The 566,529-nt window shown below is 51.3% G+C and overlaps 11 protein-coding genes, 4 long non-coding RNA genes and 1 pseudogene across 56 annotated transcripts; 7 read left to right on the top strand and 9 right to left on the bottom strand.

Annotated features, from left to right (window-relative positions):
• Window positions 1–1,921: 1,921 nt before the first annotated feature.
• INCENP (inner centromere protein) lies at window positions 1,922–50,303 on the bottom strand. 2 transcript variants are annotated; one of them, XM_070783125.1, is made up of 18 exons: window positions 50,159–50,303; window positions 32,001–32,151; window positions 31,488–31,601; window positions 29,877–30,661; window positions 20,792–20,843; window positions 19,867–19,924; window positions 19,690–19,783; window positions 18,342–18,393; window positions 17,798–17,915; window positions 16,447–16,581; window positions 10,415–10,524; window positions 10,224–10,344; window positions 9,787–9,909; window positions 8,567–8,745; window positions 6,742–6,820; window positions 6,449–6,556; window positions 3,813–3,963; window positions 1,922–2,397 (listed from the first exon to the last, which is right to left on the bottom strand). In XM_070783125.1, the coding sequence occupies exons 2-18, from the start codon at window positions 32,138–32,140 to the stop codon at window positions 2,183–2,185; spliced, it is 2,634 nt and encodes an 877-aa protein (XP_070639226.1). In that variant the 5' UTR covers window positions 32,141–32,151; window positions 50,159–50,303; the 3' UTR covers window positions 1,922–2,182. The 2 variants fall into 2 exon arrangements, with proteins under 2 accessions (XP_070639226.1, XP_019810788.2); XM_019955229.2 differs by lacking the exon at window positions 50,159–50,303 and adding an exon at window positions 35,375–35,628.
• On the top strand, window positions 47,318–62,790 carry LOC139180728 (uncharacterized). Of its 2 annotated transcripts, none has more exons than XR_011564986.1 (3): window positions 47,318–48,224; window positions 59,891–60,031; window positions 60,855–62,790. It is a non-coding gene; the product is annotated as an uncharacterized lncRNA (long non-coding RNA). The 2 variants fall into 2 exon arrangements; XR_011564987.1 differs by having other exon boundaries at window positions 47,319–48,224; window positions 61,037–62,790.
• Window positions 62,791–154,194: 91,404 nt separating this feature from the next.
• Window positions 154,195–156,870, top strand: FTH1 (ferritin heavy chain 1). The gene is made up of 4 exons (XM_019955021.2): window positions 154,195–154,536; window positions 155,892–156,038; window positions 156,328–156,453; window positions 156,550–156,870. The coding sequence occupies exons 1-4, from the start codon at window positions 154,423–154,425 to the stop codon at window positions 156,706–156,708; spliced, it is 546 nt and encodes a 181-aa protein (XP_019810580.1). The 5' UTR covers window positions 154,195–154,422; the 3' UTR covers window positions 156,709–156,870.
• A 104-nt stretch (window positions 156,871–156,974) lies between these two features.
• On the bottom strand, window positions 156,975–169,696 carry BEST1 (bestrophin 1). 6 transcript variants are annotated; one of them, XM_070783055.1, is made up of 11 exons: window positions 169,476–169,696; window positions 166,200–167,282; window positions 165,065–165,255; window positions 163,483–163,577; window positions 162,772–163,005; window positions 162,020–162,174; window positions 161,557–161,634; window positions 160,912–161,064; window positions 160,615–160,695; window positions 159,999–160,150; window positions 156,975–158,967 (listed from the first exon to the last, which is right to left on the bottom strand). In XM_070783055.1, exons 3-11 carry the CDS (start codon window positions 165,214–165,216, stop codon window positions 158,298–158,300), a joined length of 1,770 nt encoding a protein of 589 aa, XP_070639156.1. In that variant the 5' UTR covers window positions 165,217–165,255; window positions 166,200–167,282; window positions 169,476–169,696; the 3' UTR covers window positions 156,975–158,297. The 6 variants fall into 6 exon arrangements, with proteins under 6 accessions (XP_070639156.1, XP_070639155.1, XP_070639157.1 ...); XM_070783054.1 differs by having other exon boundaries at window positions 165,065–165,252; XM_070783056.1 differs by having other exon boundaries at window positions 165,065–165,252; window positions 167,149–167,282.
• Window positions 169,697–169,742: 46 nt separating this feature from the next.
• On the top strand, window positions 169,743–217,425 carry RAB3IL1 (RAB3A interacting protein like 1). Of its 11 annotated transcripts, XM_070783058.1 has the most exons (14): window positions 169,743–170,326; window positions 207,290–207,542; window positions 207,859–207,954; window positions 208,040–208,117; window positions 209,024–209,242; window positions 209,812–209,958; window positions 210,653–210,781; window positions 210,877–210,989; window positions 211,274–211,297; window positions 212,326–212,397; window positions 212,665–212,764; window positions 215,539–215,605; window positions 216,229–216,338; window positions 216,443–217,425. In XM_070783058.1, the coding sequence occupies exons 1-14, from the start codon at window positions 170,298–170,300 to the stop codon at window positions 216,554–216,556; spliced, it is 1,551 nt and encodes a 516-aa protein (XP_070639159.1). In that variant the 5' UTR covers window positions 169,743–170,297; the 3' UTR covers window positions 216,557–217,425. The 11 variants fall into 11 exon arrangements, with proteins under 11 accessions (XP_070639159.1, XP_070639162.1, XP_070639164.1 ...); XM_070783061.1 differs by lacking the exon at window positions 207,859–207,954; XM_070783063.1 differs by lacking the exon at window positions 209,812–209,958.
• Window positions 217,426–226,655: 9,230 nt separating this feature from the next.
• On the top strand, window positions 226,656–241,660 carry FADS3 (fatty acid desaturase 3). Of its 4 annotated transcripts, none has more exons than XM_070783375.1 (12): window positions 226,656–227,045; window positions 235,998–236,108; window positions 236,527–236,724; window positions 237,305–237,406; window positions 237,517–237,639; window positions 237,897–237,957; window positions 238,490–238,566; window positions 239,012–239,109; window positions 239,427–239,523; window positions 239,662–239,741; window positions 239,916–240,041; window positions 241,066–241,313. In XM_070783375.1, the coding sequence occupies exons 1-12, from the start codon at window positions 226,839–226,841 to the stop codon at window positions 241,100–241,102; spliced, it is 1,317 nt and encodes a 438-aa protein (XP_070639476.1). In that variant the 5' UTR covers window positions 226,656–226,838; the 3' UTR covers window positions 241,103–241,313. The 4 variants fall into 4 exon arrangements, with proteins under 4 accessions (XP_070639476.1, XP_070639477.1, XP_019810747.2 ...); XM_070783376.1 differs by lacking the exon at window positions 241,066–241,313 and adding an exon at window positions 241,337–241,660 and having other exon boundaries at window positions 226,657–227,045; window positions 236,527–236,640; XM_019955187.2 differs by lacking the exon at window positions 241,066–241,313 and adding an exon at window positions 241,337–241,660 and having other exon boundaries at window positions 226,659–227,045.
• Window positions 241,661–246,936: 5,276 nt separating this feature from the next.
• Window positions 246,937–292,817, bottom strand: FADS2 (fatty acid desaturase 2). 4 transcript variants are annotated; one of them, XM_070783373.1, is made up of 12 exons: window positions 292,788–292,817; window positions 271,846–271,956; window positions 270,178–270,375; window positions 269,957–270,058; window positions 264,268–264,393; window positions 256,129–256,189; window positions 255,677–255,753; window positions 250,207–250,304; window positions 249,854–249,950; window positions 249,482–249,561; window positions 248,908–249,033; window positions 246,937–248,583 (listed from the first exon to the last, which is right to left on the bottom strand). In XM_070783373.1, exons 1-12 carry the CDS (start codon window positions 292,800–292,802, stop codon window positions 248,532–248,534), a joined length of 1,143 nt encoding a protein of 380 aa, XP_070639474.1. In that variant the 5' UTR covers window positions 292,803–292,817; the 3' UTR covers window positions 246,937–248,531. The 4 variants fall into 4 exon arrangements, with proteins under 4 accessions (XP_070639474.1, XP_019810370.2, XP_070639473.1 ...); XM_019954811.2 differs by lacking the exon at window positions 292,788–292,817 and adding an exon at window positions 283,753–284,119; XM_070783372.1 differs by lacking the exon at window positions 292,788–292,817 and adding an exon at window positions 275,602–275,652.
• FADS1 (fatty acid desaturase 1) lies at window positions 283,210–390,240 on the top strand. 3 transcript variants are annotated; one of them, XM_019954808.2, is made up of 12 exons: window positions 283,210–283,603; window positions 378,755–378,865; window positions 379,407–379,604; window positions 380,256–380,357; window positions 380,461–380,589; window positions 383,911–383,971; window positions 385,823–385,899; window positions 386,797–386,894; window positions 387,069–387,165; window positions 387,378–387,457; window positions 387,575–387,700; window positions 387,930–390,240. In XM_019954808.2, the coding sequence occupies exons 1-12, from the start codon at window positions 283,310–283,312 to the stop codon at window positions 387,979–387,981; spliced, it is 1,425 nt and encodes a 474-aa protein (XP_019810367.2). In that variant the 5' UTR covers window positions 283,210–283,309; the 3' UTR covers window positions 387,982–390,240. The 3 variants fall into 3 exon arrangements, with proteins under 3 accessions (XP_019810367.2, XP_019810368.2, XP_019810369.2); XM_019954809.2 differs by lacking the exon at window positions 283,210–283,603 and adding an exon at window positions 376,073–376,424; XM_019954810.2 differs by lacking the exon at window positions 283,210–283,603 and adding an exon at window positions 376,489–376,576.
• On the top strand, window positions 292,923–297,023 carry LOC139180785 (uncharacterized). The gene is made up of 2 exons (XR_011565035.1): window positions 292,923–295,008; window positions 295,318–297,023. It is a non-coding gene; the product is annotated as an uncharacterized lncRNA (long non-coding RNA).
• LOC139180784 (uncharacterized) lies at window positions 313,281–376,399 on the bottom strand. Its single transcript, XR_011565034.1, has 4 exons — window positions 376,280–376,399; window positions 365,126–365,237; window positions 315,702–315,782; window positions 313,281–313,702 (listed from the first exon to the last, which is right to left on the bottom strand). It is a non-coding gene; the product is annotated as an uncharacterized lncRNA (long non-coding RNA).
• Window positions 318,852–320,178, bottom strand: LOC109554371 (transmembrane protein 183 pseudogene; annotated as a pseudogene).
• A 2,403-nt stretch (window positions 390,241–392,643) lies between the features above and the next one.
• On the bottom strand, window positions 392,644–398,221 carry FEN1 (flap structure-specific endonuclease 1). Of its 2 annotated transcripts, none has more exons than XM_070783377.1 (2): window positions 398,088–398,221; window positions 392,644–394,523 (listed from the first exon to the last, which is right to left on the bottom strand). In XM_070783377.1, exon 2 carries the CDS (start codon window positions 394,502–394,504, stop codon window positions 393,362–393,364), a length of 1,143 nt encoding a protein of 380 aa, XP_070639478.1. In that variant the 5' UTR covers window positions 394,505–394,523; window positions 398,088–398,221; the 3' UTR covers window positions 392,644–393,361. The 2 variants fall into 2 exon arrangements, with proteins under 2 accessions (XP_070639478.1, XP_019810814.1); XM_019955255.2 differs by lacking the exon at window positions 398,088–398,221 and adding an exon at window positions 397,354–397,484.
• TMEM258 (transmembrane protein 258) lies at window positions 397,689–401,440 on the top strand. Of its 2 annotated transcripts, none has more exons than XM_019955220.2 (4): window positions 397,689–397,807; window positions 399,580–399,689; window positions 400,696–400,832; window positions 401,330–401,440. In XM_019955220.2, the coding sequence occupies exons 1-3, from the start codon at window positions 397,805–397,807 to the stop codon at window positions 400,820–400,822; spliced, it is 240 nt and encodes a 79-aa protein (XP_019810779.1). In that variant the 5' UTR covers window positions 397,689–397,804; the 3' UTR covers window positions 400,823–400,832; window positions 401,330–401,440. The 2 variants fall into 2 exon arrangements, with proteins under 2 accessions (XP_019810779.1, XP_070639479.1); XM_070783378.1 differs by lacking the exon at window positions 397,689–397,807 and adding an exon at window positions 397,841–397,971.
• Window positions 401,441–401,960: 520 nt separating this feature from the next.
• On the bottom strand, window positions 401,961–437,186 carry MYRF (myelin regulatory factor). 11 transcript variants are annotated; one of them, XM_070783364.1, is made up of 27 exons: window positions 437,032–437,186; window positions 424,014–424,101; window positions 423,578–423,841; window positions 421,109–421,170; window positions 419,899–420,178; window positions 418,606–418,856; window positions 418,400–418,523; window positions 416,269–416,464; window positions 414,629–414,705; window positions 414,336–414,446; window positions 413,601–413,691; window positions 413,042–413,242; window positions 412,707–412,818; window positions 412,122–412,231; window positions 411,113–411,273; window positions 410,968–411,040; window positions 410,601–410,689; window positions 410,235–410,303; window positions 409,747–409,827; window positions 409,520–409,608; window positions 409,219–409,410; window positions 408,729–408,980; window positions 407,303–407,390; window positions 406,998–407,072; window positions 406,533–406,638; window positions 404,967–405,041; window positions 401,961–404,784 (listed from the first exon to the last, which is right to left on the bottom strand). In XM_070783364.1, the coding sequence occupies exons 1-27, from the start codon at window positions 437,075–437,077 to the stop codon at window positions 404,704–404,706; spliced, it is 3,444 nt and encodes a 1,147-aa protein (XP_070639465.1). In that variant the 5' UTR covers window positions 437,078–437,186; the 3' UTR covers window positions 401,961–404,703. The 11 variants fall into 11 exon arrangements, with proteins under 11 accessions (XP_070639465.1, XP_070639462.1, XP_070639463.1 ...); XM_070783361.1 differs by having other exon boundaries at window positions 407,303–407,405; window positions 437,032–437,185; XM_070783362.1 differs by having other exon boundaries at window positions 407,303–407,405; window positions 409,520–409,605; window positions 437,032–437,185.
• A 5,932-nt stretch (window positions 437,187–443,118) lies between these two features.
• DAGLA (diacylglycerol lipase alpha) lies at window positions 443,119–509,619 on the bottom strand. 2 transcript variants are annotated; one of them, XM_019955113.2, is made up of 20 exons: window positions 509,472–509,619; window positions 471,808–471,946; window positions 471,248–471,459; window positions 469,614–469,715; window positions 468,698–468,836; window positions 465,467–465,554; window positions 463,357–463,491; window positions 462,733–462,810; window positions 460,797–460,921; window positions 454,742–454,895; window positions 454,124–454,207; window positions 453,925–454,002; window positions 453,349–453,429; window positions 452,162–452,304; window positions 451,536–451,604; window positions 451,120–451,192; window positions 449,747–449,943; window positions 448,907–449,036; window positions 448,192–448,379; window positions 443,119–446,584 (listed from the first exon to the last, which is right to left on the bottom strand). In XM_019955113.2, the coding sequence occupies exons 2-20, from the start codon at window positions 471,900–471,902 to the stop codon at window positions 445,630–445,632; spliced, it is 3,126 nt and encodes a 1,041-aa protein (XP_019810672.2). In that variant the 5' UTR covers window positions 471,903–471,946; window positions 509,472–509,619; the 3' UTR covers window positions 443,119–445,629. The 2 variants fall into 2 exon arrangements, with proteins under 2 accessions (XP_019810672.2, XP_070639051.1); XM_070782950.1 differs by lacking the exon at window positions 509,472–509,619 and adding an exon at window positions 473,036–474,105.
• A 10,795-nt stretch (window positions 509,620–520,414) lies between these two features.
• On the bottom strand, window positions 520,415–565,366 carry LOC109554723 (uncharacterized). Of its 4 annotated transcripts, XR_011564841.1 has the most exons (5): window positions 565,125–565,366; window positions 545,034–545,195; window positions 530,783–530,935; window positions 528,458–528,562; window positions 520,415–520,751 (listed from the first exon to the last, which is right to left on the bottom strand). It is a non-coding gene; the product is annotated as an uncharacterized lncRNA (long non-coding RNA). The 4 variants fall into 4 exon arrangements; XR_011564840.1 differs by lacking the exon at window positions 528,458–528,562 and having other exon boundaries at window positions 565,125–565,365; XR_011564839.1 differs by lacking the exon at window positions 520,415–520,751 and having other exon boundaries at window positions 527,914–528,562.
• Between the last annotated feature and the right edge of the window lie 1,163 nt (window positions 565,367–566,529).

Genomic DNA, 566,529 nt, shown 5'->3' with positions numbered 1-566,529 from the left:
ATTGGAAAAGACTCTGATGCTGGGAGGGATTGAGGGCAGGAGGAAAAGGGGATGACAGAGGATGAGATGGCTGGATGGCATCGCTGACTCGATGGACCTGAGTCTCAGTGAACTCCCGGAGTTGGTGATGGACAGGGAGGCCCGCTGTGCTGCGATTCATAGGGTTGCAAAGAGTCGGACACGACTGAGCGACTGATCTGATCTGAAACAGCAAGAAAACTAACAACTCAATTTAAAAATGAACAAATGAGTTGAACAGACACTTTGCCAAAGATACGCAGATGGCAAGTAAGCACATGAGATGATGTTCAGCATGACCAGCTGTTAGGGAAATGCAAATTAAAACCATGAAGAGGGAATTCCCTGGTGATCCAGTGGTTAGGACTTAGACTCCAAGCTTCCAGTGCAGGGGGCACAGGTTTGATCCCTGATTGGGGAACCAAGATCCTGCAAGCCTCACAGTGCTGCCAAAGTAAAAAAAAAAAACACACAACAAACCACAACAAGAACTCACTCCACATCTATAAAAACAGCAAAAATAAGAAGCACTGAGAATATCAAGTGCTGGTGAAGACGCAGAGGAACTGTAACTACCCTTTTGCTGATTTAACCATTTCTTCTTAAACCCACCATACAAATAAGCTTACAAGAGGCTGTATTTTGACATTATGGCTTTGGGCAAACACACCCTCACCAGCAGACTCAACACAAGTTTTCTCATCCAAGAACGTGTGTGTGCACGCATGTACACTGCGTCAGTCCTTTCTGTGACCCCATGGACTGTAGCCCGCCAGGTTCCTCTGTCCATGGGATTCTCCAGGCAAGAATATTGGATCTTCCCGACCCAGGGATTGAACCCACGTCTCTTAGGTCGCCTGCACTGGCAGGTGGTTCTTTACCACTAGCACCACCTGGGAAGCCCAGAGAACATATGCAACAAACTTAAATTGTTTAAATGAATAGTAAAATGTTTTCCTTTTCATGGGTGGAGTCTTCTAGATCTCAGCCTGTTATGTGTATTTGCTCTTTGCTCATTTAAAAAAATCTCTTATATTCAGCCTTGATTTTGTCCTGAAGTAGGGTCAGCGAACATTTTCTGTAAAGGTATAGAATAAATACTCTCACCTCTGGGAGACATTAGGCCTCTGCTGTAACTCCTTAACTCTGCCCTCAGCAGGGCGGATGGGGACAGTAGTTAATTCACGTCTACAGAGCGGGTTCCAATAAAACTTGAGAAAAACGGACTGTGACTTGATTTGCCCATAGGCCCAAGTTCACCAACCCCTGTCCCAGGAGCTGGAGAAGGAGATGGAGCTACGGCAGGTTTAGTACACAGCTGGCGGCAGTGGGGCAGAGCCAGCTTCCATGGAGAAGCATTTAATGAGGCGGCTAATGAGCACTGAACCTGGCGGCTGCCTGGTTTTGCTGGAGAAACATCCCAGCTGCTTGCATGTACTGGTCCCACGGCAGTTTCAAGAGACATCCCCTTCCTCACCCAGATCTGCTTCAGTGGCCTGTCCGTGTTCTAAAGTCCTTTCAGCATCTGTGCAGCGAGGGTGGATGGAACCTGAGGCGTGGAGGGGCTGAGGGCCTGTGTTAAGTGGCAGAGCTGTGTCAAGAGCCCAACTCTGACCTCAACTCCAAGTCTGACCCACTGAACGAGCCCCTCTTTCCAGGCAGGGCGGTGCCCAGAAAAACAGGCTTTTAATGTCCCCTGCCTCAATACGAAAGTAACTGAAATGTTTCTCAGGGTTGTTCAGGGCTGCCATCAGAATCTCCTGCCCCATCGGCCTCTCTGGGGGTGGGATCCAGCTGACCTTGACACATACCTCCTCCTCCGGCCCCTCAGGTGGCCCAAGACAGAGCCAGGGTGCAGGGCTTTGTGCAGAGAAGCCCTGGTGCCATGATACCCACAGCAGGCTTAAAGGAATAGACTTTATTAACCTAGCTTTCAAACACTAGAGGCTAAAATTCAGCTGAACTCTAACAATCTATTTACAGAGTGCTGTCCACAGACCAGGTGGGGTTGGGCCACTCTTCACCCATGACACAGAGGACGTTTATATACACCTGACCAAACCCTCAGTGACAGGATACCAGGCAGGAGGGCAGTAGGTCAACAGAGAGATGGACAGACAGACACAGACAGAGGCCGAGATGGTCGAGCGGCCCGCGGGCTGGCTCAGCGCTTCTTCAGGCTGTAGGCCAGGCTGCCAGGGACCCTGGGGCCCTGCAGGGGTGGCGAGTTCCACACTGCGGAGCTGGTGCGCTTATGGTAGCGGGGCTTGCTCTTCTGAAAGATTTCCTCCAAGTCCAGTTGGAGGAGGCTTCCGAAGAGGTCCAGAAGGTCTGGGGGCTGGTAATACTGGCGGATGACGGCCTGGCTGAGCTGGGTGCCTGCAGGGGCACATGAAGGGCTGGCTCACTGCCCTGGGTTCCCCCTGAGCCTCCTCCCGTCTCCCTGCCATCCCACAGAACCCCTGCCAACCTCTCCGCCTCATCACTCCCCCACCTCCTGCCACATCAACTCTCCTCAGAGTCTTCCTCCACAAAACAGCGATAACCCCTCACTACCCGCTCCTGCAGCCCTGCTCTGGCAGCTCATGTGAGCCAGGTACTCGGCCGAGGTCACTGCATGACCGCCTCATTGTGAGACCACCACGGCCACCTTGGTGAGACCTGCCCAAAGGCACACAGCTGGTGGCCGGCAGAGCTGGGGTCTGAAGACAAGTCCAGCTTGAGTAGCCATGCTCGACGGCCTTGATCGGCTACTCGTGACATCAACACTGCAGCCCCTATCATGTACAGTGCAGGCTGGGGCTGCTGGAGGCTCAGAGCCTAGAGTGAGGCTGAGGAGGAACCCAGGGGGTCAGGGTGGCAGAATGCGTGCCCAGCGCTTGCCTGGTACCAGGCCTTCCTGCACTAACGTGCTTCATCATCAGTAGCCCTTCTCAGCTGGGTGCTCTCAGCACCCCCATTCCAGATGGGAAAACTGAGAGTTCAAGTGGGCTGGTCAAGGTCAACCACAATTAGCCTGCCATCCCAGCCACACTGACTCCTGCCAGCTGCCACCTCCAGAATGACGTACTATTAAGGAGATGGAGTCAGATTCCAGTTACTGTGGGGTTCAGATGAGGTGAGACTCACAGGGCCTGTGGTCTGTAGAGGGCTGAGCTTCCGGGGCTCTGGGCCCTTCCTCCAGGGAGTGAGGCCCACCCCGCCCCCAGCTCAGCCAGCTCTGTGAGATGGGCACCCACTGGCCTCTCTCACTCCCACAGGCTTTGGACCCAGGCCTAAGGCACCTTCAAACTCACCCACACTCCCATTTAGAGACGTGTAAACTTGGGGACCAATCCTGCTCAAGGGCCCCCATCTCTACCCCCAACTCCTGCCACCAGCTGGCCAGAACCCCTGCTCCAGCTCTTCATGCACGGCCAAAGCCCTGCTACCTCTGAGCTCTATTCCCATCCCAGGCAACATATTTGGGTCTATCTGGCCTGCTGGGTGGGGCTCCCAGGGGGAGGCCAGTCTGAGACGGAATACCCAGCACCACACCTGCCAGCAGTCAGCCAGGATCTAACACATCTGCTGAGAACGGAGGCACCCACCACCGTAGATCTGGTCTACAGGTGAGCCCACTGGTCACAGGGCACCCACCCTTCCCAGGAGCGTCCAGAGGTCCGATGCAGAGTTGGCTCAAGACTCAAGCTGCCAGCCCATGAGCACAATGGGCTCCTGACACCCACAGCTGCTGAGCCCTCGGAGTCACAAGTGGGTACCTGCCCTCCTGGGGGGCTCCAGGCCCTGCTCACCTCGGGCCCAGCTGGGGATGGGCTTCCGGGGATGGGCCTCATCATCGGTGGAGTCATCACTGTTTAGATCCATCCCGTAGTCATCCGCATTGATCTTGGGGGGGGCCCTGTGCCCCTGAGGGGTCATCTGATACGAGGTACAAGCTGGAGACTGGAAAAGATGAACATGGCTACTGGCTGCCCGCCCTGCATGCTGGCCTCTCCTGAAGCTGAGAAGCACCAGGCTCTGGCCACCTCCCCTCATTTCACAGGGAAAAGAAAGAAAAAGGTTCAGGGGTCGCTTTTTGATTGGGGGAAAAAAAAAAACCATGCCACATACATGACTCTTGTGTCTTCCTTTTTCATGTAAAAGTGTGTTACAAACGTTCTTCCGGGTCAGTGTGTGTGTGTGTGTATGTGTCCTTTGAATGGCTGCAGGGCGCTGCACTGGGAGCGCCATGGTTTGTAATTTAACCACCCGGTTCAGCGACCGTCCAAGTTTTCAGCATCCTAAACTATATTGCAACGAAAACCTTTCCTCACACTATATCCGTCTGTAACAGCATTAACAGCCTAAATGCTTGTCGGGAAGGGCTGATTAAAGAAACTCTGGTACCAACTAAGTGGAACACAGCCAGCAAAGGAAATTAATAAATGGTGAAACAGGCGTGTACAATACATTAAACAAGCAAAAAAAGGAGGGGAAACAGGCGTGTACAATACATTAAACACGCAAAAAAAGGAGGGGAAACAGGCGTGTACAACACATTAAACACGCAAAAAAAGGAGGGGAAACAGGCGTGTACAATACATTAAACACGCAAAAAAAGGAGGGGAAACAGGCGTGTACAATACATTAAACACCAAAAAAAGGAGGGGAAACAGGCGTGTACAACACATTAAACACGCAAAAAAAGGAGGGGAAACAGGCGTGTACAACACATTAAACAAGCAAAAAAAGGAGGGGAAACAGGCGTGTACAACACATTAAACATGCAAAAAAAGGAGGGGAAACAGGCGTGTACAACACATTAAACACGCAAAAAAAGGAGGGGAAACAGGCGTGTACAACACATTAAACACACAAAAAAAGGAGGGGAAACAGGCGTGTACAATATATTAAACAAGCAAAAAAAAGGAAGTGAAACAGGTGTGTACAATACATTAAACAAGCACAAAAAAGGAGGTGAAACAGGCGTGTACAACACATTAAACACGCAAAAAAAGGAGGGGAAACAGGCGTGTACAATATATTAAACAAGCAAAAAATAGAAGGTGAAACAGGTGTGTACAACACATTAAACAAGCAAAAAAAGGAGGTGAAACAGGCGTGTACAACACATTAAACATGCAAAAAAAAAAAAGCAGGGAAACAGGTTGTGTACAATACATTAAACAAGCAAAAAAAAAGGAGGTGAAACAGGTGTGTACAATACATTAAACAAGCACAAAAAAGGAGGTGAAACAGGCATGTACAACACATTAAACACGCAAAAAAAGGAGGGGAAACAGGCGTGTACAACACATTAAACATGCAAAAAAAGGAGGGGAAACAGGCGTGTACAACACATTAAACATGCAAAAAAAAAAGCAGGGAAACAGGCGTGTACGATACATTAAACAAGCAAAAAAAAAGGAGGTGAAACAGGTGTGTACAATACATTAAATAAGCAAAAAAAAGGAGGTGAAACAGGCGTGTACAACACATTAAACACGCAAAAAAAAAGGAGGAAAAGAAACAAATCAAGCTGCCAAAGGGTATGTGTTCTGGACTGAATGTTTGTATTCTTCTCCCACATTCCTATGATAAATCCTAATCCCCAGTGTGATGGTATCTGGAGGTGGGACCTTTGGGAGGCACAGCCCTCCTCAGTGGGTTCAGTTCCCTTAGAAAAGACCCCAGAGAGCACCCTCTCCCCTCCAGCCATGTGAGGACACAGCAAGAAGACGGCCATCTGTGAACCAGAGGAGGCCCTCACCTGCCAGCGCCTTGACCCTGGACTTCCCAGTGCGTCTGCTGTTTAAGCCGCCCAGTCTAGGGTCATTTGTTGTAGCAGCATGAACAGACTGAGACGGTATGTACAGTCTGGGCCCATTTAAAAAACTATACATATGTGTGCATGAGAAAAAGTGTGTACAAAATATTTGTGAATATTTAAATATAGAAAGAAATACACCAGACTTAGACTTTTCCTTTGAGGGCACCTTTCTTTTGCTTTGTATTCTTTTATAAAGTTCAATTTCTTTTTTTTTTTGAACTACTTTCTACTTTCAGAATAAAGAACAATACATATATCAAAAATAGTGGGGGGAGAAAAAAACACTTGGGCCAATTGTATCCTTCCTGTTTCTCATGAAGGAAAGTGAAGGTCGCTCAGTCGTGTTCAACTTTTTGCGACCCCATGGACTGTACAGTCCATGGAATTCTCCAGGCCAGAATACTGGAGTGGGTAGCCTTTCCCTTCTCCAGGGGATTTTCCCAACCCAGGGATCGAACCCAGGTCTCCCTCATTACAGGTGGATTCTTTACCAGTTGAGCCACAAGGGAAGCCCCCCTCTTTCTCATGGTCCTAATATACTCAGCCTGTGCCTCCAGCTCCTGGGAAGAGAATCATCAGAGACAGAGGGCCCTCTCCACCCTGACGCCCAGGGCTCACCTGCACGTCCACGGTCACATTCAGGCTATTGCTGGCAGCCGCGGCCTCCTTGGCCTTCTTCTCCTGTTCCTCCTGTAGCCGCTGCTCAGCCAGGCGCTGCTGCTCTTCCTGGGGCCCGGAGACAGCAGGAGGCAGGATGTCACAGACCAGGGGAGTGCACTCCCCTCCTCTGCGCCAACCCCAGCACAGCCAGGCGGGCACAGCAGCTCCTGCCCGAACCACTGGAGCCAGGCGGCCCCAGCCCAGAGCTCAGTGCAGAGCCCATGGGAGCCACACACCTAGCCCCCCGTTACCTTTCTCTTCTTCTCCTCCAGCTCCCGCTGCAGCCGCTCCTTCTGTAACCGCAAGGCCTTCTCTCTCTCCTGCAGCTCCCTGAGGATCAAGACAGAGCAGGTCAGGGCGGGAAGCCGAGCCCCTGTTCCGTCCCTGCCAGGGAAGCCAGGCCCCCTGGCCCACTGGAGGGGCGGGCACGCCAGCTGAGGGCCAGCAGCTACACTGGGGGCTGGCGTGCACACCCGACAGGGTGGGGGTGCTGGGCTTCGAGGCCACCAAGCTGGGCCCCCCTCCTCCACAGCCCTGCACCTCGCTCTTATCTGCCATATGATGGGAACTTAGCCCCTTTCCTCCAGAGTTGACGGGAGAGTGAAATGAGGTCTTCCGAGTCACTGCCACTCATCCTGACCGCAGGCCCACACCTGGGCCTGACGTGAAGCCGGGCGGGGCTGCTCACGGGCCACCTCCGTGTACTTGATTGGATGACCCTGAACAAGTCACGGAACCTCTCTGAACCTGTGTGCCCCTCTGGAGGTGGAGCTGCTGGTGTGCCGGCCACAGGTTTAAACAAGGAAATGGGTGGAAGGCGTGTAGCTGCCAACCATTACGACCACCAAACCATCGTCCGTCCCCTCGAAGCCCCTGGCACTGCCCAGCACACATCCAATTCTAAAACCACACCAGCTACCACCCTCTGCTCCCTTCCCAGGCTTCTGTCTCTGACTCTGCCCACAGGTCAAAGGACACCTTTGTGCCAATCATCAAGCACGGGAGACAGCCCTGATGCAGTAAGCCCCCTGGCAGTGGACCCCCCACGCACGTGGACCCCCGACCAGGGGTACCCCACGTGGACACCTGATGTTTCCTAGGAAGTGGAGGCAGGGCCTGGGCTGAGGTCTGCCCGTGTGTTTACACAAGCACAGGCAGAGTTCTCTATGTCTACACACAGGCATAGGGCCCCATACAGCTCTGGGCCAACGGTGACTGGTTTATCCTCCCTGGCACCCCCAGGACCCAGCACAACCAGGCACAGGGATTGGCCTTGGATAAACAGCGGTGGAACTAAGTGTGGAAATCTTGCCTATCGCAGAGACCCCTGTCTCTGAAAGGGCTCATCCACCATGGTCCCCAATGGGGGTGGGGGGCAGCCAGGAAATGCTGATGGGGGGCAACCCAAGTCATCATCAGAACAGAGGAGCAGAGTGGTGGGCAAGAGCCAAGGACGCCAGAGGGCATCCTTCTTGGTGGGACGCTCCCACCCAAAGACCCTCAGCGACTGCTGAGAAATACTGGCTCGTCCTGCAACCTCCCTGCCTCATGTCAGCTGAGAAAAAAACACACCAAAGGGCTCAGCTTATCCAGCTTGAGGCAGAATGAAGACAAAGTCCTGAGTGACTCTGCCCCGTACCCCTTGAATCTCCAGCAGCCAACACACCATGTTTGGGTGGTCTGCCTGGTTTGGAGCCAAGAGAAAAAAAGCCTCCCTGTTTTGCAAAGCATCAGTTTCTCAGTCATGTCTGACTCTCTGTGACCCCCATGGACTGCAGCCCACTAGGCTCCTCTGTCCACGGGGATTCTCCAGGCCAGAATACTGGAGTGGGTAGCCATTCCCTTTTCCAGGGGATCCTCCTGACCCAGGGATTGAACCCGGGTCTCCTGCACTGCAGGAAGATTCTTTCCCATCTGAGCCACCAGGGAAGGCTATAGGAAGAAGGGAAACCTTCTTTTCCAGACCCCCGAGTGAAGGTGGGAGCTGCCCCTGGGTCATGGCTACACCTGTGTCAACCACACGCACAGGAGGACAGTGTGGCCCCCGGGGGGTGGGCGGCCCGCCCGGCCGCTCACCTCTCGGCCTGCAGCCGCTCCTGCTCCCTCTTCCGCTCCTGCTCGCGCTGCTCCGCCAGCTGCCGCTCCTGCTCTCGCTGCTCCGCCAGCCTCCTGGCCTCGGCTGCCTTCCGCAGCCGCTCCTGCTCCTCCTCCCTCCTCTTCTGCAGCAGCTCCTGGTGCCGCCGCTCCTCTTCCTCCTGTCAACAGGGAGCGTGGTCAGGGCCCGCAGGCCAGCCTGGGCCACAGGGGCCACAGAGCGTCCGGGGAGGAAGAGGGGCGTGAGCCCAGGACACCCCACCAAAGCCCCGTCCACAAGGAGCACCTGACCGGCCTGAGAGGCACCCCGCAACAACTTTTCCTGCTGCAGCATGTTTACAGACTGGAGCCAGACCCTGGACCTGGGGGACACCGGGCGGGTCACACGAGCCCTCTGGCCTGGTTTGTCCTCGTTGATAAAACATGGACAACAGTTATGCCCCCCCTCATGAGACTGCTGGGCTTATATACACGTCGCACTTAGAACAGTGGCTGGCACTATGTAAACGCTTCGTGCATTTCAGCCACTAGTCTTGCAACCCCCTAATGCCAGATTTGCATCCCCTAGAGTCACGAGCGACTGAACTGACTGACTGACTGACTGAGTCATAAGACTGAGGTCTCAGCAACAGGCAGGCCTGTAACTTATGTGCCGTGCTTAGTTGCTCAGCCGTGTCCGACTCTTTGTGTCCCCACGGACTGTAGTTCGCCAGGCTCCTCTGTCCTTGGGGATTCTCCAGGCACGAATACTGGAGTGGGTTGCTCCTGACCCAGGGATCAAACCCAGGTCTCCCACATTGCAGGTGGATTCTTTACCATCTGAGCCACCAGGGAAGCCCTGTAATCTTAATCCTAATCCTCACAATAACCCTATCAAGTAGATACCACTGTTACCTGAAGGAAATGAAGCACAGAGAGGTCAAGGAACCCACCCAAGGTCACACAGCTAACAGGGCAGAAATGAAATTGGAAGTTTGGCTCCCGAGGCCATGGACTTAGCCCTCAAACTGCTGCCTCTGCAGAAAACACAAGGCAGGTCGCCGTCACCATCCCCATCTCCACAGCCTCTGCTGTAGCGCCTTCCGAGCTCGAGGCGACAAGATCCACCAGGATCAACCTGGTGCAGCGGCGCATGCCCAGCGGTCCTCGGGGTCCTGCGGACTCCCCCACTTCTTCCCTGCGGCCGCGCCCGGCGTTCGCACCTGCTGTAGCCACTTGAGCCTCCGCGCCTCCTCCTCCTGCTTCCTACGCGCCTCCACCTCCTCCATCTTCTTAGCTGCTGCCTTCTTTCTGGCCTTCTCCTCTGCCAGCCGCTCCTCCTTGGCCTGCGGAGCCCATGCCCAGATGCCCGTCGGAACAGCCCCCTCACTCAACCCTTTAGAGGGGGGCTCAGTACTCTGCGTGACGGATACTCCAAGTCCCCATGTATCTGGCTTGCTCTCACAGCCCCGGAGAGGGGGCAGCCAGGAGGCAGTCCTGCCAGGAGCGCAGGGCTGTGCTCGCTCCAGAGCAGACCTTCCACCCTCCACGTGGAACAGAATGCAGGGCCCATGATGGACAGGAAGATATGGGGCAGGAGACCAGTAAGGTCCCCATGGGTCCAGTCCACTGAGCTGCCGCCCACAGCCCAGGCCCGCACCTTCTCTGTCTTCTCGTCGATCTGAGCAAACTTCTGCTCGATCTGCTTCTTCTTCTCCTCCTTCATCTGCTCCACCCGCTCCCGGGCCTGTAGCACCTTGCGGAGGCGCTCCTCGCGCTTCCTGTGGGCACACAGGCTGGTCACGGGGGCCCAGCGAGGCTGGGTGGGCTGCAGGGCATGGGGGCACTTACAGCTTCACCTCCTCCAGCCGCCGGCGCTTGTCCTCCTCCACCTTCTGCCTGCGGAGCTGCTCGGCCTCCTCCTTCCGCCGCAGGTTCTCCAGGCGCTGCCGCTCCTTCTCCTGGGGTGGGGGGTAGGGAGTGAGCGAGCACAGCCTGGTGCTGGGCCAGGATGACCCCCAGACGTTGCCCTGGGACCCCCACAGCAACCCACCTCCCAACCCTGCCAGACAGGCAGCAGCACCAGACTGCTTCTGAGAGTCAAAGTCACCCCAAACGGGCCTCCATTCCCACCCAGATGGAGGCCTGGGGCTTCGGTCTCTCTCCTGGGGGAATCCAAAGGCCTCCCAGGGGCCTGAGACACGCGTGCCCTCACCTGGGCCTGGTCAAGTCCTGGGCAACACAAAAGTCAGGCTCAACATTGGATGTATGTTCTGAGTCTAGATACGCAAAAAGTATATTTGAAAATAGAATGAAGAACGGGATTGGGAAGGGACAGAAAGGCAGTTTTTAAAGTTCCTGTTAATGTTCTATTTAAGGGGGTGGGTGGGTGAAACTCAAAGTCGTTCAGTCCTGTCCGACTCTTTGCGACCCCATGGACTATACAGTCCATGGAATTCTCCAAGCCAGAATACTAGAGTGGGTAGCCGTTCTCTTCTCTAGAGGATCTTCCCAACCCAGGGATTGAACCCAGGTCTCCCGCATTGCAAGTGGATTCTTTACCAGCTGAGCCACAAGGGAAGCCCCTGGGTGGGTACGTGTATTAATTTTTTATTATATGTGTAATAACTTCATGACCGTACACACATAGTTTTGTGTGTATTAACTATTTCCTAACAGTTGAAAAAAAAAAGAAAAGATAATACTGCCATATGCTAACAGAGGTTTACTACAGGCTGCAGAGGTAGATGAGAGATACCATGTTTTCTCTGTACTTTTCACACTTCTTATGATATGGCTACATAATAATTTCAAAAACAACTTTTTAAAAGTATTAGTTGTTTCAGGGCTTCCCTGGCGGTTCAGTGATGAAGAATCTGCCTGTCAGTGCAGGGGACACGGGTTCAATCCCTGCACTATCACACCTGAAACTTTGAGAACTAAAGCCACAGGCCCCCTGCCAGATCCCAGCCTGACCGCTGACTGGTGCACCTGGACAGGTCCAAACAGCACTGTGAAGGCTTGGAAATCTGAACTGACGCTGGAACCACAGGCCACAGAAAGCAGGCTGGAACCACAGCCGGGACCAGCGGATTGCCACTAAAGTAAACAATAACATTCTCCATAAGATTTAAACAAGACCCAGTCTTCTAACAGAGGGCTTCCCTGGTGGCTCAGACAGTAAAGAATCTGCCTGCAATGTGGGAGACCCAGGTTTGATCCCTGGGTCAGGAAGATCCCCTGGAGAAGGGAATGGCAGCCCACTCCAGTATTCTTGCCTGGAGAATTCCATGGACAGAGAAGCCTGGCAGGCTACAGCCCATGGGGCTGGAAAGAGTTGGATATGACTGAGCAACTTTAACTCACTCCTAACATCATATTCAAAATGTCCAGGATGCAATCCCAAATTACTCAGCATAAAAGAACCAGGGAAATCTTAACTCCCATGGGAAAAGACAATCAACAGACACCAATGCCAAGATGACATGTTGGAATTACCTGACAAAGACTTTAACGCAGCTATGACAAAAATGCTTTAATAAGTCATCAGAGGATTCTTAAGAAACTGGAAAAATAGAAACTCTCAGCAAGTAAAAGATCTAAAGAAGAATCAAATGGAAATTTTGGAACTAAAAATACAGTAACTGAAAAAAAAATTCAGTGGATGGACCCAACAGCAGAATGGAGAAAACCTGAAGATAAATCAATAAAATGGATCCAGTCTAAGCACAGAAAGAAAAGATATTGAAGAAAACTTAACAGAGCCTGAAGGAACTGTGGGATGACAACAAAAGGTTTATGAAATGCTGGGGAGAAAAAAAAAAAAAAAAGCGAACCTTGAAGAAATAATGGCTGAAAATGCCCAGAGCTGCTGAAAGATATAAATCTACAGATTAAAGTGAAGTGAAGTCGCTCAGTTGTGTCCGACTCTTTTCGACCCCATGGACTGTAGCCCACCAGGCTCCTCAGTCCATGAAATTTTCCAGGCAAGAGTACTGGAGTAGGTTCTCATTTCCTTCTCCAGGGGATCTTCCCAACCCAGGGATCAAACCTGGGTCTCCTGCACTGCAGGCAGATGCTTTACCGTCTGAACCACCAGGGAAGCTGAGGTCATCAAAACTTAAACAGGATAAACCCAAGGAAACACATACCCAGCCAGAAAAGAATCAAACTGCTAATAACTTAATAATACAGGGCTTCCCTGATGACTGAGTGGTAAAGAATCCACCTGCCAATATAGGAGACATGGGTTTGATCCCTGGGCTGGGAGGATCCCGAGTGCTGTGGATCAGATAAGCCCACACGCCACAACTACTGAGCCTGTGCTCCAGAGCCCAGAACCCCGTAACTACTGAGCCCACGTGCCACAACTGCTGAGGCCCACGCGCCTAGAGCCCATGCTCCACAATTAGAGAAGCCATGGCAATGAGAAGCCCGCGCGCCACAACTAGAGAGGAGCCCCCACCTGCCACAGGAGAAAAGCCTGCATGCCGCAACGAAGATCCAGCATAGCTTGAAAAAACAAAACAAACAAACAAAAAACCCACTTAATACAAAGGGAAAAAATCTGAAAAGCAAGCACCGGAAAAAAAGACACATTATCTAACAGGGAGCAATCATTTGACTGACATCAGAAAGTGTGGAGGCCAGACAGAAATGGCACATTTTAAGATTGCTAAAAGGAAAGAACTGTTACTTGAGAATTCCACTTATTCAGTGACAATATCCTTCATAAATGAACTTTCTCAAAGGAAAACTAGAGAATTTGCTGCCAGCAGACTTGTTCTCAAAAAATTGCTAAAGTGTGTTTTCCAGATGGAAGAGAAATGATAGCAGAAGAAAACATCAAAAATGCAGAACAGAAATGATTAACATCTGGGTAAATATCAACAGACTTCCTTTCCTCTCAAGTTTCTTTAAAATGTTTGACAGTTGAAAGCAAAAATTATTCTGCCAGGGCTGTCGATGTATGGAGATGAAACACGTAAGACAAGGTTCACACACAGCGGGGAGTCAAGGCGCCTACAGGTAACTGATAAGATACAGATGCTAAAGCGATTGTGAAAGTTAAGTATGTAATGGCTCAGAACAAACACCAAAAAACACTCAAAATGATACAGTCCAAATAGTGGAAGACAAATTAAAATGGAATACTAAAAAATGTTCAAGGGACCCCCAAAAGAAGGCAAGAAAGGGAAACAGAAGGAAAAAAATAACGTAACAGCCGACAATAATAAAACAGTAGACTTAAATCCTTAAATCCAAACATACAACAAAATAAATCAAAGACACTGTTAGATTTTAAAAAGAAAAGACAAAACAAAACCACCATGACTCAACTATATGCTGTCTACCAGAAAGTGACTTCAAATATAATGGCTGAGATGCCAATCTCAAGAGGTATCGCCTGTCATGATTCCCCTCGTGACTCTCAAAAAGCCAGAACTATAGTGATGGAGAACATGGGTTGTGGGTGGGGGAGAGAGTTTTGGGGGGTGGAATGGAACTGCTCTGCACCCCAATTGTGGTAGGGGGTTACATAACCTATACTCTCACAAAGTATAGATTTTACCGTATGATCATTTTTAACATAAATTTTACTGTAAAGTTTTTTTTAGAAGATGGAAAGAGAAATGGAAACAGAGATGACCCTGAGCCTAGGAGCCAGGCTGGAGGAGGACGCTGGCCTTCAGGAGGCCCCCCAGGGAAGGAGCGGATGGCCTTTTGCTCTCCAACCACCCAGACCCAGAGGAACCCAGCGAGAGGCCACCCGCCTGCTGGCCTGTGAGGAAGCAGCGGGGAAACAAAGGCCACGCGGCACCCAGAGCGCCCACCCTCGCTTCCTGCCCCACCCTCCCCATGCGCCAGACTCCCGCTCCCAGCAGGGCTCAGAAAAACAGGCTCTTGTCCTGAAGTTCAGGTGTTAGGGTTTCCAGTCCAGGTCACAGAATTTATCCTGTTGCACTGTGAATCTCACAGAAGGAAAACAAGAGTTACTTATGCCATAGAACCCGTGCTTCCTCTCTGCCCCAACCCTGAGAGGTGGGCTGCTCCCCAGAGGCCCCCGTCAAGGCCAGGGCAGAGAGCAGGAAGAATCCAAAAGCTTGCACAGCCCCTTCCGCCTCCAGGGGCCTCAACTGAGCAGCGTCTCTGCCGTTCATCAGACTACCACTCCGTGCCGAGCCCTGTGCTGACACACAGTACTCTCTGGTTCACTGGGTCTGCACGAATGGACCACTGTCTCCACACTTCATAGCCAAGGAAATGCAGGCCCAAAGGTTAGGAAACCAGTCCAAGGCCACAGAGACCTGTGTAGGTCCCTTGGTCTCTTTGAGGACTGTCCTACCCACCAGATGCCCCGTGCAGAGACCTGGGCTCCCCACAGCTGGGAAGGGCAGCTTCCTGGATCCCTTGGTCATCCCCACAGGCCCTGTGACGCTCCAAGCAGTCTGGGTGGGGTACAGGTAGTTCCTTGTAGGAGGAACAAGCCCAGGGCTGGTTCACTGCTGTGGGCACAGATGCCCAGCAGGGCCCTGGCACAAAAACAGGTGCATAAGGACCACACAGCTGGTCCCGGGCATACTGGATGGCATGCCCCAGCCCTGTCCACTCAGATGGGACCAGCCTTCTTGCAGGAGAGGCACAAGTTCAGGGCCTGCCTGTCCAGCTGTGGGGAAGCCCCTTGACTGCCAAGCTGAGGCCCTAAGACCCTCGGCTGGAGGCAGAAAGCCCTCCTGGTAGGAGACCCTTTAAAGCTCCAGTGGACACTAAAGGACTGCAGGGACTGTAGCTCTGCAGCTGCGCAGGAGACCCCGGGAGCCAGGACCGTGGCCCAAGCCAGTCCCAGTGCCCTACGGCTCCCTGCACACGGCCGGTAGTCCAGCCTGGCTCTGGGACATCTGAGAAGAGAACAGCTCCTGTGGCTTTCTTTCTGAAGGGATGACACTGACCGTTCCAGAAAGTGTCACCCGGCGGACCCGGCCCTCCTTTCCCCGCACTGCCCTGCCCCTCAAGGCAGCAGCTTAGGTCTGCGACCCAGTAAATCTCGGTGGCCTGGGATCAGAGAAGCCTTGTCTGTTCTCTTCACAGCCCCAGACCCTGAGGATGAGCCCAGCAACAGGGAAAAGGGAGGGAGGGAGGCCGGAAGGAGGTGGCCGGCGGGGTGGGGGGACACTGCAAGATGCGGCCCCGGGGACAGGTTGCAGGCCACACCCCCTCTGCTGCCTGCTGCCTCAGGGAGGCTCTGAGACTCCTCCTCCCAGCCTGCCAGCACCTTGGCTTCACCTCCCTCCTTTGGCCCCCCTTAACGCTCCCACCAATGATGTTAGTGCCTCTACAGGTGCTGTCAGTTTCAGAGACGGGGCCACAGCGGATAAGTGCTGCGTGGAGCTAGGTTACGAAGAAGGGGAAGGCCTTACTTACAACAAAGCTGCTCTGTGGAGGAGAGGAGACAGGGAAAAAGCCAAGAGTTAATGCCAGGTTGGGGGAGACCTAGAAGGCAGACCACCCTCCTGGTGATGCCAGCAAGTCTGCTTGGGGCCTGCCCACCTCTCACCAGCGTCTCCGTCACCTCCTCTGGCATCACCCAGCCCTCATCCCCAGCAAATCAGTGTCCACATGTGTCCTTCACTTTAACTACTCAGGCCACCGGGAGGGAATGGTGTGTGTGTGGGGATGGACAGTCATGGTGGTGGCCGGCCAGGCCAGTTCTGTAACTTCCCGGCCCAGGACCCAGGGCCTGGGAGGCCACCCAGAGCCGGCCAAGCCTTGAGGTGGCCAGGCGGAGCCCAAGGGGATGGGACAGTCCCCAGAGGCTAGAGCTGGCCCCTGACTGGTGGGCCAGGCCACAGCCTGCCTTGGCCCAGACCCTGGCAGCTCCTCACCTTGGGGTCCACACGCAGAGGAGTGTTGCGCTTGATGAAGGATTTCATGATGTTGCCATGGGGGGTCGAGGTCGGGGTCATGAGCATCTGGTTCCTCTGCACGGTGTGCAGGAAGGTCCGGAGGGGCCTCACCACCTGCAGACGGGACCAGAGTCAGGCCCCGGGGGCAGGACAGACAGACCAGGGTCAGACCCCAGGGGGCGGGACAGACAGACCACAGACAGACAGACCAGAGTCAGACCCCGGGGGCAGGACAGACAGACCAGGGTCAGACCCCAGGGGGCAGGACAGACAGACAGACCAGGGTCAGACCCCAGGGGGCAGGACAGACAGACCAGGGTCAGACCCCAGGGGGTGGGACAGACAGACCAGGGTCAGACCCCAGGGGGTGGGACAGACAGACCAGGGTCAGACCCCAGGGGGCGGGACAGACAGATCAGGGTCAGACCCCAGGGGGCGGGACAGACAGACCAGGGTCAGACTCCAAGGGGCGGGACAGACAGACCACAGACAGACAGACCAGGGTCAGACCCCAGGGGGCCGGACAGACAGACCAGGGTCAGACCCCAGGGGGTGGGACAGACAGACCAGGGTCAGACCCCAGGGGGCCGGACAGACAGACCAGGGTCAGACCCCAGGGGGTGGGACAGACAGACCAGGGTCAGACCCCAGGGGGCGGGACAGACAGACCAGGGTCAGACTCCAGGGGGTGGGACAGACAGACCACAGACAGACAGACCAGGGTCAGACCCCAGGGGGTGGGACAGACCAGGGTCAGACCCCAGGGGGCGGGACAGACAGACCAGGGTCAGACCCCAGGGGGCGGGACAGACAGATCAGGGTCAGACCCCAGGGGGCGGGACAGACAGACCAGGGTCAGACTCCAGGGGGCAGGACAGACAGACCACAGACAGACAGACCAGGGTCAGACCCCAGGGGGCCAGACAGACAGACCAGGGTCAGACCCCAGGGGGTGGGACAGACAGACCAGGGTCAGACCCCAGGGGGCCGGACAGACAGACCAGGGTCAGACTCCAGGGGGTGGGACAGACAGACCAGGGTCAGACCCCAGGGGGCCGGACAGACAGACCAGGGTCAGACTCCAGGGGGTGGGACAGACAGACCAGGGTCAGACCCCAGGGGGCCGGACAGACAGACCAGGGTCAGACCCCAGGGGGTGGGACAGACAGACCAGGGTCAGACCCCAGGGGGCGGGACAGACAGATCAGGGTCAGACCCCAGGAGGCGGGACAGACAGACCAGAGTCAGACCCTGGGGGCGGGACAGACAGACCAAGGTCAAACCCCGGGGGCGGGGCAGGGGCGCAGAGGGAGGACAGACATGCACTCACCTTGCTGGCAGGACAGGGCGGGGAGGGGGTCTTGCTCCTGGGGGGCTGCAGCTCCTCATCCTCCAGCTGCTGCTCTTCGTCCAGCTCATTCACTGCCTGCTTGTAGCTGCGCTTCCTCCTGCCGAGGCATGGAGGCAGCAGTGTCAGGGGGCCGGCCCTGGTGTCCTCCCCAGCGCCCCCGCCACGCCCCAGAAAAGGTGCCTCCCAGTGAACAGAACTGGGCCCAGCCCCCAAGACTCCAGCCTGAAAGGTACCGCAGAGGTGAGTCTCCCTGACTGACCCTCTGCTGCCTGGTCAGAGGAGGGGAAATGAACCAGTCTGAGGTCATGTGGCCAGGAAGATGGGGTCTGGGATTCCGTCGCCCACCCCCAGGCCAGGCTCACCCCGCAGCACGAAGCTGTCTCCTTTATTAAGTGAGAGCACCAGGCCCCACCTCTGCCGAGAGGAAACGCAGGTGCCCACCCTCCCCAGCCAAGGACTCAGGGTTCATGCCCCTCTGAGTCCCTCTGAATGGTGGCCGGCATGCCCCTTCCCGGATGCAAACCTGACACTCTGGGGTGGCTCCTTCGGGCCATCTGCCTGGTCAGTCTCGGCCTCTGTGGAGAGAGCAGGTTCAGGGGGATGGCAGGGAGGGTGGGGAGGGGTCCAGGGAAGGGGCCCACAGGCAGCAGCCCTGGCAGGGGCAAAGCTCTCTTCCCAGCATATCTCGGAGTGGCCAGGGGCAGGAGCATCCGCCTTAGCACCGTCTGGTCCTGACATATCTTGGGACGTGCAGAGCCAGCATGCTGCCCCCAGTCCACAGAGCCCTTGTCCCCAGGCCTGGCCTCCGGGGTGAAAACGGTGAGACAGTCCCATCGAGGTGGCCCCAAGCATGTCCCACCTGCCTTTAATACTGAGAGCCCAGTTGTCCCCTCTCCCCAGCCTAACACTAACATGGGGTGACTTTCATGGGAAGAATTGGAAGCTGCTAGCTCTAACAGGCCCCTGGGCTGGCTTCAAAACCTGACCTCTCCGGCCCTTTCCGCTGGGGGTGGCACAGGGGTGGGAGTGGGGTGCTCCCGAGCAGGGTCAACATGTGGGGTGCGAGTCAGGTTTTGTTTCCCTGGCAAGAGAAGGGGCCGATCCCTCCCTTGGTTCTTCAACACTATTACAGTTTTACATTTCTATTTTTTGGGGGCGGCCACACCATGTGGCATGCAGGATCTTGGTTCCCCAGCCAGGGATTGAACCCATGCCCCCTGCAGTAGAAGTGTGGTGTCTTAGCCACTGGACTGTCAGGGAAGTCCCTCACAACACTCTCTACTCCAAAGGGTTCTGGCAGCGACCCCTGAGGTCTGTGGGGCTGGCGTGGCTGTTGTCCCTAACCCAGTCATGAAGCCAGGGAGCCACGTTCAAGCCCCCTCAGTTACTGCACTTTGAACCAGGGGAGCTGCGGGCGGGGCTCCAGAGCCCTCAGCGCTCCTGCCCTTTCAGCCGGGAGACCCAGAGGTGAGAAGTGAGCCAGCGGCAGACAAAACACAAGGCCATGTGCTCACACCCAGCACCCAGCCCTCCCTGTTCCCCACCCTGGAGGGAGGCTCGAGGCTTTGACCTGGCATGTTCACAGTTACTGCCCTACTTCAGGTCCCCCCACCCCGGCTTCCTGGACCAACTGGCCACGGCCACCCAATTGCACCCAGCAGCAGCTTCAGCCAAAAGGTGGGAGATGAAACATGTAGACTCAAGGAGATTTCTGCACCCCAGGTCTCATGTACCCTCAGCCTGTCAGCCCAGAAACCCAGCCTTGCCCCTCTTTGGAGAGAAAGCCAGGCAGAGGCTACCAAGGCCTGCACAGCCCTGAGCGTCCCTCACCAGCAGGTCAGGAGACTCACCCTGCCACCCTTCACACTCACCCTGGCTGCTGGCTGCAGGCTGTGAGCTGGGTGGGCTAAGGGTGATGTTGGTGGTGCTGCGGAGCTGCAAGGCCCCGCCATTGTTCTTGGGGACCTAAGGGAAGAACCAAGGCTTCAGGAGTCTGCCCCTGGGACTCGGAGACCTCGAGCCCACCCCTCCCTGGCCTGCCCACTTACCTCTGGCTCGGCTGCCTCCTTAGGCTCAGCTTCCTTGCTGGGTTCCTCCTCTTTTGGGCTGGAAGCAGAGCAGGGGGCACTGTGGGACCCACCATGCCCAAGCCTCACCATGGGAGCCCCTCTCCCCTGCCCTGGGGGAGTGAGCCAGGAGGGGTCCATCAGATGCCCCAGACTGGACTACAGCCCCACAGCCTCAGGCGGGCAGGGCAGCCAGAGCCACATGCTGGATGCTTTAAGTCTGCGGCCTGGGCAGACGAGGGGTGTTAGCTTCTGAGTCTGGCTTCACTTAGATCCCATCGGGGCCTGGGTTCTGGATGTCAGCCCTTTCCCAGCTCCCTGTCAACCCGCTTGGCCAGAATGAGCCACGTCTCATTGAGGCCTCTCCTCCATTCACCATGGGACCGGCAAAGCCAGTGGGTCTGCCCATCCCCAGCACCAACCCTCTGCTCCAGAGCACGGGCCGCGGGGGTTGGGGGGCTGCGGTAGTTTCAGGGATGGCAGGACGTGGCCTCCTGGAAAAGGGGCGCTGGCCCCAAGCGCTGCCGGGGTATAAATGGAGCAGCTCCGATCCCCACGCCGCACACTCCAGGAGGAAGTGACTCCTCATGACTGTGCTGGCTCACCCTCAGGGCTTTGGATTTGACAACCTATGGAGCCCTGGCCCCAGGGTAAGGCTTGGAGGGGCCAGGGCTGACAAGGGATGTTGACAAGCAATGTGGGAAGACCTGGCACCGGTGGGGCACTTCCTGGTAAAACTGGGGCAGGGGCAGGGGGCAGTGGTGGGCCGCTCAGGAGTGGTTCCCAAGGAAAGGGAAGGCTCAGGCACAGGAAACGCCTTCACCCGGGGGGCTCACCTGGAAAGGGCCCGCAGTGTGTGCGCCGGGCCAGCCCCGGGAAGGTCCCCAAGCCCCAGAACTCAACTCACCTGACTTTCTGGGGCACCTCAACATTCAGGAGCCTCTCCAGGTAACTGTGGCCTGACGGGAAAGCAAAGGGACAAAAAGACGCCCTCAGAACCGGCCTGGTCTGTCCAAGAAGTCCAGGGCAGCCAGGCTCTGCTGGGGGCTCGCTGCGTCTCTCTGCAGCAGACACCATCACCTGCTGACCCATCCCCTTCACTCGACTCAGACCCCCTCACCCCACAGACCCCTTCCTTCACTCGTCACAGGCCCCCTTACCCCGAAGACCCTCCCTTCACTAGTCATAGACCCCTCCCTTCACTAGTCACAGACCTCATTCACCGGCAGACCTCTCCCTTCACTAGTTACAGACCTCATTCACCGGCAGACCCCTCCCTTCACTAGTTACAGACCCCTTCACCCCACAGACCCCTCCCATCACTAGTCACAAACCCCTTCCACCTGCAGACCCCTCTCTTCACTAGTCACAGACCTCATTCACCTGCAGACCCCTCCCTTCACTAGTCAGACCCCTCCCTTCACTAGTCACAGACCCCCTCCACCCCACAGACCCCTCCCTTCACTAGTTACAGACCCCCTCACTCCACAGACCCCTCTCTTCACCCCACAGACCCGTCTTCACTAGTCACAGACCCCCTCGCCCCACAGACCCCTCCCTTCACTAGTCACAGACCCCCTCACCCCACAGACCCCTCTCTTCACTCCACAGACCCCTGTCTTGACTAGTCACAGACCCCCTCACCCCACAGACCCCTCTCTTCACTAGTCAGAGACCCCCTCACCCCACAGACCCCTCTCTTCACTAGTCAGAGACCCCCTCACCCCACAGACCCCTCTGTTCACCCCATAGACCCCTCTCTTCACCCCACAGACCCCTGTCTTCACTAGCCACAGACCCCCTCACCCCACAGACCCCTCCAATCACCCCACAGATCCCTCCCTTCACTAGTCACAGACCCCCCCTCCACCTCCAGACCCCTCCCTTCACTAGTCACAGACCCCTTCACCTGCAGACTCCTCCCTTCACTAGTCAGACCCCTCCCTTCACTAGTCACAGACCCCTCCCTTCACTAGTCACAGACCCCCTCCACCCCACAGACCCCTCCCTTCTACTAGTCATAGACCCCTCCACCCCACAGACCCCCTCCACCCCACAGACCCCTCCCTTCACTAGTCATAGACCCCCTCCACCTGCAGACCCCTCACTTAACTAGTCAGAACCCTCCCATCACTAGTCACAGACCCCCTCCACCTGAGACCCCTCCCTTCACTAGTCACAGACCCCCTCCACCTGAGACCCCTCCCTTCACTAGTCAGACCCCCTCCACCCCACAGACCCCTCCCTTCACTAGTCACAGACCCTTCCACCTGCAGACCCCTTCCATCACTAGTCACAGACCCCCTCACCCCACAGACCCCTCTCTTCACCCCACAGACCCCTGTCTTCACTAGTCACAGACCCCCTCACCCCAAAGACCCCTCCCATCACTAGTCACAGACCCCCTCACCCTACAGACCCCTGCCTTCATTAGTCACAGACCCCCTCAGACGCCCTTACCCCAAGACCCCTCCCTTCACTAGTCACGGACCCCCTCACCCTACAGACCCCTCCCATCACTAGTCACAGACCCCCTCCACCCCACAGACCCCTCCCTTCACTAGACACAGACCCCCCTCCACCTCCAGACCCCTCCCTTCACTAGTCACAGACCCCTTTACCCCACAGACCCCTCCCTTCACTAGTCACAGGCCCCCACCACCCCGCAGACCCCTCCCTTCACTAGTCACAGACCCCCTCAGACCCCCTTACCCCAAGAGCCCTGCCTTCACTAGTCACGGACCCCTCAGTACAGACCCCTCCCATCACTAGTCACAGACCACCCCCAACCTACAGACCCCTCCCATCACTAGTCACAGATACCCTCCATCCCGCAGACCCCTCCCTTCACTAGTCACAGACCCCCTCCACCTGCAGACCCCTCCCTTCACTAGTCACAGACCCCTCCCTTCACTAGTCACAGACCCCCCTCCACCTGCAGACCCCTCCCTTCACTAGTCCCGGACCCCCTGAGAACCCCTCACCCTACAGACCCCTCCCTTCACTAGTCACGGAACCCCTCACCCTACAGACCCCTCCCATCACTGGTCACAGACCCCCTCCACCCTGCAGACCCCTCCCTTCACTAGTCACGGACCCCCTCACACCCCCTTATCCTAACCCCTGCCTTCACTAGTCATGAACCCCCTCACCCTACAGACCCCCTCCCATCACTAGTCACAGACCCCTCCACCGCACAGATCCCTCCCTTCACTAGACATAGACCCCCTCCACCTGCAGACCCCTCTGTTCACTAGTCACAGACCCCTCCACCCCACAGACCCCTCCCTTCACTAGTCACAGACCCCCTCCACCTGCAAACCCCTCTCTTCACTAGTCACAGACCCCCTCCACCTGCAGACCCCTCCCATCACTAGTCACAGACCCCCTCCACCTGCAGACCCCTCCCTCACTAGTCACAGACCCCCTCCACCTGCAGACCCCTCCCATCACTAGTCACAGACCCCCTCCACCTGCAGACCCCTCCCTCACTAGTCACAGACCCCCTCCACCTGCAGACCCCTCCCTCACTAGTCACAGACCCCCTCCACCCGCAGACCCCTCCCTTCACTAGTCACAGATCCCCTCAGCCCACAGACCCCTCCCTTCACTAGTCACAGACCCCCTCAGCCCACAGACCCCTCCCTTCACTACCACAGATCCTCCCCATCCTGTAGACCCCTCCCTTCACTAGACCCAGACCCCCTCCAACCCACAGACTTCTCCCCGTTCCCGGGGTGCATAGCCCTTCAGTCAGCACTCCCTTGACTCCTCACACCTTCCACAGAGCTGCTGCCTGAATGTCTCCTGCTACTCCATAGCTGGTAACAAGCCCCTCCAAGGACAAAGTTCACTGGGCTGGGAGTCTCTGGAGAGAGGGACAATGCCGGGCTTCGGGCCTCCACCTTCCAGCACAGGCTGAAGACAAAGCCTCAGATGCATTCAGCAAACACACGTCGAGGGCCTACTATGCACCAGGCCCTGGGGACCCAAGAGAGCACACCAGACGGGCCACAAGCTGGTCTAGACAATCACCAGATAATCCTGTGGCTGACATGTGCATGTGTCACAACAGGAAAGAGGAGAGGACTTGGAAAGCCTATGATGGGGAGACAAGCTGGTCTGGAGGCTGGGAAGTGAAGTGCAAGAAAGCTGCAAAGGAGGGGCGGGGGGGATGTCAGGGCCAGTAGTTCTGAGTGTAGTCTGGGGCTTCTGAGAGCTGAGGGCCCAAGAGTACTCTTTCGGGGGCACTCACAAGGTCTCAACTATTTTCACCATAATACCAAAACTGCAACTAAAGATCCCGCATGCTGCCACAAAGATCAAAGATCCCGCGTGCCCCAAGTAAGACATGGCACAGTCAAATAAGTAAGCATTAAAAAAAAAAAAAAAAAAAAAACACCTCACAGCCAAATAAATAATAAATAAAATATTTTTAAAATAAATAAACTCAGAGAAGGCACTGGTGACCCACTCCAGTACTCTTGCCTGGAAACTCCCATGGACGGAGGAGCCTGGTGGGCTGCAGTCGGACACAACTGAGCGACTTCACTTTCACTTTTCACTTTCATGCATTGGAGAAGGAAATGGCAACCCACTCCAGTGTTCTTGCCTGGAGAATCCAAGGGACGGGGAAGCCTGGTGGGCTGCTGTCTATGGGGTCACACAGAGTCGGACACGACTGACGTGACTTAGCAGCAGCAGCAGGTAAAATGTTAATGGGTAATTTGAGAGTAGGTGAATGAGCCACAATGGCCTAAACCATTGATGTCATCTTGGCATCACTGAAAGAACCACCAACCAGACTTAGATGCCTGTGTTCGAACAGAGCAGGAAGGACACGGCACCACTGGTGGAGCATTCTCATCCAGACAAAAACCTCGTGTGAATAGGCATTCTCTAGACTGTACTACTAACTGACAGGAAATGTGGAAGATAAACGATCTAAAGGACACAGAAAGAAAACATTCTTGAATCTAAAATGGGGTCTTTCTACTTGAAAAAAAAAAATGAACCAGTTTTCTGGAACAAATCAAAGGAATGAAAAGGAAACCAGGGTAATAATAGTGAGACATAAAAGACAAGGTGTGAAATCTAAAAGACAAATTAACAAACAAAACAGAAACAAGAGTTATAGAGAGAGCCGGACAGGATGGGGTAGGAAAAGAAGAGAAATAGGTGAGGGAGATTGCAAGGAATCAATTTCCAGTTGCAAAACTGAAGTGAGTCACAGATATAAGATGTACAGTGTGGGAAACAATCAATAATAATGTAACCTCTTTGTATCATGACAGTAACAACTGTACTTATCATGCATTTTGAAATGTACAGAAACATTGAATCACTATATTGTGTAACAGGAAATGTTATATGATTCTGTTGCAGATAAAATATAACTCAAAAACAAACTCATAGAAAAAGAGAACAGATTGAGGGTTACCAGAGGCAGGAGGTGGAGGGAGGGGGATGGAGGAAGGCTGTCAAAAGGTACAAACTTCCAGCTACAAGATAGCTAAGTACTAGGGGTATAATGTAGAAAATGATAAATATAATCCATGCTACTCATGTACAGTCAAAGCTATGGTTTCTCCAGTGGTCATGTATGGATGTGAGAGTTGGACCATAAAGAAGGCTGAGCATCAAAGAATTGACACTTTTGAACTGTGATGTTGGAGAACACTCTTGAGAGTCCCTTGGACTGCAAGGAGATCAAACCAGTCAATCCTAAAGGAAAATAATCCTGAATATTCATTGAAAGGACTGTTGCTGAAGCGCCAATACTTTGGCCATCTGATGCAAAGAGCTGACTCATTGGAAAAGACCCTGATGCTGGGAAAGACTGAGGGCAGGAGGAGAAGGGGACGACAGAGGAAGAGATGGTTGGATGGCATCACCGACTCAATGGACATGAGTTTGGGTAAACTCTGGGAGTTGGTGATGGACAGGGAGGCCTGGCGTGCTGTGGTTCATGCGCGGGGGTCACAAAGAGTCAGACATGACTGAGCGACTGAACTGAACTGATCTCAATAAAACTAGGAAAAAAACTAAAAATAAATAAATAAATAAATAAACTTAAGTACATATCTTTTTAATACACTGTCATAAAGTAGAATGTATGCAAAATGCCCTTGGGCTGCACAGCCAAATCTCTAAAAAGCACAGGGGTCTGAGGGCTCACCTGAACTGGTCCCACCCCCTCCCTTTTCTTTTTAAACAGAATGCTGTTTTTAAGTCAAAGAACAACTGACAACCTATGGCTCAACAAGCTTGGGTGTCTGGCAGATGCTGTCTTAGAAATGAACAAAGGGAGCCTGTCCCTTCAAATCAAATGAACAGGATTTGTTGCCAAGAATAAAAAACTGAGCCCCACAAAACGTCAAAACCGCCATGAACTTCACAGCTTCCTGATACCTAAAAACCTTTCTGATGAGACCAGAACACAAACGTGCTCCTTTAAGACAATATATAATAGAGTGTGTCAACACCTGGAAGATATGCGTAACTCCACACGCTTGAGAGTACGCACAAATTAATTGGAAGAAAAAAGAGAATACACAACAAAATGCTTTCTAAGTCCTCTTCCCTTTTCCAACTAGATTTCTGTGTGAGGCCAGATTTTCGTCACAGACTTGAACCCAAATAGCACAGTGCAACAGACTGAACGCAGCACCCAGCCGCCTTCTTCTAAGCCACCCATAAATGGGATTTACAACAGGAGAACGATGCCAGTCTCCTCACCACATTTGTTTGGGAAACAGTTATTTAAAAAAACAAAAAGAAAGAAAAACTAACCTTAATAGGTTTGTTACTCTTAAAGTATTAAGTAACTACCCACAGATAAGAGTCCTCATAATCAAAAGCTCTCCTGAGGCCGCAAATTGAGAGGTGCCAGTCTAGGCAGAAGGAACAGCATCTGCAAAGGCCATGAGGCAGGAAGAAGCAGGCTTTGCAGAGCATCTGAGCCACGGGGGCATGGCCAGACGTTAAGGCAGAGGATGGGAGGCCGGAAGCAGGGACCTTCCTTCTGTGAGGTTTCCAGGTGGCTCAGACGATAGAGAATCTGTCTGCAGTGCAGTAGACCAGGGTTTGATCCCTGGGTTGGGAGGATCCCCTGGAGAAGGGAACGGCAACCCACTCCAGTATTCTTGCCTGGAAAATTTCATGGACAGAGGAGCCTGGCAGACTATAGTCCATGGGGTCGCAGAGTCAGACAGACTGAGCGACTTTTACTAGTGGGGAGGCAGGCCTGGGGGAGTCGGGTGGAGAACAGGGGCAGGCTCCTATTTGCGGTGTCCGCAGCCAGGAGACTCCTCCCACCCCCTGCCTCCCATCCCAGCTCAGGGCTTGCTGATGAGGGGGCTGAAAGGTGAGAAGACGCCCATGTGACCACACAGAAGTGTGCAAAGACTTCTCTGGAATGTTAAGTGCCGACTCAAGCCATTAGAGCTTTAGAACAGGTCTGGTGGCAGGGCGATGGTCTAGAGAGGGGCTGAGGGGCTGTTTCCCCATGCAGAGCTGGGCGGGGCATCTGGGGAGAAGCCCAGCCTGTAAAAGCCCTGCAGAAACTGGGGGCAGTGGCTCTGGCCCCACCTGACAACTTTAGAGACCACTTCTTTGCCCAGTGAAGTGTGGCCAACTGTGCTCCGTGCCAGGAGTTCAGGGGTTAATGCCTCCACCCAGCAGCCCCTCCCAAGGGCTCCACACTGGCTCCAGAGGCGCCAGTCCCGTTACTGGTGGCCCCTGCTGCAGGTGCTTCCTCTCCCTCCCATAGTAACAAGCTCTTCTCAAATCCTGACATTGAGGGCTGCTTCCGGGGAACCCAAACTAAGACCCCCACCTCTAAGCTGCCCACCCAGCTAAGTCCCAGGGCCCGGGTGTCAGGAAGGCCTCCAGGAAACACTCTCGCCCTTCCCTGCTCCACATCCTTGAGCGCCCTAGGAGGCTCAGCTAGGCCACTCCTCGGTTGAGCTGTAGGGACACAGGCTGACTGTGGTTTTATCATCTAGTTTTGTTTTGCATGAATGAGCTGTACCATACCCAACCACTAAGATGGGTCTTCTACCCACACTCAAGGCAGGCATTCTTACCATTTAACAGATGGGAAAACTGAGGTTCTGAGAAGGGTATGCCCCAGGTCCTGCAGGCTCTAGTGTCTCCAGGGCTTAACCACCTTGTCTGACTGTCTTCCTTCCATAGGACTGAAGCCCACCTGTGTTCAGGGCGGGGGCCAAGTTGTTCAGTCACTAAGTCATGTCCAACTTCTTTGCGACCCCATGGACTGCAGCCCACCAGGCTTCCCCTCCATGGGATTCCCCAGGCAAGAATACTGAAGTGGGTTGCCATTTCCTTCTCCAGGGAAAAGACTGGCTTAAGAGTATCCAGATGTCTGAACCAGAAGCGTGGGGAGGGCCTTGAGGGTCTCTCCCTGACCCTCCCTCTAGAATTCCAGGTCTGCTCTCCCCCTTGGGCCCAGGATGAGATTCACACCTAAGGAAATCCCCATCCCCAAGACAGGTCAGAACCATCTGGGCCCTTCTGAGAATCCAAGTATGGTCAGTGTGTCAGACCACAGGTCTGCATGGGCTGCCGGCTATGTGTCCCTGAGCCCCAGACCCTGGAGCAAGCCCTTCCCCAGGCAGGGAAGAAACTGGGCCAGGCCCTCACCTGCCTGATGCCCGCCCTGAGGTTTTCCACCTGGCCTCCTTGGCAAGTGGCCCGCCATCCTAGAAAGGACGAAACACAGGGGGCTCTAACCCCAGCTTCCCAACCTAACAGACTCAGTGGCCTCCTCAAGCCTCAGTTTCATTAACGTAAAAGCCTGGCTTGTCCCTCCACCACCCCAGGACCTCATCGCCCCCCTGCTGGACCCTGCAGCCTCCTCCCTGGACTCTCTGCCCTGTCCCTTCTCTTCTTGGCTGTTTTTCACACAGAGCTGAAACCTTCCAACAACCACTGAGGGGCCACATCCTTCGTGCGGTCAAGCTCGAGTCCCAGATACCCCATCACTGGCCAGTTCAGGCCTCAGGGTCTCCATACAAGATGTTCCCTCTGCCAGGAATACCTTTTCCTGAATTCTTCCACTAGGCAAAAGCCCAGGAAGCCTTCGCAACCCTCCCAGCTCAGACCCCACCTCCTCCATGCAGACAGCCCTGACTCTTAGAGCTGCCTGTCCTTCTCTGTGGCCCACGACACCTGCTCCCACCTGGGACAAGGATCCCTGGAGCTGGGATCAGATGATGACAAAGCAGCTAACGTCACAGCCCCTTCTCCGTGCAGCCACTGTTCTAAGCATCCTATGTGCGTTAACAAGAAAACCTCCCAAGGACCCTTTGAGGTGATGCTATTATTATCAGCCGACACACGAGAAACTGAAGCTCGTGAAGGAATTCCTGTAACTTGCCCGAGGTCACGGGGCGGGTAAAGGGTCAACCTGGCACTCAAACCCAGCTATGCATCCCTCCCAGAATTCATCTCTCTTCACCTCGGTATCTCCAGGCCCTACAATTATGCCAACAGGAGGTGGTCCATAAGCAGGCTGAATCTAAGAGAGTCTGGGCAGGAGGGAAGGGGAACACGCCGGCCCTGGGGGACAGGCCCAGGTCTGAGCTCAGCATGGCATTAACCATGGGGACACTGGAAAACAGTGCTGGACCTCAATTTTCTCTTTTGGAAAACAAAAGCGCTGGATCGAATCTGCTCTGTCCAACATGGCAGCCACGAGCTTTGTGTGGCAACTTAAATCAGAAATAAATAAAACGTAATAAAACTAAAAATTCAGCTCCTCGATCAAAGGAGCCACATATTGAAGGCTCTATAGCCACACGTGGCTAGCTAGTGGCTACTGTGTGGGACGGCACAGTTCTGGGACATTCACATCATCACAGAAAGTTCTGTGGACAGCTCCTTACTTAGAGGGCCCCCGACACCCTCCGCTGAGCCAGGCACAAAGGACCACCCTCTGCAGTTTTGCCCCACGCCAAGCCCCGACTCACAGATGATGCGGGCGGAGGCAGTTGGCTCTTTGGCAGCCTTCCTGGCGATCCTTCTGCTTGATCGTCGGACGGTGCTCTCTTCTTTGGAAACTGGGGAGCGATTCTGGGCCAGGGAGGCCTGGGGGCCCGGGGAGGATGGGGCGATCAGGCTGCGCCGCACGGACTGCCGGTCCACACGGGCTCCCACTGGGGTGGAGAAGTTATCTGGCTGGAGGGGAGCCAGCACCCGCTCCCGCCATGGGGAGGCGGGAGAGCTGGGTGAGTCCTGCGGGCCCGGGGCGGCCGCCGCAATCCGGAGCTTGGAGGCAGACCTTCCTGCCCCGGCCCCTCGGCCCTTGGGGTCCCGAGGTGTAGTCATCAGGGAGCTCACGGTGACAGACTCCAGCCTTCCCGCCTCTGCCTTCTGGGGTGTTGAATCCTCATCCGAGCTCGAGGGGATGTGGGAGGCCGGGGCCAGGGTAGAGGTCGGAGCCTGGGCAGACTGGAGGTGATTGAGGTGCTGCTCGGCGCTCCTGCGCTCACTGGCACCGATCTCTACCGCAGGCACCAGCTGGCACTGGGTTGGGCTCTCCTTGGGATTCTTTGTCAGGACAGTGGGAGACCTGCAGGTGGGTGAAGGAGGGGCGGTAGCCACAGAGGCGGCCGCCGCTGCAGCGGCAGCCCGGGTCACGCGCTGCAGGACAGAGCCGTTCTCGCCCACCACCGTGGCCAGCTTCTCCACCTTGTCCTTGCTGCGGAGGTGCCGGGAGATCCGCTGGCTGCTCCGCGTCTTTCTGCGGGACAACCTGGTAGAGGGGGCGGAGCAGAAGCTGAGGCGACCCAGGGAAGCGGGGAGGCTGCCCACAATTCCAGCTGGAGGAGCTGCCAACTCCAGGGGCCTCTGAAGCTTGGAGGCAGAAGACTGGGGTTCCAATTCAGGCTCTGCCACCTCTAGCCAAGACACCCCAGGTGCTCTTCTCTGAGCCTCAGTCTCCCTATCTGTGAACTGGGATGATGCCAGTCCTCACAAGACCGCTGGGAAGATTAAATTCCCATAAACCTCCTGCTGACTGGGTCAGACTGGGCCAAGCACCCTGCTGGCGGAATCGCTCCTTCTGTCGCTTAATCCACCAGACAGTCCCCGGGAGGCAGGGACCCTCATCCTCACTTTAGATTTCAGAAACTTGAGGTTCAGAAAGGTGGAACATTAACCCAAGGACACACAGTTGCTACGCAGCAGAGCTGAGGTGTACACCCAGGACCATCTGACTCCAAGACCCAGCCTCTTGCCCCTGGTACTCTGAAACCCACGGTCGTTACAGGGGCAGTTAGAACCAGCATAGCAACAGGGGGCTGGGAGACAGCCAGCCCCCAGTCTACACCTCTGGTCACTCTCCCCCAAGCAGAAAGTCAGATTCTCTTGCTTCTCCCACCTCCAGAAACCCTCCCCATCCTCCGAGGCCCAGATCAAACACCACCCCTACCTAACGCACACAAGCTCTGGACTCCACAGTCTCCAGCCCTGCTTCATTTCCCTCAGCATGGCGCACGCAGTGCCCACTGCTCCTGATCTGAGTTAACACCTTTGAATCAAACTCTCCTTGTGGCCACCAAGCCTCCCGCCCCTCCTACCTTTTCCGGACGGGGTCTCTGTTTTCGTCCTGAGTGGAAGAAATTCGTCTCTTCTTCCGTCGGTTCTTCTGCGAAGGCGTTCTGGGCATCAGCTCAGGCTCTTTGCTGAATTCTCTGTTTGGTACGAAGACAGTGATGGTCGAGGCTGCCTGGAAACCACTGCCCCTCCCCCACCCAGCCAGACAGCTGCCCCTTTCCTGACAGCTGCTGGTCAAGCTGGGGTGACCAGTACCAAGCAAGCGCTCCAAGGCTGCGTAAGAGTCACCGCCAGGCACCTGGGGCTTCCTCAGGTAGACAAAGCAGGGGAGCAAGGTTGCCAGGCAGCCCTACCTTCTGAGGCACAGGCCAACCCCTCTCCCTAGCCCGAGCATCTGGGGCACTCAGGAAGGACCCCTGGCAGCCTGTCTTGCCCGGCAGGTGGGGAAGTGCCCTAAGGCTGCAGCAGCCAGGCAGCGGTGCGTCCTGCCAGGGCGCCCCCCTCTTGCCGCCGCCCCCGCCCCCCCAGCCCCGCACCTGGTGAACATGCGCTGGGCCTCCTCCTCGATCTCCTCCAGCCACACCATGTCCTTATTGTCCACGTTGCAGACAAACTCCAGGAGCTTCTGGTCACATAGCTCCAGCAAGTGAATGGGCCCCTGGGCTGTTGTCCCCATGGTGGCTCTGCCTGGAGAAAGCAGAGACAAGAGACATGGGGGCTCAGGCTGGAATCTTCACATTGTTCAAACACCAACCCCTCCCCAGCCCCATACGACACTTTCCACAGAAGTCCATGCTGCCCAGGCAATTCTGGGATCAATGGACCTCATTACAAATGGCCTTCCTGGGTTTAGGAGAAACTGCAGTCCCACCAGGTAGGACCCCCTGACCTGCCCACACACAGGCCTGCTCTTACCCACTCCTCTTACTGCCTGAAGGTGATTGAGGGCCACCTTAAGGGACACCTAGGGGCTTCCCTGGTGGCCCAGACAGTAAAGAATCTGCCTGCAGTGCATAGGGATCTATCCCTGCATAGGGAAGATCCCCTGGAGAAGGGAATGGTAACCCACTCCAGTATTCTTGCCTGGAGAATCCCATGGACAAAGGAGCCTGGCAGGCTACATTCCACGGGACTGCAAAGAGTTGGACACGACTGAGTGACTAACACTTGAGGTACATACAAGCTAACCCCAGGTGTCAGGTCAAAGAACATCGAATCCAACTGCCTCTCGTGGATGCTAGTAAATGACAGATCTGCATTCCAAAGGAGTGGGTAAGAAAGTGGTGGTCCAGAGACAGGCTCTTCTCTAAGAAGCCCCTATAACTCTCTCCCTTGAACTGAAACGCCTTCAGATGGATGAGGGAGCATGAGGAAAGTGGATAAGCAATGTCTTGTTTTTTAGAAAACTTAGTCTAGAAATATCAGGCAGTATAAAATACAAAATTAGTTTTCCCCTAATTTTTTAAAAATAATTTTTATTGACGTATAGCTGATTTGCATGTGGCAAAGTGATTCAGTTTACAGATACATATATATCTATTCTTTTTCATTACAGGTTATTAAAAGATACTGAGTAGAGTTCCCTGGGCTATACAGTAGGTTCTTGTTGGTTTCTATTTTGTATATCATAGTGTGTATATTTTAATCCCAAGCTCCTAATTTATCTCTTCCCCCCTTTCCCCTTTGGTAACCATAAGCTTGCTTTCTATGTCTTAATTTCTTAAGAAACTAGCAACTCAAACAAACAAAAACAAACAACTAGAAACTCAGATATTCTCCTCAAAACTCAGTTATAAAATTATCACCAAAGCCTCAGGCAAAGAAAAGGTGTTCTATTCTGGTTCATAGCAGGGGCTCAATAAATATCTCAACCGAGGCAATGAATGGAAGAACGAATTAATAGGTGACAGTCACAAGCCATAACAACAGACTGCATGTCTCATGCCATGGCAATGACCCACCACCCCGATCGACACCTGCAAAATCAAGAACCACACACAGCTCGGCCTCTACCTAAGACAGGAAGTTCTTGACGGAGGGGCTAAGTCACCGACCCCTATAAAGGGCTTAACGCCAGGTGCTGTTGCAGCCTCATAGGACTGCCTTCCCGGGGCCTGATTTCCAGGGCACACTGGCCTGGGTTCTTCGAGCAAGCTCTGCCCTCTGCCTGGAACCTTCTGTCTATTTGGTACAGCTCACTCCTCAGCACTTGGCTCTCAGCAACGCAGGGAGGACCTGACTACCAGCCACCATCCTATCCACCAATTTCAATACTCTGCACGACACTCAGGTGACGACGTATCTGCTTGCGGACTACCTGTCTCTGTCCACTAAGCATTTGTTCCCTGAGGGCAAGCCCTGATCTGTCTTGCTCGTAGCTTTGAAGCCCAGAGCTTGGCAGGGTGCCTGGCACAAAAAGAATACCTGTTGAATGAACAGATCCATCTATGAACTGTACACCTAGAAATAAACATTCTACAGCCACTCTAACTCCCTCCCAAAAGACACACACACACAGGGACACCAAATGAGGCCATTCTACACAGGTTAGAGCACGCCTTTCTCATCCAAAGCCCTACTGAGAGGAGCCAAGAGCAGCACCCATCAGGGCAGGATCAACTGGGCAGGATGGCAGAGGCTTTGGGCAGAGACAGGTGTGCAGATTGCAGTCACAGCACAGCCTCTTGGCTGCCATCCCTCTGACTGCCCCCAGTCCCTCTGTCCCAGCGCTCAGCCCTGGCTAACGACAGGAATCCAGTTTGAGGCTAGGAAAGAGAGACCTGTTTAAGGAACACAAAACACTTTGTGCTATGGAAAGCAAGGATTTGCTCTTTTATTTAAAAAAGTAAATGGCAAAGTGGGTCAGGGCTTCTTACACAAAGTGCAAAAAAGTGTTTGAGCTCCTTCAATAAGGAGGTTTGTTTTCAGCAGCCTCAGCCTATTTAAAAAGGGTCACTGTCATTACATCAGAGATGATCCTGAGAAAGGTGATCAGTGTTGAGAATGAGGGTCCCCGGAAAAACAATAAAAATCTTTTCAGTCCCCTATAAGAACCTGGATAAAAACCCAAAGCACCTTACATCCCACCAAGGGTGAAGGAGGCTCATCTTCCTCTCCCAATACTTTTCTCACGTCATACATTAAGAGCCCCACGGCCCTCCGTCACAATGCCTGTTCTTTTGAAGGTGCGGGAAGTCCACCAGCCAACCCTGACCACACCTCAGTGAAGGAGGTTCGTAATAGCTGCTTTCTGTAAAGACACCTGCTCCATGCTCGGGTGGAGCATCATCTTATTTTATTCTCGCCACAACCCCAAGGAGATCCTGGTGCAGATGAGCAAATTGAGGCAGACTGAAGTTAAGGCCAAGTCTTCGGGCAAGTCAAGGGAGGGGCCGGATTTAAACTGTGCTCTTAACCTCAAGTTTTGCCGCCTACTCCATTTCAACTTCGGAAAGGTAGGCCCTAAGTTCTGACTGGGCGCCCCAGAGAAGGCCACTGTCAGTAAACGGGCCTGGGGAGTGACAAGTCAGCACTGGCCTCCGGAAATGGGTCAATTTAAAATGCTGCTCAGCCGATAAGGGAGGTGGTGAGCCAGGGTTAACTGTACAGAAATGCCATCTGGTACAATGCCGCCAAACACCCGGTCGGTGGGTGCTTCTTGTCCAGGTCAATAAAAGGCACCTGGAGGGGGAGGGGACGGGGTTATTTTCTTGGACAGGGGGTGAGGGGGGTGGGGTCATCTTGGGCCCCAGGACCAAGGCAGGGCACCTCGTCACTTGGAAGAGGTGACCCATCCCCTGCAGGCCGCAACGGGGGATAAGGGAGGTCATGTCCCCCAGTCCAGGGCTTGCGGAGGGATAACAAATTGCTAACGACCCCCCAGCCCCGCCGGCCGCCCGCGCAGACTCACTTGACTGCACCGCGTCTCCTTAACTGCTGTTGCGATCCAAGTCCGGCGACCCTCCCAACACAAATCCCAGCCGGCCCAAGCCCCACGGCTCCCGGCCTCCAAGGCTTGCGGCTGCAGTGAACAAACGGGGCGGTACAGCGCGGGCCAAACCTACGATTTTCAAAACTGAAGGTTCGACCAATCCCCGTCAAGTTTGTCTGGGCGGCTGCAAAACTCTAAGCCAATCAAGTAAAAGGAAGCACCAGTCAGGCCATCGATTGGCTACGTGGATTGGCAGTCTACCGGACTAAGAGGAAGGGAGAGGAAGCGTTGAAACTTTAACCTGTACAGCTTCCGGGAACAGCGGCGCGCGGCCTAGAGAGGAGATCGCTCGAGGTGGGGGTTGCGCGCGCAAGACCTCACACGCCAGAACTACAAGTCCCAGCGTGCATTGCGAGTGCCCTGAGGGACCTGGAAGATCGGTGAGGCCTTATTTGTGGATAGTGCTCTTTTCGGGAGTCTTCACTTTGCCATTTCTTCACCCAACTGTGTCCTCAATATGGGCCGACCTCAGCCATTTTACAGAAATAATATATACGATGATGTTTCTTAATGATTTCAACTTAAAATTACAAAGCAAGACAGCAAGATTTATAATACAGAGAAATTGTTTCCATAACAATTAACACTGTCTGAGTCACAAGTGAAGCCAAATTGCTTATATGCTTTCCATGCTGTCAAAGGTTAAATTAAGAATCCACATTTCCATTTCCACACAAATTGCCAACCTCAAACTGCAGTTCCAGCATACTTTTTCAGACTTTGATGCAAATGCAGAGGAAATTTCCATTATTTCATAATCCATTTAACTCTGTTATTCAGGACTTTCCACTTAATCTCCAACTGGAAGTCATTAATCTGCAATGCGATGACCTGCTAAAAGGCAAATATCAAGAGAAGAAGCTAACAATTCTACACATACCTTTCTGGTGATAGTTAAGTCGTTAAGTCGTGTTGGACTCTCCTGAGACTCCATGGACTATAGCTGACCCTGTGGACTGTAGCTCACCAGGCTCCTCTGTCCATGGGATTCTCCAGGCAAGAATACTGGAGTGGGTTGCCATTTCCTTCTCCAGGGGACATTCCCCACCCAGTGATGGAACCCTGGCCCACCACTGAAGGCAGATTCCTTACTAACTGAGCCACTCAGTTCAGTTCAGTCACTCAGTCGTGTCCGACTCTTTGCGACCCGCTGGACTGCAGCACGCCAGGCCTTCCTGTCCATCACTAACTCCTGGAGTTTACCCAAACTCATGTCCATTGAGTTGGTGATGCCATCCAACCACCTCATCCTCTGTCGTCCCCTTCTCCTCCTGCCCTCAATCTTACCCAGCATGAGGGTCTTTTCTAATGAGTCAGCCCTTTGCATCAGGTGGCCAAAGTATTGGAGTTTCAGCTTCAACATCAGTCCTTCCAGTGAACATTCAGGAATGATTTCCTTTAGGATGTACTGGTTGGATCTCCTTGAAGTCCAAGGGACTCTCAAGAGTCTCCTCTAATACTACAGTTCAAAAGAATAAAATCTTGGACTCTCATCGTTCTTTACAGTCCAACTCTCACATCCATACATGACTACTGGAAAATCCATAGCCTTGACTAGACGGACCTTTGTTGGCAAAGCAATGTCTCTGCATTTTAAATGTTGTCGAGGTTGGTCATAACTTTCCTTCCAAGGAGCAAGCATCTTTTAATTTCATGGCTGCAGTCACCATCTGCAATGATTTTGGAGCCCCCCAAAATTAAGTCTTCCACTGTTTCCCCATCTATTTGCCAGGAAGTAATGGGATCATAAAGCTCAACATTCAGAAAACTAAGATCATGGAATCTGGTCCCATCACTTCATGGGAAATAGATGGGGAAACAGTGGAAACAGTGTCAGACTTTATTTTGGGGGGCTCCAAAATCACTGCAGATGGTGACTGCAGCCATGAAATTAAAAGATGCTTACTCCTTGGAAGAAAAGTTATGACCAACCTAGATAGCATATTGAAAAGCAGAGACATTACTTTGCCAACAAAGGTCTGTCTAGTCAAGGCTATGGTTTTTCCAGTAGTCATGTATGGATGTGAGAGTTGGACTGTGAAGAAAGCTGAGCGCCGAAGAATTGATGCTTTTAAACTGTGGTGTTGGAGAAGACTCTTGAGAGTCCCTTGGACTGCAAGGAGATCCAACCAGTCCATTCTAAAGGATATCAGCCCTGGTATTTCTTTGGAAGGAATGATGCTAAAGCTGAAACTCCAGTACTTGGGCCACTTCATGCGAAGAGGTGACTCATTGGAAAAGACTCTGATGCTGGGAGGGATTGGGGACAGGAGGAGAAGGGGACGACAGAGGATGAGATGGCTGGATGGCATCACCGACTCGATGGACATGAGTTTCAGTGAACTCCGAGAGTTGGTGATGGATAGGGAGGCCTGGCGTGCTGCAGTTCATGGGGTCGCAAAGAGTCGGACACGACTGAGCAACTGAACTGAACTGACTAATGGGATCAGATGCCACAATCTTAGTTTTCTGAATGTTGAGCTTTAAGCCAACTTTTTCACTCTCCTCTTTCACTTTCATCAAGAGGCTCTTTAATTCTTCTTCACTTTCTGCCATAAAGGTGATGTCATATGCATATCTGAGGTGATTGATATTTCTCCCAGCACTCTTGATTCCAGCTTGTACTTCATCCAGTCCAGCGTTTCTCATGATATACTCTGCATATAAGTTAAATAAGCAGGGTGACAATATACAGTCTTGAGATACTCCTTTTCCTACTTGGAACCAGTCTGTTATTCCATGTCCAGTTCTAACTGTTGCTTCCTGACCTGCATACAGATTTCTCAAGAGGCAGGTCAGGTGGTCTGGTATTCCCATCTCTTTCAGAATTTTCCACAGTTTATTGTGACCCACACCGTCAAAGGCTTTGGCATAATCAATAAAGCAGAGTAGATGTTTTTCTGGAACTCTCTTGCTTTTTTGATAATCCAATGGATGTTAGCAATTTAATCTCTGGTTCCTCTGCCTTTTCTAAAACCAGCTTGAACATCTGGAAATTCAATGTTCATGTATTGCCGAAGCCTGGCTTGGAGAATTTTGAGCATTACTTTGCTAGCATATGAGATAAGTGCAATTGTGCAGTAGTTAGAGCATTCTTTGGCGTTGCCTTTCTTTGGGATTGGAATGAAAACTGACCTTTTCAAGTCCCATGGCCACTGCTGAGTTTTCCAAATTTGCTGGCATATTGAGTGCAGCACTTTCACAGCATCATCTTTCAGGATTTGAAATAGCTCAACTGGAATTCCATCACCTCCACTAGCTTTGTTTGTAGTCATGCTTCCTAAGGCCCATCTGACTTCACATTCCAGGATGCCTGGCTCTAGGTCAGTGATCACACCATTGTGATTATCTGGGTCGTGAAGATCTTTTTTGTACAGTTCTTCTGTGTATTCTTGCCACCTCTTCTTAATATCTTCTGCTTCTGTTAGGTCTATACCATTTCTGTCCTTTATCTGTCCTTCATCTTTGCATGAAATGTTCCTTGGTATCTCTAATTTTCTTGAAGAGATCTCTAGTCTTTCCCATTCTATTATTTTCCTCTATTTCTTTGCACTTATCACTAAGGAAGGCTTTCTAATCTCTCTACTTGCTATTCTTTGGAACTCTGCATTCAAATGGGTATATCTTTCCTTTCCTCCTTTGGGTTTTGCTTCTCTTCTTTTCACAGCTATTTGTAAGGCCTCCTCAGACAGCCATTTTGCTTTTTTGCATTTCTTTCTCTTGGGGATGGTCTTGATCCCTGTCTCCTGTACAGGGACTGTCACGAACGTCCTTCCATAGTTCATCAGGCACTCTATCAGATCTAGACCCTTAAATCTATTTCTCACTTCCACTGTATAATCATAAGGGATTTGATTTAGGTCATACCTGAATGGTCTAGTGGTTTTCCCCACTTTCTTCAATTTAAGTCTAAATTTGGCAGTAAGGAGCTTGCTTATTGCTTATTTTAGTTCGCTGATTCCTAGATTGTCAGTGTTCACTCTTGCCATCTCCTGTTTGACCACTTCCAATTTGCCTTGATTCATGACGAGAGGAGTTACCCCGCGTCTGAGGTCAGGGGCAGCGACGAGAGGAGTTACCCCACGTCCGAGGTCAGGGACAGCAGCAGGGAGGGATGGTGACGAGAGGAGCAACCCCACACCCGAGGAGCCGTGGCTGCGCGGGTGCAGGAGGACCTAGAGGAGCTATCCCACGTTGAAGGTCAGGAAGGGCGGCGGTGAGGAGATACCCCTCATAAGGTAAGGAGCAATGGCTGTGCTTTGCTGGAGCAGCCGTGAAGAGATACCCCACGCCCAAGGTAAGAGAAACCCAAGTAAGATGGTAGGTGTTGCAAGACGGCATCAGAGGGCAAACACACTGAAACCATACTCACAGAAACTAGTCAATCTAATCACACTAGGACCACAGCCTTGTCTAACTCAATGAAACTAAGCCATGCCTGTGGGGCAACCCAGGACGGGCTGGTCATGGTGGAGAGATCTGACAGAATGTGGTCCACTAGAGAAGGGAATGGCAAACCACTTCAGTATTCTTGCCTTGAGAACCCCATGAACAGTATGACAAGGCAAAATGATAGGATACTGAAAGAGAAACTCCCCAGGTCAGTAGGTGCCCAATATGCTACTGGAGATCAGTGGAGAAATAACTCCAGAAAGAATGAAGGGATGGAGCCAAAGCAAAAAGAATACCCAGATGTGGATGTGACTGGTGATAGAAGCAAGGTCCAATGCTGTAAAGAGCAATATTGCATAGGAACCTGGAATGTCAGGTCCATGAATCAAGGCAAATTGGAAGTGGTCAAACAAGAGATGGCAAGAGTGAATGTCGACATTCTAGGAATCAGCAAACTGAAATGGACTGGAATGGGTGAATTTAACTCAGATGATCATTATATCTACTACTGCGGGCAGGAATCCCTCAGAAGAAATGGAGTGGCCATCATGGTCAACAAAAGAGTCCGAAATGCAGTACTTAGATGCAATCTCAAAAACGACAAAATGATCTCTGTTCATTTCCAAGGCAAACCATTCAATATCACAGTAATCCAAGTCTGTGCTCCAACCAGTAATGCTGAAGAAGCTGAAGTTGAATGGTTCTATGAAGACCTACAAGACCTTTTAGAACTAACACCCCAAAAAATGTCCTTTTCATTATAGGGGACTGGAATGCAAAAGTAGGAAGTCAAGAAACACCTGGAGTAACAGGCAAATTTGACCTTGGAATACGGAATGAAGCAGGGAAAAGACTAATAGAGTTTTGCCAAGAAAATGCACTGGTCATAGAAAACACTCTCTTCCAACAACACAAGACAAGACTCTATACATGGACATCACCAGATGGTCAACACCGAAATCAGATTGATTATATTCTTTGCAACCAAAGATGGAGAAGCTCTATACAGTCAGCAAAAACAAGACCAGGAGCTGACTGTGGCTCAGACCATGAACTCCTTATTGCCAAATTCAGACTGAAATTGAAGAAAGTAGGGAAAACCACTAGACCATTCAGGTATGACCTAAATCAAATCCCTTATGATTATACAGTGAAAGTGAGAAATAGATTTAAGGGCCTAGATCTGATAGATAGAGTGCCTGATGAACTATGGAATGAGGTTCGTGACATTGTACAGGAGACAGGGATCAAGACCATCCCCATGGAAAAGAAATGCAAAAAAGCAAAATGGCTGTCTGGGGAGGCCTTACAAATAGCTGTGAAAAGAAGAGAAGTGAAAAGCAAAGAAGAAAAGGAAAGATATAAACATCTGAATGCAGAGTTCCAAAGAATAGCAAGAAGAGATAAGAAAGCCTTCTTCAGCAATCAATGCAAAGAAATAGAGGAAAACAAGAGAATGGGAAAGACTAGGGATCTCTTCAAGAAAATCAGAGATACCAAAGGAACATTTCATGCAAAGATGGGCTTGATAAAGGACAGAAATGGTATGGACCTAACAGAAGCAGAAGATATTAAGAAGAGATGGCAAGAATACACAGAAGAACTGTACAAAAAAGATCTTCATGACCCAGATAATCACGATGGTGTGATCACTGACCTAGAGCCAGGCATCCTGGAATGTGAAGTCAAGTGGGCCTTAGAAAGCATCACTACAAACAAAGCTAGTGGAGGTGATGGAATTCCAGTTGAGCTATTCCAAATCCTGAAAGATGATGCTGTGAAAGTGCTGAACTCAATATGCCAGCAAATTTGGAAAACTCAGCAGTGGCCACAGGACTGGAAAAGGTCAGTTTTCATTCCAATCCCAAAGAAAGGCAATGCCAAAGAATGCTCAAACTACCGCACAATTGCACTCATCTCACACGCTAGTAAAGTAATGCTCAAAATTCTCCAAGCCAGGCTTCAACAGTACCTGAACCGTGAACTTCCAGATGTTCAAGCTGGTTTTAGAAAAGGCAGAGGAACCAGAGACCAAATTGTCAACATCTGCTGGATCATGGAAAAAGCAAGAGAGTTCCAGAAAAACATCTATTTCTGCTTTATTGACTATGCCAAAGCCTTTGACTGTGTGGATCACAATAAACTGTGGAAAATTCTGAAAGAGATGGGAATACCAGACCACCTGACCTGCCTCTTGAGAAATCTGTATGCAGGTCAGGAAGCAACAGTTAGAACTGGACATGGAACAACAGACTGGTTCCAAATAGGAAAAGGAGTTCGTCAAGGCTGTATATTGTCACCCTGTTTATTTAACTTATATGCAGAGTACATCATGAGAAACGCTGGACTGGAAGAAACATAAGCTAGAATCAAGAGTGCTGGGAGAAATCTCAATCACCTCAGATATGCATATGACACCACCCTTATGGCAGAAAGTGAAGAGGAACTAAAGAGCCTCTTGATGAAAGTGAAAGAGGAGAGTGAAAAAGTTGGCTTAAAGCTCAACATTCAGAAAACGAAGATCATGGCATCTGGTCCCATCACTTCATGGGAAATAGATGGGGAAACAGTGGAAACAGTGTCAGACTTTATTTTTTGGGGCTCCAAAATCACTGCAGATGGTGACTGCAGCCATGAAATTAAAAGACGCTTACTCCTTGGAAGAAAAGTTATGACCAACCTAGATAGCATATTCAAAAGCAGAGACATTACTTTGCCAACAGAGGTTCGTCTAGTCAAGGCTATGGTTTTTCCTGTGGTCATGTATGGATGTGAGAGTTGGACTGTGAAGAAGGCTGAGTGCTGAAGAATTGATGCTTTTGAACTGTGGTGTTGGAGAAGACTCTTGAGAGTCCCTTGGACTGCAAGGACATCCAACCAGTCCATTCTGAAGGAGATCAGCCCTGGGATTTCTTTGGAAGGAATGATGCTAAAGCTGAAACTCCAGTACTTTGGCCACCTCATGCGAAGAGGTGACTCATTGGAAAAGACTCTGATGCTGGGAGGGATTGAGGGCAGGAGGAGAAGGGGACGACAGAGGATGAGATGGCTGGATGGCATCACCAACTCGATGGACATGAGTTTCAGTGAACTCCGAGAGTTGGTGATGGATAGGGAGGCCTGGAGTGCTGCGATTCATGGGGTTGCAAAGAGTTGGACATGACTGAGCGACTGATCTGATCTGATGGACCTAACATTCCAGGTTCCTATGCAATATTGCTCTTTACAGCATCAGACCTTGCTTTTATCACCAGTCACATCCACAACTGGGTGTTGTTTTTGCTTTGGCTCCGTCCCTTCATTCTTTCTAGAGTTATTTTCCACTGATCCCCAGTAGCATACTGGGCACCTACCAACCTGTGGAACTGATCCACTAGGGAAGCCCATTTTCTGGTGATGAATATGGTCAACTGAAATCATCTCAGATTATCAATATCTGGCATTACATATCTGTGTGAAAAGACACTTTAAAAAGGAATGGGTAAAAATCTCACTGTATCTGCATTTACAGGTGAACATCATATTTGAATTTTAATGATTATTGTTGTTCAGCCATTCAGTCGTGTCGGACTCTTTGTGACCCCATGGACGGCAGCACTCCAGGCTTCCCTGTCCTTCACTATCTCCTGGCATTCGCTCAAACTTAACTATGAGCCACAATTAAGAAAATATTATCCTCCACGTCCCAACCTCAAACTACAATTCTATTAGTAGGCCTGTTCCCTTAAATTTTTTAATCTTTATTGCTTTATATTGAATTACATCAACTTTAGCTGTAGATAAGTTTTTCTTTGCTTACTAAAGTACCTGTGTAATATAGGAGATTTTGCCTCATAGCCCACAAAGCCTAAACTATTTACTGTCAATCCTCTATAGAAGTTTGCTGATCCCTATTTTAGAATCCTGGTGGCTCAGACAGTAAAGAATCCGCCTGCAATTCACAAGACCTGGGTTCCACCCCTGGATTGGGAAGATCCCATGGAGAAGGGCATGGCAACCCACTCTAGTATTCTTGCCTGGAGAATCCCCATGGACAGAGGAGCCTGGCGGGCTACAGTCCATGGGGTCACAAAGAGTTGGACACGACAGTGACTAAGCACAGCACAAGTTAGAACATTTCTGGAACTAAACATGGGTACCCCTTTAGTAGCCTGCAACTCGGTTCAGCGGACATGCAACTGCACCTCCTGGCCAAATACTAATACTCTGCCCACAGGCCAGCTGCCAACGATTCCCTTGCTCCACCTGCCCCTGGACGAGTTAAAGCCCAGCAGCGCAGACTGCGCAGGCGTAACCGAGTCTGCCGCAGGCGCCTCTGCGCAGGCGCAGGTGATTAGAAGCCGCTGATTGGCAGTTCAGAGTGCTGCACTGCCAAGCGCCGTTCTAGGCATTTTACTTTGTAGACAGTTTGTGCCAGAGGATCCGGCGACCAGCGAAGGACACGCTACCCAGGTTGGGACTTCATGCTGCGGGTGGTGTATGGACCTGGGGGCAAATCCTGGCTTCTTGGACCCCTAAAATTATCCTGAATGAGGATGTCCCTTCATTCCTCCCTTCCAACAGTTTAATTGTGAAATAGAGCACACATCTAGAAAAAGGCACAAAACAGAGATATACAGCTTATTATTTTGTTAAAATCATTCCTTAAAAAGCACGTCCCAGGTTAAGAAATAGAGCTTCGCTAGCCTCCCGGAAGCCCACTTGCTCCCTTTCCCAAAGTAAAGCCTTTAAAAAAATATATGGTAATCATTGATTGCTTGTACAGTAGTCTCTCCTTATCCATGGTTTCATTTTACAAGATCTCAGTTATTCGGGGTCAGATGCAGTCTAAAAATATTACATGGAAAATTCCAGAAGTAAATAATTCATAAGTTTTAAATTGTGCTGTGTTCAGAGTGGGGTGTTGAAATCTTGCACCACCTGCTGTATCCATCTGGTGCCAAGATTCATCCCTTTCCCGTGTACCCCACCCATTTAGCTACTTACTGTCTTGGTTGATTGGATTAATTGTCCAGGCATCAAAGTGCTCAGTGTTCAAGTGGCCTTAATTTTACTTAATAATGGCCTCAAGGCACCAGAGTAGTGATGCTGGCAATTCAGATACGACAAAGAAAAGCCACAAAGTGCTTCCTTTAAGTGAAAATGTGAAAGTTCTTAATAAAGAAAAAAAAATACACAGGTTACTAAGATCTTTGGTAAGAATGACTCTTCTATCTGTGAAATTGTGAAGAAGAAAAAAGAAACTCGTGCTAGTTCGCTGTCACACCTCAAACTGTAAACGTTTCAGCCTACAGTGCCCAAGAACTGCTTAGTTACGATGGAAAAGGCATTACATTTGTACAATAAGATATTTTGAGAGAGAAAGACCATATTCATATAGCTTTATTAGAATAGATTGCTGTAATTGTTCTATTATTGTTGTCAATCCATTACTGTGCTTAATTTATAATTTAATCTTTATCATAGGTATGTGTGTGTAGAAAAAAACCTGGTATATGCTTTGGTACTGTCTGAGATTTTAGACCTCCACTGGTGGTCTTGGAAACTATCCCCCACAGATAAGGGGGACTACTGTATAGGTTTACCACCGAAACACCTGCATCTCTCAACGTACTTTTGTTTTTTAAAAAATAAAAGTTTGTGTTTTTTAAAAAATAAAGTGTTATACAGTTTGCTCTTGTGTCTGGCATCTTTTGCTCAATATTATGTGAGATTCATCCATGCTGTTATTTGTGGCTCTGGTTCCTTCATTCTTCCTACTGCTGTATAAAAGTATTAATACAACTTACGAATATTTTGCAATCTTAATTCTGCTGATGGGGATATTTGGGATACGACTTTTCCATATGTCTGTTATTATGAAAATGCTGAGGCATATAGCCAGTGTATGTATAACTTTATAAAACACAGTTTTCCAGAGTGCTTGCACCATTTCACCCTCCCAAAACTGATTCTAATTTCGCTTGCTCCACATCTTCCCTACCTTGTAGAGGACCGCACAAATGTCTGCCCATGCTCTGAAATTCCAGTCACCCCACCTGCTCCTAGATCTGATATCTGCTTCCTCAGCTACTTAAGGTGCCAGCTGGCAGCACCCCAGGAAGACAGAGTGGTCCTGGGGCTCAACCCCAGGTGTGCCCCTTCCCTTCAGGACAACAGTCTGCCTCCTCCTGTGGTCTAATGCCTAAAAAGAGTTGCTCATATGTTTCACTCCAGCTTTACTGCTGTTTACCATAGGAGGGCTTATTCTGTACTAGTTCCATCACAGCTGGTAGCCAAAGTTCTCCACAACTGTGTTTTATTTGGGCGGCCTGTATATTGAAGTCTCGAAGAATCACTCTTTTTGTTGTCACCTTCTGATCATAATGGCTGAGAAACTCATTTATATGAACTAGGAAGTGTGCAAGGGAAATTTATTACAAGAATGCTTCTTGATCCTCATGCAGTAAAGAATAAAGCTCACCAAACTAAATCCTTGAGTAAGTGTTTTCTGTGTAGTCTCCCTCAGGCAGTGAATGAAATCACAATCAGAAGCTCATTTATTGACGATTTAGTTTGAGGAATCCTAGTTTTTGGGCAGCCAGTTTTAGGCTGGATACAATCAAGTGCATTTCTCTCTCTCAGTTCAGTTCAGTCGCTCAGTTGTGTCCGACTCTTTGCGACCCCATGAATCGCAGCACGCCAGGCCTCCCTGTCCATCACCAACTCCTGGAGTTCACTCAGACTCACGTCCATCGAGTCAGTGATGCCATCCAGCCCTCTCATCCTCTGTCGTCCCCTTCTCCTCCTGCCCTCAATCCCTCCCAGCATCAGAGTCTTTTCCAATGAGTCAACTCTTTGCATGAGGTGGCCAAAGTTTGGTCATTGGAGTTTCAGCTTTAGCATCATTCCTTCTAAAGAAATCCCAGGGCTGATATCCTTTAGAATGGACTGGTTGGATGTCCTTGCAGTCCAAGGGACTCTCAAGAGTCTTCTCCAACACCACAGTTCAAAAGCATCAATTCTTCAGCGGTGAGCTTTCTGCACAGTCCAACTCTCACATCCATACATGACCACTGGAAAAACCATAGCCTTGACTAGACGGACCTGTGTTGGCAAAGTAATGTCTCTGCTTTTCAATATGCTATCTAGGTTGGTCATAACTTTTCTTCCAAGGAGTAAGCGTCTTTTAATTTCTCTCTCTAATGTACAGCAAAAGCCACGCTGTAGTCCCATGTGCTGCTAATTAGCATGGGGATTTGGATGAATGGTTAATGGCAGCCAGCTACGACAGCCTGATGCATCCAGCTTATAACAGAGAGACTCTTGCCAATGGAATCAGAAATAGGTAAAGTCTGTCATGTTCCCTGAGTACATACCTAAGAGATTAAAAAGTTACTCTTAATAGATACCTCAGTTAAATAGAGTTGGGAGACCAGCAGGGGGAGCTCTCACACCCTGCAAGAACAGCAGAGCCGAACAGAAAGAAAAGACTCCTCCCAGGCAAGAATCCTGGAGCACCCGTTGCCATTTCCTTCTCCACGGGAAATTTCTAGACCCAGGGATCATCCCAGGTCTCCCGCATTGCAGTAGGATTCTTTACTGGCTGAGCCACCAGGGAAACCCACCAACTTCCTTTTCTTCTCCATAAAAAATTATCTCCTTTCCCTTACCATGTGGGGACTTGCATATAGCTCACCATAGTGGCTGACCCTAAATTGCAATTCTCTGCTGGTCCTGAGTAAACCATCCTAGCTGGAAAAATACCTCTTTGGAACAGGAACTGCTTAAAGTTGGTGACTAAAACTCATCCTTCCCCGTATAGCCCTTGGACAGGAAGCGTTTGCTTCCTGATGTTCCTTTTGCTTTGCTCGGGGGACTTGGCTTGTCTCTGCTTTAGTCCCTTATACATGATCGTAGAGTCAAGCTCATGGATGGCAACCCCAGTTACCTCATTTAAGGTTCATAAGGAGCTCGTCTGTAGCTTCAAGTATGGAAGGTGGTTGAGTGTGCTAATCCTTTGCTGAGTTCTAAGGCGACATCTCTATTCTATTACAGAGTATCTCATCTGGACTGTTCTGCCTTTTTTGTGCCCTAGGGATACAGTGTTCTTGCCTGGAGAATCCCAGGGACGGGGGAGCCTGGTGAGCTGCCGTCTATGGGGTTGCACAGAGTCAGACAGGACTGAAGCAACTTAGCAGCAGCAGCAGCAGCAGGGATACAGAAGTCTTTTTTTTTTTTTTTCTTTTAATTTTACTTATTTATTATTTTTGATCTGGAAGATTCCCTGGAGAAGGAAATGGCAACCCACTCCACTATTCTTGGCTGGAAAATCCAATGGATGGCGGAGCCTGGTCAGCTACAGTCCATGGGGTCGCGAAGAGTCGGACACGACTGAGTGAGTTCTCTTTCTTTTCTTTCTTTCTTTTCTTTCTTTTGGCTGTGCTGAGTCTTTGTTGCTGTGCGCGGGCTTTCTCTAGTTGTGGAAAGTGGGAGTTAGTCTTCATTGCAATGTGTGGGCTTCTCATTGCGGGGGGCTCTCTTATTGTGGAGCACTGGCTCTAGAGATTGGGCTCAGTAGTTATGGCTCACTGGCTCAGTTGCCCTGAGATACGTGGGATCTTCCCAGATCGGGGATCGAATCTGTGTCCGCTTTATTGCCAGATGGATTCTTAACCACTGGACCAGCAGGGGCATCCTGGGATACAGGATTCTTTTCTGTCCCTGGCTGAAGGAGATACTGTAGAAGGATTCCTACTCATTCTGTCATTAGACTATGTTCCTTCCAACTAATTATTCTTTTCTAGAAAATATTTATTTTTATTTATTTATTGGGCTGCTCCGTGTCTTAGTTTCAGCACATGGGATCTTTGATCTTCATTGTGGCATGCAGGCTCTTTAGTTGAGGCATTCAAAGTCTTACTTGAGGCATTTGAACTCTTAGTTGAGGCATGTGGGAATCTAGTTTCCTGACCAGGGATCGAACCCAAGCCCCTGCATTGGGAGTGCTGAGCCTGGTAGCACTTGGTAGCCATTGGGCCACCAGGGAAGTCCCGCAATGAATGATTCTGAAATTCTAAGTACACACGACCTTTCCATGATTTGAAATTTCAATCATTGGATACTTTGGAGAAAAGGCAGCTTCGTCTGGTCCTGCAAAATCAAAGTCTATTTGACAGCTGGAAGGTGTTTGATGGCAAAAGCTCTGCAAAATCTGTTATGAATTTGCTAGCACTGCCATAACAAAGTACCACAAACCGAGTGGCTTAAATGACAAAAATGTATTGTCTCATCATTCTGGAGGCCTGAAGTTCAAGATGGGCTTGGCAGCATTGGCCCCTTCTCAGGGCTTTGAGGGAGAAGCTGTTACCTGCTGCTCTCCTGATGTCTGGTGGTTTGCTGGGCATCCTGGCACATCCCATCTCTGCCTTCATGTTCCATGACCTTCTCCCTCTGTGTTAGCCTTATCAGGCCTGAGAAATGGAATAATTCCTGCCATATCAGTAAACAAAGGATGTCACAGTCATCAGCAATTGTAACCATTATGGATGGTAAGCTGGTGAGTCCTGAGGGAACTCAGGAAGGAAAGAATACCTGCCATCTAGCAGCCATCAGACTGCAGCCACTCCCCATGGTGAGCCCTGAGGAAACTCGGGATGGGAAAACACAGTTTACTGGCCCCAGATAGGTGACATATAGGGAATATCCTACATAGGTGCATATCCCAGGAATGAGTTAAGTGAACAGAGACTCTTGTGTGTGTGTGTGTGTGTTATTTGGTCAGTCGTGTCCACCTCTTTGTGACTCCATGGACTATAGCCCACCAGGCTCCTCTGTCCATGGGATTCTCCAGACAAGAATCCTGGAGTAGGTTGCCATTTCCTTCTCCAACAGAAACCCTTGATTTTTCCCATACATAGGAAAGCACTAAATTCCTTAACTTGAGATATCTGGTATTTTGCTGCTTTGTGTGTGTGTGTTTGCTCTGTTGCATCTAACTATTTGCAACCCCATGGACTGTAGCCTGTCAGGTTCCTCTGTCCATGGGATTTCTCAGGGAATAATACTGGAGTGGGTTGCCATTTCCTCCTTCAGAGGATCTTCCCTACCCAGGGATCGAACAAGTCTTTTGCATCTCCTGCATTGGCAGGTTGGTTTTCCTTTAATTCACAACAATCTTTTAATGTTCAGACTACTGCCCTTTGTTGCAGAACTTCTATGCAACCTGGCTGCTCCCTTGCTTCCTCAGAGCAGTTCTCTTAGGGCTACTTGAGATGCTGTCTCCTGGATCTGAAGTCCTAAAAATTCCCATTGAATAAACATAACTCTCACCTTTTAGGCTGTGAATATTTTTCAGGTCCACAGGTCACATGGCTGTGTCTGAGGCATCCTCCTCCTGTTTCAGTGGGAGACCAATTGACATGGAGAGGTATCTTTCTTTTCCTGCCAAAGGTAGTTCCCCAACACTCAAGATGTTTACAGAAATAGGCAGAGTTTGTGCAGCCCTATGAAGCTGCCATGTGATGCAGGGGGATGGTCCCTGGACTTGAGACAAAAAACCCTGGGCCCCACCATGTGACTTCAAGTGTCAACATCCCCATCGCAAAGTAAAGGAAGTGAAACAGCCAGCTGTTTAAGGCCCCTCCAGCCTTAACGATTCTTACAGCTGCTGGGCAACTGAGTTGAAATCTCTGAATCTAGAGATGAACCCCACTCTGTGTGTCCACTAAGAGGCAGTGACTGCATTTGGATCCACTGCCCTTTGAAAACAATGCCTCACTTATTTTGTTTTAGTTGCTAAGTCCTGTCTGACTCTTCAGGATTACCAGGTGGCTCAGTGGTAAAGAATCCGCCTGCAATGCAGGAGACACAGAAGATACAGGTTCCATCCCTGAGTTGGGACGATCCCCTGGAGGAGGGCATGGCAACCTACTTCAGTATTCTTGCCTGGAGAATCCCATGGACAGAGGAGCCTGGCAAGCTACAGTCCATGGGGTTGCAAAGAGTTGGACACGACTGAAGCGACTTAACATGCATGCTTGTCTGACTCTTTGTGACCCCATGGAGTGTAACCTGAGAGGACCCTCTGTCCATGGGATTTCTCACTTACTAAAAGTCAGTGAATAGGGAGAGGGGAGGGGATGGGGTAGGAATATCTTCTTAGTTTTCCTCTCAATACCAAACCACTCTAGAATAACAACTTATAAGTCATGACCATTTAGGGCAATAAGAAAAATTGTGTGTTTCCAGTTTTTAGTTTCACTGAGTATATTGCTGCTTTCTATAATTAGTTTGAATTTCCCCAGCATTGATCCCTTACCCAGGAGGAATCCTCTGTTTTTCTTAATATGTTGAACTTGCAGATCATTAACTTATTAAGTTACAGAATTTAAGATCTGGAAAGGACTCTTTGCAGCCTGAGGAAATGGACCAGACTGGTAAGTGGCTAGTTCAAGGTTATATGTCAAGTTAGTGGTAGGGCCAGGACTAGAAAGCATCAAAGTCAACTTTCTCAGCTATGTGAGAGGTGATCTCTGAAGATTTAAAGCTTTAGGCTTAAGAAACTGGTGTTCTGGTCTTGACCAGAGATCTCTGCTCCCCCACAGCGGCTGTAACTAATCATTAATTTTGCTTGGTAAGTTGACTTTTTTAAAAAAGACTTTATTCTTAAGTGAATTTTTAGGTTCACAACAAACTTGAGTGAAAAATATAGAGATTTCCCATATACCTTCTGCCCCTCCATATGCTTAGCCTTCCCAGTTATTAATATCCCTGATCAAATGGTCCACTTATTATAATTAATGAACTTACACTGACACACCATTATCACCAGAAGTCTATAGACTTCTATATTTAAAAAAGAAGTCTATAGAAGAAAAAAAAAAGAAGTCTATAGACTTCTAAGCTTAGAGGTCTATCGCTTAGACATTAGAGTTCACTCTTGGTGTTGTAGGGTTTAGCTAAAATTGTGATGATATGTGTCAAAATGATACATATCAAACAGAGTACTGAGAATCCTCATGCTTTGCCTAGTCATTACCCCTGCCTACAACCCCCGACAACCACGATTATTTTTATCATCTTCAAAGTTTGGCCTTTACCAGAATGTCATATAGTTGGAGGCCCAGAATACACAGACTTTTCCGATTGGCTTCTTTCAGCTCATAATATGGATTTAAGTTTCCTCCATGTCTTTTCAGGCCCTGATAGTTCATTTCTTTTTAGTACTGAATAAACCATTTTCTGATGGACTGCAGAAAATGGAATTTATCTATTATTTATCTATTCATCTGCTGAAGGACACCGTGGTTGCTTCCAAGTAGGTTGACTTTTTGAGTGTACAAAGACAGGTTATTCAGAACTTTCCTCATTGGAATGAAATGCTATTAAGTCTCATTAAATACCATTATCTCATATTAAATCTTTGATGAAATCCATGAAAGCAATTGTTCTCTGGACTTTTGGATTTCACAAAATTGTAAATTAACAAAAAATGTACATTGTATTGATTTTACTGAGCAAATACGCATGTCTTTTAAAAAAATCTATCACTTATTATGACCCTACTATTATAAAAGACATTTTAACTCAAAAAATAAAAGAGTATGCAATCTCAGAATCCATCACAGCTAGATAAATTCCTTTTTGAAAAACACTTGCCTTGTTCTTATTTTTATCATTTTGCCCAAATCAATAGAATCCTTGTCACTCACCAAACCCAGCCCACACATCAGCCTTGGAAACCACTGCCTTAAGGAACTAGCCAATGTGACTGAAGTTCTTCTACAAAAGAACTCTTCTGCCTGTGACTGGCTCCCCTCAAGAGATGCTGGAGGTTGAACACATTTCTGGGCTGCTAGAGAAAATAGTGAGAGTGGGGAAGTAGGTCTTATAAAGCTGAACTTGCAAAGAACTTCCTAGGAGAAGATTTGTAACTTGGATTTCTAGATGATAAAACATTCTGGAGGCTTAGGAGTCAAGTGGGGGTGGGAAAGAGAAAATTTTTCCTTCTGTGAATGTTAACCTGCTGTACCAGTAAGAGGTAGGTTAAATCCTAAAGGATGGTGTAGGCAGCTGCTGTGTGGGCTCATGAGTCAGTGTGCTCAGAATCAGCAAATGCAGAGAGCGCAGTTAAGGGAGAGGTAATCATAAACCCTGAGTATTCATTGGAAGAACTGAAGCTGAAACTGAAGCTCCAATACCTTGGCCACCTGATGCAAAGAGCTGATTCATTGGAAAAGATTCTGATGCTGGGAAAGATTGAGGGCAGGAGGAGAAGGGGGCGACAGAGGATAATATGATGGATGGCATCACTGACTCAAAGGACATGAGTTTGAGCAAACTCTGGGAGATAGTGAAGGACAGGGAAGCCTGGTGTACTGCAGTCCATGGAGTAGCAAAGAGTCGGACATGACTGAGTGACTGAAAAACAACAAAAATCATCCCCAGGAGAAACCCGAGACACTGGAATTCCTGTTTTTATTTACTCAGTGGCTCTTTGGCAAAGGGACTAATCCCTGTGCGCAGTTTTAAAGGACATTGTATGACTATTAGCAATAGTCACTCAGATAATGCTGGCTTTTCATTTCTTCTCTTTAAAAAAGATTCCAGCTTTTTTTGGTTTTGTTTTACTGTACTACATGGTATGTGGGATCTTAGTTCCCTCACCAGGGATGGGACCTATGACCCCTGCACTGAGAGCATGGAGTCTTAACCACCGGACCACCAGGGAAGTCCCTCCAGCTTTTTCTCTTTTTAAAATATTTATTCATTTATTTATTTAGCTGCACCAGGTCTTAGTTGTGGCATGTGGGATCTTTTTAGCCACTGGACTCCCAAGGAAGTCCCAAGATTCCAGTTTTAACAAGCAACATGTTCCTGACAGCAGTTGGCATTCTTCACTTTATCTGTCTCTTATATTATATTGTCTGAAAAAAAGACATACTTAAAAAAAAAACAAAAAACTTCATCCTCTTGCAAGATTTACTGGGTATATACAAGTCAGAGTATGATTCCCAACACCTTTCAGTCATAAGACTGTACTTATATTCTGTTTTACCAATAATGACCCATTTTGCTCTCTCTTGTAGACTCTGCCTCTTTTCTTCAAAGAGCCAAATAAAAGTGAATCTTGGACTCTTCCCAGAGAGTAGGGGCATTCCGGGCACTCCCTGGGCACTGTGTGTGCTCTGGAATAAAGTAGGAGCCCAGGGAATTTCTACCTACAAGGAACAGGAAACCACGACCACCTGAAGGGGAAGGGGTTTGTGCCGTGACGTCTCTCCAGAACTTGGAGTTATGCCTGAAAATCTCATTTCCTCGGAAAAGTTTAACCAGGGGGAGAGGGTGAAATAAGGAAAAAAAAAACAAAACTGTTTGAACTTTCCTGGTGATCCTGTGGTTAAGCATCCACGTTGCAAAGCAGGGGACGTGGGGTCAATGCCTGGTCAGGAAACTTAAGATCCCACACGCTGCAGAGCCACTAAGCCTGCACAAGGAAAGATCCCAACTAAGACCTGATGCAGCCAAATAAATGAATTTTTTAAAAAAAAAGAAAAAACTTTAAGATTATAAAGTTTCTGCTACACTAAGAAGCTCTGGTGGGTTAGTACATATTTTCCCAAAGATAAGTACATATTACTCGCAAAACCTTTTTCACCAGGTAGGCTGTTAGGAATGTTTTATAATCTTTCAGGAGAATGGTATAGTCATTCTACTATTCCTGCAACCCGAGTTTTTGTCACCTTGAGAGCTGTGATTTTTTCCACTCACATAGGAACTGGGGACTGAGAGCTCTGATGTTTGACCACGAGGTTTTTACATAATTAAAATAAAAATTTTAAGATAAACTATAAAGTGAAAGAAAATATTTACAAATAGGGCACATTCATTGTAGGAACTTTGAGACAAACAGAAATAGGAAGTGATCGCTAACCTCACCACCTCATCACACTGTGGCTGTATTTCTTCCTACGACTTCTTCTGGGTATTTTTTTTAGGCACAACTGTAACCATGGCATCCTTCAGTTCCGTTCAGTCACTCAGTCATGTCCGACTCTCTGCGACCCCATGGACTGCAGCACGCCAGGCTTCCCTGTCCATCACCAACTCCTGGAGCTTGCTCAAACTCATGTCCATCGAGTCAGTGATGCCATCCAACCATCTCATTCTCTGTCGTCCCCTTCTCCTTCAATCTCTCCCAGCATCAGGGTCTTTTCTAGTGAGTCAGCTCTTTGCATCAGGTGGCCAAAGTATTGGAGTTTCAGCTTCAGCATCAGTCCTTCCAATGAATATTCAAGACTGATCTCCTTTAGGATTGGCTAGTTTGATCTCCTTGCAGTCCAAAGGACTCTCAAGAGTCTTCTCCAACACCACAGTTCAAAAGCATCAATTCTTCGGTGCTCAGTTTTGTTTATAGTCCAGCTCTCACATCCATACGTGACTCCTGGAAAAACCATTCCTAACCACCTCATATTCTTTCATCAAGTGTGTGTGTGTGTGTATTTTACTATGTCACCACTCCATGAGCCTCACTTTTACTGCCTATGAAATTGCTTCCTGTGAGTGGCACATGTCAGTTAATATTTCCTTGTTGAGCTTGAGAACAATACAGTTTTTATTGTTGTTACTCATTGGAAACTCCTGAAAGGATTCATTCTGCCAGGCCCTTGCCTATGTTGCTGCTGCTGCTGCTGCTAAGTCGCTTCAGTAGTGTCCGACTCTGTGCGACCCCATAGACGGCAGCCCACCAGGCTCCCCCGTCCCTGGGATTCTCCAGGCAAGAACACTAGAGTGGGCTGCCATTTCTGTGTTAGTCGTTGTTATACTCAAAGTCTTCAGTAATTGAATTAAAATAAGAGCTTGTATTTAATACATGTTTCTTTGATTATCAGTAAAGTTGAACACTTTTCCATATTCTTTTGTTTGCATCTTCTGTTTTGGGGACATCCTGGTTAAATCCTTCAGGCAGAACCAAGTAGAAGGATGTTTCCCATTGGTAACCATTTAGAGATTAGCAGTACATGTTCAGAGGGGCAGCATTCCACCGAGTGTGGGAGTGAGAGGGCTAAACTTTGTAGTATAATTATCAAATATTCTATTTTAAATTAGATATAGGTTAGCCTGGTTAACAATTATAAATAGGTCACATAGCATCACCAACTCAGTGGACATGAATTTGCGGAGATTCCGTGAGATAGTGGAGGACAGAGGAGCCTGGCATGCTGCAGTTACATGGGGTCACAAAGGGTCGGACATGACTCAGTGACTAGACAACTAGGACAATAAATAGATGAAATGTTATTTTAAAACCAAAGACTAGTAAGTCAGACAGAGAAAGACAAGTATCATATGATATCACTTATATGTGGAATTTAAAAATAATGATGCAAATGGGGACTTCCCTGGTGGCCCAGTGGTTGAGAATTCGCCTGCCAGTGAAGGGGACATGGGTTCGATCCTTGGTCCAGGAGGACCCCACATGCCTCAGAGAAACTGAGCCCGTGTGCCACAACTACTGAGCCCACACTCTGATCCTGAAGCACTGCAACCAGAGAAAGCCCACACACAGCAACAGAGATCCAGAGTGGCCAAAAAAAAAAAAAAAAGATACAAATGAACTTATTTACGAAACAGAAATAGACGCATGGACATAGAAAACAAACTTATGGTTACCAAAGGGGAAAGGTAGGAGGAGGGACATATTAGGAATTAACACATACATATGACTAGGTATAAAATAGACAATCAGCAAAGACCTGATGTGCGGGAACTCTACTCAATATTCTATAATAATCTAAGTGGAAAAAGAATCTGAAAAAGAATGGATATATGTTTATGTGTAACTGAATCACGTTGCTGTGCACCTGAAATTAACACAACATTGTAAACCAACTATCAGTTCAGTTCAGTTCAGTCACTCAGTCGTGTCCGACTCTTTTCGACCCCATGAATCGCAGCACGCCTGGCCTCTCTGTCCATCACCAACTCCCGGAGTTCACTCAGACTCACGTCCATCAAGTCAGTGATGCCATCCAGCCATCTCATCCTCTGTCGTCCCCTTCTCCTCCTGCCCTCAATCCCTCCCAGCATCAGAGTCTTTTCCAATGAGTCAACTCTTCGCATGAGGTGGCCAAAGTACTGGAGTTTCAGCTTTAGCATCATTCTTTCCAAAGAAATCCCAGGGCTGATCTCCTTCAGAATGGACTGGTTGGATCTCCATGCAGTCCAAGGGACTCTCAAGAGTCTTCTCCAACACCACAGTTCAAAAGCATCAATTCTTCAGCACTCAGCCTTCTTCACAGTCCAACTCTCACATCCATACATGACCACTGGAAAAACCATAGTCTTGACTAGACAGACATTTGTTGGCAAAGTAATGTCTCTGCTTTTGAATATGCTATCTAGGTTGGTCATAACTTTTCTTCCAAGGAGTAAGCGTCTTTTAATTTCATGGCTGCAGTCACCATCTGTAGTGATTTTGGAGCCCAAAAAAATAAAGTCTGACACTGTTTCCACTGTTTCTCCATCTATTTCCCATAAAGTGATGGGACCAGATGCCATGATCTTCGTTTTCTGAATGTTGAGCTTTAAGCCAACTTTTTCACTCTCCACTTTCACTTTCATCAATTGGCTTTTTAGTTCCTCTTCACTTTCTGCCATAAGGGTGACAATATACAGCCTTGACGTACTCCTTTTCTTATTTGGAACCAGTCTGTTGTTCCATGTCCACTTCTAACTATTGCTTCGTGACCTGCATACAAATTTCTCAAGAGGCAGATCAGGTGGTCTGGTATTCCCATCTCTTTCAGAATTTTCCACAGTTTATTGTGATCCACACAGTCAAAGGCTTTGGCATAGTCAATAAAGCAGAAATTGATGTTTTTCTGGAACTCTCTTGCTTTTTCCATGATCCAGTGGATGTTGGCAATTTGATCTCTGGTTCCTCTGCCTTTTCTAAAACCAGCTTAAACATTAGGAAGTTCACGGTTCACATATTGCTGAAGCCTGGCTTGGGGAATTTTGAGCATTACTTTACTAGTGTGTGAGATGAGTGCAATTGTGCAGTAGTTTGAGCATTCTTTGGCATTGCCTTTCTTTGGGATTGGAAAGAAAACTGACCTTTTCCAGTCCTGTGGCCACTACTGAGTTTTCCAAATTTGCTGGCATATTGAGTGCAGCACTTTCACAGCATCATCTTTCAGGATTTGGAATAGCTCAACTGGAATTCCATCACCTCCACTAGCTTTGTTCATAGTGATGCTTTCTAAGGCCCACTTGACTTCACATTCCAGGATGTCTGGCTCTAGGTGAGTGATCACACCATCGTGATTATCTGGGTCATGAAGATCTTTTTTGTACAGTTCTTCTGTGTATTCTTGCCATCTCTTCTTAATATCTTCTGCTTCTGTTAGGTCCATACCATTTCTGTCCTTTATCGAGCCCATCTTAGCCCAATATAAAATAAAAATTAAATTTAAAAATAAAATGAAACACTGAAACACCTCCCCTTCTTTATTCTCAGAGTAGTTTTAATTTGGTTCAGTACATGTTGGATCTTCCCTGTAGCTCAGATGGTAAAGAATCTGCCTGCAATGCAGGAGACCTGGGTTCGATCCCTGGGTTGGAAAGATTCTCTGGAGAAGGGAATGGCAATCCACTCCAGTATTCTTGCCTGAAGAATCCCATGGACAGAGGAGCCTGGCGGGCTACAGTTTGCGGGGTCACAAAGAGTCGGACACGACTGAGCGACTAACACTACTACACGTACTTGACATTGTTTAACACGTTTAACGTGTCTCCACGTGAACTGAACTGGTTAGCTTTTGTCTGCTTCCTCCCATGGTCAGTGAAGACCAGAAAGCAGTGACACACAGTGCTGTTAATTGAAGGCTTCTCAGAATAAAAGATTCACATATTGAAATACTCCAAGTATAACTCCTTTTCTACTGCTGTTGAGATGTCCTTCCTGTGGTTTGAAGGCTTTCTGACTGACTTTCCCTTCAGATTTCTGACCTCACACTTCCGTCACATTGTGCCCTTTCTTTGCAACTTTTCAGCTTATCAGCACCATAAACTCTTTCTCAGACACTGTATATTTGCTTTATATTACTAACATCTCCTGATACTGCCTGTACCAGGCATGGGGCTTAGTACTTTTCAAGCATTACTCAATCCTTACAACACCCTATATGATAGTTACTAGCATCATCTCCATTTTACAAATATGCGCAGGGTCTCAAAGAGATGAGCCAACTAGCCCTGGACCCAGAGGAGGTGGTTGGGGAGTGGTCAGGATTTGAACTCAGGTCCTGATTCTAGAAAGTGTTAAGTCACTCAGCTGTGTCTGACTCTTTGCGATCCCATGGATTATAGTCTGTCAGCTTCCTCTGTCCAGGCAGGAATTCTGCAGTGGGGAGCGGTTTCCTTCTCCAGGGGATCTTCCCAATCCAGGGATCTGAGCTGGGTCTCCCACTTTGCAGGAGGATTCTTGCCATCTGAGTCACAAGAGATGCCTGACTCTAGGGCCCCTACAAAATGTCACCTCAAACTTGCAGTTTAACCTCAAAGGTCCTGGAAAAGTACTGCATTATGAAATCTCATGCAATACGGCCAAAGATTTGTACAGAGTAGATGCTCATTAAAATCCTTGCCAAGAGGCCACAGGCGCCCTCTGGGATGGCCCGCACTCTGTCTGTGGAGCGTGTTTCTCTCTCAAAAAAGTACACTTCTTCCCTATTTAAAAAAGAAATCCTTACTGAGTAAAAAGAGGATCTTCCTGTTTAAAAGATTTGATGTCTTCAAACGAGGCAGTTTCTCTGCCTCTCTACAAACTATAAATTCATAGTTGAGAATTCATGGGACCATTCCCTGGGGCTACAGTGGACGAGAGCATTTGAGTCTTTGGAATGCCCTGCAAGACAATAGAACAGAACTTTTGACCTGAGAAACTTTACTATGGAAAAACTAATAAGCTGTGGATAAACTGTAAAGTGGGAATAGAGAAGGGTTGAACATTTCACACCCCTCTGACTTTCAAAGACAAAATTTTGTCCTGTTTTCCAGATGAAATTTGTACCAGATACATCTGGATTCTCTCTGTGGGTGACGTGGCCTCTCAAGACATGTTTATACACTTGACAAAGAAACCATTTCGAGCTTGGACCTTGACATTCCAGCAAGATCTTCCTGACAATGGCCTCCACGGTAAGGACCCCCCCATTTTCCTAACAAAGTCCAGACTGTAGTGTTGGTAACCTTCTCCCAAATTCAAACAGGACCTCAGCATCCTAGGACTCCTCTGGAACCATTTTGTCTATCTTTGGGCAAATTGAGCATGCTTAGCGTGTAGTGAAGCTCACCACTGTCCTTTGTTTTGGAGAGTCTTATTTTTGCCTAAGTTGTCTATCCTATACAGGTTGCTAACTGTGCATTCCCCTTGCCCCTACAGCTGCTGGTGTAAATAGCCTGCATCTCCCCATTGGTAAACAATAATAATAAACATAATTTTTAAAAGTGTAAAACAAAACTAAACAGGCTCAGTTTAAAGTCTTTGTCAGATTATTTTATTGACTAATTTCATCTAAAACTCATATTCTCATTTCTGATTTTATTGACTGCCTTAGTATTACATCTTTTCAGGGTTTCATAATGTTGGTTTATGGGCCATGTTCAGGGTTTGTATGTTTCTCCTGTCTCTCTCCTTTCATGCTCAACCCACTAGGTCTTATGCTTTTGCATTTGCCTTCCTACCATCCTCAAGGCTCTAGCTCAGAACTGGCTCTCATTATGATGGTTGAGCTGCCCCAGTGAGTGATGTAGGAGGACACAGATCCAGGCATGAAGCCAGCAGGCAGCCTGGCTCACTCCCTGGGCTGCAAGATGAGTCTCTGGACTTGCAGCCTGTTATACACCTTATCCCAGGCAGGTTTCAGCAGCAGTTTAGTTCAGCAGCCCCTAGCCTGGCCTGGTTCAGCCCACAACTTTGGGCAGGGTTCCAACTCCATCCCATCTAATTTGAGACTTTTAGTTCCCAGGATCCCTCAGGAATGAATCTGGGGCTTTCGCTGAATGTCTGAGCCTGGAGCTCTGCAGCCTACTCACCATGGTGCATTTCATCCTGCTTCTCATCTGTGGTTCTGAGGACACCCATCCCCCACCCCCCGCCATGCAGAATAATGGCTCATAGAGATGTCTACATTCTAATTCCAGGAACCTGTGAATATGTTATTTTACATGCCAAAAAGGAATTTACAGGTGGGATTGAGTTCGAGATCTTGACAATGGAAACAGCGGATGTCACAGAAAGAAAGGTTTGAAGATGCTACACTGCTGGCTTTGAAGAGGAAGGAAGGGGCCATGAGCCAAGGAATGCAGGTGGCCTGTAGCATTTCCTCTGAGTCATCTATCTCCCCCTTTCCCTTATAAGGACTCTTGTGATCACATCAACTCATTTGCAGAATCCTAGATAATCTCCCCATGTCAAGATCCTGAACTCAGCCCCATCTGTGTGAAACAGATTTCCCCTGGACTCTTCAGAATAAATTCAGGCCTGTTGACACCTTGATTTTGAGCTCAGTGAAACCTATTTTTTGGCCTTTTTATGGCTGTGTAATATTATATTGTATATATGTACCACATCTTCTTTTGAAAAAAGTTTTTTTAAATTTATAGTTTATTTTTTGAATGTGCTACACAGCTTGCAGGATCTTGGTTCCCTGACCAAGGATTGAACCTGGGCCCTCTGCAGTGAAAACACCAAGTCCTAACCACTGGACCATGGGGGAAGTCAGTGTTTGTTACAACTTCCATCAGTTCAGTTCAGTCGCTCAGTCATGTCCAATTCTTTGCGACCCCATGAATTGCAGCATGCCAGGCCTCCCTGTCCATCACCAACTCCCAGAGTTCACACAAACTCACGTCCATCGAGTCGATGATGCCATCCAGCCATCTCATCCTCTGTCGTCCCCTTTTCCTCCTAAGAAACTATCTTTTTGTTTTTTTGTGTTTTGGTTCTGTTTTCTTTTTGAATATTTTAAATCTCCCCTCCTTTTCTGTATGTGGAGTGGGAAAAGACTATCAAACATGAATTTGCCCACAAATTGATACTTTCTCTAGGAATGAATGGTGACCATTTATTAAAGTGGGAAAAACAGATCAGTAATAACAGGAGTGTGTAGAGTAGTAGCTAGCATATTTTTAGTACTTTATGAAGCTGCAAAACTTTTTTCTAAATCACATATATACCATGTTTGTATCTATAAACCTAACATTGTAAGGCTTAAATGAGTTGCCAGGCTGTTTTCATTTTTCAAAAATATTTATTTATTTGGCAGGGCCAGATCTTAGAAGAAGGCAATGGCAACCCACTCCAGTACTCTTGCCTGGAAAATCCCATGGATGGAGGACCCTGGTGGGCTGCCATCTATGGGGTCACACAGAGTCGAACACGACTGAAGCGACTTCACTTTCACTTTTCACTTTCATGCATTGGAGAAGGAAATGGCAACCCACTCTAGTGTTCTTGCCTGGAGAATCCCAGGGACGGGGGAGGCTGGTGAGCTGCCATCTATGGGGTCACACGGAGTCGGACACGACTGAAGCGACTTAGCAGCAGCAGCAGCAGCCAGATCTTAGTTACATGGGAATGTTTAGCTGTGGCGTGAAAACTCTTGGTTGTGGCATGCAGGATCTTAGTTTCCTGGCCAGGAATCGAACCCAGGTCCTCTGCACTGGGAACAAGGGTGTTAGCAGAGAAGTCCCCAGAATGTTTTTAAAATAGCTATAACTTGAGAGTGCAAGTACTGCACTGTGCATTGAAATCTGAAATATCTTTTTATCCCTGTCATCTATCCCTCTGAATTAAAGAAATAGTTCACCTTCTCTAAGACTTCCCTTTCACCATCTGCCTTTCTCAGAGTTTGTGGGAGTAATAACAATCATTAAAGACTTTTGAGCAATTAGAATTTTTTTGTTGTTATTAGACTGGTGATTATAAGAAAACCATTGTACAAGTTATCTATTGCTGCAAAACAAATTACATCAAAGCTTAGTAACTTAAAAAAAAAAAAAAAAGGACAAATATTTATTATCTCACATTGCTTCTGTGGGTCAGGAATTCAAGAGCAGCTTGTCTGGGTAGATCTGGCCCCAAGTCCCCCACGAGGCTGTGGTCATGATGTCAGACATGATGCAGCTGATCTGAAGTTGATTAGGGCCAGAGGATCTGTGCCCACCCTGCCTTACTCACGTGGATGATGAGTCAGTGCTGACTGTTAGTAGGAAGTCACAGCTTCTCTCAAGGATCTCCCCATAGGGCTGCCTGAGTGTGTTTACCACTCGGCAGCTGACTTTCCACAGGGCAAGTAGTTCAAGAGAGAACAAGGAAGAAGCTTCAGTGCCTTTTGCGACCTAGCTCAGAAGTCTCAAGGTATCCTGTCCACAGCATCCCACTGGCTACACAAGTCAACCCTGCTCAGCATGGAGGGGACCATGCAAGGGCACAAGGAACAGGAGACAAGGATCACCAGGGCTAGCTTAGAGGCTGCCTACCATGACCTAGAAGAAGGTTCTATTATTTAGTCTTCTGCCATAAAGCTTTCCTTATCTCATAAAGCCCTAGAGAGGCAGAGTAGGAAAGAAATGCCAGGGTCAGTTAGTCCCCAACATCTAGCTCACAGCAATCACTTCCTTTTTTCTTTTTAGCACTTAAAAAAAAATTAGGTTTCCTTTAAAAAAAAAAAAATTATTTGCTGCTCTCAGGCTTTCTCCAGTTGCGGTGCTCAGGTTTCTCACTGTGGTGGCTACCGGAGTGTCAGAGCATGAGCTTTAGGGCACAAGGGCTTCAGTAGTTGCAGCGCGCGGGCTTAGTTGCTTTGAGGCATGTGGAATCTTCCCAAGCCAGGGACTGAACCCATGTCCCCTGCATTGGCAGGCGGATTCGTAACCACTGGACCCCCAGGGAAATCCAAGAATCACTTCTTTAAAATCATATCACTTAAAAATCTCTACTGATAATTTAAAACTGAGTTGTATAAGCCTTGCCTCATTTGCATGAGAACCCCCAGATCTCCGAAGAGCAGAAAACCTGCCTTATGCTTCGGAAACTCTTCAAACATGTTGCCTGCTCCTTGGCACAGAGTTAGGGATATATACACTTTTGTAAACTTGACAGACTGTCAACAGGCATTTGAAGAGTAACTCACTGGTTAATGGGCTTCCCAGATGGCGCTAGTGATGAAGAATCTGCCTGCCAGTGTTGGAGATGCAAGAGCCGCAGGATCGAACCTTAGGTCAGGAAGATCCCCTGGAGGAGGAAATGGCACCCCACTTCACTATTCTTGCTGCCTGGAAAATTCCATGAGCAGAGCAACCTGGTGGGCTACAGCCCGTGGGGCCACAGAGTCAGACACAACTGAGCACATCATTGGTTAATACCCAGCCACCACCTCCTGACTCCTAACTTCTTAATTTGATATTTCTGTGTGTTTTGAAAGCTTGGGCTTATGGGAGTGACTGACTCCAGAATTTAAGGAGAAGTTAGCTTTAGGGTGAATCTGTCCACACTGAGGTTGAATTTAGAGTCCAAATAGTAGCCAAACTGGGTATATACAGAACCAGAAATATTGCCAGTGTCCTTCCTTGTCCAGGGATCCTAGTGAGGCACATTGGATAGAAGAAGTATGTGTAAACTGAGAGGCAGGATGTCAGAGGTGGTGGAGACGCAGCTGCATCTGCTGCATGATTTTTAGGCAAGTCCTCATATCACTGAGGGGCTTCCCTGGTGGCTCAGTGGCAAAGAATCCGTCTCCAATGCAGGAGACACGGGAAACATGGGTTCGATCCCTGGGTCAGGAAGATCCCCTGGTGAAGGAAATGGCAACCTGATCCAGTATTCTTGCCTGCAAAACCTCTATGGGCAGAGGAGCCTGGCAGGCTACAGTCCAAAGGGTTGCAAAGAGCTGGACACAATTAAGCACGCAGGCAGATCACTGAAGCAACAGCACACACGTGCCAGATCACCTAAACTCTCTGGGTGTGGTTTCCTTATCACTTAATTGGGATAATAATGGCCATGTGTTTTCAAAGATGTGAAGCAATTGGATCTCTCCTACTGGAAGGACCATAAATAGTTATAATCACTTTATAGAGCACTGGCAATATCCAGTAGAGCTTACAATGTAATACCACACCTCAGCAATTCTATCCTTGGTCTGACCTTCTAGCAAAAGTTCTCAACCCTGGTTGCATGTTAGAACCACCTGAAAGAGTTGCATTTTTGTTTTTTTTTTAATCCTAATGTCTCAGTTCTATCCTCAGGGATTAAGATTTTATCAGTTCTGGGATGAGGCCCAGGAATTGTTTTTTTTAAAAGCTCCCAAGGCTATTCTAGTGTGCATTTTGCCAGCGAGAAGCTCACAGGGACAAAGAGCTATCCACCTGGTGCACCAAATACGTAAAGCCACAGGGATTAAGCATCTAATTGAAAAGCCAATCTTTAAAATTCTTTTAAAAAGATAGAAAACTAACACATGACCTTGGGATCTGGAAGGAATTCAGAAGATTCAAAATGCACTCACCAGAACGGATAAGACAGATATATATTTGTCTTTGATGTGTAAAAATCATGTATTTGAAAAGATGCCATAAACAAAGAGAACAGAGAAGCCACCAGGTGAAAGAAGTAATCAGAGAATCAGATAAGCAAGGGATCTGTGTTCATAACATAAAAGAATTCAAATGTGTCAGTAAGAAAAAGAGGAAAAAAAAGATGAATTATCTAATAGCCATTACTTTATTGTAAGGAGAATAGACAAGTAAAATACCAGAGTTATACAAAGAACTTTTCAGCAGGAAAATAATGAATCAACTATGAATTAATATATATACTCAGGGACTTCCCTGGTGGTTCAGTGGTTAAGACTTGAAGCTTCCAAGGGGCATCAGTTCAATCCCTGGTCAGGAAAGTAAGATCCTGCAGGTTGCTTGATGCAGCCAAAAGAAAAACTCAAACAAAAATACGGTGGTGGTGGTTTAAATCATGTCCGATTCTTGCGACCCCATGGACTATTGTAGCCTGCCAGACTCCTCTGTCCATGGAATTCTCCAGGCAAGAATACTGGAGTGGGTTGCCATTTCCTTTTCCAAGGGATCTTCCCAACCCAGGAATCAAACCCAGGTCTCCTGAATTGCAGGCAGATGATTAACTGACTAAGTTATGAGGGAGGCCCTATAAACAAACAAACAAACAATATATATATATATATTTACATATTTCATACATGTGTATTAACCAGGGCACTGGACATGTCATTCTGCTACATGGCATGGCCTGTCAGGCCTAGTCAGGGTCTGACAAAATGTGGTTCACGGGAGAAAGGAATCCAAACCACTGCAGTATTCTTGCCTGGAGAACCCCGTGAACACAATGAAAAGGCAGATGAGCCCCCCAGCTTGGTAGGTGTCCCATATGCTGGGGGAATAGTGGAGAAACAGCTCCAGAAAGAATGAAAAGGCTGGGTTAAAGCAGAAAAGTCACTCAGTTGTGGATGTGTCTGGTGGTGAAAGTAAAGTCCGATGCTATAAAGAACAACATTGTATAGGAATCTGAAATCTTAGGTCCACGAACCAAGGTAAATTGGATGTGGTCAAACAGGAGATGGAAAGAGTGAACATTGACATTTTAGGAATCAGTGAACTAAAGTGGATCGAACCCAGGTCTCCTGCATTGCAGGCAGATTCTTTACCAGCTGAGCGACAAAGGAAGCCCAAGAATACTGGAATGGATAGACTATCCCTTCTCCAGCGGATCTTCTCAACTCAGGAATCGAATCGGGGTCTCCTGCATTGCAGGTGGCTTCTTTACCACCTGAGCTATCAGGGAAGCCCAGAACTAAAGTGGACGGGAATGAGCAAATATAATTCTGATGACCGTTATATCTACCACTGTGGGCAAGAATCCCTTAGTAGAAATGGAGTAGCCGTCATAGTCAACCTAAAGAGTCTGAAATGCAGTACTGGGTGCAATCTCAAAAATGAGAATGATCTCGGTTCGTTTCCAAGGTAACCCATTCAATATCACAATAATCTAAGTCTATGCTCCGGCCACTAATGCCAAAGAAACTGAAGTTGAACTGTTCTACGAAGACCTACAAGACCTAACACCAAAGCAGGTCTAACACCATTAACTAGAGCTAACACCAAAAACAGATGTGCTTTTCATCTTAGGGGAGTGGAATGCAAAAGTAGGCAGTCAAGAGATACTTGGAATAACAGGCAAGTTTGATCCTGGAGTACAAAATGCAGCAGGACAAAGGCTAACAGAGTTCTGCAAAGAGAATGCACCGGTCATAGCAAATACTCTCTTCCACAAGAGACGACTCAACAAATGGACAGCACCAGATGGTCAATACTGAAATCAGATTGATTATATTCTTTGCAGCCAAACATGGAGAAGCTCTATACAGTCAGGAAAAGCAAGACCTGGAGCTAACCATGGCTCAGAACATCAGCTCCTTATTGAAAAATTCAGGGTTAAATTGAAAAAAGTAGGGAAAACCACTAGGCTATTCAGGTACGACCTAAATCAAAGCTCTTACAACTATACAGTGGAGGTGATGAATAGATTCAAGGGATTAGATCTGTTAGACAGAATGCCTGAAGAACTATGGATGGAGGTTCGTAACACTCTACAGGAGGTGGTGACTAAAACCATCCCCAAGGAAAAGAAATGCAAGAAGACAAAGCTGAGGAGTCCTGACAAATAACTGAGAAGAGAAGCAAAAGGCAAAGCAGAAAGGGAAAAATATACCCATCTGAATGCAGAGTTCCAGAAAGTAGCAAGGAGAGATAAGAAAGCCTTCTTCTGTGAACAATTCAAAGAAGTACAGAGAAACAACAGAATTGGAAGGATTAGAGATCTCTTCAAGAAAATTGGAGATAGCAAGGGAACACTTCATGCAAAGACATTCACAGTGAAGGATAGAACGGCAAGGACCTAACAGAAGCAGAAGAGATTAAGAAGAGGTGGCAAGAATACATAGAGTATACAAAAAAGGTCTTGTTGACCCAGAAAACCACACTGTCCTAGAGCCAGACATCCTGGAGTATGAAGTCAAATGAGGAAGCGTTACCACAAACAAAGCTAGTGGAGGTGATGGAATTCCAGCTGTCACCATGTCAGCAAATTTGGAAAACTCAGCAGTGGCCGCAGGACTGGAAAAGGTCACTTTTCATCCCAATCCCAAAGAAAAGCAATGCCAAAAAATGTTCAAATTACCATACAATTGCACTTATTTCACCTGTTAGCAAGGTAATGCTCAAAATCCTTCAAGCTAGGCTTCAGCAGTACCTGAACTTCCAGATGTACAAGCTGGATTTAGAGAAGGCAGAGGAGTCTGAGATCAAATTGCCAACATCCCCTGGATCATAGAAAAAGCAAGGGAGTTCCAGAAAAAAAAATCTACTTTTGCTTCACTGACTATGCCAAAGCCTTTGACTGTGTGGATCACAACAAACTATAGAAAATTCTTAAGGAAATGCAAATACCAGACCTTACCTGTTTCCTGATAAACCTGTAAGCAGGACAAGAAGCAACAGCTAGAACCGGACATGGAACAATGGACTAGTTCAAAATTGGGAAAGGAGTACGTCAAGGCTGTTTATAGTCACCCTGCTTATTTAACTTTTCTGCAGAGGACATCATGTGAAATGCCAGGCTGGATGACTCACAAGCTGGAATCAAGAGTGACAGGAGAAATATCAACAACCTCAAATACACAGATTTCATTTTAATGGTAGAAAGTGGAGAGGAACTAATGAGCCACTTGATGAAGGTGAAATAGGAGAGTGAAAAAGCTGGCTTAAAACTTAACATTCAAAAAACTAAGATCATGACATCTGATCCCATTACTTCACAGCAAACAGAAGGGGAAAAAGTGGAAACAGTGACAGATTTTATACTCTTGGACTCCAAAATCACTGCTGAAGGTGACTACAGCCATGAAATTGAAAGACACTTGCTCTTTGAAAGAAAAACTAAGACAAACCTACACAGCATATTAAAAAGTAGAGACATCACTTTGCCAAAAAGATCCATATAGTCAAAGCTATATGGATCTTTCTTCAGTAGTCATGTACAGATATGAAAGTTGAACCATAATAAAGAAGGCTGAGTGCCGAAGATTTGATGGTTTTGAATTGGGTGCTGGAGAAGACTCTTGAGAGTTCTTTGTACTGCAAAAAGATCAAGCCAGTCAATCCTAAAGGAAATCAGTCCTGAATATTCATTGGAAGGACTGATGCTGAAGCTGAAGCTCCAGTACTTTGGCCACCTGAGGCGAAGAACTGACTCATTGGAAAAGCCCCTGATGCTGGGAAAAATGGAGGGTAAGAGGAGAAGAGGATGACAGACAATGAGATGGTTGGACGGCATCAATGACTCAATGAACGTGAGTTTAAGCAAACTCTGAGCGATAGTGAAGGATAGGGAAGCCTAGTGTGCTGTGTAACAGAGATCAGTTCATGGGGACATGATTTAGTGACTGAACAACAACAACAACAAAACAAAAATAATGTTGATCAATAAAAACAAAACCTTCAAAAAAAAAAAAGAAAACTTTGGTTGATACAGTATGACACCGATTTTCTGAGAAAATTTGAAACACAAATCAATACCATACTAGTAAAGGTTCAGATCAGACCAGATCAGATCAGTCGCTCAGTCATGTCCGACTCTTTGCAACCCCATGAATCGCAGCATGCCAGGCCTCTCTGTCCATCACCAACTCCCGGAGTTCACTCAGACTCACATCCATCGAGTCAGTGATGCCATCCAGCCATCTCATCCTCTGTCGTCCCCTTCTCCTCTTGCCCCCAATCCCTCCCAGCATCAGAGTCTTTTCCAGTGAGTCAACTCTTCACGTGAGGTGGCCAAAGTACTGGAGTTTCAGCTTTAGCATCATTCTTTCCAAAGAAATCCCAGGGCTGATCTCCTTCAGAATGGACTGGTTGGATCTCCTTGCAGTCCAAGGGACTCTCAAGAGTCTTCTCCAACACCACAGTTCAGTAGCATCAATTCTTTGGCACTCAGCCTTCTTCACAGTCCAACTCTCACATCCATACATGACCACAGGAAAAACCATAGCCTTGACTAGACGATCCTCTGTTGGCAAAGTCATGTCTCTGCTTTTGAATATGCTATCTAGGTTAGTCATAACTTTTCTTCCAAGGAGTAAGCGTCTTTTAATTTCATGGCTGCAGTCACCATATGTAGTGATTTTGGAGCCCATAAAAATAAAGTCTGACCCTGTTTCCACTGTTTCCCCATCTATTTCCCATAAAGTGATGGGACCGGATGCCATGATCTTCATTTTCTGAATGTTGAGCTTTAAGCCAACTTTTTCACTCTCCACTTTCACTTTCATCAAGAGGCTTTTGAGTTCCTCTTCACTTTCTGCCATAAGGGTGGTGTCATCTGCATATCTGAGGTTATTGAGATTTCTCCCGGCAATCTTGATTCCAGCTTGTGTTTCTTCCAGTCCAGCGTTTCTCATGATGTACTCTGCATATAAGTTAAATAAACGGGGTGACAATATACAGCCTTGACATACTCCTTTTCCTATTTGGAACCAGTCTGTTGTTCCATGTCCAGTTCTACCTGTTGCTTCCTGACCTGCATACAGATTTCTCAAGAGGCAGATCAGGTGGTCTGGTATTCCCATCTCTTTCAGAATTTTCCACAGTTTATTGTGATCCACACAGTCAAAGGCTTTGGCATAGTCAATAAAACAGAAATAGATGCTTTTCTGGAACTCTCTTGCTTTTTCCATGATCCAGCAGATGTTGACAATTTGATCTCTGGTTCCTCTGCCTTTTCTAAAACCAGCTTGAACATCAGGAAGTTCACGGTTCACATATTGCTGAAGCCTGGCTTGGAGAATTTTGAGCATTACTTTACTAGTGTATGAGATGAGTGCAATTGTGCGGTTTGAGCATTCTTTGGCATTGCCTTTCTTTGGGATTGGAAAGAAAACTGACCTTTTCCAGTCCTGTGGCCACTGCTGAGTTTTCCAAATTTGCTGGCATATTGAGTTCAGCACTTTCACAGCATCATCTTTCAGGATTTGGAATAGCTCAACTGGAATTCTGTCACCTCCACTAGCTTTGTTCGTAGTGATGCTTTCTAAGGCCCACTTGACTTCACATTCCAGGATGTCTGGCTCTAGGTCAGTGATCACACCATTGTGATTATCTGGGTCGTGAAGATCTTTTTTGTAGAGTTCTTCTGTGTATTCTTGCCATCTCTTCTTAATATCTTCTGCTTCTGTTAGGTCCATACCATTTCTGACCTTTATCGAGCCCATCTTCGCATGAAATGTTCCTTTGGTATCTCTGATTTTCTTGAAGAGATCCCTAGTCTTTCCCATTCTGTTGTTTTCCTCTATTTCTTTGCATTGATTGCTGAAGAAGGCTTTCTTATCTCTTCTTGCTATTCTTTGGAACTCTGCATTCAGATGTTTATATCTTTCCTTTTCTCCTTTGCTTTTCACTTCTCTTCTTTTCACAGCTATTTGTAAGGCCTCCCCAGACAGCCATTTTGATTTTTTGCATTTCTTTTCCATGGGGATGGTCTTGATCCCTGTCTCCTGTACAACGTCACGAGCCTCATTCCATAGTTCATCAGGCACTCTATTTATTAGATCTGGGCCCTTAAATCTATTTCTCACTTCCACTGTATAATCATAAGGGATTTGATTTAGGTCATACCTGAATGGTCTATTGGTTTTCCCTACTTTCTTCAATTTCAGTCTGAATTTGGCAATAAGGAGTTCATGGTCTGAGCCACAGTCAGCTCCTGGTCTTGTTTTTGCTGACTGTATAGAGCTTCTCCATCTTTGGCTGCAAAGAATATAATCAATCTGATTTCAGTGTTGACCATCTGGTGATGTCCATGTATAGAGTCTTCTCTTGTGGTGTTGGAAGAGGGTGTTTGTTATGACCAGTGCATTTTCTTGGCAAGGTTGTACAAGTGTAAATACATATATAGGTCTGGAAAACACTATCCTGAGTTTTATTTTTACCTCCAAGAAGGAAGGGAAATAGGATTGAGGTTTTGGATAAGTCTGTAATATTTTAGGTGTTAATTGGATTGGTAAAAACATGAATGTGTTGTATCATATTTTGTTTGCTTTACAATACTATAAAAATTATTGGAAAATTAGTTCTAGCATCTTTAAGGGCTAATCCTCTAGAACCACAATAATTTTTTTGGTGTGAAATCCTGATCTGATTATCCTGGCTTTGTCATTTTGAAGGCAAGGTACATGAACTTGTAGAGAACCCAAGGCAGAAAGTCTTTATTTCGCCATAAGGAGTCATGATAGCTCAGAATCCTCCTGCAATGCAGGAGACCTCGGTTCGATTCCTGGGTCGGGAAGATCCGCTGGAGAATGGATAGGCTACCCACTCCAATATTCTTGGGCTTCCCTGGTGGGATGGTAAAGAATCTTCCCGAAATACGGGAGATTTGGGTTCGATCCCTAGGTTGGGAAGATCTCCTGGAGAAGGGAACGGCTATTCTTGCCTGGAGAATTCCATGAACTATATAGCCCATGCTAAGTCGCTTCAGTCGTGTCCGACTCAGTGTGACTCCATGGACAGCAGCCCACCAGGCTCCTCCGTTCACAGGATTCTCCAGGCAAGAATACTGGAGTTGGGTGTCATTTCCTTCTCCATGGTCTCAAAGAGTCAGACAGAACAGAGCTTTCACAAGGAGTAATGTTGGTGTTTTAGCTTCCTATATGTGATAAACCCTAAGCACCCGTTTGGGGGCGCCAGAGGACAGCACAAGCCCGCGGATCCCGGGTTCTCCAGGGGGAATGGAATGGGCGGGTTCACACTCGTTAATAATCAAAGCTCCCCTGGGCTCTTACCTCCTGAAGTGTCTCGCGATGACAGTAGCACACGCTGTTTTTAACGCCCTGGGCTTGATATAGTAAGGGTTTGCGGAGCCCCTGAAATGCAGCTTATTTTTGATCTGAATACTTAGATCAAAGTATTCTTGATCTTTGATCAAGAACTTTGAGAACTGAGTCAGTTGGCAGTGTTTCTTTCATTGGGTAGATAGCAAACCACTCCAGTATTCTTGTCTGGAGAATCCCCAGGACGGAGGAGCCTGGTAGGCTACAGTCCACGGGGTCCCAAAGAGTTGGACACAACTGAACGACTGCACTTTTTTTCTTTTCTTTCTTATGGAAAATTGATCTGACTGAACCTTGGTCTTTCTGATGCCCCCAGAATCCTCATAAGCAGGAAATGAGGCTGCTTGATAAATGTGTTTTTCTCATCTCTTGCAAAATTGTCATATATTTAAAAATAATTGGAAAGAAATAAAGGCTGATCAAGGTTGTTGCCAAATATTATAACAAAAATTACATTTAGGTAAGTTGATGCCTGGTGAAAATGAAGACTGAATGGCTTAAGGAGGGTCTTCTGAGAAGTCCTGTTAAAATCATCTGAGCAAGTTAGGAGGAAGCCTTCCCATTGGATAGCAAAAGAAAAGATCACCCGAAAGTCCCCTCCCCTTGGTCCCCTTGACCGGTGATGGAACTGCTCACATCTGTGACGTACAATAAAGTAGCCACTAGCCACGTGTGGCTGCAGAGCGCTGAACTATTGTTGGAACCAAGAACAAAATTTTACTTTTTATTTAATTTTAGTTCTTTTCAATTTCAGTAACCACATGTGGCTACTGAATTGGGCAGTCAGTGCAGGTCTAGATATTTTTAAATGTCTGTTTTTGTGTTGCACCACTAATGTATGCACTAAAGAAAATGAGATGCATGTTAAATTCAAATTGGGGTGTATATACGTCTATATTTTCCCCTACTGATGTCAAATGTACTTATAAATACGCACATTTTTTCCTTTCCAAAAATGGAATCACACTTAACATATTCTTTTAATGTTTTAAAAAAGTAATATACAGGGAACATATCCCCATGCCAGAACTTTATATAATTTTTAATAGTTGGAACATCCTCTGTTGAGTGGCTAATAGTGGGCAGTTACTCTTCTAAGCACACTGGCCGCGTTATCTCATGTGATCCTCACCACCTTGTGGGGTAGATATGACCCCATTTTGCATATGTGTGCGCTCAGTTGCCTAGTCATGTCTGACTCTTTGTGACCGCATCGACTGTAGCCTGCCAGGCTCCTCTATCCATGGAATTTTCCAAGCAAGAATACTGAAGTGGGTTGCCATTTCCTTCTCCAAATTTTACAGACGACTTCTCTGAAATATGTAAAGATGAGCATGTACTTTGTGAAACTCAAGCAGAGGAAGTGGGGGAATCAGGGTTCTAAGGCCCCCAACCAGCTGGGCTGACTTCCGAGCCTGCTTTTGAATCTCTCTGCTTCAAATAAATTTTTTTAAATCGACATATAGTTCATTAACAATGTCATGTTAGTTTCAAGTGTACAGCAAAGTGATTCAGATAGATATAGATATATTCTTTTTCAGATTATAGGTTGTTACAAGATACTAAGTGTAGTTCCCTGTGCTATACACCAGATCTTTGTTGTTCACCTAGTTAATACAAAGCGCATAGAGTCGGACCCGACTGAAGCGACTTAGCAGCAGCAGCAACAGAGTGAGGTACGGAGAAAACAATGCTTATTTTAAGCTGAATTAGTTTAGGTAGGGGAGATAAATTAGGAGTTTGAGATTACCATATACACACTGCTGCTGCTAAGTCCCTTCGTCGTGTCCAACTCTGTGCGACCCCATAGACGGCAGCCCACCAGGCTCTGCCGTCCCTGGGATTCTCCAGGCAAGAACACTGGAGTGGGCTGCCATTTCCTTCTCCAATGCAGGAAAGTGAAAAGTGAAAATGAAGTCGCTCAGTCATGTCCTACTCTTCGCGACCCCATGAACTGTAGCCTACCAGGCTCCTCCATCCATGGGATTTTCCAGGCAAGAGTACTGGAGTGGGGTGCCATTGCCTTCTCCTAATTTCCCCCAAATCTTTTTTTAGAAAAGTAAAACTCCTAACTGTAGGTTTATGCACATTAGTCATTTTACCGACATGATCCTCTTTGGGGCATTTTCCTCAGAGCTTGATGTGTGACCCCTAAAGAGACAGATAGCTCTCTGTTTAAGGTTAAGGTCTCTTTGGAAACGAGGCCACTCAGACCCTTCAGCTTCGCCCTTCCCCCTCCCCCTCTGCAGGTCTCTGCAAGGCATCTGCTTCCTCTGGGGTTTCACTTGACAGCATCAGCTCTCTTATCCTTCAGCCAACCTTTCTGTAACTGATATCCCCTGTGGATGAGACGGAGCAAAGCCTCAGGTCACTGTCAAAAGGACCGTAACCCTTGCTTCAGCCAGAAGTGTGTGCTTGGGGGCGGCAGGGGGATGGAGTAACAGGGCCTCGGTTCTAACGAGGGTCGAGGGGAAGTCGCTAATCAGCGCCATGCCCAGGACTTTTCCTAGGCTCTGCTGAGGTAAAATCAACAGAAAAACAAAGCATGACACCATATGCCTTGTGCCCAGGAGCCCACTGGAAAGGAGGAAACGGGAGCAACCATCAGAAACAGTGGCGCTGACTGCCAAGGAACTCCATGCTCTTGCTTTCCACAGAATCTGATGAATACTTGGATTGTTTAGTGCAGAAAACACACACCCCCTCAAAGTCCTAGAAGTGGATAGAAGTGATGTTTGCACAATATTGTGGCTCTACTTGCTGTTCAGTCTCTAAATCGTGTCGGACACTTTGCAATCCCATGGACTGCAGCACGTCAGGCTTCCCTGTCCCTCACTATCTCCTGGAGTTTGCTCAAACTCATGTCCATTGAGTCAGTGAGGCTATCCAACCATTTCACCCTCTGCCACCCTCTTCTCCTTCTGCCTTCAGTCTTTACCAACATCAGGGTATTTTCCATTGAGTCGACTCTGCCTCAGGTGGCCAAAGTACTGGAGTTTCAGCTTCAGCATCAGTCCTTCTAATGAATATTCAGGGTTGATTTCATCTAGGATTGACTAGTTTGATCTCCTTGCTGTCCAAGGCTGTACTTAATGGCACTGACTTGTACATGAAGTGGTTCAAATGGTAAATTTTACATTATGTGGGTTTGATCACAATTAAAAAGAAAAATAAAAACCAGAACCTCAGTTCAGTTCAGTTCAGTTCAGTCACTCAGTCGTGTCTGACTCTTTGTGACCCCATGAATCGCAGCACGCCAGGCCTCCCTGTCCATCACCAACTCCCAGAGTTTACTCAAACTCACGTCCATCGAGTTGGTGATGCCATCCAGCCATCTCATCCTCTGTCATCCCCTTCTCCTCTTGCCCCCAATCCTTCCCAGCATCAGGGTCTTTTTCAATGAATCAACTCTTCACATGAGGTGGCCAAAGTACTGGAGTTTCAGCTTTAGCATCATTCCTTCCAAAGAAATCCCAGGGCTGATCTCCTTCAGAATGGACTGGTTGGATCTCCTTGCAGTCCAAGGGACTCTCAAGAGTCTTCTCCAACACCACAGTTCAAAAGCATCAATTCTTCGGCACTCAACTTTCTTCACAGTCCAACTCTCACATCCATACATTACCGCTGGAAAAACCATAGCCTTGACTAGATGGACCTTTGTTGGGAAAGTAATGTCTCTGCTTTTCAATATGCTATCTAGGTTGGTCATAACTTTTCTTCCAAGGAGTAAGCATCTTTTAATTTCATGGCTGCAGTCACCATCTGCAGTGATTTTGGAGCCCAGAAAAATAAAGTCTGACACTGTTTCCACTGTTTCCCCATCTATTTCCCATGAAGTGATGGGACCGGATGCCATGATCTTCATTTTCTGAATGTTGAGCTTTAAGCCAACTTTTTCACTCTCCACTTTCACTTTCATCAAGAGGCTTTTGAGTTCCTCTTCACTTTCTGCCATAAGGGTGGTGTCATCTGCATATCTGAGGTTATTGAGATTTCTCCCGGCAATCTTGATTCCAGCTTGTGTTTCTTCTAGTCCAGCGTTTCTCATGATGTACTCTGAACATAAGTTAAATAAGCAGGGTGACAATATACAGCCTTGACGTACTCCTTTTCCTATTTGGAACCAGTCTGTTGTTCCATGTCCAGTTCTAACTGTTGCTTCCTGACCTGCATACAGATTTCTCAAGAGACAGGTCAGGTGGTCTGGTATTCCCATCTCTTTCAGAATTTTCCACAGTTTATTGTGATCCACACAGTCAAAGGCTTTGGCATAGTCAGTAAAGCAGAAATAGATGTTTTTCTGGAACTCTCTTGCTTTTTCCATGATCCAGCAGATGTTGGCAATTTGATCTCTGGTTCCTCTGCCTTTTCTAAAACCAGCTTGAACATCTGGAAGTTCATGGTTCATGTATTGCTAAAGCCTGGGTTGGAGAATTTTGAGCATTACTTAACTAGTGTGTGAGATGAGTGCAATTGTGCGGTAGTTTGAGCATTCTTTGGCATTGCCTTTCTTTGGAATTGGAATGAAAACTGACCTTTTCCAGTCCTGTGGCCACTGCTGAGTTTTCCAAATTTGCTGGCATATTGAGTGCAGCACTTTCACAGCATCATCTTTCAGGATTTGAAATAGCTCAACTGGAATTCCATCACCTCCACTAGCTTTGTTTGTAGTGAAGCTTTCTAAGGCCCACTTAACTTTGCATTCCAGGATGTCTGGCTCTAGGTCAGTGACCACACCATCGTGATTATCTGGGTTGTGATGGTCTTTTTTGTAGAGTTCTTCTGTGTATTCTTGCCACCTCTTCTTAATATCTTCTGCTTCTGTTAGGTCCATACCATTTCTGACCTTTATTGAGCCCATCTATTCATGAAATGTTCCCTTGGTATCTCTAATTTTCTTGACGAGATCTCTAGTCTTTCCCATTCTGTTGTTTTCCTCTATGTCTTTGCACTGATCGCTGAGGAAGGCTTTCTTATCTCTTCTTGCTATTCTTTGGAACTCTGCATTCAGATGCTTATATCTTTCCTTTTCTCCTTTGCTTTTCACTTCTCTTCTTTTCACAGCTATTTGTAAGGCCTCTCCAGACAGCCATTTTGCTTTTTTGCATTTCTTTTCCATGGGGATAGTCTTGATCCCTGTCTCCTGTACAAAGTCATGAAGCTCAGTTACTTGCATCTGAAACCTAATATCCATTCCTTTTATTTTTCGTTGAGTATGTTGACTTTTTTTGTCTTGAAATATAATTGACATACAACAATTAGCTTCAGATGTACCTTGCAAAATGATCACCAGGCTACGTCTAAGATCTATTTTTTATCTTAATTTTTGTACTGAAGTATCGAACTTTTTGTATTTTTTTGTATTGTATTTTTTATAATGAAGTATGTTGCGTTAGTTTCAGATGTACAGTATAGTGGTTCCGTTACACATATATATGTATCTATTCTTTTCTCAGATTCTTTTCCCTTACAGATTGTTACAAAATATTGAGCATAAAGTTCCTTATGCTATACAGTAGGTCCTTGTTGATTATCAATTCTATGTATAGTGTTATGTATGTATGAATCCCATATTCCTACTTTATCCCTTCCCCTCTTTTCCCTTTCACAACCGTAAGTTTGTTTTCTATGTCTGTTGGTCTATTTCTGTTTTGTAACTAAGTTCTTTTGTGTCATTTTTTTAAGACAACACACATAAACAGTTACATATAATATTTGTCTTTCTTGGTCTATCTTACTTCATTTAGCATAACCTCGAGGTCCATCCATGTTGCTACGAATGGCATTATCTCATTATTTTTTATGGCTGAGTAATATTCCACTGTATGTATTTACCACATCATTTTGTTTTTAATTTTTTAAATTTACTTTTTGGCTACACCTCTTAGTTGGCAGGATCTTAGTTCCCTGACCAGGAGTCGAACCCAGCCCCCCTGCAGTGGAAGTGTGGAGCCCTACCACTGGACCATCAGAGAAGTTCCTGCACCACATCTTCTTTATCAACTCATCTGTGGATGGACATTTAGGTTGCTTCCACGTCTTGGCTACTAAAATCCATTCTCGATTCTGTCCTTTACTTACCCCATCTGACCAACCTATCGGGAAGTCTTGCACCTCCAGGAGACTTCCAGAATTTGTCCTCTCTGTCTCTGCATCCACACTTGGTCCAAGCTACCATCCATACCTTTAATTATGACACCACTAACCTCCTAATTCCTAACTCATCCCCCTGATGGACTCTTGCCCTCCTGCAGCCCATTGTCTCCTAAGCAGCCAGATCATAACTTAGCTCATCGTGTTCTCCTTGCTCAAATCAAATGGCTTACTCCTGGCTCTTAGGATAAAAGCCAAGCTCCCCACCTGGTCTCTGGGGTTTACACCATCTGTCACAATCGCCTCTCCAGCCCCATCTCTGACCATGTCCTCTGGCTTACCTCTTTCTTTCTGCTCCTTGAGTGTGCTAAGCTGGCTCCCACATCAGGGCTTTGCTCCTGCTGTTTTCTTTGCCTGGTCTTCTTCCTGGCACCCAGACCTCAGCTTCCTGTCACCTCTGCAGAAAGGCCTTTCTCTTCTGAGTCTAAACTAGCCGCCGTTAAAATGTACAGATTACTATATATAAAATCGATAACTGAATGATGCAGGGAACTCAAAGCTGGTGCTCTGTGACAACCTAGAGGGGTGGGAGGTCTGTTTAAGAGGGAGAGGACATGTGTATCCCTGTGGCTGATTCATGTAGATATGTGGCAGAAACCATCACAATATTGTAAAGTAATTATCCTCCAATTAAAAATCAAATTAAAAAAATAGATAACCAACAAGGTCCTACTGCCCAGCACAGGGAACTATACCTAATATCTTGTATTAACCTTTAAGGGAAGAGAATGCAAATAAAGCAAGTATGTATATCTGATCTAGAGAAGGAAATGGCAGCCCACTCCAGTATTCTTGCCTTGAGAATCCCATGGACAGAGAAGCCTGGTGGGCTACAGTCCATGGGCTCACAAAGAGTCAGACACGACTGAGCAACTAACACACACACACACACACACACACACACACACACGTATATCTGAATCACTTTGCTGTACACCTGCAGCTAACACAAGATTGTTAATCAACTATATTGCAATAAATTTTTTTAAATGGTCTTTGCAGATATAATTAAGTTGAGGATCTCATGATGAGATCGTCCCAGATCCCAGCTGAACCTTAAACCCAAGGACAAGTGTCCTCAGAAGGCGTGGAGGAGATGGCCACATGCAGACAGAGGCCGAGACTGGAGTGATGGTGACACAAACCAGATTTCCTGGAGCCACCAGAACCTGAAAGACGTAGGGAGGGATCTTCCCATGTAGAGCCTTCAGAGGGGGCACGACCCCGCCAACACCTTGATTTCAGACTTCTGGCCTCCAGAACTTTCAGAGAAGACATTTTTTGTTGCTTGAAGCCACCCAGGTTATGGTGACTTGTTACAGCTGCCCTAGGACACTAATCTTCTGAACTCTTTTGGCAAAAATTAACTGTGTGTTGCCTTTGATATTAAATTAACCACAAATAACAGTAGGCAATTCCTTCCCATGTGTGTGTCCTTTTTCTACCACTTGATAACTAAGGGAAGGATAACTAAAGGAAGTTCTGCTTCTTGGCATTGCCCACAGAGTGTTTGCAGAGTGTTAGGATAAGAGCGGGCACTTGGCAAGTCAGTATTGATTGAACAGTAGGGAATATTGATACACTCCCTCTCAGATTGAGGTTACAAAGCAGACTCTGGCATCATCAGGGGTCCAGGGAACTTTGCTGCCTGTTGCCATCACTTCATGGCAAATAGATGGGAAAACAGTGGAAACAGTGACAGACTTTATTTTTTGGAGCTCCAAAATCACTGCAGATGGTGACTGCAGCCATGAAATTAAAAGATGCTTGCTCCTTGGAAGAAAACCAAGACAGCATATTGAAAAGCAGAGACATTACTTTGCAAACAAAGGTCTGTCTAGTTAAGCCTATGATTTTCCCAGTAGTCATGCACGGACATTAGAATTGGATTATAAAGAAAGCTGAGAGCCGAAGGATTGATGTTTTTGAACTGTGGTATTGGAGAAGACTCTTGAGAGTCCTTCGGACTGCAAGGAGATCAAACCAGTCAATCCTAAAAGAAATCAGTCCTGAATATTCATTGGAAGGACTGACGTTGAAGTTGAAGCTCCAATACTTTGGCCACCTGATGTGAAGAACTGACTCATTTGAAAAGACCCTGATGCTGGAAAAGATTGAAGACAGGAGGAGAAGGGGACAACAAAGGATGAGGTGGCTGGATGGCATCACTGACTCAATGAACATGAGTTTGAGCAAGCTCCGGGAGTTGGTGATGGACAGGGAAGCCTGGCGTGCTGCAGTCCATGGAGTCGAAAAGAGTCAGACACTACTGAGTGACTGAACTGAACTGAACTAAAGCCTTGAGTTGATACCAGTTTGGGTATAATTTCGGCTTTGTCCACACTGATCTGCCGTCTCTCAAACTCAGCCTTGATATGACATCCACTATCGTTGTTGTTCAGTCTCTAAGTTGTGTCTGACTCTTTGCGACTCTGTGAAGCGTAGCACGCCAGGATCCTCTGTCTAATGGGATTCCCCAGGCAAGAATACTGCAGTGTGTTGCCATTTCCTTCTCCAGGGTATCTTCCCGGAGCAGGGATCAAACCCATGTCTTCTGCATTGACAGGTGGATCCTTTACCACTGAGCCACCAGGGAAACCCACATCAACCATACTTCAACTAAAAACAACAACAAGAGCTTATAACTCCTGTTACCTCAGTCCCCCCAGGCCTGACTACTATGGAAGATGTGTTCTCTTACTGGGACTTGTAGGCTTGTCGAAGTAACTGAGCTCCGTGCTTCCCTGGTGGTCCAGCAGCTAGGACTCCGTTCTCCGAATGCAGGATGCCCATGCGCCACCACTAAGACCTGGCACACCAGATACATACATAAATAAATATATTTTTTAAAAAGTGACCGAGTTCTGGGACGGGGACCTCCCAGATGGTGGAGGAGGTGGTTCATGGCTTTGTCCTTGATCCTCATTTGCTCCCTCTGTGGGCACACATCCAAGTCTGGTGGTCTTCGCTGGGGGCCTTCTCAGATGACAGAGGAAGTGACAATGGAGAGAAAATCAAAGTGGAAAAAATAACTCACAAGAAAGCAGGAGAAGTAGCAGGCCCCAGGGAAAAGCAAGGACCTCAGAGTCACTGGAAGCTGGTTCTGGACAAATAAAGACTAGGCTGTGATCTGCGGGCCCCTCAGGCGCAGGCAGCCACGCTGGGGAGTGGTGGACGCTGGCCTTTTCCTAAGAGGATGCCTCTGTTTGTCTTTCCTTTTCTGACTTGGGATTTTTCCACTTTGTCTTTCCTGCCCAGGCTTCTCTGGGGATCCTTGCCCTCCTTCTGAACTTGCTGGTGAGAAGGGCTTCGATAAATGCTCCATGGGGTGCTCAGGAACCCCTCTCTGAAGAAGGCGTCTGGACCCTCCTCCGTCCCCTACTCCCCCTGTTCCTGTTTGAGGGTTGAGGGCAGGGATGGTTGACCTTCCTGCACTGAGGCAGCAGAGGGCGGGTGTGGCCACATGGGCAGCGTCTGGGACAGAGAGGCTGGGAAGTGTGTCTATTTTCCATTCCTCTCCACTTCCTTTTATGGATCCCTCTCCTCCCTCCCCCCAACTCCCCTCGCCCAACACCATTTTCTTTCCAAACACAGAAAGGAGCAAAAATCAGTGTGAAGCAGGAAGTAAAGGGAAAGAGAGGGAAAGAGCAGAGAGAGATGGGAAGGTGGTACCCCGAGGTCACAAGGTGAGGCTTACTTGATGAGCAAAGTCGATGCAAGTGATTTATTTAAGAAAGGGTTGTTCAAGAGGCAAATCAGCAGTGCTAAGTACCTTCTAGAGAGCTAAGACTTAGGTTGGATTCCTCCAAGGGTAGAGTGGCTCAACTTTGGACTATGAAGATTGAAAATGGCCTGAATGGACTTCTCTGGCGGTCCAGTGGTTGAGAATCTGCCTTCCAATATGCAGGGGACACAGCTCAATGCTTACTTGGGGAACTAAGATCCACAGGCCGCAGGGCAACTAAGCCTGTGAGACTCAACTAGATAAGCCTGGACGCCGAAACGAAGACCCAGTGTGGCCAAAAAGCAATCAAACAAACCAACCAAAAATGGCCACTGAAAAAAATGTAGATGAAAGGAGAGAGGCGTCCACCTGCCCCACCAGGTACAATCTGTGAAATGAGGGGTGATACATATGATGGGGTCACACAGACACACATGTTTCTGCACGTACACACACACATACACACACTCTTTGGCTTAGAGTAAATCTATCTGGTCCTTGCAAAGATGGGCTCCATAAAGGACAGAAATGGTATGGACCTAACAGAAGCAGAAGATATTAAGAAGAGATGGCAAGAATACACAGAAGAACTCTACAAAAAAGATCTTCACGACCCAGATAATCACAATGGTGTGATCACTGACCTAGAGCCAGACATCCTGGAATGTGAAGTCAAGTGGGCCTTAGAAAGCATCACTACAAACAAAGCTAGTGGAGGTGATGGAATTCCAGTTGAGTTATTTCAAATCCTGAAAGATGATGCTGTGAAAGTGCTGCACTCAATATGCCAGCAAATTTGGAAAACTCAGCAGTGGCCACAGGACTAGAAAAGGTCAGTTTTCATTCCAATTCCAAAGAAAGGCAATGCCAAAGAATGCTCAAACTACTGCACAATTGCACTCATCTCACACACTAGTCAAGTAATGCTCAAAATTCTCCAAGCCAGGCTTCAGCAATATGTGAACCGTGAACTTCCAGATGTTCAAGCTGGTTTTAGAAAAGGCAGAGGAACCAGAGATCAAATTGCCAACATCCACTGGATCATGGAAAAAGCAAGAGAGTTCCAGAAAAACATCTATTTCTGCTTTATTGACTATGTCAAAGCCTTTGACTGTGTGGATCACAATAAACTGTGGAAAATTCTGAAAGAGATGGGAATACCAGACTACCTGATCTGCCTCTTGAGAAATCTGTATGCAGGTCAGGAAGCAACAGGTAGAACTGGACATGGAACAACAGACTGGTTCCAAATAGGAAAAGGAGTACATCAAGGCTGTATATTGTCACCCTGTTTATTTAACTTCTATGCAGAGTACATCATGAGAAATGCTGGACTGGAAAAAACACAAACTAGAATCAAGATTGCCGGGAGAAATCTCAGTCACCTCAGATATGCAGATGACACCACCCTTATGGCAGAAAGTGAAGAGGAACTCAAAAACCTCTTGATGAAAATGAAAGTGAAGAGTGAAAAAGTTGGCTTAAAGCTCAACATTCAGAAAACGAAGATCATGGCATCCGGTCCCATCACTTCATGGGAAATAGATGGGGAAACAGTGGAAGCAGTGTCAGGCTTTATTTTTCTGGGCTCCAAAATCACTGCAGATGGTGACTGCAGCCATGAAATTAAAAGACGCTTACTCCTTGGAAGGAAAATTATGACCAACCTAGACAGCATATTCAAAAGCAGAGACATGACTTTGCCAACAAAGGTCCATCTAGTCAAGGCTATGGTTTTTCCAGTGGTCATGTATGGATGTGAGAGTTGGACTGTGAAGAAGGCTGAGTGCCGAAGAATTGATGCTTTTGAACTGTGGTGTTGGAGAAGACTCTTGAGAGTCCCTTGGACTGCAAGGAGATCCAACCAGTCCATTCTGAAGGAGATCAGCCCTGGGATATCTTTGGAAGGAATGATGCTAAAGCTGAAACTCCAGTACTTTGGCCACCTCATGTGAAGAGTTGACTCATTGGAAAAGACGCTGATGCTGGGAAGGATTGGGGGCAAGAGGAGAAGGGGATGACAGAGGATGAGATGGCTGGATGGCATCACTGACTCGATGGACGTGAGTCTCAGTGAACTCCGGGAGTTGGGAGGCCTGGCGTGCTTCGATTCATGGGGTCGCAAAGAGTCGGACATGACTGAGTGACTGATCTGATCTGATCTGATCTGGTCCTTGGCTTGTCTTAGAAAAGTTCCCAATGGCTCACGATGGTGACAAAGGCAGGATGGGACATCGAACCCTGGAAGGTGGTTTTTGTGTGATGGCACCAGGACTAGACCTAGGGTATGATTTTTAAAGTTATTTTATTGTTAACTAAAACATAATATACACACGATAATAAAAGAAATTTAAAAATAAAGTATAGGTACAGAGCACCATGCGAAACATAGGTATGACTCTAATGAGTGATTCTAAGGTGAACTTCTTTATAACTACTACCCAAGTCTGAAGGGAGACTCTTCCAGCCACCACCAGAAGTCCCTTCTGCATCCCCTCCTAACCCACGTCCTTCCTTCCCCAACAGTAGCCTCTCTCCCAACTTTTATAGGAATCACAAGCTTGAGCTTTTTACAGTTTTATCGCCCAGGTGTGCATCACTATGACATCATGTTTATTTAGTCTTGTTCATTTTTTAAAAATATTTATTTATTTGGCTCTAGCGGTCTTAGTTGCAGCATGTGGCATCTTTAATTGCTGCACAGGAACACTTAGTTGCAGCATGTGGGATCTAGTTCCTTGACCAGGAATTGAACCTGGGCCTCCTGCATTGGGAGCATGGAGTCTTAGCCACTGAACCACCAGGGAAGTCCCAGTCTTGCTCATGTTTTATTTGAATGTGTCTTTTCAGTCTTTTTAAATTCTGAATATTATTATGAACGTTATTGTTATCAATGTTGCCAGGTCCAAACTTGTGTGTTCACTGCACGACAGGCAATAAATCAAGGGATGAATTGTTGGAGGGAAGGGAATAGCAACTTTATTCAGAAAGCCAGCAGACTGAGAAGATGGTAGTCTAGCGTCCCAGAGAACCACCTTCCCCAAGTGAGAACACAGGCTTCTTTCATACTAAAAGGGACAGGGGCTAAAAGTACTGGTTCCAGCCAGACTGCAGAGGGACTATGTTCATTTCTTCTTCCCTGCGGCCACTCACAGGTGGGCCTGCTCAGGATGTTTCCTGCGAGCTAAAAAAAGTGTATTTTAGCTTAAGGCTCATTGCTTGGGAGGCAGGGTTCCCAGTGGGCCATTATGTATAATTTAAGCTTATAGGAAACCTTCCATTAGTGACTAACTTGTAATAGAATAAAAAGTTCTTTCCACACTAAGAATGATTTTGGGAGGATCAGATGACCTCCTCAGGCTGGTCATCCAAAGAATGACCCATTCTTTTTTGTCCCACAGGTAAAAATACATGCCTTTAAAAACATGTCTTAATAAGTTGAAATACGTGTCTGCTTTCCTTCTTCCTACAAGGCTTCTCCTCTTCTCTGTTTGCTTTGGCGTTTGAATGTGTCACCGACAAGTGAGTCAGTTCAGATGAGGTCTTCAGTTTGCTTGAACCAGACGTGTGTCACCCCTCCTCTGGGGAGGGAGCGGGAAGTGCGCATTTCATACCTCACGTAGGACACCCTGGCTGAAATAACCTCAAAATATGTCCTGCCTTCCCTGAGGGTCTGATTTTTAATTTTTGGAAGTATAGCTGGTTTATAATGTTGTGTTAATTTCTGCTGTACAGCAGTGATTCAGTTATACATGTATATATACATATATACACACACACATTCTATTTTGTATTCTTTTCTATTATGACTATCATAGGATGCTGAGTATAGTTCTCTGTGCTATACAATAGGACCTTGTTTATCAGCACAAAAACAGGTCTGCTTTGAGGTTGAAACAAGATGATGAAAGTGAAAAATTTGCTCAGTCGTGTCCGACTCTTTGCGACCCCTAAACAGTCCATGGAATTTTCAGGCTAGAATACTGGAGTAGGTAGCCGGTCCCTTCTTCAGGGGATCTTCCCAACCCTGGGATCGAACCCAGGTATCCCACATTGCAGGCAGGTTCTTTGCCATGTACTTCAAATCCCTTTAACTGTGGAAGCACTGACCAGGGGCTAGTGGTGTTTTTATGTATTACTTTCTTACAGACCAGGAGCACAGGAAATGGCTCATCCTCATGCCTGGCTAGTGCCTCACGTTCTGGGACCAGAACCCAGGTCCTGACCCCCGTCTGGGGTAAAGCCTGCCTGACTGCATGCTTAGCTGGGCCTCATGTCTTGCAGTTCCTTCAACTAAAAGCAGTTAAACTGGGACGCAACACGGGAATCTCCACATAGCCAGGCCTCCTCTTCATCAGTTATCAACAGTTTGGTTTGAGAAGTTGTAGAAGGTAAGGTGGATAGGACTTGGTGATTGATTGGATGGTGGGGAAGGGGGTGGGGATGGAGAGGAAAAGAGAAGGAGGGATCTAGAATGATCCCGGGCCTCTGGCCTGGTTCGGGGAGACAAGGGAAGAGGCTGAGCTGGCCTGGAGGGAGTCGTGGGCTGAGTGAGCAGAGGCTCTCTGGAGCGTGGGGGCTGGCTGTTTGCAACCCCCAGCCTTCCGGTTCCTTACACTTGGACCTACTAAATGAATGACCAAGGACACTGGGTAGCGGGGTCCACGGACGGCTTGCCTGAGGGCTGAGCTGGGGGGAGCTGGCAGAGTCTTTGCTTTCTTTCCTCTCTAATCCTTAAACCTTGGTTTGACCCTGTGAGAATGAAAATGACCGTCTGAAAATGAAAAATAACCAGCCGTTTCCCCGCACCCCCTCCACTGCCCCAAAAAGAGAAGTTTTGCATATGAACAGAAAGATGCAAGAGGGTATTCTAGAAAGCCTGGGCTGATGGTTCCACTTTCTGGGGAGCTGCCCAGACTCTGCCCCACGTGACCCTTTTCTGGGAATGAGAATTCAGCTTGATCTCAATATGGCCCGCATTCACTCTCCTCTGTGCCTGTCTTGGAGTACATTTAGGGTGCACAGTGGTGGGGACAGAAAGTGTCCCAGGGTGGGTCACGCCAACCTACAGAGGATCTGGGCTGGGAAGCAGACCCCTCCTCATGTTCCTGACCCAGATAGTCTCACTTTTTAGGTCAGGATAACACTGCCGGGTCCTGCTTTTGGAGGTTCCAGCTTGTCCACCACTGTTTGCAGCCAGGGATGGTATCACCCTGCGGGGCTGATCGTCATAATTCCATGTGACTTATCGCCATTCACGGAATTATGAGCTATAGCAAGGGTGCCCTTGAGTCTGGCTTTATCGCCCCTGGGTGTCCACGACTCTGAGACGCAGACCTGAGTCATCTTGTGTGCGTTTGTTACCCAGGAAGCCCTCCGAAATGCTGGCCAGTCTGAGGCTGCCGCAGTCTTTGTCTTCTAGCCGAAAAGCCAAACAAATAAACCACTCCCTCTCTATTAAACTTCTACCAGCTTTCTAGACCCAGCACAGTCTTCAAAGAGGCCTCTCTTTGCACAGTAATGTATTCCATTAACCTGAAATCCTGGATATGCTGATCTGCGCACATGTGACACTCTACCTGGAGCCATGATCACGCTGTCGTCTGGCAAGTTGGGTGCTGTGCCATCTCCCCAGCTCGATTTGGGGGACATGCTTCTTCCCCTCCCTCCAGAGGTGGCTGTGTAGAGTTCCCCAAGTTTGATTCTTTCAGAGGCAGATCATCTGGTTTTATTCGGCCCCAAATATCGAGATGGAAGCGTAAGGTAGCGAAGGTCCCCAGCACAATCCAGGATTTTTGAGTTGACTTCAACATCAGTGATGCCCACAGGGATCATAAGGGTGGTCCAGGAGGCATGTGCTGCTGCTTTGGGTATGTGTGGCCCCAGGGTCAGCCTCTCTGAGAGTCACATTTTGGTTACTACTACTTTCAATATTTAAGCACTTCAGACTCAGTGAACTCAAATCTCCTCTCAGTGCCATGAAAAAGCAATGGCTAGGTCTTGGAGGGTGTAGGTGGAAGTGAGCAAGGAGGGTTGTCTTCTTCCTCACACCCTTTTGCTCTTGTGTTTTCTTCTTGTTCTTAGTTGGAATATAGTTGATTTACAAGGCTGTTAGTTTCAGATGTACAGCAAAGGGACTCAGTTATATATCTATATCTATATATCTATTCTCTTCCATTATAGGCTATTACAATATATAGAATCTAGTTCCCTGTGCTCTGCAGTAGGTCCTTGTTTCTTGTGCTTATTCTTTTCGTGTTGACGGTGGAACCAGGGAGAGGAAACCTGACGTTTCTCTGACTGCCCGTGGCAAGCCATCCTCTTTCTCTTTTTTTTTGTAACAGTGCCCATCCCCGGTTGTGGCTGCTTTTCTGTCTAGCTCTGGTCATTCCTCTTCTTTGAGCATCAACAGCCCCCCTCTGCAGGGGGGCTCAGTTCTCGGTTCTTCAAAGGACCCTAAGAAGCCTCTCTGCACTGTCCCCCATGGGACCAGCTGAGGCCCAGCCTCTTCCTTCTGGACCTCCCCTCGATGGGCTCAGTGCTGCTCAAAGCCTCTAGGCTGCAGGGCAGGGTTGTTTTTCTTTGTGGCCAATGTGTCACAGATCACGCACTCTGTTGTTGTTCAGTGGCTCAACTGTGTCCGACTCTTTGCGACCCCATGGACCGTAGCACACCAGACTTCCCTGTCCTTCACCATCTCCCAAAGTTTGCTCAAACTCATGTCCATTGAGTCAGTCATGCCATCCAACCATCTCATCCTCTGTCGCCCCCTTCTCCACTTGTGTTCAGTCTTTCCCAGGATCAGGGTCTTTTCCAATGAGTTGGCTCTTCGCATCAGGTGGCCAAAGTGTTGGGGCTTCAGCTTCAGCATCAGTCCTTCCAAGGAATATTCAGGGTCGATTTCCTTTAGGATTGACTACTTCTGTAAAATACATTAAAAATTCCTAGGGAAGGGTGGCAGAGTATGCCGTTCTAAAATATGCTGCCTTGGGACTTCCCTTGTGGTACAGTGGATAAGAACTTGCCTGCCAATGCAGGGGACATGGGTTCAGTCCCTGAACCAGAATGATTCTGCACGCTGAGGAGCAACCAAGCCCCTGCGACAGAACTACTGAGCCTGAGATCTAGAGCACGTGCTCTTCAACAAGAGAAACCATTGCAAGGAGAAGCCCGTGAACTGCAATGAAGAGTAGCCTCTGCACACCACAGCTAGAGAAAACCTGTGGGCAGCAACAAAGACCCAGGGCAACCCCTCCCCCCACAAAAAAAATTGGCTTTGGCATAAAGATTCGCTTAAGCTAAATATATTTTTAACAAAGCAGGTATAAGAAGGGTATTCTGATTCTCCCCTTTTTCTCCCTAAGAGCAGGAGATAAAACCCCCAGATGGAAGATGCCTTCCCTATACTGGGAGAAAAGTAATATTGTTATTATCAAGGCCAGGGAGTTGAACCCAGAATTCTGTACAAACAGACCTTGCTGAAATAATTCTCATCTTCCATTAGCCTCCCTTATGTTTTTGTTTCTTTTCTACAATTGTCTCTCTTTGTTCAATCAACTATAAAAACCACTGAGGGTTTATCACTTTCTTTGGGTCTGCATTTCTTACAAGCATTTTCACACATGCTCTTGTGTCATATAAGACTTGTTTTAAATAAAGGTGTGTGCTTTTCTCCTGTTAATCTGTTTTATGTCAATTTAATCCTCAGACCCAGCCAAAAACCCTAAAAGGGCAGAGGTAAAAATTGCCTCCCTTACACTAAGAATTGGAGAAGGAAACGGCAACCCACTACAGTACTCTTGCCTGGAAAATTCCATGGACAGCGGAGCCTTGTAGGCTACGGTCCATAGGGTCGCAGAGTCGGACACAACTGAGCGACTTCACTACACTAAGAATATGATATTTTGAAAATAAATCCAGAAAACGCAAGTCCTGTTTTGATTATTAGGCTCAACGTTCAGAAAATTACTTTGCAAAATTGCTATAAAACTTGCTTAACGATTTCTCTTGCCTTCTGTACTTATTACTTCTTGGACCAGCCACACAGTTCATGGATCAGCCCCTGTCTCTGGAACACAGTGTGTATAGTCCTGGTCTAACCCACCTTGAAAGAGTTTGCTGTGTTTTAATAAAACACATTCTTTACTATTGTGTGTGTGCTAATTGCTTAGTACTGTCCCACTGTTTGCAACCCCATGGACTATAGCCCACCAGGCTCCTCTCTCCATGGGATCTCTCAGGCAAGAATACTGGAGAGGGTTGCCATGTCCTTCTTCAGGGGATCTTCCTCACTCAGGAATCAAACTCGCTTCTCCTGCATTGCCCTTAGGATTCTTAACCGCTGAGCCACCAGAGAAGCCCAATATCCTAATCACTTTACAAAAAAAAAGCCCAGTATTTATTCTTTCCCCATTTTCTCACCCTCTCCCCAGCAGGCCAGCTCCCCCTCCTACTTCCTTTTCTCCTCCTTCTACATTTCGTTTTCCCAGCCCCAGCAGCCAACTAGTTGGATGATTTGACCTTTTGTTGTGAGTTCATTTCTCTCTGTGGGTGGCAACTTCTCTGGCGGACCTGGCAGGGATGGAGTCAAGAACTCACACTGAGTACAAGCAGTGCCTTGGGTCATGTCTGGGGGCAGAGGTGCTGTAACAACCACTGATGTTGTAGGTGAGATAAAAGGAACTAATCAGTTGGTTGCTCTGGGATCCATCTGAGGGAGGTTCTGGCTCTGGGCACCTCCACCTTTGCTCCTTCTGGCACAGTGAGGTTCCAGAAGACACTTTCTTGGTACTTCAAGGAGCCCACATCCCTCTGGGCTCCAATTCTGGCTTGGCCACTTTACCAAGCTGTCTTTCTCCCAGTGACCCAGCCTGTGGGTTCATCCTTGGGATCCTTGGTTTCCTAATCACCCCAGCCAGGATCACAGCTGCTGGCGGTGGGTGCCAGACAATGGATCCAGCTCCACACTCTTGTTTCAGTGTGCTTTCGCTGGCCATGCACAGAATGCAAAACGATTTGAACATAAGAGTCCTCTGAAGTTCAGTGAGGAAACAGGGCTTCACATTTATCACACAGGGTTATCACATTTATCACACTGAGGGTTATCACATTTATCATTACATCAGATGAAGTGGAGCCAGATGTTTGTGGGGGCAGGGAGCAGCCAGGGAAGATTTGTAGTGGGAACTGTGTTCCCTGGGTTACAGGATTGCAGAAATGGGATATGGGACCTCTCCGGCAGTCCAGTGGTTAATAATCTGATCCTTGGTTGGGGAACTAAGATCCCACAGGTCAAAGGGCAACTGTTGTGTTTGAGCATGGAAAAAATTCCATGTGCCGCAACTAAGACCCAACACGACCAAAAAGAGATAAATAATTTTTTTTAGAAAAATGAAATGGGGTACGGGATGTGCAAGGGGATAAGAGCAGGGTGGCTGGAGCTGTGGGTGTGAAGTATGGGTGTGTGGATGTAAAGGAGGCGCATCCATGGGGCCCTCGACTACCCCCCCCCCAGCTCTCACGAGACTCCTGCAGTCAGGTCCCTACCTTCTGATCTCCCTTCCTCCTCACTTGTCCCTTAAAAATCCACTCTCTGCAGCCAAAGTGATTCTTTTAAAATGTAGTTCCAACTTGTCACAGCCCTGCTCCATTCTGTCCACTGGTTTTCAAATAAAATCCAAACTCGCCACCTAGCCTCAATGCCTGATGTGAGACTCTGTCTAGCACCACCCTCCCTGGTGCCCTCTGACAGGTACCAGCTTAATAGTGGCACAGCTCAGCATCACCTGGACAGGGAGAGGAGACGCTGGAGTGGCAGAGCCCTCCAGCCCCAGAGGACCACAGGAATGTCGTTTTCTTTCTGCAGCAGGCTCTCACGGGCTCATTTGCTTGAGGAGATGGGATTTCCATTTTCCACATGCTGAATATAAAACTAGGCAGTATTGGGGCTCCCCTCATGGCTCAGTGGCAAAGCATCTGCCTGCCAATGCAAGAGACACAAGTTCGATCCCTGATCCAGGAAGATCCCACATGCCTCGAAACAGCTAAGCCCATGTGCCACAACTATTGAACCTGTGCTCTAGAGCCCAGGAGCTGCAACTACTGAGCTCAGGTGCCCTAGAGCCTATACCCTGCAACAAGAGAAGTAACTTCAATGAGAAGCCCGAGCACTGCAACTAGAGAAAAAACCTAGGTAGCAATGAAGACCAAGCACAGTCAAAAATTAATAAATAAAATTACACACACACACACACATACAAAGACTGGCATTATTCAGTGAGGGTACAGATGTGTGAACCCTACAACCAGCGATGACATTCCTGCAGAAATATTTATGTACATGTATGCGGATCGCAGAGGGTAGAGGGCAACGATAAGCTACAGCCCACTGCCCAATCCTGCCCCCGTCTGATTTTGTACAGCTTGTGAGCTAAGAACTATTTTACAGTTTTTAGAATGACTTTTCCTTTTTTCCATATTTTAAATTTTATTTCAAAATAAGGAAGAATGTTTGACAAATGTGAAGTCAAGTGGGCCTTAGAAAGCATCACTACGAACAAAGCTAGTGGAGGTGGTAGAATTCCAGTTGAGCTATTCCAAATCCTGAAAGATGATGCTGTGAAAGTGCTGCACTCAATATGCCAGCAAATTTGGAAAACTCAGCAGTGGCCACAGGACTGGAAAAGGTCAGTTTTCATTCCAATCCCAAAGACAGGCAATGCCAAAGAATGCTCAAACTACCGCACAATTGCACTCATCTCACACGCTAGTAAAGTAATGCTCAAAATTCTCCAAGCCAGGCTTCAGCAATATGTGAACCATGAACTTCCTGATGTTCAAGCTGGTTTTAGAAAAGGCAGAGGAACCAGAGATCAAATTGCCAACATCCACGGGATCACGGAAAAAGCAAGAGAGTTCCAGAAAAACATCTATTTCTGCTTTACTGACTATGCCAAAGCCTTTGACTGTGTGGATCACAATAAACTGTGGAAAATTCTGAAAGAGATGGGAATACCAGACCACCTGACCTGCCTCTAGAGAAATCTGTATGCGGGTCAGGAAGCAACAGTTAGAACTGGACATGGAACAACAGACTGGTTCCAAATAGGAAAAGGAGTACGTCAAGGCTGTATATTGTCACCCTATTTATTTAACTTATATGCAGAGTACATCATGAGAAACCCTGGGCTGGAAGAAGCACAAGCTGGAATCAAGATTGCCGGGAGAAATATCAATCACCTCAGATATGCAGATGACACCACCCTTATGGCAGAAAGTGAAGAGGAACTAAAAAGCCTCTTGATGAAAGTGAAAGAGGAGAGTGAAAAAGTTGGCTTAAGGTTCAACATTCAGAAAACGAAAATCATGGCATCTGGTCCCATCACTTCATGGGAAATAGATGGGGAAACAGTGGAAACAGTGTCAGACTTTATTTTTGGGGGTTCCAAAATCACTGCAGATGGTGACTGCAGCCATGAAATTAAAAGATGCTTACTTTCACAGTTTACTGTGATCCACACAGTCAAAGGCTTTGGCATAGTCAATAAAGCAGAAACAGATGTTTTTCTGGAACTCTCTTGCTTTTTCCATGTCCAGCAGATGTTGACAATTTGATCTCTGGTTCCTCCGCCTTTTCTAAAACCAGCTTGAATATCAGGAAATTCATGGTTCACATATTGCTGAAGCCTGGCTTGGAGAACTTTGAGCATTACTTTACTAGCATGTTAGATGAGTGCAATTGTACGGTAGTTTGAGCATTCTTTGGCATTGCCTTTCTTTGGGATTGGAATGAAAACTGACCTTTTCCAGTCCTGTGGCCACTGCTGAGTTTTCCAAATGTGCTGGCATATTGAGTGCAGCACTTTCACAGCATCATCTTTCAGAATTTGGAATAGCTCAACTGGAATTCCATCACCTCCACTAGCTTTGTTCGTAGTGATGCTTTCTAAGGCCTACTTGACTTCACATTCCAGGATGTCTGGCTCTAGGTCAGTGATCACACCATCGTGATTATCTGGGTCGTGACGATCTTTTTTGTACAGTTCTTCTGTGTATTCTTGCCACCTCTTCTTACTATCTTCTGCTTCTGTTAGGTCCATACCATTTCTGTCCTTTATCAAGCCCATCTTTGCATGAAATGTTCCTTTGGTATCTCTGATTTTCTTGAAGAGATCCCTAGTCTTTCCCATTCTGTTGTTTTCCTCTATTTCTTTGCATTGATCGCTGAAAAGGCTTTCTTATCTCTTCTTGCTATTCTTTGGAACTCTGCATTCAGATGTTTATATCTTTCCTTTTCTCCTTTGCTTTTTGCTTCTCTTCTTTTCACAGCTATTTGTAAGGCCTCCCCAGACAGCCATTTTGATTTTTTGCATTTCTTTTCCATGGGGATGGTCTTGATCCCTGTCTCCTGTACAATGTCATGAACCTCATTTCATAGCTCATCAGGCACTCTATATATCAGATCTAGGCCCTTAAATCTATTTCTGACTTCCACTGTATAATCATAAGGGATTTGATTTAGGTCATACCTGAATGGTCTAGTGGTTTTCCCTACTTTCTTCAATTTCAGTCTGAATTTGGCAATAAGGAGTTCATGGTCTGAGCCACAGTCAGCCCCTGGTCTTGTTTTTGCTGACTGTATAGAGCTTCTCCATCTTTGGCTGCAAGGAATATAATCAATCTGATTTCGGTGTTGACCATTTGGTGATGTCCATGTATAGAGTCTTCTCAGTCTCCATAGAAGGAATCCTTTTTTGTGCTTAATTTAATGCATCTTTCCTGAATATGTCCCCTAAGCAGGACTTAAGCAAGCCACATGCTCTGAAAGACACAGCAAACTAGTGGATGTAACAAAAAAGAAGTCAACTCACAGATATAAAGTGCTGGTTACCAGTGGACTGGAGGGACAGTCTAGAGGATTAAGAGGCACAAACTATTAGGTATAAAATAAGCTATGAGGATATATTGTACAACACAGGAAATATAGTCAGTATTCTAACTATAAACAGAGTATAACCTTGAAGAATTATGAGTCAATATATTGTACATCTGTAGCTTAAATAATATTGTACAGCAACTATGCTTCAGGAAAGAAAATAAACAACTGCATGTGGGTTCCACTTTGGGGAGCTTAACCAATACTGATTCCCATGCTCAAATCCCAGAAGTTCTGGTTTCACTGGAAAGGTGCAGCCCAGGCATTGTGCTCAGTCACTCAGTCGCGTCTGACTCTTTGCAACCTCATGGACTGTAGCCCACCAGGCTCCTCTGTCCATGGGATTTTATAGGCAAGGATACTGCAGTGGGTAACCATTCCCTTCTCCAGGGGATCTTCCCAACTCAGGGATGGAACCCGAGTTTCTTGTGTCTCCTATTTAGCAGGCAGATTCTTTACCATTAGCGCCATCTGGGAAGCCCAACCCAGGCACTAGGATTTTTAAAAACTCTCCAGGTGATTCTAAGATGCAACTAAGGTTGAATATTCTCCAGTTCAAACAGTAAGACTATGGTCTCGGTGAATGAGGAAGGAGCTGCAGCAGCAGCATATTAAAAAAAAATCCAGGGAAACTCAGGTACCACTGAGTGAAGTTTTCACGAGGGAGGACCATGGATGGGCAATATTCCACTATTTCTTTTTTTAAAGATATTTATTTTTATTTATTTGGCTGTGCCAGGTTTAGTTGAGGGATCTTCTGTCTTTGTTGCAGCATGCAGGATCTTTAGTTGTGGCATGCAGGCTCTTGTTTGTGGCATGTGGGATCTAGTTCCCTGACCAGGGATTGAACCCAGGCCCCATGCATTGGGAACATGGAGTCTTAGCCATTGGACTTTCTGGGAAGTCCTTCCTATTCCGCTGTTTCAGATTGTCAGAAGCCATTAACCTGAAGCTGGTTTGGTCTGTGCACACATAGCAACGTGAAGACCTTGCTTTCTGCATTGAAAACATCGTTTCGTAAAATGTAAATTAATTACCCCAAACGGTCACTTGCCGGGGTCCAGCCCCGGTGGATCCAGGGAATTCGAAGCGGGGACGGTGTTGGTGAGGATCAGGAAACAATTGCTTAATTAAACATTAATTAAGGATATAAAAAGTGGTGAAATAAGGATAGTTCAGTGAGGAAATTCAGTGGAGAAAAGAGGCTGAATAACTTGGTTTACATGGAAAGCTAATAAAATTCCAAAGCAAGGAATTTATGTCACCTACGTAGGCCACAGGCATCCTCCCGTTCTCCCGAAGGAGAGGAGACACTAAGGCCTCCCCGGTTAGATCTTAGAAGCCCAGGCATAATTAGTAGGCTTGATGAGCCTCCACGCTCTAGATGGGAATTCAGCCAGAAAGTGAGAGAAAGAACGACATGGGGAGACCAAGTTTCGGTGAACAAGGCCCGCACTTTATTTTCCAAAGTAGTTTTTATACCTTAAGTTGTGTGTAGGGGATAATGGGGAAAGGAGTAGAGTCAGCAGTAAGCCAGGCTTTCTTCCTGCAAACTTATTCATATGCAAAAGTTTAGGTGATTTACGTCATCTTCTGGCCCGGAGGCCTGTTAACATTTTAAGACCCTTTCTTCAGAAAACTTATTTTTCTCTAAAGGTGATTAGTCAGGTGCCACTCTCCAAAAGCATTAGATAAAGTTGCATTCCTATAGGGCAAAGGTGTGGTGGGCTATAACAAGAAAAAGAATTAACTCAAGGGTCCCAGGTTACAAACATGAAAGCTACTACTTACATTCCTATACACCAATTATATTAATCAATACACTGCCAGGGACATAGTAGGTAAGGGATATGGAAACTTAGCAGCAAACATGTGCCCAACAAGTGAAAAACCCTTCACCAATACAATTTCTAATCAATCTTTTAACTGCTCAAAGGAATCTGTATTTAGACAGTTTAGAACATCTCATGCCTCTCACGGTTGGGGGGCTGTGAACAATCACATGTGGCCGGAAGAACATATTCAGGCAGGCTAGAGGACTTCCAAAGGAGTTTGTAGGTTGAAACACTCTTGTCAAGCCCAGGAACTGTATTAACTGGAGCTGTAAGTTAACTCTTTTACAGCCCCCCGTAAAGTCAGAGGTGTAGGTGAGAGCACAAAGTAGTAAAGTAGGCAGACTCTGGTTTTGGGGATAGATGCTTGAGAATTTCCAGGGGGACTCCTGAGGCTCGATCCCGCCTTTGCGTATGCCGAGCCTCCTTCCTCATGACCTTTGCCATGGGCGAAGTTCCTCATGCTGGCTCTCGGCAGTCACTTTTCTGCCAGTCATGGTGTCTGGGCTTTTCCGTTTGGCATGTACTGTAACTGCTGAGAGAGGTGTGGTCAAAACACACCCACATCCTGTGGGTATCTGCTGAGTTCAGCTTTCTTGATGTCATAACAGAACTGTCTGATGAATTTCTTCATGGGGTGAAGTCTGCTGTCTCTTCTGTTTTGAAATCCACGAGTGGCAAGACTCTGACTCACTCCCCTTAACCTATGGAGTTCTACGGCTTCCTGGGTCACAAACACTGCAGCCACGGGAATTCCTGGAATGGGTGAAAACTATCAGGTCTAACTGCAAGGGCCTTGAGTTCAAGTTCCAACTCTCCCACCATTGTCAGGGGAGGCGTGGGGACTTTATATGGACAACTGCATGACATTTCTGGGCTTCGAGATGTTTTTAGGGAAGGAGAGGTATAAATATAAAACGTGGTGAACCCTAATTCAGACATTTGAGGGGAGGATGGGAAGGTTTCTCTCACTTTGTGGGTGACTCTGATACCAACTAGCTTTTGTTCAATCTTTCAAGAGATATTTCTTGGACTTGCCTGGTGGTCCAGTGGCTAAGACTCTGATCTCCCAGTGTAGGAGTCGGATCCCTGTTTGGGGAACTAGATCCCACATGCCACATGTAAAAATCCTGTGTGCGACAATAAGACTTGGTACAGCCAAATAAATAAGTAAAAATAAATACTTTTACAAAAGACTTATTCACTGCCAGAAACTGTTCTAGGCTCCTAAAAAGAATGGCTGGTGGGGGGAACCTTTATTTTTTAGAACAAATAAACATTTACAACAAAATTTAGAGGAAGATGCAGAGATTTCCATGCATTCCCTTCCCTTCATTGCTCTCCCTGTTGTCAACATCACTCACCAGAATAGTACATTTCTTACCAAAGATGAACCTACCCTGATACATCATAATCACCCAAAGTCCATAGTTTACCTTAGGGTTCACTCTTAATGTTACATATTCTATGGGATTAGGCAAATGTGCAGAAGAATTGATGCTTTTGAACTGTGGTGTTGGAGAAGACTCTTGAGAGTCCCTTGGATTGCAAGGACATCCAACCAGTCCATTCTGAAGGAGATCAGCTCTGGGATTTCTTTGGAAGGAAGGATGCTAAAGCTGAAACTCCAGTACTTTGGCCACCTCATGCGAAGAGTTGACTCATTGGAAAAGACTCTGATGCTGGGAGGGATTGGGGGCAGGAGGAGAAGGGGACGACAGAGGATGAGATGGCTGGATAGCATCACGGACTTAATGGATGTGAGTCTGAGTGAACTCCGGGAGTTGGTGATGGACAGGGAGGCCTGGTGTGCTGCGATTCACGGGGTTGCAAAGAGTCGGACATGACTGAGCAACTGAACTGACTGACTGACTGAAGCAAATGTATAATGACATGCATCCATCATTATAGTATCACAGAGAGTATCTTCACTGTTCTAAAATTTCTCTGTACCCTGTATTCATTTCCATTCCACTCTCCCAACCCTAGGCAATCACCAATCTTTTTATTATCTCCATAGTTTTGTCTTTTCCAGAATGTCATAAAGTTGGAACCACACAGTCTGTAGCCTTTTCATATTGGCTTCTTTCACTTAGTAATATGTATTAAATTTCCTCCATGTCTTGTCATGGCTTGATAGCTTGTTCTTTTTAAATCTAAATAATATTCCATTGTCTGGAATATAGTTTATTCACTCACCTACTGAAGGATATCTTGGTTGCTTCCAAGTTCTGGCTATTATGAATAAAGCTGTTATAAACATCCTGTGCAGGTTTTTGTGTGAAAGTGTTATCAACCTCTGGGATAAATACCAAGGAGCAGATTGCTGGATCTTATGGTAAAAGTATGTTAATTGTGTTTAGTTCAGTTCAGTCGCTCAGTCGTGTCTGACTCTTTGCGACCCCATGGACTGCAGCACGCCAGGCTTCCCTGTCCATCACCAACTCCCGAAGCTTGCTGAAACTCATACCCATCAAGTCGGTGATGCCATCCAACCATCTCATTCTCTGTCGTCCCCTTCTCCTCCTGCCTTCAACCTTTCCCAGCATCAGGGTCTTTTCCAATGAATCATTTCTTCTCATCAGGTGGCCGAAGTATTGGAGTTTCAGCTTCAGCATCAGTCCTTCTAATGAATATTCAGGACTGATTTCCTTTAGGATTGACTGGTTGCATCTCCTTGCAGTCCAAGGGACTCTCAAGAGTCTTCTCCAACACCACAGTTCAAAAGCATCAATTCTTTGGTGCTCAACTTTCTTTATAGTCCAGCTCTCACATCCATACATGACTACTGGAAAAACCATAGCTTTGACTAGATGGACTTCTGTTGGCAAAGTAATGTCTCTCCTCTTCAATATGCTGTCTAGGTTGGTCATAGCTTTTCTTCCAAGGAGCAAGCATCTTTTCATTTCATGGCTGAAGTCACCATCTGCAGTGATTTTGGAGCCCCCCAAAATAAAGTGTGTCACTGTTTCCATTGTTTCCCTACCTATTTGCCATGAAGTGATGGGACCAGATGCCATGATCTTAGTTTTCTGAATGTTGAATTTTAAGCCAACTTTTTCACTCTCGTATTTCAACGCTCTTTAGTTCTTCAGTTTCTGCCATAAGGGTGGTGTCATCTGCATATCTGAGGTTATTGATGTTTCTCCTGGCAAACTTGATTCCAGTTTGTGCTTCATCCAGCCCTGCATTTTGCATGATATACTCTGCATATAAGTTAAATAAGCATGGTGACAATGTACAGCCTTGTCCCTTTGGAACCAGTCTGTTGTTCCATGTCCAGTTCTAACTGTTGTTTCTTGACCTGCACACAGATTTCTCAGGAAGCAGGTAAGGTAGTCTGGTATTCCCATCTCTTGAAGAGTTTTCCACATTTTGTTGTGATCCACACAGTCAAAGGCTTTGGCATAGTCAATAAAGCAGAAGTAGATGTTTTTCTGGTACTTTCCTGCTTTCTCAATGATCCAATGGATGTTGGCAATTCGATCTCTGGTTCCTCTGCCTCTTCTAAATCCAGCTTGAACATCTGGAAGTTCACGGTTCACATACTGTTGAAGCCTGGCTGGGAGAACTTTCAGCATTACCTTGCTAGTGTGTGAGATAAGTGCAATTGTGCAGTGGTTTGAACACTCTTTGGCATTGCCTTTCTTTGGGATTGGAATGAAAATTGACCTTTTCCAGTCCTGTGACCATTGCTGAGTTTTCCAAATTTTCTGGCATATTGAGTACAGCTCCTTAACAGCATCATCTTTTTGGAATATGAAATAGCTTAATTGGAATTCCATCACCTCCACCAGTTTTGTTCATAGTGATGCTCTCTAAGGCCCACTTGACTTCACATTCCAGGATGTCTGGCTCTAGGTGAGTGATCACACCATCGTGATTATCTGGGTCATGAAGATCTTTTTTGTACAGTTCTTCTGTGTATTTTTGCCACCTCTTCTTAATATCTTCTGCTTCTGTCAGGTCCATACCATTTCTGTCCTTTATTGAGCCCATCTTTGCATGAAATGTTCCCTTGGTATCTCTAATTTTCTTGAGGAGACCTCTAGTCTTTCCCATTCTATTGTTTTCCTCTATTTCTTTGCATTGATCACTGAGGAAGGCTTTCTTATCTCTCCTTGCTATTCTTTGGAACTCTGCATTCAAATGGGTATATCTTTCTTTTTCTCTTTTGCCTTTCACTTCTCTTCTTTTCTCAGCTATTTCTCAGCTATTTGTTAATTGTGTTAGAAACTGCCAAACTGTCTTCCAAAATAGTTGCACCTTTTTGCCTTCCCACTGGCAATGAACGTGAGTTTCTATTGCCCTACATCTTCACCAGCATTTGGTGTAGTCAGTGTTCTGGATTTGGGCCATTCTGTTAGGTTTGTAGTAGTATCTTATTTTGTTTTAATTTGCATTTCCCTGATAACATATGATGTGGAGTTTTTGGTATGCTAATTTGTCATCTATGTATTTTCTTTGGTGAGATACCTGTTAAGGTCTTAGCCTATTTTTTAAATAAGTTTTTGTTTTCTTATGGTTGCGTTTTAAAGGTTCTTTGTGTATTTTGGATAATAGTCCTTTTTTTAAAGATTTTTTTGATGTGAATCATTTTTAAATTCTTTATTGAATTTGTTACAATATTGCTTCTGTTTCACGTTATAGTTTTTTGGCCTTGGATTGAGGCCTGCCCCCGCCATCACCCCATCCACAGCCCTGCCCCCACCATCAACCCTCTGCTATGATGAGCATTCTCATGTAGGTGTCCTTAGGTCCCTGCATGAGAGACTTCAGGGTGTATCTATATGTAAATTCCCAGGGAGTGGATTATTGATTATGTGGTATAGATACAGGTGGTCTGGCTGAGGAAGGCTACACCACCTACCCGTGACCTCCAGTAATGTAGGAAGCTTATAGCCGCACATCCTAACCCGCTCGGCATTCCTCAGTTTTTTAATTTTTGCCAAACAGATGGCAAGTAGTATCTCATTGGTTTAATTTTCAATTACCCTGTAACCAGTGAACATCTCCCCATATATTTGCCCTTCCAGCTTCTTACTCTGAAAATGGCCTGTTCCTCTTCTTGGCCCATTTTCCCACGAGTTTCTTCTCTCTGTCTTGTTGATATGCAGGAGGTCCTGTACCATTCAGATACTAGTCATTTTGGGCTTGCGGTATTGCAGTACCTTTGCCCAATCTGTTATCTGGTCATTATCTTCTTTTTTAACTTTTTATTTTGTATTGGGGCACAGCAGATTTTCAGTGTTGTGATAGTTTCAGGTGAATGTCGAAGGGACTCAGCCATACACACGCATGTATCCAGTCTCCTCCAAGTCATTATCTTTGACCATTGTGTCTTTGTTTTCCTGTAGTTGGAGGGATCACGTTAATCTTGAGCCTTATGATTGCGCTTTTGGCATTTTTAAAGAAGTCCTTCGCCTCTAGTCCATAAAGACACTGTTTACAGTTCTATTACCAGCAGTTTGGATTTCACAGGTAGGGCTGCAGTTTTTCTGCACACTAGCTCTGTAAGTGATGTTTATCGGGGATCCAGTTGTATTTGTTTTTGCTTACTCTAGTCGCTGGATCTTTATAACAGCTCACTGAGGGAGGGGAGGAAACTGGGGGCAAAGGTCAAAATGGTGTCAGGTGGCAAATTCCAAATCTGACTTTGTTTCTTCAAGTGTCAGGTGGCTGTACCGTATTACAGATCTCCGGGGCTAGGGTGCAATGAAGCCTGAGGCTCAGCACACATTTAGATATACATATAGGTACATATAGATATACCCTGAAGTCTCTCATTTGGGGACCTAGAATTATTATTACCCGCTTGATGGACAGATGAGGCCCTCGGTTCCCTCTTTTGGACCTAGCTCAATCAGAAATGGCAGCAAACCCTCATGAAGAGCCACACTCAAACCCCTAGTTTCAGTTGGAAGCCCCTTCCCATCTCTCTGACCCTTGCACTGTGTAAGCTGCACACGCCCACTCCAAACTAACCTCTCCTCCCTTAACCTAGGACCATCTACTTCTTGTCTTCATATTTTGTTCTTATGAATGCTGCTGCTGCTGCTGCTAAGTCACTTCAGTTGTGTCTGACTCTGCGCGACCCTATAGATGGCAGCCCACCAGGCACCTCTGTCCCTGGGATTCTCCAGGCAAGAATACTGGAGTGGGTTGCCATTTCCTTCTCCAATGCATGAAGGTGAAAAGTGAAAGTGAAGTCGCTCAGTTTTGTCCGACTCTTAGCGATCCCATGGACTATAGCCTACCAGGCTCCTCCGTCCATGGGGTTCTCCAGGCAAGAATAGTGGCGTGGGTTGCCATTTCCTTCTCCACTTATGATCGCTAAGCGGTCATGATCACTGAGATGTAGAGAGTACTTTCCATGTGCCAGGCACTATTCTAAGCACTTAACATGTAGACAGTCATTTACTATTCACAACAACCCTATGAGGTGGGTGTTCTCAATGTACCCATTTTACAGATCATAAAATTGAGCCCACAGTTCTCAGTGTGTAGCAAAGTGTGTAGCAAAGCAGGGATATGAATCCAGGCCACTAAGCATAGAGCCTGCATTCCAACCACTGTGTCACATGTCCGTTGTAAGATACCATACCCTCCTATCCAGATTGGGTAAAACTCCCAAAACTATAAAATACAGGTAACAGGACAAGGCTCTGACTTTATTTTTTTAATTAAAAATATTTCTTGGACTTCTCTGGTGGTCCAGTGGTTAAGAATCTGCCTGCCAAAGCAGAGGACATGGGTTCAATACCTAGTCCGGGACGATTCCACATGCTGCAGAGAAACTAAACTCATGCACCTTACCTACCGAAGCCCTCACACTCAAAAGCTCCCCAAGAAGAGAAGCAATTGCAACGAGAAGTCCACTCACTGCAACTAGAGAAAGCCCTCCTGAAGCAATGAAAACCCAGACGCAGTCAAAAATAAATAAAATAAAATAAAAATTTTTACTGAAGTATAGTTGACTTACAACATTGTGTTTATTTCTGGCATAGAATGATTCACTTATATTAATACATACATATATGTATATGTATGTGATATATATATTCTTTTTCACATTCTTTTCCATTATGGTTAATTACCAGATACCAGACTATAGTTCTGGAGAAGGCGATGGCACCCCACTCCAGTACTCTTGCCTGGAAAATCCCATGGACGGAGGAGCCTGGTAGGCTGCAGTCCATGGGGTCTCGAAGAGTAGGACACGACTGAGCGACTTCCCTTTCACTTTTCACTTTCATGCATTGGAGAAGGAAATGGCAACCCACTCCAGTGTTCTTGCCTGGAGAATCCTGGGGACGGGGGAGCCTGGTGGGCTTCTGTCTATGGGGTCGCACAGAGTCGAACACAACTGAAGCGACTTAGCAGCAGCAGCAGACTACAGTTCCCTGTGCTATACAGTAAGATCTTGTTGTTTATCTATCCTATATATATAATAGTTTGCATCTGCTAACCCCAAACTCCCAGTCCTCCTTCCCCCACTCCCCTTCCCCCTGGCAACCACAAGTCTGACTTTTAGTTTGAGCATCATTGTAACAATGATCTGGATTGTTGGTAAGAAGGTAGAATAAGGTGGCTGCCCTTGGCAAGGTCGAGCTTGCCTGGAGATTGAGGGGCTCAGGAATCAGTAGATAATCTACTGCATTTGACCTTCTAGCGTTCAGAACCTCCTGGATTTATAGTCGTCACAGTGATGTGGTGTGAGTGAAAGACCCTGAATATCTTGATAAGAAAGCCCACCTGACTCGTTAGGGCTTTCTGTACAGTGAAATGTTTTGTTAAGCAAACATTCAACGAACTGTAGAGCTGCAGGTCCAGCCCAGCCACACAGCAGGGTGCTTATCTGTTTCTGGCAGAATCTCTTAGTCCCCTTTGTGTAACCAAATCCGTGGGCTGCAGTATGAAGGCCTCCAGGCCTGTGCTGGCTCTGTCCTGGCCTTTGTTCTCCTCTGCCATGGCCCATTGTTCTCAGATACTTGGCTTTCTGCATTGTCATCTTGTTTTTACCCCATCTTGGCTCTGTTCATCGTTGCCCTGTTTTCCTCCATCCTTCACTCCTGCCTCCAGCTTTCATCTCTTCTCTCTACCTCTTTCTGTCTCGTGTTCAGAATGACATCTTCTCTACCTGTCCTTTCGCCCTTCTTTCTTCCCAACTCTTTTGTCCTAAACCCACATTGGAGCTGCTCCTGGGCAGTCACTTTTTCCTGCCCTGTCCCCACCTCCCTTCTCCATACTGACTCCTGAGCCCCCCATTCTCCAGGCAAGCTCAGCCTTGCCAAGGGCAGCCCCCTTATTCTACCTTCTTACCGACAGTCCAGAGAACCAAGGGAGGAGGGCAGTCCCCCCGACTGTGCGATAGTGGCTCCAAATCGTCTTTTGGTCAGATTTGAATGTAATCAATAAGATAGATCGGGCTGCTCCTTGCTGTGGTTCTGATCAATTTCTCTTCTGCAGAGAAGGTGACTGGTCATGAATCCTTACAGTTGTCACTCTCATTTCCAGGGAACAATCTCCTTTACTCAGCTCTTCCAGTTAACCCCGTCACTTCAACCCCTCCTGGCTGACCCCTAGTTAGTCCTCCACCTGACGATGTCTCTGAGCACATTGAATTATGACTCCCACCTTATCAAGCATGTCCTCCTTACCCTTTTTGTTCAGGGCACCTGCTCTGACCACATGTTCTGGAACACTTGAAGTCCTGCATTGCCCCAACAGACTCACCAGTGAAGTTCCTTCAGGGGCATTGATAAACCACTAAAGGCACGCCTGGGTTAGTCTAGCATACACAGATTATTTCCCAACACAAGAGTTAAAGCTGGGTACTCCTGACCCCCTCCCCACTGTGAACACCTTTTGCTGTCAGCATGTTCTTAGCTTAGCTCATTCTGTCCTTTCCCTCGCAACACTCTCCTATGGCAACCCCCACAGCTGAGACTGCCTCCACGGCTTTCCCAGCACAATCCTGAGTGTCTTCTGGAATCTGACTTGAGTCCCTCCCTGCTCTCTCTTGTCTGAGACTCCACAGCTGTTCCAGGAATACCAGGGCATTCACATCCTTCCTGATTGCTGTTTTTCAGTCGCTAAGTTGTATTCAACTCTTTGAGACCCCATGGACTGCACCATACCAGGCTTCCCTGTCCTTCACTATCTCTTGGGGTTTGTGTAAACTCTTGTCCATTGAGTCAGTGATGCCATCCAACCACCTCATCCTCTGTCACCGTCTTCTCTTCTTGCCCTCAATCTTTCCCGGCATCAGGGTCTTTTCCAGTGAGTCAGCTCTTCACATCAGGTGGCTAAAGTATTGGAGCTTCAGCTATTACTAGGAAATTTTTTTATCTGCTTCTGTTTTTGTCTCTGTAGGAAGATATTTTGCACCTTCACAGCAAAGGATCACATTTTCAGCCTTTAGAGTCCAGATGGGCAGAAGGGAAATGATTTGGGAGCCTTAACGAGTATCTGAATGAACAAACGTGGACTCTCAGATCCCTCCCTCCCGCTATAGTCACAGGGCACCTTGGTCTGTAGCTGTCCAGTACACGTCATAGTTTCCCCTGCTAGACCATAAACTCCTAAGGTGATTGGAGTAGGGGGGTCTCTGAAAAGACCTCACCCCATTCTCCCCCACCCAGAATTTGGCATTGCTGCAGACTAAGCAATAGCCAAAAGTTGTCGAATGGGCATGAGGTCAGAAGACACAGTTCTCTGCCCAGGGCAGCAGGGGAACAAGGAAGTTCAGGGATCAGGGGGACCGATCAAAAGCGCTTGGGTGTCCATCAACTGGAAAATCCATCTTTTCATGTGCAAGACCCAGAAGGGAAGGCCTAGGCAGTTAATTCCCAGACCAGGAGTACCTAGTATCTTGATCCTGGGGGGCCCAGGAGGAACCGAGTATTTGAGGCCCTGGGAGTGTTAATGCTGACCACGCAGGTCAGGGCTCTTGACTCCATGAGCCTTTGGCTTCCCTGATTTCCTGCTGAAGTTAGATAGTGCTGAGTGGACTCTAGGGAAACCCAGGACTGGGGATTCAGGAACCCGGGGAGGCCAGCTGTGCCATCCTGAGTGGGATGGAAGGGCATGGCCCTTTCCGGACCTCTTGTTCCTGCTTTGAGAAACTGTATCACAACCAATTGGTATAGTTGCTGACCATGTCCAGATTCATTTCCTACTGCTGCTGCAACAAATTGCCACACGCTTGGTGGCTTCAAAAAACACAAGATCATTCACCGTTATGGAGGTCAGAAATCTCCAATGAGTCTCGCAGGGGCCAGAAACCATCCTTCTGGAGAGTTGGAGAGAAATGGTTCCCTGACTTTGCCAGTTTCTAAAGGCTTCCCACTTGGAGGAGGAAATGGCAACCCACTCCAGTATTCTTGCCCAGAAAATCCCATGGACAGAGGAGCCTGGCAGACTACTCCATGGAGTCACAAAGAGTTGGACATGACTGAACGACTGAGCAAAGGCTGCCAATGTTCATCAACTCATAACCACACAATTCCAGCTACTAATTCCATCTTCATATCACCTCTGACTGAGGCACCTGACTCTGATAATGAATGACCTGTGATCCCAGCAGTAGTGCTCAGTTGCTCATTCGTGTCTGACTCTTTGTGGACTCGTGGACTGTAGCCTGTCTGGCTCCTCTGTCCATGAGATTTCCCAGGCAAAAATACTGGAGTGGGTTGCCATTTCCTACTCTAGGATATCTTCCCAAACCAGGTGGATTCTTTACCACTGGGCCACCGGGGAAGCCTTGATTACAGCAGGCCCACTGAGATAATCCCTAGATCCCCAAATCCTTAACTCAATCATATCCACAAGGTCCCTTTTGCCTTGTAAGGTCACATATTCACAGGTCCTGGGAAAATGACCAGAACGTCTTTGGGGGAACCACAATGTCCCACAGAAGGAGCGACATGGCAATCTTATTTTAATTATGAAATATTTCAAGCTTACAGGAAAGCATAGATAATAATGTAATACTCTGACAACAAAATGACTTGTGAGTCTAAACAACAGACCTGCCTGGATACTGCACTGTGCAGAGGTTGACTTCCTCCAGAAAAGGCTTTGCAAGTCTCTACTGATTATAGTGCTTATTTATTAGAACATCTGTCTGAATGTCTACATCTGATAGAACTCTTTGACAGAGTAACTATTGGCTGGGATAACTATTAACATGCACTTCTCAATACTTAGAGAAATGAAATGTTCCATTTATAGTAAGCTGTTAAAATCCTAATCGTCTCCTTGGGGCCCACCCCTCCTCTCAAGTTCAAAACCCAGCTCATTTACAAAGGAATGAAATCACACACACTGTAGGTGGGAGACCTGTGTACCCATCACCCAGCTTTGCCTGATGTCAACACTGTACCACGTTTGCTTCTTATTTTTTTAGGTAATAAAATGTTAAAACATTGCAGGTTCATTTGAAGGCCACTGTGTGGCTCTCCCCAACATCTTCCTTGCTTCTAGAAATGAAAGTCCGTGGAGACCACACCCATAGGGCCCTTTGTGTCCAGCTACTGGTATGGGTTTTACTCTCCAGGTGATGGATGGTCAGCCTGGAGAAGTGGGGGTTAAGGTCAACAAGTTCACTTCAGTTCAGTCACTCAGTTGTGTCCGACTCTATGTGACTCCATGGACTGCAGCACGCTAGGCTTCCCTGTCCATCACCAACTCCCAGAGCTTACTCAAACTCATGACTATCGAGTCAGTGATGCTGTCCAACCATCTCATCCTCTGTCATCCCCTTCTTTCCACCTTCAATCTTTCCCAGCATTAAAGTCTTTTCGAATGAGTCAGTTCTTCACATCAGGTGGCCAAAGTATTGGAGTTTCAGCTTTGCATCAGTCTTTCCAATGAACATTTAGGACGGATTTCCTTTAGGATGGACTGGTTGCATCTCCTCACAGTCCAAGGGACTCTCAAGAGTCTTCTCCAATACCACAGTTCAAAAGCATCAATTCTTCAATGCTCAGCTTTCTTTATAGTCCAACTCTCACATCCATACATGGCTACTGGAAAAACCATAGCTTTGACTAGACAGATTTTTGTTGGCAAAGCAATGTCTCTACTTTTTAATAAGCAGTCTAGGTTGTTCATAGCTTTTCTTCCAAGAAGCAAGTGTCTTTTGGCTGCAGTCACCATCTGCAGTGATTTTGGAGCCCCCCACCCCCCAAAAAAGTCTGCCACTGTTTCCATTATTTCCCCATCTATTTGCCATGAAGTGATGGGACTGAATGCCATGATCTTAGTGTTTTGAATATTGAGTTTTAAGCCAAATTTTTCACTCTCTTCTTTCATTTTCATCAAGAGGGTCTTCAGTTCTTCTTCGCTTTCTGCCATAAGGGTGGTGTCATCTGCATATCTGAGGTTATTGATATTTCTCCCAGCAATCTTGATTCCAGTTTGTGCTTCATCCAGCCTGTCATTTCTCATGATGTACTCTGCATATAAGTTAAATAAGCAGGGTGACAATATACAGCCTTGACGTATTCCTTCCCGAATTTGGAAGCAGTCTGTTTTTCCATGTCCAATTCTAACTGTTGCTTCTTGACCTGCATACAGACTTCTGAGGAGGCAGGTCAGGTGGTCTGGTATTTCCATCTCTTGAAGAATTTTCCATAGTTTGTTGTGATCCACACAGTCAAAGGCTTTGGCATAGTTAATAAAGTAGAAGTAGATGTTTTCCTGGAACTCTCATGCTTTTTCGATGATCCAATGGATGTTGGCAATTTGATCTCTGGTTCCTGTGCCTATTAAAATCCAGCTTGAACATCTGGAAGTTCATGGTTCATGTACTGTTGAAGCATGGCTTGGAGAATTTTGAGCATTACTTTGCTAGCGTGTGAGATGAGTGCAATTGTGCGGTAGCTTGAATACTCTTTGGCATTGCCTTTCTTTTGGATTGGAATGAAAACTGACCTTTTCCAGTCCTGTGGCCCTGCAGAGTTTTCCAAATTTCCTGGCATATTTAGTGCAGTACTTTCACAGCACCATCTTTTAGGATTTCAAATAGCTCAACTAGAATTCCATCACCTCCACTAGCTTTATTCATAATGATGCTTCCTAAGGCCCACTTGACTTTACTTTCCAGGATGTCTGGCTCTAGGTGAGTGATCATACCATCATGGTTATTTGGGTCATGAAGATCTTTTTTGTATAGTAGAATGAAGAGACGGAGCCAAAGCAAAAGCAACACCCAGCTGTGGATGTGACTGGTGATGGAAGTAAAGTCCGATACTGTAAAGAACAGTATTGCATAGGAACCTGGAATGTTAGGTCCATGAATCAAGGCAAATTGGAAGTGGTCAAACAGGAGATGGCAAGAGTGAATATCAACATTTTAGGAATAAGTGAACTAAAATGGACTAGAATGGGTGAATGACCATTATATCTACTACTGTGGGCAAGATTCCCTTAGAAGAAATGGAGTAGCTCTCATAGTTAACAAAAGAGTTCAAAACACAGTACTTGGTTGGATGCAATCTCAAAAACAACAGAATGATCTCTGTTCATTTCCAAGGCAAACCATTCAATATCACAGTAATCCAAGTCTAGGCCCCGACCAGTAATGCTGAAGAAGCTGAAGTTGAATGGTTCTGTCAAGACTAGAACTAACACCCAAAGAAGATGTCCTTTTCATTATAGGGGACTGGAATGCAAAAGTAGGAAGTCAAGAGATACCTGAAGTAACAGGCAAATTTGGCCTTGGAGTACAGAATGAAGCAGGGCAAAGGCTAATAGAGTTTTGCCAAGAGAATGCACTGGTCATAGCAAACACCCTGTTCCAACAACACAAGAGAAGCCTCTACACATGGATGTCACCAGATGGTCAATACTGAAATCAGATTAATTATATTCTTTGCAGTCAAAGATGGAGAAGTTCTATACAGTCAGCAAAAACAAGACTGGGAGCTGACTGTGGGTTAGATCATGAACTCATTGCCAAATTCATACGGAAATTGAAGAAAGTAGGGAAAACCACTAGACCACTCAGTTCAGTCACCCAGTCGTGTCCGACTCTTTGCGACCCCATGAATCACAGCACGCCAGGCCTCCCTGTCCATCACCAACTTCCGGAGTTCACTCAGACTCACGTCCATCGAGTCAGTGATGCCATCCAGCCATCTCATCCTCTGTTGTCCCCTTCTCCTCCTGCCCCCAATCCCTCCCAGCATCAGAGTCTTTTCCAATGAGTCAACTCTTCGCATGAGGTGGCCAAAGCACTGGAGTTTCAGCTTTAGCATCATTCCTTCTAAAGAAATCCCAGGGCTGATCTTCAGAATGGACTGGTTGGATCTCCTTGCAGTCCAAGGGACTCTCAAGAGGCTTCTCCAACACCACAGCTCAAAACCATCAATTCTTTAATGCTCAGCTTTCTTTATAGTCCAACTCTCACATCCATACATGGCTACTGGAAAAACCATAGCTTTGACTAGACAGATTTTTGTTGGCAAAGCAATGTCTCTACTTTTTAATATGCAGTCTAGGTTGTTCATAGCTTTTCTTCCAAGGAGCAAGTGTCTTTTGGCTGCAGTCACCATCTGCAGTGATTTTGGAGCCCCCCACCCCAAAAAAAGTCTGCCACTATTTCCATTATTTCCCCATCTATTTGCCATGAAGTGATGGGACTGAATGCCATGATCTTAGTGTTTTGAATATTGAGTTTTAAGCCAAATTTTTCACTCTCTTCTTTCATTTTCATCAAGAGGGTCTTCAGTTCTTCTTCGCTTTCTGCCATAAGGGTGGTGTCATCTGCATATCTGAGGTTATTGATATTTCTCCCAGCAATCTTGATTCCAGTTTGTGCTTCATCCAGCCTGTCATTTCTCATGATGTACTCTGCATATAAGTTAAATAAGCAGGGTGACAATATACAGCCTTGACGTATTCCTTCCCGAATTTGGAAGCAGTCTGTTTTTCCATGTCCAATTCTAACTGTTGCTTCTTGACCTGCATACAGACTTCTCAGGAGGCAGGTCAGGTGGTCTGGTATTTCCATCTATCTAAGAATTTTCCATAGTTTGTTGTGATCCACACAGTCAAAGGCTTTGGCATAGTTAATAAAGTAGAAGTAGATGTTTTCCTGGAACTCTCATGCTTTTTCGATGATCCAATGGATGTTGGCAATTTGATCTCTGGTTCCTGTGCCTATTAAAATCCAGCTTGAACATCTGGAAGTTCACGGTTCATGTACTGTTGAAGCATGGCTTGGAGAATTTTGAGCATTACTTTGCTAGCGTGTGAGATGAGTGCAATTGTGCGGTAGCTTGAATACTCTTTGGCATTGCCTTTCTTTGGGATTGGAATGAAAACTGACCTTTTCCAGTCCTGTGGCCCTGCAGAGTTTTCCAAATTTCCTGGCATATTTAGTGCAGTACTTTCACAGCATCATCTTTTAGGATTTCAAATAGCTCAACTAGAATTCCATCACCTCCACTAGCTTTGTTGATAATGATGCTTCCTAAGGCCCACTTGACTTTACTTTCCAGAATATCCGGCTCTAGGTGAGTGATCATACCATCATGGTTATTTGGGTCATGAAGATCTTTTTTGTATAGTAGAATGAAGAGACGGAGCCAAAGCAAAAGCAACACCCAGCTGTGGATGTGACTGGTGATGGAAGTAAAGTCCGATACTGTAAAGAACAGTATTGCATAGGAACCTGGAATGTTAGGTCCATGAATCAAGGCGAATTGGAAGTGGTCAAACAGGAGATGGCAAGAGTGAACATCAACATTTTAGGAATAAGTGAACTAAAATGGACTAGAATGGGTGAATGACCATTATATCTACTACTGTGGGCAAGATTCCCTTAGAAGAAATGGAGTAGCTCTCATAGTTAACAAAAGAGTTCAAAACACAGTACTTGGTTGGATGCAATCTCAAAAACAACAGAATGATCTCTGTTCATTTCCAAGGCAAACCATTCAATATCACAGTAATCCAAGTCTAGGCCCCGACCAGTAATGCTGAAGAAGCTGAAGTTGAATGGTTCTGTCAAGACTAGGACTAACACCCAAAAAAGATGTCCTTTTCATTATAGGGGACTGGAATGCAAAAGTAGGAAGTCAAGAGATACCTGAAGTAACAGGCAAATTTGGCCTTGGAGTACAGAATGAAGTAGGCCAAAGGCTAATAGAGTTTTGCCAAGAGAATGCACTGGTCATAGCAAACACCCTGTTCCAGCAACACAAGAGAAACCTCTACACAAGGATGTCACCAGATGGTCAATACTGAAATCAGATTGATTATATTCTTTGCAGTCAAAGATGGAGAAGTTCTATACAGTCAGCAAAAACAAGACTGGGAGCTGATTGTGGGTTGGATCATGAATTCATTGCCAAATTCATACGGAAATTGAAGAAAGTAGGGAAAACCACTAGACCACTCAGTTCAGTCACTCAGTCGTGTCCGACTCTTTGCGACCCCATGAATCGCAGCACACCAGGCCTCCCTGTCCATCACCCACTCTCGGAGTTCACTCAGACTCACGTCCATCGAGTCAGTGATGCCATCCAGCCATCTCATACTCTGTTGTCCCCTTCTCCTCCTGCCCCCAATCCCTCCCAGCATCAGAGTCTTTTCCAATGAGTCAACTCTTCGCATGAGGTGGCCAAAGTACTGGAGTTTCAGCTTCAGAATCATTCCCACCAAAGAAATCCCAGGGCTGATCTCCTTCAGAATGGACTGGTTGGATCTCCTTGCAGTCCAAGGGACTCTCAAGAGTCTTCTCCAACACCACAGTTCAAAAGCATCAATTCTTCGGCACTCAGCTTTCTTCACAGTCCAACTCTCACATCCATACATGACCACTGGAAAAACCATAGCCTTGACTAGATGGACCTTTGTTGGCAAAGTAGTGTCTCTGCTTTTCAATATGCTATCTAGGTTGGTCATAACTTTTCTTCCAAGGAATAAGCGTCTTTTAATTTCATGGCTGCAGTCACCATCTGCAGTGATTTTGGAACCCCTAAAAATAAAGTCTGATACTGTTTCCCCATCTATTTCCCATGAAGTGATGGGACCAGATGCCATGATCTTCGTTTTCTGAATGTTGAGCTTTAAGCCAACTTTTTCACTCTCCTCTTTCACTTTCATCAAGAGGCTTTTGAGTTCCTCTTCACTTTCTGCCATAAGGGTGGTGTCATCTGCATATCTGAGGTGATTGATATTTCTCCCGGCAATCTTGATTCCAGCTTGTGCTTCCTCCAGCCCAGTGTTTCTCATGATGTACTCTGCATATAAGTTAAATAAGCAGGGTGACAATATACAGCCTTGACGTACTCTTTTTCCTATTTGGAACCAGTCTGTTGTTCCATGTCCAGTTCTAACTGTTGCTTCCTGACCTGCATATAGGTTTCTCAAGAGGCAGGTCAGGTGGTCTGGTATTCCTACTCAGGTAGGACATAAATCAAATCCCTTACAATTATGCAGTGGAAGTGAGAAATAGATTCAAGGGATTAGATCTGATAGAGTGCCTGAAGAACTGTGGATGGAGGTTCGTGATGTTATACAGGAGGCAGTGATCAAGACCATCACCAAGAAAAAGAAATGCAAAAAGGCAAAATGGTTGTCTGAGGAGGCCTTACAAATAGCTGAGAAAAGAAGAGAAGTGAAAGGCAAAGGAGAAAAGGAAAGATATACCCATTTGAATGCAGAGTTCTAAAGAATAGCAAGGAGAGATAAGAAAGCTTTCCTCAGTGATCAATGCAAAGAAATAGAGGAAAACAATAGAATGGGAAAGACTAGAGATCTCTTCAAGAATACTAGCGATACCAATGGAGCATTTCGTGCAAAGATGGGCTCAGTAAAGGACAGAAATGATATGGACCTAACAGAAGCAGAAGATATTAAGAAAAGATCAACAAGCCAGAGTGGAAATTGTGGCTGTGTCGCTTCTCGGCTGGTGTGACTCCTTGGAGGTCAGTCAGTCTCTTTGCTCCGGCTTCCTCATCTCTGAAACCAATGGAGTACTTAGATTTATCAAGAGAACTAGATGAGATAAGATTTGGAAAAATTGCCTGGAAGACTAACGGCATTCTGAGCCGCCATCACACTCCTGTTTGCTTGAAGGTATTAAGGGGTAGGAGAGTCTCCTGGTACGGGAAGGAGAGAGGATCTACAGCTCCAGGGGTCTGTGGGCAGATCCTTTGCTGGCTGACTGCAGAATGTTCCCTGCAGAAATCCCGGAGAGGTGAGGAGAAAGCATGGTGTGTGGTGGGAACTTCCCAGCAGCTCAGCCTCCCAGGGAGCAGTGAGGAAACCTGAACACCACCTTTCCAGAGTCTGGGACTCCGGCTTTCTGTCCCCTTCCCCGCCATGTAGCCTGGCCGCCCACCGCTCCCCCTCCAGCAGCCCCACTGGCCCAGTGGCAGGAAGCGAGCTGAGAAAGCTGGCAGGGCAGGGATCAGGGACCTTAGGAACTTGGATCCTCACATTACCATCCTCCGCTTACTCTGTGTTGCTCTAGGCAGGCTCTTCCTCTGATTCATCTTTGCCTCCTGCCCACCCCCACCCTCCCCACCTCGCTGCACCTGGCCTCTGGAAGCCCAGCAGGGGCTCAGGTTTCCCTTCCCACCATGGGAGGATCCTGGAGTGGCATTTGCCAATTGTTGGATGTGGGCCCATCATGGTCCAGGATTACTTGTGCTTCCAAGAAGAGGCTCAGAGACCAGGAGCCTGGGGACAGGAGGTTCCCTGTGAGCACAGAATGTCCTATTCACAGATGAGGGCTCAGAACACCGGCCGTCAAGGAATTGGCTGATATACAGGGACACAAAGGCAGTTAGTGGCAGAGCTGGGACCAGAGTTCAGTCTCCTGACTTGATTCGCTGTCTGTTGTCATCTCCACCCCCGCCCACCATCAATACTGGGGGGACCTCCCAGTCCCCTAGTTCATGAGTCCAGGGTGGTAGCTTTGACTCCTCATGTGATCAAGACCAGACCCAGGGCTGATGCTAGGGAAAGCCCTCTGCAGCGGGGAGCGCTCACATCAGCCGTTCCCCAAGTCTTCCCTGCCAGAACCCACAAGCCCACTCCAACTCCCAGCTCAAGCCCCAGGCAGAGGCATGTTCCTCCTCCCTTCACCTGAATCTCCAGCCCCAGGAGGCAAAAACTCAACAGGCAGGCCTCCAAAGGGAGACACTCCCCACTTTTATAAGGAAAATTCAGATCTTGTCTCTAAAGTGAACATGACACATGTCACAGTAAGGAATGCATTCAGTTGCAAAAAAAAAGACCAACAATAGTTCTATTTTTACATTTTATTCATTTATTTATTTAGGCTATGCTGGGTCTTTGTTGCTGTGTGCAGGCTTTTCTCTTGTTACAGCACGTGGGGGTTACTCTCTAGTTGCAGTGCACAGGCTTCTCACTGGGGTGTCTTCTTTCGTTGTAGAGCATGGACTCTAGGCGCAAAGTCTTCAATAGTTACAGAACATGGGTTCAGTAGTCGTGGCACACGGGCTTAGTTGCTCCACAGCCTGTGGAATCTTCCTGGACCAGGAATCAAACCCATGTCCTCTGCACTGGCAGGTAGATTCTTAACCACTGGACTACCAGGAAGTCCCCTGACCAGCAATGTTTTAAAGAAAGAGTTGTTTATTCTTTTCATAAAGAAGATGATAAGGTTCTGAGTTCCTAAGTTTCCCCTCATCATTTCAAGATGATTGCAGCAGCCCCACACATCACGTCACATCCTCACACCATATTCAGGAGCAGAAAGCAAGTGATGATGTCAGGCGGTTTCTTCCCCCAGCTTCCCCCTTATCAACAAGCAAAGATTGTTTTCAAGAACCCAACAGCTGACCTCACATCATTGGCCAAATAAGGGTTATAAAGCCTTCCCCAGCAAAGCCAGGAAATGCGTATCTGGCTGTCCCAGGCTTTACAGTAAAAGAGGACAGGATGAAAGATTTGGGCAATGACTCTGGCTTAGGCAAACAAAAGTACCTTTCATAGTTAACCAGTTTGAGAACTCCTGGGTTTGAGTAATTTGAGCTGGGTAAAAAATTCACATTGTTCTCTGATGAGAAAACCAGAGATTGACCTGCAAAGCTGAGGAAAAGTCATCTTGTTTGGATGAGAGAAGAGAGAATTTAAACCTTATCCCTGGGTGAGACAGAAAACCTCCTGACGAGACATCACCTTTGGGTGGTGTTCCAGTTGTCAACTGCTGTGTAACAAACCACCCCCAAATGCAGTGGCTTAAAAGGTTAAGTTACATCTCTCACCGTCTGGGAGTTGACTGGGCTCAGCAGGGCAGTTCTTACTTGGGGTCTCATAAGATTGCAGGATGGCTTGAAGCCATTTGAAGTTCTCTTTACTTAAATGTCTGGTTTCTGGGCCAGGACAGCTAAAATAGCTAGTTGTTGTTCAGTTACTAAGTTTTGTCAGACCTTGCAACCCCACGGTCTGCAGCACGCCAGGCTTTCCTGTCCTTCACCATGTCCTGGAGTTTGCTCAAACTCATGTCTATTGAGTTGATGATGCCATCCAACCATCTCATCCTCTGTTCCCCCTTTATCCTCCTTCCCACAATCTTTCCCAGCATCAGGATCTTTTCCAGTGAGTTGGCTCTTTGCATCAGGTGGCCAAAGTATTGAAGCTTCAGCTTCAGCATCAGTCATTCCAGTGAATATTCAGGGTTGATTTCCTTTAGTATTGACTGGTTTAATCTCCTTGCTGTCCAAGGGACTCTCTAGAGATATCATCTATTAATATATCTACAATAAATAGTTAAGAGACACACAAAACAAAAATGTGTATAATGTTACGTCAAAAACATTAACGGTTGGAGGAAGTAAAAGTACAGAGTTGTTAGAACATGTTCAAAAACTTAAGATTATCAACTGAAAATAATCATGAACATATAAACCTCACAGTAACCACATATATATATAAACCTCATAGTAATCACAAGCCAAAAATCTATAATTATAATAGATAAACACAAAAGAGAAAAGAATCCAAACATAACACTAAGGAGAGTTATCAAATCACAAGCAAAAGAAAAAGAAAGGAGAAAAAAGAATTACAAAAACAAATGGAAAATGATTAACCAAAATGGCAATATAAGGATATATGTAATACCAATCAATAATTACTTTAAATGTAAATGGACCAAGTGTTCCAATCAAAAGACACAGAGTGACGGAAGCAACCTAAGTGCCCGTCAATTGATGAATGGATTAAGAAGATATACAATGGAGTATTACTCACTCATAAAAAAGAATGAAATCTTGGGGGAATTCGCTGGTGGTCCAGTAATTAGGCCTCTGTACTCTCACTGTCAAAGGCTGGGGTTCAATCCCTGGTCAGGGAATTAAGGTTCCACAAGTTGAGTAGCATGCCCCCCCCAGAAAGAATGAAATCTTGCCATTTGTGACAGCATAGATGGATCTAGAGGGTATCATGCTAAGTAAAATGTCAAACAAAGAAAATCCTATATGAGTTCACTTATACGTGGAGTCTAAAAGCAAAACAAATGAACGAACATAACAAAACAGAAAGCGTCATAGGTACAGAGAACAAACAGATGCTTGCAGGAAGGGAGGGGAGTGAGGAAAGGGGAGGCATAGGTAGGGGAGATTAGAGCTACAAACTTCCAGTTGCAAAACAAATGAGTCATCGGTATGAAGTATACAGTGCAGGGAAAGAAGTCAATTATTATGTAATATCTTTGCACGGCAGCAGATGGTGACTAGGTTTACTGTGGTGATCATTAGAAATATCAAACCACTACACTGTGCTCAAGGAACTAACATAGTATTGTAGGTCAATTATACTTCATTAAAAAAATAAAAACAAACAAAAAGCTGCATTGAAAAGTATCTGTAGCAACATGGACGGACCCAGAGATTGTCATACTGAGGGAAGCGTCAGACAGAGAAAGAGAAATATTGCATGATATCACTTGAATGTGGAATCAAAAAAAAAGAAATGAACTCATCTACAAAGCAGAAATAGAGTTACAGATGTAGAAAACAAGCTTATGGTTACCAGGGGGTAAGCGGGGAGGGATAGACCGAAAGATCAAGATTGACACATACACATTACTCTATATAAAACAGATAAGTAATGAGGACCTACTGTATGGCCCAGGGGATTCTACTCAGTACTCTGTAATGGCCTATATAGGAAAAGAATCTTAAAGAGTGGATTGTATATATATACACATATAACTGAATCACTTTGCTGTATACCTGAAACTGACACAATATTGTAAATCAACTATACATCAACAAAAGGTTTTTAAAAATTTAAAAAGATAATACCTTAGTGTTTTTAAACTATCGCTTCCTCAAGTATGAGTTATATAAGAGTATCAAGGAGACGACCCAGAGGGATGGTATGGGGAGGAGGAGGGAAGAGAGTTCAGGATGGGGAACACATGTATACCTGTGGCGGATTCATTTTAATATTTGGCAAAACTAATACAATTATGTAAAGTTTAAAAAAAAAGATTATAATAAAAAAAATCAAAAAAAGAGTATCAAGGAGAAAAGACAATAGCAACTATCTGGGAATCATTTGTGGTCCTGTGGAGTCAAATACCAGCTGTGCACATTCTTAATATTTGCTCCTCAAACACCTTAATAAGCGGTACCACTGACGCATCATATTGTCTCTCCTAGACAGTAAGAGCTGGATAAAAAAGAGAAACCTGAACACAGCTGATGTGTATGCTAGCAAGGCATACTGAAATTGCATTTGCCCCACTGCATGGACAAGTGCATCTTGACTCTGCAGCACTCCAGTTTATGTTAGAACTCCACTGTAACCCAGTTTCTTACAATATTCAAGTATATCACTTATCACAGCGTGTCTGCCAAAACCTACCCACTAGAGACATTGTGAAGTTGAATACATGGCTATATTATTAAAATTATATTGATTTTTGTCCCCTAACATACAGTTAGTTCATGAATAACTGGGGCATTTTTTTATATTAAAAAGGTGATCCATTTTGGAGAAATGAATAATATAGCTGGAGGATGTCGAGTGTCTGTCTTTCCATGTGTTCTCGCCACTTGACTCGCTTGGACTTCCTCACAGCTTGGCTGGACTCATTCAAGGCAGCTGGCCGCACTCTAAACAACTGTCCAAAAGACAGGCTCCATCAGAACCTGCAAGGCTGTTTACGACCACGCCCTGGAAGACCTAGAACATCTCTTCCACCTCAGATGGAAGACCTACTCACACTCAAGTTGGAAGAGGGGTACCTGAACTCCAGCTACTGACAGGAGGGAGGGAAGGACTTGATGGCAGCCTTGGAGATCGGGAGTAAAAGGTGACCTTAACGTAGCTACTCTTCAGCGAGCAAAGGAGGGACAGTGAGCCTTAGGTCGAGGCACAGAGAGGTCTGAGGGAAGGAGTGACATCAGAAGAGGAACTTGGAGGGGTCCAGAGGGAGGTGTTGGTACTAGAACGCTGACCCAGCCCGAAGGGCTATCCCAATAGTGAGTCCTTGAACAACAGGTTCTGAGAGTCTGTGGTCCTGAGAAACTGTCAACAAGGGAAGTGTAGCCAAATCTCCCCCAAGACTCACGGTGCTTGTGCTAAGTCACCTCAGTCGGGTCTGACTCTGTGACTCTGTGGACTGTAGCCCACCAGGTTTCTCTGTCCATGGGAATCTCCAGGCAAGAATACTGGAGTGGGTTGCCATGCCCTCCTCCAGGGGATCTTCCACACATGGGAATCAAACCTGCATCTCTTAGGTCTCCTGCACTGGCAGGCAAGTTCTTTACCACTAGTGCCACCTGGGAAGCCCAAAACTCACAGGGGATAAGGAATTATCCTGTGGGAGAAGCCTAAAAACAGAGACGGTGAAGGGCCATTCATGGCTGGGAAGGGAATGATCATTTGTGGTCAGAAGCTGAGTGCTTAGAAAGCTGTCTCTGGTTCAGCAGGCAAAGGTGGAGGAGACCCAGATTGGAAGTTTGGGACTGACATTTACATGATGCCATATTTGAAACAGATAACCAACAAGGATCTACTTACTGGACAGCACAGGGAACTCTGCTCAATATTCTGTAATAACCCAAATAGGAAAAGAACTTGAAAAAAGAAGAGATATGTGGAGCCTGGTGTGCTCCAGGCCATGGGGTCGCAATGAGTCAGAGATGACTAGGCAACCGAATGTGTATGTGCGTAACTGAATCACTTTGCTGCACACCTGAAACCAACACAGCATTGTTAATCAGCTACACTCCAATATAAAATAGAAATTAAAGAAAGAAGAAGCTGAGTGCCACGGGACCGCTTGTGACACCACAGGCTCCTGTCTCTCTTGGCGTTTGCTCCTCTCTCGTACAGCCTGTGTACCAAATCTGGGCTTGTTTTTATACAACCCAGAAGTGAGATTGGTTTTAAAGGATTGCAAGAAAAGAGGGAGGAAGGGAAGCAGAATATACCGCAGGGATGTAACTGGCCCTCAAAGTCTAAAATATTTCCTATCTGCTCATTTACAGAATAGGTTTGAGGACCCATGCTTTAGACAAAAGTGCCCTGGTTGTAGATGAGATCTGAGCTGATTTTAGGTGTCAGCAAGAAAGTTATTCCAGGACTTGCCTGGTGATCCAGTGGCTAAGACTCCACACTCCAATGCAGCCGTCCTGGATTCGATCCCTGGGTGGGGAACTAGATCCCACATGCTGCAACAAAGACGTAGCACAGCCAAATTAAAAAAAAAATAAAATGATCCCCTCTTAAACTCTCTTCCAGCCCCGATTTCTTCCAGGAGCAAGCTCAGCTGGGTGTGGGAACATCTTGCAAGCAGGACTGACATTTGAGAATCTCCTTTTTGAACAAAGGAGATTCGCAAACTATCTAGCGAGAATTGCATGTTATCGTTTGGTTTTCATTGTATTTATTTTTATCACCAATATCTGTGTATGGTAATGATACTGATTTTTCATCTAATTATATAGATTTTCCTTTTAAATAAACCCACTATATTGAAAATGAGACAACTTAAAATACTAAATAGAAAATAATAGAGGTGGCATACTGCAAATGCGGCGAGGGTGATGTGTGTGGCTGTGTTTCGATGCAGGGCTCCTGAGGTTGTGCCTTGATCCTTCTTCTTGGCTCTCTCCCTGTTCCCTCTGCAGGTTTCCTAGTTCTCCCCACTCAGGCCACCCACTCCCAAGAACCACGAATGCTGATGACCTCCAAGCCCACATCACCAGTTCAGCTCCCCCTGAGCCCTAGATAATCAACCACCAGTGGGATAGCTCCACACCAATGACCCATGGGCACCTAAACTAGAAAGCTTCCAAAAGCAAACTCTTGGTCACAACCCCACCTCTTCTTTCTGTGTTCACATCCCAAGGAAAAGCATCTTTATTGGCTCAGAGCTTTGTGAGTCCTCCCTTCCTGGCCCCTACACCTGAACCATCTTCATGACCTGTTGTTGATTCTACTCCCTAAATACCTTTTGAACCCATCCATGTGTCCTTCCTGCCACTGCCAAACTCTGGGGCCCCCATCTGGATATACCCGGCCATCTGGAGCGATCTTTCTAAACTTCACTCCCACTCTGCTTGTTGTCACTGCCATCAGGATAGAGTTCAAAGTCTTCTGGTCCGCACAGGAGTCCTGCATGGCCCAGCCCCTCCCCTCCCAGGCTCAGCTTCCGGGAACGGCTCTCTTGAAATACATTGAACTCTTCAATTTGCTAAATATGTGCTGTTCCTCTTCAGCCTGAGGCCCCCACATCTGTGTTTCCTCTTCTTAGAAGTCTCGATACCCAGCCTGTGTTAATTCCTACTCACCCCACAGAGCTCCAGAGGACCACTGATTCCCGTAAAACAACTTCAGGAATTTACAGGCAGGGCTTCCCACATGGCACAGTGGTAAAAAATATCTGCCTGTAATGCAGGAGACACAGCTTCAGTCCCTGGGTTGGGAAGATCCCCGGAGAAGGAAATGGCAACCCACTTCCAGTATTCTTGCCTGGAAATTCCCATGGACAGAGGAGCCTGGTGGGTTACAGTCCATTGGGTTGCAAACATTTGGACGTGACTGAGCATGCACTTGTGCATGTATCCGCTATCCCCCATCCATCTGTGCTGTCCAACAAATGAAACATTTTTAACAAAACAGGAAAAGAAGTCAGTTTATGGAACATGTAAATGAGAAGAAAACAAAAACTGCCTCCTGTCTCCCAATCCCTGCTTCTTCATCCCTGGCCCTGGGGAGAGGGCTATAACTGGTCTAGTCTCATTTTTTTTCCTTCATAATGGCTGTAGTTCCCAGGGGACAGCAGTTCCATTCAGCTGCCCAGCCCCTGATCCTGGGGGAGAGCCAGAGAAACGGGATTGGGCCTGGAAGAGCCATCTGAAGCAGACGGATGTAAATTCAACTCTGTGATCCCTTCTCCAGCCAGGGCTAACCCTCCCCACCCCCCGACAGCTTCTCCCATTGGAAGAGAACCTGATTCTTGCTCGTGTGCTCTCCAAGCCAGGGTCTCAGGTACGGCGTGATCCTTTCCCGCTCTGGCCCCCAAATGAGGCACCACTGCACAGTGGTTAGATCACGGGTTCTTGGGTCAGACAGACATGGTTCAAGGGTCTGCTTAGTACGTGACCTCGAGCAAGTTGGCTAACCTGAAGCCACACGGCTTACTGAGAAGAAAAACAATGAGACAATGGACATTTGGCACTTACACAATCAGGTCCGTGGGGAGCAAATGTCAGCCATTATCATCATTAACTTTTTATTAAAAAAAAAAATCACTACAGAAAAATTGACTTATGTATGATTCTTTGAATTTTAGCACCTGTATAGATTCATATCCCTAGAGAAGGAAATGGCAGCCCACTCCAGTATTCTTGTCTGGAGAATTCCATGGATAGAGGAACCAGTGGGCTACAGTCCATGGGGTTGCAAAGAGTTGGACACGACTGAGTGATAAACATATAGATTCTTATTATTATCTCCATAATCAGATACATAACCATTCTGTTGTTTAACCTCCCCAACTGAAAACCAAACCATTCTCCTGCTCTGCGGTATCCTGACCCCCACTCATAACCCCTGACAGCCACTGCTCTAGCCTCCCTCCCCATCCTCCTGTTCTCAAGAATGTCAGATGAACGGAATCTCACAATATACAAACATTTGAGACTGGCTTCTCTCGGTCAGCATAAACACCATTGTGATTCACCCAAGTGGGGTGAATCAATGCTTCCTTCCTTTTTCTTGCCCAGGAGTACATACTTGCTGAAAATTGCTTTCTCTTTTTTCATCCCAACCAGCTCTTCGGGTCAGATAAATACAAATAGAGTCTACAGGTCTTGACCAAGGAGTCACTTTCCACAGGGAAGCTGGTAGCCCCATATTTTGCCGGGTCCTCTTCCTATTGACCCCTCATAAGTCCTCCTGAAAAAAGGGCCCTGAATCTAAATGTACATTTTAAAAAAAAATCATTTTATTTACTAATATTTATTCATTTACTTTTGGCTGTGCTGGGTCTTCGTTGCTGCAAGGGCTTTTCTCGAGTAGGGGCTACTCTGTATTTGGCAGTGCACAGGCTTCTCACTGCGGTGGCTTTTCTTGTCTCTGAGGGTACAGGCTTTGCTAGTGGCGGCTCCAGAGCTCTAGAGCACAGGCTTGGTAGTTATGGGGCACGGGTTTATTTGCCACACAGCACGTGGGATATTCCCATACCAGGGACCAAACCCAAGTCTCCTGCACTGGCAGGTAGATTCTTTGCCACTGAGCCACCAAGGAAGCCCAGTCTAAATGTACAGTGTGATGGAGAGAAAAATCACTGGTCCTCTTGATGGTAGCAAATGGAAGACCCTAAAAGGCTGGTAGACGGTGTCTGGGAAATACAATTCTGAGCCTGGAACCCCTTAGGCTTCATGAACGACAACTTGCAGCCAACTGGCCAGGGAGAGTCAGGTGGCCAGTTCTCCCATTCCCCGCCCCCACTATACAATCACGGGGCAGAAAGGCTGGTGCCCGTGGGTGGAAGAATTCCAGAGACCAAGAGGAGGGGGAGACTGAGCAGGAAAAAGAGGTTGTTTGTGGCTCTGAATAGCATCCTTCTTTGCACTGTTTTCTTCCTCCTGATTGGCTTGGGGGCACATCCCAGCCACTCCCTTGGCTCTCATTCGGAGTTATTACTGTTATTATTATCCTTTCTTAGCACCATTAGAGAACAGATATGACACTGCAGCTGTGAAATTAAAAGATGCTTGCTCCTTGGAAGAAAAATGATGACAAACCTAGGCAGGGCATTAAAAAGCAGAGACATCATTGTGCCAACAAAGCTATGCTTTTTCCAGTAGTCATGTACGGATGTGAGAGCTGGACAAACAAAGCAGGCTAAGTGCCAAAGAACTGATGCTTTCCAAGTGTGGTGCTAGAGAAGGCTCTTGAGAGACTCTGCAAGGAGATCAAACCAGTCAATCCTCAAGGAAATCAACACTGAATATTTATTGGAAGGACTGATGCTGAAGCTGAAGCTCCAATACTTTGGCCACTTGATACAAACAGCCGACTCGTTGGAAAAGACGCTGATGCTGGGAAACATTGAGGACAGGAGGAGAAGGGGGTGACACAGGATGAGATGGTTGGATGGCATCTTCAACTCAATGAACGTGACTTTAAGCCAACTCCAGGGGAGAGTGAAAGACAGGGAAGCCTAGCGTGCTGCAGTCCATGGGGTCACAGGGAGTCGGACACGACTGAGGCTGAACAGCAACAACTCGACACTGCCCTCCAAGTTGCCCCTCTGCTCAGTCGCTCAGTCGTGTCCGACTCTTTGTGATCCCAAGGACTGCAGCCTGCCAGGCTCCTCTATCCATGGACTTTCCCAGGCAAAAATACTGGAGTGGGTACACTCTGAATTGCCCTAGGAATGTCCTTTGTGTCTTTTGTCTGTCCTTCTGTGCATTCCTGGGTGGTCTAGAGCAGAATATTAGAGCAACTGCTCACAGAAGAGGGAGAAAGAGAGAAGGAGAGATTGTCTTTGATTTCTAACCGCAAAGTCCATGCCCAAGCCTCAGAGTCGTCCCAGTGCCTCTCTGGCCCTCGGGGGATACACCACAGCAGTGGCGCTCACAGGTGACCCAGTTTTGTTTGCTAGGGAGCTTGTGAGCTCTGGCTCAGGGGAAATAAGCTTGTCTTGGGTTGCAGAGCAAAAGTAGTGGTGAGGCTGGGCTGTGGCCAGCTGGTCTGCGTGTCCCAGCTGGGGCTGAGGCTAGCTTTCACTTCCTTTGGAAATACCACACACTGGGCCTCAGAAGCTTCTGCAATATGCATAGATCCTAAATTCCCTGGGGAGTTTTGGTTGATGGGTTTTCTGAGCAGTAGATCAACTTCAGTAATATGACACTCAAAGTTAGAAGTTTCTGACCCAGAGAACAATTACAATCCCAAGAATCCTAACAACCAGAAACGCAAAGCACTGAGACCAAGTGTGTGACTTAGAAAATACGTACTCTCTCACAAATGAACTTACTAACAAAACAGAAAGAGATTCATAGATTTAGAAAACTCATGGTTCCTGGGATGGTTGGGAGTCGGGGGAGGGGGTGTGGGTTGGGGGGGTGGGGGGCGGTGCAGAGCGGACGGGATGGGGCTGTGAGATGGATGGATAGTTAAGAATTTGGGGAATTCCCAGGTGGCTCTGGTAAAGAACCGGCCTACCAAAGGAGGAGATGTAAGAGACACAGTTTTGATCCCTGGGTCCAGAAGATCCCCTGGAGAAGGGCATAGCAACCCACTTCAGTATTCTTGCCTGGAGAATCCCATGAACAGAGGAGCCCGATGGGTACAGTCCATAGCGTCGCAAAGAGTCAGATATGACTGAAGCAACTTAGCACGCATGCTTGTATTTAAATGTATTAGCACACACTGCTGTATTTAAAATGGATAATCAACAAAAACCTATTGTATTGGCCACGAAGCTCTGCTCAGTGTTACGTGGCAGCTTGCAGGGGAGGGGAGTTTGGGGGAGAATGATACATACATATGCATGGCTGAGTCCCGTCACTGTTCACCTGAAACTATCACAATGTTGTGAATCAGCTATACCCCAATTTCAAATGTTTTTCATGTTTAAATAAATAAACAAATAAAATTTTAAAAAGTACATACTCTCATCTGCACTTGGCAACAGGGGAGATATGAGTGGTGTCGTGGGCTCAAATACCAGCTCTGCCTACAGCCTGGAGACCTTGGACAGACCTTGGGCTTCAGGCTCCTGAGCTTAGGGTCCTCTGAGTTCTGTTGTACATTCTGAGTCACTTCACACATGTCCAGGTCTGTGCGAGGACCTGTTAGAGACATGGAGGGGAAGATGGGGGTGGTCCTCGCTTCCAAGGGCAGGTGGAGACTCGGCCCACGTACAAGGTAGGACGGGAATGTTGGAGAAGGAGATAAAGAGGACATGATTCAGGTCAATAAGCACTGGAAGAATCAAAGGGTGTGATGTTGGTGTTTGAGGAAGATTTTAAGAGGAACAGGAAGGGGACCTTGGTGGCAGAGGCAAAGACACCTGGGGGGAAGGATATGGTTCATCCTGGGCCAGCAGGAGGCTATAGGAGACTCAAGAGTATGTGAACTGAGAAATTCCAGATGTACAAGCTGGATTTAGGAAAGGCAGAGGAACCAGAGATCAAATTGCCAACATCCATCGGATCATAGAAAAAGCAAGAGAATTCCAGAAAAACATCTATTTCTGTTTCATTGACTATGCTAAAGCCTTTGACTGTGTAGATCACAACAAACTGTGGAAAATTCTTAGAGAGATGGGAATACCAGACAACCTTACCTGTGTCCTGAGAAACCTGTGTGGAGGTCACTAAGCAGCAGTTAGAACCGAACTTGAAACAATGAACTGGTTTAAAACTGGGAAAGGAGTACATCAAGGCTGTATATTGTCACCCTGCTTATTTAACTTCTACGCAGAGTGAAAAGTGAAAGTGTTAGTCACTCAGTCACGCCTGACTCTTTGTGACCCCATGGATTGTAGCCCACCAGGCACCTCTGTCCATGGAATTCTCCTGGCAAGAATACTGGAGTGGGTTGCCATTTCCTTTTCCAGGGTTATCGTCCCGACCCAGGGATCGAACCCAGGTCTCCTGCATTGCAGGCAGGTTCTTTACCATCTCAGCCTCAAGGGAGAGTACATCAAGCGAAATGCTTGGCTAGATGAAGCACAGACTGGACTCAAGATTGCTGGGAGAAATACCAACAACCTCAGATATGCAGATGTTACCACCCTAATGGCAGAAAGCAAAGAGGAACTAAAGAGCCTCTTGATGAAAGTGAAAGAGGAGAGTGAAAAAGCTGGCTTAAAGCTCGGCATTCAAAAACAAAAATCATGGCAACCAGTCCCATCAATTCATGACAAATAGATGGAGAAAAAATGGAAACAATGGCAGATTTTATTTTCTTGGGCTCCAAAATCACTGCAGACAGTGACTGTAGCCCTGAAATTAAAAGGCGCTTGCTCCTTGGAAGAAAAGCTATGACAAACCTAGACAGCATATTAAAAAGCAGAGACATCACTTTGCCAACAAAGATCCGTCTAGTCAAAGCTGTGGTTTTTCCAGTAGTTGTGTACGGATGTGAGAGCTAGACCATAAAGAAGGCTGAGTGCCGAGGAATCAATGCTTTTAAACTTTGGTGTTGGAGAAGATTCTTGAGAGTCCCTTGGACAGCAAAGAGATCAAACTAGTCAATCCTCAAGGAAATCAACCTTGAATATTCATTGGAAGGACATGCTGAAGCTGAGGCTCCAATACTTTGGCCACCTGATGCGAAGAGCCAGTTCATTGGAAAAGACCCTGATGCTGGGAAAGACTGAGGGCAGGAGGAGAAGGGGGTGACAGAGGATGAGATGATTGTATGGCATCACCAACTCAACGGACATGAGTCTGAGCAAACTCCTCGAGATAGCGAAGGAGAGGGAAACCTGGTATACTGCAGTCCAAGGGGTCACAAAGAATCGATATGACTTAGCAACTGAACAACAATGAGTAACAGGAGACTCTATAATACAGATGCCCATCCGGATCCCCGTCACCCACTCCCCAGAGCTGTGAATGTCTGCTGCTGCTGCCCCACAGAGCATCCTTCTCCAGAGAACTGCCTTTGGCTGAGAGGAGCCACCTGGTCCTTACACCCACCAGGGGGTGGCTGGCAGCTGATGACTGGGTGATACACGGTTACGAAGTCCCACCCTCTCCTGTCCTGGTGGAACAGCTCTGTGGAGCTGTTCACACTCCAGAATTCCCAAGGGATCAGGCTGTTTTCAGACTAGAGCTGAAAACAACTCTGCTTGGCTTGTTTACCTGCCCCGCCCTGCTTGCCTCCTTCCTGACCAGTTTTCATAATTTGCAAAAAAAAAAAACCCATTCACATTCTGCCTCTAAGGAACCCACCAACTAGGTCCAGCACCGGGCAGAATTAAGCAGTCCTTGGATGCTAGACAAGGACGACAGGGGATGAGATGGTTGGATGGCATCACTGATTTGATGGAGTTTGAGCAAGCTCTGGGAGTTGGTGATGGACTGGGAAGGCTGGTGTGCTGCAGTCCACAGGGGTTGCAAAGAGTCGGACACAACGGAGCAACTGAACTGATCTGAATGCTAGGATATTTGATTTGTAGGCAGACCAAATAGAAGGAAAACTGGCTTCTTCAACCTGTTCTCACCTGTGTCACTTTACTTTTTTTGTTTTTTATGTAGGCCATTTTTAAAAGTCTTTACTGAATTTGTTACAATATTGCTTCTGTTTCATATTTGGGTCTTTTGGCCATAAGACGTATGGGATCTTAGCTCCCCAACCAGGGATCGAACCCGCACCCTCTGCATTGGAAAGAGAAGTCTTAACCTCTGGACCACCAAGGAAGTCCCTGCCACTTACTTTTAAAGTTCAGCAAGTCAAAGGGAAGCCTGGTGTGCTGCAGTCCATGGGGTCGTAAACAGTCGGACACAACTGAGCAACTAAACTGAACCGAACAACTGAACTGAACTGAACTGAAGGCAAAGGGGCCCACTCCACTTTCTCCTGGGTGCCTGCCCCAGACAGAGAATTTCCTATCGATTTTCTCATGGTGCCAGAAGTGCTTTGGTTTAACTAAACAACAGTGGCAGGTTCAGATTCTGCTGCCCCAGAAACACCTCTGTTGCGGGGTGGTCCATCTGCCTGACCCCAGCCCAACAGGGCGGGGGTTCAGCCTCCTTGTTGGTGAAGGCTCTTAAAAGGACAGAGACTGGTGGTGTGTTTCTTCCTCCACAGGGTCGGCCCCTTAAGAGGCATATGAAGAAGAAAGCTGATAGTAGGGAAAGGCCACCTCCCTCCTACATGCCCCCTTCTGTTTCCAAGTCACCTCCTTTCTTTCCCCATCTACTCCAAGTACTACCCACCACCAGTTCAACCAAACATCCACCAGGTGCCAGGCACAGTTCTGGGCACTGGGCTACGGCTGTGATCATCATGGTGAAGCCTGGCTCTTGGGACTTCACGTTCTAGTCAGTGGAGGCTGGAAAAGGGGAGTACACTAAATAGAAATAGTATTATCTACTTTAAGAAAAAAACAGTAATGGCTTAGAGAGAGGCTGAGTTCTACAGGGATGGGCCACCGTGGGTAGGGGTCAGCGAGGGCCTTTAGGAGTTAAGCCATCAGTGCTGAGAAAAGGCTGGTCCAGCAAAGATGTGGGGAAAGAGCATCCAGGCAGAGGGAACAGCAAATACGGAAGTCCTGGTGTGCACTGACCACGCCACATCCCCTGGGGAACCCAGGGGAATCTCTGGGGAAACTCAGGTTGTTCTCGCTTTCACTGGTCCTTGTAGGGATGGTCAGGGAAGGAGGGAATCACCTCTATGTGCCTGAAGTTTCTACACCTTTACCCCCAGTGGCATTTGACAAAGTGGAGCTCTCTGCGAGGGTATCTCTCCTCTTCCAGACAGTGAGCTGGGTTTTCAACAGTAACCCCAAGGCTTTCAGGATAGTGCACAGCCTTGCGTTCTCTGTTTACTTCCTCGTGGGGTCAAATGTGTTGGTTACCCCCTATACCAGACCACTCCTGACTCCCATGTGCCTAGGATGATGAAACTTCCTGTCTGCGTGTGGAGGCTTTAACTTCCTTCTCTTTGGACACACAAACATGTTGAAAACTTACAAACTGAAACAGTACTTTTAGCAAGGTAGGCCCAAAACACCTCTTAGAGCCAAGGGAACAGGGGCCTCCATCTCCTCTCCCAGGAGATGTGGAGCCAGACAAGGCACTGATTAACCTCCGAGCAGGCTCCCTGCCAAGCCTTCCCTAACAGGTCAGCCAGGCCCCAAAGTCAGCTTCCTTCCTCCACTGATCTCTGGGCTGCCTGGTCACTGGCTTGGCTCATGACAATTTATTTTACTTAATTGTCAGAAAGATGCCCAGGGGTCTCAGCAGGAGGGCAGATGGGATTAGGAACTTTGAGCCCCAGTGTCACCCTCTTGTCCCTTTAGCTAACGGCCCTTGAATTAACTCCAGACTTCAGACCATGAGATCTGATCCCATCAGCTTGGTTTGCTGTATGAAAATAATCATAATAACTGCATGGAGGGGGCAGGAGAATCATTCGAACCCCTCCCAAGTCTCAGGGTGATGTCTGCTTGGCTTCATCACTCCCTGTAAATTTTTGACAGTTTCTCTTTAGGGTCCTTCAAGGACCATTCTCCTCCAGCCACCGTGGGTGACATGAAGGGAAACCCAGACCCCATGTCAGGGAGACGCCTGTCCTCTGTTCTTTTACCTGGGCACCCCTCTGGCAGGCAGGAGAGCGAGACTGGTGAGGGTTCACCACACAGGGCAGGCTAGAAAGCATGGCATGGGGGACACAAAGAGCAGAACTCAGTGTGAAAGAGATGGAGACAGTGGGAGTTGGTGGGTGTCAGAGCAGGGGACACTCAGATGACATGGGTGTGACTTCCTAGGGCTCAAGGAACAATCTGAAGTCACTTGATTGTAATAAGGAACAGCCTGATTCTGCTGCAGTCCAGCGGCATGTTGAATCTTAGTTTCCCAACTAGGATTCGAACCCTCACCCTTGTATTGGAAGGCTGAGTCCTAACCACTGGGCACCTGGAAGTCGCCCCGCCCATATCTCCTTTCATGATGCTTTTAGCTCTCAGAGCATCTGTTCTTATCTCCCCAGAGAAGCAAGAACAGTGTATTGATTCTCTTTCCTCATAGCACAAAGCATAATATTTGCTGTGAAGTAGAATTTAAGTAAATATTGATGGGTGGGTGAGAAATGGTTGTTCTGTCTTTTCTTGGAAGAAATGACCCTTCAAGAGCCATCATTAGCCAAGCACTAGATTCTCCCCTGGCCCCAGCGCTGGTAGAATACTTCATTACACCATCCCTTCCTCCTTGCAAGAAGATCCAACCTGTCAACCCTAAAGGAAATCAGTCCTGAATATTCATTGGAAGGACTGATGCTGAAGCTGGAACTCCAATACTTTGGCCACTTGATGCAGAGAACCGACTCATTGGAAAAGACCCTGATGCTGGGAAAGACTGAGGGCGGGAGGAGAAGGGGATGACAGAGGATGAGATGGTTAGATGGCATCACTGATGCAATGGACATGAGTTTGAGTAGGCTCTGGAAGCTGGTGATGGACAGGGAAGTCTGGCGTGCTGCAGTCCATGGGGTTGCAAAGAGTCGGATACGACTGAGCGACTGAACTGAACTGAACTGACCCCTTCCTGGGGACAGAACAGGTGCTCCTACTGGCAGAGAGCCCTGCTCTCTGAAGGTCATTCTCCAGAAACACCCCCTCATCTGCAGAGTCTAGGTGGGTGTGAATTTGGCTCCCACAGGTCTCCCTCTCCAAGGGAGCTTAACCTTGCAGAGCTCAACCTCTGAGCCTGGAGGAAAGAAATGATCCTTGAGGTCAGGCGGGGCCGTCCTCAGGGATGATCTTGGAGAGCGGGGTCCTGAGCAGTGCTGAATAAGATGAAGTGAGTCCCCAGGACAGCAGAGTACAAAATCCAGAAACAGCCACCATGGCCTATGGAAAGCTTATATATGACAAAGGAACTGAAACTTTTAGTCCCTCAGTATGGACTGAGCATACGAGTCATATGGCCCCATGGACTGTAGCCTACCAGGCTCCTCCGTCCATGGAACTCTCCAGGCAAGAATACTGGAGCAGGTTGCCATTTCCTACTCCAGGGGATCTTCCCAACCCAGGGATCGAACCCCTGTCTTCTGCATTGCAGGCTGATTCTTTACTGTCTGAGCCACCAGGGAAGGCAGCATCACAAATTGTGGGGAAAGAATAGCTGGTGTAACACATAGTGTTGGGATAACTGGAGAACCCTGTGGAATCAGAAACACCTGGAGGCGTTCCTTTTGTATTCCAAGATTCATTCCAAAGAAACTGGAGTTTGGGTGTAACAAACGAAACCATCCTGGGACTTCCCTGGTGGTCCATTGGTCAAGACTTTGCCTTCCAATGCAGGGGGTGGGGGTCAATCTTTGGTCAGGGAGCTAAGATCCCCCAAGCCTTGGGGACAAGAAATCAAAGCATAAAACAGAAGCAATATTGTAAAAAACTCAATGAAGTCTTTTAAAATGGTCCACATTTAAGAAAAAAGAAACAACAACACAAGGAAACCATCCAGGCACTAAAGGGAAACATGAATAAATCCTTCTATAATCTTGGGCCAGGGAAATCTTTCCTAATTTTGACTCAACATCCAGAAGCAATAAAGGGAAACAACAAATAAGTTTCATTTAACTGAAGTTTTTGTCATGGCCCCAAAATTAACTTAAATAAATAAAAACTTAAAAGACAAACGACAGACTGGTTAAAAAAAAAATTTACAACTGCATCACAAAAGAGTTAACATTCTTAGAATAAATATAAAGTGCTTCTAATATAAATTGAAATGCCAATCAACTGTGAGAAAGATGCACTAAAAATACAGTTTACAGAAAAAGAAAAGCAAATAAATATTTCAAAACTACATAAAAAGATGCTCAACCAAGCTTGTAGTTAAAGAAATGCAAATTGCTCCAAGGAACTAATTCTTGCTGATCAGATTGGCAAAAATCCAAAAGTTTAACAAAACACTCCCTTGTCCAGGCTGTGAGAAGACAGACATTCTCACACTTTGCTAGTGGGAATGGAACTGTCCCGCTGAAAGGGAATTTGGCAATACCTGCTTGGGTATTGGTCCCTTGATCTTGTGATCCCACTTCTAGGAATCTATCTTAAAGATTCACCACAAACAATACAAAAAGACACAGGGGCAAGGCTATTTATTGCAGCCTTATTTGTAATAGCCTAAGCCTGGAAACAGGGTCAGACTTTATTTTTTTGGGCTCCAAAATCACTGCAGATGATGACTGCAGCCATGAAATTAAAAGACACTTACTCCTTGGAAGAAAAGTTATGACCAACCTAGATAGCATATTCAAAAGCAGAGACATGACTTTGCCAACAAAAGTCTGTCTAGTCAAGGCTATGGTTTTTCCAGTGGTCACGTATGGATGTGAGAGTTGGACTGTGAAGAAAGCTGAGCGCCGAAGAATTGATGCTTTTGAACTGTGGTGTTGGAGAAGACTCTTGAGAGTCCCTTGGACTGCATGGAGATCCAACCAGTCCATTCTGAAGGAGATCAGCCCTGGGATTTCTTTGGAAGGAATGATGCTAAAGCTGAAACTCCAGTACTTTGGCCACCTCATGCGAAGAGTTGACTCATTGGAAAAGACTCTGATGCTGGGAGGGATTGGGGGCAGGAAGAGAAGGAGACGACAGAGGATGAGATGGCTGGATGGCATCACTGACTGGATGGACGTGAGTCTGAGTGAACTCCAGGAGTTGGTGATGGACAGGGAGGCCTGGTGTGCCTCGATTCATGGGGTCGCAAAGAGTTGGACACGACTGAGCGACTGAACTGAACTGAACTGAAGCCTGGAAAAAATGCCAAGTGCCCATCAATAAGCAGAGTAAACAATAGTACATCCACACCATGGAGTACTCTGGAGCCATCAAAGGAATGAGGAATCTTCCTCAAAAAGCTGAAAATAGAATTACATCTGACCCAGCAATTTCACTTCTTGGTATATACTAAAAAGAACTGAACTCAGGGTTTCCAAGAGACCCCATATTCACAGCAGCATTACTCACAGTAGTTAAAACATGAAAGCCACCTAAGTGTCCACTGATGGATGAATGGGTAGGGAAAATGTCATCTATACATACAGTGGAACATTATTCAGCCTTCAAAACAAAGGAAAATCTGCAATATGCTACATGGATGAAACTGAGGACTTAGGCAACTGAAATATAGGATCTCAAAGAGACATCTGGGCTCCCATGTTCACTGCAGCCTAATTCAAAATATCCCCAAAGTAGAAGCAACACAAATGCCTATCAGTAGATGAATGGATGAAGACAATGGGGCATAAACACACAGTGGAATATTGTTCAGCCTTTAAAAAGGCAGAAAACCCTCTCATCTGCACAATGTGGATGAACTTCATACTAAGTGAAACAAGCCAGTCACCAAAGGAAAATTACTGCATGGTTCCACTTATGCTGTGCTGTGCTTAGTCGCTTCAGTCATGTCTGACTCTTTGCGACCCCATGGACTGTAGTCCACCAGGCTCCTCTGTCTATGGGGATTCTCCAGGCAAGAACTCTGGAGTGGGTAGCCATTCCCTTCTCCAGGGGAACTTCCCGACCCAGGGATCGAACCCAGGTCTCCTGCCTTGCAGGCAGATTCTTTATGGTCTGAGTGACCAGGGTAGCCCTGTTAAATGGATCCCAAAGAAATTGAGTTTACATGGCTCTAAAGTAACTTCCAGTTAATCCTCTTTGCAATGCCAGCTGGAAGGAATGCTCCTCCAGGAGGCACACAGGGAAGAAGTGCAAGCATCTCTATCTCCAACTGACGACTGACCACATGGAGGCCCAGACAGACTGGCAACTTGCCCAAGTCCACTTAGCTAGTTAGCAGCAGAGTTGGGACCAACTTCCACAGGTCTGGCTCCAGGTCTGGTGTCCCATCAGGCACATGCGCACGCATCACCGTTACTAGCCTCCACCCAGTCAGTTCTCCATAATAAGCACCGCAGGCCCTGGGCCTAGTGCTCATGAGCTTTGCCAAGGCCCAAGAAAACGTGTTGGTCCCTAAATTAAAAAAGAGAATAGCAGAACTTCCTTGGTGGTAGAGGATGGGAATCTCCCAGCCAATGCAGGTGACATGGGTCGGACCCTGGTCCTGGAAGAGCCCGCATGTTGCCGAGCAGCAAAGCCCGTGAGCCACAACTACTGAGCCCGCGTGCTGTAACTACTGAAGCCTGTGTGCCTGGAGCCTGGACTCCGAAAAAAAGAGTGGGCCCCGCTCCCTGCAACTAGAGAAGGCCGAGTGCAGCAATGAAAACCCAGTGCAACCAAAATAATAAATTTTTTTTTTCTAATTTTTAAAAAGAAACCAGGAGGAAGAAAGGTTGGGGATGGGTGACATATGTGATTGCCAAAAACAAAGGGGTGATGTGATGGTAAAGAAAAAAAAAGATGAAGAAAGAAAAACAATAAAAGCATAACAGTAAATATTGAGAATTTCCTGGTGGTCCAGTGGTTAGGACTCTGTACTTCCACTGCCAAGGGGCTGGGTTCAATCCCTGCGGAGGGAACTAAGATCGTGCAAGCCACGTGGCCTGGCAAAAAAAAAAGAAAAATTAAAAAAAAAAATTGTAAGTGTGTGTTTATAAACTGTGACATTGTCACCTATTCAACTGCAATTGAGCTCAACTATTTTTAGTTACTTTTCCATTAAGTTGAATGAGGTGTGCACCTACATTTTAATGTATTTGCTGTGATGCGCAGTGGCACCTCCAAAATCAGAGGTCTTCAGACAGACACTTGGTAGTAGAACTCTGTAAAGCACAGGTCTGGGCGCCTCAGCTCCAGTGTCCTGCCTCTGAGATAATTGTATTATTTGGTAAAAGGATACCAGCTAGCCGAACAAGAGAGCACTTGGCAGAAACTCCTGTCTCCAGTGAGCCCTGGGGCCCAAATGCCGCTTCGAAACACTCATCAGCTCCATCTTCTAGGTTTACTTAAGCAGTCCTTTTAAAATCAGACACTCTGAGAGGCAGTTGCTGCTGCTGCTGCTGCTAAGTTACTTCAGTCGTGTCCGACTCTGTGCGACCCCATAGATGGCAGCCCACCAGGCTCCCCCGTCCCTGGGATTCTCCAAGCAAGAACACTGGAGTGGGTTGCCATTTCCTTCTCTAGTACTGACAGAGAAAAGACCTGATGAGACAATGCTTGGGAAATGGAAGGGGTGAGGGTGATAAATCTAACATTACCTCTGGAAGAAGGAGCCCTGCAACCCTGGAGGCTGCTGAAAGATAGCCTGAGGGAGAAGCTTCATGAATGGGAGCAGATCCCAGAGAGAATCACACAGAGACAGAAGCAGAGCCCTGATGGAACCATGCCTGAAGCCCACTTGATTTCTCAGCTACAAGAGCCAACAAATCCCCTTTGTTGCTCTGTTAGTGTGGGTTGAGTTTTGTTGCCTGAAATCAAAACCATCCTGACTGAGGTAGCCCTCCCAGCTCTCTCATCCCTCTGATCCAGGAGGGAAAGCAGCAAGCAATCCAGAAGAGAGATCTTAGCTCCCTGCCCAGGGATCAAACCTGGGTAGATTGGGTTAAAACCAGGCATCCTCACCACTAGACCACCAGGGGATAGAAGCTAGAAGAAAAGTGGTCCTGGCTCTTTCCCCTGTTTGAAAGCAAGAATGTTTCTAGGAAGCAAAAACTGCAAAAATGGGTGCAAAATTTATTATTAAGACACAGCACAACATTTAGGACAGCGCACAGGGAAATAATTTATTTACTTAAGTCAGAAGTTAGGCAGAAATACACACCCAGAGAGGAGTGCAGGCGTCCTGAAAGAGGATCGCCATAAAGAGGTGATACAAATCACTTACACAGGGCAGTCCTTCTGGGTCTTTGTTTACCTTTGGCAGATTATCTTCTGTTTGTTTATTTTAAAAATTGTAAATATTTATTTATTTGGCTTTGTCGAGTGTTTGTGCGGTGTGTGGGACCTAGTTCCCTGACCAGGGATGGAACCTGGGCCTCCTGCACTGGGGATGCAGAGTCTTAGCCACTGGACACCAGGGAAGTCCCAACTTGTTTCTTTTTTCACACTTGATCTGTCCTAGGACCCTCCCCAACATACATGCTCAACTTTTTGCTAAGATGGATCTCACCTCAGAAGCTTGTAGGTGCGTGCCCACACTTAAGGGGTGGAGCCCCCTCTCTTTTTGATCCCCAAGGAGGCTTCCCGAATGTGAGCAAACAGGGACGCTTTCCTTGACCTCGGGAGGGGTCATTGTATCTCTATCCGAACAGAGCTCAGCTTCTGCCACTAGCTTTGTCCTTGGAGTGTCCGGGTGAGAACAAAGCTTCAGTTTTACTCCACTTGACAAACTCCAGGTGTCCAGCCCTGGGGGCCCACCTGTCTCCTGCCTCACATCCTCCTTGGGCACAACCTCAGGAGTCTTGCCCTAGAGTACTTTCTTGGGGGTTGGCCAAGAGGCAAGTGCACTCAGGCCCTCTGACCTAACTCTCACTGTGACAGAGCCAACCTGAAATCCAAGAGCTTTACAGAAACATTCCTTTCCCTGGATGTGGCCAAGAGGATCAGGGTGTCCAGGAAGTTGGGCTTGGGATGAGAGTGTCTGTGCTGCTGGGCCCAGCATTTTTGTTCCTCCCTTTCATGCCCTCCACACCCTCCTAGCGATTAGCTGGGTAAGCAGACAAAATGCCCAAACCCCACTCATCGATTGCGTAAGCATTTACTACCCCACTGTAAGACACCCCATGATGGGTCCTGGGCAAAGAGAGGGGAGCGGTGAGCAGAGGACAGGCTGTAGCAGAGGGCTGAGTAACCTGGGCAATGGGAGGGGGACTAGGAGGAGTTAGAGTGTGGGGTCTGGAAATTCCCTTGTGGTCCAGTGGTTAGGACTCTGAGCTTTCACTGCTGGGGCTCAGGTTCAATCCCTGGTCGAGGAACTAGGATCCTACAAGCCGTGTGGCAAAAAATAAAAATTAAACAAAAAAGAGTGTGGGCTTTGGATCTGAAGTGCAGATGTCCTTGGACAAGTTACTTTGTAATTCAGTACCTCAGTGTTCTTATCTGGCAAATGTTTGACATATCTTGTAAGTATTAGCTTTTATTATTATTTGTTTTTATTATTAAATTTATTATTAATTTTATTATCGGATTCATTTTTGAGAAAGAGAATTGACTTTAACCCACCCAACTGGGCAGAGCTTGGGCCTGTGGACCCCTGATCTTGGAAAACAGGAGTTTTCAGCTAAAGGGCTTTAGGCAGGGACTTCCCTAAAAGTCCAGTGATTAGGACTCCATGCTTCCACTGCAAGGGGCACGGATTTGACCCCTGGGGAACTAAGATCCTAAGAAACCAATTCTAATTTTGCCTCTGAGGTTCTCATTCTGGGCTTTTATGCAGAAATGCAGGAGAGGTCCTCTCTAATTCTTAGTTAAGTGCAAAGAACCATGTTGGAGGGAAGGAAGGACCTTCCTGGGACAAGGATTCCCCCTTTTCACAGCAATTCAATTACATGCAACCAGAGTTTGCACCGAGCACCTGCCGTGTGCCAGGGTTCAGGCTTGCGTACCGGGAGCAGAGAGGAAAATAAGGTTCCTGTGTCCACTGAGCCCTCGGTCTCGAGGCCACTGAGGGATGGTGATGGAATGACACAGGTGCCCACTGTCATTCAATAAAGGCTGAAGGGACTAAGGTCAGGGGAAGAAAGACATTAGCTCTGAATCCTGGAAGCCTCCCAGCAGAAGCAGGATCCAGACCAGGGGAGCTGGAAAGAAGGGCAGGTCTTTGATAGGCTGAAGGGCGCGGTCTGGGGAGGAAAGACATAAGAAAAGGCACAAAGGTGGGGCCCACCTGGGCCTGCGGGACACAGTCAGGATGGGAGTGGGTGAGGTGGGACGCCAGGGGAGACACCAGGAGGACTGAGACTTCCTGCAGCCCCAGCTGGCTCGGCCACCTGTCAGGCAACTGTGCCTGGCACTCGGGGGCAGCTGCTGGTAGCAAATGCGGTGAAAGGTCAGTGAAGTTCAGAAAGACAAGAGTGAGCAACTTCCCTTGAAATCCAGTGGTTAAGACTCTGCACTTCCACTGCAGGCAGGTGTAAGTCCAATATCTGGTCAGGGAATAAGATCCCATGGGCCATGCAGTGTAGCCCCAAGAAAAGGAAAAAAAAGACAAGGGTGGGGGTTTGAGGCGGGCAGTGGAGCGAGGATCCTTGATGGCCCCACCACAGGTGCCCAATTGGTTTGATTCCAGCTCCAGTTTCCCTCTGACTCCTGGAGAGAAGCACAGGGCATCCGGAATCTGTTCTGGCCAGTTCTGGGCAGTGTTTCGACAGGCCCCACTCTCAGTTGCTAATTGCTGCTCACTTGCCCCAGGGCCCCATGCGGGGCTGACTTCAGGGCTCAGTGCAGCCCTTGTAGCCAGCAGGTATGGCCAGCAAGGTAGTCTTTACAGACGTTCGAAGGGATTGTGGTCAGACACTACTGAAACTCACTTGTCACTGCATTTCCACGGCTCAACCCAGTACTCACTGCATAACTGAATTGTTTGATTGCCTCTTTAGTTGTTCCTTACAGGGCAAGGGGTATGTATGTGTGTGTGATTTTTATGTATGTGTGTGTGCTGAGTTTTTCATAAATGCGGTTTTGATTGTGGACAGCTCTGTATTTTCTCCTTTTTCTCTGTCCCTTTCTCTGCTGCCTTTACCACTTTTTCTGCTTTGCCCAGGAAGCAATGTTCACTGCTTAGCATCTAGTCCTCCATCTTTCTCATGCTCACATATCCATCTGCGCACACTGCATTGGGATTTAATCTCGAGAAGCAGACAAACATAATGAGAAAATGCTGGCTTGGGGGTCAGGAGGCTTAGGTCCTGGTCATTGGCTTGACGACACACCTTCTGTGAAGCCCTGAGTCAGGCCCCTCCTCTCGGTGGGTCTCGGTTTCTTTATCTAAGGCCTGGCCCAAAACCAGCCTTAGATAAAGTCATTCAGTTGACTGAATGACTATATTAGATTAGACAGTCTATAAATGAACTTCCTGGCTTGAAAATGCTGTGACTCATGAAGGAATTAGTTGCCCTTTAGGTGATTTAAAACGTAAGTTGGGCAATTCCCCAGCAGTCGAGTGGTTAAGACTCTGAGCTCTCAATGCAGAGAACACAGGTGTGATTCCTGGTTGGAGAACTAACTGGTTGGAGACTGCTGCCCAGCATGGTCAAATAAAAGAAATTAAAAAAATAATAATAATACGTAAAAAAAAGAAAATTGACTGGAAAATGTGTTGCAAGTGACAGATAATGTGTCTCTCTCCAAATGTGGGGACAGAGGCCATTCTAATCACAGGGCAGGGACTGGAATTGGGGTGGGGGGCAGGTGGCAGAATGCCTCCCCAAAGGAAAATTTGGATCCAATACCCAGAAGTTGGGGTGGATGTGGGGAAGTAGGTGTGGATCTTGGGGAAATCATCAATTTCAGAAACAGCAAAATATCTGGATTGCTGCCACTACCACCACATACACACCCACAGTACTGAAAGGACAGCTGGACACGTGAGCAAGTATGAAAAAAAAAAGAGAGAGAGAGCTGCTGAACTGCAGCTGACTCCAAAGAATTACAAAAGGCAGGGATGTTTGGAAGGGGGTTGGAATGTCATCCGTGCAGCGAGAACTAAAAGAAGGGAAGGGAAAGAGCATGTTGTACCCTCCCTTGGGAAGGTTCCTCTGGGTCTGGCACAGGCATCTGCCCTAGAACACGAGCTCTGTCTGAACGGCGGGCAAATCCTCTGCTGAGAAAGCCAAGGGTGGGCTGAGGCCCTGCTGAGGCACTGGCATTGCCCCAGGTGGGAAACAGGTCCTATATGCCCTGATGTGTGGGCAGCCTCAGTGGCAGGGACCCAGACTTTTCTTTTGGGAAAGTCCACACGATCCTCAGATTTCCCCCCAGGAATGAGGGCTGCAAACCCTGGGAAAAGGCATTACCAACAGCTCCCCAACCTTGGTGTGTCCACCTCTGCTTACAGACAGGCCTCAGGCCCATGGGGAGCACAGGTGTGTGAGGAGCCAGCCTTGGTCCCTGTGAATAGTATATTCTAGGAGGAGATGTGAGTTCGATCCCTGGGTCAGGAAGATCCCTGGGAGAAGGAAATGGCAACCCATTCCAATATTCTTGCCTGGGAAATCCTGTGGACAGAGGAGCCTGACAGGCTACAGTACACAGGGATGCAAAGAGTCAGATATGACTTAGCAACTAAATAGCAACAAGCCTGGAGTACTCTCAAGGCTCAGGAATGGGTCTGGATCCAGCTGGCCCACTCAGGGATGCCATGGAATAGCCAAGGGTCCCCAGGCCTCCTGGTCACCTCGTAGGCCTGCCAGCCACGAGCACAAGCTTAGGAGATAACTCAAGACCAAGTGCACAGCATGAACCTTGTCATGGGGTCCCCAGTGATGCCTTCTAAAGCATCACAAAACTCCCACCAAGCAAACAGACTCCTTTTACTAACCAAATCAGCTTACTGGTTTTAAAAACTGCCTGTTATAGCTGCTAGTGGAATTGCAGCTTTGAAAGTGCCAAGTGTCAACTGCCAACTGGGGCATCTTAAAGCTGGTCAAAAATGGGGGCTGGCTTGCCTTTGCCTGGATTTGGAGCTGAGGAACTGCTCTCTACCTACAAGCATATTTCAGTCTCCAGGCAACTGGAATCTCAAAGGTTTTCTTTCTCTGTGCTTCATGGTCCAGGGTCAGGGACTATGAGAATTGTACTATGTACTTGCTCCTTGGAAGAAAAACTATGACAAAGTTAGACAGCATATTAAAAAGCAGAGACTTAATTTTGCCGACAAAGGTCCATACAGTCAAAGCTACAATTTTTCCAGTAGTCATGTACGAATGTGACAGTTGGACCATAAAGAAGGCTGAGGGCTAAAGAACTGATGCTTTTGAACTGTGATTCTGGAGAATACTCTTGAGAGTCCTTTGGACTGCAAGGAGATCAAACCAACCCTGAATATTCATTGGAAGGACTGATTCTGAAGCTGAAGCTCCAATACTTTGGCCACCTGATTCAAAGAACTAACTCACTGAAAAAGACCCTGATGCTGGGAAAGATTGATGGCAAAAGGAGAAGGGGATGGCAGAAGATGAGATAGTTAGATAGCATCACCAACTCAATTGACACAAATTTGAGCAAACTCAAGAGACAGTGAAGGACAGAGAAGCCTGACATGCTGCAGACCATGGAATTGCAAAGACTCAGATATGACTTAGCGACTGAACAACAATCAGGGTCGAAGATCTGGAAAATTACCCCACAATTAGACTGAGTTCCAGTCACACAGCCTTGCCTCTTACCCAGCTGTGCGACGTCCAGCCCAGCAGTCACTGAACCAAACCACTCTGACGGTCAGTTTCCTCCTCTGAAAAGCAGAGACTGCTTCTAGTGCCACGACCTGCCCCACCTCCTCCTCAAGAGATGCAGTTGGTTTCAGCAATAATAAGGTGTCAACTTACTTTATGTAAACTCTCTGGGCATGTTATGTTTGTAGAACATAACGATTCTGAGAATGCTCTAATCCCATCTCCAGGAAGCACGGGGCTTTTTTTTTTTTTTTTTTTTGGCTGCACCATGCAGCTTGCTGCATCTTAGTTTCCTAACCAGGGATTAAATCTTGGTCCCCAGCAGTGAGGCTGATTCCTAGATGGTGCAGCTGGTAAAGAATCCACCTATGCAGGAGACACAGGTTCAATCCCTGGGTTGGGAAGATCCCCTGGAGGAGGAATTGGCAACCTACTCCAGTATTCCCACCTGGAGAATCTTATGAACAGAAGAACCTGGCAGGCTATAGTCCAAGGGGTTGCAAAGAGTCAGACACAACTGATACACGTTCGTGCATGCCCCAGCAGTGAAAGCTCCAAATGCTAACCACTGGACTGTCAGAGGATTCCACGTAGAGAAGATCCACCCTCCCTGGCCCCTAGTGACCTCCCACAAATTCCTCCAGTCGAGGAAACTCTCTGTAGCCACCATCACAGGCAAAGGGAACAGGTCCGCAGAGCGGGGAGCCCCTGATCCCACATGCCGTCACTGTCCCCATGGTCCAAGTGGTCACAGACCACTCCGCCCTGCAGTGTTCTCAGGTCTCTGCCAGGAAATAATCCTCAGACCCCACAGAAGCTCACGTACTCTCTGCATCATCCTCGTGGTGAGTAGGAAGAGCTGGTCTTACTTAAGATGGAAAAAGCAAACCTACGAGGCAAGAGGTGGGAGGCCTATCCCTCAATAACAGGACAGGTGAGTAAGAGCTGGCCTCTTAAATGAATCCAACACTCGTTCTTGGTGGCCTGGGAGCCTGGTGCTTTGAGGGTCTTGTCGGGGGGAAGGGGAGGCACTGCCCGGGTGAACAGGGCAGGAGCTCCTCTTCTGCTGCAGGAGGTAGGTACAGAACAGCTCACTGCCTATGGCCCTGGAGGAATGTTCAGAGCACAGGAGGGCACAAAGAATGGAAATTCTCAGCTCTGCAGGGGGGTAGGGAAGCATCATGGAAGCTATGTGAGCTGGGTGTCAAAGGTTGGGTTGTCTTCAGACAGAAAATTCAGGGCAGCACACAGCCTGGGCAGAGGTACCAGCTGTCACAAGCCCCGAGGTACAGGGGACTGCTCCTGGGCAGCAGGGAATAGCTGAAGAGGAGGACCCAGGGGGAGAGTGGGTGGCAGACAGGCAGGGCCTCTCCCTCCATGGTAGACTTGGACTTTAATCCCGAGGGCAGAGAAGAGCCTGGCAGGTGTTATAAGTGGAGGAGTAAAGTGCTTACCTTTGCATTTCATAAAGCTGAGACAGGCAGAAAAGAGATTACAATCGTCCATATCTGTGGCTTCCTCGGCCACAGATTCAACAGATCAAGAATATTTTTGAAGAAAATTCTAGAAAGTTCCAAGATGCAAAACATGAAATTGCCATGTGCCTGGCATATTTACATAACATTTACATTGTATTCGGTATCATAAGTAACCTAGAGACAATTTAAAGTACACAGGAAGATGTGCATAGCTTATATGCAAATACCTTACCATTTTATTTTCTTTCTTTTTATTTTTTAGCAGTGCCACACAGCACGTGGGATCCTAGTTCCCCCATGAAGGATGGAACCCGTGCCCCCTGCAGTGGAAGTGCAGAGTCTTAACCACCAGACCAGAGCGAAGTCCCAATACTACATCATTTTATATAAGGGACTTGGGAAAGATTGAAGGAGAGAGGAGAAGGGGACAACAGAGGATGAGATGGTTGGATAGCATCATCGACTCAATGGACATGAGTTTACGAGTAAAGTCCGGGAGTTGGTGATGGACAGGGAGGCCTGGTGTGTTGCAATTCATGGGGTCACAAAGAGTCGGACACTACTGAGCGACTGAACTGAACTGAACTGGACATCTTTGGATTTTGGTACCCCCAAGGTTTCAGGGGATGCTGGTAGTTAGAGAGGGGTGGGGCTGCAAACTGTAGTACAGGCAGGAAATAGGAGCCAGGGACACTGGTAGCCACCCAGGTTGACTAGGGCCTTCTCCATCATAACGATGAGGTCTTTTGGGTCCTGCCCCTCTTCCTGGGACATGTAGGACTTCCCTATGCTGACCACTGAGGCCCCATCCACTGGCTTAGCCAGAAAAACCAGCTTGCCTGGACTGCCCCTACTGCCCTTCCCAGAAAGTCAATGAATCACCCTTCCACATCCTACTGACTCCCAGCCTGGTTAGCCCTGGGCTGTTCTTTATACTTCAGCCTCCCCTCTGCCCCAGGCTATAGGACTATAGGCTACAGGATTCCTAACAAGCTTCTGTGTCCTGTCCTCGACTCTCCCACCCCTTACTCAGTGCAGCCTGAAACTCAAGCTTCTGCCTCAACCTCCCCCAGCAGACAGAGCACTGTGCTTGTGCAGCCTCGCTGGGTGTGGGTGAAGTGATCCATGGCATGAGAGGCAAGGCAGACACCAGTCTCCACTTCCACAAGGAGGCAATCCCAGCCCCTGCCTGCCCAGCCTTACCAAGACAAGTGCACCACCCTACTCTTTCCCCCAGTCCAAGGCTGCCTTTTGTGGAACCAGGCCTCTGCTGATTTGGCCAAGGTGGGCATGACTGAGCTTGGACTGGGTGACATGGGTATGCCATGTGGCTGGGTATAAGCTCATGGGTACAACATGAATCATGGTGATAAGAGCACCCAAAGTGTGTGTGTGTTGGGGTGGGCACCCAGGGTAGCATGGGGGAGGGTTGACTCCAGAGACTGTAAATAAACACAAGCATCAAAGTTGAGAAAGGGAGACTTCCCTGGTGGTTCAGTTGTTAAGACTCTCAGCTTTCACTGGAGGGTTTGATCCCTGGTCTGGGAACCAAGATCCCACATGCCTTGTGGTGTGGCCAAACAAAAAAAAGTTCAGAAAGGCATGGTGACTTCACTGACGCTTTCAGAATGTGGGCACATACCCAGCAGGTCCTTTGGAAGGATATAGGAAGAAACCAGGCAGAGACTGGGTATTCCACTGGGCCTGATGATTTCAGAGAAGGGCCCAAGGGCTGAAATCTATCAGAACTGGAAGGGCCCCTGGACTGCGCTAGGGTCTGGGGATACCCGTTAAGATGGAGCCCAAAGTCCAGTGGGAAGTCAGACAAGTAAATGACAGCCAGGGCCCGAGGGATAAGGTCTCTGGCACAAGTGCGGTTATGGACTCTTCCAGAGGGAGCTCCCATAGATGCCATAAGGCCTGAGTTGCCTTAAAAAGTGAGCCTTCTGGGACTTCCTTGGCAGTCCAGTGGTTAAGACTTCGCCTTCCAATGCAGGTGAGGGTTCAATCCCTGACTGGGGAGCTAGGATTCCCACACACCCCAAAAAACCAAAACATAGAACAGAAGCAAATTTTAACAAATTCAATAAAGACTTAAAAAATAAAAAAGAGTCTTCCATTTTCAAGTTATCCTCTAACATCCCAGGTCATGGCTCTTGACCTTAACCTCCTGAGAAAGGGGGAACCTGAGTGCCTAGACTAAGTCTACATTGCCTGATGGATTTTCAAGAAAGAGTTTAAGGACAAACTCTCTGAACCATGGTTGCAACATCCAGAAATGTACCAGAATCTGATTCAGTATCATGGTTTCCAATTTCTGAACTCTGATTTCCTCACACTTCACTTTACTAACTCCAGGGAAAATCCTAGATACTTAAAACACCAGCTCATCAGTGAAAACATCATTTAACCCATTCTCGCCCAATCCTCAGCCATGCTTCAGGTCCGGTGATCCTCTTCATGGTCCTCAGCTTTGCACAAACTATTTTGGGCTCTGCTTTTTCACATAACATCGCTTCATATACACTTTCCAGCAACACATTTATCCATTTTAATGACCACACCCTCATGTGTCTTGTCCTTCATTTTCAGATTGTGTTTCTGCCAGTGATAATGGCCTTAGGCAAGCCCCAGCGTTTTATGGGCCTCTCACTTCTTTTTCTGTAAAATAGGCTGATCTGGAAACTCTAAGCTCCTTTCTAAGCCTTAATATTCCGAGCTCTATGATTTCCCCACTGTGGAATCATAGCCTCATAGCAACAATCCCTAGAAAGGAGAGAGCTCCAGTATCTGTTGAGAACTCACTGGGAGGCAGAAAAGCACTGAGAAAGAAAATGGGTACAAAAAAAAAGAAAATAGAATTCCCTGGTGGTCGGTGGTTAGGATTCTGTGTTTTCACTGTGGAGGTTCTGGATTCAATAAGATCCTGCAAGCCACGCAGTGAGGCCAGGAAAAAGGGAAAAAATTCTTTAAAAAAGAAGAAAAACAAACAAAAAGTGACACCTCCCCTTTCCTGCAGAAACACCATCTGAGGCCTGGCTGGGTGAACTAGACCCTTTTGTTCCTTCCGGCCTGTACACCTAGCCACACGAGGAAATGTGGCTCACCCTACAATAAAATCCTCCAACGGGTTCCTTCCTTCCATGACTAAGCACTTTTGGAGCCCAAGCCCAACCCCTCCAGCCCAGCAGACTGCTGAGTCATGGTGGGACAGCAGCTCTCTACCCCGCCCCCTCCGCTCCCTCCCCGGCTCCCCTCCAGTTCCCGGATTAGCGGGTGTTCTTCAGAAACTACAGGCCTGGCTCTTCCCTCCTCTGAACCTCCTCCCGCCTAGGCGGCTGTCCCGGGAGGCCTGCCAAACTCCCCTCCTCCACAGAGTCACGAGGAACTGGAGGAGAGGGAGTGGGGAAACCTGGTCAACAAAGGTCCAAAGATCAGGCCAGGGCTTCGGAACACTCTAGAAGCTTGGAGACGGCAGTTCTGACACCGCAGGGCTCCCACAAAGTGTGGAACAGGCCCAAGCAAACACACACACACACACACACACACACCACCCACAGACACACACACACACACACACACACACACACACCAGCACAAGATTCCCCTTTCATTTTTCCCAGCCAGCCTTCCCCCAGCGACCTTATACATATTCCAAGCTGATTCTCAGTTTTGCCGTGATGGTCACTGTAGCTGCATGTGTTTAACCAAGCACAGAGCCAAGAAACCTTTTTTTGCACTGGAACAACTTCTGGTAGGTCCAACTTAATGTTAGCTCTGTCCACCTGGATGTCCCAGAGGCCCTGAAATTTTGCACAGCTAGTACATAACCATGCTGGCCTTCTTCAACAGCCTTCCCCCAAAACTGCATTTCCTTCTGTGCTCCCATCCTCAGTAAATGGCAGCAGTAATCCAGCTCCCCAGGCCAGAAAGCTGGGGGCTCTCGTGCCCACTCCCAACCCTTACCACCCTGGAGACACTTGAATCAGCCACCTCATTTTGTCTGTTCTCTCTGCTCCATATCTCTCAACTCTGCTTTCTGTCTCCTTTGCTCACTGAGAACTAGGGCTGTTACCTCTGAATAGGTACTCAGCCCTCTTGTCTGACTTTAATCCATCCTCCACCTTCAATCATGCATGTATCCATCCATTCAGTGCATACTGAGGACCAAGTTACAAGCATCTTGCAAAATGCCTGAAGTGTAGGATGGAGAAGACAGGACCAATGCCTGCCTTCCAGGAGCTTACAGTATATAGTTAACAGGGAAGATGATCCAAAAATGATCTATGTGTCTACAGTATACAGTTAAACATACGAATATATGTTTCATAGTATGGTTGTTAATCTTCACTATTTAACAAGCTACAAATATCAATTTATATTTGCATTTTGTTTATGGCATCTTTGGGCTTTCCTGGTGGCTCAGTGATAAAGAATCTGCCTGCCAATGCAGGAGTCATGGGTTCAGCCCCTGGGTCTGGAAGATCTCCTGGAGAAGGAAATGGCAATCCACTCCAATGTTCTTGTCTAGGAAATCCCATGGACAGAGGAGCCAGGTGAGCTGCCAGCCCCTGAGTCTGACATGACTTAGTGACTATACAACAACATGGCATCTTTTGTCTTACAGCTTTTCATTTTTATAATTGTATGATTTCATTTAAGTGAAATTCTAGAACATGCAAAGTTAATTAATCAATATTGGAAAATATCAGAAGAGTGGTGGTTTTGAGGGAAGTGGGGGAAATCTACTGGAAAGGGGTTCAAAGGGGAATTTCTGGGATAATGAAAATGTTCTGCATCTTGTTTCAGCTGTATTCAAATGTCAAAACACATTTAATGAAACACCCAAGATTCTGCATTTTATTTATGTTAATTATACCTTAATTTTTTTAAAATGAAAAATCACTCATTTTTGCAAAGAAAAGAATTTTGTTGGCTCTTAACCTGCTTGGTACCAGTCAGCTTCATATTCCTAGATTCAGAATATTTTTCTAGGTGTGCCTCCTCAAAGATATAACTCCACATATTTTGAATTCATCAAGCTTTGGTGGAATCACACCCTTTGTTCTCTTTCCCTGGGTGCTTGGTCCAACTGAAAGAACTTCCTTGCAACTACCTTGATCCATTCAAGACATTTTACCAAACTATGTGACATCCATGACCTTGATTTGGTCACTGCCAGGAGGATTCATCTTAATCAGCCTTTGTTACTCAAAGTATTTCTTGATTTTATTTTTTACTAATTGAAAAAAACAGAGATCTATCTTAAATACTACAAGTCCCAGAAATTTTGGATTTGTTACTTTCCCCTTCACTCCTGCTTGCAGAGCCCAGTTCTGTTCTGAATTCATCTCTTTCCTGTAATTAAATGCACCAGATAACCAAGGCACTCTTGTAACATTCTGCTCTGCAACCCTGTTACTTTTTGAAGCTCTTTCAGGAACTTGAGTGTCTTTTGTTTTCTCTAGTTTGGCAGATTCTTTCTTTTCCAAAGACTTGGTCTTTTTGCTTTGCGTTCAATAGTTGGTCCTTCTTCCTCTGTCATCGCCTCTCCGTGGAGGCTGGGGTGAGGTGCGGTGGGAGTGGGGGTGACCTTGGCCCCTCCTGTAGCCCAGAATGTTCCACCATCCACATCACCAAACCAGTCAGCCGCCCAGTTTTTCAAGTAGTCAAATCTGCCAACTGGCTTCTTTCTTATGACAGCCTCAGAAGAACACTCCCTATGCCCAAGTTCTAAAAGATAATCCTCTATATAGTCTTCTGGTGACATTATAGGGTTTGTTTTAAGGCTTGGATCTTTAATCCATCTAGAACATATTTTGAAATACTGAGTCATTTTCCCCCACATGACTATCAATTGTTTCAACATCATTTGAACCCATTCTTGCCCTCCCTCCCAATTGAAATGCCACTTTAGCTTCCACCAAATTCCCATTCCTATGAGGTAGGACTGTTTAGTAGCATTGATCTATGTATCTCTTCCTGTTCCAGTACCAACTCGTTTATAGTATATTACTAATTTTTTTATATATCAGGGAGGGCAAATCTAACCACATAACACTTCCCCCTTAAAATGCTTGTCAGCTTTTCTATACACTCTTCCAAATGAACTTTAGAATCATTTTGTCAAGGTTCCAAAAGACTATTGAGTTTTACAGAAACTGCCCTGAATTTATAGGTTTATTTGCGGGAGAATTGACAGCTTTACAAAACCGAGGTTGGCTATCTAGAAACATGGTATCTCTTCATTTATGAAGTTTTCTTTTCTGTCCAGCAGTAAACATACATAGTTTTCTTCACCTGTTTGTTAATTTTATTCCTAGGTACTTTGAGCTTTTGTTGCTACTATAAATGCAAGCAATGCTTTCCTTCATTATGTTTTCTAACTGGTAGTGACTGTTACATAGGAAAACTGCATCTGGTGACTTAACCATACTCTTATCCTACAAGTTTTTCTATTAATTCAGTATAAGTTTTCTTAAAATTAACACATTATTTCTCTGGACAGAAATCCTTTAGTGTCTCCATGTTCTTCAGGATAAAAATGAACTCCTTTTTACAGCACACAACCTTTCCTAACTTGGCCCCTGTCCTACCCTTCCAGCCTTCTCCAACACTGACTCTCAGGCCAAGGTATTTCCTTAAGGTGCCTTGGACAGGCCATGCATTTCCACACCTTATACCTTTGAATATAGAGGCTTCCTAGGTGGCTCAGTGGTAAAGAAATTCGCCTGCCAACGAAGGATATTCTGGTTTGGGAAGCATCTGGATTGGGAAGCTGCTCTGGAAAAGGAAATGGCAACCCACTCCAGTATTCTTGCCTGGGAAATCTCATAGAGGAGCCTGGCAAGCTACAGTCAGTCCATGGGGTCTCAAAAGAGTTGGTCACAGCTCAGCAACTCAACAACTGCTTGGAATTCTCTCCACACCTCCTTCTTCACCTTTCCTTCAGACTTTGCTCCTGTATCACTTTCTTAGGGAAGTTTTCCCTGACTTCTTATCCCAGACTGGGTAAAGCCCCCCTCATCTGTAATCTCCCACTATCCTTCTGCTGACCTTATTGTACGGGGCTCTTGTTCCACTGAAAACTTTTTTCGTGAAACTAACATATGTTTATTTTTAAATGAATACTCAAGAGAAACCCTTATAATTCAACCAGCAACTTAATATTTTAGTAAAGTTCTTTTAAAAAACACTTTTTATAATGGAAACAGTTCATTTACAATGTTGTGCTAATCTCTGCTGTATAGCAAAGTGATTCAGTTACAGAGACATATCTTTTTTGTCTTTTTAAATTAAAAATTAAAAAAAAAAGGATTAAAAAAAAGAGTTTGGAGGTCAAACTTCTAGTTGCACGTTTGTGAATATCCTGCAAAGGTTATTGGGTAGGTCCTCCAACCCTGTGTTTCAGACCCTGGCTAAGAATAGTGACCCGGAGGGTAGCCGACTGGGAGCAGGTGCTTGGCGGGGCTCCATTTCTGCCATCCACGAATTCACACCCACTCCGTGCACAGCTGCAAGCCACACGCATTGCCCCCTCCCCCAGGGTCCCTGGCATCTGTCACACAGTGCCATCAGCTTCTCTCCACGGACAACCCGGGGGTGGCTCCCTGTAGGGCCTCCTCAGTCTGAGGCTCCTGGGACTGGGGCCGATAAAACAGGCCATTTCAAAATGGCCTCGAGGTATCCTTTCAAGATCCTAGTGGCTTCGTCCCTCTTTTCTAACCCCGGCCTCTGTGTTTTAAGTTACCGGAGATTTTCTCAGAGACCAGTGCACGGGGTTCGGAGAAGAAAATGGCACCCCACTCCAGTACTCTTGCCTGGAAAATCCCATGGACGGAGGAGCTGGGAGGCTGCAGTCGGACTGAGCGACTTCGCTTGCACTTTTCACTTTCATGCATTGGAGAAGGAAATGGCAACCCACTCCAGTGTTCTCGCCTGGAGAATCCCAGGGACGGGGGAGCCTGGTGGGCTGCCGTTTGTGGGGTCGCAGAGTCGGACACGACTTAAAAATTGAACAGCAGTGGCTCAGCCCCACCCTTCTCTCGGGAAGGCGGTCTCCGCTTCTCTCGAGAAACACAGCCCGCCCAGTCTTTGTTGTATCAAATGCACGAGGAGCCATATTTGCTTTCAGCAAAAGGCGGACACGGTCGTCGGAGCCGAAAGCGGGAGGGGGGTGGGGGGGCCGACCTGCGAAGGGCGTTGGACCCCCACCCCGCCTGCATTCGGCCCCTTTCTAGGCTTTGAGGAAGAGAAAGCGAGCCCCTTTCCCAGCCCCACTCACTCGGCCTCCCGGGCCCACGTTCACCCCCAAGGTTCCCTATTTGCATTAAAAGGTAACCACCTCGGGCTGTGGGGGCGGCAACTGTGGCTCTGGGGCTCGGAATTTTCAGGTGCCCTTGGCCAAGAGTCTCGGGGAGCCCTTTGGGACCTCGGATTCGCCCCGACGCCCCTGGGATCAGGGGCAGTTTCCCGTCGTTTCCTAGACCCCAGGACGCCATCGGGGTCAGGGCTCCGGGCTGGGCTTCCTGCCCCCCGCCCCAATTAGGTCTCCTCCAACCCCTTGGAACACGCCTAACGCCGCAAACAACAAACAGAGGCCTTCAGGGCCCCCAGGCCCCACCACCACCCCCGCCTCCGTCCCTCCCCTCCCCCAGCCCAACATCCCAGCTGGTCGGAGCCGCGCTTGCACCGGAAGGGGCGGGGCTCGGCGGGCGGGCAGCGTGATTGGCCGCGGCGGGGCTGACGCCCGCTCCGGCTATAAGAGGCGGGCGACGGCCACCTGCGCCACAGTCTTAGCGGAGAGTCGCCGCGGTTTCCTGCTTCAACAGTGCTTGAACGGAACCCGGCTGCTCGTCCCCCGCTACCCCGGCCGGCCACTCAGAGCCAGCCCTCGTCACCACTTGACAGCGCCCTCCGACCGGCCCAAGGTCCCCGCCACCGCTCCAGTGCCGCTCGGCCGTCGCCGCCACCACCACCACCGCCGCCCGTTTTCAGCCGCCCACCATGACGACCGCATCCCCCTCGCAGGTGCGCCAGAACTACCACCAGGACTCGGAGGCCGCCATCAACCGCCAGATCAACCTGGAGCTCTACGCCTCCTATGTCTACCTGTCCATGGTGAGCGCGGGCTGGCCGGCGGGAGGCGGGCGCGGCATCCCCGGGTGGCGGGGCGGGGTGGGGGTGGGGGTGTGGCTCCCGGCGGGCCCTCCCGTCTCCAGCTAGCTTCCCGCCAGCTTCCCACCTCCAGTCTCCCGCCTCCTTGCGCCCTTCCTGGAAAATGGAGGTTGCTCCAAATCCCCGAGGACTTATGCGCAGAAATTCTGAGCAGTTGTCTCCTGGGAGTGCTCCCTCATAGGCCAGGGCCGGTTCTGCGCACCATTTTTTGTTTAAAGGGAGCTGAGTTTCCTTACGGGGTTGCTACGCTGGCCACCAGTACGATCCTGCAGTTTGGAGAGTGGACTTGAGCATTTCCATCCCTTCTTGTGCCCCCGATCACGTGATGGGGGGGGTGGCGTTAGGAGGTTAAGCTCCCACCCTCCTGAGTGCGGCGGGGCCTTCTGGGTAATGGTGTCCAGCCAGCTCTGGGGGCTGGCGCGAAGTGGTTTATCTCTTGGGCAGAAGAACCGGCCGCACCTCTCTGCTCTGCTTATCTCTTAAGTCCCACTTAAATGGAAGCATATCTAGAAATCTCCCCTTCTGCCGACACTGGCGCTTTCTAAGTCACCCGTCCTTGCGCCCGGCTAGTTAATTTATCTTTTTTGTGTGTAAGGGTTGTGGCGTAGTTGAACCCTCAGTTCTTGGATAAAGTCCACCTACCAACAGTTACGGGGCCAGATATTTTCCCATGCATTAATGCGTGAAATCAGTTTTCCAAAATCCTTGTTTTAGGCGATGTGATAAGAGTTTTAGTTAGAATTGTCTTAACCGCCAGCGTTGTGCAAATCATCCAGGAATACACATGTTGTAGGTGGGTTTGGAACAGGCCTGGATCTCTGTGACTGTCATTCCATTTTAGGAACACCTGAATACAGCAAGGATGTAAAACGGAATCAAATTTTTCTATTCTACTGGCAATATATTTAGCATTAAGTGTGCAGCAGCGTTTCCGGTAACTGTTACCTTGCCTACATGGGATAATTTTAGAAATCCATCAGCCTGCTGTAAGCTGATAGCTCAAGTTTGAACAAGGATTGTTCAGAGAAGGCACTAGTAGTGCAGGGTACTTTGCACTAACAGAAGTGTTTAATAAGAGTTCCGTGGTAGAGACAGTTCCCATGCTATTCTACAGGAAGCAAACTTCAGTTTCAAGGACCAAGTTTCATTTTTGTGTTTCAGAGTAAAAATGAGTTATTGTTCAATCCAGGAACACACCCTACTCCAGTTTCCTTAGGCTCAGAGCCTTGCTGGGTTTTGAGAAACCAGCTAGCAGACTGCCTTCTTTTGGGTCTAACATGTTCATGTTCTACTTTCAGTCGTACTATTTTGACCGTGATGATGTGGCTTTGAAGAACTTTGCCAAATACTTTCTTCACCAATCTCATGAGGAGAGGGAACATGCTGAGAGACTGATGAAGCTGCAGAACCAGCGAGGCGGCCGAATCTTCCTTCAGGATATCAAGGTAAACGAAAGATCCTTGGGTTGTCTTAGCAATCCTCGAGTATCAGAAATCCCTGATGCCAGCAGTTGTCATCGTTAGATGAGACATTGGGCTTTAGTCTTTTGTGCTTTTTCAAGCTTACCATTTAAGCTAAAGTGGGCCAGGATATTAAATTGGAAACTGTTGTCAGGGGGACCTTGGCGCGCTTCCTTTTGCCAGTCGCAGTTGTTTGTTACACACTAGATGCTTGCTGGTTTGGCGTTTTTATGTAGAGGTTGCAGGTACACTGACCTAAGCTCCTCTCATTCAGAAACCAGACCGTGATGACTGGGAGAATGGGCTGACTGCAATGGAATGTGCGCTGTGCTTGGAGAGAAGTGTGAATCAGTCACTACTGGAACTGCACAAACTGGCCACTGAAAAAAATGATCCCCATGTGAGTACACTGACACCTGGGAGTAAATGGAGGAGACAGTTGCCTGAGGGGCTGGGGAGGCTTACCAATAACTTTCTTGCCCGTTCTCTTTTTCAGCTGTGTGATTTCATTGAGACTCATTACCTGAATGAGCAGGTGGAAGCCATCAAAGAATTGGGTGACCACATAACCAACCTGCGCAAGATGGGGGCTCCTGGATCTGGCATGGCAGAGTACCTCTTTGACAAGCACACCCTGGGACACAGTGAGAGCTAAGCCTCAGGCTGGTTTCCCACAGCCACAGGGGTGACTTCCCTGGTCACCAAGGCAGTGCATGCATATTTGGGTTACCTTCATCTTTTCTATAAGTTGTAACAAAACATCTACTTAAGTTCTTTCTTTAGTACCATTCCTTCAAATAAAGTAATTTGGTACCCAGTTGTTGTCTCTTGAGTTTTTGGGATGGGCTGGAAAAGTATCTAGGTCATCTTGATTGAACGTGTAAGTGCCACCATGGTTCAGTCATGCTAATCAAAATGGAACACCGAGGAGGATTTGTATTTATTTATTAAATTCCTTAGTTTGGGAAGGGTATCAAGGCTTGAGTGTATTCAATTCACAGAACTTAAGGACTCCTGATTCTGAATTAGGTATTCTGTGTTTCCAGCAGCTCTAGCTTTCACAATTTATATGTACAAAAAGCATTTTAAGGCTTCAAGTAGAATTGCAACTACTGATTTTTGTTATCCATGAAGCTAACCATTTATTTCAGTCTGTCATAGAAACATACTCTTCGGTGTGGACAGCTATATGCCTATGACTGGATCAGTGTCCTGCTGGTGTACACGCAGGTAGGACCAGGCCGGTGGAGCATCCCCTTTGGAGGAAGCAGGCTAGGAATGTGCTTCATCCCTAGTGAGAATTTGAGAAAGTTTACATGAGTATAGAAAGATACCTTCATTTCAGTATGATAGTAGCTGCAGTAGGAGGGCAAAAATTAAGACATCTTAAATATCTACCAGTGAATAGTGTTGGAAGACGGCAGAGTCCTTGCTAGCCAGTTATATTATCCTCTCAACCAGCCACAGTGATTTGTTAAATGTTTTCAAAGCTATGTATTATGACCACAGAAGAACTGCTTTGAGAATCCAGAAATGGGAAGTTATACCTCCTCTCACATGGTGATTGGGGGTGGGGTAGTATGGATCTAACTGGGTGAGTGGATGTCCAGGAAATCTGGAATAAAAGGAAACCTCTGGTGGTATTGCAACAGCTTTAGGTTGACCTCAAAACAGGAAGAGCTCATTTAAGTTTAGAAGTCTTCAGTGAGGTCCCCAAAGCATAAGATGCCCCAATGGATCTGGATTCCCCCACCTTATCTGCCATTTCTCAGGGTTGTGGACGGTATACTCAAAAGTGCTTTAGGACCCCTGTTAACGGTTAGGGGGCAGAGCTCGTATGTGACTTCCCAGCTAAGCCTGGGCAGTAAGTTGAGTTCTTGGGCTACAGCTTAGAGTCCTGAATTCTGCCCCATGTGTTTGCCACCCCTGCTTAAAGTGAGCTGGGTCCACTGGTAACATCTGCCCGTCTTAAACCTGGCCTCATGGCCCTTTGACATCATTCCTGTCAGTACCACCTCACCTTCCTATACCTGGACCCCAGAGAAGTCCTGGTGATGCCAGCCTCTCGGGTAAAAAGCAAAAGTCGCCCAACACTTTTCCATGGGTCTGCTGTGGCAGCCAGGTGTGTATCCCAAGCCAGTGCGGCATGCCCCGGCCACCACAGAACCACAAGAGAATTGTGAACGAAAGGTGGGATTCAGAGCAAGGGAAGCTGGTGAGGATCACCCCTGGGGAGCTGAGGGGTCAGTGACCCTGGTTTGAGTAGAGGACAGACCTGTTTTCCAAGTCCCAGTAAGGATCTCCATGATCTTTGAGTATAGTGTGTATGTTGCTTGTCGATTGTCCCAAGTGTGGTTCTCTGAGATGTTCAGGGGCCTCTGACATGTCCATCAGGTTAAACTCGACAGTTTTCCTTCTCATGTGAATAACTTCTGGGTGCTCCGTTGAGGCCCCAGCATTCTCTGGGAGCAATTCAAAACTCTTCTTGGACCTGGGGGTTGCAGGCTGAAGGCTTTGATCTTTGACAGGGTCATCTATGCCCGAGATTCTGCGAAGACTTGAGGGTGCTGACTGTCCAGGTGGAAAGACCATAGGGGTGTGGCTGAGGGGTGTCTGTGGAGCACTGTGGTAGCCTGACCTTCCGTAGAGCACCGCAGACTTGAAAACATCTTCCCCCTTCCAGGCCTTGCTGTCTTCCTGGTCACTAGTGTTCTGTCCGGCCCCTCCAAGGTTCTTGGGCTGGTTCTCATGTGAAAGGACTTCTTTCTTGGGCCACAGTAGTTTGGTCTTTGAGTTTGTCCTAGGGGACTGGCGGTCGAGGGATTGCAGCCCTAGGAAGCGGCCAATGATGCCAGAGTGAGCACCCTCTTGCTCCTCTAGATCTGGCTGAAACTCCATGTCTTCCTTATCCAGACTAGAAACAAACAGAAGACACCCACACACTGTCATCCTGGGGAGACAGAGCTGTCTGGGGGCAGCCCCTTGGCCCACTGGCCCAGGTACAACTCTAGATAGATTCTAACCAAATCAGGGAAACAGGACCCATGCAGGACAAAGTGTGGCTGCTGTGGATGACATGAGGCCTGTATTCTGTAGCAAGAAGTCTACTCAGAAGGTGCCTGTGATGACCCAACCTCCTGCTTGCTCCCTTGCCCAGGGAACCCCACTCCCACTCTTCATTCCACCCCAGCTTATTAGAAAACAAGAGTTCTAAGCCAGAGTCGGGAACCAGGCCCTGACATAGCTGCATCACTAACCACTGACTGCCCTTCAGTAAGTCCCTTCTCTCTCTCAGCCTCAGTTTCCAACTCTGGACACAGAGGGGTTTGACTGGAAGTACCTAAGGGCCCTTATAGCTTTAAGAGTCCTTACACAGCACAAGATAAGTGTTAGGGTATGGAGCTGGAACCAGACGTACCTGGCTCACCTGTGCTGCTTGCTAGCTATGTGACCTTGGGTTGGGCAACTGATTTAAACTCTCTGAACCTGGACTTAATCATCTAAAAACTAGAGATAGCAAACCAAGGTTAGTGGAACAACAACAGAATAGCTTACATATATATATATATATATATATATATATATATATATATATATATATAAAGACCATGGTACAATGCCCAGCACTTAGTAAGACACCCAATAGGCATTAACTGGCTTCCCTGGTGGCTCAGTGGTAAAGAGCCAATGCAGGAGACATGGGTTCAATTCCTGGGTCTGGAAGATCCCCTGGAGGAGGAAATGGCAATCCACTCCAGTATTCTTGCCTGGAAAATGCCACGGACAGAGGAGCCTGGTGGGCTACAGTCCATGGGGTCACAAAGAGTCAGGCTTGACTGAGCAACTGAGCATGCACATGTATTAACTAGCTCTAAGTTCTTAATTAAGCAGACACTTGCATTTGGAGTTTTATACCCACTGAAGTGGCTCCCTGGCACTTCCCACCTGATGTTGAAGGTGGAGCCAAAAAAGGAGGGTCGACGAGACTGGGCAGAAGCGGCTGTGTACGGAGGATGTGGTTCTGGCTCATTCCAGTACATATCTCTCTCCATCGGTGGCAAGTCCTGGTGCATCTCGTCTACAGCCAATAGGGACACCTGGTCATGAGGGACAGAAGAAGTCCAACAGAAAGGTAAGCCCTAACTGACCATGAATTTGCCAGGTGACTTGGAGAGGTCACTGGTGGCTCAGATGGTAAAGAATCTGCCTGCAATGTGGGAGACCCAGGTTTGATCCCTGGGTTGGGAAGATCCCCTGGAGAAGGGAATAGCAATCCACTTTAGTATTCTTGCCTGGAGAATTCCATGGACAGAGGAGCCTGGTGGCCTACAGTCCTTGGGGTTGCAGAGTCGGACACAAATGAGCAAATAACAGTTTGGAGGGGTCACTTCTCTCTCTTTGGGCCTCAGATGCCCTTCTTCTGAAATGAAGAGACTTATGCTACCTATAGCTTCAGAAGTTAGACTGAGAATCCTGGGAGTGAATGGTTGGAGGGCAATTCACAGAACTGTAGGGCCCCCTCCCTGGGTCCAGGGGACAGATTCTCTTCCTCCCCTCATACCTGCAAGCTCCTGTCGACAATCCAGTTGGTCTCAAAGTCATCGTCATCCTCTCCAAATGGGTTGATGAGCTGCTCTGCCACCTCAAGGGTAAATGAGGTTCCGGAAATCCTCAGGTGGAACCCCCTGCTGCCTTGCTCCCACCCTAAACCCGGGCTCCTGCCATTTCCACCCCTCCGTCCCCTCAATGATGTCCTTCCTGCCTGACTACTGTCTCCAAAGCCACAATGTAGGGACCCTCCTCTCCTGGTTGGCCATGACCCTTGGGCCACAGCCAGCCTTGTCCCAGGGAGGCTCACCTTCAACCAGCCGGCATAGAAGAAGAACTGCAGGAATGTGAAGAGGGGTACAACGAGGTCCATCTCGTGGCCGGGGTAGGCCTTGGCTGGGTTCAGAAACTGCCGCCCAATCAGGCAAGCCAGGAAGAAGCTGTATACTGCCACGGTCACCACCTGGGAGGGAAGGGAGGGAGCGGCAGCTATGGGCTGGGTGGGGACTGTGGGATCAGGCCACTTCCTAGGCTGGGAGGACAGGCCTTGCCCTGAATTGGACATTCGTGTGACTTTGGGTCTCCGTGATCTCGTCTTTAAAATGGGGAGGGGATTCCCTGGCAGTCCAGTGGTTAGGACTCCACGCTCTTATTGCTGAGGGGCTGGGTTCATTCCAGGACAGGGAACTAATATCCCATAGTCCTTGCAGCACAGTCAAAGATTAAAAAATAAATAAATAAATAAATCAAATGGGGGTAATCACATTGCCTCCACTGCCTGGACCAGGCAGGGGCCCGAGCTCTGAACTTGGCACTAAAAAGACCCTGCAGAGTCCAGGCGTGACTCCCAGAGGAAGCCTCTTCTTCAGTCTCTAAGTGAGCCCTTCCCATCACAGGCTGCTCCCTGGGTCTTCTCAATCTCACAAAGGGACAGCTTCGCCAGTCCAGTCCTCACCTGAGTGTACACCAGTGGGATACTGATCCAGTCGTAGGCATACAGCTGTCCACACTGAGTACGCAAGGTGTTCATTTCCTAGGGGAGCAGGAAGAAGGGTTGGAGACTTGACCACCACCTGCTCTCCAGGCTCAGCCCCCAGCTCATCCCCAAATACCAGGGTCTGGAGCTCGACCCTGGCTTTGTGGTCATGGGCAGCGCACTTAACCTCTCTGTGCCTCAGCCTCCTCAACTATCAAAAAGGAACCAGGATCTTGGAGTCCACTTTAGAGAGAGGATGGGAGCGGAAATTGAAAAGCAGCCACCTTGGGCTATGGAATCCTGTTGGAAGAGATCTTACAGTCCCAAGGCAGGCTCTGGGAAGACCCTCAGGGGCTCAAGCCTTCTCTTTGTAGGAAACCTGTTCCTCATGGGGTAGGACCCTGCCTGCTCCGCATTAGCCCCATCAATGTAATGGGCTCACGTTGAGCAGGCTCTGGAGCAGGATAGGGTCCCGAATTCGACCTCCAATCCATGCCTTTGTTGACAAGTTGGCAAACCACACCCAGGGCATCCAGAACGAGTTGTGTGGTAAGCTCAGTTTTTGTAAGTGCTTGTGTTCCGAGGGTGTCATGAAGCCTGCAGGAGAGTGGAGAAGACAGTGGGTAGGAGAAGCTGCAGAAGGGGTGGCTGGCCAGGCCCTGGGGTCCAGAGTTCAAGACCAAGTCCCTGCTGAGCCCACAGGGACCTCAGAGCTTCTTTGCCATCCTCCTTCTCTCAACAAATAATCACTGAATTTCTACTCTGTGATACTCTGGGCTGAAGACGTGAGAGGGATCTGTCTTATTAACCAGGATCTGGCCAGACAAGCCAGAGACAGAGGTTGGTGACATACAGGATGGAAACCGGACACCAGGAAGCGAAAGAGCAGACGGAGGTAGACTCCGGGTCCTCACTAGTTCCCGAAGCCCCGCTGGGGGCCTCAACCCTCACTCTTCGAAGCTTCATCCCTCCATGAGTCCTTAGCCCTGTCTCAAACCCCTGTCCTCTGCGAGTTGGTTCCTGGCCTCTACCCACTTTCAGACCCCTTACTCCGCCCCGCCCAATTCAGGTCCCCGCCTACCAGATCTCGACCCCACCCCACCTCTGGTCCCACCCAATCCTCAGCCCAGGGACCTCTGACTCCACCCATCTTCAGCTGCGGCTCTGCCCCTATCACCCTCTGGCCCCGCCCACCTGCTTTCACCAGGTGCTGTGGGCTGGGAAAGCGTTTGTAGACCGCAGCGCTGACGCTGCGCAGGATGAGCACGTTGCCTAGGTTGGCATAGCGCATGAGCGTGCGCCGCAGCATCCGGCCTTGCTCGTCCTTGCCCTCAACGAAGGACGACACCAGGTTCATGAGGCGGTCGGGCCAAGGCAGGTTCTCATACTGGTTCCACCAGCGGGTCACGACTAGCGTCACGTAGAAGCCTGGGCAGAGAGGTGTGGGGGGCGAGGGGCGAAGGCCCACGCTGCGGCCGGAGCCCAGCGAGGGCGATGCCTCGGTTTCTCCATCCTTCTAATTGGCTGAACCCAGCCCCAACCCTGCTGGAAGGCGCTCGGGAAGGAGAGACCATCAGAGCCTTGTGTGAAGGCACGAGAGCCAGGAGTTCTCTCTGTGGCCCCACTGGCTTTCCCGGAAATCCGCCAGATCCCTCCCCTCCTGCATAAGGCTCCAGAGACTACTATAACCTCAGCACTGCCCTCAGAAAGTGGGATCTCATGTGCTCGTAGCCGGACATCCTTCCTAATGCCTAACGTCAGTCCCTCTGGCTGCAGGCTTTCCATTCCCCTGAACCACCGAGAGGCACTGACGTGCAACTGGCCTTCCCAGGAGCTCCTCGTGATCTGCCTGTCTGGAGCCTGGAGAAGCCACCGGGACCCCCACGCGCGGAAAGGGGAGCTCACCCAGCACGAAGGAGATGGGGATGAGCTGGATGTAGCTGTCGCAATACAGAGTCAGCTTCTCAAAAATCACTTGCTGTTCATCTGTGAGGGCCATCCTGGGGGAGGGAGGGGTTGGGGTAAAGATGTGTAGACACTAGGAGGAGATGGCTGAGACCCGTCCCAGGTCCGGCCAGTCCCAGGATAAGACAGTGATAGCCTCATTTCCTCCCTGTCTCTCATTGGCCTGCCTGGGGCCCCTCCTCTGGCCTGAGCTGGGTCCCTCTTCTTTCTCCCAAAGCCCCCAAACCCCAAAGGGGCCTCTGCTCCATCCCTGGAGGAGAAACCCTCAGGAGGTTTTCTCTGAGGTCAAGGAAGGTAGGTCCTGCTGAAGGAGTCAGTTTTAGGCACTGCCGACCCTTTTAAAGGATCCAAAAGACAGTTGTTTGAAAGCAGGTTGAGGGACTTCCCTGGTGGTCCAGTGGCTAAGACTTCCACTCCCAATACAGGGGCCCAGGTTCGATTCCTGGTCTGTACGACACTGTAATGGTGGATGCAAGTCATCACACATTTGTCCAAACCCATAGAGTGTACATCACCAAGGAGGAACCCTAACGTAAACTATGGACTTTGGGTGATAATGAGGTGTCAGTGTGGGTTCATCTATTATCACAGATATCCCACTCTCTGGTAGGATGTTGATAGTGGGGAAGGCTGTATGTGTGGCAGGAGGGGGTGGGGTACATGCGAATTCTGTACCTTCTGCTCAGTCTTGCTACTACCGTAAAACTGCTCTAAAAAATAAAGCCTAATTTTCTAAAGTATATTGGTGCCCTAGTAATGGCACCCCACTCCAGTACTCTTGCCTGGAAAATCCCATGGATGGAGGAGCCTGGTAGGCTGCAGTCCATGGGGTCGAGAAGAGTAGGACATGACTGAGTGACTTCACTTTCACTTTTCACTTTCCTGCATTGGAGAAGGAAATGGCAACCCACTCCAGTGTTCTTGCCTGGAGAATCCCAGGGATGGGGGAACCTGGTGGCTGCCGTCTATGGGGTCACACAGAGTTGGACACGACTGAAGTGACTTAGCAGCAGCAGTAACAACCAAAGAAAACAAATGTGCTCTGTTATTAGTATTATCCTTATGAACTCAAGAAATTTATGTATTTGGTATTTTTCAATTCATTGTCATCATTAATGCTTTTCTTATTAAAAATGCTATTATATATTTTGTAGTTTTATTGACCACAGAATATATTGCTATATTGCTTAAATAAGTGTTTGTATTGGGGAAAAAAAAGAGCATGGTCTGGGCCTGTGAGAGAAACCATGTGGGATTCAGGAAAACCGGCTAACTGGATGGGACCAGATAAGGGCCCTCCCTGGGATGGAGGAAAGGGTTTCTGAGATGCTCTGACCTGTACTGCGTTTCCCTCCCAGGCTGTCTCCTTTCTTCTCCCCAGCCCCCAGGTCCCCAGCCCCTGGCCCTAGGGCTTTTCCACAAGCTTAGCGCAGCCTTATAGGTCTCTGTGCATTGGCCTCCTAGATCGCTGAGGTCCTTGGAGCTCCAAGCCTTGGAGGTGTCCCCCCCTGTTCCCCCGAACCTGTAAATGAAGCGGATGATGTAGTAGCAGAGCAGAAAGATGAGAAACTCGCCATAGAGCAGTTTGTAGATGCTGCCTCGCCAGCACAGCAGCAAGCGGGAGAAGGAGCCTAAACGGGCATTGGCCACTTGGCTCGAGTAGGTGACGGTCATGGCCAGGCACTGGGTTGCAGGAGGTGGGCTTGGGTCCTGCTGGACAGACAGAGCGGGATACTGGTGGGGGTGGGCAGGAGGTAGCAGGGACCTCTTCAGAGTCTGTCCAGGACTCATGAGTGACCCTTCCATGCTCTGGGCCTCAGTTTTCTCATCTGGACCCTGGAAGATACCCTCCAAGAAGCTAGGGAATTGAGCTCAGGCGATGTCCTTAGCCTTGGCATGGAGGGCACACAGAAGTCTGTGCCCTTTAATTGTGCTACAAAGGTAGCAACACAAGTGTCCAAAAACCTAAGCATGGGCTCCTTCCTGTGTTCTAAGCCCGTCATGTTCAGTGGCCCCCACCCCCCCAATATCTGCCAGCCACCCTGGAGTGAGAACTGGTAAGGGACATGGTCAGCCTTGGCCATCACCCTGTCCCCAGTGCCCAGAACAGAGCTTGGATGGTAGAGACGTTCCTGAATGGTGACCCCAGGGCCTTTCCACCTGCTGATCCTCATTCCTGGGGGATGCGTTTCCTAATCTAACTGTATGGCCCACTCCCACTTTAGATCACTTCCTCAGAAAGGATGTCCCAGCCACCGTACAGGAAATAACACCCTAGTACCACCAGCCCTCTCTTCTCACCTTGCTCAATTTTTCTACATAACACATTGTGTTACACTCACGGTTATATTTTGCAGGCTATCTGCATGTTTACTGCTTATTCCCTCCTGAGAATGGAAGTTCTCATAGGAGGTGCTCAAAAAAAATTTTCTGAAGCAATGATTGGCCACCATCCCCCTACCTGTTCTGGTGCAGCCGCACTGGCCGTCTCTGTGCCTGGTGTTCCCTAAGTTAGTTACTCCCACCTCAGGGCCTTTGCACAGACACACAGGTGCCCACACACCTGTGTGTACCCATCATGTGCACATGTGCAGGGTCATCCACCCCAGTGGTCCTCAGAGCCCTAGCCCAGCCTGCTGGGATAACCCCTTACTTACAGTTGGGGCTCCTGGCTGTTCAGGCGATCCCACAAAAGGTCTGGCCACAGGACTGGTGGAACTCTCTGGGTTCCTAGGGCCAGTGCCCCTGCCCACATTTAGGGGTTGGCACTGCCCACGTGTGTGTTATATGGTCACTTGACTCCCTAAGCCAGAGGCCCTCCACAAAGGAGCCCTTGTCTTGGCCCCCTCCTCGTAATCTCCCCTTAAACAGCAGGCATCACAGTCCAGCCAGGGCCTCTCTAATTCCTTCCGGAGGATGGGGGGTGGGGGTTGGGTTGAGACCAGGGCTGGAATTGAGGGCGACTCCCTCCACCTTGGGCCCTGATCATCCTGCCATTTCCTCTGGGCCCTAAACTGAGGGGTCTGTTTCTGATCCCTGAGGTCTTGCAGGGAGAGCAAGGTCTTGTGGGGAAGAGGAGGCCTTGGGCCTTATCTCCAATGCCAGGAGCCCTCAAGAGAGGGGAGACTTTGCCCAGGCCCTGTGGGCTTCTGCAGCACTTTGGGTACCAGAAAGAACACTGGACCACAGTCAGAAGTTCTGGCTTCTAGCCCTGGCTCTGCCACCTGAGGAGATGACCCTGGGTGGCCCTCTGCTTCTCCCTAGGCCTCAGTGTCCCTCTCTGAAAAGGATGGCGTTGCTTTATAACTCCATCCCCTCAGGGAGATGACAAAATTCTGCATATACTCGTGAAGAGCTCTGATTGGCTGCTGGTGACACCATAGATTATTCGGGCTGTGATTGGCTGGCAGGGCCCAGTTAATAGGTTGCTTTAGAGCCATGGTAGAAGAAGGCGGGGCAAGGGGGCTGCTGTGTGGGGACAGGGCCTGGTGCGAGATGACACAGCAGTGCTTATGCTCTTGGCTCCCAGCCAGCCCGTGCAGTAGGGGAGTGCGTGCCCAGGTCCCCAAGGAAGGCTGGTTAATATCTCAACAGCTGGTTCCGTACATTTTAATACATCAATCCATACGTGAGACCTCTAAGCCGCTGGAAGTGATGGGGTCTAGGAGATATCTCCTCTTGCATTAAGTGAAAGCTTGAAGCAGCAGCGGCTCTTGGTCTTCGGTGGCTGTAAGAATAATCTGGAATGTTTGTTAAATACGTGGCTTCTTAGGATCTTTCTCCAGAGCCTGATTCTGAGACCTGAGGGATGCTGTATGTCTAACAAGCACTGGGGGAATTATCATGGCAGTGGGCTCCCAACCACACATTCCGAAGCCCTGATTTACAATGTGACCTTGAGCCTTAAAATAAACCCACTCCTTCCTGCCCCCTCCCTCTCTCCTTAACTTTCCCCTTCCCTCCCCACCCCCACACCCCGCCCCAGTGTTAACGATGCTGAGACTGCAGGTGATTTTTGTGCACGGCATTCTGGCCTTTATAATTCTCTGTCTGGAAAAAGAAACAATTCCACAGCGACCTTGGGTGCTCTTCTAATCACAGCAAACAATCGTAGCATTACTATTATAAGGGAGTCTCTTCAGAGATCAGGGACCATCTTTGAGGAGTATTTGCTGCATCTCTGCTGCCTGTGCTGTGGGAGACATCTTTCCCATCACTGTCTTTAACTGAACTGGAGAAAGAGGCAGATTTACCTGAGCCTCAGTCTCCTCACCTGTGAAGTGGGACAATAATGCTGACCTCAGCAGCCAGGAGAGAATGTTGGATGGGAAAGAGAGTCCTTGTGTCTGTTAACTCTCCCTGGGGAACATCCACAAATCCCTGGCGCCTCTGCCCCGCCCTCCAGAGTCAGCTGGTCTGGGTGGGGTCCAGTGGTTGGTATTTTCCAAGTTCCGAAGGTGAGTCTAGTGGATGGTGTGGGTTGAGGATCACTGCTGTGAGAGAATTTTTTTCCTTCCTTGTATTCCCTCTTCCCCCACCAACACACGACAACACTCAAGAGGGAGAGCTTTCCATTTAGCACATGATTAATAAACATTTAAAATTAAAATAGAAACATATGCCTGACACCACACTTGGCCTGAGGACGCTCTCTCGGTGTTGGAATAAATGAACCATTTGCCTTTGTGCAATCAGGTTCCTGCCTCTAACTGTGGTGGCCACTGGAGGGCGCCCTTGACCAGCTGGCTTTGGCCTGGGAAGCCAGGTTCACTGGTCTGTGTGGATGGTGAAACAGGCACTGGATGGCACTTTCATCTCCTTGACCCTGACCAGCAGCCACAGAGCCAGGAGAGGCAGTCGGGAGACACTGGAGTCCTCCCTTCCTTTCCCTGAACCTCAGGTTCCTTGGCAATGTGTCCCAAATCCCAGCAGGACCAGTTGACTGAGTTGCCCCAGGACATCCCCAGAGACACCCCATGAGCAGCTGCTCTTGGTCACGCCCCACTCCTAAAACAGGCACACCCCAAGCATAAGTCATGGTCTTTCCCACCGGGTCTCAGTCATGTAAATGTCCCCAGCCAGGCAGACATGGCTTGGGCACACAGAAAGGCCACCATGAACACTGACCCAAGCCATCCTGGACGAAGGTCCCAGGACTGACCCCTGCAAGGATGGGGCCCAAACGCATCCGTGACAGTCTCTTCTGCTTTCCATTCCACAGTCAGTCAACAAACCATTTTTGGAGCCAGAACTGAGCCTAATCCAATTCCTGCCTTCAAGAATTCATGATTGGACTTCCCTGGTGGCCCAGGGGTTAAGAATTCGTCAGCCAATGCAAGGGATATGAGTTCAATCCCTAGTGGGAAGATTCCCCATGCCACGTGGCATCTAAGCTCGAGGGCCACAACCACTGAGCCCACAAATCTAGAGTCCATGCTCCGCAACAAGAGAAGCCACCGCAATAAGAAACCCGTGCACCACGACAAAGAGTAGCCCCAGCTCCAGCAACTAGAGAAAGCCTGCGTGCAGCACAGCCAAAAATAAACAATTAATTTTTAAAAGAAGAATTCATGGTTAATAAAAACCAGGATAATGCTTAAATAGCTCTACCACAGAGGGACAAGGCCTAATATCTATGCCATGTGCACGGAGGTCAGGGAAACTTAAAGAGATGGGAGCATTTGAGCTGGGTCTTGAAGTATGAGTAGGAGTTTGTCTGAGTTGAGAAGAATGAAAATGCATTACATATCAGGGGAACAGCCTGTGAAAAGTCACAGAGGCATTACTGAGAATAGTTAAGCAGGGCACTGTTATCCACATCGTACACAGAAGAGGACAAGCCTGCTTTGTCCAAGGTAGCATGGTTATAAAGAGCCAGGCTGGGATTGGAAACTGGGTCTTTTGATTTTAAATCCTGTTTCTTTTCCACCAACCTGTTGTCATCTTTCCAGTGGAGGTCAGTTTCTGAGCGGTGAGGTCTCATTGGTTAAGGTAGTGGGGTTGAAAAGAGGTCTGAGGGATGGGGGATGCACAGAGGAGACTCTAAGCGCAATAGAGATCGAACCCCTCAGCAGAGAGCCATCTCTGGGGGCAGACGTAGCAGAGCTGGGCAGATGCATAGAGATTCCAGAGGTGGAATGCCATGGCTTTCTCATCTAGGATCACCGTGGCAACAGGAACATCACAGAGGGCCTGCCACTGTGCCCTTCCAGGCCCTGTCTCAGCTGGGCAGGAAGGAGGGGACCCAGCTTGGCTGGGGACACTGGCAGGGGGCCCTGAGGTGGGTCAGCCAGGCCTGGATGCTGCCTCCAGGCTCTGTGTAGGGCACCTGCCAGCCCATACCCCTTTCTTGGGCCAATCACTGTACGAACAGGGCAGAAGCCAAGAAAGGAAAGGTGAGGTCTTGGCACAGCTGGACAGGGGAGTGGAGGGATCCTGCCAGCCTGGGGCCTGGAAGCAAGACAGTTGACGACACCTCCACCCTGGAGACAGCAGCCCTGATCCCTGAAGGGTCAAACAGACTCCACAGTCACAGATATGAACACATGAGCTCTGGCTACTGCAGGAAGACAACAGGGACCAGGAGAGGCAGAGAGGCTGGGACATACTCAGATCCAGCTTTACCAAGCTCCGTCCTGCTAATGACAATGGAATAGCATGGAATAGGCCAGAGCCGGCCCAACTACTGATGCGAAGTGAGAGGACTCATCACAGCACTGGGGAGAACCCCGGGATCTCCGAGTTACCCCATCCCCATGGACTGTGTCCCCCTGAGGTCCACCAGGTGAGGCATAGACCCCATCCACACCCCCCAACCCACCAGCTCAGGAGTGGGGCTAATTGGCAGAGGAGGGGGAAGAGCGGCCTTGAAGGGGGACTGCACTGGCTGTGAGAGCACAAGGTGCTGTTAGGCATTCCCCACGAGTCAGGAGCCTCAGCTTTCTCATCTGTCAAATGGGCATGTAAGCAGTTTCACAGGCTGTAGACAAAGAAACCAAAGTGTAGAGGCAGAAATTGACTTGCCTTGAGTCATAGAGAATTAGAGTCGTTGCTGAGATGTACGGGCAGGTCAGAGTAGCGTGTCTCCACTGTTCCAGAAGATTGCTGAGGTTCAGCTCCGCAAGCAAGCACTAACCATTGGCTGAAATTGTGCTGGGCATTGTAGGAGGAAAAAAGAACAGGAAACGATGGTTTCTTCTATGTCTTCAGCACTTACTGGGCGCCAGGCAGTGCGTGTGTGTGTGCTGTCCCCTCAGTTGCGTCCAACCCTTTGTGACCCTATGGACTGTATGAAGCCTTACCAGGCTCCTCTGTCCATGGGATTCTCCAGGCAAGAACACTGGAATGGGTTGCCACGCCCTCCTCCACGGGGATCTTCCCAGGCAGTGCACTAAGCACTTTTTAGCAATGATCTCAGCTCATCATCAGAACTGGGGAATAGGAAGCATTGTCCACCTGTGACACATTTACGTCAAGCCCAGAGAGAAGGTAAGTAACCTGCCTGTCTCCATTCAAACCCCAGCCTGCCTGGTCCCAAGCCCTTGTGGTAATGACTGTGTAAGCTGCCTCCTGGTCGGACTAGGCAGCCTGCTCTGAGACTGTGTAAGGCTTCGAAGCAAGCCTTCCTCAGGAGGTGGCCAGACTCGAGAGCAGTGGGAGTGGATGACAAAGGGCAGGTCGCTGAAGAGTAAGCCATGGGGACCATCAGGACCACTGAGCGAGCTGCCTTGAGTAGCCTTGACCGGCCTCAGACACAGGTTGCCTGGCAATCCCAGGTCCATTCCCTCTCCAACGCAGGCCAGGGCTCCAGAGTCAGCAAGTAAAACTACAGGACAGTCAGTGGCATATGAATTTTGGATAAACAGTGAATAACTTTTTAGTGTAAACATGTCCTGCGCTACACAGGTTCCTGGGGGAGGGCATCTGGAAGCAATGGCCCTTTTTATCCTGATGTCTCAGCTGCAGTGAATTGTTCCATCCATCGCCCCCTCCTTCCTACTGTTGACTTCTGGAGCCTGGCTGCTCAAAGAAAGGAGGGGTTGTCTGCAGTCCTGGTGTAACAATATCATTTAGAAGTTTTATTATTTTTTTTTTGAAGATATTTTTCTAGATGAGATTAACTTTTATTTATTTTTGGCTGTGCTGATTCTTTGTTGCTGTGTGGGTTTTTCTCTTATTACAGGGAATTATTATTATTATCCACAAGGGAAGCCCAAGAATACTCAAGTGGGTAGCCTGTCCCTTCTCCAGCAGATCTCCAGACCCGGGAATCGAACCAGGGTCTCACCTGCATTGCAGGCGGATTCTTTACCAACTGAGTTATCAGGGAAGCCCCTTATTACAGGGAGCAGCAGCTGTTCTCTGGCTGTGGTGCCCTGGCTTCTCATTGCAGTGACTTCACTTGTGGAAGCTTTTTTTAGAAATGCAAACTCCCAGGCCCCATCCTAGACCTATTCAATTCGAATCAGTATTTTACCAGGGTCACAGGAGATCTGTGTGGACATGAAAGTTTGAGAGGCTAGCTTCAGATGATGACAAGAGAGATAAGGGAGATTTATCACTGTACTATGTGCTTATTGTAAACAGGAAAATATAGAGTGGCAAAAACACAAAAATCGCCAAAGGTATCATTTTGATGTATTTCATTCTAGTCTTTCCAGCAGCTTTTAGTTTATTCAACCATTACCAGTATCTAATTCCAGAACATTTCTGTCATCCCTAATGGAAATTTATTCTCATTACACAGTCACTTCCCATTCATTAGCAACCAGTCCCTAGCAACCATTAATCTGCCTTCTATCTCTATGGATTTGCCTATTCTCGACATTTTATATAAATGGAATCATATGGCGCTTGTTCTTTGGGGGTAAAGCATCTGCCTGCAATGCAGAGACCCAGGTTCAATCCCTGGGTTGGGAAGATCCCCTGGAGAAGGAAATGGCAACCCATTCCAGTACTCTTGCCTGGAGAATCCCATGGTTGGAGGAGCCTGGTGGGCTACAGTCACAGGGTTGCAAAGAGTCGGACCCCACTGAGCAACTTCACTTTTCACTTTCACTTTTCTTTCACTTAGCATAATGTTTTCAAGATTCATCCATTTTGTTGCGTGGATCAGTACATTCCTTTTTGGGTTGAGTAATATTTAACTGTATGGATGTTCCACAATTTTTTTATTCATTCATCACTTGATGGATATTCAAATTGTTTTGATTCTTTATCTATTATATATATTCATATACAAGCTTTTTTTTTTTAACTTCTGTCTTCTATGTACCCAAGAGTGAAACTGACGGATCATATGGCAATTCCATGGTTAACTTTTCAAGGAATGACCAAACTGTTTTCCACAGTGACTATACCATTTTACACTCCGACCAGCACTGCATGAGGAGTCTAACTTCCCCACATCCACTCCAACACTTTATTTTCTTTTGTTGTTGTAGTTGTTTAGTCCCTAAGTTGTGTCCGATTTTTTGCGACCCCATGGACTGCAGTATGCCCGGTTCCCCTGTCCTTCACTATCTCAGATTCATGTTGAGAAGTCGGTGATACTACCTAACCATCTCATCCTCTGTCTGCATTCTCCTTTTGCCTTCCATCTTTCCTAGCATCAGAGTCTTTTCCAAAGAGTTTGCTCTTCACATCAGGTGGCCAAAGTATCGAAACTTCAGATCCAGCATCAGTCCTTCCAATGAATATTCAGGGTTGATTTCCTTTATAATTGATTGATTTGATCTCCTTGCTGTCCAAGGGACTCTCAAGAGTCTTCTCCAGCACCAAAATTCAAAAGCATCCATTCTTCAGTGCTCAACCTTCTTGATGGCCCAACTCTCACATCTGTACATGACTACTGGACTACTGACTACTTTAGAAAAAATGTATATGTACTAGTGGGTATGCAGCAGTACCTTACTGTGGTTTTGGTTCACACTTCTTTAATGACAAATGATGTTGAACATCTCATTCTCCCACTCTTGGTTGTCTTTTCACCTTCATGAGAGCATCCTCTGATGCACAAAATTTTTTAAATTTTGAGGAAGTCTCAGTTCAGCTCAGTCGCTCAGTCATGTGCGACTCTTTGCGACCCCATGGACTGCAGCACGCCAGGCCTCCCTGTCCAACACCAACTCCTAGCGTTTACTCAAACTCATGTCCATTGAGTCGGTGATGCCATCCAACCATCTCATCCTCTGTCATCCCCTTCTCCTCCTGCCTTCAATCTTTCCCTGCATCAGGGTCTTTTCCAATGAGTCAGTTCTTCACATCAGGTGGCCAAAGTATTGGAGTTTCAGCTTCAAACTGGAGTTTCCTTCCAATGAATATTCAGGACTGATTTCCTTTAGGATGGACTGGTAGGATCTCCTTGCAGTCCAAGGGACTCTCAAGAGTCTTCTCCAACACTGCAGTTCAGAAGCATCAATTCTTTGGTGCTCAGCTTTCTTTATAGTCCAACTCTCACATCCATAAATGGCTACTGAAAAAAAACATAGCTTTGATTAGACGGACCTTTGTTGGCAAAGTAATGCCTCTGGTTTTTAATATGCTGTCTAGGTTGGTCATAACTTTTCTTCCAAGGAGCAAGCATCTTTTCATTTCATGGCTGCAGTCACCATCTTCAGTGATTTTGGAGCCCCCCAAAATAAAGTCTGTCACTGTTTCCACTGTTTCCCCATCTATTTGCCATGAAGTGATGGGACCGGATGTCATGATCTTAGTTTTCTGAATGTTGAGCTTTAACTCAACTTTTTCACTCTCCACTTTCACTTTCATCAAGAGGCTCTTTAGTTCTTCTTCGCTTTCTGCCATAAGGGTGGTGTCATCTGCATATCTGAGGTTATTGATATTTTTCCTGCCAATCTTGATTTCAGCTTGTGCTTCATCCAGACCAGCATTTTTCATGATGTACTCAGCATAAAAGTTAAATAAGCAGGGTGACAATATACAGCCTTGACGTACTCCTTTTCCTATTTGGAACCAGTCTGTTGTTCCATGTCCAGTTCTAACTGTTGCTTCCTGACCTGCATACAGATTGCTCAAGAGGCAGATCAGGTGGTCTGGTATTCCCATCTCTTTCAGAATTTTCCACAGTTTATTTTGATCCACACAGTCAAAGGCTTTGGCATAGTCAATAAAGCAGAAATAGATGCTTTTCTGGAACTCTCTTGTCTTTTTGATGATCCATCAGATGTTGGCAATTTGATCTCTGGCTTCTCTGCCTTTTCTAAAACCAGCTTGAACATCTGGAAGTTTGTGGTTCACATACTGTTGAAGCCTGGCTTGGAGAATTTTGAGCACTACTTTGCTAGCGTGTGAGATGAGTGTAATTGTGCGGTAGTTTGAGCATTCTTTGGCATTGCCTTTCTTTGGGATTGGAATGAAAACTGACCTTTTCCAGTCCTGTGGCCATTGCTTTTTCCAAATTTCCTGGCATATTGAGTAAAGCACTCTTTCACAACGTCATCTTTTAGGATTTGAAATAGCTCAACTGGAATTCCATCACCTCTACTAGCTTTGTTCATAGTGATGCTTCCTAATGCTCACTTGACTTCACATTCCAGGATGTCTGGCTCTAGGTGAGTGATCACACCATCGTGATTTTCTGGGTTATGATGATCTTTTTTGTACAGTTCTTCTGTGTATTCTTACCACCTCTTCTTAATATCTTCTGCTTCTGTTAGGTCTATATTATTTCTGTCCTTTATTGAGCCCATCTTTGCATGAAATGTTCTCTTGGTATTTCTAATTTTCTTGAAGAGATTTCTGGTCTTTGCCATTCTATTGTTTTCCTCTATTTCTTTGCATTGATCGCTGAGGAAGGCTTTCTTATCTCTCCTTGCTATTCTTTGGAACTCTGCAATCAGATGGGTATATATTTCCTTTTGTCCTTTGCCTTTCACTTCTCTTCTTTTCACAGCTATTTGTAAGGCCTTCCCAGACAGCCATTTGCATTTTTGCATTTCTTTTTTTGGGGACGGTCTTGATCCCTGACTCCTGCAAATGTCAAGAACCTCCATCCATAGTTCATCAAGCACTCTGTCTATCAGATCTAGGCCCTTAAATCTATTTCTCACTTCCACTGTATAATCATAAGGGATTTGATTTAGGTCATATGTGAGTGGTCTAGTGGTTTTCCCTACTTTCTTCAATTTAGGTCTGAATTTGGCAATAAGGAATTCATGCTCCGAGCCAGTCAGCCCCCGGTCTTGTTTTTGCTGACTGTATAGAGCTTCTCCATCTTTGGCTGCAAAGAATATAATCAATCTGATTTCAGTATTGACCATCTGGTGATGTCCATGTGTAGAGTCTTCTCTTGTGTTGTTGGAAGAGGGTATTTGCTATGACCAGTGCATTTTCTTTGCAGAACTCCGTTAGACATTGCCCTGCTTCGTTCTGTACTCCAAGGCCAAATTTGCCTGTTACTCCAGGTTATTTCTTGACGTCCTACTTTTGCATTCCAGTCCCCTATAATGAAAAGGACATCTTTTTTGGGTGTTAGTTTTGTAGGTCTTCATAGAATTGTTCAACTTCAGCTTCTTCAGCATTACTGGTCAGGGCATAGACTTGGATTACTGTGATATTGAATGGCTTGCCTCGGAAATGAACAGAGATCTTTCTGTCGTTTTTGAGATTGCATCCAAGTACTGCATTTTGGGCTCTTTTGTTGACTATGATGGCTACTCCATTTCTTCTAAGGGATTCTTGCCCACAGTAGTAGATATAATGGTCATCTGAGTTAAATTCACCCATTCTGGTCCATTTTAGTTCACTTATTCCTAAAATGTCGATGTTCATTCTTGCCATCTCCTGTCTGACCACTTCCAATTTGCCTTGATTCATGGACCTAACATTCCAGGTTCCTATGCAATATTGCTCTTTACAGCATCGGACTTTGCTTCCATCACCAGTCAAAGCCATAATTGGGTGTTGTTTTTGCTTTGGCTCCATCTCTTCAGTCTTTTTGGAGTTGTTTCTCCACTGATCTCCAGTAGCATATTGGGCACCTGCTGACCTGGGGAACTCTAGTTTACCTATTTTTTCTTTTATTGCTTGTGTGTTTGGTGTCGTGTCTAAGAAACCATTGCTAAATCCAAGATTATAAGAATTTACCCTTAGGGACTTTCCTGGCAGTCCAGTAGTTAAGACTTCGTGCATCCACTGCAGAGGGTGAGGGTTCAACCCCTGGCTGGGGAAAAAAGCTGCAATCCCACAGCCCGCATGCCTCATGGTTCAGCCAAAAATTAATTCAAAGGCCTTCCTGGTGGCCCAGTGCTGTAACTACTGAGCCCAGGCACTGTGGAACTCCTGCACCACAACTGGAGAGAAGCCCAGGCACTGCAAATGAAAGAGCCTGCATACAGCAGTGAAAATGCAGTGCAACCAAAAAGAAGTACATTTTTTTCAAAAAAGAAAAATATGATTTAAAAAAATAAGAAAAAGAAAGATCCCCTGTACCACAAGTAAGGTCTGACACAGCCGAAGTAATTAATTTCTTCATCTTATTAATATGGTATATTACATTGATTAATTTTCATATGTTGAACCACACTTGTTTTCCTGGGATAAGTATCAGTTGGCTATTTGGGGCAATATAGGGCTAGGGGAATGGAGAAGACAATGGCACCCCACTCCAGTACTGTTGCCTGGAAAATCCCATGGAGGGAGTAGACTGGTGGGCTGCCGTCTATGGGGTCGCACAGAGTCGGACACGACTGAAGCGACTTAACAGCAGCAGCAGCAGCAGGGCTAGGGGAAAAGAGGAGGTACTGTGGAATTATAAGAAACCATTAATATGAAAGTTTTGAAAACTGTAACACACTTTAGAATTTAAGGAATCTTTTGTTTAATTAAAAAAAAAGAGGGAAAATTTTTTCTAGTGTTTTGTTGAGGAGTTTAAAATCTATATTCATAAGGGATATTGGCTTATAAATTTCTTTCCTTATGAGGTTTTTGGCTTTAGTATCAAAGTAATACTGGCATAAACTAGGAAACACACTCCTTTATTATTTTGGAAGAGTTTGAGAAGGATTGGTATTAATTCTTTTTTAAATGTTTGAGAGAATTCACCAATAAAGGAGTCTGGTCCTATCCTTTTCTTTATTGGACTTTCTTTTTTTGGTTCCTGATTTAATCTCTTGTTATAGGCTTATTCCAATTTTTTATTTCTTCTTGAGTCAGTATTAGTAGTTCGTTTGTACCTAGGAATTTGTCCTTTTCATCTAAGTAATCTGATTTGTTGATAAACAATTATTCATAGTATTCTGTTATAATCCTTTTTATATCCATAAGGGTGATAGTAATGTACCTCCGTTTATTCCTGATCTTAGTAATTTGAGTTTTTTTCCTTTGCTCTAACAAAAGTTTCATCAATTTTGTTGCTCTTCAAAGAAGTGCTTCTGTTTTCACTGGTTCGCTCTGCTGCTTTTCTATTCTGTGTTTCCTTTATTTCCACTCTAATCTTTATTATTTTCTTCCCTGGTAGTTCAGCTGGTAAAGAATCCGCCTGCAATGCAGGAGACCCCGATTCGATTCCTGGGTCGGGAAGATCTGCTGGAGAAAGGAGAGGCTACCCACTCCAGTATTCTTGGGCTTCCCTTGTGACTCAGCTGGGAAAGAATCTGCCTGCAGTGCAGGAGACCTGGGTTCAACTCCCAGATTGGGAAGATCCCCTGGAGAAGGGAAAGGCTACCCACTCCAGTATTCCAGCCTAGAGAATTCAGTGCATGGGGGTCCCAAAGAGTTGGACACGACTGAGCGACTTTCACTTTCCTTTTGCTCACTTTGGTGTTGTTTTGTTCTTCCCTTTCTAGTTCCTTAACTTGGAAATTTAAGGCTGGACTTGAGTAAGAGCTATGAGGTTGGAGACTCCATAGCCATCTTGCTGCCAAGAAGGAGCACCAATCTGAGAATATAGTCAAGCCAGGATACGGACAAGAAAGACACTAGATCTTAAAGACAGCACTTAGCCCCTGAATCATCCATGTCTGAAGCAAGTTCTGTTGCCAGACACTCAGTTACATGATTCAGTAAATTTTCCTTGTGCTCATAAAAAAAATGTTGGAAGTTCAGACCATTGATCTGAAATCTTCTTTTTAATATAGACGTTTATTTACAGCTATAACTTTTCCTCTGAGAACTGCTTTTACTGCAGTTCTTGTAAGTTTTGGTATGCTGAGTTTTCATTTATCCCATATAATTTCCCTTGTGATTTCATTTTTATCCACTGGGCATTTAAGAAAGGTTTTTTAGTTTGTTTTGTGTTTTTGGTTTTTTCTGTGCTGTGAAGCACATGAGACCTTTGATCAGGGATTGAACCCATACCCCCTGCAGTGAAAATGTGAAGTCTTAACCGCTGGACTGCCAGGGTTGCAAAAGATATTGTTTATTAACAATAATTTCCACATATATGCCACAATTTTTTCAGTTTTCCTTCTTATTAGTTTCATTCTGGTCAGAGAAAATACTTCATATGAGTTCAGTATTTTTAAATTTACTGAGACTTGTTTTGTTTTATAAATATGGTCTCTTTAAGGGAATGTTTCTTGTACACTTGAAAAGAATATGTATTCTGCTGTCTTGGGGTAGAATTAGGTCTATTTGGTTTGTAGCATTGTTCAAATCCTCTATTTTCTTGTTTATCTTTGGTATAGTACAGTTGACCCTGGGACAATGCAAGGATTAGGACACCAATTCTCCATGCAGTTGAAAATCTGTGTGTAAATTTATAGTTGGGCTTCTGTAGAAGCAGAAACATCACTTTGCCAACGAAGGTCTGTATAGACAAAGCTATAGTTTTGCCGGTAGTCATGTACAGGTGTAAGAGTTGGACCATGAAGAAGGTGAGCGCTGGTTTTGAGAACTGAGGCTTTCGAACTGTGGTGCTGGGGAATACTCTTGAGAGTCCCTGGGACTGCAAGGAGATCAACCCTGAATATTCATTGGAAGGACTGATACTGAAGCTGAAACTCCAATATTTGGCCACCTGATGCTGCTGAGAGCAGACTCATTAGAAAAGCCCCTGTGTTGGGAAAGATTGAAGGCAGGAGGAGAAGGCATCGACAGAAGATGAGATGGTTGGATGGCATCAGTGACTCCATGGACATGAGTTTTAGCAAACTCTGGAAGACAGTGAAGGATAGGGAAGCCTGGTGTGCTGCAGTCCATGGGGTTGCAAAGAGCTGGACGTGACTTCCAATTGAACGACAACAATTGTATCCACAGATAAAACCAACACATGTTGTGTGGTACCATAGTATGCATTTATAAAAAAAGTTCACGCGTAGTGGACCCATGCACTACAAACCCATATTGTTTATGGATCAACTGTAGTTCTACCCATTATTGAAAGTGAAATACTGAAGTCTTTATTATTGTCCAACTATTTCTCCCTTTAATTCTGTCAAGTTTTGCCTCAGATATTTTGGGGCTCTGAAGTTAAATGAATATATGTTTTTAATTATTATATTTTGGTGGTGGATTGAGCCTTCTTTCTTTATATAATGTCTCTCATAATAATTTTGGCCTTAAAGTCTATTTTTTTCTATTAGTTACAGTCACTTCATCTCTTTTTTTGTTGTTGTTAGTCTCTGGAATATATTTTCCTTCCTTTCACTCTCAACCTACTTGAGTTGACTGAGCTAAAGAAAAAGTCTTATAGACAGCATATTGTTAGATTATATGTGTTTTTATTTTATTTATTTATTTATTTGGCCATGCCACACAGCTTGTGGGATTTCAGTTCCCTGACCAGGGATTGAACGTGGACCCTCAGCAGTGAAAGCACAAAGTCCTATCCACTGGACCACCAGAAAGCCGTGTGGGCTTCCTCTAGTTGTGATGAACAGGGCTACTCTTCTTTGCCATGCACGGGCTTCTCATTTCGGTGGCTTTTCTTGTTGTAGAACACAGGCCAGGGTGCACAGGCTTTAGTAGCTGTGGAGCACGGGCTCGGGAGTTATGGCACACAGGCTCAGTTGCCCCAAGGCATTTGTTATCTTCCCGGAGTAAGGATCGAACTCATGTCCTTTGCACTGATGGGTGGATTCTTAACCATTGAACCACTGGGGAAGTCCTGGGAATGGGTTCTTAATTCCTGAAGGATAGTTTCACAAGATACAGAATTCCTCATTAACCTTTTCACCCCTCCTTTCAAAACTTATCCCACTACCTTCTGACCTCCAAGGTTCCTGATGAAAAGTCAACTACGAGTCTTATTGAGATTCCCTTGCATGTGATTAGTCACTTTTCTCTTGCTGCTTTAAGGATTCTCTTTTTGGTTTGGGCCTTTTACCATGAATAGAGCCTAATCTGTGAAACATCACCAAGAATACTAACATATACATAATGGAAATCCTGGAAGGAGAGGTAGAAGAGAAATTGGGGAAAAGAATATTTGAAGGAAAAAATGGATGAAAATCTCAGTTCAATTCAAGATAAAATCTACACATCCCAGAAGCTCAATTAACCCCTATTATGATAAACTCCAAACAGGATGTTTCCAGAGTTCAGATAAAACTGATTCTGACAGTTTTGCCAGTGTGTTAGCTGTTTTTGTGAAGGAATGGACTCTTGGAGTTCCCTACTCCATTTTCACTGACATCCTCAGATTTTTATTTTTTTAAACACAGAATTTTTTAACATAAAAATAATTATTTCATATATAAACTTTGCATTTTTCACTTAATATTATACAACCTGCATATTCCTCATAATTATCCATTTTAATGGTTCATTTAGCAAATATTTATTGGATACCATTTACCTGGTGGTCACTCCACAGAGACTGAGTATATAGCAATGAATAAAACAAGACTTTGGCCTTAAGGAGTTTACATTCTAGAAGGTAGAGAAATGAGAGTCACATAAATATCCATTCCTTTTTACTGCTGTATAATATTCCATCATAAGAATATAACTCTGATAGGATGAAAAATATCCCTCTAGAGATATTGAGTCCTAATCCCACAAACGTGTAAATGTTATCTTATATGGAAATAGGGTCTTTACAGATATGATTAAGGTAAGGATTTTGGTATGTGGAGGTTATCAGGATTATCAGAGTGGGCCTTAAATGCAATCAAATGTGTCCTTCTAAAAGGCAGGAAGAGGGACTTCTCTGGTGGTCCAGTGGTTAAGAATTGACCTTGCAATGCAGGGGATGTGGGTTTGATCCCTGGTCGGGAGTCTAAGATCCCATCTGCCTTGGGGCAACTAAAGAAACCTCATATGATGCAACTAAGACCCGACCCAGCCAAAAAAATAAATAAAAAGGGAGTAAGGGGGAATTTCAGAGAAGGCAATGGCAACCCATTCCAGTACTTTTGCCTGGAAAATCCCATGGACGGAGGAGCCTGGTGGGCTGCAGTCCATGGGATCGCTAAGAGTCGGACACGTCTGAGCGACTTCACTTTCACTTTTCACTTTCATGCATTGGAGAAGGAAATGGCAACCCACTCCAGTGTTCTTGCCTGGAGAATCCCAGGGACAGAGGAGACTAGTGGGCTGCCGTCTATGGGGTCGCACAGAGTCGAACACGACTGAAGTGACTTAGCAAGAAGGGGAAATTTGACTTGTGCAGAAGAGGAAAAGGCAATGTGATAACGGAGGCAGAAATTGGAGTGAAGCCAACAGGTGCCTGCAGCCACTTCCAGAAGTTGGAAGAAGTAAGGAACAGATTCTCCTCTAGACCCTCCAGAGAAACACAGACCTAGCAACATTTTGATTTTGGCCCACTCATACTAATTTTGGAATTTTGGCCTCCAAAATGGTGAAAAATAAATTTCTGTTGCTTAAAGCCACCTAGTATGTGGTAATTTGTTACAGTTACCATAGAAACTAATACAGATTTATGGAACTGGGAGTGGGGTGCTGCTGTAACAGACACCTAAACATGTGGAGATGGCCTTGGAATTGGATAATGGGTAGAGACTGGGAGAATTTTGAGAAGCATGATAGAAAAAAGCCTAGATTGCTTTGAACATACTGTTGGTAGAAAGATGAATGCTTGAGGCTCTGCCAGTGCATGCTAAGTCACTTCACTCATGTCCAACTCTTTGCCACCCCAAGGACTGCAGCCCACAAGGCTCCTCTGTCCATGGTGATTCTCCAGGCAAGAATACTGGAGTGGATTGCCATTCTCTCCTCCAGGGGATCTTCCCGACCCAGGGATTGAACCCATGTCTCTTATGTTTCCTGAATTGGCAGGCGAATTCTTTACAAAATGAGGGAAATGTAACTGGCAGCTGAAGGAGAGGTGATCTCTGCTATACAGTAGCAAAAGTCTAGATGAATTGTGTCTTACGGTGGTGGAGAGCAGCACTTTAAGTGAAGAACTTGAATTTTAGCTGAGGCCATCTTGAAGCAAAACTTTAAAGATGTGGCCTGGTTTCTTTTTGCTGGTTATAGTAAAACATGATAAGAAAAATATATTGAGAAGAGAACTGTTATGCAAAAAGAAACCAGTACATCATGATTTTTGGAAACTTGGAGCCTATCCAGATTACAAAAAATGCCAAAAATAGGTGATTTACTGTTAGAAAACTGCTCTAGAGAGCAGGCCATGGATATGGTTGGACAGCCTTCTGCTAGTGTTGAGAATATTAGGTTGATGACCCATGGATCCTCTCAATAATCTCAGCAGAAGTCAGAAATAAGAGATGATATTTTCCAGGAACAATCTGTGGGGAACTCTTATTTAATGATGTGAGTCTCTGTGACATACAGACGAGACACACGAGTCCGTGAAGAATGTTATACCAGCAGAAATGTTGCCAGCTTGAACTGGAAGGAACAATGAAATAAAGGAAGGCTGTGGTGCTCCCCAAATGCTACTGGCAGGAAATAGGCTTACAAGACTACCCAGCTTCAGGCATGCACTTACCATTAAGAAAAAGGAAGAATGACTCAAAAAGAAGAGCCTCAGGGTAAGAAATCTGAGCCAAGGATGTCCTAGGCCTTGTAAAAATGAATGAAATTTGCCTTTTGTCTCTTCCATTTCCTCTCTTTTGGAATACGAATGCCTATAGCTGTTATCGGAGAAGGCACCGGCACCCCACTCCAGTACTCTTGCCTGGAGAATCCCATGGATGGGGGAGCCTGGTGGGCTGCAGTCCATGGGGTCTCGAAGAGTCGGACACGACTGAGCAACTTCACTTTCACTTTTCACTTTCCTGCATTGGAGAAGGAAATGGCAGCCCACTCCAGTGTTCTTGCCTGGAGAATCCCAGGGATGGGGGAGCCTGGTGGGCTGCCAGCTATGGGGTCGCACAGAGTCGGACACGACTGAAGCGACGCAGCAGCAGCAGCAGTAGCATAGCTGTTACACTGTGCCTGTCCCACTACTGTACTTTGGGAACAGACAACTTATTTCTAGTTTCATATTTTCAGAGATGGAGAGGAATTTTCTCCCCACAATAGATCATACCCAGAGACTCACCTATGCCTGGTTTAGATGATGAGATTAGGGATTTTGAACTGATTATTTATCTAGAATTTGGACTTGAGTTGATATTTTGATGGGTTAAAACTTTTAAAGATGCTGAGATGGGGTAAATGTATTTTGCTTGTGTAAAACAAGAATCTTTGCGGGCCAGAGGGCAGATTCTGCAAGGGTCATAAATGCCTCCCTTTCCCCAAAGATTCTAATTCCTGAAACCTATTAGTGTTACATTATGTGGAGTAACATATAATGGGTCTTTACAAATGTGATTCCGTTAAGGATCTTGAGAGGTGAAGATTATCTTGGGTTATCAAGGTGAGCTCTAAATGCAATCATGTGTGTCATAAGCGGGAGGAAGAAGGAGACTTGACACAGACAAGAGAAGGCAATGAGAAGATGGTAAAGAAATGGTGAGGTCACAAGGGAAGAAATGCCAGCCACGCACATAAACTTTCAGATTGTGGAGCTGGAGAAAACGCTTGTGAGTCCGTTGGACAGCAAGGAGATCAAACCAGCCAATCCTAAAGGAAATCAACGCCGAATATTCATTGGAAGGACTGAAACTCCAATACTTTGGCCACCTGATGCAAAGAGCAGACTCGTTGGAAAAGACCCTGATGCTGGGAAAGATGGAGGGCAGGAGAAGAGGGCAACAGAGGATGAGATGGCATGGCATCACCGACTCAATGGACATGAGTCTGAGCAAACTCCAGGAGACAGTGAAGGACAGAGGAGCCTGGTGTGCTGCAGTCCATGGGGTTGCAAAGAGTTGGACACGACTGAGCGACTGAACAACAACAGCAGCCATAAGCCAGAAGAAGCAAGGAACAAGTTCTCCCCTACAACCTCCAGAGGAAGCATAGACCTACTGACACCTTAATTTTGGTCCAGAGATACTAATTTGGGGCTTCCTGCATCCAGAATGGTGGAAGAACAAATTTCTGTTATTTTAAGCCTCTGGAGCTTGTTATAGTTGCTATAGGATGCTAATATGATAACACAATGCGTTTATCCATTCTCTGTTCATTGGGCATTTGGATTGCTATTATGAACAATCTTGTATTGATACAAGTTTCCTGGTGCAAATGTGTTTGAGTTGTACCAGTTTACACTCCTATAAACACTATAGTTTCTGCGGATTCACATTTTGTTCATCATTTGGTATAATTAGATTTCTTCATTGTTACCAATCCTATTGAGTATAAGGTAGTGCTTCATTGTGATTTTATTTGAATTTCCCTGATTACTGATGATTTGGCTTGAGTATCTTTTCAAAGTCTTATTGGCCATTTGTACCTCTTCCTTGAAATGCACGTTCATGTCTTTCCTATTTTTCTAATAAATGATTTTATGGCTTGTCTTTTTACTAGCTGTTACTTCTAGAATTTACATATTTTCATATTGCTAAATAACATGTGTGTACTGACAGCTTTTTATTAATTGTTTAATCTTTTGACTTCTCATTTAATAGTGCTTAGTGTGTGCCTGCCCAGTCGTGTCTTGACTCTTTGCAGCCCCACGGTCTGTAGACCGCCAGGCTGCTCTGTCCGTGGGATTCTCCAGGAAAGAACACTGAAGTAGGTTGACATTTCCTCTTCCAGGGGATCTTCCTGACCCAGGATGGAAACCACGTCTCCTGCATCTCCTATATTGGCAGGCGGATTCTTTACCACTAAGCCACCTGGGAAGTCCCCTTATTTAATACAGGAGAATTTAATTCTTTGATATCACCGTGGGTTAACAAAATAGTGTTTAGATGAAGATTTGGCATTAATATTTTTATTCCTACTCATATATTATTCATAGCTGAGCACTAAAACAGTTATATTTAGTGCTGTTAGTTTGGCACCCCACTCCAGTACTCTTGCCTGGAAAATCCCATGGACGGAGCAGCCTGGTAGGCTGCAGTCCATGGGGTCACTAAGAGTCGGACACGACTGAGCGACTTCCCTTTCACTTTTCACTTTCGCGCATTGGTGAGGGACATGGCAGCCCACTCCAGTGTTCTTGCCTGGAGAATCCCAGGGACGGGGGAGCCTGGTGGGCTTCCGTCTGTGGGGTCGCACAGAGTCGGACACGACTGTAGTGACTCAGCAGCAGCAGTTTTCCCTAAAGTTAGTAATTGTCATTAAATTTTTTCAGATTTCTTTGCAGCTATTGCTAATTCTTCCTACACCTTTCAGTATTTTCAATCACATCAGTTAATCTATCCATTCCAATGATTTTCCCTGGAGACAGTATTCCCAGTGATCGTTTTCACCTCTTCCTAGGCTGGTTACTCTCCATGTTGCCGCATAGCCGTTGTCCTGGGACTTCCTGTTGTCCTTGGAATAATCTTACACATTCTCCTGGTTGGAGTCCTTGTTTTCCTGTATCCTCTGTATTTCTTTCTTATGGTTTTACTCTTCTGTTTTAATGGCACATACCCCGTAATAGTTCTTGAGTTCAAAGTGGTGGGACAGTGGCAGAAGGCATGGTAATGACCACTTTTAACATACCAGTTTGGGATCTTCTTTCTTCCAGTTTGGTCTGATTGTCATCTTTGGTTTCACGAGATGCCAGCTTCTGTCCTCAAGATCACCTGAAGATTCTCTTCCCTTCGGCCTTGTGTTGGCTTTCCAGTCTCCTGACCTATAGGATTTTTTTCTTGGTTTCCCCCTCATTTTATTGGAGTGCATCCTTCAGTGGTTCTTTTCTTTTTTTTTTTTAATATTTGTTTGGCTGTGCCGGGTCTTCAGCACACAAGATGTTCAACCTTTGTTGCAGTATGTGGGCTCAGTTCCCTGATCAGGGACTGAACCTGGGCCCCTGCATTGGGAGTGTGGAGTGCTAGCCACTGGACCACCAGTCCCCTTCAGTGGTTCTTGAGAAAGAGTATGTGAAAGTTAAATTTTTTGAGACCTTGTATATGCGGAATGATAATTTGGTTGGCATAGAATTCTAAGTTGGAAGTAATATTCCTTCAGACTTTTGAGGGCTTCCCTGGTGGCTCAGATGATAAAGAATCGGCCTGGGATGTGGGAGACCTGGGTTCGATTCCTGGGTTGGGAAGATCCCCTGGAGGAGGGAATGGCAACCCATTCCAATATTCGTGCCTGGAGAGTCCTCCTGGACAGAGGAACCTGACAGGCTGCAGTCCACAGGGTTGCAAAGAGTCAGACACGACTGAGCAGCTAAGCACACATAGACTTTTGAAGGCATTTTTCTCCCTTGTTTCCTTGCTTCTGGCATTGCTACTGAGAAGTCAAAATCCATTCTGAGTCTAGGTTCTTTGTGTGATTATGTTTCTGGAAATTTGTAGGATTTTCTTTTTGTCCTCAGTTTCCTGAAAATGCACACTGATGTATCTTAGTATTTTCATTGACTACAAGGCACAATGTGGGCCTTTTTGAAAAATCACATATTTCAGTTTGGGAAATGATTTTAAATTATTCATTTCATTCTTTATCTCCATTTTCTTCTATTCTCTCTTTTTGGAATCCTCATAATGCAGATGTTGAGCTTCCTAAATTTCTCCCTGAATATTCTTATATTTTTAACTTCTTTATTTGGGGGGAGGGAGTATTCCCTCAACCCTTCTTCAGAATTTTTAATTTCTGCCATCATATTTTTAAAACACTATTAATTTCCAAGATTTCTCTTTGTTCTCTCAATGTTCATTTCTATAAATTTGCGTTCTTGTCTCATGAATGCAATACCTTTTTCTTTCTCTGAGGGATATTAATGAAGGGCTTTGCTTTTTGTGTTTTTGTTTGTTTTGTTTTCCTTCTCAGAGTCTCTGTTTCTTGCAAGTGCTTTCTTTTTGCTTAGTAGGTTTGATTTCCTTCATGTTGGAGGTTCTCCTTCATTGTCTAAGAGTTCTTGGCTGTCTGCTCATTATTAAGAATGAGAGCTTAAAAATTGATGGGAAGCTCTCAGCATGTTGACTTTGACCTTCCCAGTGTGGTGTTCTGATGGGGCAGTTCATGGATAACACTAATCTTAGGGTTTTTAGTCTTCTTTCAGGTTGGCCTGAGTTCCCAGGGAAGGCTCCAACCTGCTGCCTGGAGGGTAAAAATCTGACTGCCACGGCTCTGACTGCCAGATAAGGGAAGAAGATTGGGGAGGTCGGGTGTGGGGTGTCAGTTTTCAACTTCTACACAGTCACTTAATCCCGTTAGTCAGTTACTCATGCAGTGTCTCTGTTTTATCGTCTCTAGAAAACAAATTTGCAGTCTTAGCTAGAGTTAGAAAGGAGACTTTGCTCAGTGGCATGAAGTAAGGGAGGGGATACAGCCACCTAATTGCTTCTCAATCAGCTTTGTTGTAGAGCTTCATGTTTTAGCCTTTACTACCAGTGCTAGGGGAGAAGGCAATGGCACCCCACTCCAGCACTCCTGCCTGGAAAGTCCCATGGACGGAGGAGCCTGGTGGGCCACAGTCCATGGGGTCGCTAAGAGTCAGACACAACTGAGTGACTTCACTTTCACTTTCCACTTTCATGCATTGGAGAAGGAAATGGCAACCCACACCAGTGTTCTTGCCTGGAGAATCCCAGGGACTGGGGAGCCTGGTGGGCTGCCGTCTATGGGGTCGCACAGAGTCAGACACGACTGAAGCGACTTAGCAGCAGCAGCAGCACCTGTGCTAGGGGGCTTCCCAGGTGGTGCTAGTGGTAAAGAAACCCGCCTGCCAATGCAGGAGACTAGGAGAAGTGGGTTTGATTCCTGCGTGGGGAAGATCCCCTGGAGGAGAGCATGGTAACCCACTCCAGTATTCTTGCCTGGAGAATCCCATGGACAGAGGAGCCTGGTGGGCTATAGTTCATAGGGTTGCAAACAGTCGGACATGACTGAAGCGACTTAGTATGCATGCACGCATATATATCTATATCTAGACTTCCTCTCATCATTCAAAAATCTGTTTAGTTCTCTTTGATCTCTTGTTTATCTGAGGTTCATACACAACCTTTCTATACTGTATGTAAGACCTGAATATCTGGAGTTCCATAGTATCTAACTCTGTTACGTTGTTTCTTCTGATTCTCACTCTTAGCACTAGCCTCCTTCTGTGCTGGTGATCCCTGATCCTGAGCTTATTGCTTGATATTAACCAGTGGATCCTCCATACTTAAACTGGACACTTCCCTCCAAAGGGGATTTGTGTCTGCTTCTGCCAGGAGCCAGAGGGTGCCACCAACTTCAGTCCTCCTTGTCTGAGATCCAGCTCCCCTGTCTCTCCCTAGTCTCCTTACTTTAACTTTCTTTTGGGGTCAGTTCAGTTCAGTTCAGTCGCTCAGTCATGTCTGACTCTTTGCGACCCCATGAATCGCAGCGTGCCAGGCCTCCCTGTCCATCACCAACTCCCAGAGTTCACTCAAACTCACGTCCATCGAGTCAGTGATGCCATCCATTCATCTCATCCTCTGTCGTCCCCTTTTCCTCCTGCCCCCAATCCCGGGAAGTGGATTTTGGAGATCTTGGAAGACAACAGGGCCTCAAGGAATCATGGCCTCTCTTTGTGGAATATTCTTCTTCTGTAGCAAGAAAGTTCCTTACTGCTCTAAGTCCACCATATGAGAAGAAGCAGAAATCCTCCAATCCATTCCACATACATCCATAGGAGCCATCTTTTGGACTTGTAGATCTGATCACATCACACTCTTGCTTAAACCCTTCCATGACTCCCTTTTTTCCTGAAGTATAAATCTTGAACTCCTTAGGAATTCCTTGGTGGTCTAGTGATCAGGACTCGGTGCTTTCACTGCCAGGGCCTGGGTTCAATCCTTGGTCAGGGAACTAAAATCGTGAGGTCAATTAAAAAAAAAACCAAACATAAAGTTTGAACTCCTTGCCCAGCTTACAAGGCCCTATGTGATCTGGCCTCTGACTCCCTTTCCAGATTCATCTCTTTTAATAGCCCTCACTCCTATTTGCAAACTCTTTCCCAAGCCCCAAGTCTAGGACTTCTCCAATGTACTTCCTGTCCTTGTACCTGTCACATAGTGTCTAAAAACCTTAGATATGTGAATCACCCTACACACCATCCCCAAACTGTATACTCTGTATGAGTGCAGAAACTTTATGCATCCACTAATATCTCCCCAGTATCCAGCACAAGCACTTATTAAATATTTGTTGAAGTGAATGAACACATTTACCGGGTTCCCAGTGTTTTTCTTTACTTTTTTTTTTTTTGATGTAGACAGTTTTTAAACTTTAAAAATTTTTATTTATTTATTTTTGGCTGCACTGGGTCTTCGTTGCTTTGTGGGAGCTTTCTCAGTTGAAGCAAGTGGGGGCTACTCTTGGCTGCCGTGCTGGGGCTTCTCATTGCGGTGGCTTCTCTTGTTACAGAGCACAGCCTCTAGAGTGCATGGGTTTCAGGAGCTGTGTCACACAGACTCAGCAGTTGTGACACATGGGCTTAGTTGCTGTACAATGTGGACAGTTTTTAAAGTCTTTATGGAATTTGCTACAATATTGCTTCTCTTTTATGTTTTGTTTTGGTTTGGTTTTTTGGTTGCAAGGCATATGGGATCTTAGATCCCCGACGATCGAGCCTGTGCCTAATACGTGGGGAGCTCAGAGTCTTAACCATTGGACCACCAGGGAAGTCTCAGATCATGAGCTTTTGGAATCAGACAAATTTGGATGAAAACCCTAGGTCCTTCCCTTGTTCACTATGGCCAAACCCTTTAACCTTTCCAGATCTCAGTTCCCCATCTTTAAAATGTGAAAGTTGCTCAGTCACATGCAACTCTCTGCAACCCCATGGACTGTAGCCCACCAGGCTTCTCTGTCCATGGGATCTCCAGGCAAGAATACTGGAGTGGGTTGCCATTTCTTTCTCCAGGATCATCTTCTTCCCCATCCAGGGATCAAACCTGGCTCTCCTGCATTGCAGGAAGATTCTTTACCGTCTGAGCCACGAGGGAGTGCTCTTTAAAATGCAGAGAGAATGCAATGAAAGGACCGCATGGGTGGCTGCCAGGATGAGCTAAGTCTGATATCATGAAGTCAAAGATCCGAGCATAGTCCCCATCTTACATGCAGCCATTTCAGAAGGGAGTCACCAGCTGCCCTGGGGTCATACTCTCTCCCAATCATATTTGTCCATCAAGTTTGGTGGTAGTGGTGGTGATTTAGTCGCTAAGTCGTGTCTGATCCTTGCAACACCCTGGACTGTAGCCCACCAGGCTCCTCTGTCCAAGGGATTTCCCAGGCAAGAATACCGGAATGGGTTGCCATTTCCTTCTCCAGGGGATCTTCCCGACCCAAGGATCAAACGAACATCTCCTGCATGGATTGCATGTGGATTCTTTATCGCTGAGCCAGCGGGGAAGCCCTCAAGGTTTGGCTGGTTTTGATTCCATTAGGTAGCCTGAGCTTTCCTGCTCTGGAGCATGGAGTGGGCAAACAGGTTCCACCTAAGTAATCCAGCTCAGGCCTCCAGGCACTTTGGTGGGACTTGTGAATTTCAGTGGTTTTATCCCTGGGAAATGTTGAAGTCTCCAAAGAGACCCCCCCAGTGCACTCTGCCCCTCACCATCAGCACCTGGGATGATGCTGGGTCAAGCAGAGCAAGGGCAATCCTCCCAATTTTAAGGTGGGTTAACTGAGGCTCAGACTATCTTCCAGACAGTTGGGCCTAGAACTTGTGTGTCTTCTCAAGGGGCTCTGGGAGGCCTGGGCAGCTGCAGTGGGCGACCTGGGGGGAGCTCTAGCCCCAGAGCAGGAGGTGGCACAGGAACCCTGGCTCTCAAGGCCTCCACCCCTTGTTCACAATGGGTTAGTGCCACTCTCGGCTGGTGGGGAGCTCAGTGTCCGTATATTCTTCGTGAACCCACAGGACTGTGCTTAAGTCGGTTATTTTGCCTGTGTCATTTGGGGAGAGCAAGGATGACAATTCACTGGCTGGGGTGTGTGCGTGTGCTGGGGCTTGGGGGTGAGGATGGGGATAATCTGGACAGTGAGAAGAGCGAGCTTAGGGTCAGGAGCCCTGGGTTCCAGCCCAGTTCTATACCCAGCATGCTGAGTCCCTTGGGACGAGAGCCTTCCTCTCTGGCCCCCAACTGCTCTGTTAAGTGGGAGTGGTGGTAGACAAACAGATCATGGTCGTGGGATCAAAACGCTGTCCTGGCCCTGCCACTCCCTGAGCCCAGACTGTCCCCTGGGCCTGACTTCACCCAACTGGCCCCAGCAAACCTCTGACACCATTCTGCTGCCTCCACCCTCTGTCCCGTCCTTCCCCCAGGGGCCTGACTCCAGCTCCCCACCACACAGGGGGCTGGGCTGGTGGCAGTATTGGTCAGGCCTGGGTGGGGGGCCTCCAAGCCCACAAATGACCTCTTGAGCCTCTTTCTGGAGCCAGCATCCTCTCTTTCCCCTCCTCTTGAAATCTGAGCTCAGAGATCCGGGGAAGACTCTCCCTGCCAAATATTCCATCCAGTTGTCCAAACACTCTGCACAGCTGGCGGAGGGAGGGGCCAGAGCCCAGCTCTCAGGGAGCCCTCGGGCTGTTGTTTTCATGGAAATGGCTGCATTCTCACTTGGAGGGCCAGCCCGTGGGTTGTTTTAAGGGGGTTCACCATGGCCAAGAGGATCAAGAGCCCCCAACACGCCCTCCTGCTACACTGGACGGAAGAAGTCAGGCAGTGGTCTTCCCCTGGTGGGGAGGATCCAGGTGCATGTGGCCGCCTCACCCCGGGAGGTGGCAGCGGGCGCTGGCAGCCTTGTGAGTGTCCCCTCGTGACTGGGCTAGGCGCGGTGGCTGGGGGAAGGGCAGGCGGTAACGACACCGAATGAGCAGCCTGAGCGCTGACTTAGGAAAAGCGCTGCTTTTCCGAGCAAGCAGCCCCAGACCTGGCTGCCTTGTGGGTCTGACCCACCAGTGACCCGAGCCTCAGTTTCCTCACTTGCAACAGGAGAGGCTTTTGGGCTTCTTCTGCCTCTGATTTTCCTAAGTCACGGCCAAGGACAAAGTCCTCATAGCTGCCCCCTGCAGTGCCAGCTGTGCCTAAAGTCCAAAAAGTGGCAAGATTTTCTTGACAATCCCCAGAACAACTCTGACTCAGTTTACCCTCAGAGAGGATGGCTAGGACTTGGCAGAGCGGGACCATCGCCTGTACACTCTGTCACCAGCCAGGCTCAGCCCCTCGTCCCCTGCCATGTCAGGGTGATGGAGAGGCAACCCCCTCCCCTTCCTTCACACATCCTGTTTTTCATTAATTGTTTCCAGGTGGGCCCAGAGGTTGCCCTGCAGAGGAAGGTGGAGGCACAGGAGAATTTAGCAGGGGGATCAGTGAGGAGCAAAAACAGGAAGGGGTTGGGAGCAGGCCATGGAAAATTCATTGCCAGGAAAGAAAGGCCAGCATCTGGTTTGCATTAAGCTGAGAGAGCTTCGAAGCCCAGAGCCTGAGTGGGAGATATTGTTATCCATCCACAGGGCAGGCGGGGTGTGACTGCTAGTCAGGAACTGGCAGCTTCTCCCCGCAGGAACTCAAGGGCTAACAGGAAAGAAGAGGGAAAGCAAGGAAGAAGGCAAGAGGAAACTCAGTCTCCGCTGTGGCTGACATCTCATGAATGTTATCTTCTTTTTTTTTGGCTGTATCGTACAGCATGCAGTATCTTAGTTCCCCCACAAGGGATTGAACTCACACCCCCTGTAGTGGAAGCTTGATGTCTTAGCCACTGGACCACCAGAGAAGTTATCTGAATGTTATTTTATTTGATATTCACAACTTCACAGGGGAGAATCGTCCCCATTTTATAGCTATGAGAACTGAGTCCCAGAGAGGTTAAGTGACTTGCCCAAGGTCACACAGCCAGGGATTGGCAGAACTCCAGATTAGAATTCAGGCCAAATGAGATAAGATGGAACATTCACACCATCACACGGGTGGATTGAGGCTGACTGTGCGCCAGGTAAGGGGCCACTGAGGATTTAGTGATGAGTGCAGCCCAGCCTCTGCCCATGGGGTCACTCAGTTCATGTAGGGGCGTCTGATGGTGCTATGGGACACTCATCATAACACAGGGTGGACCATGTGACTGAGGGCTCCAGTCCAGTGCCTGCAGAGGAAAAAGCAATCCAGAGGGGAAGGCTTCCTGGAGGAGGGGATATGAGCAAAAGAAAGAAATTTATCAGAGAGGGGTGTGATGGAGTGGAGGCTGCAGAGAAGGGGATACTGTGAGGATAGTGGGAAGGGGGGGCATACGGGCCATGTCTAGGCAATAGCAGCTGGCCTGGTGTGCCTTAGAGGGTGATGGTTCATTTCATAGTTGGGGAAACAGAGGCACGGTGAGCCTAAAGTGCCCAAACGTCTGGAAGTGGTGGAATCCAGCCTGTCTGACTCTAGGTCCGTCTTCCTCGTAACTGCTACACTGACTGGTCCCTTTTGTTGGTAGTTAAATCTGCCCACAATGCAGATGACACCACCTTTATGGCAGAAAGTGAAGCAGAAGTAAAGAGCCTCTTGACAAAAGTGAAAGATGAGAGTGAAAAAGTTGGCTTAAAACTCAACATTCAAAAAACAAAGAACATGGCATCTGGTCCCATCACTTCATGGCAAATAGATGGGGAAACAATGAAAACAGTGACAGACTTTATTTTGGGGGGCTCCAAAATCACTGCAGATGGTGACTGCAGCCATAAAATGAAAAGACCCTTGTTCCTTGGAAGAAAAGCTATGACCAACCTAGACAGCATATTAAAAAGCAGAGACATTACTTTGTCGACAAAGGTAGTCTAGTCAAAGCTATGGTTTTTCCAAAAAGTCATGTATGGATGTGAGACCTGGAGTATAAAGAAAGCTGAGCATCTAAGAACTGATGCTTTTGAACTGTGGTGTTGGAGAAGACTCTTGAGAGTGCCTTGGACTGCAAGGAGATCGAACCAGTCAATCCTAAAGGAAATCAGTCCTGTATATTCATTGGAAGGACCGATGCTGAAGCTGAAACTCCAATACTTGGCCACCTGATGCAAAGAACTGACTCATTGGAAAAGACCCTGATGTGGGGAAAGATTGAAGGCTGGAGGAGAAGGGGATGACAGAGGATGAGATGGTTGGATGGCATCACCGATTTGATGGACATGAGTTTGAGCAAGCTCTGGGAGATAGCGAAGGACAGGGAGGTCTGGCATGCTGCAGTCCATGGGGTGGCAAAGAGTTGGGCATGACTGAGCGACTGAACTGAACTGAACTGAATGCAGTAAACCTGGGTTTGATCTCTGGGTTGGGAAGATCCCCTGGAGAAGGGAATGGCAACCCACGCCAGTATTCTCGCCTGGAGTATCCCATGGACTGAGGAGCCCAGCGGGCAACAGTTCATGGAGTCACGACTGAGTGACTAACACACAAAAGTTTTAAGGGGATATTGAGGGCAGGGACCACAGGGAGGCCGAGGTGGCAGTGGTGTTACATGAGGCCACAGAGCCAGCCAGTGACAGGGCCAGGGCTGGACAAGCTCTTTCCAACTTGCCAAGCTGGGCAGGGAGGGGACAGACTGCCCTAACCATGGGCCTTGGAAAAGCCTGGGGCCTTGGGCACGCTAAAGCGAGGCTCCCGCCTCCCTTTGAGGTATCTCACCTTCCCTGGGAGGAGAGCCCGGCGTCGTCTGCTGCCCGCTGAGCCATGGGAGTTAATAATTACTGGGTTTAAGGAGATAGAGGCCTGTCGGAGAGGCACCTCCCTCACAGGCCGCTGCTCCTCAGAGATAGCAAAGGTTAGTGTGAGCCTCAGCCTGGGGGTGGGGAGAAGGCTCCTGCCACCTCCCTGCCTGGCTGACTCCAGAGGGACCCTGGGTCTGGCCCTCCAGCCATGGACCCCGCAGAGAAGCCTGCTGAGTGCCCGGCCCGAGGAAAATGTCCTGTGTTCCTGGCAGTGAGCTCAGGGACTGTCCGCTATGCTCCATCAGGTCTGGGCCCTGCACTCGAGGGGAACTTAGGAAAGCAGCCCTGGGACACGGACAGGTGAGCTAGAGACCTGGGGAAGGGGGAGTCTCACTACTTAGCAGGGGCCTTGGGGGAGGGGGAGAGGCAGGGCTCTAGACCAGGGCTGCTGCCGCTAAGTTGCTTCAGTCGTGTCTGACTCTTTGCGACACTATAGACTGTAGCCCGCCAGGCTCCTCTGTCCATGGGATTCTCCAGGCAAGGATACCGGAGTGGGTTGCCATGCCCTCCTCCAGGGGATCTTCCCAACCCAGGGACTGAACCCCCATCTCTTACATTGACAGGTGGGATCTTTACCACTAGCATAGAACTAGGAGGAATTTCAGGAGCCTTCTACAAGGTCAGCCACCAGGGAGGGCCCTGATTTGTCTCCTCCGACTTGGTGGTTGTACAGATGTAGCATCTGAGGCTCAGAGAGAGAGGGCAAGACACGCATGTTCAGTCACACAGTGAACTGAAGTTTAGATCCAGGGCCTAGGTCATGCAGGCTGGCAAGTCTCTCCCGGATGGGGTCTGTGGCCAGGGCTGCCAGGCTGGGGATGGCAGGGGTGAGAGGGGGCGTTTGGGGAAGGTGGTGACTTGGGGGGCAGAGGACACACCTTTTATTTTCCTTCTCCACTAGATGCCAGGCATCTAATGGGCTCCCCTCATTGCCCGACAGCATGGAGCTGCTGCTTCCAGAGAGCCCTCTGGTTTCTGGGCTGTCTTTTCAGAAAATTGGAGTAAGGGGCCACAGCCCTTCCTTCCCTGGCTGTGTGACATCCAGAAGTTTCCTTCACTTCTCTGAGCCCATGGTTTTCAACCAAGGAGCATTTGTGGGAGGAGCTAGTGAGGCCTTGGGAGTCCTAAGCAGCTGCGTAGATCATGGGATATTTTTGGCTAGTAATTAGGGTGGTGACAGTGACTCCTCACTTGTCCTTCAAAACCTCGCTCAAGGGTCTCCCCTGCTGAAGACTCTTCCCCTGGGGCTGTACCCCTGGGCTGACACCCCTTCCACCCGTTATCTCCCACTAGTCTGAGTTACCACGACTTGGACCAGGTCTTATCTCCTGCTGGGGCTAGTGAAGACTTGGAGGGTAAGCTTCCTGTCCTGAGCTCCTTTTGTGTCATTCTTCCCGCTCCCCCAAAGAGTGAGCAGAGCAAGGTCCAGGAAGACAGCAGTTGCTCAAGACTTATTTGGTGAAGGATTTGTCAACAAACATAATGACAACTGCTTTGGGCGAGACCCTGGGCTGGACTGCAGTGGGTGGAGAAACACAGACCCAAGGAGGTCGCTGCCCTTGGGAAACCACAGTTGTGGAAACAAATGCCCTACAGAGTGAAGGAGAGAGACCTGGGCAGAATGAAAAGAAAGTCACGGAGGACTGCACAAGTCAGGTTCACTGCACAAGGTGTCAGGGGGCATGAGAGCAAGGCATCAAGTCTGGCTTGCCCTCCACTCACCAAGTCCTGTTCCTGTTCCTTCCTAGTCCTGCCCACCTAGGAAAGGAAGACTACTCTCTCTCTCTCTCTTTTTTTCATTTTGGCCCAGCCAGACAACATGCAGGATCCTAGTTCCCTGACCAGGGATGGAACCCATGACCCCTGCAGTGGAAGTGCAGAGTCTTAACCACTGGATCCATTGTTCCAGCGGTCCATTGTTCTCTATTTTGAATTAAGACACTATCCACTTTGCAAGGTGTGCCCTGGGAGTGGAGGTCCCCACTATCTATCTTGTCACAATACTGGAGCCCCAGGAGGACAGAGCCTGTGTCTATGCAGTTTCCTTTTGGATCCCCCGCCCATGGTTTGTGTTCAGAAGGGGTGGCTGAATGCATTGTTGTTTTTCAGTCTCAAAGTAGTGTCCAACTCTTTGCAACTCTGTGAACTGTAGCACACCAGGCTTCCCTGTCCCTCACTGTCTCCCGGAGTTTACTCAAACTCATGTCCACTGAGTCAGTGATGCCATCGAACCATCTCATCTCTGTTGCCCCCTCCTCCTCTTGCCCTCAATCTATCCCAGCATCAGGGTCTTTTCCACTGAGTCCAATGAGTTGAATGCATGCATGAACAACATGTGTCCCCAGATGAAGACCCAACAAAACTCAAGACTGGGGCCCTGGCCCCAGCTCCGGGTCTAAGGGTAGCGCCCCAAGTTCTAGCAATATGAAAGAGAAATAGCTCCTCCTAGTCTCCCAGGCCTTCTCTAGACAAGGAGGGTGGGAGCCACGGTCCCTGGTAGGAGAAGTGGGGTTATGCTCTCACTGAATCAGCCCCAGGCTGGAGTCGAGGCCGATGATCAGGGCTCCAGATAGTGACAGAGGCACAGAGGGGTTGAGGGACAGGACAGATCAGTGTTTAGGGAATTTGCAGATGTGGGTCCTGACAGGTGTGTGTGTTGGGGGAGGGGTGGGTGGGTGCGAGTCCCCCAGAAAGTAGGTGGTGGGCAAAGGCAGAGGTGGGTGGAATCTGTTCAGAACAAGAAGGCAGGACCCCTAGTTTGCGGTGGGGGGTGGGGTGGCGGGGGAAGGTGGTTGGGGACTTGGCCCAAAGGTGAGGCCTCCCTCAGAAGAAGCACTCAGGAGGTAGAAAACTGGTTTTGGGGTGAGCCCCCCTTCTCACCAGGAAGGATGTTGCTGCAGAGCAGGAGCCAGGGAAGGAGTGATGGCCAAAGGGCCGGGTGAGAGGGAGGGGGTGGCAGGGCGTCCTCTAAGAATCCGGGAGCTGAAAGCTTGGAGCCATGGTAGGTGCTTGAGCAAGGGTGGTCTTGCAACGGTGCTGCGGGGCGCTGGGTGGAGCGGAGTTAGTTGGGAGCATCAGAGAGCCGCGCGGGCTGCGGGGTGCTGTCAGTCCGGGCGGGCGGCCCGAGCGGGGCTGGGCCGGGAGCGCGCGCGAGTTCTCCGCATCGGCCGCCGGAGGGGCGTGGCCGGGCACGTGTCCTCGGGCCACCCCCTCGGCCACGTGACCGCCGAGGGCAGGGTCGCGGCGGGACCCGGGGCCCGGGCCGCGCAGACCCACAGGCAGCGGGCAGGACTGACAGGCGGCGGGGCAGCCCGGCGGGCCCCGGGCGGAGTCGGCGGCGGGCGGGGACGGCGCGAGGAGCTAGCGGGGAGATCGCCGCGGCGGCGCAGGGAACCGACGCCCGGCGGGCCCCCAGGCGCCGGGATGTGGAGCGGGTAGGTCCCCGCTGGGTTGGGCCGCGGCTGCCTCCGGGGGTGGGACAGTGAGGGAGGGGGGCGTCCCTCCCGAGTGGGCGACCCTGACCGGGAGCTGCTCTGCCCGCGACTGGGGATGGAAGGACACCCGGCCTGGAGCGATCAGGGGGTTTCTCTGCGGGGCAGGGAGTGTGAAGGGTGGGCTGCAGACCGTCCCGAAGTGACAGCACCAACTCCTCAGAGCTTATCGGGAGCGCAAGTGAGATTGGGGGAAGGGAGTGGGCGGCGGAATGCAAGCCGGACTAAGCCTGGGAAAAGACCTAGGAAGGACGCCCCCCAGGCTGGGTGAACCCTTGAAACACAGTGCATTTGGGAAGCGGGGGACTGGGTCTGTGTTAAGTTGGCTTTCAAGCTGGTGAACCTCCGTCTGGGGCTCCTGGAGCATGCTGGGCTCAGAGGTGTGGGGTGGGACCTGCTTGCAGGCTGGCAGCCGGCAGCACGGACTCTGGGCCCTGGGCAGTGGCTCTGGTACCCATATCTGTTCACTGATGCTCAAGGGTCCCTGGGTGACCTGATGTGGGATCCCTTCCCTGTATGTGCAGAAAGGCTGCAGTCTTCTCACTAAGTGGGGTAAACACTTCTTGTTCCTCATGAGCCTGGAGAGACCAGGTCCTGGCCAAGATGTGGCCAGAGGGGGGTTTAGGGGGTGGTGGGTGGTATTCCTGCGTGGAACCAGCCAGATGGGTGGTCCCAGGACAGAGCTCCTCCCAACTGCAGCTGGGGAGTGAGGGAAGCCCCAGAGGAGAGGCGGTGGGCTGGGAGTTTGATGCAGGCTGGATCCACTTTACTCCATGGCACCTAGCAAAGCTGGAGCTGAGATGCTAGGGGAGGAATGGGGGGAGGAGGGGAGTCATTTCCAGCAAGGGGCTCCGAGAGGATGGGCTCCCAGTAGGGATGAGGTGTAGAGAGGCGTGAGAACTCTTAAAGGGAGAGAGTTAGGCAGAGCGTGGATTCTTTTGGAATTGTGCCCTGGGGGAAGGAGACTGAGCTTAGGGAGAAGGAGGTTGAGGTGGGCTGGTGACAGCTAGAGAGGTTACAGTGATCCTGCCGGGGTTTAACCATGTTTGAAGAGCTTGGGTGGAGGGAGCTCGTGACCCCTTGCGTTGGCTACACCCAGGCACACACGCAGCCACCGAGTTGTTGTGTGATCCTGAGCATATGGCCTCACTTCTCTGAGCCTCTAGGTTGTGTGGTGGGACTGATCCAGGCCCAGAGTGTGTCCTTTCCTGCAGGCATCCAGGCTGGGCCTGCCGAACAAGTCTGGGACCTCTCAGTAGATGGATACTCATTTTAAAGACAGAATCAGAGTCCCAGGACCCTCTGGATGGACCAGGCTTTTCCAGCTGATCCTCACTTGATGCTCAGCGTGGCTCACTTGGATTCCCCAGGGCTTAGCTGGGTGCAGAGCACATACTAGGTGCTTCATAGATGCAGACGGAAAGCATGAGACAGAATGAGGCATTTGGGGATCGAGAGGCAGAGTTTGGGGGTCACCGTGAGCACTGTCTTCTCATGGACCCTTCACTCGGGCATTGGAGGCAAGGACTGAAGGATCAGGAGCCAAGCTACCAGCACCCACTGGGGGCCTGCTGTCCTGGGAGATCACAGACCCCAGCAGCAGTGGAGAGGGGTACTGCTCGGGCCATGCTTGTCCAGGTAACTGATTGAGCCGCTGTGACAATTCTGGGCAAGTACCTACCTGGGATCCTTCCTCCTAGAGGGGGGCGGGTGGTGGTGAGGAGTCGATGACCCTGGCTAAGCCACTGATGTCTCTGGGGCTTGGTTTCCCCAATCTTGAAGACAACTGAGGTGCATGTCTTGGGTGACTGCTCTGTTAATGGCCACGTCATGGTGCCAGTTCACCTTCTTGGCCCTGGACCCAGGACCGCTCCCCCAGGGTGGGTGGCAGTGACAGGACTCTACAGGAGCTCGAGTGGACCCTCTTCCTTAGGACTCCTTGAGTGTGGGCCCTGAACTCAGAACTCAGAGGCGGCTCCCCTGAAACAGCTGCTGTCCCCCTCCCCCAAGAGTCCCATGCCCATAGTCTTGGATGCCTAGCCAGCTCCGAGGTGATGGGGTGAGGATGGTGACTGGGGTACTTCTGCTGCTGACACAGCGCTAGGCACTTGAGACTTGGTCACCAGAGGCCAGAGTTAGGGTTCTGGGCTAGTTTCCTGCCACTAAGTGGCCACGTGGGTGTAGCCCCTCAGTTTCCCCATCTGCCAGATGGGGGTAATCATACCCATCCCTGGGGGAGGACAGGCTCTGATGCACTGCCCAGGAATGAGAGAGACCACCCCAGCCTCCCAGGGATGGGGGACCGTGTCTTTGCTGCAGGCCTATAGATGGGCTGTGTGATCTTGAGAAAGTCACCTAACTGCTCTGGGGCTTGGCTACCCTAAGGGGATTGGATCTGTGAGGTCCTGCTTTAAGGTGTCACAGGGAGCTCTGGGCTCTGAAATGGCATCAGGGGATCCAGGAGTAAGCCTGGATGGCCTAGGGGATCCAGGGTCGAGAGCAGGTGGAAAGGGTACAACCGTCTCTGTCACCTCCTCCTGGAAGCCCTCCATGATTTACCTACCTCCCCCCTCAACAGGTGGAGATAGCTTTCCTGCCGTTAATCAGCCCACACCAGTCTGTGGGGCTCAGATGCTCAAGAGAGTCCTGCTTGTCCTAGACTGTCCTCACATCTGCACGGGATTTGTGCCCAACAGGGTGGGGGAAGGGAAGCAAAATGAATTCAGCTGTGATGAGAAGGGGGTGTGGTGATGTTGCTGCCAGAATCTGTGCCGATTGCGTGAGGGCGGGCTGGTGGCGTGCCCGGCACATAATAGGTGCTCATATATATGCATCGTGTCTTTGAGGTCTTGGGGTATCCGTTTCCTCTAGGACCAGACAGGCAAGTGTGCGGCACGTGCTGTGTGCCCTGCTCTGCCCCAGTCGTCGAGGGAGCCCTCCATCCTCTCAGGCCTTTGCCGGCTCCCAATGGAGACATCCAGGCTGGGCTGGGCAGGCAGTCCTAGAGCTGTGGCTGGGAGAGGCTTGGCCTGGCCTACCTGCCTCCGGTGTTCGGAGCTCCCTGCTGACCATCCCAAAGCTGCCCCTGCCCTCCTCCTCCCTCCTGCTCCCTACCAGGTACACACCTGCTCCCCCCTTCCCAGAGTGGTCCGGGCCCACCCTCTCCTACCCCAGGGGTCCCGCTTGCCTCAGTTCTCCGCATTCCTCTGTTCCCATCTATGACACTGTGTTCTCGATTCTTCTGCAGCCCTCCGGTCCTGGCCCTCAGCTCCTCTGCCACTCATCCCCTCATCCAGGCTCAGGGCTGCAGCTGCTTCCTCTGGGCTGGTGCCTCCCCTCAGCCACCACTTCCCAAATGCCTCAGCAACCCCCCTTTCCTTCCCTGAAAGACCCCCTCCCAGTTCCTCATTCCTGTCCTGGGCACTACTGTTGTCATTCACCTCATCCTTGGTGTTTAATTATATTAATTACTGTTAACTTTTGTGGTCCCCCTTTCCAGCCCCTGGGCCGCCACTGATTTCCTCCCCACCCCCCAGAAGTCTTTCGTCTCTCTGTGTCCCCCTCTGCATGTCCCCTCTTAGCCTGCAGCCTGCCTGGCTAGAACAGCAGCCTTGGGTGGAACCCCCTACCACTACCACCATCCCCAGCACCACTCGGGCACTGGCTCCAACTTCCTCAAAACCCCGTCTGCATCCTGCCTCACTTCTCCGAAACCACCATTCATCCCCTTTCCTCCCGTCCTGACTCTTCTGGGTGACAGTTCACATGACGCATTGGTGCCTGGGCTCTGGGTTCAGTTCCCCCGTTGCCACTTCCTTGCTGTGTGTGTTCAGCCAGCTCGCCGTCCCTCTCTGAACCTCGGGTACCTCGTCGTTCACCTGAACTGGGGAGAGCCTCTCGCCGTGGCAGCATCGTAAGTTCACACGTGGAGACACGGAGTAGTGGGCTGGCGTGGACATGAGCAGGAGCTTGGGAATCTGATCTGGGTCTGGAGCTGAAGACTTGGCCAGTACATGAGACCTTTCCTGGGGCCCCCTGGGCCCCTGACGGGAGTCACTTGGCTGTCAGCCTTAGTGTCCTCAGAGCGTGCTTCCTAACCGGGCCGCTGTTCCCTGGGTCGGGATTGCTGCAGACCAGAGATGCTGCAGCCACCCTAGATCCTGGGCTTGGTGGTCCCAGGCAGAAGGCAAGGGTCCCAACTCTCTCCCTCCCCTGGTTTTCAGCACTTGCCTTGCTGGCTCCTCCCCTGCTTGTTTAAATGAACCCATTGTGCCCTGTTAGTCTTTAACTCACAGAGGTGACCTGGGCACTGGTGGGCAGAGAGGGGGAGGGCAGAAGGACTGCATGGCAGGCTGGCCCGGTGGGGCTTGCTGGGTGACTGGGGACCATAGCCTCTAGGTTGCTCCTCATTTGGCCATTTTTTTTTCTGGTTGGGGATGAAAGCCCTGCTGGCCCGCCTAGGGGTGGCCTGGGGGCTGAGGATTGCAGTTACTGCTCTCTACCTTCCCGCCCCCACTGCCTGTATGCTTCCTGGGGAAGTGACCCAGCAGGGCCTTTCCTGTATGAACTCCCCGGGCTCTAGGCTGCGAAGCTGGGTTGGGGATGGGGGATGTTGGCCGCCCCCACCTACCCCTGACCTTGACTCATTATCTCCCTCTCCCCAGAGCAGATCCCTTCCCAGTGGCCCTTGCGGCGTGTCCTGGACACTGAACTCTGTTTCTGCAGGAATGGGGGCTGAGAAGGTTTGAGGAGAAGGCCGTGGACCTGGACTGGGGGCAGAGAGGCAGGGCAAAAGGACTTAAGTGGTAACCCGTGCCATCCAAGGAGTGAGCTCCCCACCCCACAGGGGCTCGCACCCAAGTTTTTGGCCTTCCCGTGCTGAAGTGTATGGATGATGGCGGGTTCTGGCTTGGGTAGACCCAAGGGACTTGGGGTCCCTCCTTCATCTGAACTTTGAATCACAGGAGCTGGCCTCTGGCCCCAAGTGTGAGGGGGAGGGTCTGCAGACTCCAAGGCAGGGTGGACCCCCTTCTCCTCCTGCTCCTGCACCCCTGGCCCAGGCACAGGGAAGTTGATGATCATGGCGTGGTCCTGCTATCCCCATGCTTTCTGCCATGAAGATTTACTCGTGGGCTTTTCCACTGGGGAGAGTGGGGTGGGTATACAGATGCTCTGTCTCAGGCCTCCCTGAGACACTCTTTCCTCTGGCTGCAAAATAGGGGCCCATCCCCCCAGAAGCAGGCCAAGTGAGCCCTTTAGGAAAATGCTGGGGGAGGGGGGCTTCTGGATACACCCCCAGCCCATGGCCAGAGACCCAGACCACACTGGTGGATGAAGTTCAGGCCTCGTGGGAGAGGCTGGTGGCCTGTGTCCCCTCCATCTCCATTGTCCATTCTCAGTTGTTTCTGACTCTGTGACCCTGTGGGTTATAGCCCACCAGGCTCCTCTGTCCATGGGGTTTCCCAGGCAAGAATACTGGAGTGGGTTGCCATTTCCTTCTCTTTGTCCCCTAGGCGGGGGGTATGGGCGTGGCAGGGTGATCCTTGCTGTGGGGCTAGGTGTCTTGAGACCTGAGATCATGCCCTGTGCCCTGTGCTGTCCCTACAAGTCACCCCCTGCCCTTGGCCTATCGTTCTTGCTCAATTCTATTGCAGTGGGCGGCCCTGAGGTGGGGTCCCCACCAAGCCTGAGTGATTATGGCCATCCTCTCAACCGAGGAAGTGGGGCTGGGCCCCAGGTCTCCAGGCTTCCCCCATGGGTGCATCCTCAAGGTCTGGGGTTTCAGGTGCAGGACACAGCCTGGGCGGGGATGGTGAGGATGGTGGGGTGCACGACTAATGTGGGTGCAGACAGCCCCACTATTTCCCTGGGGACATGGCCAGTGACTTCTTCACTAGATTCTCGGTGAGCCCCCTGCAGGTTTTAACCCCATCCCACAGGCAAGGAAGCAGGTTGAAAGAACTTCAGTGACTTTCCCAGGGGCTCGTGTGGACCCCTGGTCGGAGCCTGGCGTGGACCCGGCCATGCCCAACTAGCCTGTGCATTCAGCCACAGCTCCCCCAGTCCTGGACTCCCTTCTGGGAGGCAGTTTGGGTGAAAAATGGGTCAGCTCTCTGTCACAGCCAAGGTGGAGTCTCCTGGCTGCCTGGGGGCCCAGTGGCCCTTGATGCCCAAGCAGATGTGTGTTTCTGCCACCCACTCCCCACCCTCCTGTCCGCTGTGGCTGGACAGCTTTGGGCCTGGGCTGAAGACCTAGCTGTGTGTCCCACCAGTGCCCCCAACTAGCTGTGTGACCCTGGGCAAGTCCCATCACCTCTCTGAGCGTCCGTCCCACAACTGTAGAATGGGGACAATACAATGAATGCTATCGAGAGTTTTAAATGAGATAACATGGGCGGAGCACCCCCTGATAAGTCCCCTGGGTGCAGCTCCCGGCCTGGGGCCTCCATAGCACTGCCACAGCCCTTTTAAGCTTCCTGGACCCCCTTGCCAATGAGGACCGCCCCCACACACACACAAGGGTACTAGGAGAGACCCCATCTGGCATAAACACTGTTGATGGAGTGGCGGGTGTGCATTCCCACTTTATTCATCAAAGCCCCCTGTCCCTAGAAGGCAGGACCCGGAGCCAGGAACCTCAGAGCCAGTTCCAGCATATGGCAGGCCAGGCTGGGCAGCTGGAGGAGGCCATGTGGAGGGATGGGAACAGGCTCATTGCTAGGATCCCTGGGTGCCTGGTGTTCCTAAGGGGAAACTGAAGCTCGGGGGCTGCCTAGTGACTGTCCCAGGGTCCAGGGGACAGACCCCAGCCTCGCCTTACTTCTCTGCAGTCCTGAATTTTATGACCCCTGGGCCTTCCTCTCTCCTGTGTGGGCCCCTCTTGGCCTCCTTCCCCTGCACTTCCCCACTGCTATCAGCAGCCCAGCCCCCCCGCCTCAGCCCTGTCAGGGCCACTCAGAAGCTGCTGGCTCAGGCGCCGCCGGCTTGTGCTGAGTGAGCAAGCCCAGAGGTGCTGTCTTGGCATAAACCGCCAGTGTCGGGGCCTCTCCTTCCCTCCGTCCTCAGGGTCTTCTGCGAAGGGGCAGCGTGGAAGGCAGGGGAAGGGGGCTGCCGGGGTCAGAGGCCGGTGGCCCCCACCTCCCACTGCCTCTAGGGTCTTCAGCTTCAGAGAGAGGAGGGTCCTGAGGGCGGGGGTGGGGGCGAGCAGAGGGAGGGGCCTGTTTGCCTGAGTTCACAAGGCAGACCAAGCGGAGAGCTGGGAGTGCCCTCTACACCATCCAGAAGGCAGGAAGCAGGGCTGCTGTTCTCAGGCCGTTTGCACAATCTTCCTGTCTTGGTCCTGCCTACCCTGGCTGGATCCTTCCTCTATGGTCCACCCTAGATGGGACTGAATCTGCATAAAAGTTGTATGAGTGCTAGCAACGAAGGCAGTTCCCACTTAAAGGTCTTGTGTGCTGAGGCGGATCCATTCAGAGTGTCCCTTGGAGACTCAAGGAGATCCAGCCAGTCCATCCTGAAGGAAATCAGTCCTGAATATTCATTGGAAGGACTGATGCTGAAACTGAAACTCCAATACTTTGGCCACCTGATGCGAAGAACTGACTCATTGGAAAAGACCCTGATGCTGGGAAAGATTGAAGGCAGGAGGAGAAGGGGACGACAGAGGATGAGGTGGTTGGATGGCATCACCGACTTGATGGACACAAGTTTGAGCAAGCTCTGAGAGTTGGTGATGGACAGGGAGGCCTGGCATGCTGTCTTCCATGGGGTCGCAAAGAGTCAGACACGACTGAGCGACTGAACTGAACTGATGCATTCAGTGCCCTTGAGGTGGGGCCGTTGGGATTGGCCCAGTTTTGTAGGAGAAACTCAGGCTGTCAGCATGGAGGCATTTATAGTGTCTGCTGGGCAAACAAGTACTTGCTGTGTGCTGAGCACTTATGTGATCCTGGGCTGGAGGGGGTGGTTGATAAAGGTGAATGAGTCCTGTCCTTGTCCCCAGGAGACCCTATGCTTGGTCATTCTGCCCTTGTGACAACCCCAATGATGGCCCATTTTACAGATGGGGAGACTGAGGCCCAGGGTTGCAGGTGCATTGCCCACGGCTGGTCCCTGGGCTCAGTTCTCCAGGCCTCAGGACCCAACCCTGTATCTGCTCTTTGCCTTGCAGCCAGCCTCACCCAGACGAGGGCCACCCGCCACCCCTTGAAGCTGTCCCCGTACCCTGGAAGAGCGTGGGCCCCTGCAAAAGCCACAGGGAGTCCCTGGGAGGCCTACCAGAGACCCCTGCAGGGGAGGAGGCCCAAGGCGAGGAGGGCCCTGCAGCCACCCAGCTGGACGTGTCACGCCTGCGCAGCTCTTCCATGGAGATCCGAGAGAAGGGCTCGGAGTTCCTGAAGGAGGAGCTGCACAAAGCCCAGAAGGTGGGCACTGAGGGCGGGGTGAGACACAAGGTGGGGGTGGGGTGGGGGAGACAAGGGGCTGGCCTGGGAGCCGCGGGCTCTCACCCAACACCCAGAGATGTCACCCTCCTGTCAAGGCCACCTGCATGCCAGGCCTGTGCTGAGTGTGAGGGCAGGGCAGTTCCTGTGACTTTTAAATGACTTTTATAAGTCTTGACGTCCCTGAAAACCAGTCCCAAGCTCTAATGAACCTATAGCTAGGGTTCAAAGAGGAAGCAAGCTCGGGCCTCTAGGCCTGTGTGAGATGCCCCCTGGGCACGGCGCCTCGTTTCCCCAGGAGCTGAAGCTCAAGGATGAGGAGTGTGAGCGGCTGTCCAAGGTGCGGGAACAGCTGGAGCAGGAGCTGGAGGAGCTGACAGCCAGTCTGTTCGAGGTGCGGGCCCAGGGCACAGTGGGGAATGGGTCTGCTGGGCGTCCATTGTGCCCCCCAACTCACGCAGAGCCTGCCGTCTTCCCAGGAAGCCCACAAGATGGTGCGAGAAGCCAACATGAAGCAGGCAGCGTCAGAAAAGCAACTGAAGGAGGCCTGGGGCAAGGTGAGGCCCTCATCAGCCCGGACCCCCTGCCCAGCTCCCAGCCCTGCAAGCGCTGGCCTTCGAGACCTAATCGGACCCTGGCGTGGCCTGGAGGGCCGGCAGGGATGGGCCGACAGAGGCCCAGTAGGGAGGGCAGAGGTCTGAGACAATCCTGTTGAAATGTGCCGACTGGTATGGGAGCCCAGCGATCTGGGCCTCTAGGTGAGCTTCCAGTGGACCACGGAGACTTGCTGGAGGCTTCTCAGGGGCTGGGAAGATCCTGTTAGCCTGTAATTTCTTTTCCCTCCTCCCATACCCCCTTTACACAGCAGCAACATCAGCAACATCAGTCTGGCTGTTTGAGCCTGGACAAGTAGCTTTATCCCTTGGAACCTGTTTGCCCATCTGCAAAAGTGTGATGGCCAGGCTTGTTTCTGACTCCTGGGGACCCCCCAGTGGGAGGCCCAGCTGATTCCCAGACCCGTGCACCTCAAGAGTCCTGGTTTCGAGGATGACCTTCGCCAGGCTGTATCTCCTCTTTGAACCTCAGTTTCCCCATCTGTGGTGGCTCCGATGGTAAAGAATCTGCCTGTAATGCAGAAGACCTGGGTTCAGTCCCTGGGTCGGGAAGATGCCCTGGAGAAGGAAATGGCAACCCACTCCAGTATTCTTGCCTGGAGAATTTCATGGACAGGGGAGCCTGGCGGGCTACAGTCCATGGGGACGGGAAGAATCAGATACAACTGAGCAACTAACACTTTCACTTTACTTTCCCTATCTGTAAAATGGGTATCTCAGCCCCTACCTCAGAGGCTGTTCCAAGGGTCACTGGTGGGGTTAGGTGCTGGTCACAGTTCTGAGCTGGGGTAGGGCAGCTGGGATGGCGTCAGCCTTGGACTAACATTACGGCCATCTCATCCTGGCCAGATTGACATGCTGCAGGCAGAGGTGACAGCCTTGAAGACACTGGTCATCACGTCAACACCAGCCTCTCCCAACCGCGAGCTCCACCCACAGCTGCTCAGCCCCACCAAGGCCGGACCCCGCAAAGGCCACTTGCGCCATAAGAGCACCAGCAGCGCCCTCTGCCCCGCAGTGTGCCCTGTTGCGGGGCACATCCTCACCCCGGACAAGGAGGGCAAAGAGGTGAGGGGCGTTGGTCAGGCAGTGGTCGCGGTAAAGGGAGCCAGCGCCCCCTGTCAGGCAGACAGCAGTGCCCAGTGGGGACCCACCTGCCCCCCACCGTGGGACCAGGAGCCTGTCCTGCCCTCTCTGGGCTCTGTGTCCTCTGGTTGTGAGCGCCAAGTGAGTTCCCTGTGGTATGAGGTGTCTGACCCTCAGGAGGGCACAGGGGGTCTCTGTCCAGGTGGGACAGCGGCTGTGATGTCCTTGGTTGTGGGTCTTGGGCAAGCAGGGCCCTGTCAGCACCTTAGTCTCCTTGTGTAAATGCGGATTCCTGGGGCCACAGGAGCTCAGCTCAGGGCTGCACCCAGCGAACGCCCTGCATGCCCACGAGGACTGTAGTGGGATTCGGGTTCCTGGGGTCTCTGAGGCCCAGGTGGCCCCAGCTCCGTCCTGCCCCAGGCCTCCAGGGAGGAGGCCCAGGCCAAGCCTCTCCACCCACTTCTGAGCTCTCAGCTGCCGACTGGCCTCTAACGTCTCCTTCCTCTGTCTTTCTCTGTGCATCCGTCTGTCTGTCTGTCTTGCCGGCCCAGCCGGGGCTGCCTCCCCTCCTCTCCCTGCTCCTCTGCGTGGTCCCCAGCAAGGCGGCTCACCTCACCTACGAGCCGGCCTGGCAGCTCCCGCCTGGGGAGCTGCCCGTGGGCCTCACCTCTGCTACTTCCCTCTCCTTTTCCCGACAGGTAATGGCTCTGGAGAGGGGCCACCCCCCTCCCCACCCCCTCCCAGCGTCTCACTCTGCATGTGCCCCGGGGCAGCCGGCAAGTTGTACGTGTTCCCTTCTGTGTGCACACACCTGTGTGAGCCATGGGTCCCAGCTGGTCCCCACGTGTCCTGGTGGGTACCTGCAGGGTCACTCTTCAACTGTCCCTCCTCAAGGAGGCAGCGAGGGTCTTCGGGTTGAGACCCCAGAGTGAGTGAAAGTCGCTCAGTCATGTCTGACTTTTTGCAACCCCATGGGCTATACAGTCCATGGAATTCTCCAGGCCAGAATCACTGGAGTGGGTAGCCTTTCCCTTCTCCAGGGGGATCTTCCCAACCCAGGGATCGAACCCAGGTCTCCTGCAGTGTGGGCGGATTCTTTACCAGATGAGCCACAAGGGAAGCCCGAGACCCTGGGCCCACATCTAATTCTCTAGTGCCAGGAAACTAAAGACACACCCGGAAGTGAAACTTGGGAGTTTGAATCTCAATTCTGCAGTGCAAAATGAAGAGAAGAGTTCTCTAGGATTTGGCTCCCCTGCACGGCCTCAGGCCCAGCAGGCCCTGGGCTTCATCCTCCCTGGCTCCCCACCGACTTGGGCCCTGCCTGTCTCTGCCACGCTGGCCACCCCCTCAGTGCCCTGACCCCCCACCCGGCTCTCCCTGCCCCCACAGGTGGACACGACCCTGTTTGCAGAGTTCCAGGCCTGGAGGGAATCGCCCACCTTGGACAAGACCTCCCCGTTCCTGGAAAGGGTGTACCGGGAGGATGTGGGCCCCTGCCTGGACTTCACCATGCAGGAGGTGAGGCGGGCAGAGGGCGGCCTGCTGGAGGGCCCGGCCCCGTGTCCAGAGGCCAGCCCCTCATCTCCTCCTTCCACCTCCCCACTCCGCCGCAGCTCTCGGCCCTGGTCCGGGCTGCCGTGGAGGACAACACGCTCACCATCGAGCCCGTGGCTTCACAAACCCTGCCCGCGGTGAAGGTGGCCGCCGTCGACTGTGGTCACACCAAGTAAGCTTAGCGCCCTGCACCCTTCCTGCCCCCTGGGAAAGGCCCGTGTAGCTTTGGGCTGCCATCAAGGGGGTGGCCGGGGAGGGCTGAACCTCAGGGCTGCCTGCTGGGTCCTGCAGGGGGACCCCAGGATGGGCAGGGCCACCTGACCAGAGAGGGACAGTGGCTGCCCCCACGCAGGGCAAGGAGGCATCTGGCCGAGATGCTGCCTCTAGTCCTGGAGCTGGGGTCCCCCCTCCTGGCTGGCCTGACGTGCTTCCCTCTCCACTCCCTCTCTCCCGCAGTGGGTTCCGGGCCCCGATTGACACGTAAGTGATGTCATTTGTTGACACTACCTCCTGACAATGACCTAAGGGCCCTGGGATCTGGTCCTCCTTGCTTCTTAGCTGGCATTGGGCAGGGGCAGCGTCAGAGCTAAGCTGCCAGCGTGGAGCGAGGGCAGGCACTGGAGCCTGTGAGGGAGGCCCACAGTGGGAGCCTTGTCACGGAAGGGAACACTTGAGCCGCGTTTTGAAGGATGAATAAGTTTGCTAAGCAGGGAAGCGAGCTTCCCCTATGACTCAAGGGGGTTAAAGAATCTGCCTGCAATGCAGGAGATGTGAATTCAATCCCTGGGTCAGGAAGATCCCCAGGAGAAAGAGATGGTTACCCACTCCAGTATTCTTGCCTGGAGAATCCTGTGGACTGAGGAGCCTGGCAGGCTACAGGGTCAGATATATATGTAAAGAGTCAGATATAACTGAGCGCTAAGCATGTACGCATGCAAGCAGGGAAGGGCCTTTGAGACAGAGGTAACAGAATGAGTAAAGGTATGAGAAGCCGGAATATTAATGGAAAACACCATTGGGTGGATAGTCACAGAGTCGGGGCTCAGGCCACAGAGTACCTATGGGGCTAGTGTGTGAAGGACCTCAATGAGGTTTGGGCTTTAACACACTAAAGTCAGCATTTCACAGATCATCAATTAACATTGCCTGAAAAGAGGATTCCCTGTTCGGATCCTGGAGGCAGCAAAGGTTCTGCTAAGTCCTGCAGCCAAGGAGCCTATTTAACCTCCCTTTACTTGGATTCTCCATAACTATTTCCTGGGCAGTAGGGAATGGTAGGGGGCTAGATGTGGGTTTGGGGAGTAGCCCTTGGCTGTCACATGGAGAAGAAGGGTAGAGATGAGGCAGAGAGCTGTTGGAATGAGTGAAGGCATCCAGGTCAAAGGTCCTACTGGCAGGACCTAGGACTTGGTGACCTAAGTGGAGGAGAGAGAAGACTCCTGCTTAGTTGGAAGAAGGGGCGACTGGGTCTCAGGGTTCCAAGAAAGAAGGAGAGTGTGCATTTTTAGGGGCTGCAGAGGATGGAGCTTTGGTATACCTGGCCTGCGGTTGACTAAGCCCTCCTGTCCAACAGGGGTGAGGTGAGGGGGTCAGAGATGGGGTCCAGCTTGGCTTAAAAGTCTCATCCGGGGACTTCTGGGACTGCCCCCCCCCCCCACACCACCACCACTGCCGGCTGAGCTCCAGGCTCCTTGGGAAGCTGGGGCTAGGGGAGAGAATGCCAGTCTCCACTCTGATGTCTGTCTGCCCGCCTCTCCCTATGCCTTCTCTGGCCGCTGCTGCTTCCCTACGTGGACTGGGTGGGCGAGCCCCAGCCATCCCCACGGCCCCCCTCTGCTTTTTCCCAGTACATGTGCCCTGAGTGGGCTGGCCTGCGCCTGTCGTCACCGAATCCGGCTTGGGGACTCTGAGAGCCACTACTACATCTCACCGTCCTCCCGGGCCAGGGTGAGTCATCCAGTGGGAGAGTAACCGGGTTCCTTAGGGGCTCCCTGGGCTGGGACTCGGAACCCCAGGCTGCACAACCTACAATCTACAGATCGGGGCACAGGCTCAGAGAGGTGCGGAGACTGACTTGGGCCACACAGTCAAGCCAGGTGCGTTTGTTTGCTGCTGCTGTGTAACAAGTTACCATAAACTCAGTGGAGTATCTGTTTATTATCTCACAGACTCCCTGGGTCAGGAGTCCAGGCAAGCTTAGGGTCTTCTGCTCAGGGTCTCATGGGTTGCAGGCAGAGTGTCAGCTGCAGCTGCATCCTTTCTAGAGATCCAGGCCTTCTTCTGAGTTCATATGCTGTTGGCAAAAGCCAGTTCCTTGTGGTTGAAGGACTGAGGTACCTGTTTTCTTGCTTGTTGAAAAGTAATCATGGGAATGATACCCATCACCTCTGTCATTCAGTGTAACCTAATCAAGGGAGTGTGATTAGTGTGATTAATCACTCTAGTGACACTAGGGTTCAGGTGAAAGTTCCATGCTCCTGACCCCTGCTCTAGCCCCAGGCTTTGGAGAAAGAAGGTTCTGAGGCTTGTCTGACAGTCAGCCATGGGCACCGAGGGGCCTCCAGGAATCCCAGCTTCTGCCCTCACCTGCCGGGTGACCCAGGATGAGGTCACTGAGCTGGGATGAGGGTGGGATGGGTGGACCCCAGACAGTGAGGAAGACTGGGAAGAACAAAAGTGTGGAAAACGCTGAAGCTTGGTGTGAAGGTGACACAGTGTGGAAGGCCCTCTTGGAGCAGCCGTCTCCTCCCCTTGACCTTCTAGAGGTGCCTCACGGGACTAAAGTGGGCTGTTTGCCATCATCGGGCAGCAGGCTGACCGCCAGGGCAGCTCATCTGGTCCTGATGCCTCTGCCAGGCAGCCCAGCATGGGTGTCCTGGTGAATCCTCCCAGCGGCAAGCTGAGCTCCCAGTGCAGAGAGGAAGCTTGGACCTTAGAAAGGAAAAGGGGTGCATCCTGGGTCACTCAGCCTAGACCTCAGGTCTCCCCATCCTGGACCCAGTCTCTTTCTGCTGCAGCCTTCACCCTCTGCATCTGTGTCCAGAGTCTTGTTCAGTGGCCATGGGCTCCCTTTGTGCTTTCTTGGCCACACCCCATGGCTTGCAGGATCTTAGTTCCCCAACCAGGGATGGACCCACGCCCCCTGCAGTGGACACACTAAGTCTTAACCACTGGACCATCAGGGAAGTCTCCTCTTTGTTCTTTCTGATCCCAACCAGGAGATCCATACCAGACGCTCCCAGGCCTACAAAATTACATCTAGAACATTGGTTCTTCCAGGCCTGTGTGTCTGCTGTGTTGGCCAGAGCTGGAGTGGGAGAGGAGATGGGTGTGAAGTTTTAGGATGTGGTCCCCACCCTGAGGAGACCAAGGAGTGTGGAATCCATAGGAAGAAGAGAATTCTGTCCCCAAATCACGGTCCTGGGGAGAGAGGACCACTGCTCTCCTCCCCTCCCTACTCAGGAGTCCACTGGTGGAGCCCACTGGCCACAAGGCAACTCCATGGCCTGGGATTCGAGCTTCTCTGGCCCGCCCCACCCCATCCTGTACAGCCCTCCCGGGCGGCGCCTTGGCCACCCTGGGTTAAATCCCCTGACCTGGCCTCTCCCACCTCCCTGCCTTTGCCAGGGCCCCCAACCCAGAGCACCCACTCTGTCCTCTTGGCAAGGGCTCTTGTCTATTTGAGGGTCGAGCAGGAGCATCACCCCTCCCACAACTTTCTCCACTCCCCAGGCAGTGGGCACCCCCTGCCCCGACTTGATGTCCCTCCCCCAAAGCATTGGATATTCAGAAGAGCTGGTTGTGAGCGCAACTGCCAGCTGTCTTCCACCCTGTCTTAGGTTGGGTTCCCTAAAAGCAGAGCCCAAGATGGAGAGTGTGTGCAATTCTCAGGAGGTGAGGGAGGGAGGCAGAAGCAGGGACAGGCAAAGGTGAGGCCTCCGCTGGAGTCTGCCTTCATTGCCCTGCAGCCCAGAGTGGGTTCTACTCTGAGGCAAGGGCGTGGCTTTTTATACTCCACACGCCAGTCATTGGCCCAGGTTTGAGAGGGTACTGGGGTGCAGGGGGGTATTAGCAGCCAGCACCCTCAGCTGTGGGGAGGTGGAACCCCACCCTGGGGGAGGGGCCTGGGCTAGGCACCAACAGCACTCTCTCCAGGGTTTGAGTCTTTGTGACCAGGATCAGATCTGAGCCAACCCAGGGTCCCCAGTGCCCCACAGAGGGCCTAGCATGGCAAAGCTGGGGGTCTCAGGCCGGGATCCAGGGCAGCCAGGTGGGCAGCTTCTGATTCCTCATCTTTCCTGGCATCACGCACGGCACCTCCTAAGGACTGGATGCCCCGGGGCCTCCAGCATCCAGACCTAGCAAGCCCCTCAAGGGAGCCTGGATTCTTGGCAGCCTGCCGGGGTTTCATCTTCCATTTCAGCCGCTTCTTAGCTCCGTGGCCTCCGCAGTTGTTGTCGGGTCGTTCTCGCAGTCTCCACTCCCCCGACGTGTGGAATGGGAATGGTAGGCACGTCGGCCTCTTCGGATCCGCGTACTTGATTAGTTGCCGGCATCGTTTTTTATTAGGAATAATAGTGTTGCTCCTGTTAACTGTAACGTTAGAGCCCAGCGGTAATCTGACTCTGCCAGGACGTGGGACTTCCCAGTGTGGTCTCCGATCTTTCCTGGCTTTTGTGGCGGGGACCGAGAGGTTCACACCCTGTCCGTTCTGCCCACAGATCACGGCCGTGTGCAACTTCTTCACTTACATCCGCTACATCCAGCAAGGCCTGGTGCGGCAGGACGGTGAGCGCCCCCTAGTGGCCGATTGGGATGGCGCCCGGAGCGGCGGCGCGGGGTGGGGCGGGTCAGCGGTGGCCGGGGCCAACCCCAGCACTTTGCTGCCTCGTGGGGAGGACTCAGGGAGAGGGGAAGGTTGTGAATTAGCAAAGGGCTCCTCGGAGCGTCTGTTGCTACGCCCTGTGGAGAGAGGAAGAGCGGAAGGAGCCTCCTGGGAGTTGCTTCACCAGGAAAACCAGCAGGAGGCTCCTGCATACCTGGATCCTGCTGCTTTGTCTTGGGCAAAAACCTTTCCCAACCCCAGGGGCCTGAACGAACAGCATCCCTGTTACTGGCCTGGCTTCCGAGACCCTACACGGTGGGGCCTCCCCTGTGAATCAGCTCCCCGCTGCGTGGCCTCCAAGTGGTGGCTGAACAAGGGCTCGCCCACCTCCCTCTGTAGACCCTCCCCCACCCTTGCCTGACAAGTCCTCTGCCCACCTGCTGTGTCCCCTGCCCCCATTCTGCCAGGCCAGGGGATGGACCCTGCTCAGGGTGGCTGGAGAGCACTTGCAGCCTGTCTGAGTGTGTGACTGCGTGTGCGTGCATGTCCGTGTCAGGCTATGAAAGTGACCGTTGTCACCTTCAAGGCTCCCAGGTGATCAGCACTCAACAGTTTGCAGGACCTCAGAGAGGAGCCTCTAAGAGGTCCGGCCACTCACAGAGGTCATCTGTCCCGAAGGACTGGGGAGTCCTAGAGGTGCCTGCCAGCTGCTGTACCCAAAACCAGGGGGAAGGGCCAGGCCATCTGCCTGAGGTGACCCTGGGGTCACTGAGCTGTCCACCTTCTCTCTTTACCTACAGCGGAGCCCATGTTCTGGGAGATCACCAGGCTGCGGAAGGAGATGTCACTGGCCAAGCTCGGCTTCTTCCCCCACGAGGCCTAGGGCATGGCCCAGGCCCAGAGGGCGGCTCTGAGCTGGAGACAACATCCGCCCCAGGACAGACTGACAGAAGGGGTCCTGGAGCCAGCCCTGAGCCAGAAGTTGAATGGAGGAACAAATGGCCAGGCCTCAGAGGCAGCACTGAGCCGGCACCAAATGTCCAACCCTGGACAGGACCTCAGGAGGTGACCTCCTCGCCTCCTCAGTAGTACTACAGCCACCAGGAGACTTTCAAGAAAGCACCAAAGACCAAGTAGCTGGGAGCCATTACAAAGGGGCTCAGCCCTTGGCAGAGGACCCCTGGGGCAGCCAGCACCCCCTTGCTATCCCAGGAGCTGTTGCCTGCTGGTGCCTTGCTGGCCCATCTCCAGGGTATCTTCCTCACCCTTCCAGTTCTCAAGCCCTGGGCACCAGCACCCCCTAGTGGCCATACTTCACCCCATTCCCAGATGGCCTCCCCAACGAAGGCTAGTGGACCTGCCCTCCCAGGTGCCCACAGGGCAGCAGAGTTAGGAGAGGCGAGCAGGGCCTCCCCGGCTGTCTTCCACTCCATCCTGTATCTGCCTGAGATGGATCGGGGCCCTCGTCCCCCTCCCTCCCTGCCGGCTGAGCCCACCCCTGCTGGGAGGATGGGGGCACTGTCCTCCCAGAGTCAAACACAAATGGGCCACAGGACACCCAGGCCGCCTGTTTTCAGCTGTGCCTGGCCATTCAGACAATGGGGGCTGAGATCACCCAGCCCTGCACGCAGGCCTGGGGTGGGGCGGGCAGGACCCGGGCCCCTTCTCACCCCGCACGCATGGTGCTGGGGAGCCAACCTGGACACATCCCTCACCACGTCCGATTTCCTCCTCTGAATGGAATGTAACACGATCTATTTAATAAAGGATGGCTTTGTTGGTAGAGGCTGGGCAGCCACGCGCCTTCACTCCTGCGCCCTGGGGCTTGGGCCAAGCCTTGGGCATCTGAAGGAATGAAACAAAATCCTTTCCTTGCCCGCCCTCGTGCTTGGGATTAAACCCAAATCCTGAAGGGATTGCTGAAGGCAGCACCCCCCGAAGTCCTCCCCAGTGTTCCGTGGGCCCGTGGGTTATTGGGGCGGGGGGAGGGTGAGCCCAGCTCCCCCTCCCTGTGAGGAGGGGTCAGCTGTCAGGAGAACAGGGGAATCTGTCCCGGCCTCCTCAGAAATCCTGGGCAGATCCCCTCGAGGTCCCCCTGCCCGGTATCACGTGGAAGTCTGGAACTCAGAGTCAAGGCATCAAGGCCTTCCTGGCGCACGCGGGACGGAGGCAGGATTGATTGGTGATGTCTGCCAGCAGCACAGCAGGGACTGTGGTCACTCTGGTTTTCCCTGCCCTGGTTAAAGGACAGTAGTAGTCAGAGGTAGAAGAAAGTGGGGGTGGCCCGGGCCTCTGAGGCCCCAAGGTGGGCTTTGAGAGGTGTCTTGGTGCCCAGTCCCCTCCCTACTCGTAGAGATATGGGCCAAGGCCAGTGGGTGTCCTTCTTTGGCAGGGGGCATGAAAGCTTGTGGGTCAGTATTTACTGAGGCTGGTGATCCCTCGAGGGGACTTCTCTGAGACCTTGGGGCCTACCTCAGCTGGTAGGTCAAGGCCCCCCACTTTATCACTCGTTCCAGCCAGTAGCCTTTTCCCTCTTGCTCTTCTGCCTCCCAGATTCTCCCACCGCCACAGACCCTCCTCTCCATTCCACTTGTGATTTGAATACCTTCTGTCTCCCCAGCTCCCCTGGGATGTTCACCAGCTAAACCTCCTGTCGTAGACGGTCATTTATTCACTCAACAAACACTGGGCAACTCATGCGCAGACAGTTCCTGGTGCTGGGGGTAGCTTGTTGGAGCTGAGACTCTCATGGGGAGGCTTGTAATAAAAATAATGCATGGAGAGCATCCAGCATGGCAGATGGAGGAAGTGACGGGAGGAGGGCAATGGAGGGTGTCAGGGAAGGACACATTACATGGAGTCACCTATGTCCTCTCCTGCCTACAGTTTCTCTGTGTCCTGGGTCAATCCTGGGTCAGCTGGAGGACTAAGGAGGATGGACATCTGGGCCCTGGAGCCACGCCATCCCTGCCCCGAGTTTCTGTGCTCCTGGCCCAGCCGTAGCCACCATCAAGGAGACACCAGGCAACACTTCAGAGCCCTGGCAGAGATTCCCCACCCCAGACTTGCTCTGCCTGTGCCTGCGATAACATTTCCTGGTGTCACGCCCAGATGAGGCGAGGTCAGCCAGCAGTATGCTAAGATACCTGGAGGCACATGTGACTCACACACTGTGGCCTCAATATCTCAGTATTTATGAGCGCTATTATGTCCTGGGGTGGGTTCCGAGGCCTTTACATTGTGAAATGAAAACACCTCTTGCCATATTAATAAACAAGAAATGTCACAGCCACCAGTGATTTCTGACCTCCAAATGTGAACGGGGATGCGATCCAGCGGTTGCTGCCACCTCTCATGGTGACTGCTGAGGAGCTGGGGGAATACAAAAAGCGAGGTGAACAAGCAAACAGGATTGGCCCCAGAGAGCTGAGTGTATACGAAAGGAATGAACTCAGCGACCCCCTTCCCTGGTGGCTCAGACGGTAAAGTGGTAAAGCACACAATGCGGGAGACCCGGGTTCAATCCCTGGGTTGGGAAGATCTCCTGGAGAAGGAAATGGCAACCCACTCCAGTATTCTTGCCTGGAGAATCCCATGGATGGAGGAGCCTGTTAGGCTACAGTCCACGGGGTCGCAGAGTCGGACACGACTGAGCGACTTCACTTTCACTTTCATACATAGAATGCTAAATTCCTTAGCTTGATGCTGCTGCTGCTAAGTCGCTTCAGTCGTGTCCGACTCTGTGCGACCCCATAGAGGGCAGCCCACCAAGGCTCCTCTGTCCCTGGGATTCTCCAGGCAAGAATATGGAGTGGGTTGCCATTTCCTTCTCCACCTTAACTTGTTACCTGATTTTTAATGTTCAGACTGCTTGTACCCTTTGTTGCAAATTTGAATATAACCCGACTTCCACTCCTGCCTCCTTGGAGGCAGTTTTCTCAGAGCTACTGAGATGCCGTCTCCCTGGCTTGGAGTCCTAAGCATTCCCACCAAATAACTCTACTTTCAGGTTCTGACTGTATTTTTTAGTCGACTGCTGGTGCTGCTACTAAGTCGCTTCAGTTGTGTCTGACTCTGTGCAACCCCATGGACAGCAGCCCACCAGGCTCCCCTGTCCACGGGATTCCCCAGGCAAGAACATTGGAGTTGGTTGCCATTTCCTTTTCCGTTTAGTCGACAGCATGAACAAATTCACTTAATGCTCAGGGTACCCCTGTGAGGTACTGTTTCTCCCCATTTTGCAGATGAATTGACTGAGGCACCAAGAGGTCGCACAGGAAAAAGCAGCCCCAGATTAGGAATAAATGAGCCCTGTCCTAGAGCCGACGGCGTCAGCCAGCCTCCTAGAAGCTTTCCTCTCACCAGCTGCCGAGTTCCTGATGCTGCCTTAGGCCCTTCTGTTTTTCAGTTGTGCAGAATTAGGGTCAGGTGGAGGCAGACGGGGATTTTAATCTAGGTCTGTTTCTCACATTTACCTCCTGACAGCTGCACCTGCAGGCTTCTGGGGGCGGGGGCTCTCAGGGCGTCGGGAGTTAGGAGGGGAAGGCTAGCTGACATCAGCCACACAGGAGCTCTTCCTCTCAAGTGAACTTTCTAGATGAGCCGCTCAGGTCTTGCTAAGTGCCGCTGGCACAGACAGCCACGTCTTAAAAGCCAGCACCAGCTACAGTCATTGAGCCTGAGCCCAGCCCCACCCTGGCCTCACACTGTGTGTCACATCTTATCATCTTCCGAGCCTCTCCTGTTTGATCTCGCCAGGGCTGAGGACCTGGGCAAGTCACTCCCCTCTGGGCCTCAGTTTTGAGTTGGGAATATCGGACGAAATGACCTTTGCAGCACCACCACCCCCTTTTAAAAAATTTATTGTGGTTTAAAAAACAAACAAACCACAAAATTTACCATCCTAACCATTTCTCATTGGACAGTTCAGGAACGTCAAGTATGTTCACATTGCCATGAAACAGATCTCCAGGACGATTTCATCTCGCATATCTGAAACCGTGAACCCATTAAAGAACTCCCCTCCCTTCACTCCTGGCCACCACCAGGCTATAACTACCTCAGTGATTTTCTCTAAGTGGAAAGTTTAGTCGTTCAGTTGTGTCCTACTCTTTGTGACCCCCAGGAATTGTAGCCTACCAGGCTCTTCTGTTGGAGAAGGTAATGGCACCCCACTCCAGTACTCTTGCCTAGAAAATCCCATGGACGGGGGAGCCTGGTAGGCTGCAGTCCATGGGGTCTCGAAGAGTCGGACACGACTGAGCAACTTCACTTTCACTTTTCACTTTCATGCATTGGAGAAGGAAATGGCAACCCACTCCAGTGTTCTTGCCTGCAGAATCCCAGGGATGGCGGAGCCTGGTGAGCTGCTGTCTATGGGGTCACACAGAGTCGGACACGACTGAAACGACTTAGCAGCAGCAGCAGCAGGCTCTTCCATCCACGGGATTCTCCAGGCAAGAGTACTAGAGTGGGTTGCCATTTCCTTCTCCAGAGGATCTTCCCGACTCAGGGATTGAACCCGGGTCTCCCACACTGTAGGCAGACACTTCACCATCTGAGCCACCAGGGAATCAGGCAGTATTTTGTCTCTTGATGACAGGCTTATTTTTCCATAATGTTCTCAAGGTTCACCTGCGTTGCAGCAGCCTGGAGCAGGATTTCCATCCTTTTTAAGGCTGAATAATGCTCCATTAGGGCTTCCCTTGTAGCTCAAATGGTAAAGTGTCTGCCTACAATGCAGGAGACCCGGTTAGATCTCTGGGTTGGGAAATTCCTCTGGAGAAGGAAATGGCAACCCACTCCAGTATTCTTGCCTGGAAAATCCCATGGACGGAGGAGCCTGTTAGGCTACAGTCCATGGGGTCCCAAAGAGTGGGACAGCACTTCACTTCAATGCTCCATTGTATGCAAAGACCACATTTCATCTCTGTTTATCTCTGTTGACTGCTGGTTTGAGCTGATTCTACCTCTAGGCTAGTGATTAAATAATGGCTGCTATGACCCTGGGGTACAGATATCTCTTTGAGATCCTGCTTTCACTTCTTTTGGATATTTACCCAGAGGTGGGACTGCTCGATGATATAGTAGTCCTATTTTTGTTTTATGTATTTTTAGCTGTGCTGGGTCTTCATTTCTACACTGGCTTTCCTCTAGTTGCAGAGAGAGGGGGCTGCTCTCTAGCTGCAGTGCACAGACTTTGCATGGTGGTGGCTTCACTTGCCGCAGGGTTCTAGAGCACGTGGGCGCAGTAGTTGTGGCTCCTGGGCATTAGAGCACAGGCTCAGTAGTTGTGGCTCCTGGGCATTAGAGCACAGGCTCAGTAGTTGTGGCTCCTGGGCATTAGAGCACAGGCTCAGTAGTTGTGGCTCACGGGCTTAGTTGCTCCATGACACGTGGGATCTTCCCAAATCATGGATCAAACCCTTGTCTCCTGCCTCGAATTCCCTGAACCACCAGGGAAGCCCTCTTATTTTTCATTTTTTGAGGAACTTTCCTACTGTCTTCCATAACAAAGGCAGCATTTTACAGTGTCACCAGCAGGGCACAAGGGTTCCAATATCGCCATATCCTTGCCAACATTTGCTTCATTGGTGTTTTTTGATAATAGCCATCCTAATGGCTGTGAAGTGTTATCTCACCATGATGTTTTCTTTTTTCTTTTTAATTGAAGTATAGTTCAATTCCAGTATTGTGTTAATTACTGCTGTACAGCAAAGTGACTCATTGATACATATATTTTTCATATTCTTTTCCATTATGATGTATCATAGGATATTGAATATAGTTCCCTTGCTGTTTATCCATTCTATACATACCAGTTTGCATCTACTAATCCCCAACTCCCATTCCTCCTCTCTCCCCCGCACCCCCACCTTGGCAATCACCAGTCTGTTCTCTCTGTTCCTGACTTTGTTTCTGTTTCATAAATAGGTTCATTTGTGTCCTATTTTACATTCCACATATAAGTGATGTCTTATTCCTTCTGACTGACTTAGTATGATAATCTCTAGTTGCATTCATGTTACTGCAAATAGCATTATTTCATTCTTTTCTATGGCTGAGTAATATTCAGACATTCAGATTGTTTCCATGTCTTGGCTATTGTGAACAGTGCTGCTCCCAACATAGGGGTGCATGTATCTTTTTGAATTATAGTTTTGTCTGGACATATGCCCAGGAATGGAATTGCTGGATCATATGGTAAATCTATTTTTATTTTTCCAAGGAACCTCCACCGCTGTTTTCCACAGTGGCTACACATTCCACCAACAGTATAAGAGGGTTCCCTTTTCTCTTCTCTATACCCTCTTTGGCAATTGTTGTTTGTAGACTTTTTAATGATGGCCATTCTGACCAGTATGAGGTGGTACCACACTACAGTTTTGATATGCATTTCTCTGAGATTAGTGATGTTGAGCATCTTTTCATATGCCTATTGGCCATTTGTGTACAGCCTCTTTTTTTTTTTTTTTTCCACTAAGGTGTATTCTAAGGAGCTCTACTGAACCATCATAGTGATGCTTCCAGAGTCTTTCATGCTTGGTAGGGCCATAGCTCTTGCACAATGAATGATAACTCTTCACTGAGAAATTGTGTCTACTGCTGCTAAGTCACTTCAGTCGTGTCTGACTCTGTGTGACCCCACAGACGTCAGCCCACCAGGCTCCCCCGTCCCTGGGATTCTCCAGGCAAGAACACTGGAGTGGGTTGCCATTTCCTTCTCCAATGCATGAAAGTGAGAAAATGAAAATGAAGTCGCTCAGTCATGTCCAACTCTTAGCCACCCCATGGACTGCAGCCTAGCAGGCTCCTTCATCCATGGGATTTTCCAGGCAAGAGTACTGGCGTGGGGTGCCAACGCCTTCTTCGAGAAATTGTGTCTAGGGCCTAATAGCCAAGTTCACCTTGGTGAGCTTGTGTGTGTGTGTGTTCAGTCACCAAGTCATGTCTGACTGCAGCCTCGTGAGCTGTAGCCCACCAGGCTCCTCTGTCTATGGAATTTCCCAGGTAAGAATCCTCGAATCCGGTTGGCATTTCCTCCTCCAGGGGATCTTCCTGACCCAGAGATCAAACCCGCCTCTCCTGAGGCGCCAGGTGTATTCCTTACCGCTGAGCCACACGGGAAACCTGCTGCTGCTGCTACTGCTGCTGCTAAGTTGTCTCAGTCGTGTCCGACTCTGTGCGACCCCATGGACTGCAGCCCACCAGGCTCCTCTCTCCATGGGATTTTCCAGGCAAGAGTACTGGAGTGGGGTGTCATCACCTTCTCCATGGGAAGCCTGCAGTGAGCTTTAACTCAAAGCCAAATTACAAACCTCTGACTTGGGTCCACTGCAGAACAAATGCCTGGGTTTGTGACTGCTCTTTCTGGGAGACGCACAGCTTTTCTCAGAAATTTGCCCGACTGGGCCACCGCTGTCCCTCTGTGATTTGCCTGAGTCCCACTGGCCTACACAAGCATCACTTGGCTCCAGGACAGTGACTGGAGGCTCTGCAGGGGGATGGAGACTTCAGCGTGTCTCCACAACAGGCCGTGAAGCAGCTCGTGGAGAAGCCCAGCAGTGGCTCATGTGACATCACCCCCCCCCCACAAAAAAAATGCCCCAGCCAGTCAGACCCTCCTTTGCCTTTTGTATACTTCCCCTCCCCCTGCCTCAACCCAAAGCCTTGACAGTAGCCCCATGGCAGCTCAGGAATGTCAAGTGGTACCTCTCTCTTTCCAAGTAGCCTGAAGCCTCACTGCCCTGATGGGGGTTTGGAGACAATGGAATCCCAAGATTCCCCAGGGCCTCCGACTCTAGGAAAGTTGCCAGATTCCCTGGTTTGAAGCCCAAAGTGGCTACGGAAGGTCCGGAGGCCCTCAGAAAAATGAAAGCTGTTGGTGGAGCTCCGGGGAGAAGGCACAGTTCAGGCTTTAGAGCAATCGGCTTCCCCAATGGTTCAGTGGTAAAGAATCCACCTGCAAAGCAAGAGACACAGGAGATGCAGGTTCAGTCTCTAGATTAGGAATATCCCCTGGAGGAGGGCATGGCAACCAACTCCAGTATTCTTGCCTGGAGAATTCCATGGACAGAGGAGCCTGGTGGGCTATAGTCCACAGAGTCGTAAAGAGTCAGACACGACTCAAGTGACTTAGCACTCACTCCAGGTGGTAAGAAGATTCAGCTGCCCATCTCCCCTTGTTGGGATGAAGTAGCTGGAGGCAGCGGCCCAGGCCTGAGCCCTGTCCTTGCTTTTCCTCCTAGGGGATCCTTTGTGGGCCTTCATCTTCCTCAACTCTCTGGGCGCAGCTGGGGCAAGCGGAGGTTCTAAACCACTCAATCCCCTGCTACCTCACAGGAGCTGAGACCAGGCTAGGGCCCAGGGAGAGGGTCAGGGGTCAGTAACTGACCACTGATGGCAGCTGAAGATAGGGTGAGGGCCACGTCTCTTCCATCCTGTTGCGCATGTGTGAATACGATGGGGCAGGGGCATCAGCAGTCATCTCCAGCTGCTTAGCTGCCAGCTACGCTCCTCCACCCCCACATGCACTCAGGGAGGGGATTCCAGGACGCCTCAGTAGAGACAGCTCAGGCAGCCCTCCGCCATGGTCTCCACAAGCTCTTACTGGTTGTCCTGGTAACCAAATGCAGGTGCTCTGGGTACCAAGGAGAACTCAGAGGCCTTTTCAAACCCTTCTTTGGACCCTGGCCAATCTGGTCCCACAAATATTACTGAGTGATTTCCTACGAAGTGTTAAATGAAAATAAAATGCTAGCACCTCAGAAAACTATAGTTAGAGTTCTCAAAGTGTGTTCTCCAAACCAAGACATTGGCATCAGCATCACCTAAGAACTTGTTAAAATGCAATTCTCTGCCCCCAAAGCAGACCTGCTGAGCCCTCCTGGGGCCTGAGCCCAGTAGTCTGTGCCTTAACACACCCTCTGGTGATATTGATGTGGGCTCAGCTTTGAGCCTGCTGCGGCTGCAGCATAAACCTTAGCCTGATTTCATGCCTTGTCAGGTGTGAAATCTTAACTTTTAGAAACAGATATCTTTATCTCTGGGGCTTGCCAGGTGACTCAGTTGTAAACAATATCTGCCTGCCATGCAAGAGATACAGATTTGATTTCTGGGTCAGGAAGATGCCCTGGGGAAGGGCATGGTATCCTACTCCAGCATTCTTTCCTGGGAAATCCCACGGACAGAGGAGCCTGGTGGGCTACAGTCCACATGGGATTGAACAACAGTCGGACACGACTCAGCCACTAGACAAAGGACAACAAAATCTTTTGTCTCTGACAAATGACAAAGTGTAGGGGAGCAACCTACACTCTGAAAAGGAATTTATTTTAAGTAAAAAATAGGGACGGGTACTATAAGGAGCAAGCCAGCCAGCTGAGCAACCACATCCGGTGAATGACAGGACCTCACTCCTCACTCCGGGGCCCCTGCTCTGCCCGGGAGGCCATCCCGCGGCCTCCCCAACTCTGAATCTCCGAAGGCAGAAGACCACTGACCTCCACAGATGGTCCCCCGAGGGGTGGGGGTGGTCAAGCCAGTAACAGCCCCGACCGAGAGACCTCGCGGAGCGGATGCTGGGGACCCCTGGTTCGAGAGCTCTTTACAGTCATCTCGAGGTAGTGTCCCTACCTCTAAGAGCTCAGAATTTAACGTTGCAGAGGGCGCAGCGGGAAGCCCATTCTTCGCAGACTCTAGTTCAGGGCCCCACGCGGACCGGGCCCCCGAGGGCGCGGCGGACGCCGGCTGCCGGCTTCACCTCCCTCCGGCCCCGCCCTCCCTGCCCCGCTGGGCAAGAGCAGGGTTGCGCCGGTGCCCCCCACAGGCCGGGGTGTGGTGGCCGCGGAGCCCCGCGGGCGGGGCGCGCCCGCCTAGACGCCGCCCTCCCAGCCGGCCTCGCCGGCTAGCGGCGCAGCCAATGGGGGCCGAGCCGCTGCGCGGGGATTGGGGCGGCGGCGGCGGGGGCCGGGGCGCGGGGAGGAGGCGAGGCGAGCGCTGTCAGCGCGGTTATAAGGGAGGGAAAAGTTGCCCGCGGACAGCCGGGCCGGCGCACGCTCGTAAGGAGGCCGCAGCGGCAGGGCGGGGCCGCGGAGCAGCGGGTGGCGGCGGAGGCAGTCTCCGATCGCTGCCTCGCTCCCCTCGGGGTCTCCGCTCGGCGAGGTCCCGGGTTCGCGAGGACTTTTGCGCGCAGCCATGGGCGGCGTCGGGGAGCCAGACTGGGAACCTGGGCAGCGGGGGGCGCCGCTGCCCACCCTCCGCTGGGAGCAGGTCCGCCGGCACAACCTGCCAGGCGACAAGTGGCTGGTGATCGAGCGTCGCGTCTACGACATCAGCCGCTGGGCACAGCGACACCCTGGGGGCAGCCGCCTCATCGGCCACCACGGCGCCGAGGACGCCACGGTAAGGCCGCCCACCGCCGGCCGGGTGGAGCCCCGGTGCTCGGCTGGGGCCTGGTCGCTGGGCACCGTCCCCTGCTCCATCGCGGGTGGGAGCGGCGCGGCGTGGGAGCCGGGTGGGTGCTTAGCATCCTTCCTACTCACGCTCACCTTTGACCTCCTGACGGGGGACCCAGAGTTGGGAGGGACTGACGGGGGCCTGATGTGGAGTAAGAAGACCACAGCCCGGCAAAAGAACCCGCACCCCTGGGGCTGAGCTGCAGCAGATGTCTGTGGGAGGAAGGCGGGGGTCTCAGAGGTGGGTGTGTCCAGGCAGAAAGCGCTGGCCCTAGGTGAGGGCGCTCCCTGATGCTCTGGTGTTCCTCCTCTGGGTTCTGAGTGCACCCCCAGAGACGGTCTTCATGCTGGGTGCTTGCTGGATGCCAGAGGTAGGGCGGGTTCCCTAGGGGCTGGCAAGGATGTGCCCTCACAGGCTGGAGGCAGGGCAGCAGAGCCTGGGCAGGGCCTAGAGGTCTGTGGCTTTCCCAGGAACTGCTGTGAATGGCTCTGAGGGGCAGTGACTCACCTCTCCTGGGCTAGCAGCTGCGTGTGGGAGAATTTTGCCAGTCAGGCTGGGTGGGCCTCTTCGGAAAGCACAGTCACCCCAGGAACAGGCGGGCCCCTGTGGACCCCAGCTTCCCCTCCGCAGCCATGTCGAGACATTTTGGTCAAGGAGGAATGTGGCCTGTCCAGTGGGACCATTTGGCAGAGGAGCCATCAGGCTGAGACTCCTCACCAGCCCCTTTTCCCAGAGACCGCCCACCCCCTCCCCCCAGCCGAACAATAGGGCTTGGGGCCATGACAGTCTGTCCTTGACCATCCCAAATTCTAGATTGGTCACCCTGGGCACCAGGAAGTTCTTCAAGATTCCAGGGGATGCATCGCTAACTGGCGGGGCTTTAAATAACAAAAGAGATTGTGTCCTGTCCCAGCAGGGTCAGTGGCCCTGTTTCCAGAACCATCTTCTCTCTGCCCACTGCCTTCTCTAGTGGGTTGGGCGATCTTCCGGGGACTCTTTTAAGGAAAAAGTCTCTCTTCCTCACTTTCCCCGGAAGCTGAGAGGTTAGGGATCAGACATCTCCTGAAACTCTAGAAGGTGACAGTCAAACCCTTGTGTGCGGTGCCAGGGGCCCACGCGGTGGCCAGGGAGTGTGAGCTGACTGAGGGCTGGTGAGTGTGTGACCGTCTCCAGGCCTATATGTGTGTGAACGAGGCCTGTGTTTGTGTGCATGGTTACACACACGTGCATTGCTGCCAGGGCGTTGGGGTGGGGTTGGGGGGTGGGTTGGTAAGGAGCCGCAGCTCCTCCCCCCTCCCCTGGGCTGAGCGCTGGCCACCCCTCCAGGATCCTGGAGGTGGCTGCTCTGGCCTTTTTTCAACCTCTGACCTGGCGGACAGGATGGAGGCTGGTGAGAGGAAGATGATGAAGAATGTTTGTGAGTCACTTTTTCCTGCTTGGTGCCCAGGCCTATGCTGGGGACCCTCCTGTGTGGGAACCCCATCATCCATTTAGCTCTATACCCTGAGACCCCACGTGACCGCTTTCTCACTGATTCCTCACCAACAGGGTCCATTTTCCCATTTCCATTAAAAAACATGCTGTCTGTTCCCTGGGGCCATGGACAGGCTCTGCCATTGGAGGCTCTGAGTGACCTTGAACCAGGCATGTCACTCCTGTGAGCCTCAGTTTCCCCATCTGTAAAGTGGGGACAGCGGGGACAGACAGTGAGCCAGCTGAAAGTGGGACTGTGCCTTTGCAACTCTGCGGCCCCACAGCTGCCACGCAGTTGTTCCCAGTCAGCGTGTGTTGCCGGCTGATAAGTGTGAGTGTGCCCTGCAGACCGTAGAGTGCAGTGGACAGCCATGACATAGCCACCTCTGGTTCATTCATGTCTGTAACAGGGTGTGATGTTATCTCTTAGCTTTCCTGAGGCCCAGACACTGGGCTTAAGTTGCCACCAATACCTGGTCTGTTCAGCCCAAAGGGGTTATGAGGAGATTGGGGGTGGAGGACCCTAGGTTTTGTCTGTGGTGAGCCCACAGGGCAGAGCAGGGCTCAGACAACCCAGGGCCTGGTGTGGTCCAGCCCAGACCCCCAGGCACCCCAGCCCCTGCCCTGGAGCACTGGTGGGGGTGGGGTAGCCATGTCACAGGGGCTGTGTTCCCGCAGCCACCTCTTACCAGCCCCTGCCGCCCATCAGCTGTTCTCCTGTTCAGGCCACAGAAGCCTTCCTGCCAGGAAATTCCCAGAGTTCCTGTGCCGTGAAGTCAGCTTGTGGCCATCCTGGGATACAAAGCCGGGTACCCTGGGGAGAGTGCTCTGGGCCCTGAGCCAGGTTCTTCTAAGAGTCATAGGCAGTCTGAGACTAGAGGGGCCAGCCAGGGAGGGGCAAGGCCCAGCCACTGCTGGTCATAAGTTGACCAGGGCTGGGCGCTGAGCACCTACTATGTGCCAGGCTCCGAATTCAGCGCTTGATTTATAGACAGTCCCTCTTTGAATCCTCATGATACATCTATGGGACAGGTACTGTTATTATTTCCATTTTACAGATGAGAAAACTGAGACTCAGAGAGGCAAAATGACTTGAAATTAAGTGACGGGTCTTGGATTTGAATTCACAGCCCATCTTGACCACCCGCTCCACTGCCGCTTCTCTGTTTATTTCGTTCGTTCATTCATCCTTCAATTATTAATTCACTGGATTCAACAGCAGATACCAGCAAGCATATCCCATATGCCAAACCTTGACCTAACCTCTGAAGATACAGCTATGAACAGAAAATCTGCTGGGAGGGACTTCCCTGACAGTCCAGTGGTTAAGGCTCCACACTTCCACTGCAGGGGGCACGGGTTTGATCCCTGGTTGGGGAACTCTCATCCCTCATGCTGCATGAGGCAGCAGAAAAAAAATCTGCTAGGAGGATGTTCCTTGGCAGAGGGACCAGCTAAGGCAAAGGCTCAGAGGTGGGGCCATAGCAAGACCATCGGCGTGGCCGGAGCCAAGCAGTGAGGAGAAGGGCCAGCAATGAGGACCGGCGGTAGCAGGGGAATCAGGACTTTGGTTTTATTCTAAGGGGAGAATGCAGGGCAGAACAGAGAAGACAGGGGAATCTGACATATCGATACATTTTAAAAGGATCCCTAGTGAGGAAGGGGAAGGCAGAGCCTCCCAGGAGAAGAGGGAGGTGTTAACAGATGATAGGACCTCCCCCCAAGCCCTGCCAGGGGAAGCCACTTGGAAGAGGTGGCCATTCACCTGGGCCCTGAGGTGCAGGTGTGTCCAGGGGAGAGGGCAGGTGATGCTGGGCTCAGGGGCACCAATGGGAACCATTAGGATCTAACTCTGGGTGGTATTCAGACAACAAACTTCAGAGGTGATCCCAGTGTTGGCCCATTTTGCAGATGAGGAGACTGAGGCTGAATACGGGTGATTTAAAGGGACCTTTTTGGAACCCTCAAAGGGCAGGACCTTTGTCCTTGGGCTTGGAAGGTGGGCTTTGTGTCTGGGAGTTGGGTAGGGGCAGGTCTGGGCAGATCTGAGGCTCTGGAGTGAGAGTGGGGCCAGAGAGAGGGGCTGGCCGGGGACTCAGATGACCTGGTCCCGGGGCCCACGCTTTGCTTCCACTACCACGCTGGCTGCCTTGAAAGCTGCCTAATGGCCACTCCTGTGAAGCTTGCCCTCTCTGGGCTCTGTAGGTGTTTTCTGCAGTGTCCCCACCCACCCAGGCCCCTGGAGGAGCTGGGCGGTGGGGGGATAGGGGTGTTGCAGTGCCTTGGGGAGGTGTCAGGATTGTGCAGTGCTGGGCAGGAATGTGGGGATGCTAGCGGCCTAAGCACCCTGGGAGCCCATCTACATTTCCTCGTAAGGATGCCCAAGCGGCAGCCATGGGTTTCTCAGGAAACAGCAGCAGGAGAGAACCAGAACTCAGTGGTGGAGAGAGGACCCAGGGGTCCACTTCATGTCACAGCTGGGTCAGTGGCACCTGTGAGGCCAAGGGTGCTGGGTGGAGGAGACCGCCCTCTCCCAGGCCACCACACTCATCACCAGGGACACCAGGGATGCTGGGGGGGATAGGGGCAACTTCCTGGGGCATCTGCCATTGAGCAAGACTCTGCTGCTTGGGCAGGAGTTGGATACTCATGTCCAGACCTGTGTGCCCTTTGGCCTCAGTTTCCTCTTCTATAAAATGGGGATACTGATAGTGCCTCCCCACTGGCTGGAAGGAGCATTTGGCCACTGGGAGTGAGATCCGGCTCTCCTTTCAAATCTTCCCACTCGAAAGGGAGGGAGGGAGAGAGAGACGAATTCCTGAGTGTGCCCACCCCCATCCTCACAACCCACTGAGCCGAGGTTAAGAGGAGCAGACCCAGACCACCTGAACCCCCAGCTGCTCCACCCCTTTCCTGATTTGGAACATTCCAAATTCTTTGAAGAAGTGATCAGAAATGCTCCCCACCTCCACCTTATCTTTGGGGTGGAAGGTGTCCTGCCTCCTCGCCTCAGGCTGCCCAGAACATGACCAGCAGGGCATACCTCTACCCTCCCGCCTCCCGCCTGTGGGCCTGGATCTCTGGGTGGACCGCGGTGAAGGGCAGCTGAGGCCATGGGGACCGGATGCCAGGCCCCTTCTCCATGCTCTACCTGCACTGACTCAGTCCTCTGGCAGCCCCACGAGATGGGCACGAGTGATTCCTGATTTACTGATGACAAAGTACAGGTAGGAGAAGGGGTGTGGTCTTGTCTGCGGCTCCATGGCTTGGCGTGGCTCATGAATGACTCAGCTCCTACCCTCTGCAGGCTGCCTCCTGAGTCTCCCCATGCCTGCCCTTAACCAGCTGCTCCCTGGAGTTCAAGGCGGGGCTGGGGGCCTGAGCAGGGGCCTTTCTGAGGCTTCCGGGGACTGAGACAGGGCTGGGTGGGAGCTGTGCCCTGGGAGGACGTGGACCTCACAGGAGATCCCTGGGTTTGAATCCCTGCTCTGCCACTGCAGACTCTGGGGCAGGTGGGCCCACCACTCAGAGCCTCTGTTCTCCGCCCCCGGCAAAATGGTTCAGACCCCCTATCTGGTGGGCTGTGGAGGGTCGGCTCTTGTCCACATATTCACACCTGCCATCCTGCGCCTGCTCTGTGCGGGGCTCCGAGGCCACGGCCGTGAACAGGGCCTGTCCCTGCCACCTGCAGTCTATGTTTAGAGACACCATTTTAATTCTAGAAGTTTCACCCAAGTCTGTTCCAAGAACCAGTGAGGCCTTAGTTGCCACCTCCTTGGGGGAAAGTCACAGGGTTTGCACCCGTGCCCCTGAGAAGATGTTTCCAGATGCACTGGGGGTGGGCGTGGCGGGAGGCGCAGTGTAAGGCTGGGACCTCCTGCAGTGCCCTGAAACTTGGTCAGTGCAGCCCCAGAAATGCCAGGACCACCTTCCTGACCCCCACACCTTGGCCTCTGAGCAGCCAGATCGTTGGTTACTCAGGATGGTGACCAGCCTCGTGATGAGGACCCCCTGCCCCCACCTAGAAGACACACCGCCTCCCCTCTGACCAGGGAGTGGCCACCCTGAGGCTACTGCCAAGGGGCCACAAGCACCATTTTACAGGCAGACCAAGTTCTGGCCCAGCCTTCATCAGATGGAGCTGTGTGACCTTGAGTAACTGGCTCAACCTCTCTAAGTCTTCTGCCCATTGAGATTCCTGAATGTTTAAACAGAGGCCAAAGAGGACTGGGTCACACGGCCCCAGCCAATAGTCCAGGAAAAAAAAAACTGTTTGCTGAGGTTTGGGTCTGAAGCCAGGGACCTACTGTGTTGATACTCAGACCGCAAGAAGTGTAGGCTCTGGAGTGCTCAACCCAGCCCCAGGAACCTGGGCTGCTTTCCCAGTATCTACCCACCCATCAGGTGGAGACTTGTCTGTGAGCTCCGGGATAGTCCCACCTGGACCTGAGGGGGCTCACCCCTTCCCTACTCACTGTAAGGGACACACCTGGCTGGAGGTCTCCTGGGTGGGCCTGGCTGTGGCCTCTCCCTCGGGGCATCTCCAGGCCTGGCTTGGGTACATCCGGGCGAGGGGAAAGGAGTCAGGGAGGTGACCTACTGCCCCAGCTGCTCAGCTCAAGAGTATGGCCCTGGAGCATCTGGGGTCTGCCGGGTGCTGGGGTGGCCCCAGAACAGACTCAGAGGTCAGGAGAGAGGAGGGCTGGGAGGGTAGACATCCTGGGGCCGTAGCCACAGGACACGCGTCTGGTGTGTGTGTGTGTGCGCGCGCGTGCGCGCACGCCAGGCTGTGTCTCTCTGGGTACCCGAGCGACTGCCCGTGCGCGTTGTTCCCGAGCGTGGCTGTGAGCCTTCGTGGGTTGGTGGTGGTGTGTGCTTGTGTAGAGGCACACGCTTATGGCACTGAATTTCTGTGACACCTGTGAGCCTTGGTTGTTACACCATTTGTGAGCGTGCCGTGTGCCTGTTTGTATGTGGGCTCTGTGCACCACCAGGGGGGTTTCAGAGGAAATGAGAATCAGAGTCAACGCTCATTCAGGCTTAAAACAGACGGAAGTTCTGACATGCTACACATGGATGAACCTTGAAGACATTATGCTAAGTGACAAGTCAGTAACACAGACTATATGATTCCTCTTCTAAGTGTCAATTCTTTCTGTTTTTTTTTTTTTTCTGGCCGAGCTGCATGACTTACAGGACTTTAGTTTCCTGACCAGGGATTGAACCTGTGCCCTGTGCAGTGGAAGCATAAAGTCCTAACCACTGAACCACCAGGGAATTTCCTTCAAGTCAATTCACAGAGAGCCGTACCTATGGTTTTCGGAGGCTGTGAAGTGAGAGTCGCTCAGTTGTGTCTGACTCTTTGCGACCCCATGGACTATACAGTCCGTGGAAATTCTCCAGGCCAGGATACTGGAGTGGGTAGCCTTTCCTTTCTCCAGGGGATCTTCCCAACCCAGGGATCAAACCCAGGTCTCCCACACTGCAGGCGGATTCTTTACAGCTGAGCCACCAGGGAAGCCCAAGAAAACTGGAGTGTGTAGCTTATCCCTTCTCCAGGAGGTCTTCCCAACCCGGAGTCTAACTGGGGTCTCCTGCACTGCAGGCAGATTCTTTATCAACTGAGCTCTGAGGGCTGGGAGAGGTAGAAATGGGGAGCTAGTGTTTCATGGGGACAGAGTTCCAGCTGAGGTAGATAAAGAAGTTTTGGAGATGGATGGCAGGGATGGTTGCCCAACAAGTGAATACATTTAATGCCACTGAACTGTACACTTCAAAATGGTGAAAATGGTCAATTTTATGTATGTTTGACTACAATTAAAAAGAAAAAAAAAAGTTAATGCTCTTGGCTCTAGAGCCAGAAAGGTCTGGAGTCTCATCCCTTGGGTTTGCCCCCTGGATTTGCCTAGTTCCAGGCAGGAGAACAGACTTGCTCGGGGTCACGGTGAGCGGGGTCAGCCAAGCACAGCAATTTTCCTCTTAGCTCCCCGGCCAACACTCCCCAGGTGGCCAGGGCCATGGCAGCTTCCTGGGGGGCCAGCCTCCCCTCGACCCCCTGTCTCCCCGGGGTGCTGCCCCCCCCCCATCAGAGCTCTTCCCTGGAGACAGATCTATACCAATACAGCCCTGTCCCCTACTGTGAGCTCCAGGGAGGGGCCCCAAGTCAGCCTTCCCAAGGACCTAGGTTATTCCAGAAGCTACACCCTTGGAGCCCCCAGGTCCTCAGGCTGCTCTGGGCCAGGAGGGGAGAGCAGCTAACAAGGAAAGGGGAACCCCTTGGGTGAATCCTGCAGGTGCGGCCTCTAGGTGGGGGCTGGAGGGGCCTGAGGTTCTTCTGAGCCCGGCACAGGATGGTGTGGGGGATGTCGTGCAGTAATGCCCACCAGGTGCTGCTAGTCTCATTAGCGAGAGGACAATAGCAGCCAGCAGTCACCTTCCTGAGGACATCCCCATCCCAACTGGCCCCAGACACTGCTTCCGCAGTCCAGGCTTCTGGTCAGCTGGGGCTGGCTCACTCAGAAAGTCCCAGGATAAAAACCCGTTTGCGAACGACAGTGAGCCAAAGACATGAGGGCTAGATCAGGAAGGCTGAGCCCTAGGTGTGATGTTCAAGTTTACTCACAGTTCAGCGCTGTCGAGCATGAACGATGGGGGTCACTTCCTGACCAGTCCCTCTCCTCTTTATCTTTATCCCTCAGCCCTTTATCTTGCTTGAGGTCGCTCTCTTCCTCTAACCCCTTCTGCTTTGCACCCTGCCCCCACCCCCCGCCACCATTACACAGAATAACAGGAATGTTAGATTGTTTATTAAACTTATTTAAAAAAAAAAACAAAACTTATTTTGTCCTCCTGCTTTTCAAATTAGAGAAGTTTAACTGTTCGAGCATCTTCAGGCTGTGTGGTCTTCGGTGGATTTTTTTTTTTTCTCCTGGTGGCCCAGTGGTCATCAATTGCCAATCTCCTCACTCACACGTTACTCACTGCTTATGTTTGTAAAAGCTGGTAGATCTGACATTTGTGACCCTGTAGAAAAGCATGTGATTTTGAGAAAGCTTTCCCGCTATCTTTTTTGGAAAAGTCAAACCCTTTCATGAACGGAAGCAGAGTGTTCCAGGGAAAACTTTCTGTAAATCCAGATTTTAAAACACCCAACCAAGTTTGAGGAAAGGCCCCATGGCAGGGTGAAGCAGCTGGAGTCCAGTAGGTGAGGGGTACCCAAGCAGGGCACCCAGGGCCTGGGAAGGACCAGGGAGGACTCATGGGCAAGGCTGACCGTCATTCAGTTGTGACTAATGAACAACTAGCTGCCTGCCTGCCTGTTTGCCCTTCCATCAGCAGCCCTTCTGCTTTGTCTCTGCCTGCTGCCTCTGGGTGCTGACCCAGCTGTCTGTCTGTCTGTCCACCTGACTCTCTGCTCTCCTTCAGGATGCCTTCCACGCCTTCCACCAGGACCTCAGTTTTGTGCGCAAGTTCCTGCAGCCTCTCCTGATTGGAGAGCTGGCCCCAGAGGAGCCCAGCCAGGATGGACCCCAGAATGTGAGCAGGGCCCTGGTGGAGGCTAAGCCCCTCGTGTGGGGCTGGAAGAATGGGGGCATTGCTGGTAACAGCTTCATGGTTTGCCAGCCCTCCCGAGCAGACAGTTGCTGGCAGAGCTGTAGGGACGCCTGCACCAGCATTTCCTGGGGGACTCCAGGAAGACCCCCTTCCTTGCTCTGGGCCCTGCATCCCCATCTATGATGAGGATTTAGATGAACTGAGCTCTAAGGGTTTTCCCTGCTTCTCAGGCTCCCTACACCTTTTGTGGGGATGGGGGAAACCCAAGCTGGCACTCCATCCCCTTTGGCCACACCCCTTGGACCCTAGGAGGAGTGGCTGTGGAGGGTGGTGGGGATGGAGGGTGGGAGTGGGGGGCCTCCCTCGCTTCCTCGGCTAACCAGCTGTTCCGCCCCGACAGACCCAGCTGATCGAGGACTTCCGAGCCCTGCGCCAGGCGGTGGAGGACATGAAGCTGTTTGAAGCCAAGCCCGCCTTCTTCGGTCTCCTGCTGGGCCACATCCTGGCCATGGAGGTGCTCGCCTGGCTCATGATCTACATGCTTGGCCCCGGCTGGGTGCCCAGTACCCTGGCTGCCCTCATCCTGGCCATCTCCCAGGTGACCCAGCACTGTCTTGTAGACACCTAGACTGACAACAGCCATGGCCTGGCACACGCGGGCACTTGGGAAATGTTTGCTGAAAACAAACATTGACCAGCAAACAAAGAAAACATTTGTTTCTTTGTCTGCAAACAAAGAATGACCAGCTAGAGGCCCCATAAGTCCAGCTTCATTTTAAATGAACTAAGGAAGCGCTTTACTTAGTACCCCTCAGGGAGCCCAGGGTCCAAAGCTGGAAGGCTGCTGCCTGCAGCCCCTGGACCTCCCCAGCTCAGCTGTCCTTGTCTCTTAAAAGATGAATCTGGGGACTTCCCTGGCAGTCCAGTGGTTAAGACTCGGCACTTCCATTGCAGGGGGTGCAGGTTCAATCCCTGGCAGGGGATTCCACATGCCGTGCTGGGCGGCCAGAAAATAAAAACTAAATTAAAAAAAAAAAAAAGGAAGCTGGTCCACTAGGGTCTAGAGTGGAACGTGAGCTGTGGCGGTGCCCTGCGAGCTGGGAGGGCTGGCTGGCCAGGGCTCCGGGCTGGACCCCCGGCAGCTCCCTGCCACAGCCCCGGACCCTGCGTCTCCCCAGGCCCAGAGTTGGTGTCTGCAGCACGACCTGGGCCACACGTCCATCTTCAGGAATTCCCGGTGGAACCACTTGGCCCAGCAGTTTGTGATGGGGCAGCTGAAGGTGAGGGTGGGGGCGGAAGGCGGGCTGCCGGCGGGGGCCGAGTGGGGACGGGGCTGCATGGGGAGGTGGGCATGACCCGGCCCCACACCTGAGAGCCCCCTCCCCCGCAGGGCTTCTCTGCGCACTGGTGGAACTTCCGCCACTTCCAGCACCACGCCAAGCCCAACATCTTCCACAAGGACCCAGACGTGACTGTGGCGCCTGTCTTCCTTTTGGGGGAGTCGTCCGTTGAGGTGCGAGGGGGGACACGCTCAGGCCAGGCCTGCAGCGGAAACCTGGTGGCCCCAGAGCCCCCCAGCTCCGCGATGGCCCCGCCCCCTACTCTAGTTCTAGGCAGAGCCCCTGTTCCCAGGGTGCCCCCGCCCCACCTCCCAGTGGCTAGAATCCAGAGTTGCCTTGGCCTCTTGGCCCAGCCAGCCCCCTGGCCCTGCCCAGGGCAAGGAGGGCCTGGAGAGCCACCCTCCCCAACGGGCCACCTGTATCCTCACAGTACGGCAAGAAGAAGCGCAGATACTTGCCCTACAACCACCAGCACCTGTACTTCTTCCTGAGTGAGTGTCCCCTTGTCCTCCTGGGGGCGGGGGCACAGATGGGGTGGGGGCCACGCCGGGGCCTGCCTTGTCCACTGCACATCTCTGGTCACCCCAGCCTGCAGCCCATGCAGCTTTCCGTGGCCAGCCTCTGCCCTAGCCCTTCCCTCCACTGGGGTGCCTTCTGGTCAGCGGCGGTCACAGCCCTGGCTGCAGCTTTCAGAGTTCCTTCTTGCCCTCAGTCAGGGCATCCCGAGCCCTAGGGCAGTTGTGGGGGCCACAAGGTGAAGATTAAAGGGTGGGGATATATCAGGCTGGTGCCAACCTGCAGAAGGGGCATGGGGGAGGCGGTGGGGCAAGGACCAGCCTGGAAAGGCTCAGACACCGAGGGCCTGAGCGAGGACCAGGCCTTGTGGGTGACGCGGGCTCATCCCTACTGGGTGGGACCAGCCTCCAGCCCTGCTGGAGGAACAGAGCCCCCTCCCCATCCCTCTGGCTGGCCCACTCTGCACCCCACCCTGCTCCTGAGCCCCCCTCATGCCCCTCCTTGCAGTCGGCCCGCCGCTGCTCACGCTGGTGAACTTCGAAGTGGAAAATCTGGCCTACATGCTGGTGTGCATGCAGTGGATGGTGAGCGGGGGCCCTGCCAGCTCCCCTGGGCATACAGCTGTGGTGGAGGAAGGTGGGGTGTGCGTGTAGTGATGTGGAACACGTGTGCTTGAGAGCAGGGGGCGTGAGTGTGTGCGTGTGTGGTTGCCAGGTCAGCGTGTGCACAGGGTGTGATGTGCGTCTCTCACAGTGAGAGATGAGGGTGGGGACCCCCTGGGCCCCCTCTGCCAGGTATTTGTCTTCTGGGCAAGGCTTCCTTCATCCCACACCCTTGCACAGCATCCATGGTCAGCCCTGTAAGGCTGGCAGGCGAGGACTTGTCCCTTTACCTGGCTGAGAAACCCGGGCCCAGAGAAGGGGTGGTGATATGCCCGTCCGAGGCACATCGAGCCGAAAGGATGGGCATGACCTCAGCTCCCACTCCGGGCTGCCTCGCGGCCTCCCCCTCCTCCTCCTTCCTCTACAGGACTTGCTCTGGGCCGCCAGCTTCTACGCCCGTTTCCTCTTGTCCTACATCCCCTTCTATGGCATTCCTGGGGCGCTGCTCCTCTTTGTGGCTGTCAGGTATGGCCAGGTTTGGCATGACAAGCAGAAGAGCACCCTGACCATGGCCCTCAGTGTTTCCATCTGCAGAATGGGGACAGCAGTACTGTCTCCCTGGGCTGTTGAGTGGCAGCATCCAGGGGGTGGCGGGTCTCAGGGAAGCAATCTGGGGTGTCCACCCTCTTGAGTAGGGCTGCTCTGGGCTCAGCCTGGCAGTGGCCTCCATGCCACTTAGCTGCTTGAAACACCAGTGGGGAGGAGTTGCGATCCCATAGTACAGATGGGGAAGCTGAGTGGTCAGCAGGATGTGGGGCAGCACCTTGAACCTCCTCTCACAGGGTCCTGGAGAGCCACTGGTTTGTGTGGATCACACAGATGAACCATATCCCCAGGGAGATTGGCCATGAGAAGCACCGGGACTGGGCCAGCTCTCAGGTGGGCAGCCGGGGCAGGGTCCATCCTGGGGATAGGGGTGGGGTCCCCAGCTGGGAGGAATGGGGGCGCTGATGGGGCTGCCGTGGGGTTGGCGCTCTGTGCCAGCCCCCGCACCTGTGCCCCGCCCTCTCCTGGCAGCTGGCAGCCACCTGCAATGTGGAGCCCTCGCTCTTCATCGACTGGTTCAGCGGACACCTCAACTTCCAGATCGAGCACCAGTGAGCGCAGACCCGGGGGCGGGGTGGGGGGGTGCCATGGGGGTGGGAGTGAGCCTGAGTCCCCGTTTCCCGTCTACTCCGGGAGAGGCCAAGACATCTGCCCTGGACTTCCCGGAGGGCCCGGGAGAGGTGGTGCCCGGGTCCGGGGGTGCCAAGGCACTGTCTCCCCTGCAGTCTCTTCCCCACGATGCCGAGGCACAACTATCGCAGGGTGGCCCCGCTGGTCAAGGCCCTGTGTGCCAAGCATGGCCTCAGCTACGAGGTGAAGCCCTTCCTCACCGCCCTGGTGGACATCATCAGGTAAGGGCCGTCCACTCACGGTGGCTCCCCGGGGCCCCCGCCCACCCCTGGGGCCCGTCAGCCACTCCCTGAGCACCCACCTGGCTCTCTTGAGTTCTTGCAGGTTCCTCTCTGGGAGCTGGCATTCAGGGCCTTTCCCATCAGCCTCTCTGCCCTTGGCCTGTGACCCCACCCCCGTCCTTCCCAGTGTCCACTCACACACAGGCCCAGGCCCGGTCCTCGTCAGTGAGCAAAACTTCCCGACATCCCTGCCTTCCTGGAGCTGACATCTGAGCAGGGGGAAATGGAGAACAAGCAGTTAATTACAGAAAATAAGTAAATGACAAAATGCGAGAAAGGGAGAAGTGCTTCAGCAAAAAACAAAGCAAAACCACAAAACCTTCGGGTGGGTACAGGAGAGGAAATGGGGGGTACCAGGCAGAGATGCAATTTTTAGTTGGGTGGCAGGGTGGGTGGTAAGAAGGCAATGTGTGAGCAGAGACAGGGAGGAAGGGAGAGGGCTGGCCGTAGAGACATCTGGGGGCAGCATGTCTGGGGCCGGGGAATAACCGTGCAAAGGCCCTGAGGCAGGAGTATGCTAGATGTGTGGGAGAGCCACTGAGCAGAGGAGGGACACACAGGACTTGGATTTTGGAAGGGTGCTCTGACTGCAGGAACGTACTGATGGGGCAGAAAGAGCAGAGTGGGGTTCCTGCAGCTGTTCAGGGGTGACCGGGCTCGGCCCTGGTGGTAGCCTCGACAGGGGAACAGAGGCCAGAGTCTCAGCCGGAGCTCTTCCACCTACGTGCCTTAGCACAGGCTGTTCCCTTTACTTTGAGGCCTTTCCTTCTCTACTGGTGTTTGAATTCCTCCTTTATCACCCTCCCAGCCCGATCCTCAAAGCCCCTGCCACTTGGCCTGGCCCCTTTCAAACACCTGGCACAGGGTTTTCCTTGCAAGTTACTGATGCTTCTGGTTCCCTCCCCCGCCTGATATCAGGCTGGTGGTGGGCACATTGCATGCCTCACAAACCTCTGGGTTGCAGGGCTCAGCAGGAGGAAGCGACAGAGAGAGCCGGGTGAGGAGGGACAGACCCACCCTGGCTCCTGGCTGGACATGGCCTGGGCCCTTTCCCCTCCCACCCAAGGCCTAGGTTCCACTGCAGTTAATGAAAGTGTAGCCGCCTCTCCCAGTCCTCCCCTCCAGGACCCCACCCCAGCTGCCTGCCCATCTCCCCTCACACTCATCATCGTGGGGGGAAAAGGTTAATATCTTGCGGTTGAGTCCCTCATATCTTCCCTACCCCCACCACCCAGGTCCCTGAAGAAGTCTGGCAATGTGTGGCTGGAAGCCTACCTCCACCAGTGATGACCGCAGCGCCCGGGGCCCCAGCAGCCACCAAGCCACCCAGACAGGCTTCTTCACCTGCCCCACCTCGCCCTGCCTCAGGCTGGAGGCCCTGTCTGTCCTCTTGGGTCCTCTCCCCATCTGCTCCACAGCCCTACGACCATGGCTCTAGACCCACTAGGACCCGGGCTAGGGGCATGGGGTATCAAGACAGTGAGCGTGACATGTTTTCCTAGAGCAAAAATTTAGGGGAAAAATGTTATTTTTATATAAAAACAAACCCAGGTATGTTATGGAGTAGATATTTGCATGGATTTTGGAACTGGAGTTCAGGTCCTTGGGCCATCAGGGTGTTGGGAGGTGAGAGGGCGGTGGTGGATGGTGGCTTTCTGAGTTGACCTCTGCTCTGGGTCAGGGAGCTGAGCCCCGGGCTCAGATGCCCTGAGGGCCTGGTCCCTTCCTGTTCTTCATCCAGTCACCAGCAACCTTGGTAGTTCACTCCAGGCTCACCCCACTTCACTCCTTTGCATAGTTGGACAGGGAGGCTTCCCTGGTGGCTCAGTGGTGAAGAATCCGCCTGCCAGTGCAGGAGACACAGGTTCAATCCCTGGGTCTAGATTTCTTGGAGAAAGAAATGGCAAGCCACTCCAGTATTCTTGCTTGGGAAATCCCCTGGACAGAGGAGCCTGGTGGGATAGGGTTGCAGAAAAAGTCAGACTAGACTTAGCGATTAAACAACACAGAGAGAGACAGAGACTGGCGGCAGACGGGGGCCGAGGGCCATGTATGCGGGCACCCCCAGATCACAGGAGGCACCCCTGTCCGGCATCTGCATTGGCCTGATGGCCAAGGGGCCTTAGAGGGCCACTGGTGGGGGTCTGCTGCTGAACTCAGAAGTATACCTGGCATCACACCAGTGAGTGGGTCCACAGGAGGTGATCGGGATCTCCCCCTGCCCCATGCCCGTCCGGGACCAGGTGCTGGTTTCCAGCTGCTGCAGTGAACCATTCAAGCAGGACCCCAGTGTGTGTGTGTGTAATTAATTTCGCTTCAGTTGTATCTGTCTCTTTGTGACCCTATGGACTATAGCCCGCCAGGCTCCTCTGTCCATGGGATCCTCCAGGCAAGAATACTGGAATGGGTAGCCATTCCCTTCCCCAGGGTTTCTTTCCGGCCCAGGGATTGAACCCAGGTTTCCTGCATTGCAGGCAGATTCTTTACCGTCTGAGACACCTGGAAGCCCAAGGACCTCTGGAACAGGGCTCTTTCTGTCCCAAGAGTCTGAGAACAAGGCGTGGTCCTTCACTGAGCCTTGGGCTCCTCATCTGGAAAATGGGTGTTGGCCTGGGCCTCTGGTGTTTGGACACTCTTGGGGGGCTTCCTGAAGGTGGGAAGGAGGGAGAGCCGGGCTTCTGGACCCCTCTGCTCAGCAGCTCTAAACCGAGTGGAAGGTTTCCTTAGAAGTGTCAGCAGATTGAGGAAAAAATGGAAACGCTGAGCTAGGATTTCTTTGAGGGGCTTTCTGGCCCAGGGGCTGGAGTCTCCCCACCAGCTGCAGGACTGCCCCCCACCATTTGTCCCCAGGGCCCAGACTGGCTTCCCTACAGGAAGTGGAAGGGGGCAGGTTCTTGTCCAGTCTTTCCCCGGACCTCCAGTCTCACCCTGACCCACTCCACACCGTGTCCTCCTTTTCTCTGGAGTGGGCAGCCAGGAGGGAAAGTCCTGGACTCCAGGCTGTGACATTGGGGAAGTTATGCAATCTCTTGGGAGTGATAGTGTGACCTCCTAGGGTGACAGAAGAGATACCTGTGGAAGGCTTTTTGCTGAGAGCCTGCAGCAACAGGGCTGAGCCATTCATCTTAAAAATGGGTACAATCCATGGCCCTGGGGCCATCACAAGCTCTCACCTGGGACAAGCACGTGGCTGCCTCCCAGCCTGTTTTGTCCTTGAAAGGTACTTCCTACCTTGAAAGTAAGTCCCACTTCAGGGCCCCTGCCCAGGCTGTTTGTTCTCTTTGTGGCTGTCCCCTTCCTGTGGTCACCTGCTGACTCCTGGTGCCCTGTGGGCCCTGGGATGGCAGTCCCCCAGGGCAGACGGTCAGCGCCTTTCCGACAGTGACCCTGATGCCCTTATCAGGGAAATACTAGCACATGGAAGGAGGAGCCTGGTAGGTTGCAGTCCATGGGGTTGCACAGAGTCGGACATGACTGAAGCGACTTAGCAGCAGCAGCAGCGGACTCAGGGTGAGCATGTGCCCCGCCCCGCCCCCAGAAGGAACGCTGAGCCTGCAGCGCCACCCAGGGGCACCTGGAATAGCTGCACCAATGTGGAGCAGGTCATGCTCTGCTGGTAGTGGCCCCTGGTAGTGGCTGAGGGCATTGCGCCCTCAACGTCTGCAAACGGGTAGTTGCCTAGGAATAACTTGTTTAAAGGACCAAGTGACTTTGGGTTCCAGAATCATTGCGGACAGTGACTGCAGCCACGAAATTTAAAGATGCTTGCTCTTTGGAAGAAAAGCTATGACAAACCTAGATGTGTTAAAAAGCATAGGCATCACCTTGCTGACAAAGGTCCATAGTCGAAGTTATGGTTTTTCCAGTAGTCATGTATGCATGTGAGAGTTGGAACATAAAGAAAGCTGAGTGCCAAAGAAATGATGCTTTCGAACTGTGGTGCTGGAGAAGACTCTTGAGAGTCCCTTGGACTGCAAGGAGGTCAAACCAGTAGATCCTGAAGGAAATCAGTCCTGAATATTCATTGGAAGGTCTGATGCTGAAGCTGAAGCTCCCGTACTTTGGTCACCTGATTCGAAGAGCCGACTCATTGGAAAAGACCCTGATGCTGGGAAAGATTAAGGGCAGAAGGTGATGGGGGGATAGAGGATGAAATGATTGGATGGCATCATCGATTGAATGGATATGATTTGGGAAACCTGATGTGTTCATGGGGGTTGCCAAGAGTCGGACACAACTTAGTGACTGAACAAACAACAAAATGACCACTGGGGAAGCCCCCTGGCCTGTTAGCCATCCCATTGCCTACTGCCTGGAATCCTTCACTGGTGGGTCATCTTTGCCCTTGATCCTCCCTGTCCCTTATGCTAGAATCCCTGGGGCCAAGTCATCCACCCATCTCCCTGGCTGAGTTCCCCCTTCTGTCTATAGATTTCTTTTGTAGTCTCAGGGCCTGGGCCTGGTCTGTGCAAAGAAGGAGGGAAGGGCCTTGGTAGAGCCACTAAGAAAAGCAGTGTCCCTGCTTTATGATCTGCACAGTCTTGGGCCCAGAAGAAAAGCAAAAGTCTTTAGGGAAGCCTTGTTCATTTGCCCCTTCAATCGGCCAGCATTTATTTACTTGGCGTCTTCCATGAGATTGGGGAAATGGAAATTCACAAGAACCAGCCCATGCCTATAATGTTGGGAGTGGCTGGTAGGTCACATGCCCGAGCAGAGGGCAATAGAGACATGATCTTTTAAGTCCTGGTACGCTAGGCGTTCACTTGTTGTGTTTATGATGGGCTAGTTCCAGTCCTGGGGCCCGCCAGGCCCTGGTTCCTTCACAGATGGGTGTAGGTACCCCACTGGATCCATAGCTAATCTTTTCCACTTCAGACTTGGACCAGGGGGCTCCTTGAGAAGCTGTGTCCAGAGGGGCACACCTCTCCAGGGATGGCACAGCTGGGACAATTGAATTTTGATTGCCCCAAGGCTCTGTATCATGAGCAGTGGCCTGTCACTCCGGGGCAGTCTGTGCCCAGTCCAGGTGGCTGCCACCTCTGCCCTGCCCCGCCTGGCTCACCAAAGGCCTCCTCTTGGCTCCCAGTGGGCCAAGAAGGTCTGAGTGTCCCTTCCCATTGGAAGCCTGGGAACTTGCCAGGCCAGTGACTACCGCTGGGGCTCTAGGTCCACAACCAGCCTGGACTGCCCTGCCAGGCCCTCCTCTGGGCGTTTCCACCACCCGCAAAGCTGATACATTTTTATCAGGGTGGACATCTTGCCATGGTGAGCTCTTATCCCCTCTGCAGGGACTAACTCCCCTCGTCTCCACCCACTCCACCCAGCCCCTCGCTCCTCTGGGGAGCCGTCTGACACTGATGTGGGGCAGGAAGAGCCCAGGCTCTGGGAAATGGCCCTTCCCTTGTGGGGCGCCCCCTGGGGAAGGGGAGGGCCAGGCGGGGTGAGGGCCTGGAATTCAGCTGCCCAGTCCTTTCCTCTGGCTTCAGCCTCCTCCCCTGTGAATCGAGGTTTGTTTCTGTAACCACTGGGGGGGCTATGAGTTTGGCAAAGGGTGGGGATCAGAAGCCCATGATTCCATGCTGGGCAAGAGCCTCAGCAGAGTATGGGGAAGGAGGGGCAGTTAGGCAGAGAGCAGGAATGAGTCTCCCCAGTCCCTGGCCCCAAGGGTGGAGAAGGTTGGGAGTGTGGGGGATTAAGTCACAGAAGGTCCACCTGGGCCAGGATTTACCTGATGCCCTCAGAGTGGCAGCAGAATCCTTCCCACCACTCTCCCCCTGCTGGGATCCTGGTTGTCACTGGTGATGGACGCTGCACTTACAGCTGGCCGGGTGTGTGTGTGTCTATTACTGTACCATCCTGAGAGTCAGAGTGCTGGGCCTAGCCTAGGTAGGAGACAGAAGACAGGCACAGGTAAGGGGGACGGAATGTATGTTCCCCAAGGCCTCCCAGACTCCAGGGCCTCTAATGGGTGTCAGGGCAGGGCAAGGCCAAAGGCTCACAGGTTGTTGAGAGATGACCTGTGCCCACTGGGGAATCACACACACGCTAGCCGGACCAGCTGGGTGTCCCAGCCAGCGACACTGAGGTCACAAGTGAAGCGGCGGAGAGGACAGGGGTCTACTCTCGAGCCTTCCCCCACCCTGCTGGGAGCAGATGCAAGGCCAGGTGGGAGCTCCTGAGGTCCTGGCTCCCCGAAACCTCTTGGCACTTCTTTGGCACTCCCAGCTTGACCTGCCAAGCTGAGCCAGCCCAGAGGGGAGGCCATAGAGAGCAGTGCAGGGGCCACGAGGAGGCTCACTGCCCTGGCACGTTCCCTGGGGCTCTTCCCAGGCTTGGGGGACCCAGTGAGCCCCTGCATGGGCACAGGCGCCACAAGACACCTGGTCCCCAGGGCTCCCTCAGCCCCTTCTGAGACTCTGCCCCTAGGGCTCGGGACACTGACCAGAGAGGGGCAGGGCCGAGGTTGGCAGAAGCGAGTGACCCGGGGCCTGCGGGTGGCCCCTCAGGAGGAGGGGGATGGCGAATGAGGATATCAGGAAGGTGGCCTGTGCCCCCCAGAGACCTTTGGAAAGCCTCATTCCACAGAGTACCCAGAAAGAGGAAGGAGGGCTCACTAATCTGAGCCATTTGCCCAAAACTCCTGGCCTGATGTGCACTTTAGGGAAGGAGAAAGGAAGTTCTCCTTGAGCAAAGGTGTGGGGGTGGGGTGGGGGGATGGACAGAGGAAAGTGCTCCCAGCGCAAAGCAGACCCCCTTCTCCATACTCCATTGACACCCCACCCAGCATCAGCGAACGGGAAGTGGAGGAGAATCAGGCTGGCGCTGAACAAGGAAGTGAGAATAAAATCATTTATTTCCAAAAGTGTAGAGGTGGGGAAGCAACATGATAAAAATTAAGGTCAGTTCCCTATGGATACAGTCTGCCTCAGGGGAGGGACAGTGGCTCTTTGGGCGGCCAGTTCTCAGTGGGAGGGCTTCAGGCAGTCTGATCCCTTGTTGCCATGGCAACCCTCAGGTCCATCACCAGTCAGAGCTGGTCCCTCCTGCCCCGCCCTCCCCTGGAGCTATCTACGGGTTAGTGGGTTAATTTCCAGATGCAGCAGCTCTGGATACTCCCAGTGGCCGCCAGGTTCCCCACCCTCTCACTTTCCTCTCCCCTCAGCTGTCTGGCCTTCGGCCCCAACCCCTCTTTGTCCCATTGGGTACCCCCACCCCCACCAAGTCCCTGGCTTCTCTGGGTTACCCTCCTCTGGGACTCTTTCCCTCTGTCTCCTGACAGTCAGGGCCATGGAGGCCTCAGTGAGTGAGCCCAGCTCAGCCCACTGTGGGGCCTGGGGAGGCTGCAGAGGGCCTGGGGGTGGGAACAGGCAGATCTTCCCAAGGCCCAGTCCCACCGCCACCCCTGGCAGAATGCATCCTGTAGCAAAAGGTTAAAAAACAAGTAAAAGACACAAGAGCTTGATAGACCGGGAAAGAGCGTGTCCACGCAGGCAGCCCCAACGTGGGGAGGGGCTGTGATGAGCTGCTGGGCTCCAGTGCCCACTCGCAGCCTGGAGGGCCTAAGTCCGCACCAGCCAGGTGGCCAGGGACTGGCTGGCACTGCCTGGCAGTAACAGAGCACTCTGGGGGGGCAGTCCGACTGCTCCAGAATCTTGGGTCTCCCAACCAGAACAAACATCTGAGCCTACAGGCCGGCTCACCCCTGACCTGGCCATTGCTTCTGCTGAGCTCTTCTGTGGCCCTGCCCCCCTGGACCAGAGGTCACAGGCTCTGGACTTGGGAGGCGGTGGGATGGAACTGCTCAAGCCCTGGGTCGGAGGGCTCCGGTGGGGCCAGGACATTTCCCTTGGCCCGGAGGCCTGAGCTGGCTGCAACGCGGGTGAAGGGAGCCTGGTGTCAGGGCCAGGGCCCTGGACATCTGAAGAGAAAGTGGGGCCTGCGAGGGCGCCCCCAGTACCGACCCGGCGGTGGGAGGGAGACCCAGGGAATCCAGCACATCATCACCCCACAGAAGGGCAGAGGATTGGCGGCTGTCCGAGGCGGTGGGGCCAGCCTGCAGGCTCAGGGAGCCGTCCCACCTGCTGGCTGGGACCCAGCCCTGCAGTGCGGACCTCAAGAGCAGGGAGAAAAGAGGGTGGTATGAAGCCTGGAGGCCAGCCTGCAGGGGCTCCCAGGCCGCACCTGTGTGCGTCTGGTCTGGCTTCAGGACAGAGGGTGGAGGCGGGGCGGGACCCAGGAGGGAGGGTGTCGGAGGGAGGCGTGAACGCCTCGAAACCAGACAGCAAGAGAGGAAAGACCGAGCCTCAAGTCTGTGGGCCGTGCACCACAGCCTCCTGAGGCCCCTCTGAGCAGAACCCCGCCCTCCCCTTCGGCTGCCACCCCCACCTGCTCCCCACCACCGTCCCCGTGGGTGCCCCAAGGGCTGCAGCTTCATTTGTGGAGGTAGGCGTCCAGCCACAGCTGCCCAGACTTCCTCAGGGACCTGGGAAGAGGAGGAAATGGATGGTCAGGGAGCAGGTCGACGGGGCCGAGGGGCCAGGGAGCCGCAGAGAGTCGGGGTCTGCGGGCCTGGGGGCCTCCTCTCAGCTCTCCATCAGGAGCCCAGGGCCCCCCGGGAGGGACCTCGTCCAACCCAGACAGAGGCCAGGCAATCCCTAGTGACAGAGGGGCCAGGTGGGGGCACCCGTGCCAGCAGGGCCCCTCTGGTCTCCACCTCGGGCGGTCCCATGACCAAGTGCCTCCCAGTCCCCTCCCTGTCCCCCAGGGACCTGGGGGGTCCCCGACCCCCATGCCCACCCCTCCTTACCCGATGATGTCTTGCAGGGCCCGGAGCAGCGGCTTCTCCTGGTACTCAATGCCGTGCTTGGCGCACAGGGACCTCACCAGGGGGGCGATCTTGTGCAGGTTGTGCCGGGGCATGGTGGGGAAAAGGCTGGGGAGTGCACGGGGGCGGGCGTGAGGGCTGGCCCACTGCCTCCACTGCCCAATTGGAGGCTGGCCGGGCCCGGGAGACCCTGTCCGCCTCTCCCTGCGTGCCTGCGGGGCAGCTGGCCTGCAGCGGTAAAGGGCTGGGCCTCGGGCTCCCTATCAATAAAGGGACCAGTTGCCCGCCCTGCCAGGCTCACGGGATCCAGGAGGATGCCAGGCCTCATGTGCAGGGGTGGGCGCCTCTGTGATCATGTGGCCTGGGGAACAAGAACCCAGGCCTCAAGGGGGCTGGCGGGCGGTGGCGGGGGTGGGAAATACAGTCTAGGGTGTTGGGGGAAAGACAGAGAGAAGGAGCCCCCACCTGCTGCCCTCTGCCAGGTGAGGCTGGTGGCAACTTGCCTCCACTGTATGCCCTCCACCCACCCCCACTCCATGCCCACGCCTGTGCTCACTGGTGCTCGATCTGGAAGTTGAGGTGCCCACTGAACCAGTCATTGAAGAAGGACTGCTCCACATTGCAGGTGGCTGCCAGCTGTTGGGGAGAAGGGGGGTGAGTGGCTGGAAGCAGAAGCACAAAGGGACCCCTCTCCCTTCTGTAAGGCCCAGCCTTCCCTGGGTCTCACCGCCCTGCCCCGATTTCCCACTGGTCCCTCCAGAAGCTCCCAGCCACTCTCTCCTGTCCGGCCCTGGCCCTCCCAGTGGAAGGACACTGGCAGCCCCAGGGAAGGGCAGGACAGCGCAGGGCCTATTGGGCAGCCACGCTCCTGGGGACATGGACCTGGGCTCCGTGGGGCCCCCCGGCAGCCAGCGCTGGCCGCCCTCACCTGGCTGCTGAACCAGTCACGGTAGGGCTCTCGGTCAATCTCCATGACGATGTGATTCATCTGTGTGACCCACACAAACCAGTGGCTCTCCAGGAACCTGGAAGGGAGCTCGGCTCAGTGTGCAGCCTGGTGGCTCAGTCTCCACGGGGTCCGGGGAATCGGTGGGAACCGAGTGTCTCTCCCAACCGCAAACGGGGCAAGTGGAGAGGGTTAAGTGAAGCCCCTTGATGAGGGGCCCGGGCAGAAAGTGGGACCTCTGAGGCTTTCCTCGGTGGACGGGGGCCTCACATCAAACCCCCATCAGCACCAGTGCTTGGGGGCCGAGGGGCTAGTAGCCAGCAAAACTCAGGCACCTGATGAAGTTGAGGAAAAGGATGGATCCCAGAACACCATAGAAAGGGATGTAGGTGATGAAGAAACGGGTGTAGTAGCTGATGGCCCAGGCCAAGTCCTGTGGAGAGAAATACAGTTAGACGTGGGAGTGTCTTGCCCTCCTGGGCATGTGGTCCCAACCACAGGTGTGTACACAGCAAGCCCAGCTCACTGCTGAGTGAAGAAACCCTACGGGCCTCCAGGAAGCTGCATACTGGGTCCAGCTAAGGATCCGAGGCCTGCCAGAGGAGGGTGTATACGACAGTCTTTGTGTCTAGGAGAAGGCTGAGTGGTTTTAGCAACGTGGAGGGGCTACAAGCTCTGCATCTAGGGAAATCCGCAGGGATGGGGACTAACATCCTAGTCCTGGGGATTCTGGAGGTGTACTACAATGTGCACACACCCCCGACACCCACAGGCTCACAAACTGCTCGTCGGCACCTGGGGGTCCTCACTCCAGCACGACAAAGGCCAGGGACGCCATCCAGCACCCACCTCAGGACCCTCCCAGCAGCCTGACAGTGCTGGCCCTCTTCCCACACCTGCGTCTCCTCCCAGCCCCTCTTCCATTCTGCTCTCTCTTCCTGGGCAAGCACCCTGCCTCCCCCAGCAGCCTCCACGGCTCTGCAACCATGGCAACCGGAGTGAACTGTCTTAGCTCCAAGCCCACTCTGTCTGCCCCTGCTAAGCCCTCCCATTCCACCCAGAGTAGCCACAGGGACTGGCGACCACTCTGCCCAGCCACCCTGCCCCAGCTCGTTTCCACCTCAAGGCCTTTGCACTGACTATTTCCACCCTCATCACTTCTCCCCACTCGGCAGGGTAGCGATGAGAGCACAGGCTCCTCCCTGTTCTCTGTACGTGCTAAGTCTCCAGTTGTGTCCAGCTCTTTGCAACCCTATAGATTGAATAGCCCACCAGGCTCCTCTGTCCATAGGATTCTTCAGGCAAGAATACTGGCGTGGGTTGCCACGCCCTCCTCCAGGGGATCTTCTGGACCCCGGGATTGAACCCATGTCTGTCTCCTGCATTCTTTACCACTAGTGCCCCTTGTGGCTATTCTGTGTCGCTTGTAAGTAACTTTCTGAGCTGTGCCTCTGATCCTCCGTCTTCAGTATGGGAAAAGACTATCCCCCGAGGTTCTACAGGCCTGAAGCTGTGGCAACAATAAGCAGAGCTTGCAAGTCTGAGCTCTAACGACTCCACTCTGGTCTCGGCACCAGTTTGCTGCCATGGAGACCTTCCGACATGCAAGCTGGATCACGCCACTGCCATCTGCAAAGCCATCACGAGCCTCCTGCCCCGTCGGGGGATAAAAGACAAAATCCAGCCTCCCAGTAGGATGCACGGGTCCCTCACATGCCCGTCCACCGTCCTGGCCTTGCCTGCAGCCTGTCACGTCTCCCATGGCCCAGGCATGCCATGCTGTCTGTGTCTAGCTGGATCTGCCCAGAGGCTCCTCCTCCCCTTATCTGCTCAGCAAACTCATCCTTCATAGGAGCTCTGTTTGGTTCATCTCCACAAGCATTCTTCCCTGTGTCAGGGGCTGAGTTAGGCGCTGGAGGCAAACCGAAGTGCTTGAGAACCCCTTGTCTGGAAGGACAGACTTAAGCCGGAGATCCCTTCCATAGCATATGGAAGGGGACACACAGTTACAAGGATGATGGCAGCGTGGCATAAGGTCCCAACCCTGTCCTGATTTAGAAAGACCCCCATCAGGAGGTGGTGCCCGAGCCGGGCTGGGATACAGTGAAGGTTGGCCAAGCAAAGAACAGTAGGATGGATGTTTGCAGAAATGACAATGCGAAGACAAGTCCGGAGAGTTGAGCAGGGAGGGGCTGTGTTTACATGTAGATTATATGCTCCATGTACTCCAGCCCAAGCGCTCCAGGTGGGGGCAAGAGACGATGGCCAGGTCACATCCGCCTGGGGGAGACTGGCCTCTATTTTGGTGGCAAGGAAGAAGACCCACTGTGCTTTAAATGACAAGAATGTGGTTCCATTTGAATCATAAAAATAGGTCCCTGCCGACTGAAGGTGAGAAGATTCTGTTATTCCAGGAGCTCAGGGACGAAATGAGGGAGGCCCAAACCAGGACCCCCGGCCCTGCCGAGGGGGCAACAGTCTCTAGGACTCTAGGAGGCAGGGGCAGTTCTGTGCAGAGACTGCTTGGTCATGGTGAACCCAGGCTGGTCCCCGGTGTTGGTGTCATCGGCTGGGGAGGAAAGGAGTGGGAAGAGTGGCTGGGAAGGGGTCTGAAGGGCCAGCAGTGGGCGGAGGGCAAGACCTCAGGACGGAGGTGGTCTTTAAGGATACATGTGCGACTAACAAGTCGCTCAGTCATGTCCAACTCTTTTCGACTCCATGGACTATAGCCCGCCAGGCTCCTCTGTCCATGGGATTCTCCAGGCAAGAATATTGGAGTGGGTTGCCATTCCCTTCTCCAGGGGATCTTCCCGACTCAGGGATCGAACCTGAGTTTCCTGCAGGGCAAGCAGATCCTTTACCATCTGAGCCACCAGGGGAGCCATTAAGGGGGTGGGGGAAGCCAATATTTAATTCTGTTTCTACTTTTCATCACATTCATTTTATTTCCTTTTCTGCGTGTACGAGTGCAGTGGTATGTACACATATATTAATGGAGGTGTGTGCTTATTAACTGTGGTGCGAAATGATACATGACCATGGGCCACTGGGGTCAGGGGTGAAGGGATAAAGGAGGTGCAGGGAGACAGAGGTGGAGGAGAACCAGTAGAGGCTGGACTTGGAAGCTGACAGGGAGAATTTCAAGAAGGAGTGGATACTGGGATCAGATGCAACGGACCTCCAGGAAGTTGAGGCCTGGGGGCAGCCCCAGGATGTAGCCAGTGGCACTGCTGGTTGGCCTTTGGAGCTGGACAGTTCTCAGCAGTGCGGGGGGTGGGGGTTGGTGGAGCTGTCCCGGGCATGGCATGGTGCCCACTAGGGGCCAGGGACCGTCCATCCCCCCTGAATTGTGACAATCAAAAATGTCTCCCTGGACTTCCCTGGCGGTTTAAGTGGTTAAGACTTTGTGCTTCCAATGGCAGCCGGCCCGGGTTCGATCCCTAATCAGGGAACTAAGATCCTGCATGCTGTGAGGTGCGGCCAAAAAAATCCCCAAATTCTCCCCGATGCTGCCAGTGGCTCAACAGAACTGCTCCCACTGAGGACCACCACCCCAGGTCACAGCTGCACTTGGCACCTAAGCTCACAGTTACCGTGAATCAGAAAACCACAGCACGGGGCAGGCCTCTGCCACGCGGGCCTCTGAGGGGTGCACTTTCGCCTGGCGCTAAGCCTGGTTACAGTCAGCTACTGTTGTGCACTAGAAGCCCAAGCTTGAACCCTACTCCCTGGCAAGAGAGCCCTGCCTCAGGGGCCTGATCAAATGTCCCTGGCTGGGCCACCTTAGCCAGTTCAGGTATAAAGTCTGATTCCCTTTCCCACTGTGCCTATTTCATGCTTTGTCCTTCAGGGAACACACACAGTGGAAATTTTAAAAAAAGAGATTAAATATTCATGTCAGGTGTCCGCCATGAAAGCAGATTAGTGTCCTGAGCAGCAGCAGCGCTGTTCTCTTCCACTATGACTCCTCCCGGGGCTCAACAGTCACCACAGGGGCAGGAGAGCTAGAGCTGGGCTCCAAGTCCCACCTCCTCACTGACCCAGAAACTCCTTCCCTCCGGCCTGGATGCGCCTTAATGGCAAGACAGGGCTTCCCTGATTGCTCAACTGGTAAAGAATCCACCTGCAATGCAGGAAACCCCGGGTCAATTTCTGGGTCAGGAAGATCCGCTGGAGAAGGGATAGGCTACCCACTCCAGTATTCTTGGGCTTCTCTTGTGGCTCAGCTGGTAAAGAATCCGCCTGCAATGCGGGAGACGTGGGTTTGATCCCTGGGTTGGAAAGATGCCTTGGAGAAGGGAAAGGCTACCCACTCCAGTATTTTGGCCTGGAGAATTCCATGGACTAATAGTCCATGGGGCTGCAAAAAGTCGGACACGACTGAATGACTTTCACCGTGGGTGGCAGTGCCTAACTGTCCCTGGAGCACAGCGGGTACTGATAAAAAGCATGCCCTACAAGCGTGTAGTACAGGTTTCACCAGCACAGGGCTGGCAGGGACTTCCAAATCCCTCCTCTTCCCCAAACAACCCCAACCTGCTCCCGAGTTCCAGGCTGGCCCTCTTAGCAGAATCAACAGGCACCTCTGCCAATAACACCAAGGGAAGCATGTTAAGACAAAGTACTTTGAAGTCCTTCAATTGCTATACAAACACGAGGGCCTGCTACTGAGAGAGAAGTGTCTAGGGTGTGGGAGTGGGGTGAGTCCAGGCGGTGGCACTGGGAAGTTCTCGTGCCTGATCCACCCCTTGGTGTCACCTTGGGCAAGCCCCAAACTCTCAGAGTTTCACTATCTTCACTTATGAAACTAGGTTTTATAAAACAAAAAAAGACCAGCGATACCGACTAAGTGTCCGCTTCGTCTGGAAGGCACGGGTCTTGTCCCTGTCCCTGTCCCACTCCCAGTCCCATTAAACCCTGTTCTGCCAAAAGCAGGTTCTGCCCAGGGCGACCACCTCCCCCAGGGCCTCCCATCACGGGCATATTGTCCTCTTCTGAGAACCACACCTGCATGTCTACATCAAGCCAAGGACCGTCCCTCTCCAGGGTCCCCTTCTCTCTCTGGAGTGATGGGTGGGATCGTGTCCCCTAAAATGACTCTTCATCCCCGGGACCTCACAGTGGGACCTTATTTGGAGACAGTGTGCTTGTAGATGTCATTAGTGAAGACGCAGTCATTAGGGAGGGCCCTGATCCATGACTGGTGTCCTAAGACAGAGGGGAAACCCGGAGGCAGAAACACCCATGGAGAAGATGTTGGCCATCCATGAGTCACAGACAGAGGCCAGCCCAAACCATTTCTCACAGCCCCCAGAAGGGCCAACCCTGCAGACTCCTTGATCTTGGACTCTAGTCTCCAGAGCTGTGAGACTATACGATCCTGTCGTTTAACAGAAGTGCCTGCGGCACGTTCTCACGCAGATTTAGCAAACTAAGTGCCAGGCTGCTCTCCATTTACCAACTGGAGAGCAGTGTGACCTGGTCCACTGGGTCTTAGGGGCCTCACGGGGACTCAGGAGGGTGATGGCTGGAGCCTTGGATGGGTGGACTGCATGTGACTCATCACTCAGCCTTCAGGAACTTTCTGAAGGGCTCTGCCAGGGCAGGGGCTCTCCCAGTGGATGCCCTGCGTGGCGGGATCGTTCGGGCTGGGGTGCTATGGCTTCGCTGGCTCCTGCTGGCCTCAGAGCAAGTCCCTTCCTGAGAGTGACAAGGTAGTCACCCCGGGAGGAGATGCCCGGGGATGTGGGCCACCCCAGGGTCTAGTCGCCCTCCTCCCCACACTCCTGGGTCCCCTGGACTCACCGCCCAGTACTTGCGAACGATCATGGTCATGATGATCTGGTACTGGAAATACAAAGGGATGAGCAGCGGCGGCCCGACTGCAAGAGAGAGAGAGCGGAGGGGCTTGGAGCGGCCTGTCCCACCCGGCGGGGCTGGAAGATGGGGAGGAACCAGGGGGCAGAAGCCAGGATGTGGTGCCAGCTCTGTAGCTCCCAGGCAGAGGAGACCGGAACCCTGGCACCCTGAGAAGGGGGCTGGGAGTACCCGCTGGCACTGGAAGCCCGAGTGTGGCATCTGGGTGTCTGGGCCGGTGTCCCTTCTGTGTATCACGGGCCAGGATGGGTTTGTGGCTGTTGTTGCTCTGACAGCTTTGGTGTCACTTTCTGGGTCTGGAAGGGTGTCAGGTGGGAGCGGGGATGGACGGCCACACAGGGGTGGGAAGGAGGTCGGGGTTGGGCCGCCCCGGCACTCACTCAGGAAGAAGTACTCATGCTGGTGGTTGTAAGGCAGGTATTTCAGCTTCTTCTTGCCGTACTGAGGAGAGAAGCAGAGACTGTGAGCCCCCAGCACCCCTCGGACCCCCCCGCCACCATGCTCTCCGCCACCTGCTCTGCAGTCCCTGTTCCTCCCGCCCAGGGAGGCTTTCTGTCCCTCTGCACCCTGGGCCCCTCTCGGCTCCCGGTTGCTCCGGCCAACACTTCCTCAGCCCTCACTGGGCGCACCAATCCCAAGCTGGCCTCTCAGCTCAGGCGCTCCTCTACGAGCTGGTGCTTCCAAAGCTGAAGCTCGGAGTCAAGTCACTGCCCACGGCCACACAAGAAGCGGGCTCTGAACCCAAGAAAGCGGACGCAGAGCCCATGAGACAGGCAGCAAATCAATGTTTGTTGAATGAATGCACCACGGAACAAGGAACTGGGGTTGGGGGGGGGTTGTGTGCAGAGGCACTCGGAGCTCCTTGGCCAGCTTGTACCCTTTTGGAGAGAGAAAAGCCCCTGGGGTCCCCTGAGGAGCTCCCTGGAGCCCTCAATGGCTGGGAGAACCCAGGTATGGGCTCGGGAAATTGTTACCAGTCACCAGGTCAAGCATCTAGTCCTTCAAGCCGCCTGCAGTTTCCAGGCTGAGACTTGACACTTGAGGTTCCAGGCCAGGGGGAGTCACCACACGGACTCTTCAGGACACACCTGGTCACCTGGTCTTACCCCGGGCACGCTGATGCCCAGGTATGCCAGTCAGGAGGGCTGAGAGGTCTGGCTGGGGTGTGGACATCCTCACTGTACAAAGCGAGTGTGAGCCAGGGTGGGAGTGGGGGTGGGGAGACCTATGGCCCCACAGGGTCCCTGCAAGCCCCTTAATTCCAAAGTCCAGCCCCCCGAGGACCAGCCCACCCTGCTCCTTGGGGAATGAGACCAAAAGATGCTGCTCACAGAGGAGGACCTGCTCTTGCCTGCAATGCTGGGGGACTGCTCTGCCTCTCACCAGCTGAGACCCTGCACAGGTCACTTAGCCTGCCTGAGCCCTGCTTGGCATCCAAATCACTGATAGCTAAGAGGAGTCAATGAGAACACAGGCATGAATGCCAGGGGCTGACCCCTGGGACACGGCTCTTCACCTGCCCCCCACCTCCCACCCCCAGTTCCGAAGGTTGGTGCTACCCTCATCGCATGATGTCCACTCCTGCTTATTGCAGCCAGGAGATCAAAGCATGTTACAGAGGGAGAAACCCTGGATGTCCTCTGGGCCAATGCTCCCGTTCTCCAGGTGAGAACACAGAGATGGAGTAAGCGCCAGCATCACAGGGAGGGCCCATGGGTGAGAAGCCCTGGGTGACAGCAGAGCCAAGTCTGTCCCCAGGGCATTCATCTTGGCACCAGTGACCACGGGGCTGGCATGCCACCGAAGCACCATCAGAATCTATCTGTTTGGTCCATGTGGCCTGTGCCTTGGCAGGGGTCTCACCCAATCCCCAGAATGCACAAATCCTGCATGAAGGCTGTCATTAAGACTGAGGCTGGTGGTCTAGTGGTTATGAATCCACCTGCCAATGCAGGGGATGTGGGTTCAATCCCTGGTCGGGGAACTAAGATCCCACATGCATCAGGGCAATTAAGCCCGTGTGCCATAACTACTGAAGCCCATGTGCCTAGAGTCCTCGAGCAGCAACAAGAGAAGTCACCGGAATGAGAAGCCCTTGCACCCCAAACAGAGAGTAGCCCCTGCTCACCACAACTAGAGAAAGCCCGTGCACAGCAACGAAGACCCAGCCCCGCCAAATATAAATAAACAAAATTTAAAAGCTTCAGCCTACTGATTATCATTCGGGAGGAGTCAGCCTTTGGACAGGAGTCTGCCCTCTGCACCCCACCCCCTAGGCTGCCAGCCTCTGAAATAAAGGGAACTTTTCTTTCTACCAATCTTGCCTCTCATATATATTAAAAAAAAAAAGATTGAGGCAGGGCTTGGAAAGATCCCAGTCAGGGCACCCCAGACACAGTCCTGGACAACGTTGCAGGGGAGGGAGGGATTAGAGGCACCCCCCTAAGTGAGTGGTCTGGTGGTCTGGGTTCTGGGGAGCGTGTGCCTCACAGAACAGTCCCCCCGCTCCCCCCGGGGTCCTGCTTTCCCGCCCAGAAGCCAGGAAACAGGCCCCGACTTTGCAGGCTTCTCCGGCCCTGACAGGTGCCCTCCTCACCACCCCTCTGCCCCACAGGTTGCCCTGAGGGACAGCCCCAGGCCCAAAGGAACCTCAGGCTGGCTCAGCTGTATTCTGGGAGCGAGCACTAGGGGCAGGATAGGCTGGCAGAGGGTCACAGAGGGACTTGGCAGTGGGCACACCTGGGGAGCTGGTTTGAAGCTGCGTTCGCACAGCAAGCACCCCGTCTGCACTGATCCATGGTGCCCTGTAGGGGCTGACACGAGATTACCGGGCTAATGTTCCCTGGCTAATGCTCCCTGGCCAGTCAGCACTGCCGGCTCCTGCGTGCACCCCTTCAAGGCCCTAGACTGCCCTGCCCCCAGGCAGCAGCTGGCCCCTCTGCCCACCCCTGAGGGCGCCAGCTTTGGGGTGGGGGGCTCCAGATTTGGAAGCAATTTGTTATTTGAGCAAATTGCTTTGCAGCCCCCCTCCCCTGCCGTGAGATTTGGGTTCATTATGGGTACTCCTTAGAGCTGTTGAGGGCCAGTGGATGACGGGGCAACAAAAGCCCTTTAGAAGGCAGGTCACGGATACACAGGCGCCTGTGTGCCGCGACACACAGACTGTCACAGGGTGTGTGATCCCATCCTGATGACCTCAGTTAGGGGGACTGCAAGATCGCCTGTCAGCATGAGGCTGACCCAGGGCGCTAGCTTCCCCTCTGAAAACCAGCAAGCACAGCGGAGATTCGGGGATGCCAAGTGAGGCGTGGGCCAACCTGGTTTCTTGACTTTCCCACGCTCAGCTCTCTGCAGACCTCGGTTGTCTGCCATGGGCGTAGGGAAGGGAGGGGAGAAGTGTCTTAGGATAAGAAGCCCTCCGAGGATAATACATTAGGAAGCTGGAAGGATCCAAGAAACACAGGCCCCTAGTGTCCAGCAGGTGGTGGCCCCGGGCAGGGCCCTGCAGACCTGGAAGCCCTGGCTGGGAGTCATTCAGCCAGGGTTTGGATGGTGGCACTGCTTTTTCTAGCTGTAGCCTTGAGCCAGTTATTTCACGTCTCTCAGCCTTGGCTGTCCCATCTATAAAATGGGCTTGATGAGAGCCCCTGCCTCATAGTTAAGCAAGGATTAAATGATGCCCCACACGTGGTGCTCACCACGGTGTTGGACCCAGGGACTAAGCAAGAGTCAGCCTTCCTCCCCAGGGGGGCCTGCAGGCTCGGGGTGGGAGGGGGGCTGCACTCCTTTCCCCTGCAGCTGAGTCCTCATCACTATACACAGGAAGAAAGCCTGGGCTCTGGGGTGGTCACAGGGGAGATGCAGACTCAAGCTGCGGGCGAGGGTCCGGATGGTTTATCGTGTCCAGACCCCGAGGTGCGGCGGCACATGCAGGACCCACTTTGACGTGTCGTCAAGCTGAGGCTGCGGAGAAGGCAATGGCACCCTACTCCAGTACTCTTGCCTGGAAAAATCCCATGGACGGAGGTAGACTGCAGTCCACCAGGTCGCTAGGAGTCAGACATGACTGAGTGACTTCATTTTCACTTTTCACTTTCACACATTGGAGAAGGAAATGGCAACCCAGTCCGGTGTTCTTGCCTGGAGAATCCCAGGGACAGAGGAGCCTGGTGGGCTGCCGGCTATGGGGTCGCACAGAGTTGGACACGACTGAAGTGACTTAGCAGCAGCAGCAGCAAGCTGAGGCTGAAAGGGACGCAGGTCAGAAGCATAGGCATGGGGAGCCCTGGCGGCCTGGCTTCCCTGAGGCCCACGACCCTGGGGCCCCGGCCAGCTGACACCCTGGTGCTCCGCCTCCCCCAGACCACGAGGCCCGGCTTGGATTACGGGCTGAGGGGGTGCCAGGGGCATGTACAGGGGACTTTTCAGCCTTGGAACAAAATGTCTGAGCAACGACAAGGGCCTGCCTTGTCCGTTCAGGGCTGGGGGAGGGGGGCAGCTGGAGAGCCCTGCCTGCCTCTGGGAAAGTGCAGACTCACAGGCAGAGAAATGAGGAGCCGGCCACGGCAGGCATGCGAGGAATGGCAAGACTCCAGCCCGAGGGCCCCGGCTGCTCCAAGGGAATACTTGGCCTGTTAGCAAAGGTAGTCTGGAGGGTCAGCTGCTGACAGGCCATGAGGCAGGGAGAGCCTCCCATGGGGTCAGAAAAGCAGGTTCTCAGGCCCAGAGGCAGGCGAAAACACTCCTGGCTTCTGAGAATCCATTTACAGAGCTCCAGGGCTGATGGCCTCATGGTTCTCCTCCACAATACAGCAAAAAAAAAAAAAAGTGGGCGGCGGGGAGCAAAAACACGACTACTCCCGACATCACCACTATTCAATTCTGTTCTGAAGTTCCAGTAACGTCATAAAGCCCAAACCAGAGATAAGGGTGGAGAGCTATTAGAAAGTGTCTAAATTTTCACTATTTTCCAAAAATATGATTGTCTACCCAGGAAATTCAAAAGAATCAGCTGAAAAACAACTAGAACCACAAGCACACATCGGTGGACCCTAGTTGGACATGAGATAACTCACCAAATGGCAACAGCTTTCCTGAATACCACAGAAACCCCTATCGTCATGACAAAATACAGACGTTATCTAGGATTCAGTTGAAAGAAATACGGCCACAAGACATACAAAGAAGAGGAAAACCTTTCTAAGAGGTTTTAAAAAAGACTCAAGTGTAAATGGAGAAAGATGTCATATTTCTGGATGGAAAGACTGAATGTAAAGATGTAAATTTTTTCTGGAAGGGGCAAGTCAGTCCATGACAAGCTCTCAGTGAGCTATAAGGAGCCATGGATGCCCAAGTCACTCAGACAGTGTCCTGCATCGAAACTCAGTCCAGACCAGGCGCTGGGCTTCAGGAGAGGACACCTCACCCCTCATCAGGGGCAACATGAGCCGGGAAGGGGAAACCAGAAAAACTGGCTGACTCCTGCAAGTTATGGAGGTAGACCATCATCTTAGCCAAGCCTCATGTGGCAAAGTAAAGCATTCAAAAGAGAACCTAAGGGCTTTCCTGGTGGTCCATCCCACCTGCCACAGGGCCCCCAAAAAAGTGAAACCATAAAGCACTGAAAATATATGAAGAACTTTCTAAGCATAAAAGAAAGGTTTGGGGATTTGCCTGGTGGTCCAGTGGCTAACACTTCATCTTTTAATGCAGGGGGGTGTGGGCTTGATTCCTGGTCAGGGAACTAAGATCCCACAGGCCTCATGGCCAAAAAAACATAAAACAGAAGAAATATTGTAACAAATTCAATAGAGACTTTAAAAAATGGCCCATATTCTTAAAAAAAAAAAAAAAAGAAAGAAATCTTTAAAAAGAAAAGTGAAACCATAAAACACTAAAAATCTGTTGAAACACTTTCTAAGCATAAAATAAAGATTCCTTCCAAGCAGCATGGTCCTGGCAACACTAGGAATCCAGGAACAACTGGCCTCTTCCCGAGTATGTGACAGAGGGTTTCATGGAGCTATGGTCACGGCCTTACATCAATGGCAACAGGGTGGCCAGATCCCCCAAACTTCCACTGCACCTCCCAAAAGTTGGCACTTGAGAGGCGTCCAGGGAGAGAGACGCTGGAAGGAGTTTCACAGCCACCACACAGAAAGAGACGCCTTGGCAGCATCGCTGGTGAGACTAGGTTTTATTGTCAGGAACACAGAGAGCACTTGTCAAGCCAGTCAACGGCTCTACAACACGAAGCCTCCCCAACTAGAAAGGGAAGCCTTTGTCTTTTTATCACTTAATGATAAATACATAAGTGGACTGACTCCACTTAATCAGGCCTACTATCTGGACACCTCAAAGCTAGCAAACTCATTGCAAGAAGGAAAATGCAAGCGTGTATTTTGGCAAAGAAAATCCTCGCACTTGAGAAAACTCGTGAGAGTCCCTTGGACTGCAAGATCAAATCAGTCAATCCTAAAGGAAATCAACCCTGAATATTCATCGGAAGGACTGATGATGAAGCTGAAGCTCCAATACTGATGTGAAGCCACCTGATATGAAGGGCTGACTCACTGGAAAAGACTCTGATACTGAGAAAGATTGAAGACAAAAGGAGAAGGGGGATAGCAGAGGATGAGATGGTTAGAAAGCATCACTGACTCAATGGACATGAGTCTGAGCAGACTCCGGGAGATAGTGAAGGACAGGGAAGCCTGGTGCGCTGCACTCCATGCGGTGCAAAGAGCTGGACACGACTTAGCAACTGAAGAACAGCAAAAAAGTCCTTGGCCAGCCAGAGAGGCTTCACACGCCCAAAGAACCAAAGTTTGGCTAATTTCCTCTGAACTGACAATGTCACAGAAAACTTATGTTTCTCTCAAATATTCTGTTGGGCAGATATGAGACGGGAGGAGTGGGGTACCAACCAGAGTTGAGGGAAAAGTCTCCCTCCTCTTCCTCTTTGAAGCCTTGGATGCCAACACTGCTGGGAATACAACCAGTTCAAGACACTGCTCCTCATGGAGGGTAAACGTGCCTCTCTCGGCAAATGCTTATTGGGCCTCTGCTCTGTGCACAGTTTGGTCACACTTCAGATCTACATAAAAGCAAGAGGGATCTTCTAAACTTTGGTTTACGTCATCAATGTATTTCAGAAAAGTAAAGCTTCTATAACATTTTTTTTTTCCACCCAGAAGCACTACTTAAAAAAAAAAAAAAATGAGGAGCGTCTTTAAATTCTTTAAATGCATTGGGCATGGCTTTATTCAAAGACTCAGCAACACCAAATTTTCCTGTCTTAGAAACACAGCAGAGGACTGGACAGCCCCAGATGAGGCCAATGCACTTGGACTCCAGCAAAGAGGCCCACATTGGGTGAAGAAGCCAGTTGCAGGAAAACTATCTAAGTTTGGATTTTTGTTTTTAAAAAAGATATGTGTGTCTATGTTTCTTCACACACCACCTGGAAGGATTAGAGACTGTTGTCAACAGTGGTCACCAATGCTGACACCAACAGTGGTCACCAATGTCAGGGGCATGACAACTGGAGGCACAGCGGGGATGGGAGAGATGACAGGTGGCTCACTTCTCAGTCTGGTCAATTACTGTTATTATTTAAATGCTTACAACAGGTATGTCTATACTTATAATAAAAAAATCAACTAATATTAAAAACAAGGCAGGGACTTTCCTGGTGTCCAGGGATTGGGAACCCACTTGCCAGTGCAAGCGACATGGGTTTGATCCCTGGTCTGAGAAGGGACCCACACGCCATGGAGCGACTGAGCCCACGTGCTGTAACTACTGAAGCCCGCGCTCTACAGCCCATGCCCACGACAAGAGAAGCCACCGCATTGAGAAGCCCTTGCACCACGGCTAGAGAGAGAGTAAGCCCTTGCACCGGAACCAGAGAAAGCCAGTGTGCACCAACAAAGACCCAACACAACCAAAAATTAAAAAAAAAAAAAAAGACTTTGCCTTCCAGTGTAGGGGGTGAAGTTTTGATTCCTGGTCCAGGAGCTAAGATTCTAGATGCTTTGTGGCCAAAAAACCAAAACATAAAAAACAGAAATGATATTCTAACAGATAAAGACTTTAAAAATGGCCCACATTAAAAAATATATATATATTAAATTAGTTAATTACATAAATAAAATAAAGACAAGGCAGTGTGATGGAGTGGAAGGAAATGGCTCAGTTGTCAGATCCGGAGCCTCATCCTAGAACAGTCACTAAACGATGTAACCCTGACCACGTGCCCTCCTCCTGCTGAGCCTCACTTCGCATCTGTGGTGAAGCAGGTGGAACCAGACCTAACACTCTGATAAGGAGCTGCCTTCGTTATTTAACCGGGAGGCCATTCCACAGAAATTCCAGCTGGAATTACTCAGGGTGTCCAGGAAAGGTTTCTGTGTAAATATCAGACACAGATGTGTGTGTGTGACTCTGCACCCTACGGTCCCTCCCGATTACTGTGTGAGCCAAACGCTCCCGTGCCCACCCCGTCCCCTTCATCGTACCTCAATGGGCTGCCACTCGCCCAGGACAAACACGTGCAGCATGTTCACATCTGGATCCTTGTGGAAGATGTTGGGTTTGGCATGGTGCTGGAAGTGGCGATGGTTCCACCAGTTGGCAGAGGCACCCTGTCAGGGGGGAGGAACAGGGATGAGCAGGGCAATCCTGGCAGTGGGGGCTGAGGGGGGGGCGTTGCCCATGACCCGCACATCTTGGGACCAGTTCCTAGCAGGTGCAATACTCAGGTCCCAAAAGTCAGAAATTGACTCTGCCAATGCTGAGTCCAGAGTGCTGGGCAGCCCCTCGGCCAGGACTTCTGCATGGAGCCAGCTTACTCCACCCTTCCAGGCCTGTCTCCCTGATCATAAGACGGTGCTGGTGATGGACGGAGAAGCAAGTGCTTCAGCACACGTGGGGGGCCTCAGGTGTCTGCCAGTCCCAGGGGTGAGGCTAACACCCCTCATCCTCTGCTTGTCTCTCATCTGCGCCTGTTGTGCAGAGGGGAACACTTCCATTTGGGGAACAGTAAGAAGTAGTCCTTACCACATGGACCCAGCACTGCACCCTTAGGTATGTGTACCCAAAAGAAACGAAAACACGGCCACACAAAAACCTGTACACAAACATTCCCAGCAGCATTATTTAAAATAACCAAAAAGGCGCAAACAACCCAAAGGTCCATGCACTGAAGAGTGGATACACACTGTGGCAGATCCAAATGGAATCTTGTGTGGCCATGCCATAAAAAGGTGTGACGCACTGACACACCACAACATGGATGGACCTGGAAAGGACGATGCTAAGTGAAAGAAACAGCCTCAAAGCAGTCTATTCACAACGTCCTGCGATCCCATTTGTATGAAATATCCAGCATTGGGGAAATCCTTGGACAGAAAGATGAGTGGTTACCCAGTTCCAGGGTTGGGATGAGGGGTTTGGAACTGATGGCTAAGTGGTGTGGGGTTTCTTTTGGGGGTGATAAAGATGTTCTGAAACGGATTGTGATGGAGGGTGCACAAATCTGTGAATATACTACAAGTCATTGATTTGCACATGTAAATTGGCAAACTGTAGAGCTTGTAAATTAGATCAAGAAAGCTTAAAACAAAAAAAAAAAATGAAGACCACAAACGGCTCCTGCTCTCAGAGGGCCCAGAGAGTAGCTGGCAAGAGACAGCCCCACAGCCAGACGTGCCACTGCACTGAGAGGTGACCGCTGAGTCATGTGGGTGAGTCACACCATATCCAAAATGCTTGGGGGAGCTTAATAAACAATCACCAGCACAAGCAGGTAAGCGCTTTCTGGTTCTAACAGGCAAATGATAATCCCAGGGAATTCCCTGGCAGTCCAGGGATTAGAGTTCCAAGCTTTCACCGCCGAGGGCCTAGCTTCAGTCCCTGGACAGGGAACTAAGATCCCACAAGCCACACAATGTGGCCAAAAATAACAAAAAATTGTAATAAAAGTCATAATAAAATTATGACTCTAGGAGACAAGATGCATTACATGAGTATTTCTTTCAAGGCCATGAATTTCTGTCTCACCAGCTCCAACTCTGGACGTATTTTGAGGGCATGTCCCTCCATGGAGTCACCCAGGCATACAAAGAAGGAAACAAAACTCTGACTCGTCAGCATGAGGGTTTCACGGGTGAACAGCTGCTGGATCAATCAATGCTTTGGCCTAGGGTCTGGCCATCTACAAAAAGGCCTAATTGCAAAAACAAACATTTTACTTGGAAGATGTTTGGGTACAAACACAGTCTCCGGACCCTAAGGGCTGTGGGTGGGAACAGCTCTGAGCAGCTGTGGCCTTTGCAATGACCTCAGGTCCCTGTGCCTCCAAACCCAACAGAGCAAAAATAAAAAATAACAGCAAATGAGAGTTTAGAGGATTGGGAAATGAGATGATACATTGGTCTTTCTAGCCAAAAGGAGCCAAGGTCCTAGGAAAAGCACAATGGAGTCCCTGGCACAAAGGAATTAAGGAGCAAGGTATGTGAAACATGAGGTTTAGAATACACCACCCAAGAGATGTTTGTTGAATGAGTAACTGGAGGAAAGAAAGATGGGCTGTGAGCACCATGAGGATGCGATGTGGCAAGGTGGGGCCACCCCCGAACTTGGCATGGGGTGTAATGATGAAATAGTTTTTGATGGTGCTCTTCTCTGCTGATTCTCTTCCGTTCTTCTTCACTAGGCCCAACTTTACATACCATTCCTGGGACAGGGCAGCCCTGCCTGCCTTGGAGCCATGATTCAAAGATGCCTGTCCTAGGGATGGAGCAGGGAAGGAGGCCAGCCATTGTCTACCAAGGGAGAGTAGGGCCTCCCTCCACACTGGGGTAGGGGGGCCCCACTCCACATGGGTAGGGGGCCTCACTCCACACTGAGGGGGGCTTCACCCCACAATGGAGTTAGGGGGGTCTCCACTCCACACAGGGGTTGGGGGGTCTCACTCCACACTGGGATACGCTGACGGAGCTTTAAAAGTTTTGGGAGGCCACTCAGAAGGTCTGCCCTTGGGCAGCATTTTGGGTAGGAGGGGGCAGACAGAGCAAGGGTCCCTTTTCTGACAGAGGCCGGGTGACGGCCTTGGGGGAAGGGGAGAGTGGGCTGTCACAGAAGCAGAGAGAAAGCCTCCTTGGCGCCAGCAGTGCTGGGCAGAGCCATAGTAGAGCCTCATTAACAATATTTTCAAAAATCTATCACCCTTTCGCTCATCTTGTTTTGAAATGAGAGAATTGCCGAGTTTGCCAATCTCTCTCAACCAAGTGACAGTCAAGTAATTTTTAATTAAACTGAAGTAAAATACTAATAAATTTGGTTTCAGTATAAATAATAAATTTAAACTTCATCTTGGGACTTTTTATATACCACCTTTCCAAATTTTAAGTAGCTTTCAACTACTTTCAACTACTTTAATGTTCTGGTGAACGAAATTCAACCAGTTAAAAAAAAAGAGAGAGCAAACACATAAAAACATGTCCATAAGATACAAATTGTCCTTCGGTTTCATATTCCAATATGTCTCAAAGTCCTAATCTTTATTTAAAATGTTGGTATTTTGTTGCTTGTGGATTTTTTTTTTTTTTTTTGCATTAATTTTACTTAAAAAAAAATTGCATGGCAGCCTGGATAGGAGGGGAACTTTGGGGAAGAATGGATACATGTATATGTATGGCTGAGTCCCTTTGCTGTCCACTGAAACCATCACAACATTGTTAGTCAGCTTATACCCCAAAATAAAATTTAAAAGCTTTTAAAATATTGCATTAAAATGCTACTTATTTCACTCCTGATTCTTTTTGTCATCGCTTAAATTTTGGGTTCCTGGCACACACTTGTGTGCTCACTTGCCTCACCCTAGTCCCAGCCCTGGTGGCCCCAGATAAGGCTGAAGAAAGACTCTGGGTTCCAAATATTTCCATCTCCAGGTGCAGTCTAGATGGTGCCAGGCCTAGCGGTTTGCATTTCACCCTGAGTGCAATGCCAAACAGAGGCTCACCCTCACAGAACCATGTCTGTACAAGGTTAACCCCGGGAAGAAATGGCCACCGGAAGTGACATGGGAAGAAATGGCCACCGGAAGTGACATGGGAAGAAATGGCCACCGGAAGTGATGGGGACCAAAGGAAAAGGCATAGTAGGGAGGTGGAGGGCTCACCCGGGGAATCCCACGGGCAGCATGGGCTGGCATTAAGAAGCGGGCCCCAGCATCCTGAAGCTCCCGGCACCTCGTTCAGTGCCCTCAGTGGGCTGAGCTAAGACATCTGAGTTGGTGGGGTCCTTGAAGATCTTCCCCAGTCAGTTCCTTTCTGTGCCAGCAAAGGGACCAGAGGAACAGCTGGACCTACAGGCTTGTCTGCAGCCATGTGCCCACCACGTGCCAGAGCGACGCTGTGAAAGCTGGGATGCTCCTCGCTCTGGGGCAGCCCGGACTGAGCTGCCCAGTTGTGCCACTGGCTTGGACACAGCATGGGCACAGCTAGCAGGAAGCTGGAAGCCATCAACAGAACCCAGGGCCTTGACCTCCTACAGCCTCCCAGCCCGAGTACCCTGTCACTCCAGATTTCACAAATCAACGTTCTAAAAGAAGGCCAGTCCCCTGTCCTGACCTCATCTTCTGACACAAGAGCTGTGTCCCAGAGCCCTTCAAGGACACACGGACATCAGGAGGGACAGGCCCTCCCGGCTCCCACTCAGAATCTGGAAACAGGACAAAGGCCATCTTTGTTAAGTGTGTAGGGATAACCTGGGTCTGGAGTTAAACGTTACTTCCAACACCGAGGAGGGTTTTCTCCAACAGAAAAGGGCACAAAATGAAACAAAGCGCTCTACTATGTGCATCCTTCACCCCTGAAATTCTGGAAAGAAACCAGGTTCTCAGACAGCTCCAGGCTCAGGGCCAGGCAAACTGCTTGCTAAGGAACTGGTTACCAGTTCAGTGGTAATTCACTCCCAACCAGATCAAGAGCCGACAAGTGGAAGACTGGATATTGTCGGGTTGCAGGGGTTGACATTTTAACCCAGACACGTAGCTCTTCCCAAGCCAAGGTAGGGAGGGATGGGAGTCTTTGCAGCTAGATGCTGCTGGGGTAGGGCTGGGCAGGAGGATGAGAATCTGTTTCGAAGGGAGACTTGGCAAGGACTTATTTCCAAAACCAAAGAGATAACGCCTATCACATAAGCATGAGATCGCTGGCAAGTCCAGTTCGTCTTTGTACAAACTTGCCAAGCTACAAGGCTGTTGCAGGTGGGCCTCCTGATCTGTAGGGCGATGAGACAGCTACCTGCCCTTCGGGGTTTTACACAACTCTTGCCCTTTGGCTCAGTACACTGTTTGAAGTCCCTTATCTAAAGACTTAAGAGAAACACGATGTCTCAGATATAAAACATCATCTGATGGAGGAAGCATACCGATGTATTAAGAGAAATTGTTTCTTCAGGTGCAAGCTATTATATACGGAATGAATAAACAGCAAGGACCTACTGTGTAGCACAGGGAACTGTATTCATTATCCATAATGGAAAAGGATATGAAAAAGGAATGAAGGAATGCACATATGCTTGCATGCTAAGTTGCTTCAGTCATGCCCGACTCTTTGCAACTCTATAGACTGTAGCCTGCCAGGCTTCTCCCTCTGTCCATGAGATTCTCCACGCAAGAATGCTGGGTTGCCTTTTCCTTCTTCAGGGGATCTTTCTGAACCAGGGATCGAACCCTCCTCTCTTACATCTCTTGCATTGGCAGGCGGATTCTTTACCACTAGTGCCACCAGGGAAGCCCACCAAGGAAGCCCACATATAAGTAAATCACTTTGCTGTACAGCAGAGATTAACAGAACATTGTAAACCAACTCTGCTTTTATTTAAAAAAAAAAAGGGAGCGAGAGAGACTGCTTCTTTACTGGCCCCAAATTGAAAGGAATTTATCAGTAAGTCCTTAGGTAAGGAACAAATGTAATCAACTAAGAAGTACGTGCCTGTTTTCACAACCACTACCCTGGTTTTATGTGTCTAGTGTGGTTAGGAGACAGGCCTTGGAAGCTCAGAGAAGCAGAGGATTAGCAGGTCCTACAGCTCAGCCAGGACACTGACCGGAGAGGCGACCTGCTCCGAGGGAAGCGAGATGGCACTGTGCCCACCCACTAACTGATGGAATGGATGCCCAGGGTGGCCGACATTTACCTTTAAGTGACCGATGACGAACTTGTGGACGATGTGGTTCCACATGGACTTCTTGTAAACAGAGAGGTGGCCGTAATCGTGTTGCAGCCATCCAGCCTGGGCCTGGGGAGAGAGGGCCATGGAGGCTTTCAGAGCGTTGGCACCTAGGCACCAGGCCTCTGCCAGCTGGGGGAGGCAGGGGGCAGGGGCTTCAAGTGACAGGTGAGGGTGTCACGCCTCACCTGAGAGGTAGCAAGGACGAAGGCCGTAATGATGGTTGGAATCCAGCCGTTGCCAAAGTAGAAGAGAGTGAACCAGGCGATGCTCTCCATGGCGATGATGTGGGCCAGGTGGAGAAGGAAGAAGAGCTGGTTACTCTTGAACAGGTTCATGTCCTCAGCGGTCTTCCTCAGGGCCCGGAAGTCCTCGGTGATCTGGGACTGTTGAGCCAGAGCACGAGGAAGGAGTCAACCGCCCAGCTGCTCCAGGGGGTACCAATCCACACACCCAAGCTCTGGAGGAGCCCAGCTGCTATGCACTAAAACGGCTGCTGTTGCTATGCACCTACCTGGACCTGGCACAGCCTTGGAACTGTGTGTTTGTCTACAGCCAGTTCAGTGCAAAGAAAGGATTTCACTCAAAATGCTGTCCATTCCGTGTAGCAGCATTATTCAAAATAGGCCAAAGACAGAAACAACCCAAATTCTATTAATGGGCTGAATAAAATGTGGTGCTTACATACAATGGAACATTACACAGCCTTCAAAAGGGAGGGAAATGATGACACATGCTGCTAATGAGCAAACCCTGAAGTCATTAAGCTAAGTGAAACTGAGCCAGACATGAAGAGACAAATACTTATGAGTCCCCTTCTATGAGGAACCTAGAAGAGATTCTTCAATAGAAAGAATAGTGTTTACCAGGAGCTGTTGGGAGGGACAGATGGGTAGTTAATGTTTAATTGAAACAGAATCTCAGTGTGGGGTGATGACAAAGTTCTACAGACAGATGGTGGTGATGGTTGCACAACAATGTGAATGTACTCAAAGCCGCTGAACTGTGTATTTCCAGACAGTTAAAATGGGGGATTCCCTGGTTGCCTAGTGGTTGGGAGTCCACCCTTTCACAGTTAAGGGCCTTGATTCAATCTCTGGTAAAGGAAGTGAGATCCTTGCAAGCTGCCCAGCACAGCCAAAATAAAATAAATATTTTATTTAAGAAAGGTTAAAATGGTAAATTTTGTTATGTCTAATTTATACCTTTTTTTTTTTTTTTTTTAAGCTTAGGGACTTCCCTGGCGGTCCACTGGTTAAGACCATGCTTCTACTGCTGGGGATGTGGGTTCGATCCCTGGTAAGAGAACCTAAGATCCCACATGTGGTGTGGCCAAACACATGAACTAAATTAAATGATTAAAAAGCTTATGTTTTCCACTACCTGACATGTACCATTTGTTCTGAACACTCTATCAGACAGGAGAGGGCTCAGTGCTCTGGCACATGGCGGGCAGAGTCAAGGGTGGGTCTGGGAAAGAGGGTATCACTGGGAGAAAGAGGGAAGCTAGGAGGCAGGGGCAGGGCATGAGAGGGAAGAAAGTCCAGATATAAGGGCAAGCGACTGGGCAAGAGGGAAACCCTCTGTGCCCAGCCTGGCACCACTGAGGCCCCACAGGTAGAGAGGCTAAGAATGAATTACTCCAAGGGCGGGGGTGGGGGGCAAACCCAAGCTGGCACAGGAGGAGGCGGGCTCACCAGGGCCAGGGGAGTCCTCCCTGACCTCAGGTGACGAGCAATGGTTCTCCCTGGACGGGCACAAAGGCTCCTACCCAGCACCCTACACTCACCATTTTGGGGTGATCCCCCCCTCCACCACTCCAGCCTTCCCCTCCTTCCTCATCCGGTCAGACTCACATTCTTGCCGCGGTCCTGGCTGGGCTCCTCAGGGGCCAGCTCGCCAATTAACAGGGGCTTCATGAACTTGCGCACAAAATCAAGGTTGCGGTGGAAGGCCAGGAAGGCGTCCTGGAGAGCAGGGGGCAGGTGGTGAATACAAAGACCTCTACTGCGGCTCCGGCCAGCACCTCCACCCCAGGGAGGGCAGGGCTTGCCAGCAGAAGCTCTGTGCCACTAGGACGCCAGGACACCAAACGGGGCATCCGTGATCCGACCCCAAGTGTTCTCTGAGCCTCCTCCTGGCAGGTCCCTTGGCGCCCGATTCCCATGGAGATGCCACTTGGAGCTGCACCCTGATGAGGGGCCGCTGAGCTCGCCAAGGATGTTTACCAAAAAACGTGCCCCTCCAGGGATGCGGGCTGGGCAGGGCTGGGAACCAAATTCTCCGAGGGCTACTCTGCCAGCTGCCTGGTTCCTGGCAAACTACGCCACCCACCACGCGGTGCACACAGCTGTCAATAAAGAACAAGCCTGGAGCCTAGCACAGGCATGCAAAATGTGCTCAGATGATGCTATACCCAAAACAAATACATGATTACATAAATGCACTGGTGGGAGGAGGTCTTTCATATTTTGAAAAGGTATGAAAATTATTATGAAGATTATTAAAGCTTTTTTATGCAGATCTCTAAACTGTTATGGAGAAGGCAATGGCAACCCACTCCAGTACTCTTGCCTGGAAAATCCCATGGACGGAGGAGCCTGGTAGGCTGCAGTCCATGGGGTCGCTGAGGGTCGGACATGACTGAGCGACTTCACTTTCACTTTTCACTTTCATACATTGGAGAAGGAAATGGCAACCCACTTCAGTGTTCTTGCCTGGAGAATCCCAGGGACAGAGGAGCCTGGTGGGCTGCCGTCTATGGGGTCGCACAGAGTTGGACACGATTGAAGCGACTTAGCAGCAGCAGCAGCAGCAGCAGCTAAACTGTTATGTGTTAAGCCTGTGGCATCAGGCCTTGCTTTATCTGCAAACTTTCCAAACTCTCATATTGCTGCATTGCTTTTAAAATTAAAACAATGAATGCTGTGCCTTTTAACGTTTTTTTCCAACTATTAAGCAATGTGGATAATTTTGGCAAATTCACAAAATGTACAGAAGAAGAGGAAAATAATACCACTCAGAGAATGACCACCACTGCTAATATATCAGGATATTTTTTCCCAGTTTTTTTCCTATACATATTATGTATGTTACGTAAAACAAATATAGCATTTCTTTTAGAGATGAGCTGACAGTAGAGTCCCCCACCCCCATGGTGGGCAGTGATAAACCATGTCCACCTTGCATCAAACTAAGCTTCAAGGTGCACCTGAAATTAATAGAATACTGTGTGTGCCCGCATAGTCGGTACGTCAGTCTGACTCTGTTCGACCCCAGGGACTAGAGCCCACCAGACTCCTCTGTCCGTGGGATTCTCCAGGCAAGAATGCTGGAGTGAGTTGCCATGCCTTCCTCCAGGGGATCTTCCTGACCAGGGATCAAACCCATGTCTCCTTCATCTCGTGCATCTCCTACAGTGGCAGGCAGATTATTTACCACTGAGCCACCTGGGAAGCCAACATAATACTGGACATCAACTATATTTCAACTTAAAATTTTAAAAAAATCAAGTCTTGAGACTTCGCTTGGAGAGAAGAACAGATCAAATGACACCATGAGAAACAATTGGAAAAATCAATGTCGTTGTAGAAAAGTGAGGATGTCTCTGTGTGTGTAGGAGGTGTGTGGGAGGAGGGGCCCTAGATTAAAAGAGACAGAAAAAGATATAACAAAAGAGTATAAAAACTGCAGTATTTGATTTGAAAGGCTCCTGTTTGGGGTGGGGGGAACCCAGCAGTTCTCCAAGACATTCTGGGGTGGAATGAGAAATTTTGAGTATGGACAAGATATCTGGTCATGTTAAAAGAATCACTATTGAATTTCCCTGAAGGTCCAGAGGTTAAGAATACGCCTGCCAGTGCAGGGGATACGGGTTTGATCCCTGGCCTGGGAAGATTTCATATGTTGCCGGGCAACTAAGCCCACAGGCCCTAGAGTTTGCTCTGCAACAAAAGAAACCACTGTAATGAGAAGCCCACACCTCGAAACTAGAGAAAAGCTGGCAAGCAGCAACAAAGACCCAGCACAGTCATAAATAAATATATTAAAAATTAATAAAGAATCAGTATTAATTTTCTTAAATGTAACCAAAGTATTGCGATTATGTTACAGAATGTCTCTGTTCTTAGAGGATGCTGAAATGGCATAATAATGATGCAGTTTATTTTCATATTATTTTCATATAATTCAGCAAAAAACATGCATATATGCATAAAGAGGAATATGAATATGGCAAAATGTTGAGATTAGTGAATCTTGGTTAAGGATACACAAGTGTTCAATTCTTTCAAGTTTTCTGTATATTTGGAAATTTTCAAAATTTAAGAGAAAACAAGGAAGAAATGAGGAAGATGCTGACAATTCATAAAAGTGTGTTCAGCCCCCCTGCCCAAGTATCTCCCAAGGGTGATTGCCAATATTCGTCTGTTTCCTGGCATCAAGCCCTTTTGCCCGGTCTTTATTCTATCTGTGTCTAGAACAGACTGACAAAGCAACACTTTGTGCAGAGGAAAACTGGGCCTGGAGTCTTTTAAAAATGTCTGCACCCTGACCTTGCTCAATCAAAAGGGATGGCAGCAGAGGATCAGAGCAAGTACCTCTTCAGAGAAGAGATGGGTTGCTATTGTAGGGGCCCAGATCAGGCAGCGAGGAGCCTGGGGTCTGCTCTGGGCCAGCAGCCACCTCCGCCCCACCCCCGCCTCCATCTCCTCTGCATGTGAGGACCCTCCCACCCCACGGTTCCGAGGGCCTGAGAAAGGGCTCATCAGGAGCCCCCAGAGGCCTTGGTGGTAAGGCAGTGAGTGTGTGGGAGTGCTAAGTCGCTTCAGTTGCATCCAACTCTGCGACCCCATGGACTGCAGCCCACCAGGCTCCTCTGTCCATGGAATTCTCCAGGCAAGAATACTGGAGTGGGTTGCCATGCCCTCCTCCAGGGATCTTCTCAACCCTGGGATCGAACCTGCATCCCGGGCAGCTCCTGCACTGCAGGCAGATGCTTTACCCCTGAGACACCGGGAAGCCAGCCTGCAGTGAGCACAGCCTTCCAAAGTCAGAGCTGAGAAAGACCCTGTCACTGCTTCACCTCAAATGACACCACAGCTTTTGAGAAGCAAAGGGGAAGTTCTCGGTATGGCGGTTTCCTGACGAACAACGGCTGATAATAATGAAACAATCTCTACTCTGCCAAGCCATCGCCTCTTACCCAGCACCCACTGCCTCCCCCGACCAGGTCCAGGTCACATCTCCCAGCCTCGGCTGAGGAACCTGGAGGAGCAGATAAGACTCCTGTCCTGACCGAGGCCACCCCTGGGCCATCTCTAGAGGCCAAAGGAGAGGAAGGACCACAACGTGCCAGGTGGGGAGAAAGGAAAGTGGTCTCCCTTACCTCCCTGAAGCCTGAAGCCCCACTTTACAGATCAAGGCACTGGAGCCTGGGAAGGTGACATTCAAGTGGCAGTTGTTGTTTAGTCGCTCAGTCGCGTCTGATCCTTTTGCGACCCCGTAGACTGCAGCCTGACAGGCTCCTGTGTCCATGGGATTCCCTAGGCAAGAATACTGGAGTGGGTTGCCATTTCCTCCTCCAGGCAGTCTTCCTGACCCAAGGACCGAACCTGGATCTCCTGCGTTGCAGGCAGATTCTTAACCATCTGAGCCACCAGGGAAGCCCTGTTCATACAAAGGCCTCGATCAGCATGAGCTTCTTCCTCCTGAAAGTTGCCTTTTTGTGTGTCCCCTTGCAAGTGTCACAGGTGCGCCTCACAAGGTTGCAGGGGGCTCCCAGCAGCTGCTCCGTTAAAGCATCTGGCTCACACGAGGTAGGCCAAGGGGCAAGGTAGTACAGGCCAATCCACGTGTTGACTTTGGAACAAGAACTGAAAACAAGCTTTATCCTCATCTGACAGGGAGACTGGAACCAAAGACTTTCCAGGAAGGCCAGGGACGCAGGTGAAGGGGAGGGAGTGGCCAGTGGTTGGGTGGCAGACTTACCCCCAGGAGGGTAGATGTGTGTATTAGATGCTAGGGAGGTTACGTTGTAGATAAAGGACCAAAACACCCAGATTCCCCAATGAAAGACCTTCACCAGTTCCTGCTTCCACCATCTCCCGTTTCCCACGCCAGCCCTTTCTGCATGAAGAGATCCTCCCTGTCCAGCCACCATGTGCTGAGCAGAACTCACAGCTCCTCCTGCACTGACCACCAGGTGTCACGTCTTATTTCTGGCTGTGTCCACCTCTGCGGCATGCTGTGTGTGTGTGCTCAGTGGTGTCCAGCTCTTTGCAAGACTATAGATTGTAGTCCGCCAGGCTCTTCTTCTGTCCATGGGATTTTTCCAGGCAAGAATACTGGAGTGCGTTGCCATTTCCTACTCCAGGGGATCTTCCAGACTCAGATCTCGAACCTGCGTCTCTCACGTCTCCTGCACTGGCTGGTGAATTCTGGGAAGCCTCCCACCTCTGCAGAGCAAGGTGAATCTCTAATCCAGCTTCCCACTTCTGGGCACATGGCCAGGGACTGGGGAAGCTCAGGAGAAGCAAACTCAGGGCAGACAACACTGCCAGCAGTGGCCCTAGGCACAAGGATTCTGCAGAACAAGGGATTACAGAGGGAGATGCAGAGGAGGGACCCTTTGTTCTCAGCTGGATCCAAGGATGCTGACTTCCTTTCCACAGTGGGGAGATTTAAGCAGGATGAGGGCAGGGTGGGAAGCCCCTGTACCATGTCCCCTCCAAGGGAAAGAAGCAATGGAGGCTGGGGTGGGGGGCCCCACCCCGCAGTGTTCTGTGGCCAGAGGGCTCCTGACGAGAGGGTCCCTGCTGATGCCAGGCACAGGCAACCCAGGCATGAAGGGATTACAGCAAGGGAACACATCTCAGTAAAATGCTGAACATATCAGCAATGCTAGGGCTGGGTACCAGACCTCCCAGAGGCTACAGCCAGCAGGAAGTGGACTGCTCCCACAAAGATCTAGCTGAGGGGGTGGAGCTGTCTTCAAGAGGCACAGACACCAGAGGGATTTCATATAAATATCTTTTACCTTTGGCAACAAAGAGGTCACCAAGTTTCCTCTGCTTCCTGCTTCTTCTTTTCTGGTTTACTGAACTCCCTACTATGCGGACTGGTTCCAAATTGGGAAAGGAGTACGTAAAGGCTGTATGTTGTCACCTTGCTTATTCAACTTACATGCAGAGTACATCATATGAAATGCCGGGCTGGATGAAGCACAAGCTAGAATCATGACTTGCTGGGAGAAATATCAATAACCTCAGATATGCAGATGACACCACTATTATTCAAAAAGCAAAGAGAACTAAAGAGCCTCTTGATGAAAGTGAAAGAGCAAATAGGTGGGGAAACAATGGAAAGAGTGACAGACTTTATTTTCTTGGGCTCCAAAATCACTGCAGATGGTGACTGCAGCCATGGAATGAAAAGACACTTGCTCCTTGGAAGGAAAGCTATGGCAAACCTAGTAGTAGTAGTAGTGTAGTGAAAGTCATGCAGCCGAGTCCGACTCTTTGCGATCCTATGGACTGTACAGTCCATGGAATTCTCTAGGCCAGAATACTGGAGTGGGTAGCCTTTCCCTTCTCCAGGGGATCTTCCCAACCCAGGGATTGAACCCAGGTCTCCCACATTGCAGGCGGATTCTTTTTACCAACTGAGCCACGAGGGAAGCCCATGACAAACCTAGACAGCATATTAAAAAGCAGATACATTATTTTACCGACAAAGGTCCGTATAGTCAAAGCTATGGTTTTTCCAGTAATGGGGGATGGATGTGAGAGTTGGACCATAAGGAAAACTGAGAGCCGAAGAATTGATGCTTTTGAACTGTGGTGTTGGAGAAGACTCTTGAGAGTCCCTTGGACAGCAAGGAGATCACACCAGTCAATCCTAAAGAAAATCAGTTCTGAATATTCATCGGAATGAATATTCATTGGAAGGACTGATGCTGAAGCTGAAACTCCAATACTTTGGCTACCTGATGCAAAGAACCAACTCATTGGAAAAGACCCTGATGCTGGGAAAGATTAAAGGGAGGAGGAGACAAGACGACAGAGGATGAGACGTTGTGTAACAGGAGGGAAAGGGGCAGGGCACAACTTTTAAAAGAATGACATAGCCCAAGGACACAACATAAACCAATTAGAATCAAATGGGACCAAAGTGACAGACAAGACTAGATCTTAATCCTCAATTAACAAGTGAAATGACACACCCAGAGGTGCCATGACAGTTCCACAGCGCTGTTAAAAGACCAAGGAGAGGGAGGTGGCCCAAATCCTGGAAATCTCCAGCCCTTCCCGCAAAATAGCTGGAATAATCCTCCCACTCATTAGCATATGAAATTACCCAGCCTATAAAAACTAACCATATCAAATTTTGCAGCCGCATTCGCCCTCTGTGATGGCCCACACTCTGTCTGTGGAGTGTGCTTCTCTCTATATCTGAATAAATCCACTTCTTACCTATCACTTTCTCTCTCACCGAATTCTTTCTGTGATGAGACATCAAGAACCTAAGCTTCATTATGTCCTGAAACCAGGTACCATGGGTTTTGGCTGTTTCAAGTTCCAAGCAGGGTTTTGGCTGGTTTCGAGTTCCAGCCACATGGGTTCAAGTTCCAAACTGGATTTTGGCTAGGTTTGAGTCCCAGCCATGTGGGCTGAAGTCCCAAGCTGGGTTTTGGCTGGTTTCGAGTCCCAGCCATGTGGGTTCAAGTCCCAATCTGAGGTAAACGGTTTCAGTTGGATGGTATCACCAACTCGTTGGACATGAGTTTGAGCAAGCTCTGGGAGTTGGTGATGGACAGGGAAGCCTGGTGTGCTGCAGTCCATGGGTTGCAAAGAGTAGGACAGAACTGAGTGACTGAACTGAACTATTATGCATGCTGGGAACCTATATACCCATGTGCAGGAGGCTAAGGGTCCCACAGTAATGACCCTGCACACCAGTAGAGTGTTCTGAAATTTAAAGAGTGACTCACCCACAGCCAATGTAAGCCTGATAATAAATAACCTTCCCATTTCATAGACCTGGAAAGTGAAGTTCAGGGTTAAGTGCCTTGCCTAGGATTCCTAAAGCTAGGACTCAAACCCAGGTCCTCTGCCTTTCAAACCTGCAGCATCCTGACTTGAGGAGGCCAGAGATTCATTCCATTTTCAAGCTGTCGCCTTTTCCCAAGAACAGCTTAGGAGAAATGAAAAGAGGAATGAATCTTGACCTCTTCTCACCTTCCCTGGGTTCCCAGAGGCGATGGATGCAGACAGGGCAGGAAGTCACTGTGACAATGCACAGAGGTGGGGCAGCTGGGGTCTAGAGGTAAAAGTTCCAGATTCAAGTCTCCGTTTGAAAGGAGAGAAGTAAATCCAGCAGGTGCACTCACTACCTTTTAGATATTCACCTTTGTGCCCAGGACCAACTTGGGGCTACAGAGATGCTGGGGAAAATGTGTGATGAGTAACTGTAAGAGCATGCTTAGTTGTGTCTGATTCTTTACCCCATGGACTGCAGCCCACCAGCTTCCTCTGTCCATGGGATTTTCCAAGCAAGAATACTGGAGTGGGTTGCATTTCCTCCTCCAGGGGAATCTTCCTGACCTGGGGACTGAACTCGCATCTCCTGCATTGCAGGCAGATTCTTCACCTGCTGAGCCATCAGGGAAGCCCGAAAATGTATGATGAGTCTTTGTTAAACATGAAAAGTTCTGGATGGAGGGTGGGAAGGAGGTTTGAGATGAATTAAGAGTTTGGGATTAACACATACACACTACTATATATAAAATAGATAAACAACGAGGGCATTACTGTATAGCACAGGGAACTATATGCGATATCTTGTAATAGAATCTGAAAAAGTCTGAAATCTGTATGTATGTATATAACTGAATCACTTTGCTGTACATTTGAAACTGACACAACACTGTAAATTAACTATACTTCAATAGGAAAAAAAAAAAAAAAAGTTCTGCAGCGGTGGACTCTGCCTCTGAAAGAGGAAAGACGCCCTGGGACACAGGCAAGGGCTCCCTTTGCCCACAGCAAGACAAAGACTGGAGAAGAGCCAGAGGACTAGAAGGGAAGAAACCCAAGGTGAAAACAGGAAGGAGTAGAGGAGGCGGGAAGGGAAGATGGGCTAGGAGGTCTCCCTGATGGTAGATCCTGATAGTGGTCTGAGTGCTGCCAAGAGGTGCTTCCCTGGTGGCTCAGATGGTAAAGCGACTGTCTGCAATGCAGGAGACCTGGGTTTGATCCCTGGGTTGGGAAGATCCCCTGGAGAAGGAAATGGGAGCCCACTCCAGTACTCTTGCCTGGAAAATCCCATGGGCAGAGGAGCCTGGTAGGCTGCAGTCCATGGGGTTTCAAAGAGTCAGACACGACTGAGCGACTTCACTTTGCCAAGAGGGGCTTCCCAGGTGGTGCTAGTGGTAAAGAACTCGCCTCTCAGTGCAGGAGATGTTAAGAGATATGGGTTTGATCCCCAGGTTGGAAAGATCTCCTAGAGAAGGGCATGGCAACCCACTCCAGTATCCTTGCCTGGAGAATTCCACGGACAGAGGAGTCTGAGAAGCTCCATAGGGTCACAAAGAGTCTGAAGCGACTTAGCAGGTACGCTGCCAAGATAGCAAGGTTTTTAAACCCAGCATCAATGAGAGCTACTCACTACAGGCCTGATCTGTACAATTGTGCCTTGTGAGCTGTAAAAATGTAGTTTCATTTTTTACGCTTGAAAGCAGAAGGACCAAATGACAACTGCTTGTTCTTGCTCTTCGGTAACAGGAAAATCCCCTGTTGAGGCCCCAGATTATCTGGCTTCCTTGACTGCCAGCCTCCGGTGAGGATTCTACTGCATCTAGATTGGCTCAGAACAGTGCATTCGAGTGCTCCCAGGAAGCTGACCTCTATCTACCCATCAACCCTTCCCAAACTTTACAAGACTGTAAATACTCTCATTGCCCCCACTCTGAGGAAGTCCATGCCCAAGAGCAAAGCCACTTGTTCAACAGCCAGAAAGTAGTCTCTCCATTCCCAGCCTGTTCCCGTGTCCCTGGAGTCCCCTCTCCAGAGACACCAGACTTCCTGTGTGGTCTTTTTCAATTGTGGTCCCAAGCAAAAGAGAGATGGGGAGGGAGAGAGAGAGATGGGGGGAGAGAGAGAGAAAATCCAGTTGCTCACTCCACCATTATTTAACAAGATTAATGCATTTCATGCCCCAAAAGTTTTATCTCACAAGGCAGTAAGCTCTGGGCATAGCGATTCTGTGTCTTGCTACACCAAATAGACCTGGCATAGATTTTAAAAAGTTTCCTCCAAATTCCTCTTTGTTTACTTTACATTCCAGCTGTTACATAATCCTCACTCTTACACTCACTTCTCTGATAACGTAATATGTTAGAACCTTGTCTGTAGTCTATTACAAGTTAATCTCTAAAGGGATGTTTGCCTATAAACTTAAATTATACATAATGGCTCATTTCTGGGAAACTGCTTCCCAGGTAATGAACATTGAGCTAAAATATTAATACCTTTGTTTAGCTCCCAGAAAACCTCCTGACCAAACCTGTGAATGACTGCAGGGAGGAAGACACTAACACATCCCCTCATGAGGCTAATGGAAACCAGAACTGTTCGACTTTACTCCTTCCCCTTTAAGTATAAAAGGATCCTGAATTCTAACTCAGGCAAGATGGGTCTTTGGGGCAGGAGCCCACTCTCTTCTCAGTTTGGTGGCCTTAGGTATAAAGTTCTTATTCCTTGCCACAACAACTGTCTCTTGACTACTGGCCTGTCATACAGTGAGCAGTACAAGCTTAGACTTGGTATGTTGCAGTAAATAATACTCCATTGCATTTATCTAATGCTTGCAGTTTATGAAATGCCTTGCCAACCTAGGAAAATATATTTATTTAACACTATGGAATAAATGGGCTTCCCTCTCCCTGGTGGCTCAGACAGTAAAGAATCTGCCTGTGATGCGGGAGACCCAGGTTTGATCCCTGGGTGGCGAAGATTCCCTGGAGAAGGAAATGGCAACCCACTCCAGTATTCTTGCCTGGAGAATTTCACGGACAGAGGAGCCTGGCGGGCTACAGTCCATGGGGTTGCAGAAGAGTTGGACACAACTGAGCAACTAAAGAACAACAATGGAATAAACAGACCAATCCACCAGACCAATCCACGGGCTTTTGACTTTTCTAGGAAACTTTTCAATGAAGGCTCAACCATGGGCAGGAACCTTCAGAACTTATTAATGAAGTCATGGCAAGACTCCAACCAAGAGTCAAGTCTTTACTTGGGAACTCCTCTTATGCCACCTCCTCACAGGGTTGTATAAAGGTCCCAATGAAATAATAAACTGATGGTACTTAAAAATCTTATACCCACTTAAGTCACGATCACTTTCACAGCCCCAAGGGCTTAAGCCAAGTTCACAAGCAAGTAAAATGGTATGGGGCCAAAAGCTATCACTGACCCTCTGCTGGTCAAAGCAAGGGGCCAAGTAACAGCTTAGATTATAGCTGTCTGACCTGCCCCATCCTTTGACTCTGCCTGTCCCAAAGAGATAGAAGAGGTAGGGAGATGTAGAACCCCACCCACTGACAGGCCCATAGAGCTTGAACAGCAAAAGCCCAAACAGGTCAGCATGCCAGACCTCCAGGTGGGATGAGCTATGTCAAGTTGATCCCTCCCTAGTCACCTCTCCCAAGTTCTCCGCGCTGTCACACCTCTGCTTCCGGCTCACTGCCACCAAGGGTGGTCCCTTTCTTTCCTCCCTGCCTCTCTGAGTTCAGGAGGAGGTGGGGGTGCTGTGCAGTCACAAAGCTGCAGGTTTGGTGCCTAAAGTTGAGGGTGAGATGGGCAGCCTTGGCTCCGGGAAGATCCTAGGGCGCCCCTACCTCTCCCAGGGCAGGATGAAGGAAGGGCATTCTTGGCAGGATTTGGGAACACAGGACCATTGAGCTGAAGTCCCACAGTAACCTCGGGTGCAGCCGGACCTGTTGCCCAAGCCAGCCTAGTGCTGCTATATCGTCCCGTCCCAAGGCCCCCTCCACCTGGGCTTTGCAATCTCCAGCCCTTTTTCTTTCTACTAGTTTTCCATCAGCACCGCCTCCTCCCTCCCCTTCAAGAACGCCGATCTCTGCGGGAGGTGGGGGCGGGGAGGGGGGGGTCTCGGTAGTCTCTGAAAGCGTGGGAACAGCAGCTACCAGGCGGGGTCTCCGAGGCAGCCATTGCGGACCGTCTGAGACTGGAATTCCAGCAGGAGCGAGACCTGGCCGAGGACTAGCTTTCCTTCCCCGCCCCCTTGTCTGGCCGGAGAATGGGGGACGCGCGCCGAGTCCTACACCTGGCTCCTCTCCCGCTCCTCTCCGCTGGGCCCAGGGGCGGCCATCTTCCACGCTGGGGGCGCCAAAGTCCCAGGGTCCCGGCGCCCCGCTCTGGGGGTCTCGGGCTCCGGATGAACCCGGAGGAAGGAACGGACGCAAGGGTCCAAGCGCGCGCGATAGATCCTGCACGGATCTCCACCGCTCGGATCTGCCTCCCGGGCTCCAAAATCCGACCCCCACGGCACGCTGACCCAACTGCGCCACGGAACGAGGATTCGGAGCGGGAGGTGAGCGCCGTAGACACTTTTCCTTCCCTCCGGGACGGCCCCCCAAGCTCCATTCGGCGCTGGAGGTCTTGTCTGACGCCCTGGGACCCACGGCTCCTGCCTCCCTCCTGCAGCGGAGAAGGGTGGCGGGAGAGGCCCCAGGCCCTTACCGTAGCATCTTCCCCGGCATAGTGCCCGATGACCCGCTGGCCCCCGGGGTGCCGGCTGGACCATTTAGTGATGTTGTAGACCTTGCGATCGATGACCAGCCACTTGTCGGTGCGCAGGTTGTGCTTCTGAATCTCCTCCCAGCGGAAGGTAGGCATCGGCGCCTCAAGCTCGGTGGCCCCCTCGTCCTGGTTTCCCCCCTTCCCCATGCTGCCTGCTGACCGGGTGGCCCAGTGCACTGCGGTGAGTGCTGTCCGGGCCCTTCTCCTTTCGGCTTTTGTCTTCTCCTCCTCCTCCTCCCACGACGTCCCCTCCCCCAGCCTCCTGGCCTCGGCTCCGGAGTATCCTTGCCTTCCTCTCCGCTTCCAAGTGCCCCCAAGCGGTCCCCTCCCTCCAGCCCTCCCTCCGCCCCCCTCCCCACCCCCTACCCCCAGCTTGCAGTGGACTTTTGCCTGCAAAACTCCTGGGTAGCTCAGGGCCTCGAAACCTCCTCTGCCCGCCCCTCCGGCTCCCCCCGCCCGGGGCTCCGCATCCTCCCGCGTTCCCCTCCGCCTGGGTTTCCACAGTGATCAGCAGAGCGCCTGCACCAATCCGGGCGCGTCGCCCCTCCTGCCATTGGCCCAGGAGGATCTTTCGAAGGCCAGCGGGCTGGGGCAGCGGTTCCCGGCTCCCCCGCCTGCCCGGCCACGAGGAGTCCAGAGGGGCCGGGAGGCCGGTTACGTGTCCGAACTCCTCCCTCCCCCCACTCCAGCCCGGGGCGCCCGAGGAGATCCCAGGGGAGCCTTGCAGGCAAGAGGGGGCGGCGGTTGGGGTTCCGGACGCTGACGCGCACGCCGGCGACCTTCGCTCCCGGGTGTGCACCTGATGCCCGCACAAAGAGGGCCGCGCGGCTCCGCGCGCTTTGCGGTGGGGACCAGCCCGAGGCCGGGCTGGCGGGCGCGCAGGCGCGGCCAAGCCGCCGGGCTGGCTATTTCCACTGGGACCAGCCTGGTTAGGTGACGCCCTCCCCTAACCCGCTGGAATCGGGACTCCAGTATCTCCACATTGTGCTCGCTGTCCACACTGGCGCCCTCCTGCAGCCTCCCTGGGGGAACGCCAGCCTGCGGCTGCTCAGGGCTCCAAAGCCTGTAATCAGTGGATCTTAGAAAAGAATTGTGGAACCTCTGATGTGCTTCCTTGTGTTCGGCGCCGTGGTGGGGAGAGGACGGAGGGGGACGCAGTGGTGGGGAGAGTAGGGACGCGAGGACTTGGTTCTGGCCCTGAACTCAGAAATCTCGCAATTGGGAAGACATACTATGGAAACAATACAGGACCTCATACGATGAACTGTTCAGTGTTGTTATACAGACTCCGGGAGATAAAGATGCGGATATCAAAAGAATAGACCTATGCAGGCCCCCAGCGCTAATGGACCGAGCTGCTTGGGATTATTGCCCTAGGGAAAGGATTGCCTGGCTTAGAAAGCTGAATTCCTCTACCCTCCCAGGTTTTTGCCTAGTCTAATAATTAAAATGATATAAGATATTATCAGGAGAAAAACAAACATTTAATAATATGTATACCTCCTGTAGGGCTTCCCTGAAGGCTCAGATGATAAAGAATTTGCCTGCAATGCAGGAGACCCAGTTCTGATCCCTGGGTCTGGGGAGATCCCCAGGAGAAAGAAATGGCAACCCACTCCAGTATTATTGCCTAGAGAATTCCATGGACCGAGGAGTCTGGTGGGCCACAGTCCATGGGGTCACAAAGAGTCAGACAGGACTGAGAGACTAACACTTCCATTTTTCACACCTCCAGTATATATGTGAGACCTCCAGTATACATGTGAGATACTCAGAAAAGCTGAGTATCTCCCTGAAAATGGCAGAGTGGAAGCTCTTCGCCCTAAATATCATCTTCAGTTAAAAAAAACAAGAGATGTGGGACTTCTCTGGTGGTCCAGTGGTTAAGAATCCACCTGCCAATGCAGGGAACACTGGTTTGATTCCTGGTTGGGGAAGATCCCACATGCCTCAGAGCGACTAAGCCTGTGTGCCGCAAGTATTGAAACCCTGGTGCCCAGGGCAGGTGCTCTGCAACAAGAAAAGGCACTGCGGTGAAAAGCTGGCACACTAGAAGGAGGGGTGGCCCCCACTTGCCACAACTAGAGAAAGCTCATGAGTAACAACCAAAGAGCCAGTGCAGCCAAAAGTAAATACATATGTATTTAAAGCAGAAGATGTAGGATTTCCCTGGTGGTCCAGTGGCTAAGACTCCGCTCTTCCATGAAGGGGGCCAGATTCCATCCCTGGTCTGGATCCCACATGCCAAAGCGAAGAGTTCACATGCCACAGCTAAGTCCCTGCCCAGCCAAATAAATAAATAAAAATAAATATTTAAAACAACAAACAAAAATGCTGGGGGTGGAGACCTATGGAAGGTCACCAGGGAAAGCACAGTAAACAAGGTTAGGTTTTGTGCGGATCTGAGGTTTTATCTTCTGCACTGGACATGAGTTTGAGTCAACTTCGGGAGTTGTTGATGAACAGGGAGGCCTGGTGTGCTGTGGTCCATGGAGCTGCAAAGAGTTAGACACGACTGAGTGACTGAACTTAAGTGAACTCTGCACTGGTAAGTGTTTCTAGAAATAAGGTCATCTTCCTCTTCCTGGTACACTGAGGGAGATACCTTACAGATGGAGATTTCCCCTGTACATGTGAATGCCTCTTACAAAAGGGTAACTTCTACTCAGTTTTCAGAGTTTCTCATGGTCTGCAGTTTCTTAAAAGTAATCAGCCTGAAATAGCCCTATGCCAAAGAGTTAAATTCTGTGGTGGCAAATTTTGTTCCCGTATAGCAGAAAATTCCTTTGAAAATTTTCCAAGATGTCTCACAGCCCAGAAACTAAGTTGATAGATTGGTCCGTACCACATTGAACCAGTTTCCCAATGGTGAGAATAGGTCAGTTCAGTTAGAGTTACATACCTCATTTCAGGAGGTAAGTGATGGAACTGGGTCCCCAAAGTTAGCTCTATATTGTACAGGAAATCAGGTATTTAATAAGAGGAATTTCTTTTTCTTTTTTAACTTTTAATTTTGTGTTGGGGTATAGACGATTAACAATGTTGTGATAGTCTCAAGTGAGGGACTCAGCCACACACGTATATGTATCCATTCTCCCCAAACTCCTCTCCCGTCTAGGCTGCCACGTAACACTGAGTAGAGTCCGTGTGCTATACAGGAGGTCCTTGCTGGTTATCCATTTTAAATCCAGCATCGTGTACAAGCAACCATACGTTCGTTCTCCAAGTTTGTGAGTCTTAAGAGGAACTTCTAAGGAAACAAAGTGAATGATTGGAGCAAGTTGTAACCCAGTGTCTGAGTCCTGAGAGCATCCAGTGAGAGCTGATGTCAGTTCTAGATGTCAGGCTTAAAGCATCTTCAGATGGAGGGCAAGTGGTGGCAATCAGATGCTCCTGATTCGCAGTTTGAATGTCTGATGATATCATCAGGCATACTGGTAGCCCATCAAATTTTTCTGAATGGCCCAGACAACAAACACAAAGAAGATTGTCTAAATATGAGCTATTGTGGCAATTTCTCTGAAGTTTATATCAAGTCATTCAGTCTGTAGGGCTTCGAGGAAAAGAGCAGCTTTTGTTCTTAGTGATTCCAAGTTAGAAGGGTGGGAGAAAATTGGAAAGTTTAGTTTGGAACATCATAACCAGATATTGAAGGAAACTAGTAGAATTCAGGATCCAGTTCAGTTCACAAGTAAATAACAAAATCTCAAAGACAATGAACAGCACTAGAGTCTGATATCTACAAAGGTGTGCTATTGAAGCAATTTTTCTCTTTAAAATCACCCTGTTCAGTCACTAAGCTGTGTCCGACTCTTTGCAACCCCTTGGACTGTAGCACGCCAGGCTTCCCTGTCCTTCACCATCTCCTGGAGTTTGTTCAAATCCGTATCCATTGAGTTGGTGATGCCATCCAGTCATCTCATCCTCTGTTGCCCCCTCTTCTGTCCTCAATCTTTCCCAACATCAGGGTCTTTTCCAATGAGTCGGCCCCTCGCATCAGGTGGCCAAAGTATTGGAGCTTCAGTATCAGTCTTTCCAATGAATATTCAAGGTTGATTTCCTTTAGGATTGACTGGTTTGATCTCTTTGCTGTCCAAGGGACTCTCAAGAGTCTTCTCTAGCACCACAGTTCAAAAGCATCAATTCTTTGGCACTCAGCCTTCTTTATGGTCCAACTCTTACATCCATACAAGACTACTGGAAAAACCATAGTTATACGGACCTTTGTCGGCAAAGTAATGTCTCTCCTTTTTAAGATGATGTCTAGGTTTGACATTGCTTTTCTTCCAAGGAGCAATTGTCTTTTAATTTCATGGCTGCAGTCACCATCCACAGTGATTTTGCAGCCCCCCAAAATAAAAGCTGTCACTGTTACTGCTTTTTCCTCATTTATCTTGCATGAAGTGATGGGACTGGATGCCATGATCTTAGTTTTTGGAATGTTGCGTTTTAAGCCATCTTAAAATCACCTTAATTTCTACCAAAGATAGACAAATTAAGACCAATTTGTTTGCAAAGGAAGTATAGCCTCATCAGACTTGGCCAGATCATCTACATAAGTGCAGCAAGAATAGTGATTGATCATGTAGGCTGTCTAAAATCTGGTTTGAGGGAACTTTACATAAGGAATCTTCAGAGTGAAATTTTCACAGCTTCTTGAGGTCAAGAAGCCAAGTCAAGGACCAGCCATTGTGAAAATTAATTAACAGAAACCTCATTTAAGATGGAGTTGGGAGGTCAGAAGAGGGAGCTCTCATGCCCCACCATTCAATGTCAATTGCAAACCCGATACAAAGTACTTTGTATAGTCCATGGGGTTGCCAGTCAGACAGGACTGAGCCACTTGCACTTTGCATCTCCAGCAGAAGAAGGTTACTACTTAAGGCCCAGCAGGAGGAAGGAAGAACTTCTCCTTGCCCTGCAACAGCCCAGGCAACGAGAGACTGTCACAACTCGGCCAATGAAAAGCCACTACATTTCAAACTTCCTGTTTCTTCCAATGGACTCCTTGCTTATACCAGCCCTCCCACCTTCCCTTTCTCTTCTATCAAAGAATGATTTTGAAACTGCTAGGTGGCGTTCAGCAAGAGGCAAAGTGATAGCTAAGAAGTGATTTATCAGATTAGGACACTTGTGGTGCTTACAAGTGGGTAGGAGAGAGGATGCTGTGCCCTGAGAACTTAGTGGGCTACAGTTTTATAATCAAAGGAAAAGTGTGTGGTGGGGGGGGGGGCGGCGGGAAGACCACTTTATTCTTCATTCTTGAGTAGACGTCACGATTCCATCATGAGTTCCTCCTCCAGGTTGGACAGTGGAGTTTTCATATCCCTACATGGTCAAGCTGGGACTGTCATGGCACTATGGAAAAATAATTTCAGGTCTCAGTACAATGAGGAACTTTCACTTTGAAGTGTCACCTTTCCAGAAATTATTGTTTCTTTGGTGTGCAGAGAGCATGTCATAGAGGTCATTAACTTACTGAGCTCACTGGGTAGAATGTGGGTCTCATGCCACCATTGTTTTATTGTTTTGAGGCATGTCTCATGCCTCTGTTTCATGGTTTTATGATTAAGCAAACCTGTTTTCTTGAGTGATCATTAACTTACTGAGGTCTCCCAAAGCCCCCTAAAGTTCCCTCTATAATTGCCTAATGGGATTTCTGAGCTAACTATTTGATTATCCTACTCTGTCCCTATCAGTTCTCCCCTTTCTTCAGATTTGCTTGTGATTTGCCATAGGTTGTATGTACCAAATTGCAGTTCTTTGTTGTTCCCATATACACCTATTTTGCTGGTAAAATAACTGACTGTTTTGTTTTAGGTCAACACCATCAGACTCTCCTGCAAATCCTATAGATTTGAGTGAGTCCTCTATTTTTAAGGTTCCCCCAAATATCATGAGATTCCTGCCCCTGCCAGGAAGTGGCTGATGAAGGCCGTATTCATCTTGCTGGTAAGCTTGCTGGTAACCTTGTAAGCAAGGTGCCAGGCCAGCTTTGTGAAGGGGCTTTATTGGCTCCATAAAGTCAACCTGAGTTCTTTGTCAAATCTGAGTCTCTGCACATCTCTCAAACATGGCATTCCATCCTTATTACTAGGATAATCACATTGGTAATATAACCAATGTTTCTCGTTGTGTCCTATTATAAGGAGAACAGATTCTTAGAAACTAAGAGTTTCTGAATTCTGGAGGAATCTGGTAGAGAGAAGACATAAATGTTTCGCCTTTGTTCACAAGATATATTTTACTAAATTACTGTGAGTCATAGATAGCTTAAGAGAGAGAAGTTTCCTTAAGTGTGGAGAGCGTGACTGTGTGCGTGCATGCTCGTTCGTGCCCAAATTTTTGCAAAACCCCAGGCAGGCAGATTCTTTACCACTGCAGCATCTGGGAGGACGAAGTGTGAGAAGACAAAACCTTAAAGAGCCTCAAAGCAATAAAGCAAAGTCACAAAAAGTATAATCATTCTTATCCGTTTATTCAAGTCCATATTATTAATTCTTGATCTTTTGTTAGCAATTTTATGAATCCAGTTTTTCCTTAGGGTTCTGTTCATTCTTACCCAGTTCAGTTTTATGGTCTTAAGTTTATCAGAAATGTGTATTTGTCAGAATTCCTTTTCTTGAATCTCCTTGATTCTGCGTACATTGGAGTGTTTTCCTTTTCCTCTGGCTCCATTTAACCTAGGAAAAATTCCTGCTGGATCTGAATATCAGCTATCATGAGTTCAGCCAGACTGGTGGCCTCTCACCTGATTTTCTTTCTGTCTGTTATCGAACTGTTAATCTCAGGAGGTAATCCACAAAAACTTTTGAGAATCCTTCGTGCATTTAAGGCATTCTTTAACTATGGCCCTTAGCTTGGCCTTTGACCGAGAAGTGACAGGTATCTAAGAAAGACTGTCTGCAATCTCAAGCGGTTTTATTTTCAAAATTAATTGTCTAATAGTCTCTTCAGAGTGGAAAGGGAATTCAGGCAAAGGATTACTAGGATAAGCACTCAAAGGAGGACAGAGAAGAGCAGTAGGAATTAAGTTAATCTCATGGTTGGTTTTGTTTTTTTTTCTTCTGTAAATTATCTTTTAGTTTAAATTTCTTACGTTTGTTTGTTTGTTTAATTTATTTAGTTATTTTAGTTTTGGTTGTTCTGGGTCTTCATTGCTGCACTTGGGTTTTCTCTAGCTGTGGCGAGCAGGGGCTACCCTTCATTGTAGTCTGCGAGCTTCTCACTGCGGTGGCTTCTCTTGTTGCAGAGCATGGGCTTCAGCAGCTGCAGCATGCAGTCTCAGTCTCTCTGCAGCACGTGGAATCGTCCTGGACCTGGGATCAAACCCATGTCCCCTGCATTGGCAGGCAGATTCCAATCCACTGTACCACCGGGGAAGTCCTAATCTTTTGTTGTGATACCTCTTGTATCTTTATTTTTTATTAGCCTTTTACAACAAATCTTTCAAGAGGCAATTTTGGAAACTTTGGGAGGCTTCCACATAAAATTCCAATTAAAATAGGTATCCCTCTAACTGTTTGATTTCAGAAGCCCTTGCTTGTAAGTATACTTCCTAAATGGTCTTATCTAATCAGAATATTCCCCACTTTGGTCATGGTAGTTCTAGGCTATAATTTCTCTGAGGGCTGGCAGCAACTGGGTCGGAACCTAGCCACAAATGAAATGGAACCCACATATTCTGTCTAGCTGGGTGTGCTAAGTCACTTCAGTCATGTCAGACTTTGTGACCCCATGGACTGTAGCCCGCCATGCTCCTCTGTCCATGGGGATTTTCCAGGCAAGAATATGGGAGTGGGTTACCATGCCCTCCTCCAGGGGATCATCCTAGGGATAGAACCCACACCTCTTACGTCTCCTGCATTGGCAGGCGGGTTCTTTACCACTAGCGCCACCTGGGAAGCCCTAATCGGCTTTACCTCAATACAAAAAAAAAAAAAGTTAAAAAAAAGAGAGAAATGATTAAATATACAAACTAAAAAAAAAACAAAACAATGGGCTGTGGCTCAATTCTTGGAAATCCCCAACCCTTCCCCCACATAGTTGGAATAATCCTCCCATCCTTTAGCTTATGAAATTACCCATCCTTATAAAAAGTGACAAAGCTGTGCCCTGATGCCTCTCTCGCCTTCTGAGATGGCCCTCACTCTGTCTACAGAATGTGTATCTCCCTCAACGAACCTTCTTTCGCTTTACCATGACTCGCTCTTGAGTTCTTTCTTGTGCAAAGCCAAGAACCCACACTTGGCAGCCATCCCAGGGACTTGCCTGAGACATGACCATCTTCTCGAGCCTTCCTTTCTTTCCTGCAAGAGGCGTCCCCAAGAGAGTGAAAAACATGCAGCCACCACACGATCCAGAAAGTTCACTCTCAAAGACAGCCTAAGAAGTAAAACCCTTTGTTGCTACAGGCGGTAAGAATGATGTTGTGAAAATGTATCTCCAGTTTCCCAATCGCGAGCCGCGTGCCTTCAGTTATGGAACTGTTAATCTTTGACACCCGGCAGGTGATCCCGGCATGGATTTTTTTTTTTTTAGCACTAACAAAGCAACAGAAGTTGACAAGACAAAAGCCTCTTATGGACAAGGACACCTTAGGACAAAGTCGCATAAGAGCTGGCAAGGTTGAACAGAGAGATTGCGGAGAGCCCAGTTGCAAGGCCAGGTCATTACCTGAGCATCTGACTAACTGACTGATTAGATCCATAGCTCATATGGTGTCCATGAGATGCACACTGGTACATGCACCTCCCTGCTGGCACGAGACTTGACAGAACATTCTCACTGGGCATAAAGTCAAGCGCTCAGGACATGGATGACAGAGACAAAAGAAAATAGTAACCCTCCCTGGAAAGAAGGGGGTCAATAGAAAACTCATAACATTCTTAGCAAAATCCGGGAGCGCCAAGGAACTAATTCCACAGATATTTTCTCCTGCTAATCTAAATTTACACAAAGAAAAAGACTCTCACCTCTCTTATTTCCATCAGATCCTTCAGGCAGAGATCCAGGAGACTGATGTGATAAGAATTCTTAATTTCTGCCAGCTTTTGCCTGAGGCCCCAGGTTCTCTCAGCTGCAACAGTCAATTACACAGATTAAACTACGGGGGAGGCATTTTTTTCTTTTACCCTTCTAGGGTCTTTGACTAGTCTAATAATTTAACTGATGTAGGACAGATTACCCTGGTGGGTCAGATAGTAAAGAATCTGCCTGCCAATTGAACCCAGGAGACCTGGGTTCAATCCCTGGGTCAGGAGGATTCCCTGGAGAAGGAAATGGCAACCCACTCCGGTATACTTGGTTGGAGAATTTGATGGACAGAGGAACCTGGCAGGCTACAGTTCATTGGGTCGCAAACAGCTGGACACGACTCAGTGATGAACACACACATAAGACAGATTAACGGGCTTCCCAGGTGGTGCTAGTGGTAAAGAACTCACCTGCCAATGCAGGAGACATAAAAGAAGTGGATTTGATTCCTGGGTTGGGAAGATCCCCTAGAGGAGGGCATGGCAACCCATTCCAGTGTTCTTGCCTGGAGAATCCATGGACAGAGGAGCCAGGCAGGCTACAGTTCATAGGGTTGCAAAGAGTCACACACGACTGGAGCGACTTAGCATGCAAGCACGCAAGACAGATTAACAGGAGAAAAGCAAACAAAAAAATCTTAAGAACATGTATACCTCCTGTGTGGGGCTCCCTGGCCGCTCACTGGTAAAGAATCAGCCTGTCAATGCAGGAGATGTGGATTCAGTTCCTGGGTTGGGAAGATCCCCTGGAGAAGGAAATGGTGACTTACACCAGTACTTTTGTCTGGGAAATCCCATGGACAGGGGAACCTGGCAGGCTACAGTCCCCGGGGTCACAAAGAGTCGGACATGACTTAGTAACTAAAAAACAGCAACACCTCTTGTATACGTGGAAGATCCCCAGGAAGAATAAGTAACTCCCCAAAATGGCAGAAACCCTCACCTTAAACACCATCTTCAGCTGAGGACAAAAGGAGTTGGGGGGGAAAGAATTTAAAAAAGATAATTCCCAGGTGATCCAGTGGTTAAGACTTTGTGCTTCCACTGCAAGGTGAATGTTCGATCCCTGGCCTGGGAACTAAGATCCTTCTTGCCCTGGGTGGCAGCTAAAAAATAATAAATAAATAATAGAGGTGGTGGTGGTGGAGAATCAGTTTGGGATGTCACCAGGAAAAGCACAGTGAACAAAGGTTAGATTTTTCAGCAGATTGAATTCTCAGTCTTCTGCACTGATAAGACTTTCTAGAGGTAAGGTCATTGTCCTCTTCCCAGAACACAGAGGGAGATACCCTTATAAATGGAGATTTCCCTTATACACATGAATGTCTCTTATCAAAGGGTAACTTCTACTCAGTTTTCAGAGCTTCTCCCATGTCTGCAATTTCTTAAAATAATCAGCCAAAGAGACATATTTTGGGGTGGCAACTTTTGCTCCCCCATAGTAGTAAGAATGGGGAAGAAGGGAAGACAGCTTAGGGACTGAGTTAGGAGTGAACAAGTGGTCCTCATATTTCAATGGGGTGATTTCCAAGTCCTGAGTTGTGGTACCCTCAGATGGTAAAGAATCTGCCTGCCAATGCAGGAGACCTGGGTTCAATCCCTGCATCAGGAGTGTTCCCTGGAGAAAGAAATGGCAACCCACTCCAGTATTCTTGCCTGGAGAATTCGATGGACAGAGGAACCTGGCAGGCTACAGTCCATGGGGTCGCAAAGAGTCAGACATGACTGACTGACTAACACACACACACACTCATTAGCATCTCATCCCAACCCTGTAAGGTGGTCAGGATCCACACTGTTATAGCTACTTAAACATGGAGGGACTGCAGTTTAAGAAAGATGAAACAGCCAAATATGCACGGTTACAAGTGGCATGGACATCACACTGCCTCTCTCCTAATGGACTGTGGGAAGAACCATTGTAGAAACTGCTGGGTGCAGCTTGATGCAGTGAGAGGCTACGAAGATGACTCTGGACAACAGGTGGGAGGGCGGGGCAACGGGGCAGCCACAATGGGTCCTTTGCATGCCATCCCTGCAGTGGTCAGCCGCCTCTAGCAATGTCATGTCATGCTGGTCTCAGTTCCAGATGGTGAGAATGAGACTTCTCTGGCATTGGAGACTGGGCATAGACATTCACACCTAAAGCCTTGGTCACAAGGTAAGAGAGAATGAGGCAAACACTTGGGAAGAGTACACTGACTTTTATGCCTGTTAAAGGTTTGCTGGGACTTCCTTGGTGGTCCAGTGGTTAAGAATCCACCTGCCAATGCCGGGGATGCAGATTCAATCCCTGGTTGGGAAGATCCCACATGCCACGGAGCAACTAAACCCAAGCACCCTAGAGTCCATATACAGCAATGAAAGATCCCAAGTGCTGCAAATTAGTCAAACAAACAGATTAATTTTAAAATATATTTTTTAAAAAGTTTACTGAAACAGTAACCAATATTGTTGATTTTTGAAACAGGGATTAACACAATACATGGAGAAGATGAATGAAAAATGTAAAAAAGGTCCTGGAGCTCAGAGGAAGGAGTGCTAAATGAAAGGAAGACCCAGGGTGATCTCATGGGGGAGCTTCACAGGCTGAGAAAGGGGCATATGAGAAGGTACTGAAGCCCTAAAAGGCAGCCAGCATGTTTGCGGTGAGCAAGAAGGATGGATCGGCCACGGGGTGGGGCTCCCAGCAGATCCTTGGGAACCACTACCCAGAGTAGACCCTGAAAATCATCTGATGAAGACACGAATGAATGAGTGAATATAAGAAGAGTGAGGAATGGCTCCAGGAGGGTTCTGGTAAGAACTGCTCTGCTGTTGCTGCTGCTGCTAAATCGCTTCAGTCATGTCTGACTCTGTGCGACCCCATAGACGGCAGCCACCAGGCTCCCCCATCCCTGGGATTCTCCAGGCAAGAACACTGGAGTGGTTTGCCATCTCCTTCTCCAATGCATGAAAGTGAAAAGCGAAAGGGAAGTCACTCAGTCGTGTCTGACTTTTCACGATCCCATGGACTGCAGCCTACCAGGCTCCTCCATCCATGGGATTTTCCAGGCAAGAGTATTGGAGTGGGGTGCCATCGCCTTTTCCGAGAACTGCTCTGGGTAGGATTCAAACTGGGAAAAGCCTGGCATGCTGCTGGAAGGATGGCAAGACTGTATCATGGAGGAAGCAGGCAAACTCCTAAAGCAGGAGTGTGCTAGGAGGACCAGATCTATGATGTAGAAAGAGACTTTGGGGGACAAGTTGGAGCTGGGGTGGAATATAGGTGAGACATCCTACAAGAAGTAAGATCCGTTCAGAGGCACTGCAGCATCCCAGCAGAGAGAAGGGGAGGGAGTCTGCACTAAGGGAGAACTCTATTTTATTTTATTATTTTTGCCCCATCACGCAGCGTGTGGGATCTTAGTTCTGTGACCAGGGACTGAACCCAGGGCCATGACAATGAAAGTGAAACACAAGGGAACGGGGCAGACACAACCTTTAAAAGAATGACATAGCCTTTGGTGTTTAGTCACTCAGTAGTGTCTGACTCTTTGCAACCCCATGAGCTGTAGCCCACCAGGCTCCTCTGTCCATGGGATTTTCCAAGCAAAAACACTAGAGTGGGTTGCCATATCCTTCTGTGGGGGATTTTGCTGACCCAGAGACTGAACTCATGTCTCCTGCATTGGCAAGTGGATTCTTTATCACTGAGGCAAGGTAACGTAGCCATATGACATGACAGAAACTGGTTAGAACCAACCAGGTTCAAGATAGCAGAGGAGTTGACTTCCAGTAGACCTGAGCCTCATTAAACTCTCATTGTAATATATTAGCATATGCTGAATGACATGCCCACCAGTGTCATGGTGTTCTGTGGCCAACCATAAGAGGTCAGAAAGGGAGAGGTGGCCCAATTCCTGGAAATCTCCATCCCATACTCAAAACAGTTGGAAATAGCCGTTCCCTTCTGGAGGGGATCTTCCCAACCCAGGGATAGAACTTAGGTCTCCTGCATTGCAGGCAGATTCTTTACCAGCTGAGCTACCAGCGAAGCTTCCCAGTCATTAGGTTATGAAATTACCCACCCCTATAAAAATTGACAACCCATACACCTTCTGAGATGACCCTCACTCTGTCTGTGGTGTGTGTTTCTCTCTATGCTCTCTGAATAAATCCACATCTTACCTATCACTTTTTCACTGAATTCTTTCTGTGATGAGACATCAAGAGTCTGAGCTTCACTAAGTCCTGAAATGAAGTGTGATCGCAATTAAAAGACTGTGGGTTGAAGTCCCAACCGGAGTTGCACAGTTTCAAAAGCGCTGAGTCCTAACCTTGGGGCCACTAGGGAACTCCCCTAAGGGGGAATTTTAGAAGGCTGAAGTCTGCGGCATCATTTCCTTGCCCTACCTACCTCCTCCTGCTCTATTATTCATTACTCTCACTACTTGGATGGACTGGTGAGACTGTCCCCTTAGAGAAAATCCCCAGTTTTCCAACTGACTACAGGGTCCTTGAGGAATTAGGGTGATTTCGGAGAGGGATGAGCTTGCCATGGCTCCTGCCCCACAGAACCCTACCCTGGCACGCAGCAGTACCAAGGACCACAGCTCCTGGGGATCTTGTGAGGAACTCTTTGTGACCTTTGCACTTTATCAGGGACGAACAGACCAGCATGGGTGGCTTGGAGCTGAGGTCGTCTCAGCCAGCCAAGTGGGTCAAAGGGTGGGCAGAGTGGGGTGGTTACCCAGGAAGACAGAGCCTGGAAGGATGGAGCCCATGACACCAGTCCCCACAGAACTGGTGAGTGAGGTTTTCCGTCTTGTCCTCACCAGGAGTCTCTGAAGTCTGCAGCAGACTGGCGGAGTCCAGGTAGCAATCAGATCAGATCAGATCAGTCGCTCAGTCGTGTCCCACTCTTTGCAACCCCATGAATCGCAGCACGCCAGGCCTCCCTGTCCATTACCAACTCCCGGAGTTCACTCAGACTCCCGTCCATCGAGTCGGTGATGCCATCCAGCCATCTCATCCTCTGTCATCCCCTTCTCCTCCTGCCCCCAATCCCTCCCAGCATCAGAGTCTTCTCCAATGAGTCAACTTTTCGCATGAGGTGGCCAAAGTACTGGAGCTTCAGCTTTAGCATCATTCCTTCCAAAGAAATCCCAGGGCTGATCTCCTTCAGAATGGACTGGTTGGATCTCCTTGCAGTCCAAGGGACTCTCAAGAGTCTTCTCCAACACCACAGTTCAAAAGCATCAATTCTTCGGTGCTCGGTCTTCTTCACAGTCCAACTCTCACATCCATACATGACCACAGAGAAAACCATAGCCTTGACTAGACAGACCTTTGTTGGCAAAGTAATGTCTCTGCTTTTGAATATGCTGTCTAGGTTGGTCATAACTTTCCTTCCAATGAGTAAGCGTCTTTTAATTTCATGGCTGCAGTCACCATCTGTAGTGATTTTGGAGCCCAGAAAAATAAAGTCTGACACTGTTTCCACTGTTTCCCCATCTATTTCCCATGAAGTGGTGGGACCAAATGCCATGATCTTCGTTTTCTGAATGTTGAGCTTTAAGCCAACTTTTTCACTCTCCACTTTCACTTTCATCAAGAGGCCTTTGAGTTCCTCTTCACTTTCTGCCATAAGGGTGGTGTCATCTGCATATATGAGGTGATTGATATTTCTCCCGGCAATCTTGATTCCAGCTTGTGTTTCTTCCAGTCCAGTGTTTCTCATGATGTACTCTGCATATAAGTTAAATAAACAGGGTGACAATATACAGCCTTGACGTACTCCTTTTCCTATTTGGAACCAGTCTGTTGTTCCATGTCCAGTTCTAACTGTTGCTTCCTGACCTGCATACAGATTTCTCAAGAGGCAGGTCAGGTGGTCTGGTATTCCCCATCTCTTTCAGAATTTTCCACAGTTTATTGTGATCCACACAGTCAAAGGCTTTGGCATGGTCAATAAAGCAGAAATAGATGTTTTCTTGGAACTCTTGCTTTTTCGATGATCCAGCAGATGTTGGCAATTTGATCTCTGGTTCCTCTGCCTTTTCTAAAACCAGCTTGAACATCAGGAAGTTCACGGTTCACATATTGCTGAAGCCTGGCTTGGAGAATTTTGAGCATTACTTGACTAGCGTGTGAGATGAGTGCAATTGTGCAGTAGTTTGAGCATTCTTTGGCATTGCCTTTCTTTGGGATTGGAATGAAAACTGACCTTTTCTAGTCCTGTGGCCACTGCTGAGTTTTCCAAATTTGCTGGCATATTGAGTGCAGCACTTTCACAGCATCATCTTTCAGGATTTGGAATAGTTCAACTGGAATTCCATCACCTCCACTAGCTTTGTTCGTAGTGATGCTCTCTAAGACCCACTTGACTTCACATTCCAGGATGTCTGGCTCTAGGTCAGTGATCATACCATTGTGATTATCTGGGTTGTGAAGATCTTTTTTGTACAGTTCTTCTGTGTATTCTTGCCATCTCTTCTTAATATCTTCTGCTTCTGTTAGCAAAGAGACTGGTTAATCAGAGGGAGGGTGAAAGTCAAAGACAGCCAAAGAGGTCAGGCCTGGGCAGTGACAGGGAATGTGATGTGACATGGAGCACCTCACAGGCAGAGGACCAGCTGGCCCAAGCCAAAAGCTCTTTCTGGCCACTTTTGTCTCTTCCCTCCTTTGGTTAATAAATATGGCCAAGTCACCTCACTCTTTAAAAAGTCTTCACAGTCATCTTTTTTTCAAGCCACCACTGCTCCTTCACAGGCCATTAATTGTTGAATTTGGTGAACCACAGACCCTTTCTGGGTCTACTTTCTGTCTCCTATTCATTTCTCAGATTGCTATAATCTTCTCCAATTCTGAGAGTGGTGGTAACCATCCCTCCTATCTGTCTAGCATGTTCAGTTCAGTTCAGTCGCTCAGTCATGTCCAACTCTTTGTGACCCCATGGATGGCAGCATGCCAGGCTTCCCTGTCCAGCACCAACTCCTGAAGCTTACTCAAACTCATGTCCATCAAGTCGGGGATGCCATCCGACCACCTCGTCCTCTGTCCTCCCCTTCTCCTCCTGCCTTCAATCTTGCCCAGCATCAGGGTCTTTTCAAATGAGTCAGTTCTTCACATCAGGTGGCCAAAGTATTGTGCTTCAACTTCAGCATCAGTCCTTCCAATGAATATTCAGGACTGATCTCCTTTAGGATGGACTGGTTGGATCTTCTTGCAGTCCAAGGGACTCTCAAGAGTCTTCTCCAACACCACAGTTCAAAAGCATCAATGACCTCTGTCAGGTTAGGGCATGCAAAGGGCTCTCAAGTGCACAAAAGCCCTTAGTCCAGTGCCTTCCTCCTCCTCCTCCTCACTCCTAAGGTAGCTACTGTGACTCCATCTTTGCAGAAGAGGACTCCAATGCTCAGGAAGATGACAGACCTTCAACCAGCAGATACTAAACAGAGTCTGCCCCCACCAAGGCTTCTGGAATCTGATCTGAAAAGTCACCAGCGAGTGCGGTCACCCCTTCTCGGCCTTCTGAGAGGCATCTGGCAGGCTGACATCCCCTCCCTCCCGCCAGGCCATGTCCCTTGGCTCTTAGACAAGACGCGGTCCTGATTCTACTACTGAGCCACCCCTTCTTTTATCTCTTCTGTTTATTTCTCTTGCTCTTCCTCCCCACTAAATGTTATTGGCCCTTGACTCAGTATTTTCAAGCACCACATCTAGGGTGACTCCACCTCTCAAATCTATGTCCATGTAACTCCTGAGGCATGCAAAACTAACCATCCCACTACCCCAGGTAACCTCCCTGAGTCCAGAGACAGGCCTGCCCAGGTGTGTTTCCTGGGCGTACTCAGGTCTAACCTTCACTGTTTCTGGTATAGAGCTGAATTTGTCCTCTTCCGTTCCCAAAGCCCTTCCTTTGAACACATCCATTTCTATTAATGGTACCACTCCTCTTCCTGTCATTCCATCAGAATTCTAGAGTGACTTTCACTTCTCTTGCTTCCCACTCTTGCAAAAAAGTTGTTATTGGGGATCTCCCTGGTGGTTCGGTAGTTAAGACTCCCTGGTGCCAATGCAAGGGGTTCAGGTTGGATCCCTAGTCAAGGAACTAAGATCCCACATACCCTAAGGCACAGCCAAAAGACTAAAAACAAAAAGGTTGTGTTCGACAGATTCTACCTCCATCACTGTTTCCCATCAGCCCCTCTTGTTCTGATGCCGCTGCTGCTGCTCTCATTGAAGGTCCTCCAAAACCCCCAGCTACTGATGTACTGCTGCAGTGCCCTTTGGCTCAGCCTGGCTCTTACTGGGACTTATGCCCAAACACTTTCCATGGTTTCACAATGCCCTACCCAGTGAATCAGCCAGGGATGAGGCAAGGAAGGAAAGGACATAAATGGCAGTAATGTTTCCTGAAGATGTTGTTCTTGCCCAGACCTCCAGCTCAAAAGGCTAAAAAAATACAGGATGTCATCAGTGATGAGGGGAAATGACCTATCTCTGTGCCAAATCATAGTAGAAACATCCTCTGTCATTCTGATCATGAGGCCAACTAATGACTAAGGAGGTGGGTGTCTTACTGCAAAAAAGCTGCTTCTTGTTAGCCTGCAGATTGAAAGAGGATGAACAAAAAATAATAAAGTTTCGGCTAGGGGGAAGCACTGAGTCCTGGAATAAGAACCAAAATAGGAGGAGCCTCCTGGAGACCTAAAGAGGAGATCGAACACTATATATATATGTATATATATATATATATATATATATATACATATATATACATATATATATATAAAAACAAGGGTGACTCTACCTGGTGGGGAACCAGGGTAAGAACGAAGGGGTGATGCTCAGTCTAGAATACCTGGGAATCTAGTATCCTTACTGCTCATTCTAACATCAGATATAAACATGCATTTTTACAGAGCATCAGAGTTAGGGAAGGACAGTGACATGAGCCATGGATCAGACCCCAGAGAATACCCATATTACAAAGCCCAGATTCTAGCGCAAGCTCAGGCCCCTGTTGGCTGTGTGACCCTCCTTGACCAGGTCACTTTATCCCTCTGAGCCTGTCTCTTCATCTGTTAAATGTAGGTAATACCTGCCTCACAGGATCATGAAGATATAATCAGACAAATACAATAAAAACTAAAAACACTTGACCATCTATGAAGTAATATACACGATATAAGGGACTTATGATTCTTGTTCTTTCTACTGTTTCGTCTCAGTGGTGCTGGAGCTTGCCTGCTTTTGCCACTGTTTGTTTCTTTGACTGTCAGGACCAATAAGGAACATTTCTTGAACATTTCCTATGCACAAAGCTCTGCTAAATTATTTAAACACAGGATTTGTTTTACTCTTCATAGCAGTCCTACAAGGACGACTAAGGACACTAAGGCTCAGAGAGGTTAAGTAGCTTGCCGAAGGTTCCACAAGCAGGGATGGAAAATATATCTGATTCTGTAGCCCATGCCCTTCCCATCATGCACTCCTTGGTGAGTGTCTATAAACGCTAAAGGGTAAAACCTAAAACCGTTCAGTCATTCATTCATGCAACAGCTGTTGATCGAGTGCCCACTCACACCAGGCTCAACAGAAACAAGGTGGCCAAAGTCAGTGGATAGAGCAGTCCTTGCGGGAGGAAGAGCTGCTCTGGGAACCTTGGGCCTGTGGCCAAGTTTGCTAACTTCAAGTACATTTGGTCATTTCTTTATTTTCCAGGAAAGAACCATTTTTTCCCCAATATTTATTTGGATGTGCGAGATCTTAGTTATGGCACATGAGATTTTTAGTTTTGGCAAGTGAACTCTTTTTTGCAGCATGTAGGATCCAGTTCCCTGACCAGGGATCCCACCTGGGTCCTCTGGATCAGGAGAGTAGAGTCTTCCAGGGAAGCTCCTACATTTGGTCATTTCAGAATGTCACAGTTTTTAGAGCTGGGAGAGCCTCATTAGATCACCAAGACGGCTAAGGCCCAGCAAGCCTGAAGGCCTTGAACCAAGGCTGTGTGGCAAACTAGTGGAAAATAGGAAGACTGGAAGCTCAGGTTTTCTGAAAGATCAAAGCTCTTTCATCAGCGATCTAGTTATGGACAGCAAACAAGACAGATTCACATGGCAAGACTTCATCCAACACAACAAAACATGTATGTGTGTTTGAGCAGGAGGCTGATGGGGTCTCAGAGCTCCAAAGGGTCTCAGAGCCTGTATCCTGAAGGTTCCTCCTGCCTCGCCCTTGGTCACATCTCTGTCCTGTCTTCTCACCTTGTAGAGACCCAGGGTTCATAGGCTCCAATCTGCTGGGACTTACAGGCCCTGGCAAGCTAGTCTCCAGCTACCATCCCCACTCATAGTCTTTGGTTTGCCAGACAGCTGACTCACATACTTGTGCCCGAACATGGGGTGACCTTTGGAGGGAACATCCTGACAACTGAACATGCCCTTACTGTCCCCATTTTACAGTTGGGGGAATCAGAACTCAATGAAGTTAAGTAATTCACATAGGTGGGATTTGACCTTTAGGTCTAATTATAAAGTACAAGCTCTTTCCAAACTAACAATTGATTAACCCTTTGGATGCTCTGTTAAAAGAGAGGAAAAGGAAAAGATAGATACCATTAGATATCCCTTATATGTAGAATCTAAAATATGACACAAATAAACTTATCTACAAAACAGGAACAGACTCATAGACAGAGAACAGACTTGCGGTTACCAAGGGGGCACAGGGTGTGGGGGAGGGTTGGGTTGGGAGTTTGGGATCAGCAGACACAAATTATTGTATATCGAATGGATAAACAACCAGGTTCTACTGTGTACCACAGGGAACTCTGCTCAATGCCGTGTGGCAGCCTGGATGGGAGGGGAGTTTGGGGGAGGATACATGTGTATGTATGGATGGATCACTTTGCTGTGCGCCTGAAACTATCACAATATTGTCAATCAGCTATATTACAATACAAGATGAAAAGTTTTTTTAGAAATTCTAGAATATCAAAATAGGAGGAGCTTCCTGGAGATGTGAAGAGGAGACCGAACATAATGTATATAAAAACAAGGCTGGACTACCCTGGTGGTCCAGTGGACAAGAATCCACCTGCCAAGGCAGAGAACATGGGTTCGATCCAGGCCAGGAAAATATCACTGCTGCAGGGCAACTAAGCCTGTGCGCCACAAGTACTGAGCATGTGCTCTAGAGCCTGTGCTCCGAGACAAGGGAAGCCACCGCGGTGAGAAGCCCAAGCACCGCAACTAGAGGGTAGCCCCTGCTCGCCGGAAAGAAGACCCAGAGCAGCTAAAAAGAAAATATATTTTTTAAAAAACCAAACAAGGGTGACTATCTGGTGGGGAACTGGTGTAAGAATGAATGGGTGATGCTTAGTCTAGAATACTTGGGAATCCAGTATTCTTATTTCTCATTCTAACGTCAGATGTGATTATAATGCATTTTCACAGAGCATCCAGGTCAGGGAAGGATACTGACGTGGACCATGGGCCAGACCCCAGAGAATATGGGTATTACAAGGCCCAGAGTCTAGTCCAAGCTCTGATCCCCTCTGTCTGTGTGACCCTCCTTGACCAGGTAGGTCACTTTATTCCTCTGAGCCTGTCCCTTCTGAAAAATGGAGGTAAACCCTACCTCACAGGATTCTGAAGATACGATCAGACAAATACAGCAAAACTAACACTTGACCATCTATGATGAAATACACACAGTGTAAGGGACGATTATTGCCATTTCTACCATTTCATCTCAGTTGTTCTGGGGCTTGTGTGCTCTTGCCACTGTTTCTTTGACTGTCAGGACTGATAAGGAACGTTTCCTGAGCATTTCCTATGCACCAAACACTATGTTAAATTCTTTAAATCCATTACCCATATGAAGCCTCATAACAATCCTACAAGGACTAATAAGGACACTAAGGCTCAGAGAGGTTAAGTAGCTTGCCCAGGGTCCCCAGCTTACAAGCTTAAAAGCAGAGTTGGACTATGGCTGCTTCTGTAGCCCAAGCACTTTCCACCAAATTGTCCTCCTCAGTAAGAGTAGTGTCTAAATGCTAAATGGTAAAAACAAAAACCGTTCATTCATTCATGCCACAGCTGTTGATCAAGGGCCCACTCATACCAGGCTCAACAGGAACAAGGTGGCCAAAGTCAGTGGATGGAGCAGCCCTCCTGGGAAGAAGAGCTGCTCTGGGGACCCTGGGTTCGCTGCCAAGTTTACTAAGTTCAAGTGCATTTGCTCATTCCAGAATGTCATAGTTTTTACAGCTAGGACAACCTCATTAGGTCACCAAGATGGCTAAGGCCCAGCAAGCCTGAAGGCTTTGAACCAAGGCTGTGTGGCAAACTAGTGGAAAAAAGAAAGACTGGAAGCTCAAGTTCTGACTCAAAGATCACAGCTCCTTCATCGGTGATCTAGTTATGGACAGCAAACATGACAGATTTACATGGCAAGACCTCATCCAACATGACAAAACATACATGTGTGTTTGAACAGGAGGCTGATGGGGTCTCAGAGCTCCAGAGGGTCTCAGAGCCTGGATCCTGAAGGTTCCTCCTGCCTTTCCCTTGGCCACATCTATGTCCTCTCTTCTCACCTTGTAGAGACCCAGGGTTCATAGGCTTCAATCTGCTGGGACTTACAGGTCCTGGCAGGCTAGGCTCCAGCTAACACCAGTACTCGCTTGTGCCCAAACATGGAGTAACCTAAGGAAGGGAAAGTCCTGAGAACTGAACATGCCTTTACTGGCCCCATTTTACAGTTGCAGAAATTGGAGCTCTGTGAAGTTGTAATTCACGTAACTGGGATTTGAACATTAGGTCTAATTGCAAACTATAAGTTCTTTCCAAACTAGCAATTGATTAACCTTTTGGATGCTTGGCTTTCCCATTTGCAAAAACAGAGATTTGACAAACCTAGATAGCCTACTAAGAAGCAGCAGACAAAGGTCTGTATAGTCAAAGCTATGGTTTTTCCAGTAGTCATGTATGGATGTGAAAGTTGGATGCTTTCGAACTGTGGTGTTGGAGAAGGTTCTTGAGAGTCCCTTGGACAGCAAGGAGATCAAACCAGACAATCTTAAAAGGAAATCAACCTGACTACTCATTGGAAGGACTGATGCTGAAACTGGAATACCAATACTTTGGCCACCTGATATAAAGATCCAATTCATTGGAAAAGACCCTGATGCTGGGAAAGACTGAAGACCAAAGGGTAAGGGGGTGTCAGAGGATGACATGGTTAAACAGCATCAACGACTTCAATGGACAGGAATCTGAGCAAACTCTGGGAGATAGTGAAGGACAGAGGAGACTGGTGTGAGCAGTCCACGGGGTCACAAAAAGGCAGACACAACTTGGTGACTAAACAGCAGCAAACAAAAAACAAAGATACATACACACAGTGCTCGCTTCCGGGGGCTGCAATCAATGAATAGAAAAGCACTTTGAATTGTTACAGATGCTGATGAAATGATACTGAAGCATATCTATGTATGTGAAGTGAAGTGAAAGTCACTCACTCGTCTCTGACTCTTTGAGACCCCATGGACTTAGACCATAGAATCCTCCAGGCCAGAATACCGGAGTGGGTAGTTTTTCCCTTCTCCAGGGGATCTTCCCAACTCAGGGATCGAACCCAAGTCTCCCACCTTGCTCAGCTGGATTCTTTACCAGCTGAGTCACAAGGTATAGATAGAATGTTTACACCTCTCTATAAGTTTGGAGCCCATCTTTGCATGAAATGTTCCCTTGGTATCTCTAATTTTCTTGAAGAGATCTCTAGTCTTCCCCGTTCTGTTGTTTTCCTCTATTTCTTTGCACTGATCACTGAAGAAGGCTTTCTTATCTCTTCTTGCTATTCTTTGGAACTCTGCATTTAGATGCTTATATCCTTTCTTTTCTCCTTTGCTTTTCGCTTCTCTTCTTTTCACAGCTATTAGTAAGGCCTCCCCAGACAGCCACTTTGCTTTTTCGCATTTCTTTTCCATGGGGATGGTCTTGATCCCTGTCTCCTGTACAATGTCACGAACCCCATTCCATAGTTCATCAGTCACTCTATCTATCAGATCTAGGCCCTTACATCTATTTCTCACTTCCACTGTATAATCATAAGGGATTTGATTTAGGTCATACCTGAATGGTCTAGTGGTTTTCCCTACTTTCTTCAATTTAAGTCTGAATTTGGTAATAATGAGTTCATGATCTGAGCCACAGTCAGCTCCTGGTCTTGTTTTTGCTGACTGTATACAGCTTCTCCATCTTTGGCTGTGAAGAATACAATCAATCTGATTTCGGTGTTGACCATCTGGGGATGTCCATGTGTAGAGTCTTCTCTTGTGTTGTTGGAAGAAGGTGTTTGCTATGACCAGTGTATTTTCTTGGCAAAACTCTATTAGTCTTTGCCCTGCTTCATTCCGTATTCCAAGGCCAAATTTGCCTGTTACTCCAGGTGTTTCTTGACTTCCTACTTTTGCATTCCAGTCCCTATAATGAAAAGGATATCTTTTTTGGGTGTTAGTTCTAAAAGGTCTTGTAGGTGTTCATAGAACCGTTCAACTTCAGCTTCTTCAGCATTACTGGTTGGGGCATAGACTTGGATTACTGTGATATTGAATGGTTTGCCTTGGCAATGAACAGAGATCATTTTGTCGTTTTTGAGATTGCATCCAAGTACTGCATTTCAGACTCTTTTGTTGACCATGATGGCTACTCCATTTCTTCTGAGGGATTCCTGCCCACAGGAGTAGATATCATGGTCTTCTGAGTTAAATTCACCCATTCCAGTCCATTTTAGTTCGCTGACTCCTAGAATGTCAACATTCACTCTTGCCATCTCTTGTTTGACCACTTCCAATTTGCCTTGATTCATGGACCCGACATTCCAGGTTCCTGTGCAATATTGCTCTTTACAGCATTGGACCTTGCTTCTATCACCAGTCACATCCACAGCTGGGTATTGTTTTTGCTTTGGCTCCATCCCTTCATTCTTTCTGGAGTTATTTCTCCACTGATCTCCAGTAGCATATTGGGCACCTACTGACCTGGGGAGTTCCTCTTTCAGTATCCTATCATTTTGCCTTTTCATACTGTTCATGGGGTTCTCAAGGCAAGAATACTGAAGTGGTTTGCCATTCCCTTCTCCAGTGGACCACATTCTGTCAGATCTCTCCACCATGACCCGCCCATCTTGGGTTGCCCCACGGGCATGGCTTAGTTTCATTGAGTTAGACAAGGCTGTGGTCCTAGTGTGATTAATTGACTAGTTTTGAGTATGGTTTTAGTGTGTCTGCCCTCTGATGCCCTCTTGCAACACCTACGTCTTACTTGGGTTTCTCTTACCTTGGGTGTGGGATATCTCTTCATGGCTGCTCCAACAAAGCGCAGCGGTTGCTCCTTACCTTGGACAAGGGGTATCTCCTCACCACTGCCCTTCCTGACCTTCAACGTGGGATAGCTCCTCTAGGCCCTTCTGTGCCCTCGCAGCCACCGCTCGTTGGACGTGGGGTTGGTCCTCCCGGCCGCCACCCCTGGCCTCGGACGTGCGGTAGCTCCTCCTGGCAGCTGCCACTGGCATGGTCTTGGGTAGCTCCTCCCAGCCGCCGCCCCTGACCTCGGTCTTGGGTAGCTCCTCTCGGCCGCCACCCCTGACCTCGGACTTGGGTAGCTCTTCTTGGCCGTTCCCGCGCCGTTGCAGCCTGGCACTCTCGGCCACTGCCCCTGACCTCGGACGTGGGGTAACTCCTCTTGGCCGCCGCCCTTTGGTCATGGGGTCCTCCCGGCTTCTGCCCCTGACCTCGGACGTGGGGTAGCTCTTCTCGGAGGCACTTTAGTGCGCCGGTCGCAGCCACCCGCGCTTCAGTGCCCCGGCTTTTCATGCAAAGATGGGCTCAATAAAGGACAGAAATGGTATGGACCTAACAGAAGCAGAGGATATCAGAAGAGGTGGCAAGAATACACAGAAGAACTGTACAAAAAAGATCTTCACAACCCAGATAATCACAATGGTGTGATCACTGACCTAGAGCCAGACATCCTGGAATGTGAAGTCAAGTGGGCCTTAGAAAGCATCACTACGAACAAAGCTAGGGAGGTGATGGAATTCCAGTTGAGCTATTTCAAATCCTGAAAGATGATGCTGTGAAAGTGCTTTACTCAATATACCAGCAAATTTGGAAAACTCAGCAGTGGCCACAGGACTAGAAAAGGTCAGTTTTCATTCCAATCCCAAAGAAAGGCAATGCCAAAGAATGCTCAAACTACTGCACAATTGCACTCATCTCACACACTAGTCAAGTAATGCTCAAAATTCTCCAAGTTCAGGCTTCAGCAATACGTGAACCGTGAACTTCCTGATGTTCAAGCTGGTTTTAGAAAAGGCAGAGGAACAAGAGATCAAATTGCCAACATCTGCTGGATCATCAAAAAAGCAAGAGAGTTCCAGAAAAACATCTATGTCTGCTTTATTGACTATGCCAAAGCCTTTGACTGTGTGGATCACAATAAACTGTGGAAAATTCTGAAAGAGATGGGAATACCAGACCACCTGATCTGCCTCTTGAGAAATCTGTATGCAGGTCAGGAAGCAACAGTTAGAACTGGACATGGAACAACAGATTGGTTCCAAATAGGAAAGGGAATACGTCAAGGCTGTATATTGTCACCCTGTTTATTTAACTTCTATGCAGAGTACATCATGAGAGACGCTAGACTGGAAGAAACACAAGCTGGAATCAAGATTGCCGGGAGAAATATCAATAACCTCATATATGCAGATGATACCACCCTTATGGCAGAAAGTGAAGAGGAACTAAAAAGCCTCTTGATTGAAAGTGAAAGTGGAGAGTGAAAAAGTTGGCTTAAAGCTCAACATTCAGAAAACAAAGATCATGGCATCCGGTCCTATCACTTCATGGCAAATAGATGGGGAAACAGTGGAAACAGTGTCAGACTTTATATTTTTGGGCTCCAAAATCACTACAGATGGTGACTGCAGCCATGAAATTAAAAGACGCTTACTCCTTGGAAGGAAAGTTATGACCAACCTAGACAGCATATTGAAAAGCAGAGACATTCCTTTGCCAACAAAGGTCCGTCTAGTCAAGGCTATGGTTTTCTCTGTGGTCATGTATGGATGTGAGAGTTGGACTGTGAAGAAGACCAAGCACCGAAGAATTGATGCTTTTGAACTGTGGTGTTGGAGAAGACTCTTGAGAGTCCCTTGGACTGCAAGGAGATCCAACCAGTCCATTCTGAAGGAGATCAGCCCTGGGATTTCTTTGGAAGGAATGATGCTAAAGCTGAAACTCCAGTACTTTGGCCACCTCATGCGAAGAGTTGACTCATTGGAGAAGACTCTGATGCTGGGAGGGATTGCGGGCAAGAGGAGAAGGGGACGACAGAGGATGAGATGGCTGGATGGCATCACCGACTCGATGGACGTGAGTCTGAGTGAACTCCGGGAGTTGGTGATGGACAAGGAAGCCTGGCGTGCTGTGATTCATGGGATCGCAAAGAGTAGGAAAGGACTGAGCAACTGAACTGAACTGATAAAGTTCGAGGCAATTCAGCATCATTAATAATATAATTGGGAGATTGCTGAATCAGTACTACAATTTAGATATTTGGCTTCTAATCCAAGGGCTCCTTGCCAAAGAGGCCAGCAGAACTGGGCAGAAATGCTGCTAGTGTTCTCCAGGGCTCTCTTCCCACGACTGCTGTCAGGTTTGATAGATGGCCTCACAGTTCAGCTTCTGAGTGACTTACTCTGAGAGGCTTCAGTTCCGTTCAGTCGCTCAGTTTCCCTTCATCCTGCCCTGCAGCCCAGGGAAGCATTCTGTGTTCCCCTAGCAGGGCCACGCGTGAACTTCAGTCTTCCTGGTCCCTGCTCCTCTCCTGGACAGACTGCCACCACCCACCCCCAGCCTTGCGGGTGGGTTAGTCGCTCAGTCATGTCAGCCTCTGGCCCCAGTGCTGGGCTGGGCAGCCAGGGCCCCCTTCAAAAGTGAGTGTGGTAGAGGGGAGAGCCCTGCTCTCTGCTAGGACACATTCCTGCATGGCCTTTGAGCTGCCTGCTATGTGCCCCTGGACAAGTCACTTCTTTCTTTCACTCGGCATTTCTAGGTGTGGTGGGACTTTGAAGTGTTCGCCTTAGCTAAGGCAAACTCCCTTTCCTGGAATTCCCCTCCCTGTGGGGCGGCCAGGAGAGACAGGTGTGCAGGACTTGAGGGTGCAGGGGAAGCACAGCCCTTTTGTGTTCTGAGGATGGAGCAGGGAGGACAGAGGCGGGGCGGCTCAGGGACACTTGTCAGTGGTGGGGCAGCCCCTGAGCCCACAGCCCCTGCACCCTGGGCTGGGAGTGTGTGCCTCTGGGGTGTGGGGCCCCAGCTGGTCCCGAGGGTCACCACAACATGGAGATCACAGGTGGTGAGAGCTCTTCCAGTCTGTCCCTCATCCTCCCCACTCTGTGTCCATCTTCCCTCCTGAACTGGCCCCGCGGAGATGCAGGGAGGACACCTTACCCAGACAGCAGAACCAGGCCACCAGTGTGGGAACTTGGACCCCAGATCAGACCCGGACTCTGGCTCTTAGCGTATTCTGTGACAGGGACCCTTCCAGACAATGGAAATAAGAAAACAAATGTCAGCCCCATTTACGGTCTGGATCCCCCATTGGTACGATGAGAGGAGAGGTTAAATGATCTTTAAGATCTCAGCTGGAGAAGGAAATGGCACCCCACTCCAGTATTCTTGTCTGGAGAATCTCATGAACAGAGGAGCCTGGCGGGCTACGTGGGGGCTACATGGGGTCGCAAAGAGTCGAACACGACTGAAGCGACTGAGAACGCAAGATCCCAACTGCTCCACCAAATCTCTGATCAGAAGAGCCCCCAGCGAAGGTACTTGCAGCCACTCACTGTACATCCCATGGACTTATGGAGCCATTCCCCTGGGACAGGGCTCGGTAGATGAGAAGCACCCGGGAGTCAAGCTTTATGTTGCCAAGGTTGTGTCTGCCCAGGGTTGAAAGAAAGACCTTTGAGCTCTGTCCACTGTTAGCTCAGCCAATCAACCACGTATTGATTTTTCTTTAATCCTGAGGTCAAAGACCTTCCATGCTGTGTGTGGGAGGTGGGAGGCACACATCCAACTATTGATGGTGAAGGACCAGCGTTCCAAAACTAATTTCTAATCCATCACAGATCTATGCTTTCATAAAATACAATAAAAATGAATCATTAGAGTAATGAAAGCCAAGACACCCAGTATCCAGGAGGAGAATGCTTTAGAATTAGAGAGGAGTGAGTGAAGTCAGTCAGTCGTGTCTGACTCTTTGCGACCCCATGGACTGTGGCCTACCAGGCTCCTCCATCCATGGAATTTTCAGGCAAGAGTAGTGGAGTGGGTTGCCACTTCCTTCTCCAGGGGATCTTCCCAACCCAGGGATTGAACCCAGGTCCCCTGCATTGCAGGCAGACGCTTTATCATCTGAGCCACCAGGGAAGTTCCTGAATTAGAGATAGTAGGCACAAAATTCTTCCATCAAATTGCTATAAACATCTATAAATTGTTGCTGTTCTTGTTTAGTTGCTAAGTTGTTTCTGCCTCTTTTGCAACTCCGTGGACTGTAGCCCACCAGGTACCTTCATCCATGGGATTTCCCAAGCAAGAATACTGGAGCAGTTTGCCATTTCCTTCTCAGGGGATTGTCCGGACCCAGAGATCGGACCCAAAGTCTCCTGCATTTCCTACACTGGCAGGCAGGTTCTTTACCACAGAGCCACCAGGGAAGCCCAAGCATTTCTAAATGCCGGGGCATGGACAGGCAGCAAACCAAATCATGGCTGGTGAGGCTCCGGAGAGACTCAGGGCACATGACCGGTTCCCCAGTTCTCCTGGGTAGAGGCTCTTAGGGGAGGCTCCCTGCTCGTCCGGTGCAGAACAAGGAAAGGAAGCCTTGCAGTCATCACTCTATGACCTTGCTTCCAGCAGGACCTGTCCGGTCTCTGGTTTCTTACCTGTAAGACGGAACACTGTCAGAACCATAAGGGCTGACTGTGCAGACCAGCTGAGCCTGACTGGGACTTGGCTGCGGCTGGTACTGTACTGCTGCTTTTACTGATGAGTCAGTGAAAGGGCTCTGGGGAGGCTTGAGGGCAGACACGTAACTGGGGGTGTCTTGCTCAACCTGGGCTCACTTGGTTGAACAATTTTTTTTGGCTGCATCTCGTGGCATATGGGACCCTGTTTCCCAACCAGGGATTGAACGGGTGCCCCCCACATTGCGAGCACAAAGTCTTAATCACTGGACTACCAGGGAATTCCCTGAAGGATGTTTTCATGGGATCTCTTTGGGATTTAAGGTGGCCATGCAGCCACCGGCCAGGGGATACAGAGGGATGAAAAGCAGTGAAGCATGCACCTCCTTTCCATGAGACATCAGCACCCTTTGGGGCCATCAGGTCCAGCTACTTTGGGAGCATGGGAAGGTGACCTTGGGAAGCACAAGGTCTTCTGCAACACTGGGTGGTGACCAGGCAAGTTCTTTCAAGAAGCCAGAGTGGGCAGGTCAGAGAGTCACAGGAGCTACTCTCTCTGGTCCTGTAATAAGTGAAGAGGCTTTGATTTCAGCGGGGCAGGATCACTGCCAAGGAGACCAAATTTGCCTTCTTGGGGGCTGAAAAAAATCTTACTCTTTCTATATATAAACACAGATAGACAAGCACAGGGAACTCTGCTCAATACTCTATGGCAGTCTGGATGGGAGGGAAGTCTGTGGGAGAATGGCTACCTGTATATATTTGGTTAGGTCCCTTTCCTGTTCGCCTGAAACCATCACAACATTGTTAATCAGTTATTCTCCAACCTAAAAAAGTTAAAAGACAAACAAAAATAAACATAGATATACAAACAATAAGTGGACAGTCATCTATGTATTAAACTTTCTAGATGGGATATGATTTGGGGATAACTGTCTAAAACGGATCCTTAGGGGCATGAGAATTAAAAAAGGGTTTGCACATACTAACCTGGAGGGTCCAAAGTCCTGCCGTCATGTAGACAGATGCAGTGAGCTGTGGACTCCACTCAGATCTACTCACACCCAGGTCCCACTATTCGTAACGAGAAACCCCAGACTCCTGAGCACCCTGCAAACAGGGCCATCCCAGGAGCCTTCCCAAGCTGTTCCCATGTCCCCCACACTTGAGCAAAGCCTTTGCAAAGGCCTCATGCAAAGCTTTGATTCATCTACCAGCCACTCTGGCTCGCAGAGGCCTCGAGATTTCTTGCATTGTAAGAAGCCGCCAGGTCACCCTCAGGGCACTGCAGGAGAAGATTTAGGAGGTCTGGCGCAAGCTGGTTGTCTTTCACAAGCGAAGTCCCTGCTCTAATGTCAGCTTCCAGCAGGACGTTCCAGACGCATTAGCTGAATGGGGAACTCTTCCCTGCTCCCACGCTCTCCCCAGAATCCTGCCCCATGGAGAGCCTGTCTGTAGCTGCAGCATCTCCAGACTCCCTCTGGCTCCCCAGCAGAGCCTCCGACCCCTCCCTGCTCCACTCAACTTCAACCACCTTAAAATACACCCCAGTCCTTTCACCCGCCTGCTTGAGACCTTTCCCATTGCACTTAGAGTTGTCCAAATGCCCCACTTCAAGCCTGCTTGCTGGTTTTGAAAAGTCAAGTTCTTTCCCCAAGTGTTCCTCCTCTCTCCCCACCCATGTCTGGCCCAAGTCATAGCTCAGTGGGATTCTCGCCCACCTCCCCTGCACACCATCACCACCCCCGCATTGCCCCTTAGCCTCGACCACCCTGTTTCCTTCATAGCAGCTGTCACACTTCATTGACTGGGTTATTGCTTTTCTTCCCACTAGACTGGAAGCTTCCTGAGAGCAGGGACCAGGTCCTTTGGCCCCCCCTACTGTGTGTGTCCCCCCTCTCAGAGTGCCTGGTGTATCATAGGCTTCATTGATTATTGAGCGAGTGAACGCGTGGAACAGGCGACCACCAGGCTGTAAGAAGCAGGCTGGTGTGAACACACACTGGAAGACTGTCTCCCTCTGGGCCACCCGCCCACACTCAAGCCCAGCACTGCTATTAAGGATTCACGTGGGCAGGTGACTGAAGAAGAGGCTAAAGCAATATTCTCTGGGGGATAGGGCCTGAGTTGAAACAGGAGGGAGGAGAGCAGGACAAACCCTTTGAAAGAAGGACATAACCAAGGACACGACATAAACGGATTAGAATCAAATGGGTCCAAGATGGCAGACAAGTCAACTTGGACTAGACCTTGATCCTCAGGGCACACTCACTGTAACACATCAGCAAAGTAAATGGCACACTCACAGGCACCATGACAGTTCCAAGGCTGACCATCAAAGGCTAAAAAGTGAGAGGTGACCCAGTTCCTGGAAATCTCCACCCCTTCCCTAAAATAGTTGGAATTATTCTCCCACTCTTTAGTTTATGAAAGTCTCAGTCCATTAAAATGAACATCACCCTATTTCAGAGCTCTATCACCTTCTGAGATGGCCCACACTCTGTCTGTGGAATGTGTTTCTATTTAAATATATCCACTTCTTACCCACCATTTTGTCTCTCTCTGAATTCTTTCTGCAATGAGACATCAAGAACCAGAGCTTCATTAAGTCCTGAAACCAGGTGTGTGATTTCATTTGGAAGACCATGGATTTGGGCTAGATTCAAGTCCTGGCTGCATAGGTTCAAGTCTCAGTCAGCGTTTTGGCTGAGTTCAAGTCCCAATTTGAGGTACATGGTTTTAGAATGACCCTGGGAGAGATCACCCTTCTGGTCAATCACAAAGCCTATTGATAATTAACCTAAGAGATAAATTACAAATTCTTACCTCCTCCCCAGGAGACCTGGTCGATAAGCTGATAGGAAAGTGATTCCTCTTCTGTCTGTTCCAGTGAAAGTGTCCCCAGAACTGGACAGGGAAGGAAGAGGAGGCTGGGTCACCATGCTTTTTCCAGCACCAGCAATGTTATGTTAGCAACACCCACACCCTGCAATGTCCTCTTTCAAGACATTGTCCTACCTTTCACGACATTGTCACAACTTTTGCCCCATCTCCATGGACAGTATCCCCCCAACCTGACTCGTGCATGCATGCTCAGTCATGTCTGACACTTTGTGACCCTGCTAAACTCCTATGTCCATGGAATTTTCCAGACAGGAATACTGGAGCAGGTTGTTGTTTCCTATTCCAGGGGAGCTTCCTGACCCAGGGATCGAACCCGAGTCTCCTGCATCTCCTGCATTGGCAGGTGGGCTCTTTACCACAGCACCACCTGGGAAGTCCCACAGCCTGATTCCGTCACGCTAATTCATTGTGCTCTTAGCAATACCAGTGGGTTTCTATTTTCAAGGAATTTTCATGTCTTTGATCTCCCTGATTCAGCCAACCTAATGCTGTGATGTGCCAAACTGATCACCTCTGCAGCGCTCTGGGGAAGGAACTAGACGAACAGCCAATAGTTAGTATACACTAGAAATATGCTGAGTGCCTTCCATGTATTATTTCACAAATGAGTCACTACCTGTGAAGTAGGTTTTTTAATTTATGCTTTATAGAGGAGGAAATGTAGACTCGGAAGCAATAAACAATGTACTCCAAACCACAAAAGCACTAACTGAAAACCCATTAAGAGGTCTTCATCAGACTCTGTTGTTCAATCCTAAGGATATGTGATAAGGATCTGTATAAATTTAGACTTCCTCTAATCCATGTTCTGCTTTATTGACTATGCCAAAGCCTTTGACTGTGAGAATCACAATAAACTGTGGAAAATTCTGAAAGAGATGGGAATACCAGACCACCTGACCTGCCTCTTGAGAAATCTGTATGCAGGTCAGGAAGCAACAGTTAAAACTGGACATGGAACAACAGACTGGTTCCAAATAGGAAAAGGAGTTTGTCAAGGCTGTATATTGTCACCCTGTTTATTTAACTTATATGCAGAGTACATCATGAGAAACGCTGGACTGGAAGAAACATAAGCTGGAATCAAGATTGGCAGGAGAAATATCAATAACCTCAGATATGCAGATGACACCACCCTTATGGTAGAAAGTGAAGAGGAACTAAAAAGCCTCTTGATTGAAAGTGAAAGTGGAGAGTGAAAAAGTTGGCTTAAAGCTCAACATTCAGAAAGCGAAGATCATGGCATCCGGTCCCATCGCTTCATGGGAAATAGATGGGGAAACAGTGGAAACAGTATCAGAGTTTATTTTTCTGGGCTCCAAAATCACTGCAGATGGTGATTTCTGCCATGAAATTAAAAGACGCTTACTCCTTAGAAGGAAAGTATGACCAACCTAGATAGCATGTTCAAAAGCAGAGACATTACTTTGCCAACAAATGACGGTCTAGTCAAGGCTGTGGTTTTCTCTGTGGTCATGTATGGATGTGAGAGTTGGACTGTGAAGAAAGCTGAGCGCCAAAGAATTGATGCTTTTGAACTGTGGTGTTGGAGAAGACTCTTGAGAGTCCCTTGGACTGCAAGGAGATCCAACCAGTCCATCCTAAAGGAGATCAGTCCTTGGTGTTCTTTGGAAAGACTGATGCTAAAGCTGAAACTCCAATACTTTGGCCACCTCATGCGAAGAGTTGATTCATTGGAAAAGACTCTGATGCTGGGAGGGATTGGGGGCAGGAGGAGAAGGGGACGGCAGAGGATGAGGTGGCTGGATGGCATCACCGACTCGATGGACATGAGTCTGAGTGAACTCCGGGAGTTGGTGATGGACAGGGAGGCCTGGTGTGCTGTGATTCATGGGGTTGCAAAGAGTCGGACACGACTGAGCGACTGAACTGAACTGAATTTAAATTTAAGTAACTGATGAGACTGGGGGCTACTGTATTGGGCAGTGCAGGTCTAGACATTTAAGGGCAAGGAAGACGTCAAAAGTAAATTGATTTTTCAAAAACTTGAACATAATAGATAAGCAATAAGGACCTACTATATAGCACGGGGAGCTATGCTCAATATCTCATCAGTCAGTTCAGTCGCTCAGTCGTGTCCAGCTCTTTTCAACCCCACGGACTGCAGCACGCCAGGCCTCCCTGTCCATCACTAACTCCCAGAGCTTGCTCAAACTCATGTCCATTGAGTCGGTGATGCCATCCAACCATCTCATCCTCTGTTGTCCCCTTCTCCTCCTGCCTTCAACCTTTCCCAGCATCAGGATCTTTTTCATTGAGTCAGTTCTTCACATCAGGTGGCCAAAGTATTGAATCTTCAGCTTCAGCATCTGTCCTTCCAGTGAATATTTAGGACTGATTTCCTTTAGGATTGACTGGTTTAACTAGTTTAGGATTGATCTCCTTACAATCCAAGGGACTCTCAAGAGTCTGGCCCAACACCACAGTTCAAAAGCATTAGCTCTTTGGTACTCAGCTTTCTTTATGGTCCAACTCTCATATCCATACATGATTACTGGAAAAACCATAGCTTTGACTAGATGGACTGTTGTCAGCAAAGTAATGTCTCTGCTTTTTAATACGCTGTCTAGGGTGGTCATAGCTTTTCTTCCAAGGAGCAAGCGTCTTTTAATTTCATGGCTGCAGTCACCATCTGCAGTGATTTTGGAGCCCAAGAAAATAAAATCTGTCAGTCTTTCCATTGTTCCCCCATCTATTTGCCATGAAGTGATGGGACCGGATGCCACGATCTTAGTTTTTTGAATTTTTTTTTTAAGGTTCTGAAAACCCTGTCACCTGCTTTATTTCTAGATAAGGGTAAAGGGAAACAAGGAAATATTCACTTGAATTTGAGGGACAGCTAAACTGAAAGCAATAGTAGCAACAATTTTAGGCCTCTAAGGTTACTCTGATCCATAAAGGAATGTTTACATTTCCTTGTTTGGAGATTTAAAAGTTTAATTTTCCCCTAAAGCAAGATCATCCACTTTAGCTGGGATAAAAGAACAAAGAACAACAAACTCAGTGGCACCAAATGGGGTTAACACAGAAAATAGGGCCAGGTTTCTCCTTTCAAATGCAAAAGTTTACATTAAAATACATTTATAAATATTAGTTGTTTTTCCTCGTGATTCAGTCCTTCTCCTTCTTCTATCAGGAGCCCCCAAAACCTAAACAGTATGTGCATTACTGACTAGATATACAATCCAGCTGCCCCTTCCAAACTGGAATCTGATTACAAATGGACTGGCCTAGCTCAGGGCTGCCCTCAGTGACAGGAAGCACTATCAATGCTCTCAGGGAAAACGGATACTGAGGATGCCACCAGTCAAAAAGTTGAACGTTGTGCACTGGGTCCAGGATGACTTGCACACCCTATTCCCGGCACAGTTTCTGACCACCATGGACAGGATAATCTTGGAACACCAGTCTCACTCAATGATGCTGCATGTCCGTGTCCACATTGATAGTAAACAGGGTAAATATCATTCCCATGACAATTAGAATAAAGATGAAATTGAAGGTGCTGCTCTGCAGTAGGCAGCGGTCCTGGTCTGGGTTGTTATGAACATCTTCGTACTGAATGGGAGGCTACAGTCCTCCCATACACTTGCTCTTTAATCTTGGGGACTATTTTTTGAACTTGAATTTGAATTCCCACATTGGTTCCTGTCTGTTCCCAACAATCTTTCTGCACCAGAAAAGTAAGCATTTGGAATTCTTTAATGTGCTAGAAGTGCTTTCTGGAATGGCTGGATTCTTGGAGATTCGCACAGCAAATGGCTTATATATATCATACAGAGATCGGATCACACATGCCTGAAGACAGTGCATGCAGCTTCTCTGTTGACTCAGGTCGCAGGTGCAAAGGCAGAGAGGCCTCCAGTGTGTAGTGTCTTCCGTACAACCTCGTCCAAAAGGTCACAGTGCGAGTGACAGTCCAGGCATTCTTACAAATCAGGGAAAAATTCACAATGTTCTCAGGACGGATACAGGAGGCCAGCAGTAGCCAAATATCCATGGGATACTCTTCTCCTCCAGTCCCATCCAGGTCTTCTCTTGTGCCTCTTGCTCTTCTTTTTTCTGGAGATAGTCTCTCATGGATGCTTTCCTCCTGGGCATCAGTCTCACCACTGCAATTTATGATGTCACAGGGCTCACCAGCTCCAGAAAGAGATTCCACTCCAAGAACCTGGGAGGCTTCCTACTGAACAGCTTTGGCAACAGCTTTCTTGACCCTTCCAGACCTCATGACGGCCGGATCCGAGTTGGCATAGTTCACCACAGTCACTCTGCTTGAGCAGGCATCTTGGGCCCAGAACTTGAGTCGCTTCCCTGTCTTGGGCATGGTGACAGTGTTGGGGCGAGACTGGGTTAGAGGGCCAGGACCCCAGGCCATGTTTCAGGCCAGAGAGCGGGATCTGTCAGCCTAGGGCCAACTCTGGCCGGTTCTGCTGCCATCCCACTCCCGAATGTTGAGTTTTAAGCCAACTTTTCCACCCTTCTCTTTCATCTTCATCAAGAGGCTCTTTAGTTCTTCTTTACTTTCTGCCATAAGGGTGGTGTCGTCTGCCTATCTGAGGTTATTGGTATTTCTCCTGGCAATCTTGATTTCAGCTTGTGCGTCATCCAGCCTGGCATTTTACATGATGTACTCTGCGTAGAAGTTAAATAAACAGAGTGATGATATACAGCTTTGATATACTCCTTTCCCAATTTGGAACCAGTACGTTGTTCCATATCCAGTTCTAACTATTGCTTCTTGTCCTACATTCTGGTTTCACAGGAGGCAGGTATGGTGGTCTGGTATTTCCATCTCTGGAAGAACTTTCCACACTTTGCTGTGATCCACACAAAGGCTTTAGTGTAGTCAGTGAAGCAGATTTTTTTTTAACCAGCTGAGCCACAACTGAAGCCCCGAAATAGATATTTTTCTGGAATTTTCTTGCTTTTTCTATGATCCAAAGGATGTTAGCAATTTGATCTCTGGTTCCTCTGCCTTTTCTAAATCCAGCTGGAACATCTGGAAGTTTTCAGTTCACATACTGTTGAAGCCTTGCTTAGAGAATTTTGAGCGTTGCTTTGCTAGAGTGTGAGATGAGTGACATTATGCAGTAGTTTGAACATTCTTTGGCATTGCCTTTCTTTGGGATTGGAATGAAAACTGATCTTTTCCAGTTCCCTGACCAGCGACCTTGGGAGTACCTATTTGCTTGCTCTGCCTGCAGCTTTGCATTTCAAGTCACAGGAAACAGTCCAGATCTCCATAGCTGCTTCAGCAGAATCAAGCACCACTGGCCTTGTTGAGACCATCAGCAGGCACCTCGGAAGCAGGAATTTATTTAGGTTGTGCTGGGTCTTAGTTGTGGATCAAAGGATCTTATTGAATGCAGGATATAGTTCCCCGACCAGGGTTAGACACCAGGCCTCCTGCATTGGGAGTGTGGAGTCTTACCCACTGGACCAGCGGGGAAGTCCTTCTGGAGTTTATCTTGTAAAGTAAGGAGGAAGCCTGTTGGCCTGGCTGACCCACAAGTGATTGTAAAAATCAGGTGGGAATCAGAGGAAGAGTGTTGCACAGTGTGAAGCCTGATCCAGATGGCTGGGAACACAATGCCCTCCACGCTGGCTTGTTGACAGTCACCTTCTATCCACCCCTGCCTGGCTCCTCTGCCAGTCCTCCTGGGCCTTAGCTCCTGCTGGCCCACCACCCAGAGCATTGGGCGCACTGGGGAAATAGGGAAGGGGTGGAGCAAGACCCCCAAACCTAATATGTACAACAGAGCTTGAGCTTTCTTCTAGCTCCGCTGCTTCTTTTAAAAATGTATTTATTTTATTTTTTGGTGGGGGGGGGGTCTTCTTCCTGCATGTAGGCTTTCTCTAATTGGGGCAAGCAGGGACTGCTCATCCTTGTGGTGTGTGGGCTTCTCGTTTCGGTGTGTTGCAGAGCACAGGCTCTAGGTGCACGGACTGCAGCAGTTGCCGTTTGCGGACCCTAGAGCACAGGCTCAGTATTTGTGGGGCACAGCTTAGTCGCTCCTCAGCATGTGGGATCTTCCCAGACCAGGGATGGAACCCGTGTCCCTTGCATTGCAAGGCTGATTCTTAACTCCTGGACCACCAGGGAAGCCCCAGGTCTGCTGCTTCTGTGTCTTCTCTAATTCCATTGGGGAGCCACAAGAACCAGGACATTGTGCTAGTAGATTCTGAGGTCATAGCTCACTTTTCCCTCCATGGGAGCAGCAGGAAGTGAGCTGAGCAGAGAGTCATAGATTTTCAGATGACTCCCCAAGATGAAGAGTTCGCAAGGAAGGAACCCTGCAAGATGTGGCTTCAAGCCCTGGGTCGGGAAGATCCCTTGGAGAAGGAAATGGCAACCCACTCCAGTATTCTTGCCTGGGAAATCCCATGGACAGAGGAGTCTGGCAGGTTATAGTCCATGGGGTCTTAAAAAGTCAAACAGGACTTAGCAACAAAGCAACAACAACAGAATATGTAAAATCTTGTGCAGCCATCACCTCCATCTAATTCCAAAACAATTTCATCATCTCAAAAGGAAACCCCATACCCATCAAGCAGTCACTCCCTGGTCCCCTTCGTCTCAGGGCCTGGCAACCGCCAGCCTGCTTTCTGTCTCTGTGAATTTTCCTTTCTGGCCATTTCATATAAACAGAATCGCACAATATGTGCCCTTATGGGTCTGGCTTCTTTTACTCAGCATGATGCTATTGAGGTTCATCGGTCTGGCGGTGTGTGTCAGTGCTCCACTCCTTTATATGGCTGAACACTAGCTCATCGTGTGGATATCCTGTATCCTGTCCTCCATTCATGGACATTTGAGCTGTTTCCACCTTTTGTTGCTCTGAACATTCATGGACAAGTATTTGTTTGAATACCTATTCTCAGTTTTGGGGTGCATATACCTAAGACTGAATTACTAGGTCACATGGGAATTCTGTGGAGAAGGCAATGGCACCCCACTCCAGTACTCTTGCCTGGAAACTCCCATGGACGGAGGAGCCTGGTAGGCTGCAATCCATGGGGTTGCTAAAAGTCACACACAACTGAGCGGCTTCACTTTCACTTTTCACTTTCATGCATTGGAGAAGGAAATGGCAACCCACTCCAGTGTTCTTGCCTGGAGAATCCCAAGGACGGGGGAGCCTGGTGGGCTGCGGTCTATGGGGTTGCACAGAGTCAGACACGACTGAAGTGACTTAGCAGCAGCAGCAGCAGCATGGGAATTCTGGGCTTCCCTGGTGGCTCAGACAATAAAGAATCTTCCTGCAATGCACGAGACCTGGGTTTGATCCCTGGGTCGGGAAGATCACTTGGAAAAGGGAATGGCAACCCACTCCAGTATTATTGCTTGGAGGATTCCATGGACAGAGGAGCCTGGTGAGCTACAGTCCATGGGGTCAGAAAGAGTTGGACATGATTGAGCAACTAACACTGTACTATAACCCTATGGGAATTCTATGTTTAACTTTTTTTTTTCATTTTATTGAAGTATAGTTCATTTACAATGTTGTGTTAGTTTCAGGTGTATAGCAAAGTGATTCAGTTACACACACACATATTCTTTTTCAGATTCTTTTCCTTTATAAGTTATTAAATAAGAGAAGTGAAAGGCAAAGGATAAAAGGAAAGATATGTCCATCTAAATGCAGAGTTCCAAAGAATATTAAGGAGAGATAAGAAAGCCTTCCTCGGTGATCAATGCAAAGAAATAGAGGAAAACAATAGGAGGGGAAAGACTAGAGATCCCTTTAAGAAAATTAGAGATACCAAGGGAACATTTCAGGCAAAGATGGGCTCAGTAAAGGACAGAAATGGTATGGACCTGACAGAAGCAGAAGATATTAAGAAAAGGTAGCAAGAATACACAGAAAAACTATTAAAAAAAAAAAAAAAGATCTTAATGACCTAGATAACCATGATGGTGTGATCACTCACCTAGAGCCAGACATCGTGGAGTGGGAAGTCAAGTGGGCCTTAGGAAGCATCACTACGAACAAAGCTAGCAGAGGTGATGGAATTCCAGCTGAGCTATTTCAAATCTTAAAAGATGATGCTGTTAAAGTGCTACACTCACTCAACATGCCAGCAAATTTGGAAAACTCAGTAGTGGCCACAGGACTGGAAAAGGTCAGTTTTCATTCCAATCCCAAAGAAAGGCAATGCCAAAGTTTAAACTACCTCACAATTGCACCCATTTCACCCACTAGCAAAGTAATGCTCAAAATTCTCCAAGCTAAGCTTCAACAATACGTGAACCAAGAACTTCCAGATGTTCCAGCTGGATTTAGGAAAGGCAGAGGAACCAGAGATCAAATTGCCAACATCAAAGGTCAACAAAGGTCACTGGGGTTCAGCAGAGCAACACAGAGGGCAGCAAAATAATGCCAGAGAAACAGACAGTCTTTGACCTGAGATAACCCAGGCTTATCTTAGATCCCTTCAAGGAACCCTGCCGCTGAGCCTTTGGCCCCGCCCTCAGCTGGCACAGAAAGTGCCAGCCTGGAAAGAGCACCACAGGTCCCCACTGTTTGCTTGTCTGAATGTTACCGAAGTCTACCTTGTAGCACAAAAGGGATCAGAGGAGAGGTCAGGGGTTCATTTGGTCAGAGGCTCCAGGTCCCACAGATATAGGGCCTACCTCCCTTCAGCTGTGGGGCACAGAGCCTCTGGGGAAGAATGTTCACCCTCCCCCAACCCTGTCTTGTGCTGGCCCTCAGTCAGACTTGAGTTCAGTGAGGGGGTCTCTGGCAACCACACCCGGGCACTAATTTGCTATGTGACCTCAAGCAAGCCTTTTCTTTTCGAACCTCTAGGTCCTTATCTGAGTGATCAGTTCTCCAAGATTTCTGTCATGCTCCTGGTCAACATTTCAGGGCAGTGAGCCCTGGGCCATCCGCCAGACTTGGACACCTGGGAAGTAGGTCAGCATCCCACATCCTGGGGGAGTGTGGTACCCATGCCCAGGCACTCACAACTCTGCCTTTTCCTGCGGGACCACCATGGTAGCAGAGCAGACATATTACCGATGGCCCAGAGGACCCAAACCAGGTAGATGTGGCCAGTGTTGTCTGGGCATCTGGCCTCAAGGCCTGGGCTACCACCCCAATACGCAGAGGTCTCCTCCAGAGGCTTTATGATTAGCACAGGCAGGGGGTCTATAGCCCCTGGGTCCACATGCAGGGGCAGCCGGCCAACAGACACCTTCACAACATTGTCCCATCACAATTCTATGAGAGGTTTTACTGTATCTATTTTGATCACGTGGAGAAATAGCGATGAAAAGTATGAACTAAGCAGCGTGAGATCACACAGCTAGTGCTTGGTAGCCCTACATCTAAGGCTTAGCTCTTCATCTCCTGTCAGTGCTTCTGATCTATGCTGGTGACTGACAACACCTGTACTTGCACCCCTGCCAGACGCTGCACTGAGAATCAAGAGCTTGCTTCTGGAGATGCTGATTCAAGCGCACAGGTGTCTGGGGGCCTGGGTTTAATCTCTGGTTGAGGAGCTAAGATTCCACAGCTGGCGTGGTGCAGCCAAAAAAAAAAAAGAGGTGGAACTTGGAGAAAAGGGGACTTCAGTGGGGTCCTGGCGCCAGCATTCCACGTTCCTGAGTACATTTCTTAACCTCTGAGGGTCTGAGTTTTCATCTACAAATAAAGATAATAATAAACACTTGTGGAATTGGTGACTGAAAGGGGACATGCTTGCCTGCACTAATTCCTAACCTCTCTGATCCCACCTGGACTCTGGGCTGCCCCAGGCCTCCTGGGCTTAGGCTGTGCTGCAGCCATCTGCTCTGTGCCTGGGAAGCGGGGTGACAATGAGGCCCCAAAGGGAGGGACTTTCCTGGCTGGGCAGCCCTCAGCCAGTGCCACTGGACTGATCACCCCTTCACTCTGACCGTACACAACTGCTGAGGCCTAATACAATATTTTTTGTTTACAGAGCCAGGTTTACGCTTTCTGACGAGCAAAGATTAGGTGATTCTCTAAGTCACTCCAGGTAATACACCAGAGTGAGTCCCGTTAACCTACTGTACTCAGCAGCAAACCGTGGTTCCAGGGGGAAGTGTCACCAAGAAGCCATTGGCAGGTCTGGGGCTTATTGATTTCCACCCTTTCTGGCTGCTTTTGTTTGTGTAGAGGGGTTGTGCTTCTGCTGGGAGACTGTGTTGCCCTGGAAGCCATCAAGCCGATGACTGTAAGAAAAATGGTCTCTAAACCATTTCCAGTCTGATTCCAGTGATGCTATGGTGGGTCTGTTGCATAAAGTGCTCCCTAGGCTTCCAGTGCAGCAGAAAGAAGGTGGCATCCCTGACAGAGCCCGAGGGCTACAAGGGCTGCGGGGCGCTGAGCCGGCAAGCATCTCCCCACCTGACTCTGCGGGACTGCTGCCCCCTCCACCTCCTGGCTCTGATTTGCCGGCTCTGGTGGCACCATGAGCTGAGCGCCTCAGGAGTCCCGCTGTCACCCAGGCTGCTGATTTGTCCTTTGGCTTCCTGCTCATTAGGGCTGAGTCCCCAAAACTCAAAGTCCTTCTAGAGGTCGGAAGAGACCCTGACCTGAGCTGAGCGAGCCTATCCGCAGCTCGGATGATGTGAACTTCTTCGCCTACATTAAGTCACTCATTAAGCTGCGGGGCCAGGACCAGATAAACAGCCAGGGAGGTCAGTGAAAGGCCAACCTTGGAAACACCTGCATAGCCTTGCTCCAGGCTGTGGGAATTGAGCAAGATGACCTCTCCCCAGTCTTGGGGTTCTTAAGGTCATTCTCTGACTGTCGCCCTTTCCAGAGAGAAATGACCTTGTCAGGCACACGTGCTTCTCACCATGTCACAAATATTCTTACAGTGCCTTCTGGGGCCTCAGCATTCATGGCCAGGACAAATGCCTACAAAGCCTTCCCTTAAGAGACAAATCATGAGCCAGCAAATCGATTCCTAGATGGAATATACAAGAGACACGAGTGCAGATGCCCATGAGAAAAACACAAGAATGATCAGGGTAGCTTTACAGCTTTACTCACAGTAGCGCAAACTGGAAGCACACCGAAGGTCCAGCAACAGTGGAAAGGATGAAGAAATTGTGCTGTAATCACACAGCCAGTTGCATACATGTGTGCCCGGGTGCTTCAGTCATGTCCAACTCTTTTCGACCCTAGGACTGTAGCCCACCAGGCCCTTCTGTCCACGGGATTCTCAAGGCAACAATGCTGCCATGGGTTGCCATGCCCTCTCCAGGGGATCTTCCCGACCTAGGGATTGAACCCAATCACCTGCATTGCAGGTGGATTCTTTATCGCTGAGCCACCAGGGAAGCCCACAGCAGGCTACTACTGAGCAATTAAAAAGAACAAGCTCCTGCTACTTCCAGGAACTTGAGGGGACCTCACGGGCATATGATGACTAAAAGAAGGCAGACATGAAATACTACATTCTCTGTGATTTCATCTTAGATGAAGTTCAAGAACAGGAAAAACTAATAGCCGGTGATACAGGTCAGAACAGTGATTACCTTTGGGTAGAGATAGTGCTTGGAAAGGAGCTTAAGGAAATTCCAGGGTGTTGGGAAAGCTCCTTGTCTGTGTGGTAGTTACAGAAGTGTGTATATGTGTATGTGTGTATGTGTGTGAATTGTTCAAGTTGTATACTTAAGATTTGTGCATTACTCATGAAAAGATGCTCTCGGAGAAGGCAATGGCACCCCACTCCAGCACTCTTGCCTGGAAAATCCCATGGACGGAGGAGCCTGGAAGGCTGCAGTCCACGGGGTCGCTGAGGGTCGGACATGACTGAGCGACTTCACTTTCACTTTTCATTTTCACGCATTGGAGAAGGAAATGGCAACCCACTCCAGTGTTCTTGCCTGGAGAATCCCAGGGATGGGGGAGCCTGGTGGGCTGCCATCTATGGGGTCGCACAGAGTCGGACACGACTGAATCGACTTAGCAGCAGCAGCATGAAAAGATGCTCAGCATTGCTAGTTATTGTTGTTTAGTTACTAAGTTGGGTCTGAGTCTTTGCGACCCCATGCACTGCAGCCCGTGAGGCTCCCCAGTCCTTCACTATCTCCCAGAGTTTGCTCAAACTCATGTCCACTGAGTCTGTGAGGCTATCTAACCATCTCATCCTCTGCCACCCTCTTCTCCCGGCTTCAGTCTTTCCCAGCATCAGGGTCTTTTCCAGTGAGATGGCTCTTCACATCAGGTGGCCAAAGTATTGGAGCTTCAGCTTCAGCATCAGTCCTTCCAGCGAATATTCAGAGTTTATTTCCTTTTAGGATTGACTGGTTTGATCTCCTTCAGGATCAAGGAACTCTCAAGAGTCTTCTCCAATACCACAGTTCAAAAACATCCAACTTTCACATCCATACATGACTATTGGAAAAACGTACCTTTGACTATGCAGACCTTTGTCTCTGCTTTTTAATATGCTGTCTAGGTTTGTCATAGCTTTCCTTCCCAGGAGCAAGTGTCTTTTAATTTTGTGGCTGCAGTCACCATCTGCAGTGATTTTGGAGCCCCCAAAATAGACTCTGTTACTGCTTCCACTGCTTCCCATCTATTTGCCATGAAATGATTGAAGAGGATGCTATGATATTATTGACAGCTTTTTTTTATGCTGAATTTTAAGCCAACTTTTTCAGTCGTCTCTTTTACCCTCATCAAGAAACTCTAAGTTCCTCTTCACTTCCTGCCATTAGGGTGGTATCATGTGCCTGTCTTAGGTTGTTGATATTTCTCCTGGCAATCTTGATTCCAGCTTGTGATTCATCTAGCCCAGCATTTCACGTGATGTACTCTGCATATAAGGGCTTCCCTAGTGGCTCAGTCAGTAAAGAATCTGCCTGCAATGCTGGAGATGCAGGTTCGATCCCTGGTCGGGAAGATCCCCTGTAGAAGAGCATGACAACCCACTCCAGTATTCTTGCCCAGAGAATTCCATGGATAGAGAAGCCTGGTGGGCTACAGTCCATGGGGTCACAAAGGGTCAGACATGACAGAACCGACTGAGTACCCATGCATGCACCCTGCACATAAGTTAAATAAGCAGGGTGTCAATACACAGCCTTGTTGTACTCCTTTTCCAATTTTGAACCAGTCTGTTGTTCTATGGAAGTTTTTAACTATTGATTCTTGACCTGCATACAAGTTTCTCAGGAAACTGGTAAGGTGGTCTGCTATTCCCATCTCTTTAAGGATTTTCCACAGTTTGTTGTGATCCACACAGTCAAGGCTTTAGCGTAGTCAGTGCAGCCAAAGTATGTTTTCTGGAATTCCCTTGCTTTCTCCATGATCCAATGAATGTTGGTAATTTGATCTCTGGTTCTTCTACCTTTTCTAAATCCAGCTTGTACATCTGGAAGTACACGGTTCATGTCTTGCTGAGGCTAGCTTGAAGGATTTTGAACATTACCTTACTAGCTTGTGAAATTAGCACAATTGTGTAAGAGTTGGAATATTCTTTGGCATTGCCCTTCTTTAGGATTGGAATGAAAACCAACCTTTTCCAGTTCTGTGGCCATTGTTGCATTTTCCAAATGTGCCAACATATTGAGAGCAGCACTTTAACAGCATCATCTTTTACGATTTGAAATAGCTCAGCTGTTAAATGCAGTGAGGAGCCTGGCGGGCTACTGTCCATGGGGTCACAAAGAGTCAGACATGACTGAGCAACTATCTATCACTACACTATAAATGCAGTAAATCTTATCTCACAGGAATATGAAGATACAATCAGACATATACAATAAAAACAAAAAACACTTGACCATCTGTGAAGTACTATACACAATATAAGGGACTTATGATTACTTATGATTACTGCTATTTCCACCTTTTTGTGTAAGTAGTGCTGGGCTTTGGTGCTCTTGCTGCTGTTTGTCTCTTTGGCTGTCAGGACTGATGAGGAATAGTGTGAGCATTTCCTATGTGCCAAACACGATGTTAAATCCTTTATACCCATTATCCATTTTAATCTTCAGAGTAATCCTACAAGGACTAATAAAGACATCAAGACTCAGAGAGATTAAGTAGCTTGCCCAAGGTCCCAAGTTTGTAAGCAGAGTTGGAATTTGTCTGCTTCTGTAGCCCAAGTGCTTTCCACCAAATTGCACTCCTTGACTAGGGTAGTGTCTAAATGCTAAATGGTAAAACCTAAAATCATTCAGTCATTCATTTACGCAACAGCTGTTGAGTGCCCACTCATGCCATGATCAACAGGAACAAGGCAGCCAAAGTCAGCAGATGGAGCAGTCCTCCTGGAAGAGCTGCTCTGGGGACCTTGGTTTGCTGTCAAGTTTACTAAGTTCAAGTGTACATATTGCATATGTATATATATATATACACATGTATATGTAAATGAATCACTGCTGTACAGTAGAAATTAACACATCATAAATCAACTGTACTTCAAGAAAATAAATTTGAAAAATACTTGTACATTTTACTGTATGTGTGTTATACCTCAATTTTAAAAAATAAATGGCTAAATATATTCAAAATCTGTCCTATGAGATACATACTCTGACTCTCCTTCCCACCAGTGGAAGCACCGCAGAAGTTCTTCTTCTATTTGTCAACTGGATGCTGAGTTGGCCGGTTCCATAAACGATTCTTCCGAGATTTTTCTCTGAAGCAGGTGATGCTCTGACAAAAGCTACTCTTTCTCTTGCCTTCAGTCCCTTTAGCCTCTGTCTGCCGGTATAAAGTGTCAAGGAAAAAAGAAGGGGAAGATGGGACCTGAGACATGGGAAGGCTCCATGAAAGGAAGATTTGAGCAGGGCTATGGCAGAAAAAAGTTCTGGCAGGATGTCTGCTACACTGCTAACTCTAGAACCGCAAGGAGGACATTTCACATTTCACTCCACGTATTTCTACAAAAGTGGCTTCCCAGGTGGCTCAGGGGTAAACTATCTGCCTGCCAATGCAGAGACGCAGGAGACTCGGGTTTGATCCCTGGGTCAGAAGATCCCCAGGAGGAGGAAATGGCAACCCACTCCAGTGTTCTTGCCTGGGAAATCCCATGAACAGAGGAGCCTGGAGATGGGATCACAAAGAGTAGGACACGACTGAGCGACGGAGCATGCACCCTATTTCTACAGTGGCTGAAGTTTTAAAATGAACACGAATTATCTCTGCATTTAAAAGTAATAAGAGTACATAATTACACAACGTTCTCAGCTGGTCAATAATGAAGGTGCAGGTGTTTTGTCTGAGATGACACCACTGCCCCCACAGCAGGCCAGGGCTGGTCATCAGACCCTCACTCGGGTCTCACTCTTTGGAACTTGTTTTGTACAGGACCTGGCCTGGAATCACAGCTGAGTGCTCTTGGTTGCTAAGGACTTCATTTGTTTTTCTTACTCAGATTTTCTTGGGCGAAGGCCAGTGCATCTTGCAAGATACATAATATATTAATCAGCTTGGACTGCCATAACAAAATACCATAGGCAGTGTGGCTTAGACAGCAGAAATGTGTTTTCTCACAGTTCTGGAGATGAGAGGTCTGTGGTCGGGATGCTACATGATGGGTTTCTGGTGAGAGATCTCTTCCTGGTTTGCAGACAGCGCCACCTCCTTGCTGTGTGCCTTCAAGGCATTTCCTTGGTGCGTGTGCATGGAGAGAGGGAAAGCAAGCTCTCAGGTGTCTCTTCTGAAAAGGGCACAATTCTCATCAGACCACCAATTGACCAATTACCTCCCCAAAGCCCCATCTCCAAATACTATAACAATGGGGGTTGGGGCTTCAACATATGAATTTAGGGAGATGGGGGACAAAGATATTCAGTCTATAACACACAATTATTTCTCCCTGATGCATAATGTGATTTTGAATCCCTTTTCCATCTTGAACTTTTTTTTTGGCTGTTTTAATTTAATCAACAAATATTTATAGGGCACTTACAGTCTTCTGAGCTCTTGAACAAAAAAGACCAAGATCCCTGCCCTCGTGGATTCTTTTGTAATGTGCAAGGGTCCTATGCCTCAGTCCTCAGTCCTCCTTCTCTTGTTTGACTCTACTTTTGTTGCAGAGAAGAAGCCAATTCTGATTCCATGTTGGAAATTGTTTCATCAATTCTTTGGCACTCAGTCGTGTCCAACTCTTTGTGACCCCATGGACTGTAGCCTGCCAAATTCCTCCACCCATGGGATTTTCCAGGCAAGAATACTGGAATGGGTTGCCATTTCCTTCTCCAGGGGATCGTCCTGACTCAGGGATCAAACCCTGGTCTCCTGCACCGCAGGCAGACTCCTTACTCTCTGAGCCACCAGGGAAGCCCTCTGTAAACTAAAATGCCGTTGTTCGGCTCATAGAGATATATTCTGACCCTGCCCACCTATGAATAGCTACAACAAAAAGAAGAGATTAATACATCCCTTCCAAAGGCCAGCCATTTCCTTTGGAGATGTTTTGGGAGACTGAAGACCCTTTCACTTTACTTCCCCACTGCCTCTCCCTCCCTATTCTGTCCTTTGATTTTAATTCCTCATTGCTTCTCTCTCTCTGACTCTATAAAAGAACCTGGCATCCAGACTCTGACAAGATGGTTACTCTGAAACATTAGTCTGCCATCTTCTCAGTCAGCCAGCTTTCCGAGTAAGGTCGTATTCCTTGCCTCAATACCTCGTCTCTCTGATTCATTTGCCTGTCCTGTGGTGAGCAGAGCAAGCTTGGACTCAGTAACACTTTCACTCTCTTGTTGATCTTATCCAGTCTTGTGACTTCAGATAATATCTTTAGTACCAAGAGTTTTATCTTTGTGTTTCCAGCCCTAGGTATCTCTCCCAGCTTCAGACTTGTTGAATCACCTGCCTACCCAGCATCACTCAGTTGTCTTATCTACAGTGGATTCTGTGAGATGCAGCCTATATTTTCCCCCTTCAGGTTCCAGGCACTCATTTCCCCAGCTAACTCCTTCCTCAGGAGCTGAAGGAAGCTGTCTAACCCAAGGTTAGGCCCTCTCCATGGGGCAGCATGAATCTAGTGGCTGGTTGAGGCCATAAGACAGAGGTCCAGACCTCTTGCTTCAACTTAAGTCAACTCTGAGGAGTTCTACCAGTTCAAGTACATAGTATGCAGCCATTAACAATGCTGACTGAGTTCTTTTCTATCCTTTCTAGAAGGAGGACTGGAAATTATTTACATTCACAAGAACTGGACAATAGCTTAGGGGATGGTTTTGCCCCTGGGCTATGTTAATTCTATTTCTTCTGTCCTGTGTATGTGTATGTGTGTGTGCTCACTCAGTCACGTCTCTTTTTCGACCCCATGGACTGTAGCCTGCCAGTCTCTTCCCTTCATGGGATTTTCCCAGCAAGAATACTGGAGTGGGTTGCCACTTCCTCCTCCAGTGGATCCTCCCAACCCAGGATCAAACCCCCATTTTCTGAGTCTCCTGCACTGGCAAGCAGATTTTTTTTTTTTTTTAATTTTTTTTTTTACCACTGAGCCAGCTGGGAAGCCTTCTTCTGTCCTAGGATAGACTGAAAGGATTTGAACCATTGGACATTCTGCAGAATATTTCATGGATCCACTACATCAGTGAACAAATGTGGAAAGTATTTTGGAAGCCTTGACCAGACATATTTGTTTCAAAGGATGGGAGATAAATCCTATGAAGAGTAAAAGCCCAACTGAAAATGTGTCCAATAAAAACCGGCATGCAGATGTTTATAGCAGCTTTATTCATAATTTCCAAAACTTGGAAGCATCTAGCATGTCCTTCTACAGATGAATGGATAAACATCCAGACATGGAATATTGTTCAGCAATAAAGCTAAATGCCAGCAAATTTGGAAAACTCAGCAGTGGCCACAGGACTGGAAAAGGTCAGTTTTCATTCCAATCCCAAAGAAAGGCAATGCCAAAAAATGCTCAAACTACCACACAGTTGCACTCATCTCACACACTAGTAAAGTTATGTTCAAAATTCTCCAAGCCAGTCTTCAGCAATATGTGAACCGTGAACTTCCTGATGTTCAAGCTGGTTTTAGAAAAGGCAGAGGAACCAGAGATCAAATTGCCAACATATGCTGGATCATCAAAAAAGCAAGAGAGTTCCAGAAAAACATCTATGTCTGCTTTATTGACTATGCCAAAGCCTTTGACTGTGTGGATCACAATAAACTGTAGAAAATTCTGAAAGAGATGGGAATACCAGACCACCTGACCTGCCTCTTGAGAAACCTGTATGCAGGTCAGGAAGCAACAGTTGAAACTGGACATGGAACAACAGACTGGTTCCAAATAGGAAAAGGAGTACGTCAAGGCTGTATATTGTCACCCTGTTTATTTAACTTCTATGCAGAGTACATCATGAGACATGCTAGGCTGGAGGAAGCACAAGCTGAAATCAAGATTGCCGGGAGAAATATCAGTCACCTCATATATGCAAATGACACCACCCTTATGGCAGAAAGTGAAGAGGAACTAAAAAGCCTCTTGATGAGAGTGAAAGTGGAGAGTGAAAAAGTTGGCTTAAAGCTCAACATTCAGAAAACGAAGATCATGGCATCTGGTCCCACCATTTCATGGGAAATAGATGGGGAAACAGAGGAAACAGTGTCAGACTTTATTTTTGGGGGCTCCAAAATCACTGCAGATGGTGATTGCAGCCATGAAATTAAAAGATGCTTACTCCTTGGAAGGAAAGTTATGACCAACCTAGATAGCATATTGAAAAGCAGAGACATTACTTGGCCAACAAAGGTCTGTCTAGTCAAGGCTATGGTTTTTCCAGTGGTCAGGTATGGGTGTGAGAGTTGGACTGTGAAGAAAGCTGAGCGCCAAAGAATTGATGCTTTTGAACTGTGGTGTTGGAGAACACTCTTGACAGTCTCTTGGACTGCAAGGAGATCCAACCAGTCCATCCTAAAGGAGATCAGTCCTGGGATTTCTTTGGAAGGAATGATGCTAAAGCTGAAACTCCAATACTTTGGCTACCTCATGCGAAGAGTTGACTCATTGGAGAAGACTCTGATGCTGGGAGGGATTGGGGGCAGGAGGAGAAGGGGACGGCAGAGGATGAGATGGCTGGATGGCATCACCGACTCGATGGACGTAAGTTTGAGTGAACTCCGGGAGTTGGTGATGGACAGGGAGGCCTGGCGTGCTGTGATTCATGGGGTCACAAAGAGTCGGACATGACTGAGCGAGTGAACTGAACTGAAAGAAAAATGAGATACAAGGCATGGAGGAAGCTTAAATGTATTTTACTAAGTGAAAGAAGGCAATTGGAAAGGCTACACAGTGTGTGATTCCAATTTGATGGCATTCTGGCAAAGGCAAAACTATGGAGACAGTAAAAAATCAGTAATTTCCAGGGCCTATGGAGAAGGCAGGAATAAATAGGCAGAACACAGAGGATTTTAAGGCAGTGAAGCTATTCTGTCCGATACTATAAGGGTACCTGTCATTACATGTTGTCCAAACCCATAGAATGCATATCACCAAGAGGGGACCTAATGTAAACTATGGCCTCTGAGTGATGGTGTGGTATTAAAGTAGGTTCATGGATCATAGCAATTGTATCCCTCTGATTGGGCACGTTGATAATGGGGGAAGCTATGCATGTGTGGGGTAGGGGTCATATGGGAAATTTCTGTAACTTTTGCTTAATTTTGCTGTGAACCTAAAACTTAACTAAAAAATAAAGTTTAGGGACTTCCCTGGTGGTCAAGTGGTTAAGAATCTGCCCTCCAATGCAGGGGACGTGGGTTTGATCTCTGTCTGGGGAACTAAGATCCCTCATTTTGCTGAGTAACTAAGCCCTTGAGCTGAAATTAGAGAGGCTGTGAGCTGCATCTACTGAGACCACATGCTCTAGAGCCCGTGCTCCCCAACTGGAGAAGCCTGCTCACCACAAGAGAAGCCCATGTGCCACAATGAAGAGCCTGTGTACTGCAATGAAGACTGAGTGGAACCAAAATAAATAAAACAGTGTATTTTGGGGGGAAGTTCCCTGGTAGCCTAGTGATTAGGATTCCAGGTCTTTGCTGCCTTGGCCCGGGTTCAATCCCTGGTTGGGAAACTGAGATCCCACAAGGAATGAGGTGTGGCCCCCCAAAAGTTCATTTTTAAAAAAACAAGGCCCACTGCATTGGGTTTCGTTGGTGGCTCAGATGGTAAAGAACCTGCCTGCGATGCAGGAGACCTAGATTCAATCCCTGGGTCAGGAAGATCCCCTGGAGGAGGAAATGGCAACCCATTCCAGTATTCTTGCTTGGAGAATCCCATGGACAAAGAAGCTTGTCCATGGCAGCTACAGCCCATGGAGTCGCAAAGAGTAGGACACAACTGAGCAACTAACATTTTCCACTGCATCAGTGAAATTTTTAGGGATTCTAGGGCAATTTAGGACATTTTTTTTTTCCAAGTAAAGGACAAAGAAAAGGACAAATTATACTCTCCATTAAGAAGGAAGCAAAATACCAGGGAGTGTTAGGGGAAACCCTGACTGAAACCACTCTCCCTGACCAGGAAAGGTGGCAGCCACTTGCACGAGCTATCATACTACAGAAGGTTCTCTTCAGGAATGTGGAACTAGTAGGCTGCCACCAACTGGAAGAATTCAGGAAAGGCCAAAGGGAGAAAGGAGAGGCCAGTCCTTATGTCCATATGGCCTATCAACCTCCCAGAATTCTTTTTGCTGGAATCCATCTTGGGTGAACAAATACGTGGGCTACCAGGAAGGCCCCTGTGTCAGAGCGATTGGTCAGAGACAACCTGGAAATGTACCCCATCGTCTAAAACCTAAGACTGAGCCACATGGCACAGCAGTCCTCCTGGTTCCCTTAACCTCCTGCTCTCCGCCCACGTGTCCCTTCCCAATAAAGTCTCCTGCTTGTCAGCACATGTGTCTCCTCAAACAACTCACTTCCCAGTATTAGACAACAGCCCCCTCTTGGGCCCTGGAAGGGGGCTCCCTTGCTGCAGCAGTAGGACTCTGCAGGTTCTGTAAGCTGCAGAGTCTGCACTCTGACCCATCTACTGATGACATAGGAAGATGGCTAGTTTTGATGGGGTTTAGTAGAGGGAAATATTTCTGCAGTAGATCCAGGCTGAAGGGAGAGAAGCAGTATTTAACTCATGGGTAGTAGTGAATGGCTTGGCTAGTTGGTCATGGGGTCTGGGGTGGAAATATTGGAAGATCAGGGACAAAGAGGTCGGGGGAAGAAGCATGTGTGAAAGCCTGCGATGGTAAGCAAGGGGTGCAAATATCTGTATCTCATGTCATCCCCCTCCAGAGTGCATCCATGGTGTAGGAGATGTCAGACACTCAAGGGGTCAGAACGACTCAGCTGGGTGATGTGAGGCGTCTCCTTCACCAGTCCTTCCAGGTTTAATGCAGTTGTGCATGCACAGCGTAGCCATGCTAGCCAAGATGGAGCATGCCGCGGGGCTCCACCTGTGGCCTCATCTTTCACTCTCCACTGCCATGGCTGAATATCCAACCTGCCGGCAGAGACTGTCGTGTGCTGGAGCCAGTCTGTACTAGCGTGGAAGAGTCAACTGTTCACTTCTCAGGACTTTGCTGTGTCAGTTGACATCATGTTGGTTGCTTGAAATTGCTATGGTGGGAGTGTTTGCAACATAGAGATCTTCAGATGCTATACAATTCAGAGTTCTCACTTGCTCAGAGATCAGGTTGTTAGTTATCAGCATACTGCTGAATAGAGGACAGAACTGAGCCCCTGCTATGGTGCTACACCAATAAGCCCCTTGTTGGCAAGTTGATTACATTGGATGTTTTTCTCCTGAAAAAGTGTTAGTCACTCAGTCATGTCCAACTCTTTGTGATCCCACAGACTGCAGCCTGCCAGGCTCCTCTGTCCATGAAATTCTCCAGGCAAGAATACTGGAGGGTAAGCAATTTATCTTGATTGTAATTGACACATACTGGAGACTTTCCTGCCCATGGGGCCACATCCAGCAACGTTATCTGACGACTTACAGGTTCAAGCCACTGCCACAAGACTCTACAGCATCTAGCACAGGACTAAGGAATATACATTAGAGCAAAGGAGCACTCGCCACATGACCATGGAATCCACTGGCCCTATCACATAGAGTAGCACCTAGAAGTCAGTAGCCTGAAGGAGTGACTGAGCAGACTTTTGAAGGTACAACCAAGTTGCTACTTGTAAGCAACACCTTACAAGAATGGGGTGCCATCGGCCAAGAGGCAATATAAACTCTAAATTAATGACCTTTATAAGGTGCTATGTTCCCAAAAGGTAGAATTACAGGAGTCGAAGAATCGGGGTAGAAGTGAGAGGCCCTGCTTAACCGCCAGTGACTCAACTTGGGGAATTTATGCATCCAAATCCTGCAGCTATGAGGAATGTGGGTTTAGATCCTGGTTTCCAGAAGCAGAGTTGCCAGCAGGAGACTTAACTAGAGTCTCATTAAGCTGTAAAGCTATGGTGTGTTCCTGATCACTTTGGGATCCTTATGCCCACAGATAAGCAAGAAAAGAGTCACCATCCTGGCAGGGGGTAACTACCTCCATATATCACAGAGAGACAGGACTTTTGTTATACAATAAAGGCAGCGAAAATGTGTTCGGCACCTAGATAATCCACAGAGGGCATCTTTTATAATCCCTTGCCCAATTTTCTGGGTAGGCTTTATTGAGGTAAACCTTATATACATATTGAGGCTTCCCAGCTGGTGCTAGTGGTAAAGAACCTGTCTGCCAATGCAGACATAAGAGACACAGGTTTGATTCTTGGATTGGGAAGATCCCCTTGAGGAGGACATAGCAACCGACTCCAGTATTCTTGCCTGGAGACTCCCATGGACAGAGGAGCCTAATGGGTTACCTTTGATTTGTCTAAGGAAGATCTAAAGCTCAAGTGAAGCCCCGTTTGTTTCTTTTCACTGCTGAGTAGTATTCCACTGTGTAGATAGATCACAATTAGCTTCTCCATTCACCAGTGGCTGTGTGTTTGTATTGTTTCCAGTTTTTGCCTCTTATGAACACTATGTACAAGCCTTTGTTGTTGTTGTTCAGTCACTAAGTCATGTCTGACTTTTTGCAACCTCATGGACTGCAGCACATCAAGCTTCCTTGTCATTCACCATCTTCCAGAGTTTGCTCAAACTCATGTCCATTGAGTCGGTGGTACCATCCAATCATTTAATTCTCTGTTGCTCCCCCTGCCCTCAATCTTTCCCAGCATCAGGGCCTTTTCCAGTGAGTCAGTTCTTTGCATCAAGTGGCCAAAGTATTGGAGCTTCAGCTTCAGCATCAGTCCTTCCAATGAACATTCAGGGTTGATTTCCTTTAGGATTGCCTGGTTTGACCTCCTTGCTGTCCAAGGGACTCTCAAGAGTCTTCTCCCACACCACAGTTCAAAATCATCAATTCTTTGGCACTCAGTTTTCTTTATGGTCTCTCTCGTCCATATATGACTACAGAAAAAACCATAGCTTTGACTAGACAGACCTTTGTCAGCAAAATGATGTCTCTGCTTTTTATACACTATTTAGGTTTGTCAAAGTTTTTCTTCCAAGCAGCAAGTGTCTTTTAATTTCATACAAGTCTTTGTATGAACTTTCTCTTTTGGGAAAATGCCCAGGAGTGGATTTTCTGGGTCATATAGTAAATCTATGCTTAACTTTTGAAGAACCTCTTGTTTTCTGAAGTGCTGGGACCATTTTGCACTCCCACTAGCAGTGCAAGAGGGTTTCAGTTGCTCCATATTCCTGTCAATGCTTGGTATTCTCAATATTTTCAATTTTAATCATTCAGGTGGGTGCAGTGGCATCTCATTGTTTTAATTTGCATTTCCCCAATGACTAATGATATTTACTCTTCATCAAATATATATGATTCATATAGATAATTTTTGGTGAAGGTCTTATTTGCCACTTATATGTGGCTTCTCTGGTGGCTCAAACAGTAAAGAATCCATCTGCAACACGGGAGACCTGGGTTCAATCCCTGGGTCAGGAAGATCCCCTGGAGAAGGGAGTGAACCCACTCCAGTACTCTTGCCTGGAGAATTCTATGGACAGAGAAGCCTGGCAGGCTACAGTCCTTGGGGTCACAAAGAATTGGACATGACTGAGCAACTTCACATCCACTTTTCACTTTCATGCATTGGAGAGGGAAATGGCAGCCCACTCCAGTGTTCTTGCCTGGAGAATCCCAGGGACGGGGGAGCCTGGTGGGCTGCCATCTCTGGGGTCGCACAGAGTCGGACACGACTGAAGCGACTTAGCAGCAGCGGAGCGACTTTCACTTTTCATTTGTTCTTTGGTGAAGTGTCTATTGGAATATTTTGCCCTCTTTCCTTAGGTTGTTATCTTCCTATAAATGAGTTGTAAGAGTTCTTTACTATTATGTATACAAATCCTTTGATGAATGTATGTCTCACAAATATTTTCTCTCAGTCTGTGTCTTGACATCTCATTTTATTTTTGGTGTCATTTGAAGAGAAAACATTTATAACTTTAAACCAATCCAATTGATAAATTTTTTCTTTTAGGGTTCATGCCATTTTGTGTAGTCAAAAAATCTATTCCTATCTCAAAGTCTCTTAGATTTTCTCCTATGTTTGTTCAATTCTTACACTTGGATTAATGATTCTTTTACAGTTTGTTTATATATGTGTGTGTGATCTTCCCTGGTGGCTCAGATGGTAAAGAATCTGCCTGCAATGTGGGAGACGTGGGTTGGATCCCTGGGTCAGGAAGATTCTCTGGCGGAGGAAATGGTCACCCACTTTAGTACTCTTGCCTGGAGAATTCCATAGACAGAGGAGCCTGGCGGGCTACAGTCCATGAGGTTACAAAAGAGTCAGACGTGACCTAGTGACTAAACAACAATAGTTTATGTATACAAATGAAAGTGTTTCCTCATCTTCTATTTTCTGGAAGATTTTGTGTAGAATTGGCATTGTTTTTTCCTTAGATGTGAGGTAGAATTTACTAGTAAAGCCATTTATGCCCAGAGTTATTTTATGGGACAGCTTAAAAAAAAAAAGTCTATACTTTATCCAGATCCTTCGGTTTTAAGGTAACATCCCTTTTATGTTCCAGAATCTTCGATATCATGTTACATTCTGGCATCCCTTCTCCTTAGGCTCTTCTTGGCTGTAACAGTTTCTCAGACTTTCCTTATTTTGATGACCTTGACAGTTTTGAGAAGTACTGATCAGATATTTTGTAAAACATCCCTCACATGAGATTTATCTGGTGTTTTTCCCATGATTGGTCTAGTGGTTTTCTCCACTTTCTTCAATTTCAGTATGAATTTGGTAATAAGGAGTTCATGATCTGAGCCACAGTCAGCTCCCAGTCTTGTTTTGGCTGACTGTATAGAGCTTCTCCATCTTTGGCTGTAAAGAATACCATTCAGGTATGACCTAAATCAAATCCCTTATGACTATACAGTGGAAGTGAGAAATAGATTTAAGGGACTAGATCTGACAGACAGAGTGCTGATGAACTATGGCTGAAGGTTCATGACATTGTACAGGAGACAGGAATCAAGACCATCCCCAAGAAAAAGAAATGCAAAAAACCAAAATGGCTGTCTGAGGAGGCCTTACAAATAGCTCTGAAAAGAAGGGAAGCAGAAAGCAAAGGAGAAAAGGAAAGATATACCCATTTGAATGCAGAGTTCCAAAGAATAACAAGGAGAGATAAGAAAGCCTTCCTCAGTGACCAATGCAAAGAAATAGAGGAAAACAACAGAATGGGAAAGACTAGAGATCTCTTCAAGAAAATTAGAGATACCAAGGTAATATTTCATGCAAAGATGGGCTCGATAAAGGACAGAAATGGTATGGACCTAACAGAAGCAGAAGATATTAAGAAGAGGTGGCAAGAATACACAGAAGAACTGTACAAAAAAGATCTTCACGACCAAGATAACCACGATAGTGTGATCACTCACCTAGAGCCAGACATCCTGGAATGTGAAGTCAAGTGGGCCTTAGAAAGCATCACTATGAACAAAGCTAGTGGAGGTGATGGAATTCCAGTTGAGCTGTTTCAAATCCTGAAAGATGATGCTGTGAAAGTGCCGCACTCAATATGGCAGGAAATTTGGAAAACTCAGCAGTGGCCACGGGACTGGAAAAGGTCAGTTTTCATTCCAATCCCAAAGAAAGGCAATGCCAAAGAATGCTCAAATTACCGCACAATTGCACTCATCTCACACGCTAGTATAGTAATGCTCAAAATTCTCCAAGCCAGGCTTCAGCAATACGTGAACCGTGAACTTCCAGATGTTCAAGCTGGTTTTAGAAAAGGCAGAGGAACAAGAGATCAAATTGCCAACATATGCTGGATCATCAAAAAAGCAAGAGAGTTCCAGAAAAACATCTATGTCTGCTTTATTGACTATGCCAAAGCCTTTGATTGTGTGGATCACAATAAATTGTAGAAAATTCTGAAAGAGATGGGAATACCAGACCACCTGACCTGCCTCTTGAGAAACCTGTATGCAGGTCAGGAAGCAATAGTTAGAACTGGACATGGAATAACAGACTGGTTCCAAGTAGGAAAAGGAGTACGTCAAGGCTGTATACTGTCACCCTGTTTATTTAACTTCTATGCAGAGTACATCATGAGACATGCTAGGCTGGAGGAAGCACAAGCTGAAATCAAGATTGCCAGGAAAAATATCAATAACCTCAGATATGCAGATGATACCACCCTTATGGCAGAAAGTAAAGAGGAACTAAAGAGCCTCTTGATGAAAGTGAAAGTGGAGAGTGAAAAGGTTGGCTTAAAGCTCAACATTCAGAAAACTAAGACCATGGCATCTGGTCCCATCACTTCATGGGAAATAGATGGGGAAACAGTGGGAACAGTATCAGAGTTTATTTTTTGGGGCTCCAAAATCACTGCAGATGGTGATTTCTGCCATGAAATTAAAAGACGCTTACTCCTTGGAAGGAAAGTTATGACCAACCTAGATAGCATATTCAAAAGCAGAGACATTACTTTGCCAACAAAGGTCTGTCTAGTCAAGGCTATGGTTTTTCCAGTGGTCATGTATAGATGTGAGAGTTGGACTGTGAAGAAAGCTGAGTGCCAAAGAATTGATGCTTTTGAACTGTGGTGTTGGAGAAGACTTTTGAGAGTCCCTTGGACTGCAAGGAGATCCAACTGGTCCATCCTAAAGGAGATCAGTCCTGGGTGTTCATTGGTAGGACTGATGTTGAAGCTGAAACTTGAATACTTTGGCCACCTGATGCGAAGAGCTGACTCATTTGAAAAGACCATGATGCTGGGAAAGATTGAGGGCAGGAGGAGAAGGGGACAGCAGAGGATGAGATGGCTTCGGCATCACTGACTCAATGGACATGGGTTTGGGTGGACTCCAGGAGTTGGTAATGGACAGGGAGGCCTGGCATGCTGTGGTTCATGGGGTCTCAAAGAGTCGGACATGACTGAGCGACTGAAATGAACTGAACTTTCTCATGATTAGACTAAGATTGTGGCCTCGGGGTAGGAAGACCACAAATAAATCAATTAGGCAATAGTCATCAATGGTTTATGCTCCCCCAATGAAAAGATTCATAAAGGGAGGAGAAACAACAGCCAAACTACATGCTGCTTACCAGGAGACCCACCTAAAACAAAATGACCCCAAGAGCTTAAAATTAATGGGATGGCAAATGCAAAGTAAAAAAAAAAAAAAAAAAGCAATATTAATATCAAAGCAGAGGGAATTCCCTGGTAAAAAGCATGGGTTCTATCCCTGATGAGGGAACTAAGATCCCACATGCCTCAGGCCCCACATTCCCCCCCACCCCTCCCACCTCCCCACAAAAGAATTAAAGCAGAAATCTTTATTTGATGGCAAAGATACTGTCCATTTAGATGTATTCAAACTCCAACTCTCCACCCCTCTGAGGCCAGAACTTTTGTGGAAGTGAAGGGCTAAGGTAGGACTGCCTGTCCCCCAAGTCATGCAGGTGGCAGGACAGAGTCAAGGGCGCACTCCGAGGGGGTCATTGGTGCCCTCTTTTCAAGCCCACTTTGGCTGGCTTCCTGTTGTTCACAAAGTTCTAACCCTTCTAACTCTGGCTGAATCCCTGAACTTCCTGTCCATGAACAAATGACTCATCACTTTGGTCCTCCATTTCTCTGCCTGAAAAATAACACTTACCTTTCCCTACCTTGGTTATACAGGTAAATAAAAGGCCAGCTAAAAATACTTTGAAAGTTTAAGACGTAAAGCTATACTTTTTTTGTACATAAAGCTTTTCCTTTATTTAAGGTTCTTTAAAATAATATTATGTGTCCTTAGTCGCTCAGTTGTATCCGACTCTTTGTGACCCCACGGACTGTAGCCCTCTAGGCTCTTCTGGCCATGGGGATTCTCCAGGCAAGAATACTGGAGTAGGTGGCCATGCCCTCCTCCAGGGGATCTTCCCAACCCAGGAATCAAACCCAAGTCTCCCGCATTGCAGGTGAATTCTTTACCGTCTGAGCCACCAGGGAAGCTGAGTCAAGGGTAAAAAAATTATCAAATGTCAAATAATTTTTTAATTAAAGTATAGTTGATATACAATGTTGTGTTAATTTCAGGTGTATTATTCAGTTCTACATACATATGTATGTATTATATATATTCAGTTATTCAGTTATACGTATGCATATTTCTATTTTTTTTTCACATTCTTTTTCCCTTAGAGGTTATTACAAAATGTCGAGTGTAGTTCCGTGTGCTAAATAGTAGGTCTTTGTTGGTTATCTCCTTTATATATAGTAGTTTGTTAATCCCAGACTCCTACTTTATCCCTCCCCCTGCCCTTTGGTAACTCTAAGTTTGTTTTCTATGTCTGTGGGTCTATTTCTGTGACACAAAACTACTTAAAAAAAATTTTTTTTTTTAGGGACATCCCTGGTGGTCCAAAGGCTAAGACTGTCCACTAGCAATGCAGGGGGCCCAGGTTCACCTCCTGGTCAGGGAACTAGATCTTACATATTGCAATGAAGATTGAGGATCCTGTTTGCTGCAACTATGACCTTGCACAGTCAAATAAATAAATATTCTAAAAAAAACTTTTTTTTTTTGTGGCAAATAAAGCCTTTCTATAAATACAATCAATGTTATTTATCTGAGGCAAATACTCCTATCTCTATGCGTAAGTAACTACTGAGCTATGGGAAAGTTAACTGTCTTGCCTGAGGTCTTGCACAGCTAATTGTTTTCTGTTTTGTTGTGGTGTTTTTTTTTTTAAAAAGATCTCCCTACTTCTTATCCAATGTTTTATCCACATAAAAATTGTCTTCTCCTGCTGTTAAATTTTTTTAGGTGTGATAATTATCTTGGGCTTTTTAAAAAATCTTTACGAGATACATAATGAAATACTTACAGATGATGAAATTGTATGATGCTTCAGTTGCTTCAAAATTCTACTGAGGAGAAACGTGTGGTTTGTTGAGGAAACGAAAACTGACCATAAGGTAAAAACCGTTGAAACTGGACGATGGGTACGTGGAGGTACATTGTGTATTTTTCCTCTACTATTGTATAGATTTTCTATAATAAACAATAATATTAAAACTATCCTTTTTCTCTACTGCTACACATTAATCGCTGACATCTCTCCCGCCCCCAGCAACGGGGATCACATTTTCTGACATCTAATCTAGGTCTATAATCCAAGCACTGGGGTCACTGAAGGACAAGGGGAAGAAGAGCAAGAACAGAAAGCAATGTTGAGAATAGCCAAGGGGCAACAAGGGCACCTGATAAGTGATACCCATCATCTCTTAAGCCCTTAGAGAATTAAGCAATAGTGGGTACATGAGGGTTTGTGACACTATTTTCTCTAGGCAGGGTCTAAAATGCTGGGCCTTCCCCAGGGGTGGTTGAGCACAGGTTGGGACTTAGCCTGTGCTTTGGGAACGTTTCTGCTCTCCCTAAGATCATCACCAATGGTCCCGTGTTGCAAAATCCAGTGGACTCTGTTCACAGCTTCTTGCAAGCACTAAACATTGTTGCCCATTTCCTCCTTTTGGAAACACGCTCTTGCCCAGGCTGCCAGGCCCCTGTGCTCTCCTGGTTCTCCTCCTTCCATCTCAGCTTTGTCTTATTCTCCTCTGCTCGCTGTCTGCCCAGCTCCACACTGTGGGCCTTCCCCTGGCCCTCTTCCTCACTCTCACAGTGCCCCCGAGGCCACTCAGTTGTTCCTCCATTTCACTCACCCACCAGGGGCCCACAGCGCCAAGATCTGTCTCTAAACAGAGCTCCCTCTCCAACTGCTGACCAGACCATCTTGCCTGGGTGTCACACTGTTGCAGAAACCAGTATTCGAGAAACCAAGCACCACACTTGGAGAGTTGGAGAACTCAGGTTTATTATGCCGGTGGGCCCAGAGGAGTTAACACTCCAAGCTCTGAGCCCCAACAAAGGGGTTACAGAGTTTTTACAGACAGACTATAGTGGACAACAGTAGCTGCTAATAGGCTGGTTTAAACTAGGGGGTTTAAACGCGCATGGGAACAGCAGTCAAGATGGGGAGGGGGATGCCTGACCTTTACACGGACAGGCGTGATTAAGCAGGTTCGAAGGGGCTGGGCAACTGCAAAGAGCAGGACAAGGGTGAATGAGATAAGCTCCAGTTCCTAATATTTTAAGTCCTCACTTTCTGAGACTACGTGACTTACGTGATCCAGAATTTGCAAGGAGCAAGCTGAGTTACAGAGGCAGAAGGAGCAGGAGGTTATGTAAAATTTTAACTTTTCGTCTTCAACAGAAGTTTCTCATACTCAGAATATCCAAATCTGTACTCATCATATACCCTTGGCTCTGCTGAATATCCAGTTCCAGAGGGGGCCGCCTCCCCTTCTACCATCTCAGGTGTCCCCTCCATCCACCCACGTGGCACTGTGCACATTCTTTCACCACCTTCCTGCTCTCCAAAAGATGGGTCTCATTACCCAAGCCTGCAGGGAAAACTACTACTAGAACAAACGCCAAGGCTGACCCTTCCCTGGATGAACAAAGCAAACGAGCACCCTTCACATTTCTCTGACAGAGAAAAAGGAGAGACAGGAAGAAACACGTCTTCACTAGCAGATGGTCTAGGGCCATTTTTTTTTCACATAGGGGATCCAACTGAGGCCCATTGGTCATCAGGGCTTCTGGCACCCCTTTCCTTCTGGAGGTGGTCTCCAGGGATCAGCCCAAGGCTTGGAAAGAGTTCCATGGCCCCTGATGGCACCCATCCCCTGCATTCATTCTGTAATGTTAAAAGCCTTTCAGGAAGACTCATGTTGGTGCCTTACCCAGTATTCTGGTTAAAGAGCCATCAGTGGATCTTGTCTTTTCTGCCACCAAAGAGTGAGAAGGTTGCTATTGAATTTTGACAAGATTTGGGGGAGCTCTAATAAAAGAAGAGCTCCAAAACCCACACTGGAAATTCTGTGACCCTGGATCTGGCCAAGCCTCCAGCACCCCTAACTCCCAATCCCTAAGAAACCCAGGCCTCTTCTCCCCAAAACTCTGAAGTCCAGCAAACCATGTCTTCTGAGTAAGTCACAACTTTGTGACCCCGGAGCCTTCCCCAGGGCCCAGAACTACACTCTGGGGACTTCTTCTCTCGCTAGCACTGCCTTCAACAGGGTGGGTTATGTCTGACCACCGGCGCTGGAAACAACTGTCTTGTCTGATTGCAGGACCAGATCCCATCACTCCCAGGAGTTCAAGGTCCGCAGGTCCTTTGTTTGGCTCTTCTGTGCTCAGTAGCGTCTTTTTCTTTTTTACTTTCTTTTTAAATATTTGTTTATTTGGGTGCACTGGATCTTAGTTGCTACACTTGGGATATTTAGTTGCAGTATGTAAACTCATAGTTGCAGCATGTGGGATCTAGTTCCCTGATCAGGGATCGAACCTGGGCCCCCTGCACTGGGAGCAAAGAGTCTTAGCTACTGGTCCACCCAGGAAGTTGCCCAGTAGGCTCTTGAAGAAAGGCCAGCTCTACATTCACCTTGGGACTCCAGAGCTTGTTGAGACTGCATTACCAAGCTTTCTCTGAAGTTGCTCACCTCCCAAGAACCCAAGGCTATGGTTTTTCCAGTGGTCATGTATGGATGTGAGAGTTGGACTGTGAAGAAAGCTGAGCCCCGAAGAAATTGATGCTTTTGAACTGTGGTGTTGGAGAAGACTCTTGAGAGTCCTTTGGACTGCAAGGAGATCCAACCAGTTCATTCTAAAGGAGATCAGTCCTTGGTGTTCATTGGTAGGACTGATGTTGAAGCTGAAACTCCAATACTTTGGCCACCTGATGCAAAGAGCTGACTCATTTGAAAAGACTCTGATGCTGGGAGGGATTGGGGGCAGGGGGAGAAGGGGACGACAGAGATGAGATGGCTGGATGGCATCAATGACACAATAGACATGGGTTTGGGTGGACTCCGGGAGTTGGTGATGGACAGGGAGGCCTGGTGTGCTGCGATTCATGGGGTCGCAAAGAGTCAGACACGACTGAGTGACTGAACTGAACTGAACAAGAACCCAAAGCCCCTGTCAGTTTGCTCCTTCAGCCTAAAAGCCCAGACCAGATCATCCCCAACCTTCAGAATCCACTTATGGACTCACAGACCAGAAAATAGGAAAGCTTGGAACCCACGTGTGCCGGGAGCTGGTGAGGCATTCTGCTCATGACAAAGGTCATGAGGAAGGAGGCTCGGCATACGCAAAGGCGGGATCGAGCCTCAGGAGTCCCCCCGGATATTCTCGAGCATTTTCCCCCAAAAAACCAGAGTCTGCCTACTTTATTGCTTTGTGCTCTCACCTCTGACTTTACTGGGGGCTGTCCCCTACCACCATCTCTCTCTCTCTCTCTGTCAAAGAGTTAACTTACAGCTCCAATTAATAAAGTTCCTGGGCAATTAGGAGTGTTTAAATCCAAACCCCTCAGATGGCTCTTTAACTCTCCTGACAAGTTTACCCGGACTCCTGCAGCTATGCATACGATTGTTTACAGTCTCCTAGCCTCCAGAGGCACGGGAAGCTTAAGATATTCAAATAGCTTAGAGCCTCTCAGAGAGTTAAAAACTGTCAGAATAAACTAGTAAAGGACTTCATTGATGAGTCAATGCTTGTTGCCAAGTTTTCACATCCCCTGAATTGTATCCTTGAATGTGTATTAATTAATAGTTGGTATATAGAAAAAAATAAGTAGTGGCCTTGGTGTTAGTAACTTTAGACCCTTAAGGTAATAAATTCTTTCCTTTGTTGTAAACCCATTACACATCCGCCCTATAGGAATGCAATTTTATCTTTGGAAGATGGTGCCAAACCTTAAAATAATTACTCTTAGAGAAAATAACTCTTTGTTGATAAGTCCTTGTCAAGAGTCATAAAATGTTAGTAGGCCTTCTGGCCAGAAGATGACGTAAATCACCTAAACCATTTGTATACGATAAATTTGCAGGAAAGAAACCTTGGTTTTTGATAAGAATCAAAGACTGCTGACTTTGCATCCCCTATTATCCTCTATGTGTAACTTAGGGTATAAAAGCCCCTGTTAAAAATAAAGCTACGGGCCTTGCTCACCAACGCTTGGTCTCCCCATGTCATTCTTCCCTTTAACTTCCAGCTGAGTCTCCATCTGGAGCGCGGAACCCACCACGCTTACTAATTATGCCTGGGCTTCTAAGACACACTCGAGAAGGTGTCTAGGGTGAGGCACCTTCCGCTATTCGAGAGGGTGCCTGCGGCCTACGTAAGTGGTGCAAACTTCTTGTCTTGAAGTTTTATTGGTCTCCCGCGTAAACCAAGCTACTCAGCCTCTTTTCTCCACTGAATTTTCCTACTGAGCTATCCTCATTCTATCATTCTTTATATCTCTAATTAGCATATAAATAGTCGCCTAGGCCGTCTCTCCTTCGAATACCCTGGATCAGCTGGGGCTGGTCCCCAGCACACGTGACCAATAGTGATGAGTGCACATTGTGAGGGCCCTGAGAACATGGGGAAGAGTTTTCCTTCCCAACGGGGAAGAGCAAGGAGCCCAGTGATTATGCCACAGCTGTACCTCTTAGACTGGGTGTCAGTGCCTCTGAGGGCACACAAAGCCATGGGATAAACATGATCCATGCCCAGGGTTCCCACTCACTCTCCTCTGCCATCTTGAAATTTCAGTGGAAGAGTTCAGACTCAGTTCCCAACATGTCGGGACTTCCCTGGTGGTCCAATGGTTAAGAATCCACCTACCAATGCAGGAGACACTGGCTCAGTTCCTGATCCAGGAACTAAGATTCCAAAAGCTGCAGGGCAACTAAGCCCGTGTGCCAGCACTACCAGAGCTGGCGAGCCCTAAAGTCTGTGCTCCACAACAGGAAGCCACTGCAATGAGAAGCCTGAGCCCCACACCTAGAGAGTAACCCCTGCTCCCTGCAACTAGAGAACGCCCACATGCAGCAATGAAGACCCAGCAGAGCCAAAATAATGAACTAATTTTTTAAAGTTCCCAACACCTCTCCAGAATTGCCTGGGGAGGTAATGACTGCCTTCTGTATTCATTTATTCTTAAGAATCTACAAGCCAAGCACGGAATTAAGTACGGATTGCAAATAGAGGCTGATGTCCTGAAATAAGCTTGAATGTAAGTTCCCTAGGCTTCCCTGCTACTAAAGGCCGATGGAAGGACATCATAACGAAGTTTAAGCTTCATAGAGTGCTCCATGGAGACCCTGGGAGACAGGGGCCTATGTGAGGACCAACAGCCACCATACCTGAATCTCAATTCTTTAGAAGTATTCCCCTCCGGATATTTCAACACTGAATGCAAAGTAGATGTTATCCCCAACTTGAGGCTTGCAAAGGGTAAACAAGTAGACCCGGGTCACACAGAAAAGTGATAGAGTTGGCTTTAGAACCTGCTCCCATCTGATCCTAGAGCTCATGCGTCTTTCCTCCCAGCCTCAAACCCTCAAAAAAATACTCTTAGTGCTAACCCTGGCACTCAGAAATCTTGGACAAAAAAGGGCTTCTCTCTGGGGTGTGGATGGGAAGGGGATGGCGAGTGACTGGTCACTGAATACAGGGTTTCCTTTTGGGCTGATGAAAATCTTTCAGAACTTGACAGGGTGATGGCTGCACAGCATTATAAATAGACTAAATGCATTTAAAAGTGTACACTGAATTTTATAAAGTGGTTAATTTCATGTTACGTGAATTTTGCCTCAGTTCAAAAGAGAAATAAAGAAGGGACTACTTGTGCCAGCCCACTCCAGTCCTCTTGCCTGGAAAATCCCAGGGACGGAGGAGCCTGGGAGGCTGCAGTCCATGGGGTCGCTAGGAGTCAGACACGACTGAGCGACTTCACTTTCACTTTTCACTTTCATGCATTGGAGAAGGAAATGGCAACCCACTCCAGTGTTCTTGCCTGGAGAATCCCAGGGACGGGGGAGCCTGGTAGGCTGCAGTCCATGGGGTTGCTAGGAGTCAGACACGACTGAGCGACTTCACTTTCACTTTTCACTTTCATGCATTGGAGAAGGAAATGGCAACCCACTCCGGTGTTCTTGCCTGGAGAATCCCAGGGACGGGGGAGCCTGGTGGGCTGCCGTCTATGGGGTCACACAGAGTCCGACACGACTGAAGTGACTTAGCAGCACTTGGCGGTTCAGTGGTTAAGACTGTGCTCCCAAAGCAGGGGGTACAGGTTCAATCCCTGGTTGGGGAATGATGATCTTGTGTGCCACAGGTGTAGCCCAAAAACAGAACTAAAATAAAAGGGCTTCTCCCTTACCAGAATGGGCGCTGTGGCTCCCCTCCCTCCCCAATTTGTCAAGTCACTGATATTTCCACAGGTCACAAAAAATGCTCTGTTCATTTTTTTGTCAGCCTTTTTTCTCTCCATTCTCCAGTGTGGACAGTTTATATTGCTATGTCTTCATAGATTTAGATATTGTAGTTTTCATCTCGTGGAGTTTATTCACTGATTCAGTATTGACAGAAATAATGAAATTAGCAGATAAGGATATTTTAAAAAAGAAAAAGAAAATACATCTGCTCCACAGGTTCAAGAAGCTAGAGGGAAACAGGAGCAAGATGAGGAGAGAAATGAAAGATAGTTCTTAAAAAGACCCAAATTAAATTCCACGAGATGAAAACTACAATATCTAAATCGAAAACTCCACTGGGTGGGATAAACAGCCAATTAAGAGGCTGCAGAAGAAGAGATCAGTGACATTGAAGACATAGTATAGAAACTGTCCACAATGAAGAATGCAGAGAAAAAAGGCTGACAAAAAATGAGCAGAGCATTTTTTGTGATCTGTGGAAATATCCAGCACTCTCACATAAGCGTTAGTCAAGTTGCACTAGGAGAGGAGGGAGGGGGAAGACGGGAAAAGTAGCTGAAGAAATACTCGGGCCACTTTCCTGATGAAAACCATTCCATCATTTTCCAGGTGCCTTAAAATCCTGCCCATGTTCCTTACATTGACCTACAAGATTCTTCCCACCACGCCCTGTTACTGCTTCAATTTCAGCTGCGCCACTTCTCCATTCATCTCACTCCAGCCTCACTGGACTTCTCAGCTCTGCAAACCTCCTCCCAGTCTGGGTTTTCTTGCACGCCATTCCCTCTAGCTGGAAGGCTTTCCCCCACATTGCTGGTCGATTCCCACTCCTCTTTTGATCTCAGATAATTATCACTTCCTCAGAGAAGCCCTCCCTGACTTCCCAACCAGGCATGGTCCTCTCAGCTCCCTTAGCAGCCACGCTTCTGGGCAGCGTTTGGGACAGTTGAAATGGAGAAATCATGACTCTATTACCTTCTTCCTTAGAGTATTGCTTATCACCACAACCCCAGGGCTTAGCCTCATGCCCAAGCTTGCTCTTAAACCACCTCTGTTGTGACAATCAATTTCCTGGTTTTATTTCTGCCTCCCCAGCATAGAACGGTTGTCTCAACTTAGTCCTTAGTCCGTAGTCCTTGGTCTCTAATATTTACTGTCAAATACCCATCTTTGCCATGGGCAAAATGGCCCAGGAGTGCCCTTGGAGAGGGCCAGAGATACCCATTTGTGTTAATTAGGGTTCTCCAGAGAAACAGAACATATATAAATACACATGGAGAGAGAGAGACAGAAAGAGAGATTATTTTAAGGAATTATCTCTCATGATAACAGAAACTGGCAACTCCAACATCTGCCCAGTGGGCAGTCTGCAGATCCAGAGAAGAGCCAAAGTTACAGGTCAGGTCTAAAGGCCATCTATTGGGGAGAATCCCCTCTTGCTTGAGGGAAGTCAGTCTTTGGTCTTGCTGATTGTACGAGGGCCATCCACATTATGGAGAGTAAGTAATCTGCTTTTCTCAAAGTTCACTAACGTATTTATTAATATTTATTGTTTATTTTGGCTGCCCTGGATCTTTGTTGCTGCCTTCAGGCTTTTTCTAGTTCTGGTGAACTGTTCTGCCATGTCCCCTGCAATGGCAGGCAAATTTTTAACCACTGGACCACAAAGGAAGTCCAAAGTCCACTCATTTAAAGGTCAATCTCAGGACTGTCCTAGTGGTCCAGTGGCTAAGACTGAACTCCCAAATCAGGGGACCTGGGTTCAATCCCTGGTCAGGGAACTAAATCCTATATGCTGCAACTAAGAGTTCACATGCCGCAACTAAGACCTGGCACAGACAAATAAATAAATAAATGCTTTTTCAAAATAAATAAATATCAGTCTCGTTCAAAAAGGAGAAGGCAATGGCACCCCACTCCAGTACTCTTGCCTGGAAAATCCCATGGATGGAGGAGCCTGGTAGGCTGCAGTCCATGGGGTCGTTAAGAGCCGGACATGACTGAGCGACTTCACTTTCACTTTTCACTTTCATGCATCATTGGAGAAGGAAATGACAACCCACTCCAGTGTTCTTGCCTGGAGAATCCCAGTGATGGGGGAGCCTGGTGGGCCGCCGTCTATGGGGTTGCACAGAATCAGACACAACTGAAGGGACTTAGCAGCAGTAGCAGCATCCAAAAAATAACCTCACAAAAACATCCAGAAGTGTTTGACCAAATATTCAGGCACTGTGGCACTACCAAGCTGACACATAAAACTGTCACACCATCTGAGAACCCTTCAGATAAACTCTGTGAAGTCCTCTCCCATCTCCACAAGTAGAAGTGAGGGGTTGATCTAATCACTTCTGTGCTCTCCACCAAGGGCAGATGTACATGATGAGTAAATCTTTCCTTTTCCTCCTTTACTTCTTTCTCTGTTGGTCTGTCTTTCCCCCTCTAAGAAGAATGTCCCAGCCCCCAGTGAACGACCAACTTTGGCTTTCTGTGTAGGAATGGTTTTCTTTCTCTTCCATGCTGCTGGTCTTCATCCTTGGCTAAGGTTTTACATCTATCAAGGAAGGCAAGTTTGGTTGTTATACATAGCAGTCAGTGGGCATTTCCTCTTTGGCCACAAAGCCTCTCTCCTGATTGGTCCATCTATATACCTGGATGGGACTTGTTGATTTCATGTGATGCTTTAGGATCAGTGAATGGGCGAGGAGCTAGCCTTTGGGTTGTGTGAAACCTTAAATGGCAGAATGGAGAGGCCTCTCCGCTGGGGCACCAACACTCCCTTTAGCTATAGTTCGTTCAGTTTCTTCGGAGAATATGCTTTTTGGCTAGGTCTAAATGGCTGCTCTCTACTGGCACAGGAGTGAGGATGGAAGAACTCCTCTTCTTAGGGCATGGGAGTGGGGGCAGCTGATGGGTACAGTTGCTCAACAGATGGACTTTCATTATTCCCTGACAGCCTTCCCATCTTGCTTCCACTCTCTGTTGGAGGTACCGTACTTCCTGGCATTCTGTTCAGTGGGTTGGCTGTATCTGCCAGTGCTTATTCTTGGCTGTGGTTTCTTACACTCCATCCATCAAGGCATTTCTACCCAGTTTATATCTTCCAGAAATGCACTGAAATCCACCATCCACTGATGGCCCATGCTGTTCTCCTCAATGTTATGAGTTTAGTTCTGTTTCTTTTTTTTTAATTTAATTATTGGAGTATACTTCCTTTACAATGTTATGTTAGTTTCAGCTATACCACAAAGTGAATCAGCTAGATGTAGACATATATCCTCTCCCTCTTAAGCCTCCCTCCCACCCATCCCCCGCCCCATCCCACATCTCTAGGTCATCATAGAGCACTGAACTGAGCTCCTTGTGCTGTTCCTTTTTCTAATTTTGGTGGAGTATCAAGAGAGGAAGAAGACAAGTACATGTGTTTGGTTTGCTATACTGCAAGGGAAGTCCAGAGTAACTTTATAAAAACCTAACTTTCTTCTTTTTTACAAGGTTTTGATACACACTGAAGTTCAAATGTCCCAAGAAAGGACATTTGGGACAAGAGAAAGGACCACTTGCTCTTATGAAGTATATGCCCTTGTATAAGTGAAAGCTGTGAATGTATTTTTTTTCCTCTTTTTTTTTTTTTTTTTGCCAAGTCACATGTTTATGGGATGTTAGTCCCCTGACCAGGAATCAAGCCTGGGCCCCATTATGTATGAGGTGTCATACATAACTCACTTTGCATGGAACCCTCTGAAGGAGGTGTTAAGAGTCTCCTTCCCTGGATGTCCAGTGGTTAAGACTCCCTGCTTCCACTGTAGGGGGCACAAGTTTGATCCCTGGTCGGGAAGCTAAGATGACACATGGCATGTGGTGAAGCCCAGAAAAAAAAAAAAAAACAACCTCCATCTTACAGATGAGGTCATTGGGGTGTAGTAAGGTAACTAATTGGAGAAGGCAATGGCACCCCACTCCAGTACGCTTGCCTGGAAAATCCCATGGATGGAGGAGCCTGGTAGGCTGCAGTCCATGGGGTCGCTAAGAGTCGGATACAACTGAGCGACTTCACTTTCACTTTTCACTTTCATGCACTGGAGAAGGAAATGGCAACCCACTCCAGTGTTCTTGCCTGGAGAATCCCAGGGACGGGGGAGCATGATGGGCTGCCGTGTATGGGGTCGCAGAGAGTCGGACATGATTGAAGCGACTTAGCAGCAGCAGGAAATGGCAACCCACTCCAGTATTCTTGCCTGGAAAATTCCATAGACAGAGGAGCCTGGGTGGGGGGCTACAGTCTATGGGGTCACAAAGAGTTGGACATGACTGAGCACACACACACAGACACACAAACACTAATTAAACAGAGACCTTGAAGGAAATCCTTGGACCAAAAAGGACTTTGGTTATTCAGATACTGTGTGGGTACTTCTGTGAGAAACTGACTTTGCCATCTTTGAGAATTATACCAAGATCCTTGAGTAGCTGATGAGTCAACTAAGGCAAAAGTACCCAGTAAAACTAAAGTGAAGTCTGTTTTATTCTCTGTCGTAAATTACAGACCCTTCCATTTCACTTGACATCAAGAGATAAGTCTCCTGTCCAATTGTTTGACAACAATCTATCTTAACCATCTATAACTTTTATGTTATAGTAGACATCAAGGCTTGTAAAAACCAGTTTTAAATACTTATGAAAAGCCATAAAACAGTGTGCTACCATTTCTGTAAAAAAATAGGAAAAAGTATAAACACACACAGAGTCGATATATTCATACTAACAAACATATGCTGCAAAAAAAAAAAAAGGAAAGAAAAAAGCCACGAATTCTATTCATCCCTGAATGGATGCCCTTTTGCAATGTGATTTTAAAACTCTTTCCAGACTTCCCTGGTGGCCCAGTGGTTAAGTATCTGCCTGCCACGGACTCAATCCCTGGTCCAAGAAGATTCCATGCACTGCAGGGCAACTAAACCCACATGCTGCGGCTACTGAAGCCAGTGTTCTGCGATGAGAAAAGCTCTGCAGTAAGAAATCTGTGCACTAGAGAGTCACCCCTGTTCGCTGAAACTAGAGAAAGCTTGAGCGCAGCAATGAAGACCCAATGCAGCCAAATACCAACGAACAAACAACAACAACAAATATATTAAAAAAAGAAAAAGTAACGCTCTTGCCATCATGGGGTCTATTTCTCCAAACCACTTGAATCAGGACTTGGCCATTTGCTTTGCTTTAAGTTGCTTTATCAGAGGTTCCTTAGCAAACGTGATAAAGGCAGAGGCTCAAAGACTGCTCGTGCATCGGAGCGCACCCTCGCTGCTGGGAGTCTCCTGTCGTCACAAGAGGGAGGCTGCACTAGTCTGCTGCATGTTGGGAGGTGGGTGTCTGTCACTCAGGCTGACATTGACATTAAGCCAGCTTCCAGATATGTGAAGACTCCCCAGTCTAAACAGCCTGCCAACTGCCAGACACGTGACTGAGGCCATTCTAGGTCATCCATCCCCCTGAGTAAGCCTGGCCAAGAACTGCCCAGCTGGCCAGTAGAATCTAGAGCGGTTACAAATGCTTGTTACTTGAAGCTGCTAAGTTCCGGAGCGACTTGTCATGCACCAAGTACACGTGGAAAGTATCTCTGGAAAGATTTCTTTACTGGCTACCCTGGTTGCCTGGGGGCACAGGAAGAACTGAGCCAGGGACAAGGATGAGAGGAAGAATTTTTACTGTATCCTTTTTTGAACTTCTTGAATTTTTAACCATAAGAATGTTGTTCAGTTCAGTTCAGTTCAGTCGCTCAGTCATGTCCCACTCTTTGCGACCCCATGAACCACAGCAACACCAGGCCTCTCTGTCCGTCACCAACTTCCGGAGTCCACCCAAACCCGTGTCCATTGAGTCGGTGATGCCATCCAACCATCTCATCCTCTGTCGTCCCCTTCTCCTCCTGTCTTCAATCTTTCCCAGCATCAGGGTCTTTTCAAATGAGTCAGCTCTTCATATCAGGTGGCCAAAGTATTGGAGTTTCAGCTTCAACATCAGTCCTACCAATGAACACCCAGGACTGATCTCCTTTAGGATGGACTGGTTGGATCTCCTTGCAGTTCAAGGGACTCTCAAGAGTCTTCTCCAACACCACAGTTCAAAAAAGAATGTGCAGATTGTGTTCTAAAAGACAAATGCAACTGTAAAATGTTAAAATTAGAAAGCATGACTGGCGGAGAAGAGAATTTTCATTCATCAGTTGTCCTTTTTGTTATTATGTCAAGAGTGAGTGAACTGAAAATGAACATACAGTTTTTGTGTTTTGTTTCCTTTTCTCAAATAGATCTAAGACCTTTGTCCTCCAGGACAATAGCAGCCTGAATGTACTGCGGTGTTTGAGACAACAGCCCAGTCTCTTATCCTCTCTGCAGTGCTTCTGACAGTTTCTAAAGCTCAAATAACATAACACATTGTTTTAGCCACATCTTGTCAAAGAGCTTACTCTGAAGTCCAAATTCCTTCCACTGCAATTTAGTGCCGCTTCCTTCCCAGAGGAAGAAGAGTGGGATGGAAGCCATATTGGTTGCATGGGACTAAACTTGAATTGGCTCAGAAAAAAGGAGAAATTTGTTGCCTCCCTAAATTCAAGGTGAAGTGGGACAATCTGACCACTAGAAGGTGGGGATGGAGGGGATTGGGAATGAGCAGATGCAGGAACTTGAAGGCTGGTGAGTCTTTTCCTCCTTTGTTCCTCCTTGATGTCACTTCCTTCTCATTCCTTGAAGACCAGTATCTGGTGGAGACACAGCTGAAAACTAAAGTCTTAGGTCTTACTGCTTGCTGCATTGGAAGGCATGCCCCCTAATCTCTTCAGGTGTAAACTCAGACCCACCATGGGAACGTGAGCAAAAAGACAGTTGTCTAAGAAGTGAACCATCTCACCAGATCCCCAGCCTGCTAGTACCTTGATCTTGGACTTACTAGCCTCCAGAACTGTGAGGAATAAATTTCTATTGTTTATAAGCTACCCAGTCTATGGTATTTCTGTTATAGCAGCCAAAATAGACTAAGATATGTCTATCTCCTCACATAGTTCTTTTAGTGTGTGTAGATGGTGAGACCATTTAAAATCTACTCCCTTAGCAGTTTTCGAAAATACAGTTCAGTTTTGTTAGCTATAGACATCATGCTGCCATATATTAGATCCCTAGAACTTATTCATCTGTTAAGTGGAAGTTTGTACCCTTGACCACCATCACACTTCCCTCCCCATCTCTCTGGCTACCGCAATTCTACTCTCTGTTCTGAGTTTGTTTGTTGGGTTTTTTTAGATTTCACATATAAGTGAGTTCTTAACAGTATTCGTCTTTCTCTGACTGACCTACTTCACATGGCATAATGCCCTCAAAAGATGATGCTGTGAAAGTGCTGCACTCAATATGCCAGCAAATCTGGAAAACTCAGCAGTGGCCTCAGGACTGGAAAAGGTCAGTTTTCATTCCAATTCCAAAGAAAGGCAATGCCAAAGAATGTTCAAACTACTGCACAATTGCACTCATCTCACACACTAGCAAAGTAATACTTAAAATTCTCCAAGCCTGGCTTCAACAGTACGTGAACCAAGAACTTCCAGATGTTCAAGCTAGATTTAGAAAAGGCAGAGGAACCAGAGATCAAATTGCCAACATCCGATGGATCATTGAAAAAGCAAGAGAGTTCCAGAAAAACATCTACTTCTACTTTATTAACTATGTCAGAGCCTTTAATTGTGTGGATCACAGCAAACTCTGGAAAATTCTTCAAGAGATGGGAATACCAGACCACCTGACCTGCCTTCTGAGAAATCTGTATGCAGGTCAAGAAGCAACAGTTAGAACTGGACATGGATCAACAGGCTGGTTCCAAATTGGGAAAGGAGTACGTCAAGGCTGTATTGTCACCCTGTTTATTTAACTTATATGCAGAGTACATCTTGCAAAATGCTGGGATGGATGAAGCACAAGCTGGAATTAGGATTGCCAGGAGAAATATCAATAGCATCAGATACGCAGATGACACCACGGTGATGACAGAAAGTGAAGAGGAACTAAAGAGCTTCTTGGCGAAAGAGGAGAGTGAAAAATTTGGCTTAAAACTCAACATTCAAAAAACTGAGATCATGGCATCTGGTTCCGTCAGTTCAGTTCAGTCGTTCAGTCGTGTCCGGCTTTTTGTGACCTCATGGACTGCAGCACACCAGGCTCGGCAATGGAATGCTCCAGGCAAGAATACTGAAGTGGGTTGCCATTTCCTTCTCCAGGGGATCTTCCTGACCCAGGGATCAAATCCAGGCCTCCCACATTGCAGATGGACTTTTTACCAACTGAGCCTCCAGGGAAGCCAATACAAGCAAAGCATCAGGTTTCACCATGAAGCCTGAGGGTAATCAAATGTAATGAGGTGAACATTTAGACTTTTCAATCTAAAATGATTCAGCTGTTAATTAGACTTCTTGTGGTGATCATTTTCCAATATACAGAAATTTCAAATCATTATGGTATATGCTGTTGTTGTTCAGTCGCTAAGTCATGGCCGACTCTTTGTGACTCCATCGACTGAAGCACACCAGACTCCTCTGTCCTTCCCTGTTTCTTGGAATTTGCTCAAATTTATGTCATTGAGTCAGTGAGGCTATCTGACCATTTCATCCTCTGCTGCTGCCTTCTCCTTTTGCCTTCAGTCTTTCCCAGCATTAGGGGCTTTTCCAACGAGTCGGCTCTTTGCATCAGGTGGCCCAAGTATTGGAGATTCACTTCAGCATCAATCCTTCCAATAAATATTCAGGGTTGAATTCCTTGAGGATTGACTGGTTTGATCTCCTTGCAGTCCAAGGGACTCTCAAGAGTCTTCTCCAACACGACAGTTCAAAAGCATCAATTCTTCGGCGCTCAGCTTTCTTTATAGTCCAACTCTCACATCCATACATGACTACTGGAAAAACCATTACTTCATGGTTCCATCACTTCATGGCAAATAGATGGAGAAACAATGGAAACAGTGAGAGACTTTATTTTTGGGGGGCTCCAAAATCACTGTAGGTGGTGACTGCAGCCATGAAATTAAAAGATGCTTGCTCCTTGGAAGAAAAGCTATGACCAACCTAGACAGCATATTAAAAAGCAGAGACATTATTTTGCCAAGAAAGGTCTGTCTAGTCAAAGCTATGGTTTTTCCAGTAGTCAGGTATGGGTGTGAGAGTTGGACTGTGAAGAAAGCTGAGCGCTGAAGAATTGATGCTTTTGAACTGTGGTGTTGGAGAAGACTCTGGAGAGTCCCTTGGACAGCAAAGAGATCAAACCAGTCAATCCTAAAGGAAATCAGTCCTGAATATTCATTGAAAGGACTGCTGCTGAAGCTGAATCTTCAATACTTTGGCCACCTGATGCGAAGAACTGACTCATTGGAAAAGACCCTGATACTGGGAAAGATTGAAGGCAGGAGGAGAAGGGGGTGACAGAGGATGAGATGGTTGGATGGCATTACTGACTCAATGGACATGAGTTTGAGCAAGCTCCAGGAGTTGGTGATGGACAGGGAAGCCTGGCATGCTGCAGTCCATGGGGTCGCAACGAACTGGACATGACTGAGTGATTGAACTGAACTGAACTGAATGCAGGAAATCTGGATTCGATCCCTGGGTCTAGAAGTTCCCCTGGAGAAGGAAATGCCAACCCACTCCAGTATTCTTGTCTGGAGAATCCCATGGACAGAGAAGTCTGGTGGGCTACCGTCCATGGGTCGCAAAGAGTCAGACAGGACTAAGCGACTAACACACAAATAATAGTATAGGATACAGTAAGTCCTCTACATACAAAACTTCAAGTTGGAAGCTTTCAAAGATGCAAACGTATGTTTCCATGTCCAGTCACATAATTTAGTTCATGTGTCTGGCGTCCATGGTGATGCGCATGCATCCTTTCCAAGTGGTGCAGCTTACCCTCCATCTCCTATTGCTGATGACCCTTCAGCTCTGCCATCTCTCACCTCCTCTCCCCCTTCCAGTAACTCTTGCTTGCTCAGATGATGCCAGCCCCTATATTCCAGCAGTCGAACTGTACTACTGTGCTTTTCAAGGTACTGTACTGTTAAGATTAAAAATGTGTTTTTTGTGTGAATTTTACATATTATTTGTGTAAAAAGTATTATAAACCTATTATAGTACAGTACTATAGAGTTGATTGTGTTTGTTGACTACCTAGGCTAACTTTGTTGGACTTATGACCAAATTGGACTTAAGAACGTGCTCTCAGAATGGAACTCGTTCATATGTACAGGACTTTCTGTAATGATTAAGTGTACAGCTCTGGGTTAAATTCCCAGCTCTGCCACTTACTGGCTGTGGGTCCTTGGGGATGTTACCTGTTAATTACCCTATTTGCAAAATGGAATATAATAATAACAACCACTTCATAGAGTTGCTCTGTGAAGTATATGAGAACTGTCCTGGAACACAGTGAGTACTTAAAGATATTAGCTGTTATTATTCCATATTCTTCCTATAACAAAAAAATGTTACAATAAACACTTTGGAAGTTATTTATTTGCATTCTCATGCAAGTCTACGTCTGGAATTCTTGGGTCAATGAATATATGCCTTTTATAATTTGATGGATATTGCCAAATGCTTTCTAAAATCACTAATTTACCATCCCACAACCTGTTTTTCCAAACTCTAGCCAAGTCTGAGAGATATGGCCAAACCTCTAAATTCTGGCAACCTGACATATGAAAAGTGCTGTCTCCTGCCTTTTAAATTATGGGACAGAATCTGAGTAACCTCTTGTGTTTATTGATTGTGTGTACATTTTTTCTTTTGACTTCCTGTTGGTATCACTCATTTGTCTTAATTTTTTTTCTCATTAATTTTATTCATTCATCCAATTAATTGTACTGAGTACATATTAGGGATACAACAGTGAACAAGATAAGACCTCGTCCTTATGAAGCTTATAATCTGGTCAGGGAGACCAAAAATTAGCAAAGAAAGAATAAAATAATTACAATTCCTGTAAGAAGAAAATAAAGAGGCTGGTAAAATCATGAGTAAGCAGCAGTAGGGAGAATCTTCTCAGAAAAAGTGATAATCATAGAAAGATTATTTAAAGAAATGAACTTTAAGTTAGGAACAGATGGTTGAGAAGGAGTGAATCATGGAAGGAGCAGTGGATTATGTTTCAAGTAGAAGGAACAGCCATATGCAAAAGCTCTAATTCAAGAATGAGCTTAGCATGTTTCAAGAACAGGCAGGCAACTGCAGCTGGAGTGTCCTTGGTGAGGGGAAGAGAGCCAGCAGATGAGATGGGAGAGGTGGGCTGGTGTCACAGGAATATGAATTTTACTTCCAGTGCTTTGGGAAACTGACACTAGGAAACTCACATGATCTTAAATTCTCAAAGACCACTCTAGCTGTTCTGTGATTGGACAGAAGGGAGGCAAATGTGGATAAAGGCAGGAAGGCTAGTGAGGAGACTAACGCAGGAATCTGAGTAAGTGATAATAGTTTGGACAGAGTGGAGACACTGGAGAATGAGACTTTCTAGGTGACACTAGAGGTAAAGAATCCACATGCTAATGCAGGTAGATGCAAGAGACACTGGTTCCATGTCTGAGTCAGGAAGATCCCCTCGAGGAGGCCACAGCAAACCACTCCAGTATTCTTGCCTGGGCTTCCCAGGTGGCGCTAGTGGTAAAGAGCCTGCTTGCCAGAGCAGGAGACAAAGAGATGCTGGTTTGATCCATGGGTTGCGAAGAACCCTGGACGAGGAATTGGCAACCCACTCCAGTATTCTTGCCTGGAGAATCCCATAGACAGAGGAGCCTAGAAAATTGCAGTCCTTAGGGTCGCACAGAGTCAGACACAACTAAATTGACTCAGCAAGCACGCATGCCTTGGAGAATGAGGAAAAGGAGTACATTGATGATATTTTGGGAGGTATAACTGGAAGGACTGGGTAATGAATCAACCGTGGCGGCTCGTGATGAGTGAAGTTGCAGAAACGACTCCCTGGTCTTTAGCTCTTCCCTGTGAGTCAATAGAGTACTTATAATAATAAGGAAGACCACAGAATGGGAGGTTTGGGAGTTGAATAGGGTGATGGCAAGTTCAGCTTTAGACATACTAATCTGGATATGACGCTAAGACACCCCAATGGAAGTGGCCACAAAGCATTAGATATGTGAGTTAGAAGCTCAAAAGAATGATCTGGACTAACCATATAAATTTAATGGGAAATGTTCTTCGTGTTTCACCATGAAAGTGAAAAAGAAAATTAGTCACTTAGTGGTGTCTGATTCTTTGTGACCCCGTGGACTGTAGTCCACCAGGCTCAGCCATGGAATTCTCCAGGCAAGAATATTGATGTAGGTAGCCATTTTCTTCTCCAGGGGATCTTCCTGACCCAGGGATCAAATCCAGGTCTCCCACATTGCAGACAGACTCTTTACCAACTGAGCCTCCAGGGAACCCAGTACAAGCAGTCAAAGATCAGGTTTCACCATGAAGCCCGAGGGTAATTAAATGTAATGAGGTGAACATTTAGACTTTTCAATCTAAAATGATTCAGCTGTTAATTAGACTTCTTGTGGTGATCATTTTCCAATATACAGAAATTTCAAATCATCATGGTACATGTTATTGTTGTTCAGTCGCTAAGTCATGGCCGACTCTTTGTGACTCCATCGACTGAAGCACACCAGACTCCTCTGTCCTTCCCTGTTTCTTGGAATTTGCTCAAATTTATGTCATTGAGTCAGTGAGGCTATCTGACCATTTCATCCTCTGCTGCCACCTTCTCCTTTTGCCTTCAGTCTTTCCCAGCATTAGGGGCTTTTCCAACGAGTCGGCTCTTTGCATCAGGTGGCCCAAGTATTGGAGATTCAACTTCAGCATCAGTCCTTCCAATGAATATTCAGGGTTGAATTCCTTTAGGATTGACTGGTTTGATCTTGCAGTCCAAGGGACTCTCAAGAGTCTTCTCCAACACTACAGTTAAAAACCATCAATTATTTGGCATTCAGCCTTCTTTATAGCCTAATTCTGTACATGACTACTAGCTTTGACTCTATGCACCTTGGTCGACAAAGTGATGTCTCTGCTTTTTAATACACTGTTTAGGTTTGTCATAGCTTTTCTTCCAAGGAGCAAGCATCTGAATTTTATGGCTGCAGTTATCATCCATAGTGATTTTGGAGCCCCAGAAAACAAAAAAGGTGCGTCCACTTTTTCCCCTTCAATTTGCCACAAAGTGATGGGACTGAAGGCCATTATCTTTGTTTTTTGAATGTTGAGTTTTAAGCCACCTTTTTCACTCATTATGTTTTAATGCCTGAAATTAATATATGTCAATTATACATCAATTATTTTTTAAACCTTTTATTTTGTATTGGGGTATAGCTGATTAACAATGTTGTCATAGTTTCAGATGAACAGTGAAGGGACTCATTCATACATATACATTATACTTCAATTATTTTTTAAAAAGAGCAAATTTTTAAAAAATAATGATTTGGCAGAGAAATTATCTTGCACTTACATCAAGCCGTTCTCTCAAAAATGTAATGCAGGGGGACTTCCCTAGCAGCCCAGTGGGGGCTTCGCCTTCCAATGCGGGACTTCCCAGGTGGTTCAGACAGTAAAGGATCCACCTGCAATGCAAAAGACCCAGCTTCAATCCCTGGATCAGGAAGATCCCCTGGAGAAGGGAATGGCAACCCACTCCAGTATTCTTGCCATGGAAGAATTCCATGGACAGAGGAGCCTGGCAGGCTACAGCCCATGGGGTCACGAAGAGTCAGACATTACTGAGAAACTAACACTTTCACTTTAAAATAGTCCACATCAAAAAAAAAAAAAAAGCAATGCAGGGACTTTCCTGACAGTCTAGTGGTTAAGACTCCGTAAGACCCTGCAGTGCTTCCACTGCAGGGGTGGAGTGGGTTCAATCCCAGGTCAGGGGACTAAGATCCCACATGCCACGTAGTGCAGGGGTGGGGTGGGGGGGACAAACAAACAAAAAACCCATTGCACATTATCAAATCAGAATGGCTAATAAGAATGAGGAAGTATTAAGCAGGAAGAAGGCAGGGAAAGGATTAGCTCCTTCATTGTAGAAGTAGTAGTAGTAGTGAAGGTCACTCAGTCATGTCTGACTCTTGTGACCCCACGGACTGTAGCCCGCAAGGTTCCTCTGTCCATGCGATTCTCCAGGCAAGAATACTGGAGGGGGTTGCCATTTCCTTCTCCAGGGGATCTTCCCGATCCAGGAATCGAACCCATTTCTCCTGCATTGCAGGCAGATTCTCTGAGTGTACTGCAATCTGGAGCCTTCCACTGGGGAGCCTTCCCCACCAGGGAAGAACTGAAACCCAGCAAGGGCTCAGGTGCCTGTGGCACAGAGAACCCAACTCTGACAGAGGGTGTTTGCAGCAAAGTCAGGATTTATTGCAGAGCACCAAACAAGGGAATAGGAGACAAGCCTCAGATCTATTCTAACTTGGTCTTTGAGTGAGGGTTTTTTAAAAAGGAGCAGAATAGGACTTTTCTGGTGGTCCAGGGGTTAAGAATCTGTCTGCCAATACTGGGGACACATGTTTGATCCCATGTCCAGGAAGATTCCACATGCCATGGGGCAATGAAGCCCGTGTGCCACAACTACTGAACCCATGCTCTAGAGCCCCTGATCCGCAACATGAAAATCAACCACAATGGGAGGCCCCAGTACCATAACCAGATAGTAGCCCCAGCTCGCCCCCACTAGAGAAAGCCCAAAGCACCCAAGACCCTGTGTGCCCAAACAAAGACCTAGAGCAGCCAAAACGAAATTTTTAAAAAAAGGAGGGGGGCTTCCCTGGTGGTCTAGTGGCTGAGACTCTGTGCTCCCAATGCAGGGGGCCTGGAATTCAATCCCTGGTCAGGGAAATAGGTCCTGCGTGCCTCCACTTAGAGTTCCATCCTGCAACTAAAAAATCTCACATGCTACAACTAAGACCCAGGGCAGCCAAAGTAAATAAATACATAGTTTTCAAATGGTGGGAAGAACAAAGAGGTGGGGATTAATCATCTTGTGAAATTTCTATGATATTTCTTAGATGTAGTTTCAGGAGTCAGCATGTCTTTGATTTACAATTCTCTGGCTAAGTGGTACATTATTCAAGGATCTGTCAGCTTATCTTGCCCTGAAAAAACAATGGAGTTTGCATGTTTAATGAAGATATCTAGATTCGAAATTTCAGTGGGTAGTTGATGTTATCAACCATGGTAATTTTAGTTATCTGACTCTGGCTGATGAATTCTCAGTTAGCACAGGATTGGGGTCAGAAGGCACAAGAAAGGGATGAAGTTTTAGATAGAGAGATTAATTATAAACGGTATGGGACTTCAGGGAATTCGGTTTTAGGGGGACGCAGTTTCAGAATCATTTGGCCACACTTTTTACAAAAACTCTAATCTCACCAGTCTTTAAAAAAGATAGTTCAGATGTCATGGCCACACTTTTTACAAAAACTCTAATCTCACCAGTCTTTAAAAAAGATAGTTCAGATGTCATGTCAAAGGGTTTCTCTTTTCCAAGCTCCACTATTCAGCCTTTCTGGGTTGAGACTTAGTTTTGGCCCAGTAAATAAGTGATGTGTTTAGCACACTGCCTGGTATACTGAAGTGCTCAATGACTCCTCGCTATTATTAACATTAGAAGAAAGAACCCTGGTCCTGAGAGTCAGAGGTTCTGGGTTCATTTCCTGGCTGCAAATAACAAAAAAGAAAGCAAGAAAGAAATTCTAATTGGTGTAAAGAAACAAATAAATTTACCGGATCACCTAGCTTGGAGGACTAGCTAAACAGTCAAAAAAAAAAAAATTAAGTAAGATAGGTCAGAAATTATAGTCTCCGTTTTGTCATGAGGAAACTGAGAAACTACCATCATGCGGTCGAGCAGGAATACTAATGTGATCTGTGATTGCTTTTGATATGAGACTTGCCAGAGAACTAAATCGCTTCAGAAGCCAGGGCCTCTGGAAGCAGCAATTCAACAGCTGATATTTGTCTCTGCTTTTCTTGCCCTGTTGGCCTGATTCTCTCTTACTGCGGGAAGGTCATCTCAATGTGATAGAAAAAAATAGCTGCACCTAAAAGGAGTACATCAAGGCTGTGCATTGTCACCTGCTTATTTAACTTCTATGCAGAGTACATCATGAGAAACACTGGGCTGGAAGAAGCACAGCTGGAATCAAGATTGCCGGGAGAAATATCAATAACCTCAGATATGCAGATGACACCACCCTTATGGCAGAAAGTGAAGAGGAACTAAAAGCCTCTTGATGAAAGTGAAAGAGGAGAGTGAAAAAGTTGGCTTAAAGCTCAACATTCAGAAAACTAAGATCATGGCATCTGGTCCCATCACTTCATGGGAAATAGATGGGAAACAGTGGAAACAGTGTCAGACTTTATTTTCTGGGGCTCCAAAATCACTGCAGATGGTGATTGCAGCCATGAAATTCAAAGACGCTTACTCCTTGGAAGGAAAGTTATGACCAACCTAGACAGCAGAGACATTGCTTTGCCAACAAAGGTCCGTCTAGTCAAGGCTATGGTTTTTCCAGTGGTCATGTATGGATGTGAGAGTTGGACTGTGAGGAAAGCTGAGTGCTGAAGAATTGATGCTTTTGAACTGTGGTGTTGGAGAAGCCTCTTGTGAGTCCCTTGGACTGCAAGGAGATCCAACCAGTCCGTCCTAAAGGAGATCAATCCTGGGTGTTCATTGGAAGGACTGATGTTGAAGCTGAAACTCCAATACTTTGGCCACCTCATGCGAAGAGTTGACTCATTGGAAAAGACTCTGATGCTGGGAGGGATTGGGGGCAGGGGGAGAAGGGGACGACAGAGATGAGATGGCTGGATGGCATCACTGATGTGATGGACGTGAGTTTGAGTGAACTCTGGGAGTTGGTGATGGACAGGGAGGCCTGGCATGCTGCAGTTCATGGGGTGGCAAAGAGTTGGACATGACTGAGCCACTGAACTGAACTGAAGCCACCCCAGCAGGATGTTTCCCCAGGCCCTGCTTCCCACATATATCCTCCGGGATTGGCTCTAATGAGCTTGTGGTCACATTCTGACCCTTGGTCCAATTACTGTTGTCAGGAATAAGATTTTCTGCTTCACTAGAATTAGGTCTGGAGAAGACAATGGCACCCCACTCCAGTACTCTTGCCTGGAAAATCCCATGGATGGAGGAGGCTGGTGGGCTCTCATGGAGGAGGAGTCCATGGGGTCTCTAAGAGTCGGACACAACTTAGCGACTTCACTTTCACTTTTCACTTTCATGCATTGGAGAAGGAATTGGCAACCCACGCCAGTGTTCTTGCCTGGAGAATCCCAGGGACAGGGGAGCCTGGTGGGCTGCCGTCCATGGGGTTGCATAGAGTCGGACATGACTGAAGCGACTTAGCAGCAGCAGCAGCAGGATTAGGTCGCAAGGAGAAAGCAATGGCACCCCACTCCAGTACTTCTGCCTGGAGAATCCCATGGATGGAGGAGCCTGGTGGGCTGTGGTCCATTGGGTCGCAAAGAGTCAGACACGACTGAGCAACTTCACTTTTACTTTTCACTTTCATGCATTGGAGAAGGAAATGGCAACCCACTCCAGTGTTCTTGCCTGGAGAATCCTAGGGACGGGGGAGCCTGGTGGGCTGCCGTCTATGGGGTCGTGCAGAGTCGGACACAACTGAAGTGACTCAGCAGCATAGCAGTGGATCTGAGCTTTTCAGAGTATCTGGAAAGTCACAGATCAAAAGCCATCACAGGTCACAGTATTCCTGCTCCATCACTTACTGCCTGATGGTAGTTTCTCAGTTTCCTCATGACAAAATGGAGACAATAGTATCTGATCTTATTTAATTTATGGGGGGAGGCAGGTGGAGCCACACAGCACAACATGGAGGGTCTTATTCCCCAACCAGGGATGGAAGCACAGAGTTCTAACCACTGGACCACTAAGGAATTTCTTTTTGTTTTTTTTATTTAAATAATGAGGCTCAGAGGACAAAGGTTGTATGAAAAGAAAAGTGAGGGAAAAGAAAAGTCCCTCAGTTGTGTCCAACTCTTTGCGACCCCACGGACTATATAGTCCATGGAATTCTCCAGGCCAGAATACTGGAGTGGGTAGCCTTTCCCTTCTCCAGGGGATCTTCCTCACCCAGGGATCGAACCCAGGTCTCCCGCTTTGCAGGCAGATCCTTTACCCGCTGAGCCACACAAGGGAAACCCTGTATGAAAAGAACTGTACACATATTATCTTGGGCTTCCCTGGTGGCTCTGATGGTAAAGAATCTGCCTGCGAAATAGGAGACCTTAACACTATTGGTCTGGCCAAACTGCTGGAACCAAGTACACTAGATAACAATTTGTTACTTTGTGGTAAAAGTCATAATTATTTTAAAAATTCAGTAATTTTCAATAATAAAAATGGCAGAAACTTCATAGGAGTGTCAAATTTGCCTTCAATGACAGCCAACTGCTGCATAATCTATCCAAGAAAGGAATGATTATCAAAAGCCTTGTCTCTAAGTGAATACCGACCAGAGATATGGAATCTTAAGTAACATTTTCATCAAAAAACATATGGATTACTAGTACTGGAAGGAATCTGGCCTCTTTAATTTAGATATGGAACCTGTAACCAGAGAGGTTGACGTGACTTCTAACATGACATTACACAGCAGCAAGTGGAGTAGCGGACTAGGTCGCAGGTCGCAGGTCTCTCAGATATGAATCCTTGCTCTTTCTATCACACTGCCTCCCTTCCTTGCTACGTCTTGTTAGAACTTGATGGAGCCTTTTCTAAGCCTGAAATGCATTTAGAATAGAATGTGCTTGCAGGTTGAGATTATAATTATTTGGATAGAATGTGGGGGACTGGTGAGATCCCAAGTGGTCGTGCTTCATTCCTGAATGTTTAGAGCTCACAGCGCTGGTGGGGAGACACTTGGCCAGGTAGATCTGCATTCCTGTCTTGTTCTGGTGTTGGCAGTTGCAGCGAAACTAAATCACCCAAAGTATGTGCTCAATAAACAAACTTTCCAGAGAAGCGATGTGGCAAACACTTAATAGGAATCTAAAAATGTTTTTATCATTTAGTGCACTAATTACACACATGGAACTTATCCTAAGGAAATGCTCATAAATATAAATCAATATCTATGTTTAAAATTTTTTCAGTATTGCAATTTTGGGGTTGGGGGTGCATATTGCTCAGTTTGCAGGATCTTAGTTCCCTGACCAGGGATTGAACTCAGGCCTAAGGCAGTGAAAGTGCAGTCTTAACCACTGAACAAAAAGGGAATTTTCCTTTTTGCTTTAAATTTTCACTTTAAATATGGGCTTCCCAGATGGCAGTAGAGGTAAAGAACTTACCTGCCTGTCAATGTAGGAGACATTAAGAGACACGAGTTTGATCCCTGAGTTGGGAAGATCCCCTGGGGGAGGGCGTGGCAACCTACTTGTACTCTTGCCTGAAGAATCCCATGGACAGAGGAGCCTAGCAGACTACAGTCTATGGGGTCGCAAGGAGTTGGTTGGACATGACTGAAGCAACTTGGTACACACGCACATACTGTAAAGGTATATTAAAAGACCAACAAAAAGCTGACGTCGATGGCTGGGGCACTGCAGGCTGGTTTCCTGGGGAAATCTGAAGGTCTGGGGCCTATCTGTTCAGGCCTTTCTTCTCTCATTTTGTACAGGGAGGTCTAAAGGCCTGGGAAGAAGAAGGTGACCAGAGAAACAAGGACAGCAATGCTGACCCTGCCACTTCTTTTTGGAACCAGGAAGGACTTATATTAAACCCGTTCATTGAATCCAGTTTAGGAACTCCTGCAGAGAGGACCTGAAAAGTATAAATGAGTCCCAGGGTAAATTCCCAGCCCCAAATGTCCAATTTTATTTAAAGATATTTTTATTGGAGTATAGTTGCCTTACAATATTATGTTAGTATCTGTACAGCAAAGTGAATCAGCTCTATGTTTACATATATCCCCTCTTTTTTTAGTTTCCTTCCCATTTAGGTCACCAGAGAGCAATGAGTAGAGTTCCCTGTGCTACACAATAGGTTCCCATTAGTTATCTATTTTATATGTAGAATCTAGTGTATATATGTTGATCCCAATCTCCCAATTCACCCCATCACACCTTCCCCCTTGGTATCCATACTTTTGTTCTCTATTTCTGCTTTGTATATAAGATCACTTACACCATTTTTTTTTAAAAGATTCCACATACATGCATTAATATACTATATTTGTGTTTCTCTGACTTACTTCATCTGTATGACAGTCTCTAGGTCCATCCACATCTCTCCAAATGATCCAATTTTGTTCTTTTTTATGGCCAAGTAATGTTCCATTGTATGTATGTACCATATCTTCTTTACCTAGTCTTCTGTTGATGGACATTCAGGTTGCTTCCATGTCCTGGCTATTGTAAACAGTGCTGCAGTGAACACTGGGGTGAATGTGTCTTTTTGAATTACGGTTTTCTCTGGGTATATGCTCAGCAGTGGGATTGCTAGGTAGTTCTATTTTGGTTTCTTAAGGAAACTCCATACTGTTCTCCACAGCGACTGGATCAACTTACATTCCCACCAATAGTGCAAGAGGGCTCCTCCAGAATTTACCGTTTGTAGACTTTGTGATGATGGTCACTTAACTCATGTAAGCTGATATCTCGTGGTAGTTTTGATTTGCCTTTCTCTGATAATTAGTGATATTGAGCATTTTTTACATGTTTGTTAGTCATCTGTATGTCTTCTTCAGAGAAATGTCTATTGAGGTCTTCCATCCAGTTTTTGATTGGATTGTTTTTTCTGATGTTAAGTTGCATTGAGCTGTTTGTATATTTTGGAGATTAATCCTTTGTCACTTCATTTGCAAATATTTTCTCCCATTCTGAGGGTTATCTTACTTACGGTTTCCTTTGTTGTGCAAAAGCTTTTCAGTTTAATTAGGTTCCATTTAAAAAAAAAAAAAATTCTCATTACTTCAATGTGTGGCTCCTGCTCTTTGGATCTCAGTCTTATCTGTTAAGTAGTAGGCTTACTATACTGGTCTGTAAGGGGTAAGAAGACAACTGCACTGAAGAAATCCCATGAGTTTATCCTCCACAAGCCCCTTGCCCCCCACTTCCTGTGTTACACAGCTAAGTTGTTGGGCATATTCTTTTTTTAAATGGAAAACTGGCTGTGCTGAGGGAGAGCTTCATGGGCCACATTCCTGTGCAAGGCACAGTGGCCTGGCAGCTTACCTGGAAGCCAGGACACTTACCTTCCCCATTCTGAACCTCCATTTTTGTCTCAAGAAATGAGGGATTTGGGTTGAATGGATGAAGGTTCTTTCCTACCAGAAATCTAGCTGTATTTCTCCTAGTCTCCTGCCTCCTACGGGCAAAGACCCTATTTCAAGTGCATGGAATATAGCCTCCTTTCTCTGGGCTGCAGAATCCCACTAGTATAATCAGAGGAGAGACAGCAGAGCCCAGGGTTTCTCAGCTCAATCCTTCCACTTAACTGTGTGACAAAATACTTCAGCTCCCAGGGGCTCAATTTCTCCATCTGTAAGTGAGGTTCCTACCTCAAAGTGTTGTTAAAGAGAATTAAATGAATGTAACGTTCAAGATACCAAGAGAACATTTCATGCAAAAATGGGCTTGATAAAGGACAGTAACGGTATGGACCTAACAGAAGCAGAAGATATTAAGAAGAGGTGGCAAGAATACACAGAAGAACTATACAAGAAAGATGTTCACGACCAAGATAATCACAATGGTGTGATCACTGACCTACAGCCAGACATCCTGGAATGTGAAGTCAAGTGGGCCTTAGAAAGCATCACTATGAACAAAGCTAGTGGAGGTGATGGAATTCCAGTTGAGCTATTTCAAATCCTGGAAGATGATGCTGTGAAAATGCTGCACTCAATATGCCAGCAAATTTGGAAAATTCAGCAGTGGCCATGGGACTGGAAAAGGTCAGTTTTCATTCCAATCCCAAAGAAAGGCAATGCCAAAGAATGCTCAAACTACCGCACAATTGCACTCATCTCACACGCTAGTAAAGTAATGCTCAAAATTCTCCAAGCCAGGCTTCAGCAATACATGAATCGTGAACTTCCAGATGTTCAAGCTGGTTTTAGAAAAGGTAGAGGAACCAGAGATCAAATTGCCAACATCCGATGGATCATGGAAAAAGCAAGAGTGTATCAGAAAAACATCTATTTCTGCTTTATTGACTATGCCAAAGCCTTTGACTGTGTGGATCACAATAAACTGTAGAAAATTCTGAAAGAGATGGGAATACCAGACCACCTGACCTGCCTCTTGAGAAACCTGTATGCAGGTCAGGAAGCAACAGTTAGAACTGGACATGGATCAACAGACTGGTTCCAAATAGGAAAAGGAGTACATCAAGGCTGTATATTGTCACCCTGCTTATTTAACTTATATGCAGAGTACATCATGAGAAACGCTGGGCTGGAAGAAGCACAAGCTGGAATCAAGATTGCTGGGAGAAATATCAATAACCTCAGATATGCTGATGACATCACCCTTATGGCAGAAAGTGAAGAGGCACTAAAGAGCCTCTTGATGAAACTGAAAGAGGAGAATGAAAAAGTTGGCTTAAAGCTCAACATTCAGAAAACGAAGATCATGGCATCTGGTCCCATCACTTCATGGGAAATAGATGGAGAAACAGTGGAAACAGTGTCAGACTTTTTTTTTTTTTGGCTCCAAAATCACTGCAGATGGTGACTGCAGCCATGAAATTCAAAGACACTTATTCCTTGGAAGGAAAGTTACAACCAACCTAGACAGCATATTGAAGAGCAGAGACATTACTTTACCAACAAAGGTCCGTCTAGTCAAGGCTATGGTTTTGCCAGTGGTCATGTATGGATGTGAGAGTTGGACTGTGAAGAAAGCTGAGCGCCAAAGAATTGATGCTTTTGAACTGTGGTGTTGGAGAAGACTCTTGAGAGTCCCTTGGACTGCAAGGAGATCCAACCAGTTCATTCTAAAGGAGATCAGTCCTGGGTGTTCATTGGAAGGAATGATGCTAAAGCTGAAACTCCAATACTTCGGCCACTTCATGCGAAGAGTTAACTCATTGGCAAAGACCCTGATGCTGGGAGGGATTGGGGGCAGGAGGAGAAGAGGACGACAGAGGATGAGATGGCTGGATGGCATCACCGACTCGATGGACCTGAGTTTGAGTGAACTTTGGGAGTTGGTGATGGACAGGGAGGCTTGGCCTCCTGCAATTCATGGGGTCGCAAACAGTCGGACACGACTGAGTGACTGAACTGAACTGAACGTTCACAACGTACTAAAAACAGTGCCTGGCACATAGTATGTGCTTTGTAAAATGCTTTCTGAATAAATAAAATTTAACACATGAACTGAGCTTCTTCATAACTCTAACAGCTTCTTAACTGCCCGCGCCCCTCCCAACCCGGAAGCTTCTGTGTTCTTTTTCACATTTTCGGAAAGCTCAGAGCTCCAAGCCCCTAAGCTACCTAAAGGCGTCCTGCAGCTCGCAGGTGCCTCCAGATAGAGGAGGGATGCCTCAACAGGAAGGTCCAGGCTGTTCACTCAGGGCCTCCCAGAGACTCGGAGATGCTGGGCCACTTCTTTTTATTTAAGGATGGCAGTTAATTGGGAGAATTAAAAAAAAAAAAAAGAGAGAGAGAACAAAAATGAAAACAACAAGCAAAAAAGGCAAACAGGGTTATAACATTTGTAGGGCATTTTTAACGTTATACTGAGCACAGTAAAGCACTAACCATTCCCACCCATCTCCAGAGCCAACAGCCCATAATTATGCTTTTGCAAGATAACTGCCAAGGGTTCTGACTCTTTCATTCCAGTCACTCAACCGGTGGAGCTACGTAGGGAGAAGGCGGGAGAATTCATCAGGTCACGGTCTGAAACAAGCGAGGATGCCCCCACTCCGAAGACGAGGCCCCTGGGACAGCCCCCTCCACACCCCCCCGCCAAACCCCAAAATCTTCAACCCTGTAGGCATGGCAGGCCTTCTTGGCAACGAGGCCCGCCCTTCATCCACCCACTCACCCGGCTCATCCTCTGCCCACTGCCCTCCACCCCGGCCGAGCCCACCCTACCCTAGAGGCCCAGGGCGCCCGCGCACTCGGTGCCCCCCTCCCCGAGCCGGGCCCCGCACCCAGGAGTCTTCACAGGAACCGTTGTCCAGTCCGCGGCGCCCTCTGTGAGCGAAAGGCGGGAGTCGAAAAGTGGGATCCGGCGGCGACCCCAGCAAGATGCCCGCAAGGGGGCGCGCGTTCCGGCCCACCGCCCTCCTGCCACGACCCTCCCGAAGCGCACGCCCAAGCTGGGCCGGCGGGGAGGCGGGGACTTGCTCCCCGCGCCACGCGCCTCGACCAATAGGAGCGCGCGCAGTGGGCTCAGCGCCAACACCCCTCAGTGGCTGAAAACCAGGTGCGCGAGCGGCGGGGATCCGGACGCGCACCAGCGGACCCGCTACCGGAGCCTACGAGGCCGGCGCGCGCTACCCCGAGGGTCCTGTGCCCGCGCCTGACCGCAGCCACCCAGCTGGCGCGCGTTGTTGCCCAGCCCCAATGGCCCCCGAGACCCCGGCCCAGGGGCCGACCCCACGCTATTTCACCTGGGACGAAGTGGCTCAGCGCTCTGGACGTGAAAAAGAGCGGTGGCTCGTGATTGACCGAAAGGTGTACAACATCAGTGAATTCGTCCGCCGACATCCCGGGGGCTCCCGGGTCATCAGCCACTACGCGGGGCAGGATGCCACGGTGAGCGCTGCCAGACGGGGGCACCGGAGGAGGCGGGACCGGACGGCTAGAGCTGGAGGCTCAGCGCGCGAGACAGGAAGTTTGGCAGTCGTGGTTGAACACTCTCTAGTTCTGGGAAAAGCCGGGAGGCGCAGGAGCGTACCTGTTGCTGGGTAACTGGGTGTGCTGCCAAATTGGGATGCAAGGGCAGGAGAGGCGGTGAAAAAGTGGAGTCTGGGGAGTAGGGACGGAGGCTGGCAATGTGCACGCACAGACAAAGGGCCGCGCCACCGCTATGTGGGCTCTGTTTGCGGCCCGGAATCTGCGGTCTCGAAGCGTGGGCAGGCCGGGGAGCAGGGCTAGGAGAGAGAAGCTCCGGGGTGCGGGGCTTCCCGACGGCGGACCTGCCGAGACCGAGGGAGGAGGGGTCAGTGGTGGGGAGAGGGATTCTTGACCTGTCTGGGTGGCTGGGAGGGAAGCGCAGCGGCGTCTGGACCGAGCGTGCCTGGCTAGGCTGGAGAGGGCAGGCAGGACGGAGAACTGAGTTGGGGGAAAGCCACCTGGCGCCCGCTGTCTTGGGAACCCTTGCACAGGGTGAAGAAGAGAGAGGGGATGGGGCAGCACTGGCCAGAGACGCCTAGCACCTGCTCGTGCCCAGGGAGGAATGGGGCCATTGTACGGAAGGTGGGGAGCCTGCACCAGCATACACTTAGCTAGGACCCGAGAGCAGTCCTGGAATCCCGTGGGGAGGTCACTCAGCCTCAGTCCAGCAGGGTCTCCAGCTATTCGCCACAGCGGACAGCTGTTTGCTGTCCTGGGCTCTAAGCCCGGTGCTGGTGGCATCCCTTCCTCGGGCCAGCGCGCTCCCCAGCCCCAATTCTGCCGCTTCTCTCTCTAGATAATGTGCTAGCACCTCCCTTCTGAGTTCCAGAGCTGGTGGGGAGCAGGGGGTACTCCTTGGGACCCAGAGATTGGAGCTTTTGCTTCGCTGTGTCCTCTCACCCTATATACTTCGCCTGGCGCCGAGACCCTTTCTACTGTTCCCAGCTTTCTCCCTGCTCTCTCAGAGCGCCCCTCGGGCCACTAGGGTTCTCGTGATGTTGCGGTGAAGCCTAACCGTGTGAGGCCCAGCCCCTCCCTCGCACGCGCCAAGCCTGGGAGGCTGTGCTTGTCTCCGGAGAGACCACTGGGGCCCGCAGGCTGTGGCCGAAGGCGAAGATGTGGACTGGCGCATGCGTAGACGGAGCAGGCCGGAACGCTGGGGCTTCTTGCAGTGTGATTTGGGGGCCGGGGCTGGCTGCAGCCGGGAGTGCGATTGGTCCGGACTTGTGGTGCCACTGGCCGCCGACTCCGCCCCGGCTCCCTCCTCGCTAGTGGCTTTGCCTTAGGGCCTGGGGCCTGTCTGACCTTCAGGACGTTAATCTCATCAATTTAGTCACTGAGGACCCCACCTTGGAGAACCAAAATTGGTGCGCCAGGGCATGGGGTGTTCAGACTGGGAGGAGAAATATGGAAGGCCGACCGGAACAGCTGTGGAGCAAAGTGGGAGAAATGCACAAGCCCCTAGTGGACACAAGAAGTCTCCCTCCTCACGTTTCATGAGCCATCCAGAGGAAAGGCCAGCCCAGGCGTGGCTTTCTGTGGTCCCCCCTCCCTGTGCTTCCTGTTCCTTGGTGTGGTACCCTTCAGATCAGATCAGATCAGATCAGTCGCTCAGTCGTGTCCGACTCTTTGCGACCCCATGAATCGCAGCACGCCAGGCCTCCCTGTCCATCACCAGCTCCCGGAGTTCACTGAGACTCACGTCCATCGAGTCAGTGATGCCATCCAGACATCTCATCCTCTGTCGTCCCCCTTCTCCTCTTGCCCCCAGTCCCTCCCAGCATCAGAGTCTTTTCCAATGAGTCAACTCTTCGCATGAGGTGGCCAAAGTACTGGAGTTTCAGCTTTAGCATCATTCCTTTCAAAGAAATCCCAGGGCTGATCTCCTTCAGAATGGACTGGTTGGATGTCCTTGCAGTCCAAGGGACTCTCAAGAGTCTTCTCCAACACCACAGTTCAAAAGCATCAATTCTTCGGCGCTCAGCCTTCTTCACAGTCCAACTCTCACATCCATACATGACCACAGGAAAAAACAGAACACAGATGCTATGGGTGATCTTGAATGGTGGACACTAGGGACTAGTCTGAGCAGCTTCAAAGGAAGGCTGCCTGGAGGGCGGTGGTCTCCGTTTGAACTTGGGTGCAGTGTCCTTGCAGGATCAGGAGGATGGCCTTTGGTGTGAGCCCTCCACAAGCCCAGGGGGCAGGGCTGACTTCCTCACTGTTCTGTCTTCTCCCCATCCTTGCAGGATCCCTTTGTGGCGTTCCACATCAACAAGGGCCTTGTGAGGAAGTATATGAACTCCCTCCTGATTGGAGAGCTGTCTCCGGAGCAGCCCAGCTTTGAGCCCACTAAGAATGTGAGACCCTGTGGTGATGGAGGGGCAGGGGGTAGAAGACAGGCTTCCATATGCTCACAGGTGACCACAGTCAGTAGTTCTTGCAAATCTTGAGATCCTTGCTTCTCCCACATAGTTGTTGGGTTTCAGGGCCTTTGGAAGCTGTGGTTCTCACAAGGCCACCACCACTACCATCACCATCCTCAACCCGAGACCAATCAACTGAGCACTTAACTCTGTGCCAAGTATAACATCATATAATCCACAGTTCCAGATGAGAAAACTGAGGCTCAGAGAGATTAAGCAACATGACCAAGGATCACACTGTCAGTAAGTGGCAGAGCAAGGGTAGAATGATTCTGTTTAACTCCAGAGACCACATGGTCTTAGACTTGATCCTACAGCACCTCCTGTTATCATTGGCATTGTGGTACCTTTACCTAGGACTGTGGGCTTCCTCAGTTATCGCAGTGGGAGTGCCTTGAGCTTAAGAGGGATCTTGGCTCCAGTGCTGGGTTGCACTGGGGAGAATAACAGCCTTTCCATCTCCACTCTTCTACAGAAAGAGCTGATTCACGAGTTCCGGGAGCTGCGGGCCACGGTGGAGCGGATGGGGCTCATGAAGGCCAACCCTGTCTTCTTCCTGCTGTACCTGCTGCACATCCTGCTGCTGGACGTCGCTGCCTGGCTCACTCTCTGGCTCTTTGGGACATCCTTGGTGCCCTTCCTCCTGTGTTCCGTGCTGCTCAGTATAGTTCAGGTGAGAGCCCTGCCTCACCCAGCATCCATAGGGTAAGTTCTTTGTACCCCTTAGGAGGCCACTGAGGACACAGCGGGAGAGTTGGTACAGGAAGAGAACGCCTGTTCCATTGTCTGTGGCTTCTCTCTGCTCATCTTCACCACACATGCACCTTCCATTTCTCCCGCTGCCTCTAGCTGCTCCTCCCAGGGTTCCCTTCTTCTTGTGGCATGTCTCCTCAGAAACTTCATGTTCAGATTCTGTCATGGTCCAGGTGTGTCAAAAACCAAGGTTCTGGTTTCTCGGTAAAGCTTGGCTTCCCCCGCTCCCCACCACAACACTGCCCCAACACCTAGCTATCATAACCCACTTGTTCATTAAGCCTCCTGCTTGCCTGAGTTTGTCACTCCGTCCCAGTCTGTAGTTCTGGATGTTTAGTCCATCAGAAGTCACAGAGGCCCAGAGCTGGAGACTCCAAAGAACAGAGAAGGGATAGTGACTGGCCCCAGCTCTCATGTGAGTTGGTGGCAGAGGCAGGACCCAGACTTCCTGACTCCTTTCTGGATGTACTCAGTTTGGCCAGCACAGGCCAGGTGGATGAGGGAAGGGGGAGAGGCCGAGTCAGTTCAGATGGACGCTGGGCTGCTCTCAGCACTAACCCTTCTCACTCAGGCCCAGGCTGGCTGGCTGCAGCATGACTTTGGACACCTGTCCGTCTTCGGCACCTCTAAGTGGAACCACCTGTTACATCATTTTGTGATCGGTCACCTGAAGGTCAGTGGGATGGGGAGGAACTCTCTGAAACTCAAGTCGACGATGGGCTGCCCAGGGGAGAGGGGACACAAGGCTTTCATACTCACACCCCACTTTTCTGTAGGGGGCCCCTGCCAGCTGGTGGAACCACTTGCACTTCCAGCACCATGCCAAGCCCAACTGCTTCCGCAAAGACCCCGACATCAACATGCACCCCTTCTTCTTTGCCCTGGGGAAGGTCCTCTCTGTGGAGGTGAGCAGAGGTATCAGTGATGCTCTTGGAGCACAGAAACCAGCCAGCACAGTGGGCTTGTGGAGAAGTGCTCACCGTGCTGGTCTGTGTGGGTAAGACATTGCAGGCCAGGCTGGCTGGGTGACTGTTTGGAAGTCGTGGGAGGCCATAGGGAATAAACAGGCTGCCCAGGACAGCCTAAGTCCTTCGTAGTGAGTTCAAGTCAGCAAATAGCTGTTGCAGAAAGGTACCACGTGCTGCCAAGGACCCAAAGGATGACCAGATTGCTGTGCAAATGCTGCTCAGCCTTGAAGGAAGGCGATGGATGGTCCTCCTCGCAGGTGCTTTTTAGACACCCCCACCCCAGGCAGTCAGCCCCCTGCACTTTGTAATCATCCCACTCACATCCTACTGTGTCATCGTCTCCCCCACAACAGCTAGACTGGATTATGCCTCTGACGCCCATTGCCTAGAATATTCATCCACTGAGTAATTCTTCCTGCCCACCTGATTCTAGTCTGACTTTCAGGGTGGTCAGCACTGGGTTTGAGTTGCCATCTGAGGCTGTGAGCAACAATTACACTGCAGCTGCTAGGGGATGAATTCCTGAGAGTGGCTGGGAGACCTTGTGAGCCTGTAGTGAGTGCTAGGCAACAGAAGGCTGTGAGTGGCCAGTGGAGTTCTTTGAAAAGTTGATTTAAAACCCTTTGTCCCAAGGCTCTGGGCAGTAGTCAGAGTTTTGCCAGGTCCCCCTCCCCCACTCCATGACACGCTGTGACATTTCAGCACACCCAGAATTAAACGGTTGTTAAAAACATTTCAGTTCCAGGCCTGAATTCGAGACAGCCTGGCCCTCCTTCCTCTCTGGCCATGAGAAGAACTCTCTGGGAAGGTTCTGGCAGCACTGGCCGTCCTAGCACTAGGAACCCCTAGCTTGGGGCTTGTATTTCCTCTGACCACAAGGTTCTAATTTTCCCACTTCCTGAAAAGAGACTTACTTGGTTGCTATGTGCCCAACACTGTGCAAATGACATACCAGCCCTGGCCTCCCCTGGCTCAGGTGGCTCCTTAGAGAGCAGTGTGGGTTGTTTACTGGGCACAGCATGAGGCTCCTGGTAGCACTTCTGTTGCCACTATAAAGATTTTTTTTTTTAAAAGGATGAGAGTCTTAAATGGAAGGGAACCTTCTCACACCACTGCCTCTGTTGCTTCTTTTTTTCCCCTCTGTTGTTTCTTGGTACTCGGGTTTTTAGGAAATTCCTTTCTGTAGACACTAAAAATAGAGAATGCTCTGGGACCAAAATAACTCTCTGGTGTTTTGGGGTTTTTTTGTTTTTTATTTTTTTTTCTTTGTTTAGTTACAAGGCTGAGGATAGGCTGTCTGTTAGGAAATGCATGGGTTACAGACTGCTTGGCTCTTGGTTCAGCCTCAGAGGGTCCAGACTGAGCACTGACCCCTGGGCTGACCCAGGAGCATCTGTCCCAGTGCCTTCCAGCTCCCCTGGAGAACATGGGAAATGTAGGGAACTCTTCATATAGAGATAACTTTACTGGCCTTCAAGAGCTGAAACACAGTGGGGCAGTTATCAGCATTGTAATGGCCATTACAGTCTTGATTGCCATTCAAGGAGGCAGCTGGCAGACAGAGCTCCCTTCTGTAATAGTTCCATAACAAGAAGGCCAGAGTTCTACCCACCTACTCCACCAAACATGGCAGATGCTTCTCTTCCAGCTTCTCCCTCTTAGTTAATGCTGCTTGGGATGGGATGCTGCCTTCAAAACATATTCCCAATCCATAGACTTCTCCATCTCCTCTGCCTCCCATCCCTGGGTCTGGTCCATCTCAGATCTGGAATACTGGTTCAGTCTCCTTGCTGGTCTCCCTTCAACTCTGCCTGACCCCTGTGGTTCATTCTCCCCACCACTAGCCAGAGTGAGCCTTTAAAGGGCAAAGCAGATCCTGCCACCTGCTGAAGGCCAACCAGGGCTTCCCATCACTTTTGGAATAAAATCCAAACTCCTTCCTGTAGCCTTCCCAGGGCCAGCATGATTTGCCCATCCCAAGTTTTCTGGCTTTATTGACTGTTCTCCCTTTTATATTCCCAGCCGCACTGGCCTTCCTCTGTCCCTTGAACACCCCAAACCTTTGTTCCCTCTGCTTTAACTGCTTTTCCTCCCAGCGTCAGCACAGATGGTTCCTTCTCATCATTCAGGTCTCCATTCTGATGTCAGGTTCCCAAGGAGGCCATATCTGACTATGCTACCCAAGACACTGCCTCCCTCCCTTTCGGTCATATTTTACTGCTTTTAATCTGTAATTATCTTCAACTCTGTCTATAAGGTCATTACCAGCTCCCTTTCCTAAGATTATAAGCTCCACGAGGGTAGGAATTTTATGTTGCTCATCTCTGTATACTCACACCTAGAACAGTGCCGGGCACATAGACACTTAATAAATACTTGTTGAATGAATCAATTAACGTAGGAAGAATGCATTTTGCATTTAGCAAAAGTGCCTGGCACAGTCTCAGTAAATGTTCTGTCAGAACAGCAAATGGACTTATGAAGGAAGGATGAGCTCTGGGGTATCCTGCTCCGGGGTAGAGTTCCTCCCGTACCCTGTGGTCGTCTGGTCATCAGAACCAACGAGGGCACGTGGGGCAGAAGGAGCTGTTGAAGGAGAGTGCAGAGTTCCGCTGTCATGGTTTTGAATGCTCTCACTAGGGGACCCTGGCTGAACTGGCAGCAGCTCGCCTTACCACCTGCTGGCTTGCCAGGACCTTCAGATTGCCAAGCTGTTCTTGGTATTCTTTCCACAAATATTTGGCATATATTGCTTAGCTTTCAAGGGATTTTATAAAGTTCATGTTGACATCTGAAGAAACCGAATGATTTTGGAGAAGGTCAGGGGCTGGGATATAGAGAGACTGCTGGCCCATATAGGGGTGAAGATGGTTGTCTGTGGAGACCCTGGTGTCAAAAAAGTACCAGATGGAGACAGGAAGGGGAGGTGGGAGGCCCTGGAAACCTTTAAAAGATGTCTCTGGATGAACATGGGGAGCCCTGAGGACACCCAGGCTCTGCTGTGCTCATGCCTTGTACAGGTATGAGCTACCAAGCTGCATCCATGGTATGGCGAGCTTAGCAAGCCCAGCAGCTTGGGCTTCATGTGCCAGGAGCTGGAGGTCAGGCTGGGCCTATGGGAGCCTTCCATGGCGCCAGCAAACTGACGGCCCCTGCCGTAGGCTTCTGCTCCTGCTCGGGGAAGACCCAGAGTCACAAGGGGAGGGGAATGGGTGACCGGCCTGTGGGTGCTGATTTGTGTGTGCTTTTCCTTCCCAGCTCGGGAAACAGAAGAAAAAGTACATGCCCTACAACCACCAGCACAAATACTTTTTCCTGAGTGAGTATCCTCCAGCACCAGGGGGGCCGCTGCCTTGGCAGGGGCTGCCAACCGGGGTGTGAGTAGGGAATAAGCCTCCTGGGATGACAGTGTTTGAAGTTAAGGCTGGAGGAAGTTCTCCTCATGGAACAGGTTACTCCCTGCAAGGGAAAGTCTTAGCTTCTAAGGCTAATGTTTGGTCAAAGGTCACTGGTGTTGGGATCAAACTAGTTCCTCCAGGCCCACGCTGGCTTCCACAGGGGAACTGAGTGGTGGGGAGCAAGCCTGATTAAACCTGTTAAACTTCACTTTGATTTGTCAAGCATACATCAGGGTCAAGGTGGGGCACAGTCCAACTCCCTGGGGGACGCAAGGTAGCTAGACTAGCAACGGGAGAATTGGACCACAAAAGGGAGCGGAAGAGACAACATTTCTATGGTTGTTTTAAGCTCTTTTCTTTCTTCCTTTTTTAAAAATGCCCGTTTATTTGGCTGTGTTGGGTCTTAGCTGCTGCATGAAGGAATCTCACTGTGGATCACAGACTCTAGTTGTGGCATGCCGGCCCTGGAGAGCACCAGCCTCAGTAGTTGAGGAGTGCGGGCTTAGTTACTCCATGGCATGTGGGATCTTAGTTCCCTGACCAGGGGACAAACCCAAGACCCCTACACTGCAAGGCGGATTCCTAACCACTGGACCACCAGGGAAGTTGTTAAGCTCTTTCTGAAGACTGGTGCTGCTTTAAAGATTTGCTCCATAATGCCTGTGCTGGTGGTTTAGTCACTAAGTCATGTCCGACTCTTGCGACCCCATGGACAGTAGCCTGCCAGGCTCCTCTGTCTGTGGGATTCTCCAGGCAAGAACACTGGAGTGGGTTGCCATTTCCTTCTCCAGGGGATCTTCCCAACCCAGGAATCGAACTGAGGTCTCCTGCTTTGCAGGCAGATTCTTTACCCCTTCCATAATGCCTAAGGAATTTTAAACGTCAGCCTTTCCCCCAAGGCGGGGACGATTCCATTGATCTCATTTTAGTTCAAGGGAATTTATCTTAACTGCCTGGAATTCCATCCCTATGGACAAACGGGGATGGGATAGAAGGGTGGGACAGAAACATTGGAAGAAAGGCTAGAATCCATGGCACATCAGGATAGAAGAGCCATGGGTGAGCGTCGTGATGCTGGGTTATAGGTAACTTCAGGACCCTGCGGAGAAGGGAAACAGAAGGAAACCGACTAGCACAGTGGATGAGCCGCTTCAACTCCCAGTTCTGCGATGCTCTTGCGCCCCTTCCATAGTTGACCTCCAGGCTGCTTCAGGTTGGGTGGCACCAGCTCATTTCCCTAGTCCAGGGAAGTGAGCTTTCAGCCTGTGGAGGATCAGCAGGGTCCCCCACTCAACACACACACTTTCCAGCTCCTGTCCCTTCACCCGTGTGGTGGAGCAGCCAGGAGCAGGGGGCTGATGGCTGCAAGGATGAGCATAGGGCTAGGAGGAGGCAGAGGCAGAGGCAGGGCTGAAGACAGGGCAGCTCAGCTCGGGGAGGGAGAGCAGCGCTTTCTTAAAGGTGCAGGTGCAGGGCAGCTTCCACACCAAGTGAAGCTCGTCTCCCCAGCCGTCCTCTTCCACTGAAGAGAACGCCATGCCCTTCCCCTCACCCTCTCAGCGTCCATGGGAGATTCCCCTCTCTTCAGATTGGCATTCATGCCCACTTTCAGTGCCTGGTCAGTCCTAATGGATTGAGGGGGGTGGCTGGAGGGGCAACAGGAGATGGCAGAGGGGCAGCCCTGTGCTGGAGGCCATCTGTCCGGTACCAGCTGGCCCTTGGCAACCCTTCTGCAGCTCACACTTCCTCCCATGTCTCCATTTCCTCCCCAGTTGGGCCCCCAGCCTTGCTGCCTGTCTACTTCCAGTGGTATATTTTCTACTTTGTTATCCACAGGAAGAAGTGGGTGGTAAGTATCCATAGCCCCCAGATCCCACATCCTTTGTCGCCAGTACTCAGGGCTGGGAATGGGGTTCCCCAGGGAAAATCCCACTGGGGTTTACTCCAGGCCTAATTTAGAGCAAAGTAGCAGAACCAGGTAGAGACCTCCCGTATCTCTAGATGAGATGATTTGGGCTCAGCAGGCAACCTGACTTCTGATGCCCTATTTCATTCAGCGAGTATCTCCTAAGGTCACTGTGCTTGGCATAAAGCAGGGGCCAGGCTGGGTAGGGGGAAGAGGAATGAGAGACGGCCCCTACTCTCAGGAAATGTCTGATGAAGCAGGATGTGATTACAACCAGAGAAACGGTATAGGTTGAAGGTTCTGGGATTCCAAAAGGGAGCTGACTGCACCTGGCTGGATGGGAGGCATCAGAAAGGACTTCATGGCATCTTTTCTAGCTGGCCGTGGACAGGTAGAGGTGGGGAAGTGGGAATGGACTCTGAGCAGAGAAGCTGGGAATTAATGGGGGAATTTGGTCACTGGACGAGGGTTGCTGGACCTGGGTGTCAGGGAAGGAGAGTGATGCAGGAAATTGATTGACAGTTTGATCAGGGTACTGGCACGGACTGAGCTGTGGTCCTGGAAGATTCGTTTGGCAGCCAGGAGGAGGACAGAGATGGGTTGGGGGGAACTGGAGACAGGGAGACCTGGCACCTGTGAAGGAAATAAGCAAGGAGGGCTGGGGGCGCTGCTCAGAACAGAGCAGCAGTGCTAGATGGCACTGGAGGGGGCAGCTGAGAGAGGCCGCTGTGACCACTCATCTCAAGACCAGGGAGGGTGGCTGCTCCATGCAGAGAAACAGGCGCTGCAAGAGGAGAGGTGCTTTGTGGCATCACAGGGCTCTCTTGCCTCTTGCTGCAGGACTTGGCCTGGATGATCACTTTCTACGTCCGTATCTTCCTCACTTACGTGCCGCTGTTGGGACTGAAAGGCTTCCTGGGGCTTGTCTTCATGGTCAGGTAGTACTTGATGGGGGAGCAGGGGCTGGTGCAGAGAAGCAGACGTTTGGGAATAACCAGTCTAGTCTGGGAGTGTTGGCTGGGGAAGGTGCTGGGCTGCAGCAGTTATTTGATGGAGAGTGAGAACTCTGGGCTCTGCTTGTACTGATTTGATCTGGGTGCATTATCCACTAGGTTCCTGGAAAGCAATTGGTTTGTGTGGGTTACACAGATGAACCACATCCCCATGCACATTGACCATGACCGCAACATGGACTGGGTCTCCACCCAGGTAAGGCACAGTCACTTGAAAGACCTGGGCATAACACAATTAAAAGGGTGGGTGGGCACAGACCCAAACCTTGCCTCGTTAGCTGGACACTTCTCTCCTGCCACCATGTGGAGAAGGGAGTGACTGAAGCAGGCCAGCTTTGCCTGAAGAAGGCTGGGCTGGCCCTTCCATCGGGTACCCAGAGCCATGCTCCCTCTGACCTTCCCCTCCAGCTCCAGGCAACATGCAACGTCCACAAGTCAGCCTTCAATGACTGGTTCAGTGGCCACCTCAACTTCCAGATTGAGCACCAGTGAGTAGGGAGGCCGGGGAGGCAGGGACTTGGGGAGGGTTCACGTAGCAGGGGAAGGAGGGGGTGGTGCGGGGACAGAGGAGCTGGAGCCACTGACTGTCCCTGTTATCCCTGAAGTCTTTTCCCCACGATGCCTCGACACAATTACCACAAAGTGGCTCCCCTGGTGCAGTCCCTGTGTGCCAAGCATGGCATAAAGTACCAGTCCAAGCCCCTGTTCTCAGCCTTCGCTGACATTGTCCAGTGAGTATCTGAGCTTGGGAAGAGGGCAAGGTGGCGGGGTCGGTGATAAGACTGCAGGGTGGGAACCACGGCGGTGCTTCCTGGGTCTTCTGGAATGGAGGGTCACCAAGCAAAGGGGCCTTGCATCACCTCTGGAAGGGCCTCACTGCTGTACTTCTGTGGGTGGTCTGCCTTTGGGCTCTGCTCCAGCCCGTTTCCCTCACCACCTGCCCTCATCTTGCCCTCACAGCTCACTGAAGGAGTCCGGGCAGCTCTGGCTAGATGCCTATCTCCACCAATAACAGCCACCTCCCTCTGCAAGAAGGGTTATGGCACCAAAGCAGACAGAAGCTTGGGGGCAATGCCACTACAATCCTAATATTCAAAGGGGGTGGGTTTGAGGAGACAACAGGTTTGCACTCAAACCCCTCCCCTTTATTTTCCAGGCACAGATCTAAGACCCAAAGGGGTGGGGGGAAAACACAAGCCCCTTGAAAGGAGGGGTGGAGCCTCTGGGACAGGGCTGTGAGTTTTCTTTCTTTTTTTTGTTTGGCAGATGCAGGTGGCTGGTGAGCTAAGAGGGAGGCAGGAGGGTGTGGGAATAGGGAAGGTCTACTGAGCCCAGAAATCAGGAAGAGATTTAGCACTGAAATTTCATCCAGGAAGGGGAGGCGCTCAGCCCACTGGTCCACTTCTTGGTGCCTTCTCTACCCTGGCTTGCAAACCTCAAGAGGTTCACAGGCTGGAGGAAGACAGAGCAGCTGAACCGCCTGGGCAAGATTTAGAATTCTGAGGCCTGGCATAGTGTGTGGCCTGGGAGCTCAGCTCACTCTAGGGCTAGGTGTGACCCATGCCTGCTTCAGACTCCTCAAGAAGCAGTTTTTCCACTTTGAGAAGCAGGGTGGCAGAGGGGAGCAGAGGCCAGGGCTGTGCTGTTGGAGGTGTCCAGCCCTGAAGGATGCTAACACTACTGGATTTGGTATCGTGTTCCATCTAGGGTACCAAGGGAGCCTGAGGCTGCCAGTGGAGTCGCTGGCCATTAAAAATCCTTTCAGCTTTTGACTGCCCTCTTAACTATCACCCAAGGGACAGAACACTCCTAGGATGTGGAGTCTACTTCTTGCTCCATAAGCAAGTTGGGCATGTGGGGCACTCAGTCTTCTCCATAGAAACAAACTGGGGCTCCCAGTGGTTTCCCTGTACTCCCCTATTTGTAATTCCAAATTTAGTAAAAATAGCAGTCAGGTGAGCGCAAGTGACCAGGCCGGGGGAGAGACTGGAATCACTAGTCGTGATGAAAACACAAGAGTTCAGTCACAAAGAACATAATGGCTCTAAGAGATTTTCTATAACAAATTATGTTACAGCATCACTTTTGAGCAGGGGCATTGCTCAAAATGACTTCATAGTTCTTATCAGAAATAGGAAGATAAAAAACAGAAGTCTGACCATCATGGCTGTCCTTTAGAATCCTTACTCTGGCAACTATGTTCAAGTGTCTCTCTGCTGGAGACCAGGTAGGAATTTAGGAGAATCTCTTAAAAGTATATCAGTCTAACACATTTCAGTGTACAATTTTTTAATCCCATTTTTTTTTCCCCCAAAAAAAGATTGAAAACAGTTTAACCCATCTCTAGAGAGGGAATGCCGGGACTGTGCCCCACGGGTTATCAGCATTCACATCCCCACCCCCACAGCCTTTCAGTTCAGGTGAGATCAATTCACCTGTTCAACAGCATCTTCTCTAAGCATATTGAGTATTCTGGACACTGGAAAGAGAACCTTAATCTAGAAGAAAAAAGCAGAGACCTGGGAGCATTCGCATTTAGTTTAGGAAGAGAATGGCAAAGAGATGAGAGTGATAACCAGGGCGATGAAGGGCCTAGGGGATGTTGGGGTGGGGTTAGAGGCACCACCTAACAGGGTTTGCAGTTACTTAAAATAGACTTTTACATACACACACACACACACACAGAGGAAACCAGGTTACAGATTTTAGATCTTTTCCATTGGGGCAGAACAACTGAGAAGCAGATTGGAGAGTCTGCTTTCACTGGCTCTTCACTCTAGAATAGGTGCTAAACCCAGCCTATCAGGCCACCTGGCTTTGGGCCCAGGCTGCCCAATCTGAGCAAAGCTAGTGGGTCTTTCTGAGCCAAGTCCAGGTCCTCAAAGCACCTCAACCACTGTGGCCTTCTCCCCTTAGTCTGGCCCAGTGTGGTCTCACATGGCCACAAAGGGACAGACGAGTAACAAAAAGCTCAGAGCTGCAAGATAACATGAGAGATCTCACAATGACAGGACCCACACCATGACAGGAGAAAACAGGATGAGAGAGGATACATTGCCTCTCTGGTCATAGATGTGGCAGCACTAACATTTGAACTCACTTTTTAAAAACTCCAACTTCTAGGCTGTCTTGTTACTTTCCTCTTCCTACCACTCTGCCACAGGCCTTTTAAGTAGACCCTGTTGTCAGTATCCTTTTTGTGTGTACCAGTGTTGTTACCATGTGCCGATGAAATCAAACTGAGAAATAAAAGTTAATTTGACCAAACAAAGGCTCTTCATTTATAATCCATGATGCTTTCCTGTACCTGTTGATAGGGCTGCCTGTACCTCTGCTTCAGATTACTACCTACTGCTATGGCTCTGTCTAGAACACGAGCCCCCTTGGGGTACAGGGAGGGTTGTTAGGCCCCTCTGAAAATCACCAAGGTTCGGATGAACTGTGGTAAGAAGGCCAACCCCTTCCCATGACACTCAAGTGTTTAAATGCTAGACTGCCTGTGTACACTAAGCAGTTTCAGCACTCAGTGTAGACGGCCTGCATACATTAAGCAGTTTCAGTGCTCAGTGTAGATGGTCTGCATATACTAAGTGGGTTCAGTGCTCAGTGTAAACGGCCTGCATACACTAAGTGGGTTCAGCGCTCAGTGTAGACAGCCTGCATACACTAAGGGGGTTCAGCGCTCAGTGTAGACGGCCTGCATACACTAAGCAGTTTCAGTGCTCAGTGTAGACGGCCTGCAAACACTAAGTGGTTTCAGCACTCAGTGCATCATCTCCTATCATGAGGCAATGCCCTCACCCTTTTAAACTCGTATCTAATCTCAGTGTAGGTGATCTCCGTAAGACTGCTTTTTGCTGACTCTTTTACGTCAGAGTTGGACTGCAAAGCGATGCCCTTTTAAGCAGTGCCCTACTAGAGCAGCTCTCCTCTCCAAGCAAGAATATTAGAATGTGCTAAATAAAATGTGCAGGACTAATTCTCCCTGCAGTGGTTAATAAACTTCTAGAAAAGACCAGGTAATTCCGAAGACAAAGCACTCTACCTGCCACCCCAGAAGACAGGCCCTTAACTGGGGCTACTGTGTCAAGGCAGTAACTCCTGAGTCTTCCCACTTCTGGGCCCCCGTCACTATTAGTGCGGGCTGACTCCACACTTCCACTGCAGGGTTCAATCCCAGGTCAGGAACTAACATCCCACATGCTGTGCAGCAGAGTCAAGAAGAAAAACGGAACTCAAGTTTTGTGGCTTGGTTCAATCTGGAAAACTGGTCTGTCAACTGCTAGAAACAGACTAAGATCCCTGCCCTAAGGACAGAACTTTCTGTCTACACTAGTGGTTTAGAGGCCCCTGGTTGTGGGATGTTCCTGGGGAGACTGTATCTCATTCCTGCTTCAACCAGAGGAGCTCTTACAGTCTTACATTTTACGTAAGATTTCTCTTGAAAGATACTTTACTCTTAAAATATCTGACCACTACTGGTCTTTAAAAGGATATACACCAACACATCACAGATTCACTCTGCTATGTAGCAAGAGACTAACACAACACTGTAAAGCAACTGTATGCCAATAAAAATTTTTGAAAAATGCATATAAAAACACAAAAGACCCCAAAGGGCCAAAACAATCTTGACAGTAAGATGGAGACTTCACTTAATGATTTCAAATATATTACACAGGCACAACAATCCAAACAGTATGGTACTGGCATAGAAACAGGCAGCTAGACCTATGGGCCAGAATAGAGCCCTCAGATAAACTCATATATACTGGCACAATCATCTTCACCAAGGTTCTAAGACTCCACAATGGGAAAGAAGTCTCTTCAACAGTCATAACAGAATGGGAAGAAAATTTTAAAACCATATGACTGAAAAAGGACTAAGAAATAACTATAAATCAAGTTCCAAAAAAGAGCTAATAATCCAGTTTAATAATGGACCAAATAACTGAACAGACATCTCCCCAAAATTAAGTAAAAATGGTGAAGCAATAAATGAAAATGTTCTCAACCTCACTAATCATGGGAGAAGTGCAAATCAAAATCACAATAGATATCACATCACACCTATCCAGATATATTTTTTGATTCATTTTTTACTTAAGTATAATCACAATGTTGTGTTACTGTTTTTAAAAAATTTTATTCAAGTATAACTGAATTACAATGTTGTTTTACTGAGGGTATGTTTTATTCATAAAAGTTATGTTGGTGAAAAAAAAAAAAAAGAACCACAACATTCCAACTCTATGAAGAAGAGTAACCTGAAATTTAAGTCATGGAGGAAATAAGTGATTTTTGAATGACAGCTTTCATGATTTATAAACTGGTAAAGTAAATGCCTGGATGCTATGATGTAGTTGATCTAAATTGTGAGGATTTCTGAAAGGAGCTCCTTTATCTCACACAGTAGGTGCAAAACTAGAAATTCATTCAATTTATTAAAACTCCTTTCCCAGCAAGGTAAACCAGGCTTCATGGCTAAAGGACCTCCAATGCTGCCTTGGCCATCCTGTGGAGCCTGGTGCCATCTTCTGGCCACTCTCAAATCATCTGTTAATAATGTGTAATTCTAACATGTTACCTTGGAGTGAAAAGAACATTTTATATTGCCTGAAGCCTGGGGCACTTGGGGTGTCTTCGAATGTTCTCAAAGAACAGGACATTCTGGTTACTTTTTATAATTTTATTGAATCTTTTCTTCTCATACCTTAAAAAAACAGCACACGAAAACAGCATCTTATCCCAAAGTTTCAACTCAAATGCTTCAGGAAGGCCGTGAGAACCACTCCACCACCTTATGCCTATGAAATTTCATAGCAAGTTCAAGTTTCTACCCACCCCAGGATACAAAGCTGGTAATCAAACCCTTGTTGCCAACTCCAGGGACTCTGGCTCTCTGCCTATCTTACTTCTCAGCAGCTCTTCCCATCTGTTTAAGACAATGCATCTGCCTGATGGCTACTCTTTGGGGCGGGTCAAGGCTGAGCCAGAGAGAGCAGCAGTCTGGTTCCACGGTCACCTCCCACTAGCCACCAGGTTGGCCAGGCAGGAAATCATCCCCACTCTTTCATCTCTACCATTTATCTCCCTCTCTTCTTCAAAACTTGTTGCTTTCATGTAACAATGGATTCAGTGTCCATTAAATTGCCTGAGAGGCGGCTTGAGCCTGACATACTTTCCTGAGCTAAAAAAGAAGACAATGACGTACCTCTGTGGCGTTCCTGCCATGAGATCAAGTAACAATGGGAAAAGCACTATTGAGCAGGGTGGTGCCAGGGAAGCAATGAAAGCCCCTCCCCACCCCCATGAAGGTTTCTCCAGCGCCAGCTCTAGCAGGTAGTGGCAAACATCCTGGGGTCACAGAGGTAGCGTGAAGGGAAACCCGTTTATTTTCCTCTTTTGAACTTCCCTGCTGCCCCAGTCTTTGCCTTCTTCTTAGCGGCTCCCTTGGGCTCTGGCTCCTTGCGCTTGGCGGAAGAGAGGGAGCCGGTCACCTTAAAGAAATCATCCAGGCGGCCCTGGGTGCTGCCCTGGCGGCTCTTGCTCAGCCGCCTGACCCCACTGCGGATTCGCTCCTCGGAGAACTGCTTCTCCCCACACATGAACTTGATGAGCTCTTCTTCATTGGGCTCGCTCCACTTCAGCTCCACAGACTCTGGGTCCAGCACCTCAGGCTCCAGGAAGAGCTGCTGAGCCTCCTTGTGGAGCCAGTTTTCCGGCACGGGGTACTTGTTGGGGTCCAGCCGCCGCACAATCTCCTCGATGCTCTTGTGCTTCTGGATGAGGTCCACGGCCCGCTTGGGCCCGATGCCCCGGATGCTCTCACAGTAGTCACTACCCAGCAGGATGCACAGATCCACAAACTGCTCCTGGTTGAGGCCCAGCTCCTGCAGGATCCGGCTCAGGTGGAACTCCTGGATGGGCAGCTTCTTGGCCTCACTGGCAGTCAGGTGCCGCATGAGCACCGGGCTGCCGAACGTCAGGCAATCCATGTCCTCTGTGGCCGCGGCGTAGACTTTGCCAGCCTTCACCAGGGCCGCACAGCTAGCCTCCGCCTCACTGGGTGCGTCGAGGTACGGGATGCCCATGAGGCTCAGGAGATGCTTGCACTCGTCATTGTGTTGCTTGGTGACCTTCACCAGCCGCTTCGTAAACTTTTCCACCTCCGCCTCAGCCCCGGCGGCCTGAGCCTCCTGCAGCTGCTTCTCAGCCTCGGCCCGCCGCTCGCTGCGTTTGGCCAGCTCCCCGGACTTGAGCTGCGGTGGCTTGCCATCAAAGACGTACACGGGCTTGATGCCATTCTCCATCATGCGGATGGTGCGGTAGAACATGCCCATCAGGTGGCTGGTGGTCTCCCCCTCCTCATTCTGCAGCACGTCCCCGCCTTGGCGAACAGCTATCAGGAACTGATAAATGCTCATGGAAGCATCAATGGCCACCTTGCGGCCAAAGTAGCTCTTGATGTCATTCTCCCGGATGGCACTGGGGGCCACATCAGCGATCAGTTTGGCCAGTCCTTGAATTCCCATAGCAATACAGGAGGGACAACTAAAAAAGAAAAGGTGGGTATGACAAGGAGGTACTTAAAGGATGCAGGAGGGTTACCAGGGGCGCTATGTCATCAACGTCATGCCTTCGGCTAAACAAATTTAGCACAACAAAAGGACACCAAGTCATCAAGAAATGTACAGCAAGAAAGTCTACTCAATTAACAGTAGTCCACTCAGTTAATACTAAGGATTCCTGAGTATCAAGAACTAAACCACATGCTGAGAGGATAAGATAAGACGTTCAAGTCCTTGAGGAACTTAAAAGTTTTGTGGCTAAGGCAGAAACAGGGCTAGCATGCAAAAAGGGCTACAGCAAGGCCAGAGGAGGAGGCCAGGGCCAGCTTGAGGAGTCCAGGGACCGTGATGGCAGAACTGCCTCCTAAACGACACGCAAATCCTGGTTACACAAAGGTGAGACAAGGCAGATAAAAAGGCAACCAAATGTCTAAAGTGGTAAACAAACTTAGGAGTATCTCTCTTCTTGCCAATTCATGAACAACACATCTGTTCCTCCTTTGGATCTTTATTCCCAACTCACTCCTCCAGCTCACCTCCTCTCAGCAGCTCTGAGGGTTAGTTCTATGTCAATTTGTCAAGGCCACAATATCCAATTATTTAATCAAACATTAATGCAGGTGTTGCTGTGCAGGTATTTTGTGGATGTGGTTAACATCTATATCAGTTGACTTTAAGAAAAGGAGACTTCATTCCACATTGAGGCAAAGTGAAAATGTTAGTCACGCTGTCATGTCCAACTCTTTGCAACACCAGACTCCTATGTCCACGGAATTCTCCAGGCAAGAGGGGATCTTCCTGACCAAGGGATCAAGCCTGGGGCTCCCGCACTGCAGGCAGATTCTTTATCACCTGAGCCAGCAGGGAAGTCCACAGTGTGGGAGGGCCTCATCAAATCAGCCAAAAGGCTGTAAGCACAAAAATGAGTTTCACAAAGAAATCCTGCCTCAAGACCAGTCATCAACTCCTACCTGAGCCTCCAGCCTGTGGACATGACCTACAATTTTCAACTTTCCAACACCTACAATCACCTGAACCAATTCCTTAAAGTCAGTCTTCCCATATATCCATATTCTAGATCCTATTTGTTCTGTTTCTCTGGGCAACATAGCAGCTTTGAAGAACTGGCAGGAATAACATCTGTGTGAGGGTAATGTGGTTTTCACAACACTTCTCTAATCTCTCTTCAGCATCTGCTCAGCACTTCAAAGAGTTTCTACTTCTGTCATGATGTTTTAAGTCTTTCCCTTTGTATTTTCTCTCCACCACTAAGTCTGAAATGTGAACTCCACAGCTCCTTCTTCACCCTGAGTCCTGATCCAGAGACGTTACAGTCACTTAGCCCAGTACCACAGTTCTGTGGTTCTGACTCCTTAACAAAATATCTCCTAGGACAGTATCTTCCAAACTTAGTTAGGCTTAAACCACCCTCACAATTCTGTGCAACTTCCCATGAAAACCTATACTTTCATTCACTTAAAATTTTCTTTATATGGACACCATTTTCTAAAAACTAAATTGGAAAAGAGAATTCATCTTAAGCAATAATACCTGTGCTTTATCAGTTATATTTTACTACCTGTTAAACGCATAAACATTCAAAAGGATTCGAGGGAACTTCCCTGGAAGTCCAATCGTTAAAACTTTGTGCTCCCAATGCAGAGGGCACAGGTTTGATTCCTGGTTGGGGAACTAAAATCCCACATGCGCCACAGCCGCCAATAAATATTTTTTAAAAAAGGATTTGGGGGGTGCCTCTTAAAGTCATCATGTACCCACTGGTGGTGTGTCCAACACACTAACTTACCTTTACAGTCTGGGAACCTAAGACAAAGGCTGGGATAAGACTGCCTTGTCTCACTCTGCTCAGCTGTACCCTCCTCCCACCATTCTGCAGCCCTTTTCTTCAAGGTCTATCTCATCTTAGTTCCTCTGTGAATGGCAGTGGCCTTGAATCTAGGCACCATTATTTACCACCTGGGTAACAGTGATCACTAAGTCACTTAGCGTGTGACATTGCTGCTGCTGCTGCTAAGTCGCTTCAGTCGTGTCCGACTCTGTGCGACCCCATAGACGGCAGCCCACCAGGCTCCCCCGTCCCTGGGATTCTCCAGGCAAGAATATTGGAGTGGGTTGCCACTTCCTTCTCCAATGCATTAAAGTGAAAAGTCAAAGTGAAGTTGCTCAGTCGTGTCCGACTCTTAGCGACCTCATGGACTGCAGCCTACCAGGCTCCTCCGTCCATGGGATTTTTCAGGCAAGAATACTGGAGTGGGGTGCCACTGCCTTCTCCAAGCGTGTGACATTACTAAGCCATTTAGGATTGGTTTTCTCATCTACCAAGTATGATGATAACCACGCTTGCCTTGCAGAATTACTGCCAGGGTTAACTGAGATATCAAACGAAAACCTCTGACAAACATTAGGTGTTTATAAACGTTCCCCCAGCAGAACCCACTCGATCCTTTGGTTCGTGCCTCAAGCTTTGCTAGAACGAGGGAACCTAAGACAAAGGCTGGGATACGACTGGCAGGGAGGAAAGGGATATGAACAAGTGCAGGTCAAAAACGTATCTCCTTCAGGAGTTCAGTCACAATGTACAGCGACCTCATGAGGTGGGAGTTATCCTCTTTCTACAAATGAAGAAAGAGGCTCAGAGATTAAGGGACTGGCCTGGGACTCACAGCTGCAAAGTGGCGGGCCCGTCTGAATCCCGCGCTCGCTCCGCCCAGCGCACGGCAGCCGCCCGCCTTCCCCAAAAGCCGGCGCAAAACGGGCCCGACGCTCTCGGAGACGCTTCCCAAGGGTCTCACCTGGCCTCTGGGATGCTCCCGGGTGGCCCAGAACAAAACTCAGCCCGACTCCCGCCTCTACCCCGAAGCTTCAGCACCGGTCTCTGGTACCCTTTCGCTTCACCGCCTTCCAAAGCCCGCGCTCCCGTCACGTGACCTGCCGCGGCGCGAAGCCTCCTGGGAAGTGTAGTACAGGCCCCAGCCCCCTCGGCCAGCTTCTCTCACGGCAATCAGTCCCGCCAGGGCGGACGGACCTGCTCTGCGACCTGACCCTACCCTTCTCCACTGCTTGCCCCTACTCCACCCCGGGCTCCTGAAGGCCCCAGATCCCACCATACCCGAAACCACGGGACTACAAGCCCCACAATGCCATCCGCGTGACTGCATTTCCCCTTCCGGTTGAACAGCGCGCCTGCTCCTGCCGACGTGTTCTTCCGGTAGCGGAGTGGCGGATTATCCTGTGCCCGGCAAAATGGTGAGAAGGTTGAGGGAAGTTCAGGACAGGGCTCTGGGGACCCCCGGGGTCCGTCCTGTGTCTGTTTCTCTCACAGAGGCGTCAGGTGCCCGAGGTCTAGAGGGCGGGAGGACCCTGGATCCTTCGATTTGGACTGAGGGGCGGGGAAGGGGCCGACTCCTTAGGTAAGGTTTTGATCGCACTGGGCTTCTGATCTCGCGATTTATAAGGATGAGGAGTGTGGGTGCATTTTTTAATACCTTCCAGCATTTAGCTCTGTTACCTGTGGTCAAACTGTTACCTTTATCTGACAAGTTTCTCCCAGCTGCGAAACTCGTACTCATACTACCCAGCCCTGGGCAAAAGTCACCTTCTTGGTGAAGCACTTCCAACTGTCTCGGGCACTTGCCCCCTCTGTCCTGGGAGCCCCCCACAACCTGTGTACAGCCCTCTTGCCACGTGTCATGGACTTCTTTGTTATCTGCCACGCCTCCTAGTGACCACCATCTGACGTGCCTAGAGCCCTGGGATGATGTCTATTCATCTTTGTATTCCCAGTGCCAAACACGGGGCCTGCAATTGGAGGCTCAGTCAATGGCAGCGATTGTCTTTATCGTTTATGGGGGGTGCATAAATGTTTACTGATTTGAATTCCAGTGTCTCTTAGAACAATGGGCTCAGTTTACTTGTCTAGAGTTGTTATGTTCTAGATTTAAACATTGGCTGGTGGGTGACAATGGAAATTAACATTTGTACGGAACTTTACTTTTACAGCCCTCTTTCACAAGCATTAGCTCATGATCTTCCCTCTAACCTTGGGAAGGAAACAAACACCTATTGAGCAACTACTCTATGCCAGGCAGTGAGTTAGATGCTATGACGTTTGTCTTAAATCATACATCAACCTTGTGAGAGAGATATTATAATCACTGAGATTCATGGTATTTAGTAGAGTTAGAATTTTGACTTATGTCTTTTGTTTGCAGATCCCAAGATTCCTTAATTGTGTAGTGGGAAGAATAGAGAATTAGAAGTTGAGGCCTGGGTACCAGTTCAGAGTCTGCCTTTCAGTGCGGATTCTGAGCTTGTTGTCTACAGACATGGGTCCATAAAGCTCCTAAAATCATAAGCAAACTTTTTCTTTAAAAAAAAAAAAAAAAGCACTTTATTTTGTATTGGGGTATAACCAATTAAAGAAAAATGTTATGATAGTTTCAGGTGAACAGTGAAGGGACTCACACCTCCCACAGACTTTTTCTTGTGTGTCATTTGTCCCAGGCAAAGAGTCCAGACCTTTCATCATGTTTTTTTTTTTTTTATTCCCATGATGATCAGTGGCCTCAGACAATGGTGAGGACCAGACTTCCCCCGCAGTCAAGTGGTTAAGACTCTGTGCTTTCAATGCAGGGAACGCAGGTTCGATTCCCTGGTCAGGAAACTAAAATCCCACAAACTGCACGGTGCAGCCAAAACCAAAAAATGTTACGGACTATTGATCTGTAGCCAATCAGTCCCCTTGTGTGTCTCAGCTTCTGACTCTTAGCTGCCCTTCTCATCTCCTACTGGAAAGACAAAGTACCACCTTAGTTTAAGATGTCAACATAATCGTTGTCATTCCCAAAAGGTATCATTTAACAGTGGTTCTGTCAAAGGAACCAGGAAGGATGTCCCTGTCTCCCAGGCTGAAATAAGCTTCTTGCAGTCACAGCAGCATGAGGCTCCGATCACCCCGTATCCTCCCAGGTTGAAGTCTTGGGATTCTTCAGTGGCTCTGATCTCACGCCTTCCCCTAGGAACTTGAGGCCATGAGCAGATACACCAGCCCCGTGAACCCGGCTGTCTTTCCCCACCTGACCGTCGTGCTGCTGGCCATTGGCATGTTCTTCACCGCCTGGTTCTTCGTGTATCCTTTGATTGAGCAGCCAGTGGGCCAGAGTTAGTGATGGGGGAACTGGAGGGAGGAACTACACTGGGTACATGCACCCAGCCACTTTTGTTCTGGCATGAAGCAGGACAGTCAGGAATTGAAGGGCTAGGGGCCATTGACATCCCAAGTCAGGCTGTGGCCTTATTTTCCAAGTTCTGGTGAGCTCAGTTTGCTCTTCAGGTTTCATAGTAAGCAGAGGGCCTGGCTGGACTGGAGACTGGGCACAGGAACCTGAAGTTGGAAAGTGTTAAAAGGAGCGATATACTCAGGTGTCGAGATCAGAGGGCTAGTCCCTGCTTTGCTGATTGTTAGCTGTGTGACTTTGGGTGGTGGAAGTATGTTGTGGAATCGGAGTTACAAAGCACACCTTGGAGGACACTCGACAGTGGAACACAGCTTATTACTCCAGCGGGTCCAAGCGGAATCGGTTCCCAGCAAGGACCCTGATGTTTCTGAGAGGCCCAGCTTTATACCCCCTACTACTTGACTGGTTACATGTTAGCAATCCCTTTGTTGTACATGATTGAGTTTTACAATAAGTAGGTGCTAGGAGAACAGACAATTAAGGTTGGTGGTGGTGGGGGGGACAGTGATTATACATCAAGGGGGGATGTCTCCATGGTTAATCTAACAGGGGTCGCCTGACCTTACTGTAATCTCCGTTTGCCGTCTGCGGGAAGGGAAGTCTCCAGACCTGGTTCACACTAGCAGTGGTTTCCTCTCTTCCTGGGCAGGGTTCATATCCTGTCTTTAAGATGGATGACAGGCTTCAAGGTGGAGTCTCTCCTGGTTGCCTGACACGGGCCCCAACAGTAGGAGCGCCAGGGTCTAGGTCATCTCTTGGACCCCTCTGCCCAGCTGCACAGAGCCAGACCAGCCTCCTGGAAAGCTCTCAGCCCATGCCTTTCTCCCAGAGATGCCTTGGTTGGGTTCCCTGCCCTGCATAGTCCACCCCTTTGCTTCTCCTTAATCACCCTGCCAGTTATGAGGTCACGTCCACCAAATACACCCGGGATATCTACAAAGAGCTCCTCATCTCCCTGGTGGCCTCCCTCTTCATGGGCTTTGGAGTCCTCTTCCTGCTGCTCTGGGTCGGCATCTACATATGAGCTCCCAAGGGTAAGAGCGGTGACAAGGTGGGATGCTGGAGAAACCTCGGCACCCCCACATCGGGGTCCTTGGGCTGCGTGACCCCTTGGCTAATGGAGACAGACTGAGCAGAAAGGACAGGGACACCAGACACGTGGGCTTCTTTCCCTGTCCCCTGATGGGAATCTGAGCCAAGTGGGACCTGTGTCAGATCTGAGGTCTCCACATTGTCTGACCTGGGTCTGGCGCTGGAATATTCTGCCTTGGGCTGTGGGCACAGGCTTCATGTGGTTCCATCTCTGTTCTTACACATCACGCACAGTGGCTGGGGAGCCATCAGCAAGTGGCCAGGCGGGGGGCCAGGATCCGGGACTTGCTGCCAGGAGTTCCATTTTAGTCGGTTTCAGCGTTCTCAGTCATTGAAGATAAATTTTGGCTGATGTTTAGTCACTTAGTGGAGGGGCTGTGTGAGGGAAGCTGATGGAAAGATGGGTCCCTGCTCTCATTCTGATACCCTTCTCTTTCAGGTTCCAACTGGGCAGCTTCACTGAATCCCTGCTTTTGTAAATTAATTTTTTTTTCTTTTTTTACTGTGGCTGGAAGTGTCCCACCTGTTGCTACAATAAAGGCAGATGTGACATCCTGTCTGGTGCTGGGACCCAGGGTTCCCCAGTCCCTCCCCTTCCTGTGTCTCTGCTGCCTCCCAGATAGTTCCTGTGGCTGGGAAGCCCTGCGCTCTGCCTAGAAGGGGAATGTGGGGACTGTCTTATCCTTAGAATTGAGGGCTTCCTGTGGACAGGAAGGGACTGAGCCTGCCCTCTTCTGCGGCTTCTAGAGTAAACTTCCTTAGGAACCCACACCAGTTAAGTCTGTCCCAGGGCCAGTCCCTTCCTCAGTGTAGCCAGGGACCCTTGAAAGGCTCAGCTTGTCCCTAAGGTGGCTCCTTCTATCCCAGGCCGGGCAGCAGTAGATCCGTGGGGTGTGACTAGGGGGAGGGGCTACCGCATCCTATTCCCAGGCCTGAAGCTACGAGGGATAATGGGGTACAGAGCATCTATCAGGCTCAGGGGCTTCACATGGTCCCAGCCCCACAAATGACCCCATCTTCCCCCTACCCCATCCTGCCCCGGAACAATTTCAAGAAGACAGGAAGCAAGCTCAGATACAAAGCAGTATTTATACATTTATTTATATACGTATATTTATTTCAGAAAAGAACAGGGGACAGGAAGCAAGCAGCCTGGGGCCGCTTCCCTCTGCCCGCTCGAGTCAGAGTTGGTACGATAAATACGAGTCAGAGCTCAGGGGAAGGATGGTGGGGGGCAGTTATGTGGGAGGGAGGGGGTGCGCTATGCACATGCAAGCTTTCTTGGAGGCTGTAACGTGGACGGGGGTGCTTGTGCATTCAGAGGCCCTATATACAGCTTGAAGCTTGGGGAGATTAGCCCAATGGCTACCGGAGTAAATGCCAAACGGGAGAGAGGAAGGGAGGGGTGGGTTGCTGGACCACGGGTAGGGGATACAGCCAAGACACCCAGTCAGCAGCACCTGCTGGGCAGCTGTCAGCCTCCAGCAGGTGGCCCACTGGCCTTTCCTGAAACCCTTTTGCCTCCCTGGGCTTAAGGCAACTTTGGTCCAAGGTTGACCCCCCGCCCACCCCACCCCCCACCCTTGAGCAGCTTGGAGCCCCACTTGGCCCCAGCCTCCACACAAAGGATCCCCTCCCCAGGCATGGAAACAGCCAGCTGCTAACCAGATTAGGGCAATGCTGTGTCCAGGTGGCTCCAGGGGGCAGTGGAGGGTCACTTTCCAGTTTAAGTACTTTAACTCCAGTTAAGGGACTGTGGTCCAAGAAACCTGCAGCCCCACTCAGGAAGCCCTAGAAACCTGTCACAAGGGGCAAGGCTCGGCAGGTTTATGGCATTTATGGAGGGTTCCCGCAGTGGGGGAAGAACAGTAGTGCTAAGTGAGGCTCAGCCACCTGTGTGGTGTGGTGAACTGAAAGTTGCTCAGTCATGTCCGACTCTGATCCCATGGACTATACAGTCCAAGGAATTCTCCAGGCCAGAATCCTGGAGTGGGTAGGTAGCCATTCCCTTCTCCAGGGGATCTTCCAAACCCAGGGATTGAACCCAGGTCTCCCACATTGCAGGTGGATTCTTTACTAGCTGAGCCACCAGGGAAGCCCAAGAATACTGGAGTGGGTAGCTATCCCTTTTCCAGCGGACCTTCCTGACCCAGGAATCGAACAGGGGGTCTCCTGCATTGCAGGCAGATTCTTTACCAACTGAGCTACCAGGGAAGCAGTGGTGTGGAGAACTGTCTAATTCCTATGTCAGACGAAGGGCGTGGAATCCCACTGCGGAGGGGCTGGGAGGTGAGGTATCCTGGCTACCCCCCATCTTGCCAGTGTGGACAAGTGCTTGGTATCCGTAGCAGAATGGGGTCCATGGTTCCTAGGCTTCTTTAGGATTCAGGTCTCCACTGAAAGGCTCCCACTCAAAGCTGAGAATGAGAGGCAGGAGGGGCAAGGCCTGGCTCCCAAAGAGGCAGCAGAACATCACCAGGCGAGGACGGCAGTTCTGTCCACATTTCTGAACCCTCGGCAGACACTGTGCAGTGATTTCCACTCCTTCCATGAGCCTGGCTGTGGCCTCAGAAGGCTCTAGATATCCACTAAGAAAGGTTAACGTTGGCACTTGAGAAAAGGCTTCAGTAACCCAAACCCACTGCTCCAGAGAGGATGGGCAGAACTGGGGCCTACTGCTGAGCACAGGGCCCCCAGCCTGGTTGGCTGAGCCCAGCATGGGGCCCTTGACCTGGGAAGGTGAGGCCACCAGCAGACAGGGGCGGGGGCAGAGGCCCGTCCTGTTGGTCAGAGTGGGGAGGGTGTCTCGAGGCTCCCAGGGACGGATCAGAGCCAGGGCCCTGCCTTTCAAGAGTCCCCCAGAGCTCTGGCCCACTCGGGACTCTCCATCTCCATTCTTCTACTCCTGCCCTGGTTTAAGTGCATTTTAGTAATTACTTCATTAATAACAGCAAAAGCTACTTGCATCCACTCATCCACCAGCCAAGACCAGCCTGCTGCCTTGCAGGGATTCCTGCTCCTCTGCTCAGAGACCAGTGGAAGCTCCTTGGAGCCCAGGCTGTGTGGCTGCACAGGGAGCTTCCCTTTGGGATACTCTAGGTTCTAGGATCCAAGGCTTACCTGGCCCACTGGCCCCGCCCCTGGTTCAGCCAGGCACTGAGTGTATAGAAGGCACATGGTCAATTGCCAGCCCATCCAGGGCTGGCTTCAGCTGCCCTGGGAGCTCTTGGAGCCAAGCTCTTCCAGGGAGAAGAGACCTCCTGGGCCACGCTTAAAGCTTAGAAGTCCGAGTCCAGTAACAGTCAAACCCTAAAACGTCTGCTCCCTAACCCTCCCCAGGGAGCAGCTTTGAGAGAGGGCTGTCCGCCCTCCACCGACTCTTGACTCGGCCAGGTTTCTGAGGGCTCGTGCCAAGTCCCCGGCAGTACCAAAGGCGGACAGGTTCTCTCCCCAAAAAGGGACGGCTCCCAGTGGCAGAAGGGGAGGCAGGGAGGGTGGGCTCTGGACAGAGTCACAGCTTCCCCCACCTCTGGGCACTGACATCGCCAGGCCTGCATCGGCCATGTCTGCATAGACGTGAATTGGCTCGGCAGGTCTCTCTCCAGCTCCGTCCGTGGTGTGGGGGTGCCGCCAGCGGGAACAGCAGCTCCAGTGTGAGGACTTCCAGTTTCACCAGGCGCGGGGAGGGCCAGGCCGGCTCAGTCTCCAAAGAAGTGCCAGCGGCGGGCTCCAGTGTAACACCATTGCATCCAGTGTGGCAGGGGTGCCCGGGAACCCCCGGGCCCTGGTGTGGCACTGCCTCCAGAGGGCAGCTCAGTCACACAGGCGGTAGAAGTGGAAGTAGTAGTCCGTGGCCGGCTGGACCGGGGCCTCCGCGCTGCAGTTGGCCTGACCCTGGGTGGAAGGGCAGGAGGAACCAGTGAAGTGGCTCCAGAGTCAGGCAGGAGGCAGGCCCCCTGCTGACGTCATTGCCTGACTCTGCCCCAGGTCCCACCGTGTGCTTTTCAATGCCCCCCGCCCACTTCTCCCTCAAGCCCCACAGTGAATGTCTCCGGGAGGCGGGGAGCCCTGCTCACCAGCAATGCCACCCGGAAGTGGTAGGTGAATCTGCGGAAGGACAGGATGGTTACTGGCCACTGGTGGGAGGTGCCCTGGGGAGGGAGGGGAAGAGGGGTCAGGACAGTGGCACAGCCCCCCACCCCCACCCGGTCCCAACCTGCATCCCTCGCCATGGCCATCACAGCCCCGGGCTCTGTAGCAGGTTTTACAAAGGAAAGTGCAAGTCACTCAGTCATGTCCGACTCTGTGACCCCACGGACTGTACAGTCCAAGGACTCCTCCAGGCCAGAATATTGGAATGGGAAGCCTTTCCCTTCTCCAGGGGATCTTCCCAACCCAGGGATCAAACCCAGGTCTTTCACATTGCAGGCAGATTCTTTACCAACTGAGCCACAAGAGGTGAGAAGCAGAAATCAGGAGAGGCTGGAGTGCACATGTTCTGCTTTGGGGAGCAGTAGGGGCCACCATCTGCATGCTCTACCCAGCACTGAGGGCCCACGGCCTCCTGTCTCACTGCCTCCCCTCTCACCACGGTGCTCCGGGCCCATGAGAGTGTCTCACTAAGCTCGTCCTGGCTACACGCCGCTGAGGAGGTGCTGCTTACAGGTGAGGACACTGCTGAGTTATCTGCCTAAACTCCCATGGCGACATGTGGCCGAGCTGGGGCTCACCCCTCTCTGCTCTCCCCTGTCTGCCAGGCCCTGGGGCCTGAGCCTCCTTAGGGCTCTCAGCACTCCATCCTCTATGCCAGCTACTTCTGCACCTCTTTTCTTGTTGGCGAGGGACTGCGTTCTTGGAAGGCGAGGTCTGTTTCTACCCCATCTCTGGCTCCCCTCAGCTGGGCCCAGCCCAGGGGCGGGGACAGGGGAGGCCCCAAGAAATATTGATTGAATAAACACACAAGTCGGCGAGGAGAAACTGCCTTAACTTGTGCTGAGCATCATGTGGCCATAGAGGAGCCGGACAGTGACTGGGTCCCAGCCGCCTGGTTCCCAGACCATGAGGCAGCCCCCTCCACCCAGCCCAAACCTTCCAAAGTCAACAGATGGGACTGAGTCACCGCCCCTGCCCGAGCCTGAGGTCCAGCCTCCTTCCCAGCTCCTCTGAGGCACGACCCTCGCCGTGCTTCCAACTCTCCCGGCGCACCATGCCCTCCCTGGTGGCCCCGCCGCTGTACATGCTGTTCCCCGACTCCTGGGACGCTGTCCCCTTTCCTTCCCCTGGCTGATCCCACATCGTCCTTCAGGTCTTGTCTTAATCAAGCATGACCTGCAGGCAGGCACCCTGACCCTGCAACCCAACAAGGTCAGCTCTCCCTGCCGGGCTCCCAGGACGCCCTCTGTCTCCTCCACTGTGCTCACCTCAGGCTAGGCCTTGGGCAGGGCAGGGCCGGGAGACACTCGCCATGGAGGGGTGCGTACACAACCCCTCCCTGGGGCACAGGCCCAGGTCCCAAAGGGTCCCTTGTGAAGATGCCTTTGCTCTAACCCTGGCTCCCGCTCCTCACCTACTTGGGGGCTCAGTTGTGCCGGGGAGAGGAAGCTCCGGCCTGGCTGGCCCACGAGTTCCCAGTCGCCCCTTACCTGGGTGTCCTGGTGGGCGTGAAGGCTCTGTAGAAAGCCCCCCTCTTCACACGGCTCCTCCTTTGACATCAGGCTGCACAGCACCACGGACACGGGGGACGAGGAGCTGGGGAAGGCCCAGTCAGTGGGGAACTGGGGTTCTGAGCTCCTCCACCCCAGGCCCCTCCCAGCCAGCCCTCCACTCGGCCTCCCTCTCCCCACAGAAACTGGCCACTGAATCCTCTTGGCCAGTCAACGAGGCACATCTGTCAAGGCCCTTGATGGCTACAAGCCCCTTCCCATCCCCCGTCCCACACGCTCTTCACAGCCCATTTCACAGATGAGGAACTGAGGCCTGGAGACTGCTGGGTCACAAAGCCAGTGAAGCACAGAGCGGGCAGGAGAGCCAGCAGCCCCCTCAGCTCCCCCCGACCTCCCCCAGGTCGCTGGGACCACCACGCCCCCATCCCCCAGGCCGGCACTCACTTCATCTGCAGGGTCAGGCGGAGGTGCAGGGGGGTGCTGCTGCTGACCGGGATGTGGTAGGTGACGTTTCCAGGCCTGAAAGGGCCAAGCTGGCTCCTCAGCCCAAGGGCACCCTGCCACCCCGCCCCTAACGCCCATCAATTCCTCATCCTCCAGACTAGAGGGGAGCCCTTCGAGGGCCTGGAAGGGGCTGCCCCGCCTTGTGAGGGAACTTCCTCTCTGAGGGCAGCAAGATCCTCTCCCCTGGCCTCATGTCACCCAAGGGAACCTGTCCTGGGGGCGTATAGGGAGGCAGCCAAACCCACCTGCAGGCATCCTCTGAAGTGCAGTACTGGGAAGTAATGGGCATCGAATTCTCCAACACCTGGATGGAGGTCAGGGATGGCACTGGGTCTGCAAGGAGAGAGGCTGTTGGGGCAGGAAGGAGAGTGACAAGTCAGGACACAAATGAGGAGGAGTCAAATCTTGCTTGGCTTGGATCAGTCATTCACACTTTAGCATGAATAACTTTCAGATTATTCTTTCCAGCTCCCACTTAGACTGAGGTCACACCACCACCTTCCCCAGCAGCCCCAGGACTCTCCAGTTTCCATGAGCCCGAGGTCTGCCTCCTTGACAGACCCAGAACACCCAGGAGCAGGGACGGGTCTTCCACACCCCCTGCCAGGAGCGTCCAGGAGCCCACTCTTTAGGACTCTGCTCCTGACTGCACACATTTCTCCCCAACTCGGGGCTCAGGGATGTCAAGTTGGCAGCTTGAAATCAGCCATGGTAGGAGTATTCCCACACACAAATCAGGGCCCCGCTGTCCTTCAGGGACTCAACTTCCATGTCACCTCCTTCAGGGACACCTCCCCTGATGAATCCCCACCTCAGTCCAGATTCCGTGCCCTCCCCAGTCGCCAAGCCGCCTCTGTGTCCCCTCAGGACAGGTGAGGGGAGCCTTGCCACACTGCTGTTCGTGTCTGTGAGCCCTCGGGGGCAGGGCTCATCCGTCTCCATCACCCCTGGGTGCCCTGTACAGAGCCAGCCACAGAGCAGGGACCCAGGAAATGGTGCCTGGTGAGCATCTACCTCGTGGGGTTTCCCCATCACTTTGAACTTCAATCTCAGCAAAGCAGTTTTGAAGCTTTTTTTTTTTTTTTCTTTAAGCCACAAAACCCATCAAATGAAAGTTGATGAAGAGGCCCTGTACCTAGAGCCAGAGGTGCCTGGTTGAAACCAGGAAGGTTCTCAGCCTCCCCTTCAACCTCCTAGGCAGCCTGGGGTGGAGGGTGGGGGAAGTTCGGAGACACCCAGTTTGAAAATGAATACAGTAAAGGGTTCTCTAGCTTTGTTAAAATCAAAAGTTTGAGGTTTGGAAAACTGGGGGGACCACAGCACCCTCCTTGCCCTGGCAGGGTGACACAGAAGGAGCCAGGCAGACATGGGATCAAATTCCATCTCTGCCACTAACAGGCTGTATGATCCTAGGAAGTCACTTCACCCAAGTTTCCATCTCCTCGTGTGAACAATGGGGATGATTCTGTTCTCACGGGAGTGTTCTGAGGATTAACCAAGGCCATTGATACAAGGCTACAGAATCAGCCTGGCCGGATTCCTGGGACTCAGTCACGTGCAGTGAATGTGGACCAACTCTGCACACAGGGAGTCTGGTGATGGGCTGAAACGGGTCCTGGCCAGTGAGCCCGGCAAGGCTGGGCTGAACTGGGCAGAGGGTAGGGCAGGTACCTGGCTGGCCCCAGGCCTGAGTGGGCTGAGCAGGGCTCAGGCCAGGCTCGGGAACCGCTCGGCGGCCCCGGCCATGGAGACCAAGGCTGGGGCCATTCTTGGCTTTGCCCTGGCCCCCAGGAAAGGGGACCACAGGGCTGGCCATGGGGTTCGAGCTCTTTGGATGCTTGAAGTAGCCAATGCCATTGGCTGACAGGCCCCAGGACTTGGCTCTGATGTTGGTGACCGGCAGCAGGGCCATCTGGCTGGGGCCTGTGGAGAAAGACAGGCCCAGGCTGAGAGGAGGGCGTGGGCAGCCTCCTATCCAGCTGTCTCGAGGGCCCCACGGGACTCCAGGTCACTCCCCTCTGTCTCTTGGTCTCAATATTTTTCCAGAACCTTATTTGGGCTCCAGGAGATCAAACTCTCCCACTAATGGGTCCTTGGGGCCTTTCTTAGGCCTCATGTAAAAACCCCTCAAGCCAAACCCTGGGCCCCAGGCGAGCCATACCTGAGCGGTTGGTGGTGGGGCTGGGACTAGGGCTGAGACCACGACCGGGATTAAAGCTGGGGCCCAGACTAGGGTCGGTGGAGGGAGTGGGGCTGGGCGAGGAGCAGCAAATGACGGGGCAGGGGTGGGTAGAGCACAGGTCCAAGGTGCGGAGTGCCGGAGCTGGGGCTGAGCGGGTCGGGCCAGTGGTACCTGAGGAAACCAGAGGCTGTGTGAGCCGGACGGGTCAGCACAGCTCCCCACCCAGGACACACGCACCGCTCCCCGTCCTACCCACTCCAAACCCACCCCCGGCACGCACCCAGCAGCAGAGAGGGCTGCGGGCCCAGCACCCCAGTGGTCACGGGGGACTGTCGGAGCTGAGTGGTCCCAAAGCTCTGGCTGGACCTGCTGGGGAAGGGTGGGCTGAGCTCAGAGGGGCTGGGCGAGCCTGGGCTGGGAGTCGCAGAGAAGTGGGAGAGACGCGAGGAGATGGACAGGGAAGGCAGAAAGGAGGCAGCAGGGAGAGGGCTTGGTCCAGACACGTACCATGGGCACATGGCCTCGCTCCCCCCAGGGTGCTGGGGCCGGAGCAGGGCCAGAAGACAGGAAGTAGACACGGCAAAAGAGCTAAGGGCGGCAGAGAGGAAACGGGGGCGCAGGCACAGGGAGGAGAGAGAGAGAAGACACGATCAGAGATGGCCCAAGGGCTGAGGGTAACAGTGGGCAGAAGAGCCCAAGGCCCCACCCTGGCCCTCCTTCCCCCACCCCCTGCTCTGACCTGGGCCCCGTGGAGACCCAGCTACCTGGAGAAGCAATACCAGCTTCAGCAGGACAGCGAAGCAGCTGCTTCCCCCGCCAAACCAGGGGACCTTCTGACCCCCCACTGCACCCCCCCACAAACCCCCGGTGGGGTCAGATTTTGAGGTGGAGCCCCCTTTACAGGAGACATTTTCCAGGGCTCCTCTGACTCTAGCCGCCCACCCAAGCGCCACCTGGCCTGGTGACAGCTGGCAGCCAGGCCTCCAGGGACATACCCATCACTTTCCACCAGATCCTCCTCGGTGCGCAGGCTCAGCACGTACAATGTGGACATGGACACCACGCTGGGGGCCGCAGGAAAGGGCTGTTGTTAGAGCCAGAGCCATGGACCAGTGCCCTCTCCCCAGCATGGGGGCCTGTGGTTTTTGGTCCCAGGGGACAGGCTCCCAAAGGGATGGCTGTATGTGGGTCTCCCCAGTCTCGGGGGGAGGAGGAGACAGGATGAGGCAGCCCCCCGCTCCTTCCCCGAGAGCTCAGCCACTTCATCTCCCAGGCCACGGCCTCCTGCTCCCCCAGGCCCAGGCCTGCAGGCAGCCCGATGCCCCAAGCCAGCCACCCCCAGAGTCTGGAGGACCAGTCACCTGAAGGCCATGACCACCACCAGGGCCACGATGGTTCCCTGCAGGAAGCGCTGGCTGATGCAGGCCTGGTCTGGGACCACAGATGATGACTGAGGACCAGGAGGAAAGGGGACAAAGGCCCAGACTTAGGGAGCCCGTGGTCTCGCCCACCGTGGGCTCTGCTGGAGGTGGGGGACAAAGGCTACTCATCCCCCTAGCAGGCAGAGGGGGCGGGAAGAGGAACCGGGAGCTGGGGGAGCTAGAAGGTGGGGAGGGGAGGGATGAGGAAGTGCTTCTAATCAGTGAGCTGGGAGAGGCACCAGCTGGAAAGGCTCCATGAGGATGGGGAGGCCCCATCCTGCCTGCCCCCCATCCTGCCCACCCTCACCTTGCTGGCCACCTTGGGGGGCCTCTTCTTGTGGGGGACGCTGCCTGCCCGGCTGAACTGGCTCCCTGCATGGCTGCAGCAAGAGGACCAGGTCAGAGGTGCCCCTGGGAAGGGGGTCAGGCCCTCCCCCGGCCTGCGCCCCCACCTGAAGGCGCCCGAGCTGCCGGTGGACTTGAGGCTGTCGAGACGCCGCAGCTTGGCCAGCTTGTGGCTCCAGCGCTCCAGCTCGTCGATGCGCGTCTCCAGGTTGTCCGTCAGCTTGCACAGCTCCTTCACGGCACCCACGTTCTCCATGAAGATGCGCTCCTGCCGCAGGCGATGGCCAGTGTCGAGGGCACAGTCAGCCCCTGGGGGCCCCAGGCCATGGGCCCATGGGGAGCAGGAGGGAGCCCTCGAAGCCCCACCCAGGCCAGCCTCACCTCTCGTCCAGCCTCAGCTCCCCCTGTTCCCTGTTCCCTGCTCCCTGTTCCTGCCTCTGAACACCATCCCACCTCTGCACCTTTCCCCACCCGTGTTCAGAACCCGTGGTCCTCAGAGCCTCTCGCCTCCATCTCCCCCTTTGATGGACGCAGTGTCTAAGACTTCAGCAGAGGCCAAGACCTAGGACATGCTCACTGGCACCCAGCGTCATGCCAGGAAAGTTACAAACATCATCCTCAACAAACCACGTGTTTAAACTTTGCCATAACCCTATGACAGAGGATGAGATGGCTGGATTGCATCACCGACTCAATGGACATGAATTTGAGCAAATTCTGGGAGATGGCGAAGGACAGGGAAGCCTGAAGTGCTGCAGTCCATGGGTCACAAAGAGTCGGACATGACTGAGCCACTGAACAACAAAACAACATGAGACGTTCTCAGCTGTAACGATCGTTTCCTTCCTTTTGCAGGAGAGGAAGATGACTCTCGTGAGGTTCCTCTTGCCCTTGATCACACAGCCACAGACTGGCCAAGTCCTCATCTCCCACCTCCACCTCTCCCTGTGGGGTGGGGAGTGGGTTCTAGAAGCAGCATGAGGGAAGACTGGAGCGAGGGGACGCTCCGACTCTCTGCACTTCAGTGCCCTGTCTCTATGGGGGTGGTGCTGAATGCCCTCCAGCTGGTCCACCCTTCTGCCTCTTGGGCTCCTTCCAGTTCCCCCACCCAGAGACCTTGTTCACCACCAGGAAGTTCTCTATGGTTTTCCCATTGGCAAAGACCACGTCTCCCGTGTCCTTCACGGCCTCGGGCAGGATCTCCTTCACCTCCTGAGCGATGACACCTGGGGAGGGACAAGCCAAGTGTGTGTTGGAGGAAGGTGTGCCCACAGCACCATAATGTAGGCAGGGGCTGGGACTGGTGAGGGTGAAATTCTGGGAGCTAGAGATCTGAGATCCAGGGAGCCCTGGAGCAGGGTGGCAGTTCCAGGGACCAAGGTGTGGGGTTCCGAGGGGTAGGTGCGGGTAGGGGCAGATTCTCAGAAGTAAGGACCACAAGGGAAAGGGGACAGAGATCCAGGAGAATAAAGGCAAGATTCATGCAGGGAAGAGGAGCGGGGATCCCGGCACCACAAGTGCCAGACGTCCAGTGTCAAAGTGCAGGGGCTCAGGGCGAGGGGAAAGGTCTCCCAGAGGGCCGGGATTCCCAAGGGCGGGGTTCCATGAGTCGAGGAAAGGGGTTCTTGGAAGCAGAGTTCCCAGAGGACAGGGACAGGGGCGGGGTTACCAGATGCCAGATCCCAGCCCCTAGATCTTTACCCGTTTCTGGCGCAGCGGCTTCGATGCCGGCAGTGGCGGCAAACTCCGGCTTGTACCTGTAGTGCACCAGCCGCATGCGCGAGATCCTCTTCAGCTGCTCGGTGGTGTCCACCTGCGCGGGAGCCAGGGCCCAACTGAACCTCTCCCCTCCTGGGCCCATCCGGTGGCAGGAGTGTGGAGGGGGTAGACCCTGCTACCACCAGTGTGGGGGATCCAGAGACCCAGGGCCAACCTCCTCCAAGGCCTTTCCCTGGAGCCCCGCCCACAAGATAGCCCCGCCCCAGCCATCGGCTCCTCCCCGCTTAGGGAGTCCCCGCCCCCGGTCCTGCCCCCACCTCCTGCACGTGCTCCTTCGCCCGCAGGTCCGAGGGGTGCATGAGCGAGCCCATGACCTTGACGTTGCCGTGCACCACCAGCGCCTCATCGGGCCGGTCCGTGTTGATGCCTACACGGCCATGGTGGAAGACCGTGTCCGGCACCTGCGCCCGCTGCCACAGCACCTCGCTATCACTCTCAAACTGGCCTGGATTGGAGGCCTGGCAGGAGTTGGGGCTGGATCAGTCCTGGGGGTTGGGGGACGCACAGCGCCCTGGGAAAGGGGGAAACCCCACAGCCACCCCTCCAGCTCCAGCCGGAGCTCCTCACACCCCCATGCCCAATTTAAACTGTCCTCCCATGGCTGCAACTTTCAGAAAAGCCACCAACCGGGTCCTGGCCACCTCCACACTTAATTGTGAAGGAGATACTGGCCCTGAGAAGGTGGGAACCTTGCCCAGGGCCACACAGGATCAGCACTCCAGCTCCTGACCCCTGAAGACCCTGTTTTTCTCCTGGGTGCTGTTTCTCCCAGGTCTAGGGAGGACTCTCAGCCCTTTGGGGGGAGGTGGCCCTCACCCGGACGATGATGCGCTCTGAGATCTGGGCGGCCAGTGTGTAGTTCTGATTTTGTGCGTGGGCCTGGAGGGCCACCACCAGCATGAAGTACCTGGACACAAGAGGGTCTCAGAGGCGCCCAGGGTCCCGCCCCATTCCCCTCCCACCTCCACCAGCCTTCCTGGGTCAGATGTACAGTGCACTTGGTCATCTCTCCCAGGCTCCCGGCACCCGGGAGGAGAGCATGACCACCCCACCCGACAGAGGAGGGGCTTCCCAGGTGGCTTTAGTGGTAAAGAACCCGCCTGCCCCTGCAGGAGACAGAGAGATGTGGGTTCGACCTCTGGGTCGGGAAGACCCCCTGGAGGAGGGAATGGCAACCCACTCCAGTATTCTTGCCTGGAGAATCCCCATGGACAGAGGAGCCTGGGGTGGGAGGTGAGGGCTACAGTCCACGGGGTCGCACAGAGTCAGACACGACTGAAGCGACTAAGCACGCACTGCAGAGAAGGAACCTGAGTGTCCACTAGGGGGCGGAAGCAGATAGGAAGCCAGCTTCCGCTCTCCTATCGGTAAGTGGTGAAAGGCTCTGAGACCCAGGTCCCTCATTTGGGAAGTGGGTCAATCTCTGGGACTCCGTTCCTGGCATGCTACGGGCGGGCGCGGGCGGGGGTGGGGGTGGAGTCGGGGAGACACCCTCCAGCCCCTGGTGTTCAGAAATGGAGGGGCTCCGGGGCAGGGACGCAGCCCGCTCACCTCTGGTCGGGGTTGGGCTTGCCCTTCTTGCGCATGTTGTTGGCAGTGGTCTCGCTGAAGTGCAGCCTCCCCACAGTCACTTTCGTGACCTGTTCGGGGGGCAGATTGACCCTGCAGAGGAGGGGCAGGGTACTCAGGGGCCAGGGAAGAGGGGCTGCGGAGAGCCAGGCCATGGAGGGGCCCCGGGGTCAGGAATGTGTGGGAGGGGCATGTTGTGGGTGCCTTTGGCCCTCCTTGGCTCCTGCCAGGGGAGCCCTCCTGGGGACCTCCCCCGCCACGGCTCAGACACTCACGAGACGGGGTTGAAGGGCCGCTTGCTTCGGTCCGACTGCGACTGCTCGATGTTGATGGACTGGTTCAGGGCCTCCAACTGGGGGAGGAGCAGAGGCCAAGGGCACTTCAGGGCCCATGGTCTCCCCACCTGGTCCTGCCCTCCTCAGCCTCTCAGCCCAGGCCCAGCGCAGCGGGAGCTCCTGAGGAAACTGAGGCCACCCTTCCCTCTGCCCACAGACTCCTGTGCCTTCTCCTACACTGCCGCACCTCCCATGAGCCCACACCCACACCACTCTCCCACCTATGTGCACACACGTGAGCACACACACACACAGGCAACTTCACTGGCCACCAATTCACACCCACGCACTCCACCCATCTCCAAGTAACACATCCCAAATCAGCGTCCACAAACACCCATGCATGCATGCTAAGTCGCTTCCGCCCTATGTGACTCTCTGCGATCCCAAAGACTGTAGTCCAGCAGGCTACTCTGTCCACGGGCTTCTCCAGGCAAGTGGGTAGCCATTCCCTTCTCCAGGGGATCTTCCCGACCCAGGGATCGAACCCGTGTCTCCTGTGGCTCCTGCCCTGCTGATTTTTCACTGCTGAGTGACCTGGGAAGCCCATTCACAAACACCCAGTCACACCCAAAACCACACTCCCCAGAACCCATCCCACTCCCAGGCCTCTCAAGCCCTCCAGAGCACCGGCTGAGCCACGGCAATGCCAGGCCCTACTCATGACACGGAAGGAGACACACGCGGCCAGGCCATCAGGGAACTCGCGGGCTCAAAATCAACCACCACCACCGTGGAGGTGCTGGACAGGGAGGGGCCTCAAGTCAAAATGGGCCTCAGGGCAGGTGTCCCCGAGGAGGCAGCAGAGTGAACGGTGAAGGTCAAGGAGTGGTCAGCCAGGGGAGGAGGCAGGCAGTGGGGTTCAGAGGGCGTCCCAGAGAAGGAGCTGCCTGGGGGGAGGCAGGGGCTGTGACCGGGCACAGCAAACCAGGGCCGGGGTGAGGATGGGGGTCCCAAAAGCCTCTGCCAGCTCAGCCTAGCAGTCAGGGCCTTGCTGGGGTGGATGGGGGAGACGGGGTCCTGAGGGCCTTGAATGGGGAATGTCGGGCCCACCTGTGTCTCAAGTCAAACAGGAGTCCGGCTGTGGGTGGTCAGATAAGGAGGGGGCCAGCCTGGTCTGGGCAGAGGTTCGGGGAGGAGAGGAGGGGACCAGGTTGTGGAAAGTTCCAGGAGAGAGAGCGGGGCCTAGTGCGCAGTGAGAGGTGGGCAAGCAGGTCCCAGATTCATGGCTTGGGCAACCAGGGCCCCAGAGCCCCATTCCCGGAGAGGAGAGCGTGGGGAGGGTGAGTTTGCAGGGAACTCATTTTGGGGTGCTGTAGTGAGGCAGCTGACAGCAGGGTCAGGAACGGGGTCCTGGCTGGGCACACAGACTTGGGGTCACAGGGTAGAGAAGGAAACGGGAAGCAGAACTGAGCAGAGGGCTGGGGGCATGACCCCTAAGGGGCGGGCACGGGGGTTCAGGTGGGGAGGGGGGCTGAACTCAGCCCCCAGGAGTCTCCTCAGGACACACTCACCTGGCCCCGGGCTCGTTCGGCTCCCCCGGCCTCCTGCCCACCCTCACTGCCAAGCCCCAGACCTGCCTTCACTCCGTGCAGCTTCAGGTAGAAGCAGTCCAGGGGCTTGAGGCCTTCGGGCGTCTTGACGTACTTGGGCTCGCCCAGCATGCCGATGTACGCCGTCACCTGGAAGTGGTTCTTCTTCTGGCACACGAAGGCGTCGTCGCCCACCGAAAAGTTGAAGCCTTTGTCGGCGTCCACGCGGTAGGTGAGCATGGGCCTGGGGGCAGGCGAGGACACTCGACCGAGGGCCCCCAGCCAGGCCTGCCTCGCCTGTCCCGTCTGTGGCCTGTGTCCCCAAGCCAATTTCCTACCTGGTGCCCCCATCCTCAAACCTCTCTCGGGATTGCTCCCACTTCTCAGAAATGGAAACTGAGCCCCCCAGGAGGATCTGAGCTCTGGTGTGACAATGCCTCGGCCAATATTCCTCCCTTACGTGCCTGGGACCACTGCGCCCCGGGGATGGGGGAGGCTGGGCAAGACCCTAGGACGGGAGTGAGCTCCTGACGAGGGGGCCTGACAGCCCCTCACCACACTTGGCTTCTTCCCAGAACGCTGCCCAAAGGCCCCCTCCCTCCAGGGAGACAGGGTGAGAGGGGATGCGTCTGTGGAGCCTCACTGTGTCTGACAGCTGGTTGCCATGGAAACGGTGGAACCAGGCGCCGGCTCTGCATGGGCCCAGCCCCTGCCCACCAACTTACTCAAGCCCCCAGACATCCTCATCCTGACTTCTGCCCCGTGGGGAGGGGGCTCTCTGGGCAGCCTGGACTCAGCCTCAGTTTACCCATCTGTTGCTGGGAAGGTGTTCTAGGTCTGGGCTCTTCAGGGGATCTCCAGGGGGTAGGACACGGGGAGACTGGTGGCCCGCCTTCCCCCAGGTCCCCAGGCACAAGCAGTGCCCCTGATGCCCAGGCCTGCCTGGAGGAAGCTGGGCAGGGAGAAAGTTTCCAAACTTGGAGAGGCCTTTGGGCCCGGCTAACATCTACGGGAAGATGCAGGGCTCACTGCATCTCCCTCCCTGGGCTCCGCTCATCTGCCTGACCACCCAGGAAACACCCAGAAAGTGCCTGGACCACACTGGGGTGGACCTCAGGTGCCAACTTCCTGGCCTTGGGATTTGGGGTGGCAGGGCTGACCTGAGAAGTATGGCTGTAGGAATGGGGGGGGGGTCTTCACCAGGCCATAGGGCTGGACATCCAAAGACCTCTCCCCGCCACCCAGATAGGGTCTCAAAGGATCCTTTAGCCACTACATTGGTTGGACAGCTCCTTGCCCCAGCCCTGAGGGCTTCACGCCAACAACCCCACAAAGCCAGGGACCCCCAACTCCAGGAGGCTGGACTAGCTGTGAGAAGGCAAGTCCCAGACACCCTGCCCAGTCCCAGCAAGTCCAAAGTGAGCTGATGGTGAGCCATGCTCTCAGCCCTTGTTGGCCTTCCGTGGGAGTGAGGGGAGTGGTCCCAGAGTGCTCCTGGCCGGGTCCCAGGAAGCTGAATCCGCATGGGTGGGTGCTGGAGCAGAGCTAGGAATGCTGGGGCAGCCTCTGACCAGTCCTCCCCCACCCACTGGTCCCTCCCCTGCAGGGAGGGGGCTTGCTGGAAGGGCCTCCCTGACACTCAGCTTCCGGCTACCTTCCTGGAATGCAGGAGGAGGGGGGAGGGGGAGGAGGAGCCAGAAAACACCCCTCTCCACCCACTGCTGCCAGACTCGCCCTCACCGGCCCCTCCTTGGCCGACACCACCTTCTTAAGGAGGCCTCGGGCGGGCTCAGGAATCAGGAGCCCTGAGTGGCAGTCCTAGCTCTGCCCTGAGCCCGTCTGCTCTTCTGTGAAAGGGGACTATCTTGTTCCTAGGGTGCTTCCAGCCCTGCTCTAGGATCCTGAAGCCAGGGCTGGGGTTGCCCAGATGGCATGACCAGGAGGAATGGTTGGTGGTGGTGGTGGTGGTGGTTTAGTCGCTAAGTCGTGTCCAACTCTTTTGCAACCCCATGGTTGGTAGCCCGTGAGGCTCCTCTGTCCATGGGATTTTCTAGGCAAGGATACCAGAGTGAGTTGTCATTTCCTTCTCCAGGGGATCTTCCCGATCCAGGGATGGAACCCGGGTCTCCTGCATTGGCAGGCGGATTGTTTACCGAGGGAAGGGGCACGAAGCACTCACAGCTCCTTGTAGTTAGCGTCGTACAGTGTCGCCCATTTGTTCTGCTGATGCGGTTGCCACTTGATGGACTGGTAGTTGGGGTCTAGGTAGGAGCCGCTGAGGCTGTCACTGTCCTGCAGGAGACCTGGAGAGAGGGAACGGCCATTGTCCCTGAGCCCCAGGCCCCACCCCCCCAACTCAAAAGCCTGAGCAGGCCAGCCGTGTACCTGGTGAGGGGGCACCTGGTGGATGCCAAGGGGGCGTCTGGACCCGGGCGATGCTGAGGGGCAGGGAGTTAGGCCCGGGTGAGAGCGGGCCCTGGGGAGGCCAGGGTGGGGAAGGGGCTCGCGCTGGGTGCGGGGGCAGGGCCGTCACAGTCCCAGGCTCCTGTTTGATCATTCCGTTCAGCATCTGGGCGTTGAGGGTGTTGGGAGGTGATTCCGAGTGCTTCCTCTTCTTGGAGGGATGTGGGGGGAGCCTGGGGGATACAGGTGTGCGTCATGGGGACCAGTGCCCCCCCCCGACCTGTCCCACTGGGCAGTACCCTGGCTCCCCTCTCTGCCCTGTTCCAGCACGATACACCCAGCCCAGTGGACACCTCCTGCAGGAAGCCTGCGTCTTTACCTCCTCTGTGCTCTCCCATCATGCTGCGCTATCATTCTGTGTCTGTCCCTCCTCCCTGCCCCCCAGGCTGTGGAATCCAGGAGGTCAGGGCCACACCTGACTCGTCCGTGTGTCCCCATCACACCCGGCAACTGGCCTGGTGCACCAAGTGCTCAAAATCGTTGGTGGAATGAATGAGTCTATCCCTTCCCTGTGGGGTCATTCTCAGCATCACCCATTATAGGGAGGGCTCTTTGGAGAGCAGCCTCCAGAAACAAGCCAGAGGGCTTGGATCACCAAGGCTGGGAGAGGTTCCTGGAAAAGGGGCTGACGATTTGGGGGGGCTACACAGCACCCCTTTCCCTTCTGGTTTACAAAAAGCTTTGCCAGTGGAATCTTTCCTTGAATGAAATCTTTCACGGAATCTCCAATGTCCAAAACTGATAAAAAGATAATTCTGCAGCTGGAGTCAGAGTGGAAGTAGTTCTGGGTCTACACCTAGAACCTCCTCAGAAAACTGAGGACTCCGTGGTGGTTAGAAAGTCACCGCTATGTGGGTAAGAGCACCGGCCCAGGTTCAGGCTGTGGCTCTGCCCCTTCCTACCTCCGTGACCTGGGCAAGCATCCCCCCTGCCCCAACCAAGCCTCAGTTTTCCTATCTGGGCAACAGGGATGGCCATGCTCATCAAATAAGTTAATGGTGAGCATTTGGCCTTGGCTGTAAATCCCCTAGGCTTTGCTAGGCATATACATATACATTCACTGATCCCCATCTCTGGGGGGTCAGAGCCTTCTGCCCTTCCTGGGTTCATCCCTGCACCTACCTCTGTCTCTGTCCTATAGGTGCTGCCCTGAGCAAAACCCCCTGCCCCCACCAGCCCATCTCCCCACCCCCGAGGAAGCTGCCCAGCTCTTACTCAGCTCCGTGTTGCTGGAGCAGCTGGTGGAGCATCTGGGACTGCTGGCCATGGTGGAGGTCGGTGGGCACCAGCCCCTGCCCCATGGCAGCATAGGGGGGCATCGGAGGCTCGGCCTTCATGTACAGGTCCCGCTGCAGGACGGGGTAGTGCGGTGGGGGCGGCGGGGGCGGTGGGGGGCCTGGCAGGTGGGCTGGAGGTGGGGGCGGGTGCTCCAGGCGGGAGGGCACCCCCACATGGCACAGGGTCTCGGGGGTAATGGTGCGCAGGAGATGGGGGTCTGTGGGAGAGATGGGGAGGCGGGGTGGACATTAGGTTTCCAGGCACCAGCTCTCCCTGGGGCAGGGTCTCCTCATACCCACCCACTCCTGAGCCCAGCCTGGGGGCTGCCCTCCCACCCATCCCACATGGGAGGAGGCTGGGCAGCCCAATCCCACTGCAGGCCTGGGCGGGAAGGCCAGACCCTGTCCAGGGGGTAGGCAGCCTTTCACTCCATCCAAGCCCACTCCTTCCCTGGGCCGAGCCTGGCCCAGCTCCCTGGGGAGGACCCGGGTCCCAAGGCTCTCTCCCAAGCCCCTCGCAGGCCTGCTCCTCCTCTGGACTTCAGGAAGGAGTCTCCTGGGACCCCCCCAGTGCAGTCCTACGGCACGGGGTGGGGGGGGCCCTCCTCCCACCGGCAGCCCCTCTACTGGGCTCCCAGGGGCCAGCCCCCCAGCCTGAGGGGGGGAAGCCCCAGCTCCCTTTGTTCCCCAGGAGGCATTCCAGAGATGTTTCTGGTAAGATAAACAGAACTCTTGACCCCTCTCTGGGCCGTGGGGAGACGGCTGCCTGCCATCCTTCTGCTCTTGGCCACCTGGGGGCCACGGCACCCCTGAGCACCCCCCGAGGCGCGGTGGGCCCAGCCAGCTGCACCCAGGCTGCCTCCCCCAGCCATCCACTCACCGCCGAAGGGTGCGTCCATGATGGCGCAGGCGGGCAGGCGGGTGGCATCACCGGCAGGGACACTTGCTCAGAGGCCGGCCGGCTCCCCACCCGCCCACGGGGAAACAATAGCCAGCGCCAGGGAGTATTTGACCAGCGATAATCTGGGCCTGTTGGGCGGCCGCTGGCCCCCCACCCCCACCCCCGGCTCGCTCCCTCCCTCCCGATAAGGCCGCCCCAACCACTTGCCCAAACCCCAGAGGGGGAGGGCGGTGCCCGCTGGACTCACCATTCACCTGCTGGGGGGAGTAGGCCTCGGAGCCTGAGTCTGGGGGAGAGTCTGGCAGGGTGCTGTGGAGAAGAGGAAAGGGCTGTTGGCTGGGCCATGGGACCCCTACCTCCCAGTCGGGCAGCTCTTCTGCGGGGCAGGGTCCCACAGACTCAGGGGCTGGAGGCCTTGAGGTCTCCCCCCTCCCCTGTTACAGGCATTTCTCTTTACCAGCCCCCTTGGGGTGCCCGGCAGGGCCCAGGGCTGAGTTGCAGGTGGGGGGCCTTGGGCTCCCACCCTGCATCCCCTCAGACCTACAGGGCACTAGGGGGGCCTGTCACCTGTGTCCCTGAGGCTGGTTCAGGGATTCAGGGACTCCCTCCTCAGATCCAAGGGCCAGGCCAGCTTTTTTCTTCCTGCACCCACTGAAGCCCCACTTCCTGGAAACTCTAGGGGGCCCTAGGGGGCTGGGCCTGGGAAACGTCAGTGGGTCACCAGAGGGGCTGCCCTGCCATGGGCAGGTGTGGGCTGGGCAGGGAGCCAGCTTGCCAGGCCTGCACTCATAGGTTTTGTGTTATCAGTGGTTCAGGCGAGAAAGAACAAACTCGACTCTGAGAGGTCAGCACGTCCTACATGAACCCTGCGCTCGCCTGAACAGGAAGGCGGTCGCCACTTGCAGGGGGCTGGCTCTCTGGCCATTGTGGCCCCCACATCTGGGAAGACTGCCCATCATCAGGCCCAGGCAGTGTCTGAGGCAACCTAGTCACTGCAGACACGGCCCTGGGCTAACTGAGGGTCCCCAAGCTCCTCTGGACAAGCCAACCCCCTACCAGCTCCCCCAGGCCCCGTGGGTGAGGATGACAGGAAGAAGTGATGGGGACCCGGTCCTTGCTGTGGGCCTCGCGGCCCGGTGGGCGGACCGGGGCCTCTCCAGCTCCGTCTCCCCGCCTGCAGCCTGCACTGCCCTGACAGTGATCTTGTGTAAAGACCCTTCTCTCTCCCTCTAGCCCCTGCAAACTCACATGCCAAGTCCGTAGGACTTGCCTTCTTCCTCCAAACTCCTCACAGCGCTCGAGTTGCTGATTTACTGATTACTAACTCCCTCCTCAACTAGACCCACTGCAGGAGAGGCGGGCCTGCCTTGTTTTCCACCTAGAACAGGGCCTGGCAGGGGTGGGGCGGTGGGAGCTGCCCGGGGCCCATGGAGTGTCTGTGTGGCTCTGGACACATGCTTTCTCTCCCTGGGAAATGGCTTCAGTGGGCCATCTGAATCCTGCTGTGAGGGAGACAGGGCTCTATGCACAGGCTGGCTGGTTTTGGGGTTCCCAGGAGCTGGCTATTGGGGCAGTTGATGAGCTCACATAGAGGCCTGGGGTACTGCAGTGGGCACCCAGCAGACACTCGTTAGGTGGTGGTAGTTCTCTTCCCTCCCTACCCTTCAGGGTCCGCAGCTTTAGGACAGCGTCTCAGCCTGAAGCAGCCAGCTGCCTTCTACCGCTATGGCTCACCCCTGCCTGGCCTCCCCCTCTATAAGCCAGGACATGGCCACTGTCCCCCAGTACTTCCTCTGGGCTTCCTCCCCCGATTCTCACAGTCACATGATGGGGCAGAAGCATTTGGGGCTCCCTTTAGAGCTGCGGCTGCTGAGGCCCTAACCGAGGTTGCGGGTCAGTACCCAGAAGAATGGGCTTCCCTGGTGGCTCAGTGGGAAAAGAATCCGCCTGCAATCCCAGAAGGTTGGGAATAGTGGAGCTGGAGATGGAGCCTGGCTGTCTGATGGGTGTCATGCTCCCAGCACCCCACTATCCTTCTACTCAGAGACGGGGTCCCCTGCCCCCTGCCTCAGCCTGGGGGTGGACCCAGAACTTTCTCTGAGCACCTCTGCAGGGCTTGGCAAACCCATGCTCCCTGCCTCTACGTGGGCTAGGCGGGTGGCCTCCTAGAACCTCAGGTCACAGCTGGGCCCAGGCTGAGCCCCTGGGTCAGGCGGGGACGTGGGTTACTTGGAGAGGAGCGGTGGAGGGGGGACCTGCAAGGGGGAGGCTGGCTTGTCCCCACAGCTGCACTGACTTCAGGTCCCACACCTGCACCATCGGCCAACTCCCTGGGGCCACGGAAAACAGCACCGTGAGGGATTTGGGTGCCTGGGGTGCCCGCCTGCAGGTGGAAGTGCCCCTGAATGCAAACAGTCCTGCTGGTCTCAGCCCCTCCCAACTCTCCACAGAGCTCGGGGTGGAGCCTCTTCTAGCACTTACATCAGCCCTCATCACTCCCCTGCTCGGAACCCTCAGCTGCCCACTGCCTCAGCACAAAGCCTCCTCGGCTTAGCCCTGGAGCCCCCGCCCACCACCACCACCTTGCTACCCGCAGGGCAGCCCGCTCCCCACTGCCCAGCCTCGGCCCCAGGCCCACTGTCACTGTGCCCACGCCTTGCCTGGCCCGGGGCCCCTGCGTCCTAACCCGCCCGCCACACTCCTTGCCCTCACTCACCCGGGGGCATAGGGAGCCTTGGGCTCTGCCTTGATGGGGGGCCCAGAACCCCCCAGGAAGGGCTTGGGAGCAACACCCACGCCGTTGTTGTTGTTGCAGTTGAGCGGGGCGCTGTAGCTCGGGGGTGGGAGGGCCCCATGGCGCCCCGGGGAGGGTCCGCCCCCCGGGGGGCTCAGGTGGTGGACCCCGCTGGAGCCGGGGATCGCTGGCTGCCCATGGGGGTAGGAGGCCGCACTGGCTGGAGCAGAGATGTCAGGGAAGCAGCTGCGGAGAAGGGAGGAAGCTCAGCGCCAGCGGGGGCCCCCAGCCCCTCCCGGGGCCCCACCCGCGGGGCAGCGTGGACCCCGCAGAGGGCTCGGAGGCTGGGGGAGGGGGAGGAGCGGCTTTCGGAGGCGGGGCAGGTGAGGCCCGAGGGGCTGGGGGCGGGGCCACTCACAGGTCAGAGGCGTCCTCCTTGCTGATGTACTCCTCCAGGATGCTCGTGTCTATGTTGGAAGGCTCCAGGGCGCCGTTGATGTCGTGGCCTGCGGGGAGGAGTGGACGTGAGCCAGGGCAGAGACCCAGCACCCACCGGGCCCCACCTGTGTCCACGTGGAGAGAGAGCCCTTCACAGTCACCACCTGCCGCACCTCCAGTAGGCAGGGACAATGCTGTCCCCAGCCCACAAGGCCCCCTGGACTCCCCCAGGAGGGGAGGGGCCACAGTCTGCATCTGGACGGACCCACCGTCTCCTGCCCCTCCATCCCCTCCCAGATGTGTGACACGAGCAAGTCCCTTTGTCTTGTCTATAAGATGGGGTGAACGTGTCCCCATCTTACAGGGTGCCGTGAGCAGCAAATGAGGTGCCGCCACCCTCACGGACTTGGGCCCAGACTCGCTGACCCTGTCCTGCCCTGTCCTCCAGGCGGTGGTTCCAGACAGCCCAGCTGCGGGCAGCCAGGAGCATCGGGCCTGGCTGGGCTGGACCACGCATCCTGGGTGGGGGGACGGGGGTGGCGCATGGGGTTGGGGGAGATTCCTGCACCCCGGGCCCAGCTGCAGGTGGAGAGGGAGTTGGGGTCAGAGTCAGGAGCGACCAGCTCCCCCTCAGTGTATGTGCCTACCACCCTCATAATGAGGGTGAGGGTGCTGAGCCCAGAGGAGGAAACAGCCTCAGAAAGGTTCAGCGGGGAACAGCAGGGGCCCCGGGCCCTCCCCCTGGCCTGGCCTGGCCCCACCAAGGGGGGGACTCTCAGAAAAGGCGCCCCCATGCTCTTGGGCATCAGCAGGGGAGGAGATGCCCTCCCCTGCTCCCCCCTCCCAGGGTCACCTTGCAGGGAGAGTTGGAGGGCGGGGTGATAAGGGGGCTGACGTGGGAGATGCGTCAACTGCGATAATGGAGGCTTGCCCCCCCCACCCTGTTAGCCTGGGCTGGCTGGCCCCACTGAGGCAGGAAGCACCCCTCCCACAGGCCCCTAGGCTTTGAGTCAGGGGTCTGTACCTCATGTTCCCTCCCCTGGTGAACCCTGGGAACAGATCTCAGGTCCAGGAATAAATCCTAGATCACCTACTGCGTGCTCTGTGACCTTGGGCAGGTCACTCACCCTCTCTGAGCCTCAAGCTCCTCAGTAAAATGGGGACAGGAACAGCTAACACTTTATAGGGTTGTTCTGAGGATGAAACAAATTAAGGTATATAAGGGGCCCGGCACATAGTGGGTGCTCAGCAAACAGTGGCTGTCCTCACTCTCCAGCACCCAGAGCCCTGGGGTCCCCAGGAACCCCCAGCCCAGGCCTCTCCCTGGCCCCAGCCGGCATTTCAAGAATGCTGAGCCCCGCTTAGGTGATTAATGAGTGGCTAAGCCCTCCTAGGAGTCACGCGCTGCCTGGGACAGGCCCTCCTGCCTGGGCTCACCCGGCCGGGAACAAGGGACATCCACCAAGCATCACCAGTGGCCGCCCGGGGCAAGGGGAGCTTCTCAAGCTGGGAGTGACCAGGCTGCAGGCCGAGATCCTAGGACTCCAGTCACACTCTGGCCCTGACTCCGTCCTTCCCAGTTAACTGAAGGTCCCATTTATTGAGTGCCTGCTGTGTGCCAGGCACTTTTAGAGCCTAATACATTAATAATCGTAGGAGTTTATTCTATGCAAGGCAACCTACAGGCCCTTCCCGTGCAGTGAGATGCTTCACCCTCCCAACCTATAACGGTGACAATGACACGATGATGATGATATTGACAGGGGCTCCCACTGAGTGCCCACCAGGCCCCAGCGCCCTTCTAAGCGCCTAATGGGTTTACCTCCCAATCGCCCCTGAAGACCTGGTGTTTGTTATTAGCCTCATTCCCTTTGTCCAGAGAAGCGAAGTCTCTTGCCCAAGGCAACAGGGCGAGGAGAGGCCAGGGGCGTGGGCCTGACTCCGAGAGGGAAGGTTTGGTTGGTGGGTGCAGAGGCTTCCCGGCCATCCTGGGCGACCCCCCGCATGGGGGGATGGTCCCGAGGGAGGCAGGATCGGGCACAGGGAATGGGGAGGGAGGAGGCACTGGAGCGTCACGCCCACCTTGGCCGCTGAAGCTGCAGGTTTTTGAGACTGAACTTGGAATCCACAGTGAATGATGGGGTGATGGAGTCATGGTGTTGCTATTTATAACAGGCCAGGCCCCCTCCTCCCCTCCTCCCCCTCCTCCCCTGGCTAGGAGCACTCCTAATCACCCCTAATCCTCCTGCCCACCTCCCCCCACCCCAGGGATTGGTGGGGGGGCTCAGACAGAGGCATCTTGGGAGACCCTAACGAGAACCAGATGTGGTTGGGGGGAGGAGAGGCCCTCCGGTGCCAGGGGCCGGGCGGACGGGAGGATACAGGCGGGAGGGGTGAGCCACTGGGGCAGGGTGGGGGTGGGCCAATGGGTGGGAGAGAAGTATGAGGTTTGGGGGCTTGGTGGTCCTCCTGAGGGACACTGACCCCAAATATTCACTTTCTCTGGGAGTCGTCGAGGCCTGTCTGGCCCTCTCCCCACACCACCCATTCTAAAGGGTCCAGCCACTAAGCAAATGCCCCCAGTCTGTCCATGAACCACACTGGAGATCTCTAACCCAACTTTCCAGCCCAGGGACTCCTGAGGCTGGAGCAGAGGCCCCCAGGAACTCAGGAGAAAGGCAGGGTGCCTAGGGCACACTCTTGAAGGTGCCCCCTTCCCCACCACTCCCAAAAGCACCCTGGAAATCTCTGAGCCGGCAGCAGACACCTGTCAGGCAGGAAGCTAAGAGATCTTCTGCTGATCCTCAAGACCTCCCTGGGAGGTGTGGAGGCTGCCCAAGGTCCCACAGCCTGAAGGTGGCACCACCAGGTCACAAACCACCATCCTTGCCCTCCCTCTCCCCAGACCCTCCAACTTGCCATTGCTCGGGGCACCCAGAACCCTAGTGCAAGGCCTGGCAGCTGGGCCCCCTGCGGCCCCCACGGCTGCTCCTGCCCCAGTGCCCCTCCTTGCAACTCTCCACGGTCCAGCCCCAGCCTCGCGCTCTCCTGGGACAAAAAGCCCCACTTGCTCTTCGGGGCTTTGGCATGTGCTGTTCCCTCAGTTCAGTTCAGTCGCTCAGTTGTCTCCGACTCTTTGCAACCCCATGGACTGCAGAACACCAGGCCTCCCTGTCCATCACCAACTTCTGGAGTTTACTCAAAGTCACATCCACTGAGTCGGTGATGCCATCCAGCCATCTCATCCTCTGTCCCCCATGCTGTTCCCATTCCTCATCACTCGTTAGGTTTTGCCTTAAGTGTAAGTTCCTCCCAGAGACCGTGTCTGACTCTCCTAATTCCTTGAGTGGCAGCCTCCTTTCTACTGTCTCATCAGGCTCTTTGCTCACATGCCCTAAGGGGCAGAGTTGGTCCTCTGCCCACCCACAGCCCCCATTCACCGAGTGGTCATTCTGTCACACACTTAATACAGCTTTCTGGGGGGCTGCACGGCATGTGGGATCTTAGTTCCTCGACTAGGGATCGATCTCATGCCCCCTGCGTTGGAAGCATGGGGTCTTGAGCACTGGACCATATATAACTCACATATAATTCTAACAATCCTATGGGGTAGGTGGTTTTCTTGTTCCCTGTTTCACAGATGAGGAAACTGTGGCTCAGAAAGGATAAATGCCTTTCCACTGCTTTGCAGGTATGGCAGCTGGGCTGAGTCCTCCCCGTCTGCCCTCTGTGGCATTAGCATCTAAGCATTCCATAGGCACACAATAAATGTTCATGGGATGAATGAGCAGAGTGGCAAGCGGGGCACTGGAACCAGGCCTGCCTGGGTCTGGGGACCTCCGCCTGGCTATGCTGCAGTTAGGGTCCAGGGCCAGACAGGGCCCCTCCAGGCACCGCCCCTGCCTCGCTGAGCTATGCACCCCAGCTGCTCCTCATTAATTAGGCCCTTTATTACCTGCCTTTAACAGGAGCCAGACACTGCTCCTTCCCAGGGAGAGAGGGATGGGGGCTGTGGGAAGGAAGCCCCCTGCCCTCCTCTCTCCTCCTCCCTCTAAGGCCACCCAGCTGGGCAGAAGGGGAACTCGGGGGACACAAGCCAGGTGCGGGCTGAGGGCGGGTGGGGGCCCAGGTGGTCCTCCACCCTGGACCCTTCCCTTCCTCCCCCTCATGCTCACGCCCCCTCACCACCAGCTGTGGCCGCTGGCTGAGTCTCGGGCATTGTCCCGGGGAACGGGGGAGGGTGGGGACACGGCACAGTGGGAGGCTTGTGCCCTGTCCACACCCTCCCCCCCACCCGTCAATGGGGCACTTGTCAATTCATGCCCCAAACATGGCGGAAATCCCGTCGGCCACGTGGCTGTGGGCAGGGCAGGCCAGGGCCTAAGGATGCTGTCCGGGCAGAGCTGATCGGAACCCGGGGCAATCAGGGCACAGGTCTATCCTCCCACTGTCGACTGTCCACCCCAGGGATCCTGTCTCCAGACGAGGGCTGACCAGGGTAGCAATGGTTAGAAGACTGCCCATCTTGGCACTCCCACAATGCCCTAAATGGACCCCTGGGGTCACAGAGACCTGGTTGGTAATGTGGGCCCTTCCTTCATTGCTGCATGACCCTCAGTAAGTGGCCTGACCTCTCTGGCCTTAGCTTCCTTCAAGTGCAGGAGATTCCTGCATCATGGGGTGGTCGTGAGTCTTCAATGAGATGGTGGGAGAGCTCCTCACCCCAGGAGGCCATTCCTCAGTTAGTGTTAACTATCCTGTCTCCATCAACCTTGGGATTCCTGTCTCCTTTCCTGCCCAGGCACAACTGGTGCCATGTTGTTATTCTGGCACACCTGTGGCATAGTCCAGTCTCCAGGACCAGGCTCTAGCCATCCCCACTCCAGTGGGTAGGACTTCTGTGACTGTCTGCCTGCCCTGCCAGTCCTTCCTCAATCACCCCAGTCACAGAGGGCCCCCCGTGCTGTGGTTTCATCTCCCAATATTGACTGAGCTGATCAACATGTGCCAAACTAGTTCCCACTGGGACAGGGCACATGGGCTCTCACCTTCCTTGGTCTGGACTTTCTATCTTTATTAATATGACCTATGATTAATATATGATAACTAATTCAGGCTTCAAATTGTGACCAGAGCCTTCTCACCCAAAATGCCTTCAGGTCAAATGCTTGATTCTGCAAGCGACCCTCTGCATCTCAGCATCAAATCCCCAGTTAGCCTGGGGCTGAATGACAAGGATGTGGCTTTGGAGTCATTGCCAGCAGATCCTTAAATCTGATCCACCGTTGTCTTTGTTCCCTCTCAACTTCTTGCCAAAAATACAGTCGAGTCCTGCATCCTGTTTGCAGAGACCCTTCTACTCCAGGGGACCTGAAATCTTTAGCCCCCTCTGGGGTATAGCTGTGTCCTCCCTGGGTTCCCACACAGCTGCCATCCTGTCCTCAGATCCACAAGGCTGAACTCTCAGCCCCAAGATGCTCCCAAGCCAGGTTCAACAGAGCTGGGCCCGGCAGCTGTGGTCCCTTCTTAGGGAACCTGCATTGGTCCCTAGGGATTTCCACTTTACGACCCCCAACCTTCTCCCACAGCGACCAGGCCAGGCAGGTTGAGGAAGACCCCTCCCCGCAGAGGTAAAATAGGCTCCTTGCAGCTCAGGGTGGGCTTACCAGGGTCACCCAGGCCCATTTGTGTTCACACACCAGCATGCCCCACATGCACGTGTGCACACAAGAGCACACTCCCAGGCATGTATCTACTAGCACACACACGATCATGTACATCCAAACATACACCTGTGCAGAGGCACACACGCCAAACACTGACACACACATGTGCACACACCGGCATGGTCCAAGTGTGCTCACTCATACCTTCACACAATTATTTACTGAGCATCTACTATGTTTCAGTCATGATGGTAGGCTCCAGAGATGAAGCAATAAACAGACAAAACCTCCTGCCTTGTCCCATTCATGGCCAGGTAGGGGGCCCAGTCAGGGGATGACCTTGCCTTTGGGACCAGAGCAAAATAGCGAAGGGCAAGCTGGGGAGACATGTGCACACCCTCTTCCCCAGGCGGGCCTGGGGAGGGTGGCAGTTTGCACAAGGAACCTCCCGCTTCCTCTTGGCTCCCCTTCACTTTCTGGCTGCCCCTCTCCCAGTCTCTTCACACCCACTCCTGACCTGTCCCAGTCCCCTCTTCTGTATCAGGTTTACTGGTTGTACATATAAATTGTACTTTCCTTAAAAAACAAAACAAAACAAACACAAACCTCCTGCCTACATGGAGCGGACATTCCGGATGCAGAGTCAGGTGACAAGATAGATGGGTCAAACCCACAGCATTTTAGAAGGTGACAAATGCTATGGAGACACTAAAGCAGGGAGATGAGGCTGGGATGCTAGGAGTGAGAAGGAGTTGCCATTTTAAGCACGATATCAGGGAAGGCTTCACAGAGCAAAGACAGGGAGGAGGTGAGCCACACGGACAACTGGGAAGAGGATTCCAGGCAGTGGGGAGCCAGTGCAAAGGCCCTGCGGCATGTTCACATCTCAACACACCTCACATTTGTACACTCGTGCCCACAGTGATTCCCCGGTGGCTCAGTAGGTAAAGAATCTGCCTGCAGTGAAGGAGACTAAGGAGATGTGTGCTTAATTCCTGGGTCGGGAAGATTCTCTGGAGGAGGAAATGGCAACCTGCTCTTTGTGCCGGGAAAATCCCACGGACAGAGGAGCCCGGCGGGCTACAGTCGATAGGATTGCAAACAGCTGGACACGACTGAGTGAGCACGCACGTGTGCCTGCAGTGCTCGCTGACCCAAGGCAGGCCCAGGCCAGCACACCTCCCCATCAGCTCCAGGTGAAGCCAGTCCAGCTGAGCGAACTCGGTGTAAGCCAGTCCAACTCCGTCACCAAAGGCAGCCCACTCCAAGTTAGCAAAGCAGGGGATGCGTATCTTGGGAAAGCCCCTCACCCTCTCTGGACTGCTCAGAGAGGAGCTCCCAGCTCCCCCCTCCCTCCAAGACCACAGACCCCAGGAGAAGAATCATGGTGGGGAGAAGGGAGCACGGGGGACTGAGGTGATGAAGAAGGGAGTGAGGGGGGTGGGTCCCCAAGCTCCTCAGAGAGACAGAGGCTGTGGTTGTGCATTAGTGGGGCTGGAGGGATCTAGGTCAGATGGAGGAAAACCTTTCCCACCGATGAGCAAGGAGGCAGGGAGAGGCCAGGAAGCCCTGAAGCCCACTGTCCATGGTCCAGGCCAGGGGCTGCTTAGGAGCCAATTGCCCCTCGACCCAGGGTTTTCCCTCCCTTCCTCCAGCCTCAACAGTCTTGGGGTCTCACTGCTTCTGTCACACAACCCTGACCATCTGAGTGAGGGGTCTGAGGTCCAGAGAGGTCCAGGGGCTGGACAGCAGTCACCCAGCACAGTCGCACGTGAAGGCTCAGGCCCCCCAGCACACAGACAAGAGGCCCCCTCCCGCCCCACTCCAAGCTGGCACCCAGCTGTGATGGGCTGCAGGTCAGGAGACCGGATCCCACCCAGCTCTGCCACCATGGCTGCCCTGAGTGAGCCTCCCCATCACCTCCTCCTCCTGCCTCAGCAGCCCCCTCTCAGAAGTGAGGGGACCCCAGCCGCACTTCCACAGGGCCCCTGAGAGACAACACACGCCTAAACCTCTGGCCTGGGTGCGGCTGGCAAAGACAAAGGATGGTCAAGCCCCTTCCCCCAGCCACCAGCCCGAGTTCCTCATCTCTGAGCTGGAGGGTGGGGCAGGCCCTGCTGGAGGCACTGGGAACCAGGAGTGGCATCAGGGCCAGGCAGGGCCACGGAGTGGCCTCTGAGTACAGGGTGCTCCACAAGGTGACAGCTTCCCTTCAGCCCTGGAATGAGCAGCCCAGAGAGGGTGAGGGGCTTTCCCAAGACACACAGCGCCAGCCACAGGCCCCAGCCTGACGCTGGGGGTACTGACCTACCCTTGGACCGATAAAGTGGGGAGCATAGTACCTGGTGTGAGCCTCCCAGGGGAGAGCAATCACAGTCCAGGCCACAGGCACCCCACCAGGCACCGTCCCAGACCCCGTTTATCTAATCCCCACGGAAACCCTGAGAGGCAGGTACGACGCCTACAGCTGTGTTGCCATTCTACAGATGGGAAGGTGGAGGCACAAAGAGGTTTAGGGACAGGACCAGGAGAAGGCTAAGGACAGACCCACAGCCCACCTCAATGAATGCAGAGACCCACATGGGTTCAAGGGGCTGCCCAACATGCTGGCAGCAGGGGCTGGAGACCAAGATGGGAGAGGATACCTCTCCATACACACACCCAGGCTGTGGGGGAAACTGAGGCCCATAGGAGGGCTCGGTGAAAAGGAAGAAGGTGGGAGAAAAAGGGCAGGCAGCCTGGGTAGGGCGGGGCCAGCCCCGGTTAATAATTCAGTTAATGATTTCTTCTCTCCATCCTTATCGAGCGGGCAAAGTCCAAGGGCAGCAGCCAATCAGCAGCCCCCGCTGGGCAGTTACCCAGCGGCCTCTGCTGCCAGGGCTCCCAGTCCTGCGAGGAATCAGAGAGCGGGGGCCAGGTCCCCAGGAGGGGGCCGTTTTGCCCAGAGCAGCCTATCTTTCCCCCCAACACCCTGCTTGGCTCTGCCTAAGACCCCCGGGGCCCCTCTGCCCAGGCCCTCAGACTCAGGAGAGGCCCTGGGGTCGGCAGGCTGGAAGCAGCCTGCTCCGCTCCTTTGTGCTGAACCAGGCCCCCCGACCCTGCCTCTGTTTACATGGTCATTGTTGCTTCCATCTCCTGCCCTCCCCCCACCCTGTGCGGCCCTACACTGGGTGCTGGGAACAGGGGGATGAGTCAGTCGCTACCCCCCACCCCGCCCCCGCTACCTACCACTTCCCTTCCAGCTGGGGTCAGGACCTAGGGAGGTGGGGCTGGGACAGGAGTCCTCCAGAGGGGCTCTGTGCAGACCCAGGAGGCACCCCATCTCATCCCCCTGAGAGTCAGGGGTCTGGTGGTCTCCCCCACCCACCGACTCCCCAGGGCACACTGCAGACAGGTGGACTCGGGCACAGTGCCTGGTCACACACCGCATCTCAGCCCCAGACTCCCGTCCAGGGTGGGCATCCTCTTCCATGAGTGGTCAGGTGGGCTCCCCGGGGGCCTCCTCTGCAGGCAGAGGGGCTGGTCCCCATAGGAAGGCTACCCTCCCTCCCCAAGGCCCTGGCAACGGGGCGTGCTGAGGCCTGGGTATCAGCCCTGGTTCACCCGGACTGACCCCCTTCTCTTGCAGCCACAGTCTTGGACTCTGGGGAAAGCGGGCCAATGCCATCCCTCCCCTTCCCCATCCCAGAGCTGAGGAAGGGTCAAAGCCAGGATCTGGTGTTCTGGGGTCGGTAAGGAGCCCAGCGCCCCCTCCCCCCGTGTCCAGTGTATATGTCCTATCGCGAGGTCAGGAGCTTGCCTTTGTTTGGTGGCTGAAAAGAATCATCCTGGAAGCCCCTGCTCTGGTCCAGCCTACCTGCCTACCCCAGACAGGTAGGGGACATGAAGCCAGAGAAGGGAAGTCACCAGCCCAAGCTACCCATCAGGTCTGGAAGGAGTGAAAACCCGGCTCCCACCTCCAATCCTAGCAGGGCTCTAGAGGCTGGGGGAGGCACCCCAACCTCTGGGTGGCCTCTCCAGCACATGCTGGCAGCCCAGCTCCGCTCAGTCGCTTCCTCCATCCCCTCCGGCTTTCTGAGGGCTGGCCACTGTTCACTCACACCCCATGTGTCCCTGAAGCCAGGGGCCAGCACCCTCCGCCTTCTAAAACATCCCTCTTCCCCAGGGCTGGAGGAGAAGGCTCATCAGAGTCCAGGGCAGCATCAAGACCTTCTCTGCTGCCCACTTTTGTCTTGCAGGTGAGGAAAAGGGGTCCAGAGAGGGCCACACAGCTCTCAGTGACCGAGCCCACCCCACAACCTCTAAGACCCTATAGGGATCCTCCACCACCGCCTGGCCCTGGCCCTGACCAGCTCTGGGAGCCCCAGGCCCCAGCCAGTCAACATGATTAGGAGGACACCTGCCACTGAGTCCCGGTTACCTGCTGGGAGCCAGTGCATCATGCCCGGAGGGTCCGCTCTCTGCAGGCCCTGTGCCCGCGGGTCTGGGCGGCTGTAGCCTCCCTCTAGGGGATTAGCAAGGCGGTCACGGGGGCCCGGCTGTACCAGCCTCGAGGGGGCCGCCCTGTCCCAGCCTCCCACCTGAGGCTCAAAGCGCCTTAGCCTCCAGCCCCCCACCCTGGGGCCGGGTACAGCCTGGCCCCCCACCCTGTGTGGGCAGGACCCAGGACACACGCCTGATGTGCCTGGAGAGGGGGCCTTGTCACACGAGGGGCCTGGGCACACCCTGCCCCCTTCAGTCACGCCCTCGCCCGTCTCCAAGCCCAGAGCTGAAAGCGCAGACCCTGCGCCTATGTATCCACTGTCCTGGGGGGTGACCACAGCCAAGCAGGACCTGGGATGAGAGCTCAGGCGTCCCCCAGCCCCAAGGGACATACGCACCGCGTCTCTTCCCTCTCCCTGGAACAACACATCCACCATGCGCACAACAGCACCGTTGCCCACGCTTCCACACTTCCACTCATGAGCACACTCGCCAGCACCCCCCCACCCCCCCAGGGGCTCCCTAACACCCACACTGAGTCCCCCATGTGCCACTGCCCACCAGATTCCTGGCCAGGCCTTCCCCACCCAAGCTGCCCGGGAGACCCCAGCCCTCAGCGCCTGCCCCACCTTCCCCCCATCGCAGGCTCTGGGAGCACTTTTCCAGCCCCTGGCTCCCTCCACAGACATTCTTGAGTCTCCTCTTATCTCTCTGGAGGCAGCAGCACAGCCTCCCCGCCAGGCCAGCCAGGCCAGCCGCATGGCTGAGCCGTGGCGTCAGCCCCCACCCCCACCCCCCACCCACGGCCAGGAGGGAAAGTTTGGCTCCGGAGACAGGGAGCCTGGGCCAGCCAGGCCCACCCCTCTGCCCGGGCCCAGGGTCCTGGGGGAGGAGGTGCGGGGATATCTGCAGGAAGTAAGGGGGTCTGGCTTGTGAGTCATCGGGACATCTGGCACGCTCAGGGCACCCCCAAAAGAGCAGCCCCCAAGCAAGGACGAGTGTCCCCTTCCTACCTCCCCAGGGTTTCCATAAAGCCCCTCAAGGCTCCTAAAGGATTAGCAGGAACAGGGGAGGACTAGAGCCCCTGGGACCGATGGGGAAATGTCAGGACCCTCAAATGGCCCATCCACTCAGGATCAACCACTCAACCTAGTCCCAACCTGACTTCTTAGATCTGGGGCTGCTGGGGGTCCCAAAAACTGCAGTGGGGAGGCCTGAGGCTTGGGGATGCCCTTACCTGGGTTGTTTAGCGAGCCTTCTCCCTGTCTGTGACTTCTGGCTGGGGGGCAGCAAGCAGAGTGGACAAAGGCTCCCACCCTCACACCCCGGAAGTCACAGGGAGAAACTGAGTCAAAGAAAGGCCTTCCTTGCTCCCTCACAGGACTCCAAAGGGATCTGGGCGCTGGGCTTGAAACCTGGGCCCTAATTCCCTGCCCTGTGTGCCCTGTGGGCCACTCGAAACTCGCCAGGGTTAGGTTCACACTGATGGAAGGTTCTGGATCATCCAGTTTTGCATTCTGAAAGCACTGAGGTGCAGGGTATGGGCTCAGGGACTGGGCAGCGGGTAGGGGCAGAGGGTGGGCTACCGAGGTGGGTGGAGAGGGACACAAAAGCACCCAGAAAGTCTGGCTAGATGTTCCAGCAAGGGTCTGAGAAGCTAGGGGGTGTCAGCCTGTGCCTGTCCCCCTCCCCCACGCTGTCCCTTCCCTCCTGAACTCAGCACCGGGGAGGGGGACAGCTTGGAGGAGGGGCGGAGGCTACTCAGGAAAAGGGGAGAGAAGCTGGCGAGATGAAGGTGCAGCGCCCCCAAAACCACTGCTCTGGAGCAGGGAGAGGGCAGAAGAAAACACTGTCGGGTGTGTGTAGATCCCAGCCCTGGCGAGGGTCCTGTAGGGTCAAGGTGAGGAGAAGAGGTCGTTCCTGGGACAGGGGCACCGTCTGAGGGGGCAGAGCTCCAGGGACAGGTGTGAGACACAGCCCAGAGGACCCTCGGGGGGTTGGCAGGAGGCAGCGAGAGGTCTCAGAGGGAGGAGGTGGCTAACGTGGTGGGGACGGTGGGAAGGGGGGGTGATGCCAACTTCAAGAAGGTTCCAGCCCAAGGAGAGCATTGGAGGTGGGGGGGGGCGGAGAATCCCGCCCACAGAGGAATGCCGGGGAGGGGTACCCCAGTCCCTGGTAAGGGAGGGGTAGCTGCTTCCTGGGGAAGTTCAGCTGTGGGGGAGGGGGCGGCCTTGGAGAAGGTGGGTGACGGTCCTGAAGGGGGTCTCCCCATCTTGATGGGGGGTCCTAGGCTCCGGGAAGCACCGTGGGGCAGGTCCCAGGTCCTAGGAGTCAGGCTAGGGGGAGCGGGAGCAGGATGCCAACCTGAAAGCAAAGGCAGGGCGTCTGGGTCGTTAGGTGGGGGTCCCAGTCCCTGGGAGGCACGCTGGGGTGCCAGCCTAAGAGGCATGGAAGACCCCCCAGAAGGCGTGCTGGGGACTCCAGCCTAGAGGGGGGTTCCAGCGAAGCACAGAGACGGTCCCCGGGGTCGGGAAGTGTCAGAATTTAGAGGGGACTGCGGGTCCTGGAAGGCGCGAAGGAAGGCTGAGTAGGGACGGGACGCAGCTCCAAGGAAGTTGTGTGTGTGTGTGTGGGGGGGGGGGGGGGTAACAGGGAGGGGGAGCCCAAGTTCAGCAGAGGTGGGTATTAACCTGCAGGAGACGGAGGAGGGCCCCCGCCCGGAGCAGGCATTCTGGCGGGGTCCCGGCCTGGCGAAAGCACAGTCAGAGGTCCCAGTCCCCAGGCAGACCGGGTTGGGGACTCCCAGCGCGAGAGGGTCGTCGTCCCCGCCGGCCCCGCGCGGTCCCTCACCTTCGAAGAAGCGCTGCAGCGCCTCCGTCTCGTCCACCACCTCCATGTCCGGCCTGCCCGCCGCGCACTCCGCCCCGGCCCCGCTACAGCCCGGCCCGGGGGCGCGGCATCGCCGGCGCGGCCAGCGCGACAGTCCCGGCTCGGCTCCCGCTGCGGTCCCGCCCGGCCCGCCGCCGCGTTCGCCCCCAGCGCGGCCCTGGCCCGGCCCCTGCCCGCCCCGCACGCGCCCCGCCCGCCGGCCGCGCGCCGCGCCCCCTGCCGGCCCGCCGCAGCCCCGCGCCGGGCAGGATGCGCGCGGCTCCTCCAGGGGGCGCTCGGCGCGGGGGGGCTCCTAATCGAGTTGGTCGGGGGGAGGGGGGTCACTGCGCCGCCAGACCCCTGTGCTGCGGGAGGCCAGGACCCCCGCAGTCCTCGCCTGCTCCTGGGGTAAGAGCAGACAGCGGGCTTCTCAATCTTAGATGTTCAGAACCAAACTTCAGGGATAGCCCCAGTTTCCTCTGTTGACCCACTGCCCATCTCAGCAATAATAACTTGCATTTCTCAAATATTCGTTAGGGGCCAGGCCCACCCTGAGTGCTCTACGGGGATCATCTCTGAGTTCGTCCTCTCAGGTACCCTACCAAAGAGAGACTACTATGTGATTTTACAGATGCGAACACTGAGGCTCAGTGAAGTTCGGTACCGTCTGAGGAAGTCTGTCCTGTACAACCTTGCAGTGATGGCGGAATCCCTCTCTGTCTTCCATCAGGGTCGCTGCCAGCCGCATCTGGCCGCCCAGCACTTGAAAAGTGGCTGTTGAGACTGGGAATCTGACTTCTCAATTTTTAGTTACTTTTAATTAGTTCAAATTTAAATAGCTATGTGTAGCTGTGGTATTGAACGGTCCAGGTCTAACGGTTTCAAAGGGATTAGGGTCAAAGGCAACATCAGAGCCAGGTCCTGGCTGACCTGGGAAACTGCCCCTTCCGTCACCCAGGAGGGTCCCGAGTGAATCCACCAGCCTTCTCTCTGTCTCCATCTCTGCGAGCACCTCTCATTTCTTTCCTGCCAAACAGCACAGCCTCTCTCCCCATTGATCTCCTCTATAACCCTCCCGATGACTCTTTTTACTTCTCTATTTTTATTGTTTATTTATTTATTCTTTGGCCATGCCACACAGCATGCGGGATCTTAGTTCCCCAGCTAGGGATGGAACCCCCCCAACCCCTGTACCCCTGCTCTGGAAAACACAGTCTTAAACACTGGACCGCCAGGGTAGTCACCCAAATCACTCTTTTTAAAACGTAAATCAGACCATGTCACTTCTTTCCTAAAACCTAGGGTTTCCCTTTGCACTCAAAACAATATCTAGGCCCATCCATGCTGCTGCAAATGGCATTATATATGTGTGTATAACTGATAGGCTTCCTTGTTGGTGCTAGTGATAAAGAACCCGCCTGTCAACGCAGGAGACTTAAGAGACATGGGTTCGGCCCCTGGGTCGGGAAGATCCCCTGGAAGAGGAAATGGCAACCCACTCCGGTATTCTTGCCTGAGAATCCCATGGACAGAGGATCCTGGTGGGCTACGGTCCATAGGGTCGCAAAGAGTCAGACATGACTAAAACGACTTAGCATACACACATAAGTATAACTGATTCACTTTGCTATACAGCAGAAACCAACACAACATTGTAAATCACACTCCGATAAAAATTTAAAAAACAAAAACAACATCTAAACTCCCGCCCTGGTTTCCAAGGCCGAGTATGACCTGCTCCTCCTGCCTATAACGCTGACCTCATCTCCTACTTTGCTCTCCATTGCTAAGTCACAGCCACCACAAGTCCTCTTTGCCATCACTCAAACATGCCAGACTCACACCTGCCACAGGGCCTTGGCACATGCTGTTCCATCTGTCTGCAACATTGGTTCCCCTGAGCTGGTTCTTTGGGAGTAGTCAGTCTCAGCTCACTCATCACCTCACTGGCCATCCTATTGAAAGCAATTCCCCCTGTGTGCTCGAGTGCTAAGTTGCTCAATTGTGTCCAGCTCTTTGCAACTCCATGGACTGTAGCCCACAGGCTCCTCTGTCCATGGGATTCTCCAGGCAAGAATACTGGAGTGGGTTGCCATGCCCCCTTTCGGGGGATCTTCCCAAGCCAGGGATCGAATCTGCATCTCTTAAAGTCCCCTGCATTGGCAGGCGGGTTCTTTACCACTAGGACCACCTAGGTAGCCCAGTTCCCCCTACCTAGCCTTTCTTTCTCACCACGAAAAAGATTTGTATCTACTCTTTGTTATGATTCTTCTCCTTGCTCAAGAATGAAAGCTCTATGAGGGTAAGGGTTTTTTTCTGGCTTGGTCAGTGCTCTAACTTCAGCACCAAGAATGCTACTTGACACACAGTAGGTGCTCAAAATATTAATAGATGTGATGAATGAATGACTAGGGTGGCGTCTTCAAACTGCAGAATCTTAGAACTCTGAAACCTCGGAAGCAGGGAATTCTGGAATCCCGGACCCAGAGAATCATCTCACTACAGAGTGGCTCCGCTCACAGCCTCCCTGGGTCCTCAGACACAGCACGGGGGCTGGAAAAAAAATCTACCCCACTCTTCTTGTTGTTCAGTCACTAAGTCTTGTTCTACTGTCTAGGACCCCATGGACTGCAGCACGCCAGGCTTTCCTCTCTTTCACTTTTCCAGAGCTTGCTCAAACTCATGTCCATTGAGTCGATGACACCATCCAACCATCTCACCCCTGTTACCCACTTCTCCTGCCTTCTATCTTTCCCAACATCCGGGGCTTTTCCAGGAAGTCAGTTCGTTGCATTGGGTGGCCACTGTATTGGAGCTTCAGCCTCAGCATCAGTCGTTGCAGTGACTATTCAGGCTTTGTTTCCTCCGCATTGATTGACAGATGACAAAACTGAAACAGAGGCCAAGGAGGGGGTGGTGGGAGGACTCACTGGCAGATCAAGATGCCGGTCTAGGCAGCCCACCGGTGGCCCCTCAGAGGACAGTGCGGGGTGGGGGGCAAGCTGGGCTACCGGGTGGAGGTGGCAGTGAGAGCCTGCAAAGCGGTTCTCACACAAGCCACCCTCCTCCTCTTCCCCAGCGGCCAGCCTTGGTGGGGGTGGGGGGACAGCCGGGGCCTGAGCCCCAGATGTGGCCCAGTCAGCAGGCCCGTGGTGGCCCGCCGAGGAGGGTCAATGCCACGACAGTTCTGGGGCTGGGGGAGGGGGTGCCCAGGCCGGCGGGCGCCTCACAATGAGGTTTTGTCCCCCGGGGGCCGCTCTCGGAGCTGTTGCTCTTAGATATATAGAAATGGATTTTGCTGGAGGCCCCAGCTGTGTGTGCTGATCAGCGCTCCCCCCGCAGGGGCCCGACTGAGGGAGGGAGAGGGCCACACTGAGACGCCTATTCTTTTCCAGCTGATACACCCCAGAGGTTTTTCCCCCTCTGCAGCCTCCCTTAAGACAATTGTTATTCTCTGCTCTGCCCCCTCCCCCACCCGGGTCAGGCCCGCCCCGCGGACAAAGTAGACACCCGCCTACGCCGAGTGATTTTTTAAAATGAATTTATTTTAGGAGTTGCCCAGGACCGCTTGGAAAATCAGCTTCTTTACAAGCCTCCTCCATCCGCAGGTCTTCCTGCCACATCCCACGTGGTGCCCAAAAAGTCTACCGTTAGAAGGCGGTCCCCATCCGTGAAGGATGCCTTGCCCTAGCAGTGGGTGGGTGGAGCTATGCATATTTTGTCCCCAGCACCCAAGTCCTCAGGCTGGGCTGTTGGGTCTCCGCCTTGAAGATGCATGCAGTGGGATGGGGCTTCCTGTTCATCTCATGGGAGCTGGCCTCGCTCAGGGGGTTCTCGCCCTGCTGTCTCCCCTGACCCCACTAAACCACTGAGAGAGGGAGCAGTGGTCCCCTGGGATCTTCGTCTCTGCGCTGGGGGAGCAGGGTGGCTGAAAGGTCCCTGACTCCAGGGCTCAGTGAAGAGTCAAGGCTGCCACCCTCCAACTCCATAATGAAGGAGGTTGAGGCTGGTGAGGGAGCCCCAGAGAACCTTGCGTAAGCAGGACTTTGAGGGAACCCATCCGTGGAGAGGAGTCCCTGCCAGTACCCTCTCCTCACCACGCCACATGAGTGAGGGACCGAGATTTCTGTGCTGGCCCGGCAGACATAGCTGTCCCTGGGGCTGGCTCAGCCATTCTACAAGGCCTGTCCTCTGTACCTTCATCTCTGAGTCAACCCATTATTCCCACCTCATGGGGTAGGTAAAATACCAGGGAGGTGATTGATAAATGCAGCTTTCTCTGACTCCAGGTCAGTTCCCAGAGCCCAGCGTTGGCCCTTGAGAGGGTGGTTGGGTCAGAAAGAGGCAGCCACTCAGCAGGCAACCCTGGGGAAAGGGAGGCAGGGACATGAGGGTTAATGAGTAACGGGCTGGAGGCTGGCCCAGAGAAGGGTGGAGCGCTGTGGACAGAACCCTCCCTACTGCAGCCTGCAGGACTCCGGGCCTCCTGTGGACTCACACAGCCCTTGGCACCTGCCCACTTTGCAGAGGAAGAGAGGAGGGCCCAAAGGGTGGTGAGCATGAACCCAGGGAGTCAGCAGGCGAGGAGTCCCTCGCGAGCAAGCAGGGTCACCTCTCTCCCGCTTCCCTCCCAGCTGAGATGGGACAGGCCATCCGGGTGGCCGAGTAGGGTCTGGGAGGCAAGGCGCTGCTCCAGTCCCTCCCCCATCACTCCTCAAGAGAGCCTCTCCCCGTTCCACACTCTGGCTGTGTGACCTCAGGCAAGTCACAGAACCTCTCTGATCCTCAGCTTTTGCTTCTGCTCCCCTGATAGAATAATTTGCAAACCAAATGAGACCACAAGGTGTGAAGAACCTCTGAAAACTATTAGGCGAGTGTGGAGGCCACATCCAGGGCTGGGAAGGCCTGGATTTTAGTCCTAGATCTGCCCCTGGGCCTGAGTGCCCTCGAGAAGGTTTCCACCTTTATGTAGCCTCAGTTTCCTCTGTTCAAAGAGGCCTGGGGAAAGACAGAACCACTCTGTCACCCTCCCCAACACCTCAGTCTGCACTCAGAGCTGGGAGGGTGGGCAGTGTTGGGAGGGGAAGGTCCAGGTCTGGTCAGACCTTGGCTGGGTCAGCGTTTGGGCGGCACTGGTGCAGGTCCCCTCGGACTGGCTGGAGAAACAGCGCCATCTGCTGTGTGGAGGAGGCAGACCTGGGCACCGGGCTTGCAGGAGGCCTGGCCGCCTGCCCACCCTGGCCTTGCAGCCGCTCCTCAGGCCTCACTGGCCTGGGCCAGGCTGGAAGGGGGTCCCTGGGCCTGACCAGGTCTTTTGCACCCTCCCTAGGGACGGTGGGCTAGGAGGTCTCCATGATGGTAGACCCCGAGTTCCCGTCTGAGTGCTGCCAAGACAGGCTTCCCTGGTGGCTCAGACAGTAAAGAACTTGCCTGCAATGTGGGAGACCCGGGTTTGATCCCTGGGTCAGGAAGATCCTCTGGAGAAGGGAATGGCTACCCACTTGCTTGGAGAATCCCATGGACAGGGGAGCCTGGCAGGCTACAGTCCATGGCATCACAGAGTCAGACATGACTGAGCGAGTAGACACTTTCACAGGGAAGCCCTCAGCAAAGACTTCCAGTGGCCCCTGCATTCCAGTGCTACCCCGATCGGGAGTTTCAGTGCTCTCACCAACCAGCCACCTCCTACCCTTGGCTTCCAGCAGTCAGGGTCGGGGGAAGGGCAGGCATTGTCAGACCTGCCTGGTTCCCCATCCTCTCTGGTCTTGGGCCGTTTCCTTACCCTCTCTGGGTCCCAGACTCCTCAGGGGAAAGAAAGGGCCCTAATGAGGTCAGACAGATCCCCTGGCACATGTCTGACACAGGCAGGGCCCAACAAGGAGCTGCCCCCATTCAAACAGGGCTTCAAGGGTTTTCTGGTCTCTCACTGCAAGTCCAAGGGTGGTCCTGGACCAGGGCACTGACAGTGGTGACAGCTGACCTCGGTTGGCGGGTACTCTCCTGCCACTCTGCCACTGAGATCCACCCCCACCCAACCTGCGGGGAAGAGAGGTCACTCCAGGCAGCCAGTGTGCTTCTACATCCAGTTTATACACAGCTCTATACAATATACAGAAACCTTTATATACAGATATATTTATAGAATAGGCTATATTAATTTGTCTCTTTTTTACAGCAATATTAGTTTGGATCTTTCATACATTAGGTACAAAAAAAGTCATGGGAGGATGGCACGAACAGTGCATGAGTGTCTGTGGGGCCCAGCTCTCACTATGATTGCATATGGAGGTCGCCCAGGCCCCTGGGAGGACGGGCCGGTGCCGTCCAGGAGACCTTGTGCTGCGGGTCTGGGGGACAGAGTGGGGGTCGGTCTGAGCCGAGCTGGGCTGAGGGGGGTGGCTCAGACCCCCCCGAGTGTGGTGCGTGGAGGAAGGGAGACACACGCAGCAGGCCCATCCTCCAGGGGCGAGGTGGGGAGGGGTGGGCTGACCCGGGGGCGTCCAGGGCTGAGTCCGAGCCTGCCCCAGCCCCAAGCCTGCAACCCTGTGCGGCTGCAGCCTTGGGGGTGGGGAGCCTGTCCCTGATGGCTCAGTCCTGGGCATGGGTGGGCACCACGCCCCCTCAGAAGTCCCAGGCCCACCCTGGTGGAGGAGGAATTAAAAGGCCAGATGCCAAGCCCCCCTGCTATTGGCTAGGGTGCTAGTTGGAACTTTACTCTGATTTATGATTTGTCTTTTTTTTTTTTTTTAAACTCTAAGAGCCACTGATTCCATCTTGCTTCTGTGCAGGGTGGGGGTGGGGGGGGGCAGTCAGCAGGGGCAGGAGATTGATGGTGGGTGAAGGAGACTGATGAGGGTGGGAGTCACAGAGGGTAAGGGAGGCCCAGCTCCCAGGTCTCTGTCCCCACGTGGCAGGGTGGGCAGGGGTCCCAGATACCAGTGATCATGAGATGGGGGTCTTGGTGAGGGAAGCCCTAGGCGACCCAGGGAGGCCGTGGGTGGGCCCAGAGTAGGGGGGACCATGCCTCCGAGGAGATGAAGGCACAAGCAGGCGGTCAACACCTCGGCACATGCCTGTCTTCCAAACCAGGGGTTGGAGTGGCCGGCGAGACGAGAGGGATGATGTGTCAGAAGCTAAGCTCGTCCTGTGGCCCCTGCTGCATGGCGCCTCTCGTGTTCGCTGCCTGTTGTTTCGGCAGGCCAGGGTGGGGGGCAGCAGGCAGGGCGGGGAGGGTGGGGAGGGCGCCCCAGCCACCCCTGACCCTGTCCTCAGGGACGGCGCACACTCATGCACATGCACACACACGCCCCCACCCCAGCATGCACCACCCCCCTGCTGGGCCTCCAGGGATAGGCAGGGTCTCCACCCCATCCCCCATGCTTCCCCAACCTAGCAGGGAAGGAGCCCCTCCAGTGGAGGCTGTGCAGGCCTCAGGCTAAGCCCCTGGCCCTCCCAGGTCTCTAGCCAGGTCCCACAATACCCTACTCTTGGCCCCACTTCCTGACAACAGGACATGGCAGGTGGGAGAGGAGAGAGCCCAGCTCCCAGGAGAGAGCCCAGGGCGAGGGGCAAGGAGTGGGAGCTGCGGGGAGCGGAGGCTTGTTTGGTTTCAGATCCCAGGGCCTGGGGTGCCGAGGCCTGGGGGAGGTGATTAAAAGGGGTGGGGGGTTGGTGGGGCCTTCCTTCTGCCCAGGGCACTGGCTCTGCAGCCAGGGCTTGTCATACCTGTGCCCTCCACCCTTTGAGTGGCCAGGATCCTGGGGGTAGAAGGCAGACCAGGAAGGAACGGGCAGGCGGGGCAGGCAGGCCTGGGTACCCGGGACCCATCAACAGAGGGATCACCATGAGGGACATCAAGCAGAGATGGATGGGCCACCTCCAGGCCCCATGGCTGCCTTAGGCCCTGTGGAGGCTGGCCCCTGCCTGCTTAAAAAGGGGCAGCTGAACACGTGATTGCAAGGGCGAGGGGGGCTTGTAAGCCCAGGACACATCCTGAGCCCAGCCCAGCAGCTTCTGTAAACATACACGGCACTGCGGTCCACCTTGCGGGGGGTGGTTTACCCCCATGGGGCTGGCCAGCAGGCACCAGATCTCAGGGTGGCCAGGGCAGATGCCAGCCTGGACCACAGATGAGAATATGTGGGGAGGGGGCCGCTCTCCATCTCGGCCCTGGGAGAGCAGCCAGAGGGCAGTGATGGGGAGTCAGCATACTCATGGCCTGTCCCAGAATAGGGGGTGCCAGGATGCCCCTGTTGGAGGGCAGTCAGGCTGGGAGGGCAGAGTGCGGCCCTGGCCCCCGCTTTGGCAGGCTGTCCCTGCAGCCTCCTCCCTGCTCCACGGCCCTCCCTGTCATTCCCTATCTGGAGGGCCCAGATCCCAGCTGCCTTGGCTCTGGGGGGGTCCTAAGCTGAGGTAGGGAGGCGGACCCCCCAGCTCAGCAGCAGTGCTCAACGCCTGAGGCGACACTGGCCTGGGAGGGGCCTCTCCCCAAAGCTGCCCGGCCCGAGAGGCAGCCACCAGGAGCCCGAAGGAGCCACCTGCTCTGCCCGGGCCACGGTCGGTAGCCACTCCTGGGTGCTGCTAGCGTGCCGAGATGACCAGGTCGTCCTGCTTGGTGGGGCTGGCCCCACGGCCAGCCGGGGTAGAAGTCCGGACCTTGTCCACTGCCAGGCACTCCTGGCTGCTGAGGCCCGTGGGAGTCAGGTCCATGAGCTCGCCCGAGGAGCTGAGTGGGAAGGAGGGTGACAGCGAGATGCCCGAGGAGGGGTCGGCTGAGCCAGCGAAGAGCCGTGGGGGCTTGGGCACCAGATTGGGCTCGAACTGGGCTCGGAGCAGGATCTCCTGCTGGCTGGGGGACTTGGGGCCCTCCGCGTAGTCGCTGGTGGGGCTCTCCGGCACCACCATGCAGTAGAGGTCCTGGAAGGAACTGCTCTTGCTGTCCAAGTTGAAGAGGCTGTCGATGAACTCGGCGAACTCCAGCACCTGCGGGCTGGGTGAGTCCCCCAGGCGCCCCTCCTGCAGCGCCAGCTCTCCGCTGCGGGGGGCTGCCCCTCCGCCCCCTTCCTCCGGCTCCTCATTGGCCGCCGCGCTGGGGGGCCGCTCGGGGGTGACGCCCCCACTGCCCAGGGCGGCCTCCAGGGGCTGCGTGTCCTGCGAGTGCTTGGACAGGCTGTCGGCTGCCAGCAGCTCGGTGCGCGAACTCAGGGATGGGTTCTCCTCGGGGATGGCCGGGTCGATGTAGAAGAGGTGGCCCTCGTCGCGCTCCAGCACGGCGTGGAGGCTAGGCGAGCCGCGGATGCTGCGGAAGCCGGAGGAACGGCGCGAGTCGAAGCTGTACAGAGACTCCGTGTCCGACAGACTCTCCATGGTGGCCAGCGGCGCCCGCCGCGCCTGCAGCTCAGCTGCCAGCCGCTCCTGGGTAGACAGCAGCAGCAGCTCTACCGGGTCCTGGCGGGCAGCTGAGGCCGCGGCCACTGGGGAGAGCAGCCGCCCCTCGGAGAAGCCCTCCAGGCTCATCTCAGATTGGGACTTGCTCCTGCAGGGGGGTGCAGGGAAGGGTGAGACTCAGAGGGGCGGGGAGACCCACCCCCAGCTCCTCTGGCTGGAGGGAACTTGGGGAGGGGAGGAGGGGAAGGTAGTTGAACGGTCTGGGGACAGGGAACCCTCATTTTTAAAACCAGCTCAGGAGACCCCAAGATAGAAGACAGGAGGGTGGATGCAGGGCCGAGCAGGGCAGCGGTGGTGGTGGAGGGGCACTGGTACCGGTCTCATTGTGCCGACCAGGAGACTGAGGCCCAGAGAGACTGGCTGCCCCGGGGCCCTGGAGGCAGAGGTGAAGGAGAGGGAAGGAAGGAGGGAAGGCAGGGAGGGAGGCGGCACAGCTGAGAGCCGCATCCACCGGGTCCAGCGCCCTCCGAGCCAGCACCCAGAGGGGGTCCCTTCCGAGCTGCTGTCACTTCCTTCCTCACCCTGGGGTCCCTCCTACCTCTCCCAGGGGGTGTAGCCCTTTGCTGGATGGGGCCCTGGAGCCCCGGGCTCCGCACACCGGCCTGCAGGGAGTGACTGAAGGACCAGGGATGGGGAGGCAGCGGCTACTGTGGCTGCACAGACACTGGCTCCCGCATCTGGTCAGCAGCAGGGACAGAGGTCCAGGTGTGCCCACCAAGGGCCGGGAAGCCGCCAGCACCCTTCTCAACAGCCTTGGAGCCAGATTTGTCACCTGGACCCAGGACCTGGGAAGGAAGGGTCCCAGAGAGGAAGGAGGAGCCCCATCCGCCTCAAGAGCTACTGCCTCAGAGCCCCCAAAGAGTGTGCATGAAAGCGGGGTGTGTGTGCACACCTCTGTTTCTGTGTGCAGCATGCATACCAGGCAGTTGCATATCAGCCGGTCCAGGTATCTGAGTGGCTGGGTCTGGGCATAGTGCATCCCTCATTTACATGCATGGCTGCCTGTGCAAGTGTAGCCCTGTGTACATAGAAGTGTGTTGGCTGTCTTGATGTGTCCTGTATGTAAGTCTGTCTGTATGCAGCTTTGTACACTCAGAGCTACTATCTGTGAACACAAGTATATACAAATGTAAGTTTTAATACATGATGCAAAGAGCAGACTCACTGAAAAAGACCCTGATGCTGGGAAAGATCGAAGGCAGGAGGAGAAGGGGACGACAGAAGATGAGATGGTGGGATGGCATCACTGACTCAATGGACATGAGTTTGAGCAAACTCCAGGAGGTGGGAAAGGACAGGGAAGTCTGGCATGCTCCAGTCCAGGGAGTCACAAAGAGTCGGACACGACTGAGTGACTGAACAACAACAAATGTGTGTGTTTCTGTGTAAGTGCACGGGTGTCCACCTGTTTGGGTCTAAATGGCCAATGAGTGAATCTGTGTTTGTGACCAGGGGTGAATGCATCCCTAGACACCCACTGGCTCATGTGGGCTTCAGTGGTGGCAGGCTGAGGGGCAGTAGGGGGCAGAGCAGGAGCGACCCCAAACAGGGGGCAATCCTTCCTATGCACACGGACAGAGCTGTGTGAACATACGAGGGCCCAGGGTGTGTATACAAAGGTCCACAAGCATTCACGCTCTGAAGGCACACTTGGGGCCCCTGCACGCACTCTCTGGGGTGGGGGACAGCACTGACCTGATGCTGCTGTTTCGGTGGTCTGCAGCGGGCAGCTCCAGGGCCAGGCCAGCAGGCACGGGTGGCCCCGTGGGCAGCGGCTGCTGCTGGAAGATGAGCTCGGGGGTTAGGTCCACCTCTGTGGGGCTCACCATGACCTTTGCAGCGGACAGCAGGGCAGTCTTCCCCTTGTTGTAGTTCTCCAGCACCTGGGGATGGGACGGAGAAGCAGGCAGTGGCTGAGGGGTGACAATCACGTGTGGACGCAGGGTGGCAGGCCAGGCCTCTCAGGCCCAACAGACCTTCATGGGGTCAGCTGGGCCCACTCTCCTTCCTACCAGTTCCCCGCTCCTCCAGGAAGGCCAGGGACGGGTCCTGTGATGTAGCTTCACCCCACAAATGGGCCAGATTGGAGCATCCCTGTGGTCGGCCGTTCCATGGCCGGGAGATGGCCAAGGCAGCCCCTGCTTGGCTGTGTACCCACCCAGCGCCAGGTGGCTTCGGGGTTTCTGAGCCCAGCCTGCTTCAGGGACAGGTCCTCACGGATCTTCTAGACCCTCCCACCCCAGGACCACACGGTGGTGTAGACAGAGCCGGGTGTGCGGGCCAGGACACGAAGGAGCTCCCTGGCCCACTGGGTGTCCAGGGAGTGCACGCTTCTGAGTGTTGTCGCCCCCTTGTGTGTGATGTGGGGACCGACCCGGCTAGCGTGGGGTGGGGGTGGGCCGCAGCTCACCTTGTTGAGCCCCTCCATGACCACGTAGGGGAGGTGCTCGTGCAGCATGGCCGGCGAGATGATCACCTCGTTGAAGGCCTTGTTGTCGCCCCAGATGGCGAAGTACGTGGGCTCCTCCTGCTCGCAGCAGCTGAGGGGTACAGGGGCCAGAGGGAAGCAGGGGGCGCGGGGGGCAGCCTGGCCTTGGCCCCCAGGCCCCTGGCCCTGCTCTCGGCCCTGGGTGGATTTGGAGACCCCTTGCCTGGCTGGGCCAGCCGGGCTGTGTCCCTGGGCTCCTCGCTCCCCACCCGCGCCAGTAACGTCTTTGCCAAACGGAGCCAGAGAGGCTGACCTGGGGCTTCAGTCCTGACCCTCACAGAGTCTTTGATCAGTTGTGGTCTCAGCCATTCCTGCTCCACCCCTGGGGCAGGGTCCCAGCTCACAGCCCAGCCCTCTGAGAGAGTGGAGTGGGGGGAGCGAGGTGGGAGAAGTCTCTCTGATGCCCCCCTTCCTCTTCTCTCTCCTGCCCCCACCAGCTGACTGCCAGCTGATCCCAGCAGTGACGCCAACTGACAGCTGAGGTGTGGGCCAGCCAGGGCATTTGCTTTTAAATGGATGCAAGTGGGGAGAGCTGTCCTGGGGGAACACCAGGGAAGAGCTGATGCTGGGGGCATGGGCTGGCCGGTCATTCCATGTCCAGGGCCCAAGGCTGGGGCAGCCCCATGGTGGGGGCCCTGGCCCATCACTGCCCAGCCTTTGCCCCCTGCCCTGAGGGTGACCGAGTGAAGGTCGGCCCATCCCCTGCCCCCCTGCCCCGGCCGCTGCCGCCTCCCAGTGGCCTGGGTCACAGGCAGCACCTACCAGCACTGCTCCGCTGGGTGATTGTGGACCACGTGGATGATGCGGCCAGGGGGGTAGAGGGGAGTGCTGGCTGACAGGGCGATGGTCAGGTCGCTGGGATGAGTCCAGAGCCGCGTGCTGGCCAGGGTGGTCACCTCCACCTCCTCGGGCAGCTCTGACTTGGGGATGCATTTGGTGGCCCCCACAATGATTCGCCACTGTGGGGACAAGGGGAGAGGCAGGGTCAAGGCTGAGCAGCGCCGGCCAGCTGGGGAAGTGCTCAGAAGGAGGGTTTACAGGTGACGGGGGAGCTGGGAGGGGGCAGGGGAAGGGCAGCGCCCACTGAAGAGGCAGAGGCTAGAGTGCTTGGTGGCCACGATGGCCAAAAGGTGCCAGGGACAGCTGGCATGGGATGGCTGAATTTTGGGGCTGCAAGACCAGTCAACCCCTTGTGGAGCGACGGGAAACAGGCCCAGCGAAGGAAGGGGACTTGCTCTAAGCTGTAAGTCAGAGGCAGAACAGACCCTGAAGCTCAGGCCAGCTGCACCCACTCGGCCAGGTCAGCGTCGGGTCCCCCACACTGCCTCCTGGGCCAGACGAGTGCCTGGGAGGGGCAGTTCCACATCCTGGAAGCAGGCTCCTCCTAAGGCTCTGCTGCCTGCCCACCCTAGCACCTGGGACCTGGCCTAGCGCCCTGCCTGCCAAGAGGGTCCTGGGCACCAAGGCTGGGCTGAGAAGGTGAGTGGAGTGAGGGCCTGCCTGCCTGCCCTGGGGTGCCTGGCCACAGCCTGCCCACCTTTGGCTTAGCACATTGAATGCCAGCTTGCTACAGGAGAAGCCCGCAGTTTCCTGCCCTACACGGGCCTGAGTGGGGGTTAGGAAGGGCTGGCCCTCTCCTCTCAGCTGCAGGCAAAAGCAGAACTCACCGCCCCCAGGTGCCCTCTGCGGGTGAACTCCAGCCTCCCTGAGCCTGGGGGATCGCGGTGGGCTTTGGAGGAGGACTTCTGGTCACACGGGACCACTAAACCTCGGGACTGCTTTGGCCTGACTGTATAGGTGGCTCTGGGCCCAGGGGCTAGGACTCAGGAGTCCTCAGCTCCAGTCCTGACTGTGTTACAACTGGCTTTGTGAGCAAAAGCGAGCCCCTTGCCCACTGTGGGGCTCAGTTTCCGCATCTGCACAAGGACAGGCAGGGGGCAGCTGGGGGCAGCTGAGGGCAGCGTGGAGATGCTGAGAGTCTATGAGCCTGAGGTCCCCAAGACACCAATCACACCCCAGTCTGGCCTCCCGCAGCGGGGGCCTCCTGTGCTTTGTGCTGAGAGGGGGTGGCCAGGAGGAGGTCAGGGAGACTAGAGCCCTGGGTGCCCAGGCAGGAGAGAGGGGAGCAAGCTCACTTTGGGCTTGGTGCTTCGCTGCAGGACATCCAGGAGCTGTCTGCGGAAGCCTTCCAGCTGGGAGAGGCCAATCCTGGGGGAGGGAGCAAGACAGAACATCAGCCAGGGCTGGCCAGGGATGGGGAGGTGGGGGTGAGGGGCAGCTGCAGCCCCAGGATCAAGGAGACCTGTCCATCAGGGTCACGGGGCGGGTGGAGGAGGGCCTGCAGCTCAGCAGGGCCCAGCCAGGAAGTGGGCCCAGGAAGGGAGCGGAGTAGGCTGGGCCCACCTTGTCCTCTCACCCTGGACACGAGTGGCGGGGGTTCTGGGGTCCCTCGAAGAGGTGGGAATCTCAATGAGAAAGACGGGCCACCTGGGTGAGGGCCTGAGGGGGAGGACAGCCCAGACCAGGCCGGTGGAGAGAGGGACTGACTTGCCTGGGAACAAGGTCTTTGCCCAGAACCACAGCAGTCACAAACTCCTTGGAGTACTCCATGGCGTCCTCGCTGCAAGGGAAGCCAAGGGGGCGCTAAGGCAGGGGAGGGGTGCAGTGTGTTCCCCGGGGTGGGGGGGGGTCTGCTCCAGCATTCCTGAGCCAGTTTCTTGACTTGAGACCCTCAGGGGGGAGACTTCCCTGATGGTCCAGTGGCTAGGGCTCCACGCTCCCAAGGCAGGGGGGCCTGGGTTCGATCCCTGGTCAGGGAACTAGATCCGACATGCGGCAACTAAAAGATCTCGCAGGCCGCAAGGAAGAGCAAAGACCTCCAGTGCCACAGCTAAGACCTGGCACAGCCAAATAGAGAAATTAAAAAAAAAGACCCCCGTGGGGAGTAGGGCTGGGGTCCCTGCCCCGCCTACTCTGTCAGCAAGGCTTTGCTGGGGCTGGATCCCAGGGTGGGCCTGGCATTTGACAGAGTGCCCGCTTCCACGCTGCAGGCCATCCCCAGGTTCCCTGATGACCGGATACCAGCCTGCCCAGTGTAGCCCCCGGCCCAAGCCAGCACCCCCCACCGCCCACCCTTGGCCCCACCAGCCCCAGCCAAGCGCCCCCTGGACCGCTTACCTCAGCAGGCCCCCAGGGGGGGAGTAGGCAAAGCACTTGAGGGTTGGGTACTGGGGTCTCAGGAGGAAGGAGAGGATGGCGGCGGTGCCCGCGCCCAGGGAGTGGCCGACCACAATCAGGCCGTAGTGTTTGGTTCCGCGGCCCTGGGGGCGGAGAGCAGCCCTGAGAGCCCTGCCCTGCTGCCTGCCAAGCTGACCCCAGGGAGGCAGAGGGCGCTTCCCAGAGTGCTGGGATCACGTCTGTGCTGTGTTGGGCAGAGGAAGAGCCAAGCTAGACACCCATGGAGCAACTTCTTAGAGAGACTATTTAACAAACTCCTACTCATCCTTCAAAACCTTGCACAGAGGAGAAGCCTTCTCCTTGGAGAAGCCCTTCCTGATTTTCCAGGAGAGGCTAACTCCCTCCAAGACATTGCGTCTGTACATGGGATTGATGCTGTCGTTCAGTCAGTTAAGCTGTGTCTGACTCTTTGCAACCCCATGGACTGTAGCCCACCAGGTTCCTCTATCCATGGGGTTTCCTAGGCAAGAATACTGGAGTGGGTAGCCATTTCCTTCTCCAGGGGATCTTCCTGACCCAGGGATTGAACCTGGGTTCATTGGCAGGTGGATCCTTTACCGCTGAGCCACCAGGGAAGCCTGCACTTGGGACAGACCTTTGTATGAGTGATTATGCTCTATTATGGCCATGTGGTCACCTGCTCCCATCCCCGGGCTCCAACAGCTGCACCAGGTCTCCTGAGCCCAGGGACGGCTTGGCTTTGGGAAGGACAATTGGGAGCCCCTCGGGAGCTGCCTGCCTGCACAGGGAGGGGTGGGCAGTGGGCTGGGCTCAGGTCAACCCAACCACAGCAGTGCCCCTTCTATCTGCTCTGCAATCACATGCTGTGTTCTTGCTGCTCAGCATCTCAGAAGCCGGGGACCTGAGCCACCTTTGTGCCTCGGGTGCCTGGCACCATAATGCGGGTGGGGCCGAGCAGAGGTGTCCAAGAGGAGCTGGTACCAAAGAAGAAAGGGCCAGAGCGGGTGGGAGGGACTGAGCAGCGAGGAGAGGGATGAAGCCTGCGATGGAAGGACAGTGTCCGAGTCCGGCTTGTAGGGGTGGGGTGGGGAGGGCGCCATCATTCACCCATTCTGTCCCCAGCCTGTCGCCTTGCGGGAGGGCTTGCGGCATGAAAAACCCCTCACCAGGTCTCGCCCGAAGGCCTGGGACAGGACCATCTCCTGCTCCAGCTTCTTCTTGATATACTCGGCCGAGAGGACCATCCCCTGGGTGAGGAGGAACAGAGATGGGTGTCACTATCATGGGGAGGCACGGGGGCCCGTCAGGGACCAGTGAGACCAGTGATGGGAAGCTCAGCAACCCTGTCCTGCCCGCGTCCCCCTTGGGTCCTCAGGACAACCTGGCGGGGGGCTGGGGGTGCTGGTGGATACTTGGTCACATCATTCCCATTTCACAGATGAGAAAACTGAGGCCCAGAGGGATTGTGGGTCTAAGAGGAACCAGTGAGATCCCCTCTCCGTTGCCTCCTTGAGCTCTCTCTTGTGGGACAAGGTCTGGGCTGCACAGGGCTGTGGGGGTCCTGGCAGGTGGCGGGCAGTGGACCTTCCAGACTGATCCACACGCTCTGACCATCTCTCTCTTGGTGAGAGGAGTGACTCCGGAGGAGCCCCTGCCCCAACCACGGGCCAGATGTGCCTGCTGGCAGCAGAGCGGAGAAACCTGGGGGCCACTGGGGGCCCACGAGAGCGGGTGGGGGGTACCTTGTGTCCCAGCCAGGTGCCGTGGTGTCCCTCCACGGGGAGGCGCTCGGCGTCACCGGTCAGGTCTGTCAGGGCGTCCTGGGGGGCAGGGAGGACAGTGAGGCATGGGACTGAGAACAGGGAGAAGGAGGTGGGCTTCTTCTTCACAGTCCCGGGGCTGTGAGGGGCCGGGGCCGGGCGGGGCCGCTGGGCGGCGTACCTTGGGGGACAGGGTTCCCCGGATACTGATCACCACCTTCTTCTTGTCGTGGTCCACCGCCACGTAGAAGGGGGTTTCATAGACCTGGCAGAAGGGCAACTCGTGAGCCTCAGTGGCCCTGTGCTGGGGCCGGACGCGGGGCAGTGACAGGAGCAGGTCCCCTTCGGGGCCCGAGACTCTGGCTCCACCGGCCCCTGAGCCCCTGAGGCCTGGGGTCACAGTAGGTCCCTCCCAGCCCAGCACCCAGCCTGCCCTGCCCTCCCAACTCCGCTGACTCAGGCGCCCTGAGTACCACGTCCTGCCTGCCCGGTCCGAGAGGCTGCCCTCTCCCCTCCCCAGTGCCTCTCCATGTCCCTCAATTCCTTCCCCCAAAGGCTGGAGCCAGGAAGACCCAACAGCAGGTGCAGGGCTGGGGTCCACGTCCTAGCTCCAGAGTGGGCACAGGCCAGGATGTGGGGAGAAGGAGGCGGCCCAGCTCTGGTTTGCCCACCTAGGGGAGCCATGCCAGCCAGGCCGAGGGCTCCTGCCACCGAGGGGGCCCCCGCCCTGCCTGCCCCCTGCAGCTTGCGCAGGACCCAGGCTGTGGGGAGGCTGCGCACCAGCCCGCCGGACCCTCACCGCGTCGTGGCAGGACGTGTAGACGATGTCCACCGCGGTCATGTTCTCGTCCAGGAAGTGGCGTCGAATGGCGATGGCGTTGCAGCCGCAGCAGTTGTCTTCCTCGATGGTGACTCCGGGGGCGAAGCGGGGCCGGGCGGGGCACAAGCAGCACCTGGGCGGGTGGCAGAGGGCTCAGAGCCTGGGCCCCTGATGGAGCCACGGTCTCCCCCATCCTCTGGGGAACCTGTTCTTGCAGCCAGCCCCACGCCTTCTCTGAAAGCCTCTCTTGCAAAGCTCTCCAGCCCATTCCCCCGTCCTCGCCTTATTCGGCCTCTTGACAACACGTGACCCGGGGGTCTCTCCCGCCCCCTTTTACTCTCTCCATTCGGCGGGAGGCACCCCCTCTCCTGGACTGCTTCTCCTCACCCGTGTCTTCTCACTGAGACCAGAGGTCAGCCCCGGACCTCCTCTTCTTTCTAATGACATGAGCTCCTGAGGCCTCACCCACTCTTGGGCTTTAAATACCACCTGAGTGCTAAAAAGCCCCCCAAAACTGCTCGCATTCAACCGCCTATGAAAACCCTCCTCCCAGATGTCCCCCAGGATTGCAGTCCTCTCAGCCCCAGATCCCAAGGGCCTAGCCCCCTGTGCTTCAACAGTCCCCCACACCCACCCCTGAGCGTTCAGCCCACACTTAGAGCCAGCAGGTCCTCAACCCACCTCATATCCCATATCATCAGTCAGCACATCCATCAGCTGTGCCTTCAAATTCACATCTAGATGCCAAATGCTTTCCGTTTCTTGCCTCCCACCCCGCCGCCCTGCTCCACGCCACCTTATCCCTGCCTCCCTGCCTCAGAGTGTCACAGGGGCTCCTGAATGGTCCTTCTCACTCACAGCCGCCCCTTACGTTCTCAGCCAGTGACCTTTTATGATAAAAGATGAGGCGGCATCGCTGTGGCTCAGTGGTAAAGAATCTGCCTGCCAATGCAGGAGACATGGGTTCGATCCCTGGTCTGGGAAGATTCCGCATGCCTTGGACCAACTAAGCCCATGAGCCGCAACTACTGAGCCTGTGCTCTAGAGCCCGGGAATTGCAACTATCGAGCCCACCCTCTGCAACAAGAGAAGCCACTGCAGTAAGAAGCCTGCATACGGCAAGGAAGAGTAGCCCCCACTCTCCACAGCTACAGAAAAGCCCGTGCAGCAACTAAAACCCAGCACAGCCAAAATAAATAAATAAAATTATTTTTTAAAAAAGATATAAGATGAGCCACATCACTGCACTCAACACCTTCCAATGCTGTCCTTCCTGCCCAGTGTAAACACCAGAGTCCGAGCAAGCACCAAGGGCCCAGCTCCATCTGGCTCCGTTCTCTGGCCTGTTGCCTCCCATTCCTCTTGGAGGCACTGGGGATACATTCCTGCCTCAGCATCTCTGCACTGCTGTTCCCTCTGCCTGGAACATTCTCCTCCTGGATACTGTGTGGCTGGATCCCTCACTTCTTGAGGCCTCTGTGCAGTTTATACTGCTTTGAGATCTTCTTGGGGCCACCTCATATGACAGCTAGCCCCTGCCCAGTGTTCCCCAGTTTGACCACACAGTCAGCTCAATTTTTCTCCAAAATACTCCTGTGCTCCAAAGCGCTGCATTTCATGTCTGTGCCTCCCCAGCACCAAAAACACAGTTGTTGCTCAGTTGTTCAGTCGTGTCTGACTCTTTTCGAGCCCATGAACTACAGCACACCAGGCTTCCCTGTCCTTCACAATCTCTCGGAGTTTGCTCAAACTCATGTCCATTGAGCCGATGATACCATCCAACCATCTCATCCTCTGTTGCCCCTTTCTCCTCCTACCCTCCTCAGTCTTTCCCAGCATCAGAGTGTTTTCCAATGAGTCGGCTCTTCACACCAGGTGGCCAAAGTATCGGAGCTTCAGCTTCAGCAGCATTCCTTCCAATGAATATACAGAGCTGATTTCCTTTAGGAGTGACTAGTTTGATCTCCTTGCAATCCATGGGACTCTCAAGAATCTTCTCCAACACCACAGTTCAAAAGCATCAGTTCTTCGGCACTCAGCCTTCTTTATGGTTGAACTCTCACATCCATACGTGACCACCGGAAAAACCATAGTCAAAGCTATGGACCTTTGTCTGCAAAGTGATATCTCTGCTTTGTACTACTCTTCCTAGGTTTGTATAGCTCTTTTTCTAAGGAGCAATTGCCTTTTAATTTCATGGCTGCAGTCACAGTCCGTAGTGATTTTGGAGCCAAAGAAAATAAAGTTTGTCACTATTTCCATTTTTCCCCCATCTATTTGCCATGAAGTGATGGAACCAGATGCCATGATCTTAGTTTTTTGAATGTTGAGTTTTAAGCCAGCTTTTCCACCCTCCTCTTTAACCTTCAACAATAGGCCCTTTAGTTCCTCTTTGCTTTGTGCCATAAGGGTGGTATCATTTGCATATCTGAGGTTACTGATATTTCTCCTGGCAATCTTGATTCCAGCTTGCACTTCACCCAGCCCGGCATTTTGCATGATGTACTCAGCATATAAGTTAAATAAACAGGGTGACAATACATAGCCTTGACATACTCCTTTCCAAATCTGGAACCAGTCCATTGTTCCATGTCCGGTTCTAACTGTTGCTTCTTGACCTGCATACAGGTTTCTTAGGAGGCAGGTAGGGTGGTCTGGTATTCACATCTCTTGAAGAATTTTCCACAGATTATCCACATAATCAAAGGCTTTAGTGTAGTCAATGAAGCAGAAGTAAATTTTTGGGGGGATTCTCTTGCTTTTTCTATGATCCAGAAGATGTTGGCAATTTGATCTCTGGTTCCTCTGCCCTTTCAAATCTAGCTTGTACATCTGGAATTTCTCAGTTTACACACTGTTGAAGCCCAGTTTGAATGTTTTTGAGCATTACCTTGGTAGCATGTGAAATAAATGCAATAGTGGGATAGTTTGAACATTCTTTGGCATTGCCCAAAACACAGTAGGCTCCCCCAAAATGAATGGGTGAGCTGCTGAGCAGGGCACCCAGCCTGGGTGCAGTTACCCCTTGTGCCACCAGAGGGAGCTAGTGCCCAACATATGGGGCTCAGGGACCCAGAAAGCATGTGACCCAAATCTGCCTGCTTTCCTATTGCTGTTCAGTCGCTCAGTTGTGTCTGACTCTTTGTGACCCCATGGACTGCAGCATGCCAGGCTTCCCTGTCCTTCACCATCTCCTGGAACTTGCTCAAACTCATGTCCATCAAGTTGGTGATGCCATCCAACCATCTCATCCTCTGTCGTCCACTTCTCCTGCCTTCAATCCTGCCCAGCGTCAAGGTCTTCTCTAATGAGTTGGCTCTTTGTATCAGGTGGCCAAAGTATTGGAGCTTCAGCATCAGTCCTTCCACTGAATAGTCAGGGTTGATTTCCTTTAGGATTGACTGGTTTGATCTCCTTGCAGTCCAAGGGACTCTCCAGAGTCTTCTCCAACACCACAGTTCAAAAGCATCAATTCTTCAGTGCTCAACCTTTTTTATGGTCCAACGCTCACATCCACACAAGACTACTGGAAAAACCATAGCTTTGACTAGATGGACCTTTGTTGGCAAAGTAACGTCTCTACTTTTTAATATGCTGTCTAGGTTTGTCATAGCTTTTCTTCCAAGAAGCAAGTGTTTTTGATGTCATGGCTGCAGCCACCGTCTGCTTTCCTGATTTGATGGCTAAGATTTTACTAAGAATCCTAGATTTAGGTGATACGGAGAGGTCTGTCTTTTCTGCAGCAGCCCCTGAGGGACTGATGCAGACCTCCCAATGGAAAGAGGCCTCCATGGGAAAACCCAGGGTCAAGCCACGTCTTGGAAGCGACTGGGCCTGGGGTGGGCAACCACCTCCATTTACTCCGTGAGACCCCTCCCCTCTCCCCTGCCACTGCTGGCCCAAGTGGACACAGCTCTAGGTCTGTGGGCCAGGCTCTCGTTTTCAGGCAGCTATCAGCCCTCTCCAACTTCAGCCTGGCCCTCCAGCACCGAGCATGTGACGGCCACAGCGTGGCCTGGGGAGACAGAGACCCTGGCTGGAATCCTTGCTCTGGTGGCCCTTCCTGACTGCGATGCCCTGGGGGGACAGGCGCCAATAGCTACTTCACAAGGTTGGGGTGAGATCAGAGGCCCAAGATGCAGAAAGAGCCTGGCACACGGTACGCACCAGAGAGGGCAGCCCCCGAGTCAGTGATCTGGGGGCCTGGGGAACCACAAGAGCGGCAGGGCCAGCAGCCTGGGAGGGAAGGGCCCATGGCACCTTTGAGGCCAGCACTCCCGCCTAGAGGAGGCTGGGTGCTGAGGGGCTCAGAGGCCGTGGGAGCCCTGAGCAGTTGCTTGGCCTTTGTCAGGGCCTCTCCTGCCCACAGGAGACCAACCACCACACGTCCAGGGCAGGGCTGGGGCTGAATGGGGGTGTCCCCAGGGTTGGGGGGTGCATACGCAGGCCTGGCTTGCCATGCTCTGCATGGTTTGGGAAAACCACTCCAGATGACAGGCCTCGGCCTGAGGCAGGTGGGTAGTCCTTCATCTAGCCCGTGCTGGGAACCTGGGCTGCTGCGGACAGGCTGGGCTCGGAGAAGGGAGCCTGACCCTCTGGGCTGTAGGCTGGGAGTTCAGGCCCGCCTCTTCTCCACCTTCCAGCACTCGGCTCTTCTCAGCAGGGACCCAGCTGGGCCCTCCCGGGTCTGAGGTCTTTCTGCTGCCTCTTCTGGCAGCTCTGACAAGCTGATATGAATGCAGCCTTGCCCCTGTTGGCAGAGCTCCTCAGATGCCCAGACCGCCAGGGACACCGCCCCCCCCGCCACCCCCGTCCCGGATCCTGCCCCAGCAGGAGAGGCCTGCCTGTGCAAATGACGTCCCTGCCCTGCCAGTGAGTAATGGAGCAGGGCTGTGGGAGCCCAGGTCTCAGGACCCCTGGAGCCGGGCTCATTCCGAGGACCTCTCAGTGGCCACAGGGGCTCCAAGGATGCTGTCTGTGGGCTGGCAGAGACAGGGAGGGGCGTGGGGTACCCTGGTCGGCTCTATCAGTCACTGGGGGATGGTGACGATGACCCAGAGAGCCCCCCGGCTTTCTGGGGAAAGGACACTGAAGGAGGGGGTGGCTGCCATGGGCCCTGAGGGAAGGGGTGTGGTGGACAGAAGCTGCCCGCCCAACATGCCAGCCTGTCTGAAACAGGGAACCTCGGCAACCATCCTCCTTCTGTCAGGCTTGGGCAGAAGGTGGAGATGCCAGAGAAGGGGAGGGGCCCTCACGGAGCTGAGCCCTCCTCTGGCCCACTTAGGAAGGCAGAGTCCACTCCGGCCGCCCCCCGCAGTTGGCCGAGGGCGGCACCCAGCTGAGGTCTTGCCAATTCCTTGTGAAGAGGATTGGAGCCGTTCACAAAGGGCCTTCTTGCTGCCTTTCCAGAGGCTTCTTTGGATTGGGCCTCTACCCAGAAAGGCCTTTCTTCCAGAAAGGCAGAGCACAGGAGGGAAGTTGGGGGAAGGGAGGGTGTGGGCAGAGGGGAGTGGTCAAGAGGGGTGGGGAGGGAGATGGGGGGTAGGGGGAAGGAAGTGGCATGCCAGCCAGATGCTGGGTTCATTTCAGCCTCTCAGAACAGCTCCAGGAGGTATGTGTTTCAATCCCCATTTCACAGATAAGCAAACTGAGGCTTGCAGAGGTGTGCTGACTTGCCTGACTCTGAAAGTGACAAAGTATGGGTTCAACCCACAAAGTGTGATTCCAAAACCCCAGCCAGGATAACACAGAACCAGAAAGGTCCTGGCCCAGAGATGGTGCAGAGGAGCAGCATGCCTGACTCTGAAAGTGACAAAGTATGGGTTCAAACCCACAAAGTGTGATTCCAAAACCCCAGCCAGGATAACGCAGAACCAAAAAGGTCCTGGCCCAGAGATGGTGCAGAGGAGCAGCAGCATGGGCTGCAGCGGGCACGGTGGCAGGCCCTGCCCCACCATGGGCTGGCGCGGCATTGTGACCTCAGCCCTTCTGCACTCGCCATAGGCGGGGATCCAGGAGGGGCCGGGGTACTCACGAGCAGGACCGGGCCAGCTGGCAGAGGCCGCAGGCGGGTTTCCGCATCAGGTACATGGGCCAGCCATAGGCAGCCAGGGCAAAGAGCATGTAATAGCAGACTTCCTTATAGCGGAGCATCTCGTGCTGGAAGAGAAGAGGCAGAGGAGGGTCACTTCCTGCCCTTCCTGCCTGTAGCCTCGGCGCCCACGGGCTCCCCTCCATAGAGGCGATGGAGGTGGGAGCTGCCCTCCCCACAGGCTGCAGACCACGGCTACCCCCACCCTGCGTGGAGGAGGGAACGTGCCTCCAGATGATAATTCCATTTCCCTAATTATCTGCGTGCAACCAGGGCACGAAACCTCCCGAGACCTGTCCTGTTGCTCCAATCTCAGAATTAATGATTTGGGGACAGAAAAACACTCAGAGCACTGGATCGATTTCCTTGCCGGTTTCCCAAGAAGGGAAGAGAGGGGGAGGTGAGCGCCACAATCACCCACCTTGGCCATCAGTCCCCGGGAAGGGCAATTGAACCCCGAGAGGCCTGGACCCTCCCCTCTGGAGCAGGATGCCCAGGCCAGGAGCAGCAGGGCCGGCCCTGGAGATGCAGACACGCTGGGGGCCAGACCAATCATCCCCGCCCTGCTCCGCACTCAGGGAGACCCTGGCTTGACTCAAGGGCGTCTGGGGCAGTTGGGATCGTTCTGAGAAAGGCGCCGGTTTGAAAGCCGGTGTCTGAGGCCGGTGGCTTCTGTTATCAGCCAGTCTGCCCAGGGAGGCAGGCAGGAGGCACACGTGTCTCAAGGAAGCCGCTTCTCCCCAGTCCCGGGCGCCCCAGGCGCTGGGGGACTCCTGCACTTAGAGGGAATTAGTCACCTTGTAAAAGTTAAAGACGGTGATTAGTCATCTCGTGAAGTGAAATAAGCAGCACCTTAATCAGGGCCCAGAGGGGTGGAACCATCCCGGGGCCGCTTGGTCTGCTCTTCAGGAAGGCGCAGGAGGAGGAAATTAACCTCTGGCTCATGCCGGAGGGCGGGGCGCTAGCACCTGGGGGCTCGGAGGCTCCACCCCCGCCCCGCTCCTCCGCAGGGGAGAGCGAGCCTGGCGGGCATCCCCGAGGGAGGCGGGGACGGGCACCCGGGGGGCCTGCTATGGATGGGCTGTTTGGAGAAGGGATGCAAACGCCCGCCCGCTTTGCAGAGTGGGGTGGGGCCGGCGGGGGACCGCGGTGGTGGCGCGATGGAGAACCGGCGTTTCCAGGGGAGTCAGATGTGAAGGCCGAATCCTTTCTAACCAGCTGTCCTGACGGGCACCAGTGTTCACTCATCCCCTCCCCACCAGGGCTCTGGGTGGAAGGCAGGCCCAGCACCGCTTCTGCTGCAGGAATAGTCTCAGTGGGGTCAGGGACTCACTCAAGGTCACAGCCCCCGGTGGGGAGCCGCACATTAAATCTGTTTGCTCCCAGCACAGGGTCTGCTCTCTGGCTGCAGTTCCAGCCCTGGGTGAGGGGCTTCCCTAGCCTACGACCAGCCCTTCCTTCACTGGGACACACAACGCCAGATTTTCTACTAAAGGCGCTTAAGAAGAGCTCCTGCTACTCAAAAAAAAACCTTGGAAACCAAGTGCTACGTCTTGCTGCCTTTTATAACAATAACAACCATGGCAAGAATAACAGCAGCTCAGCTCCTGGAAGTACTTGACAATCTCAGGAGGCCAGGGCCAAACATTCTGAGCTCAGTGGAGCCAATTCAAGGGGTTTGCCTGTAGAACCAAAGCAATGTGGAGGGGGCAGGTCAGAGTGTGTTTGGGAGGAAGGGGGCTGCTTGGAGAACTGAGGCGGGACCCAGAGCGGAGCAGGTGCAGCCAGCGCCTCAAGGGCCGCGGGCAGGTGGTCTGCTCGGGTAAGCCCAGCAGAGGGAGAGAGGGACCAGCGCGCGCTGGGGGTGGTCCTGACTCACCGAGTTCTTGAGGTCGAGGTACTTGGTGTTTCTGGTCACCGGCATGCCAGACAGGAAGGCCAGGATGTCGTTGTTGGCCTGGAAGACAGGCACGTGAGGGTGGCTGCCCCGGGCCCAGCCGCACGGCCGAGAAAGGGGTCCAGGCCCTGGCTCTGCACTCTGTCTGCCTCCCAAGGCCCTGAGAGCCCAAAGAGGTGTGTGGTTTCTAGCTCTTCCACGACCTGGCCCACTTTCCAAATCCGAGGTCTCCTCATATTTCCAGTTGTTTCCCTTCCACCCAAACCATCCATGCCGGGCGAGGGAGCCGGCCCAGGCCAGGAGCAAACATAATTTATATGATATGCACAGAGACCCCAGTTAGGACTGGCGAGTTGCAGGGGGGCAGGTGATGAGGCAAGCGCGGATGCCCAAGCACAGAGCTGGGTGGGTCATGGGGCCCCTGTGATTAGATGGTAGATGGGTGGAGACAGCCTCTGGGCCCTGCAGAGGGAAGCAGCTCTAGCAGGGGCCCTGGGTGGCTAGCTGAGGGTGAGCTGGGGAAGGGAGGGGAGTGTGGAACCCGGGGGCGGCAGGGACGGCCTCAGTGGAGGGCAGTGTGGGGACGTGACCCGCGCGTGGGCTCACCTCGTCCAGCACGGCATTGCGCTTGGCCCGCTGCCGCTGCCGGAGCAGCACCAGGCCGGCGATGATGTCCGACGGCACAATGTCCAGGTCTCGGAAAAACTCGGCAAAGAGGTAGGCGATTTCCGAGTAGGCATCCTACATGGTCCAGGGAGGCGGCGGGGGGCGGTGGCAGGGAGCAGGAGAGAGGACAGAGGCCGGGCGTGAATGTCCGGGGATGGGCGTCCGCAGGGACCCTTCTCCGGCCCTGCTCCCCCACCCCCCCTCCTGTCCTTGGCACTCCTTTGGCACTCAGGCACTGGCCTGACACCCCCGAGCCATTTCCTGCTCCAGGACTAGGAACCAAGGCCTGCAGGCTCGGCCTGTTTCTCCTTCCGCCCTTCTCTCCAGCAGAGGAGCCAAATGAGCTCCTGGCTGCTTTTTTCCCATGCTGTTTCTTCCCACCTCCCTCCAGCTGTGACCCTGAATGGCCCCGCTAAAGGCCCTTTGGAGCCCAGGATCTCAGGCCCCCTCCCATTTCTGCCCACAACTGGAGGCTCAGGGACCCCCACCATGTGTCTGGAGAAGGGGTGTGTGATGCAGGGCCCCTGGCCCCCAGCTGCCCTGCAAGCTCTGTCCTCAGGACACCCGTGCTTGGGGCCGGGGGTTGGGAGGAGGTCGTGCGGACAGAGGCAACCCTGCCAGCCCTGTGCAGAGTCCTCTCTGCCTCCCGACAAGTGGAAGCCTGGAACCTCTTCCCTAACCTGTCAGGAGAGGCTGTGGTGGGAACAGACTCATGGCAACCGGCTTTCTCCTGCTGGGTTTCGCCCCTGAGTATCCGGCACTTGTGAGAGAAGAAAAATCAAGGGCTGCAAACTCAAGCGCCTAATGCAAGGGCCGAATCTAGAAATACTGAACTCGACACAAACGCCCCCGATTTTTAAATCCTGGCATCCAGTGCAAATGTTTGAGCAACATAGTGTGAGCTGATCAAAACTCTGGGCGGGACCTGACCTGACCTGACCTGATCACCATCAGTGTCTGGTGGGACCCAGCTTCTGGGGAACCCCCTGCCTTTTCCCAGTCCAACACCAGCCCCTAATCTGCCTGCCAGGAGGGGTGGATGTGCCCTGGATGAGACCCCCGCAGAGAGCCCCGTGGGGGTGCTTCCCACCCACCAGGGAACCTCCGGGGGTGGGAGGGGCTTTCTTACACTTGATTACTCACTCTATGGCTCAGCAGGGGCTGCGGGTGGGTAGGAGCCACTGGAGGCTTTTCCGGTGGCTTCCATGGAGGGCACTGGCTGTCTGGCTCAGGCAGGAGTGGTCTCCTGACCTCACTGGCTCTGCCACTACCTAGCTGTGGGACGCTGAGCAAGTCACTCCACCTCTCTGGGCCTCAGTTGCCTGATCTGCAAAATGAGGGGTGGGGCTAGATGATCCCTAAGGACCCTGCCAGCACTGGAGGGGGCGGGGCTCCACGGAGGGCTCCCCAGGGCCCTGCCTCCCCTCCCCCACCCAGGGGCCACCCACTGCTGACCCACCTTCCTTCTGCAGCGCCCTAGTGGGTGCGGAGGGCTGACGGTGCCTGGCCAGGGCCGCACTGACCGCACGGCAGCTGATCTTACAGAAGGACTTGCAGCTGGTTGTGGTTTAGTCTGGCGACCCCATGGACTGTACCCCACCAGGCTCCCCTGTCCATGGGATTCTCCAGGCAAGAATACTGGAGTGGGTTGCCATACCCGCCTCAGGGGATCTTCCCAACCCAGGGATCGAACCCATGTCCCCTGCATTGGCAGGCAGATTCTTTACTGATGAGCCACCAGGGAAGCCCTTGCAGCTGGTGAGATGCTGCTGGCTTTTCTTTGTCTTCAGGTCGCCCTGATACTTGAGTACCTCTTCTCCTAGACTCATCTCTAAGTTCCAAGGGGGTCAATAAAAGGTCTTCCCATTTTTCTGTCCCCTGACAAAGGAAGGGAAGGGCTGTTTCACATGCAGGAGGGAGTCGGGTGGTGAATGACAACAGGTCCTCTGAGGAGCAGGCTGTCACCTCCTGTCCTGCTCAAAGCCCGGCCCCGCCCCACCCGGCAGAGCCAAGGACCCGAGCCCCAGGGCGGCGACTTCCCAGTACTTACTGACTGGGAGTCCTTCGTCCGAGTGCAGCAGAGGAACACTTTGAGCCGGCGTGACCAGCTGGTGGCCTGACCCTCTTCTAAGCGGTGCCTGCAGTGGGGGAGAGTTGGTATGTGTGAGGTCAGAGGGCTGGACCAGAAGAGCTGGGCCCAGACATTACAGAAACAGGGCAGCCTGTTCTCAGGGCCCTGGCAAAGGGCTCCCCGGCAGGAGGGTCTGGGGGGACAACAGGCCTGGGCCGGATCAAAGCCACGGGGCCAGCGAGCTGTCAGCCTGCAGGGCTCTCCCTGAGGGGCTCCTGCTGGCCGAGGCCGGGGCCTGTGCTTCCAGCTTCTGACACAAGGACGCCAGCACACCCGGGGGCTTCGGAGCTGGGAGCCCGAACTGGGGCTGCCCTGAAGCCCACGCCAAAGGCTCCAACCAAGGGCCCTGGGAGCTGGCGGCAGAGTGCTGGGCCTCCCTGCCGATTTATTCCACATTGGGAGCAGACCTGCTGGCCAGACCTGTTCCCCTCTCAGAAAGAACTTCTCTCATCTCTGTACTTGGGGAAGCTTAAGGGGCTGAATGAGGTTCAGCATGCTGCAGCGCCTTAGATCCGTTATATTACAGGGGAGAGGGCCCTGCCCTTCATCTGCATGGCTGGCTCCTCTCCATTCCCCCACCTCCACCCCCAGCCCCAGTGGGTATGGCTGCTCTGATGGGGAGGCAGGACACCCAGGAGTCTGCACTCAAAGCAAGAGTGATTGATTGGCCAGTTATCCACAGAGACCCTTCCAACGCTGAGTGTCCAGAGGTCAGTGTGTGCTTTGAGCATAAAGATCACAGATCCAACATTAAAAATGTACATTTCCAGACTGAGCAAGAGGGGCTGGCTGGCTTTCGTGACATGCGCCCTCCCCGCCAGCCCTTTCAGAGCCTGGTGCTGGGTGGTCAGGAGGGGCAGGCTCTGAATGACCCTGGATGCCTGCAAGGCACTTAGCATCCATCAGCAGTGACAGGCCAGGCGGTCGCTGCCTCCGCCTCCTCTCTGCAGCTAACAGCCGCTTCCTGCTCCCAATCCTGGTGCCACAGCGCTACGGGCCGCAAGGACAGGGGAAGCCACAGGGCCATCAGGGCGACAGGAGTGGGTTAGGAAACAGGGCAAGGGGCTTGCTGTTTCCGGAACCTGCCAGCTCTAAGGGACTTGGGCAGCCTCATATCCTAAGCCAACGTCCCCCTCTACTGGGGGCTGGATGAAGGGACAGCATGTCGGCTAAGCTGAGTACCCAGAGCATCGCGTTCTTTAACTCTTTCTAACCAAACTGGCTGTCAAACATTCAAAGACAATTTCCTCCCTTCCCTCTGGCAGATGAAGTCCTGTATACTCTACTGCAGTACACTTTATGCCCACCAGGGGGCAGATGGAGCCAATGACATGTTTGGCCTAATACATCTGTTGGGCTACAGAGACCAAGATACGGGGAGGGACATTCTGTCTGGACCGAAAGTTCATGGACCTGGCACACCTCTGCCCTGGGGCTCACTAAAGCGAAAGGAGGGCAGACACTCCAGCAGAGATCCAAGGTCAGGCTCCCAAGGAGCAGTGGTGAGAAGAACCCATCCCAAACCCTTCCAGATTTCGCCGGAAGGAGAAAGGGCCCAGGACTTGAGCAGCTCCCTAACTCCCAGAAACTAAAATAACCCAACGGTGTGGATCAGCATGGCTTGTGCACAAAGCCAAACCTGGAAGCAGATGAAGGGTCAGCAGGCTTGAAAAACGTCCTTGTTAAGAAAAACTTTCTGTTGGTCCAAGAGCAGAGTGAGGGGGCCAGGGGGAAGAGCCGGAGAGGTGGTCACAGTAACCCAGTCATGGACTGGGCTGCCCTCTCCAGCCCATCCAAGAGCTGGAGAATCCGCAACAGGTGGGGGTCTAGGAACTTGAGGCCTTTTACAACCCGCACAGGGCCCAGAACCGCTAGAAGACTTACTAATTCAGATGACAGCCACCACCAACCACCTCCACCTTAAAGGCATTGGCTGCCCTGGGCCCCAAAGGCAATTATCCAGAGTAGGGGAGGGGAATTTCCTCGCCGCCCCCCCCCCCCGCCAGGGCCCCAGGAGCCCAGAAACCAGGTCAGGTGGGGGCACGTGCTCGGAATGAGCAAAATGGGACAGGCGGTGGTGGCCAGCTGCGCCACCGGGAGGAACAACGGGCTCTGGGGCCTTAGCTCCCAAACCTGGCATTTGGGGCTGGGAGGTGGCCAGTCCAGGCGTGGGTGTGGCTCTGGTTGCAGGGCCCAGCTGACGTGGAGGGCCCAGGGGGGCTGGACGGAGGGGCGTGGGAGGGTGGGGTGGGGGCCCAGGCAGCCCGCTCCCCTGGGTGAGGGCTCCCACCCCTGCTGCCCTGGGCTGGGGGTGGAGTGGCAGCTTCACTCCCCCACCAACCTGACTCGGGGCACGTGGCCTGCCCTCCCTGGGACTCGGACCGCTCATCTGTAGAATGGGTCTCACAGCCACACCAGAGTTGGCCAAAGGATGAAAAGGACTGCTGGTGGAAGTGCAGGGCCTAACCCCGGACAGAAGCTCAATGAGCGGGAGCCACTGGGGCCTACCCTGAGAGCCCTTCTGCTCTTTTTCTTTCAATAAACAGGAACTCTGTGACCGTCCTGGACGCCCTGCCTCATTTTCTCTGCCTCCCTCCTTCTCCAAAACACTGTGAAAAACACTCCCCCTGGCAAGAAGCCTGCCTTGGTTAACCTCCTGCAGCCCCCTTAATCCTAGAGGCAGCCTCGCCTAGTGGTTAAGAGCCAGGGCTCTAAGGCCAGACTGACTGAGCTTGACCCAGCTCCACTGTTGGCCAGCTGCGCTACCTCAGGCAAGTCACATAACCTCTCTGTGCCCCCGTTTCCTCCTCTGTATTATGGGGATGACACCAACAGCGACCTCAGGGAGTTACTGTAAGTTAATACGTGCACTTCTGGGCTCACTTGTCTGAGTGCTTCCTATTATTACTCCCATGTTTTTAGTCCTGAAGATGATCTGAGCACGAAGCTCCCGTGAGCGCCAGTGTTCACCACTCTGATAAACATCCCGGCAGCTGCACGAGGCAGGAATGATCGCGTTCCCACTTTACAGACCAGGAAGCCTTGGGCCAGCACCTGGGGCTCACGCAGGTGGAGATGCAGTGAGGGAGGCCCGGGGCCGGCCTCTGCCTGCCCGGGGTCAGCGAGTCCCACCCCCGCCTGGCCACTGACCGCAGGTTGTAGGTCCGCAGGTTGCGCTGCCGCCTCTTGGTGGCCCTCAGCTTGACGAAGGTGCGGCCCGTGGGGTCGAAGACGCAGAGGACCGTGATGCACACACTCAGGATGACCACCCAGTTGCAGACGACCATCCCTGCGGAGGAGCGGTGGGAAGCCAAGGGGCATGGCACTGGGGACACCTCTCTGACCCTGAAGAAAGGGGCGCTGGGGCCTCCCTACCTCAAAATGCTTCTGGGGCCCTACAGTCAGACTCCAAAGGCCCCAGCCCCAGCCTCCGGCTACCTGGCCGTCCCTTGGCTGAGCTGTGACCACCCCCCCACCCCCCCGCCAGGCCCATCCTTGGCACAGAGCAGACGGCTATGTGGGTTTCCAGAGCCCTGGTCAGCTCTGTGCCTGCTGCTGTGTGCCCCCAGACCAGGGCCCCCCAAGGCGGGGACAGTGGACCTCAGGATGAAGGCTACAGCCTCGCCCAGCCAATCCATCAGCCAAGCTCACAGAAACTGTTTCCTCCTCAAGGTATCTAGCTTACTACCCTTTAACCTGGCCCCCCGACCCCTGATCTCAGGGTTAGAGTTAGGGCTGGCCGTGTCCCTTCCACCTCAGGGTTGCATGAGTGCTCAGTCACTCAGTCACATTTGACTCTTTGAGACCCCATGGACTATAGCCAGGATCCTCTGTCCATGGGATTTCCCAGGCAAAAATAATGGAGTGGGCTGCCATTTCCTTCTCCAAGAGATCCTCCTGACCCAGGGATTGAACCCTTGTCTTCTGCAGTGGCAGGTGGATTCTTTTACCACTGAGCCATCGGGGAAGCCCCCAACCCAGGGTTAAGGATGCAGTGTCCCCTCCACCCCGGGACTGCCCTCTCTAACCTGGCCTGGCCCTGCCACCCCAGGCCTGACCAACATACCGAGCGTGACGTTCTTGGCAGTGAGGTCGTTGCAGGAGGTGTAGTACTGGGTGAGCCAGACGATGCCCACGATGGCATAGATGAACTCGATTACCAGGATGGCTGCAAGCAGAGCAGGGTCCCGGCTGAAGGACGGGGAGGCCCTGGAACCTGGGCCCGGCTCCTCAGCAGCAAACCACCCACCACCCCCGTCTCAGGCCTTGAGATGCAGAAGCCCAGGGAGTGTGGCCATCCCATCCCCTGCTCTGGTTTGCGTGCCCTCAGGCCCTGACACCTCTTTGAGAAGGTGACTGCAAAGGCAGATGATGAAGAGGCATTTCCCTGCTCTTTCAGGAATTAGAATTGTATCTGTGAACTTTGGAATCAGACATGGGGCTTCCCTGGTGGCTCAATGGTAAAGAATCCACCTGCAATGCAGGAGACCTAGGTTTGATCCCTGGGTTGGGAAGATCCCCTGAAGGAGGAAATGGCAACCCACTCCAGTATTCTTGCCTGGAGAATCCCATGGACAGAGGAGCCTGACAGACTACATTCCATGGGGTTGCAAAGAGTTGGACACGACTAAGCGACTAATACTGTATCTTAGGCAAGTTACCTAATCTCTGAGCCCCCATTTCCTCCACTGTAAAATGAGAGTGATGAGGTCCATGGTTCAGGGCTGTGAGAACTGGGGGACAGGGTGTTCATTTCATGGAAATAGCTATTCCCGGGGAGGCAGCCTCTAGCACTTGAGGCAAAAAGAGGAAAGGGGCGAACCAGCTGCCCAAGGCACCCTGTCCAGGGCTGAGCCCAGGGCTGACATGGGGTTGGGTGTGGGGAGCAGGGAAGAGAACAGACGCCACCCCCCCACCCCGGGGACAGCACTGGAAGCCCCAGCTTCACAGGCAGCCCCATGTGGCAGCCAAGAGTCCAGGCTTTGGAGTCTGACAATCTGGGTTCAAATCTCTGACACCTGCATACTTGTTAGCTGTGTGACCTTAAGGGAGCTAATTAACCTCCCTGGGTCCCAGATTCTTCACCTGCAAAATGAGACCAACAAAGGGCTCCTCCCTGAGTTAACACAGGAAGAGGGCTAAGCTGAGGCCACAGGAGCACAAGAGTGTCCAGCAGGAGTGACCGGGGGAGGCAGCTGAACATGAGTCCAGGAGGAGGAGACAGGTGGGTCCTTAGGGAGCTGGTCTAGGCTCCTGAGGGGCCTCCCCAGGATGGGCAGGAGGGGCTGTTTGGGGAAGGATCACAAAGCAGCTGAAGAGACACACACAGCCTAGACAGAACAGGGGTTGGCAAGCTTTTTCCGTAAAGGGCCAGAGAATAAATATTTTAGACTTTGTGGGTCATACTCTCCATCACAACGATTCAGCTCTGCCATGGTTGTGCAGAAGCAGCCAGAGGCGGTAAGTACTAAATGAATGAGTGTGGCTGGGTTCCAATAAAACTTTATTTAAAAAAAACAGACAGTAGGCAGGATTTGGCCCTCAGGCTGCAGTCTGCCCACCCCTGGTCCAGAAGTGGGGGCAGGGAGTCTGACTGTTCGCTGCTGGCCCCCGGTGCTGGCCGAATAAATGTTGGGCACAGGAGGGGGGCGAGAGGGGGAGGGCCGGAGTAGCCCCCCGCCCACGGCGGGTGGCCCTTACCCAGGCGCACGTAGAGCACGTACTGCATGGATTCGCGGGGCTCTGTGTAGAGGATGCCGCCGCGCATGCTCAGCCAGATGATGGCCATCTCGGCGATCATGCAGCTCAGCAAAATGCCCAGGTAGCCGCGGCCGTGGTCCACCAGGTTCAGGGAGCAGGCCTCGTCCGGGTTGTAGACCAGGCCGAAGAGCACCACGGACAGGATCACAAACCTGGGGGAATGCGCACAGGAGAGGGCTAGGTGGCCCCGCCCAGCCTGGACTCCAGGGTGGAGGGCTTCACTGATCTGGGCAGGGGACCACCATCCATCAGGCAGCGGGGCCCTCTGAGGACACAGGCGCCCAGGGACAAGGCAGTGGGACAAGGGAGCCCAAGGCTAGGTCAGCTCCTAGAGTGGCCAGGCAGGGTCTCTGGGCTCCGCGCGGGTATTGCCCTAAAGGGGGTGGATGTTTCAGCACTGACTCCTGGGACAGGGTCAGGACAGAGGGTCAGAAGGCCTCCCCCAGGCCTGTGATGCCCCACCCCCACCCCGCCGGCCTGTGCATGGCCCGGAGACTCACCAGGTGGTATGCAGCAGGAAGAGGAAGATGGCTGGCAGGACGAGGTCATCGCTGCCCACAGACCAGCGCCGCCGGAACACCACGATCCCGGGCATGGCTGGCGGCTCTGCGGAGGCTCAGCGGGCCTGGCGCTCACCTCCTGAAACAGAGCAGAGGACCCCCAGGCTGCCCGGGCCACGGCCACATCCAGGGCCACCATGCTTATGGCCAGGTAGGCCCAGCAGCAGGGACATTCTCCAGTCCGACATCCCCAGAGCTTCAGTCCCATCCCTGGGCAGGACCCACCTCCCACCATATCCATCCCCCTGGAGCCAGTATCAAAAACTGCAGTAGCTAGACACTGGCTTCAGTCTAACCCCTGAGGACTTGCCTGTCCCCAAGAGTGGCACAGACCCCTTGAGATCGGCTCAGCCTGGGGTTGCCCCAACAGGAACTGCTTAGCTCCACTAAAGACCTGGGCTTATTCCTATCCTCCTCCATGGGATCAGGGGACCCCTACCCACATATCCAGTGCCTGCAGTCCTTGGTGTGGGGTCGGGATTTCCCAGCCCAAGCCTGAGCCTGTCTCCCGGCATGAGCTGAACCAGGGAGATGGAAGGCTGAAGGCGCTGGGGAAGGTGGGGGGTGAGCACAAGTGTGGGGCTGGCACACACGGAGGATGGGAGCACCCAGCACATAGTAGGTGCTCAGTAAATATCTGTTGGATGAGGTCTTCCGTTTTGGGCTTTGCTGGAATGCTGGGAGGACACTCTATGACCTGATTTTCTACCCATCAGACAGCGACGCCCCTTGGTAGGGAAGGACCTGGTTGAGACGGGGCAGGGTTGGGGGGAGGTGTCAGGAATGTGGCTGGGGTGCCCAGCTTCTCTGCTAGAAGGGCAGTGGGCAAGCCCTGGGGGTATCTCATCCTCCTGGCAGCCACCCTCCACCCTTCACGCTCCCCCTGAGCCATGCAGTCTCTACTGCCCGGATCCCAACTCTCTGAAGTAGCTGAATTCAAATTAGCCGCAGGGAAGCTTGGGGAGAAGGGCCCAGGAGTCCGGTCCCCCCCTCCCAAGAGCCCCAGGAACCAGGGCAGTGGCGCGGGCCACTGGCTCCCCACAGGGGGCCGGTGGGGAGACACCGGGGAGGGACTCAGGGTAGCCCCACACTCAACTCAACAGAGAAACCCCAGCGACTGGAGGCTGGGCGCTGGTGGGCTGCTGCCCCCAGGCTGGCAGAGGCTTACATGGCACCTGGTCCCTGGTGGGCGGCAAGTCCTCCTCTCCCCGGTGAAGGCTCCAGGGAAGAAGAGCGTCCGTGGAGACCAGCATCACTCGGCAAGTGGCCAAGTCTCCCCGGCTGGTGGGCACGGCTCTCAGGGTGGGCCGGGGGGTGTGGGGCCAGGTGGCCGGCCCAGCACATCCGGCCCGGCCAGTCTCCGTCGCCCTTTCCCGGGTGCAGCCACTTCATCCGGCCGCTGCCAGGCTGCTCCCAGCGAGGTGGCGGCCCGGCGGGCGGGCGGGCGGGTGTGCTAGCCTGCCGGGGTCGTGCCTACTCCTCCCCCCACCCTCAGGAAGTGACATCATCCCACTCTCTCCAAGGAGGAGTCGGAGCGCGGATTCTGGGAAGCGGGAGAAGGATGGAGAGCCCGGAGCTGCGTGGCGGGGCGTCCGGGGGCGGAGGGTCTGGGACCGCGGGAGGCCGGGGCTTCCAGTCCCCTGTCGGTGACGAGGGGCTGACCGCCTCTGGCTTCGGTTGGAAGGACCGGAGGGGCAGGGTGGGAGGGGCAGGGACGCCGTGGGCAGCGGCGGGCTGGGGAGGACGGAGCTGCCAACAGCTGGGATGGCAGCCGCCAGCCCCTCCCAGACGCCAGGTGGCCCCTGGAGGGTGAGGAGCCACGTAGGGCTGGGATTGGGGGGTCCCTCACACACGTGGAACCACTGCGAAGTCCCAGCAGGTGCAGCAGCTGCTCTCAGCAGGCCAGACCCCGGCAGAGGAAGGGGAGGGCTGTCCCAGAGAGGCTGGCGGGCACGGGCTGCCCTGCCGGGAGCCCAGGACATCTCGCTTTCAGGGGTACACCCAGTGAACCCTTCCCAACCGCCTCCTCTCCCACCCCTTCACCTCTTAGAGTCTAGAATGGCTAAAACTCCCTCAACTCACACGTTATCACCTAATAACCTCACACGCGGCCCCACCTTCCCAGCTCTCAGGTAGAAGGGGGCGGGGTGGGGAGCCTGGCACCCCTGCAGAGGGGGCTGAAGATCTGTCAAGACCCCTGTAGTGATACGACCAGTGGCAGCCTCTGCCCCCCAAGCTTGACGGGGGGGGGGGGGGGGGCGCCCAGCTAATGGCCGTGGTCAGTGCCAGTCCCACCTAGGTCACATGGCAGGGCGGCTGCGGGCTGACTGCGCTGGGGTGCCCGGTAACAGGTCTGGGGGCCACACCCCGCAACCTCCCGGGCCAGCTCGCCACTGCAGAATCCCAGGTCCAGCACCGCCTGGCTCCCAACCCCGGCTCCATCACCCACTCACGGTATGACTTACTAGTTGTGCCTCAGTTTTCCCATCTGTAAAATGTCGATGGTCCCCACCTGCTAAGGACCTGCGGACCATACAAGAGGCCTTGGCAGCACTGAACGAAGCCAGCGGCGGTCTTAGCAAGACAGCGTGTGAACCGGGTGGACGAGCTGTGCCTCCCCTGCCTGGGCTAGCGGATTCTCCAGCTGGTCACCACCAGGTCATGGTGGGGGGGTGTTGATGACAGGGCCTGTGCTGCTGCTGGGGGGGTGGTGGTAAGGATGGGCCCCGCTACTCCATGCGGATTCATAAATCTCAGGACTGCTATTTTTAAGGGCCTGAAAGACGCCCTTTCTCTCGAGACCCCAGCCCTTCACAATGGGGGCCTGTTCCCCTGCTGGGGATGTGATTTCATCTGGAGGAAATGTCTCAGGATGGGGGAGGGCAGAGGCTACTTCCTGGTCTGAGGAGGCCGCAAAGCATCTCCTCTGGCTCTCCTCCCCCAGGGCACAGGGGCCTCAATGGGGCAGGGGGCATCCAGACCAGCGGCACTTCCAGGGGAGGGGAGGTGCCCCCTTCAGCGGCGGCAGAACAGAAGCATTGCTGGGTGCCTCCCATGCCCCTGGCTGGACACCCCCTCCACCACCCAGGCAGGTGTGAATGCCCAGGATGCTCCCCACACGTGGGTGGAATGACCTGAGTGGCGCTCCGAGGCCCCTTCTTCCTCCACTCACAAAGCCCAGTTTCCTTGATGGGGATTCAGGCCTTTGATTTAAGTATGAACCATCCTCGGAGTTCCTCTTTCTAAAAATGCAAAACTGTTTTTCTAAAATGCACAGGCTGATCCCTACTTTAAATACCGTCCATGGCTCCAGGGGTCTGCAGGATAAAGTCCAAGCCTATCAGGCAGCACCTAAGGGCCACAGCAGCTGGCAGGCAGGCTGTGCAGCCTTGGGCAGGGGCCTTGCCCTCTCTGAGTCCTGAAGCAGGAAGTCACTCCCCAACCCCTAGGAATCCGAGGCACAGACAGGCACAGGGCTGCCTTCTGGCTGGGGAGGCACTCCAGTGCCCCCTCACACTCTCTCACCCTCCTTTCCCAACCCCTAAACTTGCTGCTCCCTTAAAAACACCTCATTGGAATCTGTGCTTTGTTTATCCTAGTTCCTCTGGCAGGCAAAATCCTACTCATCTTTGTAAGCCAACGGAAAGCAGCCCTCTTTGAAACCCTCCCTGACAGCACCCCCCACCCCTTCTCATGCAGAACAGGCTGCGCTCCCTTATGGGAACCCCTCATCTCAATACCCTGGTACACTGGCTTACACTTGCTGATTCCTTGTTGCCCATCCCGGTCCTGCTCAATGGAGAGTCCCGGAGGGTGGGGATGGGGGTTGGCCAGGCAGCACTGCTCTCCTTCACATCACACCCCCGCTTCTCTTGCCCCTGGAGTATAAACACAGCCCCTCTCCCCCTGGGCAGCCCCAGCCCCTCCAAACCACTGCTCCATCCTTCTGAAGCAGCTGCCATAAGGGTAGGAGACATGACTCCTGCCCCTCTTAGCTCAAATCCTTCACTTTGGAGGAAAGGTCCCTCCCCAGCGCCCTCACCCCAATCGCTCTCAGAGGACCACCCTCTCCTCTGGCTGTCTTAACTATTCTAGGGCTTCAGTTTCTCCAGCTGCAAAAGGGGGACAACCCCGGTCCCCCAGAGGGCTGCGGCGAGAGCGGGCTGGGACAAGGTCACAGAGGTCTGCACGGGTCCTGGCAGAGCCCAGGCTCCACTCACAGGTGGGTGGGGAATCGTATCAACAGGGCTTCCGGGGGCTTCCTGGCAGGGTGACCTGTAACAGGTGCCAGGGTCTGGGCAGGTGTTGCTGGATGCCTCTGATTGGCTCCAGCTGATCAGAAAGGGCTGGACTGAGCTGACATGAGTCCTAACAGGGTCCCCTGCCCTGCCATGGGCTTTGGGGGGCTGCTATTTAGAGCACCCGAGCTGGGCCTCATCCCCTGACCCAAAGGTCCCCTTGGGCTGGGCCCTGGGAGCAGGCTTCAGGGAGAAGTGCCCCTCAGCAGTGGGTCCCAGCTGATGGGGTGCTGAGAGCTCCCAGGGGAAGGATGAAGGCAAGGAGAATTCCAGCTCGAGCTGGTGGGAGGTGAGACATCACCTCACTAGCCTGCATTGGGGCCGGGGCACCAGAGTCAGGCTCAACCACAGGGGACAGAATGATGTGCTGTGGGAGGCCCGTCCAGCAGCCTCTAGGTCAGCCCATGAGATTTCCTGCCTGGCAGAGGTGGCCTTGAGCATCTGGGCCCAAGGATGGGCTGGAAGTTGAGCCTGAAGGAAGGGATGACAGCCAGGTCCAGGCCACTAGGATACATCTGATATCAGCTGAGCACCTTCCACGTTTTGAGTCCCAGATGAATAGCCTGCCATCCTCACAGCAGCGATGCAGGGTGACAGCCTCGCTCTCACTGCACATCGGTCTGGGTCCTGGCTCTGCACGTCATGGCTGTGTGACGGTGGACAAGTTACTTAACCTCTCTGTGCCATGATTCCTTACTTCTAAAATGGGGCTAAGAACAGCAACTACCCGTTAAATGAGTCACATACACTTAAGCCAGCACCTGTCATAGATGCTCAGCGAATGTGGCTCTTCTGCTAATATTTTCATTGAAAATGAGGAGGCTGAGGCTCAGAGACCCTGCCCCATACCTTCTGAGGAGCAGGAGGCTGGGCAGGCAAGAGACTTGGGTCCTTCCTCCTGCCATCCAAAGCCCACACCCACTGCAGGAATGTCAGGCTTAGAAGAGATCCTGGAAACAGTCCTGGGGCCCCCATTTATGGGTGAGGAAGCAAGTTCAGGAAGGCACCAGAGGCTCCCAGCTTTCCCATTATGTCCCTCCCAGCGGGAGCTGGACATGCAGCCAGAGTCTCTGAGCCAGCCCGGCCCTTCCCTGCCTCACAGCACACGCCTTCTCCAACTCCTGAGAGCTGCCCAGGGGCAGCTCCCATTAGTAGAGTGTTGCCCCAGGGAGCCTGGGCTGAGATCCTCTCTCACATTCTGGATACAGAACCCTCTCGGAAGCGGCAAAATCCACATGAGCTCCCTTGCTGGAGATCAACCCGCAAGAAGGCATCAATCACTTGAGCAGTTTCAAGCAGACTCATCGGTGGCTAGCTCTCCACTGCCCGGCGGGTGGGGTCCCCGCGGCTCTGCAGCTCAGCTGGCAAAGGAGAGGAGGAGAACTTAGCCCCAAGCCCACCTTCCCTGGGTCCTGAACAGCCTGCTGGTTGAGGCTGGTGACCGGGCCAGGTCCAGCTACATTACAGAGCTGCCAGTCCCAGACCAAGGGCAACATCCCCAGGACAGAAAGTCACCACCCCTCCAGACCTCAGTTACCTCTTCTGAAGAATGAGGAGCCTGGACTAAGGGGAGGCTGATGTTTTTGTATTTGTTAACATTTATTTGCATCCAAGGCTGCATGTGCCTATATAGGAATCCCCAAACAATGAAAAGGTGGAATATAAATTTAAAAACAAACTTGAGAACAAAAACTAAGTAAATTAAAATAGAAGACTGGGGAAATCATCGTACATGTACAAGACATAAAGCCCATCATAGGAGCTGCATGTAAAACTAGCATTAGCCTCCATGCTACCTGGTAGCCAAAGTGAAAAGGGAAATTGGGTAGTCTGTATGCAATCTTTAGGGCTTCCCAGGTGGCACAGTGGTAAAGAATCCACCTGCCAATGCAGCTGATGCAGAAGACGTGGGTTTGATCCCTGGGTCGGGAAGATCCCCTGGAGAAGGGCATGGCAACTGGCTCTAGTACTCTTGCCTGGAAAATTTCACGGACAGAGGAGCCTGGTGGGCTACAGTCCATGGGGTCACAAAAAGTTGGACACGACTGAGCATGCACATGCATGCAAGGCCTCTTTCAGCACTCTGTGAGGTGTTGTATTCCTCGGGGCTCTGAGGGGAGGGCCCAGGACTCCCATTCCCATAATGAATGGGATGCCCCCACGCGACAGGGCTTAGAGAAGATGCTCCCAAAACGGTGAAAGGGACCTGCTGCCTCCTATAGGCCCTCTGGGTCTGTCTGTGTTGGCTGCTGGAGCTTGACTAGTCTTGAAGGGCGGTCATCTGACTTGGAGGACTGACCTAAGGGAGGTTGGGCCCCCGGGCAGCCTGCAGGGCGAGTGCTGGCCCCCAGAGGCTCAGTCCCAGCTGGGGCAGGCTCACCAGGGGCCGCCCTCTGGCCTATGTGGGCTGGCAGACGCCTCCTGCCCTCTTTATCTCTGTGCAGAGCACGGGCTCCAGGGGTGGTGGAATCCTGGCACGGCCACTACTGGTCAGCTGTGTGGCTTGTTGGGGAGCTCGTTAACCTCCCTGCTGGCTTGTGAGACTTAAACGGGGAGTACCCACAGAGGGAGGGGCGCGGCACGCAGTAACCAATCATCTCCCGAGGTTGCGGGGCGGTTCCGGGTGATGCAGGAGAGCTCCGCCCAGCGCGAGTTGGGGACTCAGCCCTTCTGCGCCCTCCAGCATTTGTCAGTTGCCTATCGAGTCTTGGGCCTCCTCTAAGCCCTCTGTGCACATAACTCACTCAGTCCTCATTGGAGGCACTGCTATTACCGTATTTTACAGATGAAGTGATTTGCCCCGGGTCACATAGCCTAGTTCCACAGCCCGTGTCTTAATCGCCACTTCAGAGGAGCAGGATCCAATTAAATGCGTTTCTGAACCCTGGGAGCGGGCTACTCATGTTCCCCCACCTGGTGGAGGGAGGCGCCAGGGTCTTGGGGACCACAACCCACTCTCTGGGTCCTCCTCTGGTTCCAGACTCCTGGTCCCACCACTAGGGAGAGACTGTGAGCATCCACCCCATTCCCAGATGAGAACTGAGGCCGAGAAGAGGCTGTTCCACGGGCTGCCTGCAGGTGCGTGGGCTGCGGCCCAGAGCTAGAAACTTTATGTGTCCCCTTACTCCAGCCTCATCAGGATGCAGGGCTGGGATTTCAAAGCAGCCTCCTGGAGTTACTTCAAAGGAAACAATGTCTCTGCCCCTCGGTCTGATTCCTGCTTGCCCTTGGAGTCCCTCTGCCTCCCAGGTGTGAGGGTCCCGCAGAAGCTGGGCTCCAAGAGGCGAGGGGCGGGGGAGGGCAGCGAGGGAGGCAACAGAGAGTGAACACGCCTGAGCCGGGGGCCGCGGGGGCCGCCCGCCTGGGCCCGGGTGTGCGCAACCGGAGTCCGGGGCCCGAAAGCTGTTGCTTTTCACACGTCAGCTGTGCCGGAGCAGAAGGCAGAGGCGAGCCTGCCCAGGGCTGGGGACGGATTTCGGCAAGAAATGGGTCCTCACACGCCCAAGCCCTGGGACGAAACAGGTGCCTGGTGAGGCCCGCGTTGGGGCAGTGGCGGGGACGCTGCTGTCTCTACTCCCACCCGACGCCGCACCGCCCCCAACCAGGGTCTCAGGCTCATGAGCACCTTTCCTGCAGCGCCACCCCCCACAACCAGGGCAGCCTTGAAGGACCCGGGGAGGTGCCTCCTACTCCCCTCACTAGGAGCCTGTGGGTAGGTAGGACTGTTTTCATGTCACAGATGGGGAAACTGAGGTTCCGAGGGGCCTACTGAGCGAGGGGCCAAGTCAGGCTTTGAAGCCAGACCTCCCTGCGGTGTCCTCTCCACACACACGAGCATCCATGTGTTACTCATTCAGTCGTGTCTGACTTTGCAACCCCATGGACTGTAGCCCACCAGGCTCCTCTGTCCGTGGAATTTTCCAGGCAAGGATACCGGAGTGGGTTGCCATTTCCTTCTCTAGGGGATCTTCCTGGCCTAGGGATGGAACCTGGGTCTCCTGCATTGCAGGCAGATTCTTTACCATCTGAGCCACCAGGGAAGCCCACAAGCATCCATGGTGCCTCACAAACCAGCACTCTGGGGCTTGGGCACAGAGTTCAGGGAAGAGGATGAAAAGAAGCAGCCCCACTTACTGGGGGCCACACCTACAGTCATGCTGGGCTGGGCCTGGAGATGGCGCCAGCCATTATTCTACCACCAGTTATTAAAAAAAATTCTTACATAGCGTTTCCTACATGCCAGGTACAGTAGTGAGCAGTTCATAGGTATCGCCTACTTTAATTTCATCTTTATAGCAGCCCTGTGCGGAGAAGGCGATGGCACCCCACTCCAGTACTCTTGCCTGGAAAATCCCATGGACGGAGGAGCCTGGTAGGCTGCAGTCCATGGGGTCATGAAGAGTCGGACAGGACTGAGCGACTTCCCTTTCACTTTTCACTTTTATGCATTGGAGAAGGAAATGGCAACCCACTCCAGGGTTCTTGCCTGGAGAATCCCGGGGACAGGGGAGCTTGGTGGGCTGCTGTCTATGGGGATGCACAGAGTTGGACACGACTGAAGTGACTTAGCAGAGCAGCAGCAGCAACCCTATGAGCTACGTGTTATTGTCAACCCCATTTTACAGATGAAGAAATGGGCCCAGAGAAGTTAGGTCCCTTGCCCAAGGTCACTCAGCTAGTGAGAGCCGGGCCGCGAGCTTCCAGTCTGTGCCCTTGGCCCCTCCCAATGAGCCCTCATCAGGGCTCCGTTTAGCACAGAGGCTCCAGCTTCTCATTCTCACGCTAATTATTTTCCACTCGTCTACAACAAGCAGAATTTGCCATCTGCCACAGGCCCTGTCACTGACACCAGCCAACTCCCTGGGAATCAATTGAGGCCTTTCGTTTCCTGCTAGTTGTTCTGGGAGGGAAGCTGGCTGCTGGGGGATGAGTTGGGGGGGCCGCTGCCCCGAGAGGCAGCAGGATGTGCCCCCCTTCACCCCTCCACCCTTCCTTACCCCGGGCATGGCAGTCAGGCCGGGCCCTCCTTCCACCCTGCAGTCTTCCCTGGTCCTCTCCTCCAGCTTTGTCCCAGGCCAGAATGGACTTGTTTTGGAGAGCAGAAGAGATTCCCCTCTGGCCAGTCCAGGTTTTGTTTCTGAATTCTTCCCTGGAGACGGTTTCTGTTCTTGAAACTAGGAATGGCCTTTGTCCCACACTCATTCTGGGCCCCAGGGCTGAGGTGCCCTGGGGTGGCCCAGAGAGGCTGGGCTCTGGTCTGCCAGCCCCTGGCCAGTTCCTCCCGCCTGTCTGTGCATGCAGGCAGGCGCCCATCCCAGGTTTGCTTCTATTTAGGCGGAGTCTTTCCTGCACTGCCCCTGTGGTAGTTCCACGTCCCCCTTCCCCTGGGACCCGAAGTCTCAAATGCGAACACCTGGAGGGTAAGGGCTCCTCCAAGGAGCCCACCGCTGGCTTCCCTCCAGCCCTGAGGTGGGACAGCCCTGAGTTTGCATCTTGGTTCTGTCACTTCTAGGCTTCTGTGACCTTCATTTCTCTGAGCCCCTGTTTTTTCATCTGCAGGAGAGGATGACGAAGGACTCCCCGCTTCACCGGGAGTCGTGAGGAGTACATGAAATAACTCATCGAAAGCACTCAGGGCCTGGCAAGTGTTTGTTGCCACCATCATTATTGATCCATCATCTTCTCCTGAGAGTGCTTAGACCTCATCCTCATGGCCCAAGTCCCTCACCGCCCAAGCTGTGGCAGGGCCACTGATCTCTGTGGGCGAGTCAGGCTTCTGGAACAGAGAGGCCCTGCTCCCCACCCCTGGGCACCAGGCTGACCCATGCCTGCCCTCACCCGTGCCAGCCTACAGGATGCCCTGACCCACCTTCTCGGGCAGGGATGGCAGGAGTCCCACCTGCCCTGGCTGAGGCCTCACCAGCCCTGCCTCCTTAACCCCAGATGAGCCACAGAGATGAGAATCACCATCCCACAGATCAGCTCGGACGGGGGAGCTCTGGCCCAAGGCCACTCCGTGCTCCTGCAGACGCCCCGTCATCTGTCTGTCTCAGAGGTTCAGTGGGTCCCCTGTAGGCCCCTTCCCAGCCCAGACTCTGGATGCCCCGAGGGGCAGAGGCCCACCGCTCATGCCACTGTGCCCACTCCAGCGTCCTGCTAGCAGTGCCCTCTGTGGACCCCCTGGCCCCTCCCCTCCCCCAGGGCCTCTGCTCTCTGGCGAGCACCAGTCACTGGGAACCCCACCAGGCAGTTCATCTGCAGCACTCTGGCTGGGCTTCCCAGAGCTTCTGAGAAGAGACTCCCTGTTTCAGGTGCTGGCGACACCTCCGAGAGGATTTCACACCCTCCTCTACATGAGGAGCCCCCTAGCAAGGTCGTTAATGAGTCTGCTAAGTGGGCACACCTCTCCTGACACCTTCCTGCCGGGAACCCCGCCCTCACGCCCCGCATACCCTGTGCCACCACGGTCCTATTGCGCCTGCCTCTGCAGCCTGTACTGGGGGGCTCCCGACTCCAGGGGTGGGGGCTGCATGGGCTATGGAGGATCCGCAGAGGGGGGCCACCTCCCCAGGCAGCACGGCCATCTAGGGCACAGCCCTGCGCTCGGCTATCAAGTTTCACGTCAACCATTCCCTGGGCATCGCAGAAGCGGGCAGGGATCGAGTGACTGAGTAACACAAGCTCTCTCCCAGGGGACGAGGTCTGCAGAGTCCCCCTGTACCACAGGAGCATCGCTGGAGGTGGCAGGTGCTGCTTTCATGGGCCCCGGGGCCTCGGCCCAGGCCCAGCCTCTCTGCCCTCCTCTCCTGTGCCCAGCGAGTGGATGGCAGCGCTCTCTGAAGTGGGTTTCTCAGGCACCCCCAGATGAGGGGAGGGGGTCACGGCAGGCTGGGGCTTGCACGCTATGCTGGTCAGAGTGGCTCTTAGCTTTTTTACCCACTGGGGCTCCTTATGACATTGTGTTTAAGCTAAATGGTCTCAGGGCTTAAAAACGTTTGAGAACCCCCTCGAAACAGCCTGACCTCTCAGGTAGGTCCACTCTGGCCTTGGCTTTTAGAGTTCTACTTGATGTTTGGGTGCAGGAGAGAGCCTGGGGCCTCCACCCAGGGGTCTAGGCTAATTCAACCATCACTCGTGTCTGCCTGGCCTGTGCCGCAAGGCGCCGAAGGAAACGGTGACCCACCCAGGTGCTTGGAGACTCCCCCCGGCCCCCTCACACCTCCTTGGGCACGGCAAAGCCAGGCCCAAGCACGTGACCCCAGGTCTCCAGGGAGGGCTGGGGGCTCCGAAGGCCACTGGGTGGAGAACAGTATAGACCTGCCTCGTGTTCCAGTGTCTGTCCACTCAGGTGTGCACTGAGCCATGACCTTCAACATCAGGACGAATCAACCACTGCTTTCTCCTCCTCAGTAAAGCGGGGCTGGTGATGACAGTGCCTCCCCCGCGGGAGATGACAAAGTGGGTTCAAAGTTGTGAAGTGCTGAGAGCTGGGTCCTGCATACGGGGGATGCTGGGTAGCATTGGCTACACACACACACATCTGTTTACAGTTTTAACTAAATCAACCCCCTCCTCACAAGTGCATTAAGACTCCTAAATTCCCCTTGTTGTTACTGTTTAGTTGCTAAGTTGTGTCTGACTCTTTGAGACCCAGTGGACTATAGCCTGCCAGGCTCCTCTGTAGATGGGACTTTCCAGGCAAGAATACTGGAGTGGGTTGCCATTTCCTTCTCCTGGATCTTTCCCACCCAGGGAGCAAACACACATCTCCTGCATTGCAGGCCGATTCTTTACCACTGAGCCACCAAGGAAGCCCCTAAATTCCTCTCAAATAAGATGACAATGCCCAACCATTAGCTACCGAGCTGTGCACCAACCAGCCCCTCCAGCCCTGCTGTTGGGCAAGCCCGTTCCCTGCACCCATGCCCCTCTTCTGCTCATCAGTGGAGTGCCCCCTGCCTGGTGCTTCCTTCTCTCCGGACACCCGCTCACTTCAGGGGGTCCTCCGTGGCGAAGCCCGGGGCCCATACAGTCGGCCTTAAGCCTCAGTCCTGGTTGGTCAGCCCACAGCTCATCAGTGAAGTTGCAGCCCACCATCCTGTGGGCTCCGGGCCCTCCTGCCTCACCTTGTCTGTTACACTGGAGGCCCCCAAAAAGGTAATCCTGGCCTCCCCCTTCTTCTCCCCCCGGGCTAGGGGATGGGCCCAGTGGCTCAGGGCAACATAGACTGGAAATGGTAGGGGGGGGCACTGGCCTCCACAATGGGGGTGACTCCATCAGGCCCCAAATAGAGGTCAGCCTTCTGCCTCCTCAGGCCTGGGCGGGACCCAAGGGCCAGCTCTGTATCTGGGCATGTGAGGCCTGGGAGAGAGCAGGGCCCAACCTGGGCTCCAGAGTAGGGTGTCACTTTCCTCCCCAGAGGACTCACTCTCAGGGCCTGGGGCCCCAGGCTCATCACACTGTCACTCCTGGGGCTTCGGCTTCCAGGCCTGCTCCCTGGGGTGGAAGGAGGAACAGCCCTGGTGACCACAGACAGCACCGCTGCCCGCCCTTCCCGTCCCCAGTGGCACTCTATGGCCGTTTCGCAAGGTCACGGCAGGGAAGTGACAGGCATTGGCGGGGTCTCCACCCCGTCAACCTGGGGCAGGCACCCGTGGCCCCATTAACTGCCCGCCACCAGCAGGGACGCACCTGGCAGCCCCAGGGAGGTTGGCAAAGCTGCCGGTGACTCCAGGGCCCAGACCTTTCAACCAGAGCTGATGGCACCACGGAGACAGGCTGGCAGGGCTGGGCGCTGAGTGCTATAACGGGATGCCCACCTGGGGCCCAGGAGACAGACCTGGGCCAGACCGACTGGGGCAGAGGCTCCTGCTAGGCCGAGAGTGGCACCGTGTCCCGCCGGGGCTCAGGGAGGAGGGTGACTAGGCCTGTTTCCTCAGCAGGCCCAGCCCTTCGCCACTCGCCCAGGAAGCCTCTGGAGTCGGGGGTGGCGGTGGGGGAGTCGGCGAGAGCTAGGGGACCGGAGGAGGTGGCCTGCGTCACGGCGCCTGCTGACTGCCCCACCCTCAGTGGCCGCTGGCTGCTATAAATATGGCTCCTGCCTCCGATGGTGCAGGAGGTGACCTAGAATTGTGGGCTCTGGGGCCTCCTGGGCGCCCCTCCCCGCCGGCATCAGATGCGGCAGCCTGACCAGAATGTCCTTGCAGCCTGAGAGCCCACCCCCACAGTGAGCACAGCCCCGACCGGTGCTGGGGAGACCCCAGCAGTGAGGGGGACGAGGGCTGCGGCTTCCCACCCCCAGTCTCCCACCACCATCCTTTCTACCACTTGACAGCAAGCGCCAGGGATGCCAGGTCCCCCAAGATTGAAGGCCTGCCCAGTCTGCAGAGGAGACAGGTGGGAGGCCCGAGACCACCCACTGCAACCTCAACCCTAAAGCCGAAGGGCAAAGGCCCCAAGGCCATTTGTTCCGGGCCCCCCACCTCTCCCTCAGTCCACGGTTCCTCCGCAACGCCACCTAGCTTGCAAACCTGCCGCGGCCCGGAAACCACCCTGGACAGACTCGACTGTGACTGTCCTCCGTCCAGTTGGTGGCAGGCATCTGAATGAGCCCGTCCCGCTCGAGGGACCCCAGGCGGGCCCAGGCCCCAAACCCCAGGGCTGGGAGCAGAGGACAAAGCGTGGCCCCAGGCCGGGCTGTTTCGAGGACCCCCAAACCCCATGTGTCACCAGTTTGGTTCCAGACTCCCTGGCTCAGGGCAGCCCTGGGACCTAAGAGGAGAGGAAGCCAGAATCGGCCCCAGGGGTGGGGCCCCAGGGTGTGAACACAGGTGAAACCTCAAAATTAATTTCCCGCACACAGCCATCCTCCACCCTCCAACACACAGAGAGCCACTACGTGCCAAGGGGCCACAGCAGTAAGCAAAGGCCCAGGTGGGGCCAGCCCTCAAAGATCCGACAGGCCAGAAAGGAAAGACAGGCTGGAAGCTAATCTTCACCTACGATTGTGAAAAATTCTACGACTTGTGCTCAGAAGAGGGGTCCTCACTGGAGCCCCAGCAAAGATCTGAGGGGCAGCTGCCTTAAGAATTGGGAGCAGGAGCCGAGATCTGAAGGATAAGGCAGAGTAACGTGGCCACATGGAGAGGGCAGCAGGTCCGTGTGCAGGCAGGCGGTGGAGGGGATGGAGCCTGGAGCCTGGAGTGAAGACCAGAACCAGCCAGACAGGAGCAGAGGGGAGGGACGCACTGGAGAGACTCCTGGGGTCTTGTGAGCCAGCTTCATCCTGGAGCTGGGCGGGAAGCCCCGGGCCAGGCAGGCGTGATGGGGGAGAGGGGTGGGGGCCAGAGATGCAGCACATGGTGGCGACCGACAGGCTGGGCGCTGCCAAGGACGCCCTGGCCCGATGATGGGGCCCCCGGACAGGCCGAGGGGCCGACACTGCATCAGCCCTCAGAGCCTTGAGCCACCACCCGGGGCTGCCTGCCTGGAGCACTTCCTGCCCAGTCTCTTCCTGCAGGCAGGGGAGGATGGACCACGCCTGGCTCCACCTGCTCCCGGGGGAACCCACTCCCCAGTCTCAGCTCTTCTGCCCAGTCCTGCCCTCAGGGGGTGCGGCAGGCCAGGGTGTTTGTCCAGCAGGCACCCACTCAGGGGTGGTCCCTGGGCTCCACTCCCACAGCCGAGGGACCCCCATAATGAGCCTGAGGCTAGAGGCGTTCCTCCTTCCGTGCTCATCTCCTAACTCTTCCGGCCACTGGCTCTGACCACAAATGCCACCGCGCGGGGGACGGGGTGTGTGCTGCACTAAAGCAGGGAAACACGCTTGGAGAGAGGATGTCTCTGCCAGTCACCCAGCCTCCCCCCGCCCCCACACCCCATTTCCAGTCTCTGTGCAGAGCTCATCACACGTGGAAAACACTCTCCTTCCTCTGCCGGCCGCCCTGCCCTCACCTCCACGCTGCCCTTGCTCACCACGCCCCAGGCATGTGGGCTTTCTCTCTGTCCCTCAGACAGCCGGGCGTGTCCTGTCTCCTGGACACGCCACCCCCCCTGCCCACCCCATCATTCCGATCTCAGCTCACGCATCCCTCCTCCCGCCTTTCTGCCCAGCCTCAGGGCAGCCCGAAGGCCCTCTCCATCACATTACCATTTTATTTCCCTCTCAGCACTTTCCACCATCTAACCCTCTCTGGTTTATTCCTGTGTTGACGTGTTTACTATCTAAGCGGCAACCCACTCCGATATTCTTGCCTGGAGAATACCATGGACAGAGGAGCCTGGTGGGCTGCAGTCCATAGGGTCACACAGAGTCGGAACACGACTGAAGTGACTTAGCACGCACATTACGGTCCAAGTCTCCCCACCAGGATGTGGCTCCTGGGTAGGGGCCTTGTCTGTCTCCTTCCCTGGTGTGTCCCCAGCCCTCAGCAAAGGGCCTGGCAGGTGGCACATCTAAGCACAGCCTTGGGGAATCCAGTGCAGAGTGGAGCCCAGAACCCAGGCTCCTGATTTCCACCCCCGGCTCTTCCCATTCTACCCACTGGCCATGTGCCTTGAGTCCCAGCTCGGGCCTGGAGGAAAGGGAATGCCTGGAGAATGACTCCCCTCTTAGAGCCTCAGTGATCTCCCATTTGGGGCTTCCCAGGTGGTACAGCAATGGCCCCCACTCCAGTGCTCTTGCTGGAAAATCCCATGGACGGAGGGGCCTGGTAGGCTGCAGTCCATGAGGTCGCTGAGAGTCGGACACGACTGAACAAGCGACTTCACTTTCACTTTTCACTTTTATGCATTGCAGAAGGAAATGGCAACCCACTCCAGTGTTCTTGCCTGGAGAATCCCAGGGACAGAGGAGCCTGGTAGGAGGCTGTCTATGGGGTCACACAGAGTTGGACACGACTGAAGCGACTTAGCAGCAGCAGCAGCATGTAGTACAGCTGATAAAGAACCCCTTGCCAATGCAGGAGACACAGGAGACACAGGTTTGATCCCAGGGTTGGGAAGATCCCCTGGAGAAGGAAATGGCAACCCACTCCAGTATTATTGCCTGGAGAATTTCATGGACAGAGCCCAGCAGGCTACAGTCCACATGGTCACAGACAGTCAGACACGACTCAGCACACAATGCATAGGATCTCCCGTTTTCCCAGGACTCACTTTTTTATTCCCCCTGAATGTTCACCTGCCAAAGGCCTTCAGCCTCTGCTTTGCTGAGGAAAGATGCTGAAATATTGATACTACCGCATGGCTGCCCTGGGCGGGAGATGGGCCGGGAATGACCATTCTAGGCCCAGTGTTTTGGATCAATCAGAACCAATGCCAAAACCCAGGCCATCGGTGACTTGCCCATGACTGCGGAGCCTCAAAGCCTCTTGCCTCTCCAGACAATGGCCACAGGAACAGTGGCTCCCTCCTCGGCGGGGGCCTGGGGGCAGGGGAGACCAGAGATGACCGGAGAAAGGGCCTGCCCTGCAGATCCTCATTCCGCCTCCTCCCTGTGACCCTCATCTGCTCTCTGCCAACTTCCTAGGAATGCGAGGAGAACAAACAAGACAGAGCGGAGGCTTCTTAGAAGGAAAGCACTATAAAAAGCCTCACAATATGATTACTTCCCTTTAAGACAGAACCCTGGGCTTTGACACCCCCGCCCCTGTGGGGCCTTATCGGGATTCTCCCAGCGTTCCCCTCCTCCTGCACAATCGGGAGACTGAGACTGGAGGCCGAGGGCAGGCCCAGCGGGAGACACGCCCCAGTGTCCCCCTGCTAGACTCAGAGGGCCAAGCCGGGTCTGGACGGCGGGCAGGCTGGGTCTTGGCCCTGTGGCTGGCTCTGTGCGGCCCTCCCACCTTTGGCATCTGGTGTCCTCTCCGCTCTTCTGGGCCTTGGGAGGACACATGAGATCACATCTGGGAAGTGTTTAGAGCTCCTCAGAGAAAAAAAAGCCAGAGGGATCCAAAGTGGGATGGATTATGTATCAGTGGGCTCATTTATTAGCACTTTGGTTTAGGTCAGGGGCAGAAGGGGCAGACGCATGGGGTTCACTGTCAGAGAACCAGGCTTCTACTACCTGTGGGCAAGTTGCATCCTCTCGGGGCCCTGATTCCTATAAAAGGGAGAGGGGGACATAAGATCTGAGTGATGCTGGTTAAAGTACAGCCTGCAAACAGGGACTGCCAGGGTACCAGCCTCACAGTGTTCCCACGGGGGTGACAGTCGAGGGCTTGGCAAGAGACCGCGTGAAAATGATGTACGTTAGGGAGCATCCTTCTGCTGGGGAAGTTGAGTCGTAGATGAAAGGCCTGAGGATGGGGCTGTCTGCAACGCCACTCGAGCTTGCAGACCCCGTGTCCATCCCCAGGCAGAAACCGACATGGACCAGCAGCAGGAGAGAAGGCTGAGCAGGGCCTGGCAGCCTCTGTGACTTCAATCACAACCTCAGAGGACTAGCACTCCCCTCTTCCACGTTGGTCCTGCTCCCCAGATAAGAGGTGGTGGTGGAGACACCAGGCTGCCTCCCTGGCCTCAGCACACACAGCCAGCTTGCCCAGGGCCAGTATGGGAGTGACTGGACCCAGCACACAGCTGCGCCCACCTGGGAAGACCGTCCCCAACTTAAGCTAGGACGCGCTCCTGGCTGCCCATTGTTAGAGAGGTCTTTGCCCGTAGTGGGTGCAGTCCAGCCACTTGGTGACAGCCTGCTGGTCCTCACGGCTTGTCTGGCAGGCACCAAGGGGTGGAGTGACCATGGGCCACAGCAGTGGGCTTGCTAAAGGCCACAGTGCAAAGCAAGGTGGGTACCCTGTGGTGGGGCAAGATCCCTCATTCTCCCAGGACTCGAGCCACAGGCAGGACTTCAGGGAGCGGGGTGCCGGCTCCCTGTCCAGCTCATTTAGGCCTCTCCCTAGGGTCCCAGCTTCAGGGGAGAAACGGCTACTTCTCCACTGGGATGCCAGACCCTCCCAGCTTCTGTTTACCTAATCTGTTCCCCTTGGTCCCAAAGATCCAACCTGTGACTTCAGGGAGCCACCAACACATTCCCCAGTGGGTGAATGCCACTCTCAGGAGGAGAGGTGGGGCAGAGGGTGGTGGGCCAGGCCCGGGCCCAGGACCAGGGTAGTTTCTGGTTCTGATTCATCTGAAAGGAGGTGAGGCCAGGGCAGGGTAGGCCTGAATCAAGGCAGAGTCTCCTCACTGGGAGGGAGAGCAAGGCCGTGGACAGGTGCAGCTGCCCCAGGAAAAGAAGGGACAGAGGTGTCCGGTGGGATGCTCCCAGCTTAGGCCATATGCTCCTCTGCCCCTGGCCACACAAAAGCCCCATTGATGCCAGGCCTCGCCTCCACGCTGCTGCCCTGACTCAAGGGCTCTGGCGACCTCTCCTGCTCCTTGCTGACCATCCAGCTGCCGCCGCCACTGCTGCCCTGGCATGCCAGGCATGCCGGGCCCAGCAGTGCAAAGTCACATGCTGTGGGCGGGCGAGGCCAGGCACTGCTGGGGCAGCGTCGGACTGCAGGGTGTGGTGCTTATGGGCAGTGCAGCCCTTCTTGGTTACACGGAACAGCTGGATGCCAGAAGCAGTGGACCACTCGTCCGCCACGGCCCGCCCCCCGCCCCCAGTCCCACCCACTTTCCTGGAGGGCAGATCCTTGGGCAAACAGTCAGCCAGGTGCTGGCGGCACGGCAAAAGCAGGGCTGGGAAAGCAAACACTGCGGGCCACCCCAACCCCACCCTGCACACCAAGCCTTCTCCAAGGGACAGGGTACGTCCCCAAGCAGGAGGCTGCCAGGGAGTCAGGCTGACCTGGGCCTGGACATTGGCCAGTTCCTGACTGGGTGACTCTGAACAAATCTCGGGACCTGGGGCAATGCCCACATGCACCGCTCTTGTGAAGGTTAAATGGGAGGAGGCCTATGTGGGAGCACTTAGCACGGTTTGGCATCGACTAGGGTCTTGATTCATGGAGGCTCTGTCCAGTGCTACATGGATGTGGGGGGAAGCCGGGGCAGGTCACAGAACGAGGGGCAGCACCTATGGAAGTCTGGGCACCACACCCTCTGGGGGCATGCTAGTTCATGGCCCCCTTGTCTCAGCCTCTGGGAGAGACTTCTGACAACAGCTCTACCAGCAGGGGTTGCTCCACCAGTTGAGGCAGGATGCACTCTACCAGTAGGGGGATGCTCCACCAGGAGGAGTGCTTCGCCAGAAGGAGGTGCTCTACCAGCAGGGGCTGCTCCACTAGCAGAAGATGCTCCACCAGTAGGAGGTGCTCCACCAGAATGAGGTCCTCCACCCGAAGGAGGTGCTCTACAGCAGGGGATGCTCCACAGCAGGAGATGCTCCTGCTGGCCCCAAACTCAGGGCAACCATGAGTCAGATCCCAGAATTCCCTCCAGCTGCCGAGGGCCCCACTGGCCCCCATGCAGTGCTTCTGCTTCAGGCTGGCCCCACCCCACAAGCAGCCAGAGGGTCACTGTCTGCTCCTCCTCACAGACCCTACTCTGGGGTTGAAGAGCACACGCTGGCGAAACAAGCTGGCTTTCATCTGCTCTATTACTCACCATGGTTGAGTGCTCTGCAGCATCAGAGTTCGTCATGCCTCTGTGCCTTTGCACAGGCCATTCTCATGGCATAGGATGCCTTTTCTAATCCTATGCTCCCGTGAACTCCTCAACCTACCAGGGCTAAGCCTAAACACACCCTCCTCTGTGAAGCCCGCAAAAGCCTGCCAACCCTGAGGCAGATCCGACTTGTGCCCCTCCATTCCTGTCCCAGGTACCCTGGTTCCCCACCAAGCTGGGAGCTCATAGAGGGCAGGACTGCACCTTCTGCCTGTGTCCTCGGCACCCAGACTGTGCCTGGTGCCTCACAGCTGCTCAAGAAACATCAATCCGGGCCCAGACCTTTGTTCTTCCGAGATCTCGCCGGTGGCCTTTTTGGCCAAAGAGACTCAGGCAGCGTGTGGGAACCTAGGCAAGACACTTCCCTCACAAAGCTGATGGGGGCTCGAGGATTCTTCTGCTTGGACACCATCCACGCCCTGTGCATCAAGCTTCCCCACAGTCAGAGGCGGCTTTGGGGGCTGCAGGCTGCCTCCCGTCTTCCAAAGCAGAAAGCAAAGTTAACAGGAGGGCGAGCACAGGGAAGGGAAGTGCAGCCGGAACTGCAGGGAGAAAGGGAGTCGTGGCTGCCATCTGCTGTGAACAAGATGTTTGGAGAACACGCACTCCTCGGCTCGGAGGTCTCCCAGCCAACTCTCAGAGGGCGGCCGCCCCTCCGCAGATGGGCGCCGATGGGCTCAGCCAAGCCCAAGAGGGGCCAGGCCCCCTCCCACCGCACAGACCTTCCAGCTGCCCCCGCCTGACCTCTTGCTTCTCAAGCAGGCTGGGCCAGGGGGTGGGGGGGAGACGATGCCAGCCCAGGAAGCGAGCCATCTCTTCCAGGGAGCCCCCCGCAGGCTCTGAGAGGACAACTCCATCACAGTGATAATAACATCGCAGACATCGTGATTACAAAGGAAACAACACCAACTACTGTTCAGTGAGAGCCGGACGACCTGCTGGAAGGCCTTGTACTGGGAGCTCGCGGCCACGGTCTCATTTCAGCTGTCACCCCAGGGAGGAGGGAGGAGACGTGGAGAGTCCAGGAGAGCACCTGTGCTCTGCCCCAGGGTGTGGGGCACCTGGCCACCGAGGCCCATTAGGAGACGGTCCTTGGGTCCTCCTTTATTCTCTAAGCTGGAGGGCACAGTGAGCAACAGGAGAACATCTGGGTGAGAAGGAACCTTCTGGGCCACAGAGTCACACACCTGCATTTCAGCGAGGGAAGCAAGGGTTAAGGATGCGGAGACCTGCCCCAGGCCACCTGCGGTCAGTGGGAGGTTGGGGACATGAACCCTGGCCTGGGACCTGGCTCCCGGGGCCTCAGCAGGCTGCCAGGCAGGGCTGTCCTCTGGCCTTTAAAGAAAGCAGCCCTCGGAGGGCTAAGGGGCTGGCCCTGCCTCGAGGGCCCATCTCGGTTTGGACCAGGCCTCCCTTATCCTCTGTGCCCCAGGCTGCGGCGGGGCGGGGGTTGGGGTGGGGGCCGAGCTGAGAGCCAGGGAAGGAGAGGCCTGTCTTCCTGGCTGTGCCCCCAGGCCTGCTCTAGACCTCCCCCTGGGTCGCCCTGCCCAGAGCCTGCTCACAGAGGGATTCATGTGGCCAACAAGGCTGGGCATGCTTGCAGGGGTGCTGGGTGGCCCGCTCACCAGAGACACTGGAGCTGCCCCGTGGCACCCGGCCAACCACACCCGCAACTTCTCTCACCAGATCAGGAGGGTGGTTTCTGCAGGTGGGCTGCGGAGAAGCCTGCCCGCCTAGACTGAACTGTGCCAGGGCTCTGAATGCCCCTCCATGGACCTCACTCAGCCCTTGGCAGCCCGGCCCCTGGAGGGGTGGTGGGGGGGTTGGGGGGCTGCCGGCCCCTGCCATTCCAGCCTGGAGAGGTCAGGGGACAGACCCCCCGCCTCCCTTCGGCACCTGGAAGGCAGGATTTCTGGGGCAATCACCCAGAACTGTGCCTCCCATCCCATCCCCAGCCCGGCTCACCCCACGCAGCCTGCTGCAGCCGCCCCCACAGGCCTGCTCTCGAGCCGCGCGCTCCACATTTCTGTCTGCTTGGTCCTCCCCCAGCAACCCCCCACCCCCATGCCATGATTGCAACACCTCCATCCCGCTGCCTGCTCTCTGGAGGGCAGCACAGGCAGTCGGTGGCCAGAGGGTCTGAAGACGGGCTCCGCAGGGCATCTGTGGGCCCAGAGATTGTGCACCGGCTTGTGTGAACTCTTCTGGGGGGCAGCCTGCAGTTTTCTCTCCTTCTCCAGGGGCTCTTGGCCCCCAGGCTGGGTCACCGCCCTGGCCCCACTTCCTGCCTCTCAGTCCCCACCGGGTCGCCCTGGCTCTGAAGTGCCTGGGTGGATCAAGGGAATCAATGGCTTCTCTGTTCTCCGGAGGGAAGGCATTTCATCGCCCTTGGGGGGAATCTTTCAGGGAGGCAGGGAGCAGCCAGGCCCCGGCTCAGGACCCCCGAGGCCTCAAGGCTCCCCTTGTGTTGGAAAGTGGGAGCCCTGTGCTTGGCCGAGATGTCGGGGTTGTGGGGGGAGAGGCAGCTGGGTGCTGGGGTCTGGGGAGGCCTGAGGACTCCATGGGCAAATCTGCCCCCAGCCGCCCGGGGCCCCTCAGCCCCAGCTCCCCTGGTTCCCGGGACACCCTCCGAGTGAGCGACACCTTCACGAATGGCTCCCGCCTGGGCTGAGGCACAGGCAGGCCGGGGTGAGTGAGTCAGCCAGGGGAATCCCAGCGCCCGCACCCACCGCTGGGTGACAGTTCCGCTGACACCTCCGGAGCAGGGCGCCCAGCCCCTCCCAGCGCAGGGCGAGAGGAACACCCCAAAGGCTCCCCACCCCCAAGCCCTGTTCCCTGAGATGGGAGCCTGGCTGCGGGGCAGGGAGGAGTGACTGCTCAGAAAAGCTTTACGGGAGCTCTGGGCCTGGGCCATGCTCTGCGGCCTCTTCAGGGCTCTGGTCTCTCATCCTTGGTGCATCAGTCAGGAAGGAGGCGGGAGCAGGGTCGCCACAGCCACCGCCAGTTCCAGCCCAGCACCCATCACCCCGGCCTCTGGGTATTCTGCTTCCAGGGGTCTCGGTATCTCCAGAGCACGTTCCTGGTATCCTCGGTATCTCTCCCTCATCCCTGGGGGGCCCTGGCCGGTCTCCTGCCTGGGCACCCCCACCACAAGCTGTCCTGGTCTCCAGGAAGGGCAGGGTCAAGGCTCTGTCCAGGAAAAACGAGGCAGAGCAAAGCGAAGAGCAAGGCCAGCAGCCTGAGCAGGGAGGCCAGAGAGGACGGGCACAAAGCCTGCTCCCAGCAGGACGTCCTGTCCCTCAAGAAACCCAGCCAGGTCCCCACAAACCCGCCAGACCGGTTAGCGGCCACCTCACTGCTGCCGGTCGCCTGAGGGTGCCAAGGTGGGGGGGCCCCACTGAGCAAGATCCTGCCTAGCAGGTGCCTCACTGTCGACCCCGCCCACTCCGTTATTCCGTTCCCTCCCAGCCTGACACCTGCCCAGGGAGGACCATTTCTGGACCCAGGTGAGGGCAGGGAGATGTTCTGAGTATGCTCGACCCTCTACCTCAGGTGGGCTCTCAGACCAGGGGTGGGAAAGCTGACACCGCCCCTGCCCCGCCCCAGCCAATGCACTCAATGGGATCTTAAGAAGGAGCCTAGGAGCTGTGAACGTGAAGGTGACAAGCCCCAACCCTGAGGAGCTCACGGTGCAGAATGATGAGGACACCCACACGCGGATCAGTGAATACAGGGCTCTAATGCCAGGGACCCCACAGCGAGGACAGCTGCTTAGCCCAAGGCAAGACAGACAAGGCTTCGAGCTGGGTGCTGATGCTGAGTAGGAGTTCACCACCAGGCCGAAAGAGGGGGTAGGCACTTGTCACTCTTGTCCTCCCCCTTCTCCTGTGCCCATACACACTAGCCTCCCAGAACCCCTGGGGGGCAAACACAGTCTCAGCATTCAGCCTGCCACACTCACCTCTGCCCTGGAGGTGCTCTGGGCTGAGCATCAGGGCTAGCTCCCAACTCGGGCCTCTGGGTTGCCGCCAGGCAGGGAAGCTGGTGAAGGGAGAGACCCAGAAACCCATCCATTTCTTTCAAAGAGCACTGAAGAGATGTGACCACAAATCCCATGAGTTTACTGAAATGTCTTTAAAGCAAACGGCTTGAATGGATTTCTCCCACCCTTCTCTCCACTGAGGCACTCACTGGAAAACAGCAGCTCACAAGGTAGAGACTTGGGGCTGCTGGGGCCTGATGGAAACAGAGTCTCAGCTGCAAAGCCAGGCAAGAGGCACTGGGATAAAGGCAGCTCTGGGCAGGAGATGAAAAATGACATCGAACCACGGGCAGGGCAAAGGTGATGGACAAGGGCTCGTGGGAGGCCAGTATCAGATCCAGAAACGCTCGGATACTCTCAAGCCCTCGACTACTGGTGGCTTTCCCAGCACCACGGGTCTCCCTCTTTCCTGTTCCTCCCTTCACCCTCGCCTTGAGGGCCGTGCCCCGAGCAGCTGCTTCTGCACAAGTCTCACTGGGCAGCCAGAACGGACAGGTGAGATTTTCCTGGACAGCACAAACTGCTTCCAAACCAGGGAAAGGAGCGAGAGTGGGAAGGTATGTGACTCACCAGAGATGAGAGCTGGAAGGGCCCAGGGAAATCAGAGCTCAAGAGTCCCTGAGTCTTAGTGGTGAAGACTCTAATAGGCCCAGAGAGGTACGCTGATCTACCCGAGGTGACACAGCTGTGGGCCCTTGTGCTGTCCCTGGCTTCATTCCAAGACTCGTCCATTTCAACGGTTACTTCTTGAGCACATTCTAGGTGCCTAGACTCTGGAATTTAGGCTCAGGCTTTTCCTAGATGATGCCCTGATGAAAACTGAAGTCTGTCCCCTGAGGCTTGCAAGCCAGGGGGCGGGGGGCCTCCCATTGCTTGGCTGTCTCCTCCCCACTCATTCTTCCTGTGTAAAGAGGAGGAGGTGCCCTCCCATCATCAGAGAAAGACTTAAAGACAGGAGGAAGTGAAAAAGTGGGAGAAACAGTGGGAAGGACTGGGGAACACTGGGCACAGCCTGAAGGGGAAGGGAAGAGACCACGGTGAAGGACACTCCGGGGAGGCAGGCTGAGCAAGACAGACACTGTTCTGGGGGTCCCGGGCTGCTACTGGCGCCTGTGGCCTAAGGACCCTGGACCAGACATGATTACCTATCCTTCTTTTTCCTTCTTATCACAAAGTACATGTTCTCCATAGAAAACAGAAACAAACAAAAAAACAGAAATCATCCAGGATCCCTCCAGGACAATTATTAACTATTAAGATCTGTGTAGTCATTCTTGCCTGTTCAAATACAGGATCATTCTGTACCTGCCACATTTTTTTTTTTTTTTTACTGAGCCAGAGAAGGTGAATATTTCTCATTAAACATTTTTCTAGCCCAATCTTCCCTCATTATTGTACAGCAGTCCACGTGCATGCAGTATGTGAGTCTATTCAACCAGTTTCCTACTGGTGGCCATTAGGCTGTTTTCCCTTCTCACTGTGAGAAAAGCCTCACAGCTGGACCCAAGGATGGGCTGCTCCAGGCCCCAGGTGGGATGGTGCTGGCTACTGGGGGCTCCTGACCCCCATCTAGCGTCCTTTCTCCCCCAGCAGAGGCAGAGCCTTGTGTGAAGTGTGGGGAGGTGGGTACAAGGGTCTTGCCCTTCTACACCACTCTCAGACAAGGAGTGATTTCCAGTGACTCTCAAACTTGAATAGGCAGAGATGAGGTGGGTAAATGCAGGTTCCCAGGCCCCACCAGGCATTATGAAAGCTGGTGGTCCAAGGTAGGGCCCAGGAGCCTACAGCTGAGCCCATCAAGGCCATCAAGGTCAACCCCAGGCGATTCTGAGGCTGGGTGAGCTTCCTGGCATTGAGAGATGCCCTCCTGGAGAGGATGAGGCCCAGCCATGCTTCTCTTCCCCGAGTGAGCCGAGGAGGCACCTCAGAGCTGCTCGAACTGCAGAGTCCTGGGCCCCCCTCCGGAGATTCTGATTTAGTGGGGGGTGGGGAAGGGCGCCCTGAGATTCTGACCTTTCTAACCTGTTTTCAGGTGTTGCCACTGGTTCATGGGCCACACTCAGAAGCACTCAAATTAAACTGGTGTGGGCACTGTGAGCAAGTGTAGTGGGCAAGTGCAGGTGCTGGGCACCGTGCCTGGAAGGGCAGTCACAGCAGGCACTGAGCGAGCACTTCTGAGGGCCTGAACACTGCCCCAGCTGCTCAAGGTGTGGTCCGAGAGCCTCGTCCCAGGGGGCAGGTCTGGGCCCCACTCGGCCTCAGAGGGAATCTGCAGGATCTTAGTTCTCCAGCCGGGAATGGAACCCGTGACCCCTGCAGTGGAAGCGTGGGGTCCCAACCACCGGACCACCAGGGAAGTCCCTAAAGCGGCACTTTGCTGAGACCTGAACCCCGTCATCCCGTGTCATCCTTCTGATATTCCTCTGATGCAGGTCAATTCCTGATTTTACAGCCAAGATTCTGCAGCTGTGAGGTTACGTGACATTGTTAAGGTCTCCCAAGTGCCACCAGCAGGGGCTGCAACAGGAAGCCGGACAGTCCAGCCCCAGAGCCCGGGTTCCTCACTCCAACTCTCAACACCCCCTGCAGTTTTCTGTTCAAGCCCCACAATCATGGCAAGAGGTGAGACCTCAGAGACCAGGGGAGTCAACCCAACTGCTCAGAAGTGCTCCCCGGGAAATGCAGGCGGGGCTGGGGGATGGGCTGTCTGCTGTGTCCACGCCCACATCCTTCCCTCTGGGCCCACTGTGTTGGTGGCCCCGGTCTGGGTGGGGGTTGCGCCTCCTGAAACCTACAGGCTCTGTGGACTCGGTCGGGGGTTGGGGGGGCAGGAAGCGGGAACTGGGGTGGAGCTACCAGGAGCTCAGTTTGGTCTGAGGACATTCTTTCTTCGCAGCCAGACTCAGCTCTGTGTGCCTTTTGAAAGGCAGCAGAGAATATCTGTGCTCAGCCCAATGAGGCTGGCCCCTTTCAACCTTCCCCTTGCTGCCATTTCCAATTACAACTTCAGAGGCGCCTGTAATTTATACATCTCAGGATGCACTGCTCCAGCCGCTTTATGATGGGAGTTCATTACACCATTAAGGTTAAACTTTTATAAAGTACTGAGCAGGTGGTGGGCTGGGCGCCCGGCTTAGTTACCACTGCCGGAAGCCTGCTGAATAGGGTTCACCTGGGGTGGAGGAGGGTATCAGGTTCTCTGAAGGGGCCAAGAAATGGAGAAGGCGGTCCCAGAGAATGGGGGCCCTCTGTTAGCCATTTATTACGCCGCACGGTGGAGCAGGCAGGCGACAAGGAGAACAATCTGCAGCAGCTCAGCAAGGCTGGCAGGGGGCGTGGGGGTGAGTGGAAGCCCCCCCAAGCGGCCTGCCAAGGCACAGGGTCTGAGCCACGGACGGGCCCACACGTGGGCAGTGACAAAGGAGATGGGAGGCTGGTCCTCTCAGCAATAGGGTGGCTCTGGGGGTCTTCCTTTTGTAGGAACCTGTCCTTCCTGGGGCTCAAGGGGTCCCCCAACCCGATACCAAGTCGGGGAGCAAGAATGAACACCTCCCGCCGCTCCCCCCCAACCTGAGAGCAGGGGCCAGATGAATGGGGGTCCCCCAGCTGGCCAGCTGCAAACACACGGCCTTGAGCAGGTTTCTTCAGTTCTCTAAGGAAGCTGAGATCCTCAACCCGCCCCTCAGCTGTCAAACGCACATGCCTCCCTCCCAGGGCATGGTCCCAGCACAGAACTGGGTGAGTGCCCACTGCACCAGAGCTGTGTCTGTTCTTCGCATTAAATGAGTTAAGGGCAGACAGAGCACTGAGGAAGGTGTACCCAGCAGGGAGAGGATTCTTGGCTCTTTGTTGCCGTTGTTACATTGTCTGTTTATGTATCCGGCCCTAACCTGGGAACTCTCTGAGGAAGCGGTGGTAACTTTGCTTACTCCCAGCTCCAGGCACGGAACTTTGGCCTGCAGTAGCTGCTTGACCAGGGTCCCTGAGAGCGGGTGGATGGGAGTTTTACAAGTGGCGGGGCTGTTCCTGGCTCTGCAGACTGGCCTGGGTCCCAGGGACGGTGTCGGGCGGAAGACCAAGTTCTCTCAAAGGTATGAGGCTGAAGCCACCTCTTGAGAAACATTCCTTGACTTCCTAGGAGGAAAGAGACTCCAGATGTGGCTGGATTTTCTGGCTCCAGGACCCCGGGCTTGACTCCCCTTCTCCTTCCACAAGTGCCCAGAACCCAGGAGGATGAAGCAGGGTCTGCTGGCTCAGGAAGCACTGCTGTGGCCGCGCAGGCTGGCCTCCTCCAGTCGCAGGAGAGGCTGCCCCAACCGACAGGCTCCCAGGGCTGGACAGGACCGGATGGGACTCTCGACTTGTCGAGGTCACCAGCGTTCTTGGCTGTGAGTCCAAGTCATGACCCCCATGCTTGGGGTGCACAGTCTCACCCACAGTCCATCTTCCCACAGTCGTGGGGAGGGGGAGGGGCGGGGGGACGGCCCCTTGGCACAAAGGGGTCAGAGACTCTCTAAGGAAAGACTGGCCTCTCCCAGAAACCTCAGGGGAGGAAAAGGTGGATGAAAAAAAAGAAAAAAGAAAAAAAGGCAGCCGGATGGAAGAGGCGCCAAAGGGAAGGAAACCAAACTAGGAGAGGAACCAAGAGGGATGGGCCACCTCGGAGAGTGCTGGGGTGGGAACAGGGTTGGATGCCAGAGGGCCGGCGGGTCACTGCCAGCCCTGAGAAGCGCCAGGGTTGCCTGGCTGCAAGATGCAGCCTCATGAAAGTTGCGGGGGGTCCCCTGGGGGGACAGATGAGTGGACGGCAGGTAACATTTACAGTGCTCCTGGCATTGAGCAGAATGTCCAAAGAGGTGGCATCTCATTTGATCCCAACAGCTGCCCGGTGTGCTGTGTTCCACTAGACGCCCCCCCCCCCACTTTAGAGACGAGGAAACTGAGGCTCTGAGAGTTGAGGGGCTTGCCCACATAGCAGTGGACTTGAATGGAGCTTTATGCTAAAGTCCATGTTCACAGGCCTATGTTACACTGACTTTAAAGAGAGAATGAATCGGAGCTGGGTGATTGGAAGAATAAGAGGGGCAGCGTGGTCTTGGGAGGCTTGGCGGGCCGAGCGGGCTAGGTGGGCAGTGCCAACCAGGAGGCAGCATGTCCAATGAGACTACAGAGGCCAGGACGGTCCGCTGGGCCCAGGGCTGCCGGGAGGACCCGGGCCAGCCCAAAGCTGCAGCGGGGCAGCTGGCCCAGGGCAGTGTAGAGCTCCTCTGAAGCAGAGTCTGATGTAATCCCCGCCTGCAGAGGGCGGAAACTTGGGAAATGAAACCAGACGTCACCTCGCTGCAACCCGGCCACAGATTTCCAACGGCCATGCCAGGCGGGCCTCACCCCTGCCACAGTCTAAAGCCTCTGCCCTCCTCCCTGGGGCCCAGGGGAGCACCGCCAACCTTGCCCCCAGACCCAGTCCAGCGCTGAGACATGCTCGGAGTAAAGCTGATGAGAAAGCAGAGGGTTTCTAGCCAACGCCCTGGGAAGCCTGCCATCGGGAAGCTGACGGTCTCACCACCTTCTGGAGCAGACGCGGGGCTCACCTCTCCACCGGGCTTTCCGCATACTTGGAGGGGTGAGGGGAGGTACTCCAGGGTGGCATGGTGAGCCATCCTCTGTCCGCACTGAACCTGCCTGAAGTGATCTGGTCAGGCTGCCCGGGCAAGTGGCAGACAAGATGTGTGGTGAGGTCCGAATTCCAGGCAGGCCCCGTGCACTTCCACATGACCGAAGGCCCCAGGGCAGGTGGGGTGGCCTCCAAAGGACCCAGGCATGCTGGTCAGCCATTTGGGACACCAGACTGGGGCCTGGCCCCCTTGAGGACCTCCTGACCAGCTCTTGGCCCAGGAGGGTCCTCAAGCAGGCCTTCCAGCTGGTAAACCACAGAATTCACTAGTCTGTGCGGGCAGCTCACAGCGTGGGTGTAGATCCCTGGCCCGGATGCATGCCCAGTCATAAGCATTCCTGGCCTTCATGCCAGGTCCTGAAGCTTTGAATCTCACACACAAGCAATTCTAACCCCTGACCAGCAGAGTGTCTTTCCCACCCAGCATTGCCTCTGAGGATGGGCACAGCCAGAGAAGGAGACAGAGTAAATATCATTGTTGCTGTTATACAAATGGGGCAACTGAGGCTTGGAAAGGCTGAATGACTCATCTGAAGTTGCCCAGCAGAGCCAGAGGCAGCATCCAAGCCTGGCACCCACCACCTGCTTTGCTGTCTCCCTAAAATCACCCATCTTGGGACCCTTGGAATGGGTGCTCCTGGTCCCGTCCAACACAGGCCAACATATCAAACCAGACATGCAAAAGGTTTGAGGCCGCTGGATAAATACACAGATATCAGATAAACAGGCCAGGGGAGATGGAGAGAGGAGATAATTACGGGAGCATTTGGCCAGCACCCTGTATCTCAAGGCTGCTGGAGTACAGGAGGCTCTGCCCTCTGTCAGCCGACCACGTAGAGCACATTTCCACACCTCACCTATAAAACGGGTTAATACCACCTGCCTCTCGGGTGGTCATGGGGATTAAATGAGCTAATGCATGAAAAGTGCTTAGCATGGCGCCTGGCGTGTTCGGTAAGTGCTATTTGCCATCATTGTTAGTCTTTAGTGAGAACATGCATTAGTGAGGGGAACAAGCCATGAACGTTTAACAACACACACTCAGAAGGGCGCCTGTGCTCCAACCCCTGACCGCGTCACGTAGTACAGTCCTGGTGTGCGATGGCCGGGGGGTGGGGAAGAAAGGCATCACAGTAGATGGGGGCACTGTGTGGGCCTAAAGGAGAGGCAGGGCTCAGGGAGGAGAGGGGAAGGTCCCGGGCTCAAGCCCTGGCTTCCCACCTACTTGCTGTGTGTCCTTGGGCAGGTAACTCACCCTCTCTGAGCCTCCTATAAGACACGAGTGGAGAGGGATGGACAAGTAGAGGGATACTTATCACAAGGAGTAAGTGGGATTCTCTCTGTGCTATATGCTGTCCCAGGTTGAGTTCCCAGCATTCACAAAATGGAAACTATTGTTATTATTACTGTTATTTGGTGGCTGAGCAAAGGCTCCTGGAGACAGATGCCCTGAGGCCTCCCGACCCCTCAAACCTGAAAGGGTCTGGCAAGAGCCGAGGGTGGGGCTCTGGCCCTAAGGTGGGTGGGGGCAGGGAGCCAGAGGAGCGGCCTCACCGACCTCACCCCACGTGAGGCTTGCCCAGAGGGAGCCGCCGCGTGCTGGGAGGTGCAGGGCGGATTGTATATAATGAAGAGACATCAATAATAAATTAACCTCAAGGAAGTCCAGGAACATCAATCATAAATTAATTAAATGGCTCCGGGAAAGGCAAGGACAAGGGGCCTCTTTGGGGCGTAAACTGCCTCACCTTACACAGCACGGCCCACCCTCCTGTCCCCGGCCTGCAGGCTCTGCAGCATGGCCATCTCCAGGTGGAGGAGCTGGTCCTCAGGAGCAGCTCCCCAAACGCAGGTGAAGCTAAGCCCAGCTCTCCTCCCACCCAGCCTCCAACTCAGAGAGCTCTCAGACGCCAAGAGGGTTTCTGATGAAACTTCCCAGAATAGTAACCTCCTGGGCTGAACTTGGGCAGGCAAAACTTCAAGGGGTAATGTGGTGAGAAAATGATCAGACACCTGGCAAGAAATGTGAGGAACTAGAGCCCCCTTGGTGGGTGCTCGGGGATGAAGGAGCACAGCCTCCTTCAGGGCATCCCCGACAGCCTCCTGTTTGCACCCCCAACCTGGAACCTCCTCCCCACCAAGTCAAAGCAGCTGGAAGGCAAGTGTGGGAGCCGCATCTGAGTCCCAGAAGAGGCTCTGCCCCAGGCCCCCCCTCTTACTGACCAAAGTGACAAACCTCGTGGTCTCCACCTTCCCGGCCTCCCGAGGGCAGCCACTGCCTGGGTACCAGCCTCCCCGTTCCTGCTCCCCAGCCCCTGGGTCCCTGGCACCTGCAACAACACCTCTTCCCGGCACACTCCGCTCAGAACACTGTGGTGACTGCCATATTCAAGGACCGGACCTTCTGCCTCACGGCTGTGGCTCTTGGGGACCCAGCCCCAACTCACTTCTCTACCTTTTATCTCTTCCATTTCCTGCTCCCACGGTCAAGCCAGACCACAAAAGGTCAGCCCCTCGCTTTCTCAGCCATATCCCCTGTTGCTGCCATTTCCTCTACAGTCACCTGGCTGGCCCAGGTTAAAGGCCACGGCCACTTAAGTCTCCCCTGATCTCCATGGTTTGAGTCGCTCTCTCTCCTTTGACCTCCGGTAGCACCCACCTCTTGATGTTACAGTGGAGACCTCTAGGTCCATCTCATAGCTTCTCAATAGGTTGTAAACACCAGATTCCATACCTTATAGGTGCTGGTATGGCCACTTTGGCTTCTCCGGTGGCTCAGTGGTAAAGAATCCGTCTGCCATTGCAGGAGACGCAGGAGATGCGGGTTTGGTCCCTGGGTGGGGAAGGTCCCTTGGAGTAGGAAATGGCAACCCACTCCAGTATTCATGCCTAGGAGATCCCATGGACAGAGGAGCCTGGTGGGCTACAGTCCATGGGATCGCAAAGAGTCAGACATGACTGAGCATACATGCACGCATGTCCACTTCATTTTCGTGGCTCTCCCTGACCTCCAGGTCTCAGAAGGTGCTCAAGAAATAACCATCAGCTCCATCGGAGTGGGAACATATGCCAGGGGCCACAACGTTATCTTGAGTATGATTCTATTGACAGATACGCCAGATTCCAACCATGCCGAGGGTAGGGTGGAGCTAATTTCTCCTCATCAAGAAAAGGGACATAACCTATTGCGTCTCCCCTGGTGCTAATATATGCAGATCAGGATGAAGCTGCTTGTTTTGTGGGAAAGATCCCGAATGCAGGAGCAGAAGCACTTACCGAGTGTGCTTCTCACCACTGGGATCCCTCCACTCACCAGGCATGCGGTCCTTACAATCCCTGCTCCCTGTGGGAGGTTCTACTGTCCCCATCTTACAGATGGGGAAATTGAGGTGTAGAGAGGCACCAGGATTTGAACTTGGGTCTGTTTGACCCCAGAGTCCCAAGTCCTAAGGCCCATGGGCTGTGCTGCTCTCTTCTGTCACCTGGGTGGACTGTCCCTGGCTGACTTCCCCAGGGGCTTGGGGAGGAGGCGGAAGCAGGCGTTATGCGAACACATATGGGCATTGGAACCACTCCCCCCAGCCTGGGCTTCCTTCTAAGGAATACTGAGAAAGCAGAAAAGCTGCTCCTGTAAGAATCACACTGAGATGTTAAGCTCCCCTTCCCCGAGCTGGAAGGCGACCCCTCCCCCCGCCTCTCACTGTTCTCTCCTGCTTCTTGGGGCTCAGCAACACCCCAGCGCGCACACCCACTGACACCAGGCCAGCCAGACACAGGAGCCCACGGGCTCCCCCGCCACCAGGCGCTCCTCCGGCTCAGCCCTCACTTCCCACAGAAACACTTGCTTACGGGCACACGCGGCTTGGCACACGTGCACTCGCCCGGCGGGAACGGCCCCAACCCTGCCCGTCTCCACCACGATCCTGCCGAGGAGCCGGGTACTCCTGCCCCTGGCCCTCGACGGTGGCCACACCACTCCCCTCCACATCACCTCCCCGGAACCCTCTCCCAGCAGCCCAGAGGACCCCACGGGGAAGACAGTTTCCTGCATCCTCCCCGCCAACACATCCAGTGCCCCATCCACCAGAGATCCCGTGCAGCCAAAGTCGGAATCAGAAAGGAAAAAGGACAAGATAAACAGCCTTCAGCCATGCCCGCTGGGATGTAACCACATCCCACAACATCCAAGGCTCCACGGCGCTAGAAGATTTATTGTCCTCTGACCGCATGTTCATTGATAATTCCCCAGCGCCACATGCCTGGTCCACTTGAGTGTGTGGGTATGTGTGTTAGTCTCTCAGTCGTGTCTGACTCTTTGCAACCCCATGGACTGTAGCTCTCCAGGCTCCTCTGTCCATGGAATTCTCCAGGCAAGAACACTAGAGTGGATTGCACTTCCCTTCTCCAGGGGATCTTCCTGACCCGGGGATCAAACCCTGGTCTCCCACATTGCAGGCAGGTTCTTGACCAACTGAGCCACCAGGGAAGCCCCTACTGGGTGTAAGACAAAGCAATTCCAGGGAGAAACTGAACTCAGATGGAGCACTGGCCAACAGGTGATTAAACCCTGAGTGGGATCCCTCTCTGGTCCTGGAGAGAGGGGCTGTGGGGAGGGTCTGTGCCTTCAGCTGTAGCCTAGAAGCCTCTGTCCAGAGATGCCCGATCCCCTGGCACCCCTGCAGCTGAGCAGCTGGGCACCATGATTTACGAGGCAGCTGAGGTGGAAAGGTTGCCAGGAGCTGAGTTAAGCAACTTTTGGAGAAACATGGACAAAGAAATGGGAATAGGACTGAGGACCAGAGTTGAAAAAAACCTCAGCTCCAGAGAGCCCTCGATGGCCACTCCTATGTTACCAGTTCTCTCCCCCTAGCTGGAATCTGCTCAAAACTATGACAAAGGGTGGTGGTGACTGGTGGGGCTCCTGGTGGCCTCAAACCCTGAGGACTTGCAAGACAGCCCTGCTCTGCTTCGGGCCAACAGAGGCTGGGTCCACCCGTTGGCTTCTCCTATCTCCCCCACCTGCCACCCAGCTCGCCTGTGCAGAGTCCCAGCCTCCCAGGCAGATGGCAAGGGGTGGCTGCAAAGGGCTTATGTATCCCCAAACCACAAGGCTGAGCCACCAATCAGGATAGGCAGAGGTGTGGCGGGTGTGCTTAAAGGACATGATCGTTCAATATTCACATCGGGGAGGCCTGAGGCTTCCTCTTAATGGACTCTCACTAGGACAGCATTCCAAGCAGGAGCTGAAGCGCTGGCAACTCCTGGGGAGGCAGCGAAAGAGGCCTCGGGGGGCACCCCGAGAATGACCTGCAAACAAGTGGCTGAGGAAGCACCAGGCGGTGTCCAGGTGGCGACCCCTGGGAAGTGCCGGTCCTTGGCCTGGACAAGTCAGCTGACCATCCGGGGCCTGGTAGGATGTGTCCTCCTCCGCCACTCGTGCCGTGACACTGCAGCGTGGACACAGGGCAACAACTTTCTGCCTCGGGGACCAAGCTTGTGAAACGGGTTGCTGGCTACAGCAGATACTCCTATGGAATGCTGGAGAAACGGGCCTGGGTTCATGGAATCTGGCCTGCCAGTGTGAAGCTTTTGAGCCATGGGGGATGTATTTCAGGCTCTGCAGCCCATTATTAGTAACTGGGCCCCAGTGGCAGAAAGTAAAGACCCTGGCAGCCATCCTCACTCATCTTCTCCACCTGGGTCGGCCCTTCAGGCAGAAGTGGGTCCTGGGGGATTCTTGCTACACCTGTCTGCTCTCAAGAGGCCCGCTCTGAGGGTGTCCATCATCCCTTCTCCTTGCCCCCGGCACCCCTCATGGGCCCCAGCCTCCTGCCATCCAGCCTCCACCTCCGTCACAGGACCACCCCGCCCCGTCTCCTCTCTGGTGACTCTGACCCACTTGGCTTTCTTAAGGCCACGGCCCCCCAAAACACGAATGTGGCTGCTGCCCACTCGCATCCTCTGAACCAGGAGCCAAAGTAAATTCTCAAGAGAAAACACACACGTCCAAGTCCTGCTCCCACCCGGGTACCCCAGATCTGCCAGCCACAGACACCTCCCAGCCCTGCGCGGCCACAGGCGCGTCTGCAGCCCTGGTGAAGGGCTTCCTCTTGTTCAGCCCACTCCTGCAGGGCTCTCCAGTGGCTGCGGCCATGCTCGGACCGTCCTCAGGAGACCTGGGGCCTGGTTCCAGCTCAGCAGCTGACTCACAATGTCAACAGATCCCACTTTCCCCACCAGGAGCCTTTACGCTCAGGGCTTCTAATTCCCTACGACAGGCCCTTCCTCCCCATTCACATTCCATGCTTCCATCTCCTCGGCCTCCGGCCCTGGTCTCTTCACCTGAGGATAATCCCTGACCCTTGGACAGGTCTTCACAAAGGGTTTCTGTGGGCACCATCTTTCATCCTCCGTGACCACCTTCCGATGTGGCTGTGAGAGGTAAAGTCACCTGTTCAAGGTCACACCAGCGAGACTGGAATTCAAGTCTTCTGGCTCCAAATGCACCGGACAACACTCCAGCTTTGAGGAACCTCAGCAGCATCTCCAAGCACACACTTGGGATAATGAGTTGCCAGCCCCACCCTAGTCTCCTATACCCTCAGCCTGGTCTTTCTGGACTCCTAAAGGCCCAGCCTCATTTATTCTTCTCCTGCGATTCCACTTCCTCAAGAGATCCATAAAGACCTAACAATTTCCTCCCACATCCTAAGACTCCTCTGCGGGTGGGGTGGGGGTGGGTCTGTAAATTGCCCCTCTGTGAAGTAGGGCATATGTGATGCTGAGTGAGACCCTCACCTAGGGCTTCCCGAAGGATCGGTGAGGGCAGAAGCAACCCCAACAACACTCCTGGTGGCTGCAGACTCGTCTTTCAAACATGCTCCAAACGATCCTCTGGACCCAAAGGCTTCTGAGCATCACGGACACCATCACCCCAAGGAAAAGGCAGGGCCCGGGAACCACAGATGGCTGGAGCCCTACGCCTCCCCCTGCCCACCAACATGGCCCACCTCTCAGCCCTGCAAATGTCTCAGGACACATGTTCAGAGATAGAGAGCAGAGCTGAGAACCACCCACCCCTCCCCTCTTCCCCAAAGCTGGATGAATTCATGAGCCCAGGGTGATGGTAGCGCCTAGAGAGGTCTCTGTCTGGGCCACCATCAGGGTCTTCAAAGTAGAAGCATCTCCTGGTACCTCTCTTCCATGTCCATTTAAAGGATACCAACCTTCTCCCAGACTTCTGCATTTCTCAGTCCCTAGTGTGCCCAGCAGACGTTAAAGGTGGATCTCTGTGCCAGAAGCAATACCCCTCATCATACCCAGAGTGGGAGGACAGGCATTCACCCTGCCCGTCCACCAGGGTCTGAGGGCCACGGATTCTCCCCTCGTAGGGCCGGGCTGCCCCAGCACTATGCTGTGCCAGGGCCATTTCTCACAGTCACGGCCAGCAACTCCTGCCATGCTGAGGACACAAATTCTTCAAGCCCCGGGTGCCATCACTCCAGACCATCTCAAGGCCAGAACCATTGGACACCTTACTAATGAGAGTGCTTCCTCACACCCCTGCCGGGGGCACCACCATGCGCCCACCAGCTGGCCACCGCCACCCCAGCACGAGTCCAATTGCTCTGCCCATCACCTGCCCGCACAGAGGGCTGCGCCCGCCTCACACCTGGGCGGCCACCACCACACCAAGGTGGGGGTGAGTCTCTTTCTGACACCCGTGCCAGGAAAACCACGCTGCTCGGGCCAGACCCACGCTGCCCACGCCCACGCCACGGGTGTCACCCTTCCCACATCGGTGCCAGGGGCTCCACGGATCCCACACCTGTCACGGGCGCGCGCGGCAGCCGCACCTCCGCCTGCGGACCCGTCGGGCGGGCCATCGCGCGCCCTGGACACTGCCCAGCTGCCGCGCCGCTCTCACCGCACCCGAGCCCGGGGCCCGGCCGGCCGCGCCCGCGTCCCCCTTTACCTCCAGCCCGCCTCAGGGCTCGGCCCGCCGCCACCACCGCGACCGCCACCTCCATCCTGGGCTCCCCAAGGCCCCGATTCACTAACGCCGCTTCCGCAGGGCGCCGGCGCCGGCGCGAAGGCCACCTCCGCCCCCCGGGGGACGCTGCGTCCTTTACGTAAACCCCACTCCGCCGCCAGCGGTGACCATGGCGACGGCCGTGGGGTGGCAGCGCCCTCTGGTGCCAGGGAGGGGAGTGGCGCCGAGGCCAGAGGGAGCGGAGTCTTTCGCGGGCTCGGGCCCGGCGCGTGGGGGCGGTGGGCTCCGGGCTTCTGCCGCCGCTGGGGCTTCGTGGGCGGCCGGGAGGGGCACGACCCGCCGCGCGGCATGCGGGGAAGGGAGCCGCCTGGGTCCCCCTCCTGCAGGCCCCGCGTGACCGGGTTTAGCGTGGGAGAGGGGGGAAAAAAAAGCGTGTAGGATCACTGGAGAACTGGTTCATTTGTGGGGAGGAAAGAGGGAGCTGGATTCCACCTCCTCCGGGTGCAGAGCGCTCCTTGGAGTAAGGGGGATGGGGGGCGGTCAGAGCACATCTTCACCATCTGTGTTCTCTCGCCCTTCACCCTGCTGGGGCCCAGCATAGCTCCTGGCTTCCAAAAGGGCTCTTGGTCAATTTTGAATTCCTGGCAAATGAAGAAAATTGCCCTTCCTCTTCTGCTTCACACGCATCCATTCATTTCCTCAACACACCTTCCCTGAGAGCCAGCCTTGAGCAGGGAGCGCCACTGTCCGCGTGCCTTGTGCTAAGCTGGGGGAGTGAGTGGGCACAAAGATGAGCAGATCCCAGGCCCAGCCCTCCAGGAGTTGGATCTCAGGGGTACCAGACCATCAGAGTACAGGGTGCTTGCGGTGTAGAGCTCAGCGGAGACGGCCGGCGGTGGAGCTCTTAGACGGACCTTTAAGCAAGCCCTGGGGGAGGGAGTTAGGTCTGAAGGCCAAGAGGACCCAGCTGGGTCTCAAAGCTGGAGTAGAATTCAGAGCAAAGAGGGGAGCCGCATATTTCAGCGAGGGGAGTGCCTCTAAAGTGTTGTCGGAGGCCCTGTTGTCATCCCAAGGAAACAGGGTGACCCACAGCAGTTTGGTGTAAGTGGGAGCTATGTGAAGGGGAACTGAAGTGGACCACCCTCCTGAAAATTTTCTGGACTTTTGCTTTAAAGTGAGACTGAGTCCAGGGCAGCCTTCCTCTCTTGAAGCATGTGGGAGCTACTTCTGGAAGGAGTTCTGTATTATCCATGGTTATTTTGAAGGCAAACTCCAGTTTGCTTTAAAAAAAGAAAAATGGAGGCAGGGAGGACAAATACTGGATTGGATACCTTAGGGGACTCAAGAAAGAGATGGACCTTCCCAGCCTCAAGAAGAGCAGGGTATCAGGGAGGATTTAACGACTGATTGTAGCAAAGCAATTCAGGGACCTTCTGTCTAGATCACTGCAATGAATCAGAATCAAAACTGCCAAATTTAATGTTTCCTTGGTTCAAAGTTCTAGATTCCCAAAAGAAAGAGTTTTGTTGGTCTAGCTTGGGCCGTGGTCAATCGTAGCAGCTACATTCCACCCCCTTAGCTGCACAGTGTATACAGATTCACACATGTATGCGCACGCACACACACACACACACACACACACACACACCCCTCCTCCCATTCATTCAGAGTCATCTTCACCAAACAATATTGTGTTCCAGTATTCCCTGGTCAGCTACCTCCAGACTTGATGTCATAATCAAGATCCAAGTTCAAGATCTTCAAGGTGATGTCCATGTACATTTCTCCTCAAGGTTATGGTGATTCCATCTGAGCACCTAACAACTGAGTTAACAGGTACTTTTAACTACCACCAACATGTTCTCTGAATTCTTGATTCTCACAGACTGGCAACAGCAGCATGGCGGGGGGTTGCTTGTGAGAAATGCAGAATCTCAGGCCCCCACATCTCAGCAGGTTGGCATGATCCCTCAGTGTTATGTATGCACATTGCCATTTGAGAAGCGCTGCTGTTCCAAATACGGATGGAAAGGAAAAGGAAATACATGAAAAATGTGTTTTAATGGTGATTGTTGCTGTTTAAAAAGAAAAACAGGAAGGGTTATTTATTTAATCTTCAGCAACTCCAGTAACCAACAAGATAGTGGCTGCAGTCTTTATTTTTGCAACTGTTTGCAAACTCCTAAAAGGTGTTTATGACTTCTTTCCTCTAACTCCTGCCTGCATCTCATTTTTCTGGTGGACTGACCGAGCCTCCATCCTTGAAGTTGTGTGTGAGTCGCTCAGTCGTGTCCGGCTCTTTGCGACCCCATGGACTGTAGCCCGCCAGGCTCCTCTGTCCATGGGATTCTCCAGGCAAGAACACTGGAATGGGTTGCCATTTCCTGCTCCAGGGTCCATCCTCAAGGCCCTGAGCTATTGGTGATCCTGACTGTAAAGCATGTCCGCCTTTACCGTAGGGCGTGAGGGCATAGGAGGTACTCCATGGGGACCCTGCGTTCCACCCATATCACTCCTATGTGTGTGTGTATGTCTGTGTGTGTGTGTGTGTGTGAGATGAGGATCCCCAAGTGGCCTGGTGGTAGTCCCAGGCTCCAATTCAGCGGAACCGTTATTGTGCCCCCTGGTGGAAACGTCCCTCCCTTTAGTTCTGAAACCACCAGACAGTCGAAACTCAAGAATTGCCTGAACGGAAGGCAGGCAGCAGACATTTTGACACTGGTGAAACTCTCATCACCGCATCCATCCCTAGTTGTGAGACCCTTTGGAAGGAACGTACCCTACCAGACGTCTGGTTCAGAGCACATGTTCCCTGGGGGCCTTACCTGGTCCAGCCACCAGGCTGCTCCCTCTCCAACATCCCATCTGCCCTTCCTGCTGAAAGCCATCAGCCCCGGTTCTGACAGAGTCTGGCCAGGTGTTCTTGTAGACGGCCACCAGAGCTGTGAGCAGACTGGAGTCAGGGAGGAGGCCAAGACTGAGGGCTTCAGGATGGGCGACGAGCCATAGATTGGTCCCGGTCCAGCTGCCGGGCTGTGTTCCCTCAGCTCGGTGCCAAATTCCCCCTCTGGTCTCAGTTTCCCTCTGGGTCCCAGTGGGGATAATAACATGGCTCCTCCTTCCAGGGGGGGTATGTGGATTAACTAATTAATGAGCGTGACATCGTCTGCTTCTGCAAAGGGGCTGATTAAATGCTGAGTGTTGTTATTAGAGCGATGAGGGTGTGTGACAGGCAGAGTCAACTGCAGACAGATCTACTCCCCTCGCTCGCCTCCTCCCCGCCCCGTTCCTCCGTCTGCCCTACACTCTGCAAGCTGAACATCTTGCAAGACAAAACCAAGATGATTTTTGGCACCCCAAAGACGGTGTCTAAGTTTTGCGTGTTTCCCCTGTACTGGAATGTGAGTCACGGCCCAGCTCCGTAGAGTAATCTGTCTCCGACAGCTGGCACAGCTGTGCCCTGCCTCAGACTCTCGGCTCCCAGCAGCTGCAGGGTGGGATGGCTCGGCCAGTGATTGCGTCGGGTTAGAGCTGCCTGCAGAAAGACAACTGCAGCATTCCTGAGCTGGGCACCAACCTCCTGACTGCACTGCCCCATGGTCCCAGTGACTGAGTGATTGCCTTTCCTCACAGCCCGAGGGAGGGAAAGTCAATGTGGCCTACTGGCTTAAGGCTTAAGTGGGAATTCAGAGCATGCAGCGTTTTAAAGTATAAAATATCTGCTCATGGCTGCTGGAGATCCAATGACTACATTTTAGCTTGGATGCAGGGTATAGGATAAGGCATGAAATCAGCTCTGGGCATGGGACTTTAGTTTGTTCCCAGATGCCCAAGTCCTGAGTGAAATAGTGAATGTGACTTTCCCAGTAGTCAGTGTGGAATCCTTGCCCACTCACCTGTGCTGGGTCCCCCATCTCTGAGTGTTGTAGGATGCTGGCTCCCACCCAGAATCCCGGCACCCATGGTGGGGCGGATGGGAAGGAATGTCTTAGTCCCACCACCAGGGAAACAGCTGACAATGATGGGCAATGTTGTTTACCCAAATAGCACAAACTCTACCTGCGGAGGGGAGAGAAAAGCTCTGGAGGCTGAGCTGTCAGACTCCCACAGGGAGAGAAATTAGCCAGTTTTGAGGTCTAGGGAATGAATGCATGTGAACTGTGGTTTGGGACACCTGAGCCAGCTCAGGATCACCCAGAGTTTCTCATGGCAGGATTTTCAGCCCTTTTCCCCACTAAAAATTGCTGCTCTCCTGCCTTCTTGATCCTCATACTATGAGATATAGGAATGGGTCATAGGGGCAGATAGCCTGGAAGTGGGGGCTGGACCCACAAAGATTAAAATCAGCTACCACTGGGATGTGCTGAGGTCTTGTGCAAGAAGCAAGTCGTCCCCTCCCACCGAAGGGAGCCTGCCACCCATGCCTTTTACCTGAGTGAGTAGCATTTGCAATCAGAGTCTCGACACATCTGTATGGCGATGGAGTGATAACGGTGGAGATACTGGAGGAAGTGAGAGTGTTGGTGGTCTAGTGGTGGTGTTGATGGGGAGAAAGGACCAATGGCTTCCAAGGTGGTCGTTCTGGAAATGTTTTCGCTTCCCACCTCATCCTCCATTCACTTGGGTATCACTAGTACTTTCACTGTAATGCCCAAAGGATTGGGGGATCCTTGCATCTCATTAAACCAGCCTATTTGTAAGTATCTGCTCCCTAACGGGCATTGTAGTAACTAGTTTTTCTCCTTGGGGCACTAGGGAGCTATGGGATTATAAACACAGATGTCTCAGGAGAAAGACTGCATGCTTATTGACTAGTGTGACTCATCTGCACTTTCTGGACAATAATAACAAGAGTAGAGAGTCCTCTTGAGGGTGTTCATCCATCCATCTACCCACTCAGCCACCCACTTATTCTCTCACCTCCTCTTCACCCACATATTCACCCACCTACCCATTCACCCACTCACCTTCTTACACCCAGTCTGTCCGTTGCCCACCTACCTACCTACCCACCCACTCACTCCTCCATTCACCCACCCATCCATCCGCTCATCCACAAATTCATCAGTCCATCCATCCATATATCCATTCATCTATCTGTCCATCAACTCTTCAACCTCTCCACCTATCCAACTATGTCCTAAATCTTGTCCAATTTATCGTCCCTCCTAAATATCTTTGCAACTACCCACTTCTGTCCATTTCTACCAGTACCATCCAGGTATGGGCCACACTTACGTCTCTTCAGGGCCACTGCCACAGGCTCCTAACTGCTCCCACTTCTCATCCAGTTTTCCACCCAACAGATAAAGCAACCTCCTATAAATGAACACCAGATAACATTATGTCACTGCTTAAAGCCTTGCTGTGGTTTCTTATCGCTCTTAGAATACAGACCCCAATTTTTGTTGGGTATACAGTAAAGTGTACAGATGATGAGTTTCCCCATATGTGTATACCTGTGATCACACCCAGATTAAGACACAGAGTATTTCCAGTTCTTTGTGCTCATAAAAGTCAGTTACCCCACCCCCCGATGTAGACACTAATTGTATGTGTATACCTTCAGTTCAGTTCAGTCGCTCAGTCGTGTCCAACTCTTTGCAACCCCATGAATTGCAGCACGCCAGGCCTCCCTGTCTGTCACCAACTCCCGGAGCTCACTCAAACTCACGTCCATCGAGTCGGTGATGCCATCCAGCCATCTCATCCTCTGTCGTCCCCTTCTCCTCCTGCCCCCAATCCCTCCCAGCATCAGAGTCTTTTCCATTGAGTCAACCCTTCGCATGAAGATTTGAAGGTGGCCAAAGTATTGGAGTTTCAGCTTTAGCATCATTCCTTCCAAAGAACACCCAGGATTGATCTCCTTTAGAATGGACTGGTTGGATCTCCTTGCAGTCCAAGGGACTCTACACCTTAGGTTTGGTCTGTTTCTGAACTTCCTACAGATGGAATCATAGAGCATGGACTCTTTTGTGTCTGGCTTCTTTTGAGAAACATTATGTCTGTGAGATTCATCCATGTTATTATGTGTACCAGTAGTTCACCGTTTTTTATGGCTGTGTGATATTTCATTAGGGTTTTCCTGGTGGCTCAGCAGTAAAGACTCCACTTGCCAATGCAGGAGATGCGAGTGTGATCCCTAGGTCAGGAAGATGCCCTGGAAAAGAAAATGGCCACCCACTCGAGTATTCTGAACAGAGGAGCCCTGTGGGCTACAGTCCATGGGGTCGCAAAAGAGTAGGACACAACTTAGCAACTAAACAACCACAATGCAACAATATTTCATTAGATAAGTATACTATGATTTGTTTGTTTATTCTGCCTTGTGGCTTTTTCCAGCTAGGGGCTCTAGTGGATAAGGCTGCTACATTCTTGTAAAAGTCTTTAGTGGATATTGCACTTCTTTCTCTTGGGTTGGGGGTGGACAGGATAATGACCCGTAGTGATGTCCATGTCCTAATCCCCAGAACTTGTATGTTTAAGTATAATGTGTGTTTGCATGTTAAGTCGCTTCAGTTGTGTCCGACTCTTTGAGACCATAGCCTGCCAGGCTCCTCTGTCCATTGGATTCTCCAGGCAAGAACACTGGAGTGGGTTGCCATGCCCTCCTCCAGAGAACTTTCCTTACCCAGGGATTGAACCTGAAAATCTTACATTTCCTGCATTGGCAGGCAGGATCCTTACCGCTAGTGCCACCTGGGAAGCCCTCAAGTATAATACAAAAGGGAATTCAGGTTGCAGGTGGAATTAAGGTCTCTAATCAGCTGATCTTGAGATAGAGAGATTACCCTAGATTATCCGGGTGGGCTCTGTGTAATCAAAAGCTTCCTTATAAGTAGGAGAGGGAAGCTAGGTGAGAGGAACAGAGAGATGACAGTGAGAGAAAGACTTGACCAGCCGTTACTGGCTTTGAAGATGAGCCAAGGAACTGGGAAAGGCAAGGAAACAGGTTATCCTTCTAGAGCCTCTAGAAGGAACACAGGCTTGCTGATACCTTGATTTTAGCCCAGTGAGACCCATTTTGGACTTCTGACCTTCAGAACTATAAGATAAATATTTGTTTTAAGCCACCAAGTTTGTGTCAGTTTATTATAGCAATAGAAAGCTAATACAGATAGATGTGAGATTTCCCTGGTGGTCCAGTGGTTGAGACTCCTCCTCCCAATGCAAGGAACACAGGTTTGATCCCTGGTGGGGGAACTAAGATCCCATGTACCTTGGGGCAACTAAGCCCACTCCCCACAACTACTGAGCCCACGCTCTAAAGCCTGTGCTCCACAAGACAAGCCTTCAAGCCACAACTGGAGAAAGCTTGAGCATTGCAACAGAGAGCCTGTGCACCACAATGAAGAGCCAATGAAGCCCCCCCCCCCCCCGCCTCCCGCCAAAAAAATAAATACAGGTAGATACTTAGGAGTGGAACTGGTGGAACTGCTTGATCATAGGATGGACCCTCAGATTCTTCTTCATGCCACCATCCAGCATGACTGGCCCTGCCAACATGTCTGCCCACATCTTGGGCCACTCTCTTCTCTTCTGTCCATCTTCCAGCCAGGCAAGCCTATCATGATGTTCCTCAGAGGTGTCCCTTGCGTGTGCTCTTCCCTCTGCCAGGGTGGCCCTCCCTCTCTCTTGAGCTATCAGGGCTCAAGATGCTTCCTCAAGGGAAGGAGGTTAAGTTCCCAATTACTGATGGGCTCTCCAAGCACTCTGGTTTTTTCCTTCAGGCCACTTCCCAAGGTTTCTTGTTTAGCTGCTAAGTCATGGCAACTCTTTGCAAACCCATACTGCAGTGCACCAGGCTTCCCTGTCCTTCACTATTTACCAGAGTTTTCTCAAACTCATGTCCACTGAGTCAGTGATGCCATCTAACCATCTTATTCTCTGTCATCCCCTTCTCCTCCTGCCCTCAATCTTTCCCAGCATCAGGGGTCTTTTCCAATTACTTGGCTCTTCGCATCAGGTAGTCAAAGTACTAGAGTTTCTGCTTCAGCATCAGTCCTTCCAATGAATATTCAGGGTTGATTTCCTTTAGGATTGACTGGTTTGATCTCCTTGCGTGCTGCACTCCATGGACTCACAGAGTCCTACACAACTTGGTGACTGAACAACAATTTATTTAAGTAGCTGAGTTTGCCCCCCATCCTTACGCAGCACCCTATCCACAGACTAGAAGCTCCCTCTGGGTAGGGATTGGGTCACTCTCATGTCCTTAGCACACAGCTCCACTGCCTGGCACATAGTAGGCCCACAGCAGCTAATGGCTCCCTGTTGAATGAATGAACTTCTGTTTGATAGGGATGGGGAGATGTCTAGGTACAGTGAGGATGTCAGAGCAAGTGTGGAGAGGGGGATGGAAGAGGAAGAAAGGAGACAGGAGGAGAGACAGAAACACACACCCCAGAGACCATCGAGCCCCAGATTCTACCCTCAATTTCAGTCTCATTTCACCGGCATCCCCAGGGCAAGAAGACTCTTGAAAACCATCCATGTGAATCAAATGCACAGGAGGGAAATGCTGATCTCTTAGTGAGAAAGGTCCTGTATTCCTTTAAAGACAGCTCGATGCCTTTCCAGGGACCTGTGACTCATACCTACTGCCTTGGAAACAGTCGGCCTGGCCCCTGAGGAAGGAGGGGTATTATACATAAGTCTGGAGCTGACCGAGACCCCAAGGTGGGTGGTGAGTTTCTCAAGGCCACCCCCCCCCCACAAACGTGTTAGAATCAGAGCTGGGATCTGAAACTGGAGCTCTTGACTCCCAGCTCGCTGGTGGGGTGGTGTAGGGTTGCCAGATTTAGCAAATTAAAAAACAGGATGCCCGATTCAATTTGAATTTCAGATGAACAACAAAAATTTTTTTTTAGTGTAAGTGTGTCCCAAGTGTTATATGAGACATACTTATACTAAATAATTATTGTTGTTCATCTGAAATTCAAATTTAACTGGGCATCCTGTATTTTATCTGGCAATGGGTGGGGAGTAGGACTGCAGGGAGGAGGCAGGGGAGCATTTAATCCCTACTTCACTACCAAACAGGCCTATCTGGGGACCTGAGTCCCCATGCTCTCTAGAAAACACAGAGCCTGTTTGTCCCCTGGGCAGAGGTGGCCACCTGACCTCTTTGGCTTCCTTAACTCACCGGCTTCAGCCTCGGAGCAGACCCCGGCCTTCAGCCAGGACACTGGTTCTCAACTCAGAACCTTAGAATTATCTGCCCAGGCTGCACCCCAGGCAATGACAGCAGGCTCTCTGGGGATTGCACTCAGGCATCGGGAGCTCTCAAAGCTCCCCAGGCGACTCCAGCGGGCAGCCGAGGTTGAGAACCACTGTGTAGCAGGACCCGCTTGCTTCTCAGATGCTGAGGGCATGTTAGTTCTGCTTTTGCCTCCTGGAAGAGCCTTGGGAACCACCACAGTCTCAGCCGCTGCCCTTTACAAAGCAGTGTGCCACAGGCCCTTCTGCCCTGGGCTTCTCTCAGCCCTTTCCGGTTGATTCTGAGGAGTTCTCCTTTCAGATGATGGCAGTTCCCGTTACCCATGGCTCAACAGGAAGGCAGGAGTGGGGACCCCCACCCCCACCCCACCCCTATTCTGGGATCCATGTGCCCCTACTGGGATCTGGAGCAACCAGAGAGCCTCTTGGGGATCCAGGGTCAAGGCCAGGCAGAAAGCAGGTTATTCTCTGAGCTGATTCTTTGAGCCCCATCCTTGCGGCTGGGTTGGCTCTGTCTGCTGTGGGTATCTGTTGCCCCTCCATTCTTCTCCCCCAGAGCAAACAGTGCGCATGTGCTTACTTGTCTCTCTGTGTCTATCTTCCCCACTAGACCAGCTCCAGGAGGACAGGGGACAGGTCTGTCTTCTCAGTCCCCAGATCTTGGTTGGTGGCTGGAGCAGGGGCTCCATGAATATTTATGTTCACTGGTGGATGAACCCTTAGCATTTATGAATTCTTACCCTGACCTTGTACAGATAAGGAAACAGAGGCACAGAGAAGGGCAGGGACCTCCCCCAGGTTGTACAACGGGATGCAAGCTGAGTGAGGACTAAAACTCAAGGCTCTGATTCCCATTCTGGGGCTCTTTCCACTCAGGAGGGCCCCCACATCTACTCCTGCCCAAGTCACCCCTCTCAGCCCTGTTCTGAGTCATCAGCTTCTCCTTTCAAGCTCTTCTATGGACAGACAGACAGACACATATGCATACACACACACACTATATCCTGTCTGGAGGCTTCCCTTCTGGAAAGGGTCAGGGGGCCCCTGACAGTGGGTGAAGACGCAGGCAAAGGTGGGAGCAGACATGTATTCTGTAGAAAACACCGGAAGTCCTTCTAGCTGAAGCCTCCTCTACCAAACAGACTCCAATGAAGAGGCCTGCCAGGTGTGCAAAGACTTCTGTGTAGACAGGCTTTGCAGGGTGGACCTTGCCCTCCCCCTACCTCCTCTCACCTTGGAAGAAAGACTAAGCTGTCCCCAAGCTCAAAGAGCCTCCTTCTCCCTAGAGCAGCCCCCAGCTTGAAGATCCACAAGCAGGATTTGGAGCCGAGTAGAGCCAACCCACACACCCCTTTCCTGGATGTGAGACCCTCATTGAGGTTCAGGTTCCTGATCAAGAAAATAATAATATTGCCCTGGACAGGCAGTGGTGAAGATGATTCGCAGGGTGCTGAGCTTCCTGTTACATGCTCGGCCAAGGCGCTTTCCCAGAGCCTCTGCCCTGGGCTCCCAGCGACATTCTAAGCTGCACATGAACACAGTTAGCAGGAATTCAATGCTGACCCCCTAATTGGACAAATCGATATCATCAGTCCCTTCCTGAGCTGTGAATCAGAAGATGGCCTTTTTGGTAATTTCATGAATGATGATGGCTTCCCAATGGGCTCCAAAGAGACGGAGCTCCTTTCAGAGACTTCCCTGCCTTTTAAAAAATTTATTTTATTGAAATATAGTTGATTTACAATGTTGTGTTAATTTATACTGCACAGCAAAGTGATTTATACATATAATGTTCTTTTTCATAGTCTTTTCCATTATGGTTTAATCATAGGATATCTGATGCAAAGGGCCGACTCATGGGAAAATACCGTGATGCTGCGAGAGATTGAAAGCAAAAGGAAAAGGGGGCAGCAGAGGATGAGATGGTTAGATAGCATCACCAACTCAGTGGACATGAATCTGAGCAAACTCCTGAGTGAAGGACAGGGAAGCCTGGCGTTCTGCAGTCCGTGGGGTCGCAAGGAGTCGGACACGACTTAGCAGCTGAAAAACAACAACAAAAAAAGCTGAATACAGTTCCCTGTGCTATACAGGAGGACCTTGATGTTTTCCCTGACTTTTGAAGTCATGTCAAGAAGATAAGCAAGCATTTGCACCGCAGGGCACTGGAGGCAGGTTTGCAATGGGTCTTCCTGGGAAGGTAGATGTCAGAGGAGACAGAACCTGACACACTTCGGTGGGCAGGATGAACCCCAGAAACCTCAGGGATGGCATTTGCTCTCAGACATCTGTTTCTTAGTAGTTTAAAAAAACACGCGTGTGTGTGTGGTGGTGAAATATTTGTTGTTGTTGTTGTTCAGTCGCTAAGTCGAGTCTGTCACTTTGTGACGTTATGGACTGCAGCATGCCAGGCTTCCCTATCCTTCATAATCTCCTGGAGTTTGTTCAGATTCATGTCCATTGGGTCAGTGATGCTGTCTAACCATCTTGTCCTCTGCCGCCCCTCTCCTTTTGCCTTCAATCTTTCCCAGCATCAGGGTCTTTTCCAACAACGCTTTAAGCCATTTCTAAGTGTATGGTTCAGTGGTGGTAAATGCATTCACATTGTTGTGCAACCGTCTCCAGAATTTTTCTGTTCCCTCATAGTTCAGTTGATAAAGAATTGGCCTGCAATACAGGAGACCCCGGTTTGATTCCTAGGTTGGGAAGAAAGGATAGGCTACCGACTCCAGTATTCTTGGGCTTCCCTTGTGGCTCAACTGGTAAAGAATCTGCCTGCAATGCGGGAGACCTGGGTTCAATCCTTGGGTTGGGAAGATCCCCTGGAGAAGGGAAAGGCTACCCACTCCAGTATTCTGGCCTGGAGAATTCCATGGACTGTATAGTCTATGGGGTCATGAAGAGTCGGACACAACTGAGCGACTTTCACATCCTGAAACTCTATATCCATTCAACGGGGACTCCTCATTCCCCTCTCTCCTCAGCCCCTCCCAACCTCTCTCCTACTTTCTGTCTGGATGAATTTGACTGTACTAGGTACTTCCTATAAATGGCATCGTGCAGTGTTTTTCCTTCTGTGTCTGGCTTATTTTGCTCAGCATATTTTCAAGGTTCATCTATGTTGTAGCATATATCAGAATTTTCTTCCTTTTTAAGGCTAAATAATATACTGTCATATATATAGACCACATTTCATCCATCAATGGGCATTTGAGTTGTTTCTACCTTCTGGCAGTAATAATGCTATGAACGTGGATGTACAAAAATATTGGTCAAGTCCCACTTTCAATTATTTTGGGTATGTATCCACGTCAAGATATAAACTGAGGCATGTTAAATTTTTTAAGAATTGAAAAAAATGGATTCAAATCAGGCAGCAGTCAATCTAGCAGACGGAAAGGAGCCCCGAGGAGCTGAACAGAAGGAAAGACTTGTGGGCAGAAGGGAATGGGAACAAGCAAGTTACACGAGGCAAAGAAAGTGGGTTGGTTATTGCAAAACTACTTTCCTTCCGGGCTTGGCAGGGGTCAGTCAGGCAGATGACCTAACTAACGCTGATCAGACAATTCCTGATTGACTGGTTTAAGATTCCATTTCCGGGAGAGCCAAAACTGTCATTCAGCCTCAGCTTGGTGACATGGGCTTTAGCATGAACAGCTTTATTTTGGTCCTGTTACCTTGTTTTTAACACCCAGAAGCAGGCTTGCTGGATCATATGCTAATTTTACTTTAGACTTTTTGAGGAACTGTCATGCTGTTCTCCATAGCAGCTGCACGTCTGATACTCCCATCAGTAATGCCCCGGGGTTCCAGTTTCTCCACATTCATGCGAACACTTGTTTTCTGGTGGGCAACTTATTTGCTCATTTGTTTCTGCTTGTTTTATATTTTGCTTTGCCGAAACACTTACTTGCTTTGTTTTTATTTCTTCTATTTTTTGTTTGTGTGTGGGGGTGTTTTGTTTTGGCCATACCACATGGCCTGTACGGTCCAAGTTCCCTGACCAGGGATTCAGCCTGGACCCTTGGCAGTCAGAGCACAGAGTCCTGCTGTGAACGTTGGTCTGTACGTCTTGGTGAGCACACGTGTGCACCCATTTCTGTTGAATACTTTCCTAGGGATAGATTTGCTGAGTCATAGGATATATGTATGTTAGGTTTGGTCAGTTCTTCCAGTTTCACAAAGTGGCTCTACCAATTTACAGTCCTGCCAACCATGTATGAGCGTTCCTGTTGCTCCACATCCTTGCTAACACTTGGTATGATCTCTCCTTTCTGTTTTAATAGACTTTCCAGCCACTTTTTTAAAATTTAGGAATGTGACCCAATTTGTCTCCTTTCCCACCTCCTGTAATGACTCCATTGGTCAGAGCTGATTGCCCTGGGCTGGCCCCCAGTCTGAAGGCACCTCTATGTGGACCGCACAGAAGGTCAGTTAACTCCCTGGTGGGGGTTCATCTAAGCTTCACCCCATGGAATCATTCTATAATAAGTATTCAGTGCTGTGATTCAAAAGAAGTATACCCTTGGTCATTCATATGACTAAAATATATTTTTCCTGTATTTGGTTCCCGTCCAGGGTTCTTGGCTCACAGCTCCCCAAGCCCTTGGAATTTCCTTTGCAATATGATCAATGGGAACATGTTTTTTAGTGATATGTGGTCTCTTGTACTCGGTTTGTGAAATCTCTTCAGAGACATAGAGATGAAATGAGTGGCTGGTTATGCGTGTGTGTGTGTGTGTGTGTGTGTATGCGTGTGTTTAAGTCTCTTCAGCTGTGTCTGACTCTTTGCAACCCTATGGACTGTAGCTCTCCCGGCTCCTCTGTTCATGGGATTCTCCAAGCAAGAGCACTGGTGTGGGTTGCTGAGCCCTCTTCCAAGGGATCTTCCTGACCCAGGGATCAAACCCGAGCCTCTTACCTCTCCTGCATTGGCAGGCAGGTTCTTTACCACCAGCGCCACCTGGGGAGCCCTTTTTTATTCACAACAAGCCCCTTTCCACTGCAACTAGGTTTATGTTAATGAGGTGACTTCTGTATAGCACCTAAGGATGGAGGCTTGTTGTCAGGGGAACCACCATGAATACAGGAGTGGGACTGATTTCCAGGTGGGGAAGAAGGAGGTTGAATCAATCACCAATGGCCAGTACATTAATCAATCATGCCTAAGTAATAAAGCCTCCATTAAAAAACAAAAGGCGTGAGGGTTCCGAGAACTGACATGTAGGGGAACCAGAATGCTTCCGTGTGTTACCTAGTTCAGTTCAGTCACTCAGTCATGTCCGACTCTTGCGACCCCATTGACCGCAGCACACCAGGCCTCCCTGTCCATCACCAACTCCCTGAGCTTGCTCAAACTCATGTCCATCGAGTCGGTGATGCCATCCAACCATCTCATCCTCTGTCATCCCCTTCTCCTCCTGCCTTCAATCTTTCCCAGCATCAGGGTCTTTTCCAAGGAGTCAGTTCTTCGCAGCAAGTGGCCAAAGTATTGGAGAGTCAGCTTCAACATCAGTCCTTCCAATGAATATTCAGGACTGATTTCCTTTAGGATTGACTGGTTTGATCTCCTTGCAGTCCAAGGGACTCTCAAGAGTATTCTCCAACACCACAGTTCAAAAGCATCAATTGTGCTTCCTGGCCAGCCCTAAACTCCCTGAGGACAGAGGCTCCTTTGTTCAGCTGGGTTCTTTAATATCCTCTGTAATAAACCCGTAATCTGGTGATTGAAGTGGCTTCTTGAGTTTTGTGAGCTGCTCTAGCAAATTTACTGCACCCGAGGAGGAAACTTTGATTTACAGTCGATCAGTCAGAAACACAGGTAACAACCTGGGTTTACGCCTGGCACCTGCAGTGGGAGGACAGTCTGGATGAACTGAACCTTTAACCTATGGAATCCAATGCCATCTCCAGACAGACGGTGTCAGGACTGAACTGAATTCTCAGACACCCTGCTGGTGTAGGGGAATTCCTTGTTGTTGTGAGGAAGCCTTCTACACACATTGAAACTGGGGCCAGGAATCCCAGAAAGTATGGCATTAGGACCACCCAGTCAAAGGCTTTCCTCGGGACATATAGTATCAGCAGGGAGCAGATGACGTGGGCCAGGACTCTTGTGGTGACCCTAAACGCCCCCGCCCTATGGGGTGATCTGGGACCTGGGGGATCGTGTGACTAATGCCTGCCTCTGCTATGGCTTCTGGGCTTCCCTGGTGGCTCAGACCATAAAGAATCTGCCTGCAATGCTGGAGACCCAGGTTCGATCCCTGGGTCAGGAAAATCCCTCCAAGAAGGGAATGGCCACCCACTCCATTATTCTTGCCTGGAGAATTCCACAGACAGAGGTGCCTAGCCAGCTACATGGGGATCGCAAAGACTTGGACACGACTGAGTGACTAACGCACACACACATCATGGCTTTCATTTCCCACCTGTGCTGTCAACCCAGCATTGCCTGTAGGTTCCACAAGCATTGTAGCTGGAAGGCATTTGGCTTCTGCATAGGTAATGTTTTTCAAATGTATGCGGATCCCATTGAGGTTAATAACATTTGAATTGACTGAAAGCTTTTCAGTATTCACAGTCATCTTTTGTGTTATGTTTTCTCAGTTCGTGACTTCACAAAAATACAACTATTAATAAATGGGGTGGGAATAGGTCAAACTGAAATGTAAGCGTTCAGAAAACAAAAGAGATCAGAAGCCCTTGGATGTCAGTCGAGACACTGACACAAGGCCACAAGGGTGGCCACTTGGAGGTTACCAAAGCATGGGGGGTGTCATGGGATGCTTCAAATCTTCTACCTCCCTCCAGTCGCCCTGCCTTGAAAGATCCAGGTGAAGTGGCTTGAGACCTTCTTCTTCGTACTGGGGATGTCTGTCATCCTTCACCATGTCTCCAAGTATCTCCAATGGATGCTCATGATTGCTCTCTTGGTATCTCCTAGTCTAGATTCCTGCAACCTCATCCCAGTATCCCCCCCACCACACATACACACCTGCTGCTGTGATTTCTCTCCGAAGTGCTTCACCCAAGCACAGGCCTGGCCCTTGCTGATGGGTGATTCAGCTGGACCACAGGGTAAGACTGCCCAGGTTCAAAGTTCAGCTCTTCCATTGACAGACAGCTGACTGACCTTGGGCAAGGTTCTCTGTCTCTCTGGGCTTTGATTTGCTCATTATAAAATAGGGGCAAGTGAGGCCCCTCCTCTCCAGGCTGGTTGACGGTCACATGAGTTGATGGGGGTAAAGCCTCCTGTGCCTGGTAGTTAGGGGGCACAGCCATCATTTTTATTCATCCCCTACCAAGTGCTACGAAGGGCTTCCCTTGTAGCTTAGTTGGTAAAGAATCTGTCTGCACTGTAGGAGACACCGGTTCAATTCCTGGGTCGGGAATACTGCTGGAGAAGGGATAGGTTACCCACTCCAGTATTCTTGGGCTTCCCTTGTGGCTCAGCTGGTAAAGAATCTGCCTGCAATGTGGGAGACCTGGGTTCCATCCCTGGGTTGGGAAGATTCCCTGGAGAAGGGAAAAGCTACCCACTCTAGTTCTCTGGCCTGGAGAATTCTATGGACTGTAATGTCCTTCAGGTCGCTAAGAGCTGGACATGGCTGAGCGACTTTCCCTTTCACCAAGTACTACTGTTTACAACTGATTTTATTTTATTGTTGATTTTTTTTTTTTTTTTTACCTTTTGGCCATGTTTCTCTGCATGTGGGATCTTAATTCCCCTACCAGGGATCGAACCCTCACCCTCTGCAGTAGAAGCTTGGAGTCTTAACCACTGGACCATCAGGGAAGTCCCTATAACTGATTTTATGGAAGGTGGACCGAGGAGGGGGATCACAGTACAGCATCAGAACAACTTACAGCTGAACCAGAGACCTCACCATGTTTATCATCTCTTGTCTATCTTAGGAAGTGCCCACCAGCCTGCTATCTCCTCTGGCCCAGACCTGGTGCCATTTCTTGGAGCCTGTTCACCAACCCCCCCTCCAGATCCTCCTCTCCAGTTCCTCCCTCCTCTTAGCCATCAGAAGGTGCAAAGTTTATTTTGCAGGGCATCTACATTTTGGTCTCAGCTGCTGTCTTGTAGAAGAGGCTCTAAGACAATGATACTCAATTAGGAAGGGTCTGGGAAGACTGTAAGGGTGTTTTTCTTTGTCAAAATGTGTGTGTGTAACCAGTTATTATATATAAACACCAAGTAATTTTGCACGCTTCTAATATACACAGAATCTTCCAGGAACACAACTCTATTATGTACACGGAAGGAGAAGATTGTCCTTTGTTCTGTTCGGAATTTTGCCAGGACTCGTTGCCCATTTCACGTCACCAGCCTCAGCGCGGCTCGTGGTGTGTGAGTCACCATCAGGAGGACCACTTGGGTCTGTCTGCCTCTGCGGCTGTCACGTTCCCAGTGGGGCCACCGGGAGCAAGTGTCAGAGCTACGTCAGCCCGTTTCCTCCGCAGTCGGCTTGCGCGTTTTCACCTTGAAATTATTTTATTATAAATGACTTCCCTTTAATTTCTTCTTTTTACTATGGTCAGGATATTACATCGATTTGCTTTCAAAAAAAACATGTGTGAGGGCATGTGTGATCACTTAGGAATTCCATTTCAGCTTGGCAACAGGGGAACAAAATATTTGCAATGTTGCTATTTAGTTGCTAAGTCACATCCAACTCTTTTCGGCCCAGTGGACAGTAGTCCGCCAGTCTCCTCTGTCCTTGGGATTTCCCAGGCCAGAATACTGGAGTGGGTTGCCATTTCCTTCTGCAGGGGATCTTCCCAACCCAGGATTCAAATGTTTGTCTCCTGCACTGGCAGGCAGATTCTTTACCGCTGAGCTGCCAGTGAAGCCCTAAAATATTTGCAAAATATTTGTCTTCTGAAAGGGGCTTGGGTCTGCTGGGGTTGCCAGCTACCTCTCAAAGGCCCACCTCTGCATAATTTAATAATCCATTCTTTTCCACACAAACAATAATTAACATTGTTTTTTTTTTTCAAAATTCAGACTTGTTATTCCTCTCACTTAAATAGTAAATACTTGAAATCAACATAAAAAAACCTAGGTATTAAAAACATTTAATAATTTTTACCCTCCCCCCCACCTCCAAAATAAATCCCTCCTTGAGCTCTTGCCAACAGGAGTGATTGTTTCTGAAACGAAGTTCTCAACTCACTCGATTGTGGAGGCGGCTGCTGTCATTTATTCCTTTTATTAAAGAAAATTGTCTGCACTGGGTCTTCACTGTGGCACGCAGGCTCGGGCGTCGGAGCACACAGGTTTAGCTGTGGCATGTGGGGTCTTGGTTCCCTGGCCAGGGATCGAACCTAGGTCCCTTTCATTGGAAGGCGGATTCTGAACCCCCAGAGCCCAGGGAAGTCTCCATTTATTCTTTTAAGTAGCTCTCTTCTCTCCCCTGTAAATGCTCTGGGTTAACAATCCCGCTGCTGGTCCCCTTGCTCCCAGATCACTTCCTTCTTGATCGAGGCTCACAGAGTGGCCCCACGAGATGGTCTCAATATCTGAAGGCGACAAGGCCACATCTGGACCTAAAACTGTTCTGTGGCCCCACATTTAAGTCACAGTCCCTTAGCCTGGCCTCGCTGAGCCAGGGCACAGGATACGGCCTCCTCTCTGCTCACTCCTCCCACCCACCTTGCCATCCAGCCCCAGTTCCTGTGCCCAGGCTCCTTCCTCTGCTGGATCCCCGAGCCCCACCACCACCCTCAGCTCCATCTACCAGGAATGTCCTATTCTCCTCTTCAGCAGAAACTCAGTCCTGAAGGTCCACTGAGAGAAGATGGGCTTCCACTGGGGCCTGGATTGAGCAGGAGCGCAGGGGCCACTGGGGAAGGAAGAGCAAGATGTCGGGTTTTGGAGAATTCAATCAAGAGCCCTCCTCTTCCCCATCCAAGCCTGGAACCCACTAAGAGAAACACACAGCAGCTGTGCAGACAGAGGTCAAAATAGTTCCCTCTGTGACTTCAGATCCATGGCCAAGGGCACTTCCTATGACCCCACCCTTGAACTTGACATTCACCCACCCAAACCACCCAGTCCCTGGCCCAAGTGCATAGTGCGGATGCGGTAAAGGCTTCTAAAAAAGAAGGGGGTGGGCTGGGCGTGCCCAAGCACTCCTCCCAAACTTGGCCATCAGTCACTTCTCTGCAGGGGAGGAGGAGGGAGTGAACTACAAGAGAGAGGCTGGAAGATTACTGCAATTCAACGGACACTCCTCCGCGTGGAAACATGATGGGAGAGAGGGTGGGAGGAAGGGAAGCTGTGATGAAGACACCAGCGCCTGGTCAGTGTTAAGGGCAGATTGGAGATGGGGCAGAGGCTCAGAGAGGAGGCTGAGGCCAGAGGAAACCGTCAGAGTTAGGGACTGTGCAGAGAAATTCTCTAACTTAAAAAACTTTGATTATCGCCAAAGCTGTATATGTACATTGTAGAACGTTGGAACACATAGATAAGCAAAAATAAGAAAACAAAACCATTTCTATTCCTACCATCTGGGGAGGATCACTGCAAATATCTTATTGTCTGTCTTCCCAGATCTCTGTTTATGCATATAGATATATATAATCATCAAGACAAGCTCATAATGCCCTTGTTGCATTGTAATCTGCTCTGCCCACCATTAACAATCTCGACCTCTCATCAAAACACTTTTGTCTTACCTGCACAGCACATATTCAAAATCCCTCTTTGTCCCCCAAACGTCCTTTAAGCCGATGTAGACTAGGGTGCTGCCGGGACCCTCTGGTTGTCTGCACTTAGGTCTCTTTTGGTTTGGCAAGTCTTTTTCCTATGACGGGCTTCCCTGGTGGCTCAGACAGTAAAGAGTCTGCCTGCAATGCAGGAGGCCAGGGTTCGATCCCTGGATCAAAGATCCCCTGGATAAATGGCCATCAGTGTTGCCGGCCTTACTGCCATCACTGCAGTATTCTTGCCTGGAAAATCCCCTGGACAGAGGAACCTTACGGGCTACGTACGGTCCATGGGGTCAAAAGAGTCAGACAGGACTGAGCGACTCACACTTAACTTTCTCATGACAAAGACTTGTGAGGACTAAACTGGTTGTCTTGCCAAACGCTCCACCTCCAGGTTTCATCTCCTTGTCTCCCTCTGGCCTTGTTACGTTCGTTCTTCTCTCTCCTGTGTCACCAGAAGAATGCTGGAGTTGGGTGACGAGGCGTTTTGGATGAGGGTGTACAGCGGGTGACGGTGGTCTTCTTCACAGAGTATCACATCAGAAGCCACTTTTCATCCTAGGAGTCATGCTGACTTGCACTGACCATTTCTTACAGGGCTGGGCTGAGGCATCCTTGAGCTCCTTGTTCTCATTTTAGCGCAGAAACTGAGGTCCAGAAAGTGACCTCCTGGGGGCCCAAGCCCTTAGAGTTTACGGAGGGACCTCTCCCTCCAGGGAGCCCTCTTGGAGCTTCCACGTGGCCCCGAGATGCAGGAATTGTGACTCTCATTCCAAGGAAACTAAGGCTTCGTGTGGCTAAGTGACCAGAGCTGGGAAGTGACCACTGGTCTCTGCCTCTGGGTCTTTTCTCTTTCCCCTGCACCAGGCCACAGGGCACTGCCTGCCCTGCCCTTTTCAGGTGTATCTGACTCTGGAACCCTCTAGACTCAGCCTATGGGTCCACCCCAGGGCACATTGACGCCCTGAGCAGGCTCCACACCTGTCCTTGCCTTTCAGAGGCACAGGCCTTCGCTGTGGGACACAGGAACACAGCTGTCTAGACCCCAGAATATGCCAGCTCAGCAGGGCTCAGATTTCCCTCGGAGGACAGAGCCTTTCGCAGGCAATGGAGGACAGGAGGGAGACCTTCGCATTGGCTGCCCTGCCACTCCCTGGCTGTTCTTCCTGCAGGCTCCTGCTTTAACCTGCAAGTAAACTGGGTCTCAGAGAGTCTGCAGAGCTGCTGGCCTAGGGATGCCCAGGTGGATGGGGCAGAGCCAGGATGGGAATGTGGGACCCTGCCTCCTAACCTAGGGCAGTTTCCATGGCCCTCCATCCTCCCACACCATTCTGGAGGAGCTTCCCACTCACCAGCCGGTCCCAGCCCAGTTAAAAGCTGGGGGAAGTAAAGAGAGCACTGGATAAGGAGTTCTGGTCACGGTCCAGCCTGCTGTCCATCAGCCACGCCTGTTCACTCGTCAACATGCCTCATTTCTTGACAGGCACCATGTTTGTTTAAATGTACTGGATACAGAGATAAAACATGTTTTGGAATCAGATGGAATTGTTTTCATACCTTGGCTCAGTGACTCACATGTTATATAACCTCAGACAAGTTATTTAACCCCTCTTAACCTCAGTTCCTTTATCCACAAAACAATGATAAGGTTCTCTGGTTGCTTTGTTGAGAGAATTAAATGCATGGACAGTACTCAAAAATAGGAGCTCACACTTATATAATGTTTACAATGCGTGCCAGGCGCTGCTCTACACATTTCAGACAAATTAATTTGTTTCATCTGCACAACAGAAGCGGACAAAGCAGCTTATTAACATCTTCATTGGACAGGTGAGGCACCCAAGGCTCAGAGAAGCTAAGTGACCTGTTCGGGGTCACACAGCATGTAAGCAGTGGAGCTGGGCTTCAAACCCAGGCAAACTGCTTCCAAAATAACCTATGCTTATAATCACTAGGCTTGGACTAAGACCTGGCCTCAACCTTCATAAACATCGGATGCTCTCACTGATTGCAGAAGGGAAACGCTTTCTGTTAACACCCTTCTTGTCCCTATGCTTGGTCCCTAATGTTCTCTGGGACCAAAAGAGCCTGGCCACTGCACAGTCTGGGAAGGTGTATCAGGCAGTGAAGGCGGCAATTGTGCTGTGTAACAAAACATGCCCAAACTCAGTGGCTTCTTTCTTTTTTTTTTCATTTGAAGGTCACCAGTTTTAAGGCTTTTTAATTTTTCTTTTTTTGCTGCACTGGGTCTTCTTTGCTGCGCGTGGGCTTTCTCTAGCTGCAGTGAGTTGGGGCTACTCTCTAGTCGCAGTGCTCAGGCTTCACTTGTTGAGCAGCACGGGCTCTAGGTCAGCAGGCTTCAGTAGTTGGGGCACACAGGCTTAGTTGCCCCATGGCACATGGGATCTTTCCGAGCCAGGGATTGAACCCATGTCCTCTGCATTGGCAGGTGGATTCTTAGCCACTGGACCACCAGTCAAGTCCCCAAACTCAGTAGCTTAAAAGGACAATCACAATTTCTCACACTCATGGGTCTGCAGAGAGGCTGGGCTTGGCCGTGTGACTCTGCTCCACGCAGAAGGTCCAGCTTAGCTCAGATGCACGGCTCCTCCTGGGGCCCAGCCTGAAAGGGCCCACATCTGGATGTGTTCTTCCTTGGGCTATGGCAGATGTGCAAAGGAGGAGGGGCTAGCTCAGCCAGGAAAGCAGGTTTAGTACCCCCGTTCACCTCATCCTCCAAGGGTCAAAGCAAGTCACATGATCAAGTTCACAATCAAGAGCAGGAAGGGCCCCCCTCCCACCATGAGGCCCCTGTGAAGGGGTAATGTGCCAAAGCCACCACAGGGCAAGGGAGAATTGTGATCAAAATTTCAAACCTCCAAAGAAGGGAAGGGTCTGGGGCCGAGTGACTCAGCTTGGGGCCCACATCAGGCAAGAATCTCTCATGAGCACAGAGGCCCTGGGCTACATCCAGTTCTGGAAGCTCCCAGCTTATTAAAAAAAAAAAACAAAACCAAGACATGCTCACACGGCTTACGATAATTGTGGCATATTTTAGATGTTTACATTGAGCAAATTAATGCTTTTAGCATGCACACAAATTGCTAAGCGATATAATTACACTGCTCACAAGAAAATTATAGGATTTATTAAAATTATTAATTGCTGGTCTATTACAGGCGGTGGGGGCCAGCAGTGGGCCACAGGTGTGAAATTTTCTGGTTCAGTCAGACCAGCTCTCTGTCACGGGACAGATGACTTCCTTGGGAGACAATGCCCTAAGCCTAACCCTGAGGCCCTCATTGTGCGTTAGAAGCACCCGGGAAGCTTTCCTAAAATGCTGATGCCTGGGCCCCACCCACAAAGTTTCCGATTAAATGGGACCCAGGGTAGAAAGGCTTGGGAATCAGACTTTATTTCCCCCCCCAAAAAAACTCCCTGTGTAATTCTGATGCGCAGCCCCAGGGTTGAGAACCATTGGATTACGGGGTGGGAAGTTCTAAGTCAATCTGTGTTAATAAGATGTGAGGTTAGACTTATTCAAAGCTTTTACAGTTTTGGGGAAAGAATCTTCCTTATTTTTGAGAGAGATCTGGAAAGCTAAGTGTATCTTCTGATGGATACGGACAGGAAATATACTGTTCCCTCTTACTGGTGACATCTTTCAGCTACGAAGCAAGCCAGCCTGAGGACAAAGGGGTTACAGAAGAAAGAAAACAGAAACAGCCAGAGCCTTGATCTCACCATACCTGAAACCTACTTGCCTTCAGTAGTAAGAGCCAATATAAATCTCTTCTCGCTTAAATGCGTTTGAGTCTGGTTTGTGTTGCTTGCACCCATAGGCGTTGAATAATGAAAGCACTTCTCATGGGCTTCTCTGGCGGCTCAGACAGTAAAGAATCCACCTGCAATGTGGGAGACCTGGGTTTGATCCCTGGGTTGGGAAGATCCCCTGGAGAAGGAAATGGCAACCCACTCCAGTATTCTTGCCTGGAGAATCCCCATGGACAGAGGAACCTGGCAGGCTATAGTCTGTGGGGTTGCGAAGAGTAGGACACGACTGAGGGACTAAGCATGGCATCCCATGCAGGGCCGGGGGAAGGACCAGGAGAGATGTCGCATGTGATTGCACCATTGACGTTAGCTGCAAGGGGTGCTGGGAGAACGGCTGCCCCAGGAGAGGCGGTCCAAGGGCTTGCTGCGTGGCAGAACCTAGGCCTAGGACCTGTGCCTGGCAGGTGCTTAATAAATGTCTCCCAACGAGATGGATGCTTTATGCTTTCATTTCCCTTTCTGTAATGCCTGGTCTCTGCCAGATGCAGGGGAAAGAGTAATCTGATTATCTGATTAAAGTAATGTGGCCCCGAATACCAGCAACTCCATGGCTTAAGCCACAGGGCAGATCCGTGTAGGTAAGAGGCTTACCACTCCAACAGTGAAATAATCAGGCCAGCAGGGGAGCAATTAATTAGACAGATGTTTCCTAAGAGCCTACTATGCGCCAGGCACTGTGCCAAGCCGAAGCAGCTGAGGAATCTTCAAGACCCTTGCCCTCACCAGAAAGCCCGCAGGGATCTCTGAAGAGGGAGGAACACCTCCGCCCCTTACCTATGCCCTCATCTACATGCCTGGGCCACAACAACAGAGGATGGCCTGATACCCAGCTCTCATGCAATCCACGCTCCTCTTCCAAGACTTTCCCATGTCCTAGACGGGGGGATAGCAGGGACTGGAAGCCATGATTTTGCATGTGGTATTTTTGAAATCATGATTTTTCAACCAGGTAATTCAGTGCCATGAATCAAAAATTTAAACAGTGTAAGATGGCAGAGTCTGAGAAGTCTTGTCCCTACCCCTGTTCTGTGCACCCCACTTTCCCGTCTCTTAGGTCAGTCACTTCTTAGTTTCTTGGGTGTCCTTTCTGCAGTGGTTATAAGGCCAGTTGTAATCTGTTGTATGCTAGCTGTTAAATTGGAGAAGGCAATGGCACCCCACTCCAGTATTTTTGCCTGTAAAATCCCATGGACAGAGAAGCTTGGTAGGCTGCAGTCCATGGGGTTGCTACAGTCAGACACGACTGAGCAACTTCACTTTCACTTTTCACTTTCATGCATTGGAGAAGGAAATGGCAAGCCACTCCAGTGTTCTTGCCTGGAGAATCCCAGGGATGGGGAGCCTGGTGGGCTGCCGTCTATGGGGTCACCCAGAGTCGGACACGACTGATGCAACTTAGCAGCAGCAGCAGCAGCAGCAGCTGTTAAATATTCTGATTATTACCTTGCCCGCCAGCATCATGATAAAGTACAAGCAGACAAAAAATATTTTCTCTCTTCCTTACTTTCTCACACAGAAGTATTGTTATGAATATACAGTTCTGAATTTTGCCCTTTTCATTGAAAAAATATCCTAGTGGTCTTTTCCTAGCAGAATAGAAAGCGTCCTCATTCTTTTTACAACTGTATAGTATTCCTTCCAAAGATTATTTATATACAGTGCATGCTTAATTTGCCTCCAAGCTTTTGTTATAATAAGCAATGGTATAGGGAGTAGCCTCATATTCATTTATGAACAACTCTGCTGCTGCTGCTAAGTCACTTCAGTCGTGTCTGACTCTGTGCGACCCCATAGACGGCAGCCCATCAGGCTCCCCATCCCTGGGATTCTCCAGGCAAGAACACTGGAGTGGCTTGCCATTTCCTTCTCCAATGCATGAAAGTGAAAAGTGAAAGTGAAGTTGCTCAGTCGTGTCTGACTGTTCTCCAGGCAAGAACACTGGAGTAGGTTGCCATTTCCTTCTCCAATGCATGAAAGTGAAAAGTGAAAGTGAAGTCGCTCAGTCGTGTCCGACTCTTCGAGACCCCATGGACTGCAGCCTACCAGGCTCCTCCATCCATGGGATTTTCCAGGCAAGAGTACTGGAGTGGGGTGCCATCACCTTCTCCGAAGAATAACTCTACCTATAGGATAAAATGTAGATTTAGGATTGCTGAAAAGTGAAAAAGTGTCAGTCTCTTAGCTGTGTCCGATTCTTTGCAGCTATAGCCCACCAGGCTCCTCTGTCCATGGAATTTTCAAGGCAAGAACACTGGAGTGGGTAGCCATTCCCTTCTCCAGGAATCTTCCTGACCCAGGGATGGAACCTAGATGTCCTGCATTGCAGGCAGATTCTTTACCTGAGCCACCCAGGATTGCTGAGTCAAGGGCAAAAGCATTTGCAACTTTGATAAATATTAAAATGTTGCCCTTCGTAAGGAATGCTCCATATTGAATTCCCACCATCTGTATATGAATGTTGTTTATTTTTTACAAGAACCAAATAAAATACTTTTCGTCCTGAAAATGAAAACATGCCCCTTGTATTGTACAAAACTGGGAAAATACAAACACAGAGCAGAAAACAAAAATCACCCCTGCTCCAACTGAGCGGAGATCCCTCCTGTCCACAGTCTGGTGTGTTTCCTTCCAGTCTTGCTTGGTACCCTGCATATTATTCCATAAGCTGATGTATTCACTGAACTAATATTTTGTGAATGGTTTCTCATGTTGGTAAATTTTTTTTCTACCCTCGGAGAAGTGACAGAACAGAGATATTAAGCAAGCGGACCCCGGTTCAGAGCTTAGCCACACCGCTTTCTAGCTGCAAAGCCTTGGGCAAGTTACCTAACAGTTCTCTACTTTCATCTCATTTAAAACGGGGATCATAAGAGCACCTACCTCATGTTTTTGTCATGAGGGTTGAGCCGTGAGGGCCAGCACACGTGAAACGCACAAGCAAGCTTTGGCACTATAATAAAAGTGAGCTGATACCGCATCATATTTGACTGCATGGTATTCCCTCGGATAGAAGTAGCATCGCTATGGAATGAGTTCCCTATTTTCTTGGACACCCAGGTTATTTCTGTGTTTCACTGTTCAGCTGTGCTACAAAGATGAAGCTTTGTGGATACAACTTTGCCCGGGTCTCTGGTTATCTTCATGGAAGTGGGAGGGAAGAGTTATGGCCTACCTCTAAGGGCTGCTCAGGATTTGCCCCTTGGAGCTTTTTACGGTTGGTTTTCACATCCCTGCCCCTCTGGGTTTTCCTTCACACAGGCTTGAGAGGCAGCGTCCGGGCTCCCTGGTGCCACCCTGGCCCCTCCACCTGGGTAAATCCAGTCACATCTCTCGGCCAAGAGAACATCAGAGCCTTTAAACCATCTGGCAACTGATGAGCGGATTTTTTGAATGTGATGTCGCCATGTGGAATTGGTACATGTTACAACAAGGATGAACCTTGAAGATATAAAGGTAAATGAGAGAAGCTGCACAACAGAAAGCCACATACATTCCATTTATGTGAAATGTCCAGAAAAGACAAATCTGTAGAGACAGACAGTTGATTAGAGATTGCCAGGGGCTAGCAGGAGAGCTGGTGGGGAAGGATTGCTAAGAGGTACAGGGTTTCTTTTGGGGTGATGAAAGCTTTCTGAAATCTGATGTGGTAATGTTTGCACAACCTTGTGGAACATATTAGAGCCCACAGACCTGTACACTTTGTGCTGTGTGCTTAGACGCTCAGTTGTGTCCGACTCTTTGCAACTCCGTGGACTGTAGCTCACCAGGCTCCTCTGTCCATGGGGCTTCTCCAGGCAAGAATTCTGGAGTGGGTTGTCATGCTCTCCTCCAGGCGATCTTCCTAACACAGGGATCGAACCCAGATCTCCCGCATTGCAGGTGAATTCTTTACCGTCTGAACAACCTACTGAACTGCACACTTTAGAGGAAGCAATTTTTCTCTAATAAATAAATAATAAAAGAGAATTGAGCAGAACTGGACACAGGGAGATGGAGGAAGCCCCCTCCTGCCCACCCAAAGCTTAACACCACCTGGCAGAATAAATAAAGTTTAACCTCTGGGTCTTGTCCCAGTCCTCCGTGCACCTCAGAATCACCTGGGATGCTTTGTGATCCCAAGGCCCAGGATGCACCCAGACCAAGGAAATCCAGTGAACCCCATGCAGAGTCGGGACTGGGAACCAGTGCCCACGTGAGCCTAAAAGCAATAACAACAACAAAAAGCAAAACATCTGGCCTGTATGAGAAGGACTCTGATGCCCAGAGAGGTGAGTCTGTTTGCTTGGCAAGTCACTGGCTACCCCACTTGGCAGATTCTCTTGCAAAGAAGCACGGATTCTGGAGCCAAGCGGACCTGAGTTCAAATCCTAACTCTTACTTAATTATCTAAACCTCCCTGAGCACCAGCTCTCTCATCCACAGGCTAGTCATTAGTACCTGTTCCTCAGAGATCAGATGAGATGCCATATGAGTAAGCACTTATTTTATGCAAGTATCTGGCAGTTTCCAACGTGCTTGGAAAAGGGCAAGGGAGCATGACTCCTAACCCAAAGTGTCTGCCTTTTCATACCGTAATAATCATAGTAACTGTTGAATCTTGCTTATTCCAGGTGCTTTGTGGGAGAGGGGGTGTCTTGACCTAGGTCCCAGACTGACCCCGGCGTTCTCTTCCTTGTGGATGGATATTGGAGTACAAGTTGGCGGGGAACAGCCTCTGCAACTGTCCTGATGGTGGGTTTCCTTGGGGTGGTGGGCTTCTCTTCTCTCTGCTCCCACAGCACCTAGTGCCAGCTCTGGTATTTAATAGGTGCTCAAGAAAGATTGCCACACAGAGAAAAGTCCCCAGAGGAGCTCCGCTCCTGGTGGGTTTCCCAAGGAGACGGCAGTCCCCCACGAGGCCACTAGGGGTCTCCACGCTCCACCAAATGGCTCCGCTAGAGTTTCGTAAAGGGTTCCGCGGGCATTGGTCCGCTTGGGAGGAGGGTCCATCCCACTTGTCCTCCCCTGGGGTCAGATCACCAACGATGGTGAGGTTCAGCTTCTCAAACCGCCCAGTACAATGTCAGCGTAAGGGGGCGGGGTCATAAGGTTGTCAGCATAAGGTTGGAGGGAGGTGTTCATGGTGATTGAACACCTACTACGTGCTAACTCTTTGAGCCAGCTCATTTTCTTTAATCCCCACAGCTACAAACCTGTGAAGCAGACATCGTTTTCTCCATTTTATAAATGAGGAAACTGCAGCTCAGAGAACCAGAGCCGTTGATGGGGCTGGATTCCGGCTCGACTGTGCCTGGTTTCAGAGACTGCATGCTCTCTGGGGCCATCTGCTGCCTTCGTCTCCCCTGGGGCCTGGCTTCTGGAGGGACTGACTGTCCCTCATCCTACACACTCAGTCATTCACACAGCACACTACACACACACACAGGCCCCCACCCAAAATCTCAGAGCCCAACTGAGACATCTCAGTCCCTGTAACCAGGGTTCTCATTCTTCCCTCTGAATGTACTTTGCATCAAGGGCTTATCTTCTTGGTTCCTATGAGAACGCTGTGCTATTCCTTAACTGAAGGTTCATTTATGGTATTTTTTTCCTGGTGTTACAAAAGCAATGTGTGCCATTGCAGAAAACACTGAGAAGCCAAGAGAACAGAAACTCCCCTCCCCCATGCTGCAAACCCATCGTCCTTCCCCCCACACACCCTTCTCCCACCACCGGGCCTGGAACCCCCACTGCGTCTCAGCTGGTTCCCTGAGACAGAACTCCCAGGTGGAATTCAGAAGCTGGGGTCTTCATCCTGCCCTGCCACAGCGTCCTGTGTGTCCTTGGGCAGGGCCTGCCTGTCTTGGGGTGGGCCTGGGGATAACTCAAAGGGCCCTAACATTCAAGGACTCTGGGCCTGTCTGGAAGGGCTCAGAGCCCAGGGGGCAGCCCCAAGGGCCTCCTCATGCAGGACAAGTTGAATGCTCCCAGTCACAAGTGCTTCTGGAATAATCTGGGGACCAGGGAAGGCAAACTCGGGGAAGCCCTCACTTAGATTCAGCATCGAGCAGAAGGGCAACCTTCCTGAAGACAGACCACGTTGCTGCTCTAAGGACCAGGGCATCCTATCTCCTGATCAGGGTCAGCTTCCTGGGTGTCTAACATGTCCAGAGGGTAGCAGAGGATGAGATGGTTGGATGGCATCACCGACTCAGTGGACATGAATTTGAGCAAACTCCAGGAGACAGTAAAGGACAGGGAAGCCTGGCGTGCTGCAATCCATGGGGTCACAAAGAGTCAAACACGGCTAAGCGACTGAACAATAACTCGTGCAAGTAGCTCAGGGCCCCAAGCTTGGGATCATGTTCTGCTGTCGCTACCTTGAAATTCTTAATCATTTTTTAACAGGTACCCCACATTTTCATTTGTACCGGATTCTGCAAATTATGTAGCCTGTCTTGCTCCTAATAATAATATCTATTGCTGATATGGGCTTCCCTGGAGGCTCAGTAGTAAAGAATCCGCCTGCCAAGCAGGGCACGTGAGTTTGATCCCTAGGTCGGGAAGATGCCCTGAAGAAAGAAATGGCTACCCATTCCAGTATTCTTGCCTGGGAAATCCCATGGACAGAGGAGATTGGTGGGGTACAGTCCATAGGGTCACAAAAGCGTCAGACACGACTTAGCAACTAAACAACAGCAGCAACAATCACAGCTCTAGATCTCGCCGTATGCCGGGTATGACCAGTTTCTCTTAGTTATAATTCATCTGTCCCCACAGCGGCCAGGTGTAAATTGCTTCTCCTGGACTTGGTCAACTCAGATGATGATGTTTACTGGGAGCTAGGCATTTTTATATATGCTGACACTCCTAAGGCTCTTAGCAATGCCAGAAGTACTATGACCATCCACATCTGATACAGGAGGCCCCAGGCCCCGAGTGATTAAGCGACTTGCCTGAAGTCTGTAGGGTGGCAAGGAGTCGGCCGCAACTGAGCACGCATGCACTGCAGTTGTGGAGCGAGTGAGGAGTCACCTGCTATTTGAATCCTCGTTCCAGGCCCTGGTCCTCCTGCCACTGTGCGGGGAGCCCACTGAAAGCCAGGGGTCATCCCAGGAGCGCGGCTGCCCTGCCCCCGCCAGCTTCCAACCCAGCTGTGGTGCTGCATGCCCAGCAGTGCCCGGGTGGGTGAGCTGTCAGTTCCGTTCTCTCCACCTCCCAATCCTCTGACAGCTGCTGCGCTCTGCCACCTCCCATGCCCAGGTGCGCGATCTGCTCCCCCGCTCAAGCGAGGACCCGTGGGGCCAGGAAGTGTCACTTTCCATTTCTGCCCGCAGTGCTGAGCTCCCTTCGTTCCCAGCTGCAGCTGTGGCTCCGGGGACCCTGGTCCTCCCGTGCTGGTTAGCACTGACATGACAACCCAGGCGGAAGGGTCTGATGCAGCTGGAAATGGGGTGGACAGACCAGCATGCAGACACGCTGCTGGGATAAAGAGAGCAGGTTCATCAGTGAAGAATTTGGGGTCTGGGGCACACGGTCTTGAGTTCAAGTCCAAGATTTGGCACTTATTAGCCATTTGACTTGGGTAAATTATGGAATTGAATTTCAGGGTCCCCTTCTGTAAGAAGACAGCAAGAAGGAGGCATCCTGGTTAAGAACTCAGACATAACAGGGACTTCCCTGGTGGTCCAGTGGCTGAGGCTTCCTTTTCCCAATGCAAGAGGCCCAGGTTTGATCCCTGTTCAGAGGACTATTAATACATTCCACAAGCTAGCAAGCTAAGCTGCTTCAGTCATGTCCAACTCTGTGCAACCCTGTGGACTGTAGTCCACCAGGCGCCTCTGTCCATGGGATTCTCGAGGCAAGAATACTGGAGTGGGTTGCCATGCCCTCCTTCAGGGGGTCTTCCCAACCCAGGGATCAAACCCATGTCACATGTCTCCTGCATTGGCAGGCAGGTTCTTTTTCACTAGAGCCACCTGGGAAGCCCCAGTACATCCCACATATGGCCAATTATGAATAAGACCCATTGAGGCCAAATAAATTAATTAATTAAAACAAAAACTCAGACATGATGGACTATAGGAAATTCAGATCCTAGCTCTAGCACTTACAGCACTTGTGCTAAGTTCTATCACTTTGCACAACTCATTTCAACTTCTCTGAGCCTCAGTTTCCTCATCTGCCAAGTAGAGATTACCCCTGTGGCAACCTCATGGTGTCCCTGGAGGCCTGAGTCCCTTTTCCCAGTGCCTGGAGTTTAATATGTGTTCAGTAAGCCATTGTTACGACCATGATCTCTCAGGGTCATCACGAAGACCTGATGGGATTGCTGAATGTCACAAGAACTGGTGCCCTGCTGGAGAGGTCTGTGTCAGGCCAGGCTGGGGAAGGAGTCAACCAAGGGCAGGGTCGACAGCTGGGCTGTGAGGAAGACGGCCCATGTCCCACGCAGAGGCCAAGCCTTGGGAATTTGTAGCTGAGCCCCAGAGTGCTGACCAGGAGGCAGGTAACTGAGGGGCTAAGCCTGGAATGCTGAACTTACTCAAGTTCAAGACCGTGGCCGTGGAGTGGGAGAGACACACCAGCCCACACCAACCTGGGCCACCTCCTCAGCCTCTCAGCGACCTCTCCTTCCCCCACCCCCAGCTCACCCACTCTTTAAGCCCCAAAGCTGAGCTTCTAGAACTTTACTATTCAGAGGAACCCCAAGTGGGTCCTGAGACCCCACATTTTCTCACTGGCCCCCAAGTCTACTGTTGCTGCTGGTTTAGGAACAGACATGAGCAACCAGAATCTAAAACACTGCATAAATGTAGGTCATGAAAATGAACAATAACATGGGTTGTTGAGTTATTATCTGGTCTGACTTTGGTTGTCTTCAGGATGCTGTCTGAGAGACGATTCTCCCCAGAGGTCAAAGTGAACACCATCCTCTGAAAGTCAGAGGGCACTAGGATCTGATTCTTCTCCTAGGAGCAAAGAGAAAGGGAGAGGGGTCCTTCCAGCTTGGGTAACATGGACAGTAGTTTCCAAACTCTGCGCCACACTCCACCTTCATCTGAGCTACTTGGGGATCCGAAAAAATACAGAGGGACTTTCCTGATAGTCCAGTGGTTAAGAATCCACACTCCTGAAGCAGGGGGCCCAGGTTCAACTCCTGGTCGGGGAACTAGATCCCGCATGCTGCAACTAAGACCTACACAGCCAAATAAAGAAAAAAGAAAAAAAAATAAGACAAATGCTGCATGATTCCACTTAAAGGAGGCATCCAAAGTAGTCAAAGAAACAGAAAGAAGACTGGTAATTACCAGGGCCTGGGTTGGGGTGGAGGTGGTGAGTTATTTAATGAGTGTTGAGTTTCAGATTTGTAAGATATGAAAAGTTCTGTAGATCTTTTCACAACAATGTGAATTTACTTAACATGAGAAAATGGTACCCTGAGAAATGGTCAAGATGATAAATTTTATGTAATGTCTTTTTTTATTACAATTTTTTTAAAAATTACTGATTCTGTCCCTGACTCCTGAGATCCTATTTAGGTGTATCCAGGTAGAGCTTGGAGAAGGAAATGGCAACCCACTCCAGTGTTCTTGCCTGGAGAATTCCAGGGACAGAGGAGCCTGGTGGGCTGCTGTCCATGGGGTTGCAGAGTCAGACACGACTGAAGTGACTTAGCATGCATGCACGCATTGGAGAAGGAAATGGCAACCCACTCCAGTGTTCTTGCCTGGAGAATCCCAGGGACAGAGGAGCCTGGTAGGCTGCCATCTATCGGGTCACACCGAGTTGGACATGACTGAAGCGACTTAGCAGTAGCAGCGGGTAAAGCTTAAGAATCTGTTTTTCAAAGTCTCCCCGAGGGGATCGGGTGCATAGCCAGGCTTGGGGACCACTGGTTGGTGGAGGCGGGAGGATATACCCTGAATATCTCCTGAACCTGCTCACCTCTCTTGTCTCAGCCACCTATCCTGACAATTAGAAGCCCCATGCTCCCTCTCCCTGCCTCCCTCCACCAGGCAGCTAGCTGCCTCATGACCTTCTGAGATCACAAATCCGATCCTACAAGCTCCATCAAAACTGTTGCCCAGCCTCCCAATGCCCTTAGTACAGAAGAGAAAAAAGCAGGTCCCCGTTATCAGAGTCCAGAAGTCAGGTGTATTCTGAGCATCACACCAGGGAGCCTTTGGAGCTATGGCAGAGGTGTGTACACGGGCCCCAGGGTGCCAGGAGCCAGGGATTGATCCTGCATCAGAGAGAGGGTGGCAGGAAAGCTTCTCTGAGAAGGAGGCGTTGGGATTTCCCTCAGTCCAGGGGCTAGGATTCCGTGCTTCCACAGCTGAGGGCCCAGGTTCAATCCCCAGTCAGGGAGCTAAGATCCTGCAAGTTGAGCAGAGTGGCCAAAAAAAAAGAAAAGAGAGAGAGAAAGAAGGAAGCATTATGCTGGGTCTTGGAGGGCAGATTGATGTCTGTCAAGGACTGGGGTAAAGGGCCAGCTAAACAAAGGTCAGGAGGGGTGACCCCAAGGGGAGGAGTCGGGGGCAAGGAGATGGGAGAAAAATGTAAGTGGAGGTGGGTCAAGGTCTGTAAGGGGCTGAGCAGGGAGGAGGCAAGAGCTGGTTCAGCTGGGATCGGTAGGGGAGAATTTCCAGGGCTGGCTCCACCCTGGCCTCATGGAGCCGTCGGATCCCCAGCGTGGATCAGTTTACCAGCTTCAGGCCTAAGTGAGTCCTCTCTGTCCCACACCCTCGTGAGGGCCTCCCTCTGCACAGACACCTATCTGGGAGGGGGCACAGCTCTGTTTGCTTGGAACCCACACAGCGTCCCAACTATCCACTCACACCCCTGGCTTGGTCCACTTCCCAAGGGCCCGCCTCTAGCTTTTGGCCCCAGTGTGTGTGTGTGTGTGTGTGTGTGTGTGTGTGTGTGTGAGTTTTCAGGGTTGTGTGGTCTGCCTCTTTGTACATCTGTGTACTTGTGGGTGGTTTGTTAAAAGCTGGGTGTACAGCACACACGGGCTTCCCAGGTGGCGCTAGTGATAAAGAATCTGCCTGCCAATGCAGGAGACACAAGAGACACGGGTTCGATCCCTGGGCCGGGAAGATCCCATGGAGAGGGAATGGCAGCCCGCTCCAGTATCCTTGCTGGAGAATCCCACGGACAGAGGAGCCTGGTGACCTATAGTCCATGGGGTCACAAAGAATCAGACACGACTGAGCCGCTGAGCACACAGAGCGTTTACAAATGTTTGAGTGCAATCCCTTCAGATTCTCAGTGAGGCCTCAGGGCTCTCCCAGGCTGAAAAAGGGGATTCTAGGGGCCACAGAGATATGGACCTGGCATGAGGGAGCCAGAGAGGCCCTCCAGCCACCCTGCTGCTGCTGCTACTGCTAAGTTGCTTCAGTCGTGTCCGACTCTGTGCGACCCCATAGGCGGCAGCCCACCAGGCTCCCCCGTCCCTGGGATTCTCCAGGCAAGAACACTGGAGTGGGTTGCCATTTCCTAGATAAGCACAAAACCCAGGTAAAAAGAGAGAGCCCACTGTGCAAACACAGCACCAGGCAGGGCCAAATTCCCTCTGATCTCCTCCATGTCCCCAGGGTCACCCCCATCACCACCACAGAGGAATTCAGGAGTGTGCATTTCAGGAAGGGCCCTTTTCATTAGAGACCAAGGAAACTCATCCTCTGAGGCTGGGGCTCCCCTTCTGCACCCCCCCTTCTTCCCTGGGGAGGCCTCTTTTCTCCCCACCTCCACCCCACCCCCCTGTATACACATGCAGTTTCTTACCTGGAGCAGAAACAGGGTCCCACCTGGGCCCTGGCTGAGCGGGTCAGCCTTGCGTGGGGTCACAGCTGGCCCCAGCTGGAGGGACATGACAGCCACCTCAGGGCTCAGGGGAGGCTTCTGTCTTTTGGGAAGGAGATGGGAACAGAGATATCCCAGCCAGCCCTGGAAAAGATATTACGTCCCATAACGGTTGGCAGGAAGGTTAATTGGACACAGCCGTAAGCTTGTTCTGACAGCGCTAAAACATCTGAAAACGTCTAGAGACACAAGGAGGAATTAAAAGGCCTAGCGAGTCCAAGGGCACACTGAACAGCACCCAGGAGTGGAAGGAGCACTGGACCGGGAGTCTGAGCCCCTGGCTCCTTACCCTGACTCGGTCACTACTCGCTGTGCCCCTCGGGCGAGCTCCTGCCTCGCTGGCCCTTGAGAAACATTACTGTGTGCGAGGCACACGGAAACCTCGTTGTGGCCCCATGCGGTGGTATTGTCATCATCAGCTCCGTTCAGGGGATGAGGAAACTGAGGTTCCCTGGGGAGAGGTGGCTTTTGCGAGAGCTGGCAGCGATGGGTCAGTACTGGACCCCGACTCTGAACTGAGAGCCATTCATTACAGGGCGGGACTAGAAGCTGGGTGACTGTCCTCTGCTCTTCCCTTTGTGTCCACTAGGAGGCGCCCCAGGCTTTCTCCTGGGCACCAGCACCTTCCTCCTCCGCCTGTGCGGTCTCCCCCACTCTGAGCTAGGTGGGCCTGGGGGCCAGCTCCTGGGTCAAGGTCAGAAGGCACACTGGTCCTCCCTATCCCTCGCAACCCACCCCTTATGGTGGAGCCTCTTTCTAAAGGTAAGGGAGAGAAGAGAGGGGTCTCAAACCCACAGTGTCCAATAGGTCCTTCCTGGGAAGGCCGATGTGCATGTGCGTGAAGGCTTAGTCTGTCCGACTCTTCGCGAGCCTATGGACTGGAGCCCGCCAGGCTCTATCCGTGGGATTCTCCAGGCATGAATACTGAGCAGGTTGCCATTTCCTCCTCCAGGGGACCTCCCTCCTCTTCCCGACCCAGGGATCGAACCTCCGTCTCTTGTGTCTCCAGCACTGGCAGGTGGGTTTTTACCACGGCGCCCCCGGGAAGCCTGCCAGATTGGGGTCAGCTACAAATGGCAGAGGCTCAGAGAGGGTTAGTAACTCGCCCGAGGTCACACCGCTACGTGTGTCTGGTTCCAAACACCGGAGCCCAGCCTGGGTTCAGGTGAAGCTCTGGGCAGGTGTACTGGGCTCAGCCTGTCACGTGGCCCACAGCGGGCAGGAAGGTCCCAGTCAGCTGGGCCTGTGAGCCCTGGCGGTGACAAAGTGTCCCTCGGTTCCGGCAGTTGGGGACGGGCATGGAGGCTTGTGAAAGGGCAGGGTGGGCACTCAGCGGGCAGCTGGTGGCTGTCCTTGATGCTGGTGTCAGCGTCTTTAATGGAAAGTGGGGTGGAAGTGGGGGGTGGGAGCAGAGGGTGTGTGTGTCGGGCTCAGGACCCCCAGGTCACTCTGGCTTAGAATTCAGATTTGTCAGGGCACTGGGAGGAAAAGGGATGGTGCTGACAGGGGACTGGGCTGGGGAGAGGCCTTTGGGGATGGGGGTGGGAAGGCTGTCATTTGGGGAGGGGCTTGCGCACAGGATCCACTGTGAGTTGGTGTAGCATTGACAGCATGGGCTGGGCTGGGTGAGGTGACAGTGACATTGAGTGGGGCTGCAAGACCCTTCTCTTCCCTGCTTGGCTTCCTGTGGTTTTTTGTTTATTTCCTTTTTGTTCATTGGGTATTTTTTTTTTTTGGCTTCACAGCACAGCAGATGGGACCTCAGTTCTCCAACCAGGGATCGAGCTTGTACCACCTGCATTGGAAGCCCAGAATCTTAACCAGTGGAGCATCAGGGAAGTCCCCTGCTTGGCTTTCTGAAGCATGGCTGCTTCTCTGACATCCAGGGTGGGTGGCCTGGACCTTCCAAGAAAGCAGGGGGGAGGCTGAGTATTGGGGGAGAGAGCCTCCTTGCCTCCTCCTGCCCTCCCACCCAGTCGGGGCATCTCGGCCAGGACCCTACCCCAGAGCAGGGCTGAGTCCCCTCCCCAGTTAGATGGAGACATCTAACCTGAGCCTGTGGCTCACGGCAGCAATGGTGGAGACAGGGTCTGGCCCAGGGCTGGACTCCAGCCTCCAGGTGGAGAGGAGCACAGCCCAGACCCCAAGGCACTCGGCAAAGCTGGGGAGACAGGAAACCATCTGTGTGTACAGTGATGGGGCTGCTCTAGGTATGGGAACTTCGTCTACCCCACCTTCCAGTAGACAGATGAGTGTGGGGACATCAGGCCAGTGGCGCCATCCTGAAAACTCTGAGCCCTTCCGCAGGCAGGTCACAGAACCTGCTCTCCCAGCCTGGGGCCCCTCCCTCTCTCTGGGCAATGTGTCCAGGGGCACCTGACTTGAACAGGCTATAAATAGAGGGATGACGGAAGGCTCCTGAAGCCCAAGGGAGGGCAGGAGAAAGGGTTCTGATTCTCCCCAGAGGGGCCTAGGGAGGCTGCACTGACAAGACAACGTTTCCATGGTGAGTCTTTGGGGTTGAATAGGGGACCCCCTGACAGAAGAGGCATTCAGGCAGAGGGAGTAATCTGGCTTAACAGAGCAGGTGATGGGGGCTCAGAGCCACTGGGCGAAGGCAGCAAGGGGTTATAGCAGGTGAGGAAACCCAGCATCCAAGAGCCTTGAATGCCAGGGTAAGGGCCATGTTTCGGGAGCCAGGTCTTGCTCTTGGGGTAGTTCTGGTTTTGTGATGACGAGTCAAGAGTAACACATGAGAATAAGTTGAGGGTGAGCCCAGGGTGCCTGGAGCACACTGCCAGAAAATACATGGCCAGTGGAATGGAAGAACATTACGGTGTGCTAAAGACTGCTAACTACTCCCCCAAATCTGTGCTCCCCATCTTCTTTGCTGTAGCACTCCTGATTTTTCACTGGGCACATAACCATTTGAAATAAAGATATTTCCCAGCCTCCCTTATAGCTAGCTATGACCACGTGAATAACCCTCTGCCACTGGGGTGTAAGAAATGTCATTTAAAGACAGAGGTTTTCACCCTTTCTGCTGCTTCTTTTCCACCGGCTGGAGTGTTTATGTGATTGCTAGAGCTGAAGCAGCTACCTTGGATCATGAGGTAGACACCACGTGTTAAGGATAAAGATCGAACAACAAGGAGGTGATCTGGGTTCCGATGTTCGTGGAGCTGCCACATCAGCTCTGAACTAGATACTTCCAAATGTTGTTTGTTGGGAGAAAAGAGATTCTATATTGTTCAACACATTATTTCTTTGAGCTTTTCTGTCTCCTTCAGCTGAACATAATTCTAAACAACACACAGGTCAGAAGAGAACCTCAAGAACCCTTATACCCAGTTGTTCTGCCACTGAAATAAATCTGTAAACAAAGCCAAGTGAAAAAGGAAAACCCCAGGGGCATTTACACTTGTTAAGCAGTAACAACAGGCACAAAACAATTCTATTCCAGGTATCATCCCTCACCCACTGGATCCTTTCCAGTCTCCCTTCCCTGTAGTTTCAATAGAACGCTTGGAAATGTACCATCTTTACTGCAGATAATATACAACATCCTGAGAGAGCATGGTTCCCTGGCCAGGCCCCATATCCAGACTGCCTGTTCTGGATGCTGTCACTCAGGTACCCCATCCCCCTGCCAGAGAGTCACATACCCAGAGTGGCACCAGAAGGTTGAGCCACTCACTGTTGGAGGAGTAAATGCAGGAGAGAAACTTTCATTACTCCTTTGGCGTGCCTGGGTGGGTCCCTTTAACCCCTTTCTCAACACACAGGGTTGTGTGGTCTTTTATCTCTGATCATGTATTTCATCATGATCATGATGAAATGATCATGAGAACATGATGATAAGCTGCCACTTAATGAAGACCTTAAGTGTCCAGCTCTCTCTGAGAGGACTGGTCAAGTGGCCTCCGCCCTCGGCTGAGATGGAAAGGGAGGATACAGCCCTTGGCTAAGGATTTAATGGAGCCCTTTCTGGGAACAACCTTCTCCTTGCGTGGCTGAAGGATTAGTTGTTAAGGGCCCCGGAGCTGCTCTTAGGCTCATACCACTTACTGGATCCCGGGCAGGAGCCAGGTTGAGAAAGGGAGGCAGCTGGGAAAACATTTCTAAGCCTCCTAAGGCAGCTCAGGTCGCTCTGTCTCTGAGTCTCGTGTTTACCTTCAGTAGCAGCTTGTGAGGCTCCCAGAGCTTTACCCAGGCCACACCTCCAGAGGGAGGCGGGGTGGGCTGGCAGGGGCCCTGCCGGGAGGCCTGGGACTATCCTAAGGCCTACCCACCCCTCCTTCCTGGCTGGAGGGGCAGGGAGGGCACTGCCTGGGCCGCTCCTCAGTACCCTGGCAGCTGGGGGAAGGTCCCTCCTGGTGGTCGGGACGCAGCTTCCCGACATGGGGGTGGATGGGGGATGGGAGGGGGGCTTTGCACCAGGTACAGCAGACAGGGCAGGAGGCTGAGGCTGGTGGGGTGGGAGAGGGATGAATGAATGACTGGAGCCAAGCTGCCTCCTGGGTTTGGTCCCGGCTCCACCACGAGCTCTGGGATTCGCCCAGTGGCTTATCGTCTATGAGCCTCAGTTTCCTCATCTGAACAATGAAGAAATTCACAATTCCCCTCCTCTTTGGGCCGTCATGAGGATGAAATGAGTTACATGCCAAGTTTTAGGATGAGCATGTAGTGTATGAAATGGGCTGGAAGAGTATTAGCTGCTAGTTGTTTTATTATTATTAGCTATTGCAAGAGAGAAGCTCAAACTCCATGAGTCCTCTCAGTGAAGGGAACTTCCGGTGAAGAATCTAAGTTCTGAGGTGTTACCTCAACACTTTGCAGCATCACCTCCCACTCTGTAAAGCTGTCTAATCACTCCAGCCCATCAGGGGAGAAGGGCTAAACCCATCCAGGGCGGCAGAGGCGTGTAGTCGTTTCCAGCACAGACTCTGGGGCCAGACTGCCTGGGTCTGAACCCAAGTTCTGTCCTTCTGGAACATTCCTTAACCTCTCTGGGCCCCCAACTCCTTATGGTGATGTAGGATAATGCAAGTGCCTCATCAGTGAGGTATAAGTGTCTTGTGAGCCAGCATGACAGCCTGGCGCTAAGGGTGTGGGGAGACCAGGGGCCAGTGCCATGGGACTGGCTGCCCCAGCACCCCTTGTTCCCCAGCGAGCCCCTGAGGGATTGTGCCCAGGAGCTCCAGAGTGGCTAAGAAGCGGTGCATGCCTGTGTGTGTGTGTGTGTGTGTGTGTGTGAGCTGTATTCAGGGAAATTGCCCAGAGGGCCCACACTTGTCTCATTGGGTGAAACAGGAGATTCAGGCTCCACCCCACCCAGCTGGAGGCCCCTTCCACAGTGGGCACGGGGTGGGTGCCCAGTTGGCTGCCCCACTTCATCTTCTCTCCACCCAGAAGGCTGGCATTTACTGTCCCATTCTGCAGATGAGGAACTGAGACCCAGGGACCCAGAAATGGGGGTGATCCCAACCTTGACTGATTCTGGCCCCCACCCTGACCAGGACACCTTGGCTCCTGGCTCCAGCGTGAAGCCACTGTCACCGTCTCTGGGGTGCAGAGCTGGGGGCAACCTTGAAGACAAGCAACAGACAAGCCCTCCCCCTGTGGATCTTGTCCTGGAGCCTGAGAGGGAGCCATGGTCGGCAGCAGGCACACACTGCCCATGGGGAACATGGGGGGACCTGTGCTGGAGCCATCCAGGAAGGCTTCCTGGAGGAGGTGGGCCTTGAGACCATCTGTTGGGCACCCGCTTGGTGCTACATGCATTCCTTGCATCCTTTCATTTCAATTTCACGATTACCTTACTTGGGAGATTCTATGATTGTCCCGATTTTTCAGATGAGGAAACGTGTCCAGAGAGGTTTGCTGACTTGCCCGGGGTCACACTTGCCTCCTGTCAGGTGGTAGGGCAGAAGCTAAGAACCCAGGGCTGTCTGATTTCTGAGCCTGTGTCCCTAACACTCTGACCACTTTCTCTGACCCTCCCTCCCAGGCTTCCCCATCATTAAGAAGGGCAGAGGGTGGGAAAGTGGTACTCTGCTCCGTCATGACTCGAGGCCCCAGCTGTAGGCAGCAGCAGCAACAGCCCTTTCTGGAGCCCGGTGCCCCCAGCTGGCCTCTTAGCAGCATCCCTGGGGCAGTGAGGAGCAGAGGCTGGGTGAGAAGCCTTGTCCTGGGGCTCATTTTCCTGTCTTTGCTGAGGGTAGGGGGCTTGATGGGGGAGGAGTCGGGTCCCCAGTGCCCAGGCTCTGCTGGCTAAATTTAGGTGCTGGGATATAGAAGGAACAAGGGTAATTAGGGGTGTTGTGTCACTTTCCAGCTGCCTCTCACGTCCCCTGAGCAGTCACACGCCACTCGGGAAGGAGGGAGGAGCCGTGGGTGACACGCAGGGGAGGGGTGGATGGACTGTTGGGGCCGGAAGAGGTGGGGGGACCCGTAGCCTTCGCCCCAAACTGGAGGACTCAGCAAGCAGGGGCTGCTGCCCCAGGACCCTGCAGTGGGGGTGACTCACAGGGAGGCGATTTTCAGCCAGAAATGACAACAGCTTCCTCCAATTAATATCATCCATAAATGGCAAGTCCTGCCCTGAAAGTTGTGACCCTTTCTCATTGGCAGTGCTCTGCCTAGGGGGACAGCCACCAAGTACGGGTCACGCACAACATGCAGCAGGATTTATGTGTGTGTTCTCAGCAAGTGCTTCCAACAAGGCCATGAGAAAGGCATTGCAATTGCATCTCACAGAGGAGACACTGAGAAGTTAGCTGCCCAGGTTCGCATGGCTGAGACTTGGGGGTCTGGGTGTGAACCAGGCCAGCTGGCTGCAAGTTCCCAGCTACAGGCTACAAGCAACAATAACCCACTGCAGTGTGGTCAGTTATCACTCTGAGAAGCAGGGAAGGATTACCAAGAAGGCTTTACTGAGAAGGTGAGAAGGGGAGGCAGTAGGAACCAGGTCTGCAATGACTAAAAGCCAATCTGGGGATCCTTGGCAGTCCAGTGGTTAGGACCCTGCAATTTCACAGCCAAGGTCCCAGGTTCAGTTCCTGGTTGGGGAACAAAGATCCAGCAAGCCACCCAGTATGACCCCCTAAAAAAGGCAGTCTGCCCATCCCAACATGCACAGGCTAATATGAAAGAAAACATGAGGCTTCTGTGTTGGATCCATAGTGATTGTTGCTGTATCTTTACAACTTTTAAAACCAGACTTGGCCTGGGAGCTTCCCTGGTGGTCCAGTGGTTAAGACTCCGAGCTTCCAACTCAGGGGGTGCAGGTTCGATCCCTGCTAGAGAAGCTAAGATCCCACACGCCATGTAGCATGGCCAGAAAATAAAAATAAATGAAAAAACCAGACTCGAATCACCCAGTTCAAAAGCAGGCAAAGAAATTGAATAAGTATTTCTCCAAAGAAAAGATCTGCAAATGGCTAAAGAGCACACGAAAGATTGGTCATCTGGGAAAAAACACCATTGGTGTTGAACAACACCAATAACCAACACCATTGGTCATCTGGGAAAGGCAGATGGAACCACAGTGAGATCCACTAGGAAGGTTAGAGTCAAAAAGGCAGACGATAAAAGTACTGGCAAGGATGTGAAGAAATCGGAACCCCTGTGCATTGTTGGCGGGAATGCAAAAAAAATGGTGCAGCCACTTTGGAAAATCGTTCAGCAATTCCTCAAAAGTTAAATACGGATTACTGTGAAAGTGTGTTAGTCACTCTCAGTCATGTCCAACTTTGTGACCCCATGGACTGTAGCCAGGCTCCTCTATCCATGGAATTTTCCATGCAAGAACACTGGAGTGGGTAGCCAGTCCCTTCTACAGGGGATTTTCCTGACCCAGAGATGGAACATGGATCTCTCACATTGCAGGCAGATTCTTTACCAGGGAAGATCCAGCAATTCTACTCATAGGTAACACCCAAGAGAACTGAACTCATATGTCTACCAAAAAATTGTACATGAATGTTTATAGCTGCATTATTCACAAGAGCCAAAAAAGCACAAAAAATCTAAATGCCTATCGGTTGATAAATGGATATGAACATGGTACATCCATGTGATGGAATGTTATTCAGCCTTTAAAAGGGCTGGAACTCTGGCACATGCTACAACATGGATGATCCTTGAAGATATTACACTGCATGAAAGAGGCAGACACTAAGCCCACACGTATAATTCCATTTATATGAAATATCCAGAATAGGCACATTTATAGAAATAGGAAGTAGATTAGTGATTTCCAGGGGCTCAGGGGCAGGGAAGGATGGGAAGTGACCGCTAATAGGAGCAGTGTTTCTATGGGGAGGTGGTCATCTTCTGGGATTAGATGGTGAGTGGGTAGATAAATGACTTTCTGAATATACCCAAAACTACTGAACTGTACACTTGAAAAGGATGAACTTTATGATATGTGAATTATATATCAATAAAACACCCTAGACCTATCTCTAATATTTGCAAGAGCATAAATGGAGATCCACACACCATATGCCTAAATATTTAAAAATCAAGCAAACAAGCTGTTAAATAAAATATGTTCCCTTCTCTTACCTTAACAAATATACCTCCATAGTGGTAAAATTGAAAAGTATGTATAAAGCTATGCTTTGTATATGCTTGAAAGCTGGTGTGTTTGGGTATTCTGCTGATTGAACGGCTGTGTTTGGACAAGTGATAAAGACATGCATTATTCATAAATTATTATAGTTTTATTCCACAAAAAATGTTCATGCCTTCATTTCACCAAAAATACTAATTTGTGTTCTAGTAAAAGGAGTGATCTGAAAAGACTAAAGAGACAAAATATGTTTTCATGACAATGATGAATTATAGTAAAATGTAAAAATGTTTTAATATTTTTCAAAAAATATATATTTCTAACATATTAAAATTATTTATTGACATTATAAGGCAGAATACAAATTCAGTTAAGAAAACATCTAAGTCAAATTTTAATTTTTTAATTAATTAAAATTAAATGTTATAAGACATTAAAAAAAATACTCTCAGCCATTCTAGTGTTCAATGCCCATCTACTTGGTAATGTAAAGAATCAGTATCATACTCCACTCACGTTATATCTAAATTTATCTGTACAGATTTAAAAGTAATAGAAATTGTTTAAACATTGCAAGATAAATGTTCCTCAGCCACCACGGGCATCGTTGTGGATACGGCATTAATTCACAGGAACTGCTGGAACCAAGAGTTACTACGTGAAAAAGAACCAGAAAACGACTCTCGCCCCCTGGTCTGAGGGTGGGTTCATTCTCATGAATGTTTCCATGCAGCTGGCACCCATTCTGCATGGTTGTCTAATCTATGTCTTCGGAGACGCAGAACGTCTGAGCCAGGAGACACCTGGGGGCTGCTTCAAATGCTAGCCCAACGCCTGTTCCTTCTTTCTGGCTTATTGCCCACTCCTCCACACTCCACTCCTGCATGTAGCACAGTGTGGCTTCTCAAACCCCAGGGCTGACCTCCACTCACCCCCCATCCTCCTCTCTCTTCTCTGCCGCTCACATGGCAGCTCCGAAGCCCCTCCCTGCCCAGCCAACAGGCCTGAGCCGTGCAAGTCCCACTCCCTGGAACCCTCCTTCCCTCCCTTCTCTGTCCTCAGCTCTCACGTTTCCCCAGCTCTCCTCCTCTGGAATAGAAGCTCTCCGGGCTGACCTGAGTGTGAGCCCTTGGAGGGCAGGGACCTGTTGCCTGGCTCAGGGCTCCTTCCCAGATCAGGCCCTTGGCCAAGTTGGCTGAGCAAGGAGGCCCCAGCCCAAGGGGCCAGGAGAGGGGTTGGGCCTGGTTTCTTCCATAAGCTTTTCCTCTGTGGTGATAACTCTGAGAACAGTGGGTTCTTCCCAGAGGGGTCTGGGCCAGGTGGGCAGCACCTCGTGGTCCCCTCATGGTCTGGATCACTGAGGCCGGGGGCCCTGGGGACAGACTCCTCATCACCTGGTCCACCAGGAGCCCTCTGACTCCCTCCCTCCCAGATGCCCTCTTTCAGCCTCCCCTGACTTCCAGCCCTCATCCCAGACCTCGGCTCCCCAAGCTCAGCACTTTACATACGACGGCTAAGATTCTGGGGGCCTCCAGGACCATGCTGTCTAGAGCAACCATTCTTCCTCCCTTGCCTGTTCTTTTTTGTTGTTGTTATTGTTTTTTCCTAGCCTGTCCTTTGGGCAAAAGACAAAATGATCAAGCTGGTTTCCCTGACCCAGAAGTGTGAGGAGAGAACAGAAAGTATGGGCTGGAGACCACAGACACAGAATAAATTTCAGCCTCACCATCTGCCAGCTGTGTGACCCATTCTGGCCTCAGTTTTCCTCATCTGTAAAATGGGAACAGTTATGGTTCTGCTTCATAGTGTTACTGTGAGGATTAAATGAGATAATGCTTCATATAAAGGGTATAGCAAATCCTCAATATATGGGGTTGTAATAATAATAGTAATAATGATATGACAATTATTATTATTATCATAAACTTATATAAGCTTGATCCTTACTATCCACTCAGTCAGTTAACAGGCATGTAATAGTGCCACAGGGTCCAAATATCCTACAGTGGCCTAGAGCAATGGAGACATTCACAGACAGATTTCAATCTGCACTGGTGAGAAAAACATTTGATCACTAGTCAAAGAAAACCTGAAAACTGTGGCTTAAACATTTCAGGGATTTCTCCTCTCACATATCAAGGAATCTGAAGGTAAGGGCATTCCTTAGATGTTGGCTTTCAACCTCATGGTGCCACAGTGGCTGCCATACCTCCAGGCATTATGTCTAGGTTCCTGGCAAGAAAAAGAGAAGTTGGAGTCAAAGGAACACGACCAGCTCAGTCTGCCTCTTATTATAAAAAGCAAAAACTCTTCTGAAACCCCACACAATTAACTTCTGCTTATGCTTTATTGGTCAGACATAGAGTCATGGGAAATTGGGGAGCATGATTAGCTCAGGTTAGTCCTGATCCATCCATGGGGATGGGGGACAAGGCAACCCTTCACAAAATTGGAGTGTGGTTAGCAAGAGGGGGATGGGTATCATATGGGTAGTTAGCAGCGTTTGCCACAAGTCATAGGATGGAGGGGGCTTGAAGCTCATCCCCTCCATGTGGATACTAGGGCACTGGGATTTAGAGAGGGGAAGCGACTTGCCAAAGGTTACACAGCAAAACAAGGGAGTACTGGAGCCCAGACCTTCTAAGGCCACAGGCAAAACTCTTACACCTCCCCTGGCCAACATGACATGGCTCCGTTGACAAGCCCCCATCAGAGGACTCAGGAGCTGGGGACCCCAAGGCTCTGGCACCCAGAATCTTTCTGGAGGAGAGGAGACATTGTCCATAGGAGGAGGTGAAGGAAAACTTCTCTACTGTCACCATCTCCCAGGGGCAGAGCCGGCTATTCGGGGTGGCTAGCTGGCAGGCAGTTAATTACCCTTGTCACCCACTGTTTTCTGAGAGAGACAGCCATATAATCTGCCTGTCAGCTGGAGGGAGGAGGGTCCCCCCTCCTCCACCCCCTGCTGGGGCTGACACTTGGCTGACAGGGGGGTGGCAGGGTAGCTTGTGAGGGAGGGGATGATGGGGGGACAGCTGGTGGGCAGATGGACAAGTGAGAGAAGAGCAAGGATTCCAGGCACCAGAGCACTGTTAGGATGGATAAACTGAGGCAAGACCGAGGTTCAGCCTCTGCCAGGGGATTGCGTGAGCTAAGGTGTAGGGCCTCTCCTGTGCCTGGGTCTCCAGGCTCCTTGGAAGGTGTCCCTAGAAGACCCCGGTGAGAGACACCAAAGTCCAGGTCGGGGTAGAGGGCAGGGCTGAGGATACTTCAAGTTGGAGGAAGCAAAGAAGGGCAGGAAAGGTACCCGGGCAGAAGGGACGGTGTGAGCAAAGGCATGGGGGCCTGCCAGCCTGTCGGGGCCTGTTTTGCTGCAACTTCCAGGGAGGGGCAGCTAGAGGCATGCGGTGGGCGTGGGGACAATGGAGGCAGTACTTGCTGCAAGCGGGCGCTTTTCACTATCTCATGGAACCCTCCCACAACCAGGGGGTCCTCTTTGCATTCCCATTTTACAGATGAAAGGGCTGAGGCTCTGAAGCCACACAGCTCATCAGTGGCAGAACAGAGACTCAAGCTCAGATCTGCCTCCCTCTCGAGCCTGCCCTCTTAGCCTCCACCTGATTCAGCTTCCGGCTGTTGGAAGGATGGATGAGGGGCCCATAGGGGAGCCTGGACTTTGAGGAAGGCAAGTCACTGAAGGCCTGAGCAAGAGGAGGTTATGTGTCCCATTTGTAGTTTTTTATGTTTCTTCATTTGTAGGTATTATCTTCCTTACAGCACGTGGGATCTTTAGTTGCGGCACTTGGAATCTTAGTTGAGGCATGTGGGAACTGGTTCCCCAACAAAAGGATCGCATGTGCCCCCTGCATCAGAAGAGCAGAGTTCTAGCCACTGGACCATCAAGGAAGTCCCGCCGCTCCCCCACCCCATCTTCATTTAAGAGGATCCTTGGTTGTCTTTCTAAACGCCACCCACAATGTCTACATTCTTGATTTTCCTCCTGTTTCCTTCATGGGGATGTAGAGTGGTGGCGAAGTGCATGAGATCCAGAGCCAAACTGCCTGGGTTCAAATCCTCTCCCTGCAATACGCCAACTGTGTAACCTCAGGCAATCTATCCAACCTTTCTGTCCCTCAATTGACTCATCTGTAAAATGGACATCCTAAGAGCACCACCTACTTCACAGTTTTGGTATGGAGGTTAAAATTGTTGTATAGGGACGTTCCTGCCGGTCCAGTGGCTAAGACTCTGCACTCCCAATGCAGGGGGCCTGGATTCAATCCCTGGTCAGGAGACTAGATCCCACATGCCACCACTAAAGATCCCGCACGCCAGAACAAAGACCCGTTGGAGCCAAATAAATAAATAAGTGTATTTCTTAAAATTGGTACATAAAAAGTCTTGTAACAGTGCCAGGCAGGGAGCGAACACTCCGTAAAGGTCAGCTACTGTTAGCAGAGTGCCCTGATTCTACACGTTTGTTAATGGGCCCCTGTCGCCTTGCTACACTGTAAGTTCCAGTGAACCAGAACAGTGTCACTTACTGTATTTTATTGCCTAGAGCTGCTGTAACAAAGTGCCACAAACTGGGTGCCTTACAACTGTAATAAAGCATTGTCTCACAGTTCTGGAGGCCAGAAGTCTGAGGTCAACGTCTCAGCAGGACTCTGGTGCCGCTGAAATTCATTGGGGAGAATTCCCCTTGCCTCTTCTAGCTTCCACTGTTGCCGGAAGTCCTGGCATTCCTGTGCATGTAGACGCATCTCCCCAGTCCCGGCCCCTGCCGTCACGCTGTGTTCTCTTCCTGTGTCTGTGCCTTCACACGGCCATCTTCCCTTTTCTGATAAGGACACCATCAGTCATATTGAATTAAGGTCTGCCCTACTTCAGTACGATCCCCTCTCAATTTGATTCCATCTGCAATGACCCTTTTCCCAAGTAAGTTCATGTTCGAACGTCTGGGGGTTAGGCCTTCAATGTATCCTCTGGAGGTGGGTCAGGAGCGGGGGATATATTTCAACCCATAACACTCATCAAAGCAACCCCAGCACCAGGTTCCGGAGAGATCTGTGGGGTAGATGATAAACGTGAGTAAATGGGCTCTTCTGATCGTGAGCCCCCGGGAGCAGGACTCACTGTTCCCGGGAGCTGGGCAAAGCCTGCTTTCTTGGAGGGCTTTAGATGGCTCAAATGGTAATCTGCCTGCAACGCAGGAGACTCAGGTTCAATCTCTGGGTCAGGAAGATCCCCCGGAGAAGGAAATGGCAACTCTAGTTGCCTGCTCTAGTATTCTTGCCTGGAGAATTCTATGGAGAGAGGAGCCTGATGGGCTATAGAGTCCATGGAGTTGCAAGAAGTCGCACGTAACTGAACGACTATCACTTAGGTGGATTTTAATTTAGATGCATCTGGGGGAATTTTCCCAGCCAGCTGCCTGACCAAGCCACCTGTGACAAGAGCCCTCTGGGACTGGGAGGGGTAGAGAGGAAACCTCAAGAGGTTTCTGCCCCTCAGAAGGGCAGGCCTGACTGCTGAGCCCAGAAAAGCTGCCACGGTGCTCGGCACTGCTGTCATTCAGCATAGACGGGGCAATCCCGGGGGAGATGCCAGCCTGGGGTGACCGATGTCTCAGTGACATTGCTAATCTGGGGCCCAAGCTGCCCATGAGTCAGGCAGTGACTGGGCGGGGTGGGGGTGGGGGGTAGCTGACGCTGAGTCAGGGGACAGTGGGCTCCCCCTGCCTGGGTGAAGAGGTGGGCCCCACCTCTCAAGCCCCCTGCCCAGCAGTCCCTGGCCCCCCTGCCTTTCCCGCTATTCCAGAAGACTCCAGCATCCAAGGGACGGCCAGCCAGGCTGCGCCCAGAGGCCTTGACAGGAAAAGGAGGACTCATGCAGCGGCTGTAAAGGTCAGCAGCCCTTGGGGCCAGGAACATCCACCATGCAAATGTGGAATTTACACTCCCGGGTGCCCGCTGGCCAGCCTGCCTGTCTGTCTGTATGCCAGCCAGCAGTTCTGGGCAACACGGGCACAGCAGATGTCCTGGGCCATGCCCGGAAATGGGTGGCTCTGGGATTACCTGTGGCTGCGGTCACCTCCCCACGGAGGCCCCAGGTGTGATGGGGGAGGGGCCTCAGCAGTGGCCTGGCCCCCTGGGGGCAGGGGGCGGGGGGGCTGCTCTGGCTGGTGTGGATTGGGGCCCATCTGGGTGGACTCTGGCTATCTGCCTGGAATTTCCACCACCAGCTCCCTTGGCTACATGGCTGAGAGATTCTAGGGGCCAGACAAGAACAGCTCGACACCAACCAGCCGTCCTTTCTGCTTATCTGGCTTCCCCCAGATTCTGTCCGGGGCCAGTTCCATTCTACAAGACTGTACTGACCTTCCCGGGCAGAATCGTAGAGCCCTGCTACAGGCCAGAGGTTTTTCTTTAAACCTGCTAACATGCTGTTATCCTGCTGTCCCAGAAGACGAAACTGAGGTTCAGAGAAGAACCCTGACAAGATCACATGCATGTGGAATGGTGGGGCTGGAACTCAGACCTGGGTCACCATCATCTCTGACAGGCAGCGAGCAGGTCTCTATACTTTCCTCAGCCCCCACCATTCTCGGCCACCCTTCCTCCATCTGCTTAGCCCAGCAGACCTGAAAAGATGACCTCCGCACCCCACATCAGGCACTGAGAGTCTGGGCATGTGTTCTGCTCAACTGCATGGTAGGTGGTGCCTTGCAGGCAGCACTGGGCCAGGAGTCCTGGACTCAGGACCCGACCTATATCTGGCTTGCTGAGCAACCTCAAGACCTTCACCTAGCCTCTCTGAGCCTCAAACTCAGCAGAGACCCAAGGGCGACAGTCAGGGATCTAAGTCGGTCGCTCCTCCGTGTGTCCAGAACCCCCTGGGGCTGAAGTCACCTTCTTTTCTGCTTTGTGAGTTCCATGTGCCCCCAGCAACCAGTGACAAGCTTGACACCCCGTGGGTGCTTGATAACAGCTCATCCTTGCCTGAGTGACAATCCTGCCACTCTGAGTCCCCCGGGACGCTGTCCACAGCCTCCTCAAAAGGCTTCCAGGCAGAACACTTCCCAGGGCTCAATCTTCATTTGCAAACTTACTCATTCTCTCTCTCTGTCCCTACTCCTCACACACACATACACACACACAGACCCATGCCCTGGGGAGCCCTTTTCCACCGCTCTATTGCACTGAACAGGCCAGCCCAGAGTTCAGAGTTTTGGGTGTTTGGAGCCTGAGGGAGTGGCATAGGGAAAAGGCCTTAGTGGTGAAGGGCTCACAGTACCCCCAAGAGCCACCTGGTGGGTGGTATAAGGGGATTCGCCCCTCCCGGACAGCTGGAGCCTCCTCAGCCTTCTTGGACCGAGGCCAGCCTGGAGGAGGGGCAGGTCAGGGAGGCACTTGACGCTTGCAGGAGGTGTGCGTGAGGTGAGGCCAGGGAAGCAGAGGGACCAGCCCAGGACCACACAGTGAGGCGGACTCGTGAGCCCTGGCTCAATGCCTTCCCTCCCCCACCTCTGGGCCCTTGAAGGAGAATCCAGAATAGCTCCCCAGCTGATTGCTGGTTGTGCCAGAGACACTTGGGGGCGCGGACTCAGAGGGCAGAGGGGCCAGGCCCGGGGAACCCAGCACTAAATGTGGACAGGCCGCTGGGGCTGTGGGTTTCCTGGGGAGGACAGGAGGGGAGGACTCCGGAAACAAAGAGGCTTGGGGGAGCTGCCCGCGGAAGTTGCTGCTGGGAAATGAACCCTCGTGAGTGCCTGCTGTGGGAGCTGGTATTGGCTCTGCCTTCTCAGATGCCACCTGCCTGGAGTTTAGGACCAGCGAGCTACTCTCCTGCTGAGCCTCTGCCCTAGGAGGGCAGAGCAGAGGCGCTGGGAGGCCTTCTCAGGGAGGCCCCACCCCTGGGCAGGACTGTAGGGACCAAGTCTTGTCCATCACCCACTCCTGGGAAGCAACATCCTGGGGAGGTGGGAGCCCAGAGCCCGGGTGGGATTGGGGAGGGCTAGGAGCAGGTGGTCCTCACCCTGGGAGATCCTGAGCAGCCCAGAGCTGGACAGCAGCCAGAAACAAGGAAGGAGCATAGGCTCCAGGCAGACAATCTGGGTTCCAATCTCCCGTCTGCCTCTTGAAGGCTGTGGGACCTTAGGGAAATACTTAACCTCTCTGGGCTTCAGTTTTCTCCCGTATAAAATCAGACAACTGCTATCTGTTTCCAACGGTTCTCTGTGAGATACGAGCATAATGTCACATGCAGCACGTGCTTGGCACGGTGCCTTCCTGCTCAGTAAACAGTCACCAATATAATTGCTGTTTTAACATTTCTAACCACAGCGACAAACCATTATTCAAATATCTGATTGGCAAAGCTCACAGAGTTTGATAAAACACTGTGCTGGCAAAGCTATGGGAGAACAGGCAAATGCAGGTACGAGCGGCAGGAGGGGAGGATGAGGCAGCCTCAGCGAGGGCAATCTGACCCCCTCCTTTTCTTCATGGGGGCTCCTAGCCACGTCCCAGCCCGCCATTCCACTTGCCGGAATTTGTCTACAGGCTCACTGGCACATATCTGAAGCGGCACACGTACAAGGTTGTTTATTATAATATTTAATGTAATTACCCAACACTAGAAACAAGCTAAACGTACTTCAATGGGAGAGCAGTTAGATAATTTGCAGTCCTTCCGTACAATGAAGTAATCTGCAGCCATAAAATAAGAACGGGGAACCAGTTTTCAGCTGACATACAACAATAGCCAAGAAATAGTTTCAAGGGAAGAAAGCCAGGTACGGAGCAAGATGTATATGCATTGAAAAAGAGAACGAATGAGAACAGGTGTGAACGTGACTGTTCTCTGGAACCGTCTGGAAGAACACACAGGAGCTGGCAAGCACTCCTTTCTGGAGAGGGGACCTGAATGGGCAGGCCAGAGTGGAGGAGCGACCTTCCCTTGTACATCCCTTTTGAATTTTGAATCATGTAAGTTCATGACCCACTCAAAAACACAAAGGTGAACTATTTTGAAATTAATTTTGGTAAATTATTTTTTAAAGTTCATTTTTAAAATTAGACTCTCCTATGGGAATTCCGTCAAGGTCCAGTGGTTAGGACTCTCTACTTCCACTGCAGGAGACATGGGTTCGATCCCTGGTCGGGGAAGCCAGATCCCATAAGCCTTTTGGCATAGCTTAAAAAAAAAAATCTAGACTCTTGGCTGAGACCAAGCTTTAGATGTGCTTTTGGTTCTGTGTATCCAGCGGTGGGAATGGAGACCAGAGAACCTCAGAAGCTATGCCCAGGGTCCTAGGCAGTGAGATGGGACCTCGCAGGACCTGGATGGGCCAGGCCTAAGATCTCAAGTCTGCCCCAAAGGTGGGAAAACAGTAGGACCGAGGAGCTATATAGGCACCTGCTCAGCCATGGCCCCAAAGCTGGTATAAAGTCCTAGAGTACAGATCGGCTCTCGTTACATCCTGCCCACATCCGGCGGAGGCTGGCACTGAGCGGACTCACTGAGGAGGGGGGCGGTGGATGTGAAGAGGCGTGGGACGATCCTGGACCTGAGGTCGCCACTGCCTCTTGTCTGAGGGAGCACTGAACGCTGAACGTTCCCAATAGCCACTGTCAAATCCCATGCCCGCCCCCCTGGTTTTCTGCCCCTGCTGGCACCCAGGGTGTTCAGAATCCATCGGGGAAGGCTCTGCCCAGTCTCCGAGCACCTGCGTGCCAGCTGCTCTCCCTCCCAGTGGAACAGGCCCAGGGCAGCCAGGACCGCCGTCTCACCTGCCCCCGCTGCCATACTGTCACCTGTCCCCCCTGGCGAGTGCGCACCCTGGGGCTGGCCCTGTCTCCAGCCTCCCTGGCCGGATGCCGGCCCACTCCCAGGGTCCAGTCAGCCCTAGCGCTTTGGCGTCAGCATCGCAGACACCCATGCAAGGCGAGCAGCCGAAGCCGTGCTGCCAGGAGACCGTCTCCCTGGATTCTGACTCTTTGAGGAGACAGCAACGTGGAGGAGGAAGGGCGCCATCCACCCCTTCCCAGAGTGGGGGATGGCTGGTGCTGGGCTCTCGGAGATGGGGGTGGGCCCTCCACCAGGACTGGTCACTGGGTACCAAAACCCCTTCCCAGCTTTGCTATTAGTGGTGGGACCAGAGCAGAGAGGACTGAGGATAGGTGCTCCCTAGAAACCAGGGCCTCGGGTGATGGCTTTTCCTGCATTGCCAACCCCAGAGGGTCTTTGCTGAACTCCACGGATAGAGGCAGGATCACCCTACATCTGTCCCAACCGGTGGTCGTAGACCTGCTATATTGGGACCATCACCTCCATCGTCGTTAGACCTCATGAGAAGCCGGGATGAACATTCCTATTTTATAGAAACTGAAGCTCAGAGAGCTGGTGACTTGCCCTGAAGTCACATACTGCCCCTCAAAGCCCCTGATTTCTTTTCCACCTCTCCCCCCGACCCCACCTTCTCTCATTGTGCCTCTGGAGGGGCTTGTATATCCTGGGTCAGCTCAGTTACACAGACCAGGGGCGCTGGAGTCAGTTAGAACCTATAGCAATGAGCGAGCATTCCAGGAAGAGGGCGCAGTCCACGCAAAATATCTAGAGGTGGGAGCGTTCATGAAGAGGACAAGAAGTGTGAGATGCATGCTTGGTCTCTACAGTGTGGAGGACAAGCACGGGGTTGGAGGGAGGTCGGGAGGCCAGGAAGGCTGGGGTTCGAAAGCCAGGATGGGAGCACTGGGGCCCCACAGGGTGTTTCTGATTGGGGGAACAGGCGAAATGAGAAGTGTCTTTCTAGATGATTCCTAGAGGAGGTGATGTGGGCACCAACTCAGGAACAGAGGCCCTGAAGCGGGTACGTGACAAGCAGAATATGGTAGCTGAAAGAGAGGCTTCTGGAGTAAGGATACTGGGACTGAAGCCCAGCTGTACTGCCCAGCTGTGTCACCTTGGGCCAGTTATTTAACCGCTCTGGGCCTCAGTCATCTCATCTATAAAATGGGGATGATGGTAATACACCTCCTAGGGCTGTTCTGACAACAGAAGGAATTAGGACATGTCTACCATGCAGAGCAGAACCTGTTAGAACGTAGTAAGCACTAAGTCTCAGCTGTTCTTTTTTATTACTGTCACCCTGGTGTTCAGCCCTAAGCTACGTGACATGTTGGTTCTCTCTTCCTACTCTGGGAGGAAGCAGATGGGAAGACAGGAAGCCAGTGAGGAGGGAGGACCTGCCCTCACTTCAGACGTTGGTGTCCATGACCCGGATCTAAGTGGTCCCCTCTGTTTTCAGACGCCTGGTCAAGGTGACCGGACAGGCAAGGACAGGTCCTGTCACACCCTGTCCTGCCCCGATTCCAAGTGGATGGGGGCACTTTATACCAGTTTCCCTAGACAGGAATCCTGTGTCCACTTACCAATGCTCCAAGGCAGGCTTCAGGATCCCCCTGCCAAGCCTGGAAGGTGGGGGAAGGGCGATGTCAGAGCAGAGAGCAGGCAGGCACACCCATGAGGCTCTAATGAGGCATGCGAAGGCCACAGAGGCCGGCTCGGAGTCATGGTCATGGGAGGACAGGGGCGCAGCAGGCCTGGAGTGACGGCTGCAGAGTCACGGTGATCTGCCCTTTGCTGGTGGTTGCTGGGGTGAGCTAGTGCGCTCCGAGTCATCCGCCTATAATAACTCTAGTCCGCTCATTACCACTCCCGAGGCTGCCAAGGGTCCCTGCCTTCCTCACCCCCATTCGCCCCACTTCCCTCCACCCCTCACATCTGTGCAACAGCTGGGCTCCGAGACAGCCAGTTCTCCGCAGGCCCCGCACCATCTGCTTCCCCTGGGGAGGAGGCTCTGCAGAGAGTGTGCCTGGGCGCTCCTGCCTCTGGAAGGGCAGGTGGACCTGAGGTTCACTTGGCCTGTTTTTTTGGGCTCTGAGCCTCATTTTGCCTCCCACCAATGGGCCAGGGATCCAGAAAGTGGGCTCAGGAGGCTGGGGTCTGTCTCTGGCCCCTGATAGACAATCAATGCTTCATTTCCCTGACACTTGAACGTCAAGATGTCATCTGCACGGTGATATGGCTGTCTGGCCCCCTCCCGGCTTCTCCAGCCAGCCAGACCTAGTATGTGAAGGTGGTTCCCCTATGTGTCTTTCCTGGGGCTCCTGTGTGTGTTAGGGTCCAGTAGAGGACACTGAACTGCTGACTTCTCTGGGCTGGGGATGGGGTGCAGCGGAGAGGGATGAAGGCAGAAGCACCTGCTGGCTCCACCCCACCCCAGGCTGCCCACCACTTCTGGGGTTCTCAGTCCCCTCCGTCCTCCCCCTGCCTGGATGACGGGACTTGTTCTCCATGGCTGCCCCTTCCCAGAACTGGGAGGAGCCGTCAGGACCCTCAGGAATAACAACAGCAGCTGGGCTCCCCAGGTGGCGCTAGTGGTAAAGAACCTACCTGCCAATGCAGGAAACATAAGAAACAAGGGTTCAATCCCTGGGTCGGGAAGATCCCCTGGTGGAGGAAATGGCAAGCCACTCCAGTATTCTTGTCTGGAGAATCCCTGTGGACAGAGGAGCCTGGTGGGCTACGGTCCATGGGGTTGCAAAGAGTCAAACACAAATGAAATGACTTAGCATGCGTGAGGCTTATGGAGCACCCACCGTGCACTCCTTGAAGGCTTTATGCCAGGTGACCTCACGGGGGTGGGGCAGGTGTTCTCCTCATCCACAGGTGAGGAGCCTGAGGCACAAGGGCCCCAGAAGGTGACACAGCTGGCAAATGGCAGCCTTGGGGTGTGAGTCACGGCCGGCGTCACCCTGGAGCCCCCTCCCGAGC

Source organism: Bos indicus, chromosome 29 (genome assembly GCF_029378745.1).
Source record: "Bos indicus isolate NIAB-ARS_2022 breed Sahiwal x Tharparkar chromosome 29, NIAB-ARS_B.indTharparkar_mat_pri_1.0, whole genome shotgun sequence".
In the NCBI taxonomy this organism is placed as follows: domain Eukaryota; kingdom Metazoa; phylum Chordata; class Mammalia; order Artiodactyla; family Bovidae; genus Bos; species Bos indicus.
The sequence above is the reverse complement of the archived record's forward strand: the minus strand, read 5'-3'. Positions and strand labels throughout refer to the sequence as shown.

Coding starts and splice junctions, on each gene's coding strand:
- INCENP (XM_070783125.1), bottom strand. CDS start 32,140: ATGGGGACAACAGCCCAGGGGCCCATTCACTTGCTGGAGCTATGTGAC. Junction 31,602..32,000: donor GCCCAGCGCATGTTCACCAG/GTGCGGGGCTGG, acceptor CGTACCAAACAG/AGAATTCAGCAAAGAGCCTG. Junction 6,557..6,741: donor TGGAGGAGAAGAAGAGAAAG/GTAACGGGGGGC, acceptor TCCGGGCCCCAG/GAAGAGCAGCAGCGCCTGGC.
- FTH1 (XM_019955021.2), top strand. CDS start 154,423: ATGACGACCGCATCCCCCTCGCAGGTGCGCCAGAACTACCACCAGGAC. Junction 154,537..155,891: donor CCTATGTCTACCTGTCCATG/GTGAGCGCGGGC, acceptor TTCTACTTTCAG/TCGTACTATTTTGACCGTGA. Junction 156,454..156,549: donor CTGAAAAAAATGATCCCCAT/GTGAGTACACTG, acceptor TCTCTTTTTCAG/CTGTGTGATTTCATTGAGAC.
- BEST1 (XM_019955020.2), bottom strand. CDS start 165,348: ATGGAAGGGTCACTCATGAGTCCTGGACAGACTCTGAAGAGGTCCCTG. Junction 163,578..165,064: donor ATCATCCGCTTCATTTACAG/GTTCGGGGGAAC, acceptor TCCCTCCCCCAG/GATGGCCCTCACAGATGAAC. Junction 161,065..161,556: donor TCCCACTGGTGTACACTCAG/GTGAGGACTGGA, acceptor CTTCCCTCCCAG/GTGGTGACCGTGGCAGTATA.
- RAB3IL1 (XM_070783058.1), top strand. CDS start 170,298: ATGGACTGTGTCCCCCTGAGGTCCACCAG. Junction 210,782..210,876: donor TGGACTTCACCATGCAGGAG/GTGAGGCGGGCA, acceptor ACTCCGCCGCAG/CTCTCGGCCCTGGTCCGGGC. Junction 210,990..211,273: donor GTCGACTGTGGTCACACCAA/GTAAGCTTAGCG, acceptor TCTCTCCCGCAG/TGGGTTCCGGGCCCCGATTG.
- FADS3 (XM_019955187.2), top strand. CDS start 226,839: ATGGGCGGCGTCGGGGAGCCAGACTGGGAACCTGGGCAGCGGGGGGCG. Junction 236,109..236,526: donor GCCAGGATGGACCCCAGAAT/GTGAGCAGGGCC, acceptor CCGCCCCGACAG/ACCCAGCTGATCGAGGACTT. Junction 237,407..237,516: donor TTGTGATGGGGCAGCTGAAG/GTGAGGGTGGGG, acceptor CCTCCCCCGCAG/GGCTTCTCTGCGCACTGGTG.
- FADS1 (XM_019954808.2), top strand. CDS start 283,310: ATGGGGGACGCGCGCCGAGTCCTACACCTGGCTCCTCTCCCGCTCCTC. Junction 383,972..385,822: donor GCACAAATACTTTTTCCTGA/GTGAGTATCCTC, acceptor TTTCCTCCCCAG/TTGGGCCCCCAGCCTTGCTG. Junction 387,166..387,377: donor TGGACTGGGTCTCCACCCAG/GTAAGGCACAGT, acceptor CTTCCCCTCCAG/CTCCAGGCAACATGCAACGT.
- FADS2 (XM_019954811.2), bottom strand. CDS start 283,959: ATGGGGAAGGGGGGAAACCAGGACGAGGGGGCCACCGAGCTTGAGGCG. Junction 256,190..264,267: donor GCGAGTGGCAGCCCATTGAG/GTACGATGAAGG, acceptor TTCTCTCCTCAG/TACGGCAAGAAGAAGCTGAA. Junction 249,951..250,206: donor CTTTTCCTCAACTTCATCAG/GTGCCTGAGTTT, acceptor GCTCCCTTCCAG/GTTCCTGGAGAGCCACTGGT.
- FEN1 (XM_070783377.1), bottom strand. CDS start 394,504: ATGGGAATTCAAGGACTGGCCAAACTGATCGCTGATGTGGCCCCCAGT.
- TMEM258 (XM_019955220.2), top strand. Junction 399,690..400,695: donor TTCACCGCCTGGTTCTTCGT/GTATCCTTTGAT, acceptor TCACCCTGCCAG/TTATGAGGTCACGTCCACCA.
- MYRF (XM_070783361.1), bottom strand. CDS start 437,077: ATGGAGGTGGTGGACGAGACGGAGGCGCTGCAGCGCTTCTTCGAAG. Junction 418,857..419,898: donor CTCCAGCAACACGGAGCTGA/GTAAGAGCTGGG, acceptor TGTATCCCCCAG/GCTCCCCCCACATCCCTCCA. Junction 405,042..406,532: donor ACGCCCACCAGGACACCCAG/GTAAGGGGCGAC, acceptor CTCCCTCCCCAG/GGCACCTCCCACCAGTGGCC.
- DAGLA (XM_019955113.2), bottom strand. CDS start 471,902: ATGCCCGGGATCGTGGTGTTCCGGCGGCGCTGGTCTGTGGGCAGCGAT. Junction 463,492..465,466: donor GGACGAAGGACTCCCAGTCA/GTAAGTACTGGG, acceptor TGGACCATGTAG/GATGCCTACTCGGAAATCGC. Junction 446,585..448,191: donor CACCGAAACAGCAGCATCAG/GTCAGTGCTGTC, acceptor ACCCCCCTGCAG/GAGCAAGTCCCAATCTGAGA.